At 46.0% G+C, this 546,263-nt stretch overlaps 3 protein-coding genes and 1 pseudogene across 3 annotated transcripts; 1 reads left to right on the top strand and 3 right to left on the bottom strand.

Moving 5' to 3' along the window:
• Positions 1-98,260: 98,260 nt before the first annotated feature.
• Positions 98,261-122,758, bottom strand: VHL (von Hippel-Lindau tumor suppressor). Its single transcript, XM_086939228.1, has 3 exons — positions 122,476-122,758; positions 113,845-113,970; positions 98,261-99,812 (listed from the first exon to the last, which is right to left on the bottom strand). Exons 1-3 carry the CDS (start codon positions 122,669-122,671, stop codon positions 99,628-99,630), a joined length of 507 nt encoding a protein of 168 aa, XP_086795354.1. The 5' UTR covers positions 122,672-122,758; the 3' UTR covers positions 98,261-99,627.
• A 59,117-nt stretch (positions 122,759-181,875) lies between these two features.
• LOC147692987 (cyclic nucleotide-binding domain-containing protein 2-like) lies at positions 181,876-363,959 on the top strand. Its single transcript, XM_086939568.1, has 15 exons — positions 181,876-182,546; positions 243,498-243,577; positions 249,160-249,277; positions 264,505-264,668; positions 269,007-269,080; positions 291,210-291,286; positions 294,598-294,681; positions 296,378-296,448; positions 311,823-311,900; positions 326,887-326,947; positions 332,881-332,965; positions 336,265-336,699; positions 340,348-340,427; positions 347,612-347,746; positions 363,563-363,959. Exons 1-15 carry the CDS (start codon positions 182,202-182,204, stop codon positions 363,734-363,736), a joined length of 2,061 nt encoding a protein of 686 aa, XP_086795694.1. The 5' UTR covers positions 181,876-182,201; the 3' UTR covers positions 363,737-363,959.
• LOC147692988 (small Cajal body-specific RNA 14) lies at positions 272,042-272,170 on the bottom strand (annotated as a pseudogene).
• Positions 363,960-370,772: 6,813 nt separating the features above from the next.
• On the bottom strand, positions 370,773-486,277 carry THUMPD3 (THUMP domain 3 tRNA guanosine methyltransferase). The gene is made up of 10 exons (XM_086939227.1): positions 486,143-486,277; positions 482,205-482,516; positions 481,910-481,987; positions 469,034-469,513; positions 461,161-461,291; positions 455,983-456,052; positions 452,406-452,521; positions 450,704-450,814; positions 416,080-416,203; positions 370,773-371,498 (listed from the first exon to the last, which is right to left on the bottom strand). The coding sequence occupies exons 2-10, from the start codon at positions 482,475-482,477 to the stop codon at positions 371,307-371,309; spliced, it is 1,575 nt and encodes a 524-aa protein (XP_086795353.1). The 5' UTR covers positions 482,478-482,516; positions 486,143-486,277; the 3' UTR covers positions 370,773-371,306.
• Positions 486,278-546,263: the final 59,986 nt, after the last annotated feature.

Raw genomic sequence — 546,263 nt, 5'->3', positions numbered from 1 at the left:
TTACAAAATACAAAGCAATGAGGGAATAATATTGCAGAGTTTGAAATGGAAATGACGTATTTTTCGAGAATAAACGAGGCGCAATAGTTACGAACTCCTTAAGATGAAAAGAAGAATATTTGAGTGTAGCCTGGACTTTCAGGGGCAGGTGCTACAACTGACTTGCCCTTCGTGTTCCCCTTACTCTCCTGGGACAAGACGGCAGAAGTAGGAACATAAACCTGCTTTTCAGACTCGTGTTTATTGCCTCTGGCATTCGCCCATGGTACTTCCCTTAAGTGGGCTGGCTGCAGCAAAAAGGAGAATGCTGGCAGGCTTTGTAAAAATAAATAAAAGTGCAAGGATCATAATTTCTTTAGGAGCCCACCTCTGTCCCTGCAGGCAGCCACGTTTTGATTTCTCTGAACGCTTCTTTCTTTCTCTGCCCTATACTGCTTATATTTTAAAGTCACTCATGCAAGTCCTTTAGCATCCTAGCATTCTTGCTTTGTGACTGCTTTCTTATTTCTCCCTCACCTCCTTTCTTCTTATCTTGCCTTTTTTAGGTCTCGCCTGACACTGCACACACGCTGTCGCTTGCAAAACATTTTGTTAGCTTACAGGTGGCTTAGACCCTGCTTCATTGCTTACCTTTAATTGGCTTCACAGTTCCTGTAATTTCATTACTTCTCTTTGTGAGTGCGCTCCAGCTTCACATTCCTCTTCCTGCGTTTGTCCCTCCCCTGGAGACTGGCCTAAGTACTGCTTCCTTATTCAACTGTGTGTCCTTCCACTGCTCTGGCTTCCATTTGTACTTGTTTTTATTTTATTTTACCGTTGCGTGCTGTTATCGCTGCTTGCCTTTGTTTTTGCTTGCCCAACCCAATTTGCATTGGTGCTGTTGCCACCTCCCTCCCACCCACCTCTTGCATTTTGACACGTCTCCTGTGTTCCTAACCCGTAACCCCCTCCAGCAGTCCTTCGTGTTTCTCTCCTGCCCCGTCCTTTCCCCGCTGTTCATGTTTATAAAGATTCCTTTCAGGTTTTGCAAGCCTGTCTGGCTGGTCTCAATATCACTTCACCCCATTCCCCAAATCTAAGCCACTCTATGTTCAGCATATAGCCCACCAGAGCTTCTTTGCTTATGAGTGCGGAGCAATGGCTGCCAGTGAGGGGTTTGCACTTGGTGATGGTCAACACAGTACCTTCAAGGCTGAGCCGAATTCTGCGACCTCAAACCAGCAGTGAGCTCCATAAAAACAAGGACACACTGCAGGCTTATGGAAACAGGAATTTGTATGAGCAAACATTGCAGGGGGTAGCCACATACACCATTTTAGTGGCATGTGAAGCATGTTCATCAGAGTTACTCCTTCACAGTATTCGGAAGTCGACACGCCATATGTACATACATGCACCTGTAGTTTTTTCTCTTAGTCAATGCATCTGCGTTAAATGATAAACACGGGGAGCTTTTATCTACACACTGTTCAGTTTCCAGGGTTTTACAGAAGTACCACTCTTTGACCAGCAGCAACGTTATTATGAAAACACGACAGTCTGACTAGACTAGAAAATCTAATGTTGATATCTGCAATGGAATTTTATTACTCTGAACCCTGAATCAAATGCCAACATAAGCAAAAAGAAACATACTTTTGCACAGTATACAAGAAAAACAAGCATTGGCAAAGCAAATACCTCTGGCTGGCAGCCTTCTGTCATGGTTTTTTTGTTTGCAAATGATCCAGACCCTTATCAATCTAAAAAAAAATATTTAATACAGGCAAAACTTTCTTTGGTCTAAAAATAAAAACCACACATTGCCACAGTACTCCCAAGCACAGAAGCAAAGTCAGTCTGTCTGGCATTGGCTGCAAGCCTCTTTCCTTTAAGAAAGAAAGAAGGCAAGTAAAAGGAAGAAAAAAAGGAAGACAAGTGAGAGAAAGAACACGCTAATAGCTCTTGCCTATCTAAGCAAGAGCTATTGGCTTTGCCAATGTGTTTTGGCCATATCGTACACCAGTGTGGCTGCTGTTCAGCATGGCTAAAAGTCAGTGGCGTAGAGGAGAGTGTCGTAGAGTGGAAAGGCCAAGAGAGGATTAGAGTGTGGTAGAGTGGAGTGGCATAAAGTGTTGTGTGTTGGAGTGACATAGAGCGGCGTACCATGGAATGGTGTACAGTAGAGTGGACTTATGTAGAGTGCATTGGCATAGAGCTTTGCAGAATATAGTGGCATAGAGTGTCAAAGGCATAGAATTCAGCAGTTTACACTGCAGCGTTGTAGAATATTGGTGTTGCATATTAGAGTGCAGTGGCGTTGCCTGCAGAGTGGTATGGCACAGAGTAGAGCAGAGGTCTTCAAACTGTGGGGCGCGCCCCCCCAGGGATCCGTAGCTGTGTAAGCGCTGCGAGGCCTCTGGGTAGTTACGTGCTATATAAATATAATTTTTCATTTCATTTCCCAGGGGGGGAGCAAATGCCTGTAAGTACTTGTAAATGAAGATGGCCTGGAACCCCGACTTTGATTATTTGTCATGCTTAGAGGCTATCCTCATTTACATGCAGTGTTTCAAGCACATAAAAAAGCATGTCAATTGTAATCCTGAACTCTGTGGTGGCAGGATCAAAGAGGTGGCAAAGTGAATACAATAATATAAAGTATATATATATTTATTGTTTTCACTTTTAAACAACCACACATAAAATAATTCACACCTGTTAAGTAACAAATAAACGCAAATTAAACTATGGTGGGAAAGGCACTTTTTTAGGTAATGAAATTTGTTGGTTAATGCGATCATTTCAAATGTCTTTCTGTGAGACGAGAGAGTCACAGAATTAAATCCTAGTTGCGCTGTTCGGAAAGTGACTTTCATTACAAATAGTGATAAGAAGCTCCAGCCGGTATTAGCAAGTATTCTGAATAAACGTAATTACTTTAAAATAGTATTAAAACACAGTATAAGCAGGGTCACTGAAATTGTGTAGCAGCAGAGGACCAAATTATGCAGCAGGGTTGACTAAATTAAGTTGCAGGAAAAGGCAAATTATACGGCATAATGCGCCATATTTTGTAATCGTATTTAATATTTTTGTCATTTTTACAGATGGTTGAACTGCCTGCAGACAGATTTTACCTAATTAGTACCAGGTAAACACCCAAATACAGCAATAAGTAATTGAAAAAGGACCAGTCAACCTTTGCAAAGGGTAGTCCACTACAAAGGGCATTCCATTCAATCAATCAGACAATTTAAAGCGCATTACTCACATGTGAGGGTCCCAAGGTGCCGGCGGAGGAGGGGGGTGGGGGGGGGGGGCAGCTCTGGTCAGTTGAAGAGCCAGGTCTTAAAGGTCTTCCTGAAGATGAGCAGGGTGGGGTTGCGTCTGATGTCGACCGGGAACTCCTTCCAAATCTTGACCGTGATGTAGGAGAAGGTTCTTCCACCTGTTCTTGCTCTGCGGATGCGTGGGGGTTCGGCGAGGGTGAGGTCGGCGGATAGGAGGTTCCTGTTGGGTACGTGGAAGGAGATTCTATTATTGAGATATTGAGTCCAGTGTTATGGAGGCATTTGTAGGCATGGGTGAGTATCTTGAAAGTTACTTGCCTCTCCACGGGGATCCAGTGGAGGTTACGCAGGTGTGGGGTGATGTGCTTGTGTCGAGGGATGCAGAGGACGAGTGTAGTTGTGGTGTTTGGTATGGTCTGGAGTTTGCGGAGCAGAGACTTGTTGACCCCAGCGTAGAGGGCGTTTCTGTAGTCCAGTCTGCTGGTTATGAGTGCGTGGGTGACGGTCTTCCTTGATACAGTTGAATGTCTTTCAGAGGATGCAGAGAGTGTTCAAGCAGGTGGAGGTGACGACGTTGACCTGTCAGACCATGGAGAAGGAGGAGCCAAGTAGGATGCCAAGGTTTCAGCTTGGTCAGTGAGGGTGGGGGGCTGCAGAGGACGGTGGGCCACCAGGTGTTGTCCCATGCAGAGGGGGAGGGTCCCAGGACAAGCACCTCTGTCTTCTCCGATTTGAGCTTCAGGCAGCTGCTGTTCATCCAGGATGCGATGTCCTGGGAGAGGGTGAGCTTGGTGTCGTCGGCGTAGGATGCTATGTTGAGTCTGTGCTGTCTAACGATGGCGGCGAGGGGGGCCATGTAGAGGTTGAAGAGCATGGGGATGAGCGACGGTCCTTGGGGTACTCCACAGTTGATTTCATTGGCTTCGAAGAGAAAGGGCGGCAGTCTGATTCTTTGGAATCTGCCGGTGAGGAAGGAGCGGAGCCAGTCCAGGGCGGTTCCGTGGATACTGGCATCGTGGAGTCTGGCGGAGAGTGTGCACTGGGAGATGGTGTTGAACGCTGCCTAGAGGTTGAGTAGGATCAGGGCCGCGGTGTGTCCTTGGTCGAGGAGGGTGCGGATGTCATCTATGGTGGCGAGTAGAGAGGTCTCTGTGCTGTGGTTGCTGCGGAGTCCGGATTGGGAGGGGTCGAGGATGGAGTTGTCTTCGAGGAATTTTGTTAGGTGGGAATTGACGTTCTTCTCTGTGACTTTGGCCACGAAGAGTAGGAGGGAGATGGGTCGGTAGTTCTTGAGTTCTGTGGAATCTGCTGAGGGCTTCTTGAGTAGGGGTCTGACTTCTGCACGTTTCCAGTCATCCAGATAGATTCATTTATCGAAGGTGGTGTTGATGGTGCATCGTAGTTCCAGATCGATGGCAGCTGCGGCTCTGTGGAAGATGTGTAGGGGTCAGGGGTCCGTGGGGGCTCCTGAGTGGATGCCTTTCATGGTCGATGCAGTGTCTTCAGTGGTGGCTGGGGTCCAGGAAGAGATGGTGGACTGGTCGGTGTTGCTGGAGGAGGGAGTGGTTTCAGAGTCAGTTGTCTGGTCATTTAAGTTGTAATAGAGGTCCTTGATTTTCAGATGGAAGTAGGAGTCGAGCTTGTTGCAGAGGTCCTGGGAGGGGGTGATGTCCGTGGTTTTGCTGGGGGGTAGGTGAATTCCTGGATGACACTGAAGAGTTCCTTAGAGTTGCTGAAGTTGGCGAGGATCTTATTCTGGATGAAGGTCCTTTTGGTGGATCTGAAGCGTAGTTGGTATTCTGTCATGGCTTTCTTTTAGGCGGTGCGATCTTCTGGGGTTTCATTGTTTCTCCAATTATTCTCAAGACGTCTGTAGTTGTGTCTGGATTCTTGGAGGTCGGTGGGGAACCAGGCTTCCTTCCTGGGGCGCTGTCTGTCGTGGTGCGTAGGGGTGCGAGCTCGTCTGCGCAGTTGGTTATCAATCTGTGGAGTTGTTCGGCTGCGAGGTTGGTGTCGGTTGAGGTAGTGGGCGCATCGCGGTTGAGGGTAGGGTTGAGCTGCTCCTCAGTGACTTTGCTCCAGTTTCTTCATGGAGGGCAGGGTGCAGGTTTGGGCAGCGTGGGTTTGTTGATGAGGAAGTGCATGCAGTGGTGGTCTGTCCATGGTTGTTGCGTGGTGTGGCTGAAGCGGATATTGTTCCCACCTGCGAAAATGGGGTTGAGGGTGTGTCCTGCCTTGTGGGTAGTGGTAGTGAAGAGCTGTTTCAGAAAGATGTTGGTGAGGTAGTCCAGATGGGTGGGGGAGTTGGGGCCGCTGGGGTTGTTTGCGAAGGGTTTTCCACTGCTTAGGGACATGTTTTTAATAACTGCTTATCGGAATGAGTTACAGACAATGTTTTTTTGTTAAAATATGCAGTTGATGAGGGATTAAATGGCAAATGCAGAAAATACAGTGGCAGCAGAGTTACAAAACCATAAATCCAGCAAGAGATAGGCTGCCATAAAATGATTTAGTATTTAAGACAAAACAAGTGCTTTCAAAGAATACGTTTTAGTAATTGGTAATCAGACTAACCTGGTGCAAACATTATACATCCATTAAACAGGCTCTTTCTCATTAGTGAAGTGTGAGGCATACACTACATCATAATTATGACTGTTTACCTTTACAAAAGGGGCATGGGGGCTAAAATTCCTTGCTAGCATCAAGCCTGAGGCCAACCTTGCTGCACAGAGGTGGGCGGCTACACGCGGAAGCTCCTTTTTTCTTGAAAGGCATAGGGAGTCTATTTCGAAATTGGAGTCAGTGAATCATGGACCCTGTTTTAGCAGCTACAGTGGGGGGCTCTTGTGTCTGCAACTTGGCAGACAAAGGCTCATAAGTCATGTGAAAGGATGGATGAATGAGTGGTAGGATGGCTGGATGGATGGATTGATAGATGAATAAGTGAAATCATTGATGTAAGTATGGATGAGTAAAAGGGAGGATGGATGAGTGAATACAAGGATGGATGGATGAGTGAAAGGTTGAATGGATGGATGAATGGATGGTTAGATGGATGGGTGGATGGATGGATGGAAAAGTGGATGGATAAGTGAAAAGATGGATGGAGGAGTGAACGGGTGGATAGATGGATGCTTGAAAAGGAGGATGGATGGTTTGAGTGGAATGGTGGCTGGACATAATGAAAGGGAAGGTTGGTTGATGGAAGGGTGAATGGATGCATGAGTAAAAGGAGGGATGAGTGAAGGAGTGGATGGATGGATGAGTGGGTGGATGGGTGTAAGAGTGAATGGATGAGTGACAGGATGGATGGCTGAGTGAACAGGTGGATGGTTTGATGAATGAAAGGGAGGATGAATGGATAGGTTGATTGGTGGGGTGGAAAGGCAGACGGACGGTATGAAAGGGTCAATTGATAAGCAAAAGTATGGATGGTTGACTCAAAGGATGGGTGGACGAGTGAAAGAGTGGATTTAGGGATGATGAGTGAAAAGATGATGGATGGATGGATAGGTTTTATGGAAATGTTTGGAGATGGATGGATACGTTTGGATATTGATGGGCAGATGTATGGAATGCTGAACGTCTTCATGATGGATGAAAAAATTAATGAGAGGATTTAAATCTGAAAGGTGGATATCACCAGCTGGATGGAAGGATGAATAGATAGATGCTTTGATGGAAGAGACGAGAGGAGAATTGCAATGACTTGCTTTGTTTGCTTAGTCCCTTAAGAGCTTTGGTTCAAAGTGGGGCATGTTTACATTTTCTGCCTACTCCCTTGATTGGCGTGATGGTCAGGCATGGTGGATAAGATGGAAAGAGGCAGAGGAGACATCCTGGTACTCAGGGCTTTAGCTATTATTAGTGCAGCAGGTGCTGTTGCATTGGGGTCAACCTAATTATGAGACGTGTTTTTTGGTCAATTTCAGTTTGAGTATGTGCCCTTTTAGATGTCTCACATTTAGTGTGGATTATGACCTAAAGAAAATGTACCTTGGAAAAATTACCTCAAAAGCCCCACCTTACCAGCCCAGCCCCACCCGCTCCCTAAAGATATTACCATAAAGTTTTGAAGTGAAGCCCGAAGTCAAAATATTTTTTTATGGGGAGCTCAGAGCAAAAACGTTTGAAGACCTCTAGAGTAGAGTGACGCAGAGTAGAGTAGCATAGAGTGCATCAGTGTAGAGGGTTGTTGAGTGGCGTATAAGTGATGCAGAGTAGAGTATAGTGCTGTAGAGCGCAGTGGCATAGACTGCAGTGGCGTAGAGTGAAGTGCTGCAAAGTGCAGTGGCGTAAAGTGGAGTGATGCAGAGTAGTTTGCCATACAGTGTACTGCCATATAATACAGTAGTGCAGGGTAGAGTGCACTGGCGTAGAGTAGAGTAAAGTGGCATAGAGTGGAGTGATGATATAATGCAGTAGTGCAGGGTAGAGTGTCGAGAGTGCATCAGTGTTGAGTGCACTCATGCACAGTAGAGTGCAGTGGTGTAGAGTGCAGTGGATTGGATTGATGTAGACTGCATTGGCGTAGAGTGTTGCAGAGTGTGGCGGGGTAAAGTGCAGTAGCATAGAAATCAGCAACATATAATGCAGCATTGTAGAATGTAGTGGCATAGATTAGAGTGATGCATAGTAGAGCGCAGTGGCATAGAGAGTAGTGTTGCAAAAGAATGGTGGTGGTGTAGAGTGTCGTGTCGTAGATAGCACTGACGTAGAGTGCAGTGGTATTGAATACAGTAGTGCAGAGTAGAATGCAGTGGCGTAGAATACTGTGGAGTGGACTGGTGTAGACTGCATTGGCGTAGAGTGATGCAGAATATGGTGGTGTAGAGTGCAGGAGCATAGAATTCAGCAGCGTACAATGCAGCATTGGGGAATGCAGTGGCATAGATTAGAGTGTTGCATAGTAGAGTGCAGTGACAGAGAGTAGTGTTGCAAAAGAGTGTTGTGGTGTGCATTGGCTTAGAGTGCATTGGGTTAGAGTGGCATAGGGTGCAGTGGCATTGTGAGTACAGTGCTGCAGTAGCGTAGACCACCACAGTGAGGTGGAGTGGACTGGTGCAGACAGCATTGGTGTCGAGTGTTGCAGATTATGGTGGTGTAGAGTGCAGCAGCATAAAGTTCAATGGTGTACAATGCAGCGTTCTAGATGGCAGTGCCATAGATTAGAGTGGTGCATAGTAGAGTGCAGTGGGGTTGAGTGGAGGGGTGTAGAGTGGAGAAGCATATAGGGAAGTGGAGTAGCATAGAGTGCAGTGCCATAAAATACAGTGGCAGGGAGTGCAATGGTGCAGAATAGAGTGGCATAAAGTGCAGTGGCATAGGGTGGTGCAGAGTGGAGAGCACTGGGGTAGAGAGCAGTAGCATGGACTACAGTGGTGAAGAGTAGAGTGTAGGGGTTTAGAGTAGAGTGGCATAGAGTGGAGTTGCACAGGGTGGAGTAGAGTACAGTGACATAGAGAAGATTGTTTCAGAAAAGAGTGAAGTGGCATAGAGTGGAGTGGTGCAGGGCAGTGTGAAGTGGCATAGAGTGAAGTGGTGCAGGGTAGAGTGCAGTGGCATAGAGCAGCATGGCGTAGAGTAATGGCAAAAAGTGGTGTAGAGTGCAGTGGTGCAGAGTAGATTGAGTGGCATACAGTGGATTGGCATTGAGTGGAGTGGTACAGAGTAGAGTGCATTGGCATAGATTATATCGACATAGAGTGCAGTGGCAAATAGTGCAGTGTTGCACAGTGGAGCTGTGCAGAGTATATTGGAGTGGCCTAGACTGGAGTGGTGTAGAGTAGACTGGCATAGATTTGAGCAAGTGGTTTCTGGTACTCGGCACTGGCATCTAATTGTCAACATGGTGGCACTGTTTAATTCAGAGGTGAGCACAACAAAAATGTTTCTTAATACACATTAAAACAACTAATATGTGCAACCAAGCCGTTCTTCAGGTTTTGGAGGCCTGGAAGAGTCTGAATTGTCACACGTGTTGGAGTGTGATGGTTAGTAGTTGTGTAGGTATTGTTGTTGGCAGCACTGGCGGGGCATGGGGTGGTGCAAGCTTCAGTGGCCTCCTGGCGAGAGCCCTGGCACTTATGTTTTTACAAAGTAAGCACTGTTGCATTGGCGTGGAGTGGTGCAGAGTGTAGTGGCTTGGTGTAAAATGAAGTGGTGCAAAGTGGAGTGATGTAGAGTGGCATGGAGTAGAGTGGAATATGCAGCTGTGGTGGTACAGTGCCATTGCAGACAACACATTTTCAAGTGAAATGACCATTACAATTGCACAGACATACAGTTTTACTAATAAAAGTATACAGCGCACAAACAATAGTTTGGAAATGGCATCACCCAGGGCTGAACTGGCCGTAGTGGGCATGTGGCGTATCCCCCAGAGGCTAGACAGGTGAGAGCTGGTTTTGTTACTGGGGGCCGGTTTTGCAGCCCCTGGGGGCTGGTCGACAAAATTGCGAGGGCTGCTATGGGTTCCCACTCCATCCCTGGCATATTAATGTTTTTGTTTCTAACGCACTTCAGAATTAACAAAACAATTGCTTTTTTGTACTTTGCTAATTCTGATATATAATGAAATACTTGCACTGTTCATTCAAATGTTGTGTGCTAGAAAAACCATTTCCTTTCCCCCAGTATCAGGAAGACTGTCACATGAATCTCCTCACTTTGAAGTCAGAGAAAGGAAAGTAAACAGGAAGCTACTTCGGAAGACCAAGCCTGACAGTTTATCTCTATCTTTGAATACACAGCAAATGTGATAAGATAAGAGCAAGATTTATGGGTCTGTTTACAGAAAGGAGTACTCATGGAAGAATACACGGAAAGGTAGTTTGAAAATTAATTGCTCCTTTGGAGGGACACGCTGAACCAGGACAGTCTAAAACAAATAAAGGCAGCAAATATAGAGGCAGAAAATGTGAGTTACAAACCACAAACCCAATGGTAAGCAACGGGCGGAATGCATTCCCAGGGAAGCTTTCTTAATGTCACGAAGATGTCTTTAGTAAACCAAACAGCTGCGTTGTCTAGTAGGCTTCGAGCTCAAAAAATGAAAAACTAAAATAATGAAAAAAAGGAAGGTAATGAAAGAAGGAAAAAAGAAAGTGGGAGTAGGAGAGAAAAGAGGGGAAGCAAAAAAGATGGAAGGAGGAAAGGAAAGGAAAGAGAGAAGGAAGGTAAGAAAGAAGAAAAGTAAGGAAAGGAGTCCAACATTAAAAAAGGTAAGATACAGAAGGAGAGAAAGAGAACAAATAAAGAAGAAAAGATAAAAGAATGAAAGAAGCAAAGAAGAGAAAGAATAGAGGAAGGAAGAGAGAAAAAAATGGAAGAAGGTCAAAGAAAGATGGAAAAAAGAAGGAACTGAATAAATTAGGAAAAAAGAAGGAAAAAAGGAGAGCAAAGAACAAAGTAACAAGAAGATACAGAGCAGTGTCACATGGATACAATCAGGTATGCTGTGCAATAGCAGCTGTCAGAAAAACAAAACATTCCAATAGCCTGGACAGTACTCTAATGGCATTTTGATTGGAATGATTAACAGCCCAGAGAACACGCAAGAGCTTTTAGGGTCAAAGACACTTTGGAACAAGCATTGGCATAGCCAATATGCCTCGCCTTTGGGACCTAAAGCGTTTAGGTATGCAGCACATTATCCAATGTATTGTGTTGCTAGGTATTGAATAACTGTACAATTACTTTGCACTGAAACCCTGTCATTTAGTGACCAAGTAGAAGCATGCATGCATGCAGGAGAGGAAGTCTCCAATCTTCCCAGCATTAGCATATTTGTAACCGAGTCTCGGCATCGGAGCAACATCCTGTGAATCTGGGCAAATCGCTTAATCTCCCACTGCCTTTGTCACAATGATCAGATACATGGGCCGACTGTAACCTCCTCCCTCACTTTAGCTCCTGATAACAACCAATGCATGTGCTTACATTGTATCAGATAAAAGTTAGGAAGGCACCCTTTAACATTGATTTAAAAAAACAAAAGCCCCCCAAAAATATGAAAAGTAACCTGGTGCGCATGTAAAGTGCTGCAGTGTCCTTGGTCCAATTTCAAATTATTTAGAAAATGTATTACATTTACCTTAATAAATTGATCTTAACCCCGCCGTTAACGGTTCCAAAAGCCTCCGATACATCTGGCAGAAAGCGAAGCCAACATGACGTTACTTAAAAGGAAGCTTTTCCTGGAAATGGTACAAAATTGCCCATGCTAAGTAAATGCTGCAGGCCTCTTGCTTCTACTTACCAGAGGCAAACAGAAAATTATGGTGAAAGATTGCTGCGAGGCTAATCAGCAACAAGAAACAAATTGCGCCCGGGCATTGTAACGTATTTGACTGTACAACGGCCTAGAATTTTTTTTTCCGCTGCTGAGAGCACGTCAGCTGCCCTGTGTGCGCCTTTACCACCCACACCAGACAACACGAATACAACAATGTATCTCCCGCACATGCCTTGCTAAATAACGCAATCAAAAACACAGGCTTTCACAAATTTGCATTGATGCGATCACTGACAAAAAAACATTGCTTTCGTACGCGCAGACACAAAGGAACTATGAATATTTCATGCAAAATGAATATTTAAGCAGGGACCGTCAGTCAAGTGAAATGATGAAAAAGACGTATCACAGGGAAGGCGGGCGTTGACAGCTGCGATTCTAAGTCCTGTTGTTTCAAGGTGCGTGCTCTGCCAAAGCCTCTGATTATGCCTGGTAGGAGCAAGGACAGATTTTCGATAGCTCAGTAAATGACACACAACAGCTTTATGGGGGAGAAAGACTGCATGTAAACCAAGTGAGAGCTCAGCCCGGAGAAAGCCAAAGCAGGAAGTAATAAATGGGACCACAATTAAAGCCGCGGTCTCAAAAGTGAAAGGTGACACAAAGAAGATGTCAGCCTGTGCGCCGCTGCTGGCTCCTGAGAGCAAAACGCTCTAGGAGTGAACATTTTACTAAAAGCTGGGACATCCGCATGCCTTTGGCCAATTGCGTGCTAAAACCAGACGCAAAGACCAATGGCGTGTGAGCACCACATGCACGAGCTTCTTTTGAAGCTGAAGTGATTCCAAGAGGTCGATTTCCTATGCAGCGCATGCGCGCTGCCATAGGCTCGACCTGAAAAGTCAGCCCAACTGAATCCTAAACACGAGGCGGAATCCGAGGAAACACCCTGAGCAGTCCGGCTGCACTAGATCTGTATCACAGCTCTTACATTAGGCCTGACTTGGTGCTTGCTAACACTGTCACATAGAGTGAGAACGAGATACTGGTTGATGACACAAGACAGCAAGCATTGGCAAAGCCAATAGATCTCACCTTAGCAAGATATATTGATATGTCCATTTTTGTAAGCCATGATGTTTAACAGCGCTGGCCACATCATAGTGCTTTTTTTCAACTTTACATTTTTTCTAACTTTCTATTTTTGTTTTTTATTTTATAAGTTGCAGCACTCTACAGCATTGTTGCTTGCCCTTTTTATCTTGCATTATTGCTAGCCTTTGCCTGCACATCCTGTGTCGCCTGCCCCTCCTGTTCCATCACTCAATAAACATAAACCGAGCATATGCAAGAGCTATTTGGCTTTTTCAATGTTTTTTTTAGTCCTGTCATACAGCAGTGAAGGTGCTGTGCATCATGGTTTAAAGTTTTTTTTTAAAGCGCTATAGTGCGTCCAGAGTTGACTGCATCATAGCGCTGCTGTACAACATGGCTAAAAAATTAAATTAAGTTACAAAGCCAATAAATGTTGCATAGTCAAGACCTATTGACTTTGCCTATGCTTGTCTCTGTTGCTCTGAGTCAAAGTCTGATGATGAAAAATAAGTCCCAGTCCCCAAAAATGAGTTTTTGTCTGCCACCTGCAATCACTGGCACAAATCAAGCACTGCCTTACACAATAGGCCAGTAACGCAGCTAGAAAGAGGTACACTCTCTTTGTTTCTTTTTCTTTTCTAATTGATAATATAGAAGAGGTATCTCAAATGTGAAGTATTTGTGATGGAATGAGCTTTGGCACCACTTGTAATTTATTCATGCCAATAAAGCAGTTTTGTGCTGTACTGACAGAAAATGTGACCTGGAGGCAGGGTACCCAGAATCCACAGCAGGTTGCACTGGGGAACCAAAGGTGAAAGTGGGCACAGGGTTTGCCCTCAATAAAGTTGTCCACCAGGGTGAGAGGGTCTGCTGTAAGGCAGATGATGTCTACTAGGGATAGAGGACATATGTGGGTGTATATGGGAAGGATCTGACTGCAAGGGCCACAGTGTGTAATGGGAACTGACCATAGTGGGGCACTGTTTTTTTTCAGGCCTCGAAAAATCATAAAAAGTTTACCAGACATGAAGGTCTAGTGATCTGAATGATCTACGCCACCTAACTGTAATGCTTTTGACCCATACACTGGTCTCACATTGTGTGCTCCTGGGCAACTTTTTTATTTTGCTGAGCTGCCTTTTTCCTTATCATCCCATATGAAAGCACCATCAAATATGTGAGTTCAGCTTGTCTACAATGCAAAAGACTTCCAGTGGTAGTGTACCTGCAATTGAACCAACGGCAGGCCTGTCTCCCTGTCCCACCCACAGCTGATGGTGGTGATGAATGCATCACTATTGAGATGGGGAAGTCATCTGGGAGAGGTGGAGATCAGTGGACTCCGGAATCTGGAGGAGACCTGTCTCCATAAACCTACTGGAGTTGTGACCCATTCTCTTATCTCAGAAAACATTCCTGATGTCCATCAAAGGGCCACTGGTTCATGGTCTCACGGACAACACCAACACCATGTGGTACTGCAGCAAGGAGGACAGTGTTGTTTTGTTTCCTGAATAGCTGTTACACCATGATGTAGCTTGAGGCATCTTCCATCAGTGGGGTGAACGTTGGGTACATCTTTAGCCACCATCAAAAATGCACAAAGTCAAAAATGTGTGCACTGGAGTTTCCAAGAAGGCTTTACCTCCGAAAGGCATTCCAGAAAGACTGAAGCATGGGAGTCCTGTACACCTTTCCACCGCTGCCTGTCATGCCCCAAGTTTTGAACGGGATATTAAACAACAGGGCCCACATCACCGTAGTGGCCCTGGCTTGGGCAATGAGCCCGTGGCACCTGAACCTCCTGACCATTAGCATCTGTCCTCCAATCTGGTTACCGCTTTGGGAGGATCTCCTGTCTCAGCAGCAGGGCATGATTCTACACCTGAACCTGTACAATCTGCAATTCTATGTGTGGAGATTGAGGGGCGGCAATTGACCTTCCTTCTGAATTTGTATATGTCATCATTGCTGCCAGACATCCATCTACAGAGTTGTAGCCTGGTGTGGCATCTGCAAAACTTACCTGTTATAGCCAAACTGTTGTATGTCTTGTTATTTATCCCTGGCCCAGTAAGGACTGTCAATGGGCACCCTTAAAGGTTCATAGTCACCCCTGTGACCTTTTTACATCCACCAGACCAGCCATCCTTGTTCAAATGCCATGTTCCTAAAAGGTTTGTGTTAGAAATGGGGGTCTCTAGTTGGCAAGGGCGTTCACCTTTGTCCAAATAGGGACCCTTCTTCCTAGTTAGGATAAGGGAGTTACACTTATAAAATAACTCCTGCTCACCCCCTTGGTAGCTTGGCACGAGCAGTCAGACTTATCTTAGAGGCAGTGTGTAAAGCATTTGCACATAACCAACAGTAATACAGTGTAAGCACTAGAAAAGGACACCACACCAGTTTAGAAAAATAGCCAATATTTTTATATACTTTAAGACAAAACAAAATACGATAAAAATCCACAATACAGAACTTAAAAATCTACAGTGATCAAAATGTGCTTTAAAATAGTTCCTTGATGTCGATAGCTCTATGCGGGGCTATCACGGCGTTGTGAGCAAACAAATCCAAACAGTTCTGGCTGACCGCGGCGTCGTGGGCCAGATACAGTGTCGGGAAGACCCGCAAACAGTACCTTTTAGAAATGCAGGGCGTCGATGACCATTCGTTGACCTTCCGAAAACACGGCGTCCGCAGGCGTCGGTTCCGGAGGTCGGTGCAGGAGTCGTCGGGGGCCCTTGGAGTCACACGCGTTGCAGGTCGATCTCCTCTCTGATTGAGTCCGGAGTGCTGGCGTAGGCAGGTGTTGTATGCTGGGGTGCGAAGTGAAGCGGTGCGGCGTGCGGTGTCCTCAGGTAGCGGTGCGAGCAGCGACTCAGTGGCGGCATCAGATGGCATCGTCGGTGAGACCAGGGTCATGGTGCGTGATGAAGGCGTTGTTCCTCGCTGTGCTGGCAGGTCACGGTGCAGGCAGCGTTGTCGTCGTTGCTGAAGTGTTGTCGTTGGCTGATGAATTGGAGTCGATGACGCTGGTGTCGGGAGGCCAAGACTGCTGTGCGGAATGAGGGCGATGAGTTGTGCAACTTTACGAGCGGTGCCCTTGAACCACGGTGCAAGCAGCGGCGCCGATTAGAGCATGTGGCGGCGTCATTGGTGATACCAGGGCGTCGTCGTGAAGCGGTGCGGAGTGTGGTGCCCGCAGGTCGCGGTGCGAGCAACAGCTCGGTGGTGGCATCAACAGGTGTCCTCGGTGAGACCAAGCTCACGGTGCGGCGTTGCGGCAATGCCCTCTGCGGTGCCAAGGCGTCGTTGTGAAGCGAAGCGGTGCGGAGTGCAGTGCCCACAGGTTGCGGTGCGAGCAGCGGCTCGATGGCATGAGCAGGCATCGTCGGTGAGACCAGGGTCGCGGTGCGACATTGCAGTGATGTCCTCTGCGGTGCCTTCAGGACACGGAGTCAGCAGCGGCGTTGTACACGTCGTCGAGTTGCTTTTCTTCTGTTGCACCACAAAACACACAGTCCCCAGTGCTGAGGGCAGAAGAGCTTGAAGTCTTTGCTGTTCCTGAGACTTCTTGAACAGGTGGCACGCTCTACCTCAAGCCCTTGGAGAAACTCACAAAAGTAGATTGCAGACAGTTCAGTCTAGTCATTTCACTGCCCAAGACAGAAGCAGCCATGGCTGGCCAACACCCCAAAGTGCACAGCAAAGTGGTAGTCCCTCCTCACAGCTTCTCCAGTTCTTCTTCTTGGCAGTCTTCTTGATCCAAAAGAGTTCTAAAGTTCAGGGTTCTGGGCCCCAATATTTATATCCCAAAGTCCTTTGATCTCTTAGGCAGAGAGTGTCTGTGCCCAGCTAGAACCAGTTCTGCCTTCTCTGGTGTGATTTCCTGGCAGGAGGTGGAGACAGCATTGTCAGAGGCAGACCAGGCCCTTTGAGGTGCAAGGAAATCTCCTCCCCCTTCCCCAATTGCAGCCCAGGTCTATTCAGCCCCTTTCTGACTCTCCCTAGACTATCTGGAGCCACTCCTGCTCCCCAGCCTTCTGTCATCCAAAACCCAGACATTCAATCCACATTCCACCAGAGACACACGGGATGACTGAGTAAGAAAATACCTACTTTCTAAAAAGTGGTATTTTCAAACACAGAATGTAAAAATCACCTTCACTAAATGATGCATCTTTAGATTCTGAGTGCAGGCATACTAAATTGTACTTCCCTACCTAGTTCCCAGGGCCAGTTATGTTTGTAAGATGTTATACACAAACCTCCCATTCTGTCCTATGGGGAACAGGTAGCCTTACAATAGTGAAAAACGAAATGGGCTGTAATTCACTATCAGGACATGCCGCACACACCAGGGCATGCCCTACCTTTCACATACACTGCACCCTGCCCACAGAGGTACCTTGGGCCTACCTTAGGCGTGACTAACATGTAGAAAAGGAAAGGTTTAGGGCCTGGCTAGTGGGTGCACTTGCCAAGTCGACACAGCAGTAACCAACTGCTTGCAGACTCTGCAATGGCAGATCTGAGTTGCCTTTTTAGGGCTACTCGCGTGGGTGGCAAATTCAGTGCTGCAGGCCGACTGGTAGCATTTGATTTACAGGCCCTGGCACACCCAGTGCACTTTACTAGGGACTAACAAGTAAATCAAATATCCAATCATGGAAACCCCAATCCATAACACCCTTTACCACAGGAGCCCTTGCACTTTCCAACTGATCAGCAGTGAGAAAAGTGTGCAGAAACACTACGCCAGCTAAAGTCAAAACCGGGAGGGCAGACTGCCAAAACTCAGAGGAAACATGCCAAAAGATGCCAAGTCTAACAGTTTGATTCCATTGTTTTCTCTCAAACGCTTTGTAATGCCACTGTTGAATCTTAATTTGGTCCTCAATTTCTTTATGTGAAGGCTATTCGAATCATACACGGCTGTCTACAACCTCTCCTCTATCTGAAGACTGTGTTTCTTGTTGCAGTGAATTCTTCTTGTTGCATAAGTGAACTTCAAGCTCTCTTGCTGCTGCCACATTACTCCAACTTTTTCCCAGAGAAAGTGGTGAGGGAGGACCATGGTAGCTTTCTTGCCTAAAGTTATGACTGCTTTTCACATTGGGCAATCCATCACTCTCCCAACATTCTTTGCCCTGCCTAACCCCTCGAAAGAGCAGCAGAAACTTGGTTGTTGGACCACGAAAGGGCTTTAAGCTTTCATATCGATCACATAAAGATGAACGGGTTGATGAGAAGCATGGTTCTATGGGGCAAAGAAAGGCAAGGCGTGCATAAAAGCACTGTATCAAAGTGAATATCCCTCTGTATCAAGATTTGCTATACGCTGGCCAAGATGTAACCTCAGGAGGGATCAAGGGCCCATTCCACCAGTGCCAAGACTGCACTGGCATATGCAGTGCATGTCCTTGATATGTCAGACCACGACTTGGGTGTTCGTACACTCTTTCACGAAGCACTACTGCCTTAACAACCAGGTCTAATGGTAAGGGCATTTGTGCCATTGGCTTCGGCAAGAGTTTTTGGTATGAGTCATTCCAATCACCCACCATTTTCGGAGGTGCTGCTTCTGTATCTTTTTAAAGGTGAAGAATCTGCAGTTAGAAGTAACCGTACGAAGAACCAGTTACTTACCTCTTGTAATGCTTTTTCGGTGGATACTCCATCTAACTGCAAATTACTCCCAGGCTTACCTCTTCCCCATTCTGCGACATGCTCGCTTTTTAAACAATCTAATATAGGTCCCAAATTAGAGATCAGGGCCGGACTGGGAACCATATCCAGACCTGGCAAAGTGCACGGCCGCCCCATCCCCCCCCCCCCCCCCCCAGCCCCCTGGGGGGGGGCGGTTGGGGGTGCCGCTTGGCTCTTTGCCAGGGCCGGTTTTCGGCCGATTTTGTTACAGGGCCGATTTTGCAGCTTAGCTGCAAAAGAGGCCCTGTAACAAAATCGGCCCCCAGGGACCCAAAACCGGCCCCCACCCGTGGAGCGCACCAGGGGATTGCCCGGTGCCCGCTACGGCCAGTCCGGCCCTGTTAGAGATCTGCACAGTGACACCTCTGATTATGGTTGTCTCTATGTCCGATGGTGTCAACACATTTAAGAAAGTGTGTCACATATATGAGGCTCCATCATCACTTCCGAGGTGGAACATAGTAAATGTGGAGCCATATAGTACCCAATCTCGGTGCTTGGGAGCAAATGCTTTTAAAATCTTATGTCCAGTCTGGTGCCTAGGGATATTCTAAAAGTGAGGAATCTGCAGTTAGATCGCGTATCCACCAGAAACCGCATTACCGAGGGTAAATATTTTGTCAACAGCATTCACTCCATCAGCGTCTGGCTCAAAGGCTTCGATGTGATGCTGGAGTTTGAACCTGTTACTTACAGGCTCTCGTTGAAATACTGCGGTCATTTTGAGATCCCGTCTACCAGATAGTGCAAACTGTCTGGTTGCGAAAGCCCTTTTGTGGGCATAGCAGAAACTTACAGTGGGTTTTCAGGACACTTTTTTGTCACTCTGATTTGCTTCCTTCTTATTCAGTGGGTTGCCGTCCCCATGCTTGTCTCTCCCCTGGAGCATAGCCTTGTCACCATCCTATTGATTGGCTGACTTGTATCCTTCCACTGCTCAGTTTCAGCGAACTACTTTTTTTAATGAAGCACTCCTTGAGAAAGTATGTATTCTTCATCTCTCGTCCTTGTGTGCGTCACCCCCGTCAAATACCCACCCCGAATGATCAGTGTCGCTCTCTTCCCCATGTGTTGCTCACTCAGTATCATGTTCTTCTCGGGAAACAGCGTTTAGATCATATGCAATACATCGCATGCCATTACAACGCGGATGTTACAACGACCGCGTTGTTACATCGCGAACCATTGCATCGCAACTCCATGGTGCTCGCCAGGTGTGCTTCTCCATCTAGAAAACTGCCCCGCCTCTGCTGCTCTCACTCTCATGTATTCTCCCTCTGCCCCACGTGTTGCTCCTCCCACCCACTCCTTGTTTCTTACCCTCACGTGCTCTCCCCACCCGCTCCTCCATTTACCCTCCCCGCTCCCACGGTCCATTTAAATTAATTTGAAATTTTTGGGAGAGCCTGGCAGAAACTTGCTGACCTTCCCCTCCCCCCGCCTTGCAAAAAGCACTTTTGCGCAAGTGATATTTGTGTTACTTTTTATTTACGATCCATCTTTCATTGGTAATGAAAAGAAAAAAATAACACCCACGTCTTAACTTAGGTGTGCACATTCGTGGTGACGTAGGCGCGTGTCTCGATATAACTGTCCCCTTTTTTTCTTCTTCTGGAAATGGTAAAAATGCTTTTCATCCACAAAACCAGTAGGTCCAAAAGGTGCGACCTGTTGGCTTTGCCATTGCTTGTTTTCAAATCGAGCACTTCTTGCATTGAGAATGATTCTCAAAAGCCAGGTGTATTTTGATTGGATTTTATGCGCTGACGTGGTGAATGAAAAGGGAGTCGGCGGCACACCGAGGCCGCTTATTCACCACCACTCTTACACACCACACACACCCTGCGGTGTGTCTGTGAAAAGACGTGATTCCTGGAAAGGTGACGTCGACCTAGATATGCCCTCTGAGCGGACAGGGGCCGTTCGAGCGTTTCCTGCCTGCCACAGGGAGGGGATTCCCCAATGCTGTCACTCACCACAGTTGTGAGTGAATGGCTCTTACGTGGGGCTTGCGGACACGTTTATTTCCTGGGGACACGTGCCACTGTGTGAATGAATAAACATTTAGCGTCACGTGTTCTGGTCATGATGAAATGCTGACTGAAAGCGTTTAACAGCAAAGACGTCACTTAAGGCCCCCCCCTGGTCTGTGTCATAAACTGGTCGTTTTCGGAGACGAAAACGAAAAACCCGCTCTTGCACGATCTGTGACAAACAGAGATAGAATGTATTCCGGTGAACTTCGCATTTCCGCCTACTTTTTAAGTCTGGCTTGACAGTATAGTTGTATATGACTATTGCTGCCAATTCTTTAAAATATAGGTAGAGTGGGGCTTGTCTTTAGAGTAGTGTTACTCTCTTTTCCCTCATGCTATTGGCTGTTAGGTGTATCATTCCGCCTTCTATGAAGTGCTGCTATTGGAATGCACAAGGAACTGTTCCACATCTGAAAACAACGCTGGATCACCGCGCCGTTTGTCACATCCAGGTCCTTATCTCCTATATGTGTCATATATGTGTTCTATGCATCAGCAGTCAAATGTGCTACCTTTCTGAGGGATTGGCCAATCCAGCAGGTCTAGCTTGAATATGCTAAGCAGCATGGGTGCATCCAGCAACTGCATGTATTAGCATTACCTGTCCTCGGGACTGTGCCAATGGTTTCTTTTAGGATATGCCACCAGATTGGGAGTCACCTGCAGAGGATTCTCTGTACTGTAAAAAGGGTCGCTGAGGATTCTCACTACAGGATCAGTCTTGGTGCACAGGAAGTTCACAGACACAAGAGCTCTGGGACAAGGCACCAGACATCAGTGGAAACTGCAAGAGGCGTGAAGCCACCCCTGCTCCTGAAGTGCTTGCGTGGGCGAAGAGACGGCACCGCCAGTGAAGTGGCTGAAGTGCTCACTGGTGGCACTTCAGAGCATATACCATGGGTGGCTGTCTAATGTCTAGTCCTATGTCCTATGAGTTGCTCTCCACCACAACTGGGTGGACTCCTATAAGCAAATACCATGGCAGGCCGGCTATATAGTACCTATTCATATGCTGCTTCGGGGTGGGGTCTTCAGAGCACATCATCTTCCGCTCTTGGATGTCTCCCCAGAATATAAAACTGGTTGTATAATGGCCCTTCATGTAGGCTGCTCCCTGGCACAGTAGAGGGGTCTCCTCAGACTTATACTGTGGCTGGTTGTGTAATGCCCATTTCTATGGGTGAGGCTCAGCAGCTGCTGCATGGACTCTCCAGAGCATTTACCATGGTTAATTATAACGTCCATTTCTATGGGTTGTCCCCAGCTGATCCCCAGAGTTTAATTACTGTTGCACTTTCTCCCAACCACTTGAGGGTGGATGCCTCAGAACACATGCTATACATTGGCACACAATGTCACCCCAAGGCTGCCACACTCTTCTTACCAGATCACCCTTTCTCAGTTGCACATTCATTGTGGTTAAACTGCATGCCCTTTGCAAAGATAGGCTTCTTCATGCATATAAGTGTCTATTCTCACATTTTTCTCAAACACTATGCTTATGCATAGCTAAAGGTTTGCTGTGGCATGGTGTGAAAAGCCACTGCCGCACACGAATGACCCCAACGCACTTCCCACATAGGCTATACTGAACTCACTCCTTTCAGTCTATTGCTACACCTGGATTTAATGGCAGAGTCCTGTATCTCTCTCCTTTCTGCTTAAATACATGCCAGGCTGCAGTACCACAAATTAGATAAAAGCACAAACCTGGAGCACAACCACAACACTGAAGCACTATGGATACAGGCTACAAAATAGGCACACACATTTCCACTCCATCCCTCCCATAGTGAAGTGTGCTACCCATCCAAATATGTGCTTTTTGTGCCTCATCGGAGGTATGAAGTGCTATATAAAGCAAATGCAATACAATAATCTTACACACCTCCACTTAGACGGTATGGAAGTATACCTGTCTCATTGCTTATCTAGTCGTCTGACACGCAACACAACTCTTGCTGAACTGGTTCGGTGTGAGCTGCTAGACTCAAACAACTACTGTGAGTCAACCCTGATGAGACAACCTATTACATACTAGATACAAACGGGTTCGGTTGGAAGGTACCAATAGATCTCCCTAATGAAGCAGTACCACGGTGGCAACACACCCTTTCCAAGCCCCATCACAGAGGCCGGGGCAACAAGCGCCAAGGTTGCAAGTTATTGCATAACACTGATTTAAATAAAAATAGATACATCATGACATAACTTATTACATCATCCAAAGCATGACCAAGTTGTTGAAATGTTAACCATCATCAGCGTGTAATACTATACCTGTGACTTATGTGAAATTGATCAATGTAGCTGTCTTTTAGGAAAAGGAAGTTTTGTGTTTGAGTCACAAAAAGTTGATGGAACAATTTAAAAGATTACTGTTGCATAAAATCACGCTCTAAGCCTACTGTTCGCTTGGAACATGTTTATTAACAAAAAAAGGAGTTATTGTGGAACAGACCAGCTTCGCTTCACCCTCATAAAGTTATTCAGCATATGATGCTAACACTTCTAGAAATTGCATGACTTTTGATGTATTTTCTTCACACAGGTAGAGAAGTCACACGGTTGAGAACGGAACTACAGATAACCCGAGCTAAGGAAGGTGCTTCTGGTTCTTATGAGAAAACGATTGAAGGAATCTTGTGGAAAAGAGACACGTCCGAGACTTGACTATCTTGCCTGTGAGTCCCAAGGTGAAAACGAAGCTTCAGCTTTTGCAGACGAGAAAGACTGTACATCTTGGTGTAACTTAGGAGTACTTTATAAATGTGGTGTCAAAACAAGATAACTGATGTAAAAGCGATAGTCTAAGAGGCTTAAAACTAGAAATAGTAAACAAAAGCTGGAAATAGAACGGAGCTTAACTAAGATTCTCTGACAAAACCTTTGTCTCAATCACAGTTGTTTAAGACAGCTTAAAGATTCTCTATTTTGCCAGAAGAATCAATATGGCTGCTTCTTCACCAAAATAATTGTGGACCATCTCGAATCGGCTATGCTCTAAATAAACTCTACTACATTAAATCCCTTACCATCTCAAAAGTTATGGAACTCAATTGAGAAAAAAACGTATTATGATTTACTCTGGTGTTAAAAACATAAGCAATTTTCTATGGTATCACAGTCTTGTACCCTGATCCAACATGAAGAAAAGGTAAGCTTGTCTTATATTAATATGAGACAAACGTCTCCCCTTATATGGATCTAGAACATGTCTAAATTGTTTTCAAAATGCGTGTTAAATCCCATGTCTGTTCAGTGAAACTTTGGAATTCCACAGCTCATAAAACCAATATAGAACTTCTAAGTGATCTTTGGGAGATCAAAAGAAGCCTTTCCCTGCCATGGACTTCTTATTTTGAAAAAAAACAAAAAACAAGAAGGGACCAGGGGTACAAAGGGTTCAGCACACAAGTCCCAAGGTATGAATTGTGGAAACAAGAGGTATGCTGTTCCGATGGAGGGAGAGGAGATGTGGTCCTGACCAAGAGGGCTCACACTGAGAATGCACCTATAAGGAGCAAGAGCCCCCACACACCCCGAGGGATGCCATGCTTCATCGGGCAGCTCCTCGTCGGGCAGGGATTGCAATGCCCAACAAGCTCCGCAGCTCTTTGCCAAAGATCTTTTACCTGTGATCTTGGCCGATGATGAAGCGGGTGTGTGTGGTATGTGAGGTGTATATACAAAGGTGATTAGAGTGTGGAAACGATTTGAGTTAAAAATAACTATGAGAACTAGCCGAACCAACTATAATTAGCCGGTTCCCTGTCATCGTCGCCAACAATGTGCTCTCGCTCTCCTTGGGATTTCGTTTTCTTCCTGTTGATAGCCTGGTGGTCCTCTTCAGGTGGATGGTGTAATGTTCACTCTGTGGGTCAGATTCTCTTTTCAATTATTCTGAAAGCAAAGCTAGTAAATTACCATCTCCTGGCTCACACATACCAATCCGGCCAAAGTTCACTACCTTTCTGATATTTCAAGCCTTTCAAATCTGTCGTCAAATAAAGATTTAATAAATAATGCACAGTTTTCTTGCCAAACTCCATATCGTCTCAAGCTGTGTCATCAACTGGTGCTCCTTCAGTGCCCTCCGGACGAAGCTGAAAGTAGTTCTCCAATAGGGTAGCAGATATGGATTTCTTCACAGACCGTGCCGCGGCCCTAGGTTCGGAACTCTGCTAAAATTGTGCGCAATACTCCACCATCTACTGTCAAACCTCTAGCCTTTGGGCATTGGTCTGGGGAATATTAGGCCCTTTAGTAATGAAGGAGGATAGAAATTATCCACGCCTGATCTTGCAAAAGTTCTCAGAGACCAGGCTTGAGTCATCAATTGCGTAAGGTCACCAGTTCACTTCTTTGTGGCGCCATCAAAAGCCAGGTTGTTCATTCCACTATCCTCCAGCCATGCACTGTAAGCTGCCTATACTTTGGTAAGGACTGCGACTCCAGCCGCCATCTTAGAATGTCACTGAGGGCAGAGGTTCTGGACTTCTCTTAGTGATCTACATAAAACTAAACTATTGCATCCAGTTCTACCAGGTTCGGCAGAAGCAACGCTGCTTCGGCTCTCCATTTGTGTCCTAGAATCACCAATTCAAACATTCGCCGCCAAACTATGAGAGCCCAGTGTGATCACAGCACAGAGGTCAGAGAGGAAATGTTCTCTCTACAACTCGCGTGACCACAACCCTATATTCATAGCTGCCAAGTTTACAGATTGCTTATGTGTGAGATTTCTATGGTTTCAGTCTGACTATAAATAACATTGTACTGTCAAATGTGCGACACTTCAGTGACACTTCTTTCTCGCGAGTAGATCAAAGCAATAATCAGTATTTGAGTACCACTCTCTGAGTTTTCAGTTACTGTATCCAGACACGGCAAACAGCAATGAACATAGACCTTAAACAAAACTGACCTATTGGTGTTGTCAGTGCTAATAAGCAGAATCAGATCAATGAGTAGCAAAAGTGATTTTATTAATAATTAGGATTGAAAATGTTTAAATTCTGAAAATGTTAGGCTGTGTTTTGAACAATTCTAGGTCTGTAGAAAGGAAAGGGTAGTGTTATTTGGAGTGCCTCAATCCATCCTGTTCTCACCTTCACACCATTTTCTTCGGCAGTTTCCCACTCTGTTAGACATTTACCCCTGTTTCACCTCACCTTTTTCAAAAATTTCCATCTGCATTACCTCACTCCTCTTCACCACTCTTTACATTGTCTTTGTGCTTGTACTTCCTTGTATCACATCTTCACCATGATCTCTCATTCTGTCTCTATCCCAGACACCACATTCTACACACAGCCTTTTCATTAGTTTTGTGCTGTCAGTATTTCCACAGCTGCGCCCCTTTCAAAATCCCTCACATAAAATGCTAATTACAAGTGGCACATATGTGACAATTGGTCTGTGCACTCTGTAGAGAGGCTGAGGATTGGATGAGTATGTTATGGAAACTAAATTATGATTTATTGGCAGGTACTGTTAGAAACTCACACTGGCTTCACCCTTTGCACCACAGTTTTCAATTGTGTCCCAGCATGAACACTCACCCATAACTTCAACCCACAGAAGCATCTAGAGGTGACTGAGTTAACAGTATGCAGAGGTTCATGGTGCATTTAAAAAGCACAGAAATGCATCTGAAACATGTATATGCTCTTAGGCAATATGTAGTAACATTTGGAATGTATACAGGCACTACATTGCTAACATGTATTATCTTTAGGGAAGGGTATGTCATTGTGCTGTGTACTAGGCACAGAGGCCAATAGTTGGATGGGTTTGTGGTGGGAACACAACTAAGAACCTCCAACAGCCAGTGTGAGAAACTTTCACTGCCTTAATAACCCTCACCTTCTAATGCACACAATGCACAATGGTATTAACTGAAGTGTCCCTCCTATTCCAGATCTAATACCCCATGGAGTTCAAAACAACAGTCCCATTCCTGCAGCACTCCACATGTTACAGACCAAAGAACTGCACTCGAGCTCTCCACTGCACCTCAATCATAAGCTGCAGCAGCATCAACCATAGGTGGATGCCACCGGATTCGTGATAGCTGGAGATGAGGTCCCATAAGGCAACCTCCTCCTCAACTATGTTACTAAGTAACTGTAAACAGTCCCAGATATTACAGACAAGCAGGTGGGGCCCAGGTCGAGTCGGAGGCCTAGATCCATAGCAGTGAAACAAAAGGAGTGGTATGCAGTTCCTAGGTGAAGTAGTAGTCACCTGAACCCACCTAGACAGGTGTGTCTGATGGAGAATGGAGAAAGTAAAACAGGGGTCGTGTCAATAAAAGAGGAGGGGAATTCCTCCTTGTGGAATTAAGGCTCTCACACACCCAGCAAGCAGGTGTCATGCTTCATCCTTTGAGCCTGCTCCTCGTTGGGCCGGCGCTGCAATGCACAACGGGCATTGCAGCGCCGGCCCAACCTTCTAGGTAAGGTAACCAAATGAATAAAGTATCACAGAGGAATCCTTAACCTATTTTAACCTACTACACATACATCTACACTAGATTAGGCCCCCTCACCCCCACTGCACCCTTACGGGACAAAATCCTAACTTTAGCACTCTCATATGCCTTCTGTGAAACCGAAAGTCGTAAAGTTAGGATTTTGTCTCAGATTACTTTTGCGAATCGGGTCCCCAGAAACAGACTGATTACTCATAGATGAAAGCAGCTCTTTTTGGAAGGTTTAATCTGACCACAGATTAGCATTTAAAACAGAGGTCTTCAAACTTTGTGATGCCGAGACCCCCTTGTAAAAACTTTTTAGGCGTAAGGACCCCCTTCCGACAAAAGTTTCTAGAAACTGGTACTCCTCATCATCAACTTTTGACAACCATAAATGCGCCTGTTAGACCTCATCACATCCATCCATCATTGATCCACCCACACTTTCACACATCCATCCATCCTTTCATCCTTCCATCCATCCTTCCATCCCTACATCCATCCTTCAACCATCCACCCTTTCATCCTTCCATCCATACATCCATCCTTTACCCATCCACCCTTCCAGCCATCCACCCATCATTCATCCACCCACCTTTTCACACATCCATCCATCATTCATCCATGCAACCTTTTATCCATCCATACATCCATCCACCCTTTCATCCATCCATCCTTCATCCGTCCACCCTTTCATCCTTCCATCCATCCACCCTTTCATCCATCCATCCACCCACCCTTTCATCCATCCACCCATCATTCATCCACCCATCGTTTCACATATCCATCCATCCTTCATCCTTACATCCATCCATCCATCCACCCATCATTCATCCACCCACCTTTTCTGTGCCTCTCTCATGGGGGGCGGAGGGGGGTCAGTATCTCAGCTTCGTCTTCCTTCTTTCCCTGGAAGGGCATCTCTGTGCCTCCCTGCTGGGGGCGGGAGGGGGGACGTGTCACGGGACCCACAGCTCCAGGCGTGCAACATCCATTATACTCAAAGGGCTACACTACAGCCTGCTTCCCCAGACCCCACCCACAGAGTAACCGTCCTCGTATCATTTCCACTGTAAGATGCCCCCCATACATTTCTACCTGTGATGCTGCAATAACAACTCAACTTTCCCCAACTGTAACCCTCCTCCACCCACCTTGCAACCCACTAGATAGGTCCTGCATTCCCCAGTTTCCCCACCTGCAGAGTGCCTGTCACTCAAACAGTAACATGCAATAACTAGAATAGGTGGTGTCTCAGCACCGCCGACATAACCAGTAAAGAAAGGTACTTGGAATATGCCCCTGTGTAAACAATCACAGTCTGAAATGCCCATTTGCCATAAGTTCTATAGTATAGGAGATGTATCGATAGTCTCTGCTCACAGTTCCTTCTCTTATTTTTTTTTATTTTTTATTGAGTTTTACAATGCAAGACTTAGTCAACTAGTGAGTGCCCAATTTGCTCAGACAGTGAGACTTGTACAGCGTTTAGATCACAGTAACACATTGAAACATTTAGCTTCCATTGTATTACACATGGTTATGGACTGCAACAACAGAGTAACAAAACTTTGCATCTCGTTACTGTAAAGTTTTTATTCGTTTGGGTGTGGGGGGCTTTCGTCTGGTGGGGGTAGCTCACACTATGTGCCAACGTCTTCCATAGGTCTTGGTCTTTCTCCAGTTTGTCATCAGTTCTGGTTAATGTCATTTTGGTTTCTTGTGTGTGAGTCCCTGAAACGGTTTCAGCCAGGCTCACACACCCACTTCAACCCCCTCCGCCTCCCCCCCCCCCCCGATCCCCCCGCCTCCCCAGCTCGTGTGTGTGTGTGTGTGTGTGTGTGTGAGCCTGGCTGAAACCGTTTCAGGGACACACACACAGCCACACCCGAGTAATTGACATGTCTTTAAAATACCTTCTATTTGTTAATGAGCCTCTGATGTTTTTCACACCTCGGTGTGAATTGGGCCTCTGACATGAGCACCCTCGATCAGCCAGGAACTGCACTCTGCGACCCCCTTCCCAGGACACCACGACCTCCCTGGGGGTCGCGCCCCACAGATTGAAGACCTCTGATTTAAAAAAACTTTGCAGCATTTCTACGTAGAGTAACCAGGCATTATGGGAGGCCTGATTGGACCATGAATGAACTGCCACTTTTAAAGTGCTGGAGTAAGTGTAACCTGGCGCAGACAAACCTCCGATTTCTGCAGAGCGCATCCTATGTATTTATTTTGTATAGTTACATTAACATGTAGCTGATGGAAAACTGCTTGGCGCTTGCAAGTTTGCAAAGACACCTGGCAGGCTGGTCACCATGAGGGTGCAGTGGAATACACCTCAATTTGAGCACATTTTCACACTGATTCAGTCATAGATGCCACGGTTTCAGATTGGTAAGTGTGAAGTTTTCATAATTTAACTGTAATAATGGGTGACATTCACACAGTCTGACTCTACTCAGTTTTTAGTAGCCTGCTCTTAGCTCACTTTAGTTCAGTGACTTTCTTAGAGTTTCAAGTAGCTCAAATGGGCATAATGTCTAATATTTATATGTTTCCCTCCTCTTCATTGCTTGATTTTGCTCACAAGAAAGTGTCACTCATGGTCGTTGAAATGTCACTCATAATTAAACTGAAATTATGAAAATGTCACACATCGCAATCTGAAACCTTGGCAGCTATGCTAAATCTACCGCACACAGCACATTTGAACATCTCATAATTTCATGCCACACAATTCAACTATACATAATTTAACCCTACAACATTCCATACCACATAATTACAATCCTAAAAATTGAAAAACACATATTTCCACTTCACTCCATACCACATAATTCCACATCACATAATAACATTCCACACAACTTAATCCCACTACAAACCACATAATTACACTCCACACAACTAAGGTGGCTTTGAACAGGCCATGGAGCTCCTCAACATCATTGGCACTGAGAGACCTCCATTGGCTACCAATAAAAGAACGGGTAGGCTTTAAATCACTGTGCATCGTCTTTAGGGCGGCTCATGGACAGGGACCTTTACCATTACAGGACAAATTCAATTGGTATGAAACCCCTAGACAGTTACGGTCTGCTAACACTGGCCTAATCCTGGTCCCCAGATTTAAACGGTTCAGAATGGGTGGCAGGGCTTTTAGCGTGGCAGCTGGACAATTATGGAACGGGCTGCCACAGTAGCTTAGGGTAGCCAACTGCTTGTCAGAATCCAGAAAGGGTTTGAAGACCCTATTGTTCCCTAGGGGCTAGTTCTCTGCTTCAATCTGCTTCAATCTGGAACTGCAGGTATAACCGTCACTTCCTGTTTGAGCGCCAAGATGCCCGTAGGGTGATAGTAGTGCTATATAAGAATACAATAAAATACAATACAACACAATTTAACAACACATAATTCCACTTCAACCTATATAATTAAACTCCACACAAAATATTTACACTCCACTCCAAAACACATAATTAGCCTCCACAAAATACAACTCTGCAACATGCTGCATAATTCCACACAATTATATACCACACCACGCCACATAATTCCCATCATACACGTCACACAATTCCACAATTCATGCCCACACAATTCATCACACAACATAATTACACTCCACATAATACCACTCAGCACCCCATAATTTACTTCTACATAATTATGCTCTACTCTATATTGCATAAATACACTCCACATAAATCCAGTCTATGCCACGTAGCAACATTCCACATAACTACACTTCACACCATGCCTAATACCATTCAACATAATTTTGACTCAACAGCGCACACTTCCACGTCGCACAAATTCAACTCTACTTATTTCCGTTCCACACCACATAATTCAACAACTACATAATTCAAACCAACAACACAATTACACAACACACCACATACATCCAATCTACACCACAAAATTCCACATCATGCTACAATATTGAACAGCAAACCACATAAGTAAACTCCACTGCATTCCACAACACAAAATACCATTCCAGATAATCTTTCTCCAAAACACACAATCCCACTCCATGACACACAATCCCACTCCACATAATTCCATTACACTCAATACCATACAATTACTATCCACATAATTACACTGCACACTGTGCCACATTATTTCACTACACAGATCCAATCCACACAACCCAATTCCACAACTAACAATTCCAATCCAAACCATATATGACTTGCATGTATACAAATGCATATATTGCAAATGGTGTTTACCTTCCAATGTGTCCCAGCAGATCCTGTTCCTGGAGGAAGCTGCAATCCTTCTTCTGCCCCTGTCAGCTCTCCTCTGTGCTGCGTCCTGCTCTCTGGGGCCCCGATCCCCATCCTTGTCTTCTCCCTTCTCAGAGGCTGTGCCCTGTGGGGAATGCTGTCTCTGTCCCCCCCTCGCCCCCATCCTCTTTCCAGCTCCTGGCTCTGACTGAAGAGAAACAATGTAACTTGTTAAATTGTTTCTCTTCAGTCCTGGGTCAGCCTGAGGTGGGCCCCCTTCACAAACTGAAGACTGCCCCCCCCCCTCTGTTTGTTACGCCCCTGCCTCAAACACTATAACTCCTTTTTCAACTCCAGCATGAAAGTAGCTACAGAGTTATCTTTTTTTTATTGTTCATCTCTATATAATTTATAGTATCTAAGGTGTGTTAAATAACTCTGTCTTTTTCTAAAAATAAAGCACTGGCTGAGTTTACAGCACTTTACAAAAAAGCACCACATTTCTTAAAGCACTCTGCAAATTGCAAAATATGACTTTAGCAAAAGGCCCGGTGTTCCGAGATTCCCTGTATCCCCGTGTGTGGCTGCACCCCCTAAGTCACGGGGCGTAGAAGGGCAGAGAGCGCCTGCGTGGTCCTTGTGCCAACATTGTTCACAGCCTCGAGCCGCCAGCAGCCGAGGCGGTGTACGAGGCTGGAACAGTTCTAAATTCATGTTAATTAATGTCATGTTAATCACCATCTATGATAGAGATTTGATTACAGCAGGAAAGGGAGAGGGGTCTGGGAAGAGGCACGCTGATGTTGTAATGCAGGCAGCTTAGCATCGCAACATGCACTGTGATAATTCGTATAATAATTTGTTTAACACGCTTCCCGGGTACACGGTTTACATTTTAAATAAATATGTAGTAGCTTTAATGCGGGGCAATACCGGCCTGCAGGTGGGGGGTCCTGCTTGTACGGAGACGGGCTGTGTACAGAAGTCGGCACAAGGACCCCGCGGGCGCTTTCTGCCCGAGACGCGAGACATGTTCGAATAGAGCATGCGCAATGATGATGACACAGAATGATGGTGGGCGTGGTACCACGTCATCGGCCGTAATGTGCGCATGCGTACGCATGCGCAAAACAGGGGGGCCACTGCCACACGGGGGGGCAGCGGATTATGGAACACCGGCATTCTTGTTCTGGGACTGGAGGCTGACTGATGAACTGAAGAGAAACAATGTTACTTTCTTTCTCTTCAGCGCGAGGGGCTCAGAGCAGGCTGCAGCTGCTTAAGAGCAAAAGCCTGCTTAAGAGTAAACCTCGCTCCCTACCGAAGAGCTGAGGGGCCCCCTTCACCTACCCGAGACTGGGGGCAACCCGCACCGCGGGGGCTGCGGGGGCGCTTGTTACCCCCTGATTCGCCCCTCTATCCTAATGTCATCCGGAGGTGTCAAAACCAAACGAGTTACATAAACAACAGAAAACAATTGTTAATTAAAACAATACGGTGTGCTAGCAGGGAGATCTTTAGAAAGTAGAAAGAGGCTTCTTCCAGTGAGTTCTTGAGAACAATATGTCATACAAAATAAACAGTGCACATTTTGCTGCATGTAGTGTGAACAAGATATGTAACACAGAGTGAACATCAAGATTCAGCAGCCATTTAACAAAGATGGAAATGAGGCCTAACTGCGTCTTAGCCTAGGTCAGAAAAACATACCAAGACCCATCATAGTGATTTTGTTTCAATCACAATTGCTCATGCTAATGTATGAATTCAAATGCAGGGCAACTTATATTAATGCACATATATAATTAAAATGTGGAAAACTTCCATAGGTGACTGATGTAAAAGAATATATATTTATGAGCTGTGTGGGAAGGAAGTGGAAGAAGAAGGAAGTACGGGTGCAGGGCAGAGATAAAATGGGAAGGTTGGTGCGGAAGGTCAATGATGGTGGCTGTGTGTAAGCAAAGTACAGTAGTACTGATTCAACAAGAGCTGTTGAGATTTTCTATTGTGTATGTCAATGGAAATGATATGAGATGTCTTAGTAGCCCTGCCAACCTCGTTCAGACTTAGATAGAGTTTAGCAGTGGGAGCTTAACAGGAATTTAGAAGCTGATAGAGAGTTCTAGCTGCAGATTCCTAACCTTAGAATATTCCCCAGGTGTCAGACTGGATCTGGACATTTTTGCCCAGTCCTCTTGCATGCCGGTATATGGTGTCTTTCAGCTCCGCGTGACATCATCCACATCGGAAGTGATGTGTGTGGTGCCTACATAGTTGCCATCCCAGTGCTCTGACCTCAGTTCCTTCTTTTCCACACCATAAGTGCGGATCTGGACGAGCTCCCTTCAGTCAATTTTTTACTGAATTTATTTTTACCTTTTTGTCGAATTCTACCAGTGTGCCTTTTCCACCTGTTTTTGGACTACGTTCCTAAAGAAACTGACCAGTTTCAAGTTTTGTGGGGCCTGTCACAGGAAAAATATCTGTGACAGACCACCATTTGGTCTGTGTGTAGTGCCTCGAATGGGACCACAACTTCACGGGCTTCGGGGATTACATGAATATGAATCAGATGGCGATCCGTGAGTGGGACATGAAGCTTCTGGCCGCTCGGCACGTGACTCTGTACCTCTCCAGGTCCGGTTTGCAAGGGAGGGCCCGGAACCATTCTTGGAAGTGCTTGCGCTTGTCATCGTCCCGATCCCGGACTTCTTCAGTTAAGTCCCACAAGATGAAGTCTAAGAAGTTGATGTGCTTTTCAACTTCTCCGTGCTGGTCCCATTCTTCAGACGACGTGCAGGAATAAACCACAAATCCAGGCCCTGCTCCCAAATAGTCCCTGTGGAGCATGTATGTATTGGTATTGGCATTTATATAGCGCACTACTTACCCGTAGGGTCCCAAGGCGCTTCGACCGCTGCGAAACCCTTCCTGGCTTCCCTGAGAGATGGTCCCTTTATGGGTATCTCCAGGGTGAGACCAGGCATCCCCGGCGGTCTGGTGGGGCCGTTAGTGAAGATGAGGCAAGCTAATGCCCAGAGTTGCCGAGTGTGATCGCTGATCAGAGTGGGCACCGAGGCGAGAGAATTATCGAGTGCGCTGACCCTGGTCCAGAAACCTGCCGCGCCGGGAATCGAACCCTGGTCCCGGGCCGTCCTCTGCTCTCGGGTCTGCCGCCTCTAACCAGTGCCTAACGTTGGGTTAGCTCCACGCTTTCCCGAGTTTTACACAGCTGGAGCAACCCCACCCAACTTCAAAGGTTTTTATGAGGCCATGAGCCTCATTATTGGGTGGTCATACCCCTCTGGATTGCCTTTGGGCTGTATGGGTTCTGGAGGGACTCTGCTGAGACTCCACCCTTGGCGTCAGTCGAGCCCACAGGATCTGTTGGGGAATCCAGATTGGCCCCAGATTCTGCTTTGCAATCTCTTCAGGGACCCTTCCAGTGGCGCCATTGATGACCATTAGTGGTAATGAATTCATCATAATTATTGACTCCGATAGGGAGCTGGACTGGCGTTCCTGATGTCACTTCCGACGCCGACCAGGCCCACATAGCCAAAATTGAAGATTGAGCCCTCTTTTCCCCCTTTCCCGGAAGGGCTCTTTGAGGAACACAAACGGAGGTGATCTGATGATCCTGTGGCTGTTCTGACCCCCTAGCAGAGCTCTTGGACGACAACACCTGGAATGAAGACCTGGCTGATGCTAGTGGTTTGGACACCTCACCGGATACCGTCCTGCTCTCTCCTCCCACAGTGGCTACAGAGAAGGGTGCTTCCTATGAGAGGGTGGTTCGGAGGGTGGTTTAGGTCCCAGACCTTCAGCTGTCTACAGTTGAGGTCCAGACCAATGTCTTGACCGAGGTGCTTCAGCCTAGGGTACTGTAGTGTGGTTTCCACTTTTCAGTGTGAACTGTTTGTTTAGTGGCCAAAATAAACATTGGGATGGCCATTCACTATGAAATTGTAATTGTATTTGTTGGAATATGAGCTTTGCACAAAACTATATATATAAAAAAGGATAAAAATATTTTATAAGAAATGAAAATGAAAAACAAAGAATGATGAAATAAAATACCAAAGAAATGTTATACACTAGTCCTGAGGTTATTGTTGTGTGTGAACAAATTTAAATATACAAATCATGTTGGTAACTAAAATTATATAGGTCATGAGGGAACTTCTTTACTACTTCCACACTGATTCTATGCACCCCCTCAGGATATGTTGGCCTATAGACCTACTAGTTCACAGTGCCACCATATGTACCCCTAAACCTTGTAAGGTAGCAAATAGGGTGGGCAACCTCAGAACATGACAACTCTGACTCCCCCAGGAATCGTGGTAACAGATCTAGAACCTTTTCGCTGGGTCACTTGTGCGTTCTCAGAAAGTTGCACAAGAAATACACAGAGCGGCGTTTCAATATTTATTGAACCATTTTGATTCTTGTATAAAATATATGAGCTGCAATGATTAATAGACAGAATGCAGATAAAATGATTATCAATATAAGGACAGTGAAAAGTATAAACAATTCCACCATTGTGCTAAAACAGTGTATATATACTGGCATATAAGTACTGGGTATAGTGTACCTCCTACTATGTTCTCCCTAACCTAGTTCTGCCAAGAATCCCCCTACTGGATGATCCAACTCCCCCTTACCTGAAGGCAAGGTATGTACGTCCCCTTCTTGGTTACAAGTTGGGCATTCCTCCTCGCAGAGGGAAAACAGGAATCAGCCGGGCTGAGACTTCGACACAGCGATGGCCCCACAATGACAGCAGAGTGCTCCACTAATCTGAGCACGGAAATACGTGTGTATTTATAAAAACAGTATCCATGCTTCTTTGTCGATGCTCCAGCTGGGCTGACATTGTTCTTTACCTTTTTGATAGCCATGTCATCTCATGGACGAATAACAAACAGCAACATTTGCACAATGTATGTTCAGGCCTTGTACTAAATGTACAAAGTGTTGTTATAGTGTACTTAAGAACTGCAATTGTAAGCAATGTTGTTTCAGAAAAAGTAATCCTGCACTGTCACACAAGCAGATGTGTGTCAGAAGTCATCGTGTAGAAAAGAAGGCAACTTAAGAAATGTGTACATGTAAAATGGCAGTGTTTCTTCCTGGGCCTAACCTAGACATGTGACCATATCCCCATCTGAATCCCTACTTACCTTTAATGAAGTTCTCACTGATGTCCTGCTCAGGGCCTAGGCCAGGTCCTGCACAGGCACTCCTGTGCACAGGACTTTCTCCTGCCGTCATCGCCCTGTTTACTGGGGACCCAGCCTTCCTCTCTCACCACCCCACCCCTGAGAGCCCGGTGGTCTAGACCACAACCTCCAAGATAAATCCTGGAATGTGCCCTACCACACCACTGGAAAGGAACTCCAAAATGTTAGCTACCATTGGAAAGAGGATTTTCTCTTCCACCAGCCTAGCATTGTGGTCAGAAAATACTTCACAGTTATTGGGTCGTTATTCCCATACTTTGTGGGATACAGTTGAACAAGTGCTGCCTATGGTCTCGTAGGAAGCCCTAGTCATACTCTCCCAAACTATTGCTAATAGGAAAGATGCAGGCAAAGTTCATGATCAGATGTGGATTGGATATGACAGACTTGCTGGGCAGAGCCATCACTTGCACAGTGGCGTCCGATGTCACACCTGGCTGAGCACAACTGGCTTTTTGGGGAATGTTCAGGCATTCCTTATGGACATGCTCGTAAATGAGATTGACCTTTTTGGTGAAAAGGCAGATTCGGTACTTGAGCATTTTAAAGACAGTGGGACCACTACTAGGTTGTTGGGGCTCATCATCACCAAACGACAGCCGCATTCAACATTCCACCTTTTCCGTGGCTATGGTAGGGGCATTCAGGCATGTCCTTTTCCCACTAGCCACCACAGTCCTTTTGTGTCCGTGGGCATGTCTTCCACAATTCTCGCGGGAACCAGAGCCAGAGTTCACCCAAATTCGTTCCCAACCCCAACTAGCCGCAACCTCCAAGCCTCTTTAGTTTATCCTCATATCCTCATACCATCAGAGGCACCTGGTTGGTGGCAGGATTTGGCACCACCTACCCCATTGGCGTGAGACAAACGGGTGCTTCAGATTTTCCAGTGGGGCTATGCCCTACCTTTCCAACAGACACAACCACCTTTGCCACCATTCACCTATTCGGCCTATGGAGGACCACCTTTTGCTTTTGCCACAAGCAGTACTAGCTCTTCTGGCCAAAGGAGCTATCAAGATTGTGCTGGCATCAGAAGTGGGTCAAAGTTGGTATTCCCGCTACTTTCTCATGCCGAAAAACGATGGAGGCCTCAGTCTTATCCTTGACCTATGTCCTCTAAACTACTACCTGGAAAAAGAAAAATTCAAGATTCTCACTTTGGCTCAGGTATGGCAGACCCATGACTCTAGAGACTGGATGGTAGCGCTGGACTTGCACGACACCTAATTCCAGATCCCTGTCCTGCCTGCCTACTGGTGTTACCTGCGGTTCACAGTGGGCCAAGAGCATTATCAGTTTTCTGTGCTCTCTTTTGACCTTGCCAGCACCTTTTGGGTCACCAAGGTGATGGCGGTGGTTGCAGCACATCTGCGGAAGTCAGGGGTTCCAGTCTTCGCCTACTTCGATGACAGGCTATTAAAGACGGGATCGCGCCAGGCAGTTGTCTCCCACCTCCAGACTACGGCGGACCTCTTGCATTTGCTGTGGATCACTATCAAAGTGCCAAAGTCACACCTTACTCCCTCTCAGATGCTCCCTTTTATCTGAGATAATCTGGATGCAGTGCACATTTGGACGTATCCTCCAGGGCAGCGAGTCCTGGATACTTGGGCTATGATTCCAATGTTTCAGCCTCTATCCAGAATTTTGGTGAGATTGATTCTGAGGTTACTGGGTTTCATGGTCTACTGCATCCTGCTAGTAAAACATGCCCATTGGCATATATGGGCTATGCAGTGGGATCTGATGTCCCAGTGTGTATAGCATCAGGGGAGTATCTCTGACCTGATCCTGATGTCGGAGGGAACTGCAAAAGATCTGCAGTGGTGGCTCACAGACTGCATTTGGGTCAGCGGACGAACCCTCTTTCCCACCCAGCACTCACTGTGGTAACAGATGGCTCGCTCCTGGATTATGGTGGCCATCTGGGAAAGGGGGAGATCAGAGGCATCAAGGAAAGGCTAGTTCAGGTGTTCATGGACAATACTACTGCCATGTGGTTTTGCAACAAGCAAGGTGTGGTCATGGACCCTGTGTCAAGAGGCCCAGCATCTCTTGACATGGCTGGAAAAAGGGCAATTTCCTGTTAGTTCAGCATCTGGTGGGCTCTCTGAATGCCAGAGCAAACAAACTCAACCTGTTGAGGCCTTATGTCTCCTCCAGGAAGTGGTGCCACAGTCTCCTCAGAGACTGAGGAAAAACTTGGTTATATCTATTTACTAAGACAAGGACATGATGGACGGAGCGCTGAAACTTTCCAGACACTCACCCTCAGTCAAAGATCTGGGTTGAATCCATCATCATTCTTTAGCTCACTTTGCCATCCCAGTTCAGACCCAGCCATATGCAAATCAGTATTGACCCTGTGCCTCATGGGAACAGTCCAGCCCGAACTGCAAAGCCAGGTCTTCCCTGAACCAGAAACAAGCATCCTGGGACTGGTTTCGGGATAACACCCCTCAGCGAGGCTAGCTTGAATCCAGTGGCAAAGTGAGCAAGGGACCCGCCTCTGGGCATACCCTGCCAAATTAGGGCAAACAACGCAAACACAATGAGATGATGGACGGTTCGCTGAAACTTTTCAGACACTCACCGCCAGTCACAGATCTAGGTTGAATCGATCTATATTCTTTAGCTCACTTTGCCACCCCAGTTCAGACCCAGCTATATGCAAATCAGTCTTGACCCTGTGCCTCATGGGAACAGCCCAGACCGAACTGCCAAGCTAGGTCTTCCCTGCACCGGAAACAAGCATCCTGGGATCAATTTCTGGGGTAACACCCCTCATCAGCCAGGCCAGCTTGAATCCGGTGGCAAAGTGAGCAAGGGACCCATGTCTGGTCATACCCTGCCAACCTAGGTGGAACAAAGCAAACTTAAGTAGATGATGGACGGAGCACTGAAACTTTTCAGACACTCACCCCCAGTCACAGATCTGTGTTGAATCCATCATTGTTCTTTAACTCACTGTGCCACTCCAGTTCAGACCCAGCAATATGCAAATCAGTCTTGACCTGTGCCTCATGGGAACAGTCCAGCCTGAACTGCCAAGCCAGGTTTTTTTGCTACCACATTTTGAATGTGCAATGTCAGCACTTCTGCGCCTGGAGTTTCCATGGCGGCTCTCGCTTGAAGACGCATTTCGTCTCGAGTGGAGCTCAGGACTCCTGTACGCCTTTCCACCAATACCGTTCCTATCCAGAGTTCTCAAGAAGATCAGGAACGACCGGGCCCTAATCACCTTAGTGGCTCCAGATTGGGCAAGGAGAGTCTAGTATCCCCAACACCTGATAATGAGCATCTGTCCTCCAATCAGGCTGTCCTTTCAAGAGGCTCTTCTATTACAGCAATGGGGAAGGGTCCTATTCCTACATGCATGGAGATTGAGTGGCAACAGTTGAGAGTATTTGACCCCCGCCCCACCCCCCAAAGGGTGTGATGGCAGCTAGGCATCCCTCCATTAATACAATTTACGCCTACCAATGGAACAAATTTGTTACTTGGCAAATCCGTTGTTCCTATGTCTGCACCGTTGTCTGAAGTGCTTTGTTTTCCTTCAACCTTGCCTGAGAAAGCCTTGCACTAGGCACAGTTAAAGGGTACCTTCCCATCATTTCAGCCTTCCTGCAGTTGCTAGATGAACCTTCCATGTTCAAGTCACCTGTTGTGACTCATTTCCTGGAAGGTTTACACCAGATGTTACCCCCTACATCTTTCATCACGACCCAATTGGAGCTGGATTCTCCCTTTTCTCATGTGTTCGACTTTTGAGCCTTTACGCAGCTGCCCTCTGAGACTGCTTTCCATCAAAATAGTCTTCCTTGTGGGTATAAAATCTGCCAGGAAGGTTAGCAAATTGCAGGCACATTTCTTTTAACCCCCATACGCAAAATATTTTCCCTGACAAGCTGGTCCTTAGAACCTGTGCTTCCTTCTTGCTAAAGATGGTCACACCCTTTCATGTCGGGCAGATACAGCACACTGCCTACTTTCTTTGCCCTACCTCATCCTACTAAGGAAGAGGAGAGACTCCACTGCCTGGATCCAAAAAAGAACGTTGTTCTACATCGATTATATGAAAGACTTTTGGGAGGACGATCAACTCTTTGTTGAGTTTGCTTTTTGCAAAGAAAGGAAGGGCAGTCCACAAGGGAACCATCTCCGGATTGATTGTCCTCTGTATAAAAAAATCAGCTATGAAGTAGCCTAGATTAGAAACCACCCCCTTAGGGCTTGAGCTCATTCGGCCAGAGCTAAGGCTGTGATCACTGTGCTTACTCGACGAGCCCCTGTTCTGAACATCTGTCAGGCAGCTGTGTGGGCATCGTTGCGCATGTTTACAAAACACTACAGCATAGACAGGACCAGTGAGATGCATTTCACCCATTTGGTCCTCCAGGACCTTTTAGTGTAAGAGTCAACAGACCTATCTCCAGGGAGGGATTGCTTTGGAATCTATTCTAAGTTGAGGAATCTGTGGCTAGAAGTCTCTATCAGATGAATACGTTATTTACTTTTGGTAACCCAATATCTGGTAGAGACTCTATCTAACCGCAGATACCTTGCTGACCCACCCTTTTTCTTAATTCATTTAACATCAGTTTGACTCTTCTGGTGCGGAAAAACACTCATGAACTAAGGTCCCAGAACTGGGGTGCTGCCTATAAAGGCACCATGCACGTCCCAACCCACGTGGACAACACCTATGACACCAAGTGGTGCCAAACAACTCAAACACAAGGAGATGATGGACGGAGTGCTGAAACTTTTCAGACACTCACTCCACAGTCACAGATCTGGACGTGGAGCCAAACAACGCCACCTACTGGGACGCAGGGGGACTGCTCAAAAATTCTCAGATCCAGTCTGATGCCTGGGGAATATTCTAAGGTAAGGAATCTGCGAGTAGATCGAATCTCTACCAGGTAAGGCTTAACCAAAGGTAAGTAATTTGTTCATGTGGAAGAGTTTTTCTATGAGTACATGGAGAAAGGAGAAGGATACTGTGGTCTTGATGGGTGGGTTGGGTAAGGTGGGGTTTATGTAACCCAAACATGTACTGCTTTTTCAGCGGTGACTCAGTGAGACTCAGAGCCATAAGTCATTGTCCAAGTGGGCATTTTCGTAGGGATCCCTGCTTTACAAGGTGCCCCCTGTCAAAAGTGATTTGAAAGTCAGATTATTAAATTCAGTTATTTAGTTGCTCTTTATGGCATCCTTGTCTGAGACAATCTCTGACACAAGCTCATTATTACCTGATAGCCTAACAGGTTTGAGGGATGGGGGTCTTTTAAAGAAGTGAAACACAGTGTCCAAGAAGAAGAAATAATTAACATTGGAAAGAAAAACAGGAGAAGGGAAAATAAAGAGAATTTGTCGAGAAAGAGAAGAGCCTTAAAGACAGAAGCAGAAAAAGATAGAACAAAGTAAATAAGGCGAGATTATAAGAAAGATGAAATGAAGGGAGTAAAGAAAAGGTTGGGAAAGAAAGAAAAAAAAGAAGGGTAGAAAGTCAAAAAAGAAAATGGATACAAAGGAGGACCATGAAAGGGGGAAGGAACGGAAAAGAAAGAAGAAAAATAGGAAGAAAATGAACAAAGGAAAGAAATGTGGAAAGAAAGATTGAAGAAAGAAGAAGAGAAGTATGGAAATACAGAAGGGAACATCTAAAGAAAATAATAGAAAATGGAAAAAAGAAATAAGGAAAAAGATACATATGAAAGAAAAAACCCTAACCCTGTGCATTTTATCTTCTTGTGACCTTACCTACCTCTGCGTGTCCCTTATTCCACACCACATGGGGGAACTTAATATCCTGAGCTATAATTGTGGGTTTAATGCCAGGATGCCAATGGAGATTGGGGGACCAACGGCCTTGAATTTAGCATGTAAGAGTTGCTGACAGCACCCATTGGAAAAGACCATGCCCACTTTTAATATAAATCCGCCTGGTGATGTCAGGAGTGTGAAATACCTGGCCATTAGGAGGCATGAGTTTTTTTATTATCTTATTATGCCCTTTACCTGCTACAGCTAGTTGTCTCTTATTTTACCACACCTTGAACATAGAATTTGCTGGGAAATGGGCTATAACTACGGAAAAGGGTGATTTGCCGCCAACCCAGTGGGTCTAATGCCTTGGAACTTCCACTGTAGATACTCCAGCACCCTCCACTGGGAAAGACCACACACACTTTTTTCAATCTGTTTAATAGTTTTACATTACAATAGTGCCCAGAGAGGAAGAACAATAGTTACTTACCTGTGAACTGCGGTTCTCCAGTATCGGTGTCTTTCATAGATTCACATGCTTGAATAATTCCCTGTCGTCGAAGTGGGAGTCCCACGGTACATAAAATAGCAGTAGAAACATATATACATAAAGTACATAAATATATACATAAATATATATGCATAAATATATAAAAGATATCAAAAGAAATAAAACCTTAAAGTACAATAGAACAACATTAGCCCATAGAAAGCATTAAGGGAGAGTTCACTTTAGCAACATATCAATGTCATTAAAATAGGCCAAACTCGGGGAGGAGCCAAGCAGGCATTCGAAATGGCAGCATAGCCGCTCGGCTCCGAGAGCCCTTTCGCCCCACACGTCTATCCTGACGTCTATCCTGAGCCACGAAGGCATACTTTAATAGGAGAAAGAAAACGGGCAGCTACCGTTTGCTCCCGAAGCTCCTGCGTGCAGCAGATCCTGAGAACCGTCCCCGACGGCTCCGCGGCCCACGCGGCGATGAGACCGGGGCGTTGATTTGTCAGGGCTTCCGGCCGAAGCTGCAGCATCGACGGCCGCTGATGGCCGTGGGGGGCCTGTCGGTGGGCGCCGTTGACATAAAGGACCGCTGCTAGCGGTGAAGACCCGGTCCGCTGGGCGGTGACCCTTGAGGGGCAGTGTGGTGGCACAGGATCGGAGGGGGCGCATGCCTCCTCCCCAAACTTTGTTGCCCGGGTATAGCCAAGGACTGCCCCTGACATAGGCGGGCGACTCCTGGGGCCCGGCAGGGATTTTAGCCTTTTGGTGGCTCTCCTTTCAGAAGCCTGCCTCACAGTTATTTGCCTCGGGAACGCATCCCGTGGCGCCCTCGAGGTGAGGCCTGGTCCCTGACAGTGGTGAAGAGGGACGGGGCCAACTGGATTAAGATGGCGGCTGGTGCTCTCCTCTACGGCCCGCATCCATGCCAGGTGACTGTTGCACGTATGGGGCCGGGATGCTCACAACATACGCAGGAGTTTATATCCTGGGACGTGTTAGGTGCCCTAACAGTTTTGTACAAGACCATGGTTTGCCATGCCTGGGACCTGGGTGAAAGAATGGACGCCATTGCTGTCTCGCCATCTCTAACGGCCACGGTCCAATTTCAGGGAGCTGCCGATGAACTTGCTGCTGAGTCCATGGAGGAAGTTCCAGCTCCGCAGAGGCACCGGGAGCCGCTCGAGGTTCGGGCTCCCATGCCCACGCGGACCGACTTGATTGCTCGTTTGGATGTCTCCTTGGGACATATGTCCAACTGGCGGCTGGGGATGGAGCGCTGTTTTCCCTCTTGGACTGGCCTGGTTATGTCGCAGCGGTGGCCGAACTGTGTGACTCTCCTCTCCTGGATGGTGTTATTAACTGTGAGCTTTTGGAAGTTCCCGAGACCGGAGTTGATATTGTCTGATCTTTGCTGTCGGTACTTCGATGGACTTGGATTGTTGTGCTTTTCTGGGTCGGCGCCCCACCCGGATCCACCCATATTGTTTGGACCCTCAGGATTGTGCTTTAAATTGATTAGTGAGTGGACTTCGGGTGGTACCGCTACCAGACAGGGTCAGGGATGAAGTGGTTCATGGTCTATTGGCTTTATTGTGGACAGATGGTGCAGTGGGTATGTTCGATCGATATTTCATCGCTATTGTGCCTGGGATTTATTATCCTTCATTACAGTATTACTTCCTTTCTGGGATTTCCGAAGTGTAGGGGCGAGGGGCGGGGCCGGGTGGCACGTTGAGGGCCCTCCTCCGCTTACTTTCCTTTCTTTTCCTCTTTCTCTATCTTTCTATATTTCGGGTCTCTATTAGGGCGACAGGCACGCTGCTGGGGGGGTAGGCCATGGCCTTCTGCGGGTGTGCAGGGTGGGGGGTTGCGGGATGGGTGGTTGAGCGATATTTGTTTCTATGGCCCTTTAGTCTTTCTTCTCTTTTTAGTGTCGTCGTCGCTCACGCTCTTTGCGGTATGTTTGGTGATGAGGGCGGGAGTTGGACTTGCTACACGCTGGGGTAGGGCCTGCATTTCTTCTGCTTTGTATATCTTACCCCCCGATATTACCTTCGTATTAACACTGTTTGTAGATATCCTGATTTGCACACTATTGCGGGACTGTGTACGACTGTGCGACACCTCTTCCTTAGTTTCTTATTTGAAAATGAACCTCTTCAATCCTGATTTCAATCTGTTTGTGCCTGATTACAAGTCATGTACCGTTATTTTATAACCCCGGGTTCCGAACTGCTATAACTATACATATTGCTTGCAGTATTCTCGTTCTGTTTAGCGGCCGGCCGGGATGGTTGTAGGCCCATACTTGTAACTGCATGTACTACAAATAAAGGTTCAAAAAAAAAAAATAGGCCAAACTCCAGCCAATCAGGCTGTATCACCCTCTAGAATCTTCTCCTCAGAAGCTCAAGCCCTCAGACTTTCATAGCACAAGAGTGACCAAGAGTGCACGAGGAGAAGAGAGCCTCTGAAGGGGAGGAAGGGTGGGTCCCATGTGAATCTATGGAAGACACCAATACTGGAGAACCACAGTTTACAAGTAAGTAACTATTGTTCTTCTCCAGTATTAGGGGTGTCTTTCATAGATTCACATGCTTGAATAAGAATAGAAAGCAGTAAGCCACAATACCATAGTCATAAAAGGCCAAAGTAAAGAACAAGCATATCGATACACATTTGCAACCTGCACATGAAGCATAATAAACCTTTTATGACAGGAGGCGGGAAGCAACAGAGGCTCACCTTTATTTGAAAAGATTCTGCAGCACCGCTTGACCCACAGCAGCATCCGCAGCAGGAGCTGTCTCCAGACAATAGTGCCTCGTGAACGTGTGCCTGCTGGACCACGTTGCCGCCCTGCAGATCTGATGTAGAGGCACTCCAGCAAACAGGGCAATAGAGGATGCTACTGCTCTCGTTGAATGTGCTCGCACCGAAGCAGAAAGAGGCTTGCCAGCCCATTGATGGCAGTAGGATATGGCAGAAGAAATCCAACGAGCGATGGTCTGTTTAGTGACTGGATGTCCTTTGCGCATTGGTCCATAAGCCACAAAGAGCTGGTCCGTCCTTCGAAAGGCAGCAGTACGTTGGATGTAGAATTTGAGGCATCTTTTTAAGTCCATGGAGTGAAGAGTACGCTCAGCAAGAGACTGAGGGTTAGTGAAAAAAGTTTTGAGTATGACAGGTTCGTTAAGGTGGAAGTCCGAAGGGACCTTGGGTATGAACTTAGGGTTTGTACGTAGTACAACAGCGTCTTTGGAAAACTGAAGAAACGGAGGCTGGATTGTAAAAGCTTGCATGTCGCTCACCCACCTGGAGGACGTCAGTGCGAGGAGGAGGGACACCTTCCAAGTAAGGAATTTCAAATCCTCTGAGTGGATTGGTTCAAATGGAGGCTTAAGTAACTGGGCCAAGACAAGATTCAGACGCCAAGAAGGTGGAGGACCCCGGACAGGTGGAAACATCCGGAACAGACCTTTGAAGAATTGGCGAATGATCCATGAGGAATACAGAGAAGTCGAACCATCATGCCGAAAGCGTCAAAGTGCAGCTAGGAAAACCATGAGAGTGGAATGCGAAAGTCCTGACTTTGCCAAAAGGAGGAAGAAAGGCAAAATTTGCTCAGGAGTTGCAAGCATAAGATCAATGTTTTCTGAATGTCACCAAACACAAAACCGCTTCCACTTCAATTTATATGTTTTGGTGGTGGAGAAAGCTCGTGCGTGAGCAAGGACCTCTCTGCAGTCTGGGTCAATAGTTATATGGGCAAACTCGTTGTGCTCAGGTTCCAAGCGTGAAGTCTGGATGGCATATCTGCCCGTGGTTCATGGTGAGAAGGTGAGGCAGGGGACGAAGAGGGATCGGATCGCACTGGGAAAGAAGAAGTAGATCCGTGAACCATGGGCGACGTGGCCACCTGGGCGCAATCAACAGGATGTGACATGGCTGTGTTCTCATTCTGTGCAGTAGGCGAGGTATTAGAAGGATCGGAGGAAAAGCGTAAGCGAATGTTTTCGACTAGTCGATCGAAAACGCATTTCCGCTCGACCTTTTGTGGGGATGCCAACTTGCGTAACGCTGGCATTTGCGGTTGAGGGGCGTCGCAAACAGGTCCAGCTCTGGCTGGCCCCACCAGCGAAATACATACTCCAGAGTTGGCTGATGGAGTTCCCACTCGTGATTGTCTGTGGCCGATCTGCCGAGAGAGTGTAACGAGGTGGGAGCGGCAGCCCCTATTGACTGGTGGAATGCTGATTGTACTTCCCCTCCTTCCCTTCAGTCTGACTGGGACACCCGTCCCCTACTCTCGGACAACGGAGACGAATTGAGTGAAGGCGCCTTTAACTGGGATCTCAGCAGTGACGTGGCCATGCCCCCGCATGACGTAGGAGGACCAAGACTGGACAAAGGCCCGGAAGCCCTCTACTGGGGGTGTCGACACCCGGGAGGAAGGAAGGCAGGATGAGGAGGATCGGCGCAAAGAAGACGGCGTGCGAGGAGAGGACGGAGGAGAAAGAGTGGAAGACGGCGGTGGAGAGCAAGGAGCCCAACGACCCGGTGAACCGCCGTGCCACACTCCCAAGGGAGGAGTGTGGCTTTCTCAGGTACAGCGGCGTTGGGCAGCTTGGGTCGGGAGTAAAGGGGCCCGTGTATAGTGTACATATTCCCATCCGTTTTCTGTTCCCGCTTACCACATTCCCCCCCCCCTACCCCCCTATCCTTCCCTTCTGAAGCTCACCCACCCCCTAGAGCACTGAGCACTGACAATAGTTGTGCAGCACAGGTGTACCCTCACTATCACTTGGTCCCCGTGGTGCAACCGATATCAGACCATTATTCTGACGGTATCCCTCTCTGTTGATTTTCTCTTTGCGGAGCTGACCAGGCACAAGCGTCCCTCGATGTGTCCACAGGAAGAGACCGGCAGCGTTATACCCAGCCAGAATGGACGCCATTACGGACCGGGCAGATTTTGCAAGAGAACGCTTGACATTTCGAACCAGAAAAACCTTTATTCGAATAAAACCCTCATTACGCAGAACTAATTTTCAGCCTGTTCTTAATCCACTCATAGAAAGTATTGAGCCCACTCCCACCCCCACGCTACAGAGAGTCTGCAAGGGCGTTGGAGATGCCCGGTACGTGAACTACAGTTAACTGGACTCGATGTTGTATTGCCCATTCCCAGATCTGTTGGGCCTGTCTGGAGAGCAGAAGAGATCTCGTACCCCCTTGCTTTTTGAGGCAGTGCATTCTGGTGGTGTTGTACGTACGCACCAACAGTGACTCCCCTTCCACAAGCAGACGAAAGGACTTCAGGGCGAGAAAAATAGCCAAACGTTCCAGCCGATTGATGTGCCACTTGCGCTGGTCGACCGTCCATTTGCCGTTGATCGACAACCCTTCGAGGTGCGCACCCCAACCCTCTCAGAAAGCGTCCGTCGTAAGGGTGAGCGCGGGGGTCAGTTCCTGAAACAGACGCCCTGTTGTAATGTTTGGAAGGTGAGCCCACCATTCCAATGCGCCCTGGATGCGAGAGGTCAGGAAGACCTTGTCGTTGAATGTCCCCGAGACTTGCCGCCATTGTTTGTCCAATTCTTCTTGGAGGACACGCATGTGCTACCTGCAATTGGGAATCAGGGGTATGCAGGACGAAGCCATGCCCAGAAATGTTTTTAACATCCGGACAGAAGCAGACTTTCTTGAGCGTAGCAGAGCCACCAGTTTGGCAATGCGATCTTGGCGCTCTTGCGAAACAAACACCTTTGCTAGATGTGTGTCTATTAATGCTCCCAGAAAGACCCTTTGCTATGCTGGATGTACATGCGATTTTTCGTGGTTGACGGAAAGACCCAAGGCTTGGAAGACAGACAGGAAAGTCTGAGTGCGTTGTTCTGCTGCGAGAAAGGATGGGACCTTTATCAAGCAGTCGTCCAAATAAGGGTAGAACTGTATGCCCTGTAGGCGTAGAGAAGCCGCAACTGGAGCCATGATCTTTGTGAAGACTCTTGGCGCAGAACGAAGGCCGAAAGGCAGAACCTTGAACTGAAGGTGTCTTGAGCCTACTTTGAAACAAAGGTACTTCCTGTGCTTTGGATGGATTGGCTCATGGAAGTAAGCATCTTGGAGGTCGATTGTGGAGAGGAACTCCCCGGGATTTAGGAACTGCAAGATTTCCAGCAATGTGAGCATTCGAAATGTTTGGGACTTGATGAACTTATTGAGGGGTCGGAGGTCCAAGATCGGGCGCCACTCTCCCGACTTCTTCCTGATAAGAAAAAAGCGGGAATAAAAGCCTGTTCCCTGTTGTAATCGAGGAACCACTTCGACTGCCCCTTTTCTTATCATAACTGCAAATTGTGCAAACAGTTCCTTCAAGTGTGCTGGAGGAGGACCAGAGGGAGGGCGGTTTGGAGGGAACTTGGGAAACTCGAGAGTGTGGCCTTTTGAGATGACATCCAAGACACAACGATCTGAAGTTATTTTCGACCAATTGCAAAAGTGTTGGGGGATTCGACCTTCAATTGTCAGAGTAGGATGAGACGTGGGCTTTAGGAAGTCATTGTTTTTTAGAGGTAGCACCTCCTCTGTAGGTGAATTTTCTCTTATAAGGCCTGGAGTCAGACTGCCTATTCTGTTGTTGATAGGAGTAGCTTTGCTTGTTTTCACCATAGGAGCGGTACTGGGAGGAGCCTCGAAAATTGGAGAATGTGCCCCTACCACGTGCTCCACGAAATGGCCGCTCCCGGTACTGGGGAGAACCCAGGGCGCGAGCAGTGTCTGTATCCTCCTTGATGGACTCTAAGGCGTCATCCACGTGCTTGCCGAAGAGGGATTCACCTTCAAAAGGCAAGTCGAGCACCCTTGCTTGTACCTCAGACCGAAAAGAAGTAGCCTTGAGCCAGCCCTGCCGTCTTAAGACTGCAGCACCTGCCAGCTGTCTGAAACCCGTTGAGGAAATATCTATGGCGCAGTCAATAATTTCCAAGGATATCCTCTCTCCTTCTTGCACAATCTTTTGTGCTTCTGCCCTGGAGGATTCAGGAATGAGGTCAACCAAAGCTACAATCTCCGACCACATCTGACAGTCGTATCGGCCAAGGATGGCCAAGGAATTCACTGCCCTGACCGTAGTTGCAGCCATTGTTGTGAATTTTTTCCCAATGGTATTCAGGCGACGACCTTCCTGATCGGCGGGGATGTTAAAGGAGAAGCCGGATTACGTGACCTCTTCTGGGCATTGTGTAATGACTGAGTCCGGTTTTGGTTGAGACACAAGGCAGGCAGGCGAATCCCCTGGCGCCTTATACTTCTTGTCGAGGCGTGGAAGCACGGCCGGGATTGAGTCCGGTCGTTCCATGAGTTTGAGCCCCTCATGCCAAATAAAATCAATGATCGGAATAGTATGCACTTGCTTTAAAGGCTGATCTTTGAAGTCATAAAGAAAGCAGTCTTGTTGTTTGACCTCCATTGGCAAGTGGAAACGCTTCGCAGCTCTCATCATTAAAAGGTGGATACCCCAATATCCACTGGGGGAGAAGCCAGAGGAGAGGTAGGAGGAGGAGAAGGCGTCTGGTCCCGAAAGTTGTCCCAATCCGAGAGGACAGCATCATCGTCCTGATCTGTATCATTCCAAACATCATCATCAGTATCAGGAGCTTGAGGAACTGGTGAACGTGCCTGTGCAGCTGGAAGTGACTCCTGTGCGTGAGGGGGCGGATTTGGAGAGGTCGGAGGGGAAGGCGGAAACCGACGATTGTAATCGTCAAGCATGTGCTGAAGGTTAGAAGTAGAGTCATTGGTATCTGTGCCACAGGAACCTCGTGGTCAACATCCAGCTGGTCATCTCGAACTGAGATATGCGATTTCACTTCATCATGATCATCATTATCATCGTAGTCCTGATACTTTATGTGTAGTTCCGATGGGCTACTTGCAGGGCGAAAGGTGTCATCAGCGTAAGAGCCCTCAGAAGAGTCCTCCTCTGCGGACGCAAAGAGTTGAGCAGTGGGACTTGATCCATGCTGAATAGGAGTCAAAAACAGAGGAACTGGACGTTTTACAGCAGTCGTCGTCACCAGTTTGAAGGAGGTTGCAGTTGCCAGGGAATACTGCTCCGTCGACGGAACCGTCGACGAGCTCGTCATCGAAGTTGTCTTCGAGGGGTTCTTCGACGAAGATGTGGGTGCCATCGACGGAGCCGAGGGCTTCTTTGTCGTCGGCGCCGCCGCTGACGAAGCTGTGACAGGTGTCGACGCGGTCTTCAACATCGGTGATGCTACCGTCGACGAGGTGGATGTCGACGAGGTCTTCAATGTCTTCGGTGCTACTGTCAACGAGGTGGATGTCGACGAGGCACTTGACGTCGACGAGGCTGCCATCGACGAAGCTGGTAGCGTCGACGAGTGACGCGTTGACGAAGCCTTCGTCGACTGGTGACGTTTTGGTAATGCCGTCGACGAGACAAGTTTCTTCGCCGTCTACGAGATCTTCACAATGGACAATATAGGCCTGCCTTCTTGGAGCGTCAACGACGATGCAGACGTAGTCGTCGTCGACATGGAACAGGTTGTCGTCGAAGTAGGCACAATGTCGACGGATCTAGTCGTCGTCGACTGGCACGTCGACGAGCTCGTCGATGAGCTGGCACTCGTTTTAGATGACGAGGGCACAGAATGGGACTGTGACACCAGAGAACCAGGTCCCGTAGGTGTAGAGGCAGGCAGATCCCGTGGGGAGACAGACTTGGGAGCGTCCACAATCTTCTTTTGTTTGTGGCTGGAGTATGTTTCCATATTTATGAAAATCTAATGTTGATCCTGTGCAGCCTAGAATGGGAGACGTTAGACCTACATCACTTTTAAATGCCTCAGCCACCATTAAGGTGGTCTCGCATTTGCTTGAGTTTGAGCCAGTGGCATTATAAATAACAATGCTTTTTATATGTGTGTTAGTTTTAAAACATAAATGAAAGACATAGGGCCATATGTAGGTGGCCAAATACCCGTCGGTAACGGCCGATTTCGGCCGTTATTGACCGGTATTTGTACTTTCAGATGTAGGGGGCCAGAAAATTACCGATTCTGTATATTTACCGAATCGGTAAATTTACCCGAATCAGTAAATACTGAATCAGGAAATGTACAGAATCGGTAATATGGGATGTAGGTGGCACTGGAAACAGTGCCACAGGCCCTTAGGAATTCGTTATTTACCATGAAATACAATGGCATGGTAAATAACGAATTTCTGTGTACATGCACATCTGTGCATGTACACCTGTGCCATGTGGCACACATATATGCCCTAAGGGCATGTATGTGTGTCACATGGCACACAAGCCAGAATCAGGGGTGCAACAGGGTGTCAAAGTGACACCCTGTCCCCTTTGACAATTCGTTAAATTTACCGAATCAGTATTTACCTATTCGGTAATTGGCATTGATTCCTATGGGCCTCAAGGCCCATAGGAATCAATGGCAATTACCGAATCGGTAAATACCGATTCGGTAATTACCGAATCATAACGATTCGGTAATTGATACCGAATTATTACCTACATGGCATTTACCGATTTGTAAATACTGAATCGGTAAAATTCGGTATTTACGATTCGGTAAATGCCATTTACCTACATATGGCCCCATGTCATTTACTACTTAAGCTATTGCAAATATGAGACCTATTGCATTGTAAATTCTTGTTATTAGTATTGTCAAGTATTATGAAGTTAGGTATCTTGTCACTTTTTTTTTTACTCATTACACCTTTTGACGTGTCATGAAACTGTTCTGATTTATGAGTGTGTCTCTGGCTAAGTTGCCATACATTTGACTTTGAGTAAGACTCCTATAATATGAATGTGTTCTCCAAGTTTATGATGCCTCTTCCTAACTCATTATCATTGTGTTCAATGTGGTGTCACAGAGTCTACGGTGGTGTGTTTATGCACTTGAGTGTGGTTTGTGTCAGTGGGATTGTGCTGACACATGTCCCTGGATGTGATTCTGTGCCTTTACAGTCTGTGGTTGTCTGCATGTTCTGTCCCTGAGTGTGCCCCTGTGTCTGGGGCATTGGTGGTGTGCCAATACAGTCATTGGGTGTGACTCTGACACCGCCGTAGTGCCTTTGCCTCCACTTGAATGACACTGAGTGAGCTACAGTGGCATGTTCTGGTTCCTGAGTGTGTCCCTGAGAGTGTTTCTGAGGCTGTGTCTGAGGTGTGGTGGTGGTGTGCTGACTCTAATCAAGTTGCTGTCCTTTTTGAATTTATTTCAGTGTCACAGTCAGCGCTTTTCCCTCCATGGCCAAATCTTCACGGAACATGGCATACTGATATTTGACTGCCTTAGTAAGTAGATTGCCAAATGTTGTTAAAATCTGTGAACTGAGTTAAAAGTTGAAGGTAAATCAAAAAATGCATTTTCAATGGTAACACAGGGTAGAGGGCTTGACAGAGGTATCGGGTAGGACGAGGAGAAATATTGGAAGAGAATGATGAACTTAAGAGTACTTTTAGGTGGTTACGTCCAATGTTTGTTTAGTTCTAATGTTTGAGATCTAGGAGAGACGTAAGAAGCAAATTATTCGCTAGAGATAAAAGAATGAGTGAGAGTTGGGGTGCTAAAAGTATTAATTGTGTGACAATAGAGGTTGAAACAGGTTTTTCCTTCAAAATGGATGGACTTTGCAAGACCCTGGGTGAATACTGGAGTCTTCAGGGTTTGTACATTGGATTTATTTAGTGCTGTGAGGTTTTACCCTCCATTTACAAATGAGTGCACTCATTCAGATTTGTTAATGCTTAGAGTGAATAATCCAAGCTCTGGACTAGTGGCAATAGGGCTGAAGATAGAGAGGGGATAGTTCACGTCAAAGGTTGCTTTTAGGATGGTTTGGTAAGTATTGTTGGGATTCCTATTGATGTGGGGTTGTAAATTTGATTTAGGAAGACTGCAGTGCGAGTGGAGAGTATTTCTGCTTGGGCATTTGGGTCTTGAGTAGAAGGGCGGTGGTGGGTGGTGGTTTACGTATTTAATGCTATGGTCAGAGTGGGATTGACGGATGGTCTGTTGATGGTGAGTGACTGTGATGACCACGACAGACGCTGGACACTAGGACCCTGTGGGTCACAGGGTGGTGACCAGGTCACCGGACACCACTTCCTGTGGAGGGACAGGAAAGGACATTGTACAGTAGGACGAGGACGAGGATGGACGTGCCCTGACGGACGGACGAGATACAGAAATAAAGAAGTACCTCCCCACATGATCGGTGTCCTGAGTGATTCCTGTGTGCTGCGCGCTGCAGACACGACATCTGGCGACGAAGGTGGTTGGAAACGGTGACACCACCGCGTTCAAAGCGCACGGGACCACGAGATCAACAGAGCGGTCGCTGCTGACGCAAGGAGCTACACGGGAGCCCACCCCGATAAGCGTCCAACAAAGGCAAGAAACAGCGTGCGGTAAGAGGAGCCACGGGGAGCAGCAGAAGCGCCGGGGAGAGAAAGAAGACCGCGCCAAATAAAGTTGAGCGCGTAGTATCGCGAGAGCGACCAAATCTCGGCGGCCATATTAGAGTCAGGCAGAAAGGGCCAATAGAAACGCGGCCACAGCAAGTCGGCCATTTTAAAGTCAGGCGAAAGCGAGATTTCGATCGCGAAGTCTCGCGAGAAGCAAGGCGGCCATTTTGTGGGGGACAAAAAGGAAAAGTGCATCAAGAACAAAGGGCAGCCATCAGAAAGTCAGGCAAGACGATTAAAAAGCACCAAAGAGGCTGAAAAAGGGACAACACTGTCACCATCAGACAAGAATATAAAAGAAAGAAATAAAGAAGAAAGATATCACCACAAATAGCTCGAAATAAAAGAGTTTAAAGAAAATGCCAGACACAAAGTCACAGAGTGCGCAATACCGCAGACCAGTGCCTTTCATTGTATCGGAGCCACAAGTGGGCATCCGGTGGGAAAAATGGATCATAAAATTTGAACGATACATGAAGGCGACCGACGTGGTGAATGAAAAAAAATTAGATGTATTCTTAAACCTAGTGGGGGATGAGGTGGATGACCTCCTCATAACACTGCCACAGAGTGAATTAGAAACCTACGAGAAATTAATAAAATGTCTGACGGCCAAGTTCGACCCGCAAAGAAACGTCGACTTTGAGAGATATTCTTTTCACATGGCATATCAGCAGCCAGAAGAGTCAATGGATGACTTTGCAACAAGGCTGAGAAAGCTAGTAGCACATTGCGAATTTGAAAAGTACGACAATGAACAGGCACTTCGCCTCAAACTGATAGAAGGCTGCAGAGACACGGAATTTCGCACAAGACTACTAAAAGAACCGATCGCCCTAGAAAAAATTCTAGATCTAGCGAGGGCAGAAGCAAGAGCGATGATACAAGCGAAACAGATGGACCGAAAGGGAGAACAAATACATAGAATGTCAGACACTAGCAAGAAAGGGAACTGGAAAGGAGGACACAAGGAACAAGCGGCAAAGAAACAAAGTTCCCAATGCTACAGGTGCGGGTTGGAATTCCCTCACAGAGGACCATGCCCAGCATTTGGGCAAACCTGCAGAAAATGCAACAGGAGCAACCATTTTGCTACTATGTGCCAAGGTGGACAATTCAAAAGTGAATGTGGCAGGCCCGGAAAGCCAAGAACAGCAACAACAAAACATGTACGGCACATGGAAGCGACGGAGAGGAGCTCGTCGGGGGAATCAGGAGAAGAAGAGGAAGAGGAAGAAACAACAAGAAAAGTAGAACGCCTATATCTCATGACCACGGACGAAGGGCATGAAGAGGAACACATCAGGCTAATAGACAGGAAGTCAATAAAGAAGACGGATTGGGTGACCATTGAAGTAGGGCCCCATCAAGCAAAATTTGTACTGGACAGCGGAGCCACGTGCAACATCATGTGTGCCACAGAATATGATAAGATGAAGAAGAAGCCGCCACTACAGCCATCAAGCGTAAGAGTATTTACGTGGGGTGCACAAAATCCCGTAACAAACATGGGAAAATTCACGGACACCATGACGCACAAGGGCAAGACTGTCAGAGAAGAAATACATGTGTTACGAGGAGACATTCCCGCACCGTGTTTACTAAGCAATGTAACAGCAAAAGTAATGGGCCTACTGAAAATGATGTATCACATGTCGGAAAAGGAGAGCATACTACAGGAATTCCCAAAACTAACGGAAGGACTAGGAAAGCTCAAAGGAAAACAAATAACACTGCATATAAATGAGGCTGTCAGGCCAGTTGCACAGCATCACCGAAGGGTACCAATACATCTACAACCTCAAGTGGAGGAAGAAATAAAGGCCCTACTGGCACAGGACATCATTGAGCCAGCAGAAGGACCAACGCCATGGGTGTCCCCAATAGTGGCTGTACCAAAGAAAGACACCACACAGATAAGAATCTGTGTGGACATGAGAGTACCAAACACAGCCATCGAAAGAGAAAGACACCCAGGGCCACATCTGGACGACATGATAAGCTGCCTGACAGGAATGACATTTTTTTCCAAACTAGACCTGTGCAAGGGATACCATCAATTGGAGCTGGACGAGCAGTCCAGATACATAACGACCTTCTCAACGCACCTAGGACTGTTTCGCTACAAAAGGCTGAGCTTTGGAATATCTTCAGCAGCAGAAATATTCCAAGAAATGATCAGGCAGATAATAAGACCGATAACGAACAGTCTAAACTACAGCAATGACATTCTGGTCTTTGGGAAGTCAGACGGAGAACATGACACGGCACTGAGGGAAGTATGCTCACGGTTAGTAGAGGTGGGCCTGACAGTAAACGAGAAGAAATGTGAGCTGGGAAGAGAAGAATTAGTGTTTTTTGGACACATATTCTCACGGAAAGGAATGAGGCCAGACAGGAGTAAGATAGACACGCTCGTAAAAACGAGTGAACCAAAAGACGTCGCTGACGTGCGCTCGTTTCTTGGCCTTGCCAGCTACTGCGCGAGATACATAAAAGACTTCGCGACGGTGAGCACACCATTGAGAGAACTGACAAAACAAGGACACCCATTTGAATGGACCACAGAGTGTACAAAAGCGTTTGAAGAAATAAGAGTGTCAGTAACGGCAGTAGACCACTTAGCGTACTTCGACCCGAACCTATGCACTGAACTAACAGTAGACGCCAGCCCGGTAGGTCTGGGCGCAATACTAGCACAACACAAACCTGGGAAAGATTCACCTCGACAAATAGTAGCATACGGAAGCAAAAGCCTGTCCGATGTTGAGAGAGCATACTCTCAACCAGAGAAGGAGAGCTTGGCAGTAGTATGGGCATGTGAGCACTACCACATGTTCATATATGGAAAACCGTTCACAATAGTGACAGACCACCAAGCGCTAGTGACTATCTATGGCAACCCAAAAGCGAAAATACCACCAAGAATAGAAAGGTGGGGAATAAGGCTGATGGACTATAACTTCAAAATAATACACAAACCCGGCAAAGACCAAAACCCAGCCGATTACATGTCGCGACACCCGCTCCCATATCGGAACGGTGATACCACAATGGCAGAAGAATACCTGAACTTCATCGTGAAACAAAACACTCCAGCATCAATAACAAGTGAAGAACTGGAGCGAGAGACAAAAAGAGATCCGACAATGAAGACAATAGGAACGATAGTGAGGCTACAGAGATAGAGACATATTAATAGCAACACCGTCACAGAAGAAGGGGTCGACAAAGAAGAACTGCTGGCGTTCAAAAAGATAGGCGAAGAACTGTCGGAGACAGAGAACGGAGTCCTGATGAGAGGTTCAAGGATTGTAATACCACATCGACTAAGGAAGAGAACAATTAAGATAGCACATGAGTCACATAGAGGAATAGTAGCGACAAAGAAAATGTTGAGAGAAAGAGTGTGGTTCCCAGGACTAGACAGCATGGTGGAGGAAGAAGTGTCACAATGTCACACCTGTCAAGTAACTGGATCTTCTAGTAAGCCCACACCGTTGAAGATGTCGTAATTGCCATTGGCAGTATGGACCGAACTTGCAGCAGATTTCTATGGGCCACTGGAGACTGGAAAGTACCTGCTGGTAGTCATTGACGAATTTTCGAGATTCCCAATAGTGAGGGAAGTGTCATCGACATCGGCAAGTGCCACCTTACCAGTGCTGGACGACATCTTTGCTGCCTGGGGCTCACCAATTTTCAGGAGAAGAATTCCGCAGGTTCATGGACTACCTGGGGATCAAACACAGGAAAATAACTCCCCTGTGGCCACAAGCCAACGGAATGGCAGAACGATTTATGGGGACCATCAAAAGAGCCATCCAGCGAGCAAAATTGACACAGATCTCAATTGGACAAGCACTTTGTCAGGTGCTACGAGATTATAGGAACACCCCTCACAGCACCACGGGCAGATGTCCAGCAGAACTGGTGTTAGGAAGAGCAAGCAAAACAAGGCTACCACAGACAGAGGCCATAGCAGACACCAACAGACAAGAGATCGCAGAAAGAGACAACAAAGAGAAAAAGAAGATGAAAGAATATGCTGACAAAAAGAGAAATGCAGCTGAACACCAACTAAAGAAGGAGACTTAGTAATAGTGAAGCAAACACAGCAAAGGAAATCTGACAGCCCTTTTTCAAAAGATCCGCTGGTAGTGACTGGAGTAAACGGGTCAATGGTGACCGCAGTCTCAGACCATCGGAAGATAACAAGAAACAGTTCACACTTCAAGGAGTTCAAGATGGAAGAAAGAGAAAGAGCAATAGCGACACCGGAAGTGGAGGAAAGAGAGCAAGGAACAAACGGAGAAGTGACAACACACAAAGAAGAAGGGGAGGACAAAAACAGAGCGGAGAACAAAGAACCAAGAAGAGAGTGCAAAAAGACAAAGAGTCTCTCTCTCTCTCTCCTCTCTCCTCTCTCTCGCCTCTCTCTCTCTCTCTCTCTCTCTCTCTCTCTCTCTCTCTCTCTCTCTCTCTCTCTCTCTCTCTCTCTCTCTCTCTCTCTCTCTCTCTCTCTCTCTCTCTCTCTCTCTCTCTCTCTCCTCTCTCTCTCTCTCTCTCTCTCCTCTCCTCTCTCTCTCTCTCTCTCTCTCTCTCTCTCTCTCTCTCTCTCTCTCTCTCTCTCTCTCTCTCTCTCTCTCTCTCTCTCTCTCTCTCTCTCTCTCTCTCTCTCTCTCTCTCTCTCTCTCTCACATAAGCTTTTCACAGTGTGAACAGCATACCTAGAATTTGTGCATGTGGGAAAGTATTTGTTGTGACAAGGGGGGAGATGTGATGACCACGACAGACGCTGGACACTAGGACCCTGTGGGTCACAGGGTGGTGACCAGGTCACCGGACACCACTTCCTGTGGAGGGACAGGAAAGGACATTGTACAGTAGGATGAGGACGAGGACGGACGTGCCCTGACGACGGACGAGATACAGAAATAAAGAAGTACCTCCCCACATGATCGGTGTCCTGAGTGATTCCTGTGTGCTGCGCGCTGCAGACACGACAGTGACTATTGGACAATAGAATGAAATCCAGTGGATTGTCACGTGAGTTCCTTGGGTATGTATGAGGATTTTCCAGACAGTTGTCGGAGAGAATTAAAGCACTATTTCTAGGTAGGAAGCAGACAGGCGGGTGTTATTACGTGTTTGCTTTGTGTTTAGGTCTCGAGGAGAAGAGATGGGGGATGAATAGTGTGTTTGCCACAGGCTCCCATCAGCAGCCTCCACTGCCTCATGTTCAGATCCCCACGTTTCTTTCACTTCTTCCCCAGCCAGAGACCGGGTGACCAGCAGGAGAGCAGGCCAGGATGATGCACTGTCTGTGTGCTGATGCAGCCTAGAACACAGCTAAGGAACCAGTAGGAAAACATTAAAGAGGGAGGCTCAGACTGTATATTAGGCTGGGAGCATAGAGTGCAACCTTGAACACAACTAGGGAACCAGTAGGAAACATAAAGAGGGGGGCTCTGTAAGCTAGGTTTGGTGCATAGGGTGGTCAGAGTGGAACCTAGAACACAGCTAATGAAGCAGTAGGAAAACATTTTGGGCCCTACCACAACAAGGCAAGCCACAAAGAGCCGATCAATCAAAACTGGGAAAGAAGGTACTTGAGGCATTAGAAAACTTTAACATCAGGGCACTAAACGGCAGGTTTACAGGGGATAACCCGCCAGCCTCAACTTTTCATTCAGGAACAGCGAATAGCACGCTAGATTATACCTTCGTGTCACTCCCACTCTTTCAATTTATAACATCTTATCGGATTGGGAATCAAACAGACAGTGATCATTGTCCTCAGAAAATTACTATGGATCTTGCCAAACCAAATTACGAGCGTTCAACGGCTCCTAAGGAGTCCATCTACACCGTAAACTTCAAAAAGATCAAGTATTCGGTCGCAATGGGCGAACTTTTGATTGGACAGGCAAAAAAACACTATATGGAGCGCACAGGCATCAATGAAGTAGCGAAATGGGTGCAGTTTACTACTATCCTGGGGCAATATGCAACAAAGCCAAAAGCGCGCACAAGGACGAATAACCTGGGAACCCTTCCCCAAGCATATAGAGGGAAAGTAAAAGAAATGAAATATTCAATCTCAAAGTTAATGAGAGCAGTACAACAGGATCAGAACAACAAAGGGATGCTGCATCAACTCTCTAAATTAAAAGCTTCACTAAAAAAACTAAAATGGGAAGCAAATAGAACTAAAGAGGAACAACTTTGGGCAACACTCCATGAGGACATAAAAAAGAATGACAGTGCAAATTTTTCGAAGAAAATAAATTCATGAACGCACCCTGCAAAAATGGAGGTTACATCTAACATTGCAGAAGCAACTTGGGCAACATATCTTGAAAACCACTTTAACCGAGATCTGTCGACCAATCAGATTATGAGCAAATCTCTCTTTGTACGAGGCCATGATGTCGGCGATATGCTACAAATGTGCTCAATCAATCAGGACATGGCAGGAGAAGCAGATAATACATCTTTGGAACCCATAATAAAGCGTCAAATAAAGAAAGGAAGAAGGGAAGGTGCGCCGAGTCCAAATGAGATTCGGCCCGTCCTTTTTAAAAAAGACATGGACTATTGGGCAGCGGCACTGGAACCCCTCTTTCGGGAGATCAGGTATACTAACATCCTACCAGACACTTGGAAGGGCTCCGTTATTGCCCCCATATACAAAGCAGGGGATAGAGGTATTCCTCAAAATTATCGGTTAGTTGCTCTAATCGATAATGATGCGAAGTATTTTGCAGGCCTAATACTGGAAGATCTAAAGGCATGGGCCACGAGGAAGTCTCTAATACCTGTCAATCAAACAGGTTTTGTTAAAGCTGTGGGAACAACAACAAACATACTGTCTATGAGCATGCTTATAGACAAGGCAGAGATGAAAAAAATGCCCCTGCACCTCTGCTTTATAGACTACAAGGCGGCATTTGACAACATCAACCGCAATTTATTATGGACAAAACTCAAGGATTGGGGCATCCCAAAAGGTTTGCTGGAGCTGTTAATCAACCTACATACAGACACTTGGATTCAGATTAAGGTGGGGGACGGCTCAATGCTGTCAAGGCGGATACAAACTAACAACGGCCTTAAGCAGGGTTGCGTGTTGGCACCCACACTGTTCAATCTGTTCCTGGCGGATCTGGTGCCCCTATTAAATAACTGCAACTCACACTCGCCAAAATTAGGAGGCCTAAATCTACCATGCCTCCTATATGCAGACGACCTGGTGTTAATAAGCCATACTAAAGTAGGGCTTCAAAATCTCTTAAATACAACCCAGAGATTTTCCGAGCTAAATGATTTAACAGCGAACCTCGAGAAGACGCAAACAATGACAATCAGTAAGAACAAACATAAGAAAAGCTTCTCGTGGTTCTGGAATAACATCCGCATCAAAGACACCTCGTCGTATAAATATCTAGGTGTGAAGATTGACAGGGGTGGCCAATTCAGTGAACAAAGGGCCAGCATAAGAGGTAAAGGCCTCGCTCTGGCAATCGCCTTAAAAACACTAAATAACAACCTCTCTGGCCCTTCTCTGACCCCTTTACTACATGTCATACGTGCAAAACTATTACCAACACTAACTTATGGGAGTGAGGCCCACCGAGGCAGAGATGCCGTAACACTTGACAGTACAATCGTGTCGGCATACAGAATCATCTTCGGCCTTCCAAAGCAATCCTCCCCAGCACAGATCAGATTGGAGTTTGGTATTCGGTCACAGCTTTTTGCACGACAAGGGACATATATCTGCTCAAGGGACAAAGTAAGAAAAACGACTGAAGGAACGTTGAACGCATACTTATGGAAAGAACTAGAGCAGACCCAAAATTCACCAGCAGCAAAATATTTGGCAAAGAGTATAGTGAACACCGGGCTGGCAGAACTCTGGGCGTCCCCGGCAGATCACAAATCATTCAACAAACTGGTGAAGAAATCGATCAAGCTTCAGTCATGGGTCCAGGACAAAGCCACCCTATCAAAAAGATCTCACGCATGGATGGTATTAAATACATACCTGATACAAGCCTCCCAGCCTTATCTTGGTCTAGGTTATACAAAAAAAAACAAATTGTCCTTTTTAAGATATAGACTGGGCCTGCTACCATGTATCCTATACCTCCCTCACTGGCTTAGATTGAAAGCAGGAACATTATGCAGGCTATGTGGCATTGGGGCTGAAGACATGATGCACCTGCTATGCACGTGTGAAGAATTGCAAGAAGAAAGAAAGCTCCTGCTGAAACGCCATTTTATTTTACAGGGGGTACGCACACGAAGGAGTGCAGTGCTAACCTGCTTCTCAGCACAGGATCCTCAGCTCAGCTGTAGTTTCGTGAAATTTTTAAAAGCAGTGGGAAAAAAACTACCAAAAACTGACCCATGAATTATCTACAAACAGGACATATGATTTAATTTACGAATTGCCTGAAAACTTTAATGAAATTTGTGGAAAAACATGAATAGACTAACAGGCTACAAAGTGGATGAGAAGTACAGAAGGCCTAACGTGGGCGTCCAGCAAACAAAATCATTTTGTATGCTGAACTGTTTATGTTTTCTGCAATATAGAATTGAATCGATCTTAAACGCATGTTTTTATGAGTATTTTAATCTTGCTATTGTGTACTGTATCGCATTGGTTTTAATTAACTGTGCAATAAACTTCTAAACTTCAAACTTCAGTAGGAAAACATAAAGAGGGGGGCTCTGACCATAAGCTAGGCTTGGAGCATAGGGTGGTCAGAGTGGAACCTAGAACACAAGTAAGGAGCCAGTAGGAAAACATAAAGAGGGGGGCTCTGACTGTAAGCTAGGCTTGGAGCATAGGGTGGTCAGAGTGGAACCTAGAACACAAGTAAGGAGCCAGTAGGAAACAATAAGAGGGGGACTCTGACTGTATGCTAGGCTTGGAGCACAGAGCGCAGCATAGAACACAGCTAAGTAAAGCATAGGCATCACAGAGAAGGGACCCTGACTGTAAGGTACGAGTGGAGCATAGGGTGGTCAGAGTGGAAGATAGAACACAGCTGAGGAATCAGTAGGACACTAAAAGAGAGGGAATCCTTCTGTATGCTAGCTTTGGAGCATAGAGTGCAGCCCAGAACACATCTAATGAATCAGTAGGAAACCGAGACAAAGGGACCCTTAAGGTAGGCTTTGAAGACAGGGTGGTCAGAATCGAGCCGAGAACACATGTAAGGAACCAGTAGGAAACAATAAGAGGGGGACTCTGACTGTAAGCTAGGCTTGGAGCATAGAGCACAGCCTAGAACACAGCTAAGGAACCAGCAAAAAACATAAAGAGGGGGGGCTCTGACTGTAAGCTAGGCTTGGAGCATTGGGTGGTCAGAGTGGAACCTACAACACAAGTAAGGAACCAGTAGGAAACAAAAAGAGGGGGCTCTGTCTGTATGTTAGGCTTGGAGCACAGAGTGCAGCTTAGAAGGCTTGGAGTATAGGGTGGTCAGAGTTATGTTATGTTATGTTATGTTATGTTAATATTATTTATGAGGCGCGCAGCTGCCCCAGCAAAGGGGCGTCCTGGCGCTTGAACAAGTACCGAAACATAACACACACCAAGGGAGAAAAACAGACAGCTAAGCAAGAACAGGAAACAAGAAAGTTTTAATTGCACGCCTGAAGGCGGACAGATTGTTCAGAGCTCGAATGTGCACCGGGAGAGAATTCCATAACCCAGCGGCAAGTACTCGGTAAGAGCGGCCACCCATCCTGCTGAGTTTAAAGCGGGGACTGACCGCAAGATGAAGGGCCTCCGATCTCAAAGACCTCGAAGGAACATAGGGGATGAGTAAGTTAGCCAGTGCAGGCGGCGAGGAGAGCTTCAAAATTTTAAAGGCCAGACAGAGCGCCTTAAACTTAATTCTCTGCCTAACCGGTAGCCAGTGAAGGGCAGAGATAGTGCTGGAGGCCGAACAGTGCCGGGGAAGGCCAACAATGGCCCGTGCCGCAGCATTCTGTACCCTTTGTAGCCTAGATGCCTCAGCCTGGTTTACCCCCAGCATCATCGCGCTACCGTAGTCCAGCCGAGACAAGATTGAGGCTTGGACCACGAGCTGCCGGGTGGGGGGGCCAAAAAATTTGAGAATTGGCCTTAATCCTCGCAGGATACCGTAGCAGGTGGCAGCCACCTTCTTCGGGTGACCCGTAAAGGTAAGAGCCGGATCCAGCCATACTCCTAAGTTCTTTACTTCTGAAGTAGGAATGGGGGTGACACCCAGTTCTGGTGGCCACCACTGATCTCCCCAAAGCTCCGCATGTTTCCCCGAAACCATAACTTCAGTTTTTTGGGCATTTAGTTGTAAACAATTGGTTTTTAACCAATTTGCCACTGCCACAAGTCCTGCACGGAATCTGGGGGCATCCACTTCAGGGTCTCCACTGAGTGTCACCGCCAGCGGCGTATCGTCTGCATATGAGGTCATCGTCAAACCCCACTGTTTGACAATCGCAGCTAGCGGTTTCACGTAGAGATTGAACAAAGTTGGACTTAATGAGGAGCCCTGTGGGACCCCCAGGTTCAGTGGGTGGAAAGAGGACTGGCAGGGTGGTATAGTCACCTTAAAGAAACGATCAGTAAGGAACGATCCGAACCACTGAAGAGCAGTCCCTGCTACTCCAGCTTCCTCTAGGCGCTGAATCAGAATACGGTGAGACACCGTATCGAATGCGGCGCTCAGGTCTTATAATAGGAGCGCCAACCGTCCGCCCAGAGTCAAGCACCAGACGCAAATGCTCGATCATGTAGAGCAAGGCGGTCTCGGTGCTATGTCCCGGTCTAAAGCCATTCTGACTCGGATCTAAGATATGGTTATGAGCAAGATGGTCAGTCAAGATGGAATTGACATGAGCCTCGGTGACTTTGGCCATCCAGGGGAGAAGAGATATGGGACGATAGTTCTCAGGCAGAAGCGGGTCTGCATTTGCCTTCTTTAGTACTGGGGTGACTACCGCCCGCTTCCATGCAGAGGGGACCGTTCCTGTAGACATAGAGTGGAACATAGAACACAGCTGAGGAACCAGTAGGAAACTAAAAGAGAGGGAATCCTTCTGTATGCTAGCTTTGGAGCATAGAGTGCAGCCCAGAACACATCTAATGAATCAGTAGGTAACAGAGACAAAGGGACCCTTAAGGTAGGCTTTGAAGACAGGGTGGTCAGAATCGAGCTGAGAACACATGTAAGGAACCAGTAGGTAACCGAGAGAAGGGGGCTGCGTGTATGGGAGGGTAGTCAGAAACAGACTTCCTCTCGTGTATGAAATGTTCAAGCCTCTCCTTTTTAGGTCGAGGACTGTGTCACACTGCGTAAGCAGTGGGCGGAGCTCCGAGATTTTATGTTTCTTAGTAAGGGGGCTTGAAGCCGCCCCTCTTCTCCATTGGCTGGCCTTGTAAATGCTGGCCAGCCATTGGAGGAGAGGGGCGTCACTCCCTTTAAGCCCCGTCTTTTTCGGATTAGGGGGCATGTTTTTTAGGTTCTTTCTATCTGTGACGTCATCAGTCACTCACCAAAAAACACTCCCCAGATTCCGAAAATTTCAGGGCTTTGCGGCAGCCATTTCTGCCCGACCGCGTCCGGCCCTTGTCACTTAATCTTACAACTTATAATTGATTCATCTGGCACCACCAAGCAGTCCCGTTAGAACTTTTGTTTACCACACTGCAGCCCAGACAAACAGAGTTTATGAAACCCAGTCACAGGCACAAAGGCTTCTCGGCTGCTATTTTTAACCAGGAATGTTTAAATGCGCTCCTCTTCCATGGAGCCGCCTAGTTAAAATTCAAAATGGCAGCAGGTCTGCAGTCTCGAAAAGAGTCTCTTTTTCTCATCTCTCGCAAACAGTGGTTGTTTTGTTTTACGCGTTGTAGTAATGTATTTGGTCTTTAAACTGGTAACTGTGAATTCCTGCTTGTGCCAATGCACGTCTATGCTGACGGTTTGATTTCGTACATCAAGGTTTTCCCTTCACACACGAGCAGTAACTCCGGCTACTGCACATATCAGAGGGACAGGTTTCATGGCAAGCACCGCACCTCAGCAGTTATCTGAAGGGCAATGTCGGCAGGTCAAATTGCCAACATTTACCATAGGAAAATGCCGGCTAAATACAGGGACGTGCTGGCTATGATGCAGAAAGCACCAACGTGGAAGCCCTCTCCCCGCGGCCAGGGAGGAGCTGACCCGGTCTCCAGCCCACCTCTCCACACCAGTGCGAGAGTGTAAAAACAATACCCCACGCCCGCCGCCGCTTCCACCTTTTGGTGCTGAGCAGCTGGTGGGTCAAACAGGTGTGCGAAAAGGGCAGCTGTTTCTCCCCTCTGCCCTGCCTAGAATGCTCTCCTCTTGAGGAAGAAGGAGCATGGCGGCTGGTCGGCAGGGCTCCCGTGAGCTGAGAGAGCTTTGCAGCATCTGGAGGAGAAGCCGGCCGAAGAGAAGCGTCCAGGAGCCATGAGTGCTCCACACTCTGAGTCCCGGTCCCGAGATGGGGGACTGAGAGAAGGAGCGCCTTGTTAGGGCGGGGCTCTTGTGAGGAGAGAGCCCCGGGAGTGCCGTCGCATAGCTGCCCCCGCCGCGAGTGAAGGAGGAGCGGAGACCGACAGCGTTCAGAGCCGGTGAGTAGGGCTCCATGGGGGCGATGGCTCGTGGGTTTTGTAGTGCCCATGAGGCCCAGAGTCCGGGTGGCCCCAGTGGCACAGTAGGCCGCAGGGGTGCTGATCTCCCCGGCTCACTCTTTCTGCTGACCCCCAGTAGGTATCACAAGAATTACCAGGCTGCCATCAGCTGCCAGAAGGGTGACTAAACTCATTAACCCGGTCTGTTTCAGTAATCTGCACGTTTAGGTGACAGAAAATACCTGCATACCTGCACCCTCGCTGTGCTTGCTTCCCTGCCCCCTCGCTGTACTTGCTACCCTGCCCCCTCGCTGTGCTTACTTCCCTGCCCCCTCGCTGTGCTTGCTTCCCTGCCCCCTCACTGCGCTAGCTTCCCTGCCCCCTGGCTGTGCTTGCTCTCCTGCCCCTGGCTGTGCTTGCTCTCCTGCCCCCTGGCTGTGCTTGCTTCCCTGCCCCCTGGCTGTGCTTGCTTCCCTGCCCCCTGGCTGTGCTTGCTTCCCTGCCCCCTGGCTATGCTTGCTCCCCTGGCTGTGCTTGCTTCCCTGCCCTCTCACTGTGCTTGCTTCCCTGCCCCCTCACTGTGCTTGCTTCCCTGCCCCCTGGCTGTGCTTGCTTCCCTGCCCCCTGGATGTGCTGGCTTCCCTGCCCCCTGGCTGTGCTTGCTTCCCTGACTCCTGGCTGTGCTTGCTTCCCTGCCCTCTGGCTGTGTTTGCTCCCTGGCTGTGCTTGCTTCCCTGCCCCCTGGCTGTGCTTGCTTCCCTGCCCCCTGGCTGTGCTTGCTCCCCTGGCTGTGCTTGCTCCCCTGCCCCCTCGCTATGCTTGCTCCCCTGCCCCCTCGCTATGCTTGCTCCCCTGCCCCCTGGCTGTGCTTGCTCCCCTGCCCCCTGGTTCCCCTGCCCCCTCGCTGTGCTTGCTTCCCTGCCCCCTCGCTGTGCTTGCTTCCCTGCCCCCTCGCTGTGCTTGCTCCCCTGCCCCCTTGGCTGTGCTTGCTCCCCTGCCCCCTTGGCTGTGCTTGCTCCCCTGCCCCCTGGCTGTGTTTGCTCCCCTGCCCCCTGGCTGTGCTTGCTTCCCTGGTTGTGCTTGCTCCCCTGCCCCCTGGCTGTGCTTGCTCCCCTGCCCCCTGGCTGTGCTTGCTCCCCTGCCCCCTGGCTGTGCTTGCTCTCCTGCCTCTGGCTGTACTTGCTTCCCTGCCCCCTGGCTGTGCTTACTCCCCTGGCTGTGCTTGCTCCCCTGCCCCCTGGCTGTGCTTGCTTCCCTGACTGTGCTTGCTCCCCTGGCTGTGCTTGCTCCCCTGCCCCCGGCTGTGCTTGCTCCCCTGCCCCCTGGTTCCCCTGCCCCCTCGCTGTGCCTGCTTCCCTGGCCCCTCGCTGTGCTTGCTTCCCTGCCCCCTGGCTGTGCTTGCTACCCCTGCCCCCTGGCTGTGCTTGCTCCCCCTGCCCCCTGGCTGTGCTTGCTCCCCTGCCCCCTTGGCTGTGCTTGCTCCCCTGCCCTCTGGCTGTGCTTGCTCCCCTGCCCCCTGGCTGTGCTTGCTTCCCTGGTTCTGCTTGCTCCCCTGCCCCCTCGCTGTGCTTGCTTCCCTGCCCCCTGGCTGTGCTTGCTCCCCTGCCCCCTGGCTGTGCTTGTTCCCTTTCCCCCTGGCTGTGCTTGCTCCCCTTCCCCCTGGCTGTACTTGCTCTCCTGCCTCTGGCTGTACTTACTCCCCTGGCTGTGCTTGCTCCCCTGCCCCCTGGCTGTGCTTGCTTCCCTGCCCCCTGGCTGTGCTTGCTTCCCTGGCTGTGCTTGCTTCCCTGGCTGTGCTTGCTCCCCTCGCTGTGCTTGCTTCCCTGCCCCCTGGCTGTGCTTGCTCCCCTGTTCCCTCTCTGTGCTTGCTCCCCTGCCCCCTCGCTGTGCTTGCTCCCCTGCCCCCTGTTCCCCTGCCTCCTCGCTGTGCTTGCTTCCCTGCCCCCTCGCTGTGCTTGCTTCCCTGCCCCCTGGCTGTGCTTGCTCCCCTGCCCCCTGGCTGTGCTTGCTCTCCTGCCTCTGGCTGTGCTTGCTCTCCTGCCTCTGGCTGTACTTGCTTCCCTGCCCCCTGGCTGTGCTTACTCCCCTGGCTGTGCTTGCTCCCCTGCCCCCTGGCTGTGCTTGCTTCCCTGCCCCCTGGCTGTGCTTGCTTCCCTGGCTGTGCTTGCTTCCCTGGATGTGCTTGCTCCCCTCGCTGTGCTTGCTTCCCTGCCCCCTGGCTGTGCTTGCTCCCCTGTTCCCTCTCTGTGCTTGCTCCCCTGCCCCCTCGCTGTGCTTGCTCCCCTGCCCCCTGTTCCCCTGCCTCCTCGCTGTGCTTGCTTCCCTGCCCCCTCGCTATGCTTGCTCCCCTGCCCCCTGGCTGTGCTTGCTCCCCCGCCCCCTGGCTGTGCTTGCTCCCCTGCCCCCTGGCTGTGCTTGCTCCCCTGCCCCGTGGCTGTGCTTGCTCCCCTGCCCCCTCGCTGTGCTTGCTCTCCTGTCTGTGTATGTGGGTCTGGGTGTATATGTGGGTCTGGGTGTGTGTGTGGCTCTGGGTGTGTGTTTGGCTCTGGGTGTGTGTGTGGCTGTGTGTGTGTGGGGCTCTGTTGGTGTGGGGGCTGTGTGGGTGTGGGGGCTCTGTGTGTGTGTGGGGGGGCTCTGTGTGTGTGGGGGGGAGGCTCTGTGTTTGTGGGGGGGGCTCTGTGTGTGTGGGGGGCTCTGTGTGTGTGGGAGGGGCTCTGTGTGTGTGTGGGGCTCTGTGTGTGTGGGGCTGTGTGAGTGTGTGGGGCTGTGTGTGTGTGGGGCTGTGTGTGGGGCTGTGTGTGTGTGTGGGGCTGTGTGTGTGGGGCTCTGTGTGTGTGGGGCTCTGTGTGTGTGTGTGGGGCTCTGTGTGTGGGGGGGGCTCTGTGTGTGTGTGTGTGTGGGGCTCTGTGTGTGGGGGGCTCTGTGTGTGTGTGTGGGGCTCTGTGTTTGTGTGGGGCTCTGTGTGTGTGTGGGGCTCTGTGTGTGTGGGGGGGCTCTGTGTGTGGGGGGAGGCTCTGTGTGTGTGGGGGGGCTCTGTGTGTGTGGGGGGGCTCTGTGTGGGTGGCTCTGTATGTGTGGGTGGCTTTGTGTGTGTGGCTCTGTGTGGGTGTAAATGAAATAGGTCATGCATTTGCGAGCGATTAAGCTATTGGCATTGTAAATGACAATGCCATTTATTTAACGATTATGCTATTGGCAATGTAAATGACAATGCCATTTATTTATGATTTTTAAAAATGGGCTCTGTGTGTGTGTGGGGCTCTGTGTGTGTGGGGGGCTGTGTGTGTGGGGGGCTCGGTGTGTGTGGGGGGCTCTGTGTGTGTGTGTGTGGGGGCTCTGTGTGTGTGTGGGGGGCTCTGTGTGTGTGGCTCTGTATGTGTGTGTGGGTGCCTTTGTGTGTGTGTGGCTCTGTGTGGGTGTAAATGCAATAGGTCATGCATTTGCGAGCGATTAAGCTATTGGCATTGTAAATGAAAATGCCATTTATTTAACGATTAAGCTATTGACAATGTAAATCACAATGCCATTTATTTATGATTTAAAAAAACAAAAATCATGGGCAATGCCAATAGCTCTACCTTTAATAATGCCGAGACCATTGCATTGTAAATGCTTGTTAACCATAAGACTCTAATGAGACAGAGTTCACAGCGTCAGCACATTACGAGAAGGGAGTTATCTCTCTAGGACTTAAACCTGTCATAAACAGGGTACGCACAGATCTCTGTAGTGGGTTTATTAGGCTACTGATCTATCTCACATGGGATCCATGTGCTATTCCACAAACAAGCATTAAAACCCCACTGGAGCACTCCCACGACGCCTGGTCGAGCAGAAATAAGAAAACACCCATTATTACTAAACATACAAAAATAGACCTCCACTTTCAGTTTACACCTAAAGAGAACTGAAAACAGAAGCTTCCACTTGAAAACCATACCAGCTTTAGAAACTAGAACAGTGAAAGTCCCGATAGAGGAAGAGGATTCTCTCAGTGTACAAGAGGAGGAGAGTCACGCCCTCAAAAGAACAGGGACCACACTGAACAACACTACTAAAGCTGCTGTTGAAAGAGAACAAACAAAAATACAAAACCTAGGGAGCAACCCAAGAAAGTGAAATGCTAGAACATGCTTAAGGGGAACTACATCAGAGTATTTTATTTACTAAGTGTAAAGAGAACCAAACACAGGCAACTAATGATCAAATATAACCTCAGTGATCCCAGGCATACAGAAACATGAAATGCTTCAAACTAGGAATGAGGAACTACAAACTACCACTATATTTACGCATTTGGAAGAACAATAAACCGAGAATTAATGACCAAATACAGGATCAATGATCATTTGCTAAAGGTCAGGAAAGGGCAGCGTGGGCAGAACTCAAAAGGGGAACAAGATTGACTACATCACCGTGATATCTGGGTGTCATGGACAGCGAGATATACCCGCTTCCTCATTCCCTGGCACAAATAAGAGGTAACAAGAGGTAACAGGCACCTACTATTACAGGACGGTCTCACGCAATGTCAAATGCTTCACAAACTCCTTGGCAGAGATAAAGGGGAATTGGCAGAAAAGGAATGATACCGGTCAGCCTGTGATGCCAACAGGTAGCCAAAGACGTGTACATAAAGCTATACTGAAATATCTGTGGAGCAGGAAAACTCTTGCAAAACCTTTCCAAAAAGCTTTTATTGATTTGAGCCTTTTACGTTTAGAACAGGATTTTCATATGCTGAAAATGCCTCGTAGTGGTTAGTGGGAATACCACTAAACTCTGCTTCTCAACAATAAATGTGTCTTTCCCAGAACAATGCTGTATACCTCTTTATGAAGGGTGTAGCCAGGACCCCCAAAGGCCCTGTGAGGTGGGTTTCTTCCTTGGCAGATGGCCTTTAAGGGAGTGAAGTCTGGCAAGGTCAAAGATAGTGAACCACACGTTGCAGCACCTTGGGCTTGTATCTTTCCGTTGGTTGCCGTCCATTGCCTGAGTTTGGGCTCACTCAGGGACATCACATCTACCCAGCTCCCCATTCCCTTTTAGGGAACCCCACTAAAATACCAGGGATAGCTTTGGACTCAAAGCTGGTGCATCTATAGGGGTGCATGCCCAAATTATTACAACGAGGATTTGAGGGGAGAGCAAAATGGGTTCGCTGACCACCTGACTGCTTTTGAAATGATCCAACATGGTGAGATTGTTTTAGTACACAAACATATTTGGTATATTTTGATGATTGATAGTATTTTACCAGAAGACACAGATATGATATTGTGCATTTTGAAGCATGATATATCAGCAATGCTGGTTAAAACTGGACATAACTTTAAGGGCGGACAGGAGGTGGGGCTGCTTTCTAGCACATCTTACATCTTAAAGTATACCAGAGGTATTACTTTCTTAAAAATTGGATGGAATTGCATGACAAGTTTTTAGTTAGTTTGAGGGATCTGGCTGAGATAAACTTTTCACAAAATAAGATCCAAACATTGCATATTTAGTGACAATGCGCCAGAAACTTTGGTCACAACTAGATAGAATTTAAGGTCAACTTTATTCAGGGTTTGGAGTTTCTTCGGAAATGATGTTTTTAAAACAATTGCGATTAAGCATCATCCACAAAATTATCCAAAATTATGAACGAAAAGTGGGTGAGATTTAAACGAAAAAAGAACATTTTAGAGACATTGTAATATAGCTATAGGGCCGCAGTCCACAGGTGGGTCGCACTCCCCCTCATACATCCGGTAAGTGTCACAGGGGCTACACCTTGCACATCTAGAACAGACCCTAGTAGCACCGGTAGACAGGGTTGGTATAGACCACAGGAGAGCATTGCTAAGGCTCAGGGCTGGCTGCAATCCTGATCAAGAGATGGACTGGGAATAACAGCCTTGGGTTAATGTTCGTAGAAGTCCACATGGCACTAGACGAACAAATGTAATGAGTGACTGTTATTTTCAGTGGAGAAGTTATGTTATGTTAATTAAACTTCTTAAGCGCAATGGTTACCCAAGGGTGTCCGGGCGCTGAGCACTTCCTAATAGGTTGTTGATGCATGGGGTGACTATTGAGTGAATAACCAGGTTTCAACCCCTTCCTAAAGGAAAAGAGTTTGGTTGAGTTTCTGGGGTGGAATGGTAAATTGTTCCAGGCCTTAGAGGCATATACATAAAGCTCCTACCCCCCCAGCTTGCTTTTTGGACTGGGGGAACTATCACTTTTTTTGCTCCTGTGGACCGAAGGGTCCTTCTGGGAAAATACCATTGAAATCTTAGTCTCAAGTAGTCAGGGCCCACTCCCTTAAAGACAGTACCGAGGGCTTTAAATTGTGCCCTTTTTTAGGTCTCACTGAACTAATGTGCAAAAATGCTCCCAACGTCTGCAGATCGGGCACAGTGCATGCGCGCTGGGCGAGCGCAACATTTGTCCGCCTGCAGGCTTTGGGAGCATTTTCGCGGCCGCTTTGATTTTCTCAGTAAGCCGTGCGGCCCCTGAGAACATCAACGCAGCCGCGAAATGCTCACCATTTGTCACCCCTCCCCTCCTGCTGGCATTCCCCCTACCTTCTCGCCCAGTCCTTGTTTCCCTTGTTTTTTCAAGAGACCGGTCAGCCTACGTCTATGACAAGATCACAGGCGACACCTAACGCCCCCTCTGATGTCAGAACCTGCTCGTTACTCCCCAGTCCAAATTAACTGTTAGATGAAATTGACCTGTTGTTGTACGTGCCCAGAAACCCTCGAAGAGTCTCATGCCCATGCCAGATGACACAGGATTTCCTGAGCTACCTCTTTCCTAAAGCTGTCGTTTTAGTAATCCCCATCGACATTAAGTTCCCTTCTTCCCACTTGGTGTATGTCCAGACCTTGCTGTTTCTTTTTAAGCAGTGACATTTAGTGTTCTCCGCAGAGAAGTCACTGCCGCACCAATGTGTAATAACAAACCGTTTACTTCAGTCACTTTCTGGCTGCCACGCCTTGGTTTGGTTCTAACATATTTACCATACCACGCAAGGGGGAACAGCAAGAGGCCACATCTGCCAGATCGTTCCCGGACGCTTCTGCAATGTTTTAGAGGCAGCAATGTAAAGAGGTGTGTGTTTGTGTGCGCCTGGTACGTGACTTTTTACATTTCCTTGGCGCTTTCACTTTACCAAACCGCGGCGCTATGTGTGCCCAATGATGTACATTGCGGCGCTTTATATTCTGGTTTGACAGCTGAGCGTACTAGTGTGACCACGAACTGCAGGAATATGTGCCACACCCAATAGTCACAGGCTCAAATTTGTGCTAGACCGCCTGGTTTATCAGCCTCCCAATGTTGATCAATCATTTGTAATTAATCGGACACAGCACTTAATCTTTCAGTGCTCAACACACATATATATCCTTTACACTTGCCATCTCGCCATTGTGTGTTTGTGTGCGACTGGTGCATGACTTTTTACATCTCCTTGGAGCCTTCACTTTACCCAACCGCCGTGCTACGTGTGCGCAATGAACGCTGCACTCAATGCAACATACACTCCAAACAATACCACTCAACGCCACATAATTAAAGACCACACAATTACACTCTACTGAATGCAACATACACTCCACACAATACCACTCAGTGCCACATAATTATATGCTACATAATTACACTGCGCTCAACGCAACATACACTCCAAATACCACTCAGTGACACAATTACAGTGCACTCAATGCAACATACACTCCAAATACCACTCTGTGCCACATAATTACATGCCACATAATTACACTGCCCTCAATGCGCCATTCACTCCAAATACCACTCAATGCCAGTAATTACACGCCACATAATTACACTGCACTCAATGCAACATACACTCCAAATGCCACTCAGTGCTACATATTACACTGCCCTCAATGCGCCATTCACTCCAAATACCACTCAATGCCACATAATTACACGCCACATAATTACACTGCACTCAATGCAACATACACTCCAAATGCCACTCAGTGCCACATATTACACTACACTCAATGCAACATTCACTCCACATACCACTGAGTGCCACACAATTACACGCCACATAATTACACAACTCCTAATGCCACATACACTCCAAATCCCACTCAGTGCTACATAATTACACACAACATAATTACACTGCACTCAATGCAACATACACTTCAAATCCCACTCAGTGCCACATAATTACACGCCACATATTGTACACAGCTCTCAATGCAACATACACTCCAAATACCACTCAGTGCCACAGTTATATGCAACATAATTACACTGCACTCAATGCAAAGAAAAACCAAATACCACTCCGTGCCACATAATTACACTCTACTGAATGAAAAACACAATGCCACACAATACCACTCAGTGCCACATAATTATATGCTACATAATTACACTGCACTCAATGCAACATACACTCCAAACAATACCACTCAGTGCCACATAATTACACCCACACAATTACACTCTACTGAATACAACATACACTCCACACAATACCACTCAGTGCCACATAATTATATGCTACATAATTACAGTGCACCCAATGCAACATACACTCCAAATACCAATCAGTGCCACATATTTACACGCCACATAATTACACTGCACTCAGTGCCACATAATTACACACTACTGAATGCAACACACACTCCACACAATACCACTCAGTGCCACATAATTATATGCTACATAATTACACTGCACTCAATGCAACAAACACTCCAAACACCACTCAGTGCCACATAATTACACTGCACTCAATGCAACATACACTCCAAATATCACTCAGTTCCACATAATTACACGCCACATAATTACACTCTACTGAATGCAACACACACTCCACACAATACCACTCAGTGCCACACAAATATATGTTCCATAGTTACACTGCACTCAATGAAACATACACTCTAAACAATACCACTCAGTGCCACATAATTACACGCCACACAATTACACTCTACTGAATACAACATACACTCCACACAATACCACTCAGTGCCACATAATTATATGCTACATAATTACGGTGAACTCAATGCAACATACACTCCGAATACCACTCAGTGCCACATAGTTACACGCCACATAATGACACTGCACTCAATGCAACATTCACTCCAAATACCACTCAGTGCCACATAATTACACTGAACTCAATGCAACATACACTCCAAATACCACTCAGTGCCACATAATTACACACCACATAATTACACTGCACTCAATGCAACATACAATCCAAATACCACTGAGTGCCACACAATTACACGCCACATAATTACACTCTACTGAATGCAACACACACTCCACACAATACCACTCAGTGCCACATAATTATATGCTACATAGTTACACTGCACTCAATGCAACAAACACTCCAAACAATACCACACAATTACACTCTACTGAATACAACATACACTCCAAACAATACCACTCAGTGCCACATAATTACATGCCACACAATTACACTGCACTCAATGCAATATACACTCCAAATACCACTCAGTGCCACATTACACACCACATAATTAAACTGCACTCAATGTAACATACACTACAAATACCACTCAGTGCCACTTTACAAGCCACATAATTACCCTGCACTCAATGCAATATACACTCCAAATACCACTCAGTGCCACATAATTACACTGCACTCAATGCAACATACACTCCAAATATCACTCAGTGCCACATAATTACACGCCAAATAATTACACTCCACTGAATGCAACACACACTCCACACAATACCACTCAGTACCACAGAATTATATGCTACATAATTACACTGCACTCAATGCAACACACTCCAAATACCACTCAGTGCCACATAATTACACACCACACAATTACGCTTTACTGAATGCAACATACACTCCAAACAATACCACTCAGTGCCACATAATTACACGCCACACAATTACACTCTACTGAATACAACACACTCCTCATAATACCACTCAGTGCCACATAATTACATGCAACATAATTACACTCTACTCAATGAAACATTCACTCCAAATACCACTCAGGGCCACATAGTTACACGCCACATAATTACACTGCACTCAATGCAACATACACTCCAAATACCACTCAGTTCCAGATAATTACACGCCACATAATTACACTGCACTCAATGCAACATACACTCCAAATACCACTCAGTGCCACATAATTATATGCTACATAATTACGGTGCACTCAATGCAACATACACTCCAAATACCACTCAGTGCCACATAGTTACACGCCACATAATTACACTGCACTCAATGCAACATTCACTCCAAATACCACTCAGTGCCACATAATTACACTGCACTCAATGCAACATACACTCCAAATACCACTCAGTGCCACATAATTACACGCCACATAATTACACTGCACTCAATGCAACATACACTCCAAATAACACTCAGTGCCACATAATTACACACCACATAATTACACTGCACTCAATGCAACATACAATCCATATACCACTGAGTGCCACACAATTACACGCCACATAATTACACTGCACTCAATGCAACATACACTCCAAATAACACTCAGTGCAACATAATTACACGCCACATAACTACACTCTACTGAATGCAACACACTCCACACAATACCACTCAGTGCCACATAATTATATGCTACATAGTTACACTGCACTCAATGCAACTAACACTCCAAACAATGCCACTCAGTGCCACATAATTACATGCCACACAAATACACTCTACTGAATACAACGTACACTCCACACAATACCACTCAGTGCCACCTAATTACACACCACACAATTACACTCTACTGAATACAACATACACTCTACAGAATACCACTCAGTGCCACATAATTATATGCAACAAGGGGTGGTGAGGGACAGAGTCTCTGAATTAAGCAGAAAGCTCTCACCCAGTCAAGAGATCATGCACTGGGACAGGAACAGACTAATTTGCATACAGCCAGGTTCTGAAACTGGGATGGTGCAGTGAGCTAAAAAACGGTGTTGGATCTAGCCCTGATCTCTTGACTGGGTGAGAGCTTTCTGCTTAATTCAGAGACTCTGTCCCTCACCACCCCTTGTTGTAAATATTTGTGTCCACCCTAAGCGTGGAAGGGTATTCTCAGATGTGAGACCCTTGCTCATTGCACCATCAGGATTCAAGCAAACCGGGCCGAAGACGGCTGTAATGCCAGAAACCGGTCCCCGGCAGCTTGTTTCCTTCCCAGTGTAAGAATTGGCTTTTGTAGTTTGGTTTACCCTGTTCCCATCATGCACTGGGACAGGAACAGACTAATTTGCATACAGCCAGGTTCTGAAACTGGGATGGTGCAGTGAGCTAAAAAACGGTGTTGGATCTAGCCCTGATCTCTTGACTGGGTGAGAGCTTTCTGCTTAATTCAGAGACTCTGTCCCTCACCACCCCTTGTTGTAAATATTTGTGTCCACCCTAAGCGTGGAAGGGTATTCTCAGATGTGAGACCCTTGCTCATTGCACCATCAGGATTCAAGCAAACCGGGCCGAAGACGGCTGTAATGCCAGAAACCGGTCCCCGGGAGCTTGTTTCCTTCCCAGTGTAAGAATTGGCTTTTGTAGTTTGGTTTGCCCTGTTCCCATCATGCACTGGGACAGGAACAGACTAATTTGCATACAGCCAGGTTCTGAAACTGGGATGGTGCAGTGAGCTAAAAAACGGTGTTGGATCTAGCCCTGATCTCTTGACTGGGTGAGAGCTTTCTGCTTAATTCAGAGACTCTGTCCCTCACCACCCCTTGTTGTAAATATTTGTGTCCACCCTAAGCGTGGAAGGGTATTCTCAGATGTGAGACCCTTGCTCATTGCACCATCAGGATTCAAGCAAACCGGGCCGAAGACGGCTGTAATGCCAGAAACCGGTCCCCGGGAGCTTGTTTCCTTCCCAGTGTAAGAATTGGCTTTTGTAGTTTGGTTTGCCCTGTTCCCATCATGCACTGGGACAGGAACAGACTAATTTGCATACAGCCAGGTTCTGAAACTGGGATGGTGCAGTGAGCTAAAAAACGGTGTTGGATCTAGCCCTGATCTCTTGACTGGGTGAGAGCTTTCTGCTTAATTCAGAGACTCTGTTCCTCACCACCCCTTGTTGTAAATACATAATTATATGCTACATAATTACACTGCGCTCAACGCTACATACGCTCCAAATACCACTCAGTGCCACATAATTACACTGCACTCAATGCAACACTCAATGCAACATGCACTGCAAATACCACTCAGTGCCACATAATTATATGCTACATAGTTACACTGCACTCAATGCAATATATACTCCAAACAATACCACTCAGTGCCACATAATTACATGCCACACAATTACACTGCACTCAATGCAATATACACTCCAAATACCACTCAGTGCCACATTACACGCCACATAATTAAACTGCACTCAATGTAACATACACTCCAAATACCACTCAGTGCCACATTACACGCCACATAATTACCCTGCACTCAATGCAACATACACTCCAATTACTACTCAGTGCCACAAAATTACACGCCACATAATTACACTGCACTCAATGCAACACACTCCAAATACCACTCAGTGCCACATAATTACACACCACATAATTACACTCTACTGAATGCAACACACTGCACACAATACCACTCAGTACCACAGAATTATATGCTACATAATTACACTGCACTCAATGCAACACACTCCACATACCACTCAGTGCCACATAATTACACACCACATAATTACATTCTACTGAATGCAACATACACTCCAAACAATACCACTCAGTGCCACATAGTTACACGCCACATAATTACACTGCACTCAATCCAACATACACTCCAAATACCACTCAGTGCCACATAATTACATGCCACATAATTACACTGCACTCAATGCAACATACACTCCGAACAATACCACTCAGTGCCACCTAATTACACACCACACAATTAAACTCTACTGAATACAACATACACTCTACAGAATACCACTCAGTGCCACATAATTATATGCTACAAATACCACTCAGTGCCATATAATTACACTGCACTCAATGTAACATACACTGCAAATACCACTCAGTGCCACATAATTATATGCTACATCTTTACACTGCGCTCAATGCAACATGCACTCCAAATACCACTCAGTGCCACATGATTACACTATCTATCTATCTCCCTCACTCTATCTGTCGCCCTGACTATCTATCGCCCCTCACTCTATCTATCGCCCTCACTCTATCTATCGCCCTCTATCTATCTATCTATCGCCCTCACTCTGTCTATCGCCCTCACTCGATCGCCCTCACTCTATCTATCGCACTCACTCTATCTATCTATCGCACTCACTCTATCTATCTATCTATTGCATCACCACAGCATCACTCAGCATCATCACAGCATCACTCAGCACCACCAGAGCATCACTCGGGGGAACCACAACATCACTATGCGCTACCACAGCATCTCTGAACTCCTCAGCATCACTCAGCTCCACCACAACATCACTCAGCGCTACCACAGCATCAATCTGTGCAACCATTCAACAACAACTGGTTCAAATATGTTCTCTCAATGTTTCAAGCTTTATTACAAATGTCACAAAAAGATGTTAATATTTCACTTCTGTTCTTGGACAATAAAATACACTGAACATAATCTTCACAAAAGTTATTTACAAAAGTTGAAGCTATTGCCATTATAAATTACAATAACTTTTATTTAAGTATTAATTATTTAAAAAATTAAAAGCCATTGTTATTTGTAATATCAATACATATAAGTCATGTAAATATAACACATATTGCATTACAAACGCTATAGGTGTTACATTTGCGAAAGTTACAACTATTGGCATCGTAAATGACAAAGCTATTAATTTCGCTATTGTCAAAACCAACACATAAATAAAAAAAAATTAATTTACAATACCAACAGCTCAAACTTACCTAATGTGAGACCTATTGCATTGCAAATGCTTGTTTGACGGGGAGCCAGTTTAGTTGTTTTAGTTCTTTCTTAACCGAAACAAATTTCGGTGTCCCTGTCAACAGTCTGGCCGCTGCATTCTGCACGATTTGAAGCCTGTTAAGCTGTTTTTTTTGGATGTTCAGAAAAAGACTATGACAATAGTCTAACAGTGCCATGATGAGTGCCGTGATCACTGTCTGACTAGACTGACTAGAAAGAACTTTATTTTCCTTATTATTCTAAGGATAAGGAAACTCGCAGAGACCGCCCCACTTATGTGGTCCCCGAAGGTAAGCCTGTTGTCAACTATCACCCCCAGGTTCTTTGCTTTCTTGGTCGGTACAGGGCAGGTTCCCAATTCTTCCAGCCACCAGTCGGGCGTCCAGAGGTGCGGCTTGTCCCCAAAAAAGATCACCTCTGTTTTGCCCGAATTGAGTTTCAGGCAATTAGAGGACATCCATCTCGAGATGGCTTTCATACAGTTCTGAAATCTTTTCCCTGTTTCCCGCTCTTCCCCATCCAGGAGAGACAGCACTATTTGCGTGTCATCAGCATAGGTGGTCATTTGGAAGCCAAATGATCTCATCAAGGCCGCCAGTGTTAACACGTAAACATTAGTGGAGATGGGGAGCAAGTTTGGCAGCAAGTTTTGGGGGTGCGAAGGGGGGAGGGGGGGTTATGGAGACTTATTCCCTACTTTCCCTCCAAGAAAATATTGGAAAAATGCAATCACATCATGCATTTTTACGATTCAGTTTTCAAAATCAATTGGGTACAGAGCCTTATGTTTTACAGACAGTTCTGAAAGGGACCCAATTAAATATTCTAATACATAGATCTGCCACAGTACCCATGAGCAAAACATGGATAAGAAAGTTGTGTGAGCAACAGAAAATAAGGGATACACTGTAGGCTAATATTTCTGCTTCATTAGAAGCAGTATTCTTTTTAAAAAAAATAATATTTATTGACATTTCCACAGAGAGAATGACCACATTAATTTCATTAGAAGCGGTGTTATCTCAAATATGTTTTTATGGTCAGGGCAATCCTGGGTAGATCTGCTGAACATTTCATGAACAGCACAGACACTTCTAGAAAAGGCGGCGCTACCTTTTATGACCAGCCCTTCTCAGCAGGGCTGCTATACCCCTTATGAACAGTACCTACAATCTTAACAGGGATACTATACCTTTTATGAAGAGCACTTACCTTTCTGAGCAGGGCAGCCATACTTTTGTATCGCACTTCTCAGGAGGGCTGCTGTACCTCTTATGAACAGCACCATCACTTCTCTGGAGGACTGCTGTACTTTTAATGTACAGCACCATCACTACCTTTTATGAAAAGCACCATTACTTCTCTGGGAGGCTGCTATACCTTTTATGAACAGCACCATTACTTCTCTGGGAGGCTGCTATACCTTTTATGAACAGCACCATTACTTCTCTGGAGTACCGCTATGCCTTTTATGAACAGTGCAGTCACTTCACTGAAGGCTGCTGTACCTTTTATGAACCGCATCACTGCTATACCTTTCATAAACAGCACCATTACTTCTCTGGAGGACTGCTGTACTGTTTATGTACAGCACCATCACTACCTTGTATGAACAGCGCCGTCACTTCTCTGGAGGACTGATATACCTTTTATGAACCGCACCATCACTTCTCTGGAGGACTGATATACCTTTTATTAACAGCACCATCACTTCTCTGGAGGACTGATATACCTTTTATTAACAGCACCATCACTTCTCTGGAGGACTGATATACCTTGTATTAACAACACCATCACTTCTCTGGAGGACTGATATACCTTTTATTAACAGCACCATCACTTCTCTGGAGGACTGATATACCTTTTATTAACAGCACCACTGCTACACGTTTTTATGAAAAGCACCATTACTTCTCTGGGAGGCTGCTATACCTTTTATGAACAGCACCATTACTTCTCTGGAGTACCGCTATGCCTTTTATGAACAGTGCAGTCACTTCACTGAAGGCTGCTGTACCTTTTATGAACCACATCACTGCTATACCTTTCATAAACAGCACCATTACTTCTCTGGAGGACTGCTGTACTTTTTATGTACAGCACCATCACTACCTTGTTTGAACAGCGCCGTCACTTCTCTGGAGGACTGATATACCTTTTTTGAACAGCACCATCACTTCTCTGGAGGACTGCTATACCTTTTATGAACCGCACCATCACTTCTCTGGAGGACTGATATACCTTTTATTAACAGCACCATCACTTCTCTGGAGGACTGATATACCTTTTATTAACAGCACCATCACTTCTCTGGAGGACTGATATACCTTGTATTAACAACACCATCACTTCTCTGGAGGACTGATATACCTTTTATTAACAGCACCATCACTTCTCTGGAGGACTGATATACCTTTTATTAACAGCACCACTGCTACACGTTTTTATGAATAGCACCATCACTTCTCTGGAGGACTGCTATACCTTTTATGAACAGCGCTGTCTCTTCTCTGGAGGACTGCTATACCTTTTATGAACAGCGCTGTCTCTTCTCTGGAGGACTGCTATACCTTTTATGAACAGTCCCAACCTCTCTCATTAGGGCAGCTAATCTATTAATGAGCAGCACAAATACTTCTCAGGAGAGCAGCTCTAGTTTTTATGAGCAGTAACAACTTTTCTCAGTAGGGTTTCTATATTCTTATAGGACAGCGTCCCCATATCCCAGCAAGATTGCCCTACCTTTTATGAACAGCCCCAATACTTCTCAGCAGCGCTGCTATACCTTTTACGAACAGCACAAATACCTATCGCCAGCACTCCTATACTTTTTATGAACAGTATCAGCAGTGGATGTAATTTTTAGGTCTCGTGGTGTTGCAGTGCGACGCACTACCGCCACGAGTCTTATAGCTTCTGTCTGTCTAGCTACAGACCTGTGCACGAGCCGATTCTACTATGGGCACGAGCCGATTCAGGAACAGCTTGTTCGCTGCAAGTAACAATTATCACAGCATGAGACCCCACTTATCACAGCATGTCAATAGGCGCCCCAGGCTGCTGGAGCACTCAACTATAATTAATGTGCAGTTGAGTGCTCCAGCTGTGATAATTAGGGCGGCATGCTCTATTTGCAGCACTGAACATTTTCAAAGAAGGCAAAGCAGCAAGACATTCATTGGAGACACTCACCCTCATCCCCTCACACCCCCTGACACCCCTCCTCACCCTCACACCCCCTCACTCTTCCACACCCTCACTCACCCTCTCACCCTCACACACCCTCTCACCCCTCACCTTCACACCCCCTCACCTTCACACCCCCTCACCCTCACACACCCTCTCACCCCCTCACCTTCACACCCCCTCACCCTCACTCACCCTCTCACCCCGCCTCACCCTCACACCCCTCACCCTCACACCCCTCAACCACTCTCACACCCCCTGACCCTCATCCTCACACCCCCTCACCCACCCTCACGCCCTCAACCCCCTCACCCCCTCACACCCCCTGACCCCTCACACACCTCCTCACCTTACACACACCCTCACTCTCACACACCCTCACCCTCACTCACCCTCACCCTCACTCACCCTCTCACCCACTCACCCTCTCACACACACACCCCCTCACCTTCACACACCCTCACTCACCCCCTCACCTTCACACACCCTCACCCTCACTCACCCCCTCACCCTCACACCCCCTCACCCCCTCACCTTCACACACCCTCACCCTCACTCACCCCCTCACCCTCACACCCCCTCACCCTCACTCACCCCCTCACCCTCACACCCCCTCACCCTCACACCCCCTCACCCTCACACCCCCTCACCCTCACACCCCCTCACCCTCACACCCCCTCACCCTCACACCCCCTCACACCCTCACCCTCACACCCCCTCACCCTCACACCCCCTCACCCTCACACCGCCTCACCCTCACACCGCCTCACCCTCACACCACCTCACCCTCACACCACCTCACCCTCACACCCTCACACTCCTCACCCTCACACCCCTCACCACCCCTCAACCACCCTCACACGCCCCCACCCTCACATCCCCTCACCCTCACACCCCCTCACCCTCACACACACTCACCCTCACCCTCACTCACCCTCACTCACCCTCACTCACCCTCACTCACCCTCACACCCCCTCACCCCCTCACTCACACACCCTCACCCCCCTCACCCTCACACCCCCTCATTCACACCCTCACACACCATCACCCTCATAAACCCTCACCCTCACACACCCTCACACTCACACACACTCACACACATACCCTCACATACCCTCACCAGCACAGCATAACGAAACACAGCATAGGATAGCAAAACAAAACATAGGATAGCAAAACAAAACATAGCATAACAAAACAAACCATAGCATAGCAAAACACAACAAAGCATAGCATAACAAAACAGAACAAAACATAGCATAGAATAACAAAACATAGCATAACAAAACAAAGCATAACATAAAGCAAAGCAAAACATATCATAGTAAAACAAAACATAGCATAGCATAACATAACAAAACATAGCAGAACAAAACATAGCATAACATAACATAAAACAAAGCATAGCATAACAAAACATAGCATAACAAAACACAGCAAAACATAGCATAGCATAACAAAACAAACCATAGCATAACAAAGAATAGCAAAACATAGCATAGTAAAACAAAACATAGCATAACAGAACAAAACAGCAGAACAAAACAGCAGAACATAACAAAACCTAGCATAACATAACATAAAACATAGCATAACAAAACATAGCAAAACACAACAAAATATAGCATAGCATAACTAAACACAACAAAACATAGTATACATAACAAAACACAGCATTGCAAAGCATAGCAAAACATAGCATAGCATAAGAAAACAAAACAAAGCTTAGCATAACAAAACATAGTATAACAAAACATAGCATAGCAAAACAAAGCATAGCATAATAAAACAACAAAACATAGCATAACAAATCATAGCAAAACACAACAAAGCATAGCATAACAAAAAGCATAGGATAGCAAAACTAAACATAGCATAGCATAACATAACAAAACAAAGCATAGGATAGCAAAACAAAACATAGCATAGCATAGCATAACAAAACATAGCATAACATAACAAAACATAGCATATCAAAACACAACAACACATAGCAGAACAAAACATAGCCGAACATAACTTAAAACAAAGCATAGCATAACAAAACAGCAAAATACAACAAAACATAGCATAACACACAACAAAACATAGCATACATAACAAAACATCGCATTGCAAAGCATAGCAAAACCTAGCATAGCATAACAAAACACAACAAAAAATAGCATAACAAAATACAACATAGCATAACAAAACACAACATAGCACAGCCTAACAAAACAACGCTTTGCATAACATACCAAAGCATACCATAACAAAGCATAGCATAACAAAGCATAGCATAACAAAGCATAGCATAGCAAAACAAAGCATAGCATAATAAAACACAACAAAACATAGCATAACATAACAAAAAATAGCATAACAAAGCATAGCATATCAAAACACAACAAAACATAGCATAGCATAACAAAACACAACAAAACAGCATAGCATAACAAAACACAACATAGGATAGGATAGCAAAACTAAACAAAGCATAGGATAGCAAAACAAAACATAGCATAGCATAACAAAACATTGCATAACATGACAAAACATAGCATAACAAAACACAACAACACATAGCATAACAAATCATAGCAAAACACAACAAAACCTAGCAAAACACAACAAAACATAGCATAGCTTAACCTCATAAGTGCTGCGCCTAGTCCAACGGCCGACGGCACCACTACCTCGGCCGTTGGGTGTCCGAACCTCACCTGCGCAATGGAACGTTCAGCACTGGAGCTGGACGTTCCATAGCTGCTAAGGTGTTAACAAAACACAACAAAACATAGCACAGCAAAACAAAACATAATAGCATAGCAAAACATAGCATATCAAACACAACAAAACATAGCATAGCATAACAAAACCTAGCATAGCAAAACAAAGCATAGCATAATAAAACACAACATATAGCATAGCATAACAAAACATAGCATAACAAAGCATAGCATAGCATAGCAAAACATAGCATAGCAAAACATAGCATAGCATAACAAAACATAGCATAGCATAACAAAACATACCATAGCATAACAAAACATAACATAGCTAAATAAAGCATAGCATAGCAAAACACAACAAAACATAGCAAAGCATAACAAAGCATAGCATAACATAACATAGCATAGCATAGCAAACACAACAAAACATAGCATAGCATAACAAAAACAAGCATAAGATAGCAAAACATAGCATAGCATAATAAAACAAAGCATAACAAAACATTGCATAGCATAACAAAACATAGCATAACATAACAAAACATAGCATAAAATAACAAAACATAGCATAGCAAAACAAAACACAACAACACATAGCATAACAAAACATAGCAAAACACAACAAAACATAGCATAACACGCCCTTACCCCCCTCATCCCCTCACACCCCCTGACCCCTCACACCCCTCCTCACCCTCACACCCCCTCACTCTTACACACCCTCACTCACCCTCACACACCCTCTCACCCCCTCACCTTCACACCCCCTCACCTTCACACCCCCTCACCCTCACCCCCTCACCTTCACACCCCCTCACCTTCACACCCTCACTCACCCTCTCACCCCGCCTCACCCTCACACCCCTCACCCTCACACCCCTCAACCACCCTCACACCCCCTCACCCTCATCCTCACACCCCCTCACCCTCACTCACCCTCACGCCCTCACCCCCTCACACCCCCTGACCCCTCAGACACCTCCTCACCTTACACACCCCCTCACTCTCACACACCCTCACCCTCACTCACCCTCACACACCCTCACCCTCACACACCCTCACCCTCACTCACCCTCACTCACCCTCTCACCCACACACCCTCTCACACACACCCTCTCACCCCCTCACCTTCACACACCCTCACCCTCACTCACCCCCTCACCTTCACACACCCTCACCCCCACACCCCTCACCCTCACACCCCCTCACCCCCTCACACCCCCTCACACCCTCACCCCCTCACCCTCACACCCTCACACCCCTCAACCACCCTCACACGCCCCCACCCCCTCACCCTCACACCCCCTCACCCTCACACCTCCTCACCCTCACACACACTCACTCTCACTCACCCTCACACCCCCTCACCCACTCACCCTCACACCCCCTCACCCCCTCACTCACACACCCTCACCCCCCTCACCCTCACACCCCCTCACACACCCTCACTCACTCTCACACCCTCACCCTCCCTCACCCTCACACACCATCACCCTCATAAACCCTCACCCTCACACACCCTCACACACACTCACACACATACCCTCACCAGCATAGCATAACGAAACACAGCATAGCATAACAAACAAAAGCATAGGATAGCAAAACAAAACATAGCATAACAAAACAAACCATAGCATAGCAAAACACAACAAAGCATAGCATAACAAAACAGAACAAAATATAGCATAGAATAACAAAACATAGCATAACAAAACAAAGCATAACATAAAGCAAAGGAAAACAAAACATATCATAGTAAAACAAAACATAGCATAGCATAACATAACAACAAAACATAGCAGAACAAAACATAGCATAACATAACATAAAACAAAGCATAGCATAACAAAACATAGCATAACAAAACACAGCAAAACATAGCATAGCATAACAAAACAAACCATAGCATAACAAAGAATAGCAAAACATAGCATAGTAAAACAAAACATAGCATAACATAACAAAACAGCAGAACAAAACAGCAGAACATAACAAAACATAGCATAACATAACATGAAACATAGCATAACAAAACATAGCAAAACAACAAAATATAGCATAACTAAACACAAAAAAACATAGCATACATAACAAAACACAGCATTGCAAAGCATAGTAAAACATAGCATAGCATAAGAAAACAAAACAAAGCTTAGCATAACAAAACATAGTATAACAAAGCATAACATAACAAAGCATAGCATAACAAAACATAGCATAGCAAAACAAAGCATAGCATAATAAAACAACAAAACCTAGCATAACAAATCATAGCAAAACACAACAAAGCATAGCATAACAAAAAGCATAGGATAGCAAAACTAAACATAGCATAGCATAACATAACAAAACAAAGCATAGGATAGCAAAACAAAACATAGCATAGCATAACAAAACATAGCATAACATAACAAAACATAGCATATCAAAACACAACACATAGCAGAACAAAACATAGCCTAACATAACTTAAAACAAAGCATAGCATAACAAAACAGCAAAATACAACAAAACATAGCATAACACACAACAAAACATAGCATACATAACAAAACATCGCATTGCAAAGCATAGCAAAACCTAGCATAGCATAACAAAACACAACAAAAAATAGCATAGCATAACAAAATACAACATAGCATAACAAAACACAACATAGCACAGCCTAACAAAACAACGCTTTGCATAACATAACAAAGCATAGCATAACAAAGCATAGCATAACAAAGCATAGCATAACAAAGCATAGCATACCAAAACAGTATAGCAAAACAAAGCATAGCATAATAAAACACAACAAAACATAGCCTAACATAACAAAAAATAGCATAACAAAGCATAGCATATCAAAACACAACAAAACATAGCATAGCATAACAAAACACAACAAAACAGCATAGCATAACAAAACACAACATAGGATAGCAAAACTAAACAGAGCATAGCATAACAAAACAAAGCATAGGATAGCAAAACAAAACATAGCATAGCATAACAAAACATTGCATAACATGACAAAACATAGCATAACAAATCATAGCAAAACACAACAAAACATAGCAAAACACAACAAAACATAGCATAGCTTAACCTCATAAGTGCTGCACCTAGTGCAACGGCCGACGGCACCACTACCTCGGCCGTTGGACGTTCGAACCTCACCTGCGCAATGGAACGTTCAGCACTGGAGCTGGACGTTCCATAGCTGCTAAGGTGTTAACAAAACACAACAAAACATAGCACAGCAAAACAAAACATAATAGCATAGCAAAACATAGCATATCAAACACAACAAAACATAGCATAGCATAGCATAACAAAACCTAGCATAGCAAAACAAAGCATAGCATAATAAAACACAACATATAGCATAGCATAACAAAACATAGCATAACAAAGCATAGCATAGCAAAACATAGCATAGCATAGCAAAACATAGCATAGCAAAACAAAACACAACACATAGCATAACAAAACATAGCAAAACACAAAACATAGCATAACAAAACAAAGCATAGGCTAGCAAAACAGCATAATAAAACAAAGCATAACAAATCATTGCATAGCATAACAAATCATAGCATAACATGACAAAACATAGCATAGCAAAACAAAACACAACACATAGCATAACAAAACATAGCAAAACACAACAAAACATAGCATAGCTTAACAAAACACAACAAAGCATTGCAAAGCATAACAAAACAAAGCATAGGATAGCAAAAAAACATAGCAGAGCATAACAAAACAAAGCATAGAATAGCAAAACAAAACATTGCATAGCATAACAAAACATAGTATAACATAACAAAACATAGCATAACAAAACACAACAACACATAGCATAACAAAACATAGCAAAAATCAAAACATAGCATAGCTTAACAAAGCACAACAAAACATAGCATAACAAAACAAAACATATCATAGCCTAGCAAAACATAGCATAGCATACCAAACACAACAAAACATAGCATAGCAAAACAAAGCATAACACACACAACCACTCGCACACAACCACTCACACACAACCACGCACACACAACCACACACACAACTATCTATCTATCGCCCTCACTCTATCTATCTATCTCCCTCGCTCTATCTATCTATCGATCTATCTATCGCCCTCACTCTATCTATCTCCCTCACTATCTATCTATTGCCCTCACTATCTATCTATCGCCCTCACTCTATCGCCCTCACTCTATCTATTGCCCTCACGCTATCTATCGCCCTCACTCTATCTATCTATCTATCTATCGCCTTCACTCTATCTATCGCCTTCACTCTATCGCCCTCACTCTATCTATCGCCCTCACTCTATCTATCTATCTAATCGTCCTCACTCCATCTATCTATCTATCTATCTATCTATCGCCCTCACTCTATCTATCTATCTATCGCCTTCACTCTATCGCCCTCACTCTATCGCCCTCATTCTATCTATCTATCTATCGCCTTCACTCTATCGATCGCCCTCACTCTATCTATCGCCTTCACTCTATCGCCCTCATTCTATCTATCGCCCTCACTCTATCGCCCTCACTCTATCAATGTATCTATCTATCTATCGGCCTCACTCTATCAATCTATCGCCCTCACTCTATCTATCTATCTAGATACTGATCGCCATCACTCTATTTATCTAGATACTGATCACCATCACTCTATCTATTTATCTAGATACTGATCGCCATCACTATCTATTTATCTAGATACTGATCGCCATCACTATCTGTCTAGCTATCTATCGCCCTCACTCTATCTATCTATCTCTCTATCGCCCTCACTCTATCTATCGCCCTCACTCTATCTATCGCATCACCACAGCATCACTCAGCAGCATCACTAAGGGGCACAACAACATCACTATGCGCTACCACAGGATCATTGAATGCCACAGCATCACTAGTCGCCACCACAACATCACTCAGCGCCACCACAGCATCAATCTGTGCAACCATTCAACAACAACTGGGTCAAATATGTTCTCTCAATGTTTCAAGCTTTATTACAAATGTCACAAAAAGAGGTTAGTATTTCACTTCTGTTCTTGGATTTTTGTCACAATAAAATACACTGAACATATTCTTCACAAAAGTTATTTACAAAAGTTTAAGCTATTGCCATTTTAAATTACAATAACTTTTATTTAAGTATTAATTATTAAAAAAAATAAAAGCCATTGTAATTTGTAATATCAATACATCTAAGTCACGTGAATACAACACATATTGCATTACAAATGCTATAGGTGTCACAAGTTATAACTATTGGCAATGTAAATGACAAAGCTATTATTTTTGCTATTTTCAAAACCAACACATAAATAAAAAAAATGTGTCATTTACAATACCAATAGCTCAAACTTTCCTAATGCGAGACCTTATGCATTGCAAATGCTTGTTATATGGAGTCTTTGGCATGCAACGCAGCACCCACCAAGGTTGCCTGCTCTCCCCTCTCTTTTTTGCCCTAATGCTGGAGCCACTGCTGGTCTGGAGCCGGATGGATCCCCTTCTTCGCGGACTCCACTGGACTGACCAGATGGGAAGACAGAATTTCCCTCTATGCTGATGATGTCCTACTGAATGTGGCAAATCCCAAGTTCTCTTTGGATAGAATAATGCATATAGTCACCCTCTTTGGCCCCTACTCTGGATATGTGATTTACTGGATGAAAGCACTACGATACATTTTCCATGGTCCAACGCCCCTGCTTTCCCAGGGATGTCCGGTCTGGGTGGTCAGTAAGGGTTTCAAATACCTCTGGATTTTCGTCACAGCTGACTCGGACCTCTTTTACCATAGAAATCTAATGGCACCCTTAGAGAGATTAAGGAGAGATGTACAGCTTTGGAGTTCCCTACCTCTGTAATTGATCTGGAGAGCAGTGCTCTGCTCCGCTTCATATACACACCGCATAGATCCCCTTACCCTGTCCTGGTGCCCTACTTCAAGGTTATAGACTCCATAATTCGTACATTGCTATGGGAACGTTGGGTAAGCACGCTTAGCACTTAACAAGCACACGAGGAGCTGGTATTGATGGTGGGATAGCACTACCGGACATCCAAAAGCAATATTTGGCAGTTCAACTCGTGTCTATCAACCAGTGGGTAAACCTTCCAGCAGATGAGCCTGCGCTTCGTACGGACGATTAGCCTTACACCTGGGGGGTTACTTGGGTGCCCTGTACTCTACTTCTCAGAACTCAAATCTTCAGAGCCCCTCTGCTGTTACCCGCACACTGCACTAGTAGCGCTGGGATGGAAGGGTAGATTTACCCAAGAGACACTCCTGTGGGATTCTGAAGCATTGGTTATCCTGGGAACTCTCCCAGGGTTTGACAAGTGGGATGTCTTCGGGCTATCCAAGGTGGGTGAACTCTGGTCTCAAGGAGCAGTTGTTCTCTTCGCTGAATTGCAGCAGGACTACCAACTGGCCCTTACGGAAACATACAGTTACTTACAGGTTCAGCATTCCCTCCAGACCGTGCCTACCAGGGGCGAGGACCTGCCTTCTTCCTCCTCTGAGGAAAATAGACTGCTAGTAGATTACATGTTACGTAAGGCAACATCCCTCACATATTGCAACCTGATTAATAACACCCCGGACACCCTTGTACAGTTACAGGATAAATGGATCTGAGTGGAATGGAGGACGATGAGTGGCCTCAGGCCCTGGAACCACCCAAAGGAAGTAGCAATCAAAGATGGTTTTCGCTTGGTTCAGCTGAAAATACTGCACAGGTCCTACTTTGCCAGCACCACACTAGTAACAAGCATTGGCATAGCCAATAGGTCTCACTCTTGGGACCTTCTAAAGATTTAGTTATGCAGCACAATATTCTTGGTGCAACAACTGTTGCATGGCTAAACACTTAAAAGGCCCCAAAGGCGAGACCTATTGGCTATGCCAATGCTTGTTTATTTTAAGAGGGAGAGTGCCTGCGCTTCTCAAGAGAGATGAAATACTTTTAATTGGAGAGTACCGGCACTTCTCAGAAACAAGCAGGTACTTTGGTACAGGGTACCTGTACTTCTAATTATCCATTTCAAGCACTGAGCAAGATCCTCATGCGATTTCACCAGACGGTTTTCATAACGGGTATAATCAGTCGGGATGGGAAACAGTTGGCCAGTTAATAATAATAAGGCATCCGTGGTATGCGCTCCATCCAACCTGAAATTAGGACCTTTGTTGGACCGCGTTTGATTACCAATGTTGACCTCAATTTGTTATTTCTAAATAACTAAAGTGCGCTTGATATTTGTGTCACAAGTTTGATGTCAAACGAAAATGTGTATATTTATTTGGTAATTGGTATATTACTCGTAGTGAGTGGGGCTCTGGGCTCAGACACATAGTAACAAAAAAAATGCAAAAAACAAACCTACAGAGCAAAGACCGATGGATGCCCTCCCTGAAAGTGCGAGCACTCTTCAAACTGGGGGTGATAAACTCTGGAATAAAATGATAACATTTAAATTACAGACTATAAGCTTCAGAAAACAAAGACTTGTACTGCCTTCTTATCTGCACCTCTGGGTCTGCGCCCAAAAAAGCAGTACATTAGGCTGTCGGAGTGATGGAATGAGGTTGCTCTACGTGAAAAATCTCTGGGGCGCATTCCAGTTGAACACGTCAGAAAAGGCGCTCTTTGACCTCAGTCAAGTTGCAGAGTGAGTTTGGGTCAGACTTCAGCACGCAAGGCAAGACCTGAATGAGGGGACTGTTTTTATGTGGTGTTCAGACCCTCGTCAGACATGGACTGCACAGGCCCTCTACTACCTTTTGTAAAGCGTCATCTGAAGGCAGAGAAGTCAGGACAGACTGCAATGGCAGCAGCACACAACGCGCGGACAGGACGAGGAACAGGTGAGCACAGCTTGAAAGTCAATCATAAATTACTGATTGCTATTTTCACACAGTAACGCATGGAGTATATGACGTGTAACAACGATCATTGAACCATCGGTACAAAAGTGATGACAAAAAAAAAACATTGTCATCTGCAGGCATGGAGCTTTGCCACATAATCAGAATTGTTTGGCGATCACACCCAGACAGCAAACCAGACAAGTAACAGAAACATAAAGCTAGTAGAACTGTTCTGGCATACATACGTCTGCAGTTGAAAAAACTGAAAGAACAGGAACAAATCCTAAAACAAGAATCCTAAAAACAAAATTGATCTGACATGGTTTTCCAGCCTTTTGGTTTTTGCCAATGTGTGTTTTGTTCTGTCATAGCTTTGTAAAATGTTATTATTGTGGTAGCTGCCTGGCCCTCACCAGTATATGAACAAGCAATGGCCGTGAAATTGACACGGCCGTAAGTGATCGCGATCGCATGGCGGCTGCACGTGTGCACGCTCGAGTTTACGCAAGCTTGAGGTCACCAAAAGCCTGTGGTCGCACTTTCAAATGCCGCTTACAAAATGTCTCGCAGAGCAGCGCATGCGCTGGCTCAGCAAGACCTAAAAATGGATTTACCAGCAGATGATGACTGCCACCGAAAATGTGGCCAGAAAGGCACCTTCTTCCATATTCTGTGGGAATGGTCTTATGGCACGTCACAGTTGCATTGCAAGTGCTATCTTCTTCTAATAGAGCAGATACTTTGTATCTAAGTTAAAATATTTCTTTTTGGCATGTTGCACAAACTGACATGTTAGCAACCGCAAATTTGTCTACAAAGTGATCTATTGTGTAGGTGGTCCTCCCCAAGCCACATCTGGGTGGGGATTCACTTGCTCTTCGCAGATTTAAAGCTTTGCTGGCTACATTCCGTTGATCATATGAAATCAGAGCAATACAGAGCAAAATGTACACAAACAGAAAGGGCTACAACCACATGGAACCTTGTATTTTGTAACTTTTATTGAGCCAATCAGTTTTGTCCTCCATGTACTTAGGAAGAAAAACCATGTTCTGACACTCCCAACAATTACACTTTAGTTTCAGCGACAAGAGATCGAAGTGTCACAGGAATTTTGTTTGGAAACAGAACTGTACCTCGGGATAACAACAGGACATCAGTCACGTGCGGGGCCTCTTGTAAATTCCAACACATATGTTCCATTTGCGGGGGGACACCCAGCATCAGGGTCCAGACGCAACAAGCAATTAGGGGAAAATAAAGAGGAAACTCTAGCACTGAGTTGGGGGGCGTGAGGGAACAGAAAGAAGGGAGCAGTTGCCAGTTAGCTGAGTTCCCCATCAACACACACCAGCTTAGGAGGCTAGCCAACAAATATGCGTGTACTTTGAGCAATTTAGCACCTTCCTGAGTGGGCTTTGCTGTGAGAAAAGCTGCACTACCTGGATGACTTCCTTTTTGTGGGTCCTGCCAGGTCAGCGGAGTGTGGTAACACACTGGCTGCATTCCAAGAGTTAGCTTGGGGGTACCATTGGCAGCAGCGAAAACAGTAGGTCCCTCAACCAAACTCACATTCTTGGGGATCGAGCTAGACTTGGTCGCAGGAACATCCAGACTTCCCTCGTTGGATTTGTACTTCCAGCAGATGGCCGCCCACACACTTGTGGGTGGCGGTTTCCAGCCGCTGTGTGTTTTTGGTCTATGAAATGGCTTGCCCTTCCCCTCGTAAGAATAGCCCCGGAAGGGGCTGCTCATTTTTCGCTAACCTCCTTTGCTACCAGCATTTTGTAGATGAAACCAGAAACATCCTCTTCTTTCTGATATATTTCAGGGTGTGTCTGAAACCTTTAGCATATTCCAGCCATGCTTCCCCAGGGAATTGTCTATGTGCCACGTGTATGTTGGCTTGATCTAGCCAGAGGCCTGCTGCACAGTGTGGAAATTTCTCAACAATAATGCAGGCCATAATCCTGAATGCATCTAACCAGTTATCAAAATTCCTTTCTTTTCTCTCTCTCCTGGCCTCCTATTTTTTTATCACATAAGGTCAGGTCTAGCCTGTCCAGCTATATCTCTAATAATGAGAAAATGTCAATGAATTATTTCCTCCATATCCTTTCTTTTGCCGCTAAAGGGATGAGGCTTGCCAACCCAGTAGCCCCAGTTGTCATTGATGCGGGGCGCGGTGATGGTCTCGCATATGTCTCTGGTACTTGGCAAGATCTTGCTGGGATGCTCACCATGTCTGCACTCCCCCATGCAGTTCCCCCACCTATCTTGTGCTTACCAGGGCGCCTACCCGCCCAGGGGCACCTGCCCCACTGGCCAGCCCGGTCTGTTCCCACTGCAAATGTTCCCGATGTATGCAACCTGAATCCACTAGGTGCCCGGGTAACCCTGAAACCCCGCAGCGCCTCCCCCCCCCCCCCCCGCCCGTGGCTAAGTGTCTTTCGCACCCAACCCCTGCGTGCTTAAGCCATTGAGCAACAACAGTGCAAAGTATTTTAATCATCCCTGGACTATCGTGCCCTCCAGCACCCTTTCTTAGCTGCTGTCTTCTTTCATGCTTCCTGAGGCCCTCAGTTGTTTCTTGTGCATTGGCTTCCCTAGTAGCGATAATCTGCCCCAGAAGGGACACAGCTGAGGTGATTGTGTTGGTTTTTTCAACACAAACTGGTAGCTATCCCAAGCATTGCCATAGTATCTTGTATCAATGAAGTGTTTGAAATCACTAAGCATCCTTCTCTAGAGTCAGGAACACAAGCCTAACAAGATGTCATGGCACACCTGGTAGATGAAGAAGTCTTGAATCTTAAGTGTGTTCCCTCTGCTGCCTATACCTATTGACCATCCCGCAATACCTGGCTCTGTCTGCTTACCTGTCTTCTAGGTGCGGACTAGCACCACATTCTTCAATTTTTGGACATACAAAGTCAGTCTTAAAAGAGGTTTCCAAAGGTGCATCCCTGGAGGAGAAGAGTCTTTCCTGGTTTTAAAACCAGAGACATCTATTTCTACTAATCAAAGCACCACCACCAAAAATAAGCATTTCATGAATCCACAAATGTTTGGATATCTTCAACAAAACATCACAGCAAGCATGATGGATTCTGGGGCACAGCTAAAAAAAGAAATTATACAGACATAGTTTTGAGTTCACAAATTGACAAAGGTTGCATTACATCGCATCAATTTGCAGGCTTTCCACGTTAGTCCTTTGTTGCAGTACAATATTATGTGTTCAGTTTTGGTCTCGTTTTAATTTATCTTCTTCACATTTTCTTTCTTTTTGAGGTCAAGATTATCTTTTCTTATCTACTCTGACATGAGAACTTGTAAAAAGAGTAATATAAGTAATTTTCCTGTGGGTTTAACCACAAACAGAAGCCCCACTTACGTTTGTGGGCATATAATATACCCGTAAGGCTATAGGTGATAAAGTGACACTTAATAACCACCCTGGAGGATGTTGGGCAAGTTTTAGAAACATTCAAGGTGCTTAAAAATCTAACAGACAGAGAGAAGCAACATTCTTCATTTCAACCCAGAAAGGTGCACCATTTGATATGTCAATACGATTCTCTACCCCTCCTCCTACCCCCATAAAACAAATCAATGACTAAGAAACAAACAGGTTGTAAAGACACCAATATAAGTGAAGTTCTAAACATAATTTTAATGTGGAACTGCTTCTTTTCACAAGTCATGACTATGTCACAAACGTATTCACCAACTAATGTATTTGTGTACAAAAATACTGCAGATACAAATGTCTAAAATATCCCAGAATGTGCAAAATATGAATATTGCAAGTCAGCGGCATGTTCTGGACTCAGTGGCATTATGCTATAGCCCAAGGTTAGCAAATTCAAGCTATCCTTGTATATAGCAATGAAGGTACTTTGAGTCCGATAACAGAAACACTGGTTTCAAAATACTGGTTGCAATTTAGACCAGTGTGGTACTTTGCAAATCGACCTATGCACCAATAGGTCAGTTTGCAAAATTCCGAATCGTAATGGGTAGCAATTCGATCTCATGAATATTGATGAGGCAGGTTGCAAATTGCGAACCACTATGATTTGCAGCCATGACAGAGATGGTGGCCTGCTAGGATCAGCAGAGCACAAGGTTTGTGTGTTTTCTTTTAAATTAAGTAATCATTTTCTTTTCTTAACCGCATTCTATTTTTCTTTAAGAAAAATGGACTGCATTAAAAATAAAGTAATGAAAAGAATACCGTTTTTAAGAATGGGCAATGGCTGGGACCTACTTTTGTGTACTTGAAAAAGTATTAATGTCTTGAAGCCGGATTTCAGTTGCTAAACATTAGTACATCCCATTCCATATCCGTATCCGAAACAAATGGACTAAACAAGCCAATTCCACATACAAATTTGGTATTTAGTCGCAAACCCAAATTGCAGTTCAGTAATATGTTACCGAATCACTATTTGGGTTTGTCACATACTAAAAGGCCTTTTTATGGTCATAGACCGCCCACTTTTCCAAATGCCTTCGTACAGTTGTAAACATACAAAGTTGTGATTTCCAGAGCAGATCATACATGAAATCCTATTAATAATTAAAAAAAAGCTTAATGTTATTCAATAGCATCATGGGATTGAGAATTGTACTTTAGATAGAAGTTACCTTTTGATGCATCGCCAGCAGTTCCTGGCCTAGTGCAAAAACGGTGATATAATACAATGTAGACCTAGACAGTAAACAGACATTACATGTCTATGATGAAAAAGGGTTCCTTAAAATGCATTGCAGTTACCAATGTTTCTAAGGGTACATATCAAAAAGGTCCTCAGTTTTTGTTCCATCTTGGACTATAAAGTCTTCTCTCGTTAGTTTTTCCCCACTATTCCTCGCACGCCTCCTTCTTCCTGATCTCTCAGATCAAAGAAAATAATCCCAGTTCCTTTAGAACAATGGCTCTCCCAGCAATCAGTGGGAAGTAACATAACATACAGTCTTCGTAACAGGGTCCATAAGGATCAGACAATGTCGTTCATTAAGTGGGATTTTCTCCTATAATCTCATTCCTGTAATCACGAGCAAGTCTTCGGAGATCTTTCGCAATACTCGGATGGTCCTCCAGGTCTACACATAATGACCGAACAATCTCCAACTTGCTGTAATCTTCAGGTTTGACAAGCCTTCGCACAACTTGTAGGCATCTTTCCTTCAGAGTGTACACTGTGAACAAAATACAGCAGCTAGTTATTTTTCTGGCAAAACAATCATTAATATTTTATGTATGTAATCTGCTCCGGATAAATGCATAGTTATCCTAAAAGGGAATTCCATTGGAATTGAAAAAGACATGCATTATTGATGTCCTTATTGGGATATTCAGGACTGGTGGGTGTGTCAGGGACACCACTAGCCCAGTGAAAATAAGGTCTATTATGGACAACAGGTGATAGAACTGTACGAACTGTGGTTACGAGAAGCAAAACATAGCTTTATAGGTCACATAACATAGCTGTACATCTCTTGCCAATACTTTATGCTGCCATGCAATAGGTAACAAAGGACGGATCTCTACTGCATGTTGTCAGAGTAGAGGGTCATCATTAGCTTGAGGAAACCAGGAAGTATCCAAAGGGGTTGCGGCTTACATTATTCATAGTATGAAATGTACCCCAATACCAATAAAAAGTGAGATGCTCAGTTTATATTTAAATACACCTTTGATGCAAACTAGTTCTTTGTGCTAGATGTGAATGCTACGACTAAGTTTGCTTTATACTATTTCTGCCTCCTGCTAGGTACCCACCTATTTCTACTGTTGTTCCATAGGCTCACACTGGTAATGGCGGTCATGGTGGTTTGATCACAACACTGGCATCTGCAATGGACTCCCTGCCAAAACAACCTGCATACCACATAGAAATGGCTTTATCTTCTGCTGTAAGATACTGAACACTTCTGCCATGCCAAGAGATCTCTAGAAAGGATTCCAACAAAACAACTTCTCCAATTCAATACCCTCTGTCTGACACACAAAGCACTCCATGCCCAGGTGCCCTGCTACCTCAGAGAGCTCTTCTTCTCCTAACTGACCAGATACCTTAAGTTGATCACCTAAAACTAGCTGTCCTTCGGCTCGCAGGAGCTCATTTGTTTTGGAGGCAGATACTCAAACATAACACCTGAATCTTTCATAGATAACTCCTGAATTTATGCTTGAAACAGAAGGTCAGTGGAGCGTATTTGTTCCACCATACATATCGGTAGTGGTGAAATGTAGGTTTATGAAGGCAGCAGTTTATTATAGCCTTATAGCCCGCCGTAGAGGGCTATACCGGCTATTAAAGGCCCTCTGCAGCGTTAAAGGCCCCGAGCCGAAGGGGAGGGCCTTTAACAAGGGAGAGGGACTTTAATAGCGGTATAGCCCATCTACGTAGGGCTATAAGGCTATTAGAACAATCTGTCACTAGAGGACAGAATGTTCTAACAAAAAAAACAAAGCCTTTTGGGAGCGTGAGGGGATTGGAATCCCTCAGGCGCCCTGAAGCCTTTGTTCACAGCCAGAGCTGTGAACAGGAGTGTGGCTCAATGGTTAGAGCGGCAGACCCTGATGCAGAGTTCTGGTCCGGGACCAGGGTTCAATTCCCGACTCGGCGGGTCTTGGGCTCATAATTCCTCGGACCTGATTTCTCGCCTCGGTGCCTATTCTAATCATGGGTCCCACGCTCCAACTCTGGGCAATAGCTTGCTTAACCTCCACACCGGCCCCAACAGCGCTGTGGATGCCTGGCTTCACCCTGGGGGTGCCCAGTAGTGGACACTTCACAGGGAAAGCCAGGAGGGGTTCCACAGCGGTATGAGTAATAGCGCCAGGAAACCGCTTGGTGACAGTGCGCTCTACAAATACCTTGACATTTACATTTACATTTACAAAGAAACATTGGAATGTTGGAGCACCAGGCTTATACCAGCCATTTTAAGCCCAGAGCACTCCATTGTTTTCAATGCAGCTCCCAACATTCCAATGTTCTAATCAGGAATAAAACACATTAAAACTACTTAAACCCCACATAAAATAGGTGCAAGATCTTCTTATACCAAAACAACCATTAAAACCCTTCCCAGCACGCAGGATATATAAAAAAACGGAATATAATAAATCAGCTGACTTGCATAATTTCTTGATCTTTTCCCATAGCTCATTAAAATTAGTTTTAAAATTCAACAGAGATAAAATATATACAAACAATATTAGTACATTTAAATTATGTCTCCTTAACCCACCTGCCCTGTTTATCCCCATCTAATAAATCATGCACTGTGTCATTATATGCATATAAAAAGTTCAAACCAATTCAAAATGTCAGTAAATTCAAACGCAATTGAAGATTAGGTAGCTCTGACGCATAGATATGGGTGCACTGAGTAGTGCTGCTAGGATTCAAATAATTATAGTGTAGAACTCTTTGTAGCCAGATATTAAGGGTCAGTAAACCTAGGCTCCCTTAAATTTAATTTCATTCCTTTTTCTAAAACACAAAAAGGGGTGGGGTGGGGGCTCAACTTTAAAATCCAGAATATTAAATGGTCTACAATTCTAGTGAGTTGTACCCTTAGTTTGTTGCCCATTGCAGTTCACTATAAAATATTTCCTTAGTGCAAAGAGTTGGTATTTAGTTTCTACCTTGGAGCAGATAGCTGCTACTGCCAGAAGCACAAAATTAGATTCATAGCCATATAAATCCAAGACTTCATATTGGTTTCTACGCTTACTGCCTGAGCCAGTGCACATTGTTGGAGCCATAAAATAATTTTTTAGAGATTTCCTTTGATCTTTTCCCAGCCTTATCTACAACCGAAGCGTAGTATTTCTGCCCCATATAAAAATTAGGCGAAGGGTGGTGTGGGGGGCACCAGTTTACAGGATATACACACTGGTTCCAGAGAGAATTTACCTAACTCCCTTTAAAACTTTTTTTTTTTATAAAATCTTTATTTTATATTATGGAAACAGAGAAAAAACAGCGGTGAACCCGCACATCTTCCCACACAGGGGGCACAATCAAAAGCAAGTAGTAACAACAATCTGTGATAGCAAAGTTGCAGCGATCCAGCAGCAGGTCAATGCCATAGGGCAGTGGAGCAAAAGTGACAGGAGCATACCGCTAAAAGACAATCTGCGCAAAACGCAGCCAAAGGTGAGTAGCTGTCCGTGCCCAAGAAGTCATCATGTCCAGATTGAGAGGCCTCTGCCTTCCATGTGGGTGCCGCAACAAACAAATAACTAAAACTTCACAACCCCCCCCCCCCCCCCCAGGTGGTGGTGACCTCAGCCATTCCATTCATATATGCGGATCCTATACTAAACCTGAAAGAGGTGAAGTGAGCGCACTGAGGATGGGCAAACCGCAGAAGGTAGACCTTTAGAAAGGAAGCGAACCAGGGGGCCCCAGCGGAATTGGAAGTTTTAGAAGTTACCCAGGAAGATGTCCGCCACTCTTTCAATACTAAGCAGCCTCCATAGCCTTGCATGCCATAAGGAAATCGCTGGTGCCTCCGTTTTTTTCCAGGCGGCGGCCAGAGTAAGTTTGGCAGCTCCAAGACAGAGCCACAAAATCTGTTTGTCAGCGCGCGTCTGATACTCCAGGACTGGATCTCGAAGATCCCAGTTTTGGCGTCATGGGAAGGTGCAATTTCAGGAGTGTGTGTAAGCTGCATCATTTTATGTGCTCCAGCCATGCAGGAGCAGCGAGTCAGTGGGTCAAAGTACAAGCAAGGGAGACTCCACCATGGTGGGATAGTACACAATGCAAAGAAGTCTTGCGGACATTAAGGAGAGGGGCCAGAAACCAGACCCATAATGGGCCGGCACAGGAGAAAGGCCTCATGATGAAATATGGGCAAATGGGTCAGAAGTGAACAAGCGTGACAGGGTAACCCGGGAAATAGAGCTTATGCGGAACCGTGACCAGAGATTAGGGGTGTGCGGAATTTACGTAGTTGCACTACGCAAAGCTCCACAAAACTGTAAAAAAATCTCTGCGAGCACGCTAAAGTTCTGCAAACATGTGGAATTGCTTGTTCTGCCCGTTCGCAATGCTTTTTTCCTGTTTGCGAACGTTGTTTGCATGCTCGGGGGGAAATATCTTGCGAACTGGCATTTGAAAGCAGGAACAAGCAAAAACATTCTGCAAAGCTGTAGATCGCTGAATTTTGGAAATTCCGCGTTCTCTTCGGAATGCGAAATTACCCATATTCTGCGAGCGGAACGCAATTTCCTGCCCGGGCCTACCAGAGAGTGTATCAGTCCACGTAGGCTTAACAAACTCCGTCTCGCCTGGAGCACTGCAAGACAAACAAGCCTTCCTTCCAGTTGATGGAAGGCATGTGGATCATTAGAGGGGAAGGTGGCGAGTTGATGGGCTGCAGTTGACATGGAGCTGGCAGCTGTTCCCACTCTTTCAGGCAGCAGCGAAGAGGCAGATGCTGAGACTGGGAAGGGGGAGCAGCCACACCCGCTGTAGGAGAGTAGGGTCTGCTTCCTATGGTCACCCCCACTTTTTGCTGCGATTCTCTGGTTTTTCGACTTTAGTGTGGCTGTGGGCCTGCTAGTCAGACCCACAGCCCAGCTGTTCTCTCTCTAAATTGATACCATGTACTTTAGGTACATACCTGATTGGGTATTGGGTCACCTTTGTGAGCCCCTGTATAGTGTACCATAGGTACCCAGGGCATAGGTGCATCCAAGGCCTACCAGGGGCTGCAGCATGTATTATGCCACCCCTGGCTGGCCATCCAAACTGACACCACAGGCTGATCACTCAGCCTGGGTAAGGTGGTGTAATCACCCCTTACTTAGATATAGTATATCTATATCTACCTTATATTATATACCTTTTATATATAGATACATAGTAACCTATAAGTCACTCCTATGGCAGGCCTTAACAATCCTGGAGGCAGAGTGCTTGGTTTTATGTGAGAGGGTGCCCTAGCATGAGCTGAGCCCCTCTGCAGCTTTCGGAACCACCTCCTTATAGCTGTTCTTTGATATAGCCATACCATATACTCTTAAGTGCATTATAATCCTTGCGGTTTATGCTAACTTTGGTTTGGCTTTATCAAAACATGTGGTGTAAGGTGTCAAACACTTTGGAATACTACCCCCCCCCCCTCCACCCCCCCCACCAGTTCTGGTGGTGGGCGTAGCAGTCCACCCTTCTAGAGGGAAAAGACATGTATGTTACTGCTTTACCCGGTTAAAGTTAAACAGAGCCTCAGCATCACAAAATGGATGCTGCTGTCACAGACACGAGTCTGACCTCCTGCTGCTGGACGAAACTCCAGCAAAGAAAGCCTGGACAATAGGTTTCCTGTCGAGGGAGGTGCTAACACCTCCCCAGACAACCTGGAGTGTATTGGGGCAGGGTGAGTTGAATGGAAAGATGCTTTTCCAGACACTGCCTGGGGCACACTAGGTGCTCCATGCATAGCCCGGTTCAAACCAGTTGCTGGGGCACTCCAGCCCCGCTCTGGCACAAAACTGGACAAAGGGAAAGGGGTGTAACCATCCCCTTCCAGGGTCCACCCATAGGAGGGACCTAGCAGGTAATCGAGCTCTTTTTTAAAGTATAAAGATAGGAGCTGTGTTTACAGACTTTAGATTATCCTGGAAAGAAACTCTGATACGAAATTCTTGGACCTTCGACGCTCTATCCTGACTAGAAGACTGAAGACATCTCCCTTGTGGTCCAGGAGTGACCACCCTGTGCAAACATGAATAAACTGCAGGGGTCACCCATATAACCCATAGGCTTTTGGGTATCAAACAAAGGAAAAACAAGGTAAAGCCTACGGACCACTATTATGTCTGTCTAGTTATAAGACTGGATACCATCAATTGTCCAATCTTAAGTTAACATGTGACATGTTTTCCCAGTTTATTTATTTATTTAATTTTGGTCAATACAAATTGAGTTTGTTTGTTTTAGGGTTCTAGTATGTTTGCCCTCGTAGTCCTGATGAGGCCTGGATTGAACAGAGGCTGAAACGTGTCGACACACACTTTGGAAGACTCCAAAACAAAAAATTGTGGAACAGTGTATATATAAAAAATCTATTTAAGAGAGTGCTATCTTTGAGAGAGGTCAAAAGTGGTTAAACCTCACACACTCCTTTTGGTTTAGGTTTTGCTTTGTTTTGGTGATCTAAAGTGAAGGAATGTTATGTTAAAGAATGATACATTGACATCCTTGTTTAAAGAAGTGGGGCATTAGAACTGTGAGTTTGGTTCCTAAAAGAAGTGTATATATGTAAAACAAATGTATATGTGTTTTGCTTGTATATATGAATTGTGTACAGTTTTGTTTAATGTAAAATACCAATAATCAAGATTTATTGTGGTTTAATTAAAAAATAAGTTGAATTACACATTTGATTGTTCTGTGCATTTGGCTATCTGCTTGGAGATATTCTTTGTCAAAAATGATTGCAATTAATTTGTTTTGCGAATGATTAACTTAAGATTGGACAATTGATGGTATCCAGTCTTATAACTAGACAGACATAATAGTGGTCTGTAGGCTTTACCTTGTTTTTCCTTTGTGCAAACAGGCACCACCAGTAACTTGACGGTCTGCTTTTTCGACACTCCCGCCGGAACCCGAAGACTCAGCGACACAGGAACTGGACTCTCAGACTTCTCTGACTCCGACCCACATCCACAGAAAAGCTGAGACCCGTGGCGGGCACGAGAGACGTGGGACCGGACACCCTGGACATCCTGCATTTTGCTAACAGTGCAACTACTGAGGCACCCTCACAGTTGTGCATTGGGGTGCGAGAAGCCCCAGACCAGAGTGCCATTTGCACCGAAGCTCAGCCCTCCACACTCCACGAGTACCGCGTTGGGCCCGCTCTTGCATTTCAGCTAAACGCGTCTTCCCGGTTGCCATCCCGTTGTCTAGTGAGCCCTCCGAAGACGAACCTTTGACACTAAACTGCTTTCCTGGTTGCTTCAGGCTTGCTCCAGCATCCCTGCAAAGGAGAAGCCCCTCAGACCTTGCTGGTCTGACCCGAAGCCAATCTTCACTTCATGCGTGGACTGCGTTTGCCAAGGCTTGTTGGGTCCAATCCGGATACCGACAACGCAGTCAACTACATCCTTCGTGGGACAGCTCGAATCCAGCTCCTGTTAATCGTCAACGCCTCCTGGTCCTCGTGGCTGCAGAGACAAGCTTCACCTCTTCACCCGAGATCATCGCGACATCGCCTGGTTCCTTCCTGGTCACTGGCTAGTGGCCCAGACTCTTTCCCCTCTGCTTTCAGGTTCTTCACTCCTTTGATCCACCCTTGGATGCACCGGCACTTTTCTTGCAGATCTCCATTGAAAGCATCGACGAAACCAGACACGAAAAAGGCACCTATGCACCCGGCTTCCATGGGTGAGGTAACTGGAGTACTCCGGTGCTCCCGTGGGTATTGACTCTTCAAGTGTCCTAGTTTAAAGGGGTTTTGTCGTAGTCAATCTGGAAGTGCCTTTAATCAGTAACTTTGTAACTTCTTTGTTCTCCATTAGAAGTCAATAGTAACTCGACTGTGTTTAGACACTGCACGCGTCTCCCATGGGTCTCCTACTTCCTAACCTTTGGTTGTCTAGTGTAGCCCCAGCGATTCCCTAGTCCCTAGACCTATTCACTATTTCTGAAGTGTTCTTATATCACTTACTTAGTATATGGTTTGTGAGGCCCCTAGGGCAAAATGCAACTTATCGTATGCTAATTGAGTAACTTGTGATGTACTTCGATCTCTGACCTCATAAAGAGTTCAGAGAGGTTGTGTTAGAAATAAATACATATATCAGGGGTGTGGAATTATTTTAAAAATCTACTTGGCCAAGGACAAAATGTTACACAAATCTACTTGCCCTCTGTAAATATCTGCTTGCCCTACCTACTGTTTAAATCACTAAGCTAGGTCTGCACAGAGAGAGCCTGCACTGCATTCAGTGCATCATATGTGTAATACATATTTCAAATGCCAGTTCAATTATGCAGTGAATGGTGATGCACACTTATATGCACATGTTGAACTGGCTAGTTGTACAGCATGTGTGAAAATGTCATTGTGCACTGTACCCACGTATCAGCAGTTTTGTCTGTGACAGAATTTCATATATAAAGAAATGAAATCTAAAGGCAGAGTGTAGACTGGTAATTGACTACATGTATTGCTGTCTTTGGTGACGACTGTGTCAGAATATGAACCTGTAGGACAGAAAGGATTTCTCCTTCGTATGGCCAACTCGTAGCTCTCCTGCTTCAAAAATACGCAATTGATGTTCTGATAAACATGTGTGGATGGGAATAACTGCACTTCTTGGCCAAGTTTATCAACTCATCATGGAGCAGTAAAATCATGTAGCAGAGGTACTGTGGTTGACTTAGACAGTATCCACGATTCTTGTCAGAGTTTCTATACTTTTAATGGGGAAGTTAAATCAATTTCTCCTTTTACAATCCTGGGCAGGTGTAAGGTGGTTATATTACGGTGTATACAAGGCAACATCTGCACATTCTCCCCCCACACACATATCATATACAAAACTGGCAGTATCAGTACAAGGTTCTCTTGCACAGTACTGGTGTAGTAATGGTGGAAGCAGCAGCGGAGGCTTCACTGATATGGAGAGGCAGCTCCTTCGTGGATGTGCAAGTTTGTCTAACTCAGAATAAAAGTTATGTAGAACATATCACACACACACACACTTACATAGCAGCAAATAAAACGCAATTCCCTTTTCACAGCAAAGGGAAGGACAGCTAAGTTAAAGAAACAGTCAATCTAGAAGTGGGGGGCTAAGGATCATTGTGATGGAGGAGTAGTGAGTCACTGGACAGGCTCAGCATTCCACGTCACACCTAGCAAGGACACCTGGGCTTAATCACAGTAGAATTGGAAACCCTTCCCTGGCCTGATGGATAATCGAGGCAAATTTGACAAATTAAGATTATTTCTGCTTCAACTACCAGGATGACTAATTCCAATATTAACTGTCCAGCTGAACAAATATCCAAAAGTGCCACTACTAGTTTTTATGTGCTCTCTGTTATTGTGGTTTCTGACAATATCTAACCCCTTTTGCAGACGGACTCGATCTCGTATTTCTCTGAAGGACCAAAAAAGGTTGTAAGAGGAAGGGAGCAGGGGGTACACCAAAACCATACTTAGGGCACGGACCAACACACTGCACAAATACCAACATGCCAAAGCCCATCTCTCCCTGCTTCCTAGCCCTAGCCATAAGAGGTGTAAAGGTCTTCAAATACACACGACCCATCATGTATAGTGCATTTGATTCTTTAGCAATTAAGGAAAATCTACAACTCCTACCCACCACTTCAGACAAACTGGAAACGCACACCTTGCACTGATAGGAAATAAAATTATCAACCCTAATTAATAACTGTAACATAAAGCAATGTATACAGCACCTGCTGCTAATGGTTGCAGGCAAAAGCCCCTCCAGTAATTGCCCCACCCTTCATTACAGATAATAATCAAATACAAAAACACACAAATGTGCTACTGTTTTTTTTTTTCACACAGGGTACATCTTTAGCCAGAAACGGTTTGGGGGTAGATTGCTAAAATATAAATCCATAGTAATCTAGGAACCAGTTAGGTTTTAATAACTGACAAACACACTTTGGGAGTGAGTCTTTAGCTGGAGTGCAACTGCAACCAGATCACATCCCATATTTCCGGACAAAGGCAGAGGAAGAAGACATTAGGAATGTTGGAGCACCATGCTAGAGTGCGGGTGAACTAAGCAATTACAATTCTGGTGGCAGCAGGTGTGTGAAATCACTGAGCTATTTTTCTTGCTCATGCACCCTGTATTCCCATTCCTGTAGGTGCTCTGTTCTGCATTGTGAGGATAGGTGATGGGGTGTACAGGTTCCTCGACCTGCACTTAAGAGTGCATAGCACAAGAATTATGCAGCAGGTGCACTCTTAGGTTGTGCTATCCTACTGGCGTGTTCTTCTCGCACACGCCATACAATTGTTCCTACCATCCCACCACTAGCCCAGCTCTTAATCAGCTACTACATTCTAAGTCGAAAGGACCCAGGTTCAGAGCATAGCGTTTCTTTTCAGTTGAGAGGAAGACAAAGTCATTAGAAACTGGCCGAACAAATCGTTCACATGTGCGCATCAACTGCAAATTTGTTTTAATTGGTGCAGAAGCAAGTACTCTGCTGCAGCACTAGATAAATAGTGGCCGTACATCTGAACTTGCATTTCAGATACCGCCAGTGTCTGATGCACAAGGATATCAGGGACAGGCAGTTTTAGTGAAACCACAATGCATGCCCTGGCTGCTTTAGAGGCCAAGTCAGAGAGACGGCTGGACAGTGTAGGCCCTGTGAAAACGGACTTTCGTGTTTGAGCACAACATGGAGCTTGTCATATATCCTTTTACACACATTCAGCAAGCAATGTAGAGGGTGCGGAGGGAGCCAGATCTCGGAGCACAGCGCCACACAGAGTTAAGCGAACAAGAAAACAAAAAAATACAGGAACCTAAATTCGATTCCTAGAATGAGGACGGCACCGGATCAAATTACAGAGGGCGAAATGACAAGAATGAAAACCCCTCTCCTCCCTCACCCAAGCCTCTTACTAGTGAATGCTGAAAGTGTGTTGCATTAAAACCATGTTTTCCTGCTCCTCATGTGCAGCTTTTCTGAGGCATTGAGATGCCCTGCATTTCATGACCTTCGGAAATGCACAGGCATTCTATTTTTTTCTTCTGCAGAGTGGCCCTAAGCCCACCCCCAGACTGAGATAACCAATAGTCTTAATTTAATATCACCCAGGACCCCGTCTAATAATAAAAATACACTCTAGACATCACCAATTCTTCATACACAGACCCACTCATTTTAAATTGTCCCAAAATACATGCACAGTCGTCCACACAACCATAAAGACCACAAACTTCCTTTTGATAGAGACTTCAGTTTCACTGGCAAATTATGTAGTCCAGTGTCAAAATTGGTAAATGCGTTCTGAAAAAAAAAATCTAATCCTGAATTTCTCTTCAGGCGATTTGCGATCCTGACGAAACGAGTTGACCTGCCAATGTTTCATGAAAAACAAGCCAAATTAGTCACAGTTCACAAACAATGAAGTGACACACAAAGTCTCCCACACTGACAGGTGGCGCGCATACACCTCTGTCAGAACAGACCGACGTAACCCACTCATGAAGGCTCACCATAAACAAACCTGCCTCGGGACCATGCAGCCTCACAATTAACATTGTGACAATCCCGGGCCTCACCACTGGTATCCGATCCGATACTCACTGTCAAGTCTCTTGCAGGGCTGTGTCTTGGTGCTGTCGTCAAAGCACAGATTATTAGAAGTGATGGCGGGAAGACACCCCATTGCAGTAGCTGGTACCTCAGGCCCCTCTGGGGTTAACTCACGTGCTGAAAGGCTGAGTTGCTGACAGCGCTCAATTCATGTTTAAAAGAGGCAGAGGGGCACAGATTGTTCCTGTGCCTGGTAACATGATTCCGATGCAGGGGAGGGGAGCGTGATCCGATGCTCATGACAATCAGAGGCCTCAAAGTTCTCTGAGTGTCTGTGCGCCCCAGAGTGCCCACAGTGCTGATATTTATTATTTACCCAATTTAATGTCTACTTGTCCCTCGGACCAACTAGACATTAAATCTTCTTGCCCCTCATAAATATCAACATGGTTCGGGCGTCGGGCGATATGATTCCCCCACCCCTGATATATATTCGATATATACCTTGTGTTGTGTCCTTTCATTTGGTATTCAAAGAATTATAATTAGTAAAACTGCTTGCTTCACATGCTCTCTGAAGTTTTAGCCTAAGACTGCTGGTCCATGCTACCACTAGGATAGCTTTATATAAGGTTGACTTTACAACCACCATCAATAAGGGTCGTTTAGACTGGTGCAAGGTGCCCACTAGAATAGGGAACATCATATGCCAGGCTAACTTCTCACACCCGCTGTCAACCTACAGCTAAAAACGTGGATACCGATACGCAGGGTTGTTGGTGTCAAGGTGAGGAAATGGCAACAAAAAGCAGTTTGTAAACCAGCCCTGGCGTCCATTACAGACACACAATAACTAACCTGTTCAATATTGCACTTAAACAATAACTGTGCTAGTCTCATCTGATAGACCAAAAACTGCCCCCCCTCAGTGTACCCATCTTAGAAGGTTATAAATAATGAGAACAGAAAAACAAAGGAAGCTTCCAAACATAAGCTTCTTACTGAAGATTTTTCATTGGGTTTTGAGTGCTCAGAGTTCATTCGAAACCAATATGTCGAAAAAAACTCATGACCTTTTATTTTTTACTTCAATATGTAATACAAGAAATACAAGAATACCCTCAAAGTATTAGCAGATTGCTTAATAAACGGGCTGCGCTTATTTGGAATTGTGAGAGAATATTCAAATTTCACAGAACCTCATTAGAACATTCATTGTAATAGTCCCTAATAGTTTACTCAGTCCAGTACCTTGCATACAAGCAAATACAACATCACTCAGAAGTCTCATTAGACTGCTGCTCTAATGCTAAACGGGGCAGTGTACCCCCCCCTCGATTTCTCCCCTTCCCCCCCATCTCCACCCCCACAATGAGGGTCCTTAACTCCCCTCCTCCTCCAAGCTAAACACTGCGTCCCTCCGTGGATTTCAGGAGGTGTCCCTGGGTGCATCCCAGCAAGCAAAAGCAAGTATCATGCACTGTCCAGCACTACACACAATCCATGCAGGCCATAGATGAGTTAAGTACACAACCACAGAACTTTACCTGAGGGGCCAATAGGCCCTACTCTAGTAACACAGGAGCTACGAATATTTGCTGTGTGCCTGAAACACCATCCTTCAGCCTGCCCGCCAAGACCAGCATGACAAACTGTGAGGAGAGAGACCCTGGAGGAAGCGAGGATCCTGCCAAATGGATCCTGTGAGCAGTGTGTGAGGAGCCCAGGGCAAGTTGGGTCGGGTGTTGCGAGACAGCAGTCTGCTCTCTGACGGAAGTCAGAAGCCCCCGCCGGGGCTGCCATGAAAAGACAGGTTGTCAGCTAGTGTCAGGATCCCATTGGTGAGATTGCCTGTTGGTGTGATCCTGTATGCCAAGAGAGGCCATTGACCCAGTTGAGGCCATGGCCTGTTGCCACTGAGACTGTAGGGCAATTGCCAGGAGGATCTGACCTAGTGGGCATCTTTGCCCAAGCCTGTGACTCCATGCGCCAGGAGAGGACCACTAGGACAGTCACTTGTGTTGGAGGTGTGACTGCGATCAGTAGAGAGACTTCAGAACAAGACCAAAAGTCGTCCTACAGCATCACCGCTACTTCACCATTTTACCAGAATGAGTCGCTGCACCTGGAAGCAGTCGCCATCTGCAACCGGCTCAATGGGAGGATGTGTGTGAGCTGCTCGTTGATGGAGCATGGGGGTGAGGTACTCCATCTCGTAAACCGTTCTACATAGAAGGTTGGGTAAGACTGAAGCGGGCCGCAGGCCCTTGGTGAACGGTAGGAGATCGGGCATCTATCACCCAGATAATTGAACTTTCAAAGCCAATGCCAGACTTTGATGTGCACCTCTAGCACGGACCGCACCTGGGGACAACACCCCTAAATGCACCCAGGGAAGCAGTGTTTCGCTTGGAGGAGCAAGAGGATGTTGGGTTTATGGATCCTTGTAATGGGATGGGATAGTGGAAATGGGGATGAGAGGTGGTATACGGCCCTGTTCCGCATTAGAGCTCTAGTCTTCAATAACTACTGTGTGATTTTTGTAGTGTGTTTGTGTCTATAATAATTATTGCTTTATTATGCAAAGTATTGGACTGAACAACCAGCCTATTGGGGACACAGGGGCCATGTTGAGTTATGAGCCTATGCATACCTTAAATCTACCTCCATCTAAAGAACCTTGGACTGTTCGACTCAGGCCATAGATGAAAGTCAAGTGTTGAAGGGGTAGTACATGATCCAGTTACCCTGGGCCCATAGTAAGCGGAGCCTTGGGACAGCAGGAGTAAAAGGCCACAATCCCTACAGTTAGACCCAGTAATCCCTTGCCCCCCCCCCCCCCCCCGTGGCCCTCTAGATTGGATTATGACAGTGCCTGATATCAGAAAGTGCACCTCACTTAGCTAGAGTGTCCCACCCAGGGCATTACTTACCAGGAAGTGTGATGTCTACACGAAAAGGCTGCTGCAGCCCATCGGCCTGATTCAGCAAAAACCACTCTTTCTTGTTGCCAAGCAGACCGTCTTCTGTGTGTGCATCTCTGAAGAGCCAAAGATGACCTGAAATGACAGCACCACAAACAACTGTAACATTCACCTTTAATAAATAGATTGTATAGACACAAGTGGATACCTTACTTGGTGCTAATTTGCTTGCTTACTCAAGGCTCTAGAAAACTTCTTACCAAGGCCAAATTAGCGACTGAAAAACAATGTACACTGGAAATATATTTTGTGTGGATGTCTGCTAGCCTGTGATGAAGGTAAGAATTCCAAACTCTCCAACAGCTTTGTAATATATTAGTGGACCCTAGTTGCACTGCTCATCAGACGCTCTACCACCTTCTGAAAGGCTCATGAGAGTGGCACTGATTTAGATTTTTTGGTTTACTGTTTTAGAAGTATGAATCCTATCGCCACAAGAAACAAATGATCACAACAGTATTAGGTTACTAGGGGAAGCACACACTGAGTGCATTCACTCAATCAATCAGGATTTATAAAGCCCGGCTAATCATCTGATAGGGTATCCAGGTGCTTGCGGGCCCCAGAGGCATAATCGAACAGCCAGGTCTTGAGGGCCATTTGGAATTATGTATTAAAGGAGTGGATTCATGCAATAGAGAAGCGGTTCCCAATCAGTGCACTGGTATACCCCGGTGTGCTGTTAAAACTAGCCAGGTGTGCAGCAAACAGATGCACGCCAAACACACAGCAAGCCAGGTACAGCAATATTGATCACGCTTGGACAATGCTCCTCAATTCTGAGCTGCATCATACATTAGGATTAGGTGGCTATGGAGGATGCTTTTTGTGGCCGGGAACTGTTTTGGTTCTGTTTTCTCGGTGGCTCCTTCTACTCACAGCTGCAGAGTCGAGAGAGATGATGCCCACTGTGAAGTTTGTTCCTGTTTGTTGTTGCAGTATTGTGAGGCCTCGTCCAGGCTCCTGCATCTACTAAGAGTAAGACTAGGCTTGAACCAGGATATGGGGATTCTGAATCCGCATCCCTAGTAGATACTTTTTGCTTAAGTCGTTAACTGTGCACCAAGCTCCACGCATTAGCTCTCCACAGACCGAGAAGTCAGCAAACATCTCGCTCCTCACCCACTCAGTAGCTGCCAGCAACCGCACACACAGGGGAATGTCCCTTATCCTCAATTACGATATTACTATGCTTTCTTGTGGCGCAACTACGTTCTAGCTAAGAACTGTGGGCCCAGCATGATCATCAGCCATCTGTGGTGAACCCGAATGCTTCTAGATTCCGTGGAACGCTGAGAATGGCGGTTTAGAATCTTCACCTGAGGTGAGCCTTGTTCTTGTTTTGCACCAGTTTCATTACACATGGTCGCACAAGGAGATAAGGCGATTTGCCCTGAACTACAGAATGTTGCCCCAATGCGGGGATTCAAACCTTGTTTCCCAGTACCGAAGTCAGCAGCTCTAGGTATAACGTCACATTCTTTCTTCAGTAGAGTGTTCATAATCCACAAGCTTACTGTTGTGTGGCTCTACACTTGGGTGTCTCCATATCCTTGGTTGGAGGCCAATGGCTCATGGGGTGGTTGGATGCCTCGTGTAAGGGGTTCGTACCACACTAAGGTTAGCAGGTGGCTTTGTGTCACCCAGGACGTTTCACTTCGATACTGAGCTTTCATTAACAACTCAATACATGCAAGTCGTTGAGCCAATGAAACTTAAATGCCCGAAAACAGATTATAAAAGAAAAGCCAGGTATCAGAGCATACTGTCCTTTCTGAGCAGATAACCTTAAACCTCACGCTATGTTCGCAGGCACGGTTACCAGTCCTTGACGTTCAACCCAGGGTATTCTCAGTGATGTAGTCATTTGCTTTCCTTCCATTTACTCAACAAGACTAACAGACCTAAAAGCAAGAATTGAATGCTACAGGTTTAGGACTGGAAAGACTGAAGACCTGCAGGGAGGCTGCTGCGGTTGTTGGAGGCTTTGTCGATGCTGTTGTAGTTAGGTACCCTTATCAACATAAATATGCAAATTTGTCCACAGCTTCAGCGAGCGCAGTGTCACCAATGATAAATGTCAACACTCAGTGCCCGCAAAGACCATCAACCACAGATATCATTCTGGATGCAATACTTACTTTTCCTGGTCTTACCCTTTGGAGTGACAGATCAGCATACTCAACACATTCCGCTTCATAACACATTAACTAATATATGTAGTTCATGTAGCTCTTGATTTAACCAGACTCTGCTCTGGGTAATTCACAATGCCATCACGTAATGTAATTTTGATACATAAATTACCTGTTAAGGATAGCATGGGTAAATGAAATTCTCATCACTGAGCAGCAGTATGCGCTACCCTCATCTCTTGTTCTTGATTTAAAATATTGGGGTTTGTGTGCGCCGGTGAGGGGCGGGTGTATGTATGTGAAATGCCATTTGTTGGCAGAAGATTTTTTATTAAACAACTGTTATGTTTGTATTTTCTAACATCTAGGATTATAACACCTTCAGCTGCAACATCCCAATTATTTTCAGAGCGAAAAATTGAAGTACTCACCCCCCCACCTGCCAAACAAAGTAACATTATGGGGAGCCATGGCCAATAGGACAAGGGAGCCGCGGGTCGAAAAAACGTAGAGGATATTTGTAAGGACATGGAGACTGATTGGAATTTATGTAGAATGAGGCTGATCATCTATAATTAGATAAATTCAAGGAGAGTGGTTGGCCTGGGGGCGAGAAGGTCCAATGTGATTAGTTGATGCCAAGGAGGGTGGAGTTCAGAGATATGGTGAAGGGACAGGACTGAGAGGATAAAAATGTTCCAGAAAGACCTATTTTTATTGTCTTCCTTCTGCCACATTTTGATGCTATCCTGGCACATACTGCCACCCAAGGCTCTCGCCTCTGCACTGTGGCAGGAGGAAATTCTATAATGAGGCTGTATGGATACATTATCTTGTATTGCTGTATTTCACAGAGGAGGGGTACACATCTTATAGCTGCACTCATCCTGCCTGTTGTGATGTAAAATACAGCCTCAACTAGCAAGCGTTAGAATAATACCATGCGAGATGTGCCGCAGGTCCAGAATGCGGATTCAGTCAGCATAGGTAGAAATAAAATAAAAGACATTGAAGGGAACTCCATGCTTGATCTGATCGGATTGTGGTTCGGGGGGAGGGGTCCATCTCCTACAATCTAATCTGGACCTATACCAAGACTGCAACAAAAAAGGAAGAACTCATCTCACTCAGACAACATTTGACCATATTTTATACCCATCAGCAAGAGAAAATGTTGAACATAATCAACCAACTGAATTGACATCTCAATCACACTCCCCAATTGGATACGCTAAATGACCATTCATGCGGTCTTTCATTAAAACCTCTAATATAGCCATCAGGGCAGCTGGCTAAATATAACTGGATACATCTTCAGTCTCACATTTAGGTGTGTATTCACAGCTGTCAAAGCAGCATGAATCCATATAATTTAATGTCACAGTAGCAAAGGCCAGCACACACCCTTATTGACTTATGTTGAATTCTGAGAATATGTACACAGACTCGTTAAAATGTACATTCAGTGTTCAACTTACAGGCTGAATAAGCACGCAATTCCCTTGTACCCTCGCACGAGTATGTACATCTAGCTGTTGAACAGCCACAGATACCTATATATCAACTCTCTGGACTGGTTCATGAATGTTACAGTATAAATGCACATTAACAACAGATACTATAAAGTGTCAAAAGTTAAACGAGACATCACCATTGAATTAGGCATGCTCTTGGGGACTACTCGGTGACAGTATGAGAGGGAGGTGTGCTATGTTACCATTAGCTGCCCATTGTCTCCTTTGAAAAACACAGCTTTCTTCACAAATACATGCTGTGAAACAAGCATTGGCAATGCCAATAGGTCTCGTCTATGTAAGAGCTATTCGGTTTGCCTATTTGTTTTAGCCATGCTGTACACCAGCATGGCTGCTGTTCAGCATGGCTAAAAGGTAGTGGTTTAGAGGAGAACTGGGTGGAGTGCTGTAGAGGAGGGCTGTGTGGAGTGACGTAGAGTAGAGTGGCGAAGAGTCAAGTAGTGTGGCGAAAAGTGGAGTAGATAAATGAAGAATGTTGTAGAGTGTTAGACTGGAGTGTCGTGGAGTAGAGCGGAGGGGCGCAGAGGAGTGGCCTAGAGTAGAGGGGTGGGGCGCAGTGGAGTGTCTGAGTAGCGTAGAGTGGAGTCAAGTGTCCGAGATTGGCAAAGAGTGGAGTGGAGTGTAGGGGGTTCAGTGTAGTTTGCATGTAGTGCTAGAGGACTGCAATTACAGACAAAACAGGTTTTAATTAAGATGACCATTACATCTGAACATACAGTTTTACTGACAGCGCAAAAACGATGTGTAGACATGGCATCACCTAGTGTACTGATTTGTTTTGACTGTATTAAAATACTTGTTTCTACCACACTTCCCGAATTACAAATAAAACTTGCTTAATTTGTGCTTTTTTAATTCCGATTTATTCTGAAATATATGCACCGTTCATTTGTATTTTGTTGTGTGCTAGGAAAGAAAATCCTCTCCCTTTGAAGTCAGAGAAAGAAAAGTAAACACCAAACTCATTGGGAAAACACAGCCTGACATTTGACCTCTGTCTGAACACACAGCAACTATGACAAAATAAGAATATCATTTAAAGGGCTGTTTCCAGAAAGCGAGGACTCGTGGAAGATACAAGGAAAAAATGGCGAAGAAGCTTTACTCTAAGAGAGGGACGAAGACATGCTGGTGAGCCTAAAACAAAAAAAAGCCAGCAAATCAAAAGCCAGAATATATAGGTTACAAACCACAAAGGCAAGGGTAAGCAATGGGTGGAATGCATTCCCAATGAAGCTTTCACAATGCCAACAAGAAGTCCTTTAGCAGCAAGACAACTGTGCTAGGTAGGCTTTGACCTAAAAAGCAGGCTTATGGGTTTTAGTTCTACGTTTCTGGTGACAAGAAATGTTTTAGAAAGCTCTAGACCCAAAAGGACTGTAGGTCTGTATGTGTATTTATTTACTGAACAAGCACTACAGTTAAAAAAAAAACCACACTGAAATTTACCAGTTATATGTAAAATGGCAAAAGTATTACCTGCACCACCACAGATTTCAGATTATATCAGTGATTTAATAATATGAAGTATTAAGCAGTGAAATTTACACTAATGTCAGTTATAGATAAAAGTTGAATTTCAGTATTTTATTTTGAAACTGTAGTGCTTTTTCAGTGAATTTTCAAGGTTTTTTTGATGAATGTTAAAATCTTACTATATTCCTCACCTATAACTTTACTTTAAACTTTGTTTTTTTCAACGAAGGTCTATGTTTTTTTTTTTTAAGATGAAGTGATATCTTACTATGAATGCTTGCAGCCAAATCACCGCTCCACACAGACCAGGCCCTGTACCCAAACCCAGTGGGTGGCCAACTCTCCACATTTGTGTTTTTCTTTTTTAATACAATTAGAGTACTCTGTGACCACATGGGGGATTCGTTGGCTCCAACGAGATGAGGCAAACAAAAACCAAAAAATCATCCGTTTTGTCCTCTGGCATACATATACAAGTTCTACTCAGTAAAAGCTTCAAATTATGTAGGAGGGGCTGCACCCAGGAGAGCTAGTTATGAGCCACAGGAGAACTACCAGTACCTTATGAACTACTCATTGGAGAAACCTGGTCTAGACATCATCCAAAGCACACACCAGCTGATGCATCAGTGGCGATTATTCAGGAGCTTACATACAAGCACTGGACAATAGCAGCTTCACAAGTATCTTACAAAGACACAGCCACTAATGAAATGAACGCAGTCCCCTGTTAAAAAACGAACATTGGCAAAACCAATAGGTTTCGCCTCTGCGGCATATTAGCTTTGTCAATGTTTTTTTCCATTGGCTGCTGTGAACCATGGCTTATAGTAAAAGTAAAAAAAATTTTTTAAATTGCTTGCCACGGACATGCCAGAAACTCTTGGAAGGAGCATAACATTGACAGGAAAACATTCTTAACCAAACATGGATAGGGCTAGTGGGCCTCAACCTGGGGGACTGAGGTCCTTCGCCTTTGTAGTGGCAGAGCCCATCATACTATGGCTCTGCAAACTGGTCAAAGTGCAGCCACCTTAACAGTAGCGAAGACGAGCAGTAACAGGATTCTCAGGGAGGTACTGTCGAAGTGGACGAGCTCACAGATCAACAATCACACAACACAATAAATGAATGTCCAGCGCTACTTTTTTTACAAATGGAAAAATACTTTAACGCACACTAGAATGAAACACTACACACTATTATGTCAAAATAGAGTTTAGCATCTTGGGCTCTACCAAACAGTGCTGCACCTCTGTCAGCTCTCCGCCAATCCTCTGCTTCAATCTAGGCTTGGTTTTCCTTTGGGTTTAGGTTGGCTACCCTTCTTTGGGGAACAGAGGTATTTGCGTGAATATGGCTCAGGTAACTATTGTGGCACCCATAGGGATTGTGCTCAGTATTTACTGCACACCCTCAGCCTTTTCAGTCTTACCACACATGGTGGATCAGTTCTTGTTGAATCGGTGCAACTGTCACGTTCTCTCTTCCGCATTTGTATCCTCTCTCCTAATTGGTGGCATACCAGCTTTGCTCATGCACCCTGCTAAGTCTGCTAGGACCACACTCTGGCAGTGCGCTCACCAGGTGTGAAGGTGGCAGTCCTGGATCGTCTTAGTATTGATTGGACTTCTGATGGATTTCGCAGCAGTCCAAGGCTTTGGTGAAAGTCATAGGTGAAGTCTCTTCCGGCTGTTCATGATGCAGGAAGATGTAGAGGACTCACCCATGCCCTGGTCAGCTACTCTGGGCAGACACAGCCACACACACATTTTTTTTTCTTGTCAGATGTGGCCACTTACAGGCCGGTTACTTCTGGGCAGATGTAGCCAAGCACATACCGGTCTCTTCTAGGCAGATGCAGTCAAGCACAACCAGTTACTTCTGGGTAGATGTAGCCACACATAGGTTAGATACTTCTGGATAAAGGCGGCCACTCACAGGCCAGTTTTTCTGAGCAGGAATCCCTATCTCCACTCCCCTCACTTCTGTGTCTAGGTCTCTTCCCATCCCCTTCAGGAACATCAGGAATTCTCTTTGGCTGCCTGGAAAAACAACCTAACCTCCATCTTCTGCATAGGCCAGGCCAAGGAGTATCCAAAATAGATCCAACATGCCTCCATTAATGTGGCTCCCTCACCTACACCATGCATACTACGCACATACATGCAGGATGTAAGCATTAGGAAATGGGAAACTGCATACAAGCATAACTGTACATGAATGGGCCAGTAGGCCTCCATTCCAGTGATATAAACTAAAAAGGTCTGGTCACACCTGTGAGTTAAAAAAATATGGTATGCTGCCACATTGCTCTACGTACTTAAACCACGAAAAGGACAGTAATCCACTGCAAGTCCACAAGGGCAAAATTGGTCCAACCCTTCATGTCACAGGACAAATCCAGGACTTTACTCATGTCAAGAACAGGCCTAGTCCTCTGCGCATGCCCTAGGTTTGCCTGACACTGGGGCCAAGATTTAAAACCAGGATACAGAGTATACCAAGGGCAGGGGGAACATGATTGTACGCCATGCACTTGACATTCCGGTCCCAACACATTCTTACCTCCAAGTGAACTGCGCCTCCAGTTGAGAAAGAACTATACACAAGTTTCCAGTCAAGGGTCTGGTCTGTGGGTGATAATGAAGGGCAGGGCACGCTACACAGGGGTTTATGTCAGACGAAGATTAATTCAGTGTCTATATTGCGTCCTTAAGAAATAGACAAACATCAATTTAGAATGCACAATGTTATTTATGGTGTCATCACAATCATGATTTACTCATGACTTGTATGGAAGTGTTTTAAATTTCCTGTGTGGAGAAGTTTAATATTACATGTACTTATAAAGTATTTTGTTCAGTTACCTAGACAGAAATTTGTTTTTTCCTATTTCTGGTCATTGAAACGCAGCTTTTATCATGAATGCTCAGTTGGCAGAGCACACGCTGTTAAGATCTTTATGTTTACCTGGTAGTCACCTGTTACATACCATGTTATCAATCCATCCCTCGTTCTAGTGTTTGTTGTGCCAACTACTCCCCGAGTGCTGGTATACACTCCATCTAAATCCCAGGTTAGACTGGATACATTAAAGCTGCATCAAAATAATCTATGTAAAACGATATGCATAAAAGCTCTAAATCGAGTGTAAATTTTAAAAATACACCAAACACGTAGCCTTTGCGCAGCATCATTACTCTGTGTTTGTTTGCGAGCTTATAATCCGAAATTTTATTTTTCCACTGTGACACGAGGCAATAGATCACAGAAACAAAACAGGAAAATGATGCTCTACCCATGCACGCCCAAGAAAGGGTAGAGAACTCCGCTGTTTGGAAAGTGCATGGACTTGCACACTCTGCAGGAGTTCATGCACAGTGCCCCGCAGAGATGAACCACGGAAGACTCCCACCCACCCACGGACTCACGCAGGTAGGTGTCCATGTGCAGTCCCCTCCCGGGCGGGATCACCCTGTAGTCCGTCCGCTCGCCACTGAAATTGATCCAGACGGGCACGACCGTACGCGGGGAGAGGTTGCAAAAAGTAACCTGTACCGGATGCCGCGTGTTGATGGAGCGGAGCAGAGGCGGTGGCACCTCGGGGTCCGCGGCTGGCTCCGGCATCGTCCCACAGGTCGGCTACAACTGTGCGTATGTGTGTGTCTCTCTGCAAGAGTCCCGGAAACACCGTCAACTCCTACTTTGATCCTGGCTAGTGAGTGAAAATGCTCCGCCTAGGGTCGCGCGCGGCGGCCATCTTGGAAAGGAGGAGCGCTCCTCACAATACCACTATAATTATAATGTACTCCATGTGTTTCTCTAAATTTCATCACGACTAGGGCTTTAAGTGGCACAAAAAAAGCAGAGGGGGGGTGGGGGCTAGGGGGGGTTTTGCTCTAAAAACTAGCAATCCTTTCCACGAGGCGTGATCCACATAATTCAGGACATAGCTTTGACCAATAAAGTCCTGTGCTTCCCATAGGCATAGCTGGCAAGGCTTCAAATTGCTATGTGGGACATTTTCATAATTTCACTCTAATTATTTCAACGACTATGAGTGACACTTTCTTGCGTGCAGAAAATCAAGCAATGAATTGTAGTGTTGCGCTCTAGTCCCTGCGGTCGTGTGATGACGCAACACGCAGGGACGCCAGAGAGAGACGATGTGCGCATGCGCAAGGAGCGCAGCGTGAAGGGAGAAGCGACCGGAGCGCGGCGTGAGTAAGACGCCTCGCACTCTTCTTGTGGTCATATAATTTAAGTAAACCGTCTTCCCCCCTACAACAGTGTCAGTGTCCTTATTAGTAAGGTGAAGAACACAGACTTCACAGTGGCGATGAGGAGTGGGATTCCCCACAAGAAGACATCGTGTGCAGGGAAAAAACAAAAAAACTTAAGGAGAACAACACAGAAGCAAACTTGGAGATTACAGAGGAGCAGCAGGAATCAGGAGAGGCTGCACTGCACAAGCGACTGACAAGGGGAGAAGAAGTACAGTGGCAGTGGCAAGGAGATCGCAAGAAGAGCGTGGCAGAGGCGCAAAGAAGCAAGTAGCTCCCACCCCGTGCACCAGAGCCAGAAACCGAGGCAACCGTTAAGTAGCACGGTAAGAGGGCGGCAGCACCCCACAGAGGCCCTGGCGGAACGGGGGGACCGCAGAGAAAGGGGAGAAGGAGAACCCCAGCCCAACACGGCGCAAGGCGGGAACGCAAGCGCGCCAGGAAGTCCTAGAAGCCAGGGAGGGGAACCGGAAGAACAGGCCAAAATGAGCACTCAAGCATCGTCGCTCACAACGCGATTCCATTCCTGCCCAAGCCAGGCGAACCCCAGATGAAGTGGGAAGACTGCAGGGGAATATTTTAAGAACTACCTCAAGGCCTTGGAGGATGAATGCGGGGAAGTCTTTCCAAGTGCGAAGAGGAGGAGGATACTCTTACATAACCTAGGCCCGGAGGGGATAAGATTGTTCACAAACCTAGTGCTTACACCCAGACCGGCGGCGGACGACGACGTCTTCAAGCATGCCTTAGAGGATCTAGACAATCACTACCGGCCAGCAGTATGTGTCTCCATTGATCGTTTCAACTTCCAGCAGAGAAAGCAAGAAATAGGAGAATCCATAGATGACTACGTCGCGGCCTTGAGGAGATTGGCGATCAAATGCAAGTATGGGGCACTCCAAGACGACTTCATAAAGGACCAAATCGTTATGCATACCACCAACAAGACAGTACAGGATAAGCTGTGGGCACACGGAGAAGCGACGCTGAAAGAAGTTATAGCGATGGTAAAGAAGGCGGAACTGTCGAAGCGTTGTGCCGACGCAGCAAAAAGGGAGAACACCCAGAGGACCATGGTGAATAGGGTGGATGATGCAGAGCCCTCGGAAAGAAATAGAACAACTCCCGGAGATCAAAGAGGAACCAGCAGATGGGCAGGAAAGCCAGGACAAGCAGGGAAACAGTCCGTGGATAGCAAAACCACGTGCTACAGGTATGGAAGTGCAACGCACGCGGCCCAAGATAAACGCTGCCCGGCGTTCCGGGCAAAATGCATGTTCTGTGGGCTAATAGGACATTACAAGAAAGTATGTCGAATGAAAGGGAAGAGGTCAGTGGTGAAGTACATAGCACAGGACCTACTAGGTGGAGAAGAAGAGGAGCAGGATGAAGAGGACTTAGTATTGTGTATCTTGGAACAAGTGTTGGGAATAGAAAACAAACGCTCGAGTAAACCATGTGCTGACATGCTGATAGGGGGAGTGAAGATCAGGATTGCAATAGATTCAGGATCTCCGTACACCATAGTCCAAAGATCAGTGTGGGAGGAAGAGTTCATGCCCAGCCTAGGACCCAAATTGGAACCGCCAGACATACGACCGGTGTCGTACACGAACAATCTGATCCCCATAGTAGGCTACAGAACCCTGAAGTTCGAATTCAGGGGAAGAACAGCGGAGTGCAAACTGTATGTGGCAGAGAAGGGCCCCTCGGTGCTAGGTTGGAAGGACCAAGGGGACCTTGGAATAAAACTGGACCGATGAGGTGACGTGCAAGTGCTGCTGACGGACTGTGAGAGCTAGCCAGACCTGGACAGAGTAAAAAGAGACTTCCAAAAAGTATTCGATGGAAAGGTTGGCAAACTGGAGAAATTTATGCACAAGATCCTGCTCAAAGAAAACTCCCATCCAGTATCCCACAAAGTCCGGAATGTGCCCATAGCGGTGAAGGAAGCCGTACAACAGGAACTACACAGATTGGAAGAGCAAGGAATAATCGTACCCATAGACAGTTCAGAGTGGCTGGCGCCCTTGGTGGTAGCAAGAAAACCCAACGGCAAGTTGCGTGTGGACCTTCGAGAGCTTAACAAGTGCCTGATTGTGGAGAAATTCCCATTGCCTTGAATTGAAGAATTGCTGGCCAGAACGAGGGGAGTAAAGTGGTTCTCCACCATCGACCTCACATCTGCCTACCATCAGATAGACCTGCACCCAGCAAGCCGGAAATTCACATCCTTTATAACGCCCTTCGGATGCTATCAATTTCGCAGAATGCCTTTGAGCTGGCATCAGCCGCAGCGGTATTCCAAAAACTGATGCATCGCCTGTTTAAAGACGTGGAAGGCATCCAGTATTTTCAAGACGACATCTTAATAATGGGAATGGACCGAGAGGACCATGACAAGAAATTGACCAAGGTGCTGAGCGTACTCCAGAAGAAGGGCCTAACAGCTGAGTGGAATAAATGCCGACTAGGTATGACATCCGTCACCTACCTAGAACACAAGATAGGGGGTAAAGGGATCACTCCTAAGAGAGAGAACGTGAAAGCTATCTGCGACGCCAGAGCTCCCATCAGCAAAGAGGAGGTGAGATCCTTCTTAGGGATGGCTGAATAATATAGCAAGTTTGTCCAGCACTTCGCCACAAAGACATAACTTGAGACAGCTCATAAGGGACAAGACTGCGTTCCATTGGGATGAAGGAGCACAGAGGGAATTCGAGGAGTTGAAGAGAGACATAAGCCAAGCGGTCCCATTACATGGACATGATCCCCAAGGGCAGACCATACTGACCACGGATGCCAGCGAGAAAGGGCTGGGAGCAGTCCTCGTGCAAGAGAGTGAAGATGGCAATGTGGAGACTCTCAGTTTTGCATCCAGAGCGTTATCTCCCACAGAACAGAAATTCAGCGTGATTGAGAAGGAAATGCTGGCGGTGGTGTGGGCCATGGGGAAGTTCAGGCAGTTCCTGTGGGGTACGAGATTTCGTCTACAAACCGACCACAAACCGCTAGTCAAGGTACTCACCTCGAGAGGACATGCAACCGCCACCCCTCGCATAGCCAAGATGACGCTGAAGTTGTTGGAGTACAGGTATGATCTGGAGTACATACCGGGGACGCGCAACAAAGTTGCTGACTACCTCAGCCGGGCCTCAGCCATGGAAGAAGTGCCCACTCCATCATGGGAGAATGAAGAGATGATAGCAATGATGGAGGACCCAGAAAGGGTGCTCAGCAAGCAAGAATGGGCAAAAGCGTATGAGGAGGACGAGGATATAAGAGAGGTCAAAGAATGTCTAATCAGTGGTTGGCCAGAGAAGAGACGGTTGAAAGAGGTGTCCCGGAAATTTTATGAAGTACGGGAGGAGCTATCGATGAGCGACTCTGGAATCTTTTTGTATAGGTGCAACAAAGTGGTGCCCCCCACAAAGTTGATACCGCTCCTGCTGAAACAGCTACACGAAGGACACCTCGGCATTGTAAAAACCAAACTGCGGGTGAAGCAGATGTACTGGTGGCAGGGACTGGACCTTCAAGTAGAAAGGCACGTGAGAGACTGTGACCAGTGCCAAGGAGCAGACAAAATATTGAAACCGCTAAGATCAGCGTTGGAAAAATTCGAGCATCCTCGCAACCCGTGGGAAGATGTATCTGTTGATATCCTGGGACCAGTATTGGACAATCAAGGGATGCCAAAGTACCTGTGTGTTTTGGTGGATAAATACTCTAAGTGGCCGGAAGTTCACGTGCAGGAAGAAATGGAGTTGGACACAGTGATAAAGTTCCTCACCGGAGTGTTCCTGAGAGAAGGGATCCCGAGAACAATCCTGAGTGACAAAGGCCCGCAATTTACTTCCGAAAAGTGGTGAAAGTATACAGAGAGGAATGGAATCAAAACTAAACACACCTCAGTGTACCATCCATCGAGCAATGGACAGGTGGAAAGGTTCAATAGGGTCCTCATGGGGTCCATACAAGCTGCCATCATGAAGGGCAAGGACTGGGAGAAAGAGGTCCAGAGCATGCTATGGGCGTACAGGATCACACCCACTTCTACAGGGTACAGCCCGTTCCAGATCTTAAAAGGCAGGCACCCATTTACGAAGGACAACGTGGGACAGTGAGAGGGAGTAAGTTTGGGGAGACCAAAAGGTGAGAGAAAGGGGGCAGCAGTGGTGCAATGGAGGCCTCTACAACACCCGTCTGTCCCTAAAACAGTTTAGCCTAGGGCCTAATAAATCTCAAAGATACATGAGTCTCGGGGGCCCTCGCCACACTTGGCAGGTAGCCCATCATTTTGCATGACACCACTGCAGTGGGGTTATGGGGAGAGGTGAGACAGAAAGCTGGGGGAGACAAGTGGGAGAAGTTTATGACGGAGACAGGCAGGTGGGCAAGCCAGAACAGAGAGAGAGAGGGAGAAAGAGAGAGAGAGGGTGCCACAGTGAAAGAGATGTCTAGGTAGGAGAAAGGTGGGAGAGCAGAAAGTAGACTTAAGAAAGTGAAGGAAACAGGAGGTGAGACTGAAGGAGAGGGAAGGAAGGGAACTCACAGGGTGGAGTGAAAGCGAGAGAAATGTGGAAGATGTTGCGGGATAATTAGAGGGAGAAAACATGTGACTGAGGAAGAAAACCTGTGGAAGAGATGCTTTAGAGTGAGCTGCACAGCGACCAATAAAAGTGAGGGCTATAGACTGGGAGATATGGTGGAGAGAGAGCTGCAAGCGAGAAAGGAGGCAGGTGGATCGATCACCCACATTATAAAGAATGATAGAGGCAGGTGTACAATGCATCTAAGCCAAGATACAAAGTTTCAGGAATCTGGATATCTCGCCAACAGACCATGCTGGGACTTGCAGGCTACACTAATACCAGGAAAAGTAAAAAAACAAGTTTCAGAAAAAGAAAACAGATGGCCTGGCCACCGTCATCACGACAGCGGGCCTATTGGAAAAGCGAGTGGTCGTAAGGGAAAAATAGTGAGACAGAAATCGGTGGGAAAAATCCAGTGAGAGCTAAAGAGTCAATTAAAGGAGAGGGGAAGACAAAGGAAGAGTGAAAAGTAGAGGAAAACAGAATGGAAGACAGAGAGTTTGTGGGAGAAGGAAAGTGTCATGTAGGAGATATGAGACGCAGACGTGAGAAGTGACCCACAATATGTGTAACAACACAAACCAGGCATGACTTTCACCAAACACCACTTTGCATTCTGGGACTTGTAGGCTTGCAACTACAAGTCAGTCAATGCAAAATGACGGGGAATTAAAAAAAAACAGGATTGGGTCAGGAGTAACGCATGACATGGAGCCCTTGACAGCCCTGAAAAAAGAGTTGGCAGGCTGTCTCATCTAATATTGAAATCAATCAATAAACCAATCAGCTAGCCGGGAGCACCTCTTCGTGAAAGACACTGAATGAGGTGATCAACACGTTGGTCAGTCCCTTTATACAGTCGAAAAGAGGAACTGTTGACGCAGAAGCAAAACATTAGCAGGTATTTGAATGCAGAACATAACAAAAGCTGAACATTTTATCGAAAACAAGTTAAGTCACGTCTTGGAAAATTAAGAAAGAAGAAAAGACAGAAAGGTACAAAAGTTTATCAAAGGTTTTAGGTTATTTTAAGAGCACAAAGAGCAGGGGCTTAGGAACTTGTTTATCAGTAAGGCAGCGACCTGGAGTTATTGGCCTTTACCGGAGAGATACATCTGAGGTTACAGAGGGCATGAGTCCTACTGCCTCTGTAGATGCTCAGCAGTTTGGACAATTTAGCACAAGCCTGTCTATGGGCTGGCGGGGACATTTGAGACTCTCATGCTTCAGATGTGGACAGAATGGGCCTGGGGCACTATATGGTAAAGCTGGACCCTGTTTCAATTTACACTTTGATCTGTGGCTTGGTTAATCAGACAGCCTGTGTATGCTGAAGTGGTACAGTTATGTTGCCAGTCACTGATTGAAAGGTACAGCTTTATGGGGTTTATGTTGTTAGTTACAGGGTTAGGATTAAGTAAACACACATTGATTTTAATTGTAATTAATCTTATTTTGTGTATGATAGTTTAAGTAAATGGGTGGGGGAATATGAGAATTAATTTATGTCAGAATTAGTTTGGTTAAAACACAGTGATTTATACGACAGTATGTTTTATAATGTTATTTTGATGAGTCCCTTTTTATAGTAACTAAGTAAAATGTTTGATTCCTTTCATTTTAGTGACCCCTGATGAACAGCTGTAAGAGCCCCAAATGCATTTGGTGATAATATATGAGGCCAACCACGTTGAATTGTTAATCCCTACGTGCCACCGACAATGCCTGGATGGGCATGCCAGTGGCTTCTGACAAAATTTGAAATAATGCTGCATATTCTATCCAATAAGTGATTGGATAAAATATGCATGAAGCTCAAAATATAAATAAAGATATGGATTAAATTCAGATTACTGGATGAACATTGGTTTATTGTTAAAACAAAGACTTTGCTAAAAGGCTGTGCGTCTGATTGGCACGTAAGGAAGGGCCATATATAAAGGGAATTATGCTTGCGTGCTATTTGGGAGAGAGCATGTAATCAGTTAGCACGCTGCAATATCACTACGAGCAGCCAGAACAGTCACGAGTATAAGTAGGTGTGCAAGCTATCATTCTCATTTGTACAGTTACAATGGTGCCACGGTCCACTTACAACAAGCATAATAAATATGGACTAAACATATTTAAACCTGTGACCTCTCCTCATACACAGAGCTCTACTTTCAGCACCTTAACCCTGTGTCCGGAAATACTTTACTGGAGCAGACCCATGTGACTTGCAAGTTTCACACAGATTCTTGCATCGGGCACTTTAACCCCCTGAGCCACATTACAGGGAGTGCGCCCTGCAGCAGGAACCTTACATGAACAACAACAAGACAAGAGGTATACTTGTAATTGTAGAGAACTAATACATAGCAATAATACCAACCGTTCACCAGAAAGGCTGTGCTTTTATTATTATGTCAGAACTACCTGTGAATTTCCCCTCTTCTGTTTAAGTAATAATCATCAGAGACTGAGAAGCACTTGTCTTCCTACATAAAAGAATATGCGTATACTAACTATGCATGCCAGCTGAGCACAGTATACCAGAACAGTATGCACTTACTGCTGACCACCCGGTTGGCAGTATTGATTGACACACATGTGCCACATCGCCATAGACACTGATAGAGACAAAGAAGGTGACACACTAATGCTGTATATAAGATTGCATTTTATGTTACTTGTCTTTCCCTCTTCTTTTTCTCTTACAGATTTTTCCAGTGGGTCCGTAAGTACACAGACACCACTGCATGCACAACACACCTTTGCATGTGTGTTGAACAACTATACACGTGGTGTGTTTTTGCCACACCTTCACTTATTTCACCTGGTCCTGAAGAAAGCCTCACAATTTTTGAATGAGGCTGAAACATGCAGACCACAGTGACAACCAAGATCAATTTATCTTAATGTTGTCCCACCTCCCTTTTAATCTTGTCCTGGGCCTCTGGGAATAAAGTACTATTCAGTAAGGACTCCCAGAGACAATTGTAATCTGCACCACTTCCTAATCACTTTTTTATCACACAATCACACAAATCCAGTTCCGCTGTAATCAGGCATCGTAGCACAACTGGGTGGCACTTGGCTACCCAGTTGGGACCCCAATGATGTAGCAAGCCACCAACTAGGTTGGTGGGCGAGGGGTCTTTTAACAAACCTAATGGGTTTCTGGCACTAGTGAGTTGAATTTGCTAGTGGGTCCATCCACTGTGTTTTTTGTACATTATTCTGGGGATAGTGTCGTAACCCATTATAATCCTCACTCTCTCCATTTGTTTACACATATTAGGTGTTGTCAATGTAATAGGAAAAAAACGTATGAGTGAATATTCAATGTACTAACCTTGTAGAGAGTAATGAGGAAAACAAGAAAAATATGACAAAAAATAGGCAGGGCTGAATACAACTCAAGAATAACTCCTTAGCTTTGGGATGTGTTTGATAGTAATTAATCTTACTTTCTTTTACAGCTTGCAGGTGTGTACAATAAAAAACAGAACCTTCAATGCCGTGAAGACACTTTAGATAAGTATACAATGAGCTAATAACGGACTCACGTGATAGCCAGTAGAATTGCTGGCTCATTAACTGTTGTCTTTCTTGTCTTCTTTGTTTTTGCAGGTTGGTGAAGACCCGAGGGGAAAGTGAGGCCAGCTGTGATTTGGAAACCTTCCTGGATGAAGGCAACTTGACGGGGAGCAACCCAACGCCGATCGCAGACTTTGACCGCTAATGGGACCCGAAAGTAACAGGTAGGTTAAAATGGCAAGGACGGAAGACAAGCATGCGTGCACAAGAATGCAAATTGCTCTTCCCTTCTCGCCTGCCCTCTTTATTCCAGAATTGCTCTCCCGCCCGCACATGCAGTCGGACACGGAGCAACCCCGGCAATACACCCTCCTCAAAGGTCCCCCACCATTTGGGTTTTTCAGGATAACGTCTTTGGAAAAATCGAAGTAACCTAGGAGCATGAACATGTCCAGCAGGTTCCCATATACTTTCCTCAGGACAATATCCTTTCCAATGGATCAAGTATTTTAACATTTGTCTAACTCTACGTGAATCAACTATACAGACCCTCCAGGATATCGCGATTTCGCGATTTGCAGCGAAATCGGCACTTTTTAAAAAATGCCGCAATTTTTACAAAAATGCCTGCGAAATCGGCATTTTTGTAGAAATCGCGGCATTTTTCGCTATATCCTGGGGGGTCTGCTTTATCAGCAGCATTGGAGAGGCACAGCGGGATTGCAACCCTCACACCTCCAGCCCTTGATGACCTGTTAAGAGGTGCTTCGAAGGTGACTGAGAGGGAGGGGCTGCAGGTTCAGGAGCAGCGACATCTATTCACATGCAAACAGCCCTGCCTGATGGTGGAATCCGCGACTGCCATTTCCCTCTTGTTACCCCGAGCCAACGATCTATTTGTCTCCAAGTTGATGCTAATCCATACTAATATAATAAAGAGAGAGCCCAAACCTTTCAGGCGGGTAATCTCAGGAACCACAGCACCAATCACAACACCCAATACAGCGTTGGAAAGGGCAGTTGCAGCAGAAGGACATAGGCTATGCAGACGCCCACCATATACATTTAAAAGGTAAAAGAACCGTGCCAGCAAAGTAGTCCCTTGTGGGCGTGTCTGCGTTGTGCTGTGGGCGTGTGCTGGGGGCGTGACAAACGCTGGGGGCGTGTGGTACGTTCCGCCCTTCATGCCCTGTCTCATATCGTGTGCTAATCCCACCCTGCTCCCTTTAAATATCCCTGCACCCCTGAATCATAACCCACCCTTACTCCTTAAAATACCCCAACACCCTTAAACACTAACCCATCTTAACCCTATGAATATGCCCTGTACCCCAAAACCCAAACCTATCCCTAAACCCCAAGAATACCCCTGTACCCCAAAACCAAAACCTAGCCCTGAACCCCATAAATACCCCTGTACCTCAAAACCCAAACCTACCCCTAAACCCTAAAAATACCCCTGTACCCAAAAACCCAAACCTAGCCCTGAACCCTAAAATACCACTGTACCCCAAAACCCAAACCTACCCCTGAACCCTAAAATACCCCTGTACCCCAAAACCTAAACCTAGCCCTGAACCCTTAAAATACCCCTGTACCCCAAAACCTAAACCTACCCCTGAACCCTAAAAATACCCCTGTACCCCAAAACCCAAACCTAGCCCTGAACCCTAAAAATAACCCTGTACCCCAAAACCCAAACCTACCCCTGAACCCTAAAATACCCCTGTACCCCAAAACCCAAACATAGCCATAAACCCTTAAAATACCCCTGTACCCCAAACCCAAACCTAACCCTGAACCCTAAAAATAACCCTGTACCCCAAAACCCAAACCTAGCCCTGAACCCTAAAAATAACACTGTACCCCAAAACCCAAACCTACCCCTGAACACTAAAATACCCCTGTACCCCAAAACCCAAACCTAGCCCTAAACCCTTAAAATACCCCTGTACCCCAAACTCAAACCAACCCCTGAACCCTAAAAATACCCCTGTACCCCAAAACCCATACCTATCCCTAAACCCTAAAACTACCCCTGTACCCCATAACCCAAAACTATATCTGAACCCTTAAAATACCCAAACACCCCAAAACATATACCTCAGTACCCCAAAATATATACCCCTATACCCATACTTACCTTATCCAAACATAAAAAAACATGCTTTTACCATTCATGCATTTACAACAATTTTTGTTGTAAATGTATGCGTGGTAAAAGCATATAAAATGTAATGCCATGCGTTATAATGCCATTGCGGAGTCATGGTACTTTCGTAATGAAAGTATGTGGAGTGAAGGTATGCGGAAAGAAAGTTGCGGAATAATGGGTGTTTAACCCTCCCCCGGTAAGTACATTGGTGGCACGGCGGTCCACATCTCCAGCAACATACTCATATTTTTTCACCACCCATTTGAAAAATGCACAGGTCTCTCTCATTGATGGCCAGCACCGACATACACTTTTAGACACACCTCCCGCCATGAGTTCTAGAATTGCGAACTTTAGAGCTGGGGAGCTACGTTCTAATCTCGGCTTCAGCTCAACATCCTGTGATTCCAGGCAAATCCTTTGTCTCCCCGTGCCTACCACAAATTAATGTGTTCTTCTGTAATGTAAATTGTGCTCATGCCATGTTGTCGAGTTCGCGCTATATAATATTGTAAGGAAAAATAAAGTACGGAAACTCGAGTTCACACACAACTGAACGCGCACTCTTAAGTGCATCAGCAGTGCACTGTGAATCGGAGCGTTTAACAGGCCTGTCACAGATAAGAAATGCTATCAAAACGAAATCCTACAAAACAATATACTACTGGCCGGCAGCAATTCATACCCGGACAACGTCGGGACGGGCTGCTAGTTATCAGATAAAAGCACCTTTCAGTGGCTAGCCTGCGCCCCATTGATCCCACCTCGCACGTGCTTGTTAAGGAGCAGACAGGTTCAGCTATCCAGCCACGGAGAGCCCGAGAGGGGCCAGCCGCAGAGGTCACAGGGTCCCAGGAGGGCAGCACGCGCCAGCAGGTGGAAGAGGGGCTGGGGAGAGGTGAGGTTGGAGGGTTGTCTCTCGAGCTCTGGGGCGGCAAGCGCCCTGCGTCTGTGAATTCCTGTACGAGGCAATGTGTCATGTCTCTGCTATTTAGAGGGGGGCTCACACATTCCATTTCTACCCAGGGCCCCAAACATCCGAGACTCGGACAGATTACACCCCTGATTACACCGAGGCAGCACGTGGTTCTCTTCACAGAGCGTAATTACTGTCACTAAATTGTAAGCAAACCTGGTTCTTCAAACATGCAGTCTATAATTTAAGAAAATAAAGAAATGGAAGGGTAGCTGGATGATGGATGAGGGGAAAGATAGATGAGGGGAAGGATGATGGATGAGGTGAAGGATGGATGGATGGATGGATGGAGGGGAAGGATGGATGGACGAGGAGAAGGATGGATGGATGGATGGAGGGGAAGGATGGATGGATGAGGAGAAGGATGGATGGAGGGGAAGGATGGATGGATGAGGAGAAGGATGGATGGGTGATGAGGGGAAGAATGGATGATGAGGGGAAGGACAGATGGATGGATGGATGGATGGATGGATGGATGATGGGTGGGTGAAAGGATGGATGGAAGGAAGGATGGCTAAGTGAAAGGGTCGATGGAGAGAGAAAGGGAGGATGGATGGATGACTAAAATAGTGGATGGGTGGAAGGATTAGTAAGTGAAAGGATGGCTGGATTGGTGAAAGGGTAAATGGCTGAATGGATGAGTGAATGGATGGATGGGATGAAGAGTGGATGGATAAGTGTACAGATGGATAGGGTGAAATGGTGGATGGATAATGGAGATTAGTGAAAGGATGGATGAGGGGATGGATGAAGGGATGGATGAGTGAAATGATAGATGGAAGGATACATGATGGATAGGTTTGCAAACGGTTGAATATGTTTGGAAATGGCTGGGCTTACTTATATACTATTGCGCGACCTCTGATGTGTCTGTAAAATGTACCTATTCTCCTGAAGTTTTGTCCTGAATTTTGAGCTCCTGTCCTGAATTTGTGTCCTGAATTTTGACCCTTTGTCCTGAATTCTTACACTCACCGTCCTGAATTTGCACCAATGCCAGTTGGTCACCCTATTCGCTGGCTTGGAGACGGAGCGCCGTGCAGAGATGTCTGTCCCTCAAGATAAACAGACAGAACCACTCAGCCGAGAGAGCTGAGGCGCACACGGGACGGGGTATCTGCAGAGGCGCGCTGGACAAGGGATGAAGTCAGAGGGTTGAGCTCACCTATTGCAGACCATTTCCACCTGGGAGTGAGCCATGGGAAAAATCCTAGAGGCGAGAAATTTAACACGGGCGTCAAGTGGCCCCATGTCATGGGTGTCAACTTCAATCAGTCCCCGCTTTTAAATCTGAGACGATTTGCAGGCTGACATTTTGCAACGAAACTACAAGTACCAACATGCAGTTCGCTACTGTTTAACAAGTGGCCACTTGGCGGTTTTGACTGCTCTTTTTCTAGTGTTTAGGTCTGTCGAACGGGCATTCGGTGGGATATCAGGTCGTGTTCAAAATACACTGTACTATATAACGTGCTTACTAATAAAAGGGGCGATGGCTATAGCCATCATTAGTGCAGCAGGTACAGTGGCACCAAGCTCTAAGGCTATTGCAAGACACAAACTGACCTGCAATGGTACGCCTCTTCTGGCGCAAGGCTTTGCAACGTGACGCATCTGGGAGATGCGTCACGTAGTAAATACCCTGCACCATGGTGCATCTTTTGCACCGCCGCTGCGTCACAAAAGTGACGCAACAGCGGCGTAAAAGCAGCGCAAGGGGGCTTGTAAATCTGCCCCAAAGTGTCTACATTGTAAAGAAACCAAATATACATAGCTTCATGTTGTTAAGTAACTAAAAAAACTAAGATATCTGTGTTTGTTGTAGGAAAAATGGCCACATAAAATGCCGCAAAATTGCCGCTAAATTTCCATATTTGTGCCGCTAAATTTCCATTTTTGTGCCGCTAAATTTGCTAATCCATGCCGCTATATCCTGGGGGGTCTGACTATAGATTCCACTTCATATTCAGGCTCATTTCCAACCAATATCACAGGGTTTTAAACAGGTAACCTGGTACCAAATGATACCGGTTTTAGAAGGGAAACATGAAACATGGGATGATTTCTTACTTTCTTTTACAGCTTGCAGGTGTGTACAATAAAAAACAGAACCTTCAATGCCGTGAAGACACTTTAGATAAGTATACAATGAGCTAATAACAGACTTACGTGATAGCCAGTAGAATTGCTGGCTCATTAACTGTTGTCTTTCTTGTCTTCTTTGTTTTTCAGGTTGGTGAAGACCCGAGGGGAAAGTGAGGCCAGCTGTGATTTGGAAACCTTCCTGGATGAAGGCAACTTGACGGGGAGCAACCCAACGCCGAACGCAGACTTTGACCGCTAATGGGACCCGGAAGTAACAGGTAGGTTAAAATGGCAAGGACGGAAGACAAGCATGCGTGCACAAGAATGCAAATTGCTCTTCCCTTCTCGCCTGCCATCTTTTTTCCAGAATTGCTCTCCCGCCCGCACATGCAGTTGGACACGGAGCAACCCCGGCAATACACCCTCCTCAAAGGTCCCCCACCATTTGGGTTTTTCAGGATAACGTCTTTGGAAAAATCGAAGTAACCTAGGAGCATGAACATGTCCAGCAGGTTCCCATATACGGTCCTCAGGACAATATCCTTTCCAATGGATCAAGTATTTTAACATTTGTCTAACTCTACGTGAATCAACTATACAGACCCTCCAGGATATCACGATTTCGCGATTTGCCGCGAAATCGGCACTTTTTAAAAAATGCAGCGATTTTTACAAAAATGCCTGCGAAATCGGCATTTTTGTAGAAATCGCGGCATTTTTCGCTATATCCTGGGGGGTCTGCTTTATCAGCAGCATTGGAGAGGCACAGCGGGATTGCAACCCTCACACCTCCAGCCCTTGATGACCTGTTAAGAGGTGCTTCGAAGGTGACTGAGAGGGAGGGGCTGCAGGTTCAGGAGCAGCGACATCTATTCACATGCAAACAGCCCTGCCTGATGGTGGAATCCGCGACTGCCATTTCCCTCTTGTTACCCCGAGCCAACGATCTATTTGTCTCCAAGTTGATGCTAATTATCAGATAAAAGCACCTTTCAGTGGCTAGCCTGCGCCCCATTGATCCCACCTCGCACGTGCTTGTTAAGGAGCAGACAGGTTCAGCTATCCAGCCACGGAGAGCCCGAGAGGGGCCAGCCGCAGAGGTCACAGGGTCCCAGGAGGGCAGCACGCGCCAGCAGGTGGAAGAGGGGCTGGGGAGAGGTGAGGTTGGAGGGTTGTCTCTCGAGCTCTGGGGCGGCAAGCGCCCTGCGTCTGTGAATTCCTGTACGAGGCAATGTGTCATGTCTCTGCTATTTAGAGGGGGGCTCACACATTCCATTTCTACCCAGGGCCCCAAACATCCGAGACTTGCCAGATTACACCCCTGATTACACCGAGGCAGCACGTGGTTCTCTTCACAGAGCGTAATTACTGTCACTAAATTGTAAGCAAACCTCGGTTCTTCAAACATGCAGTCTATAATTTAAGAAAATAAAGAAATGGAAGGGTAGCTGGATGATGGATGAGGGGAAAGATGGATGAGGGGAAGGATGATGGATGAGGTGAAGGATGGATGGAGGGGAAGGATGGATGGATGAGGGGAAGGATGGATGGATGGATGGAGGGGAAGGATGGATGGATGAGGAGAAGGATGGATGGATGGATGGATGTATGGATGGATGGATGGATGGAGGGGAAGGATGGATGGATGAGGAGAAGGATGGATGGATGGATGGAGGGGAAGGATGGATGGATGAGGAGAAGGATGGATGGGTGATGAGGGGAAGGATGGATGATGAGGGGAAGGACAGATGGATGGATGGATGGATGGATGGATGGATGGATGGATGGATGATGGGTGGGTGAAAGGATGGATGGAAGGAAGGATGGCTAAGTGAAAGGGTCGATGGAGAGAGAAAGGGAGGATGGATGGATGACTAAAATAGTGGATGGGTGGAAGGATTAGTAAGTGAAAGGATGGCTGAATTGGTGAAAGGGTAAATGGCTGAATGGATGAGTGAATGGATGGATGGGATGAAGAGTGGATGGATAAGTGTACAGATGGATAGGGTGAAAGGGTGGATGGATAATGGAGATGAGTGAAAGGATGGATGAGGGGATGGATGAAGGGATGGATGAGTGAAATGATAGATGGAAGGATACATGATGGATAGGTTTGCAAACGGTTGAATATGTTTGGAAATGGCTGGGCTTACTTATATACTATTGCGCGACCTCTGATGTGTCTGTAAAACGTACCTACTGTCCTGAAGTTTTGTCCTGAATTTTGAGCTCCTGTCCTGAATTTGTGTCCTGAATTTTGACCCTTTGTCCTGAATTTTTACACTCACCGTCCTGAATTTGCACCAATGCCAGTTGGTCACCCTATTCGCTGGCTTGGAGACGGAGCGCCGTGCAGAGATGTCTGTCCCTCAAGATAAACAGACAGAACCACTCAGCCGAGAGAGCTGAGGCGCACACAGGACGGGGTATCTGCAGAGGCGCGCTGGACAAGGGATGAAGTCAGAGGATTGAGCTCACCTATTGCAGACCATTTCCCCCTGGGAGTGAGCCATGGGAAAAATCCTAGAGGCGAGAAATTTAACACGGGCGTCAAGTGGCCCCATGTCATGGGTGTCAACTTCAATCAGTCCCCGCTTTTAAATCTGAGACGATTTGCAGGCTGACATTTTGCAACGAAACTACAAGTACCAACATGCAGTTCGCTACTGTTTAACAAGTGGCCACTTGGCGGTTTTGACTGCTCTTTCTCTAGTGTTTAGGTCTGTCGAACGGGCATCCGGTGGGATATCAGGTCGTGTTCAAAATACACTGTACTATATAACGTGCTTACTTATAAAAGGGGCGATGGGTATAGCCATCATTAGTGCAGCAGGTACAGTGGCACCAAGCTCTAAGGCTATTGCAAGACACAAACTGACCTGCAATGGTACGCCTCTTCTGGCGCAAGGCTTTGCAACGTGACGCATCTGGGAGATGCGTCACGTAGTAAATACCCTGCACCATGGTGCATCTTTTGCGCCGCCGCTGCGTCACAAAAGTGACGCAACGGCGGCGTAAAAGCAGCGCAAGGGGCTTGTAAATCTGCCCCAAAGTGTCTACAAAGTGTCTACATTGTAAAGAAACCAAATATACATGTTGTTAAGTAACTAAAAAAACTAAGATATCTGTGTTTGTTGTAGGAAAAATGGCCACATAAAATGCCGCAAAATTGCCGCTAAATTTCCATATTTGTGCCGCTAAATTTCCATTTTTGTGCCGCTAAATTTGCTAATCCATGCCGCTATATCCTGGGGGGTCTGACTATAGATTTCACTTCGTATTCAGGCTCATTTCCAACCAATATCACAGGGTTTTAAACAGGTAACCTGGTACCAAATGCTACCGGTTTTAGAAGGGAAACATGAAACATGGGATGATTTTCAGTGTGGAGGAAAAGTCCACTTTCATGGCCACTGCCTTCACTACCTTTATAATCATGTAAGGACCAATGAACTGTGGCCTGAACTTACGGGTTCCTTTAACAGCTATGTTACGTGTGGACAACCACACTTTGTTTCCCAATACATAATTAGGAAAGGGTCGACGATGAAGATCTGCTTTTCCCTTGTAAACACTTTTAGCTTTATCCAAATTGACTTGAGCAGATTTTCATATGTCATATATGTGTTCCACTAACCCCTGGGCTGCAGGAGTTGGGGTAGAATCAGAGGGAGGTAAAAGCAGAGCTCTAGGATCAAATACATAGTTGCAATAAAAAGTGGAAAGGCCAATTGAAGAGTGCATTCCATTATTAAATGCAAACTCAGCTGTCCACAAAAAGGTATCCTATTCGTCAGAGGATTGTAACAACTAACATCGCAAATATTGCTCAAGACATGTAAGCTACCCGCAGTGGGTTTCCCGGCGCTTGCTTAGGGAACCCCTCCTGGTATTCCCCTGTGAGATAACCCCAGCAGGGTATCAACAAGGTGAAAGCCAGGCATCCCGCCGCGAGGGGCCGTTGTGGAGATTAAGCAAGCTGTTGCCCAGAGTCGCAGAGTGTGAACCCGTGAGTCGAGAAAGCACCGGAGCGAGAATTATCGAGTCAGTGGAATTTTTAGCCCAAGACCCGCCGAGGCAGGGAATTGAACCCTGGTCCAGGGCCGATCACAGCTTCCGGGTCTGCCGCCTCTAACCCCTGAGCCACACTTCTCCACATTGGTTAATCCTTTCCATCTGACCATGGGTTTGAGGATGGTGGCTAGAGGTCAGACAGCCATCAATATGTAACAACATACCCAACCCTCTCTAAAACTTAGATAAAAATTGGGGACCCCAAGCAGAGACAATCACAAAAGGAAGACCATGTAATCTCACTATGTGTTGTAAAAAGATGTTGGGTAACCCTGTGGATGTAGGTAGTGTTCGTAATGGAATAAAGTGAGACTTTTTTGTCAACATACCTACCACCGCTAGAATAACTGTGTAACCCTGATAAGTTTTTGGTATCTCCATTATGAAGTCCAAAGAGATGGAATGCCATGGTTTAGGAGTTGTGGGCATTGGGATTACTAAACAGGCAGGGACTTGATAAGATCTCTTACTCTGAGCGCAGATATGACATTTTTGTATGAATTGTTTTGTGTCTTGGCCCATAGTGGGCCACCAAAATGATCTTTTGAGCAGGTCCATGGTCCTTTTATATCCTGAATGCCCTGACAACAGGTGTGCATGTGACCATTCTAGCACTTGTTGCTGTAATGGTAGCGTAGATAAGACCAGATCTCCTTGAATCTATAGCAGGTTTTGTTTTCTGTGACCCATGTGTTTTTGCTGTAGTTCTTTGATTTCATTGCAATCCTGAGCCTGCAGTACTTGAAGTAAATAGTTCTCTTTGTAACAAATGGACAGTAGATTGCAATCTTGGGCTATAATAGAAAGGTGCATCTTGCCTTCTTGAACCAGTATCACAAGTATCACAAAGTCAAAATCACTGAAATAGTGAACCCAATGAGTTGTCTCATGGATAAAGCTTGAGCTGCCTTTAAAATTCCTATGATCAGTGAAGGCTGTAACAGTATGTAGTGCACCTATCAAATACTGACACCATTCTTCAAAGGCCCTTTGAATGGCAAGGAGCTCTCTGTCTCTTACTGAATAGTTTTGGTCTGTGGAAGTCAATGTATGTGAATAAAAGGCCACAGGATGTAAATAACCTGTCTCTTGATCCCTTTGTGACAATACTCTCCCTATTTCTACTTGGGAGGCATCAGCCTCCACTCTGAAAGGCTGATATGAGTCCGGGTGTTTCAAAACAGGTCCTCTAACAAAGGCAGGTTTTAATTGAATAAAAGCTTCTTCTGCAGCAGAAGACCAACTAAAGGTAATGCCTTTCTTCAACAGTGCCGTTATGGAAGTTGCCAAAGGCACAAAATCAGCAACGAACCACCTATAAAAAGTGGCAAACTCCCAAAAATGTTGTACTCCCTTTACAGAATGAGGGGCTGCCAGCTGGTTATAGCATTTATTTTTGGAGGATCCATACTCACCCCATCCGGGGATAGCACAAACCCCAAACAGGCCAAAAAGGTTACTGTTTGTGTGTGGAATTCACACTTATCCAACTTTACGTATAAATTGTTGTCTTTTAGTCACTCTAAGACAGCTCTTGAATAAAATATATCAAGATGTCATCAATGTATGCTAAGCATAGACATGTCCCGTAAAGCCTCATTAATGAAGAACTGAAAGGCTGCAAGAGCATTGCAGAGGCCAAAAGGCACCACCAGAAACTCATAGAGACCAAACTTAGGGGTCCATTAGGATAGCGGACGGACAAAGTCCGTCCGCCATCCTGTCGGGGGCCTGTACCATCCGCCACAAGGGTGGAGGAACCGTGCCCCCAATTAGGATGCACCCACCACAGTGGCGGGTGCATCCCGCATTTTTAACATTGTGGCGGATGGTGCTTAAATCACCGGCCGCCGCAATGTGAAAAATGCTTGTTGTGCGTTTCACAGCACAAAATGACAGGCACCGCGCGGTGCCTGTCATGTTGTGCTGTGAAACGCAGGGGGTACCATAGGTACCCCCCATGTGCACCCCCTTCACACTGGGGGCCTGCAACGGGCCCCCAAAGCAGGAACCGTATGCCGCCACGGAAAGGCATTCCTTCAGGCCATCCTAACACCGCCACCATATCAGGCCTTTACGGCGACTGCGGCGGAAAAGAGGCAGACGGTCTTCCCCTCTGCCACGGCCCCCCCGCCATTGTAATATGGCGGGGGGAAGAAAGGTGGCAGACTGGTAAGGATGGCGGACGGATCGCCACCGCCTGTATGGCGGTGGCGATCCGTCCGCCATCCTAATGGACCCCTTATAGTACGAAATGCTGCTTTCCACTCATCTCCCTCTTGTGCCCTTACTAGGTGATAAGCTCATCTTAAATCAAGCTTGGTAAAGATATGGGCATCTTTAACTTGATCAAGTAGGGATTGAATGAGTGGCAAAGGGTATTGGTTTTTTATGGTTATGTTATTGAGGGCTCTATAGTCGATGCAGCATCTGAGACCACCCTCCCGTTTTGAACTATGTATCATAATGTGATGAAGGGGCGGAGGAAGGAAGTATGCAAGGTGTGGTGCTAAGTTTACAGGATGGAGGAGAATGTTGTAAAGAAATTTCTGTGAAATCACCTACGTGTGAACTAAGTGTTGTTGGATGCAAGATAACTGCTATGGTAGACTCATCTACTTGGTATACAATCATGAGCAAAAGTATGTTCGATAAGTTGTGGCTAGGTAGGAAATGATATCCCTCAGTTGTGTGTCCCGGGAGTTGAACAGGTCACAAAATATGTCATGGAATATTGTATGCTGCTGACAAAGGGTATTAATATTGGGATGGCCGCACATTAATGAATAAGTTAAATCTTAACAGGAATATACTGGTTTATGTGGTGCAAGAATTAAATAAGGAAAGAGTGGAATATGAAGTCTTTAAGGAGGAATTTCCAGAAGAATTTAAGGAATCCTTGGGGAAGTTGAAGGGGTTTAAACACAAAATTACGTTGTGAAAACACATGAATCCGGTGAGACAGAAATTATGTAATGTGGCGATGAGTTATATATCCAAACTTAAGGAAATGTTGAATGTGCAAGGTGCATAATGGAACCGGTTGAGAGTTCAGATTAGATGTCATCTGTGGTGATATCACTTAAGGCTAATGGAGAGTTACACCTATGCATAGATTTAAGATGTCTGAATGAAGCTATCTAGGTGGATACATTTCCATTACATAATTTACAAGAGTTACTATAATCTGTAAGTAATGCCACAGTTATTTCGACAATATATTTATCTAGTGCCTATCACCAGATCGAACTAGAAGAGGATTTGAGACATTTTACAGCCTTCATAATAACTGAAGGGGCTTTTCAATACAAGAGAATGCCTTTTGGCTTCGCCAGTGCGTCAGCCATGTTCCAAAGGGAAATGACAAAATTGTTGGCTAATGTGGAAAGGGCAAGAGTATCCCAAGATGACATTCAAGTATTTGGGAAAGACAAAATCATGCATGACATAATTCTGATCATGTGTTATCAAGCTTGAGTGAATTTTTTCCCAGGTTAGCAAGGTTGGCTTCTAAGATGCAAATGCATCATTTTGAAATTGATTTTGTTCTAGGCAGGGATAATGTGATCGTGAATGGATTATCACATTTTCCTGTGGGATGTGAGACCAGGGAAGAGGAGAGTAAGCAAGTGGAATGTGATGTAGCATTCACATACCATGATGTGTTGTGTGGAATGTGTGGAATTCTGGACCATGAAGTATTGTTATCAGAGGAAGTTTGGCAACAAGAAATGACGAGGGATGCTGTATTACAATTGGTTATGACATATATTACTAATGGATGGCCAAATGAACAAACATTGAGAGGGCACAGCTCCACTTTTTGGAAACGAAAGGAGGAGTTGTTTTTATGCAATAATGTGGTATTGAGAGGTGATATGATAATTCCCCTGATAGGTGTACGTGAAATGCTGGCGAAAAAGAATTATTTGGGACATGGTGGTTTGTCCGGTACGAAAAGGAAAATTAAGGAAAACTTTTGCTGGCCGGGAATTGATGCAATGGTCGATCATGGGGTAAGGAAATGTACCATGTGTGCACAAACTGACAAGATTGCTAAACCGTATAAGGTACCTTTGGTTACAGTGGATTTACCAGATAGACCTTTTTGGAAATTAGCCATTGATTTCATTGGAACTTTTTCCATGTTACCAACCAGGGAGTGTTATGCTATTGTATTGATTGTTTATATTAGTAAATGGCCATAGGTTCGAATGTTGGTAAAATTACTACGGATGTTGTAATAGAATTTTAAGAGGATGTGTCTGTGAGGGAAGGAGTGCCTGAAGTGCTAGTATTGAACAATGCGGTTCAACTAACATCTGAAAAGATTACATTGTTTTTGAAGAACCATGGTATTAAACACTCCAGGCTGGCATTGTATCACCCCGCTGCGAATGGTCAAGTTGATGATTCAACAGGGTCATTAAAGAAGCAATTAAACTGCATTGAAACCTGGGATTCCGTGGAGGAAGTCAATGCAAAGTATGCTTTTGTTGTATAGGATAACACTGCACTCCATTACAGGAAAATGCCTTTTGAACTTTTAAGAGAGAGGGAACCGTCCACCAGTTTAGTACAGTGGGGGTTAATGGAGAATAATTGTAAGAAATTTGGCAATGTAGGGATCAGTGAAATGAAGGAAAGTATGAAATAGTATCAATTAAGCACATGAAAATACCATAGTACTGGTAATGATGTCCCTAAGGTAATGGAAGGTCAGTATGTACGTATCAAAAAGCCAGGATTTGTTGAGAAGTGTTAACCTTGTTGGTCAGAGACATTAAAGGTTCATAAAGTATTGGGAAGTGTTATCCAATTAGAGGATGGAAAGGTATGGAACCTATGGTTGTATGGCAGTGTGTTAAAATGAGAGAATTAAGTCTGAAAGGGTTGTTGAGAATGTGAAGGTGAATGTGGAGGTGACATGATTGGAAGTGGCAGTAGTATGGAATCCTCCTCCCACACAGAAGTAGGGTTCCCACTTTTCGAAGAGAAAAATACTGGTCATTTGTTGTATAGTGGAGTGGGTATCATTACAATAGCAGTGTAGAGTGTAGAGTGGTGTGTCATACACTGGAGTGATGTAGAGAGAAGTAACATACAGTGAAGTGGCATACAGTAGAATAGCATAAAGTGGAGTGTTGTAGAGTGGAGGGCATAAAGTGGTAGTGCGTAGAGTGAAGTGGTGTACAGTGGAATGGCACAGAGTCTAATCGCATATAGTGGAGTAGCGTGGAGTGGAGTATAGTGGAGTGGCATAGAATGTAGTTATGTACAATGGAGTTGTGTACAGTGTAATAGCATAGAGAGGAGTGGAGGGGAGTTTTGTATAGTTGAGGGATGTAGAGTGGAGTGGAGTCGAATCGCATATAGTGGAGTAGCGTACAGTGGAGTGGCGTATAGTGGAGTGGCATAGAATGTAGTTATGTACAATGGAGTTGTGTACAACGTAATAGCATAGAGAGGAGGGGAGTGTTGTATAGTTGAGGGGTGTAGAGTGGAGTGGTGTGGTGTAGAGTGGAACAGCATATAGCGGAGTGGTGTACATTCGAGTGGCCTTCAGTGGAGTGGCGTACAGTTGAGTGCTGTACACTGGAGTGGTGTATTCTATAATACTGTAGAATGGAGTGGTGTATAGTGTAGTGCCATACAGTGGAGTGGTGTATGTGTAATTTTGCAATAATGTAGTTTATGGTGTGCAGAATAATGCAAAACAGCAAATTGTGCTGCATTGTGTTTAGTCAGATTTACCAAACAATGCAGGGCCTCGTATGGTGGCCTTCTGTTGCTTTGTAAATCTGACAAGTATTGCCCATGCAGCAGCTTGCGTGAAACAAGGGTACTGCAATACAATACTAGAGATAGGCCTCAGTTATATTTTCTCCCACAGTATATTGCAGTAACTACGCATTATAACTGGGCACATGGTGATGGCAAGCCAGTATAACATTCGGTAATGATTGTTTTAACAAAATTAAAAGGCCGCCATATTGGATTCACTACACACACTTTGTCTTTGTTCTCTATTAGGGACTTACATATAGGTAAGTAGTAGGTTTTATTGTCTACTTTTTTGAAGTGGTCATGGTTAGGGAATATTACTAATATTGTTTTTAGATATTTTTAAATAAGTTTACAGAGTACTGTGGTAGTATCTAGAATTGTTTTTGTACATGCAACCTTTTTCCTTTCTTTTTTGTTGTGCAGTATTTCTGTGGTATTTTTTGGGTATTTCCCCTGTACTGCGTAGACTTTTTTTAGACATAATTAAATATGTAAAAATGTATAAACAAAGAGTAGTACACTATATTTGTGAAATATAGTGATTACAGTGTTTTTTCAATTTTGTTTACATATTTATGTATTTTTAATGTTTTTTTTAAAGTACCACAATACTACCTGGGTAGTACCGTGGTGCTCCATGATTTTTTTTTACATATATAGAAACATATAAATATTGTTTTCTACCTATTACCACTCACATTCATTGGGAATAGGTAGGGAAAATATAAAACCTAATACTTACCTATATTTAAGACCTTAAGCCAGAACACAGGCTAAAGTAGCCTCAAAGCAACATGGCTGTCTAGATGTTTTGTAAAGGCAGTCATTATCCAATCAGAAAATAAAGTGGCATCACCATGTACTGCTGTAGTACCGCAGTAATACTATGACATCAGATATCACTACCTTTTTGTGCCTCATTATTATTATTATTATTGAGTTTTATATAGCGCGTGGTTACCCTTGGGCATCCCAGCGCCTCATAACTTAATAACCACTAATCTATTTCACTTGAAGTTCCAAAAAGAATCATCTGCATACACTAATGTGTATTTCAGTTAAATTGCATTGAAATCCGCTCAGCAATTTTTGTGCTACCACCAATACAAAAAGTCTATGGAAAATGTATAGTTGTCGAAACCTTTTTTGGGACACCCCTTTTTTCTTTGCACCCTCTTGACCAATTACTGTGAAACTTTGCACGATCTGCCAATGTAGAAGGAAGAATATGTCTGCAAAGTGTTGTGGAGATTCATCAAACGGGCGCATAGATTTTAATGGTAAAAAATCTGAGGAATTCCTATCTCTGGTAACCTTAACCATAACTAGGGGTGGCTACTGCCACTCTGTAATATATTTATATATTACAGAGTGGAGGTACCCTATCAGAAGCAATCACTTACACTCTACGGCCCATGGACATCAGGGGAGTGAAGACTGTGAATTTGAAAATAACCGGGGACCCAGAAATATTAACCCAGTCTGACAGACAAACTGGGACTATACCACCAACCCCGTTAGCAAATGCGTATATGCATTAGCATTTACAAACTCCGGAATTGATCACACTGAATGCACCATACCTCATATGACAACAAGACGGTTGCATGTTGGTAATCCACAATTGCACTTTAAATTAGAAAGTACCACACCACACATCCAATGCATGAATTGTATGTAATGTAATTGAATTAACTTAATTTAATTTATATAACAAATGTATATATTGTGACATGCTTGCAAAATGCTACGAGGATCACAGTGTCTGTCTTCAATTACACCTGAACACGCTGCGACGTGCAGATTTCGGAAGCGATATTACTTCCTGGGTTCAGGATGTGACCAAGGCAGCTTGACAACCGAAATGCGTCTTTTGTTGCCACCATAATAAAGAACTTTATTTACCAGAGCAATCGGTGTGGCTTGTCTTTCCCCCGCCGGAATGTGGGAGATTTTGATGCTATAGTGAGCGGTGACATCCGCTGACGAGCCCCGACTCGACTGGATGGGCGTTCTTCATCACGTCAAAGTTTCTTCTGGACCTCCGAAAAGTGAACGCCCACTGACCGCTGACCTCACGAACTCCTGTACTAAACCTAAAATGTAGTAAGAAGGAACCGGCGCATCGAAATTGGTGAGTGCCTGCTTCCCGAAAGCTGAATACGCAAGCCGATACATTGTATCACGTTTGCGGAAGGAGGTCAAGTCAGAGTACGCCCAAACAGCAGCTGCTGAAAGGGGCGCCTTTGCTCAAGTAGATGCGATCTGCAGACCAAGAGGATTACAAATTCACACGGATGGCACCCGAGTTCTTAAACGGCCGGGAGGCCTCGCAAACATAATTTTTAGAAAAACAACAAATAATGGGACAAGCCCTGCAGACGGAAGTACGATCAGCTCACAACAACCGATTTCCACCCTCAAACAAAAAGGGAATATTTTGGAGAGATTAAGATGCAAAGAAGTAAGCCGGTGGTGGTAAGCGACATCCCTCCAAAACTACCTGGAGGTGAATAGGGTCCAGAGGGGATTGAGAATACAATTTTTTTTGTTTACATTTGTTTTATTGAGTTTTCTTGACATTTTAAAAACACAAAACATAAAAGAAGAGACCGTATACATGTCATATGTTTCCCATCAGAAAAAACAACGCAATTTATGCCAGAATATACATATTATTATTAGTAAGTTACTAACATTAAGTGTAATAACGTGATGCTCTGTCCCGGGGACATAGAATGAAGGTATGCAAGTGAAAAAAAGATGGGAAGGGGAAAAACATGATGTAAAACCAGTAGAAAAATCCCCCTCTGGTACCCATAGACATACAATTACGCTAATTAGCAACACGTCTCGTCTGCTATAACCATGCTTGTGAAGAATATATACCTGCCCAGCCAATGGGGGATTGAGAATACTCATTATACCGACATTGAATAGTCCCAAACCACAGCTGTTGAAAGACTGGATGTCTAACACCAATGCGTGCTCCAAAATATGCTACTTATGCTTATAAAGAATGCATGGGAAGAGCACAGCGAACTGATGTTACAGATGCATTCTCTTCTAGATGAAATAGAGAAGGAGATTGATCAAAATGAAGCACAAAAGACACTTACAACCATCGATGAAAGAATCAAAAAATTTGTAGTAGAGGTAATGGAGAGAAAACAAAGGAAGTTTGAGTGGGATAAAATGGATTACAACATGGGCAGAATACTGACTTTCGCCTGAAAATATGACAAAGCAAGAGCAGAAATGACAAGGGATAAAGCGCTGGGCAAAGCGGACAAAACCACCTACGCATCAACAAAAGACCTGAGCTCGGACTTAGAATCACTGGACAGTAAGACATCCAACCCGGAAGAGATTACCTCTTTTTCCGAAGAACTAGGCCTCACACAAAAAAACATGGATCATTCAAACAGGGGAAAACCCAGAGGATGAGGCAGAGTAGGAAAAATCAAAGAAAAAGGAAACAAGAACACAGAAGAAAAGAAGAATACTACTGTCATGGGAACAAGGGGCCAAACCACGAAGAAATAATCATGGACGACAAGACCGCGCTCATGGTAATTAACCTTGCTGACAGGGTTATCACAAAAAATGAAGCACTTGTATTGAAACTTGGTATGTCCTTCTGTCCTGATTTACCATTAGATTATGCTCAAACACAGATATATCTGTATAAATGTGTGCAAAAGTTAAAATTATTTAAAATTCACTCGTAGAAGAACTTATTCACAGGCGTTGAGTCACCCAGCATCAATAGGAACATCTACACTTAACATCGGGGACATAGAGACCCTGAATACTTTACATAACCTAATATCTGAGACACTCAGTGTAGCAACTGAAGGATCACCACCCTACCTGAATCCCTTTAATCCATTTGACCACATACAGTAGGAGGAGATTAGACAGTCACTTGGGATTGACACTAGTTTAGCAAACAAAACTGACTTTAGGGCCACCTCCAAATACATCCCTCAAATTCCAAAAGATAATATCGATGTATTTCAGGAAGCGGTCATTCGTGACCTATCCAAACTCATGCAGGAAACACCTAAACGGAGGAATATTTCCAAAGAACAGTGGGAAGCCATCATTAACCTACAGAAAGACGATGGCATTGTAATCAAGCCATCAGACAAGGGGGGAAACGTGGTTATCATGAGCAGGGAGAGCTACATTAAAGAAGCCAACAGACAGCTTAGCAATATGACCGGCTATGAAAAGGTAGATAGGTCTTACCTAACCAAACTCCAAGAAAGGTACCATGACATGCTCAAAAAAAGGGACTGACGAACAACTCATCAGTTGGGATGAGAAACAGTTCTTGATAAACGGAACACCCACTACTCCAACCCTTTAACTTTTACCGAAGGTTCACAAAGACAGCTTGAATCCCCCAGGACTACCTATAGTGTCTTCCAAAAATAATCTGCAGGAAAATACATCGATTTATGTAGATCACGTCCTCTTCCCATATGTTAGGGACATCAATTCCTACGTACGAGACACAATGGATTCCATACAAAAGATTGAGCATTTACACTGGGGTGAGGGACAGTGGATGGTGTGTCTTGATGTAGAGAGTTTATACACCAGCATTCGCCACATCAATGGTCTCAAGGCATGCCAGGACTTCTTCAAAACCAGGAACATACATTTACTGGGCCACACACGCATGATCCTACAGATGATAGAATTTTGCCATGGGCACCTGCTTTGCCCCTAGCTATGCCAATCTAATGGTAGGCTAGTGGGAGAAGCAGGTGCTCTGGAGTGATGTCCTAGAACCATGGACTAGGAATGTCAATATCTGGCTGTGATATATTGATGATATTTTCTTTGTGTGGGAGGGTGATGAATGTGATCATTTTCTGGTTTTGAACAAACTTAATATTAACAGTATGAATTTGATTTTACCATGCAACACAGTCAGCAGACCATTGACTTCCTGGACTTAAAGTTGACAGTCAAGGAAGAGAATCTATCCACTGATCTGTACAGGGAAAAGACAGCTGGAAATAGCATTCTCCACGCTGCAAACTGCCACCCACCAAGTTTCAGATTGGGCATTCCCTATGGGGAGTTACTCAGAGCAAAGCGCAACTGCAGCTCTGAGGAGTCTTACACTCGAACCAAAACTGACATGATCCAAAGATTCAAAGAAAGAGGGTATTCCACCAAAATGCTACGGAAAGGGGTGACTAAGGCTGATAAGATAAACAGAACGTAGGTCCTATACAGAACAGAGAAGAGAAAATAGACTAACAACCTTGATACAGAACTAGTAAGGTTTATCACAACTTTTAACACGCAGGCTGACAAATTGAAACAGATCCTGAAAAAAAGATGGAATATCCAAAATCAGGACACATCCCTAAAATCAAAGGTTGTCATCACACCCTCGCTCTCCTACAGAAAGAACCTATCTAATAAAGACCGTGTAGTGAGCAGCCATCTGAAACAAAGAAAAACTACCTGGTTAGACCAAAGCAAGGGTTTTTTTAGATGTAGGAAGTGTAAAGAATGCAGCCACAGCGAAGACGTAAAGGAAATAAGACTAGCAAGAACAGGCAAGATGTGGAAAATCCCAAGATTTATCAATTGCAATACTGATTACGTAGTATATGCCATTACCTGTCAATGCCAGAAATGGTACGTAGGATCGACCTCCTTTCCCATTAAAAAGTGCATCCTAGAGCATTGGCGAGCGATCACGAACTTGGAACTGAGCTTCAGTACTACTCAACACTTTTGAGAAGCACAAGGAAGTGATTGGACACTTGCCAGATTTTTTGCATTAGACACAGTTCCAAAACACACTTGAGGTGACAATTGAGTTCAGTCATTATGAAGACTAGAATGTCGATTCATCTTACAAGCAGGTAGTTTGTTCCCTACAGGGATGAACAATGATGAGGAAATGCACTCACATTTATAAACAGTTGTTTGTCGTTTTTAACCAGGCCCGGCAGAACATGAATCCAGCTATACCCTAGGGATATAATTTTAATCACTTCACTTCACCTTGTTGCACTTTTTTGACTGTGTTGTTTTTTATTTTTTTTTATTTTATGTTACATTACAATTATATGCATGAAATTCTTTCATCCTTGATCAAAATTATCATGATATGTGCAATTAATAGGATACCTAATTCATGATTACAATTAATATGAGGTACAGAAGAAATGTATGTAATGTAATCATTCCACTGCAAATGTGTTTGTTAATGTTCAAAACAATGCTAACGTATTGCTATGTTCCATATCTTTATCCAGCCTCATAGATCACCGGGGAAAGCATTGAAGTGAAGAACAGTCATGAGCGAAGAATAGTCACAAATAATTGCTAAGAGCACGAACAATGCTATATGTTGATTTATTTAGTCCAACACTTCGATCTTAAAGGCAAGTTATCAATACAATACAGCCAGTGGACAATGGGTACTAAACCCTGAATTGTCACTAATTACCCTATCAGAAGCAATATATGGCCCATGGACATCAGGGGAGTGAAGACTGTGAATTTGAAATTAACCGGGGACCCAGAGATATTAACCCAGTCTGACAGACACACTACACTGGTAGTACATCACCCCTGTTAGCAAATGCGTATGCATTATCATTTACAAACTCCGGAATTGATCACACAGAATGCACAGTACCTCGTATGACTACAAGATGGTTGCATGTTGGTAATCCACAATTGTACTTTAAATTAGAAAGTATCACACCACACATCCAATGCATGAATTGTATGTAATGTAATTGAATTCATTTAATTTAATTTATATAAAAATGTATGTATTGTGAAATGCTTGCAAAATGCCACGAGAAACACAGTCTTCTTCACTTACACCTGAGCACGCTGCGACGTGCAGATTTCGGAAGCGATATTACTTCCTGAGTTCTGGCAGAAGTCATGTGAGCAAGGCCGGCTGATGGCCGATATGCGTCTTTTGTTGCCACCGTAATACAGAGCTTTTTTTTACCGGCGCAATCGGTGTGGCTCGTCTTTCCTCCACCGTAGCTAATGTGGGCGATTTCAATGCTATATACATATATATATAATGCACATAAGTAGATCTGTACTTACCAATATATAGTTATCTTACCTTCAGTATTTAGTTTAAAATATTTTGCAGCAAGATATTTTAAACTTGACATTCTGGTAGGTTACCTTGGAGACTCCATCAGCAACATCAAGAGAAGTAAAAAGTAAGAAATCTCAGAGTGACCATGTACCCCATTATTTCTGATGCCACTTGTTGATGAAGACACATTCTGCAAAATGCGGAGACAGCAACATGCATGCCCTCAGCTCCCCTCACATGAGTTACCCTCAGAAAGTAGGGGCGATTATCGTTCTCATGATATGGCGTGTAGATTATGGAGAACACATGACTCCAGTACTTCACGTGTTGCACTGCTTACAGATAGCCAGATGCTCAGCCTTTAAGGCACTTTAACTCCTCCACATAGTCTTTCAAGAAAAAAAAGGCCCACAGTTTGTAAGACCATCAGAAGCCAAAGAGGAAGTAAAGACCTGGCTTTTACTAAAATAAAGATGCAAAACCAATATTTGAGGAAAGAAAATAACACTTTGATCAAATCTGCTTCAAAAAGTTACAGGAATAGCCACAATTGGTCACTACCATGCATGGCCGTAATCAGTACATGCCATGTAGGCCACTCATACACCTATCAGTAATTCTGGAAAAACATTCTCTCCATGCTGCCTCTAGCCCGAACAAAGTGAACAACAACCATATCAGGCAGTCTGCAATAGAAAACCTATAAGACAGTCCTAAACGAAACCTTGTAATACCAATGAGGGGGCACACTGAATGAGAAAACAGATCTGCTATATGACAGCTGCACAGGCATTTAGTGCGGATATGTCAAATATTTTGGAGTCTATTAAGCAAAGACACAGTCCACAAAACAGCAAAGTTGGCATACTGAGTTAAATTACAGTAACGTACTCCATACTTACAAGTTACATTCTCGTTCCTCACCGGTTTCTAGGTTGAACAATCTAAAGCAGGGGTTTCCAATCTTTTCTTTAACAAAAACTACGTCTGTTCAATGAAAATCATCCTGAGCGACTAACATTCTTAGTGATGTAACAGTGACCACACCAGATAAGATTACATTAGTGGCCACCATATGCAAGATTAGCAGCAGTGATCACCTCAGTGCACCAGACAGGGTTAACGGCAGTAATGAGTTCTGAACATACACACATTTTCCTCTCAAATACACACTCCGTAGTTTCATATGCATGTATTAATTCACCCAAGAAAAGGTTTCTAGTTTAGTAGGCTGGACTGCACACAGGAGAGCTACTCACAGGAAGGTGGAGAGATACCAGTAGCTCACAAGCTGCTTGTTGGAGAAGCCTGCTCTGAAGAATCATTAGTACATATTCTAATCTGTACAACAACCACTTGCCCGCGTGATAACTCTAATGCAGACCATTGTGGGGGTTTTCTGTCCTTTCTCTCCTCCACAGACCCTACAAGATTTACAGAATGGCTGACTTAATTACTGCAGCCATCATAAGTTGAAGGTTTTCCTGTAAACAAAGGTCCACATTTGATCTACAGAGTAACAATAGTTGCCAATTACCTCCCATGGCTACTACAAAGGCTAACCCCACCCATGCACCCCCAGCTCTGTGCTGCCTCTGTGAGTTTCCCTTTCCTTTCTGCAGCCGCTGCTTGTCCTATCTCTTCCCCGGAAGTGACCACCATCTCATGGGGTCAAAAGACCTCCAGGCATTGGCTCTTCTCTCAAAGGCCTACTACCACTTTACAACACTGTCATTCATGTGCTGGGACCCAAGTTAAGATATGAGATTCACTCAAGTCACACATGCACTACACCAGAACCTCCCACCCTGCCTCCTCGCAAGTACAACACCATTCTTCAACGGTGAAGCGTGCTACCTGTCCGACAATGTGCTTCGACACCCTGGCCGTGGGGTATGAAGCGCAACAAAAAATGCAAATACAATTACTGATCTACTGTTCCTTTTCGAATATGAATGACTGTCATGTGCCTCGTGTCTCATTTTCTCTCTGAAGGCACTTTGCTTCAGTGCTAGAACCCACCGCAAATATAAGAAAAGTGATCTGCGGTCCATAGATCCTCTTATTCCATTGGAGACACGTGATTTCTCCACTCACTCAGGAGGACTCCGGGAGAAATGCTGTCTTTTGCGGGCTTGCTGTGATGATGGTCCTAAAGCTACCGTTCCAACGCCGAGAATTCTCAAATACACCAGTAGGTGGTGCAGCAGTATTTACAACGAGTTATTTTGAAGGTCTTCAACTCTGCACCGAGTCAGAGACGACACGTTTACCAATGGGATATAGACTTGAAAGGTCGTGCTGTAATCAAGAGTTTGCTAAGTTTATGCACCTATATATGCAGATGCCATTGTTATGTTAGCCACCTGCATCCTTTTTTCCAACAATTTCAGTTTTGAGCTAAGGACACCTTTCACTCAACGTTGGCCTCGCAGTTAACACCAGCATTATGACAACGCAGGACGTGGAGGAATAAAAAAAAATACAGTAGTAGCGATAAACAGGTGTAAAGAAATTGCTGGTGTTGTTCCCCATTCTCGATGTCATTCCTCAGTTTGGGTCATTCATCTCCTCCTGCCTCCTGACATGTGGTAATCAGTAAACATTGCAAACACAAGGAGATGATGGACGGAGTGCTGAAACTTTTCAGTCACAGAACTGGGTTGAATCGTTCTTTAGCTCACTTTGCCACTGGATTCAGCCACGGTCTGTAGTAGGAGTTTCTGCAGGGCGGTGACGTGGGGAGGGGGAGGGTCAGGGTGGGTGGTAGTAATGTATGGATTACGGAGTTTAACAGGTACAACCTCTGATTCCCCACACAGTACTGAAGAAGTATTGCCGCCAAAAACAACTTCTTTTTTGTTCATCTCACGCATATAATATTGTGAGTGTTCAAGAACTTTTGCTATTTCAATAGCATCTTTCAGAGTTGGGTTCTTTGCTGCCCAAAGTCTTTCTTGCGTTTTCCTGCACTTGCTCTGTACAATAAGTTGGTCTCGTACCATTTCATCTGGCATCGCACCAAACTTGCATTTCAAGGATAGTTCTCTTAGTTTCGATACAAACTCATCTATTGACTGATTTTCCCCTTGCTTATGAGTGTAAAATTGATGACAGTTCATAACTATGTTAATTTCTTTTGCAAATCTTGTTTCCAAACGTTTCTTAGTTTCCTCAAAGACATTCTCAATGGCATTACCATTAGGTAAAGTTGCAACAGGTTGATATTTAAAAATACGTTGGCCTTCTTTTCCAAGATTATTCAACAATAACGCTTTTTTCCTTTCGGCACTAAATTTTGATCCATCCATTGCATCAATATAGTTTTCAAACATTGGCAGGCAATCCTCCCACTCTATTGCAAGTGGTCCAGGAGAAGCTAAAAATATAGGTGGAGTAACAATAGTGTTTTGACTAGCCATGACAAAAGAAAAGTCAAATGAAAAAAAAAAGAAAATAATGCTTGGTTTTAATAGAAGAATATTCTGTTGTAGATGAAAATGAACTGTAAAGTGGTTGCCATGGAAACCGAATGAAATTGAAATTGACAATACAATTTCAAATTCTCTAAAGTTCTAAAAAAAAAATATGTACACAGTGCAGATAAATAATAAAGTTAAGTGAATTAATACCTTTCAAAAATCCACTTAAACGTGCAAAGTACATCAAATAAATCTCGATCTCGATTCTGATCGATATGTTTTTCTTCACCGGAGCTCACTTTGTGGACAAAATGGCCGCTACGTCGTGCGTACGTGTTTTCTATGGGAAATTGGTCTTGTGGTTGTAGCGCGTTGAGCGTGGTATGCGTGGTGTTTCTACAGGAGATCGAGCATAAACAACGTAGTGATGTGTCAGCTCAAGACCTTCTCACGTCACTGCAACCAATTTGCGCCACCTCCATCTCGCGCTACGCTTCAACTGCCAAATCCTCCAAACACTTCAAAAATGCTCACAGTACACTTGTCCAAAGTTAACAAAGCTCCTTCTGATATCTGCACTGATCCACATTCAGAACAACGCTGAACCAATCTTCGTATTCGCGCTGGGTTCCAGCCACTTCCACCTCGTAAACCGAACAGCCAAGACATCGCCAAAATGTGGTAAGTAAAGAAGACTCTTTAGTAGTGTAAACTATTAGGTTTATTAAAGATGAATCATCCGAGTGGAAATACGTGGCTCTCCCTCTGGCTGGTCAGTTAGCAACTGCCAGAGAGTGGAACTATCAGCTATCGAGGAATGTAGAACGCACTGAGCACAGTGCTCCACAATCCATAGCTGACATAGAAGATCACAACAGCTTACCTGATAGCCTGCCCTTACTGTCCTGACAGACTTACATAAACATCATTTTTTTTGTCTGCAACAATCTGTACTTTGTCGGAGGCCTTATCTTCAGTCCCTGATGCAGCCAGTGGTTAATTAAAGGTAAAATCTGTAGATTTATATAGCAGGGCTTATCACCCGCAAGGGTATCCAGGCGCTGATTGGTTATGATAATTTACCATTATTATCCAGTGCTACTAATACTATTGTACTTCATTTGCATAACTAGGTTGCTTGCTTTGGACAATTGTCTCTCCATGGCTCGTGAATTCAAACAGTGAAGACTTACTCTCAGAGGTGATAGGGTGGAAACACAGATACAGCATGACGCAGTATGTCACACTAAAAAACTCACTTTCCACTCCGATATAGGTTCAAATGATTATAAGGCCCTTTAGTAAGATGTGAGTAAAAGGAACAGTAAAACTGTTATACACTTTGAAAACCAAAAGTTGCTAACCCCTTTTGGAGCTGAATTACAACCCCAAATGTTTTATAGTATTTACATGCTAGTCACTTGTTTTTAAAATACACTGCACCTGTAGGACCCAATGTGGTCCTATAAGGCAGTATTCATGAACCTGGATATCAACGATACCAAAGTTCACAATCCCCACCCTACACTGTTTGTAAACATACTCAATTAATGGGAAAGAGGTGTTAAATGAAGAAACACAGTGGAGTGAGAATGCTATATATGGGCCTCTGTTTGATGATTTCTGTCTCTCGGTGCACACTGGAAAACTTAGTTGACCGAATTCTCAGCTAGGTTCTAGTAAAAATTGTAAAAATCCATTCACTCACAGTGGAGTTACACCCTGGTTAAGCAAATGGAGATTTCAGGTGCTGGGAGACGTAGGGACTGATTTATACTTTGGCAGGTGGCCTCCGTCCATCAGGGTGTCACAGGTCTTCCCTCCTCAACCTTGGCTGACCTACTGCCCGCCATGTAAAGAGAACACTGCCATCCCCATCATAACAGCTCCTCTGAAGGCACCAATAGTTTTGTGAGTGGCGACAATGTTTCAGGCTACCACTCATCAAACTTTTTTGTTTTCCAGACACGGACTCCCAAACTGGGAGTTTGTTTTTGAAAAACCAAAAATAAATTACCTTAACACCCTGGGACTTTCCTCTCAGGCTGCCAGGGTCATGTTTTATTTTTTCTGTTCAGGACCACCAAGGTTTCTCTCTGCAACCATGAATAGAACAAGCATTGGCATAGCCAATACGTCTCGCCTTTGGGACCTTATAAGTGTTTAGTTATCCAGCACAATATCCTTGGTGCATCAAGTGTTGCATGGCTAAACACTTATAAGGTCCCAAAGGCGAGACCTATTGGCTATGCCAATGCTTGTTATCCTAAGAAACGTGGCCCCATAGAGATAGAAACAGTGCTTTAAATTGGTACCAGTACATCTTGTGCGAGTGGTTCGCTTATTACTATTTATAGCAGCAATTTCAGCATACTCAAGTTTTATGAGCTGCCAGCCACGTGGAGCTGGAATGCAGAGCACTGGAAGTGAGACAGAATACAACAACGAACACACCTACAGCCCTTAAACAAAGAAATACATGGCTTTGATGAAAGGAAAGGCATTGTTAGACGTGAGGTATAAATCGGAGTTGAAAGGAATGACCAGTTTGTGTTTTGTAAATCACCCATTCGTGTTTGTCACAAAAGACTAAGTCTCATTAAATGTAGCTGTTTTACTAAATGATTTACATGGTTCTGCACCTTTAAAAGGAAAGATGTTTTCGTTTTGTTGTAGATGTGCTTTATCGTCTCTGGAGTGTAACTATTTAATCGTTGTAAGAAAGTTGTCCCAGCAATGGCCCTAATTACCCAAAAGTGATGTTCATCCTATTACTTCAAAACAAGTGACAGAAGTATAAAAAACAAGTGTTCATTTTTGTATCTATTTTATTAGTATTATTTATATTTTTTCTATTCTTTTATTCGATATAAAACATATTATCTCAATTGCATTTTGGACCACGAGATCGGTAGACGAAGGGGAGTGAAGGACACAGAGTTAGGACACGTCGACGGCCGGACTTAGTTATCGAGCGGTCTCAGTAGTCATCTTCACTCCATGGGGAACTTATCGACATTGGCAAATAATTTGTATTTAGTGAATCACTCCCCCTTGAGAAACAGCCATCTCTTCATCTAACTTCGGATTCATAATGCAGTAGCTGTCAGCTGCCTAGAAGAACTCGTATGAGGAAAATACCCTTTCTACAAGAAATTACCGTTTTTATCACCTTGCTTCGTATCAACCGGAACGTTAGGTGTCAGCTGCCCAGCAGCCAGCCAGACATATAGAAGATTGCACGTATACAATCAAAAATATTCTTCCTGCGTCAACCATGTGGTCCCCATAATTGGTGCTTCATATATACCCTGTCTTTCTATATTGTCGATTCCTGAGGTCAATAGGATTTTAGAAATACGAATCAAGCAACACTTATTGTTGAACGTCCCCTGATATCTTGAAGGAATCTGTAAGAAGAGGGTCCTGAGGAAGGTGGCCTAGAGCCGCCGAAACGCGCGTCGACCTGGTGCAGGGGTCTCTGAATTTCTTCTTGAGACCCTATTATTGGCATTGAGATCGTGCCAACCCAGAATCTACTCTTCCCTTTTTCCTTTACTGGTGTGGTATGAATGAAGTTTGGATGTGAGGGTGTGTGGATTTTTGAGTTTATGTATATGATATCAGGTGGTGTTTTCTTCAATTTTTGAGTCATGTGTATTTATAATTCCTTTGTGATATTTTGTATACACTTGTCAGAAAATCATGTCTTTTGAGAAAAAATATTTATATAAAAAATGCAATTGAGATAATATGTTTTATATTGAATAAAAGAATAGAAAAAATATAAATAATACTAATAAAATAGATACAAAAATGAAAACTTGTTTTTTATACTTCTGTCACTTGTTTTGAAGTAATAGCATGTACATCACTTTTGGGTAATTAGGGCCATTGCTGGAACAACTTTCTTACAACGATTTGTTAGTCTTCCCTTCTGTTCCGTGGCCACGACTTAACCTTTTTGAGGGGGTCCCATCTTACTTGCTGCGTGTAACTATTTAATGAAAGTGAAAGTGCATTGCAGCGCTATGCACTTAATTAGCCATGACGGAGAAAAGACAGATGGCTGCTGCGTGCTTGCACGCGATCGTGAACGCAAGCTTGAGGCAACCTCTGGTAGCACTGTGAAAACCCCCTAACTTTAGTCGAGCAAGCAGCGCATGCGCTGCTCTAGGCTCGACCTAAAAGCCGTACATAACGGTCATAAACAGCAGAGGGCCTGATGTGCTTATACTTTCGGACCCATCTCCATCAGGCCCTCAGTGTAGGGTTTCTGACAGCTGAGTCAATGGGGTACTACCATTGGAAAGATGCCGTTCAACCCAACTCCAAGTTGTTTGTGGCAGAATATGCTGTCCGGCATACTCTAAATCAGACTCTTGGTGCATTACAGCACATATGGAGAAAGTCAAACAACTAGAATGAAAATATTCTCCTTCAATGCCTTATCAAGCCACAAAGATTGGAAGCAAAAAGCCTGCACCAATGCAGAGTATCACTCGAAAGAACTATATAGGATTCTCTCCAAGTACTGTGACCCAGAGTACACTACGACAGAGATACTACACTCACAAGCCTTCATCCCCATCAAGTTCTGCTCCAAAAAGAAGCTGGAAGAATGCTTCGAATTGAACATGTTAACAACCAACAATCACTATGGGCCACATGTACAACTATTTCCTTTTGCGACTCGCAATTTGCAAATTTTAGCGACTTGCAATTTGCAAGCCTCAAAAGTAAATGCACTAATGTGTCTCAGATTCCCAATGGGGTCGCAAATGACCTACTTCATCAATATTCATGATGCAGGTCGCAATTTGTGACCCATTGAAATGGACAATACCACAAGGATGGTGGCCTGCTGGGGACAGCAGATCCCCATGCCTATGTTAGCTTTTTAAATAAAGCAATTTTTGTATGCAACCTTTTTTTACTTAAAGGAAAACAGGATGCGTTTCAAAAACAAAAAAGAAACGTTTCAGTTTCATTTTTTAAGAGTAAGCAGTGGTCCCTGGGACCACGACCACTGCCTGCTCTTAAAAAGGTTTTCGCTACCAATCACAGCGGGGTCATAGGCGGTAAACTGCAATTGATCGTACACCCCCCTACAACTCGCAATTAGGAAGAGGCACCCTTGGCACGTGAATAGGAGCATGGTGAACAGGAACATGCTGACAGGAATAGGCCGGGTAGTATATCAAAGAGGTGAGCTAGAGTTTGTTGGCAGGTTTAGATCTGGTGTTACTTCACAGAGGTTAACTGGGATCTGCCGGCAGGGATCAGTCGGGTGGTATGTCAAAGAGGTGAGCCAGGATTTGTTGGCAGGTATGGATCTGGTGGTATACACAGAGGTGAACAGGAGCCTGTCTACAGTCAAGGGTTTCATGGCACATTACAAAGGTGAGTCAGGGTTTGTTGACAGGTATGGGGTGATGGTACATAACAAAACACAGGAACTGGAGTCTTCCAGCAGGTATGGGGTGGTGGGATTTCACAGAGTTTGTTTACAGGTTTGTGGTGATTGAATATCACATAGGTGAGCTGGGATTTGTTCACAACGTCTGAGACTGGCATTACATAAAAGCGGTGGCTGCTGGCAGGCCCAGGGTGAGGGTTTATTATAAGCATGAGCGAATTTTGCGGATCTCGCGTTCGCGAATTTTGCGGATTTGCGGATTCGCAATCCGCAAAATCCGCGAATTCCCGCGAATTTGCGGATTTTTTTTTTTTTTGTGTTCGCCCGTGTTTCTGCCAGTTCGCGAGGGTTTTGTACACTTTCGCAAATTGCGAACTTACCTGTCGGGTCGCAAGTTTCGCGAACTTGTTGTTTCTACGTGTCCAGCCTGTTTGGGACACTCTTCTTCATCACTGCCACTCTCTGTCACCACTGCCACTCTCTGACTACTCATGCCACCCTCTGGCCCACCCATGCCACCCTCTGTTTCATCACCACACCCTCTGGTTGTCCAGTGTACATTATTTTCGGCAAAGCAAAGCACACCTTCCCTGCCTCAAGTGACCTGAATTAATTTGGGGCTGATTCATGTGTCACAGAATATTTTTTTAGCTGGCACCTGCTTCCTTAGTGCGCCCTGATTAGTGATCTTTTGCACTTGCTAAGTGCTTTCATTGTTGCAAAATTAGTTACAACACCTGCCCTGCCCCAACTGACAATAATGAATTAGGGGCTGATTAATGGATTTTAACTTCCAGCCTGGCTCCTGCTTGTCTCCCTTAGCTGTAATTCAGGACCTTTGTGGCATATGTGTAACTATTCTGAGGTTCAGAGCAGGGTCACATAATAGTTTCAACTGGCAACTGAACTCTGGAGGGGCCCCTCAGGAAGCACTCCAGGAAATGGCTACTAATGATGAGCCTGAACTTTTGAACCTGGTAAGTGGTTACTTTCAGTTTTGCTAAGATCGTATTTCTGCAATTTGGCACTTATTCGCGGGGCGCGAACTCACGCGAACAGTGCGAGCAGTGCGAGCAAAATCCGCTGCTCGCGGATTTGCGGATTTTGCGGGAAATTCGCAAATCTCGCGGATTGCGAATTTCCCGAAAATCCGCAAAATCCGCGAGCGGAACGGATTTTCCGCCCACGCCTAGTTTATTATAGAGGAGAGCTGGAAAATGATCTGGAATAGACAGTGGTATGTCACAGAGGTCAGCCGGGTTTGATGGCAGGTGTTTAGCTGTTGGTACGTCACTGAAGTGAGTGGAGGACTGCCGGCAGGTATGGAGTTGCACCATACATCACAGAGGTGAGTTGGAAACTGGTGTTAGGAATGGGATTGGTCTATTTTACAGATGGGACCTCCAGTATTTTGTCAGATATGGGGTTGATGGGACATAACAAAAGTATGTGCAACACCAATTTCATGGCAATTTAATATTATACCAGGGAGTTTGCACTATATAAATCTTTAAAAAATGCCCACCATAAGCTGTTGTCTACAAGTAGATCTTATTTATAACAAGCATTTGCAATGCAATAGGTCTCACAATTACGTGAGTTTGAGCTATTTGGATTCTAAACAACAATGCCTTTTTGGTTTTGATTTGCTTTTTAAAACATAAATAAAAGTCCTTGTCATTTACAATGCCAATAGCTTAAATTTGTGTAAATTGGGAGACCTATTGCATTGCAAATGTCTGTTAATTGTGTGAGCACCTCACACTTTCTCGTCTCAACCCTGCATCTCCCCTTTCTCTCTCTCACTCTTTTCATTGTACACCCATTCCTCTGTTGATCCCCTGCTCTCTCTATCCTCTCACTCCACTCAAGCTCATCACACAACATTTCCTGACAGTCTTCTCCCTATCTTTTCTCATATACTCCTTTCTCATATCTTACTACCATAAATCTTAGGGGGATATTCTCAAGAACGTGCGATAACCATTGCCAAAATTGGTTAACGCAATGTTCCATATCGCCGTCTATCATGGGAAAATAACTCTGCGTTAACGTCCTATTCACAACACGGCAATAATATGCGATAGTCTCCTGATAACGCGTCAAATGTCCGCGATGACGTCACCGGGATGAAGTAATTCAGTTTCAACTCCATTTTGTATTCCGTCGCCATTTTGTGTTGCCCTCACTCAGGCAGCTTGGTAAACCGAGTGTTTTTGACCTTTGTACTGCCACATGTTAAATAACCTCCCCTTTCTTGTTGTGAAGCCAATTCCAGGAACTAGCCAAACTGACTAATCCTTGTCTAGACTGACCAATCCTTGTCCTAACTATCTGTTGGCCTTCAGTATTCTTTCCCTGCCTTATCCTATCTGTTGGCCTTCGGTATTCTTTCCCCGCATTATCCTATTTTGCAAGTTGTCCTTTGAAGCACACAAACATGTCCTGCCATTACTGATTGACCTATAGGTGCTGTCATTGATTGACTTATGGGTTGGGCAAAAACACGACTCAAGGCGGACGCTCTGGTTACATGATGCCTTGTTTTGAATGTTTTCCTATTGGCTAATATTTGGCAGATCTTGCATGTCCATATTAGGCATTTTGCATGCTTGCATGAGCTAGGACTGCCCCTTGCTTTTATGTTGAGTATGTAACCCTCACATATATAAGGCCCCAGTGTTCTGTATTCTTTAGACTGCCTCATTCAGTTGCTAAGGCTTCTGTGTGACGTAGTCTCACTCATTTGAGTTTAATAAAGATGTTCTTTTATATTTCAGCTTCTGTGCCAAATTCTTCTTTGTATTAGTGAGACCCCTGAGAAGGAGTTTTGATTTCTTCAATTGGCGCGCCAACGGGGACCTCATCAGAGAAGTGGCTATCTGAGGGAGTGATCTTGTCAGGAGACAGAAATCTACTGAGGAGGACAGGACAGGATTCTACTAAGGAGGTACTCTGTGCACGGAGATTCTGGGGATTCTCTGTCTCTACAGCCCAGTATATTTCTGATCTTCTTGATTTTGATCCTCCACATGATGTCACCCCTGACTGAGAACCTTGTTTTGGTGTGAGTATTCTAAAAAAGACGGTTAGGTCATTTAGAACTTGGCACTTAGAATTTGGACAACCATTTGTTTGGTCTTGGATTGGTAAGGTAGTTTAGTAACGCTTACTGTAGCTTTGGAATTTTGGAATTTGTGTTGGCCAACTTTGGATATGTATGGATTTGATATGCAAATGGCAATTTGTGTAGGCAGGTAATGAGGAGATTTTTCTCTATCTGATTTTGTTGAACGGTGCACGTACGAAGAGTACTTTAAGCACTACTTTGGGTATAATATTGCATATTCTGCAGTATTTTTGGCATGCCTGTTTCAAAGCTCACATCGAAGAATGTGTTGCTTTTTTTGGAGGTACCATAGTGAGATGTGAATTAAATTAGCCGGCTCCCCTAGAGGGAATACCTAAATAGGTTTAGGTATAAAAACATATTTATTCCTTGGTGATTCTGTATCCCCAGGGAATTAAAATATGGACATAATACATACAAGGATCCTTTGTTCTGCGCAATCTTATAAATGGAGATATGCAGAGCGATTTTTAGTGTTCTGCCAGCCAAAGCTAGTGAATTGAGTGTATTTTGGTTTCTTGGATATACAGCAGTCTGTTGGGCTGTTTTTGCAGTCTTTTGGAACACTATTGAGAAGCACTTCTTGTAAATATGACTTACAACAAGTATTTACAAATGGTTTGGTTTAAGTACAGTCTGTGGGCTCTCCTTTGTTGCTGTCCTAAGTATTGATCTGTGGGTTAAATGTGTGTTTAAATGTCTATGTGGTTTTCCCATTAGTGCAACTTCTGTAAGTAAATAGCGATGGCGCTATTTATGAAATAAATTGCTAAAGCGCGTTGTATTGTGTGTCCTGAGTGTTTGACCCCTTTCTGTTTAGGTCTGAAATGAGCTCAACGTGTTTTTGTGGTTTTTCTTGATGTTTTCAGTCTGTTAAGCAAAATGTCAGTTAATTAATATTGAGTAGAAATTAAATAAAAATCCGGAAAGGAACCACGTGATATGCTGAAATAGCTATATGTTGCTATTTAATTTATAGAGTAAGAAATTAGGCTCATGTACAAACTGTTAAATGCTTAAAAAATAAAATTAAAATTCACATTCACTAGAAATAAAAAAAAAAAGGCCTCAAAAACGAAATTGTGTGTTTTGTAGAAAAACAAACTTATAGCATTTTTTACTTACATACATTGTATTAGATATTAACAGGCAAACACTTCAGCTGGAGTAAATTTTTGCTGAACTCAAGCGCTTATTATAGAACACGCATTGATATGTCTTAGTTTGAAAAAGACTGCCACCGTGCCCATGTTACAACACTGAGAGACAAGCTTTTACTGCCGCTGAGCAAACAGCTGTTGTTTTTATAGGCCACGAGTAGACAGGAATGCTTACTCAGCCAGGATTTCGCCCTCAGTTAAACACGGGTGAAACTTTGCATTTCAGAATAGTGTTTTAAAAAGGTTACAAAAATAAGGTTCATTATTTTGTATTACAGGAAGACATTTCAATTAAGGGTTTTCCTCTCTTTAAGCATTTTTGTAAGCATATTCTTGGTTCTGTTGCTAAATAATAATTGTCCTTTTTTTTAAAAAAAAGTGGCGCAAAAATGTGTCATGTTTCAAGTTAGGCTTCTGTGCTTAGGCTTATAAATGAATGCGTCTAAAAATGATAGGCAAGAGATGCAGCTTGCTTTTATATGTGGAATTATCAAAAATGATTGGGTTTATTAAAAGAATTATTAATTATGAAAAAGAATTATTAAAAATAAGTTATTCTAAATTCGTTTTTTACTATTTATAAAGCTTAATACTCATACTGTGACCTCCTAGCATTATAATTTAATTTAAGTTGTGTTGTACTGCATAATGAGGACATTAGCATATGGAACTTCAATTGGCGCAGGCGTAAAAAATCAAAACAGCAAGTCCTGATAGGAATTGTCCCCCTGCGCACAGCGTGTAGAATACCCAAGAGTAGGTATAATAAAGTTAGTTCAAATGAATTGAATAATTCGTCATTAATTTTATTCCATTAATGGTATTCAAATGTCATGAATTGAACATTCCAAGTTCGATGCAAATGCTTAATAGTGAATCCCTATGCATTTCGGGCTATCCACAAGCCCTTCTTCAGGGGAATACTCTACAAAAAAAACAAAAATACGGGCTGATAATATGAAGCATATCTTTGTCAAATCTATGATGTCAACAATATTCACAAAATTACAATATGTAACAAAAATTAAAATGCATATTTAAAATGAAGCTAGAATTGAATGAGGATGATTCAAACGTGACGAAAAAGGTCCGTGACAAATAAGTGACCAGTTAATGTGCTAATACCGTGCAATTGTGGAAATTGAAAAATAAATAAACAATAGGTAAACGTGGTGTAGGGCGTGTATCCTGCCGAAATTGAAAATCGTAAGTGCACAAATAGAGATGCGGTGTGGGACGCTCGTCATGCAAAGAGTAGAAAAGTGATTTGTGCGGTTAGTGCGGTCATCAGTTCAAAACGCCAACCAGTATCGGATAGTAGCGTGGTGTAACATCATATAGTTAACGCGAAAGATTAAAATAAGCGTTTATTAAAAGTATATCACAAGATGGTAGGGTTAGTACTTACTGGAAGTGTTTTGGCGTGCAGCGCCAAGTTGTCATGCACGAGTGAGTAAACGTGTATCTGGAAGGGATGGGAGTAAAATAGCGGGTAAAACGCAATCCGCCACCGGGTAATGAAAATTAAAAAAGGACTAAGGCTGCAATGATAAATGGCGGCCATATTGTAGTGGTGAACAATGATGTCCAGGTAAAAGATTACACATGAAAGGTGACAGCGTCTAAATAAAATAACTAGACTGAAAGGTGCAGAGAAGCGCAAAGGCCACAGACAAGTGCATGTAAATCACATCAAGTGTGGAATTAAGTGAGATCATCAGAGAGAAACATTAATCCAATGAGTACATTATCAATGAAATCACAAAGACAGATAATCATAAATAACAAAGAAATTCCATTCTGTCATTCAATCCTGTGGGTTGCATCGTGCGTAAGTATCTGATCCAAAAATTCTCTCTTTGGAGCAGTTTGTCCTTCATGTTAATAGTCTCTGAAGGTTGTACGTTTTCTAGTACAGTGAATTTCAGTTGTGTAACATTGTGTCTTTTATCGGTGAAATGTGCCGCAACGGTGGATTTCATGTTACCGGTGCAGATGTTGCTCTTGTGTTCAAGAATTCTTGTCCTGATTTTACGTTCACTGTGGCCAACATAGCAAAGGCCACACGGACACTTCAGCAGGTAGATGACGTTGTTGGTATTACAAGTCGCATTCCTTTTGAGTTTGATGGGGTAACCCTTCATGGGATGGTGTAGTAAATTACCCTTGATGGTGTTGTTGCAATTACTGCAGTTGTAACAGGGTTGTAATCCTTTGTATGAGCCGGAAGATTTAGGGCCTTTGAGATGTGCGAGTAGTTCTTTAAGTTTGGGTCCACGGGTGTAAGAGAAGATGGGCGTCTGTTCAAATAAACCTTGAAAATCAGGTTCTCTGCTGAGTAGTTGCCAGTGTTTCATGATGATTTTCCGGTATTTGTTGCTCAGTGTAGAATATTTGGAAACCACAATCATGCGTTTGTTGTCAATCTTAATTTTAGGTAAGAGTAACTCCTCTCTGTTCAGGCTGTCGCATTTGGTTTTAGCATGCGTCAGGATTTCATCAGGAAAACCTCGATCTTGGAATCTCTGGCACATAGAGTCTATATGTGTATTACAATCCATCGGATCTGAGATGATTCTTTTTACTGTCATGAGTTGAGATAGTGGTAAATTGTCTTTTAAGCTGGGTTGGTGAAAGCTAGAGTAGTGAAGGGTGCTGTTACGGTCCGTGTCTTTCCGGTATAGGGTGGTTCTGAATTTGTTGTCTTTTAATTGAACTTGGACGTCTAGAAAGTTGATTGATTCCTGATCATATGTCCATGTGAATTGGATGCGGTCATCAATGGTGTTCAGAATTTGCAAGAACTCAAGTAGCTTTATTTGTGGTCCCGACCATAAAATGAAAATGTCATCAATATATCTGAGGAAAATTTTCCCATGTTGTATCCACAAAGCCTGGTTGAGAATGTTATTGTGTTCAAAATGATGCATGAAAAGATTGGCGTACACTGGGGCCGCACAATTGCCCATTGAAGAACCGCTGAGTTGAAGATAGCACGTGTCTTGCCACTTGAAATAACTTTGGTACAAGGTGAATCCAAGATGTTCCATGAGAAACAGTTGCAAGTCCGACTTGATGTCAGAGTTGAGAATGGCAGCTTCTATGGGCTCGATCCCAAGATTATGTGGGATGGACGTGTACAATGCCTTAACATCGACAGTGCATAGCCATTGTTCTTCATTTATGCCCAACAATGAATCATCCAATTTCTTCAAAAAGTCTGTGGCATCCCGTAAGTAAGTTGAAGTAGCAGTCACCAAAGTTTGTAGATGTTTATCCAACAGTTTCCCAACGGGTTCATGTATGCTACCCCTGGTAGACACGATGGGTCTGAAAGGTGGAATATGAAGATTCTTATGTACTTTAGGTAGCATGTACATTGAGGGGGTTCTTGGATTGTTCTGTGTTAGAAACCTTTTGGCTTTCTCCGTGATAATTTTGTCATTGAGTGCTTTCTGTAGAATTGTTTCAAGGTGGTCTTTGAATTCAAGTGTTGGGTCATATGCCAGAGTAGCATAGGTGTTTGTGTCGCTGACATGGGCTAATAGTTGTTGATCATAGAAAGTCTTATCCATAATTACCAGTGCGCCTCCTTTGTAGGCGTTCTGGCAAATGATGTTTGGATTTTCTGCTAGATTCTTAGGTATGTTTCGTTCTTTCATGGTAAGGTTACTGTGTTTCAGTTTAGGTTGGAAGTTAAGAGATGTGATGTCTTGTTTCACTAAGTTCGCGAATGTATCAATAATTTTGTGACTGGCAGGTGCCATAAATGTGCTCCTGGGACGTAGTCCAAGTAGAATCTCATCTTGCTGTAGGGTAGATGGAGTCAGGTTTTCAAAGTAATGTCGTAACCTGATGTTTCTCATAAGTTTGAAGAAGCTGATTTCAAGTTCCAGGGTGTTCGAGTTGGTCGTCGGTACGAAGGATTGACACTTCTGTAAAGTTCTTAATTCAATATTTGTAGGTTTATACGAAGAGATGTTTATCACCAAATTATTGAATTCTGTTATTTCCTCTTGCCCTTCTTGTCTTTTTTCTCTGGTTCTTTTGTTTTTTCTACTATTTTGACCCCGCTGGGGTCTTCCTGCTCTTCCGGGCCTGATTCTAAAAAAGGAACCGCAGGTTCTGTGGTGTTGTTCTTTGCAGGAGCTGTTGTTGGCTGTGTTGTTGGTTTTTGAGGGCGTGTGTCACTGTCAGAAGAGGAAGTGTCGGTGGCAGAATAAGGGTTGTATGCTTTGGGTTGGCGTCGGCGGGCGTACACTTCTGCCCAGGTGTACACCTCGCAGAGCTTATAGTCTACTAGCAGCCCGTCCCGACGTTGTCCGGGTATGAATTGCTGCCAGCCAGTAGTATATTGTTTTGTAGGATTTCGTTTTGATAGCATTTCTTATCTGTGACAGGCCTGTGAAACGCTTGATTCACAGTGGACTGCTGATGCACTTAAGAGTGCGCGTTCAGTAGTGTGTGAACTCGAGTTTCCCTACTTTATTTTTCCTTGCAATATTATATAGCGCAAACTCGACAACATGACATGAGCACAATTTACATTACAGGAGAAGACATTCATTTGTGGTAGGCACGGGGAGCCAAAGCGATTTGCCTGGAATCACAGGATGTTGAGCTGATGCCGAGATTTGAACGTAGCTCCCCAGCTCTAAAGTTCGCAATTCTAGAACTTGTGGCGGGAGTTGTGTCTAAAAGTGTATGTCGGTGCTGGCCATCAATGAGAGAGACCTGTGCATTTTTCAAATGGGTGGTGAAAAAATATGAGTATATTGCTGGAGATGTGGGCCGCCGTGCCACCAATGTACTTACCGGGGGAGGGTAAACACCCATTATTCCGCAACTTTCTTTCCGCATACCATCACTCCGCATACTTTCATTATGAAAGTACCATGACTCCGTAATGCCATTATAACGCATGGCATTACATTTTATATGCTTTTACCACGCATACATTTACAACAAAATTCGTTGTAAATGCATGAATGGTAAAAGCATGTTTTTTCTTTAATGTTTGGATAAGGTAAGTAGGGGTATAGGGGTATATGTTTTGAGGTACTGAGGTATATATTTTGGGGTGTTTGGGTATTTTAAGGGTTCAGATATAGTTTTGGGTTATGGGGTACAGGGGTAGTTTTAGGGTTCAGGGCTAGTTTTGGGTTTTGGGGTACAGGGGTATTTTAGGGTTCAGGAGTAGGTTTGGGTTTTGGGGTACAGGGTTATTTTTAGGGTTCAGGGCTAGGTTTGGGTTTTGGGGTACAGGGGTATGTTTAGGGTTCAGGGGTAGGTTTGGGTTTTGGGGTACAGGGGTACAGGGGTATATTAAGGGTTCAGGGCTAGGTTTGGGTTTAGGGGTACAGGGGTATTTTAGGGTTCAGGGGTAGGTTTGGGTTTTGGGGTACAGTGGTGTTTTTAGGGTTCAGGGCTAGGTTTGGGTTTTGGGGTACAGGGGTATTTTTAGGGTTCAGGGGTAGGTTTGGGTTTTGAGGTACAGGGGTACTTATAGGGTTCAGGGCTAGGTTTGGGTTTTGGGGTACAGGGGTATTTTTAGGGTTTGGGTATAGGTTTGGGTTTTGGGGTACAGGGTATATTTATAGGGTTAAGATGGGTTAGTGTTTAAGGGTGCTGAGGTATTTTAAGGAGTAAGGGTGGGTTATGATTATGGGGTGCAGAGGTATTTAAAGGGAGCAGGGTGGGATTAGCACACAATATGAGACATGGCATGAAGGGCGGAACGTACCACACGCCCCCAGCATTTGTCACGCCCCCCAGCACACGCCTACAGCTCAACGCAGACACGCCCACAAGGGACTACTTTGCTGGCACGGTTCTTTTACCTTTTAAATGTATATGGTGGGCATCTGCATAGCCTATGTCCTTCTGCTGCAATTGCCCTTTCCAACGCTGTATTGGGTGTTGTGATTGGTGCTGTGGTTCCTGAGATTACCCGCCTCAAAGGTTTGGGCTCTCTCTTTATTATACTAGTACGGATGGTATCTCTCTTGTATTTACGTATCTTGCGTTCCTGAATATCTTGTGTGTATTTGTCCAATTGATTGTTTAGATCTTCCAAGATTTTTGAATAATCAGCTGTTTCCATGGAGTCTGTCAGTTCAGTTTTAATGGTCTCAATCTCAGAATTTAGCTCTTGTAAAGTTTTGGATAACTCTTCAATTATTAGTAGGATGAGATCCAGGGAACACTTATTGAGAATATTGTACCATCTTTCAACGAAGCAGGTGTTGTTTTGGCAAAGTAACGGTTTGAGAGGGACTCTCAAGCCCCTGGGGATACGTTATGCACGATGGTACCTCACAAGAGTGCTTGCATGAAGTCTTTGATTGGTTTCTTTTTTAAGTAGGTAAAGTAGTTGTCAAATGTTGCTTTCTTTGCTTTTCTTGTTGGATAACGGGGATGTTTCTTCCCTTATCAGTCCATAAATTATTGTGGCATCTTCATTGGAGAAGGCGAAAGTATCCGCCTTGGAGTCTGTAAGGTTTGTAATAGAATCGTAATTCATCTTGTGGCTTGTAGGTGTGCAGTGTCCTAAGATCAGAAAAGTCAATGAAGAAAGTTGGGTAAGACACGCACCAACAAAAGTTGAGAGGAGTGTAGAATTGTCGCGTGCTGCCGGGGCTTCGCTCTCTGGTCAAAAGGGCGTTGAAGAATAAATCAAAACAGCAAGTCCTGATAGGAATTGTCCCCCTGCGCACAGCGTGTAGAATACCCAAGAGTAGGTATAATAAAGTTAGTTCAAATTAATTGAATAATTCGTCATTCATTTTATTCCATTAATGGTATTCAAATGTCATGAATTGTACATTCCAAGTTCATGACATTTGAATACCATTAATGTATTAATGCATTCTCAACCAGGCTTTGTGGATACAACATGGGAACATTTTCCTCAGATATATTGATGACATTTTCATTTTATGGTCGGGACCACAAATAAAGCTACTTGAGTTCTTGCAAATTCTGAACACCATTGATGACCGCATCCAATTCACATGGACATATGATCAGGAATCAATCAACTTTCTAGACGTCCAAGTTCAATTAAAAGACAACAAATTCGGAACCTCCCTATACCGGAAAGACACGGACCGCAACAGCACCCTTCACTACTCTAGTTTTCACCGACCCAGCTTAAAAAACAATTTACCACTATCTCAACTCATGAGAGTAAAAAGAATCATCTCAGATCCGATGGATTGTAATACACATAAAGACTCTATGTGCCAGAGATTCCAAGATCGAGGTTTTCCTGATGAAATCCTGACGCATGCTAAAACCAAATGCGACAGCCTGAACAGAGAGGAGTTACTCTCACCTAAAATTAAGATTGACAACAAACGCATGATCGTGGTTTCCAAATATTCTACACTAAGCAACAAATACCGGAAAATCATCATGAAACACTGGCAACTACTCAGCAGAGAACCTGACTTTCAAGGTTTATTTGAACAGATATCCATCTTCTCTTACACCCGTGGACCCAATCTTAAAGAACTTCTCGCACATCCCAAAGGCCCTAAATCTTCCGGCTCATACAAAGGATTACAACCCTGTTATAACTGCAGTAATTGCAACAACACCATCAAGGGTAATTTACTACACCATCCCATGAAGGGTTACCCCATCAAACTCAAAGTCAATGTGACTTGTAATACCAACAACGTCATCTACCAGCTGAAGTGTCCGTGTGGCCTTTGCTATGTTGGCCACACTGAACGTAAAATCAGGACAAGAATTCTTGAACACAAGAGCAACATCCGCACCGGTGACATGAAATCCACCGTTGCAGCACATTTCACCGATAAAAGACACAATGTTACACAACTGAAATTCACTGTACTAGAAAACGTACAACCTTCAGAGACTATTAACATGAAGGACAAACTGCTCCAAAGAGAGAATTATTGGATCAGATACTTACGCACTATGCAACCCACAGGATTGAATGACAGAATGGAATTTCTTTGTTATTTATGATTATCTGTCTTTGTGATTTCATTGATAATGTACTCATTGGATTAATGTTTCTCTCTGATGATCTCACTTAATTCCACACTCGATGTGATTTACATACACTTGTCTGTGGCCTTTGCGCTTCTCTGCACCTTTCAGTCTAGTTATTTTATTTAGACGCTGTCACCTTTCATGTGTAATCTTTTACCTGGACATCATTGTTCACCACTACAATATGGCCGCTATTTATCATTGCATCCTTAGTCCTTTTTTAATTTTCATTACCCGGTGGCAGATTGCGTTTTACCTGCTATTTTACTCCCATCCCTTCCAGATACACGTTTACTCACTCGTGCATGACAACTTGGCGTTGCACGCCGAAACACTTCCAGTAAGTACCAACCCTACCATCTTGTGATATACTTTTAATAAACGCTTATTTTAATCTTTCGCGTTAACTATATGATGTTACACCACGCTACTATCCGATACTGGTTGGCGTTTTGAACTGATGACCGCACTAACCGCACGAATCACTTTTCTACTCTTTGCATGATGAGCGTCCCACACCGCATCTCTAGTTGTGCACTTACGATTTTCAATTTCGGCAGGATACACGCCCTAGACCACGTTTACCTATTGTTTATTTATTTTTCAATTTCCACAATTGCACTGTATTAGCACATTAACTGGTCACTTGTTTGTCACGGACCTTTTTCGACACGTTTGAATCATCCTCACTCAATTCTAGCTTCACTTTAAAATGCGTTTTAATTCTTGTCACATATTGTAATTATGTGAATATTGTTGACATCATAGATTTGACAAAGATATGCTTCGTGTTATCAGCCCGTATTTTTGTTTTTTTTGTAGAGTATTCCCCTGAAGAAGGGCTTGTGGATAGCCCGAAATGCATAGGGATTCACTATTAAGCATTTGCATCGAACTTGGAATGTACAATTCATGACATTTGAATACCATTAATGGAATAAAATTAATGACGAATTATTCAATTCATTTGAACTAACTTTATTATACCTACTCTTGGGTATTCGACACGCTGTGCGCAGGGGGACAATTCCTATCAGGACTTGCTGTTTTGATTTATTCTTCAACGCCCTTTTGACTAGAGAGCAAAGCACGCGACAATTCTACACTCCTCTCAACTTTTGTTGGTGCGTGTCTTACCCAACTTTCTTCGCAGGCGTAAAAAAATCATTTTTTATAAGGATTTGCATGAGATATGTCTAATTGGGTCTGGACCTAAAACCATTGCAGGAAATTGTGTGGTAATCAACTTTAGGCATACTCGTGCTGTAGAACACATCTGCAACGGGTTCCCAACTTGGTCGAATACCCAAATCCTTCCCCTCCATTTGTCATATTTCTATCCTACTCCTCAAACGAAAACCGGCCAGAGCAGAAGTCCTCAGTATCAAGGGGCCCAAAATAAACCTTCATATATAACTCAACAGGGGATTCTACCCTGGGCGGGCTTGCATCCCCACACTCCTTTACTCTCACTATTTCCTCAAAGAAATAGGTTCAGCCCGCTGGAGCAAGTGGATTGACGCCCTATGGGGCTGAATCCCACACAATTAACTGAGAGTAGTACAGGTACTCGAGTAGTTACCCTTGAGGGTAATGATGCCAACATTGGCCCTGAAAACTTAATAGTAGATCAACATTGGATCAATGAGGGTAGGATGGAACTGGGGGAAAATACACAACATGCGGGGCCTTGTGCCTCTAATGTGGCTCTCCTTAGTGGTAATTAAAGGGCAAGGACACCTGAGGCTAGAACTATAATTTCTGGTACTGGCCCTGATATAGGCAAACATAAACCACCACTCGGCCCTGGGATAGTCGATGGAATGTTGTCCTGGAATGTGGCCGGGTTAAAAAATAAACTGCCATTGCCTGAGTGGGGATCCTTCATGGCAATGCATGATCTTTGCTTGATGCAGGAAACATGGGGATTGGAGGAGACTGTAAGGCCTGGCTATGCTACCTTTGACATTCTAAGTCTGTCGGACAGGGGTCTTCCAGAGACTTTACTCGAGAATTATGTATTGAAATCACATAAAAATCATCCAACAATCACCAAGGGTGGACCACAAGCCTGTGTCCAGTACTAACAGAACAAGTACAAGAGGTGATGTAGACAGCAGAGAAGGGCTTAGTAAGGCAGACAAACGTTACTCTATAAACAGTACAATTATACAGAGTATACCAAACATGCACTGGACATTTTAGTAGTATTCACAGTTAGGTTCAAGTGCATAAAAGGTCGACGGCGTTTCGGACCCCTATAAAATATCAGGGACCATCATCAGGACAAATACATTGAAAAGCCTTAGATTAGTTAAGCCTCAAAATGCCGGGTAGCCTCATAGGGTGGGGGCTGACTCCTCGGGCATTAGGATACCGCGCGATCACCCAGAATCGGGTCGCGACAACCGCGGAAAATTAAGGTCCGTCGGCTTGCCAGGATACCGGGTTAGTCGGCATGAATCATCTCCTGGCGTCAGGAGATGATTCATAACTAATCTAAGGCTTTTCAATGTATTTGTCCTGATGATGGTCCCTGATATTTTATAGGGGTCCGAAACGCCGTCGACCTTTTATGCACTTGAACCTAACTGTGAATACTACTAAAATGTCCAGTGCATGTTTGGTATACTCTGTATAATTGTACTGTTTATAGAGTAACGTTTGTCTGCCTTACTAAGCCCTTCTCTGCTGTCTACATCACCTCTTGTACTTGTTCTGTTAGTACTGGACACAGGCTTGTGGTCCACCCTTGGTGATTGTTGGATGATTTTTATGTGATTTCAATACATAATTCTCGAGTAAAGTCTCTGGAAGACCCCTGTCCGGCTGGACATGTCTTTCTTGAAAGTATAGATTGACTCTGTCTATATTTTATTCATGTGATATCCTTCAATGTTTGGGACCACTGTTGTTGTTCAAAAAGTATGCTCCCCATGGTCCCTGCTGACTAAAATTGGGGTCCCTTGTTGTTATTAAATTCACCTTTGACATTCTGGCAACAACCGGGGGTAGGGGAGACCATCGGATGGGCTCTCAATTTGGGTGGGCAAGCATTTCGGTGCCCAGGCTGTCCAATTACCAACTAACTCCCTAGATGTCCAGTGTGTACTTCTAACCCCCAGAAACACGCCGCAGGTGGCTATATTAAACATTTACTCAAGGCCAGTTACGAGTGGGAGGGAATCTGACACAATCGATGTATTAATACATTTTATGCAGACTCTTGACCCATCGGCTGTTTTAGTGCTTGGAGGAGGCTTTAACTGTCAGTTTGAGCCCCTTGCGAGTTCGGGTCATGATGAGCAGGATGATGAAGATCTCTTCTGGCATGTTCCCGACCCACAGATCCCTTCTGTCAGGGCATGGACCCCACTGGTTCTTCAAATAAAATCATTCTCTCTTACAACGTCTTTGCGGGCGTGTAATGGGAGGTTGGCGCCCGATAGACCACGATCAGTTACATTCAATAGACTAGACCAAACCTCCATCATTGATTATATTATGATGGAGGTTAGACATTGGGACAGGCTGCTGGAATTTAGGGTTCACCCAAGACAAGACAGTGACCATAATGCCCTTGTTTTAACTCTGAAACCTGGGAGTTTTGGGCTGACAAACCCGGCGCCTGAATCAACTTCTGCAATCCTCCCACTCATGATAGCAAATAATAGACGAAGGGTAAAATGGCCACATCTTCAGGACTGCCCTACAAAACTTGCCGAAATATATGATAGATCAATACCGCTGATTTCTGCCATGGGGGATACTGGCTCCCATGGTAGAGCTGTAGAAATTCACAAGCAGCTGGTCGTCGAGCTAGTGGATGTGTTCTGCCCTGTGGGAGGGAAGAACCCGGTGCGGGTCAGGGCACATCCCTGGTACGATGCATCCTGCAGGAAGGCAAAAAGAGATCTGCTGTCTGCAATTAAAACAAAAGACAGAGCAGGTATTAAGAAATTCTGATTGCTCTATAAAAAGGCAATCACTAGGTGAAAGAGGGACTGGGAGGAGAAGACGTGGGATGAGCCCAGATCTGCATTAAAAAGGAAGGATTCTAAGTCATTTTGGGCCATTGTCAGCTCGGGAGTGAGCGGGGGTGGCCCGGCATTTGCCCCGAACATAGCCCCCTCAGTGTGGGAAGCACACTTTAGCGCACTATACGCTGGCACGTGCTAGAGTCCATATCCCCTTCAAGTTACGAACCCGCCCAGGAGTATGGACTGGAGGGCTGGGTAGATTTGGCTCCGCAGGCTGATGTGGTGCCTCCTCTGTCTGTAGCCCCGGACCGCCACCATGAGTATCGATTGGTGGGGACCTTGGGCGACCGGAGGTGGCGGGACCTCCTGGAGGTTGGGGTTGAGTTCCACCCCCAATGGCATGAGGCTATCACCCTGAAGGAGGTTGAGTCAGCAATAGCAAGGCTACTCCCTAACAAGGCCCCCGGACTAAACAAACTGCCTGGGGATCTATTTTGTTCCCAACCTAAAATATGGGCACCATATTTAGTTGTCCTATTCAACGAGATTTTATTGGGGACTGATCTCCCAGACACTTGGCTTGGAGCTGAGATCGTCCCCATTTATAAGAAAGGTTGTCCTTTAACCCCATCCAATTATAGGCCCATCAGTCTTATAGACACAACACAAAAACTAATGGGCAGAATCATTTTGGATAGGATTATTGGGTGGATAGAGGAAAATGAAATATTGACCTCACTTCAGGCAGGATTTAGGTCATGCATTTCTAGTCTGGACCAAATTTTTCGGCTGCAGGTTTTATTTTGGAAAACGGCAAGTGTGGAGGGTGGCAGCCTCTACCTTGTTTTTGTTGACCTGCGGGCCACTTTGACCTTGTCTCCAGGGAAAAGCTGTGAAAAGTTTTGGCAGAACTGGGTCTCCCGCCCTACCTCTTGGCTATTTTAATTAGATTACACATTGGAAATTATGCCCAAGTTAGGTGCGGGAGGCATGGGGATCTGTCAGGGAGTTTCCCTGTCCTGAAGGGCGTACGCCAGGGGTGTGTCCTGGCCCCAACGCTATTCTGTCTTTATATCAACGGTCTGGTTGACCATTTAGCTGGTGTAATAGACAGTGACGCACCTAGGCTAGCGACTGGGAGAGTGCCCGCTCTGATGTTTGCGGATGACACTTTACTGTTATCCAAAACGTCATCGGGCATTCAGCGCGTTGTGGACGGCTTTGCAACCTTCTGTGCTTCCCGGGGATTGGAAATAAACCTGGACAAGACCAAGTTTATGATTTTCAACCCCCCGAAGCAGACCCGCCCAAATCCTATTCTTAATGGTATTCCCTTGGAAAGGGTAAAGACATTTGTCTATCTTGGTATTACCCTGACGGAGAACTTTGATTGGGGCTCCCAAATTTCCAAATCAGCCCTTAAGCTTTCTCAAGTAACTGGGGGTATTATTATAGTCCACCGAACATCCGATCTCAAACCGGCATCTCCAGCTCTTGAAATATATTGCCTGCAAGCCAGAATGGCCACAACGTATGGTGCTGAACTTTGGGGCCATAAAAATATATCTAATCTTTTGAGGGTGTATCTAATCTTTTGAGGGTGTAGTCAAACTTCATGAGGAATCTGATAGGTTTACCACCAAGTACACCACTTATTCCTCTGCGATTTGACTTGGGCTTGGAATCAATAGAAGAGCTTGTAGCTGCACTCCATTCTCCCCCTTTTACCTGCATCCTTCACCCATCCCAAAGCACTTAATCGCCACCAACTAAACACTTATAAGGTCGCAAAGGCGAGACCTATTGGCTATGCCAATGCTTGTTTAAAATGATGGTGATTAAAACCAAACTGTTCCTGGTGATGAGGTCTGAAGAGAAAGTCTCCTGCAGGGTTATAGACTTAAATCAATGCACTGAGGATTTGAAAATGAAACATGGGTATTTTGGAAACTGGTGGAAAATGAAAGTTTGAGGTAAGTCACAAGTTAATGGGGTATATGCTGATTCTTTAGTTATATCGATAAAAGCTTTTTCCACAGGCGGTCCTTGTTATGTAGAGCCTCTAAGGCACAGCCTAAGTAACATGCCCTTGACAGACAGACAGACAGACAGACAGAGACACACACACACAGACAGAGACACACACACACACACACACAGACAGACAGACAGACAGACAGACAGAGACACACACACACAGACAGAGACACACACACACACAGACAGACAGACAGACAGACTGAGACACACACACACACACACACGTGTCAGCCTCCTAGGAAAGGCTTTGAATGCCCGTGGGTCATTCGATCTGCTGTCACAGCATCTGAGCTGTACCCCGATGAGGCAAAATGACGCAGAGTGTAATGAATGGGTGCTGAGTCACCAATATCTCTCGTTTATTCATTGGCCTTTATGTAGAATGGGGGGGGGGGGGTCTCCTGAAGGTTTTCTATTGCGCGTAGTCGACCCGAAGGTATCAGAGCGCTTTACATGAGCACCAGTTGCGTTACCGAAGAACATATTCAATTGTATTTTTTTTATGCACGGAAAGAGTAAGTAATTTGCCCAGAATCCGAGCATGCTTCTGCCTCCTGCCAGACTCGAACCTGGTTCTCCAGCTTCAAGTTCGGCCGCTCTAGCCATTAAGCCACGTCCGGGGCCCCTGAGCTGCAGGGGCCCGTGTTAAGTCCCGGTGGCTTCCAGGTGTGGAAATCAAAGTATGGAGGTGAGGGGAGAAAGGTCGTGCAGACTGGAGGGTACATGCTGATGAGAGGTGGGGGCTGGCGAAAGAGAGGGTACAGGTTGGTGTGAGAGGCAGCAGGACATGGCGATGAGGCAGGGAGGAGGTAGCGTGGATTCGTGGGGTGGGGGTAATCCAGGCTTCTGTAACCTCCCCTGCCCCTTATCCCTGCATCAGCCTCGCCTCGCCTCCTCCGCCAGCGTCGCACTATAATAGTGAGAGCACGAGGCTGCCCCCGGGACAGGCTGCCCTGGTATGACTCGTCTCCCGGTCCCTCCTGCACAGCGGGCCCTGGGGAGGGAGCTCCCGCCAGCTCCCGCCCTCACCCCCCTCCTCCTCAGACGCCCAGCCCAGGAGAGGCGCTGCACTGATGCTCCGAGCCACGGATGCTGCAGGAGACCTGTCCGTGCATCCTAGGGGCGGGTACCCGGGCAGCATCCCCTCTTCATCTGCGGCAACAGGCAGGAACTGACTCCCCACAAGACACTCCGCGGCGCGTGCCCTGAAACCTCCTGAAGCGCTTCATGCTGGGACTTCTGGGCACCATCTATGCGGGCACATCTGCCAACAATTCATTGTTATTTTTTTTTAGAGAACATGGGGTTTGCAAATAATATTTTTTGCTAAACTTTTTTATCCATAAAGAACAGCTGGAGATTCATATTTGTTGCATTTTTGGGAGCATAGGGGGAGATGCTGGACCGTGAGCGGAGGAAGGAGAGTATAGTGGCCTCCCTGCGGGCCCTGGGAGCCCCGGTGGGGAGGCCGAAGGTGAGGAGGAGGGAGCCCATACCAGCAGGAAGGCCCCCCCGGGTCAGGACTCTGCCGAAGACCGCGAGCCGCCTGCGGGGGAGCGACGGCCCCCCACCCTTGCGGGTTCGCCGGAGCACGACAAAGCCTGTAGGTCTGCTCCCGACCCTGGCATCCGAGGCCACCGACCCTGCGGAGGATGGAGAGCAGCGCCGGGAGTCGGCGCAGGGGGGTCGCGTCCTCTCTCCCATCCCCCAGGAAGAGGAGCCCAGGGGGCTCAGTGACAAGGTAAGACTGTCCACAAACAAGACAGGGAAAGGACCGGGTGCTTAATCTGTACAGATCAGATTGTATGTCCCGGCTTCGCTTTGCGCGCCCTGTGATCTTGGGCATGTCGTGCCCAAGTGTGTGCAAAACGTATATACATTATAATAAAACAGGTGGTGCCCCTGAGTACTCGCCTGCAGTCGTGAATTCTGTGTCTGAACAACTGTTCTGCTTACACAGTTTATCCACACATGCGTACACGTCTTTCACAGGTCAACATTTACTCTTTGTTTAAAGCATGGCAGTGCTGCACATACTGTGGGTTAATTCCTGTCTAAACAACACGAAGTGTCCCAAAACCTTTTTTCTGCGTCTCCGTGAATCTCCCACTAGCTGTTCCCCTCTTGCCTTTAATGTTTTTTTTTTCGAAATCCATATCACTTTCCGGTATTAAATACGTCGAGAACACACAAAAGTCGTCGCTCTGGTATTTTTTTCTCTTGTGGCTTTAACTGCTTGCAGGCCCCTTATGACCCGGGTGTCAGCGTTCCTTTAACCACTATCACTACGGCTACAAGTCGTGCTTTTTGCCTGTTTTCCATTTCAAATTTAGCGTGTAGGACGGGTTGATGAGTTAATGCACGTGTTGCAGAAATCCGCTTGCTACCTGCAGCTAGCCATGAGCTGGAAACCCCGAAGCAAGTGGAAACAATAAGTAACATTTGGTTCGTTAAAAATAAAACGTTTATGTAAAGCCTACGGCGCTACATAAAATATATGTTGATATGTTTTTATTCATGTCACAGTTTCCTCCCTTGCGACCTTGGCCTGGGCGAGTTTCTTATTTCCACCACATCCAGTTCTCAGGGTAAGCGTTTTTGAGGTGTAGAAGGATCTTTTTTGCTGTCATTTTGTGCGGATGAGTGACCCTCCCTCCCCGCCCCATGCCCTCCCTCTCTTGATTTTTTAAGGGCTTCCTCTACTGATGACGTCTGAGCTGAAACACGCCATAGGCTGTCCAGAAGGGGATTTGCGCTGAAAATAAACATGAGCAACATTTGCCTATTCCAATTATCCCATAAAATGTCACTGAGACCACCTGATTCGTGCTAAAGTCTGCGGGCCCGATTCACAGAACTAACTTAAGACAAAATCCTAAACTTACTACTTTTGGTATTCACAGAAGTTGGGATTTTGTCTTAAAACAGACTTCAGACAGACTTCAGACAGACTTAAGTTAAGATTTTGTCTTAAGTCTGTCTTAAATCTGTCTTAAGACAAACTTAAGACAAAATCCTAACTTCTGTGAATACCAAAATTAGTACATTTGGAATTTTGTCTTAAGTTAGTTCTGTGAATCGGGCCCTGCGTTTTACGCGCCCTGACCTTCAGCCTAATGACATCTGCACAGCCATTTTCTGCAGCTAGACTGACCCCCACCTAGAAGGTGTATTGTTCTAGACAGCCCCTAGATGAGAGGGGACGGGAGTCGGTGCAGGGGGGTCGCGTCCTCTCTTCCACCCCCCAGGAAGAGGAGCCCAGGGGGCTCAGTGACAAGGGAAGACTCGTCCACAGTGAATCACAAGACGAGGAAAGGACCGGGTGCTTAATCTGTACAGAGCAGATTGCATGTCCCGGCTTCGCTTTGCACGCCCTGTGATCTTGGGCATGTCGTGCCCACGTGTGTGCAAAACGTATATAAGGGAAGGAGCGGTATTTTTTATTAGGTAATACAAAGAACTTATGAAACAGGTGGTGCCCCTAAGTACTCATCTGCAGTCGTGAATTCTGTCTCTGAACAACTGTTCTGTTTACAAACTTTATCCACACCTGCGTACACGTCTTTTCACAGGTCAAGATTTACTTTGTTTAAAAAAGCATGGCATTGCTGCACATACTTTGGTTTAATTCCTGTCTAAACAACACTAAAGTGTTCCACAACCTTTTTAAGTGTCAGAGATTGACCATGTGCAACATTTAAGCCAGGGCGCACCCCCTGAAACACAACACTTTATTGAACGGGGTCCACGTGTCCTCTCCATCACAAGGTGCAGTTCAAGCTCATGTGCAGCGAGTCAACAATATGCCAGGGGTGGCTGAAGAGATACCCTTTGACCTTGATGACATCACACGGTTGACCCACTCTCTCATCCACCCTTAGCCCATCAATACACTCCTATTTGTTGCGAGCCCAGGCTCTTGCAGCTGTGTTTACATTTCGTTCCTGCTTCTTCTTTATGACCCTTGACCCCAAAGGCGCCAAGATCAATACAAGTGGTATCTGGGCCACAGGGCCGGACTGGGAACCACAACCGGCCTTGGCAAAGTGCTCGGCTGCCCCCCCCCCCCCCCCCTCCCCACTCGGGGGTGTTGAGGGTGCGGCCGCAGGGGCGGCTCTAGGCTCATGGTGGCCCTGTTCAGGGAGCGTAGGTAGGGGGCCCCGGAATAGGGGGTCCGGGCGAAAAGAGGGGGTCCGGGCGGGGCGCAGCATGAAGGCCAGTGAAGAGGGGGGGCAGGGTGTTTGGAAGTGGAACAGAGCCGGAGGCCGCCAAATCCCTGCCAGGGGCCGCCATGCAAATATGTATCCATCCTCAGAGGATTATTATATTAAGGAATATATTGGCGTGGTGGCCCCTGGGGTTTGGTGGCCCTGTGCAGGTGCACAGCTTGCACATGCCTAAGGCCGCCCCTGGCGGCCGAGCTCTTTGCCAGGGCCGGTTTTCGGCCGATTTTGGTACAGGGCCGATTTTGCAGCTATGCTGCAAAAACGGCCCAAACCGGCCACCACCCGTGCGGCGCACCGGGGGATTGCCCGGTGCCCGCTATGGTCAGTCCGGCCTGATCTGGGGGGTGGGGGGGGGAATACATGCCTCCATTTGAGGCCTATACCAATGCCAATTACACCCCTGCCTCCTACCTCCAGTCACACTCGGCAATGCTCTGACTGATCAGGCCTGCACAATCCTCGACTGACCTTTACGTATTTCTTGATTCGAGTTCCAGAGGTTTGATCGCTGATTGGCCAGGCTCAAAACCCAGAAAGTTGATGGGATGGAATTACTATCAATTGTAAAATCTTCACATTGGGGTCGAATGTACTTTGTCACTACTTTCCCGTCAAACCAGCCTGCTCTATTGGCAGCATTTCGTGTTTTACAGGGTTATTTGCAGTTTTCTGTAGTGCGATCGGAAGCCAGTGCCGGCTTCAGGGCGGTGCGACCGGTGCAGCCACACCTGGCACTGACCTCGGGAGAGGCTCTGTGTGCAGAAATTACTTTCGGTTTTAAAAGCACATGCTGTTTCCTTGTTGTGTCCAACAGATTTCGGGGAACGATACAAATGTCCAGATAAGTGGTGATTAATGTTCCTGTTGGAGAGACATCGGTTTTGTCGAGGGGCGGTATTGACTCATAAAGTAGCGCAGAGGGTTAATATGCCTGCTGCAAATAACGTGTACAGGCCGATCACGGAACAGTAATCCACATTGGTTTGTGTAACATTTCATATAGACTGATTTAAACATGTAAGATCAGGGCTTTGAATGGGTTGAAACAACTGGAGGGTCTATCAAAGCGGCCTGGCCGATGTAATTAGGAATGATATTTACAACAAGGGGTGGTGAGGGACAGAGTCTCTGAATTAAACAGAATACTCTCACCCAGTCAAGAGATCAGGGCTAGATCCAACACCGTTTTTTAGCTCACTGCACCATCCCAGTTTCAGAACCTGGCTGTATGCAAATTAGTCTGTTCCTGTCCCAGTGCGTGATGGGAACAGGGCAAACCAAACTACAAAAGCCAATTCTTACACTGGGAAGGAAACAAGCTACCGGGGACCGGTTTCTGGCATTTCAGCCTCTTCGGCCCGGCTTGCTTGAATCCTGATGGTGCAATGAGCAAGGGACTCACATCTGAGTATACCCTTCCACGCTTAGGGTGGACAAAAATATTTACAACAAGGGGTGGTGAGGGACAGAGTCTCTGAATTAAACAGAATACTCTCACCCAGTCAAGAGATCAGGGCTAGATCCAACACCGTTTTTTAGCTCACTGCACCATCCCAGTTTCAGAACCTGGCTGTATGCAAATTAGTCTGTTCCTGTCCCAGTGCGTGATGGGAACAGGGCAAACCAAACTACAAAAGCCAATTCTTACACTGGGAAGGAAACAAGCTACCGGGGACCGGTTTCTGGCATTTCAGCCTCTTCGGCCCGGCTTGCTTGAATCCTGATGGTGCAATGAGCAAGGGACTCACATCTGAGTATACCCTTCCACGCTTAGGGTGGACAAAAATATTTACAACAAGGGGTGGTGAGGGACAGAGTCTCTGAATTAAACAGAATACTCTCACCCAGTCAAGAGATCAGGGCTAGATCCAACACCGTTTTTTAGCTCACTGCACCATCCCAGTTTCAGAACCTGGCTGTATGCAAATTAGTCTGTTCCTGTCCCAGTGCGTGATGGGAACAGGGCAAACCAAACTACAAAAGCCAATTCTTACACTGGGAAGGAAACAAGCTACCGGGGACCGGTTTCTGGCATTTCAGCCTCTTCGGCCCGGCTTGCTTGAATCCTGATGGTGCAATGAGCAAGGGACTCACATCTGAGTATACCCTTCCACGCTTAGGGTGGACAAAAATATTTACAACAAGGGGTGGTGAGGGACAGAGTCTCTGAATTAAACAGAATACTCTCACCCAGTCAAGAGATCAGGGCTAGATCCAACACCGTTTTTTAGCTCACTGCACCATCCCAGTTTCAGAACCTGGCTGTATGCAAATTAGTCTGTTCCTGTCCCAGTGCGTGATGGGAACAGGGCAAACCAAACTACAAAAGCCAATTCTTACACTGGGAAGGAAACAAGCTACCGGGGACCGGTTTCTGGCATTTCAGCCTCTTCGGCCCGGCTTGCTTGAATCCTGATGGTGCAATGAGCAAGGGACTCACATCTGAGTACACCCTTCCACGCTTAGGGTGGACAAAAATATTTACAACAAGGGGTGGTGAGGGACAGAGTCTCTGAATTAAACAGAATACTCTCACCCAGTCAAGAGATCAGGGCTAGATCCAACACCGTTTTTTAGCTCACTGCACCATCCCAGTTTCAGAACCTGGCTGTATGCAAATTAGTCTGTTCCTGTCCCAGTGCGTGATGGGAACAGGGCAAACCAAACTACAAAAGCCAATTCTTACACTGGGAAGGAAACAAGCTACCGGGGACCGGTTTCTGGCATTTCAGCCTCTTCGGCCCGGCTTGCTTGAATCCTGATGGTGCAATGAGCAAGGGACTCACATCTGAGTATACCCTTCCACGCTTAGGGTGGACAAAAATATTTACAACAAGGGGTGGTGAGGGACAGAGTCTCTGAATTAAACAGAATACTCTCACCCAGTCAAGAGATCAGGGCTAGATCCAACACCGTTTTTTAGCTCACTGCACCATCCCAGTTTCAGAACCTGGCTGTATGCAAATTAGTCTGTTCCTGTCCCAGTGCGTGATGGGAACAGGGCAAACCAAACTACAAAAGCCAATTCTTACACTGGGAAGGAAACAAGCTACCGGGGACCGGTTTCTGGCATTTCAGCCTCTTCGGCCCGGCTTGCTTGAATCCTGATGGTGCAATGAGCAAGGGACTCACATCTGAGTATACCCTTCCACGCTTAGGGTGGACAAAAATATTTACAACAAGGGGTGGTGAGGGACAGAGTCTCTGAATTAAACAGAATACTCTCACCCAGTCAAGAGATCAGGGCTAGATCCAACACCGTTTTTTAGCTCACTGCACCATCCCAGTTTCAGAACCTGGCTTTATGCAAATTAGTCTGTTCCTGTCCCAGTGCGTGATGGGAACAGGGCAAACCAAACTACAAAAGCCAATTCTTACACTGGGAAGGAAACAAGCTACCGGGGACCGGTTTCTGGCATTTCAGCCTCTTCGGCCCGGCTTGCTTGAATCCTGATGGTGCAATGAGCAAGGGACTCACATCTGAGTATACCCTTCCACGCTTAGGGTGGACAAAAATATTTACAACAAGGGGTGGTGAGGGACAGAGTCTCTGAATTAAACAGAATACTCTCACCCAGTCAAGAGATCAGGGCTAGATCCAACACCGTTTTTTAGCTCACTGCACCATCCCAGTTTCAGAACCTGGCTGTATGCAAATTAGTCTGTTCCTGTCCCAGTGCGTGATGGGAACAGGGCAAACCAAACTACAAAAGCCAATTCTTACACTGGGAAGGAAACAAGCTACCGGGGACCGGTTTCTGGCATTTCAGCCTCTTCGGCCCGGCTTGCTTGAATCCTGATGGTGCAATGAGCAAGGGACTCACATCTGAGTATACCCTTCCACGCTTAGGGTGGACAAAAATATTTACAACAAGGGGTGGTGAGGGACAGAGTCTCTGAATTAAACAGAATACTCTCACCCAGTCAAGAGATCAGGGCTAGATCCAACACCGTTTTTTAGCTCACTGCACCATCCCAGTTTCAGAACCTGGCTGTATGCAAATTAGTCTGTTCCTGTCCCAGTGCGTGATGGGAACAGGGCAAACCAAACTACAAAAGCCAATTCTTACACTGGGAAGGAAACAAGCTACCGGGGACCGGTTTCTGGCATTTCAGCCTCTTCGGCCCGGCTTGCTTGAATCCTGATGGTGCAATGAGCAAGGGACTCACATCTGAGTATACCCTTCCACGCTTAGGGTGGACAAAAATATTTACAACAAGGGGTGGTGAGGGACAGAGTCTCTGAATTAAACAGAATACTCTCACCCAGTCAAGAGATCAGGGCTAGATCCAACACCGTTTTTTAGCTCACTGCACCATCCCAGTTTCAGAACCTGGCTGTATGCAAATTAGTTTGTTCCTGTCCCAGTGCGTGATGGGAACAGGGCAAACCAAACTACAAAAGCCAATTCTTACACTGGGAAGGAAACAAGCTACCGGGGACCGGTTTCTGGCATTTCAGCCTCTTCGGCCCGGCTTGCTTGAATCCTGATGGTGCAATGAGCAAGGGACTCACATCTGAGTATACCCTTCCACGCTTAGGGTGGACAAAAATATTTACAACAAGGGGTGGTGAGGGACAGAGTCTCTGAATTAAACAGAATACTCTCACCCAGTCAAGAGATCAGGGCTAGATCCAACACCGTTTTTTAGCTCACTGCACCATCCCAGTTTCAGAACCTGGCTGTATGCAAATTAGTCTGTTCCTGTCCCAGTGCGTGATGGGAACAGGGCAAACCAAATTACAAAAGCCAATTCTTACACTGGGAAGGAAACAAGCTACCGGGGACCGGTTTCTGGCATTTCAGCCTCTTCGGCCCGGCTTGCTTGAATCCTGATGGTGCAATGAGCAAGGGACTCACATCTGAGTATACCCTTCCACGCTTAGGGTGGACAAAAATATTTACAACAAGGGATGGTGAGGGACAGAGTCTCTGAATTAAACAGAATACTCTCACCCAGTCAAGAGATCAGGGCTAGATCCAACACCGTTTTTTAGCTCACTGCACCATCCCAGTTTCAGAACCTGGCTGTATGCAAATTAGTCTGTTCCTGTCCCAGTGCGTGATGGGAACAGGGCAAACCAAACTACAAAAGCCAATTCTTACACTGGGAAGGAAACAAGCTACCGGGGACCGGTTTCTGGCATTTCAGCCTCTTCGGCCCGGCTTGCTTGAATCCTGATGGTGCAATGAGCAAGGGACTCACATCTGAGTATACCCTTCCACGCTTAGGGTGGACAAAAATATTTACAACAAGGGGTGGTGAGGGACAGAGTCTCTGAATTAAACAGAATACTCTCACCCAGTCAAGAGATCAGGGCTAGATCCAACACCGTTTTTTAGCTCACTGCACCATCCCAGTTTCAGAACCTGGCTGTATGCAAATTAGTCTGTTCCTGTCCCAGTGCGTGATGGGAACAGGGCAAACCAAACTACAAACGCCAATTCTTACACTGGGAAGGAAACAAGCTACCGGGGACCGGTTTCTGGCATTTCAGCCTCTTCGGCCCGGCTTGCTTGAATCCTGATGGTGCAATGAGCAAGGGACTCACATCTGAGTATACCCTTCCACGCTTAGGGTGGACAAAAATATTTACAACAAGGGGTGGTGAGGGACAGAGTCTCTGAATTAAACAGAATACTCTCACCCAGTCAAGAGATCAGGGCTAGATCCAACACCGTTTTTTAGCTCACTGCACCATCCCAGTTTCAGAACCTGGCTGTATGCAAATTAGTCTGTTCCTGTCCCAGTGCGTGATGGGAACAGGGCAAACCAAACTACAAAAGCCAATTCTTACACTGGGAAGGAAACAAGCTACCGGGGACCGGTTTCTGGCATTTCAGCCTCTTCGGCCCGGCTTGCTTGAATCCTGATGGTGCAATGAGCAAGGGACTCACATCTGAGTATACCCTTCCACGCTTAGGGTGGACAAAAATATTTACAACAAGGGGTGGTGAGGGACAGAGTCTCTGAATTAAACAGAATACTCTCACCCAGTCAAGAGATCAGGGCTAGATCCAACACCGTTTTTTAGCTCACTGCACCATCCCAGTTTCAGAACCTGGCTGTATGCAAATTAGTCTGTTCCTGTCCCAGTGCGTGATGGGAACAGGGCAAACCAAACTACAAAAGCCAATTCTTACACTGGGAAGGAAACAAGCTACCGGGGACCGGTTTCTGGCATTTCAGCCTCTTCGGCCCGGCTTGCTTGAATCCTGATGGTGCAATGAGCAAGGGACTCACATCTGAGTATACCCTTCCACGCTTAGGGTGGACAAAAATATTTACAACAAGGGGTGGTGAGGGACAGAGTCTCTGAATTAAACAGAATACTCTCACCCAGTCAAGAGATCAGGGCTAGATCCAACACCGTTTTTTAGCTCACTGCACCATCCCAGTTTCAGAACCTGGCTGTATGCAAATTAGTCTGTTCCTGTCCCAGTGCGTGATGGGAACAGGGCAAACCAAACTACAAAAGCCAATTCTTACACTGGGAAGGAAACAAGCTACCGGGGACCGGTTTCTGGCATTTCAGCCTCTTCGGCCCGGCTTGCTTGAATCCTGATGGTGCAATGAGCAAGGGACTCACATCTGAGTATACCCTTCCACGCTTAGGGTGGACAAAAATATTTACAACAAGGGGTGGTGAGGGACAGAGTCTCTGAATTAAACAGAATACTCTCACCCAGTCAAGAGATCAGGGCTAGATCCAACACCGTTTTTTAGCTCACTGCACCATCCCAGTTTCAGAACCTGGCTGTATGCAAATTAGTCTGTTCCTGTCCCAGTGCGTGATGGGAACAGGGCAAACCAAACTACAAAAGCCAATTCTTACACTGGGAAGGAAACAAGCTACCGGGGACCGGTTTCTGGCATTTCAGCCTCTTCGGCCCGGCTTGCTTGAATCCTGATGGTGCAATGAGCAAGGGACTCACATCTGAGTATACCCTTCCACGCTTAGGGTGGACAAAAATATTTACAACAAGGGGTGGTGAGGGACAGAGTCTCTGAATTAAACAGAATACTCTCACCCAGTCAAGAGATCAGGGCTAGATCCAACACCGTTTTTTAGCTCACTGCACCATCCCAGTTTCAGAACCTGGCTGTATGCAAATTAGTCTGTTCCTGTCCCAGTGCGTGATGGGAACAGGGCAAACCAAACTACAAAAGCCAATTCTTACACTGGGAAGGAAACAAGCTACCGGGGACCGGTTTCTGGCATTTCAGCCTCTTCGGCCCGGCTTGCTTGAATCCTGATGGTGCAATGAGCAAGGGACTCACATCTGAGTATACCCTTCCACGCTTAGGGTGGACAAAAATATTTACAACAAGGGGTGGTGAGGGACAGAGTCTCTGAATTAAACAGAATACTCTCACCCAGTCAAGAGATCAGGGCTAGATCCAACACCGTTTTTTAGCTCACTGCACCATCCCAGTTTCAGAACCTGGCTGTATGCAAATTAGTCTGTTCCTGTCCCAGTGCGTGATGGGAACAGGGCAAACCAAACTACAAAAGCCAATTCTTACACTGGGAAGGAAACAAGCTACCGGGGACCGGTTTCTGGCATTTCAGCCTCTTCGGCCCGGCTTGCTTGAATCCTGATGGTGCAATGAGCAAGGGACTCACATCTGAGTATACCCTTCCACGCTTAGGGTGGACAAAAATATTTACAACAAGGGGTGGTGAGGGACAGAGTCTCTGAATTAAACAGAATACTCTCACCCAGTCAAGAGATCAGGGCTAGATCCAACACCGTTTTTTAGCTCACTGCACCATCCCAGTTTCAGAACCTGGCTGTATGCAAATTAGTCTGTTCCTGTCCCAGTGCGTGATGGGAACAGGGCAAACCAAACTACAAAAGCCAATTCTTACACTGGGAAGGAAACAAGCTACCGGGGACCGGTTTCTGGCATTTCAGCCTCTTCGGCCCGGCTTGCTTGAATCCTGATGGTGCAATGAGCAAGGGACTCACATCTGAGTATACCCTTCCACGCTTAGGGTGGACAAAAATATTTACAACAAGGGGTGGTGAGGGACAGAGTCTCTGAATTAAACAGAATACTCTCACCCAGTCAAGAGATCAGGGCTAGATACAACACCGTTTTTTAGCTCACTGCACCATCCCAGTTTCAGAACCTGGCTGTATGCAAATTAGTCTGTTCCTGTCCCAGTGCGTGATGGGAACAGGGCAAACCAAACTACAAAAGCCAATTCTTACACTGGGAAGGAAACAAGCTACCGGGGACCGGTTTCTGGCATTTCAGCCTCTTCGGCCCGGCTTGCTTGAATCCTGATGGTGCAATGAGCAAGGGACTCACATCTGAGTATACCCTTCCACGCTTAGGGTGGACAAAAATATTTACAACAAGGGGTGGTGAGGGACAGAGTCTCTGAATTAAACAGAATACTCTCACCCAGTCAAGAGATCAGGGCTAGATCCAACACCGTTTTTTAGCTCACTGCACCATCCCAGTTTCAGAACCTGGCTGTATGCAAATTAGTCTGTTCCTGTCCCAGTGCGTGATGGGAACAGGGCAAACCAAACTACAAAAGCCAATTCTTACACTGGGAAGGAAACAAGCTACCGGGGACCGGTTTCTGGCATTTCAGCCTCTTCGGCCCGGCTTGCTTGAATCCTGATGGTGCAATGAGCAAGGGACTCACATCTGAGTATACCCTTCCACGCTTAGGGTGGACAAAAATATTTACAACAAGGGGTGGTGAGGGACAGAGTCTCTGAATTAAACAGAATACTCTCACCCAGTCAAGAGATCAGGGCTAGATCCAACACCGTTTTTTAGCTCACTGCACCATCCCAGTTTCAGAACCTGGCTGTATGCAAATTAGTCTGTTCCTGTCCCAGTGCGTGATGGGAACAGGGCAAACCAAACTACAAAAGCCAATTCTTACACTGGGAAGGAAACAAGCTACCGGGGACCGGTTTCTGGCATTTCAGCCTCTTCGGCCCGGCTTGCTTGAATCCTGATGGTGCAATGAGCAAGGGACTCACATCTGAGTATACCCTTCCACGCTTAGGGTGGACAAAAATATTTACAACAAGGGGTGGTGAGGGACAGAGTCTCTGAATTAAACAGAATACTCTCACCCAGTCAAGAGATCAGGGCTAGATCCAACACCGTTTTTTAGCTCACTGCACCATCCCAGTTTCAGAACCTGGCTGTATGCAAATTAGTCTGTTCCTGTCCCAGTGCGTGATGGGAACAGGGCAAACCAAACTACAAAAGCCAATTCTTACACTGGGAAGGAAACAAGCTACCGGGGACCGGTTTCTGGCATTTCAGCCTCTTCGGCCCGGCTTGCTTGAATCCTGATGGTGCAATGAGCAAGGGACTCACATCTGAGTATACCCTTCCACGCTTAGGGTGGACAAAAATATTTACAACAAGGGGTGGTGAGGGACAGAGTCTCTGAATTAAACAGAATACTCTCACCCAGTCAAGAGATCAGGGCTAGATCCAACACCGTTTTTTAGCTCACTGCACCATCCCAGTTTCAGAACCTGGCTGTATGCAAATTAGTCTGTTCCTGTCCCAGTGCGTGATGGGAACAGGGCAAACCAAACTACAAAAGCCAATTCTTACACTGGGAAGGAAACAAGCTACCGGGGACCGGTTTCTGGCATTTCAGCCTCTTCGGCCCGGCTTGCTTGAATCCTGATGGTGCAATGAGCAAGGGACTCACATCTGAGTATACCCTTCCACGCTTAGGGTGGACAAAAATATTTACAACAAGGGGTGGTGAGGGACAGAGTCTCTGAATTAAACAGAATACTCTCACCCAGTCAAGAGATCAGGGCTAGATCCAACACCGTTTTTTAGCTCACTGCACCATCCCAGTTTCAGAACCTGGCTGTATGCAAATTAGTCTGTTCCTGTCCCAGTGCGTGATGGGAACAGGGCAAACCAAACTACAAAAGCCAATTCTTACACTGGGAAGGAAACAAGCTACCGGGGACCGGTTTCTGGCATTTCAGCCTCTTCGGCCCGGCTTGCTTGAATCCTGATGGTGCAATGAGCAAGGGACTCACATCTGAGTATACCCTTCCACGCTTAGGGTGGACAAAAATATTTACAACAAGGGGTGGTGAGGGACAGAGTCTCTGAATTAAACAGAATACTCTCACCCAGTCAAGAGATCAGGGCTAGATCCAACACCGTTTTTTAGCTCACTGCACCATCCCAGTTTCAGAACCTGGCTGTATGCAAATTAGTCTGTTCCTGTCCCAGTGCGTGATGGGAACAGGGCAAACCAAACTACAAAAGCCAATTCTTACACTGGGAAGGAAACAAGCTACCGGGGACCGGTTTCTGGCATTTCAGCCTCTTCGGCCCGGCTTGCTTGAATCCTGATGGTGCAATGAGCAAGGGACTCACATCTGAGTATACCCTTCCACGCTTAGGGTGGACAAAAATATTTACAACAAGGGGTGGTGAGGGACAGAGTCTCTGAATTAAACAGAATACTCTCACCCAGTCAAGAGATCAGGGCTAGATCCAACACCGTTTTTTAGCTCACTGCACCATCCCAGTTTCAGAACCTGGCTGTATGCAAATTAGTCTGTTCCTGTCCCTGTGCGTGATGGGAACAGGGCAAACCAAACTACAAAAGCCAATTCTTACACTGGGAAGGAAACAAGCTACCGGGGACCGGTTTCTGGCATTTCAGCCTCTTCGGCCCGGCTTGCTTGAATCCTGATGGTGCAATGAGCAAGGGACTCACATCTGAGTATACCCTTCCACGCTTAGGGTGGACAAAAATATTTACAACAAGGGGTGGTGAGGGACAGAGTCTCTGAATTAAACAGAATACTCTCACCCAGTCAAGAGATCAGGGCTAGATCCAACACCGTTTTTTAGCTCACTGCACCATCCCAGTTTCAGAACCTGGCTGTATGCAAATTAGTCTGTTCCTGTCCCAGTGCGTGATGGGAACAGGGCAAACCAAACTACAAAAGCCAATTCTTACACTGGGAAGGAAACAAGCTACCGGGGACCGGTTTCTGGCATTTCAGCCTCTTCGGCCCGGCTTGCTTGAATCCTGATGGTGCAATGAGCAAGGGACTCACATCTGAGTATACCCTTCCACGCTTAGGGTGGACAAAAATATTTACAACAAGGGGTGGTGAGGGACAGAGTCTCTGAATTAAACAGAATACTCTCACCCAGTCAAGAGATCAGGGCTAGATCCAACACCGTTTTTTAGCTCACTGCACCATCCCAGTTTCAGAACCTGGCTGTATGCAAATTAGTCTGTTCCTGTCCCAGTGCGTGATGGGAACAGGGCAAACCAAACTACAAAAGCCAATTCTTACACTGGGAAGGAAACAAGCTACCGGGGACCGGTTTCTGGCATTTCAGCCTCTTCGGCCCGGCTTGCTTGAATCCTGATGGTGCAATGAGCAAGGGACTCACATCTGAGTATACCCTTCCACGCTTAGGGTGGACAAAAATATTTACAACAAGGGGTGGTGAGGGACAGAGTCTCTGAATTAAACAGAATACTCTCACCCAGTCAAGAGATCAGGGCTAGATCCAACACCGTTTTTTAGCTCACTGCACCATCCCAGTTTCAGAACCTGGCTGTATGCAAATTAGTCTGTTCCTGTCCCAGTGCGTGATGGGAACAGGGCAAACCAAACTACAAAAGCCAATTCTTACACTGGGAAGGAAACAAGCTACCGGGGACCGGTTTCTGGCATTTCAGCCTCTTCGGCCCGGCTTGCTTGAATCCTGATGGTGCAATGAGCAAGGGACTCACATCTGAGTATACCCTTCCACGCTTAGGGTGGACAAAAATATTTACAACAAGGGGTGGTGAGGGACAGAGTCTCTGAATTAAACAGAATACTCTCACCCAGTCAAGAGATCAGGGCTAGATCCAACACCGTTTTTTAGCTCACTGCACCATCCCAGTTTCAGAACCTGGCTGTATGCAAATTAGTCTGTTCCTGTCCCAGTGCGTGATGGGAACAGGGCAAACCAAACTACAAAAGCCAATTCTTACACTGGGAAGGAAACAAGCTACCGGGGACCGGTTTCTGGCATTTCAGCCTCTTCGGCCCGGCTTGCTTGAATCCTGATGGTGCAATGAGCAAGGGACTCACATCTGAGTATACCCTTCCACGCTTAGGGTGGACAAAAATATTTACAACAAGGGGTGGTGAGGGACAGAGTCTCTGAATTAAACAGAATACTCTCACCCAGTCAAGAGATCAGGGCTAGATCCAACACCGTTTTTTAGCTCACTGCACCATCCCAGTTTCAGAACCTGGCTGTATGCAAATTAGTCTGTTCCTGTCCCAGTGCGTGATGGGAACAGGGCAAACCAAACTACAAAAGCCAATTCTTACACTGGGAAGGAAACAAGCTACTGGGGACCGGTTTCTGGCATTTCAGCCTCTTCGGCCCGGCTTGCTTGAATCCTGATGGTGCAATGAGCAAGGGACTCACATCTGAGTATACCCTTCCACGCTTAGGGTGGACAAAAATATTTACAACAAGGGGTGGTGAGGGACAGAGTCTCTGAATTAAACAGAATACTCTCACCCAGTCAAGAGATCAGGGCTAGATCCAACACCGTTTTTTAGCTCACTGCACCATCCCAGTTTCAGAACCTGGCTGTATGCAAATTAGTTTGTTCCTGTCCCAGTGCGTGATGGGAACAGGGCAAACCAAACTACAAAAGCCAATTCTTACACTGGGAAGGAAACAAGCTACCGGGGACCGGTTTCTGGCATTTCAGCCTCTTCGGCCCGGCTTGCTTGAATCCTGATGGTGCAATGAGCAAGGGACTCACATCTGAGTATACCCTTCCACGCTTAGGGTGGACAAAAATATTTACAACAAGGGGTGGTGAGGGACAGAGTCTCTGAATTAAACAGAATACTCTCACCCAGTCAAGAGATCAGGGCTAGATCCAACACCGTTTTTTAGCTCACTGCACCATCCCAGTTTCAGAACCTGGCTGTATGCAAATTAGTCTGTTCCTGTCCCAGTGCGTGATGGGAACAGGGCAAACCAAACTACAAAAGCCAATTCTTACACTGGGAAGGAAACAAGCTACCGGGGACCGGTTTCTGGCATTTCAGCCTCTTCGGCCCGGCTTGCTTGAATCCTGATGGTGCAATGAGCAAGGGACTCACATCTGAGTATACCCTTCCACGCTTAGGGTGGACAAAAATATTTACAACAAGGGGTGGTGAGGGACAGAGTCTCTGAATTAAACAGAATACTCTCACCCAGTCAAGAGATCAGGGCTAGATCCAACACCGTTTTTTAGCTCACTGCACCATCCCAGTTTCAGAACCTGGCTGTATGCAAATTAGTCTGTTCCTGTCCCAGTGCGTGATGGGAACAGGGCAAACCAAACTACAAAAGCCAATTCTTACACTGGGAAGGAAACAAGCTACCGGGGACCGGTTTCTGGCATTTCAGCCTCTTCGGCCCGGCTTGCTTGAATCCTGATGGTGCAATGAGCAAGGGACTCACATCTGAGTATACCCTTCCACGCTTAGGGTGGACAAAAATATTTACAACAAGGGGTGGTGAGGGACAGAGTCTCTGAATTAAACAGAATACTCTCACCCAGTCAAGAGATCAGGGCTAGATCCAACACCGTTTTTTAGCTCACTGCACCATCCCAGTTTCAGAACCTGGCTGTATGCAAATTAGTCTGTTCCTGTCCCAGTGCGTGATGGGAACAGGGCAAACCAAACTACAAAAGCCAATTCTTACACTGGGAAGGAAACAAGCTACCGGGGACCGGTTTCTGGCATTTCAGCCTCTTCGGCCCGGCTTGCTTGAATCCTGATGGTGCAATGAGCAAGGGACTCACATCTGAGTATACCCTTCCACGCTTAGGGTGGACAAAAATATTTACAACAAGGGGTGGTGAGGGACAGAGTCTCTGAATTAAACATAATACTCTCACCCAGTCAAGAGATCAGGGCTAGATCCAACACCGTTTTTTAGCTCACTGCACCATCCCAGTTTCAGAACCTGGCTGTATGCAAATTAGTCTGTTCCTGTCCCAGTGCGTGATGGGAACAGGGCAAACCAAACTACAAAAGCCAATTCTTACACTGGGAAGGAAACAAGCTACCGGGGACCGGTTTCTGGCATTTCAGCCTCTTCGGCCCGGCTTGCTTGAATCCTGATGGTGCAATGAGCAAGGGACTCACATCTGAGTATACCCTTCCACGCTTAGGGTGGACAAAAATATTTACAACAAGGGGTGGTGAGGGACAGAGTCTCTGAATTAAACAGAATACTCTCACCCAGTCAAGAGATCAGGGCTAGATCCAACACCGTTTTTTAGCTCACTGCACCATCCCAGTTTCAGAACCTGGCTGTATGCAAATTAGTCTGTTCCTGTCCCAGTGCGTGATGGGAACAGGGCAAACCAAACTACAAAAGCCAATTCTTACACTGGGAAGGAAACAAGCTACCGGGGACCGGTTTCTGGCATTTCAGCCTCTTCGGCCCGGCTTGCTTGAATCCTGATGGTGCAATGAGCAAGGGACTCACATCTTAGTATACCCTTCCACGCTTAGGGTGGACAAAAATATTTACAACAAGGGGTGGTGAGGGACAGAGTCTCTGAATTAAACAGAATACTCTCACCCAGTCAAGAGATCAGGGCTAGATCCAACACCGTTTTTTAGCTCACTGCACCATCCCAGTTTCAGAACCTGGCAGTGAGATAAATAACGGTGATGGATCAAGCCCTGATCTTTGGACTGGGTAAGAGTGGTCTGTTTAACTCAGACACTCTGTTCATCACCACCCCCTTTTCTAAATCGTTTTTGGCCACTATAGGTGTGGCAGGGTATACTCAGACATGAGTCCCTTTCTCACTGCTCCATCAGGATTCAAGCAAGCCGGGCCGAAGAAGGCTGAAATGCCAGAAACCGGTCCCCGGTAGCTTGTCTCCTTTCTGGTGAAGAATTGGCTTGGTAGTTTAGTCTGCCCTGTTCCCATGATGCACTGGGCCAGGGACAGACTGATTTGCATATAGCCAGGTTCTGAGCTGGGATGGGGCAGTGAGATAAATAACGGTGATGGATCAAGCCCTGATCTTTGGACTGGGTAAGAGTGGTCTGTTTAACTCAGACACTCTGTTCATCACCACCCCCTTTTCTAAATCGTAATTAGGAATGAGGCTTAAGACCACGTAAACTAAAAATTTGTGCTTAGCATAGTGTGCCAACTGACCGGCATTTTTCTACTTCTGTCTTTCCATCCAGATATATAATACAACAAGTAACATTACACCTACAACAAGCCAGGACTATTGGCTTTGTCAGTGGTATTTGTATAAGATAAATAAGCAACAACTATGGCTTAGTTGAATAGAATATTGAAAATGCTTCAGTTCTGAAATGACGAGACTGTGAAATAACTATAAAGAGTCTCTTTTAAGTTACATCAAGCAGCGAAGGGCGGCACTGCTGCTGAGTCAAGATTTATTTCTTCATGGAGGGTGGGGGCAAAAATGGAGAGTCCGATAGAGGCCCATCTCAGCACCTGTTTTTCAGAACTGCAGGACCCGGCCTTCTTAAAGCCCTGCGTAAGATTCATTGTCTGCATATTAAACGTGTGTGTGAGATATAGTGCTTTGACACCCTAGGGTTGCTATGAGTAGAGCTATAAAGCAAAATAAATGCATGTGAGAGAGGGGCTGTGGAGAGATGGGTGGCACTGTTGGAAGGTGGAAGAGAGGGAATATGTGGAGAAGAAGGTCATGGGGATACAGGGTGCACCAAAAAAGCTTGTTGAACCATAAGCTTCTAACTCTAAAGTAGGCCCTGATGGCGACAGAGAGCTTTACATGAGTCCAGTCCGAGTTGTAGGAGACAAGAGGGAGATTGTATATTGAGAGAGAATTCAGAGCAAAAATAAATCAAACAAACTATCCCCATGGGCGTAGCTTGGTCAGTAAGAAGGTGGGGGGGGGGGCGGACTTCAGATTTTCCTGCAATCACACTGGCATATAATGGTACACTACATTATACAACAAGCAGGGCGCATAAGAGAGGCTAAAGGGACAGAGGAAAGGGAAAGGCGTGCAGATTGTGAGAGGTACTTAAACACATTATTTTGTAAAATAACCATGTTTTAAGATCTTCCAAACAGAGACAAGAGTGTGTGTGTATTTTTGTCTGAGTATTTAAAAATCATAGGCAAATTCCTACAGACACCTTATCACGCCGAATGAATTTTCATGTACCCAACTATGTTTTAAATAATATATTCATTAGAGGTGTGTAACACCCCCCCCCCCCCCCCCCCCCGAAGCTACGCCCCTGACTATTCCACAGTAAATAGGATAGCTGTTGTAGGTGAGCGAGCTTTCAAGTCACGAGCCGTTGGCACAGACTCTGGGCCATCAGGATGTGAAGTGTCCTTGAAGGAACATGTATTTTAATTCTGCATTTCACAAGCTTGCTGTTTCAGAAGTTCTTTCTGTGCTTGACACTCGTTGTAAGCATTCTCCCCCTTGAAGCCAAGCTTTCAGGAGTATTTAGAAAGGCAGGTGGCTGTGTTACAGAAACTTTCTACTCGTGCAATGAGATCAGTTGGCACTGGTTTTGCTGCTAGAGTATATTAAGAATGGAGAAAACAGTATTTGCACCAGGGACATCATGGCACAAACTGATTTTACATTATTTTTGTTGTGTTTCTATTAGAAGAGAAGAATTTCAATTTTCACAACCTTTCGAATGCAAAAGATGGGACTATGTTTGTGGCAAAATCAGTTTTTCATTTTTTTTATCTGAGGAGCAAAGCTGTGCAAAGTCAGTTTGTTTTATGTTTTTTACAAAGGGCATTTGAAAGGGCCATGGTTCCTTTTCTAAAAACGTTCTGTCATAAGCAAAATTATTTAGAAATAAAACAGTGTGTTAATATGTTTAGCATTCTCCACAATCAATTTCCTAATTTTTGCCCTGATGCAAAAATATTAATTGGGGCATAACTTGTTTTCTACATTCTGTATTACACAAGCAGCAAAAAAATGCAAAATTGGTTTGCCTTTTTTTCCATCACTACAAATCTACACGTCTAAATCGATTCTTACACTTTGTAGTAAACATACTACTTTAGCTATTCACCATTTACTCGTCTTAACGTACTACAAAGTGTAGACTAACATATCTCACCCCCTGGATATAGGGGATGGAACCTAATATATGAGTGTAAAATTACTACTAGTAACTTTTCACACATAAGTGGAGACCTCAACAGTCAGTGCAGAGATTTTATTATAGTTGTGTATAGGGAAATTGTACTCCATTTCTAAGTTTAACAAACAAAATAGTAAAACTATTTTTATGTTGCGTATTAATGTAAGATAATTTAATATATTAATTTTAAGTGTGGAACATCGTAAAAAGTGCAAAAGCACTATTAACTTTATTTTGAAATGAATATTTAAATAATTAAACAATAAAACGAAAAAAATACCCACCTAAAGTAAAATGTTTATATTTATTTATTACTTATTAACATTTGCTAAACATTATGCATAGAATTCATTTAAATTAATGTATTAAAAAAAGAATTTATTTCTAAATTTAAAAAAGCTATTAAAATATTTTGAATTAAAATAATGTTTATTTTTCATTTGTATATAACTTTTTATCATTACATTAAATTCATATATATGTTTCGAAAGTCGAAATATATTGATCTATTTTAGCATTATTATTTTTATGGGGTTCTATTTCAGTCCCTACTTCCATTATTTTCTGTAAGAGTGTGTTGCAGTACCAGTGATTGTCCATGTGTGGTGTAGGACTTACTCCAGGTCACAGATAGAGTACATTTACAGCAGTTTGAGTCATTTCTGGCTGTAGTAAATTTAAAAATGCAGTTTGCGAATTGCTATTGGTTTACTCTTTTGTTGGTGGGTGCCTCTCCTTCCCAAAACCATAGACAAGGCAGTTTAATGCCTTTCTAAGAGAGTCTCGTTGTTTAGTGAGGGTTTGCCCCAGATATGGCCCGAAAGCTTGTTCTGCAATTGGAACACATACTGCACTGAAGAACCACAATGGAGTCAAATCGTCTCAGGCATTGCTTGTTTTCCTGTTAATAGGGGCTGTACCATAGTTGTTGGACGATTGTCCAACTTGTTTGGCGGAGGGTCAAGATAGATTTTGTATATGATTTTTCTCTGTCTCTATTCACAGAGAAATATAAAAGTAATAGAGTGCAATGGGCACAAAGAAAGTATCAGGTCTTAAGATTAAATCAAGTATTTCCATCCATCACTTTTTGCTTTTCTCAGTCTGTATAATGATCTTCCAAAACTGACAAGACCATGAAGGGACAGCACATGCCTACTGTGAATGCCTAGTTTAAAACATCTGTCCTTCTCCCAGTATGTCCATCCACCTCTGGCCAAATAGATGCCCTCCTAAAGAGGGCACAATGTTGTGGATACTTCCACAATCCTGTGCTTCTCCAAATTCATAGTGGAGGTCACTCATTCTGAAATCTGGTCCCAGCATTCTGGACAAAGGTCCACCTGACTAGTAGTGAACTAAAGTGAAGGCAAACACTGACAAATTTCCAGTTTTAGTGCCTAGAAGAGCACTGATTTCACTGCATTTGTTCACCACTTTGTGCTTTTCACAATGTTTGAAGCTATAAAATGCAATGGTAAAGGAGTAATGTCATAAGGAAACAAGAAATGGAGTATTGAACACAGGAAGTCATGGAAACTGGTCAGGGTTAGCATTTGTAGCTACACCCGGGGTCAATGATCCCGCACATGCTATAACACCGGTTCAGAAGGAGTAGTCAAGAAGATGCAAACACCTGCTGGAAGCCCCCTTCTTACAGGGGATGTTGTAGAGGATGATGATATGACCAGGTGAACATTTGAAAGTTACCCACTCTAAATATTGATTTCTTCCTGCTTTCTCCCAAATTTTTCAATGACATAAAGGATTGACAAGCGACTTTCCTCCACACCCAGGCAAAGACAGTTGACTCCAAGACCTTTGATTTTCCCTTCTATCCCTTTTCTTTAACCCCTTCCCTATGGTCTCTTTTGGGTAGAGCCACAGACAGAACAGTTCACTGCAGGGTCTCTTTTGCGATGTTATTTAGTCCTTCTCTTTTTGTGAGTTTTGGTGACTCCAAGACCTTGCCTGGACTTCATTGATTTTGGAATGATCAGCTCACATTGAGTTTTAGAATTGGTAGGACCAAAACAGACCAACCGAGGACTTCCTGGGTTACAATGGACAAAGGTGGCCTTTCATTCGTGATTGGACAGGACGAACAAGCACATTTAGGTCCCCGCTCCAGTCACCTCCAGCCCTGAAGCCAAACTTCTGGCATGAAATAGCATCCAATTGCTGGATCAAACTAAGGACACTTTGCAGTGCTTCAGTTTAATGTCTGGTGATGTGCCTCATTCCTCCAAGGAATAAGACATGGAGTGTTTAACATTTAGCATTTCTTAATTCATTGAGTAACTTATTAAACCAGGTATGTTTTCAGGGACTGAGTGCGCCTCACCTTGTGCTGTTCCTGTTATAATTTCTTATCATCCTTTACTCTGCAAACATTGGGGATCTTGGTCTGACCCTCTGGAGGCGATTCATCTACAGTTGTCCCTGAGATCATAATGGTGCTGGCAGGAGCTTTGCAGCTTTTTTAAATACAGAGATTGTGCCCACTATCATACATTTGTTGAGATGGAAAAGTCCCTCGCATGGTGAAGCACATGTGCCCCTGCCACGAGTGCCCTATCTGTAATGCAGTCTGAATCCATGATGCAGATGTTTTTGTCATGGGTGAACGTGAATCATACATGCGCCCCCTGACATAGGCTGGTCTTTTTGGACCGGGAAGGCTGCCCAAAGTTCTACTTTCATAGTGGTGAAAGGCGACTGCCTTTGCCAGTAGTTGAGCAGCACAGGTGCTGATGGCAGCATACAGTCTATTGATCAGTAGGATTGAACATGCCTGTTTACCTGTGTCGCTTGAGTGACGCCTGCAGGCTCACTCATTTAAAGTTCAGCTGCTGTGTGCTTAACCCACCCTTGCCCTACATCAGATTGGGTTGTAGTGTTGCACAGTACTTGTGTGTTATATACAAGTGCTGGGTGTATGCATGCCTGTGAATGGTACAATGCAGAGATGATGCATTGCCGGGCATTGTGTGTGTTATATACATGTGATGGGTGTGTGTATGCCTGTTAATGGTACATATGCTGGGTGTATGTGTGCCTGCGAATTTGTACAATACATTGAGGATTCTAGGTTCCATTTTGGGATGCCCAGGGCTAACTGGAGGAGCCAGGCTCTTCATTATACTTCAAAGGGTGCTCTTTGATTTGCAGAGGTCACTTGGAAGGGGCATGGGCACATCTTTGGAAGGAGATGAGGCTGATAAGAAAATCATAAAGAGTATGGCTGAGGCCCTTGCGTAACCTTTTGATAAACATATCACTGTGGATGACATCCAGGTGGGAACCTCTAGTCACTTCTATGACCTGTGTTGTGGTGTTATTCGATTCGGAGTCTCTCCTACTGTGACACACTGTTCTCTGAAAGAATAGCAGGGCATTGGAGAGGGCACTTCAAAAGGATCCAGACCCCCAACATAAACTTCAATGACTCAGACTCTAAATCACATACGGTGTCTGGGAATGGACTATAACAAGGATATCTGGAGGCCTTCAACATTTTCAGCTGTCAAGCAGCCAGTCGAGCTGTGCGATGAGAAGAAGCTCTGCAAGACTTGTGCCTGTGACCAGGACTGGGGGCCAAGGCCTGCCAGTCCCCCAGCTGGGTTGAGAGAACCCCACCCAAGAAATCCAAGATCACCTGCCCCTGGAGCCTGGAGAACAGTGCCGGTCTTCTTGCTAAGACCAGTGGGACCTGTGAGGAAGACAAGACCAAAGGAGGGAGTGAGATCCAGTGGGAGACTCTGGCCTTTGGATCTAGGAAGTGAGGTTTGAGGAGAACTGCTTTTGCACCGATCGGCTCGTAGCCAGTGTGCAGAAGGAAGGGGTGGAGCTGCGAATGGCAATTTAGCCATAGCCCTTGTGCAGAGTGAGGACGGAGATGCTGCATGCCAAGTGGGGCCCTAGAAAAAGGTAGGGGGCATGGTCTGTTTGAGACAGTCATTGAGAGGAAGAGGCTGCTGTGGTGACCCATGCGGTACAAAGTCCCGAATGAGGACCAGTACCAGGAGCATCGGATTCCATGCCCCCATAGTTGACTGAGTGTCTGTCTCAGGCTGAAGACCAGTCTGAAGCTCGTCTGTTCCAGCTGCATATGTTGAAACACATTTCGCACTTGTTTTCCTTACCACACAAGGTATTCATTCTGAATCCTTTCATTTCTTCTCGCTTGACTTATTCTATTTATCTTGATCTTCCTACGTATTTCATTCAGAAGTTGCAACTTGTCCAGAACTTCGATGCCGGGCTGGCATTCGGTCTGAAGCGAAGAGATGATATCTCCATAGCTCTGGCTTCTTTGCATTGACTCCCGGTGAATGAACAAGTCAAGTTCAAGAGCCTTTGGCCGGTGCACAAAGTGATTTTCTCCCCTATTTCTTCTTCGCTACGCCACCATTTTACTTGGCACAACCCAAATCGGCTACTGGATCTCAAGGTAGATTTCTTTTCACAGTCCCCAGGTTTCATCAGAGGTGGTCGAGAGTTCGCTGTAGCAGCTGCATCAATATGGCGGCTCTTTCAGCCGTAGGCCAACCTAAATTCATTGAGAAAGGCCTTGAAGACATGACTCTCACCACCTGTGTAGGAATTTGTACTTTCTCAACTATTTGGTTTTTATGTAAAAGGGGTTTTCTGATATTAGTTTCACCCAATGCCAAGATACACCTTAGGGTATATATCATGATTTATAAATATGAAATCTAAATCAAAAGATGACCTGGAGACAACTTCTCTCCAGTCTCCTGTAATCAAAAGATTCATAAATATAAAAATACCATATACGTACATAGAGGTGCTTTGGGTCATGCCCCTTCTGTCATTGGTCTGTTCACCTGTCAGTCACATTTTGCTTCTATCCACCATGGCACACAGCAAGGAACAGTGGGTCATCCCACCTCAGTCATTCTTTCTCTCACATTGTGAGTGATGTCATTTTTCCTGATCACATGTGCACATGTACCTACAAAGAAGTGCACTGCAGTGCCAGGGCTAGTGTGTTGATACAATGCTTCGCCAATACTTTTTCTTTCAATTTTTTATCCATTTCAATTTTTTCCTTTAGTCACCCATGTGTGTTTAAGCTATGTCTTCAGCCTCATTTTCTTGCTGCTAATGAGAATCATATTTTCCTGTGATGTGCATTAAAAATAAAAAAGGGTTTCTGTACCTGTTCTAAGTATACCTATTGCCGAAACACCTGTACTATTCTATACATTTGTACGCAATGGATGTGCATTTTTTAAATGTAGTGCCTCTTTTGCAAGCATATGGCCTCCAGGTTTAGTTAGTGGTCTGCTTTCAAATTATGGCATATAACTACAATTTAATAAAATCCAACGCACCAGCTTGCCAAGGCCAGACGGGTTGATTTTGCCAGTGCTTGTTTATTACGTATCTCAGAAGTCTGGCACTTCTTTGAAATGCGCGAATGTAAAGTCATTGGTGTGAGCCCCCGCCCCAGCCATCAGCAGCACTGTGCCAGTCAGAGAGGAAAGGCCCGTGAAGGGTGCAGGCTTACAGCGGGCACCTCACCCGCCAGGCTGCCTAGTTGCCTTGTTATCCGCGTCTGACATTGCAACGGGCAAACACCGCGATTTCCACCACACATGCCCGGCTTTGTTCGGGTGGATGAACTTGCTCGGAGATGCTGAAAGCCTGCTTCTGGTGCTGCCATTAACGAGAGTAACAGTTGTGTAAAACGGACCCTTTCCTTTGTGCCCGCGGCCCCTGCTCTTGTTACAGGGGAAGTGGCTTGTTATATGGAAGGATTAGCTTTGCACCGTCTCGCCTCTACACAAAGCCTGCTGCTCTGTAAATCAGGCGCTGGGATATTGGGTTTCCCTGGGTGTTCAGGGTTTCCTGGAATGGTTTCTGAGTTGAAATAGTTTAGCTGATCTTGGAAAGTGGCTGGTGGCCATTTTGGCTGTTGCTGTCTAGAACGTAGGGGCTCATTAGGATGGTGAACGGACTTTAGTCCGCCCGCCATCGTCCCGAGAATTGGGACCGTCCGCCTATATGGCGGTGGTCCTACACATGGGGGTCGATTACAATGGCGGGGGGATCGGCAACGCCCGCATGGCAGTGGCGATCCACCCATCATAATCCACCGTCCGACATCCAATTTCCCCCGCCATATTACTATGGTGGGGGGGACCCCGGCGCACGTTTAGACCGTCCGCCGGTTTTCCGCCCGGTCGATGAGTTGATAGGGTGGAAAAGGTTTTAACATGGTAGCAGTGTCTGGTAGACACGCCATCCATATTAGGATACATGTGGGGATTTGCCTTTCCGTGGCAGTGTTGCGGCCACGGAAAGGCATGCAGTTCTGGACATTGGGGGCCTGTAGCGGGCCCCCAGGTATTTTGGGGGGTGGGGGGTGCACATGATGGGTACCTATGGTACCCACCCTGCATTTGCATGTACAACGTGGCAGGCACCGCACAATGCCTGTCACGTTGTGCATTCAAATGCAAAACTTGCATTTTTAACCTTGCGGTGGGTGCTGCTGGCAGCACCGCCTACCGCAATGTTAAAAATGTGGGATGCGCCCGCCAGTGTGGCAGGCGCATCCAAATTCCAAATGTGGGACCACCACATGCATTGCGAGCGGTCCCATTTCCCGGGGCTATGGCGGGCAGACAAAGTCCGCCCGCCATGCTAATCAGCCCCATGGTATTATAATGCGTCCGCCACTGTGGCGGTGGCATTGTGCATGTTTAACACTGCGTCGGAGCTCCCGGCGCAATGGTAAAAATGCATGTTGTGCATTTCCCTGCACTACGTGGCAAGCACCACATGGTGCTTGCCACCTGGTGCAGGGAACTGTAGGGGGGCACCATAGGTGCCCCCCAAGTGCAAATCCAATTGCCCCTGCACAAGGAGGGCCCTCAACAGGCCTCCAAAGTACATTGTTACAGTGGTACAACGGATGTATGACATTACAACGCATGCTTTTACCACGCATGCTTTTAATTCACAACTTTTACAACGCATGCCTTTACAACGCATAGTGTTGAGGGGTGCTGGATAGTAAATAGTTTAATTTACTATTCCAACTCCAGTCCCCGTGGATAGTAGGGAAGGTGTTGTATAGTAAATTAAATCTATTCCCTATCCTAGAGCGCCCCCCAGCTCAATGCGTTGTAATGGTTTGCGTTGTAAAAGTTGCGATGTAAAAGCACTGCGTGGTAAAAGTTGCGTTGTAAAGGATGTTTCCCGGTACAACGGTTGAACCGCCATAGATAGGCTGGCGGGGATGCAGCACCATAATCTGGTGGACGGTGCCTGCTTGGCACGCCACCATTTTGTAGATGCGGGGTGGGTCCACCAGACAGTAAATACAATTGTCTGAGTTGGACCCGTGGTGGACGAACTTTCCATCCGCCAGCACACCGCACGCCATTGTAATCTGGGGGGCAGAAAAGTGAAATGAAATGAAATGAAATGAAATGAAATGAAAATGTGACTTGTAGAGCGCTACAGTTGCCCTGAGGCGTCCAGGCGCTAAAAACAGATGGAGCCCTCTTGAGGTTACTTTATTAGGCATTAAACAGCAAGGTTTTTAGCTGTTTTCGAAAAGTAGTCAGATTGGGGTTACTTCTCAGCTGCAGAGGGAGAGAGTTCCAAAGTTTGGAAACGTTATACGAGAAGGAACGTCCTCCCGCTCTGGCTCTGCGAATTCTGGGAATCTCAGCCAAGAATGCTGTAGAAGAGCGGAGGGATTTGTTAGGCCTGTAGGGAGAAATCAGGGGCTGGTTGATGTCTGGGCCTGTTTCCCAGAAGGTCTGGTGGGCAATGCAGAGCGACTTGAACTTTACTCTGTCTCTGACAGGTAACCAGTGTAGGGTCTTTAAACTGGCTCTCACTGAGGTCCTCCGGGGAATGCCCAGCAGCGCTCTAGCAGCACAGTTCTGGGTGCGTTGAAGCTTTTGTAGGGTATAATCCGGGGCTCCGAGGTATAGGGCGTTATTAAAGTCCAAACGGGATTGGATAAGGCCCTGTATAATTATCTGTTTAGCCTCAAAGCAGAGGAGGGGAAGGACTTTCTTGATCACTCTGAGGAGGCCAAAACAAGTGGCTGATATCTTAGTGGCCTGTGTGTTGAAGCTCAGAGACTTGTCAAGCCAGACCCCTAAGCTTTTGATGTTGTCTCTGGGGGGTGGTGCCACTCCCATACTTGATGGCCAAATCGGCTCTAAGGAAACAGGGGAGGCTGTGCCTAAGATCATCAGCTCGGTTTTGTCGTCATTCAGCTTTAAGCATGAGCTCATCATCCACTTCTTTACGTCCTCCAGACACGCCGCTAGGTCTGGTGGGGCCTGGAGGCCGCTCTTCTCTGCCAGGGAGACCACCAGCTGGGTGTCGTCCGCATAGGAGATGATCTTTACACCATGCGGACGAACAACCTCAGCCAGTGGCCTCATATAAGCGTTGAAGAGCGTAGGGCTTAAGGAGGAGCCCTGGGGGACTCCACATCCCAGGGGATGAGTGGATGAGCGTGATGCGCCGTCGAAGACCTGAAAGGTTCTGTCGGACAGGAAAGAGTTGAACCATGTCAGGGCATCTCCGGTCACTCCTAAGTCGGCAAGGCGGGTTAACAAGATTTCGTGGTGTACCGTATCGAATGCGGCACTTAGATCGAGGAGGATCACTGCCACTGATCCCCCTCGATCCAGAAGCCGTCTTGCCTCCTCAGTCACAGCCAGTAAAGCCGTCTCTGTCCCGTGTTTGGTACGAAAACCTGTTTGAGAGGAGTCGAGGAGGTGGTTTTCCTCAAAAAACGTTGTCAGAGTGGTGTTAACATGTTTTTCCAGAATTTTCGATGCCCAGGGGAGTAATGAGATCGGACGATAGTTACTGGGGTTGGCCGGGTCTAGGGAAGGTTTTTTCAGCAGGGCCCGCACCATGGCATGCTTCCATGTTGAAGGGACCGTCCTGCTAGTTATGGAGGAGTTCATGAGCTCCAGGAGTGTGGGGAAAATAGTAGTGCTGGCAAGGTTTAATGAGCCTGGGGGGGCAGGGTCGCACGGGGAACCGGATTTTATTTGTTGTGCCAGTGTCTGTACAATTTCCAGTGTTAGCAGGGGGAGAGACTCCAGGCGCTTGGTCGAGTTTGGAGTCAGGTACAGGTTCTGGCCGGGGGAGTCCGGGGGAGGGTTGGGGAAGGAGAGATAAATTTTATTAATTTTTTGGAAGAAGAATTCTGCCAGGTCATTGCATTTAGCCGGCGAGTTGTTGTTATCTGTAGCCGGAGGCGGGGGTTTGATCAAGGAGTTGACTATACGGTAGATTTCTTTAGATTTGGATTTTGCCGTGGTTATTTTAAGATTGTAAAAGGCAGCTTGTGAAGATTTAATGGCCAATTTATAATTCCTGATCATTTCCCTGTAGATGGTTTTTTCTTCAGGGTTGTAGAAGGTGCGCCACTTTCTCTCCTGCTTTTTACAGAGACGTTTATGGTTCCTGAGCTCTTCTGTGAACCAGGGAGCTGTTTTGCTATGTCTCTTAGATTTTGATGCGTGTTCTGGGAGAACCTGGTTCAGAGAGGTGGTTATCCATTCTTCATATTTTTCGTTGTTAACAGTTGGGTTTTGAGAAAGGGAGGGTCTCATAGTGCAAAGAGTTTGTGCCCAGTTATCAATAGGGAGTTTGGACCAGTTACGAGTTTTTCTAATAGTAAATGAGGTCGAGGATGGTTTACTTGTGGTCCAATTAAAGGCTATTAAGAAGTGGTCTGACCAGGGAAGTCTGGTTATATTTCCTACTTTAAGCTGGTCACAATTACTAAAAATAGGGTCCAACAGGTGTCCCTTTTCGTGTGTGGCAGATGGAACTCGTTGCTCGAGTTGATATGCAGCCAGGCTTGACTGGGTCTCTTGTGCCGAAGAGTCTAATGGGTTGTCAAAATGAATGTTAAAGTCTCCCAGTAGGGAGAAATTGGAAGGGGAGACAACCGACTGAGAGGTCACAGAGAGCAGGGAAGTATTGAATTGTCCTGTAGGACCGGGGGGGCGGTAGATGAGAATGCCGGAAAAACAGGCATTAGGAGAAAATTCGATGGCGAAAGGGAAATTTTCGCAGTCCTCAATATTTTCTGGTAAGTGACGACAAGTGTAGCTATCTTTATATATAATCGCGAGGCCTCCACCTCTGCCCAGTGGACGGTCTACTCGAGCTATCTGATACCCTGGGATGATGGCTTGTGCTAGGTCTGGCTGGGAGTCTTGGTTCAGCCAGGTCTCCGTCAGGAACATTGCATCAGGAGAGTGTTCCTCTAATAGTAGGGAGATCTCAAGGCAGTGTTTCACGAGGGACCTACAGTTTAAAAGGAGCATGGAGTAATTCATTAACTCGTCTGTTGGTTTGGTAGTTGAAGTACATAAGTCTAAGTTGCAGTACTTACAGCGTCGAGGAATCTCCAAAGGGTATAGCGGACTGCCGCATTTAGGAGAGATAGGTGGCCGTAGCTGCCGTAGTAGGTCTGGACTGTATGCCAGTCTGTCGTCTCTGGAGGAGCCAGGGGACGTAGCCCTTGGGCCCGGCCGGGCGCGGACGAGCGCAGACGAGCTTGCCTTAAGCGCGCCTTCAGCGCGCAATCGGCGCGCCCGCTGCGCTCGTCCGCTGCGCGTCCTATGGTTGCACATGGCTATATGGGAGAGGAGGGGTAGAAGGGGGCGTGGCCTGATTGAGTGGGCGTGTCTCCCTCCGCGACAGCTTCCAATCAGCTGTGCGGGGAGCTGTCTGAAACGCGAGGCGAAGCGAGTGGAAGGGTTTTTAAAAACACAACAAGTGAGCACAATAATACAGTTTTAAAATGGTTAGAGCGTCTCCCGGCTTTCCGCCTCAGGAGGGGTAGGTCTGTCAAAGCGCCGCTTCCAGTCAGCGCGCGCTTTGTAGAGGTTGCAGGGGGCGTGGCCTGATTGAGTGGGCGTGTCTCCCTCCGCGACAGCTTCCAATCAGCTGTGCAGGGAGCTGTCTGAAACGCGAGGCGAAGCGAGTGGAAGGGTTTTTAAAAACACAACAAGTGAGCACAATAATACAGTTTTAAAATGGTTAGAGCGTCTCCCGGCTTTCCGCCTCAGGAGGGGTAGGTCTGTCAGTGCTTTGCGATGGTGGTGAATCCACCACCGGCAGGCGGCCAGAGGCGGGGTTACCACCATCATAATGACCCCTTTAGTTAGGGCTCACCCTGGGAGCTCTTGTGACATTGGCAGAAAATCCAGTTGACCAGTTGGATTTTGTTTTGTACTGGCTTCCGATGCATCATATGGCTTTATGTCGTTAGAGCACATGTAGCTTTTAATAATGTAACCAGGAGCTGCACCAAGGTCACACATGTTTCAAAGGCTGTCTGCACCCCAAAGATGGCTGCGCACAGAGGCGCAGTGGAGGTGCAGGGGAGGAAAGACTGTTCCCATGAGCACAGTGGAGGGTAGGTTTGCAGCCTGGAGCTGTTTGTGCCCAGAGTAAAGGAAGCCTTTCCACAATCTTATTCAGACTCTGGTCTGGGATGAACACCATTGAACTGAGTCATCCCCAGACTACTAAAAGCGCTACAGCTTGTTGTGCGCTATAAAGTGCTTCATTTGTGCCAGTGGTTCTGGTGGTGGGCACTGGCACTCAATTTTGGTAAAATGGATATGATTTACTTGCTTTTCATCAGCAGCTGTTGACCCTGAGCAAGAGAAATGGAGAAAAGAGAGAAAGAAGGCAGAAGAAAAAGGAAAACAGAAACAAAAGGAGAAAGCAAAGATGGGCAAGAACCTTCAATAATGAGATAGAGGGACAGGAAGTGCAGAAAGAGGCATGCTGCGTAATTACTGGGGTATTTATTTAGCGCTAGCCTTGCCAAAAGGCAGTGTAGCGCTATACAGGGTGAATGCAAAGACAAAGTCAGCATCTGAATGTAGGAGTAGCTAGTTTCTAAGAGCAAAAGTGGGTGTTTACTGCATTATGAATTCATGATTCATGATGCACTGTTATTTAAAGAGGTCTGTCTTTAGCTCTTCAGGGTTAGGACAGTCCAGATGAATAATGGGGTGCCATTTTAGATCCTGGGTGCATGGCTGGAGAAGGCCTTGTTGCACTTCTTCATCTCCAGTTTGATGGTGCCCCAGCTGCGGGTGCACAGAGAACTACTGGAGAGGGTGAAGTTGACAGCCTTGTAAGCAGGGAGACAGTTGTGATGGCTTTGTAGATGATGTAGATTCAGGTTTTGAAGATGGTGCAGGTATTGAAGGCTGTCCAGAGGAGCCAATAGAGTCCCATCAGGGTGCAAGTCAAGATTAGCAAATTAACCCCTTCCATGCTGATGACGGGCCCTGGCCGTCATGCATCACGGTGGGCGTGTGCTGATGACGGCTGGGGGCTGTCATGATCCCGCCCACTCTTCAAAACGGCCGCACAGCGCGAAAATTACGCCGTGCATGCAAGAGGTTTAGGACAGTCGTTTTACAAATGAGGAATAACAATAACAGATGCATGGGGTAAGAGATAAAGCGCATTTGAAAGCAATCCAAACTTACTTCTCACTCTGTATATCCTCTTCTTTTGGGCTGTGAGCTTAAGAACTATGCAACAGGTATAAATTACTAATCTGGCGACTGATCAGTCATCCCAAATGCTAGGTGCAGTTTTAACATGGTGCAAGGGATTGGTGTCGTTACAACGCAGGCTATTACAACGCCTGCTGTTACAACGCGGTTTTTACATCGCATACCATTACAACGCATAGTGCTTTTAAGCGCTGGATAGTGATTTATTTAATTTACTATTCCAACTCCAGTCCCCGTGGATAGTAGGGAAGGTGTTGGATAGTATATTAAATATATTCCCTATCCTAGAGCGCCCCCCAGCGCAATGCGTTGTAATGGTTTGCGTTGTAATGGTTGCGTTGTAATGGTAGTGCGTTGTAATAAATGCGTTGTAAGTGATGTTTCCCGGTGCAAGGGCGTGTGAGTTGGTGCAAGGCAGCCTAAAGAGCACCAGCGCAGGGGGAGAGAGGACCAGCGCTCTATCTTAGTGGATAATGGTGCTGTTCTTCTCTCTCCCTTTTACACAACGCAGCGCAGCAACTTTTGTTGTTTGCTGCGTGAAAACTCATGAAATCTGGCATCATGCCGCTATGGACACCGTTTTTCAGTTCTAGGATTTCCTTTAACAGTCCTTTGCATTCTGGGAGCTGCAGTTCTTGTTCACCGCATTTGAACGAAATGGAACAAAGTCCCATTTTGCAGTTGTTTGGAGAAGGAAAAGCTATACTGCAGCCTGATATCCTGTATGATGACATGGAGTCATCTGGTACCTTTACTCGTGAACATTAGTAGTTATTAGTAGATATGGTGTTTTTATATACTCTTATAATACTGTGTGCCGCACTGTCCTCATTTAGTCGCAGCCGGCATGACTCGTGGGTGGGTTTGCAGAGAATCGCACAGGGAAGGGGGCGGGGGGGGGGAGGGGGTAATAAACAAAATACAAATTAAAACTTACCTTCATTTCTGGCTAGGACGACAACAGCACAGGTTTCCATAGGGAGGCCGTTTTCTCCATGCAGGCTGCATGCAGCCTACATGGATTTCTGTTGAGTGCGTATGATTTGTTTCGTCGGCCCTGGGCTGACCAAACAGTCAGCGGCCACAACAGTGGGCAAACCACTCCTCCCCTGACCTGCAGCAGGACCGCCCACCCGACAGCCACCAACCAAACTCTCTTTCTGCGGTGCGAGAAGCAGAAACATAAAATGGTATTCGTAACATCTGTTATTCAGTACCTTGAGACCCACGGGTGATAAGTGCGCTTTACAAATACACGTGTAATTTTATGTTATCTTATAATCTTATAATACCATTTTATGTTTCTGTTTCTCGTACTGTGAAAAAACAGTGGGGCAATGCTCCTTCCCCCACATGGAGGAGCCGCCCCTGTCCTCATTATAAGTCAATCCGTGCCGAACAGTGTCCCAACAGGGATCATTATTTCATGCTGCTTGATCCTGAGAAGCCAAGAACCCCAGGGCTGTCCTTCAGGGAATTGCATTTATGGCACCGAGACAATGGGAGTAACTGCCAGCAAAAACTCGCTGCTTGAGTGGTGTTTGCTCTTACTTTGTAAGAAACAAGAACCTGTTCTGTCCAGACGAGGGATTAGTGAATGCTTTATATTGTGTTTAGCAGCATTCGTGGATCAGGTTGTAATGGGCTTGTAATGAGCATGAAGCTCCCTGGCTGTACCCCAAGCATTGATGAAGCTTGCCAGCTGTCTGGGTTTGACCAGAAAAAAATGTAGTTTTTTTTAGCGGAGTTTTATGTAGCACAAACTTGAACCGAAGGTATCGGGTATCAGAGCGCTTTACACAAGCACCAGTTGCGTTACATGAGGACACATTCATTTTTGTTAGGCACGAGGAGATTAAGTGATTTGCCCAGAATAACAGGATGTTGCGCGTCCTTGCCGAGGCTTGAACTTGGTTCCCCAGATTTGAGGTTGACCGCTGATCTGCTTTAGAAAGCCAACCCTGGACGGAGCTACAGTGTGTTTGGATCTTAGCCCTCATCACAGTGGTCAGATCATTTCCAATTATGCTCTTGCCACACATATGGGAGTTATGAGGTTTGTGATTTTATCGCACCGCTAACTACTGGGTGCGATACATTCGTAATTACATTTCAGCTGGTCAGACCTGCCGGATTTAAAGTGAGAACAAGGTCCGAAAATATCATGAAGACTGTCATAAGTACTAAAATATCCATCCTACGTCTCATTTTAGAGCTAAAACTCATAAGTGATGATGTAAAATAGGTGTTAGGGGATGATTTACTCCATCAGGGCGAATCAGTAAAACACGCCTTCACCTTGAGGGAGTAATTGTACTCTGGATTTAGAGATGTCTGCCTCCCCAGCGGACATCTCCTACATTGGCAGGAACCACCGTCACAGCGGTTCTCATCAGTGCATGGAAAGTGTGCTGCGCGGCTCCGTCAACATGACGGTGCAGTACGGCACACTTTCAATACCTTTTTTAATTTTCAAAAACAAAATCCCAAAGCGGGAGTTTCTTTTGGAAAACTAAAAAACAATTACTGGCAAAACCAATGGGAGGGACACTGGAATTATGGTATTATGCAGCCTCTGCGTTATATGCATAGTTATAGATTTGCCACATAATCCATCATCTGCTACATAATAAAAAAAATTGTTTCTTGCTCAAACGGTTTAAAAGTTACTAAAAGCGCAGCTCCACGTGTTGCTGTGTAGTGGGAGGCCCTTTGCAAAGTTGACTGTTCATCTTTCTGTTGCTAATGACTATATTTGGGTGTTAAACTGGTACTAATGTAGTGCAGCAATTCACAGACAGTGTTAACAAGTGTTAAAATGACAAAATAATGAAGTGATACTATCACAAAATGTACAGCATTATGCTGCATAATTTCGCTATTCTCGCTGCATAATTTACTCAACCCTGCCGCATAATGTGGCCCTCCCCTGCCACATAATTCCAATGGCCCAGCCAATAGATGTCCCCTGTGAGAGCATTGGCTTTGGCAATGTTTTGTAACCATGCTGTACGGCAGAAGGCTGCTTTACAGTGTGGTTAAAACTAATCTAAAAAAGTGCAATGGTGCAGCCAAGGTTAATGTGTGTTTATTTATTTAAAGTGCATTAGCTCAATGCATCTTAATTCTTTTTTATTATTACTTTTAGCCATGCTGTACATCAGCCACACTGTTATACAGCATGGCTAAAAGATGGCAATGCCCATGCTTTATAGCGTGAACAAAAGGCAATGGCAGAGCCAATAGTCTCAAAGGGGAGACCTACTAGCTTTCCTAATGCTTGTTGGGTTACGACATAAAGCCTCTGAATCTGAGCAAAATAGTAAATCTCTCCTTGCATGAAAAATGGAAAAAATATGACATTTGGCAAAAAATCCTATGCATAAAGAAGTCATATGCGCCCAAGTCCTTCTCTCAGGGAGACGTAATGAATCCCAGGAAAGGAGACAAAGGGGTCTGTACTTGAGAGAGGTTTTACCTCCCTCCTGTAGGAAGCCACACAGTGTTGGCCCAAAGGGCAAGCTTCAAAGCTGAAATCACATTTGAAGAGCAAATGGGGAACATTTGGGAGAGGGAGAGGGGCAGGCTCGTTTAGGTAGATTTGCTGGCAGCCAGGAAGGAGAGGGGAAACGTTGTCAAACCGTTTTTTCAGGTATGTGTAGGCTCCTTGGTAGCTACACATCTGGGTTGGACTAAGGAGTTCTGAACACCCAGAGAGGGGTTCTGCCATGTTGTGAGTGGGCAGAATGTTGCATCATGGGATAGTCAAATGCCACACTTCCTAGAAAGTGGTCATCAGGAGAGAGGGAACCTAGTAGCCCATTGGCTACTGACTGCATCTACCCTTATGGCTCTTTCTGAACATAAATAGGGTGCCCTTGGTGCCCAGAACACAGATTTCAATTGGACTGGAAGAAGGACCAAGAAGGACTGCCCTGCTGCATTAGGGAACCAGCAAAGAAAGACTAAACTGGAATGAACAGCACCTGCTGAGCCAGGTGGCTAGCAACAATAGGGACTGTGCCTGGTGTGTCTCCAAGAGACTCCAAGGGTCAGTTGGCTGAGCTCTTGTTCACAGCATAGGGCCACAACAGCTTTGAAGCCTGCTGGGGCTAGTTGGCAGTCCAGAATCTTCAGACAACCACCACCGAGCAGCACCAGCGACCAGGGCTCAATGCATAAAGTTGCACCAGATTTTGCTGAGCCCAGGAGAGTCATCAGCGTGCAGCTTGGTCATCCAGAAACCAAGTTATCACCTAGGGAAGGATTTGGCTGTGATCGTGATACCGGGCAAATGGTAGCCCCGTAGCAATTGGTCTTCAACCAGCACAGAGAGTACTTCAAGGGGCATCAACCCTGTGACCAGGACCACCTCACCCCCTTCATGCTCACAGAAAGACCTCAGTCGACCGCCTCGCATCCACAGCATCCTTGGGCATCTTCAGCCTTTGCATCAGGACCACTTCCATAGGAATCCACTGAAAGAGGGGATACAATGTCTAGAATTGCCTGGAGATTCCTTCATCTGTGGAGGTAACTAGTTCTGTGGACCTTGCTTGTCGCCCTACTGAAGTCGGTCACTTAACCGCAATACAACCAGCCCCTCATTTTGATTAAAAGTTTTTAAGTGTGAAATTTGTTGAATTTGCCAATGCTTGTTCACGGTTGAGTGAAATGCTTTGGTTTACTATAATTCTGTATCTTTCAAACCCTCCAGTGGATCTTTTTTCCTTGTGGTGTCTAAAAATACAGTCTATTTTTATAAATTGGTGTTGGATTTCTTGAGTGTCTTGTCAATGTACTCAATTGCTTTTGTGCTGTATAAATGCTTTACATTAGTTCCTTTGTATAAGCTTTGCCGTTCAGAGCCACAGCTACCCAGGTTGAGTTGAAGGTTTGACAGACAAAACCTACTGGTCCTAAATGGGTGTACTACATGGTGAGGTTGCTGAACCACACCATATAGTACATCCCATTTCCTCACACAATATAAGATGGCTTTAATCAGCTCAATTTTTCTAGTGCAAAGAAAACTAAAAGAATTTGGCCTGTGATAATCCTAAATTCGTGCAACAATAGAGTACTTTATCTGCATTTCAGAGTGGAGTAAATTCATCTCCTCTGGGATTCACTGGAGCATCTGCACCTGAAAGACACCTATTTTGCGACTGTGAGTTGTTTGTAGTTCAGTGAGACAAGACAATTCCCTTTCCTCCCATTCAGCCTGTCGGCCATCCCGTGGTACTTCATGAAGGTCCGGGTAGAGTATCAATGAGTAGGATTTCAATGGATTTCCTTTCTCTTTTTGTGTTTGTACCTTCCCTGAAGTGTAGATTCTGTATCTTCCTTTTTTTCACAACATAATTGTATTATGGACATCCAATACAATACAGGGGCCTCATGGAGCACCCCGTGGAGATCTGCATGATGACAAATATATGCAGCCACCTTTTCAACAATACTGGCGGATTGGTTCCACAGGGTACATATTAAAGGAAAGATGAATAACCACAAGGAAAACAAAGAGAGAAAGGAAAAAACAAGTGAAAGAACAGAAAATAAACCAAAAGACATCTGTGCCACATTACCTCTTTTCAAGAAGTATAATAACCCTAGATAAAGAGAAGATTTTTGCCATCCATATCCAAGGTGGATACAAACATTACGTACATGCCAGTCGAGTAGTATCATAGTAGTGGTTCTTCCACATCAGGCGGGAGGGAGGAGGCTCCAGAAACAATCCTCTATGATCAGCCCATCGTTTCCATATTTTGTAATGTGTACGGGGACATCCTCTTGCCTCGGTCTGTACTTTCCTTTCGATTGAATGGCTGATATCCTTCCACTGCTTACATTCAGGAACTACATTTTTCTTTTTCATTGAGCACTTCATGTGATTGCATGGTTTAATTTTGTCTCTCTCTCTTGTGTGCTGCTTTCCCTTCACATCCCTGTTGCCCTACAATCATGCTTCTCCCGTCCCGTTTTTTGTAATTTCAATTTTTTTCTTTATCAGATAGCTGGCCAGCTGCAATTTACTGCTCAGCTACTCTTTTCGTCAAAAAGCGCTTTTTACATATTTTTTAATACTTACCACAACAAGATGGCCAACTGACATTTTGGAACAGGGCTAGCCACAAAGTAAAAAAACACAAACATTCTCTGAATCGTCATGACACACAGGCACTCATGCATGGTGCCACTTGCATGTTTACATTTCATTATGCTGGGGGCCACCAATTTTCATTTTTACTTTGCTGTTCAGCTGCCAACAGCTTTCTGTTTATTCTCAGCATCGGCAGCAAGCACTGGCCGAGCCAAACGTTGGGCTAACACCTTTCAAAGGTGAAACCTATTGGCTTTGTCAATGCCTGTATATAAGACCGAAAGCGATACCAAAGGGGATGATGGATTGAGCGTTTGAGCAAATCAAAAACTCACCCCCAGTCAACTGATCTGGGTTTCATCCATCATCATTCGTTAGCTCGCTCCACCACCCCAGTTCAGACATGGCCATATGCAAATCAGTCTGACCCTGTGCCTCATGGGAACAGTCCAGCCCGAACTGCCAATCCATGTCTTCCCTGGACCGGAAACAAGCATCCTGGGACTGGTTTCTGGCATCACAGCCGTCTTCGGCCCGGCTTGCTTGAATCCTGATGGTGCAATGAGCAAGGGACTCACATCTGAGTATACCCTTCCCTTGAGCTGGGATGGTGCAGTGAGCTAAAAAATGGTGATGGATCAAGCACTGATCTCTTGACTGGGTACGAGTGTTCTGTTTAATTCAGATACTCTGTCCATCACCACCCCCTTTTCTGAATCGGACTGTTCCCATGAGGCACAGGGTCAGACTGATTTGCATATGGCCATGTCTGAACTGGGGTGGTGGAGTGAGCTAAAGAATGATTATGGATTAAACCCAGATCAGTTGACTGGGGGTGACTGTTTGATTTGCTCAAACGCTCCGCCCATCATCCCCTTTGGTATCACTTTGTATATAAGACCCGTCAAAGATGCGGACAAAGGGGCTTGCAGGCCTTAAAATTGACATTTATGCGAGCTGATGTTAAGAAAATTGGTCGGTTATTAAAGACATGGAGGCACAAACTCATTGCCAGGGGTTGTCCTGAAATCCTGGCATGTGCAGACCCCACTGTATCATTTATTGACCACTCTGCAGTACAGTGTGTGATTTATTAATGTTGGTGAAATTAGGCTTAAACTCTCAAAACAAGGATAGATAGAGATCAGAGAAACCAGCCTTTTCATCTCTAATACAGGGGTGAGCTTAAATGGGTCAACCTATGAGACACTCTTGCAAGCATAGCAAAAAACACAGGGTGTGTACAACCCTTCACCAGTTACCTGGGAGTGTAATAAGCTGCTGTGAGGATATGTGACTATTCATCCCAAATTTGCTGGCATCCATTTTCACTTAGATGCCCGTATTGAGAAGACTGTGCGGTCTCATAAAACTGGAAAAAATGGCTCTGTACCTCAAACTGTCTGATTGAGATACCTCTGGAAATTGGGGGTGCTTAATCTTTCTCCTAACCCCCCCCCCCGCAAATTGAGAGTAGTGGGGCCTCATCTCCATAGATATCTGGGCCCTCAGTGACGTAACGCATAATGATGCCTCCTCCCCTGCATAATATGATGAAAGGCCCCTCACCCTACCATATCTCACAGATATTAATTGACCTTGGACTGAATGGTGACCCCTAAAGGGTTGGGGGCCCTGAAGGTGGGGGCCACCTCTACCCCGCAGGAGCTGCAGGGGGCTGTGGTTCCACCCCTATGTGCACATTTTTCACTATTTTAATTTCCCTTCCATGTGCAACTTTTTTCTTGTTTTCAACAAAACAACTGAAAGTCACTTGACTTGATTGTCAGTTTTGATATAGATTACTCTATCTTTTGCATTTTTTGTCTGCATTTCTGATTGTGTAGTGAAGAGTGTAACTTCAAGTTCAATTTTCCTTTACTTGACAAGTGCAATAGACACTGCCCAGTGACAATGCTTGACTGAATAGTTCTATAATTAAACTTACATTTTCGTGATATCAGCATCGCCAATCACAGGGTTAGAAGAAGGAGGCAAAATGGCAAGTGACAGAAGGCCACTTCCTCACAGAGAATTTTGAACCTTTATTAATATCCCATGTGCCCCACATAGATCCACCTGAATAAGTAAGAGCTATCAGCTTCCAGTTGTTCTGGGTTGCATCTGATTTTAGGAGCAAAGAAAAGGGAACATCTGGACTCAATAGACAATTGATTATATTTAAGAAGTTGAAGGCTCAATTTGGCAGCAGTATTGGTAATAACCACCATATCTGCTGAAAATATGGCTGCACTGCCCTTCGGCGACCAGCAGATGCGGTACTTGTAGGACCAGTTGCGGGCACATCCTCTCGACAAATATGTGACTACATCAGACTGCCTCCCTGATCTGACCGGTATGACTCTGAACCCACCCTCAAGCCTGGCTAAAGAGATGAAGACAATGAAAGGTATAAGAGTATCATGCCTCATTATTGGTACCTGGCACAAATGCATAGATAGGCACATATTATAGGAGTCCTGGTGAAGGCTGGACACCCATATGAGCTTTTTAAACAGCCAAAACATGTTGGTATACGTTAACAGATAGATGAGCCATTGAACCTCATCCGATATCCTATACACACGTTTTTAATCATATTTAAGGAACCCAATAATGAAGAATATACCTTGGCTATACCTCCAGATATTTTTCTATTTATCTGGAACACTGCTCAGGCAAAAGGTCCATGGGCCTGCTGCATCAACGGTTTGCCCCACTCTGTCTACGGAGAAATGTGCGGATATACAACGGCCTATGTGTCCGTCTCTCTTAATCAACTGGGCGTCACCATGAATAAAGTCAAGACATGAGCTGGAAAACATAGTAAAATCAATGCGCAGTAATGGGAGAAGTTCTGCAGGAAACATATTCCAGAAAAGATGGCAGCTACACAAAACCAATTGTGTCTGGGTCTATAAATCCTGAAATAATATACATTCTACTATCTAAGATGAGACAACATGCTCGCTGCTGGTAGGTGCCACATTTTAATATGTGGGATAGGCACTCACTGGAAATCACAGAGGAAAGAGTTACCTCCCAGGGGCAGTACCTATTGGTACCTACTTTGAGTAATTGACAATCTGAGATGACTTCTTAGACCAGAGAGTGTCAGCATTTCTGAGAAGGTGGAGGCCAGATGGTGTAGACGGGGATAGCAGGTGCCACCCTGGCTTGCCCTTTGCAACACCTACCAAGTTTCTTGGTAGCCTGGGTCTCGAAGAGATTGAAGGCAGTAGCTGGAAGGAAAATAAATATCTGCCCCTGGAGCTATGTTTACTTTATGCAGTTCCCTAAAGTTGTCCTTTTTCTAACTCCTCTGCTGGAGAGATGATCCACTTCAGGACCCAACCTTGTTATGTCATCGCGGTTTCAGAAGTTTCTCTGGTTAGCCGATGTCCGTGGTTGATAAACTGGTATTATAATCCAGTAAGGACGAGGTTAATGTCCAGTACTGGAGCAGAGATTGTGAAATTCCCTGGAGATCACTTGGTGACAATCTGTGTTTGGTCTGAAGCTTGGTCGAGACAGTACAGTTACAGAGATTGTCAAAGCCAGTACGTCTCACCTTTGGGACCTTTTGGATTTGCCAATGTTTTTGACTTGATGCATGGCTAAAAACACAAAGAAAACAAGTCATTATGGCGCAGTAGTTGTTTCATTTTGCAGGCGCGTGCACCATGCACGCACCACCAAAACATGACGCAAGGATTTTTTTTCTCATTTACAAATTTGGATCGGCAAATTAAAAAGTAGCGCAAAAGCATTTTTTCTGACGTGCCGTGGGGGAGTGAAAGCACAGAGGGCTGTGGTGAGGGAGCAACACAGAGGGCTGGGATGGTGGGAGCAACATTCAGGGCTGTGGTGAGGGGGCGCAACATGGACAGAGCAGTTGGGGGGAAGCAACGAAGGGGGGACAGAAACAACATGGAGGGTGGGGGAAGAGAAGGAACGGGCAAGAGAGAAGGAGGATGCAGGTGAGGGAAGCAACACGGAGGGTAGGGAGGGGACGGAAAAGCAACAGGTGAGAGAGGAGGAGATGTTTGGGTTAAGTAATGGCGAGAGAGCAGTGTGGAGCAGGCGCAAGAGAAGCACACTGGTGAGAAAGCAAGGAACAGAGGGGCAGATTTACGTTAACTGGCGCATCCCCAGGGATGCGCCAGTTAATGTGCGCCACAGTGCGCCACAGCTCCGCCACCCCTGGTGCGCCGCATTTACAATGCGGCTCACCATGGTGCAAGGCAGGGAAGATGCGTTACGCATCTTTCGGCGTACGGGCGGCGCATTGCTGGAATCATGTCGCAAGTGCGACATGACTCCTGCAATGCACAGGGGCCACCCCTACATTGCATGGTGCATCACCCTTACGCCTGCTTTAAGCAGGCGTAAGGAATTGACGTAGAAAGTGACTCAGTGAAATCTTGTAGATTTCACTGAGTCACTTTCCAGGGGCGTTCCTGCGACGTAACGCCCCCCCCCCCTGCACCGGAACGCCTACATGAAACCTGACGCAGGTTTCATGTGGCGCAGGGCCTTACACAGTGACGCATCTCCATAGATGCGTCACGTAAATGCCTCGTAGGGATGCGCCACGTTTACGCCGCCTTGCGTGACACAACAGCGGTGTAAACGTGGCGCAAGGGCCTCATAAATGTGCCCCTAAGAATAAAAGGGCGAGCGCAACATGGGCGGAACAATCAGGCAGCAGAGACCAACATGGAACACAAGGGGAGAGAAGTACAGGGGGAGACAGCTGGAGAATCCATGCACTCCGATTAAGTGCTTACCCAAACGTAAAAAGTAGTATTCGTAAATCAAGCAGTCGAAGCGTATAAGCCAGCCAATCACAAGAGAAGGTAAAGAGGCTATGCTCCATGGGAGGGACAAACACAATTTTGCCAAGCTGGTACATGAATGAGAAGCAGGCAAATGAGAGTGACAGGAAAACCACCCAATTGTAAGCAACGGATGGGCTGCAAGCCCCTGTATGTTCTTGGTAAACCCACAGAATGTCTCGAAAGAGATAGCGTATGCGTGTCTCGTAGGCTTGACCTGAAAAATAACAATGTGCTTATAAAGAACAGTATTCTAGCTCTATCCACTGGACTGTCAAGGAAACATTTCCTGCTCCTTCATGTTTTTTGTGTCTTCCTTTCAATATTATTTGTTACATCTCAAAAGTTAAAACCCGACTCTGGTCAGGTATTATCAGGTGACGTGTTTCGCTCAGGCTTTGCTTGTCTCCAGGGCCGGACTGGGAACCAGAACCGGCCCTGGCAAAGTGCTCGGCCGGCCCCCCTCCCTCCCTCCCTCCCGAGGGGGGGGGGGCACGACCGCGCTCTGTGTCAGGGCCGGTTTTCAGCCGTTTTTGTTATGGGGACGTTTTTGCAACATAACGGCCCTGTAACAAAAACGGCCCTCAGGGGCCCAAAACCAGCCCCCAACCATGCGGCCCACCGGGGGATTGCCCGGTGCCCGCAACGGCCAGTCCGGGCCTGCTTGTCTCTGTGATTTCTCAAAGGTATTCAGGAATAACCATGTGAAAAGAAAAAAAGAAACCACAAACAACAATGGCTTCCATTGGTGGGAATACAAAAAGTTGCTGGTAGTCACTGGTAAAGAAGCTGCACACATAAACAAGCACTGGCGTTGCCAATAGGTCTCGCAGTAGGAAAGTTGGAGCTATTACAATTGCAAATAACAATGCCTTTTATTTTTGTTTTCATTTAAAAAACATAAAGGGCTTTGTCATTTACAAAACCAATAGCTCCAACTTTCCTACTGCGAGACCTATTGTGCACTGCACAGTGTGGGTGAAAGTGGCACTGAGTGGGTGTGAGTGGCTTTGAGTGAGTGGCGTTGCGTGTGTGAGTGGCGTTGCGTGTGTGAGTGGCGTTGCATGTGTGAGTGGCGTTGCATGTGTGAGTGGCGTTGCATGTGTGAGTGGCGTTGCATGTGTGAGGGGTTGCGTGGGTGAGTTGCGTTGCATGTGTGAGTGGTGTTGCGTGGATGAGTGGGGTTGCATGTGTGAGTGGTATTGCGTTGGTGAGTGGCGTTGCGTGGGTAAGTTGCATTGCGTGTGTGAGTTGGATTGCATGGGTGAGTGTGGAGTTGCGTGTGTGAGAGTGGGCTTGCGTGGGTGTGAGTGGCGTTGTGTGTCTGAAAGTGGTGCTGTGTGGGTAAAAGTGGCACTGGTGGATGGAGAAAGCACTGTTTTAATTTCTTAAGTCCGCCTTTAGTGTTCTTAATGTACAGAAAGGGCTAGTGGGAAACGCCTGAGCAGAACATGCCAATACATCTTTCAACTTTCATTTTTTGCTGCTATTTTACATTCTTCAAATGTTGAATCTCTCGTTCGCTCTCTCTCTTGTCCATGAAGGCAACTTGTATTTTTCTGCCGAATTAAGTATCTGCACTGGTACAGAACGCCCCAAAATTGATTACCAGTGGTGAATTCGTCTTGTACATTCGAAACCCACTCCAGGATTAGTATTTTTCATACTATTTATTTAGTGCACTATAATTTGCAATTAAAAGGCATGCATATAATGACCTGTTTTTCTTTAAGTGTATCTGATGTTGTGATGTTTTTGAAGGTCTCATAACACTACGTACAAAATGCAAATGTCAAATTCCTCTTTGTTCTACTCCACTCATAAGCGAAGCAGAAAGTGTGCCCCAACACTTTTGGGGCACCCCTTTGGGCGTCTTACAACAACCCAAAACCCTTTCCTCACATTCCTCTCTATGAACCCACGCTCTATATGCGACACTTGACGAACTGATTGGCGTCCTGCGGATGACGCCCGAAAGTGCTTCTAAGCTGTGTTAGGGGTTTGAGGCGCTATGCAAACGCAACAACAATACGTTGTCTGCTTGAGGTTAAGTGAGAATGCCACCTGATTGGACGCTGCCGTAGCACTAGTTGGAACAGGCGTTGTGACGTCCTGATTCGGTTTCAGCACACCTAAAATAATGGCGCCAAGACATTAAAGTTGTCACTTTACTCTTAAGAGTAGTAATGGTACGCCGTCATCCTAATTCGGCCCCTTCCCTGGCCTTCGGGACACTTATGTGGTGAAACGGGGATGTATCTCTGGTACAGCTGGCAGCTTTGAGGTGTTTGCTGCGCAAATACCGTTTAATGAGGGCCAAAGGGCAATGCGCAGTGTTGAAACTTTCTTTTTACAGCGCTTTCTTAGTAAATAACCGTGGCTGTGGCAGTTCTAAAGGCCCTGTGCTTGTTGCAAAAGAGGGAAACATTGATTTTGTGGAAAAGAATGCAATGTTGTGAAATGTTCGGTTCGTACTTGGCTGTAGTTAGACAAGGGAGTAATTTTCCGGAGGCGAGAACGTTAATATTCTAAAAATAACGCTCCAAACGAGTCGGCTATGACTCACCCTGTTTTCTTGTGCACTCATTGCACCCTGTTAGCTTTATTGCAGCATGTGGCTGGTGAGGTCAGGTATGCGGTGCAGGATGGAGCATAAAAACAAAAGTGAAAATGTTTGTTTGGAGGGGGGAGGGGTTGTAAGTAGCTGAGACGTTTGCAGCGTTGCATATGCATATAGTATAAGGTGCCGGACTGCAGAATGTGCCTCTTCCGCCTTTTCCTTGTTCATCAGTGTCACACCATATACTTAAAACAAGCAATACAATAAGCCGACTGCTATGGAAGTGGTAAAGTCTGATAGGGGAGGGAAAGCTCCTGGTAACAAGACAGAGGCAAGGAGTGTGGCAAATGGCCGGATGGGGGCGGGAGAGCCTGGTGGGGGGGCGGGAATGCGAGGGGAGGAGAATGGAGGGGGAGGCAAGACAGAGGCAAGGAGTGTGGCAAATGGCCGGAGGGAAGCCGGATGGGGGCAGGAGAGCCTGGTGGGGTGATGATTTCGTGTGGTGATGATCTATCTTGTCCTAACGGCTAGTGGTTCTATATAGGCGAGAGGGACAGCTATAGTAAGTTATTTAGAGGGCGAGGTGTAGCGAGGTTGACCCTGGTTCGGAATGACGGCTAGTTATTTCTTTTATTGTATGCGTCGGCAGCTCTGTAGTAAGGCTGACTTCAGCATTTTACAGCCATCGCGCGAGATGTAAATGCAGCGCTTACCTTACCGATGGCTTTCATGTATTCATCGAAATGGAGAAGTGTGGCAGGCAGATGCGCGGAGGGAAGCCGGATGGGGGCGGGAGAGCCTGGGGCGGGAATGCGAGCGAGGGGAGGCGGATTAGGAGGGAAGCCGGATGGGGGCGGGAGAGCCTGGTGGGGGGGCGTGAATGCGCGAGGGGAGGCAGGCGGATTAGGAGGGAAGCCTGATGGGGGCGGGAGAGCCTGGTGGGGGGGCGTGCCTGTGGGAGGGTGATTGATGACTTTGATGTGGGGAGGGAGGAGAGCCTTTTGCGAGCCTGCAGGAGAAATGCTGCCGATGCGCGTGCATGTTTAATCACGTGGTTCACGTGAACTGCATGAAAACCGCGGGGCTGAAAGCCCTTAGTTTGACGATGTTTTCGCCACTTGAATTCTCGCTCCGCTCGATGCGCTGTAGTGTGGCTCACTGGTTAGAGGCGGCAGACCCGAGAGCAGAGGACGGCCCGGGACCAGGGTCCGATTCCCGGCGCGGCAGGTTTCTGGACCAGGGTCAGCGGACTCGATAATTCTCTCGCCTCGGTGCCCACTCTGATCAGCGATCACACTCGGCAACTCTGGGCATTAGCTTGCCTCATCTTCACTAACGGCCCCACCAGACCGCCGGGGATGCCTGGTCTCACCCTGGAGATACCCATTAAGGGACCATCTCTCAGGGAAGCCAGGAAGGGTTTCGCAGCGGTCGAAGCGCCTTGGGACCCTACGGGTAAGTAGTGCGCTATATAAATGCCTATACATTTACATTTACATACATCGATAGGTCGCGAGACCTAAAAACACATGCCGACTCATATTTTTAGAACATATTTGCAGGCTGTTGCCTTCAAGTATGTATGAAGGTGGTTTGTGAATATAGTGGAGCACAGAACAATGGGGCATATTACCAAGCAAAAGCGATAATTATCGCTATTGCTTGGTTAGAGACAAAAATTTACGGCTGAGCTGCGGCGATTTTTATCGCAGATAAACCTTGGTATTACCAAGGTTTATCGCAAATGCGATAAAAATCGGCCGAAATGCATGAATATCGCTGAAAAGTCAGCGATATTCATGCATTACCGAGCTAATGCTCTTAGCCATGTTATCCACCTCCCGTTGGATAACATGGCTAAGAACTGCTCAGGGCAGGTGTTAGCTTTTGGAGATATTCGCGCTTAGCGCGAATATCTCCAAAAGTTGGTAATAGGAGATAGCGATGTTAGAGACTGTTTCCAGTCGCTAACATCTTGGCACACCCCCTTTGCATGTCATTAGTGATAAATATCACTGACATGCAAAGTGGGGCACAAGATGGTTGCTATCTCCTACTAGCTGTCGCTAACTGGTGTTAGCGACAGCTAGGTAATAGGGAGATAATTTTATCTCCGCTTTCTTGGCTTTTAAAGCCAAAAAAGCGGAGATAAACCCCCTTGATAATATGCCCCAATGTTCTTGAAAACTCATTTATCCTTTTGGCCTTGTGATATGCAGTGATTGTGTGGATAAAAACATCTTTCAATGGCGGTGCGACCAGTGTCACTGCAACGGGTGCTGACTTCAGGTGGGGGCGCTGTATATCATGGTTTTATAAGCACCTGCTGCTGCGTTCTTTGCCTCCTGCAATATTCAGACAACAATAAAAATGTCATGATGACTCCTTCTGCATTCAAATAGAAGCACATCTTAGAAGGCGGAACGATGCACCAAATAGCCAAGAGAATGAGTTGAGAGAAAAATACGTCTTTGGGTGAAGCCAAAAGCTACACTAAAGAATGAATGAATGAAGGGGAATTTGTAGAGCGCATCTAAGCCCAAGGGCATCAAGGTGCTTGAAAGATGGTACAGCTGCTTGCGAGAAGGAGAGGTGCCGGGCTACACGTACGCCTCTACAAAGAGCCAGGCTTTTAATTGCTTACGAAAAAGAGAGAGCGATATTTGGCCTCTTAGCTCAACGGGAAGCGTGTTCCACAATTTTGGGGCAAGGGAGGAGAAAGACCTCCCACCCAACTGGCTTTAGCGACTCGGGGGACGGTCAGCAGTTTTTTATTAGCGGAGCGTAGGGCTCTGCTAGGGGTATACAGGGATAAAAGAGACCTGATGTCTTCAGCGCCAAGTCCATGAAGGGCGCCGTAAGTGAGACACAGGATCTTGAAATTGATCCTAGACTGCATTGGGAGCCAGTGCAGGTTTTAGGGTAGCAGAGACCCGTCTAGGGGCGTCCGCGACAAACCTGGCCATAGCATTCTGCACAATCTGAAGGCGGTGGGCCAACTTTTTATTTATGCCTAGATACAGTGCATTGCAATAGTCCAGCCTTGATGCGACGAGGGCCATCGCAGCCTGCTTCCTGGCTTCAGGAGAGAGATAGTGGGTGATTTTCCTCAGGATTCTGAAAGTGCCACAGCAAGTGGAGGCCGTTCTACTAACTTGCCTTTCGAACGAAAGCGTGGTGTCCAGCAGCACACCCAGGTTGCGAGCTGATTGAGAAGGCTGGGGGCAGGCTCTGAGTGAGGGAGGCCATCAGTCACCTGACCAGATGTCCTGTTTGGCCCCAAAAATCAGGACCTCTGTTTTCTCACCGTTTAATTTTAGGAAGTTCTGGATCATACAACAAGAGACTGCTTCCATACAGTTCCTGAAATTAAGAGCGGTGATACTCACCGATTGGGAGAGGGAGACCATAATCTGGGTGTCATCAGCGTATGACAGAACTTCCAACCCGAAGGATCTTACTAACCTGGCCATGGAGTCACATAGATGTTAAAGAGTGTGGGGCTCAAGGATAAGCCTTGAGGGACCCCACACTGTACAGGATTAACGTGGGAAAGGAAGTCACCCAGTTTGACCCTCTGTTCACTTTGGTTAAGAAAGGAGGTCAGGAGACTCAGAATGGGTAAAACATTATCTGTGGACCGCTGAGCGATTAAGCCAGACTTAAAAATGTAAATACAAATTAACAAAAAACATAAATAAAATAATTCATAGTGGGAGAGACGAGAGAGACAAAAACAGAGGAGGCAGAGATATAACATTTTAATGTCTTTTTTTGATTTAGGTTTCCTATGATTGCCGTGTCCCTTGTTATATTTCAGCAAGTCACGGTATTTGATTAAAAGAAAATCTACAAAATAGAGAGTGTACTTGTGACAGACAGAACAAGTGAAATAGAGAGAGTGGGAGAAGCAGAGATAGCACATTTTTGTACATTTGAAACAAAAAAGTGTTACACAAAGCAATATAAAAAAACGAGTCTAAAAAACACACATGAAAAAATAGGTACTAGGTAGAAATCAGGCTATGCCAGTTCTTTCATATGATTCATACTAAGTCTTTTATCTCGTCTCCTCCTCATTGTCCAACATTTAAATATAAAATATTTTTAATGAAAAGCTTCCAGAAGGTGTGAGCAAATGGCTTATCTATAAGTAAAATGTTTTCTTGAAGCTTTGGGTCACAGGCTACCAGGGCGTCATTTCCCTAAATCCAAGCGAGGAAAATGGGGCCAGCCTCTGCACCTACTAAACTATTGCTAGCTACACACTTGGATACATCCCCAGGAAGAATATAACAACCGAGTTATGCTTCTTTGCTTTTAAGATTCTGGAGTCACTTAAGTGGTTGCTTTATATCACCCCCATGCATGCCAATGGACAATTCTTATGGGTTTCCTCTCAGAGATGAAAAATCCTAATGGAAAAAAACCATGGGACAACCTTGCAGTTATTCCCTAGAGTATGCTAGTCCAAATGCGAGGTTGTGGTTGTTATGACAGTTTTATTGCTATCCTAGTAGGTCCTACTACGACCCCACAGATAATCTGTCGATTGTCCTATCAGAATGTTAGGGTAGACATTTTCTATTGCTCAACTAAGAATTTCCTTATCCTCCTTCAACAATCTCATTGGTATTTACTAGTAGTTATATATGAACGTTCAGGCTGAAAATGCACAGGTCTGGACTTCTTTGAGTATCTCTGCAGTGTGTTTCTTCTATTATCACTGGAAAAAGACTGTAGGGGCAAGATGGCCGCTGGCAGGCCGTAGTGTGTAGCTGCTTCTCTCCTTGCTCCTGCAGGTGATACAAAACATATGGAGAATGCCTCTGGTCGCTGCTGCCGCCGCTGAGCATATAAAATAGAATGCTGTATCCTCTGAAACTACTATATCGATTGATCTTCTGGGTCGTAAAAGATAAGCCCAGATTTTCAAGGCTTGCTTGCTGGTTTGGCTCACCACAGTACTGGGTCCCAAACGAAGGGCAGACGCTGATTAAAAATATGGCCCCTCGCGGCCCGAAGCGACAGAAAGATCCGCAGAAGGAGAAAGACGGGGAGAGATCAAGTTTCAGCGATCCAGGCACTGAAGTCCCAAGCTCTAATCTGAGGTCAAGGACTCAAAATCGCAGAAATTTGAAAAAGAATGAAGAGGAAGGCGGCGAGAAAGCCGAAAGAAACAAGGAAACCGATGGAAAATTAAGGGGAAAAAAGGAAAAGGTGAAGAAGGGGGCAAATCGGCAGAACGGCGAGGTTACAAGCAAGGCTGGCAAAGACGGGGGGATGCGTCAACCTACCTTGCATGAAGCCTTCGGATCCTCAGCTGGTTTGGTAGTAACTAATGTGGTAACCCCCCCTTCCCAGTCGGTTTCGGCTGTAAGCGGGACCGCGAGCAGCCAGTGTGACTTGAACTTTGGTGCTGATCGGCCGGGAGCCCCATGCGAGGTTGACGGAGGGATTCCAGAGCAGGTGCCGGGATCGATGACTTCCCCAGCGCCCGCAGCGTTCGAGAGCGTGATGACAGGTCGGCGTGAGAAAAGGCCGGTGCCGGTGCCGGAGGCAAAAGGGAGAAGCTGTCAGGAGACTGCGCTCAAGATCTCAGACAAGGAGGTTAACAGGAAAGAATCGATGTGCGGTAAGGGGGGAAGCGGTGATGGTGGTGATGGCAGAACGGGGCTGACAGTAAACGCTGAAGAGGATGGCCAACACTCTGAGGCTTTGATAAACTTAGAGATTGTAGATGGGACTCAGGCCGCTATGGACGCTCGCGTAGAAGTCGTCCTGGAGGATAGCAGTTCACATATGACGCCTATGTTGCAGAATGGAGCGCTACTCACTGAATGCGCTGCTTCCCCTCTCGCACTCCTCAAAAGTATTTCACAGGCGAGCGCAGGGCAGGCTACGCAACCCAAAGAAACTGTTCATATAGCCCAGAGCTCAGAGTTAGGCTTAAAACAACAGGGTAAACGATTGCCTCCTATGCGTCGTACGTATAGCATTAATTCAGGGTCCAGGGGCCAGGGAAGGAAAATAAATATCTGCCATTGGTGATCTGTTAACTTCATGCAGTTCCCTAAAGTTGTCCTTCTTCTAACTCCTCTGCAGGAGAGATGATCCACTTCAGGACCCAACCTTGTTATGTCATCGCGGTTAAAAGGTTTCAGAAGTTTCTTTGGTTAGTCGATGTCCGTGGTCGATAAACTGGTATTAAAACCCAGTAAGGGTGAGGTTAATGTCCCATACTGGAACAGAGATTGTGAAATTCCCTAGAGATCACTTGGTGACAATCTGTGTTTGGTCTGAAGCTTGTCGAACCAGTACAGTTACAGAGATTGTCAAAGCCCGTACGTCTCACCTTTGGGACCTTTTGGTGATGACTGTTTTTACTCTGCAAATGACGAGGATGATGAGGATGATGAGGTGGAAAAGGGAGATGCCGACTCTGCCTCGGAAACAGAAAGTTACGTGGCAGCTCAGAACTGGAGTTTGAGTCCGAAGTTACCGAGGCATCAACACCGGATAGCGAGGAAATTCTCAAGGTTTGCACTAAAAGGAGGGTGAAGAGCTTAAAGAATAGACCCCACAGCAGGTCAAAAATCAGTATGAGTCCCACACATCCGGGTGTCTAAAAAACTGGACTGGGATTATTCAGCCACTTCTCAGCTGTATCAGGAAAGAGGGAATCATTTGCCTACTGTGCAGCCTAATATACAGCCTAACACCCTAGCCCAAGCAACGACGATGGATGTGCTATTTACTACCCTAAAACAAATGCAGGGGGAGACCAGGGCTGAGTCACGGAGGGCTAAGCAGGCTAATCAAAAGATACAGGGATCGCTACGAAAGATGAATAAGCTATATATGGACATGGCGTCAAGGGTCACTGAATTGGAAGTAAGAACTGAGAAATTGGAGGAAGATGTTGGGAAGTGGACTGACTTCAAGAAGGAACAAGAAAAAATGGCAGCCGACGTACACTGGAAACTTGAGGACTATGAGAATCGCCAACGGCGCAACAACGTTAGGATTCTCGGGGTGGCAGAAGAAAAGGAGGGGCAGGATATGCGCACATTTGTTGTAAATCTGCTGAAAGGGGCCTTCCCAGAATTAACAGGATGGAACTGGGAGAAGGAGATACAAAGGGCCCACAGGTTCCCCATGGTTCGCAGGAAAGGCCCTGTTAGTGATAAACATAGGGCAATATTGATATTTGTGGGGAATTTCATATTGAGGCAAGAAATTATGGACAAGGCCAAACCTGAGGCTAAGCGATCTTATAACGGTGTAACGTTTTTTGCCCGCTCAGACTTCTGCCACGCAACGGTAGAGAGGAGGTGGTGAATGCGGCAGATGATAACCCCTTTCCAGAATATAGGCTCTGAGGCATATTTGATGTTTCCATGTCGTCTTAAGGTGGTGTATGAAGGACAGACTCACATCTTTTTCTCTGAAAACGAGGCACAAAAATACTTGGGTGAGTTGAAGGAAAGTAAAAGGGGTTCAAAAAGCATGACGGTGGCAATAAGACAGACAAACCAGAAAACTTAACAATGGGCAGAAAAGGATGTGGCGGAGAGTATCTCTAATGTAAGTAGTAAGTAAGTAAGTAAGTATAGCTTTATTCGATTATTATATAAAATCATAAAAGCACAACACATACATCAATTCATAGTCACAGTTAATAAATGCTAAGTTATGCACATTCAATTAAAAACAAGTGTGAAAATCGACCAAATAAAAGAATTTCAGTTGTTATAAAATTTAAAGTGCAATATCTACAATCTGCAACAATGGGCGTCGTGAAACCACAAAGAGGGATATTCTACCACATGGATTTCCGAAACTTTATGACAGTTCTTAAAAAACACGATACAGCAAAGATCACATGCTCATCTTCAAATCTTAACAGTTTTGAAAAAGCTGGAATGCAATTTCTTAAACCCCATCGTTTTAGTAGAGGTTTCAAATATAGTTTTCTGGGGTTAGAATAAAATGTGCAAAAGAACATTATATGCAAATCAGATTGCACTGCGATATTGTCGCATGTACAGATCAGCTTAGTGGTTGACCAATTGTTCATGTCAGGTAAAGTTACCATGCGATAAAAAATCCCAAGACGTAGGCGGGACAGAAGCATTCTGTGATACGGACTAGGATCAACATTTAGGTAAGTTTGCAAGCCTTCATTGGGGGTAATTTCCTGAAAGTTTAAGATGGTTTGTTTGTGTTTTTCAGAGTTCCATCTCAGAGTTTCCAGGTGGGTGAATAGTATTTTTTTGAGAACTGATCTTAAAACACCATCCATAGATCTCGGGTTATCATAATATTCTGGATGACCTATATCAGTAAGTAATGTTCTTACATATGATAACCATCTAAAATTAGCAACCCCATCTAGGGCTAAGCAATCTTCTAAAAGGTCCCTGTTGAAACTGGCTTCATGTGTAGTCCACACCTTGTGCCACAAAAGAATAGGGGCCATCTTAACTATGTCACTAAGATGTTTAACTCCTGTCTCGATATGCGTCATAAATGAAGATGTGGTTTTAGGTACACCCAAAAGGTAGCAGATAAATTGATTTTCACAGCCCTGCAAGCATTGGTCCTTCTCGATGCCCCATAATCCCGCACCATAGGTGGCTGTGGAAACGCATTTAGCCCGGTAAATCTGGGTCAGCTCTTTGGTTGGTTTGCCACCAATTCTGTTAGAAAAAGCACGCAACGCGCCTATGGTTTGGATGAAAGCCAGTTTCCTAGCTGCAATCGCCGGCTTCCAACGGCACCGCCTGTCGAACAGAACTCCCAGGTAGCAAAACTTATCAATAGTAGCTATTTTTTGTTTGTCCAGAAATATACTACAGGGGGCCCTCTTAAGCTTATTGGTGCATGGCATAGTATATGTTTTTGAGATATTCACTTTAAGTCCTCTATCCTGCATGTAACCCGCAAATTTAGTAACCGCCCTCTGTAGGCCAACTTGGGTCTGGGACATTATGGCCGCGTCGTCAGCATACAGGAGGATTGGTACTGGTGAGCCTTTCACAGTGGGGTAATCATTTGAGAAAAGGGAAAGGTATTGACCCACTGAGTTTATGTAATATGTAAATAGCCTTGGGGCCAAAATACAGCCTTGTCTAACCCCTCTTGAGAGGGCAAATTTTCCAGTACATTCCCCCTGTTTGCCATATCTGACTCTTGCCCCACAATTGTGGTACAGCTCTCTGATAAAGGTGATTATACGGGCATCAATGCCCATCTCGCCCAACGTGGACCATAATAACATGTGGTCCACGCAATCAAAAGCGGAACTTAAATCAACAAAAGTTATAAAAAGCGATCCACCTCTAGCCTGAGTATATTTAGAACTTAGGAGGGCCAGGTTTAAACACTGTTCGGATGTCCCTATGCCTTTCCTGAACCCATATTGTAGGTGTGACACGACATTATGGTCTTCCTCGCATTCTTGAAGTCTCTTTAAAATGATCCTACCTGCTACTTTCATTAGACCATCCAGTAAGGATATTGGCCTGTAGCAGGTAGGGTCGTCTCGACTACCCTTTTTAAAAATGGGGACCACTATTGCGTCCGACCAGGTTTCAATAAACCCCTTTTGGTTTCCCTTATTCAGAACATTTGTAAGCAGGGGAGCCCAGAAATCCGGTTCAGCTTTGTACACGTCTACCGGAGTGCAATCGGGCCCCGCTGCTTTACCTGGTGCGCTATCCCTAATTGCATCCTGGACTTCTTCTAATGTAAAGGTTAAGTCAATCGGAAATGGGCATGTTAGGGAATGTGTGTCCCTACTATTGACTGAGGTTTGAACTACATTAGGGCTCAACCCTTCGGGAGTAATAGTATCAGCTAGCTTTGTATGCTTATACAATTGCCTAAAGTGGGTTAGCCATCTTTCACCCGTTATGGCGAGGTCTATTTTATTGCCACTATCGTTCGGTTGGTAAAGAGTTTTGACCAGCCTCCAGAACTTAGTGGTGTTTTTCTGTGTGGAGGCTTCTCTTAGTGTTACCCAGGCTTGCTTTTTTAAAGCCAATCTTCTTTCTCTTAATGCTAGTTTATAAAATTGTCTGGCCTCACGTATTCTATGGAGGTCTCTTGGTTTAAGGGCCAGCACTTCTTTTAGGGCTTTTAGTGCTTTCGTGCACTTCCCATCGAACCACCCTTCACTAGATGTTTTGTTGATATTCGCTACACGGGTCAGCATGTTTTTAATGCGATGTTGAATGTTGGCAAAGGCTGACATAACAGTAGTGGGCTCCGCTTGTTCCTCCAAACAAATATTAACATCGATGGCACACTCAGAGAACAGCTTTTTTAGGAACACACTGGGGACAATCTTCTCCCATTTTACCACATAGCCATTAGTTTTAGATAAATCAATCTTGTATGGGTACGTGGGATGGATACCCTTGTTATCATGGCGCCCTTTGACATTTACGCCGATTAACAAGGGATAATGGTCGCTAAATACATCTTTACCAACCTCCCACGAGGTTAAAAACCCTGGGTTGGCATGGGTTACCAATATAAAATCAATAGTTGAGTTACAACCTCTGCCAAAAAAGGTTGGCTCAAACTGCACGGGCAATGGACAGATCTGATTTGCAAAAGAAAAGTCAAAATTAAAAACAAGACCATTTAGCAACGACCCCATCTTTGTATGAGAGAAATGAGTTGGATTATCCGCCCCAAAGTCTGCGAGGCCACACAAGGGTGAATCAGAATGTGAGCAAATGGTGCAATTGAAGTCCCCAACCCATATTATTTTTGCCCCCTTAAAGAGGTCAACAGTGCGAGTCAGCTGACACAGCATGTTGGACATGGTGGACTCCATTTCACTGTTGGACATGTTATTGTAAAAGTTCACCAGTACAATTTTCTCATTCATGCCCCAGTTAAAAGATAGGATTTGAAAATAAATGCTGGAAAAAAATGTATGAATCTTAACCTCTGCCGTTGTTGAGACATAAACACAGAGCCCACCCTTATTATGACCCTGTGCTGACAGCGTAGCCGAAGAATGAAAGGTTTGATACCCAAGCAAGTGTAGTTCTTCATAGCACCATGTTTCTTGAAAACACAGGATGTCGTGCTTGTGTATGGCGTCTAACCAGGCTTTGTTGGTAACTTTGCTGACTAACCCCGCCACATTCCATGAAAGGAGGGAATTGGAATGGGTTACACTGCTGGTGACCACGTGTGAGCCACCTACACTCGCTACAGGTCTTTGCAATCGCAGAATTGGTGTGTTTGAGGTAGCGAGAGGAGTCATAGGGATAGAAATAGTGCAATTATGGGGAGGTGGTTGAGGCTGATGGGAAGTAGAACTAAGTATCGAGAGATCACCGGGGGAATCTATCCCCTCCCTCATGTTGACCTGATGCACTTTTGATGGGCTGGCTGGCAGATAGTAGGCAGAAGTGCACTGACGGTGCTGGTGACCCTCAGGCAACTTTTCTGTGTTATTAGTCTCGTGAAGTCATTCATTGTCATCCAATTTGGAGAGAGGATTGAATAAGTTGGTCAGGGGTATATTCCAAGAGTCCTTGGGGTTGTAGGAATTTGAATCACCCCAATAAGAGATTGAATTGTGAAAATTTTGCGATGGAAAAGGTAAATGGCAAGGCGGGAAACAGAAATCATTGGTAGTGTCATAAGAATTCTGGCCCCTTAACATCAGTGTGTGATCTAGTCTGTGAGGGGCATAGGGTCTGTGCTTAGTTGGAAAATGAGTGGGCATAGGTTGAGGGAGAGGAGTATTAAATCCTGTATGATATCTTTGGGCTGGGAAGAGTGGTGTTGTGGGTCCATGGGGGCCTTTTGAGCGCCATTTATTCCTAGGATGGTAGGGTCTATTCCAAGCTGGGGGTGGCCTCAACATAGCCTCAGGGTCTCTAATGTAATATGGGCAGCAGCAAGCAGACCAGATAAGGCATAGTATGAGAGGGTAATTAAGTGCAGGGGGGAGGGGTGGGCGGCACTGGGGCTACAGCTGCCGCACATAGGTCAGGATTGACCTATTTGCCTGTAAGGGGGGTGGGAGGGGGATGGAGGAGGGGGGAGGGGTACAGGGCACGTTGTTTTTGGGTTGAATGTTTTTTCACAGGGAAGTAACAGAAAAGATTTGGTTTTTGTGGGGGTAAAGACACAGCAACAAGAGAGAACTGATAAAATATTGTTGGATGTAGGTGATAAATCTCTGGGACAGGTATTGGATGTGCATTAATGGCTGCGCGTATAATTACAGCAAATGTTTGTGGTCTAAATGATCGCAACAAGAGGCAAGGGGTTGCAATATGGCTGAGATCCCTGAATGTGGATTTTGTCTGTCTCCAGGAGACCCATATAGAGGGAGCTCAAGGATCTTTGTTGGATCAGCTAGGGTTTTGTGTACTGGCTTACTCTAAGCAGGGAGCCAAAAACAGAGGTGTGGCAATTCTCTCAAAAAGAAGGGATCTTATAATTAGGAAAAAGCTGGAGGATCAGTGGGGAGATGGGCTCTTATAGAATACAAAGCCAATGAGGACTGGGTCACTTTAGGGTGTATATATGGTTCGACGGAAGACGACCCGGATATTTTTGATTTTATGGATCTGGAGCTGGCTACTTGGTCTCCAACTCTTATTCTGACGGTGGACTTAAACATTAATGGGGCAGGGGGACTGGGATTGAGTTTCAATAGGGGATATCAGGGGAGGAAAAAGAGAGTGTGGCAATCACTAGATAATCTAGCAAGGAACAATGCATTATTGGATGTATGGGGGACCCTAAGGCCTGGGGAACAGGGATTTACTTATTACTCTGCTCCACATAAGGTATGTGCCAGATTAGACTACTTTTTTGTTTCCAATACTTTACAATCTAAAATAAAAATTGATAGACTCCCTCGGATAATCTCAGATCATAACCCTTTAATTTTGACAGTCAAATTTGGAACTAAAAGCCCGGATCGGGTATGGACATTTGAAAGAGCGTTATTAAAAGAGGATGCATATATTAGTCATATGAATGAATGGATTAGGAGTTTTTTGGAGATTAACAGAGGTAGCACGGTGGTAGGGAACATGTGGGACTCCTTTAAGGCAGCTGTACGAGGAGAGACAATAAGCTTCAGTGTAGCGAGACAGAGGAGGGAAAGACAAAGGGAGGCAGTCCTCGTGAAAGCTGTGATAGAAGCAGAGGATGAATTAACAGAGAAGGTGGTAAGAGGCGCACCTCTAGACCAGGCTTTAATTAAAATTGCTATAGGTCTGGCTGAGGCAGAAGCACAACAATTTGGAGAAGTGTCTGGATATGCCTTTAATACTGCTAAAACCCAGATCATTAAAAATAGTAAGGTGGACTGCTTAGATCATCGGGTGGTGCAAAGGGGAGTATACTTAGGGGTAACAATAATGGCTGACTTAGATAATCTTGTAGAGGTGAATATAACACCAGTAATTAATAAAGCAAAAAAGGAGTTAGATAGGTTACATAACATACATTTTTCAATAGTAGGTCGAACAAATATAATTAAAATGATCTTTCTCCCAAAGTTCTTGTATTTATTCAGGGCCATACCATTACTGTTTGAATCAAAGTGGTTTAAGGTGCTGGAGCACATGGTAAATCGATTTGTCTGGGCGCATAGAAAGACCCGTAGAGCGTTGAGATTTATGGCACTACCTAGGGAGCGTGGCGGGTGGGCCTTACCAGACTTAAAGCTGTATTATTGGGCGGCATCTTTTCAATATATGGCAGGGCTCTTTGGTGGAGCAGAAAGGGAAAGACAAGACGGCTTAGGAACCTTAGCAATCTATACTTTGGTATTGGGAGACCACGCAGAGAATTGCTTCTTGAAATTTACTGATAATAATTCTTTTAAGAGGACTAAATTTAAAACAGTCTTGGCCGCCCATAGGATTTGGACCTCATTCACAAAAAAATTCGGGCTGGGCAGATTTAATGCATACACCAGATTGAATGGCAACCCCAATCTGCCTGGCGATATATTTTCAGGGGCTGTTTTTTCTGAGTGGGTAGGCCACGGGATTAGTAAGATGGGGGACCTGTATGGCTCGCATGGGTTGATCCAGTTTAGTGGTCTGCAGGCGAAATTTGGTTTATATTCAACCCATTTTTTTAAATACCTCCAAGTTAGGAGTTTTATGGCGACAAAAACTGGAGGGCCGACTGGATTCGGCATGAACCCTATCCTGGATATCATACAGGATGGTACAGACTGTACAATTAAAAGATTTTATGCGGAATTAATAGAGTCCCAACCAGACGATCTGGAAAAGTTTGAAACTAAATGGATTCAGAAGTTGGGGGTAGTGAAGGAAGCTTTTCACAGATCACTGGATTTGGGTCAGAAAGTATTGTGCTTGGAACCACTTAAGGCGCAACATTATAAGACACTGTACTTTCTGTATCACACACCAACGAGGATAGCGCGATGGGGTGGGGTAGCCGGGATCACCTGCCCAAGATGTGATAGTACCGAGGCTGACTTAGTCCATATGCTGGCTACGTGCACCCATTGAAGAACTGCTTGGGTTGAAATTGAGGTGTTCCTTAAAAGGTCATTAAGGATAGAGATTACTTTAACACCGGCAGTGGTACTTCTGGTAATAATGGATAACGCCATCCGAACACAATATGAAGGATTTATCTTTGTGGCTATGGCTGTCCTGCGATTGTGTATTACCACGGCTTGATTGGATCGTGTTCTGCCCACATTCCATCAATGGCTAACAAAGTTATTAGTTATTTATAACCTTGAGAAAGCAATCTACGCCAGGAGAGGTAGAAATGGCAAGAAACTAGGAAAGGAAATTTGGGAACCAATACAAAAATGGAAGGAGAAGGAATCGGGGTAGGAGTTTTGGAAAGATATTGTGTCCAGGATTTAATTCACTCCTGTATAATGTTGCATATTTGCATTGCTCTTGATTTTTCTTATACTTTGTATATCCTGAAGTTGTGTGTTTCAATGCTTTATTATAACCCTGTATTATAATTATAATTTTGTATGCATATTTGTGCCCTGTACAACAAAAAGGGGGGGGGGGGGGGAAATTCTGAATAAAAATATATATTTTTTTAATAAGGAAAAAGACTGTAGGATGCTTTACTGTCGGTGGAAGACATCAGCGGAAAAACATATGTTCTTCTTTCCTCATTTAGCCCCAAGTTCTGCTGCGGTTCCAGAAAGTTGTTAGATGTGTCACCCTACTGTGCTTTCTCTACAAGAACCATCATCTACTGTGAGTCAACAAGTGTATGTGTGAGTGTGTCACTATGTGTGTGTAAGGGCAGTGGTGGATGGTAGGGAATGGGGTGGCAAGGTGGGTTGAAAATAAAATATAATTAAAAAAAACACTTACTGTTGTGTCCTATGTAGAAAGATACCAGGAGTCAGGATGTATATTTAGGTCTTCTTTATTAATCTTCAGTTCAGGTTACATCTGTCTTGACTCCAGCCAGCCTAGTGTGGTACCAGCCCCACCAGGAGCAGCCTGCCTAGCTGCTCAGCCCATCTTGAACTGCCACATTCATCCCACTCAGACACCCAGGCATTCCACGCATCACAGGCACACCAACATTCTGAGACCAAGTCACACTCTGGCTGAGCAGCTAGAGGCAGCAGGGCTAGAGTACATGTTAAACTAGTAAATAGGATATAACACATACCTTTTCAGCCGTCTCTGCTATGTCGCCACGCCACTTCTCTTCTTGACTCCGAGTTTGTAAGCAGGAAGCACGCAGTCTTCCCATAGCCAATCACGAAGCAGTTGCCACCATGAAAGCAGCGTCTCAATTGGTCTGAGCGCCGTGGTTCAGCACTTAGACAGGGAGTGGGAGCCTGTGCATGCTCTCCTCCCAGACTGTGCAATACAGCTGGTGGAGAACATGCAAAGTGCGCATGACAGTTTGGCCGGCCCAAGACGGCTAGCCAAATCGCCATGCGCACTCATTGTACACAAACCACTCCTCCTCCTTGTGACAGCAGCCCCCTGTGCAAACCTAGCCCCGTAGCTACGAAAAATAAAATGATAGTGACACTATTGTCATTTTATTTTTCCCTTTTCCACTGTTCAGAGAGCAGTGGGGCGACGCTCCTCTGCCTTAGGGAGCCGCCCCTGTGTAAAAAGTTTATCACATACCGTAATAAGGAATCATGCAATTTAAGACTCCAGAGATTTCTTGGCCACAACTATGTCAAAAACATCCTATAACCCTCCAGACCCTGTGCAACAAACTCAACAAATTATTTTCAAAGAAAGTGCATGTCGTTCACAAAACCGTCACATCCCAATTACAATTGATGCTGCCCTCCGCCATTATCCACAACCGCTCACTCCTCTACATCCAACATCATCAACTCCTGCATCAGATTTTATATCATCCAGAAAGCATTCAAGAAATCTATCACTAATTATGCTTGAATTATCAAACTCCTGGAGAAAATGATAGACATGCAGGTTCAGCAGAACATGTTTTTTGGAATGTAGCGGGAGGAGAGAATTTGAGATAGGTTGCAATATGAGGATGTCGTTACGGTAGAAAGAAGGGTTGATGGTTATTGCCTAGAGGCTATATGTGGTTGCATCTTAGGTTGTTCCATTTGGCCGGTGATGGTGTTCAACGGTTTATCAATGGATATTCTTTGATGTTACATTAATAGCAAATATTAGTTCCAATCTGCATTACTTTGTATTTAACTATTTCTAATGCAAAGCTCCTTATTATGTTTTATCTCCTGATAGATGATCCTTTAGGTTTGTTAGGAAGGATTTGGAGGAATCGGTCATTTTTGTGATTTGCATAAATCATTTTCATATGAGTTCGTTTGAAACAGACACATGGGTGGTGTGTTTGCAGAGAGGTTGGGGGTGTTTATAAAAGGATTGTTTTGGTTTGGTTCTCCAATAATGTTAGAGGGTTCTGCTCGGGCAAAACAGATGCCATCCGAAATTCTGGCCTCTCTGCCTTCAGAGAGGTGTCTGTGCAGAGGTCAGACTTTTGGGTAGCATATGTTTCTGTAAACGTGAGCATATAGACTCTCAGATTGATTACATTGGGATCTTAAATATTCTTCTGATCTCTAAGTGATTCTCAGTTGCTCTAATATTTATAGGTATGGAATTCGATAGTTGGGAGGCTTGAATGGGGACATTTGTGCTACCAGTAGTTTTATTCCTGTAAGCAGAAATGATAAAACATGTTCCTGCCTGGATTGCAAAGTCTTCAGTTGGGAGTATGTGGTGACTTTTGGTCCATTGCAGTTTCTTGCTCTGTGAAGCCATGCCTACTAGCTTGAAAGAGGATCTTCTTGGAATTGGGAGCCAGTGAAGACCCTTCAACGGTGGGGACATGCATAGTTATATATTTACATTTAGAAGTATTCTTGCTGCTGCATTCTGTATTCTTTGCAACCTTCTCATGGTTGAGAGTACACTGTTGTGATGTTGTCCATTAGCATAATCGAGTTTAGAGAGGCTGAGTGTTGTTACTTTCGAGGACGGCACAGATGTGGAAAAATCCTTGATGTGTCTAACAAATGTCATTATGCAAAAGTGGATTGAGACAGCTTATCCAATTGAGCATTCATGGAAAGTGTAGAGTCAGAGATAGTTCTAAGATTTTGTACTTTAGTTATTTAGTAGAGGTCCCAGTTTATTTGGTGAGAAAGATTAAACAATCATAACTTCACCATTCACTGCATGTCCCTATTTCAGTTTTGGAAGCCTTTAACTTGATCATCCATTGATCAACTGCTTTGAGGCAGGCGTTGACATTTAATTTTCCTGTGTCCTTATGGATTTCCAGTTTGAGGATTATCTGTGTGTTGTCCACATAGTAAGGAGTTCAATACTGTTGATAAGGCCTCATAGTGGTTTGACGAATATGTTAAAAAGTAGAGGTGAGATGAGAGGTCCTCCTGAAACTCTTGTAGATTCTGTCAGGATCTGATGAAAAAAGTGGTCTATGAATCAGGTAGGACCGGTTGTCTAGCTAAGAAGACTTCCATGTTAGAATGATAATATTTATACAGACTTCTTTGAGCCGTGCAAATAAGGCATTGTGGTGTAAAATGAAAAGTCTAGGAGTAGAAATACAGGTATAGTATCAGTAGTAATTCTTTATTTGGTTTTAAAAACAAAAAACATAAAACCATAGACATAAAAACAATGAAATGCAGGTGCACCATTTTTTCCAGCTCTGTTTTTAGGACATCCTAAATTGCTATTAGGCTAATTCGGTCCCCCTGCCTTGCCGGAATCCCTGTTTGAGAGTAGTCCGCTTTCTCCTATGAATTCTGGGATCTGGTGAAATGCTGCTTTCTCTAAAAGTTTGCCAAGGAAATGTCCATTGGAGATTGGTCTGTAGTTGTTGGGGTCTTGTTGGTCTATGATATTCTTCTTATGTAACGGAACTATGTATGATTCCTTCAATACCTCTTAGAAACCCCAGTCTTTAATGAGATTTTGGTAATAATTCTGACTGGGATAGTAGCAGATGTCGATAGACAAATATTGCATCACATTTGTGGATGGAGGGTTCTGATGGCCAGTCAGTTGGGCTGCTGGCTTCCATCAGGTCTTCAAATTCTTTGAAAGGATGATATAGAGATAGATGGAATTTGCTATTTTTGCTGTGATTCCTTTTGCCTGTATTTTAGGGGAGCAGTACTTTGTTAGAAAAGCATCCAGTGTGTTTGCTTTGGTAAAATGTGTTGTTAGTTTACTTTATTGGTATTGTGAAGGTGGGGTTTGGCAGAGGCTTAACAGCTTTCTGGCCATAGAAATTCTGATAGAATATTATGGAGTTTCTTAGTTGGGTATTTGGCATTGTTGATCCTGCTTGAGTAGTGGATTTTTTGTCCACCTCTTTGTATGATTTTTACATTCTATTATGTCTGTGTAACTTTGGAAGTAAGCCTGACTTGTTGATTCATAGAGCTAACAGGGCGTGTGCTGCTAGATGGCATAAGATCCTAACAGAGTTTTCTTTAACTCGGGTCCCACAATAACGTCTGACATGCCAACATGTGCACACCGCCCTGCCCCTATTGGATAGCATGAACAGACACGACACATATGAAAGCTTCCAATACCCCTCTCCCTAGTACCACCAGTATGAAAAATCCTTGATGGAAAAGGGGGCAGACTGTGATCACTCGATGCAGCCCACCTATTTCCTACAGGGAGGGATGTTGGTGCACCTGTATTCCCTCATCCTGTGGAAGAGACAGATGAGGGAAGAGGAGATGGGTAGCCTCCACCGAAGACCTGAGCAGAAGGAGTGGATACAAATTGAGGTCCGTGATGCAGATGGACATCACAAACATGATGAATTCGGGACACTCACCCTTATACCAGGAATCTCAGCAAGGAGACTGAGTGACTCGAAGAAATCCTTCAGTTCACAGTCTTCACTCTACCTTAAACCTATTCTAAAAAAACAGATACATAAATGTAAAATGGGTATGGAGGGCTGAATGGAAAATTATGTACAATAAGGTACCTATAAAATGAAATGTAAAACATTAAGATCTAGTTCAAACCTCTATCCATCCTCAGGAAGAATTATCAACATGACCATTTGTAGTGACCTACTTTGGAACACAAAACATTCAAATTTCCATCAGTGTCAATCCTTCATCCAGTCCCTCAAGCATTTGAAAACACATCTCTCTGCCAAGTTTATAATTGGCTCCCAAGAGACCTCTACCTTAACCTCTTCAAGCACTGCCCATAGTCTTGCATTTACGCAACCTGCTCCTGCCTTCTTAAATCCATAAGGAGGTTCGGCATCAGAGTGTTGTGTGATATGACATGACAATGATACATTGATTTTCCAAAGAGTGCAATGCCCATGGAGAGCATTTACTGTTCGGACAAGGATACTGTCTGGTGTTTAAACAGCCCTGAGGTGTATTCTTGGAAGTATAAAATGATGCTCTCAAGGGCTAGACATTGGGGTTGACACTTAACCTTTCCTGGAATATGGGTAAACCTTTCCAAAAGCTACACTTTCTATTTTGACAGTGACATGACTTTCAGAAATACCTCAATGGAAAGAATTGGCAGCTAGATTCTGAAGAAAAAATGCACATAGGCATTAAATAATCATTCTGGGTGCAGGACATGATTAGAGGACTGGCTCTTTTATCCAATTCTTCCAGAATATAAGACTTTGAGTATATTAGTAGGGTAAGAACTTGAACTGCAGTGGTAACCATAAATGGCCTGACAGCTTACCGGTTATCTTTATTACTCCGAGTTCTAGCCTTTCTAGTTTCACTTCTTAAGTGAGGTGATCTATCACACTGGAGACAGTGTCATCTGCCTAATACTGTTGAATTTATTAAGAAAGAATTTTGAATGAAATCCCCTCTTTGCCTCCTTTCTTAGTGTGCTTATTGTGTTATTGCTATCTGACAGATCTCCCGTGGCACACAATGGAAAGGCATTCCAAGATGGCTGCCGTGTGTGTACCCACATGCGCGCCAACCATCTTGGAATGGTTTTTCGTATGCTTTGGCAAAATCATTAAACTTTGGTTGCTGTTCAAGCACGCCTTTCATCCTTCCGAGGCCGATTCAATGAGCAGCGCTAAGTTGATTATTTGAAAAACATGGTATTGCAGCAGTGCTAGGGCAAAGCTGCTGTTGTAAGTGCTTGATAAAAAGTTGTTTGTATTACTATTAATTATAACAATGGCCAGAGATGTCCTTCTACACCCTGAGGTATTAGGCAGATCATTTGTCTTCACTTTTTAATAGCTTGAACCTTTGTGAATAGATATGTTGTAATTGCAACAATGTGTATGTATTTGACAGAGCAAATCCCGACTATACCGTTGAAAGGGTCAGAAGACGTGGACCGGAGCATCAGTGCCCTCTTCAGACAGAAGAGGACATCCTCTTTGACATCACCAAATTTAAGGTTCAAAAACAGGTAACGTGCATTTAGGTGTGCTGTGATATATTGTAGTTGCATTTATTTAGCACTTCATTCTATTGATGAGCCACAGAGGAATGTGCTGATAGGTTGGGCATCTACCAGACTTGTAAGGCCCTGGCAGATATAGGCACATAGCTGGCAGAGCACATCACTTACGTAGGTGTGCTGGTGAATTCAGCTCTGTTTGTTTACAAGAAAAAGGAAGAGCTTCTTATCTGCGAGCCCTATAAAAGTGCACATTTTCTGGTGACCTTTCAGTCAACAGGACCCCCGCTAGAGACCTGTACATTGATTCTGGTCTTTAAAGACATTGGGGCAGATCTACAAGCCCTGTACGCCACTTTTGCACCGCCGTTGCATCACTTTTGTGATGCAGCGGCGGTGCAAAGCCAGCGCCATGCTGCGGGGTATTTACAACGTGATGCATCTAGGGAGATGCGTCACGTTGTAAACCCCTGCGCTACATGTCGGCGTTCTGAAGCAGGGGGGGGGGGGGGTGGCGTTCCGGCGCAGGAACGCCTCGCAAAAGTGGCTGAGTGAAATCTACAAGATTTCACTCAGTCACTTTTACGGCCATGCTGCGTCAAAACCCTGCGCCTGCATGAAGCAGGCGTAAGGATTGACGCAGCGTGTTAGGCAAAGGGGCACCCCGAGCAGTGCTGGAGCAGCGTTGCACTTGCGACGCGACTCCAGCAATGCGCTGCCTTTACGCCAGGGGGGGCAGGTGCGACACGCACCTGCCCATCCATGCGCCTTTGTAAATGCAAAAACCACAGTTGATGGACAGAATGCAGAACAATGTCATACATTCACCCCAGTACAGAGATCTGGGCCCAACTCCATCGTTTGTTTGCACTCCACACCACCCCAGTTCAGACATGGCCATATGCAAATCAGTCTGACCCTGTGCCTCATGGGAACAGTCCAGCCCGAACTGCCAAGCCATGCCTTCCCTGGACCGGAAACAAGCTTCCGAGGACCGGTTTCGGGCATTCCAGCCATCTTCAGTCCGGCTTGCTTGAATCCAGTGGTGTGGAGAGCTTGGGACTCACGTCTGAGCATACCCATCTCACTCGGGGTGACAAATGCAAAATCCACAGTTGATGGACAGAATGCAGAACAATGTCATACATTCACCCCAGTACAGAGATCTGGGCCCAAATCCATCGTTTTTTTGCACTCCACACCACCCCAGTTCAGACATGGCCATATGCAAATCAGTCTGACCCTGTGCCTCATGGGAACAGTCCAGCCTGAACTGCCAAGCCATGCCTTCCCTGGACCGGAAACAAGCTTCCGAGGACCGGTTTCTGGCATTCCAGCCTTCTTCAGCCCAGCTTGCTTGAATCCAGTGGTGTGGAGAGCATGGGACTCACGTCTGAGCATACCCATCCCATTCAGGGTGACAAATACAAAAACCACAGTTGATGGACAGAATGCAGAACAATGTCATACATTCACCCCAGTACAGAGATCTGGGCCCATATCCATCGTTTTTGTGCACTCCACACCACCCCAGTTCAGACATGGCCATATGCAAATCAGTCTGACCCTGTGCCTCATGGGAACGGTCCAGCCCGAACTGCCAAGCCATGCCTTCCCTGGACCGGAAACAAGCTTCTGAGGACCGGTTTCTGGCATTCCAGCCGTCTTTAGCCCGGCTTGCTTGAATCCAGTGGTGTGGAGAGCATGGGACTCACATCTGAGCATACCCATCCCACTCGGGGTGACATATGCAGAAACCACAGTTGATGGACAGAATGCAGAACAATGTCAAGAGATCTGGGCCCAAATCCATCATTTTTTTGCACTCCACCCCACCCCAGTTCAGACATGGCCATATGCAAATCAGTCTGACCCTGTGCCTCATGGGAACAGTCCAGCCCGAACTGCCAAGCGATCCCTTCCCTGGACCGGAAACAAGCTTCTGAGGACCGGTTTCTGGCATTCACCCGTCTTCAGCCCGGCCTACTTGAATCCAGTGGTGTGGAGAGCATGGGACTCACATCTGAGCATACCCATCCCACTCGGGTGACAAATGCAAAAACCACAGTTGATGGACAGAATGCAGAACAATGTCATACATACATTCACCCCAGTACAGAGATCTGGGCCCAAATCCATCGTTTTTTTGCACTCCACACCACCCCAGTTCAGACATGTCCATATGCAAATAAGTCTGACCCTGTGCCTCATGGGAACAATCCAGCCCGAACTGCCAAGCCATGCCTTCCCTGGACCGGAAACAAGCTTCTGAGGACCGGTTTCTGGCATTCCAGCCGTCTTCAGCCCGGCTTGCTTGAATCCAGTGGTGTGGAGAGCATGGGACTCACGTCTGAGCATACCCATCCCACTCGGGGTGACAAATGCAAAAACCACAGTTGATGGACAGAATGCAAAACAATGTCATACATTCACCCCAGTACAGAGATCTGGGCCCAAATCCATCGTTTTGTGCACTCCACACCACCCCAGTTCAGACATGGCCATATGCAAATCAGTCTGACCCTGTGCCTCATGGGAACAGTCCAGCCCGAACTGCCAAGCCATGCCTTCCCTGGACCGGGAACAAGCTTCTGAGGACCGGTTTCTGGCATTCCAGCTGTCTTTAGCCCGGCTTGCTTGAATCCAGTGGTGTGGAGAGCATGGACTCACGTCTGAGCATACCCATCCCACTCGGGGTGACAAATGCAGAAACCACAGTTGATGGACAGAATGCAGAACAATGTCAAGAGATCTGGGCCCAAATCCATCATTTTTTTGCACTCCACCCCACCCCAGTTCAGACATGGCCATATGCAAATCAGTCTGACCCTGTGCCTCATGGGAACAGTCCAGTCCGAACTGCCAAGCCATGCCTTCCCTGGACCTGAAACAAGCTTCTGAGGACCGGTTTCTGGCATTCCAGCCGTCTTCAGCCCGGCCTGCTTGAATCCAGTGGTGTGGAGAGCATGGGACTCACATCTGAGCATACCCATCCCACTCGGGGTGACAAATGCAAAAACCACAGTTGATGGACAGAATGCAGAACAATGTCATACATACATTCACCCCAGTACAGAGATCTGGGCCCAAATCCATCGTTTTTGTGCACTCCACACCACCCCAGTTCAGACATGGCCATATGCAAATCAGTCTGACCCTGTGCCTCATGGGAACAGTCCAGCCCGAACTGCCAAGCCATACCTTCCCTGGACCGGAAACAAGCTTCCGAGGACCGGTTTCTGGCATTCCAGCCGTCTTCAGCCCGGCTTGCTTGAATCCAGTGGTGTGGAGAGCATGGGACTCACGTCTGAGCATACCCATCCCACTCGGGGTGACAAATGCAAAAACCACAGTTGATGGACAGAATGCAGAACAATGCCATACATTTACCCCAGTACAGAGATCAGGGCCCAAATCCATCGTTTTTTTGCACTCCACACCACCCCAGTTCAGACATGGCTATATGCAAATCAGTCTGACCCTGTGCCTCATGGGAACAGTCCAGCCCGAACTGCCAAGCCATGCCTTCCCTGGACCGGAAACAAGCTTCCGAGGACCGGTTTCTGGCATTCCATACCGAAATGAGTAAGTGCCTTCTGTGAATACCGAAATGAGTAAGTGCATTCTGTAAATACCAAAATAGTAGTAAGTTTAGGATTGAGTCTTAAGTTCATTCTGTGAATCGGGCCCTATATTTATTACACACAATATTTTTGCATACAGTAGTCTAATATTTAATGGCCATTATCACCTTGCTCAGTAAGAGATGGCATTCATGCATCTACTCCAAGCACTGCTCAATGCTGGAATGGCTAGGGAATGCTAGGACACTTAAGTGCATGTTGGCTTTTACCAGCTAAACAGATAGTTGTGCTGTGGTTTGTAGACAATGAGCTGATGCTATGAGAGTGAGCTTTGTTGAGAGACTTGGTCAATCTACCATAAGCTCCAGTCTGTGGGAGGCAAGAGCCAGGACCAAGGAAGACGTTCAATCTTTTATTTATGCATTTAATAATAGTATTTAACCCCTTCGCTTCTCATGACGCGCTCAGCTCGTCATGCAGTACACTGGTCGTGTGCTCATGACGAGCTGAGCTCGTCATGAACAATGGGATAAATGTAAAATTAGCACATGAGGAAAATCTCCCTAGCAGCCAAGGTGTTAAGTGGTGCATACCTAGCCACAGAGACAGTGGAAGCTTTTAGAGTTAACATCACTGCAGAGATTAAAAGAGGGTATATAGCATGGAAGATACCCATGTTGGAAGGACCCAGCCTTGGTTTCTGAAGAGGGGAGTCTTTGCATCTTTTCAGAAACGGGATAGATTGGTCTTCTGGCGTGTTGTGTAGGCAGTTCCAAATGTTGTCAAGAGAATGCCTGAATAAATGTTTTTTTTAAAATAATTTTGAATTTCTGGGACAAGACATAATTTGCGCCTTGTATTTTCTTTCACGACCATTTGTTTGTAGGTTTTCTGTTAGATAGATAGGTAAGCCTCCACTGTGTGTGATAAGGTGAGGGGATTACTGAATGAAAGGGAAGCCATGTGAATATCTCTTAGGATGGGGTAATGTGGTCCAATTAAGTCTTTGTCATATCCTCTCAGATCTCTTCTGGGTCCTCCCCGGACAGCTTGGTATGGATATTTATTTCCAAAAACCTCGCACTGGGCTCTGCATTGGATCCCTGTCTGGCTCAATGCCATGCCTGCCTCTTGCTGTCGTGTGCCAGTCCCTTTTTATTTTCCCACTGTTATTTTTCCCTGCCTCTGATGCCCTACTGATGCAGAACCAAGGCTGCTGAATGCCTGTGTAAGAGATATTTTGTCACCAAAGAAATGATCCGAGACTAAGCGTCTTGGCATTTACTGAAAAGAGAAGGCACTAAAATGTTTTCTGAGCATGTGAATGTGTAGGAGCAGTGAAGTTATATCATGTGCTCATAATGGATGTGTTCAGAAGCCAGACTGCATCAGATATTTGGACCTAGTATGCACATATGTGTCCATTCATGACATGTACAATACAATACAATAGGATTTGTAAAGCGCTGCTTATCACCCATGAGGGTATCCAGGCGCTGGAGGGGGGGGGGAGTACTGCTGCTATGGGCTGCCTGTTAAAAAGCCAAGTTTTCAGTTTCTTTCTGAACTCTTGGAAGGGGTGTGTTGATGGGAGTTGCAGAGGTAGTTGGTTCCGATGTTTGGCTGCCACGTGGGAGAAGGCATGACCACCGTTCCTGCTTTTTTGGATGCTGGACGTGTGAGCCAAGTGGAGGGTCATGGGGCGTAGTTGTCTGGTGGGTTTGTGGAAATTAATTCTGTCGTTGAGGTAGGCGGGGCCCGAGTTCTGGAGTGCTTTGTAGGTGTGGGTGAGTAGATTGAACTAGCACCTCTTGTTCACAGGGAGTCAGTGTTGTGCTTTGAGGTGGGGGCATGTGGGCTCTTCTTAGGAGTTCGAGGATGAGTCTTGCTGCTGTACTCTGCATGATTTGGAGTCTGTTCTGAAGTTGTGTGGTGATCCCTATGTAAAAGTTGTTGTCATAGTCTAGGCGATGGTGACTCTGCATTGTAAAAGTTGTTGTCATAGTCTAGGCGATGGTGACTCTGCATTGTAAAAGTTGTTGTCATAGTCTAGGCGATGGTGACTCTGCATTGTAAAAGTTGTTGTCATAGTCTAGGCGATGGTGACTCTGCATCTAGTGTTGGTGGGGAGCCACTTGAAAATGTTCTTCAGCATGCTGAGGATGTGAAAGCATGCAGAGGAGACAGTATTTATCTGCTTGCTCATCAAGAGCTTGCTGTCAAGGATGATGCCTAGGTTTCTTGCTTGTTGTGTGGGTGTTGGAGGGGGGCTGAGTTGGCCACCAAGTGTCATTGCAGGGGGTGGTGGTGCTCCTGAAAATAAAACCTCCATTTTGTCTGTGTTGAGTTTGAGGCACTTTTTCTACATCAAGCTGGCGATGTCGGTCATACATTTGTGAAAGTTTGCTTTGGTGATGGTGGGGTCTTCGGACAGGGACAGGATGAGCTATGTGTCGTCAGCATAGGAAATTATGTTCATCTCGTGCTCTTTGACTGTGGTGGCTAGAGGAGCCATGTAAGAGTTGAAGAGCGTTGGACTTAGAGATGATTCTTGGGGGACTCTGCAGATGATGTCTTTTGGGACTAAGAAGAGGGGAGGGCGGCAGATGCTTTGGGTTCTCCCTGTGAGGAAGGAAGCAATCCAATTGAGGGTTTTCCCTTGGATTCCCAACTGTATGTTATAGGGAGATGCCTCAAACATTTTTGGAATCAATTTGAAGATTCACGGTAGGGTATTGGCGCTCCTAGGCTGTACGCAGAAAGTGTTAAAAAGTGCTAGAATATGTGAGCGGTGTAAAAAGAGGTAGGGAGAACCACCCTTCTCCCTCAACTATGGAAACCCACTGACAAAACAACACAACAATCCCTTGCACACGCTATGGAGTATGCACAACAAATTTATAATGGTGTAAAAATAATCTTGATCCGTTGCTTGAACATGTAACACAATTTTTATTCTTCTTGTGGTCAAACGTAAACAAAGCCTCAGCCAACACGTGTTTCGTCGTGTTCTGCTGCTGTGAGCCGCAACTTCTTCAGGGCTAAGAAACATATGTAAACAATATGGGAATCATAAGTGTCCAAAATACGTTCCTAATAGCATATTCACCCCTGTGACATTGCGTCCAAAACAGTTTGATTCATTTTGCCTGCTCGAACCTGTGAAAACCCATGCTAATGTAAAACAACAGCATAGCGGTCTATGGTCATCTCGTGCAGTGGTAGTTCTCAAGTGATGTGTACACGTACTGTGTAGAGTAAAGAATTATCGGAAATCTAATCAGGCGTGCGACTTCATTAGCAATGAGAGACAAACAGAAACAAGTATATTGTGACTTTTTTGGTCCAGTACACAGTGAGTCTGCTACAGTTAAACCAAATAAAGGACATCCCCTTAATGTTGCCTACTATCAGTAGGGTAAGAAATGTAAGGAAGGATATACCTAAAATGTTCTTGCTGCAGATCCCATAGGAGAAAAGAAAAATATGTACAGAAAAGGACTTAGTACGGCCTTTGAGTACCCAGCGGGGGATAGCATAAAAAGCTAGTTAAAACTGAAGTGAAACCAACCTTAGTTTTGATTGTATTTCCATCGCGTTTCCATATAGAAATATTGCTCTCCTTGATAGCAAGGCCTAACATTTTCGCACCTATTCTGTACTCCCATCTTGAAGAATGGGCAGAAGACAGGGAGCTGCTGCCGATGTTCCAGGCCAGGTTTCGGGAGGGGGTGTGAAACCCAGGATAATGTGCTGGAGAGCAACCTAATGGCACAAAAGGCAATCTAATGAGGGTCTAGGTTCTATGCATGCTACCTAGAATTCAGAGCCCCCTTCAACAAAGTAAACAGAGCTGTACCCTTGGGCAAATGAAAAATCTGGGATATTCTGCTCCCATTACTATCTGCCATCTGCTTGCCATTTACGGACACATGGGTGCGGTGAAGATAAGAGACTGTACCAGACTTTCATGGAAGATTCCCTCTAATCTTGGTTTGAAACCGTGGTGTGTACTAGCTCCACTCCTTTTTAACTTGTACACAGCAGACCTAACCCCAGAACGAAAAAATACAAGTTTTCCCCCCCAAAACTGGATTCTGACCACCAGCAGCGGCCGCCATAAACAAAGGGTGGTGGAGCCGGTGGGGTCCCGCAGGAGGGGTCACCCGTGGGGGGTGTTTGAATTACAATATTTTAAAAAAGCTTACCTTTAGCTGCCGGCCGCCTCCAGCATCGCGTCACGCCGCCTCTCCTCTTCCTGCCTGGTCCCAGCAGCCCCTGGGACAGACTCCCATGCAGTCCCCGAGCTGCTCTGCTCTGGCCTGAGCGGGCAAGACAGATGCTGTGCTCAGGCCAGGGAGTCTGTGGGGTTTCACCAGATCGGCTGCTCAATGCAGCTGGGCTGTAGAAAACCTAAGTGCGCATGTGTGTTTTGGTCGGCCTGCGAAGGCCGGCCGAACACACATCAGCACTTAGGGAGTGGAGAAATAACAAATGAAAAGGAGCGTTCAATTCTGTACAGGATTATCTGTTCCAAAATCAACAGATGGTTAAACTGTTCTCCAGCAATGGATCAAGTAGCCATGGTGTGATGAATAAAACGTATTCAGGATTCTTGCAAGGTGCTTTGAATCCATTCGGCCCATTGACAATGCTTGTTAATTCATGAGTTGAACAGTTCTGGCTTTGGTAGTCCAACTAACCACATTTACAGGCCCTATACACTCCTAAAAGGAAAAAATGTCCTAAATTATAAATAATTATTTTTATCTGTGCATGCGCTGACAAATCTGTACAAAATCCTTCATGCTTTTAATCTGACGTTCCCGAGTAGTAGACATCCCGGGAATACCCGACTGAGAATGAACTTTGATGTGCAGGACAGCTAATGAGTGGGATTCTGTTCATGAAAAGAGCCAAACCATAACTCCATTGAGTTGTTCTGTAATACAGATCATTTTTTTAATGCAAGATCACGCTTTTAGACACCACTCCCATACCCTCCTGTTAGGAAAAACATTGTATTTTATAACAGACTAGCAGCCCGTCCCGACATTGTCCGGGGATGAATTGCTGCCTGCCAGTAGTATATTGTTTTGATAGCATTTCTTATCTGTGACAGGTCTGTGAAATGCTCCGATTCACAGTGCACTGCTGATGCACTTAAGAGTGCGCGTTCAGTAGAGTGTGAACTCGAGTTTCCCTACTTTATTTTCCCTTGCAATATTATATAGCGGAAACTCACAACATGGCATGAGCACAATTTACATTACAGAAGAACACATTCATTTGTGGTAGGCACGGGGAGACAAAGCGATTTGCCTGGAATCACAGGATGTTGAGCTGATGCCGAGATTCGAACGTAGCTCCCCAGCTCTAAAGTTCGCAATTCTAGAACTTGTGGCGGGAGGTGTATCTAAAAGTGTATGTCGGTGCTGACCATTAATGAGAGAGACCTGTGCATTTTTCAAATCGGTGGTGAAAAAATATGAGTATGTTGCTGGAGATGTGGGCCGCCGTGCCACCAATGTACTTACCGGGGGAGGGTAAACACCCATTATTCCGCAACTTTCTTTCCGCATACCATCACTCCACATACTTTCATTACGAAAGTACCATGACTCCGCAATGCCATTATAACGCATGGCATTACATTTGATATGCTTTTACCATGCATACATTCACAACAAAATTCATTGTAAATGCATGAATGGTAAAAGCATGTTTTTTTTTTAATGTTTGGATAAGGTAAGTATGGGTATAGGGGTATATGTTTTGGGGTACTGAGGTATATGTTTTGGGGTGTTTGGGTATTTTAAGGGTTCGGATATAGTTTTGGGTTATGAGGTACAGGGTAGTGTTAGGGTTTAGGGATAGGTATGGGTTTTGGGGTACAGGGGTACTTTTAGGGTTCAGGGCTAGGTTTGGGTTTTGGGGTACAGGGGTATTTTAAGGGTTCAGGGCTAGGTTTGGGTTTTGGGGTACAGGGGTATTTTTAGGGTTCAGGGCTAGGTTTAGGTTTTGGGGTACAGGGGTATTTTAGGGTTCAGGGGTAGGTTTGGGTTTTGAGGTACAGAGTCATTTTTATGGTTCAGGGCTAGGTTTGGGTTTTGGGGTACAGGGGTATTTTTAGGGTTCAGGGGTAGGTTTGGGTTTTGGGGTACAGGGGTATTTTAAGGGTTCAGGGCTAGGTTTGGGTTTTGGGGTACAGGGGTATTTTAGGGTTCAGGGGTAGGTTTGGGTTTTGGGGTACAGGGGTATTTTTAGGGTTCAGTGCTAGGTTTGGGTTTTGGGGTACAGGGGTATTTTTAGGGTTCATGGGTAGGTTTAGGTTTTGAGGTACAGGGGTATTTATAGAGTTCAGGGCTAGGTTTGGGCTTTGGGATACAGGGGTATTTTTAGGGTTTAGGGATAGGTTTGGGCTTTGGGGTACAGGGTATATTTATAGGGTTAAGATGGGTAAGTGTTTAAGGGTGTTGGGGTATTTTAAGGAGTAAGGGTGGGTTATGATTATGGGGTGTAGGGGTATTTAAAGGGAGCAGGGTGGACACCCGGAGCTGAAATGTACAGAACCTGGGAAGACAAAACAATGAAATATTGGGCACAACGCTCGCTTTTTTTCCCCGTAATCCCGCGCCCCGCAAACGCCCACGCCACCAGCACACGCCCACAGCCCACGATATGAGACATGGTATGAAGGGCGGAACGTACCACACGCCCCCAGCATTTGTCATGCCCCCACACACGCCCACAGCACAACGCAGACACGCCCACAAGGGACTACTTTGCTGGCACGGTTCTTTTACCTTTTAAATGTATATGGTGGGCGTCTGCATAGCCTATGTCCTTCTGCTGCAACTGCCCTTTCCAACGCTGTATTGGGTGTTGTGATTGGTGCTGTGGTTCCTGAGATTACCCGCCTCAAAGGTTTGGTCTCTCTCTTTATTATATTAGTACTAGCAGCCTGTCCCGACGTTGTCCGGGAGCAATTAGGCTTCAGGGCCCCCGCCCGCCCCGACGTTGTCCGTGGGTCCCCCGGAGCCTTCCTCCATATATTGCAGTATTATACCTCTATGTTTACTTTCTACGCTTTTGTAACCTGCACACGTAACTTTTTCCTCCTGTAATGCACCGTTTGGCTCACTTTTTTAATGCTCCGTTTGCTTCCTCTTTCTATCTGCACACGTCACTTTTTCCTCCTATACCTCTATGTTTACTTTCTACGCTTTTGTAACCTGCACACGTAACTTTTTCCTCCTGTAATGCACTGTTTGGCTCACTTTTGTAATGCTCCGTTTGCTTCCTCTTGCTCACGATGTACACTTTTGTAACCTGCACACGTAACTTTTTCCTCCTGTAATGCACCGTTTGGCTCACTTTTGTAATGCTCCGTTTGCTTCCTCTTGCTCACGATTTTCATTTTTGCTTCATTTTTCCGACGCTCACCGCTCCTAAATAAATAACCTACCTCATCCGCCGCTCACCCCTCCTCCCCGCCTGTCCGCCGCTCCTCTTCGCCTGTCCGCCGCTCCTCACCACCTGTCCGCCGCTCCTCACCGCTCCTCCTGTCCGCGCCGTATCTGCCGGTCCTCCTTGCGCTCCTGGACGCCGCTCCTACCCTCGCTCCTCACGTTGGGCACGCACGTCGCGGCCGGCGCTTCTTTTTCGGTAAAATTTTTAAAAAACATATATTTATTACGTTTATATAGCCTATGTCCATCTGCACACCCTGACGATTACAACGATGTATCGGATGTGTGGATTGGCGCTGTGGTTCCCGAGTTTACCCGCCTCAAAGGTTCAAAGTTCTTCCTTTATAATAGTAGTATAGATAGATTATTTTTTAACTATGTACGTGCTGATAAATCTGCACACATTTCCAAGATGTATTTGTAGGCTTTTAAGAACATGTATTTGTAAGTTTCGCTGGATAGTATCATTTGACAAAATGTTTACATGAACCAGACGTTGATCTGAATATTGTTAATGATTTTTATTAATCAAAAGAATAAAATGTTCTTCTCTCTGTAAAATCCCTGGTTTTCCTTTACGGCGTAAAACCAGTTTATTCAGGCCCCCACAATATATGGGGTGATGGCAAGGGGCCCGGTTAGCTCATTGCAGGAAACTATAGCCTGATGGTCTATGTGGCCCTTAGATGATGCAACCTTCTTGAATGCCTCTTGGTCTTAGATGAGGCCAGCTCCGCTGGAAAATACCTTCTCCCTCCTGAGCAGGGTTTTTCACTCTACCTGCCTTCCATGTAGACCTCAATGCCAGTGTGTGATTTACTTTACTTTAAAAAAAAACATTTTTAATTGATTTTATCAAACTGTTCCCAATTGTGGTATAGAGCATGAAAACAGATAGACATCAGAGACTGCAGCATTGTTACTACTGAGCAATTGACTAGCAAAATGACAAGGCTCAAAACATAATTTTGCAACCCGAGACTGTTTAGCAAATCTTAAGTGTCCTGCCCCCTGTGTAAGTTGTGTACTTTAGAGCTATACAGGTACCTGTCTCCGAAAATGGACCATGGTCTAGCTGTAATGGTGGAGGAGTGTCGCCCCACTGTCAGAGTCAGTCAAAACAATATTATCATTTTCAATCAGGACCCTACGCATAGATTAGGGAACCTTTTAGACCCCATTTTTGGTTACCGTTCTGGGGTACAACCTCTCACTCCGATCCCGGTCCCCTGGTCTGATCACTTTGTGATTCCGTTCCTGATTCAGATTGCAGAGGCGGAGTCTAGGAGAGATTCTGAGCAGAGGTATCAGCGACGGAAATGGAAAGGCTTTTCGCAGTCTACCTTCAGTGAACTAATTACAGTAGGTGGTCCATTAGGAGGAGTTGACTGTGAAGTGGCCCATCATGAGCTACATAATCGCATTTTAGGTGCACTTGATAAAACGGCCCCCATGCGGAATGAGAGAAGCACGAAGAATGTGAGGAAGACTACCCCTTGGTACACTCCGGAACTTCAACTTGCGAAATCTGCCTGCAAGAAGCTGGAACGAGAGTGGCGAGTCAGCTTCTGCCCGGGGATTAAAACAGACTATAAGAAAATGCAAAAAGAGTACTATAAGGCTATAAGGGTCTCCAAAGCCACACACTATAAAAATCGCATTGCGGAGGCTGAAAATTCCTCGAAGGAACTTTTTAAAATTTTCAAAGAGATATCTGTAATCTCGAACAATAGTGTGTCTTCCGCTGATTCAGTGGAAACCTGCAACAACATTGCTCAATACTTTGCAGGTAAAATTACGGACATCTATGCCAATTTTACGGGTAATCTGACTAATGGCCCTGATTTCGGCAGTAGTAGGGAGGTGGGTTTATTAGATTCAGAATTACCCAGCTTTCAGGTCCCTGCTGCGGAAACACTAGTCACTGTATGCAAGAAGGTTAAATCAGGCTCCCCCCGTGATCCGGCCCCCCCCCCAAAATACTCAATGCCAGTCTGGATGTGCTAGAGCCTCTGTTCAGACATGTTATCCAACTGTCTTTCTCCTCGGCCACCCTTCCAGGAGACTGGAAGAAAGCCATAGTTTTGCCGATAAAAAAGAAATCTAATGTAAGCCAGGATATACTGGAAAATCTCCGTCCTATCTCCCTTTTACCTTACTTGGCGAAAGTGACGGAAAAACTGGTAAACACTCAGCTTATGGAGTACTTAGAGTCAAACAATATGTTTCATAGCTCTCAGTCCGGCTTTCGAAAGAACTATTCCACTGAGACTGCCCTGCTGAGAGCAACCGAAACTTTACGGATCGGAGCTGATGAGGGTAACACTATGGCACTTATCATGCTAGACCTCAGCGCCGCATTTGACACTGTGGCACATTCCACCCTGCTACAGTGTCTGAGCAGCGCTGGGGTTACCAAGGCAGCATGGGGATGGCTCAAGGACTTTCTCTCTGACCGTAGTTTCCAGGTTCAGAGAGGTATGTTCCTCTCCAACAGCGTTGCCTTAGAACAGGGGGTGCCTCAGGGCTCTGCCCTGAGTCCCACCCTGTTCAACCTGTATATGGCTCCATTGGCAGCTGTAGTTCAGTCATACGGCATAGATTTAGTATCTTATGCCGATGACACGCAGCTGCTCATCTCCCTGTCACAGTCACCCAAGTTAGCAGCAGCCAATTTTAAAACCTGCATGCAGGAGCTTGCTGGCTGGATGAATCAACACTGCCTGAAGCTCAATGGGGCTAAAACGGAGGTGCTAGTGATAGGGGGAGATGGGGCGAGCTGGACTCAGGAATGGTGGCCGCCTTGCCTTGGCTCTCTGCCCATCCCGTGCAGTGAGGCCAAGAACCTGGGGGTCTGGGTTGATCCTAAACTCTCTTTTGAGAGTCATGTTGACAAATTGGTGGGGAAATGCTTTGGGGTTATGAAGACCCTAAACCGCACTCTGGACCTTCTGCCACTTGAGGCCAGACGCATTATGATCCAAGCTCTGGTCACTTCTCGTGTTGACTACGCGAATGTGCTGTTATTAGGAACTACGGAGAAGAACCTGAGAAGACTGCAGGTGCTGCAAAATACGGCGGCCCGTTTAGTCCTCAGACTCCCCAAAAGAACAGCATCCAAGCCTACTTTGGCTGCCCTTCACTGGCTTCCTATAAAGAAAAGAATCCTCTTTAAAGCCCTCCTCTTTTGTTATAGGATAACTTCTGCAAAAGCGCCAGGGTATTTGAAGGACTTGGCTATCCCCTATCTACCCCAAAGAGCACTTCGCTCTGTGGGTATGGGTCTCCTTACAGTTCCTCGTGTAAGAAGGGCCAGGATGGGAGGCCGCTCCTTTCGGGTGCTGGCAGCCACCCAGTGGAACAGCCTTCCTGCTGTGATCAGACTAGCCAAAACTGAAACTATGTTCCGGAAACTTTTAAAAACACATCTGTTTGCCCTCTAGGGATGGATGCCTCTGCCCTCTTGACTCTCGCTTCACAGCGCGGGGATACGCCGTGATGGCGTCACCAGGCGCTTTAGAAACCCCTTTATTATTATTATTTTATTTTTCTGTGACGGGCTCTGGCTGATGCTGCGTGCATGAGGGCGGGGCCAGGCCATGACAGGCAGGAGTGGTAGGCACTTACAATTGCGCATGTAACTTTGGCTGTCTGTCTTAGACTGGCCAAACAGACATGTGGACTTCTGTTTCCCCAACTCAGCTGTGTTCACAGCTGGGTTTGAGAAAAGTTGCAGGCTCCCAGGCAGTGTCTACGTTGCAGACCAGGCAGCTCAACCAATCCTGGCGCTGCTCCCAGACCATGAGAGCAGCGTTTGGATTGGGTGGGGAGCCTGTGCCTTCCCAGAGACTGACGGGTGTAAAGCACTGAGGCGGCCACTGGCGTCGGGCAGTGACAGATAAGGTTTTTTTTAAATATAATTTTTACCCTCAATTCCCCCTCCCATCTCCCCCCTCCCCTCATCACTTCACTTTCGCTGGGCCGCGGCCATCACTATCTAGCTGGGCACTGCAGTGTGATATTTACAAGCTTTGTTATTATATGGTGAATGCATTTGGATGGCTGGATGAAGTAGCGCTGTGTTTAGCCTATTGATAATTGGTCACTGGTTCTTGTTGCTCCTCTGAAAAGAGGTTGAGTTTCTTATACCTTGTGTAAATATTGTATTTTCTCGTGACAGATGAGGCTTACGGACCGGGTGGTTCGCATTCTAAAGTCGCGTCCCAGGGAGCGGAAGGAGCAAGATGTCCGCCAAGTGCTGGCTGCGCTCCATCATGTCGGAGTCTTTGGAAGCTACTCCACCAAACTGCAGCGCAAGGTGGCAAGAGTGGCCTGGTATTCAAGGTAACTGCAAGATGTGTGGCAAGGGGAAGTAGGGGAGACAAGGGAGCAGGCAGGCAGGGAGCCCATGGGCAGGGGGAGAAGACCAGAGAAGGAGCCTTACACATGGCAGGAAGAGAGCAGACACAAAGCCTATGGACAACATGGGGTAAGCAGGCAGGACCTTAAGGACCCCTTAGGAAGAACAGGCAGGGGCTTGAAGGCATGAGATAGAGAGAGAGGATGGATGAGCGAACATAACTGCCTATACTGTGAGGAATGAGCAGAGGATACTTATATGTCAGAAAGTCGCGTCATGAGGGTAACTTTAATCCGTCCATGGTTTTCTAAACTGAAATCACAGGTGCGTAATTTCTCTACCTCAAGGATGCTTAGCTTGTTGCCTCGTTTTGATGAAATTGAGTGCAGAAACCTGGTCCTGGTTGGGCAAGATGGATCCAGCGAATCCACATATACATTGCCCACGTGGAGAAGATGATAAAAGCAAGAAGGGTTCCTTGTTAAACTGCGCTGGTCCCAACAGGCGGGATGCCAATAAGCAGCTGTTAAAGAACCCTAGCGAGCTTGAGGACATTCCGGCCATGGCACATGGTGCTCAAACTGCCAATAAGCAGCTGTTAGAGAACCCGAGCGAGCTTGAGGACACTTCGGCCATGGCACATGGTGCTTATACTGCCAGTAAGCAGCTGTTAGAGAACCCGAGCGAGCATGAGGACACTGCGGCCATGGCACATGGTGCTGCTCATACTGCCAATAAGCAGCTGTTACAGAACCCTAGCGAGCTTGAGGACACTGCGGCCATGGCACATGGTGCTGCTCATACTGCCAATAAGCAGCTGTTAGAGAACCCTAGCGAGCTTGAGGACACTCCCGCCATGGCACATGGTGCTGCTCATACTGCCAATGAGCAGCTGTTAGCGAGCATGAAGACACTCTAGCGAGCATGAAGACACTCTGACCATGGTTCATGGTACTCATATTTCCAGTATTTAAGAGATGGGAATGAATTGTTGCAGAGATCCTGATATTTAAGAGATGGGTATGAATTGTCACAGAGATCCTGATATTTAAGCGAGGGGTCTGAATTGTCGCAGATATCCTGATATTTAAGAGGTCGGTATGAATTGTGGCAGGGATCCTGATATTTAAGAGGTGGGTATGAATTGTGGCAGAGATACTGATATTTAAGAGATTGGTATGAATTGTCACAGAGATCCTGATATTTAAGCGATGGGTCTGAATTGTCGCAGATATCCTGATATTTGAGAGGTCGGTATGAATTGTTGCAGAGATCCTGATATTTAAGAGATGGGTATAAATTGTGCAGCGATCCTGATATTTAAGAGGTGGGTATGAATTGTGGCAGAGATCCTGATATTTAAGAGATTGGTATGAATTGTGGCTGAGACCCTGATATTTAAGAGATTGGTATGAATTGTGGCTTAGACCCTGATATTTAAGAGGTGGGTATGAATTGTGGCAGAGATCCTGATATTTAAGAGATTGGTATGAATTGTGGCAGAGATCCTGATATTTAAGAGATTGGTATGAATTGCGGCAGAGATCCTGATATTTAAGAGATTGGTATGAATTGTGGCTGAGACCCTGATATTTAAGAGGTGGGTATGAATTGTTGCAGAGATCCTGATATTTAAGAGATGGGTATGAATTGTGGCAGCGATCCTGATATTTAAGAGGTCGGTATGAATTGTGGAAGAGATCCTGATATTTAAGAGATTGGTATGAATTGTGGCAGAGATCCTGATATTTAAGAGATTGGTATGAATTGTGGCAGAGATCCTGATATTTAAGAGGTGGGTATGAATTGTGGCAGAGATCCTGATATTTAAGAGATTGGTATGAATTGTGGCTGAGACCCTGATATTTAAGAGGTGGGTATGAATTGTGGCTTAGACCCTGATATTTAAGAGGTGGGTATGAATTGTGGCAGAGATCCTGATATTTAAGAGATGGGTATGAAGCGTCGCAGCGATCCTGATATTTAAGAGATGGGTATGAATTGTAGCAGGGATCCTGATATTTAAGAGATGGGTCTGAATTGTCGCAGAGATCCTGATATTTAGGAGATTGGTATGAATTGTGGCAGAGATCCTGATATTTAAGGAATGGGTATGAATTGTAGCAGAGATCCTGATATTTAAGGGATGGGTATGAATTGTGGCAGGGATCCTGATATTTAAGAGATGGGTATGAAGCGTCGCAGCGATCCTGATATTTAAGAGATGGGTATGAATTGTGGCAGGGATCCTGATATTTAAGAGATGGGTCTGAATTGTCGCAGAGATCCTGATATTTAGGAGATTGGTATGAATTGTGGCAGAGATCCTGATATTTAAGGAATGGGTATGAATTGTAGCAGAGATCCTGATATTTAAGGGATGGGTATGAAGTGTCGCAGAGATCCTGATATTTAAGGGATGGGTATGAATTGTGGCAGAGATCCTGATATTTAAGGGATGGGTATGAATTGTAGCAGATATCCTGCTCCATTGCATCTTGAAAATGCTTCAACAGAGAGGGGCTCTGCTTGCTCCTCGAGGCAGACTTCAAGAAGGGACTTCCATTGCTGTAGGTATTGACTCCACATGTTGGGGTTGGTCTGCATATGTGATTGACTGCAATGAGTGAGGAATGGTGGTCCATTTCTGTGACGAACACATTCAAAGACTCGAAGAAGGCTCAGACCCCTTCTGCATTTTTCCTCAAACAATCAGTGACATTCCTAGGTAACACCTGAATGTCGCGACATAGAGAGAGCAACAGGGAGATTAAAGCTGAAGAAAATTCAACGAGTGACTCTTCACTGTGAGTGGAGCATGGGCCGGAATGCAAAGTAGGACGAAGCAGACCTCACCAGACAGCTGTATGGTTCCTAAATAATGAGCTTCACTTCATTAGCAGTCTTTGCTTATTAACCGGTAAATAGTTATTTATAGGTTACCAGCATATTGTCTGGTGGCAGTCTCAGCTAAATCTAGACACTACCCTTCCCGAAGAAGAATACATATTTGGGTGCCCTTGATTCAGATTGAAGGGATACACCACATCCTAAGAAAGGAAGGACATCACTATTAGGATAACTAACTTGGCTCGAAGCATTGATGGTAACCCATCAGCCTTAAATAAGAAGTGGTTCTCGCTCTGTGTGAAGGACTCAGTGGACATGAGGACATTGCTCAGCTCCTTCATGCAAAAATGAATCCAGCTCTCGGTGTAGCTGAGGCAGAGAGGAGTAAGCCGAGGCAGCGGAGTAGCCTTGTGTAAAAGAGGATACCCTGTATAGCTGTATCAGAATCACCGGGAGAGTGGAAGGTCTAAAGCCCATATGGATGGAATAGTCCCTCTCCTAGTGTATCTAAGTTAGACTAGAGCTAAAAAGACATAACACAGCAGCCTCATGTAGCAAGAGGTATACCTTCTTTGTATTGTAGCATCTATATAGCACTCCGTACCCTCTGATGAGGCGCTGAAGCACACTTGCAGATGGATAGCAAGCTACTCCATGGGCGCACTTGGATGACAAAGTGTATGTCTCTGATGTGGCTAATTCAGGAAGTGTTTCGACGTCACATGTGAACACCAGAGTTGTGCTCTTATCATGTTTCTGTCTTGGGTTATGTTTATGAGATGCTGGGGTATGACAAGGGAGATGGTGTCCGAATGCAATATGCCCTTTAGTGCATTTCATGCATGGCAGATTCTACTGATGTAGTGCCACTAAAAAGGTATAGATGAGTCAATATGTTCACTATTGCAAAGGAAAGTCGGAGATAGCTGTGTATGTGGTTCTGCCACCATCCTTAGGTGGGTATTATCGAAATGTCAATATCCATCTTCTCTTTGTCATGGGAAGTTGCTCATTATAGAAGCATGTTAGGAGGAGCCAAGTGTTTGGTGCCTTCCTGAATTCTATGTGGTCTTGTATGTTCTTATCTTGTACCGGGTAGTATCTACCAATCAGTTTCTTCTTGTGTGGAGAGTTGATCTGCTAGTCTGGAGTGGAGGGTTCTTGTGTGAATATCTTTGCAGCCGCCCCTGGAAGAAGCCTGGACCTCTGCCATAGATGGTCATATAGGCGATGCACAGTTGTGAAGGCCAAACATTGGTCAATAGGAAACTATTGACTCGCTATACGAGGAATGGTGTACAGTGCCCTCAAACAAAGAGATGGAAGGTCTCCATCGCTAGCTGTATTCCACTAAGCTGAGGCCGGGAGAGTGGAATGCACACTCATAGAGATGGAGTATTTGCTCTCAGTGAACTTGACTCACTGAGTGAAGCATTTGAAGTCCATCTGAGTGTGTCCTCTTTCTCCAACAGGTTTGAGTCCAGCCAGGTGATGATTCAACAGGGGCAGCCACCGCATTCCTTCTACATCTGCCTCTCCGGATCAGGTGAGCGTTATTTTAGCAGTCGGTCAAAATGATCACATTATTGAATTTCTCCATTAGGTACACACAACAGTAGAAATTGGTTAATGCGAAACATAGTGAGTTCATCGTATGCACACATCTCTTACAACACAAAGGGGACACAATGTAATCAAATGTGGTATTACTGCATTATCCCCATTTCAACCTCAGAAACTCCTAATGATGTGGTAATATCGCATTGGAGAAAAAAATTAAACCTCTGGCAACAGGAATTACCTTGTAGTATTATTGCGTCATTAGGTTGCAGCCTACCAGAGAGCGCAGATGCCTAGCTTGCCAAAGACATCTTGGGGTCATTCAGAAAGTTGTTTGAGGAATGCATTCTGCCTGTTATTTACCAATAACTTTGTGGTTTGTAACTCAAGTGTTCTTGCTTTCCATTTCCTGGCATTATTTGATTTAGGCTGTCCAGCTTGAGTTCTTGCCTACCCTTTCCTAAACCTTATTTACAGTATCCGTCTGAGTGCTCCCTTTCTGTAAACAGGCCTGTAAATCTTGTTCTTATCTCATCACATTTGCTGTGCATTCATAGACCGAGGTCACATGTCAGGTGCTGACTTCCGAGGGCGCTTGTTTACTTTTCTTTCTCTGACTTCAAAGTGAGAGGATTTATGTGAAACTCATCCTGGTACTGGGGGTAGGAAAGAGTCTTTCTCTAGCACAGAACAATTTTAAAGGAAATGTGTAAGTATTTTAGAATGTAAGAGAATTAGGAACACAAAAGAAGAACAAGCATTTACAATGCAATAGGTCTCCCAGCTTTAAAGTTTGAGCTATTGGCATTGTATATTACAATGTGTTACATTAATTTGTTATCAAACTCTGAATTGTTGTATAAAGATCGTAAATGCTGCAAGAAAAAGCAGCACTGAAATTGATAGCTTTCGCAATCGCTATTGTAATGAAGCTGAACAGGCAGGGACAAAAGCATAGTCATAACAATCGATTTAAAAAATAAATGAAAAAAAACACTCACTGAAAGTCTGCTTTCGATTCTGCGACTGTCCGCAAACCCAAAACAACGGCCTCCTCCTCCCCCGAGGGCACCTCCCCACGCACGAGTACAAAAACAAGCATTTGCAGTGCAATAGATCTCGGAGCATTAAAGTTTGAGTTATTGACATTGTGTATGACAATGCCAATATTTTTTAACTTTTGCAAATGTGACACCTATAGCATTTCTATTGTAATTTGTGTTGTATTTACGGGACTTAGATGTATTGATACATCCTGTTGGTCATGTAGAAATATATCTTCAAAGGCACTGGCAGTAACCTCTCTAAAACTAGAATAATGAAGAGTCAACTATGAGCCAGGTTACCCAGCCAATAAGGTAAATAAATGATATCCAGTTGTATTAGTATTTCTGACATTTTTGTAAAGTGGCAAGGGACGAATGCCCTGCTTGAGGTCAGAGGGCGGTACGGGGCAAGAGTTGATGACCAAGGGGTAAGAGCCGCTATGTCGGACCCGGGCACCGGTCAGAGCTGAGGGCACAAGAGGGGGTGGAGCAGATGGACGCGGGGCTCAGAATAGAGCTCTTTTGGCAAACGCGCAGGTTAAACTTGGGAAACAGCAATTGGAAATGCGCGGGTGCTGGGGTGAGAGCAGTGGTGCTGAGGGTGGGCGTCACTGTGGTTTCTTCTTGCTCCAAGTTCTTGCCCCGTGGTTGGTGTGTGCTCTCCAGACCATAGCTTCTCTCCCGCAGTGCTTCTACCGCACCCTCACACACACCTGCCCACCAGCGGACTCCTCCCACCACCCTCCCCCTAGCCCCACCTAACACAGCAACCGGGTCACAAGCAGGGACTAGCAGGCACAACGAGGGAAGGGGGGCAGAAAAGCATGCACGTTCTGTGTAACCTAAGTATGACAATGTATTTGACGATGTGTACGGAATTAACATACGTGAGAAAGCAATTTTTACAGTCCAGCTTTCCCGTATTTGTAAATAGCTTTCTTATTTAATGGCCCACCCTCTACACGCACACCCTCTGGTGTAGGCAAGATACACATACAATACGCCTGGAATTCGCCGTAATATGTTAGTGACTACCTACGGACTTACGACTGTACTCCTGCGCATAGAATTTCCGTGACCACTACCCTGAAGCTCTCTATTGTCTCAATTTACTGCACTGGGAGTGCTGCAGGCATACTGTGTCGTACGTTTGCCTTGGGGAAAACATTTGCCGTAATTTGTGTTTTTTTCAACTGGGACAATTACCCCAAGATTGAGAACGTGTGTACTCACTTTTACAACAACGTTACATTAAGTGCGCTATTGGCAAATGTCACATGGTGCTGCGGTAACCTGCTGCCGTTGATCGATCCGTTCAACCAGCATTCAGAACCAGCCACCCTAGCCGCTGCGCCACACCCTTTTCACATTAAACTGTTTCCCCCCAGCAAATTCCTTCAGCTTATAACTAAGAACCAACTTTTAGTAGCAAAACCAGGGGTCGGCTTGCGCAGGGGAGATAATAAGCCATGGCACGTATTTGTGCACGTATTTCCTTTCTTCGTTTACACACAGGGTAACCGGAAACCATTTAACCCCCGTTCCACTAATTTATCTCCTGCGCGCGTATGCCAGCCCAAAGTAACCCCCACGGAAACACAGGGTGTTTGAGCCGTTGCCAGGACTCGAACCCCGTAGCCCGGCTTCATAACCATCTGCTTCAACCTTGAAGGTAGTTATTACAGAACCTAGAGCCTTTACGTCAAAGTGTGTTTTGCATGCTTGTAAAATGGCCTGCCCATCCCCACTTCGCACTTATTTACACACACGCGCGTGCACTGAAACCTACGCACTGCTCCAGTCTGTACAAATTTCGGTGGAAACGTTTGGTTTGTTTCCTGTCTCAGTATCTCCATATCTCGGTGCAGGTTCGCGCGGCGTCCTCGCGCCGCCTTTAAAATGCTGTAGGGAGCCGTAGCACAGGCACCTGGGTGTCCTGTCGGCAGTGGCCCCCCTCTCGTTGCTGTACGTGGCTGCCTTGGGGTCACATGGTATTACTGACGCATGCAACCGTCAGGGAGGACACCCACGTGTGAGGAGGAGCGGCCGGGGATCGAACCGCGGGCGCACGCGCCCACGGAGAGAAGCCGCGCCCACGGAGAGAAGCCCATGCCCTAGAGAGAGCCCCGCGGTGGCAGCTGAAGACCGGAGTAGCGGTAAGTGGCGGGGGGGGGGCGGGGGTGCTTGGTGCACGTGTGTGTGTGTGTATGCGACAGCAGGGGTGAGTTCTCTTTATGTGGGGGTGCATGCGTGCATGGGCGCTCGTGTGTGTGTGTGTGTGTCTCTGCGTATGCGCATGCGCATGCATGTAGGGTGTTGGAGCTTCCCAGGAGACGGCAGCTGAGCGTGTTCGCGCGCGCGTGGCCTACGCCGATCGCCTTTGCGCGCGGCCGGTGCTGTCTCCTGGAAAGCATAGTCAGCAACAAAAGATCTCCTGGCGGACACAGCGCTGACGCGCTGTTAAACGCCAGGAGACCTAAAAAGGATTATTATTTCTGAAGAGTGTGGGAAACAAATCCTTAAATATGATCAAAACAAATCATTACACTAGGTGATGCACTTTCCACACATTTTTTGGTTGTGCACTGTATAGTTTTATTAACAAAAACGGTGTTTCTGTGCAAATTTAATGTTCATTTACATTGAAAATGTGTTGTCTGTAATGGTAGTGTGCTACTACACCATTAATACTCCACTATACGCCACTCCACTGTAGTTTGCACTACTCTACACTGCTGCACTCGACTCTCCACCATTCACTTTACACCAGGGCACGCCACTGCACTTTACGCTCTATGTTAACCAATGGGGTCTTTCCATATACACTTCCACTCTCCACTCTATGCCACTGTACTCTACGCCACTCTGCACTACTACACTCTATCTCAATAAACTCTATGCCAATGCACTTTACTCTGTAACACTCAACTCTATGCCCCTTCAATCTATGCGTCTCCACAGTATGCCACTCTAATCTACTCTGCACCACTGCACTCTACATCACTTTACTCTATGCCAATACACCCTATGCCACTCTATGCAACTGCACTCTACTCTGCACCCCTCCATTCTACGCCACTTTTCTCTACTTTAAAAAAATCTGCGCTTTGCCACTGCACTCTGTCACTCCATTCCACTCTGTGCCATTCTGCTCTATGCCACTGCACTCTACGCCACTCTACTCCACTCCACACAGCTGCACTCTGACACTCTATTCTACAACACTGCATTCTCCCACTGAGCTCTACACCACTCTACTCTACACTACTCCACTCTAGACCACTGCTCTCTATGCCACTACACTCTACAGCACTATACCAATCAAACTTTACTCATAAATTGCAGCTTATCACCACTCTAAGCTACTCTACTCTGCACCACTCTCCCCCTTCACTCTCCACCACTCCACTATGACATTCTACTCTACAACACTGCACTTTGTGCCACTGAGCTCTACGCCAATCTACTCCGCACTACTCCACTGCACTCGGCGACACTGCACTCTACAGCACTATATCTATCAAACTCTATTTATAAAGTGCAGCTTATTACCAGTCTATGCTACTCTACTCTACACCACTCTACCCCACTTCGCTCTATGCCACTCGACTGTACTCTGTGGCACTGCCCTCTGCTTCACTCAACTCTATGCCACTCCACTCTGCACCTCTCTATGTCACTCTACACCACAGCACTCTACCCTGCGCCACTCTACTCTGCACCACTGTACTCTGCGCCACTCCACACTACTACTCTCTAATCTATGCCACTGCATTCTATGAAGCTATATTGTATGCCGCTGAATTCAATACCACTGCACTCTACGCCACTATACTCTGCAACACTCTGAACCAATGCACTCTACACCAGTCCACTCTATGCCACTCCAGTGTATGGCACTCTACGCGACTCCACACTATGCCACTCGAATACACAACACTCTCTGGCACTCCACTCTACAACACTCTACTCCACTCTTCGCCATTCCACTCTATGACAACCCACGCCCCTTTCCTCTGTGCCACTAACATTTAGCCATGCTGAACTGGCTGGTGTACAACATGGCTAAAATACATTGGCAACCCTAATAGCTCTTGCATAGGCGAGACTTCTTGGCTTTGCCAATGCTTGTTTTGCTTGGGTACTCGAAATGAAACCTTTAGATTACTCTTAAGGATCCATATGCACATTCCATTTTCTCGTCTGAGCTACTAAATTTGAATAAGTTGCCTCCCACTCCACTATCGGTCTTGTGCACCCTCCCACCTCACAAATATGCATTAAACTCGATTGCACATGTGCCACAAAGACCTGCCTCAGTTACAGGTGTGAGCACCTGACTAGGAGCTCTTCTGGAACTCCAAGCTCATCATGAGATACACTAAGTTTCCACCACTCAGTATCACTATCCCAAATCTTGTCTGGAAATTAAGGTTTCGCTCTGCAACTGCCTTGGGTATATTCAAATGTACCTTCAAGAGCGGGGGATGTTTGCTCTACCAAGTATTGGGTAAGTAGTTTCTACCTTACATAATTTGTGAGTAGGATTTTCCCCAGAGTACCAGCCTCAGTTCTTTCCCTTTGTGAGAGAACTACAGCCCCATTTATACTCCTCGCTGCAGCGCTCTACGTTAACACATGGGGTCTTTCCACATACATCTCCCGGACCAGTGAGTCCTTCTCAATAACCCCCTCAACTCTACAGTATTATCTGCCATTGTCAGATTCACAAAGGGTGGGAGTGGGGAGAGCTTGGGGGTCTAGAGAGGACTAAACAAGACTTGAGTGGGGAAGGAAAGCTAGTGAGGACTGGAGAAATCCAGAGAAGACTTGCAAAGGACCAGGAGGAACAATGGGCACCAGAGCAGAATGAGGAGGACAAGGGCAGACTAGTGAGGAGTAGAGTAAACTATGAGGGTTAACAAGGGTTAGATGGACCAAAGACAACGAGGTAGGACCAGCGGAGACGTGGGATGGCCAGAAAGGACTAAGAGGACGATAGAGAAGTTAATTATTATTATTATTATTATTACTGAGTTATATATAGCGCGTGGTTACCCTTGGGCATCATTAATGGCATCATTTGGCATTAATGGAGCCCGAAGATCAACAAAACATGCGGGAGGGTTCTGGGGACTGACTAGAGAGGATCTGGGAAAATCAGACAAGATGAGGGATGGCTAGAGAAGACCACAGAGGTGTGTGAAGCACCCGGGGAGCCTACAGAGGTCCTGAGGGACCTATGGAACACTATAGGTAGGACGGTCACTCTAAGCTCGAGCTATGCTCATGCCAGATGCCGAGCTCTGGCCCAGCTCGAGAACCCTCGAGCCCAAAATGAGCAGAGATTTCAATAGGTCTGGGTGAAATTTAAATGACACTGCAATTATTCAGGTAACTAGCATGAGTAACTCACAATTCCCAAAATTACACCATTGTGCCACTTTACGTAATTACGTGCCATTCATGGTGGTAAAAAATTACTGCGAACACACAGGAATAACAGAAAGTAAATAACGGTTGTTCAGAGTCCTTTTTCTTACTTTATGTAGCACGAAATGCGTCCTCGCATCAAAACCTCACACATGGAAACATTACGCATTACAGTAAAGCGCAAAATGACGGATTCGTATTTTGCATAACTTACATAGGGAGACATCCATTACAACGCAGTTATTATATCGCACTGCTTTTACAACTCAGCTGTTACAACGCCGCTGCCTTTACATTGAATGCCATTACAAGGCATGCATTACGGATCACTGAAATAATATCGAGGGACAAAATATCGACTTGCCAAAATATCGTGGACAAAATATCGACAGTCAAAATATCGAGTTTGTATCTACAAACAGGTAAGTACAAAAATATCGAGTACAAAATATCGTTAACAATAATATAGATGTAAAAAATATCGACTTTATTAAAAACAGTGTTAAATTAAATTAATATTACATTTTAATTACTAAAATATACTTAAAAATACTTAAATTAAATTATAATAATTAAATAATAAATGAAAATAATAAAAATATTTTTTTACAATCTTATTTGTTGACCCTGAACCCTAAAATATACCCCTTTACCCAAAAACCCAAAACTGACCCTGAACCCTAAAAATACCCCTTTAGCCAAAAACTAAAAACTGACCCTGAACCCTAAAAATGCCCCTTTACCCAAAAACTGAAAACTGACCCTGAACCCTAAAAATGCCCCTTTACCCAAAAACTAAAAACTGACACTGAACCCTAAAAATGCCCCTTTACCCAAAAACTGAAAACTGACCCTGAACCCTAAAAATGCCCCTTTACCCAAAAACTGAAAACTGACCCTGAACCCTAAAAATGTCCCTTTACCCAAAAACTGAAAACTGACCCTGAACCCTAAAAATGCCCCTTTACCCAAAAACTGAAAACTGACCCTGAACCCTAAAAATGTCCCTTTACCCAAAAACTGAAAACTGACCCTGAACCCTAAAAATGCCCCTTTACCCAAAAACTGAAAACTGACCCTGAACCCTAAAAATGCCCCTTTACCCAAAAACTGAAAACTGACCCTGAACCCTAAAAATGTCCCTTTACCCAAAAACTGAAAACTGACCCTGAACCCTAAAAATGCCCCTTTACCCAAAAACTGAAAACTGACCCTGAACCCTAAAAATACTCCTTTACCCAAAATGTATCAATATTATTTAATTACCAAATAATTATTAATTAACAATAATAATAAAGTAAATATATTAGCACATTAGCTGTAATTATTTTAATAATTAATATTATTTTTTCCCAATTAATTACTTAACACTAACAAAAAATAATATATATTAAAATGTACTCTAATTAATGTAATTAACTAATTATAATTAATTAATTACCAATTAATTACTAATACAAAATATGTACAAAATTATATAAATTAATTAACTAATTATTAGTAATTAATTATCAATTAATTATTAATTATAAATATTTACAAACATATATTAATTAATTAATTATTATTAAATTACTTCCCACCCTATTCCCCTATAAACCCACAACCCGCTACAGAATTACATTACGCAATTATTAAAAAAACAAAATTCATTTAATAAAATATTTTATAACATTAATACACACTTTTCACACATATTATTACATTAAAATACACTATAAAATATTATATATTATTAAAAATTCGATATTTTTGCTATCTATATTTTACACAGTCGATATTACTTCACTTACCTGAAAAACGATATTTTTGTAGTCGATATTATGTCCAGTCGATATTTTGTCCAGTCTATATTTAAAACTCGATATTATGTCCAGTCGATATTTTGGAGTCGATATTTTGTCTGTGCACCATGCATTACAAAGCATGTCACTACAACACATGCCTTTACATCACATGCCATTACAATGCTTGCCATTACAACTCATTATAAGGTAAGTAATGGTGTTTTTTTTGTTTTAGGGTGGGTATGGGTTTTGGGGTAGATGGGAATAGTAATTTTTACCTCAACACTATCCAACGCTTTCCCTACTGTTGCACTCACTGTAGTGGGAATAGTAATTTTTACCCCCACTATCCAACACTTACCCTACTGTTGCACTCACTGTACTGGGAATAGTAATTTTTACCCCCACTATCCAACACTTACCCTACTGTTGCACTCACTGTAGTGGGAATAGTAATTTTTACCCCCACTATCCAACACTTACCCTACTGTTGCACTCACTGTAGTGGGAATAGTAATTTTTACCCCCACTATCCAACACTTACCCTACTGTTGCACTCACTGGAGTGGGAATAGTAATTTTTACCCCTACGCTATCCAACACTTACCCTACTGTCACCCTAAAAGTATTATGCGTTGTAATGGTATACATTGTAATGGTATGCGTTGTAATGGAATGTGTTGTAATGGTAGTTTTTAAAAATGCGTTGTAATGGCATCCACTGTAAAATCATGCGATGTAATGGTAGTTGCGATGTAAAAACCGTGTTGTAAAAGCATTTGTTGAAAATGTTTGTGTTGTAACGTCGTATATTCAATTATATATTATTTCACGCAATTTTGCTAAAATATCCTCATAATTATGCAAATTTTGCACAGCCCTAGATTTCATGTGGCTTCTGCCTGGCACACATTTTCTACCATCAGGCGCCAAACATTCTAGTCAAAGCCATGCCAAACATTACCTGCAAAGCAGAGGCCTTTGATGCAAAATACACAAGAGATGATACCATTTAGCGGCTGATTTGCACAGTATGAAACAAGAAATCGCCGCCTCTTCACTTGACCAAATTGTGTGACCCTAAGAAAATATTTTAATTCACAGAGCCTTTTTCATATCACATACGGGAAGCGTGCGTTTAGGATGAGCGCTGTACAAAAATCTCTTTTGTTTTGTTTAGTATACCATAATGTCGATCCGCCTATAATACAAATCGATGCCACATATAGGGTACACATGACAGCTGACTTGCCTCTTAGTTCACTAATGACATGGTCAATTCAGTGATATAACCTAATATACCGAGGTTAAACGCCTTCGCATGTTAAAGAAATAAACTTTATTACATTTTGAAGGTACTTTTTACATGAAGTTTGATGCATGATTTATATGCCAAATATGTTGAGGGTTCGCCTCGTGCACAGGCTCTTAGAGCCAAGAAGACCCTTTGCTCAACTCTGGCTCCTCCTGTTAATTTCTTGGCTAGTCCACCTCTACTAGAGGAAATAAATTTGGGGATAGGGTGTGGCGTAACAACCAGAGCTGTCAACTTTAAAACTGAGGAACTGGTTATGAATCTCAGCTCTTGATCCTGTGATTCCGGACAAATCATTTAAGCTCTCTGTGCCTACAGAAAAGGAATGTGTCCTTGTGTAATGTAACTGGTGCTTATGTAAAGTGCTTCAATACCTTCGGGTTGAGTTCATGCTATATAACACTGCAAAAAAATAAAAAAGAGGGAATAGATATGATCAGGGAGGACTATGGAGGCCTGGAGACCTAGAGAGGATCAAATGGCACTGCCAGTAGTGTAGTAGGGATGCCATGAGCCCTGGTACAAGCAATGAAAATGGCCACCCGTGACTACTATGAGGGTAGTAAAATATATGTAACACAAGGAGTGTGCAGTTCCTAGTAAACATAGCAATTTCTGCCCCTGATGCACCAACGTTGACTACGCCTCTTGGCACTACGAAGACTAGAGAGAAAGGAAGCACTAAAAAAGACTAGAGGAGGCTAGGAGAGGTTAGAGAGGAATATGGTGGCTATGGGAAATAACGAGGTCCCAGAAAACAATGGAAGTCTTGATGTGCGGCTAGGGAGTACTGGTTAAAGATGATAAACTAGGCTGGGGAGGGGTAGAGAAGCTTGTGGAGCAGACATGATCTACAGACTACACATGTTTGAGAAGGAAAGGGAAAGTCTAGATGAGTGTTGAGGTCCAGTGTGGATGAGGGGGACAGATAGGGCTATGGTAGAGTAACTCGTGCTAGCACGGGTCAGAGAGGATTAGTTAAGTAGTAGGGAGACCACCGAGGACATGATGGGGGTGAGAGACAACTAGAGAGCCCTGGGCAAGCCTAAAAAGGACTAGAGATGAACAGGTGGGGCTGGGCCAGGAGTAGGCATAAAGAAAGGACTAGGAATGACTAGGCAGGTGTAGGTAAGACTTGAGGAAATAGGTAGGACTAGAGAGGAAACTATAGAAGACCAAACAAGTTTTGTGGGGCGGGGTATTTGGGGAGCAGGCGAGCTAGAGTGGACTAGAGTGACTAGGCGAGTCCGGGGGAGAGTTAAATGAAATAGGTGGGCCTAGGGAGCAATAGAGAGGTCGAAGCCAATGTAGGGAGAGGTAATGTAATGTAATGTAAGTCGGAATTCATAAAGCGCAGACTGTCACTCCGCAAGGAGTATCCTGGCGCTGGTGGATTGGAGGTGAGACAGGGTCCTAGATGTTTTCCTCCTTTTGTTCTACATCTGAAAATGGGTGGTTTAAAGAGATTGGCTGTTGAGGACCTGAGAGTCCCAGTCGTGATGTAGGGGGAGAACCGTGCTGAGAGGTACTTAGGTCCTGCTTTTAAGGTGGCTCTATAGGTGATTAGAAGATTTTTAAAAAGGATTCTCTTGTGAACGGGCAGCCAATGGAGGATTTTAAGTGCCGCTGATGCTGAGGCTCTACGGGGAAGTTTCAAGACTAAACGAGCTGCAGCGTTTTTAACAACTTGGAGTTTCTTTATGGTAGATTTATTGGCTCCTGCAAATAAACTATTGCAGTAGTCTAGACCCAAAAGAATCAGGGCCACTGCTACTGACTTCTTTGCTGGGAGTGGAAGCAGGTCAAAGATTTTTTTTAATGTTTTAATAAGGCTAAAACATGTCCCAGCCATAGCCGAAGAGTGTGGTAGGAAACAGAGGGCATTATCAAACTGTACCCCTAGATTTTTGGCCACCTTGACCATGTCTTGGGGGAGTGTAGTTCCTTCTGGCCACCACATGTCCGGCTGGAAGGATACATCTTTTCCAATGGGGAGGATTTCCGTTTTATCGTAGGTCGGCCTAGAAAGAATTAAGCAGCTCTAGAGAGTGCTGGGACGGACTATAGTGTACTGAGCAGGTCTTAGGGGAAACAACCTTTACAACGCAACTTTTACAACGCACTACCATTACAATGCAGTCATTACAACGCAACATCCCTTACAACGCATGCCATTACAACCAACCATTACCACGCATGACACTACAACGCATACAATTACAACTCATGTCATTACACCGCAGTCATTACAATGCATACCATTACAACGCATATTACCCGTACACTATCTAACACTTACCCTATTGTTGCCCCCCCTGAAGTTAGATTAGTAATTTTTACCCCTACACTATCCAATACTTACCATACATGCAATGTAATGGTATGCGATGTAATGGCATGCGTTGTAAAGGTAGTATGCGTTGTAATGGAATGCGTTGTAAAGGTAGTTTTTAGAAAATTCATTGTAATGGCATGCGTTGTAATGGAATGCGTTGTAAAGGATGTTGCATTAAAAAATAAAATGCGTTGTAAAGGTATGTGTTGTAAAAGTATGCGTTGTAACGTCATACATCCGTCTTAGGAGTTTTATGCATAAATTGAAAGGTCTAGGGAGCTGTGTAGAGGCGTAGGGAGTTTTGGGTAGTAGTAGAGTGGTCTACAGACCGTTAAAGAGAACTAGAAAAGGCTACAGGGAACGCTGGAGGGTGGGTAGTTGAGATTTGTAAAGAGTCACTATAAGGAATGAGAGAGGACAAGGAGGAGTATAAAAGAGAGGGGGAGGGGGGAATGACCAGAAAGGAGTACACACATGGGCACAGCTACCATTCGTGCAGCAGGTGCAGGGGCACCGGGGCCCAGAGTCGGGCGTGGCCATCGAACCCTGATAGTTGCTTTATTTTACCAGCCCGCTCGCATCCTTGCTACCCTACTGAATACACAGAAGTGAAGAGAGGTGGAGAGAGCTCGTCCGGAGTAGAAGGCACCGGATTCACAGCTGAATTGCAGGTTCTTCCCATAAGATCGCGCCGAGGGAAGTGATCCCAATAAATCTCGCCCACCCCTTTATTCATTGGGTCGGGTTATCCTTAATGCCCGCGTCGTTCCGGTCTCCCCGGCAACCCGCTGCGCGAGCCGAGGCAGCTGACGGACGGCTCTCAACCTGTCGGCGTTACACGGCCCGAGGTGCCCGCCAGAGGCCTGCCCGGGGTGAATCATGGCCCTTTTAAGACCATAACTCCAGGCAACGCTGCCGGGGCAGGCTGGGCCCATCGGGGCTTGGAAGGCAGGCCGAGTCCGTGCGATGCCGTAAAATGCAAGGCAAACACGGGCCATTCCATTGGCACCATCACCAAGGCCCGGCTGTGTGCAGTGGGCCAGCATCTGTGCGTCCTGCTGGGGCTGTCAGGGGTGGATGGAGAGGGCCCGCATCTGTGTGTCCTCCCTGGCTGTCCGGGGTGGGAGGACAGGGCAGCATCTATACGTCCTGCAGAGTCTGTCCAGGGTGGATGCAGAGGGCCCGCATCTATGCGTCCCCGGGCCTGTCCAGGGTGGGTGCAGAGGGCCAGCATCTGATGCGTGCTGCTGGGTCTGTCCAGGGTGGGCGCAGAGGGCAGCATCTATGCGTCCTGCAGGGTCTGTCCAGGGTGGGTCCAGAGAGCCAGAATCTATGCGTCCTGCAGGGTCTGTCCAGGGTGGGTCCAGAGAGCCAGCATCTATGCGTCCTGCCGGGCCTGTCCAGGGTGGGTGCAGAGGGACAGTGTATATGCGTCCTGCCGGGCCTGTCCAGGGTGGGTGCTGAGAACCAGCACCTATGTGTCCTACAGGGCCTGTCCAGGGTGGGTGCAGAGGGCAGCATCTGTGCGTCCTGCCGGGCTATTTTGGGTGAGTACAGAGGGCAGCATGTCTGCGTCCTGCCCAACCTATCAAGTTCGGGTGCAGAGGGCCGGTATCTATGCGTCCTACAGGGCCTGTCCAGGGTGGGTGCAGAGGGGCAGTATATATGCGTCCTGCAGGGTCTGTTCAGGGTGGGTGCAGAAGGCAGCATATGTGCGTCCTGCCGGGCCTGTCCAGGGTGGGTGCAGAGGGCCAGCATCTGTGCATCCTGCAGGGTCTGTCCCGGGTGGGTGGAGAGGGCAACCTCTGTCCGTCCTTCCGGGCCTGTCCAGGGTGGGTGCTGAGGCCCAGCATCTATGCGTCCGGCTGGGCCTGTCCAGGGTGGGTGCTGAGGACCAGCATCTATGCGTCCGGCTGGGGCTGTCCAGGGTAGGTGCAGAGGGGCTGCTGGGGCCGCAGAGGGCCAGCTAAGTTCTCTCTATACATGCCAGCCTGCCCAGGGTGGGGGCAAAGGGACATCAAAGGCCCTGCATTTGTGCGTCCGGCTGGGCCAGGGGCAGGGTGGGTGCTAAGGGACTTCATCATTTTTTTTATTTACTGATTTGTAAAGTTGTCTAGAGTGCCACGTCACCTTCGCGGTCGGTATGTGCAATCTTACCCAGAGATCCGTAGTCTTAAAATAAATCACCAAACTGGACCCCGATTTTTGTAGGGCGGTAATGGAGTAGACTAGTCCCTTATAGGTGAGTGAGGTGAGAAGGTGGCTGGGGAGGGAGGAGGGGGGGGGGGGGAATGTAACTGGCCCAAAAAGGGAAAAAAGGGGAATGGTGACAACAAGTAGATTGAAAAATATTCTTCCGCCAACTAAGCGCTTATGACCTCGCAAGGGGTATGAAAGCGCTACACAATACGCATAGGGTGACCAACCGTCCGTAAATTTCACGGACAGTCCGTAATTTCGGCCGTCTGCCCGTTGTCCGTGAAGGATTCTTTAACGGACGCCATTTGTCCGTAATTTTAACAGCTGGCCCCCACCCCGTTCTTGACTGTGATGCTGCTGAGGTCGGGTGTAACAGACTCCGAGGCAGTACAAAAGCTCAGATACCCATCAGCATTGGCGAGGCACAGCGGGATGGCAACCCTCACACCTTCAGCCCTTGATGAGCTGTTAAGAGGTGCTTGAAGGTGACAGAGGGAGGGGCGGTAGCTTCAGGAGCAGGGGCATCTATTCAGATGCAAACAGCCCTGAATGCGTCTTGTATCTGCAATTGGTGTGAGACATTCCCTTTCTGCCCAGGGTTCCAAACATCCTAGAACCGGCCCTTATTACACAGAGGCAGAAAACGTGGTTCACTTCACAGAGCTTAATTACTGTCACTAAATTGTAAATAAACCTTGATTCTTCAAACATGCAGTCTATATTGTAATAAAATAGAGAAATGGCACAATCGCACCCACACTGATTAACAAAGTATGGAGGACAATCAGTTAAATCAGTTCTTTTGGAGTATCTCCTTTCAGTACTGTACATCAGCGTGGGGGGGAGGGGGGGAACTAACATTTTGGAAACAGAGCCTGTCTTCTTATTGTCTTGTCCAGGAGGGGGTGAGGAGCCCTCCCCCACCCTGGAAGAGACCAAGATGATACCAGAATACTGCATACCCACCCCTGTGTCCACCCTGGTGGATCCTGTTCCCCCTCCAGTTATGGCTCTTGTCCCACCATGTGGTGGCTCCTGTCACCCCCCCCCCCCGCCTCTGATGGCTCCTGTCCCCTCCTGTAGTGGATCCTGTCACTGCCCTGGGTGGCTTCTGTCCCAGTCCTGGAATGGCTCCTGCAGCGAGGGTGAAGTTCTTGATGGGCCTCCTCTCAAAAAGGCTCAGCTCAAAATTAATATGAAAAGGTGGGCGAGTGAGTAAGTGAAGAGATGGCTGGATGAATTAGTGAAAGGGTGAATGGATGAATGAAAGATTGAATAGATGGATAATGGGAGGGGATAGATGGATTGATGAGTGAGTGGAAGGATGGAAGAGAGAAAACGGAAATAGCTGGATGTATGGGTGGAAGGGTAGCTGGATGGGTAAAAGGGTGGATGGATGAGTGAAAAGGTGGATGATGAGTGAGTGGGTGGATGGATGAGTGAAATGGTGGATGGATTGATGAATTGATAAGTGCAAGGGCGAATGGATGGACGGATGAGTGAAAGGGTGGATGTAAGGATGGATGAGTGAGTGAAAGGGCAGGTAGATGGACAAAATGATGAATAGACCAGTGAAGGAGTGAAAGGATAAATGGATGAGAGAAAGGATGGATGAGTGATAGGGTCAATGGATGGATTCAAGAGCGGATGAGTAGATGGATGGATGGATGGATGGATGGGAGGATGGATGGAAGGAGGGTGGGTGGGTGGATGGATGGATGGATGGAAGGAAGGATTGCTAAGTGAAAGAGTCGATGGAGAGAGAAAGGGAGGATGATGGATGACTGAAAGGGTGGAAGGATCAGTGACTGGGTGGATGGATGAGTAAGTGAAAGGATGGCTGGACGGGTGAAAGGGTAAATCGCTGGATGGGTGAGTGAATGGATGGATGGGTAGAAGAGTGGATGGATGAGTGTACAGATGGATAGGGTGAAAGGGCGGATGGATGGATAATGGATGGATGAGTGAAAGGATGGATGAAGGGATGGATGAGTGAAATGAAAGATGGAAGGATACATGATGGATAGATTTTCAAATGGCTGAATATGTCTAGATATGGCTGGGCTTACTTATATACAATTGCGCGACCTCTGATGTGTCTGTAAAACTTATCCAATTGTCGTGAAGTTTTGTCCTGAATTTTGACCTCCTGTCCTGAATTTGTGTCCTGAATTTTGACCCTTTGTCCTGAATTTTTACACTCACCGTCCTGAATTTGCACCAATGCCAGTTGGTCACCCTAAATACGCATAAAATACAATTTCGGGGATGCAGCCGACTTCCTTTGGTAGGGGCTGTGCAGATTAATCCGGTACAAGTGCGGGCTCGCTGTCCTGAGGCTGGATCGCGTGTTGTGAGTCGTGGGCACCTGAAGTCTGGCCGCACGTTCCACTTGGCATCTGTACATTAAAGGCAACAGCTCTGTTAAAGGTTACAGGTAACCGCTGCCGCTCTGTTAAAGGTTAAAAGTAACAGCTCTCAGTAATATGATTTTTTTAAAAAGTCCGGTTGCAGGAGTTAATGTGCTCCTTTGCAGTACCTCAGTCCTTTAATGATTGGAGTTTTCAGGAGGGTGATGTGCTCGGGTGCAGTATCTCAGTCCTTTAATGATTGGAGTTTTCAGGAGGGTGATGTGCTCGGGTGCAGTATCTCAGTCCTTTAATGATTGGAGTTTTCAGGAGGGGTGATGTGCTCCTTTGCAGTATCTCAGTCCTTTAATGATTGGAGTTTTCAGGAGGGTGATGTGCTCCTTTGCAATATCTCAGTCCTTTAATGATTGGAGTTTTCAGGAGGGTGATGTGCTCCTTTGCAGTATCTCAGTCCTTTAATGATTGGAGTTTTCAGGAGGGTGATGTGCTCGGGTGCAGTATCTCAGTCCTTTAATGATTGGAGTTTTCAGGAGAGTGGTGTGCTCCTTTGCAGTATCTCAGTCCTTTATTGATTAGAGTTTTCAGGAGGGGTGATGTGCTCCTTTGCAGTATCTTAGTCCTTTAATGATTGGAGTTTTCGGGAGGGTGATGTGCTCCTTTGCAGTATCTCAGTCCTTTAATGATTGGAGTTTTCAGGAGGGTGATGTGCTCCTTTGCAGTATCTCAGTCCTTTAATGATTTGAGTTTTCAGGAGGGTGATGTGCTCCTTTGCAGTATCTCAGTCCTTTAATGATTGGAGTTTTCAGGAGGGTGATGTGCTCCTTTGCAGTATCTCAGTCCTTTAATGATTAGAGTTTTCAGGAGGGGTGACGTGCTCCTTTGCAGTATCTCAGTCCTTTAATGATTGGAGTTTTCAGGAGGGTGATGTGCTCCTTTGTAGTATCTCAGTCCTTTAATGATTGGAGTTTTCAGGAGGGTGATGTGCTCGGGTGCAGTATCTCAGTTCTTTAATGATTGGAGTTTTCAGGAGGGGTGTTGTGCTCCTTTGCTTTATCTCAGTTCTTTAATTATTGGAGTTTTCAGGAGGGGTGATGTGCTCCTTTGGAGTATCTCAGTCCTTTAATGACTGGAGTTTTCAGGAGGGTGATGTGCTCCTTTGCAGTATCTCAGTCCTTTAATGATTGGAGTTTTCAGGAGGGTGATGTGCTCGGGTGCAGTATCTCAGTCCTTTAATGACTGGAGTTTTCAGGAGGGTGATGTGCTCCTTTGCAGTATCTCAGTCCTTTAATGATTGGAGTTTTCAGGAGGGTGATGTGCTCCTTTGCAGTATCTCAGTTCTTTAATGATTAGAGTTTTCAGGAGGGGTGATGTGCTCCTTTGCAGTATCTCAGTCCTTTAATGATTAGAGTTTTCAGGAGGGGTGATGTGCTCCTTTGCAGTATCTCAGTCCTTTAATGATTGGAGTTTTCAGGAGGGTGATGTGCTCCTTTGCAGTATCTCAGTCCTTTAATGATTGGAGTTTTCAGGAGGGTGATGTGCTCCTTTGCAGTATCTCAGTCCTTTAATGATTGGAGTTTTCAGGAGGGTGATGTGCTCGGGTGCAGTATCTCAGTCCTTTAATGATTGGAGTTTTCAGGAGGGTGGTGTGCTCCTTTGCAGTATCTCAGTCCTTTAATGATTAGAGTTTTCAGGAGGGGTGATGTGCTCCTTTGCAGTATCTCAGTCCTTTAATGATTGGAGTTTTCGGGAGGGTGATGTGCTCCTTTGCAGTATCTCAGTCCTTTAATGATTGGAGTTTTCAGGAGGGTGATGTGCTCCTTTGCAGTATCTCAGTCCTTTAATGATTAGAGTTTTCAGGAGGGGTGATGTGCTCCTTTGCAGTATCTCAGTCCTTTAATGATTGGAGTTTTCAGGAGGGTGATCTGCTCCTTTGCAGTATCTCAGTCCTTTAATGATTGGAGTTTTCAGGAGGGTGATGTGCTCCTTTGCAGTATCTCAGTCCTTTAATGATTAGAGTTTTCAGGAGGGGTGACGTGCTCCTTTGCAGTATCTCAGTCCTTTAATGATTGGAGTTTTCAGGAGGGTGATGTGCTCCTTTGCTTTATCTCAGTCCTTTAATGATTGGAGTTTTCAGGAGGGGTGATGTGCTCCTTTGGGTATCTCAGTCCTTTAATGACTGGAGTTTTCAGGAGGGTGATGTGCTCCTTTGCAGTATCTCAGTCCTTTAATGATTGGAGTTTTCAGGAGGGTGATGTGCTCGGGTGCAGTATCTCAGTTCTTTAATAGTTGGAGTTTTCAGGAGGGGTGTTGTGCTCCTTTGCTTTATCTCAGTTCTTTAATTATTGGAGTTTTCAGGAGGGGTGATGTGCTCCTTTGGAGTATCTCAGTCCTTTAATGACTGGAGTTTTCAGGAGGGTGATGTGCTCCTTTGCAGTATCTCAGTCCTTTAATGATTGGAGTTTTCAGGAGGGTGATGTGCTCGGGTGCAGTATCTCAGTCCTTTAATGATTGGAGTTTTCAGGAGGGTGATGTGCTCGGGTGCAGTATCTCAGTCCTTTAATGATTGGAGTTTTCAGGAGGGGTGATGCGCCCCTTTGCAGTATCTCAGTCCTTTAATGATTGGAGTTTTCAGGATGGTGATTTGCTCCGTTGCAGTATCTCAGTCCTTTAATGACTGGAGTTTTCAGGAGGGGTGTTGTGCTCCTTTGCTTTATCTCAGTCCTTTAATGATTGGAGTTTTCAGGAGGGGTGATGTGCTCCTTTGGAGTATCTCAGTCCTTAAATGACTGGAGTTTTCAGGAGGGGTGATGTGCTCCTTTGCAGTATCTCAGTCCTTTAATGATTGGAGTTTTCAGGAGGGGTGATGTGCTCCTTTGCAGTATCTCAGTACTTTAATGACTGGAGTTTTCAGGAGGGTGATGTGCTTCTTTACAGTATCTCAGTCCTTTAATGACTGGAGTTTTCAGGAGGGTGATGTGCTCCTTTGCAGTATCTTGGGGCCAGATGTAGGAGCCCAAATACCGGTCGGTAACGGCCGAATTCGGCCGTTACCGACCGGTATTTGGTGATTGGGATGTAGGACAGAATCGGTAAATTTACCGATTCTGTAAAATACCGAATCGGTAATGTTACCGATTCGGTAAAACCCACAGTAGGTGGGACTCTTCTGAGTCCCAAACGCCTTACAGATTCGGTATTTTACCACCCAATCCAATTGGGTGGTAAAATACCGAATTCAGGTGTGCATGCACACCTGTGCAATGTGACACACAGACATGCCCTTATGGCATGTCTGTGTGCCACATGGCACACAAGTCCGGAATTGGGGTGCTAGAGTGTGTCAAAGTGACACCCCCTGCACCCTTGCAGGATTCGGTATTTAAAGAATCGGTAAATACCGATTCGGTAATGCCCATTATTCATATGGGCTTCAATGCCCATAGGAATCAATGGGCATTACCGAATCGGTATTTACAGAATCGGTAAATACCGAATCTTAACGATTCGGTATTTACAGAATCTGTAATACCTACATTTCCCCCCTTCATATTTACCGACTCTTAAATACCGAATCGGTAAAATTCGGTATTTAAGAGTCGGTAAATATGAATTACCTACATCTGGCCCTTAGTCCTTTAATGACTGGAGTTTTCAGGAGGGGTGATGTGCTTCTTTACAGTATCTCAGTCCTTTAATGATTGGAGTTTTCAGGAGGGTGAGGTGCTCCTTTGCAGTATCTCAGTCCTTTAATGATTGGAGTTTTCAGGAGAGGTGATGCGCCCCTTTGCAGTATCTCAGTCCTTTAATAACTGGAGTTTTCAGGAGGGTGATGTGCTCCTTTGCAGTATCTCAGTCCTTTAATAACTGGAGTTTTCAGGAGGGGTGATGTGCTTCTTTACAGTATCTCAGTCCTTTAATGATTGGAGTTTTCAGGAGGGGTGACGTACTCCTTAGCAGTATCTCAGTCCTTTAATGATTGGAGATTTCAGGAGGGGTGATGTGCTCCTTTGCAGTATCTCAGTCCTTTAATGACTGGAGTTTTCAGGAGGGTGGTGTGCTCCTTTGCAGTATCTCAGTCCTTTAATGATTGGAGTTTTCAGGATGATGTGCTTCTTTACAGTATCTCAGTCCTTTAATGACTGGAGTTTTCAGGAGGGTGATGTGCTCCTTTGCAGTATCTCAGTCCTTTAATGACTGGAGTTTTCAGGAGGGGTGATGTGCTTCTTTACAGTATATCAGTCCTTTAATGATTGGAGTTTTCAGGAGGGGTGACGTGCTCCTTTGCAGTATCTCAGTCCTTTCATGATTGGAGTTTTCAGCAGGGTGATGTGCTCCTTTGTAGTATCTCAGTACTTTATTGATTGGAGTTTTCAGGAGGGAGTTTTCAGGAGGAGTGATGTGCGTCTTTGCAGTATCTCAGTACTTTAATGATTGACGTTTTCAGGAGGAGTGTTGCGCTCCTATGCAGGATCACAGTTGATTAATGGTTGCAGCCATTGGGCTCCAGAGTTTGGGATCCTGTACTAAGACTGTATCTGATAACTGTATTTACCACATTTCCACCCAAATCTGGCCAGCTGAATGCTGAGAAACACCAATGTTAGTGTTAGTTCACCGTATAGGGACCGTATAGATATAGTTGTGTTAAATGTCCAGAGGTCCACTCTCCATTTATTCAGCCTGATTTCATGCACTCCAAATCTACTCTGGGCGGGGGCCTGGGTGTAGAAAATAAATACATATTCTCTAAGTATACCTTATTCTGCATACTCTGTTTGGAGAAGCAGAACATTGTTTATTGTAGGGGTGCGTTAAGAATTCTGCTCTGCCGGCGGAGTTCGCAGAGTTTTTCCCACTCCGCGCTCCGTGCTGAGTGCGGAGTTCCAAAAAAACTCAGCAAAGTGAAGCAAAGCGGATTTTATTTTCTTGAGCGCCTTACCAACAATAAGTTGTCGAGCACTTGTGAGAAAAGCTAACGCGCTAGAGCTCCTACTGGAGGGATTTATCATCACGGGTGGTTGCAGCAGGTCGGGACCGCTTGCGTTGGGAAATCTGTCATTCACGTTGAGGAAGCTGCCACTAGAGTAGAATGTCTACTTGAGTGGCAGAAACAGATGCGCCCTCTGACGCGACGTGTACTGCCGTTCGCGCTGATTTTACAGCGAGGGACAAACTCCTGGCTCTAAAAATTAGTGTGGGCAGCTAAGTTAACGGAATGCGCCACTGACTGAACTCCGCAGGGGACAGGAGAGTTTTTCAGACACTTAGTGGAGTTCCGCTGAGTAAAACTCTTCAAACTCCACCCAGGCTTAGTTTATCGTATGCTGACGTGGGAGTTTATTTTGCAGAAAGACACATTGCAGGGGTCCTCGGTGCCTTCTACACTGAACCTAAACTGTCCTCCGCGCACTTACTGATGCGGGCCCAGTGTGTGAACTGAAAATATATTGATTCAATATATGCATTAAATAACATCCTTTGGCTGTGGGTGACGCTTCAGTGCATACAACAGTTGTAGAGATGCTCAATGTATTTTGATTGTAAAAGGTTCTTTGAACACTGTTTACTCCATAATTGAAGCCAGCTCAGTCCTTCTGACACCTCTGTGTTTCCTTCACCCCTGCTCTGCAGCCACAGTTATCAAGAGGTACAGCGAGAGCGGCCAGGTAAAGCCGGCCTGGTTCTTCACCCAGGGAGATGCATTTGGGGTAAGTGACACGCGCTACTCTCTCCCTGCATGGTTTTCTAAATACATAATTTCCCCATCTTGCAGCATACCATGTTTATGTAGATGCTTATCTTGGAACCCTATGTAAATATGTGCACCAGAGGGATATATTTCAACTTCCAAAGTGATTATAATGCATAATTTGTAGCATTTTTGACTACGTAGCGCTATGTGCCTCACCCACTAGGCGCTATACTCCTAGACAGCGGAGGCCTGGTAGTGCTGAGTCTTTCTGTGAAACAGAGAAGTCCTCCTCATTAAAGAACAGCAGCCTAGATCCTGGCACTCCAGTAACGTAGCTCACTGAAACACCCAGAGCGCTGCGCCTCTAACAAGAGATTCACTTGCCTGGCCTCCCTGAGTATATGGGAATATACAGCCTCAGAGAGCAGTGATGAGATAATGCACTGCCCCCTCTCTTGCTAACAGTGTATGTGCTTGTTTTATACAGCTCTCCACACTGCAGCACATTTTACAGAAATCTCAAATTATCAAACAATGGCAGAGTAATTACTAACTAGTACTTTGTGAACCGACCTTGATATATATATTTTTTAAATATATGTTTATTTTTTAAATTTTGTTTATTTTAATTTTATTTTATTATATTTGTAAATCAGTATTAAAACCAACGAATGCTGATTGAGCAAGGGGAGATGGAAGACGAGACAGCAGGCACAGAGGAAAAAGTCATTCAAGTCCTGGGGGGAAAAGTTGTGCCCGAGGCTCAGATTTTTAATGAAAATGTATGAGGACATTACGTCACCATCAGTCCTCCACCGTATTCTCTGTAGTGGTTCTTCAGCAACCCCAAAACGAGGGTGGAAAAAAGGCATGAGTGTGGGAGACAGTCATGGTAAAAAAAAAAAGTGTGAACACCCCTTGAAAAACACGGTGGTGAGGCAGGACATGGGGAACGGTGAAAAGAGGTAGGCACACTCATGGAGAGTGCAAAGAGTGTCCTGTGCACACGTATATGTATAATGTCGTTCTCAAGTGAGAACTCAAAGAGTGTTGGTGGAAGTTCAATATATGAGGTCGGAGTCCAGCATCGCAAAGTGTACACATTTTTAATATTTCAGTGTTGATCAGTACAAACGAGAACAATTAGCCGACACGTGTTTCGTCACACCGTGTGAGGGCTGTGCCTCTTTAGGGCTGGGAAGGACATAATGAATACATGGATTAGCTGAGGTGAAGAATAATAAAACTTATGGTGACATAGATGGGATATATGTCGTGTAGGGGTATCTAAAGTGATGACAGAGTGAGGGATAAGGGACACCTCACACTAGGTGGAAACCCTATGTTAGTGAAAAGACACATGGTATTGGCAGAGTTGATACAACTCAAGATTTTGTTAGTAACCACTTAATACTCGCGCCTTTGAACTACCGATGAGATTTGACTTAATTTCTCATCACCACTATGTCACATCACGATTTTGGTTGTTGCTACTGTGTATGCTATGTCACCCAATACCATGTGTTATTGTACAGAACCTGGGAAGAAAAAACAATGAAATATTGGGGACAACGCTCGCTTTTTTCCCCCCGTAATCCCGCGCCCCGCACACGCCCACGTCTCCAGCACACGCCACGCCCCCAGCACACGCCCACAGCACACAATATGAGACATGCATGAATGGCGGAATGTACCACACGCCCCCAGCGTTTGTCACGCCCCCAGCACACGCCCACAGCACAACGCAGACACGCCCACAAGGGACTACTTTGCTGGCACGGTTCTTTTACCTTTTAAATGTATATGGTGGGCGTTTGCATAGCCTATGTCCTTCTGCTGCAACTGCCCTTTCCAACGCTGTGTTGGGTGTTGTGATTGGTGCTGTGGTTCCTGAGATTACCCGTCTCAAAGGTTTGGGCTCTCTCTTTATTATATTAGTATAGATAGGCACCAATAAACATCGCTGTCGCCTGTGTTTGATACAACTGCCAATATGTCAATGTTTCGGCCCCTGTAATCATAAAGGTAGCTTCATCCTTGTTGGGGGGTCTTCATCAGAACTCAAGGGAAAGGTGAATGAGGGAAGGAGCACCATTAGCTGACAACACGTACAATCAGGGTGTATTACCAAGATGAGGGCCCGTAAGCTCTTGAAAAAAGCGCAAGATACCAATTAATTACATTAATGGGTGCCACGAGTGCACCTAAGTCCCCGGACTGGGTTGATTAGTAACCGCTGGTGGCTCCGTAATGGATCAGAAAGCTGTGGCCAAAGCACAATTTTCCCAGATCCTTCAAGTCCATCTCTGACACAAATACCGTTTGCTTCCCATTCGAAGGTTACGAAGTAACATAAGTTACGTAAGTGTTCTACAAAGAATCTAAAAAATGCCAATGAGATATTTTGCGCACACAAAAAGAGGCCCATGCACTATGCATCAAATACCACCAACTATGAGTCTCTAAAACCTCATAGTGAGGGGACTTTACAGTAGCCACTCACCACTATGGGTGAGGATACACCTTCGATGCACCTTCAGCATCTAGCAGTCTGCTGGGAGAGCAACAAAACCACAGTGGAATATCCCTTGTGAGTTTCCAGAAGCAAGGCCACTGGGCAAGAAATATCTTAAGAAAGGCTAGAATCCACAAAACGGAGGCAGGATTATCACGCAATAGGGTCTTTCATTCCAATAGGGAGAGAATGGGCAAAGAAGTCAAGGGTAAGACGTGGGAGATGGAATGGTTTGGGAAGCGGTGGATAAACAAAAGTAGGTCATCTTGGGCTTGGTCGACGAAAGGGTGTTCGCCATCCAGCATTGTATGGCAGGGAGAGACTGGGGTCATTGCCGGCTTTGAGTGAGTCTGAGAGGAAGAGGGAGCCAGGTGCAGAGACCTGGGATCACCCTATGTAAGTAAGGCGATTCATGGGACTTGAAGAAGCACCAAGACAATGAGTAGAATCTCGATGCAGCGTAGAAGGGGCGCTAGGAACCTGCAGCTTCAGGGGTGCCTAATCTTAACCTAGTTGTTAGAAGTATGAGTGATCAACACGATTAAAGGTGGCAAAGTGATCACTTAGGATGAGGTTGGAGGGGAGATAGATGCGGTGCATACTGTGTACTTACCCACTAAGGACATACTCTGTACTTACGAACCAGAGTACTGTCACATGCACATTCCCACCTTACACTTTAATTCATCAATGGTAGTCTTTGATCTATACGAAGATACACAGTGTCTCACTGCTACTGTGTATCTTGTGAAAATAAGGCTCAGAAAACTTGATATGATAAATAAAGTGAATCTGTTCTTCGAAACCCACAGGACAGCGAGATTTTAAGCAACGACCGTTGGCAGTTCACCGTTATCATTCAAGAACCTGCTGAATTTCTCTGCATTGATCGAGAGGTAAATTTTCCTGCTTCACAAATTGTATTTTTTATACTGCAAACCATTGTAAAAATATTATTGCACCTTTAAGCATATTTGAGACTAACAGAAGAATGGAAAGTTCCTGGAGGGACAGACCTTAGTCTACCTCGGCTTGAACAGTGTGTAGGATCAGTGACGTTGTTAGACTGCACCTTGATGCAATGCCCCTTTCATGGACTCCACATTTCTACCTCTTGATTTTATAATACAGGCATGCGTTCTGTCTGGATTGCACCGGTCCAGGTGTTCACCCTTTGATGTGTTTCTCACTGGATCATCCACCCTCCCAACCCAACCATAGGTGATGCCAAAGTCTTGGATACAGAGGAGTACAATAAAGTGATGCCTGGAACACTTAACTTATTCTCAGTAACTGGTAATTACTCGGTGCCACATTCCAGTTCATGTTGGTCCACAATGCCATCCCATGCAGGACCCAGACATATGCTAATCAGTGTTGGTCCTGCTCCAATAGGAACAGTCCAGCCAGAACTGCCAAGTCAGGTCCCCTCTGCCAGAGACTGGTTTTGGCTTATTTGGGCATCTTCAGTTGGGTGCAGCTTGGTTTCAGTGGTACAGTGAGCACAAGACCCACGAATGGGCACATTTGTTTTCCTTAAGACATCACACTGAGGAAAAACAAAAAAGTGATGAGTGGAATCCTTAATTTATTCTCTGCAACTGATAATTACTCGAACCAAAGCCCTACCCATTGTTTTTTTGTCCACCTCTGACAGGAACCAGCCATATGGAAATTAGCCTTGGTCTTGTTACAGTAGGGGCATGTTACGCATGTTGACCCAGGCTTACTTCTACCGGCCTCCCTTCTGCGCATGTCACTGGCATCAGCTAGGAAGTATTTCAGGAAGACTGCAAAGGTTTATGAATTGTACCTGTAAAAACCCAATGCCAAAGACTATAAATGTTTGAAAATGCAGCAGTGAGTGGATCCTTACTGCTTGGATTTATTACACTCTCTGACATGGTGGTTTGCTGCTTTGCTTCACATCTTCCACCTGTGGAAGTAGTTGGCGGGTGGAGCACGTTAGCTATGAGAGGCATAGGTTTTATAGCTAGCAACTGCTTTAAGTGCATATGCACTTTCTCTTTCAGCTAAAAACAGAAGGGTGTGCTTCCAGCAGCAACTGCAGAGGTTTGTTCTGGGTGCACAGCCTCACTTTAGGTATTTACAGACACTGGGCCTGGTTTAGATCGTGGCGGATGGGTTACCCAGTCACAACGGTGACGGATATCCCATCCGCCGAAATATATATCCCATTATATCCTATAGGATTTATATCTTGGCGGACAGGGGTAACCCGTACACCAAGATCTAAATCCAGCCCAGTGTCTCCAGTCATAAACTTTTCACCTCATTGATTTCAGGTGTGTTAGTCTAAGTAGGTTAATGGAAAAAAGAAGACAACACCCAGAATGCATTAGGCTATCACACGAAATGGAATGGAAACACTGTCTGTAACGACCTGGAGTGAGGTACTCCCCATAGTCTGTTCTGATAGTAACCATTAACCTCTTCACCGCGGCGGACATTCCGCCGCGATGCTGAACAAAGAAATGACACATGCACGGTTTGGACGGCCCCTGGCCCATCGAAGAGGTTAAGAGAATGCACTTGGCATTAACATGACTATTTTTGGTTTCTTTCCAACAGGACTTTCTCAAACTCTTCCTTGCTGCTGGGAAGAATATAATGGGAGATCCGGAGCAGGTCATGTTTCTGAGGTAAGGGAAAGGGAACCCATGGTACTGAAATGTGCGTTGTAAGCTTTTTGTTGACGCAATTCAGGCTGCGTTATAGCAGTGGGAGGGCCCTATTCACAGAAGTCTTTGCACACAGCGAAAGATATTTATGCAAAAAGTGTCACGTGAGTCCTTTCTGCTTTGTCAAGGGTTCACAGGACTTCCATTATCACTACCTTTGATGTCATATAATGTGCTATTTGGTACTCATTGTAGATAATTTCAGATCTTGGGAGCTATGTTTTTAGGGAGCATTGCTTCAGTCTTTCATGTAGCAACCAGGGTGCTCTGATCCAGATGTCCTTTTCAGACCTCCTCTTTGGAGTAACCCACTGCATAGTGTGACCACTCTGTGCACCTGGTTTATTAATATTCGCATGCAGGGATATGCGACCCCCACTGTGCTTTGATGGCTTGCTAAGCGTAGGTGCATCATGCTGGGAAGTCGTGTTTATCTTAGCAGTGCAATGGAGGACTGTGTTAGTGCTACTCAGTGGCCTCATAAATGACAAAACAGCTCATTGAAAGTGCTACTATTGGTACATAAAACCTGCAAATGCAATCACAAAGAGACAAGGACAGAAAAGCCAAATCTGAAACTCTCATGCATGATGAGATTCCTACCTAATTCCACTGTCCTGTGCCCACCTCAAGGATCCACCCGGTGAGTGATGTCACAATGGATCCCAACATACTGCATCGTAGGATTCTCACTGATAGTCCTAAACGTAAAATAGTCCTGCCTGGGTGCAGGGAGTCAGGACACGTTTCCATATATTTGCACAAAAACCATCTTATTGTTGAACATTATGTTGACACCTCACAAAGCCCTTGACAGGTCAGCTTTACCTGCATTTTTCTGTAGAAAACAACAGTGTCGTAAATAGAATAAAAGCCACATTTCAGCATTTAGTGTAGAAATGTGCTATATAGGGAAAAATACGCTTTTCCATTACTCAGCATGCACTGTACTGGCAGTTTGCCTCACACTCAGTACTGACATGAGCTGACTGTGTCTCAGGAAACTTCAGATGTTTCCAACTTCATTATTTCTAAGGCTTTGTCTTCCCAAAATTATTTTTTCATCGTTCATTCAATGTTTTTTGAAGAGTACTAGATATTCCCTGCATCTGGTCATCTCCAGGGAATGTTCTCCTCTTCAATATGACTTCACATTTTGGGAAGTGCCCCAATGTGATGAAAGAAGGCTTCTTCTAATCCCCATGACCTTTGTGTAATCTGTCTTCCAGCATCTCACTCTGTTGAAGACTGTCCTCATTGTCAGAAAATTACAAAAGAGCTCTGAAGGATAGGGAAGAAATTACCTAAGAAGCAAGCTGGAAGGCCTCAGAGTGGCGGAAGGAAAAAACAGAGGAGATAAGATAGGATCCCATCAACTGCACCAGGCTGTTCCTGTGAAAAGAGCACCCACAGGGGTAGATCCAAGGGGAGGAAGCTGTGGAAGCCTCACCACCATTGCTCCAGATCTCCTGTAGACCTCTAGAGCACCAGTCGACGTTCTAGAGATTCTATGATTCAGTGGTACCAATCCCATCGATGTCGACACCAGTACCGGCGACGACAATGATAACTACAATGGAGATATGACAAGTCACAACTCCATCACACGGAACTTCGACAATGATGACTCCACAGTGTTGACACTCTACTCCAAAAAACTCCACTGTGCCGTCGTTGATTAGATCATCGAAGCAATTGTTGTCGAGGCACTCTTTAGGTTTAGTACATACACTCTTTTCAACACGCTCTGCTGCAGTCATTCAGATGTTCTTGTATTACCATCAAGACCAATGTATGTCATACCTGCAGAGGACCCATTACAGGTGTATTTACAGCCACTAACTCTACTACCTCTTCCAGACACCCCAGAACCACACCCTGTCTTCACGTCTCCGGCATCAGTAACCCCACATCCACCTATTTCACAGGAAGCTCAAAGAGTACCAGCACTGTCAGAACTAATAACACCTCATCCACCACGTAATTTGGACAGACATAAATGGAGGAGAACATACGCCACTTCTACAAGCACATTAAGAGTTGATTCTTCGAACACTTCAAATACACCAAAAACACCTTAAAACTTCTCATGAAGATCGTCTCCAGGGGATATCATCCTAACATTCCAGGATGTACTTGTTAGAGATGCAGTGAAGCTCAATATACAGGTAGAGGTCCCTCACTGTTCTGTATTGGTAATAATAGAGACATTACAACCACGAGCTGTACCAAAACAATTGTAACACTGGTTCCTGGCTTCACAGAGTTCGCAGAAGAACAACTTTTAATACCAGCCATCTTAAACTCAACCACCACGCGTCTCCCCAAAAAATACAAGACAACTAGATCCTGTATGTGTATGACAGGAACCAAAGTTGGACTCAGTTGTAGTTAATAGAGTTCCAAAGAAGCATCCTTCGGCACCAGAGGCATCAGAGCCACCTGAAAGAAAATGCTAAATGATATATGCAGTGGGTATAAAAGTCTGTAATTTGAAGGGCATAGACTTCATATCAGCTAGTGACTCTCCCCTTCCTTGCACTATGACAGAGCACTGTGAGAATCCCTGCTCACTTTCGCAGACGACCTACCGGGAGACAGAAGACAAGACTTTCTTGACATTTTAAAAGAGGGACAGATTGTTTCCATTTAAGTCATAAGCACAGCCATGGAGACCGCCGACTTACCAGCTACAATGTTCTGTCGTGGAATAGCATTACAAGCATCATGGCTTTGTCTGACATCTCTGAAGCCAGGTGCACAGTTGAGAGTAATGAACCTGCAGGACCTGTTCTCTTCGGTTCACATGCTGACAAAAAGATGGAAAGAATGAAGAGGGAATCTGACACCTTTGAAGCTGTGAAACTAGAGCAGGCTTCTCCATTGCTGGTCCTGCCATATTTTTAAGACAACTATATTTATCTAAATGGGGATATGCTAAGCATCTGGCATGGATCGGGCCCTCCAGGACCGACTTTGGAGAACCCTGCACTGGAGGAAAAAAAGCAATATTATTGCTCTCAGCTGAGATGCAGAGACACCAGACCACATCAGAGGCAGTGGGTTCTGTCCCCCAGTGGTTCCACTACCTCCAATCTCGTGGACAACAAACACAACAATACCATTCCCAATGTTCTTGAAGACGAACATATGGCAGACGATAGGAGCTGCCACAGTTTTATAGGGATTCCACTCCAGGGAAATCACACTCCAACAACAATAACAAACAATTAATAGAACACTCCATCTTCTTTGTTCACAATTCCGATGGGAGGGAATGTATCAACACACCTGGGAGGGAATGTATCAACACACCTGAAAGAGTGGAAACAAATGACAATTGACAAATTGGTCTTACAATTCACCCAGAGATGCTACAACATCCAATCAAGTCTCCAACGCCCACATACCACTGAAACAAGTGCCACAACATAATTTAATCCCTCTTCGGGTAAAAATAACATCCCTTCTCCGAAAACAAGAAAATAGAATCAGTCCCTTTCTCACAGAGAGGGAAATATATGTATTCAAAATATATGTGGGTTCCCAAAAAAAGGATTCAGACCCATTGTAGACCTGAGTCAAGCCAACAAATACATTGGAAAGGAGAAATTTGTGATTGGTACTACATCCACAGCTCATGAAAAGAGACTGACTATGCTCTGTGGATATCCGGGATGCTAAATTCCACATACCAATAGAGAGAAAGCACAGGAAATGTCTCCTCCTTCTTGTTGGTAAAACTCACTGCTAATATTAAATATTCCCATTCGGCCTCAGATCAGCACCAAGGTTTTTCACCAAATGCATGGCAATAGTTGCACCTTTCCTCCACAAAACAAAATTTGCATCTACCCATACTTAGATAATTGGTTGAAAAAAGCTCACAATGCAGGTGAAGTGCAAAACGATTTTGACTTTACTGTTGCTTTATTATGACACCTACGTCTTTGTGTGAATATAGAAAAATCAACTAACCCCTGAAGCTGGCAAAAAGTGAATCCACTGAACATTTAGAGTAATGAGTCAACGTTGTTTTTTTTGTTGCAATGAAATACTTTGTTGCTTTGTTGGAACAATGTTACATCCCCAATTAATACAGTTGATTTAGGAGTGATACATTATTGTCACTATCTTAAGAAAAGGTGGTCTTTCAGTTAAGCACCATGCATTACCATCATGTGTGGTGTCTATTTCTTAGATGTGTAATGACTCTTACCTCAAAAATATTAGTTGGTGATCTCTGTGCATCCTGCATGACCCTCTACTGCACGTCTCCCTTCCTGCTGCACCTGTAGTGATGGTAATTTCTCATCTGAGTCAGATTCGGTCTCTATCTCGATGTTGAGCAGACCCTTGCTTATGGCTATGTTGTGAAAATGGCACATGTGGCTATGAATTTGCAACATGTCGCAGGTCTGTAAAGCAGTGCTCCGCCAGTCTTGTAGAGACATCTGAACCTAGGCTTCAGTATACCAAAGGTACGTTCTATGTTTGATCATGTTGTCTTATGTGCCCTGTTGTACCTTTCTCTTCTTGTTCTGGATTCAAGTATGGTATCGGTGTCCAAGGGCACAAGGCATATGCACTGTCTCCTATAACAGTATGAGAAGGAGAAAGCATTATGTCTCATTACAAACACACACAGGACACTGTATGAATTGAGTTTTCTATTCTCTTACCAAGTAATAAGCCATTACCAAAGTCACCCTGAGACAGGCGGTTATGTATTTCACTGTGGCGTAATATAAAGGAATCATGTGCGCTGCCAGGGAATCCGTTTATAAGGTCAGTCATGAGGCATGAGGCATCACACACTATATGTACATTGTGCGAATGGGTGCATTTTCTATTTCTATTTCTAAATTAATTTGCACAAGGGGGCATATCGCAATATGTGTGCCATCAACACAGCCAATTACATTAGGAAACAGTGCTACTGTGTAAAACATTAAATTGGTCTGTTGCTAATATTGGGGCATATTTGATAAATATATATGTATATATATATATATATAAATAAAAATGTAAATGTTCGTTTGTTCAAAATCGAAAATCTCCAAAAGTGGATTCGAATACGCGCGTGTCCAATACACGCGTGCTTTTAATCGAAAGGTCGAACAGACCCTATCGATTTGGTTGCTGCGCAACAACTACAAGGGACGCATAGAGACAATAGTCTACAGATAGTAGGATCGAAAATCTCCGAAAGTTCTTCACCGATTGCTTTGAAATTTGGACACAACGTTGGAGTCGAATATGCAAGTTTTTTTATATAGACAATGTTGGATTGAAATACACGTGTGTCGAATACGCGTGTGTTTTTAATCGAAAGCCCGAACAGACACATAAAAAGTGTAAATGTTTGTTTGTTCAACATCTAAATCTCCGAAAGTTCTTCACCGATTGCTTTGAAATTTTAACACAACGTTGGGTTCGACTAAGCACGTGTTTATATATACACAATGTTTGATTCGAATACGCGCGTGTTCAATATGCACATGCTTTTAATCGAAAGGCCGAACAGACCCTATTGATTTGGTTGCTGCGCAACAACTACAAGGGACGCATAGAGACAATAGTCTACATATAGTAGGATGGAAAATCTCCGAAACTTCTTCACCGATTGCTTTGAAATTTGGACACAACATTGGATTCGAATACGCGAGTGTTTTTATATAGACAACGTTGGATTCGAATACGCGCGTGTCGAATACGTGCGTGTTTTTAATCGAAAGCCCGAACAGACACATAAAAAGTGTAAATGTTCGTTTGTTCAACATCTAAATCTCCGAAAGTTCTTCACTGATTGCTTTGAAATATTGACACAATGTTGGATTTGATTAAGCTCGTGTTTATATATACACAACGTTGGATATGAATACGCGTGTGTCCAATACCCGCATGCTTTTAATCGAAAGGCCGAACAGACCCTATCGATTTTGTTGCTGCGCAACAACTACAAGGGACGCATAAAGACAATAGTCTACATATATTAGGATGGACAGTTGGTGTCAGGATGGCAGACCGGGAAGTGGGTGGAGGGAGGGCGGAGGAGTTGGTTCAATTCGCAACATTAACAAGAGACGCATAGAGACAATAGTCTACATATATTAGAATGGACACTTGGTGTCAGGATGGCAGACCGGGACGTGGGTGGAGGGAGCGGGGAGGAGTTGGTTCACTTTGAAACATTAGCGCATGTTTATATATACACAACGTTGGATTCGAATACGCGCGTGTCCAATACTCGCGTTTTTTTAATCGAAAGGCCGAACAGACCCTATCGATTTGGTTGCTGGGCAACAACTACAAGGGACGCATAGAGAAAATAGTCTACATATATTAGGATGGACAGTTGGTGTCAGGATGGCAGACCGGGAAGTGGGTGGAGGGAGGGGGAGGAGTTGGTTCACTTTGCAACATTAACAAGGGACACATAGAGACAATAGTCTACATATATTAGGATGGACACTTGATGTCAGGATGGCAGACCGGGAAGTGGGTGGAGTGAGTGGGGAGCAGTTGGTTCACTTTGCAACATTATTTAAAGCATTGGAACATCCTAAGGAAAGATCCGGATATAGGACAAAAAATAGGTGAACAACCTAGTATCTCCTATCGAAAAGCACCCTCCCTAAAAGACAAATTGGTGAACAGCCATTTGACGTCATCGAAATCAGAAAAATCGAATTGGTTAGCAAACCAACAAACTGGATTCGTATATTGCAACAAATGCAAAGCATGCAAGAGTTGGATACATATGAAAGAAGTTAAAGGTCACATGGGAAGAACATTCAAGATTATAGAAAGAATAACGTGTGAATCAACATATGTGGTGTACATAATTGTGTGCAACTGCGGGCTTTGGTACATTGGCAGTACCATTTGCCCATTAAAAAGGAGAATACTGGAGCACTTAAGCGCCATTCAAAATGAAGACAAAAACTATGCAATCGTGAAACATCTGAAAACCCATGAAAAAGAAAAAACAGGAGGGAAATCAAGTACTTTGGCTTGGTAACTGTACCTAAGAATGAGAGAGGAGGTAACAGAACTCTAAAATTACGTAGACTGGAATCACGTATGATTATAAGGTTCAAGACAAAGACCCCATTTGGGATTAATGGGGACGAGGAACTACACAGTCATTTGTAGATTACCAGAAGGGGGACTTCAACATGTACATACTGTAAATAATGATGATTCCAAGATGAAAAGATAGAGAGGACTGAGTCGTACATCAATTTCTTGACGAATACCAAATAATGTGAAAGAAACAACCAAAATGCACTTAGCAAGAAAAAGAGGAACTGTATATATGTCAATATTGTAAATAATGGACACTCTAATAACAACTACAAGAACAATGAATGATCAAGTGAGCACTGAGCTCTGTATAAACTCGTAGAGTGATGATAAAGTAGTGAGGAGATGATAAAGCAATTGACACTAAAGACTGTGATAATACAATTGCCCATGAAATTTATTATAGATCGCCACTAAAAAGAATTTGTTTACACATTTTTTGATAAAGTTTGAAACATTGTATAATTTGGAGTTAAAACAATGCTAATTAAGATGGAATCAGGTGAACATTAATTTTGAATTGAAATCAGAACAGCTAAAACATATGTAAATAATCATTTTATTTGAAAAATGGTAACAATTATGTGGAACTACGTATCCCATAATGCCTCCTAATTGGCATGTAGGGGAGCCTTTAAATAGGAAAGTGATAAAGGACTCACATACCGTGAGCAAGACTGAGATTCAGTTGAAACGCGTTGTTGGTGGTCTATGGTGTTTACTTGCACTAAATAAATCTTTGAAAAAGCATACCTTGCTGGAGTGCGGTGTTTTCCTTGTTTAAGTAACCTTTGATGCGGAAATATTGAGGAGGACAATCCTGTCTTCTGCACTGGCACCCGCTGTGGAAAAGAGCACTCTCCTTGGTGCTGTTTGTGTCTTGAAATATATATCTATATATATATATATATATATATATATATATATATATATATATATATATATATATATATATATATATATATATATATATATATATGTATATATATATATATATGTATACAACAAAGTTGTCCACAAGGTCGACAGCAGCCACAGCAGAAAGGTAAATTATCAGCGATTTATTGGTGGCAGAACACAGCTACATAGGCAAACACCAGTCACCATTGTGAAGCGCCCAACGCGTTTCGTGTAATATTCACACTTCATCAGGGGCGGGTCTCTCAGCAGGCACCAAACAGTCCCGAACAACTAAAATACCTTACGTCGTTTGCCTCAGTGGGCGGAGGAGAAGAACTGCCTCCTGGTCTTGGTAGTGCTACGGGAGTTGTGCAGCTTAATTTCCAACTTATTAAAACCACAGTGGGTCGGTGAAAAGTCCTGCAACTAGAATAGCTGCAAATTACATCTGGCACCACGCCCTTTCTGCCCGAATGTGCCGAAGTTGTAGGCTTCGGTACCGGACCGCAGCGCGGTGGGGCTTCCTGTCACGGCTGGACTAGCTGAAAACATCCAACAAAGTTGTCCACAAGGTCGACAGCAGCCACAGCAGAGAGGTAAATTATCAGCGATTTATTGGTGGCAGAACACAGCTACATAGGCAAACACCAGTCACCATTGTGAAGCGCCCAACGCGTTTCGTGTAATGTTCACACTTCATCAGGGGCAGGTCTCTCAGCAGGCACCAAACAGTCCCGAACAACTAAAATACCTTACGTCGTTATGTATAGATAGAAAGATAGATAGATGTGAAAAAAAACTCCACAGCCACTTCCAATCACACGGACCGGCGAATCAGGAGACGGGTCACAGGATCTGGTGAAGATGTTTTATTTCTGGTTTTAGGTAAAATCAGCAACAACGCGTTTCAGGCTCACGAGCCCTTGTTCACATGCGGATCACTTCAACCATGTTGTTTTTTTATATGCTTAATAGTGCACTCCCACAATCCATTACATTGTTGGTCATGTGACCAAAACACTGAAGAAATACTGTCCTGAACCCTCTTTTCGACTTCCAAATATCACAATTTTTACATGTGTCTACAAAGTATAAAATACTTAAATAAAAACACATAATGGAAGAACATTTCGAGAGAGTCTAAAAAAACGGGAAGTTATTTTTCACGCATAAATGCAAGACATTGCAATGTCGATCAGAAGTATATCCGTATAAATACAGGCTTTGCGCTTATAAAAATAGAAGGGATACATCCCAAAACCCATTAAACAAACAGCAAACTTATTCGTGAAAATCATCAATAGTTTACTGTTCAGACACTACTAAATAGTGGATGTTATCACAATAAAAGTGCAAAATTGTATTCATAACCTAACAACATTTATGATTGTTGTGCAAACTGTGCAAAAAACGAGTGCAAATATTTTCTAAAGTGCAAACCGTATGATAAATATTTGATATATAAATATTATCAATAATAAAACTGACCATTGCCGAATTTCATTATTAAAAATCATCATAAATAACAATTTTTCATCATCACAGTAAAAAGTGCTAAAATGTATTAAAAGTGGAGAGAAATAGATGAAAATAGAAATTCATTATTAAATCATTTGGTTGTTTTTTTCATCTATATTAGCAGTTGTAGGAGTAATTCATAATATTTACAAATTACGTGAAAACATTTGCACTTAGAGTTGGAGATAATTTACCAGAACAGCAAAATTGTATATGTCTTGCTGGTATGATAATTATATAAAAATAGAATTATTTTTGCATATATATCTAAAACCAAGAGTACAACAGTGTAAAAGGGTGGAAACTGATGTCAAAAACACAAGCCTTTGTAAATTGTCTGACACCGCTGATGCATGTTCCCAGTATTGAAAGCAACAGCTTTTCAGCATTGTGTGTGCATATAGCACTATGTTTTTTTTTATTATAAAGGTACAAAGAGGAGTCTGCAACCTTTTACAATACTACGCAATGTTAGTATATGGAATGTATGTTCAGTGTCAAAAAAAGGACCCGTTTCTCGGTGTATTGTCAATATATTTTGAATTATGATTTGAACCAATGAAATGTATAGCAGAATGTATTTCATTAATGAACAGACTATACCCATGTGTACCTGAATATCTTGTATAGACCTTTGGTACATTACAAAATGTCTGCCGTTTCCCACAGAGAAACCAGGTTGGATAGCAGTCCATTGTTTATGTCTACGTACACGGGTGGCTTTGCAAGACTTTATTTGTATGTTTTGCCACTTTTTCTTTTAACGTGAGCAAGGCTTCACAGCCGAAACATGTTGTTTAGAGGAATAAACACCCCGTAATCATTGCTGGCGTTGTGTTGGATTATTGAGAGCTCTCGTCAATTGGAACTTTATTGAACATATATATATATATATATATATATATATATATATATATATATATATATATATATATATATATATATATATATATATTTATTTATATATATATATATATTTATATATATATATGTTTACTTTGCTAACCATGAAATCCAGAAACCTGTGACAAAATCTAGAAAATGCACTTTGTGACACTTCCCCCTGCCACTGATATGACTCCCTGGTGACTGCCAGAAACCAAAAGGCGTAGACAGCACTATATCTTCACGTGTGCTGGGATTGCATTGCTTCTGAATGTTGGGGCCTGCAGCTGAGGGTATAACTTAGCAATTCCAAAATTATCTCATTACTGAGTTTGTACTTTTCATACTGTTCAGAAAGGTTGACCCTCACCCTAAACATCGTTTCCGCCTCCTTCTCTGCCTACCAGCCAAAATCTTTATCGTCATCTCCGAGACATACTGCCATTTTGAATAAGCCAGATGCACTTTTCCAAGTTTGCACTGTTCCCACCAGTTCCACATTGATGGTAATTGCATTTCCTAAATGGCCATTTTGCGATTTTTTGCAATTAATACATACTTTGTACATTTGTTATTTGGGATTTCCTATTTAGTGATTTCCAAAATGCAATTCAATTTATACTAGTTGGAAATTGCATTTTGCACCACCACAAATGCCTTTTGTACATACTGAAAAGGCATTTTGCATTTCCTAATGGCAATTCGCACTGTTAGGAAATGCAAAATGCCTCCGTACCTATGGCTTTCAGTCCTCTTGCATATCTCTGTTTCTCATTGCTCCTCTCTTCATAAGACCGTTACCACAATGCTTGGAAGAACAAGGGTCAAAACACCACAATGATTGGGAAGACAAAATAAACCTAACACTGCAAGCTTAATAGTTCCTTCATTGATGGTTCAACAAACACAATTTACTCAACTTACCCCCCTTTCTTCAAGATCTTCCTACCCAGACCATTGTGACTAATGATTCCCTCACCTGATGGGGGAGCACATCATAATGATCTCACAATTAAGGGTCAGTGGTCTCTCAAACAACAACTATACCACATCAATGTCCTTGAGCTGAAGGCAGTTCACCTATCTCTCAAGTCTTTCTTCCCATCTTTATCCTCATGCACAGTTCTAGCACAGACAAACAATACCGCCACCGCCATGTACTAGTTCAACAAGCAGAGAGGAACAAGATCAAGACCTTTTTGATTAGAAGCCTAAGCATTTTGGCATTAGTTACTAGCAAGGACCTTGCCACTCAAGGTGTTCACTTGCCAGAGCTTCAAAATTAACAAGCAGGTCTACTCAGCAGATGCTTCTACGAAATCATGAATTAGAGCTCGACGACAATGTACTGAATTCAATTTTTCAAGAATGGGACTATCCTCAAATAAACTTATTTGCCAATGAACAAAACGCAAAATGCCCAAACTACAGATCCAGAATGTGTGGACCACTGTTGTTTCTTTCTGCTTTTCCCTATAGCACTGATACCTTCACTAATCATCAAATTCACATGGTTCCATTCACCCATGATCCTACCAGATCCAGTGTGGCCGAGACAATGGTGGTTTCCAGGGCTACTTCACCTATCAATCAAACCTACAAGAAGATACCCCACAACCACAAGCTACTGTCTAGGGTGGGAGGAGAAATCGTCCACCCCAAAGTTTTTGCAGCATGGCTCCTGAGGTTATACAGTATGGACATCTATATCTACCACCAGACTGTATGAAAATGTTCATGGAAGTAAAGAGACCATCTACAATTTGTGATGAGGTGCCTTAACAACAATCCTTATCCACTCTCATATCATGAAAATATTTTCCTTCCTTACTTGCTACATTTGGCACAATTCAAGGTTCAAATTTCACCAAGCTACCACAATAGCATATTGTAAAGTCTCATTTAAAGGCTATTCGTCACAATCCCAGTGATCAAAGACTTCTTGGAAGGACTAAACAAGATTTACCCTCCAATTAAAAGGCTTGGTCCACCATGGAAGTTAAATATGGTCCCTACTTCTGAGCCAATTTATAAGGCTATATTGCAGCATCTTTTGTGTAAAGTTGCTTTCTTAGTTGCAATTACATTGGCAAGGAAAGTAAGTGACTTACAGACTGAATTAGCGACTGAGCCTTACTTCGTTTTTCACCACAACATGGTAGTTTTAAGAACACACCTTCATTTTCTGTGCAAAGCTATATCAGAGTTCAATCTTAATCAAACTATTTCTCTGCCAGTTTTTTTCTCCAATCCATCATCCCCAGCAGACAGATCTTTATTTTATTTGGATCTACCGAGAGTCCTAAAGTTTTATATATAAAAGACTAAAACCTTAAGGAAAGCGAATCACTTCTTTGTAAACTATAGCCCATTATGAACTGGTTTAGCCTATTCCAAACAAACTATTGCAGATAGATTTTGTCCCGCATTACATACTGCTACCAGTTTCCAAACAAATCATTACGGGGTAGAATCTAAGCACTTTCCATGAGAGAAAAAGGGGCATCAGTCGCTTGGGTTAGAAATGTCTCCCTCTGAGGAACATGTAAATTATCAATCTTGAAATCTATAAATACTTTTTCTAGACTTTACTTCCGTGATGAGGATTCTAGAGTTGACACATTGGTGAGCCACACGTACATTGTTTAATTAGAAGACCTAGAAACTCATTGCAGTTGTAGAACATGGCTTAATTGTGAAGAATATTTTATTGCCTCGACAGTCGTGCATGCATGCTACTCTATTCTACATTTATGACTTTCAGGGAGAATCCTATAATGCAGAGGATAATCCGCCTGATTCATGAAGCAAAATTGCACTCGCAAAGGGCAAGATTCTCAGAATCTTGCCTTTTGCGAGTGCAATTTTGGCATTTGGGATTCACAATCCCAAATGCTAAAATCGCTAATGAGAAATTAGCAAATATGCGAGGATTAGCATTTAAGGAATCTCTATTAGAGATTCCTTAAATGCTATTCATGACACTTGCAAAAATTGCGATTTAGCAAAATTGGGCCGCTATTTACCGAGAGGTCAGACCTCTCGGTAAATAGCAAAAACATAGAAAAATGCTTTTAAAAGCATTTCTCTAAGTTGCATGTTGCACACACACATGTCCTTTGGACATGTGTGTGCGCAACACCAGTTCAAATGTGCATTTTAGGGGTGCTACAGGGTGTCCTTTGGACACCCCTGGCACCCTTAAAATCGCTATCTGATTTGCGAGTAGCAAATTGCTACTCGCAAATAAGGGATACTCCCCATTCATTCCTATGGGCCTTTTGGCCCATAGGAATGAATGGGGAGAAATTCCTTTTTTTGCGAGTAGCAAATTGCTACTCGCAAATAGAGAACATGTAGGAATCGCTATTGATTTAGCAATTCCTACATGAATGCCGTTTTGCGTGTCCTCAATAGCGAGTCGCTATGATTCGCTATTAGGGCCACGCAAAACGGCCCGTACATGAATAAGGCTGAATGTCACTTGTAATCCTGGTTCTGCAGTGTAGATATTCTCACTGAAGTAATAAACGGAAAACATAAAATATGACACATCATATTCTCCCATTCAAAACAAACTGAGGGTATGAGGCAAACTGCTAGTAACTGGGCAATTGAAGCTACTGGCTCTCTTAAAGTTGTAGGGCCCTATTCATAGAACTAATCTGAGACAAAATCCAAAACTTACTACTTTTGGTATTCACAGAAGGAACTTACAACCTTTGGTATTCACAGAATGCAGTTACTACTTTTGGCTAAACTTACTGCTTTTGATTAAACGTACTACTTTTGGTATTCACAGAAGGCATTTAGTAGTAGTAAAGTTAGTTTACTACAATTAAATGCCGTCTGTGAATACGAAAAGTAGTAAGTTTAACCAAAAGTAGTACGTTTACCCAAAAGTAGTAAGTTTAACCAAAAGTAGTAAATGCATTCTGTGAGTACCAAAAGTAGTAAGTTTAAGATTTTGTCTCAGATTAGTTCTGTGAATCGGGCCTGTAGTGTATGCTGAGTGACGTTGATGCACTTCCAGACAGGTAGCTTTACCATCATTTTCCCCAATCAAGGTAACCGCAGATCTTTCACTATGTAACACATTTCATTCATACATGCTACAATGTGGCTTCCATGCTTTTTACAACACTGCAGTTAAAGTTGGTCTGTCAAGGACTTTTGGAGGTGTCAGCATAATGTTCAATAATGAGGTGTCTACATCAAGCGTCAGAAGATTATTATGTACATATATACTGAAAAGTGTCCTGGGGGTCTCCGCTTGCAAGCAGGACTATTCTTTGTTTGTGGCTTCAGTAATATTATGCATGATAAATCTGCTGGCGGGACGCCCTGGAAGGTTTTGGAACACCCACAAACTTGAAAGTCAATATATATTCACCAACGTCCCCATGACTTATTCTTACCCTGGAAACAGCCAGAGATCTACTACTATCGATGGCTGGAGTAAATCCTTTTCCAGGGTTGGAATGTGGGAAGGGATCATCCCAAAGTGGACTGTGGGTGTGGAGTGTGGGTTGTCTCATAGGGGAAGGAAAGAACACTGTAATTGAACCAATGGGAAGTCAATTTTGCATATAGAATTGTACACTAAATGCACAATACAAAGATACAAATATCTTGCAGCACAGACATAGTTGGAAATTCAAGAAACTTTTCGAGCAGCATTGCTGGACACCTGTGACTTTAAAGGCCTGAAATTCGTAATGTGCATCCATGTGTGGAAGTAAACCTTAAGGGAGAGTTTTACTAAATGTTTTTGAGAATAAAGGCCCATGGTACCCCAGAGTGTGCACGAGTAAGGAGTCTGCTGCTCAACTTTTTCCATGTGGTCGGGGGATAGGAGGGCGAGCAGTGTAGTAGATGTTTATCTCTTGGACCTGTGCACCATGATTTCCCATGATTTCCACTTTGTCTTCTGATTCGTCTAGGACCCTGCGGTTCTTCAGGGGATGGCCAGTGCACCTCCTGGAAGACAATCCTGGGAAGTGCCTCATCTGCCACTTCAGGTAGGTGGTGTAGATCTGGAGAAGGATTAACACTCTCTGTCAATAGTGCCAAGGGTCCAGGGTCTTAAAAGATCACAGATCCAGAAAGTCTGAGCTTCTTCAAAATGTTTGGGCTCGACGATTTACCAACAATTCACCAGACGCCTCCCAAAAAATGAGTGAAATACCCCAAATCTCCCTGCAACTGCGAATGTTGAGAATGAAATAAACCAAGAGAAATGGGTGAAATTATCTCAAATTTCTCTGCAAAAGAAAATGTTGATAATACAAGGTTTGTCTATTGCATGCAATGCCTTCACAAGTACATTTTAAGATTTAAACATGGTTCAATTCGACCTAACATAATATTCCACAGATTGCTTACATAAGGGATTGATTAGGAGATGTGTTCTACCTGCTCCTACGAGCCCACCCGTACCTAAAGAGCCCCTTTACAGAATCTATAGTCCATGTTCTTGAGTGCCTTTGTAACCGAAACGTGGACTATTAATGTTATTGCCTTGGGCAGCCTTGACCAATAAATATTCTACAATGTATATGGATGGCGTTGTTGGCTACTTACCTTCTTCTGTCTGGAAAACAAAGGGGCATATTATCAAGCCTGTGCGCTAAAATTATCGCCGCTTTATCGGCCGAAAACGGCCGATAAAGCGGCGATAATGGGCTTGATAATATGCTCTATGGAATTCCAATCGAAGCACATGTTAGATGTGAAGACATCTAACATGGGCTTCGATTGGAATTCCACAGAGCATATTATCAAGCCCATAATCGCCGCTTTATCGGCCGTTTTCGGCCGATAAAGCGGCGATAATTTTAGCGCACAGGCTTGATAATATGCCCCAAAGTTACTATCAGTTGTCTCCTCTGTGTCTGTGTAAGCTCTAAAAACTGGCCATGTGACACAAGATATAATACATGGAGGTCTGCAAACCCTTTATAAACACCTCTCTGAATTCCTTATCATAGGCGACTTGTGACTCTAGTCACCTGTAATAATGATATGACGTAGCTGTAATATGTTATGTTGTGCTTCTAATTTGACACAATAGGACACACCTAACCCCAGCCCTCCCGAGAGAAGGCAAATGCACTGCTTCACCTTTAAATAACACATGTAAAACAGCACTCCCAAAAGACGAGGCAACAAAATAAGACCCAGCACTCTCTTAAGACGAGGCAAGAAAACAAATTCAGGTGCATTTAAAGTGACACACTTATATTTATGAATCCAATACTTTGAAAAGGGAAGCAAAATATATTGGTTAATGCAGGCTCACAAATATCAAGTTACTTAGGAAAAAAACCAGAGTAACATGTAGCATATATACATGCAGCAAAGAAACTTAGCGATTATATACATGAAGTAAGTAAGTCCAATACATCACCGAGCAAGTGTCCATCATTCCGCCAACTCGACTGGAGGAGCCCATGTCAGCCCAGGCTGAAGCTCGATCGGGATTCTCAAAAGTTCCCCCCTGCCTCATATTTGAAGGGTATTGCAAGTCACTTCACCTTAACGGTCAACAACCTCCCCAGTGATTTGCAATGTCCCAATAATGTATGGTAAGGTGGTTCTTTATCCCATTTATACTGCACCCCCTTTTGAATGTATATCTGTCTATTACAATATGTAGAGTAATTTGTGTGGAATCACATTTTTAGCACATTTCAATGAATCTGTGTATTAAAGACATATCTTGCCTCTCTGCAAGCAATAGTTTGCTGCTGACTCCCAAATCAAATGCTGCGCTAGAGCTGTTGCCCATTGGTTGTTTAGCAGAATATCATTTACAGAAATGTCATCTGATTTAAAAACGTGTCACAGTTATCATATATAGTTCCTGTTATATCCCTTGTTGTGCAGTAACATACAAGTGGCAAACAAAAATGATATTGTTCCTTAGAGCGAGTTATTTTAAATCCTTTAAGTTATAAGTAGAAACAATTATGGCTTAGTCATTGCTCTCCTTTCTGAAAGAATGAATTTTTCTTGGTTATACAAAAAATCATTCGTTATAAATAGAGTGAGCTCTCTTCCACAAAGGATATCCTCTATCAAACATGTGTATATCAAATGTTCATTATACAAGAAACCGAGAAATTGAAATACACTAATATAAATGATCTCATATTTACTCCAAAATATTTCTAGTGAGATAGTCCTTGTAATCATTTCTTACAACAGGATATCATACTACAAGTTTAGTATTATAAATTGCTGTGGAGGCTGACTCTAGAAAGTTATCTAATAACTACAACAGTTTTTCTTTTCCACAAAGTGAAGAGTTCAAAAGGTTTTTAAAAGATAGACTTGTTTGAAAAGTTTTTTTTTTGTTTTAAATCTTTATTTAGTGATTTTTCACAAATAGAATACAAATAAGAGAAAAGAAAAAAAATAAGACAAAACATCCAGCATTATAACTAAACATGATCGTGACTTGACTCAGTTATACGGTGGAATTATGCCACAAGTACGTAGGAATAGCAATTGACAATGCATTGAAAAACAAAAGGATAAACAATAACAGGGAGAGCATAAGGCGAGGTGGACTCAGGTCTATGTGTTGGTGTCTTGGCCTTTTGTGACATAATGAGCATGTACAAGCAGGTGATTGAGGTGCTGAATCCAGGGGGCCTGGATCCAAAGATAACAGGTAGGATTGGAGAGGCTGCCATATTTCTTTAGGTCGGGCAGAGGGGGATTGTAATAAGGAGTAAACTTCACTTGTTAGGTCGTAATATATCATACTCTGGAGCCAGGCTTTAGTAGTTGGGCATATTGCGTTAGTAATAAAGCAATGGCAGTGAATCTACTGAGGTGCTTTGGAATGAACGAGACGTTGCCTAGAAGTTCTTGGAATTGGGCGGGTCTAGGACCAGCGAGACCATCTGAGAGAGAGAGTACCTGACACAGCAGACCAGAATGTAGCAATGCCGAGGCAGGTCCAAGTTATATGTGGGAAGTCTGCTGCGGGCTAATGGCACTTAGGGCAGAGGGAGGACCTGGAATGGTCAAGCTTGGCCCAGTCTCTGTCAGTGATGGGGTGACCTAGATCTTCCTCCCAATACTGCTGCACCCTGCTGTCATATGCAGGTTTCAGAGCTATATAGGCAAGGTAAAGCTTGGAATCAGATGTGATCCATCTGCGTCGTTATTAAGAGTGTGAGAGGAGAAAAGTCATGAGGTGCGAGAGGGTAGGAGGGAATGTTGTAACGCAACGTCCTGTGGAAATAAACCTGTCCATATATGTGGCGTCACCATGATCGGTATCAATAGTATGAGATATCGCATTTCCGTCTGGGAATAAATCATCAAGCGTGTGAAGATTATGTCTAGGCAAGGTACATTGTACACTTTTTCGATCGTGAGAGGCAGCCAGGGGTTCGGTGAGAGAGGAAGCGCAGGGGAGTATAAAAAGTCATAAGCCAATACCCAGCTGAGTTTCTGCCAGGCCCATCAAGTGGTAGACAGAGTTTGTATATCTGCAGTATCCAGCTTGAGGCCCTGCGGTAGTTGGGCATCTAAGGGAGTGGGACATGCCAGATCACACTCTGGTTTTGAATAAGCCAGACAGACGTCTGAGTGAAACCAATAGTATGCAAATGGAGCCTGGGCAACCAGAAAATAGAAAACAAATCAGGGACAGCGATGCCACCATGTTCCTACAGAAGAGTAAGGGTGTCCCAGGTGATCCGGGGTCTGCCACCAGCGCAGGCGAATTTTAAGAGAGACAAAAAGTGAGGAAAAAAAGGAGTTTGTTAAAGGGATGGGTATATTTAGAAAAAGGTATAGAAAACTGAGAACTACCGCCATTTCTATAATGGCTATACGGCCCGCCATCAAGAGCGGGAGCCTTATCCAGCGTTCAACTTGGACTGTGAGTCTATCCATGGCAAGACTGTAATTCAAGGGAATGTTCTTTGTCTCTTTGTAAAATGATGCCTACTTAGTGGTGTCAGCAGACCATTTGAGAGAATATTCGCAGGTGAGAGGGCTGGTAGTGGCGGTAAGAGGGACTAGTTCAGATTTTGCCTATTTGGTACATAAACCAGAAAGACCAACAAACGAATAATTTCCATTACGAGAGGGGCCAGATTGTCCTATGGATGCTGGACAAATAGTAGTACGTCATCGGCACACATAGACATGAGAAGTGGTCCAGATTTAAAATGGTGGCCCGATGCATGTGGTGTTCTTGGGGATGGATAATTAGGGGATCCATAGCTATTATAAATAATAAGGGCAACCCTGTCTGGTGCCTTGAGATTGCAAAGGACTCAGACAGGGAGCCATTGATTCGGATGTAGGCAGAGGGGTCCGAGTATAGTAAGGAAATGAGGACAGTGACTCTGGTGGGAATACCATGTTTTTGTAATATTGCATGGAGGAACGACTACCCCAGAGAATCAAAAGCTTTCTCCGCATCTACAAGTGCGACCACTGCAGGTGTTTCCTGGGAAAACCTACTCAAGACAGAGAAAATGGTGCATAGGTTAAATGAGGTGGATCTATGCGGAATGAACCCAGTATGGGGGAGATGATTTGTTCAAGTAGCAATGATAAACCTTTAGCCATTGCTTTGGCAAGAATTTTGATGTCAAAGTTAAGCATGGAGAGGGGTGTGTAAGATGCACAGATATTTAGGGTCCTTGCCAGTTTTAAGTAGCAAGGAGATTGCTACCTCTCACAAGGTGGGAGGAAAGGCCCCCCCGTCCAGAGCCGCATCATAAATGTTTTATATGCTTTATAAAAAGCACCAATAAGGCCGTTGAGGCCGGAGCAGTTAGTTCTATCTAATGAGGTCGATCACCTGGGCAATTTCTTCAGCAGTGATGAGTTCACTTAAAAACTGGGACTGGCTGGTGGTGAGCCAGACTATAGTGATCTCTTCAAAATAATCTTGGCACAATGCGGTATCAGGGGTCAATCGAGTAGTATACAAAGATTTGTAATATGATACTAGCAAACTATAACTTCAATGGTAGTAACTTGAGAGTCATTGTCCAAGTGGAGCTCAGCAATGTACCTGGGACTGCTTGGAGGAAGCATAAGGCGTGTCAAGGTTCGACCAGGTCACTCACCCTCACTTTATCTGCACACTGCGGAGTATTTGCCAAAAAATTAACTTCTGTCTGCGCAAGATGCCAAATTACTCTAGAACAGACGAGCATCTATGGAAAGAGGATGGAGAAGGGAAAGGGGCATTCCCCCTGTCGATGTCCGTGAGTTCAGCCTCCACCCATGCCAGACGTTGGGTAGATCTCGTAGTACTCTTGTATGCTTTGAGATGCAGATATCATGAATATATGCCTTAAAGGCATCCCATAGGGATACTGTCATGGATTTCAGAACGGAAAACCTCACCCAACAAGCTAGTAGCGGGGAAGAACCAACAACGCTCCCAGCCTCCACCATATGGAAGGGTAAGAAGCAAATTGATTAGGGCATTGTCAGAAAGAGTGTTGGTAATATTTGTATGTCCTGAAGTCAGGGGATGCCATCCACTGTATTGAACCAATTGTCCAGTCATGTCCATACTGCATGAGGGGCAGAATGGAAGGTGAGCCCTGAGATAGTGGGATTTTGGAGGTGCCAAATATCCTTGAGGGTGTATGTATGTATGATATCATGAAGGACACATAATGAACGTGGTTTACCTCCTGAACATTTGCTGGCGGAGTATAAAGCGGGGTCAAGAATTAGGTTAAAATCATCTCTTAATAATAGGCCATCTGTGTCTAAAAGGGTAGATAGTTCCGGGAAAAAAGAGGGTCGGTGACATTTGGGGCATAAAGATTAAAGAATAGAATTCTCCACCCCAGCATTGTTCTAACTACCAAAAGGTAGTGCACCTGGTCATCTGCAATTTTATTATGGTGAATAAAGGGAAGAGTTTTATGTAGGAGTATGTGCCATGTCGGTTGAGATATGCCAACACCAGTTTACCCTTTCGTGGATTGTTCAGGCCACGGACATTCCTGGTAACAAGTGTGAGCTCTACGGATTGTCTAGTTCTCCCCATTAGTAGAGGAAGATGGATATTGCAAGCATGTCCGGTCGTATATGAAAATGCACGTGTTCTCATCCAATCTGTTGTAAAGAAAAAAAAAGAAGAAGAAAAACCTTGAAGAAATGACAATCTTAATGAAAACCCAAAGTACTCACCCCTCAGCCATACAAGGTACAGGAAACCTAGCGAATCCCTAAAAAACCCAAACATCAAACAAAAACCTCAACAGTTTTAAATGCAGAATCATTCTTGGGGGGCCAGCAACACATCGGAAATCGATGCCCATTATGGCGAGTGAAAGCTAATGATGGATTAGTGGAAGCCAAGCTGAAAATAGAAGTACAGTGGATTAATTACAATATTATATTGCAGTTGAAAAATTCTATAAAACGGCATGGATAATACAGACAGTGTTGGAGCAGCTCAGCCAGGGTGAAAAAGTTTGACGCTAACAGAAACATTAAGGTCTGGTGAGGAGTTCACTGGGGTGGTGTGAGCCGAAGAGGGTCTGCTTGAGCTCTGCTGTTTACAAAAGGTAATGACGTTAGTGGGGGTGTCAAAGAATTGGGGATTACAATCCACTACCAACCGGAACCTGGCTGGATACAACATGCCATATCTAAGTCAGGTTTTTGGAGCAGTGCTCTCGCATTGTTGAATTTCAACCTTGCCTCCTGAACGGCAATTATGAAGTCAGGTAAAATGGAAATCGGGGTCCTTGGTACTGCAAGGGGTTCTTTTCGCAAGCTAGGCAGAGTACAGTGTTATTCTCTCTGTAATTCAAGAGGCAAGCCACAATGGGGCGAGGTGAAGTAGCTGGAGGTGGGAGAGGGCCTAGAAATCTTTGGGCTCTCTCTACAACAAAAGGAGGAGTAAAATGATGGGTGCCAAATAATTCAGTAAGTAGAGTTTCTACAAAGTGTTCAGGGCGCCCCACATTGGTGGATTCCCCAAGGCTAATTATGCATATGTTATTTCGGCGTCAGCGGGCTTCTAAGTCCTCATTTTTAACTATCTTCAGGAGGCGTTCCGTTTTCTCCAGTCTACGGGTTAGTGATGTGGCACTGTCCTCCAGGCCCGAGACACAGTCCTCAATGGCTTCAAGGTGAGTGCCATGTCGTTCTAGACGCTCCCCCATACGGTCAAGCCGAGATGCGAGGATATCAAAGCAGGCATCAATGGGGCAAAAGCCAGCTCAGAGGTCTGCCATGATCGCTACCACATGGTCGGTTTTGGGGAACCTGTTCACCTCATGGTCTTCCTCAACATCTGATGGGGTCAGGTCGTCCAGTCGATTTGGGACAATCTAAGGTGAGCCGGCATTGTATGGGGTCCCCCTGGCCGTGGTGAAAAAGTTCTGATGTTGAGTAGGAAACTGGGTGAGCGGTGTCTAATCATGGAAAGAGAACACCCATGGCTCAACTGGTGTAGGGAGAGGGCACTTAAGGGACCTTCCATGGGCAGCACCAATGATGAGGCATAAGGTGAGAAATCCCACCAGCTGTGATGAGTAATGAAGGGCAGGCAGGGGAACAGGCCAGTAGTATTCCTGTCCTCCAGCACCCCCCTACACAGCGGGGGCACAGCAGCACCGAATGCAAGGTTCAAGGAGCACAGCATGCAGGTGCTTACAGGTGTGATGGTGCCAGTCCCACAGGGGGCAATGAAGCAATCAGAGTTAGGCCACAGGTACCAGCTTGGAGGGTAGCTGCAGAGTGGTGGTGTGTGCTCTCCCAGAAGGATCTGACCTGTTCTCTCTTCCGCGGGCCCTGGTGAGCTGCCAGTAGACTCAGGCGTGGTCGGCTGGCCACTGAGTGGTGAGGGGCCGGTTGCAACAAGTATGGGCCGGTCCCGATGTTGTGGAAAATGGCGCCAGCCAGGCCATGCCTCCTTGGGCCCTGGTGAGCTGTGATGAATGTGGATGTGGTTGGCTGGCTGGCCTCTAAGTGTTGAGCAGCCAGTCGCGGCAAGTTTGGGCGTGGGCCCGATGCGTTGACAAAAGGTAGCCTAGAGAGGGAGGCCAGCGAGGCACTGCAGCCTTGGCCTCAGGCTCACCCACGCCCCTTGTAGCCGCGGGGCCTCCGAAACGGGCTGCGATGTACCCTCTCAGGCCGGCAACAGTAGGAGGTGGAGGCTAAAGTGTCAGACACCGATGGTGTAGGGGATGGAGGGTGCCCAGCGAGGCTCCACAGCCTGTTCACCTGTGGCCCCTGTCACCGTGGGGTCTCTGAGGCTGGCGAGGCCACGTCTTCCCGCCTGGTGATCCAGCAGCCGAAGGGGGGCATTGGGTGTCAATCGGCAAGTTGCTGAATCACCAAGAAATAGCTAATGAAGTTTTCTCCCATTGGTAATCAGCAGAGGTGAGGATAGGTGCCGTAACTCTCAGGAGAAGGACTTTCGGTTCGAGAGCTTCACAGCTGTGCGGCCATTACGGTCGATGGCTTGGCCACGCCCCCACTCTTCTTTGTAATGGTGACGTGTTTCAGCCCTTTGCCAAAAACCTTCTGGGTCTTCTCAGAATAAATAATATAAGGACCTGCAGTTTAAAACATTAATTTACATGTTTAAAAAACATTTGAGTGAAAAACACAGTACACATACATATATCTTAAAATCTTTTGAGTGAAAATCTCAATACATATGTAGCTATAATGCTTCATATTAAAATGAATCATTAGTTATTTATAAATACATACTGTAACCATCAATCATAGTGGAGTTATAACCAAAAAGGAGTCTAACATTAATGTACACACAGACACACAATCACTCTTGTTGCCACATGTAAATCCTCAATCAAACCAGAAAAAGGCAGCCAAAATGTTTACATTCCGTGTATATCTTCTCAGTTTTACAATACCTCTCATATTTTCAAAGTGTTACAGACATTTAACTACGCAGTACGTAACGCCCTCATATTTAATTGAAATTAAGGGATTTGATCACAGGAAAAATATGTTCTAAGGGGAGGAAATAAACAGAATAAAAAAGAAATGCAAAATGAACCTCAACCCTAAATAGCTTGACTTCAGTTCAGTGCTACCTTGCACATTAATGGAATTCTATGTCAGGACCGGAGGCTTCAGATTATGCTTTTCTCTCTTCGCTGTTTATTAACATAACATCGCACAGCAGCCAGAAAAGCATCAAAACTTGAAAATTTTGTAGTATTCCCAACACAGGAATATCAGAAAAACATTGTAATAACATCGTTTAATAACTACAAATCCCATGAGATGAACATTAGGCAGTCCTTCTTTAGTGTCCATAAATCCCAATATAAGGCGTCCAACCAACGAACTCCTCCTCTTTCTTCGCTGCTTTGCAGCCAGTTAAGTGCTATTCTCCCTCTCTTGCACATTTTGTGTTTGTTGAGGTTTTGTGTTTTCTTATATTCTATTTGCATTGACTGTTGCTTTGGGGGGCCTGTGGGGGTTGTCTTCCCTTCCAGAGCCCCTTTTTCCATCGCGGGGACGCCTTCGCCCCTTACGCAATGTCCCCGTGTATTCCGCGGTGTTGAGTTCGCCGCTAGAGGGCGCCGTTGCGTCTCGCCTGCCCGCGCGCAGCTTCCGTCTCGCTGATTGGAGCCGCGCTGGGGAGTCGACGTCGCAAGTGCCCGCTGCCGCCTAACCCTGACGCCCTCTCGGGTTGTACTGTCCTGTGCCTGAACGCCCCGGTGGGGTCTGTACTGGTGGTTGTAACCACGTTGAAGCCTGCGGGCGATTTTCAGCACCTTTTCCCTACATCAGCTTCCGCTGGGGTGTTCCCCGCTCGAGCGCGCTGGGAGGCGGTGAGACCCGGTCTCTGGAGAGAGGGTAAGCGCGCTGTGAAGGCTGGTGCTGCCTTTTTGATTGCTCGGTTCCACCGGCCTACAATCCTTGCTAACCTTCGGTTGGCCCACACGTGGCTGTCTGTGTACGCCATCGGAACCCTCAGTTTCCAAATTATTCTCTACTGAGTGGTGGACGCCATGGCTGAGGGGTACTACGTCGAGGAGGAGGAGTCACACCAGTACCTCCAAGACGACGAGTTCAATGCGGCTGTGGACCAGTCGATTTACCGGTGCGTGCAGGAAATCGTTGGGCCTATGGAGGACAGACTTTCAGCCCGCATTGTCGAAGAATGTGCCAAGTTGGCACCGGCCCTAGGGGGGGCTCCCGCCAACGATCCTTGCCGGCCTCCGGCGGCCAAGAAACCACGTGGGGACACGGGTCCCAGTGGTTCACAAGGTGTGGACAAGGACGCCTTCGAGCGCCTACGCGACGCTTTCCTGGCTAAGGCGTCCGGGTCGGCCTCCGAGGCGCCTCCGCCTCAGACCCCTTCAACGCCGGCGGACGTTGTCCCGGCCTCCCCGGGGGGTGTTTCCCCCGCGGATACGGACGACGACGACGACGAGGACTCCGTGCGGTCATGGCGACCGGCGTCCAATTCGACAGAATTGCCCAAAGACACTTCAGGCATGCTGGACCCGGACGAAATCATGCATCCGCGGTCGGCTGCTTGGGCGCCTGGTGACAAGGTGGCGCAATTTGTAGCGGGCCGCCTCCGCAAGCCCTTGGAGAAGGAGGCGCGCAGCTGTTTGAGGGGCGAATGTCCCCGCCCGACTTTGGATGGGAAGGTGGCCATGACGCCGGAGCTCGATGGGAAAATGGCCACCTTCATGGCGAAGTTCGTAAAGGACCCCCGGAAGGGGATCGACCGTTCCTGGCGCTCCTGCCAGGACAAGCTCTTGGACACCATTGGCCCCCTCACCAAAATCCTCGATATGGCCGAAGAAGCCAAGGTGTCGGGCAGCGGCATTTGCCCGGAAGTACTGTCCAACTGGGCGCAGCGGGCTGTTATCTTCCTGGGGAATGCCAACTGTGCCCTTTCGACCGAACGGCGTCGGTCGCTGCTGATAAAACTGGATCCCAAGTTGGGCGATTTGGCTTCGTCGGAAGCTGGCGCTGTTGCCCAAGGAGGGCTCTTTGGCGAGCCATTCATAAAAGAACTGGGGAAGTTTGTTTCCACCTTCACCTCCCTGGATAAGGCCCAGTCAACCATCAAGCGGGTCTTCCACCAGCGTTTTTCCCGGGGGGCTGGTCGTGGTAGGGGCCTCACGACCGGCCGTGGTGGTCAGCAACAGCCCGGAAAAGGGCATGGCTCCGGCAGAGGAAGCTACAACTCCTCTGCAAATTACAACAACTTTTACCCCACCAGAGGTCAGCGTTTCAGAGGACGCGGAAACTTCCGGAACGACTCCGGCGGCAACAATTCCCACGGTGAGTGTTATCCCTGCGGATCAGGTTGTTATTGGGGGGAGGTTGGCGTGTTTCCCCCAGGCGTGGGAGGCTATTACAACGGACGCATGGGTTCTTCAGACCGTGCGGGGGTTCCGCATAGAGTTTTACGACCAGCCGTGCCAGGCGGAGCCTCCTCGGCCCATAACGTTCTCTCAAAAGGACGCACTCTTGATCGACGAAAAAGTCTCGGCGCTGCTGCGCAAGGGGGCTATTTGTCGAACAACGCGCCACCCCCGGGGGTTCCTGAGCAATATTTTTCTTGTGGAAAAGGTGGACGGAGGCAGACGACCAGTCATCAACCTCAGGGAGTTCAATGGCTGGGTGGTGTACAACCATTTCAAGATGGAGGGCATCCATCTTTTGAGGGATGTTTTGCTCCCGAACGACTGGATGGTCCATCTGGACCTCAAGGATGCGTATCTGGTGGTTCCGATTTACCCCCGCATCGTCGTTTCCTTCAGTTATGCTGGAGAGACATGGTGTTCGAGTTCAAGGCCCTTCCGTTCGGTCTTTCCTCGGCCCCTTGGTGCTTTACAAAAATTCTGCACCCGGCCACCGAAACCCTGGGGAGTCAGGGGATTCGGCTTATCGTCTATCTGGACGACATCTTGCTGTTGGGCCAGGACCCGAGCAAGTTGGCCGCCCATCTGTCTCAGACAGTCTCCCTGTTACAAGGTCTGGGGTTTATTGTCAACAGGGAGAAGTCGGTTTTCACCCCCGCCCAGCAAATGGTGTTCCTGGGCTTTGTGGTGGACTCGGTGACATCGACTCTCAGTTTGCCGTCCAGAAAGATGGCCAAAATCAAGCATGTGCTTCGGCAAACTATCTCCAAATCGCACACCTCCCTCCGGCAGGTGGCCAGAGTAGTAGGCCTTCTCTCATCGTCCATTCAGGCGATATTCCCGGGCCCTCTTCACTATCGGGCTCTTCAGCGACTGAAAGCGCACCATTTGCGCAGAGGGCTATCCTACGACCGCTTGATCCCCCTGTCGGTGGAGGTCAAAGAGGAAATGTCTTGGTGGCTCGCCCACATGGAGGCGTGGAACGGCCGCGCGATTTTCGGGTCCGTTCCGGACTTGGTGATCGAGTCAGACGCCAGCAGGTCTGGCTGGGGCGCCCGCTGCGGGGATTTCTCCACAGGCGGCGCTTGGTCATCCGACGAACAGCGACTTCACATCAACTGCTTGGAACTTCTAGCAGGTTTGTTCACCGTCCGTTGCTGGACGAGGGACTCGGTGAAGTCATGCGTCCTTCTGCGGATGGACAATGTCTCAGCGGTTCGGTATGTGAACCACTTAGGGGGTCCGCGATCAAGAGCCCTTGCGGACCTGGCGAAAGACTTTTGGGATTATTGTCTCGCCCATCAAGTCTCGGTTACGGCAGAATACCTGCCGGGTCGGGCCAATCAGGTGGCGGATTGGCACTCGAGATATCTTCGAGACTCCAGCCTGTGGAAGCTGGATGTTCAAGTGTTCCGCTGGCTGGCGGCATGCTGGGGACCGTTTTCCATAGACCTGTTTGCGTCCCGTCTGGACTTCCAGCTCCCGAGGTTCTTCAGCTGGAGACCGGACCCCTTGGCGGAAGCGACGGATGCGTTCCTCCAAGACTGGAGTCAGGAACGGCCGTATGCCTTCCCGCCGTTCTCCATGATAGTGCGGGCCGCGGCCCAGATTCGCCGTCAGATGGCGGACGTGGTGATGGTGACGCCCGTGTGGAGGTCGCAAGTGTGGTTTCCAGTTCTTCTGGAACTTTCCTGGGATTCTCCAATCCTACTCCCCCGGCTTCCTCGTCTTCTCCTCAATCCAGACGGGGTCCCTCACCATCTCCTCCAGGGTTCTCTCCGCCTCATGGCATGGAGGCTTTCAGGCGACGTTGGTCGCTCCCTGGCCTTTCGAACTCAGCTCAGCATTTTTTGTCCAAGGCCTGGGCAGGCAGCACTGCCAAGAGGTATAGATCGGCTTGGACCAGGTGGGTTCGTTGGTGTCTTTGACGGGGTTTGGATCCCATGGTCGCAGGCCTCGTTCCTATCCTGAATTTTCTTGCAGAACTCTCTACCTCCGGCTTAGCATACCGGACGATTAATACGATACGTTCTGCCATATCAGCGGCTCATGTGCAGATAGATGGAGTGGCGGTTGGGGAGCATCCCCTGGTATGTCGACTCCTTAGAGGAGTGCGTCTGGCTTTACCGCCGGAGCCACGGTATTCCGTCCTGTGGGATGTTAACGTGGTGTTGAACCTTTTTCTTTCCTGGCAGCCTAACAAGTATCTTTCCTTAGAAGAACTGTCAGCTAAACTGGCGATGCTCCTGTGCTTAGTGTCTTGTCGCAGGGTGTCTGATGTGCGTGCCCTGGATGTCACGGCGAGAGCGTTTTCCCCGGATGGGGTGACCTTTACCGTGGGCCGACGCATGAAATCGGCCACGAGGTCTATTTCCTATCCGGCATTTGCAGATGCCCCTAAGTTGTGTGTGGTACAGTGTTTGAAGACCTATGAGGATGTTACAACGGAACTTCGCCCTCCGGGTGAACGACAGTTACTGATTGCGCTGCGCAAACCGCACAAGGCTGTCTCTTCCCCCACTATAGCCCGGTGGGTGCGTTGGGTGATGCAGGAAGCTGGTATTGATACGAGGCAGTTCGGAGCTCACTCGGCAAGAGGGGCCATGGCCTCCAAAGCTTTTGCCCTTGGGGCACGATTAGAAGACCTCATGCGTGCTGCGGACTGGTCTTCGGATTCCACCTTCAAAAGGTTCTATTTTAAGCCAATGGTGGATATTGCTAGTTTGGTGGTGGACAAGCTTTAAACAAGCATAATCTGAAGCCTCCGGTCCTGACATAGAATCGAAATTTGCCTAGTGTAGTAACGGTAAGTTTCAATTCTGTTAAGGACACGGAGGCGAGGATTATCCCACCCATACCTCCTGCGGAGATCCCGCCCGTACTGGAGTAAGTAATCCGTTTTCCGACTTGCAGTATGGTTACTGTTGTCTTGGATTGCATGTCGATTGACTTGATGCTCTGCTTTGTTGATTTGCCTTCATGCTTAGCGGGTATGGCTTAGCTCACGCTGTTCTTTTTTCCGCCAGGGAATGATGGTGCGAAACGAGATGCTTGAGACTTTGGCCTGACTCGCCACGAAGAAAGAGGAGGAGTTCGTTGGTTAGACGCCTTATATTGGGATTTATGGACACTAAAGAAGGACTGCCTAATGTTCATCTCATGGGATTTGTAGTTATTAAACGATGTTATTACAATGTTTTTCTGATATTCCTGTGTTGGGAATACTAAAAAATTTTCAAGTTTTGATGCTTTTCTGGCTGCTGTGCGATGTTATGTTAATAAACAGCGAAGAGAGAAAAGCATAATCCTCGCCTCCGTGTCCTTAATAGAATTGAAACTTACCGTTACTACACTAGGCAAATTTCGATTCTTTGAAATCTATGTAAATCATGGATTTGTGCAATGGCCATTTATAAATAAGGTCAGCCTTGTTGAGATGGCTGACTCTTTTAAGATGTGCTCTCATTTTAAACAGCTGACTCCTACTCTGACATCTGGATATATTTTTGGAGAAAAACAGGGTAAAATTACATTTCTTACTTTAAAGCATTTTTAGCATTTGTCCGGTTGTGCCGTTACATGTATGGTGCAGATTTCATTTAGTTTTCCTCTCTTTCCTTGTTTGTAGAAGAGGAGCTATCATTTTAAAGAATAGCAATGTCACAGATTGGATCTATATCGTGAAGTCAGTAAGTATATATGTTTTCCCATTTCAATCAATAATCAATCAAGCGCTATATATATATAGTGCTGCTTATCACCCGAGAGGGTATCCAGGGGCTGTGCTGTGGGTATCAGTCGAAGAGCCAGGTCTTTCATTTGACAAGGAGGTATGCTACATTTTAAGAATAGTGTGCTAAACAAGTCCAGTTTCAGAAACATTCAACATAATTAACATATTTTTAGTGGCCTTCAAATTTCTCTAGTCCTAGAAGAGCTTTCACAAAAAAATGTTTACCTTTTGCAAGCCATGGATATCACCATGTTCGTATATGAATGAACAAGCCATTTGTATCCATTAACCGAATCTCACTGTGCCAAGTGGTGATTCAGTTTGTGCTTGGCTTAAACATTGCTCTACTTTCTGAAGGAATTAATTTTTATTGGTTATACTAAAAATAATTAGGTATAATAGAGTGAGTGTTCTTCCACAAAGGATTTCCTCTATCAAACATGTGTATATAAAATGTTTATTATACAAGAAAACATTAAATTAAAAAAGTCCTGTTTTAGAAACATTCAACATAATGAACATATTTGTAGTGGCCTTCACATTTCTCTAGTCCTGCAGTTTACGCCACTCTACTCTATGCCACCCCACTCCACACAGTGCCACTCTCTGTCACTCCACTCTACGCCACTCTACACCACTCTACTCTATGCCTCTCTACTCTATGCAACCCTTCTTTACACCACTCCGGTCTAAGACATGCTGCTGTAAACTTGGCTAAAAGACATTGGCAAAGCCAATAGCTCTCACATAGACCAGACCTATTGACTTTGCCAATCCTTGATCTTTCACTAGTAGAACTCCATAAGTGTGCATGTGTGTGTTTGCAGACTGTCTCCCATCCACTGTCATTTCTTGCATCCAGGCCTACACGCACACCACCTTGTGTAGTTGTCTTGAAGGACCTTCCTGGTTTCCCCCACCCATACGACACAAAGTCAAAGGGAGAGGCCATAGAAGAGTTTATTGATTCTAGTCTCAGCGTCGGCTCAATATACTGTGATTCTGGACAAATCACTCAATCTCCCGGTGCGGCCTTGTGTAATGTAACTGGTTTCCAGAGCATGCCCTGCCAATGACAAAGAAAGATAAACACAACTGGGCTGCACCTACAAAGTGCAGACGGCCTATGGTACCAAACACAAACCAACAAATTCTGCACAATAAAATAGTTACGTTGTACAAGAAATACAGCCTCCTTCCAGTAATTTGGATGATCTGACTGAAAATGGCCTGTTGAGTCCTGTGTAGGCAGTGGTGTAGCTAGAAGGGCAGCACTGTTTTTGGGGGCGGCGGGAGTTGTGTCTATCGACTACCACCACCCATCCGGGCCCGAGAACAAGTCTTCCATTGGCCGCCACCAGACCCCCGCCCCCGCTCTTACCTATACCCGGGCGCCAGTATGTCTAGCTATGCCACTGTGTATAGTAGAGGAAAGGGCACAGCTCCTGACTATAATCATCAGAAAATGTATGACCCATGCAATCAAGCTGTAAAATTTAAATTGCACAACTGCTGCTTGCGGGAATTTAGAAGGCTATGGCAGTTGACAGGACACGCCTCTGCAATACCTCTGCTGATTCAGATTACAAGGCACACAGGCTGACCACCAGCACTGGCTGTCCTCTTCGCAATGGGATTAATGGGGCATAGTATACGTTATCCACGATCTGATTATTATTACGCATTAAGAATAGGCTTTGGCAAAAATATGTTATACATGAAACTCATGTCCTGATTTCCAGACAAAACAAGAACTGTTGGTGCCACAACAAAAGGCAATCATGTAAAACACACTCAGATACCTGTATGTATGTTCAGGTATCTGTATGAGGTTGCACGCATTTATTTGTTACAGACCTTTGATGGCTCCTTGCATACCGTATCATTACCATATGATACCGTGAGACTTAATCCCATCCCATCCCATGATAAGGCAAACCATCCCATACTATCCAATGACATACCATATCATAGCATACTATACAAGGACACACCATATCATACTATAAGACAGGCCATATCATAACGTATCATAGAATAACAGGCCATACAATAACAAACTATACAATTAGAGGCCATACCATGCTATACAGTGCCAAGCCATAGTATGCCATACCATACAATGATGTACCATACTACACCATACTATACAACATTCCTAAAAAAACATTGAAAAAGTTAATAGATCTCACAGAGGCGCGACCTATTGGCTTTGCCAAAGCCTATTCATTGAACTTTTACATGAAAAACAAAACAAAAAGGACAAAAGAAGTAACAAATCGGTGCAATGTGATCATTCAAGGAGAGAATTGTAAAACAGCACATATTGAAAGCATCATAGAGCTGCCTCGTTGCACAAGGGGTGATCATTTAAGCAATTATGTGTCAGCAACAGTCAGGGCACCCAGGTGAGACAGTTCTTGCAGTTGGGAGTGTGCTTGAATGTGGAATAGGCAAGGTCCCATAGAAAAGGAGGGGTTTGAGGGCATCGGTGGGTATTTATAGGTTAACACCGCAAACCTACCTGGCATCAACCAGGGTCTATTTGTACAGTTTAGGATAGAAGATAGGCCTTGATAACACTTGGCCTAGAAGGCAATGGCATGCACAATGCATATAGTTTCAACTGTTCGGGGCAATATAGAAGTGATTGTCGCCAATGCCCATGTTGAGGTTCTCCTTGTCTTCCTCAATAGCAGCCCACCATCTCTTGGCCAGAAGTAGCGCCAAGTTGGTGAGTTTCTTATGAGGTGTGAGAATCCTTTCCACCCAACCCGACAGTGTGATGTTGGAGTCTGACACAATTACACAGTTGATCATTGTAGACAATGTTGACGTCAAAAGATGGCTTCACATTACTAACCACAATCTGATAAATTATCCATGATTGCACCTTTTATGTCAATAATCGTTGTTTATTGTGAACAAACTCAATGGTACAGGATAGAGAAGGGGTCTCCAACTTTTTCAGTAATAACAGTTACTGATGTTCAATGAAAAGCATCCCAAGCTACTATTAAAGTTGTAACAATGACCACATCAGACAAAATTACATTAGTGGCCACAGTTTGCAAGACTTCCAGCAGTGATCACCTCAGTGCATCAGGCATGATTGGCATCATTCATTTAAAAATACTTTGTCAGGTCAGTATGGAATATCTCTACATGGGTGATACATAACAGCCATAGCTCCAATGCCCATAGGAACCAAGTTAATAATATTAGTCATAAGTCCCTAAGGACAAGATGTACGACTGTTTTCAGCATTTGCAAATGGGCAATTGGCCCGTTTGCGACCGCTAAAAGGGGTTGTAGCATGTACCAAACCTATTTTGCAAGTTGGTAACTTGTTACAGACTCGCAAAATAGGTTTTGTGACTCACTATTAGGAAGGGGTGTGCCAAGAGTCGCAGGGGGGTTTAAGATTGTTTTGCAACGCAAATGCAGTCGGGAAACAATCGCAGTTTCCAACAATTTCAAATTGGTGGTAAGCCAGTCGCAAACAGGATGGGGTGCTCAGGGGGACACTTTTGTGATTGGCAGTGAATATGTTTTCTTGGAGCAGGCAGTGGTGGAACCATTACCTGCTCTTAAAAAATGAAACTGAAACGTTTCATTTTTATTTTTAAATGCATCCTGTTTTCCTTTAAGGAAAATGGGCTGCATTTAAAAAAAAAACCTGCTTTATGGAAAAAGCCATCCCACACATGGTAGTCTGCTGACCCCAGCAGGCCAGCATCCCTGTGATTGCCTGTCATTCCCAATGAGGTGTAAAATGCGACCTGCCTCGTGAATATTAATGAGGCAGGACCTTTTGCGACCCATTTGGGAAACGCCAACAGTGTCTTCTTAGACACTGTTGTACATCAGTGTTTGTGACTTGCAATTTTCGAGTCGGAAAATAATGCAAATTGCGAGTCGCAAGCACTGAGGGTCGTACATCTGGCCCTTGGTCTCCCCAGTGCCAAAGAATTATCACTCAAATTTCAAAGTGCTGCAGGAAAAGACACCGCTATTCTTCGCAGTGCTCTTATTTCTGAAAGAAGATTGTGGATGAAAAATATTGAATCCTGAATATTGATGGGACAGAAGATTGTTACAACCAGATCAAGGGAATAAATATCACACACAGAGGGATCAGAGAGGGAGGTAAGGATTTACTACTCCACATATGTGAGGTTAGGTTATTGAAAATGTATAGAAACTTACCTTTTGATATTTGGTCTTTTGATATTGTTTCAACAATATTCTGTCTGATCGATATGGAGGATTTGAAATTCCTAGCCTATGCCCTGAATGAACAATTGGCTATGCCTTTTTGTACGCAGTGGCCGTACTTGAAGTTTCCCTCCCTAGTAAGCCCAGGGTAGTCAACACTGAATTTTAACATGCTGTGATAAGTGACCATCACCGATTAAAATAGTATACAGGTTTTTAAATTTTTTTTTTAAAGATAGACTCTCTAGATCGTTGCGGTCAAAGGACAGTGTGTTCTTAGCTGAACTAAATAATGTTCTGGCGTTGAAATGTTCACAAATAAGGCTACAAGAGTTTGGCATAAATTGATGCATCTTGCCTAGAGTGTGGAAGACTTCAAAGGTTCAGAAGGATCTTTAAGAGTTTTCTTTTTGACAGAGCATTCACTCACTGAAATGGTGTGTTTAGGGGCTTGATAAATGCTCTTAGTAGCCCTAGAATTATTGTCCCACAGCTTTAAGCAATTCCTGGTGCACAGTGCATGAAATATAATTATAATGCACTAACAGCTATGCAAGGGGCATCCTGGCGCTAGAGAGAGTACAATCTACCTGAAAGATGAACGGTCCCAAATTACGAATTTCATCTTTTAGCATTGCTTATGATTAGGGCTCCCGGTTTTATGGTATTTATTTTTTTGACATTTCCGTCTGTATTTATCCATATTTATTTATTGTCAATGTTATCTGTATTTATCCATATTTATTATAGGTTTTGTATAAAAAATAAAGCTGAAACTGGAAGATTTCCACATTTATTTAACCAATAAATATGTAGCCATGCTTGAATGCCTGCCAGGTTTCAATGACATGAACACCCACAGAAGATAAATCAATGCACCTATATAAAAATATGCACATTTCAGTATCAGCCTTGTGCATATTCACTGCTGTTTAAGCCTCTTAACTAAATTTACTTTTTTTAATCCCCTTACTTATCGATCCACACAGTTATTGGCCTGGCAGTTATAGCAAAGGGTATTTAGAATCACTCAAAAATTAATCAATTTCCGTTTTTATCCACATTTAAAAATAAATACAGACAAGAAAGTAAATGGTTTTCTGTCTGTATTTATCTGTAAAAATCAGTAAAAACAGAACACAGGGAGCCTTAATTATGATTCACTTTTTGGGTGGGATGTGATGGGTTCTTCTAAGTCCTCATAAATCTAGGGTGGCAGGGTCTCTACATAAGAGGGATTCTCATAAATGGGCAATGTGATTAAACAGGCCTTCCTTCAGGCCTTCCTTCAGATAACCTTGGTCAACTTCAAGATGAATGAAGAACATATTGTACAGTCCAGTCGAATAAATGTGTGATCTTACGATTTGTAGGCTATTTTTGAAGGTTGGGACCCAGTGGTCACACATGGAGACATGCCCTGCATAAGCCCCGTTCTGCGATACGGGGGGCTCTGAGCAGCACTTGCCTGCTGCTACCCCATGAGGCTATCTTATACCAGGTTGCCTCAAGAAAGGCCACTATCAACACAGACTATGTTGCACGTGCAGGTTGTAATGAAAGTGTGGGAAAGGAAGACAAAGGCTGAAAGCATCCTGTCTGAGGTTAATGACAATGTTTAGAATTGGCAGGATCAACAAATAGAAACTCACATAAATGTGTTTCTTAAAGGGAAGCTGCTCGTTGTTCAAGGTCTTCAAAGAGGCACCTTCCATAAAAACCCTAGCACCACCAAGAAGAGCAAAGCAAAGGAGCAGTGAGTACTTCGTTCTCCTCTGTATTTGGGCCAGGAAAATTGTGTCATAAGATGTTATGGTTATTTGGAAAGCTATTGATGTAAATAAACACTCCATGAGTTTCTTGTGGTGATAAAGTCACACCCAGTTCTGAGGGTTATCACCATGTGATATTGATGCAGCATCATGTGGGTGTAATTATGTAGGGTAATAGGTTTTATTGTACAAGTTATTCAATAATATTACTGTTGCTGTTACTTTTTTTTGCGGATAAGACTGTCGCAAAGAATGTTTTGTAGACATAATGTGGCTTCTTCGTGTTTATATATTTATGCATGCATTTCCCCCCCCCCCGATTTTTGCCATGATCTACCCACCTAAGAGAACTTCACAGGAAGGGTTGAAAAGTAGGCGCTAATGAGCCCAAAGCCTCTCCTAGGGTCCTTAGATTATACTGTCATTCCAATAGTCACCGTTGAATTGTTGAATTCCACTTTCTTTGAGTATCTTCTTGGTATAGCAAAAAGGATGAAAAAGGCCTATGTCAGTGAAGCCACCTGGATCCTGGGTCCGCGAGTGCTTGGAGTTGTCCTTTGGTGTCTAGCTGGCACAATGGGAGCTTTGGCGGCTGCTCAGTGCTAGGGATCCAGGCTTGAACAAGAGGTTAGTTTTGGGCTCCCTGGCAATAGGCCAAGTGGCAGAGCTGCATCTTTAGGGATCCTGCAACTTTTAGGTGGTCGAGAAGTAGGGCGAGGATGGCTTGTGTTCCAAAGGATAGAGCCGGGACATTCAGAGATCTGACAAATATCTCCGGATATGTGAGAACCGGAGAACCGACGTACTTTGCTTGAGCTCCATTTCACGGCCACAATCCAACGATTGAGGGCAAGCGGATTTGCTTCCCTACACTGTCCGACCTTATACCCACGACGGACTTCGCTTTCCTTGATACCCGTTTTCTGACGTGCTCTAAGAGCACCTTCCTCTCGCGTCCGTTTACTGTATTTTTGCACCCGATTAGGACCGGGTTGGAATTATCACGGTCCCTCGATACCGTTCTTAGCCAGATTACACAGCCCTGAAGAGTCACGGGTCTACCCCGTTATTGACGAAACACGTGTCGGCTGGTTTCTTGTGCTAAAAAAGTACCCCTTTTGGTTAGGGGAGCTTCTCACCAGATCAATAAAAAAACAAACAAGACAATAACATTTGAGTATGATTTTATCCTTTCCTTAACGACACAAGACAATACCTATCAACTAATGTAGGTTGTGGGCGCTTGACTTTTCTTGCATTTCACAGAAGGGAGAGCTCCTCTCCTCCTTCCTTTTTCAGAGACTAGGGTTATCTCTGATCAAGAGGCACCAACCACCTAGACCTCACAACTACCATTTGACCACTACCTGTAGAGCGCCATCGCATTTCTGAACACTTTAATAACCCTCCGCTGAACTTTTTGGTCCCAGCACAAATGCACCGCAGGATCTGTACCACATTGGGGCCAGACATTTTTTGTAAATCTGGCCCAATGTGTTAAATTGCCAACTTCCATTCTCGCACTGTTTAAGGGTCCATAGCGTCAGACCATACAAGTGGAAGTGCTGATAAATATGCCTCAGGCAATTAGTTACTTCATCGTGTTCCCAAGACCTCTCCGAGAGTTTGAAGTGGATTTGGGTGACTTCTGCATATATTCAGAAATCCTTCTCTTGAAGTTTCAGCATGCAGCCCTTTGATACCATATATGCTTTGAAGAGATTCTTTGGCTGGTGATAGCTGAGGCTACAGAGAGATTTACTAATATCAGCCCATACTCTTGCTCTTGTGTGTAGACCGTGAGTAGTTGTTTCCCAGTGATCTGCATAATTTCTATTCCTTTCCCTTCATAGTCAGAAATGTAACTCTGTGCAGGTTTTTATACTTTAAGTGGGAGGACAGCTGTGTGGGATAGCTGTTTTCAGTGACTTTACAATGTACAGTGGCACAAACTGGTCTGTATTCGAAAGTAGCAATTCACACTTATTTTTTAGTGGCTTGACATATGTGTTTTTGTAGACCTCCCTGAGGTGTTTTGAAGTTGTTCGGCAAAGAATGCAATGGGAGCCCAGTCCAAGGTTAAGGGACTTTGCATTGCAGAAACCCACTGGAGGAGAGGATTCCAAGGTGGCGCCCAGGGAGCGAAATTGTAAAATGTCCCCCAAGCGCAACGAGAAAACTTTCTGTGCATTGGGCTCTTGTTAATTTTTTCTGCAAGTACCATCTCCTGCTTTGAGAGTTTGGCCTTGCAGTACAAAATAATTTGTCGAATGGACATGCCATGGGTCCTTCTCAAGAAAGGGAATCTGGCTCAAGATGTACAGGAAGCCCTAAGTTTTGATACAACTTTTTTAAGGGTTGATATGGAGCTCGTGGGTTGAGGCTAGACAATTCCTGTATATCTAGAAAAGTTATCCGAGGAATTCTCAGCATGATCCCTGTAAGTCTGGATTTATTAAAGTGTAATTTAATTTAGAAAATATATGGTAGAAATAGCAGATCAACAGTACCAAGGAAACCTGATACCATATATGCCTACTTCAACAGAAGGGTGGAAATAGGTAGACTTGAAAAATTCATTGTTTTGATCTGCTCTTAACTTATAACTATGTTTCCAAACCGCATTGTGCTCATTTGTTCAAATTCCCTTAGAAGATATTCATAAGGTTATTTTGAGTGTAATGAAGAAGTATATTGCCAGACTGTTATAGACTGTTTTCTAGGGAGTTTCCTATAGAGCATGAGTCAATATATGAAACCATCTAACAATTGTGGGATTTACCCCAATTGACTGCAGTTGTTTAATGTGATGGATGATATAATGCTAACATTGTGCTTCCGAGGATATTTCATTTTATACCTCACTGGTTAGAGCAGGCAGACCCTGAAGCAGAGGTCAGACCCGGGACCAGGGTTCAATTCCCGACGCGGCAGGGTCTTGAGCTCAAATGTCCATGGACTCGATAATTCTCGCTTCGGTGCCTGACCTAATCATGGGTTCACACTCTGCAACTCTGGGCACTAAGCTTGCTTAATCTCCACAACGCCCCCCCCGCGGCGGGATGCCTGGCTTTCACCTTGGGGATGCCCTGTAGGGGCTATCCCACAGGGAAAAACCAGGACGGGTTCCCAAGGCAAGCGTGGAGATACCCCTTCGGGGGTCGATTCAGGCGCTATATAAGAAACATAATAATAATAATAATAATAATAATAATACCAACTTGTCTTATACTTTCAAACTCCTGTAGTGTATGTTTTAACGTGCCACAATGTCTTCTTCCAGTTTCTGAAGATGCTCCATCCTTGGCAAAGCCCGAAGTCCAGAAACGGATGCATGAGAAGCAAAACCTGATCTTAGACAGGTGCATATTGCACAGACAACCACCAATGAGAATCTACAAAAAGGTCAAAACCTGCAAGAAAGAGAATATTCCAAGCGATCCGCATTCGATGCTCTCGGAGCAGCCTGGTGGACACAGAGATGTCAAAGCTCTTGGTACTACTGCCTCGATGGGGCATATGAATCCACCCTACCCTAAATTAGTAGTAACTAGCAGTGACAACCAGCAAGTAGAGATATTGAGTGGCTTTAACATTCCAGTATTGAAAGTGAGCAACGAGGAAAGTGGTATTAACAGGGAGCCCGCGCCCATGAAGTCTGCACACCTGCGACCCAGAACGATGAATTTCATGGCGAAGACAGAGGAGACGCAACAAGGTACGTGATGTTCTGGATAGCGATGAACTGAGGATTTTGGCCTTTATAAATACCAGCATCACAAAATTAATAACCTCTAAAGTAAGTCAACATTAGTTCTGAATGACCGACCACTGCCAGCAGGGCCATTATCTGCTGCAGTATTGCTGCACAGGAGAAAGACCACTCTACCGGATGCAAGTCCTTCTGTGCGCTATAACAGGTTTCACATTAGGTATCTCTCCATTCACTAACATGTTTCCTCAGTTTAATTTTATATTACAGTAATGGCAGAATTGAGGGAAAACCACCTGAAAGTGTTTTCATTTTGGGGTAGATACCTCAAGGAAAGGTCGCATGAGTGGCAGGATTGACAGATGGGTCAGATTGATGGGGGATTTTCAGACACTGCCAGACACAGAGGCAGCCGGTACAGGTAAACGCGGTGGGGCGGGGCGGGCGGGGTGGGGTCGGAAGTCAACAGATGTCGGAGTAAGCATAGTTAAATAAATAATACGTATTTCGTCGTCTGTCAGCTCCCCCCTCCTGCCCCGCCCTACCGCGCTAACCTGTGCCGGCCACCGCTGGTCGGGTAGGAGCTTCCATGAGAAAGTTGAGGGGATTCAGTGATAATTTTTGAAGGATGTTCTTAGTGTATTTCACTATTTGTATTCAGGGTTGCTGCTGCATTGTCTGTTGTATTTGTTCACATATTACGGTCACAGTCACATAGCTCACTGCACGATTTTTCACATCTTTTTTATGAGACAATTGTCTGTTCTGATGAAATATATATTCAGAATTTGAATAGAACTGCGGTTTTACATTTTCTTTAAATTGTTCAAACCTTCACAGATCTTTTTTTGACTGCCGATATGCTGTCATTTCAGATGAAAAAAAAATTAAATGTATCAAATTTGCCTGTTGAATCAATCCTGGTGGATTACGTTGTTTATATGTCAACGTAACACAGTGTCTCTCCATGGATACAAGGTCGTCTGATTTACATGCTTGACCAGATATCCATACGGTGGAGTTTAGGTTCTTTACAACAGTAGGGTTGAGGCACCTTCACTCAGTTGAGTGTAGGCAGATGTGATTCAATAGGCTAGAGACCCATTGGGTATTTTATTGCGGGTGATGATGGATTTGTGGGAAGGCTCTTGTAAATCGACAGCGCTAAGGATGATATGATTTCACTGAGTGAAGGTTCTTCTAATACAAATGGGTGGACACCACAATCCTAAATTTGTGTAGAGACTTCTGTGATGCAAAGACTTAAAGCCTCATATGATACAGTGTGTTGGAATCCTCTGTGATGCCCTTGTATGTGCGCTAAATGGTTGGAGGCCCCATGATGTCGTTTCGCAAAGGTACCTTTTGGGCGCAGACAATTTCAGAAGAATTCCAGTGATCTTCCTTTGATGCATTTGGATAAAATTCCTGGGATACCTTTGGGATGAATTTCGATTTAATGTAGCATGGTGTAGGCATCTCGCATAAAGTTAGATGAACACCCTGGATCTAGTTGAGCAAAGCCTTGGTGTCTAGTGGTTTAATTTGTAAAAGAGTACGTGCCAGGCCCAATGTTTTGCTTAAAAGCCCACGGCCAGCACTAAGTCAGAGCGCTGTATATAAAGCTTGTGTAGACGTTATTCCACCTCATGCCTCTTTCATCCAAAAGCAGCTTCTCCTTGACTCTTTATCTCAAACATACTTTCCCGCTTTGTCACTTTTTTTTTTCTTTTGCTTCCAGGCCAACTTCTCACACCCCCTCTCTCCCTGTTTTGTGATTTTCTGTCTTCTGCTCTGGATCAAAGTCCTTTGCGGAAAAATAAGTGCTGGACCCCAAAAATAGATACCATTGGGCCCACCTGCAACCACCGACCCAAATTAGGAACTGTTGGTGTCACTAAATCCAATCTGGCAAAGGGACTTTTGGGGCAGTTTGCGTGATCTATTTTGTTTGAGATTCCGGAGTCCCATCTGGATGGAGCCTCATGTCCTATGGACACCAACAGTCTAGTTTTAGTTGATCCACTGTGATGTAGGTTGGTTGGAGGTGACTATAAGAAAGTTAAAAAAAAAGATGCTTCTAAAATATTTGAAAGGAACCTTACATAATGTAGTCAAGTTACTGCTCCTGGGATAAAGTTCACCGGACACTCATCTAATGCAGTTAGGTAGAAACCTGTAATATGTTGGCAGCCAACATCCAATGCTCGGCACCGGGAAGCATCGTTTACATCGCATGCGATACATTGCATGCCATTACAACGCAGTCGTTACAATAACTTGGTTGTTATATCGTAAACCTTTACAACGCAAGTCGTTAGAACGACTTGCTGTAGGGAGAAGAAGGTGTTGGATTAAAAATCCAACACCTTCCCTACTATTGCACAGACTGGAGTTGGAATAGTAAATTATACTATTCCAACATCCAGCGCCCCAAACAGCAAGTCGTTGTAACAACTTGCGTTGTAATGGTATGTGATGTAACAACGCAGTCATTGTAACAACCGCGTTGGAATGGCATGCGATGTATCGCATGCGTTGTAACGTGTCCCTATTCCTTAGCAACCTCTTGGGATGGAGATCTGTGGTAACTTCTTTTGATGCGGTGTCGTGAGACTACTCTGATGCAGTTAAGTTGAAATCCATGAAAACTCTTGTAATGCCGCCGAGTTAGTCCTTCGCTAAGACAGTTGAATTAATCATTTTCTGATCTAACTGAGCTGATGCAAATGACTGAACCACTTCTGATGCAGTTGAGCAAAATGTTTTCCAATGCAGCTGAGCTAATGCAGTTGCAGTAAACTTTTTCCGAAACCACTGAGTTGATGTAGTTCAGTTAATCCGCATCTGTGCAGTTGGGTTGATCCTTCCCCGATAGAGCCAATTCAATCATCCTTTGATGCAATTCAGTTGACCCTCTCCTTTGATACCTTTCAATGAAACCTTTTCTGATGCAGTTGAGTTGAACCTTCTTTAATGCAGCTGGGTGTAACCACTTCTGATGCTTTCCCAGATGCAGTTCGTCAGGAACCTCTGCGGACAATGACATTGTGATCTCAGTAAAAATGCTCATTCCATGGGAAGAGGTGGGGCTGTTATGGCATGATTTTGGCCAACAAAAGTCCTACTGCAATTTTGCACACTTGCTTAGTGCAGAACTAATCTCTCATGCAAAATAGTTATCTTATGCTGAAAAAATGTTTTTACAAAGTTTTATCCAGACTTGCTAGGTTTCCTCAGAAAATTTGGAATTATTTAATTTTCTGCAGAAAAGTGGAGGTCTTTATTTGATGTAGAATTTGACAACATACTTTGTAAACATTCGAGGAAAGCAACACACAAGCAAAACCTGGGAGTAGAATTGTTTAGAGATCACAAGATATTTAGTTAAACTCTTACTAGCACAGAGAAACTGATTGGCACATGTTGTGAGTGTGGTTTGGCCTTTTCCCTTGGTAATTGCATTTTAAAGCCCATTATTTACTATCAGTCACTGCTACTGATGGGCGATGACACTAACAGAAACAAATGGTTGAAAACGGTAATCCACAGGACAAAGGCATGTTTTATGGGCCCCCGCAGAAAGCTTAATAAACTTTCAGTACATTGTAGAACTGACTGTAAATTTGTCTTCCTTTCTTTTTGTGTTTGCAGTGCAGAAGCCGGTGGCTGGCAGCAGGAGGGTGGCACCCGTTCTCATTACTTTGGGCACCCTGATGAGAGGATCTGTGTTCGTAAGTCTTTCCGCTTGTCTTCTCACCAACAATGCCCCCTGACAGATGCCCACTGGCACAGGGTGCCAGCCAAGAGGAGTCCATATGGCTCTCAAGCCAAAAATGCGTCTGTGTCCTCCATTCTGATCTCCCACAGGGGCAGGATTTAACCTCAGTGGTGGCTCTGGACACATAGCCGGTGCCAGGATATCCTCGTGGGTGATAGTGTGCTTTACAAATACATATAACATAACATAAGCACATACTAAACAGAGGCAGACTGGACAGATGGATGTCTGGTTAACCCCTGCCTGTCTGGATGACTTTAGACTGCTTTCTGGGATCAGAGGATCCTCGGGTCATCCAGCCCTTAAAGCAGCCATCAGGGGCAGCATATATTATGTTTTTTATAAATATATAGATTATTTACCGCTGTGGCGAGATAAGGCTCCTCAGGTCCACAAGAGAATCTGAAATCTTGTAATATTTCAGTGGCTTTCTTACAGAAAATCTGTCTTTTTTAGATAGCATATTTGGAAAAATGGCAAATGAATGGTTTGACCCCACTGCTGCTTGTTAACATCTGTGTCTGTCATCGCCATTCGGAATCAAAGAAGGTGTTTTGTTGGGTTTGTGCCAGTCTCATTGCAGACATTTTTTAATAGTGCAGCTTCTTGACGAAGAAGATAGAGGTACAAGATTCACGTACACCTCCAGCCACTTATGACACACACACATGCAACAGGGGCACATAGCTTCAACCATTTGTAGAAGCACAGGTACCTTCTAACTAACACTCACACAAACACACACACAACACAAAACACACACACACACCCCTGTGGTTTTATGTTATGTTATGTTAAATTTGCTTGTATAGCGCATTGCTGCCCCAGTAACAGGGCGTCCCAGCGCTTGCAGACAAACCGGCCAGAGAAGCACAGCACGGAGGGTGGACAGAGAGAACACTGTAGGACAGCCGAAGGGTCGACCCCCTAAATGGAGACGAACAGCCAGGTTTTAATATGTTTCCGGAAGAGCCAGTGGTTTTGTATAGCGCATGCCTCAACAGGGATGGAATTCCATAGGACAGGGGCGAGGGACCTGAAAGATCGGCCGCCAGCTCTGCTCTTGCGTACTCTGATGGTACGGGCAAGATGGAGATCAGCAGAGCGTAAGGCCCGTGTGGGGGCGCAGAGTCCCTGCAGTATTTGAGGGCCCTGGCCATATAGAATTTTATGGGTTAAACAAAGGGTCTTAAATTTGATTCCTTGTTTCACCGGCAGCCAGTGTAGCCGGCGCAGGAGATGTGAGGTGTGGCAGTATTTAGGTAGGGCAAAGAGAGTGCGGGCAGCTGCGTTTTGAGCCCTCTGGAGTCTTTTGGTAAATGACTTGTTGGTTCCCAGCAATAGTCCATTACAGTAGTCTAGGTGGGATAAGACCAAGGACTGGACTATAACTTGACGGGTGGGTGGCTCGAAGAAGCCCAAGATGGGTTTAATGCAATGTAGGCGGCCGAAACAGGTACCAGCAACCTTTTCTGCATGCGACTCAAAAGAAAGTGAGTTGCCCATTAATACACCCAGATTCTTAACAACCTCCTTAGGTTTCGGGGGGAGACCCATAGACGGAGGCCACCACTGATGGTCCCACTTCTGTAAGTCACGCCCCATCAGGAGCACCTCCGTTTTAGAGGAGTTAAGCTGGAGATAATTCTCTGACATCCAGTTTGAAATGGCCAGAACGTCTTCCTGAAATTTGGCTTGGTCGAGCGTGGTGTCATTAGAGAAGGTGAAGATAAGCTGCGTGTCGTCCGCATAGGAGATCATTTTGATCTTTCGTTCCCTGGCCAGGAGGGCCAGGGGGCGGACGTACACGTTAAACAGCGTGGGGCTGAGGGCAGAGCCCTGAGGGACACCGCAATTGAGAGGGAGCCTGCTAGATGAGTAAGGTGGAGCATAGATCTGAAAGGAGCTGTCAGATAAAAACAACGCGAACCAGGCAAGGGCCCCATCTCTGGCCCCGATCTCCCTGAGACGTTTGAGCAAAATCTCTTGAGAGACCGTGTCGAACGCCGCACTCAGGTCAAGCAGGATCAGAGCTGAGGTGTTCCCTAGGTCTTGTGAGGCCCTCAGTTGTTCCGTGACTGCCAATAAGGCTGACTCCGTGCTATGTTTAGCCCGGATGCCATTTTGCGACTCGTCTAGAATCCCATTAGTTTCCAGGTAACTGGTCAGGATGGAGTTCACATGAGCTTCCATCACCTTGGCCAGGTACCGCAGGAGGGAAATGGGTCTAAAGGTTTCTGGGCGGGAAGGGTCCAGGGTAGGCTTCTTCAGCAGGGGGATGACTTTGGCATGCTTCCATGACCTTGGAATAGTGGATGACAGAAGTGATCTATTAATCAGTTCCCGTCCCTCATTCAGGATGGAGTCCTGGAGAAGCCTAAAGATGTCAGGTTTAACGGGATCATCAGGAGACCCAGACTTCACCTTTGTGGCCAGGAATTCGAGATCTTTATGGGTAATGGGTGGGAGGATTTATAAAGGATCAAGGGAGTCAAGTGGATAGGTCGCTTGGCCAGGGGTCAAGGTGGGCCTTCTAGTATCCAACAAATTGTACATCTCCTGAACTTTATTAGTGAAAAAAGGGGCCAGATCTTCGCACTGCGAGTTGGAGGCAATTGTGTTGTTAGTTCCCTCTGGGGCTTTGGTCATATCTTTTATCAAGGAAAAGATGGTTTTGGAAGGATTGTGACTGTAATTAATTAAGTTAGTGTAGAATGCAGCCTTCGTTTTTTGTATAAGTTTATGATATACTTTAGTGGCTGACCTATAACTTTTCTTTGCTAAAGGGTCATAGGAACGCATCCAGGTGCGTTCGAGGATCTTACAGTGCTTTTTTTCTGTCGCTAATGTCTTGGTGTACCATGGGTGCGACTGCTCGCGTTTGGGCCGGGACATTTGTTTGGGAATCTGGAGGTCAAGGGAGTTATTAATCCATCCCCTAAAGGCTTTGTCTGCTTCCTCCAAATTGCTGGGCCAATCCGGGCGGGAAGAATTAAGGCTGGACTCGAAGCTGGGGGCATCCAGTTTGTGCCATGGGCGCCTCCAGAGGGGGGCGGGGGGGGGGGGATTCTGCCGAGAGATTGCTAAGGTACTAATGTATATATGAATGAGGAAGTGGTCCGTCCAGCTGAGTGGATGGGGGGCGTGAACCCTCAATGTTGAAAAACACAGGGTCAAGCAGGTGGCCTGCCAGATGAGATGGACCTTTGACCGACTGAAATCGCTGGCAGGCTTCCAGATCTCCCAGGAAGTTTGTGATGTCATGGGAGTCAAGTCGCTCCAAGTGCAGGTTTAGGTCTCCCAATATACTAAAGTTGGGTGTCTGCAGGGCAAGGGTAGAGATAGTCTGGGGCAGAGCTTCCTGAAAGGTTCTGGCCGACCCAGGGGGGCGGTAGATGAGAAGCCCAGTGAGGGTAAAATTGTCTGATATCCTGATCTTGAATAAAGTGCATTCGCAATCAGGTATTATCACTGGGGAAAGAGTGCAGGGGAAGGTGGGTTTAGCTATAACAGCTAGCCCACCCCCCCTACCACTAGGCCTGTTCTGAATAGACATTGAATAGCCTAACGGAAGGGCCAAGGCCAGGATGGCGGTCGAGTCACTGGTAAGCCAAGTCTCCGTGAGGAAAAGTAGGTCAGGGGACCTGTCCAAGAGGAGCTCGAGTATGTCTTCATGGTGTTTTACCAGGGACCTGCAGTTCAGGCTATATACATTTAGATTTGTGAGCTTAAGTGACTAAGGAGGTGTCAGGGCATCCTCTGTGGCCCTGAACCCACATTTATTGCACCTTGTGCATGGGGTATCTAGCTGCCAGAGATGGTCGCGGAAGGAGCCCGGGTGCGGAGGGCAAGCAAATCCACTCGGGAGTAAGGGTGCAGCTGTGCCGTCCGACAGCCAAGGGGTCTGGTGTCTGGCGTCAGACTGGCGCGGACGGGCCCAGACAGGCTTGCCTTCGGCGCGCCATCGGCACGCCCGCTGCGCGCGTCCGCTGTGCAGGAGTGCTGGCATGCCGACTATGAGGGCGCAGGACCCGCCTCTGCCAGTAGTGCGTCACCCTCGGGGGGCCAAGCCCAGGTCTGTTTCCGCCCTCCACTCAATTAGCACAGGCCGTGGTGGAGCGGGGCTAAGACCGGAAGAAAGGGTGCAGGTAGGATCCGAGTAAAAATGAGACTGGTTAAGAAATATACAAGTTTTAAAAGTAGTGTTCAGAAATTTTCCAAGTGCAAATCCAATTGCCGCACAGCCGCTCGCTAGCGCCTTACTGAGCTGGCGCGTCCGCTGCACGGGAGTGCTGGCATGCCAACTATGAGGGCGCAGGACCCGCCTCTGCCGGTAGTGCCTCACCCTCGGGGGGCCGAGGCCAGGTCTGTTTCCGCCCTCCACTCAATTAGCACAGGCCGTGGTGGAACGGGGCTAAGACCGGAAGAAAGGGTGCAGGTAGGATCAGAGTAAAAATGAGACTGGTTAAGATATATACAAGTTTTAAAAGTAGTGTTCAGAAATTTTCTAAGTGCAAATCCAATTGCGGTACTGAGCTGGCGCGTCCGTGTATACAAGAAATCAGGGCCGGACTGGCTGCAGCGGGCACCGGGCATTTCCCTGGTGGACAGGAGGGGTGGAGGCCGGTTTTGAACCCATGGGGGCCGCTTTTGTCATTGGTGGCCGGTTGCAATATCGGTCCCCTGTAAAAGCGGGAGTGGTGCCTCTTGCTAGCAACGCCCCTCCCCGCTCCTAAGGCCGATCGAAAAGCAACCTGCCAGGGCTGGTTGCTCTTCACAGTCCGGCCCTGCAGGACAGGTACTAAAACCAATTCTGCTATCTGCAGGAGCACACATACCTTCAGCCATTTGCAGTTACCACGTGTACTTTCTGCCGGAGAGACACATGTGTGGAGACACACAGGAACACACCCAAAGAGATGGCCCTCCTACCAATCACAGAAGGCAAATACTATCTGCAGAGATGTACGCCCCTCCTGCACGTTCAGTAGACACAAACACGCACATCCTCTACTACCTGCAGGCGGCACACAAAACCTCTGCCATCTGCATACACACAGCTTTGCCTCTTGCAAACATACACAAAGTCTACCTCTGCCACACTGGGTCCTGATTTGAAGAGAGAAACATGAACCAATAAAAGTGTCATCCCACTTTTGAAAGGCCCTGCAGAGTGGTGTTTACAGGCACCTGTGCCCTGAGAAGGATTAAGTTGAACGCTTCCTGTTGGTAAGATAAGGAGTAACAAAGATTGGCAGCGGTACCCCGGGTTTAGTGGTGGACTGTGGGACCTTTAATACTAAAGGGGTCTCTGAACTCTGACAGGGAGAAGATAAAAGGAGACAAGATAGAGGCAATTTTTGGTCTCCTCTCCTCTTCCTGCCCCACCTGGCCAATACCAGTCTACAGCGTGGACTACGGGAGGCAGGTCTAAGCAGTGCTTCCAATCCCAAGAGGAACTCAAGCCCAGCAAAACAAGATCTTCTGAGCCACAGAACCTTGGGGAGGCTTGGAGGCATCATGATTGCAAAGGAAGGCAATGGACGTGGAGCAGACTAGGACCTCCCTTCAGTTCTCAGCCTCAGAGGACTGTAGAATTTACAAACAGCAGGGGTGGCAGCAGACAGCAACCCACATTGACACATAGGTGCAGGAAGCCTTGGAAAACCGTGAACTGTGCATGCACGTGACTTTCACATCAGATAGTCGTTAGTACTGCTGCATGGTTTGCATGGACAGCTCCTGTGTTGGCCTGCAAATGAGCAATACGGATATGCGAAGAGGATTGGCAGCCATCTTGATGACACTTCTGGAGAGCATTGTGTAGCTTTAGTGTATTTACATGTTAACATAGGATGCTTCCTGAAGACTTTAGTAGTGGAGGCATTCTACCTTCAAGTATCTTTGTTGGCGAAGACCTGCTGCCTTTTAAGTGTGGGATGACTCTCCTAGTCCATTAGTGGGGCATGATAGGCACATGTTTAAATCTGCTGGCTTTTAGAGGGGATCTGCGTGAGACCAGTTGTATGTGAAGGTAACTGGAAAGATCTAAGAAAGCACTTTGCTACATTTTTGTCATCCTGGTAATGCAAAATGATATCATGAGCCAGGATTGGGGCCCAGATTTATGTAGATATCTGGATGAAAGTCAGACTCTGTCTTGTACTGCAGACGTTTGTGGTGCCCAATCAAAACAATAAAATTGGGATGGGTGGAATGCTTGAATTAATCTCAACCTTTGGTAATTACTTGAAGAAGCATTCCAGTCCATTGCTTTTGCCCACCCTGCCACTCCAGACTTGATCCTGCTCATACAGGATCGGTGCATCCCAATTGCCTCGCCAGTTCCCCCACCCCACAGGCAGGAACTTAAGCAACCCCAGACCGGTTTTGACCTTGTTTGGCTCCTGGAATACTTGAATTAATTGCAGCCTCTGGCAGTCATTTGGGCCACATTCCAGTCCACTGTTGTGCCACCACGCTGCTCCAGAAAGATACCAGCCATGTGCATTGGCTCCTAAATCTTTCTAGTGAATCTTGGGTAGTGCAAGAAAATTCCATGATCAATGGATTGTGTTGAGGTTCAGTGAAGTTCCGAGTGACTTACTCTGTCTTCTTGTTTGAACGTGTCCAAGAAATACGTTGATACAAAGGTACATCACATGACCAAGACCACCAAAAAAAACCAAATACAATGCAGCAGACCCTTGTGTGGGGAATGGATTACCAGCCATTGAATGGTATCTAGTCCATGGTCATGGTGGTGTGCTTCAAGCCTCAGCTGTGGTTCCCAGCTCACGTAGGCTCACTGTCGTGGGATCTGGGGGTGATCATCCAAAGAGCAGGGACCTCAAGGGAGGCATGCCTTGTGACCAAGGATTATGAGTTTTGTCTGGGCGGAGTGGGGGTGATACCTCAGATGTAAGTGGGGTAATGCTATGAGTTATGCATATACCCTTGATGTTTTTTGCCTACGTCGGTGTTGGGTATGGACATTAAGGTGTGTGGTTCAACATTCATTGAAGTGGGATGAGCTTTAGAAAAAATCGAGCTTTACATGAATGTCAATGCTAAAGGGTAATAAGTCAAATTCTATGTCTTGCAGATTTTGAGAAAGTATGTTTCCTTGTGTTCCAGGGCCTTTCAGATGTCCTTTTTAAAGACCAGTCCAACCTGTGTGTGGTGAGCAACGGAGCTGAGTGTCTGAAAATCTCCAAACGGTTTTACCTGGACCACGCCCCAGAGGAGTTCATCGAGAGGTTACGACAGCATGTAAGTCACCAACATATTTAGCTGAGTTTTGCCTACCTGGAAAGCCCTATAGCATCTATTGCTACACTGTACCATGGATTTTTGAGGCAGTTAAATGGCACAACTTTGGATTGAATGGACCGGTTTTGCTCCCACACTCCCTGACCCTCCATTCCAATATGGTGTTCATCCCTGGACGCCAAACATTGTTTATCATTCTTTTTTAGTGTATGTAATACCCGTGTACAAAAGGATGAAACTTTGCTATATGACAGTCCAAATCCATCAGAGCTCGTTTTGCGCAATGGTGGTAGAAAAGAAAGGTAATGAACAGGCATCCCATCTTCCTGTGGCGCAATGTGCCACATCATCTTTAGAAGTCCTCAAAAAGCCACTTTGCATGGCTTGTCATGGCATTGTAAACATGTGCCCCTTCCATGCAGAACACTGCGTGAAAGAGGCGTTCCATGGATGTTGCTGTGAGTGTTTCCACGCAACAATAAATACCAAAGGAGGAAGTGGAGAGTTGGTGTCCTACACAAACACCTAGGGTGGATTCGACCTCCCCTTTCAAATATTTATAAACAATAGGGTCCACCCATGAGGTATTGCGATAGAGGTTTTAGATCAAGGGTCATGTGTGTTTCCTACATAGGTTGGAAGCACTTATCACTCACTCCTGACCCTACCACTCACCCTCTCTCACACCACACATAGTAAAAAACATCAGTGCTCCCGCGCATTTGATGGTAGTAGCACGCCGCTTTCCGTAGAGGGACGCGAAGACCCCTATGATGAAGCATGACACCAAGGGCCCTTTTGGTGTGTGAGGGGTATTTAAGAAACACGATGTGCTTCCAACCGATGTAGGAAACACACATGACCCTTCATCTAAATCCTCTATCGCAATCCCTCAATGGGTGGATCCTATTGTTTATAAATAAATGTTTCCATGCAACACCCATGGAATCTGAAGCATTCCCAGATTTATGAGGAATTGTAAACCTGGGAATGGGTCCGATTCTAATGCCAAATCAGGGGTGGCGTTAGGGAGGTGCAACGAGGAGGAATAACCTTATTTCTCCTGGTTTTTTACTCTTTCTAAGCTGCATTTTGTTTAGATTCTGAGCTTCATTTGTAAAAAACACAAAAGTGCCGGGCCCATATTGGATGCCACTGCAGCTTGCACCACCCATTGCCCCTGCCAGTATTGCCAATGACAAAACCAACACAAATACTAACCATCACCATAAGTGTGGCAGCTCAGACTATTCCAGGCCCCCAAAGCTATATAAATGGCTTCGGCGACAAGTATTAGTCATTTTATTGTATATTTAATTAATAAACAACTGTTGTTGTGCTCATCCCTAAATTAGCTATACATTGCCTCCATGTGGCAGACTGCAATAAATGCTGATGTCGACAATTAAGTGCTGGTGCCGAGCACTGGAATCCACCGACTCAAATTAAGCACTGTTTAAATGGCACTATTTATCACATTAGCCCACCATGCAGTAATCAAAACATTATTTTGGGCCTTATTTAGAGTTTACTGGACAGACTACTCCATCACAACACACTTCTAATGAGGCAAGATGGAAATACCATTGTGGGCCTGTGTACCATCAGGTGTGAAGAAGGACAACAGGAATGGGCAGGAACTCGGAGCAGGGACTTATAAAAAAGGAATCTATGTACCTGGCCCTAACACGACAGCAACAGTAATGCATGAAAAAACTTCCACCAGTGTTACCTTGAATACACACCACTCCCTCTAGTATGTAAGCAATAAATTATTCATGATACCAACCGGGGTGGAGCGAAGAAGCAGATTAGGTTAAATATTCACCATATGAGTTGTGCACAATACACTGTATACAGTATGTCCAGATATTAAGTACACAAATGTCCGTAGTTACTGGGAACCAGAGTCCACTCTGGATAGTACCCTGAATGATGGTGCCCACTGATGTGCTTGCTGACTGGTAGTGGGAGGAGTGGTGTGCATGCACTCACAAACTAATTCACCAATGTGACAAACACAGCACGTTGACTGTGGGATATGGTGCAAAACACAATCTACATCTCTTCAGGACTGAAACGCACTGGTGCTTAGTTCTCGTGGGCTAATTAAACCGACGCAGCCACAGCAGCTCAGCTGGAGATGAAGTACACTGAAGTACTAGTAAAGTAAAGGGCTTTTTTATGAGAGGATTGTGCCGCCAGAGTGTCACTTTTGTTTACGCTACAGCGGTGCAAGCCTCTCAATCATATCTATGAGGCGACGCAGAGCCACTCTGTGTGGTTTGCATGGTTTCATAGATATGGAATAAGACAAAGCAGCGCAAGTTGCTGCCTTGTCTTGCTCTGCTTCAAGGAGGTGTTCTATGGTCAGTGCAGTGGGTTTTCCCAAGCAGCACCCATGGATTTCGACACTGTCCCATATTCACGTAAACCTTAGGCAGCACTGAAAACTTACACCTCCCCAGAGCAGGCGTAACGAGGAGACATATTTTTATTTCTCCTCGTTTTTTCCTCTTTCCATATGTGCTACATTCTGCAACACACATAGAAAGAAGGAAACACCTCTCTGGATTGTTTTTGTGCAGGAAGGTTTCCCTTCCTCCCCAAAAACAACCCTGCATGCAACAGAGGCCCTCTTGCACCACCACAGTGCAAGGGTGCCTATATTGGCACCAGGCAGCAAATCGTGCACCAGCACAAGGGGAAAGGACAGGAATGCACTGTATTTCAGCAATACGGTGCATTCCTGCCATTTCATATTGACGTAGGGCAGTGAAGCAAGAAGACTTGTGGTGCTGCCTTACGCCAATTCCTCATAAATGAGGCCCTGAGTATTTAGGGTACTAACCAAAACCCCTGGTGTGAGGTGACTAAGTAGTTGGGGGTCTGTCAGAAAGAAAATATGCCTTGTCGGAAACCCTTTCACAGGGCCATAGGGCAAGCTGGTGCTATCGTCCCAACCATGGAGGTTGAGGCCTTTCATCCCTGATGTCCCAGGGCCTGGTCTATTATGGTCTCTGAGCAGCTGAGCCAAGTACCTCTTCAGCACCAGACTCTCCATGACTTCTCGGGGAGGAGGTAGGTGTAGCCCGAACATAGGTGAGCAACTCCAAATACATCCAGCAACCCCAATAAATGATTGCTGAGTTCAATACTTGCTTTTATAAAACAAGCATGGGAAAGCAATAGGTCTCGCTTATGTGAGAGCTACTGGCTTGGCCAATTTTTTTGATCCATGTTGTACAGGAGCATGGTTAAACGTTAGTGGAATAACATAGAGTGGTGTAGAGGACAGTGGCATAGGGAAGAGTAGAGTGGTGCAGAGGGGAGTGGAATGGCAGAGTATTCTAGAGTGGCATAGAATTAAGTGGCGTAAAGTGGAGTGCCGTGGAGTGGGGTACATTACAGTGGCATAAAGTAGGGTGGCATAAACTGGAGTAGCGTAGAGTGGAGTGGCGTAGGGTCGGGTAGAGTAGACTGGGGTAGAGTGGAGTGGAGTGGAGTACAGTAGAGTGGAGTGACACAGAGTGCCGTAGAGTGCATTGTGCAAAGTGGAGTGACGTAGAGTGGAGTGGCATAGATCTGTGTAGATTAGATTGATATAGAGTAGAGAGGCATAGAGTAAAATGGCGTGGAGTGCCATTCAGTAGGATAGAGTGGGTTGGAGTGTGTAGAGTGGCGTAGAGTTGAGTGGAGTGGAGTCGTGCAGAGTAGCGTAACATGGAGTGGCATAAAACAAAGTGGCATAGCCTGCCATTGTGTGGAATGGGATGGAGTAGAGTGGTGTAGAATAGAGTATAGTGGCACAGAGTGGAATGGAGTAGAGTGGAGTGGTATAGAGTGGCGTAGAGTGGCTTGGAGTTTCGTGGCATAGAGTGGAGTGGGTAGAGTGGCATTGTGTGGAGAGGAGTGGCATGGAGTAGAGTGTCATAGTGTAGAGTGGCATGGAGTGGAGTAGAGCAAAGTGGAGAGGAGTTGCATAGATAAAAGTGGTGTAGAGTAGAGTAGAGTTTTGGAGTCGAATTGTTGCTCTCTTCTTTGCGGGTCACAACCAGCTTCTCCTTCATAGTTGCGCACTGGTTCAGTGCGATGGCCCTTCCACTTCACCATGGTCCCATCAGGACACACGTAGGGTCGTATTAACATACACAAGGCGATGGTCCTTTCCAGTTCATAGTGCTACCTAGGGCAATGGTCCTTTTCTCGATGAAGCACTGCACCAGGGTGACACCCCTCACTCTTTACCCCCCACCTGGAATACGTGAGTTACGAGAGGCACAAGCAAGGCGCTGGCTCTCTACGGGTTGCAGCACTGCAGAGGTCGGCAGCACTTATCCTGACACATTGCAGCACCAAGGTAAATGACCCTTGTTCTTCTCCTCAGCCTACACCTGTCGAAGGAGGGCCTGAATTCCACACACAGGCAGAGAGCCCGATAGGTGTACCTGTGCACACCGGCAAACAACCTGATCGGTGCAGTGATTCCAGTTGATCCGAATCTCCCTCTCCATTCCCGGGATCCACTCAGCAGAATCCCAATTGGTCCTCGCTCCCTCCAGGCGACCTCCTTCTCCTCACAGGGTCCTCTTGTCTTGGGTGAGGCAGAAGCTGATGCTCCAGGCGAGTGCTCTTCATTCTCCAGGATGATGTCCTCTTACCCAGCATGGGAGACTGGCAGACCCTCAGTGCCCAGTCCTGATCAAAACAGACAGAACTCATGCTGAGAGTCTGCACACTGATGTACAGCTTAAGTCTGACAAGGTGGGAGCCTCAAGCTCCCTTTTTAGGTTGACACTGGGAGGCGCATGCACTGCTCTGCGAGCCATGCTGTATTGGAGTTTGGAATAAAAGCCCGGCCCATAATTGTCATTGGCTTGTGTCATTGCCCTTCGTAAATGCTGGCTTCTGATTCGTTATTAGTCCCTCCTTACTACCGCCTTGGCTTCATTTGTAACCTTCCATGAGGACTGGCCCTTTCACTACGGTTGTTACACGGTACCTCTTCTTTCGTTTATAAGCACTATTTTATTTAATGAGTTTCTCTTACTGCAGGAGGCAGTGGGTCTATCATGCGCAGTTGTGACCAACGGCTTGTTAATTTAACTTGTAGCAAACAGGGAGCTCTTTGGGGGCCCGGGAGAAAGAAGGGGGTAACCCAGCGATGCCTTTAAGCATTTGCAATGCAATAGGTCTCGCATTTGCGAAAGTTTAAGCTATTGGCATTGTGAATGAAAATGCCTTTTATTTATGTTTTAAAAACCGAAACATAAATAAAAGGCATTTACAATTCCAATAGCTCAAACTTGTTATAATCGGTTTCCAAACATATATATGATTTCGTTTCGGTTTTTGAAGTTTGTATTCTGGGTCTTACCCACTTCGAAGTGCCTATTCCTCTGTCTTGTCTTCCTCTAGAGAACAGTCTATCACTGAAGGAGTGTCTCCAAATTTGATAGGGGCCCAAAACACACGCCAATTGAGTGAATACAGGATCACACCTGAATGTCAACCTCAGTGATAGGAGCATCAAAAAGTTGCAAAGGCCCAAAGCCCCACTCTTCACGATACCTTTATCAGCCTCATCTTCTTTCTGAGATGTTTTCTCGTTCCTTTGATCAGTGCCTTCTTTAGAATCCGAGCTCTTTTAAAGAGTACTGACGAGCCTGATTCTTCCTTCCTCCAGTGTGTCCCACCAGCTATCAAGAATGCAGCAATCAGCAAAACTCTCCTGGCGGATCCTCCACCTCCACATGTTTCTCCGGCAAGTCCTGGGGTTCCCAACATGGCACCCACAAGCCCTCATGCATTGTAACACTCACAGGCACTCAAGCTTCCTTAGTACTTCACACAAACATATGTGTAGCCCTTTATGTACTGTACCACTCCCAGGAACATACCAGCGAGATACCGATAAACATGTGTGGGGCTTCCATGTACTGTAGCACTCACCAGCTCAAATGCACAACTGCGCAATGCACTTAAACACACATGCGCTGTTTCCATGTACTATGCAAAAACCACAGTTGATGGACAGAATGCAGAACAATGTCATACATTCACCCAAGTACAGAGATCTGGGCCCAAATCCATCGTTTCTTTGCACTCCACACCACCCCAGTTCAGACATGGCCATATGCAAATCCCCGTTCATGTCTGAACTGGGGTGGTGTGTAGTTCAAAAAAACGATGGATTTAGGCCCAGATCTCTGTACTGGGGTGAATGTATGACATTGTTCTGCATTCTGTCCATCAACTGTGGTTTTTGCATTTGTCACCCCGAGTGGGATGGGTATGCTCAGACGTGAGTCCCATGCACTCCACACCACTGGATTCAAGCAAGCCGGGCTGAAGACGGCTGGAATGTTTGCAATAATAAGGTTTAGTGAACAAAAAAACTAACTTAAACTGTGGACATAATTGGACACAATGAAATGAAATAGGGTCTGTGTTAGCCTTGAATATACACTAAAGTGCACAAACAGATTTTATTGAAAAAAATCCTTTTTATTAATGTTTATTTAAATTGTTAGATATTCTTCAAATTTGATGTGGTAAACCTTGTTTTAACACATATATTACTTTTGTACTTTGTTTTCTTTTTCAATTAATACAATTATTAAATAATTTCAAATAACAGTTAAATCATATACAGACATATTCTTGTATGTAACATGGCTAGAAGACAGTGGTTAAAGATGACAAAAACCAAAAGTCTCTTAATGCTACGCGCGTTTCGGCTACAAGCCTTCCTCAGGGAGCCATGGTGTTGTGCGCTTAGTGCCACCTAAATTGGAGCAAATGGTGGCTGTCTTATCCTGATTTGAATGATAATGGCCCTTTAGGCGGTGGATATTAATTCTCTGGAGGCCACTGAAATGTAGAGTATCCCAAACCTTAGGTTTGTTTAGAGAAGGCTCTCGGTCGCGGAACCAGCTGTGAAGAGAATAGGATTTTATGGAAGATGACAAGACCTGTTGATTAGCGTGGCCCTACAAACAGCTATACCGGATAGATCTGTGAGCTGTCCTATCTGTTATTGCAGCCGCAATATACAGGTGGAGTGTGGGGACCCTTGATAGAATTCAACTGTTACCATCCAGGTGTTTTAGTTAGCCTAGAGCAGCATATAGTTGGCTGCACAAGAAATAACCAGCTGGTGGCTGGTATGGTATATGGATAGTTAGTCCCGGTAAATGACGTATGCGTGGCTGCACGTCTCACGGGTTCATAGCGGGACCCGTGAGACGTGCAGCCACGGATACGCCATTTACCGGGACTACCTATCCATATACTATACCAGCCACCAGCTGGTTATTTCTTGTGCAGCCACCAACAGCACACGTAACGGGACCCGTTAGACGCCGAAACTCGGACGCGTCAGGCATTTAGACCACACAACTATATGCTGCTCTAGGCTAACTAAAACACCTGGATGGTAACAGTTGAATTCTATCAAGGGTCCCCACACTCCACCTGTATATTGCGGCTGCAATACCAGATAGGACAGCTCTCAGATCTATCCGGTATAGCTGTTTGTAGGGCCACGCCAATCAACAGGTCTTGTCATCTTCCACAAAATCCTATTCTCTTCACAGCTGGTTCTGCGACCGAGAGCCTTCTCTAAACAAACCTAAGGTTTGGGATACTCTACATTTCAGTGGCCTCCAGACAATTAATATCCACCGCCTAAAGGGCCATTATCATTCAAATCAGGATAAGACAGCCACCATTTGCTCCAATTTAGGTGGTACTAAGCGCACAACACCATGGCTCCCTGAGGAAGGCTTATAGCCGAAACGCGCGTAGCATTAAGAGACTTTTGGTTTTTGTCATCTTTAACCACTGTCTTCTAGCCATGTTACATACAAGAATATGTCTGTATATGATTTAACTGTTATTTGAAATTATTTAATAATTGTATTAATTGAAAAAGAAAACAAAGTACAAAAGTAATATATGTGTTAAAACAAGGTTTACCACATCAAATTTGAAGAATATCTAACAATTTAAATAAACATTAATAAAAAGGATTTTTTTTCAATAAAATCTGTTTGTGCACTTTAGGGTATATTCAAGGCTAACACAGACCCTATTTCATTTCATTGTGTCCAATTATGTCCACAGTTTAAGTTAGTTTTTTTTGTTCACTAAACCTTATTATTGCAAACATTTGATTTATCCCGGTTTAGGAACCTAGTCGGGGATACCTCCTATTTTCACACACATGAAGACGGTTGGAATGCCAGAAACTGGTCCTCGGAAGCTTGTTTCCGGTCCAGGGAAGGCATGGCTTGGCAGTTCGGGCTGGACTGTTCCCCTAATGCAAAGGGTCAGACTGATTTGCATATGGCCATGTCTGAACTGGGGTGGTGTGGAGTGCAAAAAAACGATGGATTTAGGCCCAGATCTCTGTACTGGGGTGAATGTATGACATTGTTCTGCATTCTGTCCATCAACTGGGGTTTTTGCATTTGTCTCCATGTACTATAGCACACAATGGCCCACGTACATACCATCACAGAGCACTCAAACATGCATGTGCTCTAACCCACATCTATCCTGATGTAGGCCAAGGTTAAGCTGAGCACACAGCTCCAAAATTTCAATGAGTGGGCCTGTAAGCCCTATTCTCATGACACAGGTCTAACTATATTAAGTGATTACTCAATATAAAATCAGTGTGCTTTGAACACTCACTATAAAATGAGTGTGCTAGTACTCCGCTCCCGGTAAGGGCGGTAGCCCTCCACCACTATGAGGGTAGCCCCTCCCGGTCTACCTAGACCGGAATCTGTGAGACAGGCCCAGGACATGGCACACATGCATGATCTGTGTTTGCTTATGACTACAACTTCATTACCAAGGACAAAGCTATGATCGCAGCTGGGGGCAATCGGGCAGGGGTTCATGTCTACTACCATGCATGGAACTTTTCCTTCCCAACAAGCCCTCTGATGCTAAAGTAGGAACAGTCAAAAGACCTCTGACCACAGTAACATAGCTATCAATGGTACAGTGGATGGAGGAGCACTGGGCCCGAAGAGTGTGAGGGGGCAACTACTTTCTAATTATGGCTATTTCATTTACTACCAGACCAGTGGAAGGGATGCCCATTTCTATTGCTTGCCTTAGGCCATGACACCCTTGCAAGAGTGAATGGATTCCTGGGAGATCTGGTATCGCGGTCCCAGCTTGCTTCCAGAGAATTTATCCCCACAAGTGAATTTCTTCCTGTGATACGACCCTAAACTCGAAAATAGTCTTAAAGAACAGGGCTTCTCCTTAGCCCTCACCAGAATGGATCTTTTTTCACCGCGGATATCTCCATCCACTGATTGTTCCGTGGCAGCACTTGAGTCTGCGACCGGGGGCATTAATAATTTATTGTTTTAAAGTTTCTTTGCAGCTTGATGAGCAGCTGCAGGCTCGCTGTAGTCCAGGTTCAGGAGACATTGGAAATGGACTCTATGTGAGGCATGTCAAATGGGTGTCCTGCATCCTGCCTTCTGGTCAGTGATCCCTCCAGCTGTAGAGGGGGAGCTGCAAAAGGTGTGAATGGATTAGGCTCTTCTCTGGCCCCCTTCAGCACAGTAATAGTAAGTTGAGAAGATCTCAGCACGGATGAGAAGCAGTCATCTCCTCATCAATGTCCCATTAGAAGAGCCCCGATCACTGTAAGAAGGTTCCTAATAGGCTCTCCACTACTCTTGGTGACTGAAAGGGCAGCCTAGCCAACCCGGAGTGAGAAAATAACCTGTTAGAGGGAGCCCACCTCCTTCCTTGACTGATCCTGGTATGTCACTAGTACCACACGACTGTGCTAGCCAATTGGCGCCAAGCACTTGTCCCGCTGTAGGACCGTGGCTAAACCCCTGGTAGCTATCAGGACCCATCCTTTCTTGAGCAGGAGATGAGCCCTAAGGACTCGTGAGCTCACTGAAGACCACTGGCTCTCCTTCCACAGTATGGCCTGTACTTGGGAAACATAAATGTCTAGGGCAAGCCCACGCACCCTCCTGCCTACCCAGGTGTCAAGAAGGAATGTCCTTCCAGGTTTTGCACTGTGCCCAGGAAATCATATGAATTCAAAGCTGGCCTTCATCTCATCTCATCTCATCTCTAGGGGCAGGTGTATAGGGGGTGCTGGCAGCTAGCGCCCAGTTGCTGCTTCTGGTGGGCCCGTCATGCGTAAGGCCTGAGGTGCCCACAACCCTTGCCTGTACCAGCCCTTATTTATTTATTTTTGAGATTTATAAAGCGCTCAAATACCCGAGGTGTCTAGGCGCTGTGGATAACGACATCAGCTAATGAACGAAGTTATTGATTGTATAACCAGGTTCTGGACATTTTTCAAAAGATTAACAAAGACTGACAGGATCTTATATGTAGTGGGAGAGCATTCCAAAGTCTAGTAGCTGAAACAACAAAGCGTTTGTCACCTCATGTAGCAGTCTTGACACGAGGGACCTTCATCAACAATGCAGTAGCAGAGCAAAGGGCTCTGTTAGGAGTGTAAATAGCTAGATCTTTTAAAAGAAAGTGAGGCCCAGAATTGCGCGTGGCCTTGAAGGCAATGCATAATGCCTTAAACTTGATTCGGGCCCCTTGGAGCCTTGTGATGCTGGCCTTGCCTACTCAAAGTGATTGGCATGCTGGTGAATGCTGTCACTGAGCCAACGAACTGAGCGTGCTCAGTCTCGCTGCACAATAGCAGTATTGGCCTAAGCCATTTTTTTTTACGCTCCAGTGGCGCACAATGCTGAAACATATTTACAGGGCCACACAAAGCCACCCTCCGTGGCTTTTTATGGCCTTTTAAATATGGCTCCTTTCACACATTACTCTGCGTGAAAGGGGCGATCCATGTGATGTTGCTGTGGGTGTTCCCACGCAACCCCCATGGATTCTGATGCATTCCCAGATTTACAAGGTTTTGTAAACCTAGGAAAGCATCAGATTCTAACACCACCCCAATGGAGGCAATAAAGTGGCGCACCGAGGAGAAATACCTTTAGGTCTCCTCATATTTTGCTTTTTCTATGTGTGCTGCATCCTGCAGCACACATAGAACGAGGAAAACGACACCAATGATTGTTTTTGTGCTGGAAGGTGTACCTCCCTGCAATGTAGGCACCCTTGCACCATGGTTCAAGGGGGCCTGCAATGGCGCATGGCAGCTAATTGTGCGCCAGCGAAGAGGAGAGCACAGGGATGCGCCATACTGCTGTAAATATGACGCATCCCTGCACTTTAATAATGACGCAGCTCAGCTCAGCAAGATGGCTTGCAGCGCCGCGCTGTCATTTTCTATTAAACGTTCCCTTAAGTTTAATCTTTCTTGTTTTATAAGGAAACATACCCTTGGTGCTTTGCATCAATACTATAAAAAGTAACGTGCCTTCGGCGGGAGCTAGTCACAGGATAGAGCAACGAGATCCAGCAGTCGTGAACAACGATTCACAAAGAAGAAGGGAAATCAAACAACCTTTGACCCAGATGACATCACAGAATTAACGCCCATGCTACTGTGGTTGCCCAAGACTCCGGCCCCGGAGGTAAGGCAAAAGCCAACATTCCTTCCCAGAAAGCGTCGGGATGCTAATGAGGCGAGTTATTCACGGGCTCTGGCCCCTTCCTGGAAAAACTTCTCATAAACAACTGCCTTCTGGGACCCTTTGTCCTGGCACAAGAAAGCGTCTCAAAGGGAACACGGTGCCGCTCCTTGTTTGAGGCGCGGTTTGTAGATGATGCCCTTAGATATCTAGACTACGTAAGGCCGAAGGTTAATAAGGATGCATTGCCTTTTCACTGCTTCCGAGGCGCACTCACGTGGGTGACGGTAATGCGTGAGACGTAGGTGACGGTCATTGCGTGAGACGTAGGTGACGGTCATTGCGTGAGCTCAGAGCCAACAAGCAGTCAGACACTCCATCTTTGACCCCGTCTGCACTATCCTATTAAACGAATTTGCGGTGTTTATCAAGAAGTATGTGTCTATGGTCCAGATATGAACATCACTGTCTGATGCAGAAAGAGCTCTTCTGCTGCATCTTGTGCTCCAGGATATTATTTGAGAAATGTTATGGAATGGGCTCTTTTTCAACCAAAGACTTTTTAAAAACTTCATATTACAAGACATCTGGAGGATTTCCTCTTATTAAGACACAGCTACAACCCAAGGATCTGCTTAGATGGTGGATAGATTCTCTCAACAACTGTCTCCTGAACCGTTCCAGTAAATTAGCTTTAAAAAATACAGAAGATTGGGTATTTTTACATTCACAGAGACTCCCAGAATGAGGACTCTCTCGATTGTCCTATCACAGCTACCATGTATTGGGGTGAACATTCTGGGTGGAAAGTAATGGTCAAAGGGGAGAATGCTGAACTGATAATGCACCTCCCTCCAGCCGCGGCCCATGCACGTAAGAGCGGTGAGGCCGGGTTGAAGGGGGGATTTCGACAGATGATGCAGAGGGAAAATGAAAGTAGGAATTCATTTTCTCTCGCCATCGTCCGCACTATGGTGCAAGGGTGCCTGTGTTGGCGCTAGGCAGCTAGATTTTGCGCAAGCGGAAATGCAGGGGTGCGCCGTATTCTTCTGAATACAGTGCATCCCTGTGTTTTCAGAATGGCGGAGCATGGCACTAGCAATGTTTGCTTAACGCCACGCTTTGCCGTTTCCGTGTAAATATGCCCGTTGTTTGATATTTATTAGTCTTTCTAATTGGTTTCTGGGGGGAAAAGCAATCTTGCCTGCCCCTCTCTTTGTATTTTATTAGTAACCTTGGGCTGTACGAAAGGTCTAGCAATCTGATGACCTATTGTAAGACCTTGTAGTAATAACTAACAATGACTTACCAGTAGCTGCATCCTTTTACTGTGAGTTAAAATTGCATCAGTATTGTGGTGCAAAAGGACATTCCAGTCAAAACGAAGATGTATTTCTTCTGCCACGCCAGTCTGCCATCTTGCACGGTCCCTTCTGTAATATGGATTGCACCAGCACAATTCTCAAGGATGCACACCATTGTTTGCGTGGTGTGTGACCCCGTGTAAAATAAGAAAGCCTTTGCATCTGCACCAGATTACAGTTGGAGGTTCAAGAGCAATAAGCAGTCAGGAGATTTACTGAATATGCACCTACTGACAGCACCCTTTGCAAGGGAGCAGAGAGTCCCAGGCACCCCTCCAGGCATCCTGACGCTGGCAGGTACAGTCACTCACTGTGGAGAAGTGTGGCTCAGGGGTTAGAGGCGGCAGACCCGGAAGCTGAGATCGGCCCTGGACCAGGGTTCAATTCCCTGCCTCGGCGGGTCTTGGGCTAAAAATCCCACGGACTCGATAATTCTCGCTCCGGTGCCTCCTCGACTCACGGGTTCAGACTCTGGGCAATAGCTTGCTTAATCTCCACAACGACCCCTCGCGGCGGGATGCCTGGCTTTCACCTTGTGGATACCCTGCCGGGATATCTCACAGGGGAATACCAGGACGGGTTCCCTAAGCAAGCGCCGGGACACCCACTGCAGGTAGCTGTGCGCTATATAAGCTCAAATACATTTACATTTACATTTCCTTCGAGGAGACCTATGTTCCCTTTTTTACTGAAACCGGGTGTTACACTACAGGTGGAAGGCAGACCGGCAGTTTGAAAGAGCCAGTCTGCCTTTGACTATTGTACTGTTCAGGGTGCCAGCAAGTGTTTGTGGCTTATTCTCAATAGTACAATGACCTTAATAAGGAGGACTGTCTCACTATGTGCCTCGCACACCCAGTTATGTGGGTCAGTGCACCCTCTCTATAATACAATCCCCGTCGGGCCAAATACTGTGATAGTTCACTTTAAATACACTGAAGACTGAGCTCCTAAGCCTAGTGCTGTGATTATTCAGTTTTTCCTTTGAAGCATATGCCCAACACCTTGTTACAGCAGCTTTTTACATTATTTTTCATTACATTTCTATTACATCTGCTTGGGGGGGTAAAATGACACTTCAAATGCTTGTCAAGGCCAGACCTATTGGCTTTGTTGATGCTTGTCTATTTATAAAGGGTGGGTATTTTTGACTTCAGCAATAGTTGGTTCCAGTTGGAAACCTCTAGTGAGGTGCGGGAATCAGGAAACTGATGACTGGAATCCTCAATTAAACCTCCGCCAAAAGGTTGCCACTGGATTTGTAATTGCAGCTCTTCCTACCTTTTTTACGCTTTGCCTGCACAGCCCCTGCAAAATCCCTTGTAAACAAACAAAAAATATTAAACAGGCTTAGAGCTTTCCCATTACTTACCATTGGTTGGCCTCTACATCACTCTTGTTCCCTAGCTGCATTTTGGAATTGGCTCCTCCAGCTTTCTTCTGTGGCTTCCTGTGTGTGCCCGCTGTGGAGCATGGACCAAGTACAGCGTCCTGTCTGCAGCCATTATCCTTCCATTACCTGCAGGCTCATGCAGATACTCTTTTTCTACTTTTGCATATGCATTCTTACAGAGTACATGTGTCTGCAGTCTCTTGCCCCCACCCCAACGTCCTCCCTCCGTTACTGCTGTTACTGCTTCGTTGCCTTCCCTCTGCCCATGGTCTATTGTTTCTCCACCCACTGCCCATTGTTTCACCACCCTCGCCTTCCTCCCCCTGTTTCCCCACCCCACTGTCCATAGTTTCACCACCCTGTCCTCCTTCTGCTGTCTGTTGTTTCCCCTCCCATTCCCTAAAAGGGGTTCGAAACGCGTAGACCCTTTGGTTTTATTGTTGTACACCAAACAAATGCGCTGTTGTGACAGATAGGGCTGGTGATGTGCTGTCCTAAATTGTGTATCAAATTTATCACTGTCATCTAAGAGTCTGTGCACAGCCAAGCCTTTATATAGAATCTTTGCATTGTTTGGTCTTAGACCCCCTAGGTTGTTAAAACTTTTGAAAAAATGTTCTCTCTTGTTTTTGGGGTCATGTGTATGTGTATGAATGCTGAACAGGATGATTGAGAAAATGTGGTTTGAATGATGGAAGGTTTGGATGTGTGAATTGAGTTTTGAGTTTGGATATATTCTTCTTTGTATATAGATTCACTTTGTTTAAACACCAAGTGTGGTGTTTATATTCTTCGAACACTTTTTTATATTCCTTGAAAAAACTTGCGGCGTTTCCTTTGAGAAAGCGTTTATCAATAAATGAACTGTCTTTTCAAATGAAATAAAGATTATTGACTAATCTGGACACAGACTGACCAGTGGCTTTTGTGTCCGATAAAAGATTGTTGAATAGCTATCAGTACTGGCATTTTTGGTTGTTTTGTAATTGTTCCAAGGCACATTAGTTCATTACCATCTGCCAGTCTCCCTTGAGTACTTGCGCTCCTCCATGGTGAGTGATCACTTTATGGATGTTGAGCCTTCATGAGCCCAGTGCCTCATCCTTAATTTGGCTGCTCTGTAGGAAGCTGGCTCTGTATATACTATAGGAAAGTGAGGTATAGTGTGAACAGAGTCCAGTGCCTTATTTTCAACATGGCCGCCTCCTTTGTGTGTGTGTGAGGGTTATATGTTAAATCACAAAATAGTGAACAGTGCCACATAATTTGCCTTTTCTTGTCACAATTTGCAGAAAACACAGAACCTGATCTGTTCATTTGGTCAAAACGAACCAATTAAATTGTGCAATTCAACTGGTAAACCAATAATCAGCCAATCAAATTGCATACTTCAACTAAATGAAATAGTTCCTTCAATAAAACACATTGAAAATGGTGTAATCTTATGTCTAAATATGTTGGTGTTACACTAGACTGCATTTTAGCTACTCTGTCTCTGTTATAGGAGCGCCCATTCCCCAGCGACAAAGACCTCTGGGAGCAGCTTACCGGAGAACTGCAGTGGCAAGTGTTCCGCAAAGACAGAGTCAAAAGTACCCTCCAGCGCATTGAGCGGAAACGGAAACTTCTACAGCAACCATGCGGCTGCGCGGACCTGCAGCCTCACGGGAAGGGCTGACAAAGCCTTAGACCTCCTACCAGTGGTAGAGCAGAACATCTATAGGAACGGACTACAGCCCAGATGTAGAAGACAAACCCGCTAATGTCCAACCACAGCCATTAGTGGGTGCTTGTACGAACAGTCCACTGCTATCTAGATTTAAAGGAATGAAGTGATAACAGTCCTTTGCTTGTTCACCACCTACCAAGTGTAGAGTTGCACTACAATAAACCTCTATCAATGAATGTAAACGAGGATTTTGTAAACCTAATTACACAAAAATGCACTATGAACTATAAATGATGATTAATTCAGAAAGCACAACACACTGTGGTACTGGGGAAAGGCGGTTTATGAAACTAAGAATAACATGTTTAACTAAAAACAAGCATTGGAAATGCAATAGGTCTCGCAGCATTAGAGTTAGTGCTTTTAGAATTGTTTATGGGTTTTTTTGTAAATCTTTAGCATTTTTGTTTCCTGTAGCCAATGCTAAAGAATAAAAAAAAAAAAAGCCATAAACATTTCTAAAAGCTCTAACTCAAATGCTCCGAGACCTATTGCACTGTGTGAGGGTGAGGGGTTGAGGGTGAGTGAGGGTGAGTGAGGGTGAGTGAGGGTGAGGGGTTGAGGGTGAGTGAGAGTGAGGGTGAGTGAGGGTGGGTGAGGGTGAGTGAGGGTGAGTGAGGGTGAGGGGTTGAGGGTGAGTGAGAGTGAGGGTGAGTGAGGGTGGGGGTGAGTGAGGGTGAGTGAGGGTGAGGGGTTGAGGGTGAGTGAGGGTGAGTGAGGGTGAGGGGTTGAGGGTGAGTGAGAGTGAGGGTGAGTGAGGGTGGGTGAGGGTGAGTGAGGGTGAGTGAGGGTGAGGGGTTGAGGGTGAGTGAGGGTGAGGGCGAGTGAGGTGTTGAGGTGAGTGAGGGTGAGGGGTTGAGGGTGAGGGTAGGTGAGGGGTTGAGGGTGAGGGTGAGGGGTTGAGGGTGAGGCTGAGGGGTTGAGGGTGAGTGAGGGGTTGAGGGTGAGTGAGGGTGAGGGGTTGAGGGTGAGTGAGGGTGAGGGATTGAGGGTGAGTGAGGGTGAGGGGTTGAGGGTGAGTGAGGGTGAGGGATTGAGGATGAGTGAGGGTGAGGGGTTGAGGGTGAGTGAGGGTGAGGGGTTGAGGGTGAGTGAGGGTGAGGGGTTGAGGGTGAGTGAGTGAGGGTGAGTGAGGGTGAGTGAGGGTGAGTGAGGGTGAGTGATGGTGAGGGTGAGTGAGGGGTTGAGGGTGAGTGAGGGTGAGGGTGAGTGAGGGTGAGGGTGAGTGAGGGTGAGGATGAGTGAGGGTGAGTGATGGTGAGGGTGAGTGATGGTGAGGGTGAGTGAGGGTGAGTGACGGTGAGGGTGAGTGAGGGTGAGGGTGGGTGAGGGGTTGAGGTTGAGGGTGGGTGAGGGGTTGAGGGTGAGTGAGGGTGGAGGGTGAGGGGGTGAGGGTGAGTGAGAGTGAGGGTGAGGGGTTGAGGGTGAGTGAGGGTGAGTGAGGGTGAGGGATTGAGGGTGAGGGATTGAGGGTGAGGGATTGAGGGTGAGTGAGGGTGAGGGATTGAGGGTGAGTGTGGGTGAGGGATTGAGGGTGAGTGAGGGTGAGGGGTTGAGGGTGAGTGAGGGATTGAGGGTGAGTGAGGGTGAGGGACTGAGGGTGAGTGAGGGTGAGGGGTTGAGGGTGAGTGAGGGATTGAGGGTGAGTGAGGGTGAGTGAGGGTGAGTGAGGGTGAGGGGTTGAGGGTGAGTGAGTGAGGGTGAGTGAGGGTGAGGGGTTGAGGGTGAGTGAGTGAGGGTGAGTGAGGGTGAGTGAGGGTGAGGGAGGGGGTGAGGGTGAGTGAGGGTGAGTGAGAAAAAAATAAGAGCAGACAGTGCTGGGGCTTGACTGGCTATTAGCAGAGAGCGCCCGAGGGTCAGATACAGTGCCTGGAAGCGAGGACATCACAGCCTGCTCGACTTCAAACCCAAACGCAGCGGCAGGCTTAGCATTAGACTCCCACTGCTATATGGTGACCAAAAGAGGAAACTGTATGTTCCTGGAAGCGGATGTCCGAAGAGATGGGAAACCTGTGGAAGAGAGCGACGGTGGGGCGACAACGATTATGGCTTCGTTTGCTTTTGGTATCCGACTGGCTGCTGCGTTCCGGTTCTGAGCCGTGGAAGTTAAAGGGGTTCTCGCAGAGTCAACGAGGCAAAACGCGAAGGAAAGAACCATGGCTGAAGACGGGTAACATTATATTAAATCTACATCCGTTTGCAAGCGCTAAACGAAGCCTGACATGGGCGAGCAATAATTCAGTGCAAATACTGTAGCGGGGCAGCCAGGATTGGATATAGTATAATTGAGCACGTGTTTTTTTTTATCAACAATGACGCGAGATTTGCTACGTAAATTCAAGAGGCACGCGCTGTAAAAGTTACAACTATTTGCGTGTGTGCGCGTGAGTGAGCTCTTCTTTGCTTTTAATCTTTTGGCGCGATATATTTAAGTTGGAACGCAAACGACGACAGCGCGTTCGCCTCTTTTAACTCTGCGCCAGTCAGACAAGGATTTTACTTCAGGAAGGTCTGGAGTTGTGTTTGAGTAAGTTTGCTCTCGTTTGCATGTACCTGACAAAGCCCCAGCATATACTTAGTTTCCAGCTAACTTCGCAAACCGTGTGAAATCCCGAATGTGAACTGTAAATCAATTGGTCAGAATAAACTGTTAAACAAACACAAGAAACAGTCGGACAGGAAGCAATCGCAGGAGCAGGCTCATGTGTGCAGCAGTTACAGAGCGCACACACACAACTGGAGACCAGTTACAGTCAACGAACAATCGCAGGCAGGAGCAGTCACAGGCGGAGAGAAACGATGCGGTCAGAGACATGGAGCAGTAACATGTAAGGGAGGGGTCGCCTGCAGGAGGCAGTCGAATTCGGAGAGCTGCTGCAGGCACGCGGTACTCACAGGCAGGGCTGGCGCAGGCAGGGGCTTCACTCGAGGAGGCTGCGGGGACCAGTGGAGGGGGGAGGAGAAATGCGACACGGCGGGAAGGGGAGGGACAACCAAAGAAGACGGAGACCCCAAAGACAGGCAGGAGGCAGGGACAGGCAGCGTGGGAACCGGGAACGGAGGAGAGAGGCAAGGAAAATGTTTAAATTGAGGGACAAAGGTAGAAGGTGGGGGCACTTGGGAGAAATATTGTAAAGCTCGAGGAAAAAGAATACAGGAAGGGAATACCTGAAAGGAGAGAGACAAACGGAAACAAGCCTTTCACCGTAACACGGCGGGCAGGGGAGGGGGCGGAGAGGGGAGAGGTGCGACACGGCAGGCAGGCAGGGGAGGAGAGTAGGAGGAGGAGGGGGGAGGAGGGAGGCACGGCCTAGCGGCAGGCAGGCAGGGGAGGAGAGGAGAGGAGGAGGGGGGAGGAGAGTAGGGGAGGCACGGCCTAGCGGCCGTGCAATCAAGTAGTGAGGGGGCGGAGCTGGGGGAGGCTGTGAGAGAGAGTAGGCGGCTGGGGGCATGTGCACGCGCATTTAAGCTCAATGCGCATGCGCATTGAGCTTAAATTTCTCGTGCACTGCAAGGAATCGCCACGATTCCTTGCAGTGTGGATAAAGAGCGGATAAGTGCCAATACTCTCGCCTTGCTCGATGCGCATGCGCATCGACAGGCGAGACCTAAAAATGTATGAGTTCCATGAATACTACTATGCTGGTTAAAAAATAAAGACATGAGCCTGCTTCTCCCACAGGGCACCAATGCCTACCCTGCAATCAAGGCTCGGGCTCAATCTTTGAACAGTTACGAAAGGACAAATGGTCCAGTGGTTGTAAATGTAAGTTCAACATCCTCAAAGAAATAAACTGTGAGCAGACGCAAATCCATTTAATTACACCACCTTCACTTACATTAGAAGAAACAGCCTGTAAGCTCATTCTACATTTTGTGTTAGGCTCCTCGATAGATACAATGACCCCATATGACTGGTTACAACTTTTAAAAAACCTCATGGATCTGTAATTTTTGTTACCACTTGCTTCCTTCGCCATAGTCTACCTTTTCAAAATAAGAGCACTGAGCTCATGTCCTCGACAGGAAAGACACAGAGACACTCAGTAGCAGTTGTAACTTGCCGTGATATTCCAGGCTGACATCCAATTCATAAAAAACATATTTAGCTTGTGGCCTGGGCAGGTGATGACCGGGCAAGTAGAGTTTAGAAGTTCGTACAACTCTGTTAAACTTGCCTTGACCTCAGGTGCAAAATAACTACCAGCTTAGAGTGACAGAAGCAGATAGCTTCATGAGAGATGACCATCCCATCCTCACTGAGAACAGAATCATAAACCTACAGAAGGGTAGTGGGGACAGTTAGCAAAATATGTTTATTAACATTCATTTGTTTTTGTAAGTTGTGTAATAGCAATATTTTGGTCAGTACACTTTTTCCAACTAAACTTCAAAGCTATACAGAATTTAAGTAAGGCGAAGATCGCGTATAGTTCTTTGTAGAAGGTAGCATGAAAATGGATAGATTTGTATTAGAGCCAGCTTGAAGGGAGGAGGCTGATCACAGTAAGAGAGGGTACATAAAAGATGGAAAGGGATTGAAGATCAGCATGCTACTACCGTCATGTATTGTAGGTGCAGCTCACAACCCTATGGAGAGGCCACAGTGCATTAACGGATGGGCAGGACACGACTTCTTAGGAGTTCCCTGAATGATAAAGCGTGTGCCTCTCAGGTGCCTTTCTGGTTTGTGTATAATATTGTGTGTCAGGATTATACTCTTATTGTGTTTTGTTACTGCTCCTAAGCTTCAATTTCACATGAAAAAGGCTGAGAGCCAGGATGTTTAAACACTGAATGTTAGTGTACGGATGGGTAGTCATGTATGTACATGCATGATGGTTAAGTGGCGATTGTTTACGTGTTGCGTATTTGCCAGACTGCTCAAACTGTATAGTCGCTAGAGTGTAGATGCGCTCACGCATTGATGTAGGAAAAGGTGTGGGGAGAGTGGGGGCCACGCATGCAGGTACGTCCCATAGTTGGAGCAAACGGCATCATACCAATTGAGCACTATCAATGTGGTGCCTAAGGATGTGTGCAGAGATGAAGGGTGCTATCTTGGGAGGTTCAATCTTGCATCAACTATTGTTTATGCTCAGCAGGCTACCAAGGAGTGGTACAGGAGCCCCCTATAGGAATGGGCTTTATAGAACTAGCCATGGAATATGCTCCGAATGTTTCCCTAAGGGGAGAAAAAGGAGCAACCTCAATGACCATGTTTACTATATGGTTTGAGGCGTCCACGCAGGTATGGCAGAAATCTATTTTATTGGGAATTATATCCTTGTCTACAGAACATATTTCAAGAGTTATCAAGAGTGAACACCCTGACATATGGAGAAACCCATGAAATGGACATAATACAACCAGTCATCGTATTTAACTGAGGTGTTCACCCAAGTGTGGCCAATACTGACCCAATGTTATGGGGATTATAGAACCTGCCTCACTTTAGGATTAGTAGTGAGGGGACACCTATAGGAATGCATATTTTACAACCAGATATGGTGTACGTTTTAAGAGCTAGTCCAGGAGTGCCAGAGAAGCACGCTTAGAATGATAAAATATTACAGATCCATGGGTTTGTAGGTCCACCGAGAGAGATAATGGCACAACCCATCAAAAACAGACCGTGCCAAGGAAGGTCCAGTGTTAATACATGCAAGGTTATATGGGCTCCATCCAGGAACGGTGATTGTGCGTTCCAAAGAAATCAAAGAAATCTAAAGAGTGATCAGTCGACACATAAAGAGTAAACTCCATTGTATTGGCCCGGAGGACAGAGTGTGAAACAACATGTGGGCAGGAGGAAGGGTGCAACCTGAGGAAAACATGGCCTGGTGATACCCGGTGGAGGAAGTTGACAAGGACACGGTAGGTGCAATACAGAAAATAAAAATTCACGCTGTTGGCATGTTCTTAGAAAAAGGACTATTTCAATGTAAATGCTAAGTCAGTTTTAGACAATTATAAAAAACACTGTCAGCATTTCAGAGCAAAGAAACATTTTTCTGTATAGATAGCTAAAACCAGGATGATCTTCAGAGGGTTTAGCACTTGGAGGGATCGTGTGGCCGGTGGTTGAATCCTTGTACGACCGCCTCAGCGGAGAGGACACCTGCTCAAGATGGCTGCAACATTCAGGCATATCGTAGTCGTAATACATTTTATTCAGATTGCAGGCAGGGACCAAATAGGCACTATTATTTTCTCTCCTGGTCATTTGAACTGATTAACTCTAGTCATTTGGGCATCACCTTGGGAAGCGATAACTATTCACAGCATTCCAGAAGATAAGAACCCCCGGAGTTCTCATCTTGTCCATAAGTGAACTCTAGAGCTTAGCTTCTTCTGAGCAGAGATAATGAGCTAAGGTGCTGACTTCGAGAGCAGTCTCTCTGGTTAATATGGTTTAGCTTTACTTGGATGAAAGCTGGGTCTTTGCCATTGATGGCCTTATGGGCGATGCAGAGGGTCTCGAAGTTCAACATCTAGCGTGGGAAACCAATGAATTGCTTCTAAGGCTGGTTAGATGTGGCTGCGTAGATAAGTGTGTAGCTGTTGACGTGCCGAGGATTTTGGGATTCTTTGTAATCCCTGTAATACAGTGATTGAGGACCCCCCCCCCATAGTTTGTATAGTCAAGGCATGACAGTACAGGCACTTCCATCGTTTCTCCTCTCGTTCCTCCTTTTGCTTCTCGAGGAAACCTAGATGCAGACAAATTATGTTTTACACTAAGCATAGAGTAGAAAGTATTATTGTGACCTGGCCTGCTTTGGGGAATGTGATTTTCCAGCACTTTAAAGATACGAAAACTGTAAAGAGGTCTAAACTGGACTGGAGCAGAGCGTGTCAAAGGGAGGTTTTACACAATTCGCTATTACACCAGAAGCCAACAAAAGAAGTCCAGAGAAAGGTTTGAACTGCAAACATCGAGTGGTTGCTATTTTCAGACCGGTCTACAAAAATATACAAAAGACACGTTGCACAATAAACTTTTAATTTCAATTCCGGCACAAAAAGTAGAACTGTCTGACATACAGTACTGTACTGAATGCCTACCTGAGCAAGGGCAGAGCGTTATTTTCTGCAAATACCAGACAGTCTACACACGAAGATGAGTAACCACCCCGTTTGCAGTTGTTTTTAAATATAATGTAAAAAATTGCGTTAATCATAAAAAACGTTTTTCAAATGCAAAATCTTTAGATCACCATGAGGTGTTTTCCTAGAATATAACTTTTTATTTTTTTGTTAAGTGTTTAGTTCCTAAAACAAATGTTTTGTTTTTCAATCTGAAACAAAATAAAACCAAAAATAAATATTATTTGTTAAGGAATAAATGAAAAGTGTAACATCTTGCTTAACAGTGTTTTTGCCATTTAACAACTTTTTAAACTTCCTCTGTTCTGTACATGTTGCTTTTCTACAAATGAGTTCAGAGGATGTCCGGGAAAAAAGCGTGTGCCTTTGCGCTGAATACAGCAGCATCTGATTTTAACACACAGGGCGCCTACTCATCGGCTTTGTCGCCTTCACCATCTTGAGCAGGGACCACTGGAGCCCTCTTCTCCTGCTTTCCTGAGCTGCCACCATTGGGACTGTTGCTAGTGCGCCTCAGAAGAAAAACGCCCGCGTGAAGACCACCAACGTTCACCCAGACGGTATGAGACTTGCGCCATAAGTGTCCAGTCTGGGACAAGGCCTGCGAAAACAACCAGGAGGGCAGTTACATGAAAGAAATTGAAAGAACAAAGGCACATCACACTTCATGTACTCTTCCTCTTACCACTAGGGCTTACCATATAGGACACACAATCCGCTTACAACAATCATGCACAACAGGCAGATTAGCTTCTTACCTCATTGCCCATGACTGCGCTTCAGAGACACACCAGTGGTATCTAGTGCTGTACAAATATTACACATAACAAAACTATTAAAAAAGGATTGAGTCTGCAACCATGGATTGTTTGAGGGAAATTAATTAATTACTCCATTGCCAGATTTCTGGAAAGCATCAGCCATGCAGCACTGGAAGCAAGAGGGAGTTTGTGAGGAAGAAGCATTGTACATATAAGAGAACGAGCAAAGAAAGAAATCCTACACACAACTGCAGGGCACAGGTGATTCTGAAGCTGCTGAACTCCTAGCATAATAGTGAGCATTAGTAGATGAAGCGGCAAGGCGCCCAACAATACATTTGTGAGATCTGAAGTTCTATTTTGAAGTTAGACAATTTTATAATCTTGCATTAATGTTTTGGCCATCTGGTCACAAACCAAACCTGGTAAGGTTTGATTTTCCCTTTGCAAACTATTTGCTCTTCAATTTCAAGGTGTAAGAGTGAAGAAGGGAAGGCAGCAAACACAAGTCCATGTGCATTCTGGAATCAACTGCATTCAATTGTGCTTTAAGAATTTAGACACGCTAGACTGGTTACGTTTTATAACTTCTATACATATGAGCGAGACGTCACCCGGAAAGCTGTACGAAGGTGAATGTAAGGTTGTGTGCAGTTTGAGGAAGGTAAGTAACGAAGGGCCACTTGATCAGATTGATTCAAACTTAATAACTTCTGTAAGAGTTTATGAATGCCTGACTTTCTCAGGGAAGCTGTTACCATAGATAAGGATTTGAGAAACTTTGAGATCAAAAGGAAAAACTACGAATAGATAATGTTATTTAATGGTGTATCTTCAGGTTCAAATACGTTACTTACCTTTATTTGCAGTTCTTCGATGTTGGTATGTTTCATAGATTTCTATGTTCTGATTATTCCCCATTGTTAAGTGGGAATCCCTCTGTAATATTTCCATAGCAGTTCAAAGTAATTATTTTTAAAGCCCCTAAAACCATGACACTTCACTAGCACAACTACCCAATTAGAAAGGACCCAAACTTTAGCCAATGAGATGAGAGCGCATTAATTTCCACTAAAATCAAGGCTTCCATACCTCTAATTTCTATAGCACTAGTGTGAAAGGATACAAACACCTTTGACTGGGGAGAATAGAGGATTGCATGTGATCTATGAAGGATGCCAACCAGTGCTTAATTGAATAAGTGCTGGGGCCCAAACCTTAGCTCAGAAGAATGTGTCGAGAGCAATCGAAGGTTGGGCTGCCAAATACCAAGGCTGCGTAGTCTTGATTCTACCTCATGACTTTTCAATCCACCCCTAGACACTCCCCAACTCACTCTGGCAGGTTCTTTTTCAACCACACTTTCCCTTGATCTCATTGTTTTTCCATCTTCTTCAGGTCTCCTCCTTTCTACCATTTGTGTTTCTCTCTCTGTGGCTCTGGGTGGAAGTTCGTTGAGAAAAAATAAGTGACAGTCCCAAAAAATGAGTGATGGTGGGCGTGGGCTTCTCCTGCAACCACCAGCTCAAATAGGCACTAGCAACATAGTCCACTGCCTTCTTCTAGGGCTCTATTTGAGTTTTGGGTTTCAGAGAGGTGGCAGTGGGATAAGTTCTAGCCTCAGCATCCAACCCCTGCCGTTTATGGAATTAGACCAGTTGGCGTATGGCACGATCCAGCCCACCAGCTGCACAGGGTAGGAAACAGGGTTTTTTCGGGCAAAACAGAAAAACAGTTCACAGGGATCAATAATTTTATGGTTACCAATCTAAACTAAAAGTAATTTTTGTATTAACTGTGTTTTATATTGCAAGGAAAATATGTGATAATGTTTTCAAAGCACATTTGATATTTAAAAAAAAGGAACATATATGCTTTTTAAAATTAAATGAATATATTGAACCACACTGCCTGCAAAGTTTTAGCCCCTCAGCTGTGCAACTACTTCGTTTAAATAAAAACTGTCCTGCATTTAAATGTTTTCGTTGTTTTGGGATTGAAATCTGGAGGAACCAAACGGTTCTGATTTAAATATCTTTTCACTTTTGGTAAATGGATCAAATGACTTTGTGTCTGTTATGATGTGCCCTTTATGAAAATACAGAGTATATTGGTCTTCTTTGCTTGGTATTTCATCATGAAGATGTATTTGTCATCTCAGCAGGTGTGTATGTTTGTGTATATATATAAATATAACTACAACACAGGTCAGAAGAAACAAATCTATATATGGCGTTAGTCAGAAGAACTGCGGGTGTAAATGTGAAAATGCAAATTTATAGGAAAGGGCACAGGCTCCCTTTTAGGTTTAAAGTATTTTATTGCGGTTTCGAAAAAGGTAAATACAGTACCAAACAAATCAACAAAGACAGGAGTCTCAACAAGAATAGTGCAAGCAATATGGGATAGAAGTGCGGCCTGTGGCTACAATGAAAAAGGGGCAACGCTACTTCAGGTGGTATGACAGGTGCACCATCGAATGAGACATAGTCAAAACTCAACTCCCCACACCCAACTCCCCCCCCGCCCCCCATTCCAATCCCCACCCTCCACCCCCCGTACTGTGCTGAAAGTGCCCTATATCATTAAAGCAAAAGAGTGTCCGAGCCCCCAGCCCTTCTACGGTCAGTGGCAGATCAGGTGGTCGGGGTCGATGGGGACGTCAGACGCAGCAGTCTGAGGTACCTTGGGCAAGTGATCTCTCTGAATTCAGACCGCAGCAGAGCGTGAAAGGGGAGCCATAACTCCTCAAAGGTGTCAATCTCCCCGGCCGCCACCAGGGACATCTTCTCCATCCCTAAGACATGCCACAACCTGTGTAACCAGCCAACTACAGTGGGAAGGGTAGTAGTGCGCCAATGAATAAGAATATTCTGGACTGCCGAACCCAATGCAATCGCAATTTGCCTACCCTTTCTAGATTTCAACGGGTACATCAGGTCGTTAGGCAGACCCAGCAGGACATAAGCGGGGAATCGGGGGAGTTCAATCTCAAAACATCGGTCAACCTCCCCTAATACCTCCTCCCAATAGGGGCTCAATAAGGGGCATTCCCAGAGTACATGTGTGAGTGTCCCGACTTGACCACAATCTCTCCAACAGTTCTGAGGGATATTACGATTCATTTCGTGTAGCCGGGCGGGGGTGTAGTACCAGTAAGTGGAAAGTTTCGTGAATGTTTCGGTGAGCCCTGTGTGGTAAGCGGAGTGTCGTGCTCGGTATGAGATGCGTTCCCAGTCAGTGTGTCCCAGTTGTCTACCAAGTTCTCGTTCCCAGCGTTCACGACCAGGGTTATAGATGTGTGTCGAGGGGGGTTGCAGAAATTTATACAGGTCCGAGATGAGCTTGACATCCGAGGATCGTGATACCAACCAGTGTTCGTATGACGTGAGAGTCCGATCGGCCGAGCTCCGCACCTGTGGGTGAAGCGCCCAATGGCGCACCTGCATGTATCGCAAGCGTTCCGTTTCGGGCAGCGCATATTCCCGCCGGAGGTCGTGAAAGGGGGTGACCCCTTCCGGGCCATACATGTGGAACAATGCCGAGCAACGAGCCGCGCGCCAGCGCGCGAATGCGCCAGGCTCCATGCCGGGGCCAAAGTCCGGATTGTCCACTATCGGAGTGAACAGCGACGGGAAGGTAGTAAGTTCGTGCTTGTCGTTCACCGCATCCCATATCTGCAACGGGACCCTCGTGACATAGGAAGCGTAGAGATTGGGAGGGACAGGCTCCCTTTTGAACTTGCCTCACAATCCTTTTGTTTTACTCAGTGAACATGTGTGCACACGCACTTGAGCACAAAAAATGATACACATGAAAGCGCGCACACACCATTGCATGCACAAATTGTAGAAAACGATCATGGTCTGCCACAATTACAAGCCCATGCTTTTACGTTTGAAAATATGGAAGGCCTCAAGGTATCTCTATCCCAAGTACACACATGACAATAATCAGCAAGGGCCTAGCCCCCCATAACGGTCTCTCCTTTGCTTTCCCGCTCCACGGCGGGTGATGGTTGGTCACAGCAGATCAACAAAGAGCTGGTTGGTGCCTTAATGAATCCCTGCAGGCCAGGTGAGCGTTCACTACTCGGGTTATCTTGCCGAGCCGGAGCCGGTGCCTGCTGCCCACCTGCTCCCTGACCCCATAATATTGTCAGACACAGAAGTTAGGGTTGTGATGACAGACAGTGCAGCACAATGATAGGCGGGTGGTCTGACTGAAGTTGGCGGTGGGTCACAAGCACAACACCAAGGCCAGAATTGCAGCCAGACACTTTTGTTTCTAGGCAGCAAGGCAAAGGTGCACTGATAAACACTTTTAATTTGCTCTGCACGCCTGGTACAGTTTATCCCGTGACTCCTCTGTCACAGCACGCTTCACCCCAGCTCAGCCAGGGGAGCCAGGCGGCTCTCTTGGGGAGAGGAGATGGCCTAACGGCTAGGGCGCTCGACCTCGGAAACTGGGTTCGAGTCTCGGTAATGACGCTAAAACAGCCTGTGATTCTGGGCAAACCACGTAATCTCCCCGTGCCAAACAAAAATGAATGTATGTCCTCATGTAACGTAACTGGTGCTCATGTAAAGCCGTTCTGATACCCGATTCGGGTCAAATCCGCGCTATATAAAACTGCAAAAAAAAAGAAATTATCCAAACAAAATCAGTGAAACTGAGTGAACATGATGGTGTTAGTGACAGGCAGTCGTTCCGACATAACTAACGTGATGATATGCACATTCATCTTGCCTATACCAGGGTGAGCCAGCTGAAAACATACCAGGCACTCTGAAGGACAGGTACATTTATTTGTATTAAGTATAGGGCCCACGTGGGAGAAAACAAAACTATAGCCCAGGACCTGAGAACAAAGTATCAGTGCTGGACATCAGAAACCACAGGAACAAGTTAAGCACGGATACCAACGCAGCAGAAGGTAGAAAAGTAACTTGTTTTTTCGCCAGATTTGTATTTTTCAGATTCCCATGACTGACCCAGAATAACAAGCTAGATTTAGTGTACAATCCATATACATTAAATGCATATCATACTGTGACATTAGTAAATCGATTTTACATATATTCAAGAAGAGGATCACTATAATGGGGGTGAAGCAAAGACATGTGACTGATGCGCTGTAACAATCTGCATCCAAGTAGTAATTGTTTTGTAAATATGTGGTGACTCTTCCACGTTTCAGCCCTGTTGATGTCCAACAGAGGAACCCTGGCCCGCCAATGCACTAGAATAAGCTGCCACACTAGACGTTAACTGATGACCAACCTTTGAGTGACAAACTACTCCAGCAGCAACACTAAATATTGCTATTCCTTGTTTTAAAAGCAGGCGGCTTTTTTGTGGGTAGCCGAAAGTCATGAAGACATGGTTCGACTGACAAAGACTTGGTGCGGACAGTGCAGAATTGTAAGCATTTATGATGTCTAAGAAAAGCAGCACTTGTTCCACCCTTGTGGTCCAATTTTAAAAGAATGCTTTCCGAATAAGCAGGTCATTTACATGAAAGACAGGAAGCACTTACATTTTGGATTGGTGCACAGGCGCACACTGTCTTTGCATAAGCACAAAAACAGAGATTTCAGAGTGAAAACATGAAAATCACCGACTCGTCTAGCAGACGGCAAGGCCAAAAACAGAGCAGTATTCCATGACAGATATGTGTTTAATCTTTGTGAATGGGTTCGAATGCTAGTTCATTAGTTGACGTAGAATAGTATTAAACTCCCTTCGGTGGGCCTGAACACCCCTCTAAGAAACAACTTTGTGATCCTTGTTGACAGCAGAGACGAAGATTCATAAGTGGTCAAAATCTGGGGATAGCTGGCAAGTGGATCCTAATGGAGGCAAACCTAAGGCCTGACTATGCCAGCCATAGGAAATAAGAGTATAGTTGATGCGGCTGAACAGATATTTGGGTGGAAACCTTTTTTTCTAGTGGTAGACATAATATGTTGCCAATCAATAAACATCTATCCTCAGAATCTAGGTGTTCTGGAGCCACGCATATAAGCTCTTGGAAGATGGGTTGTCGAGGTGCATTAGACTGTTCCCCTGGACAGTACATTGTGGCATGTCCCAGCGGTATGGATGGAGCTTCAGAGCAGTGCTAAAGACACGTGAGACAATACTGGAGGATCATGCAAACACGAGGATCAACCACCAGGGCTTGCTCGCTTTCTCTATCTCTCTCTCGTCTTTACTGAGAACTCTCATGATGAAGGGAAGTGGTGTAAGGGCGTAATAAAAGTTCTTAAACCATGAGATCAAAAATATATTGGCCTGTGATCCCAATGTGTGCTGGTTAACAACTGGCATTTCTTGTTCGACTGTGTCGCATATTGATCTAATTATGGGTGACCCAGTTGCTAGATCATAGTTGCCATATTCTGATGTAGCTCCCATTCTTAGGAGACACACACTGCCCTGCTGAGGGCATCTGTCCATTTGTTGACAACTCCTGGGAAGGTGTTCTGGCCTCAGTGCAAATATGTGTTCTACTGCATAATCCAAAAAGAGTTGTACTGTCATACTAGTTGATGTAAAACATGGCAGTTGTGATGTCCTTAACACCATTGGTGAATTCTCTAGCCTTGGAAGAAAAGACAGCAGACCCATTTGGACCACTGTGACCTCTAGGATATTTATGTGAATGTTCTTCTTCTGGGTGGACCAGTGGCCTCTTGCTTCTAATTCTTGAAGGTCGGCGCCTCATCATTCCAGGGACGTGCCAATTCTCCTAGTAAAATGAGTCAGTAGAGGTTGCAATACTAAACCGTGTGATAGGTTGACTCCATCTAGCCTCCGTGTAAAGGCGTTCTTGATTTTGTCGGTTACTTGGATGCAGTTGTTGAAATATCCAGATACTCTGAGCCATTAGGCATCCAATTCCTTATTAAGGGGGGCACCCTAAACTTAAGAGAAGGACAGAAGTCTGGTCTAGTTTCTGAACCCAAGTGAGATAGGATTGGTGCAGAACTCCCTCTTCTAAAGTATAACCTCCAACTACCATGGCACTGAGCGTGTAACCCATGAATTGGTTAAACGCTCTGGGCAGTAGATGAGATATGGTCCAGTTGAATGAAAAGCCCAGTTTCATACACAGATGTGTGCTTTCCTGTGTTGAATTGCTGGTGTCTGCTATAGACACTCCCTTGACCAGTCTTCGAGATATGGGAAGACCTGATGACCTAGATTTGCAGGACAACAACTACTATTGGGCCAATACTCCCATACCATTTGGGACTCGGTTGTGCAAGTGCTGCCTATAGGTTCTAAAGAGGCCCAAGGCCTATTCTCTCAAGCAATTGCTGTTGGGAGTGATGCAGCCAAGTTTACAATACTATGTGGGCTGGACACAGCCAACTAGCTCGGCAGATCGATTAAATTGTCAGTGGCCCTTGATTGCCTTTCCTGGATGAGAACCACTGGCTTCTCAGGGGATGTCCAAGGGGCTGTGCAAGCTACACTCCTGGACATGCCCTTTGATGGCTCTCGGTTTGGAGAGAAGGCAGACTCAGAACTTGAGCATTTTAAGGACAATAGACCTACCTGCCAAGACCTTGGGCCTTTTCATGGCTCCTCTCAAACCCCAGTCCGCATTCCGCCTCATACGGGGTCACGGAATGGGCTTCCAGCCACTTCTTTACACAACCAGCCACACTGGCCAGCAAATTGCACAATCTTTTCGTGGCAGAGGACAATGTTCTAAACATCACATGGGAAAGGCAGCCAGAGGCCAAGCCAGTCCACCACCTCCCAGCAGCCGTAACTTCCAAACCCCTTTCGTAGGCCCTACGAACATCATGGGCATTCAGTGGGAGGCCGGCTACGCTGTCACCTGCATCACTGGAGGTCAGTAACAGCCCGTTGGGTTTTGTAACTCGTCCTATGTTACCAACCCCTGCCCCCACCCAAACTACTTACTTATAACAATTTGCTGGAGGACCATCTGTCCTTGCTCCATCAGGAGGTGTTAGCTCTCTTGGCCAAGGGAGCTATAGTGAAGGTGCCAGCATCAGAAGTAGGCTGTGGTTGCTATACCTGTTATTTTCTGGTGCCCAAGAAACACGGTGGTCTTTGTCCTATTCTAGACCTGCGTCTTCTCAATCTCTTCCTGAAAAAGGAGGAATTCAAAATGCTCACGCAAGTTCTGTCTGCCCTGGACCAAGGAGACTGGATGGCAGTAGAGGCTTCCGAATTAGGACTCTGGGGGTCCTCCCACCTTCACCTGCTTTGTAACCTCAGTTATAATTCTTAGGAGCAACTCGGGCCGAGAGTACAAATAAACTATCTAATAAAGAATGCAAGGCTGCCTTACACTCACATGTAGGGAAGGTAAGGCAATCAGGTGTGTCCAGAGGCCTTAGCATCTTACAGAAATGATGTAATGATGTTAGGCTTACCATTGTTGCAGCTCTTCACCTTTGCTTTAGTGGGTGCTGTAGTTGAGCATGGCAGAGGCACAGCTGATTGTACTGCCTCAGGCGTTTTAGAAAGAAGTCCTGCATGAGGCTTCACATCACTTATCCTAGAAATCTCCTCGCTGGGTTGGTGGGCTTCTGTCAAGCTCTGCCTTGGTGGGGTGGACTACAATAGACAGGCCGTGTGACATCTTTGCAGAAACCGAAAACACACGTGCAACTGAGTACGACAGTGAATCCTTTTGCAGGTCACATTTAGATACTGCATCGCTTGAACGACTTGTTAGCTGTGAAGTGAACATCACAGAGTGTGATTTAAATGTGGACTGACCTGACCCATCTACAGCTGGAAGCCTGCAGCACCAAGACCGGAGTATGTCAGGTATAGAACAAAACAAATGCTGCAATTGCCGCTAAAGTTTTGCCATATTGTTGGTATCAGCTACGTTAACCACAAGGCAATGCCCTGTATCCTTCTGTGCCCTGCGTTCTGCCACTTTACTTTCCATGTGTTCAAATTATTGTTATATGTGAAATAGTGCTTTTTAATTGGGCCGGTGTACACTGCATTGGCAAAATTGATCTCACAAGTGCAGGTTTCACGTGTTCATAGTTAAAGTCCAGGAATGTCTGCTGCCTCTTCACCTACATGAAAAAGGATTCAGACAAATAATTAAATTATTGCTATTTCTGGAGTTAATTTTGCATTAGAGCTCCTACTGCAGCAACGCTAATGGCACTGCCGTAAGGGCAGGTGAGGGCATGAATGTTTTTCTTGTTTAAAAATTATTTTAACAAAAACCCTCTCAATGTAGTATTATAATCTGGTGTACTACAGTGAAAAATGTACGGATATTAACAAAATACACTTTTTATTTTGAAGGGACTCTAATGTTTAGATGGTACTTGCCGCACGATTTACATTCTAAATATATTGATGGCCCGGCACATGCACGGGCTGTTAAAAAGGTAAGAGCTAGAGGGGAAACTGTGCTGACAAACGCAACATTTTCTCTGTTACTAAAAACCTCCAGGAGGAGGATTACTTCTCTCTCCATCCAGTTCCCCAAAACACCAGATATGGGCGTGCTTGCATGGTGCAAACTGGGACATGGGTTCATGCCCCACTACTTTCAAAGTTCATCGGCCACTGCTGCTGGATTGGATCGCTGAACTTATACAAAACTTATTTTCACATCCTTGTCCTGCCTGCCGACCTCACTTCCTTCAATCAGGGGAAGGCTGGTACAGGCCTTCATGGACAACATCTCCACCATGTGGTATTGCATGAAACAAGGTGGGGTGGAGGACCCTTTCTCAAGAGGCACTGTGCCTCTGGATATGGCAAGAACATCAGGGAATATCTCTGGTGGTTCAACACCTGCTGGGCTCCCTGAACACCAGGGCATACAAACTCAGCTATCGATGCCTAGTGGATCATGAATAGTGTCTCCATCCGCAGGTGTCATAAGGTCTCTTCTAAGAATGGGGAGAGCCTGGGTTGGATCTGTTCGCCTTCGTCGAGAACATGCAATGTCAGCAGTTTTGCACATAGGCGTTTCCAAGACTGCTCTTGGTTTCAACAACAGCTAAGGTGCACCACAAACAATAATGTCCAAATTGATATTACAATAAGTCGCAAACGATGATTTTCATTTTATGGATTTTCAATCTTTATTCAGCACAATTGGAGTACCACACAGCCGACGCGTTTCGACCCACGCAGGGGACTTCTTCAGGGCTTGTTATAATTAAAGCTGACCTCCCAATGGGTATGACCGATGTTCTGTAGAGCGATATTCATAAAGCCTCAATTGTCTTAAAATTTATATATAAGGGGGGGCGTGGCCGACTGCCGAGCATGGCGGCAGCTTGAAGCGGGAGCTCCGTCAGGCAGACCGGCCGCACTGACTATCCGACCACTTATCCGCTTCATCGTCCGCCCGAAGGGGCTGCATCGGCACAAGAACCCAAGCGGCGTTGATTGCTGCAACCCCGGTGCAGAACGGCCGCCGGAAACGGCTCTTATCAGGAACGACGTAGCGGGGCCTGCGCTGGCCTGTCAACACCGACCTCGAGTGAACGGCGGACCCGGGCGGAAGTTCACCCTCCCCGGCCCGGGCGCCCTGACATCAGCCGGCACCTGCTCCGCATCGACATTGGGATCACGCGGCCACACTGCCACGCCGGCGCCGACCCCTGAATGCACAGTGGGGTCTGGAGATAGTGACGGACACCCCAGGGCAAAGTTGGATAACGCAGCGGGGGCCACCCGGAACCGGGGAATTGCGCCATTCTATGTGACTTCAGACGCCGGTAACGCAGATTGTGCGCTGCGGTGAGGGGAACTACACTGAGGCCCGACCGCCTCCCTGCACTGCCACCGGTCTGGGACACACCCTGGCTCCACGGGCGGACACGTGGGGACACCGGAGGCCTGCGGCAGAAGCGGAGTGAGGTGGGGCTGTTAGCGGCGCGACCGGCCCGGCGTGAGGACCTTCCAGGTGCGGACGCTCCTGCACGATTCACACTGGTGAGACAAGCGATAGGGGTTGAAGGCACTGTAGAAGAAGGAGATCCCCCTTAGAGCCATAACTGTCGTCGCGCTTGGTGGCGCCGCACTGAGTGAACCTTCCGCACACAGGCCCGCTGTAGGCCTCGCAGACACCATCCGAAGTGCGGCGGCCTGCCTACCGCCTCTGCCCTTGGGTGGCCCTCAGGGACCCCTTAAATTTAACGGGACACAACCTTATCAGCCGGACACCCACAAGCTTTACAAGACCCGGGGGACGACAGTGTGCCCGGACGCAGAGCACACATACCTCCGCCAGCAGCGCGCCATCATGGCCGGGAAGGGTACGCGAAGCACAACGACGCAGGCGAAGCTCGACAAATTCGCATACGGCCATAATGGACATTCCCAGGGTGGCGGCCGTCACTCCACTGGTACTCCTCCAGACACAGGAAACGCTCCGAAAGTAACCCTTGAAGACGTGATGAAGACCTTCAACGAAGTCCGGACAACGGTGGGTTCCATCTCCTCCGAAGTCACGCTACTTCGAGCGGACTTTCACAAAATGGCGGAGAGAGTCTCGCAAGTGGAAGTAGTCACGAAGTCTCTTGTCGAGGACACCTCGGATCTGCAGGTGGCAATGGACCGCATGGAGAGACTCACTAGACAACTGCAAGAAAAACTCGATGACCAGGAAGGGCGCTCAAGAAGAAACAACGTCCGCATCCTAGGCCTGCCGGAGTCGGAGGGTAAGGCTGCGATGGACTTGTACGTTGAGGATTTGATCAAAACCTGTTGCGTGCTTATCTAGGTTCCTGATCGATACTGTGACCTTATGCCCCTATTCGGCTATAAATCCATTTATTCCCTATATTGGCATAACCGTTCAAGTACGATTTTCTGAAAAGTCATCTCTGGCCTCACACGAACAGAGCCACATTCCAGCATGACTCTCTGCTACTTCCTTTGCGACCAATTAGTGCAATGACAGTGCAGCAGTCACTATCTGATATTCCTAGATAACACTCCGAGTTCTTCAACAAGATAAAAACTTAGCAAACCTGGAAATCCCCGCTTGCTATGTTTTGATTAGTAATGGAACTCTAATGAGCAACTGATAACTGTCACTTCCTAGTGACATCTTTAATTGACGTCTTATGTCCAGCAAACTTGCGTCAAACCCGGCACCTGTCAGGTATAAATATTACCAACGTTGCCTTAAGCAATGCGAGTTCGTTGCCTGTTGCTGATGCCAGCTGCCTGCATGACCCTGTGTTGGTAAATCTAGCACTCTGTCGCTGCAGCCTGCTATCCTGTGGTGGTGAAGCTGCTGATTACCATTATCGCCGCTACAGCGCGAACTATGGTGCAGTACGCTTAAGGAGCTGAACAGCAGTCCTCTGCGAAGACATCCAGCCGATTCCAGCTGCCCGCGGACGCTGTCACCCCTCCTTCCTCGACGCGCTGAAGAGAGCCGCTGCCTTTCTCGTGCAGAGAAATCCAGTCCCGGCGCTTCCGGTTTACCCTCGCGGGTGACTGGGATATCGAGAGAGACCCCTGAAGGAGATACCAATCCTCCATCATTCTATTCAGAGGTATGGTGTTGACTAAACCCTTAGACGAGAATTCTTGAAACAAACCTTGGCAAAACCAACTTAACTTAAAGCTACTTACTTACTCCCCCTTTCACGTGTTAGGCTTAGGTCAGGCACACTGGGGTAGGCTTAGTTAGAAGCACCAGTTGAGTATGTTAGCCTAATGTATATATGACTGTATATATGTTTTATTACTTTTAAACCATTGTATGGCTAAGAAACCATATCAATGCTTTTACAGTTCTATTTCGCAATACTTATCTTACTGTACGTACTTTTTATAATAACAGTTATTGCAATTGTGGCAATACATTTCTCTTGTACGAGAAGAAAGACTGTTCAATAAATGTTAACCCTTTATTGACAAACGCCCGTCTCTCTATTCTCTACATACTGTGAAAGTAAACTGCACTAGACTGACTGAGTGAAATCTGTGTCTATTGTTTCACACGACCCTAGAGATCGACTCTTGATCTGAGGAGCAAAGTTGTCATGTTGCACGGTTGTTGGAAAACTGAATCCCTTCTTGTCTGTGCCAAGGAAGCTGATCACTTCCTATGCAGAGAAGAAAGTTTCCAGTGACCTCTGAGCTAGTTGGTAACACAACCCAATTAAGTTTAGCATAGTCAGTGGAGGCCTGGAATATCCGCAGTTCCACGTCGATACTACTGTTTATGTTATTCCAATGCGCAGGGCCTAGTGGGAAACTAGGAACTACACTACATGGCGCCCAAACGTTTGGTAAGGCGATAAACTAACGCAAGACTTATAGAGTAACTCAGTCGTGCATATTTACACCCCTTTCTCCCGTAAATACTCCAATAGACGTCTGGAGTGGGTGAAAGGTTAAAATCCGCCCGACCTTAGTAGGAAGAGATTCCTATGTAAAGCTCTGGTTTATTCAACGTTGAAGGATACAGTGTTCCAAAATATTGTGCACCTAATCTTTGTCTCCTTGGAGACCTACTCTGCAAAGCCTGCATTTTTAAAATGACAGACAGTGAAGAAGAAAGGGAAGCAGTTAGACTGGCAGCCCAACTAATAGAGGAAGACACGAGTCTCCTAGACACAGACCCGGATGCTATTATCATCCCGGTCCAGTTAAGAAGATCTATAACTTTAAAACTTATAGAACACGGACTGACACCTCAAGGTGGTACAGTAATTTTTGTGATAGAGGCTCACGAGTATCGGCAGACAGAGGTATTCTATTCATGGATAAACTTTCCAGCGGTAAACGCTATAACACAAGAGTTTCACTATTATAAAATAGAGGAACCTCCGGAAGAGTACGCTCCTTTCGAGGAGATTGAAATTCCACTTAAATTTCAAGAGCACCTGCTCTGGTTTAATGGCGCCCTAAAACACAATGATCACATAACCAGGCTCGGTCCACTAGGTAGACCAGGAGCCACGTGGCCGGTTCTAGCCAGCTACACACCACATCCTGACATTGCAAAAATGTCTAAGGAAGAGCTGTTAGCACAGCTAAACACATTAATAAAAATACATAGGCAATTAGTCCAATATGTAATGCGGACTGCAACAGTCCAGCCAGCTGTTAATACACCACAGCTGACCCCTCATCAGGGGAACACAAATAAAATTACACCACAGAACATACAGTCATGTCTTCGTAAAACACCCGCAAAACGGGAACAAATTCCTTTCTGGTTAGCCCAGAAAATCACTCAAATAGAGGCAGTATTTCCTGATACTACCCCCATTGAGAAACACAGAATCTTGACCATCTGCCTTCCTATGGGAATCGCACCACACGTGGAGGACTGTGACACTTGGGGTACAGTCTTTGCTTCCATTTACACAAAAACACACGGTGTTCCGTCTATGGCGGTAATACCAGAAGTGCTAAAACAGATTCAAAATGAATTCGGTCCAGAGCCCGCTTTAAATCTAGGTATGAAATTACTGAAAGATTTCAAGCAGGTCACGGCTATATTATTAGCCAACATAAAGGGAGAAGCAGCATCTGTGGCGATCCGCCAGAAGTTGAGGGAAACAGATATAAAAGATCCTGTTGAGCTTGCAAAAATCATAGAAAAGTGCTATGAAGAATTAGGTAGAGACAGCTTGGGTGGGAAACCAGTTAAGCCCCAACTGCTCGAAAATCCTGAAAAATTATTTATTAAAAATAATTTAAACACTCCTAAAAAGAGCTGGGATGGAAATAAACAATCCACTCCCAAGGAAAAAGTTTTCCAGTCCAGAGGAAGGTCTCCTCGACGGAGGGAAAGAACTCCGACTCGAGAGCGCCAGTCTCCCCAGAGGGAGCCCTCTGAGAAAAGATATAACCTTAGAAATAGGGATAATATAAAAAAACCTGATAGATATCAAAGTATTGATACACGTCCCTCTCGATCTTCTCCACAGAATTCGGAAAGAAGAGGACGGTCAGACCCAGGAGAGCACACCAAGTCCAAAGACAAGGAACCTGCTCAGAGTAAAAAATCTCAATTTCAGAAAAAGAAGGTAGCCAGTATTAGAGTAATCAACCATGCCGAGAATACTGAGGACACAGTTGAAAAACGGGGAGTGGGCATTGACAATGTTGGACAGTGCAGCAGAAATCAGTATAGCGCGCAAGATCTTGATGAGTCATCTGGAGACAGTGGACACGAATGAATACATTCAGGTTGAAACTGCCGACGCCAGACTTAGCGAGCCCCATAAAATATACGAAATAACATTGCGTATGGAGGGTGATAAGACTAGGAAAATTAAGGGTCTATTTTGGGATAAGCTCTCAAAAGGCTATGATATTCTGTTAGCTGAAAAAGATTGGCCCCCGGAGTTTGTCAGGGAGTGCCCTCGTGGCGAAGAAGTGATTATGCCTGCCTTCTCGAATCACATACCGATTCACAAAAAATATACATATGCAAGGAAATGGGCAGTAGCCCAGGCACCTGCATTATATAAAAATCATGTAGGATGGGATGAGGATTCACCGCCTCACAAAATCCAACTAAAAAGTGAACCAACTGCCCAACGGCAGTATCCCATAAAGCAAGAAGCTAAAAAACAAGTCAGGGAGATCTTAGATCAACTTGAGTACCAGGGGGTGATTGAAACATGCACCTCTCAAATGAACAATCCTTTGTTTCCTGTCTCCAAGCCAGACAATTCATATCGTCTAGTTTTGGACTACAGACACCTTAATACATGTTGCAAAACTTTTGCAGTACAAAACTCGCATAGTGCAGCCCTAATGAATAACATAGTTAGGAAAAAATATAAAACGACATTAGACATTTCTAATGGTTTCTTTTGTCAAAACATTGCACCAGAAAGCAGATATTTGACCGCTTTCTCCGCATTTGGGTCACAGAAAAAATTCTGTCGACTCCCACAGGGGTTCAAGAACAGCCCAGGACTATTCTCAGCTAGGGTAACAGAGTTACTACAAATCTATGATGATGAAGCATTGTCTTACGTAGATTATATTTATCTCACAGACGACGACTTGGATACTCACTTGAAAAGAGTGAACACCATTATACTTGGGTTCGCAGCAGAGGGTTACAAATTCAACTTTAAAAAGTCCCGAATTGCCCATCTGACAGTACTATTTTTAGGGTACGAATTATCAAGTGAAGGGAAAAGCCTAGCGGACAACTTCTTAGAGAAGTGCGCTGTACTCCAAGCTCCAAAAACGCTGAAGAATTTACAATCCATACTAGGTTTTCTGAATTTCGGAAGAACCTACATTCTAAATTACGCAGAGAGGGTTAAACCTCTCTACGAACTAATAAAACCTGATTTAAAACAAATCAATTGGACTCAAAAACACACAGAAATTTTGAGATCACTGCAAACAGACATGTTAGCAAAAACAAAATTAGATACACGTGACAACACGATCGATCTTGTAATCCGAGTCATCCCAGGAAGATGCGGATTCACATACCTAACCTCTAATGAGGGAGAAAAGGTACCTATTTCAATTAAATCTCACTTGTACACACAAGCAGAAAAAACATTCAGTCACACAGGAAGAACTGTGAACGCAGTGCAAATCGCATTAGCAAATGAAAGAGAACTAGCACACGGCAAACTGATTAATATCCTCACAGCGGAATCCGCCTTCGAGGCGCTATTCAGCCCAGTAAACCTGCCTACAGTGTCACTGGACCCGAAATGGATACAGTGCATAGATTCTCTAGGAGCGGAAGACGTGAAATACTATTTCGCCCCGCAATTCGAAGAACTGAATGATTTAGAATATAAAGAAGAATATCCTCTGCCAATCGAAATCCTGCCTCTCCCACAATACGCCTGTATAATCTATACAGATAGCTTTGTACAGCATTTCAACGTAGAGAGCAAATCCTACAATGCAGCATGTGCGATCATTAAAGGTCGTTGGCTGTGCGGTAAATTCAGACCGAAAGTAACAAAAACTGAATCTGTAAGAAACTGTTCGGTTCAGAGAACTGAAATCAGATCTTTAAAGATGGCGCTCGAAAATGCAGAACGTGAATTCCCGACACTTATAGTGTGCGATTCTCATTTTTGCGTCAACTCTTACAACAATAAACTGCAGAGTTGGATCGAAAACGACTACAAAGATGACACAGGTGCCACAATAAAGCATAAATTGCTCTGGAACGAGGTAGCTCTTTTACACAAAGAACTACAAAAGACTCACGTGATTCACGCACAGAGTCTTCGACGTGATGGCGTTCACGTTGCAGGGAATTCATTGGCTAATACAGCCAAAGCGGAAGCAACTAAACCGGCTTCCGTAGCCACAAAAAAGCGTACAGATAAGTACATAGACGGGGAAACCATGCTGGCAGTAAAAACGACCGTAAAAGGCGACTGTGCAGCACTACCCGTAAACTATCCACTCAATTATACATACATAATCGATGCAAACTCCGTTCCTTTTGCTCGAATCCCTGGAGTGGGGGACAGAGTAATTCCAAACATGAACAGGAGAATATTTTTAATAGCAGACGCACACATGGGTTTGGGTCTTAGGCACAGAGAGATCAAGGAATCACTGACTGAATTACAATAAGTATTCTGGTGGCCGGGAATGAGTGTAGAACACCAAACATATGCAAACAACTGTGAAAACTGTAATAGGGATCGCAGTAAGGAACGATGCTACCGGCTACCAGTCGGAAAGAGCGTAACGCTGCCTACACCCCGTCCTGCGTCCTATTAACAGTTAAGACGAAAAGCACTTAAAAAATGAGGCCCCCAGCGCTCGGCTGACGCTAGAACGGTTATAAAAGATTTGCGAGTCTTTATCGGCACATACGCAATTACCACGTTCCATTCTGACCAGGGTCCTGCTTTCAGCTCTCGAGCCTATAAGGAGGCCATGGCCAGCATGGGAATTGGGTTGCGGTATTCTTGTCCGTCGCACCCGGAAGGGAATAGTGTGGTAGAAAGAAAAAACCGGGACATAAAGCAATCTATAACAGCAAAGGTATTAGGTTCAGGCGCTGGGTGGGTCAAACATTTAATAAGTGTCCAGACTAGTCTTAACAACATGCCAAGAAATTCTCTAAAAGGTTTCAGCCCATACGAACTATTGTTCGGAATTAGAATGAGCGTTCAGGACCTCGATAGTCAGATGTCAGTGGTACAAGAAGAAACAACGCACTTTGATGTAAAAGACCGTTTGGCTGTTTTACAGGAACTGAATGAAACAAGAAAATCATTAAGCAACATAAAGTTAAAGCAACAGCCAAGTACCACTGACGAGGCACCACCCGCAACAGCCCCAGCAAGGCCTGTCTGGATTCCAAAGATTGGGGATCTAGTCAGAGAAAAGCTCGCGGTTAAGAAGGAATTTGGGCCTTCTTACAGAAAAGCAGTACCTGTCTTGGCAGTCACCGGAACAAGATCAGTTGTGCTACCGCCCCTTGCTGGTAAAAAGGAGAACAGAGTTGTGTCTATCGATCTGGTAAAACCACAAGCATGTGGCCTATAATCAACAGTAGGCCCAGTGGACTCCCAAGAAACAACAGAATACCCAAACTTGCAACAATCCAAGAGGTTCAAACTGAAAGACTAATCACATTCGATCAGCCTGCAGTGCACAATGAAGGACTATGCAATAATGCCATGGAACTCGTGCCTCTTGAAACACAGATTGAAACAGTTCGTCAAGAAACAACACCAGTCTACAATGATGTGGCATCAGAAAGTGCTACCGAGAGACAGATTGAAAGAACAATCCCATCAATTGACAGAACTGCCTCTGGTTATTTCATCAACTTCGACACCTTCTCTGAAGATTTAAATGACCCCGAAGTGATGCCAGAAACAAAAAAGTCTTTTACTGAAGGAAATCTACCTAATTTCCCCTTGGCTAGAGTTCTGGTTCGGTCTAGGTATATTTTTCCTCCTGCTTTGGCTCATCAAGGTACTTTGTTTGGGAAAATTCATTGAAGGAAAATATATTACAATGGACACAGCAAGTCAGAACATCAACCTAGTCCTGAAACCACACAGATCATCCCACGTGAAGAAAAGAGAACTGTCAACAGTAAATGTCACAGCAATTCCAATCCCTGGTGGGGTAGTATGGGAGAAAACAGACTATGAGATATATGGTCCGGTCGAGATCCTGAAGTATCCTCATCAACTAAAGGTTTCCTTAAGTGACTTTGTGACACCAAGTACATTCTCTGATGATTGGGACTTTAACAGTATTAATGACATGATGTCTGATTTAGTAATGTCAGCTAGATTCACAGATCATGATTATTTACAAGGTTCATCTAGTTATGAGCAGTTATTCTGTTACACCCACTATGGGGATCATTACTTGCATAAATCTGCACAGCCTAGAAATGTTTTTATGTATAATCAATGGGAACATTGTTCTACACCACCTAAAAGCAGTTCTAAAGCATTTTTTGAGAAATTCAAATACTTCTCAGGGTTTAACAACAGTGATGCAGAAACGTTTTATTACAAACTGTTAGATAAAACAGGAATGAAAACAATGCTGACAAATTCTAAATTGATATATTCAGAAGCATTTTATGACAATATGATGACATTTGGTTTTGATTATAGGAAAAATAATATTGAAACGAAAACAATTTGGGGTACAAAAGATTGGCAGGTGCAAGGCATTGAAGCACTATTTAGAACCTGCATGATACCTGAACAAATGTTGTTTTTAAATGACACAATACACCAAACATCTTGTCTTGGCCTAGCTAAGATCAAAGACCTTAAAACACCGTCTATACCAAAGCCAATACCAGAAAATGCAACCGCTGATATTGAGTTAGACGTGTCACAAATTTTACATTTCAACAGAACACATCCTGATTAGAAAAAGTGGTTAATCTGGCCTACAGACACAAATAGCTGTCAAGATAGATTCCTGAATAAAACACAGGGGTTAAAAATGACCAGATTAGACCCTAGATACTCCCAGAGACAACATCCAGGGATTATAACAACATACAGTGTAGGGAAACTCTGCCTAGAATGGCTAACTACATCCACACTGGCTGAAATTAAGCAACACTTGTCTTTATTAAAAGATGGTGCTGATTTGCGCGATTTCATTCTTGGACCACGCAAACAGCGTCAAAAGCGTTTCATAGCGACCAGTATCTATGCTGCTTACAACGAGGCTTGGAAAGTAAAGCAAATTGAAACTGCTGAAAAAATACGAGAAATTGATCGTATTAATTTGGAGAAATCACTTTCTGTGGTAGACAATGGGTTAATGACTCTGTCTTCCAGAATATATTCTTTGGACAATATTGTATCCTCTGCCTTTGATGTGATAGACAGAGATTTGCTAATGTTACAACATGGCCAGTCTCAATTACGCTCTATTATAGAACTAGGCTGGACGCTGCAAAATCTTCGTTCAGGCTATGTGCCTTGGCGTTTAATCAACACAACGTCATTATTTTCCAGTTTTAACCTTACTGATAAACAGATCAGTTTGGCACAGAAAGGAGCAGACTATACAATCCTGAGCATCGAAAAACTCGAGAGATTATCATTGACAATGTCAGAGAGTCCTGTCATTGAATGGATAATACACGGAATTATCACAATTCCGATAACAACTTTCCGATTTAAAAAGTGCCTTGAGTACATACCTGCTGGCCAATATGAACAATTGGGTAAGGGATATGTTAAATCCGAATGGAAATTACCATACACTCATTCTTGCTATAGTGACAGCGACAAAAATGTATTTCTTAGTGGTAACAACTGTAAACATTCACTAAGCGGTATACTTTTGTGTCAGGGTATTAATTTACACGGAGCATGTGATGGAAATTCAAACAACCTTTCATGCCACCAGCTAGTCACACCTGCAACTCAGATAGAGCCCTTCTTTATGCAACTCGCAAACGGGAGTTACATTCTTAGAACGGATCAAAGATGTTGTGGCCTCGCGCCAGGGAAAAGTTATCTAGTACAAGTTACGTCCATGGTCAAATGTTGTATGCAAGCATTGTTCCCGAGCGGGCCTCCATACATAGTGACTCCCCTCTGGCCTCGTCTGAATCTCTATTCTATACGAATTGATACATTAAGCAAAATGAAATCTGTACTTTTACAGACAACCGTGCCTATAACGTCATCTAAAGAGACGTATGATCTTCTAGTCGCAAGGACGGCTACTGAGGTTCATGACCTTTTATCAACAAATTGCCCCGTGCATTTCGTAGAAATGTTCAGCCAACTCCTTAACATGTCTAGTGCAACGAGCATCCCAGGCATATTTAAGACAGTCTTTACGGGACTGCTAACACCCTTCCAGGCAATTTTGGGAATCTTTCCTAATTTTGTGCACTCCATTTTTGGCGGCATACCACTATTTTTGGGACTCGTTGCAGGGATTCTATTTTTGACCCTCCTGCTACGTTATGGCAAGCCTCGGCTCAGACATAGCTCCCATGGGAATGGAAGAGACAATCCTAGCAATGCGCTACAGGGACAGGATAACTAACGTCCTCGGATTGGCCAGGCTGAGAGATCTAAACATGACCTGGTTCCTTTCATTCAGACCGATATGGCAAAATTGCATTTTACCTGTGCTACGGTGTATGCTTTGCGGCGATGAATGCGTGTTAGACATCTGTCTTTCACTTCCATCAGCAGTACCAATGGACGTCGATACTTTGCTCAGTCCAATAACGGCTCACGCATTGTGTTGTCCCCAGCGGCTACCAATCCTGATGACGGCATTCGTGGAGACTCCTGTACTACAGCCAAGTGGTAACAGTGGAGCGAGTGACAAAAGCAACATCATCCAGGTACGACGTTCTGTGAGCATTGCTGGTCCTGCCTTCGATGACAGCAATCATTCTCACACCTGCCAAGTTACAGCGCTATCTAATTTGGTTGAACTATCACCTGAATTTGTAGACCAATTCTTTGAGAGCCTGTCTGATACGATGTTCTCACCCACAGAGAAACAATAACTTTTGAGAAGCTTTCCGACACACAGCGTTCCCATGAACTCTGAATTCGGCCTTCAGTTTTGATCAACAAAAACTGCCAGGAGCTTTGGAAAATCTATTTTCTTTGAATTGGACAATTTTTCTAATATTGACCTTTTTTGGCACGAACAATTCTTTGCTTAACGTAAAAACTATTCTTAGAGAACAGAAGCTTCACACTTCTATTTCTAAACACATCTAGAGACATAACAACATGACACCAGCCTCTAGCACACATGTTATTACAATGCATTTTTATGTGATGATTTATCTCGCATTTCTTCTGTCAGAGATACTTCATGTGTAATTCCTTTTGCATAATCGTTCATTGATTTCATATGCAATAATTTTTTGAATGATTACTATGCTTTAAATAACGTACAGTACCTAAATTCCATGTATTACAAGTACGCCTATTTCGAATGCATTTATGTATTTTGGGGTGGGCAATGTTACACATGCATCTTATTGCTTAGTTTTAGTAATTTTGATGGACATGAAAATGTGGAGTGGGTGTTGCGTGCTTATCTAGGTTCCTGATCGATACTGTGACCTTATGCCCCTATTCGGCTATAAATCCATTTATTCCCTATATTGGCATAACCGTTCAAGTACGATTTTCTGAAAAGTCATCTCTGGCCTCACACGAACAGAGCCACATTCCAGCATGACTCTCTGCTACTTCCTTTGCGACCAATTAGTGCAATGACAGTGCAGCAGTCACTATCTGATATTCCTAGATAACACTCCGAGTTCTTCAACAAGATAAAAACTTAGCAAACCTGGAAATCCCCGCTTGCTATGTTTTGATTAGTAATGGAACTCTAATGAGCAACTGATAACTGTCACTTCCTAGTGACATCTTTAATTGACGTCTTATGTCCAGCAAACTTGCGTCAAACCCGGCACCTGTCAGGTATAAATATTACCAACGTTGCCTTAAGCAATGCGAGTTCGTTGCCTGTTGCTGATGCCAGCTGCCTGCATGACCCTGTGTTGGTAAATCTAGCACTCTGTCGCTGCAGCCTGCTATCCTGTGGTGGTGAAGCTGCTGATTACCATTATCGCCGCTACAGCGCGAACTATGGTGCAGTACGCTTAAGGAGCTGAACAGCAGTCCTCTGCGAAGACATCCAGCCGATTCCAGCTGCCTGCGGACGCTGTCACCCCTCCTTCCTCGACGCGCTGAAGAGAGCCGCTGCCTTTCTCGTGCAGAGAAATCCAGTCCCGGCGCTTCCGGTTTACCCTCGCGGGTGACTGGGATATCGAGAGAGACCCCTGAAGGAGATACCAATCCTCCATCATTCTATTCAGAGGTATGGTGTTGACTAAACCCTTAGACGAGAATTCTTGAAACAAACCTTGGCAAAATCAACTTAACTTAAAGCTACTTACTTACTCCCCCTTTCACGTGTTAGGCTTAGGTCAGGCACACTGGGGTAGGCTTAGTTAGAAGCACCAGTTGAGTATGTTAGCCTAATGTATATATGACTGTATATATGTTTTATTACTTTGAAACCATTGTATGGCTAAGAAACCATATCAATGCTTTTACAGTTCTATTTCGCAATACTTATCTTACTGTACGTACTTTTTATAATAACAGTTATTGCAATTGTGGCAATACATTTCTCTTGTACGAGAAGAAAGACTGTTCAATAAATGTTAACCCTTTATTGACAAACGCCCGTCTCTCTATTCTCTACATACTGTGAAAGTAAACTGCACTAGACTGACTGAGTGAAATCTGTGTCTATTGTTTCACACGACCCTAGAGATCGACTCTTGATCTGAGGAGCAAAGTTGTCATGTTGCACGGTTGTTGGAAAACTGAATCCCTTCTTGTCTGTGCCAAGGAAGCTGATCACTTCCTATGCAGAGAAGAAAGTTTCCAGTGACCTCTGAGCTAGTTGGTAACACAACCCAATTAAGTTTAGCATAGTCAGTGGAGGCCTGGAATATCCGCAGTTCCACGTCGATACTACTGTTTATGTTATTCCAATGCGCAGGGCCTAGTGGGAAACTAGGAACTACACTACAAACCCAGCTGAAACCCAAAGGCTTGTCTCACTTCTTTTCTGTTGAAAGGGCGCACCGAGTCCCTGGTGGAGCAGCCAAGCCGGGCGCCGCCCCGCGACCGGTCCTGGCCAGGCTCTTCAATTTTAGAGACAGAGACGCAATCCTGCAAGCGGCACGAAACTCCCCGCCAGTAAAAATTCATAACTCAACGCTGGCCGTCTTTCCAGACTACACGGCGGAGGTGGCCAGGCGCAGAAAATCTTCATGGACGTTAAAAAAGCGCTGCGAGACAGAGGTCTGCCATACTCCATGCTTTTCCCCGCCAAATTGCGCATAGTAGCCGAAGGAAAGACGTGGTTCTTCGATACGCCTGAAGTGGCTCGAGAGTGGTTGGATGGATGGAGGCAGGTGGGACAGCCACAACGCCAGCACAGAGACCGACAACAACATCGCAACGAGGGACAGTCGGCGCGCCCTTCAAGTACGCCTGCAAACGAAGAGGGTGCGGCAGCACTGGATTCAGACCTTGAAAGAGACCCGTTTGACTCTGGACAACCAGCCAGGGGCTAATCAGAGTGTTCTGCATTAGGGGCAACATAATTGTGAACATTTGGAACCTTGATGCTGCTGGAGCCGAGTAGGGCGGGCATCGGCCGGTGCCTGTAGGGGTATCACCAACCCCACGAGCAAGTAAGATGGACGGGGAAGGGACTAATGCAAATGCTACTTACCAGTATGCATCTGTTCTTGGCATGTAGGGCTGCTGACATTCATATCTGTGCATAGTCCGCCACCTAGTGTTGGGTCCGGATGATTGCACATTGTTGTCCTGGAAGAGTCTTCGAAGTATCACGAGATAGGTGGCTCCTCCCCTGGACTACAGTGCGCATGGGCATCGCCTCCATCCCCAGATTGTTTTTAGCCATAGGCAGAGATGGAGTGAAGAAGTGAGTGATGACCATGCTATGAGCATATGTTTGTATATGAATACATACTGCAGCTGCTACAGGCGCCGGGGAGGAGGGTGGGCGATATGAATGTCAGCAGCCCTACATGCCAAGAACAGATGCATACTGGTAAGTAGCATTTGCAGTTCGAGGCATGTGGGCTGCTGAATTCATATCTGTGCATAGAATACATAGCAGTCCCTCCATTAGCGGCGGCCGCCCGTGCCAGCTGCAGCAGTCTGAAAAAGCGTTTTTAGAACAGCCTGACCAACAGCTGCCTGTTGTTTTGAGTGCACGTCTACACAGTAGTGCTTAGTGAAAGTATGAGTGGTAGACCATGTGGCTGCTCTACAGATGTCTTCTAAGGGAATGTTACCTAAGAATGCCATAGAGGCCCCCAACTTCCTACTGTAGTGGGCCCTCGGTGGTATAGTGAGAGTGCGCTTTGCTTTAGCGTAGCAGATCTGAATGCACTTTACTATCCATCTAGCTATTCCTGCTTTGGAGATTGCATTTCCCTTGTGTTGAGTGGCAAAAGCAACAAAAAGTTGTTTGGTTTTGCGGAAATCTTTTGTCCTGTCCACATAATACATCAAGGCCCTCTTCACATCAAGAGTGTGGAGCATCCGCTCCGCCAGCGTCTCTGGGTTTTGGAAGAACACCGGCAATTCAATAGTTTGGTTTATGTGAAACTGTGAGACCACTTTGGGCAAGAATTTAGGGTTAGTGCGGAGCACCACCCTGTTGGCATGTACCTGGAAGAAAGGTTCTTGGATGGTGAGCGCCTGCAGTTCGCTGACCCTCCGTAGCGATGTGATTGCTACTAAGAAAACCACCTTCCAGGTCAGAAACTGCAGTTCGCAAGAGTGTAGTGGCTCAAAGGGGGGACCCATCAGCCTTGTAAGAACCACATTGAGGTTCCATTCCGGAGCTGGTGGAGTCCTTGGTGGAATGACTCTTTTGAGTCCTTCCAGAAAAGCCTTGATAGCAGGGACCTTAAAGAGTGACAGGTGTTGCCTATTTTGGAGGTATGCTGCCATAGCCGACAGGTGAATGCGGATGGAAGAGTAGGCAAGATTACACCGATACAGGTGAAAGAGGTAGCATATGATGTTTTGAATGGAAGCGTCTAGCGGGTCAATGCTGTGCTCCACGCAGTAGACGACAAACCTCTTCCATTTAGCCGCATAACAAGCTCTAGTAGTGGGCTTTCTCGCCTCCCGAATGATGTCCATGCAGTCGGGAGGAAGATTGAGGTAGCCAAACTCTAGGACTTCAGGAGCCAGATCGCCAGGTTGAGCTGTTGCGGATCTGGGTGCTGAATGTCGCCATGGCTCTGCGTCAAAAGGCTGGGAGTGAGATGAAGCCGTTGATGCGGTACCACGGAGAGTTCCAGAAACGTGGTGTACCATGGTTGGCGAGCCCACGTTGGAGCAACCAGGATGAGCGTCATCGAGTGTTGCCTGAGCTTGCGTGCCACCAGCGGTATCAGAGGTGCTGGGGGAAAAGCGTACGCAAATCTGCCTGACCAGTTCATCCACATCGCATTGCCCTGTGATTGGGGGTGTGGGAACCTGGCGGCGAAGCTTTGGCATTTTGCGTTCTCCTTTGTGGCGAACAGGTCTATCTCTGGATGACCCCACCTTTGGAAGTACGGTTGGAGTACTGATGGATGTAACTCCCACTCGTGCATCTGATGGCTGTGTCTGCTGAGCAGATCCGCCATCTGGTTGTCCTTGCCTGGGAGATGTTCTGCCATGAGGAAGATGTTCCTCTGAATGGCCCACTTCCACATGCTCTGAGCCAGATGAGACAGCTGTGGAGAGTGTGTTCCCCCTTGCTTCTGGATGTAGTACATGGCCGTCATGTTGTCCGTCCGGATCAACACGACCTTGTTGCACAGATGTACTTTGAACGCCTTTAAGGCCATGAAGATTGCCATCAGTTCCAACACATTGATGTGCATCTTCCTTTGCTGAAGTGTCCATAGTCCCTGCACCGTGTAATGGAGTACATGCGCTCCCCATCCCTGGAGAGAGGCGTCCGTTGTCAGGATGATCTGTGGGACAGGCTCTTGGAATGGTCGGCCCTTGCAAAGGTTTTGTGGATTCCACCAATGCAGAGAGTTGTACGCCCGACCGCTCACCAACACTAGGTCTGTCAGTTGCCCATGAGCCTGAGTCCACTGACGTGCCAGGCACTCCTGAAGCGGACGCATATGTAGTCTCGCGTGCGGGACAATGGAGATGCAGGAGGCCATCATGCCTATCAACTGCATGAACACCCTCGCTGGAAGCGAGGTCTGGGGTCTGAATCGTTGGATCAGCGCCTGGATACCGGCGATTCTCACTGAACTCGGCTGCGCAGTGGCCGCCAGAGTGTTGATCGTCGCGCCCAGATACTGTCGCACGTGGGCGGGCTGGAGATGGGACTTTGGGTAGTTCAGAGAGAATCCCAGATCGTGCAGGAGGTGAATGGTGCGTGACACGTGGTCTACGCACTGCTGTCCCGTCTTTGCCTGAATAAGCCAGTCGTCTAGGTATGGAAAGACATGGACGTGATGGCGACGGAGATGCGCTGCTACAGTCGCTAGGCATTTGGTGAAAACTCTTGGTGCCGTGGTGACCCCGAACGGCAGGACTCTGAACTGGTAATGCTGGTCTAAGATCTTGAATCTGAGATACTTTCTGTGTGAAGGATGCAGGGGAATATGGAAATAGGCATCCTTCAGATCCAGCGTTGCTAGGAAGTCCCCCCGTTGAAGCAGGGGAAGCACCTGCTGCAACGTGAGCATATGGAAGTGCTCTGAGTTGATGTACCAGTTCAGGGGCCTGAGGTCCAGGATCGGCCTGAGTGATCCGTCCTTTTTGGGGATTAGAAAATACAGGGAGTAAACCCCTGTTCCCCGTTCTTGCAATGGAACGAGCTCTATCGCCCCTTTTTTCAGCATGACCAGTACTTCTTGCTGCAACAAGGTCAAGTGCTCGTCGGACATAGCACGGCCTCTTGGCGGTATGTCCGGTGGAATGGACGTAAGTTCTAGACAGTACCCGTACTGGATAAGAGACCTCACCCACCTGTCCGTGGTGATGGACCTCCACGCCGGCAGGAACTGCTGTAGTCTCCCCCCGACAGGTGTTGTGTGATCGGGGGGAAGTGACAAGACGTCACTGCTTGTTGGAGGCGGTGGACCTGGAGGCATTGTTTCCACGTCCCCTGCCTTTGATATTATTGCCTCTGTAGCCACCCCTGCCCTTGTTGTTGTTATACGAGGACTGGGTGTTACCCTTGTAGTATTGCGTGGGCTGGGATGCCTGGCCTCTTGAGGTGCCTCTTGAATTGGAGCGGCGAAAGGAACCACCACGAAACTGCTGACTTTGTAAAGCCCCCATAGACTTGGCAGTTTCGGTATCTTTCTTCATTTTTTCTAGGGAGGCATCCACCTCAGGGCCGAACAGATGGTCAGGATTCACCGTTTGACCCAGTAATGTGGTTTGTATGTCGGGCTTGAACCCAGAAATTCGAAGCCAGGCATGGCGTCTAAGTAACACGCTTGTATTGATAGCCCTGGAGGCAGTGTCTGCTACATCTAGGGCACATTTGATGGATGCATTAGTAATGAGTTTACCCTCCTGAATGAGCATCTCCCCCGCCTCCTTGTATTGGTCAGGCAAGTGTTGTAGGATGGCCTCTAATGTGTCATAATGGGCCCTATCATAACGTGCAAGCAGGGCTTGGGTGTTAGAGATCCTCCAGATGTTTGCTGCCTGTGCAGCAATGCGTTTGCCTGATGCCTCAAAGATTTTTGACTCTTTGTCTGGGGGAGGAGCATCACCAGTAGTTTGCGAATTCGCCCTCTTTCGAGCGTTGGACACCACCAGGGAGTCCAATGGCAAATGTCCCTTAATATACGTGGGATCCGTGGGCGCCGCCTTATACTTCCTGTCGATGCGAGGATTGACCACCCGCGCCCGGGTGGGCTCCTTGAATACCTCCTGTGCATGCTTCAGCACCCCTTTGAGCATAGGTAGCGTCTTGACTTGCTTTTCGGCTACCGAGAAGGTGTCGACTAAGAAGTCCGCATCCACAGGGTCTGAGTGCAGTTCGACGTCATGGTTCGCTGCAGCTCTCTCTATTAATGCATTAAACGCCGCCGAGTCCTCCGTCGGGGACGTCTTCGCGGCGAAAAGTTGAGTGTCCTGGCCTGACTGCAGGTCGTCCGTGTCGCCTCCTGCCGTCCAGGGCACCTGCTCCTCTTCCGGATCCGAGTACGCAGGATAGTTGTACTCGTCGTCCTCCTCGTCCACATCAGGCACTGGGGAATGGGCCGGCGAGCGTTCCATGGCTTGTGGAGACAGAGGTTCCATCAGAGCCGAAGAGTCCGCAGAGTACTTTTTGCTCTTAAGTGGAATCCTAAAAGGTTCCAATGGCGGCTCCGACGTAATCTTTCGTTTGAGGAGCGACAATTTTCCGGTGTTGGCGTCGATGGTCACCTCCCGACGTTCCTCCACCGCGAGCGGTTGGAGCCGAAGCTTCGACACCACCAAGGCAGCTTTCGGCGTCAATACTTCCTGAGAATGTCCGCCCTGCTTAGGCGCGAAGGCCTTCGGCGCCGACTTGGGAGGAAGGGTAAAACGGATGGGCGTTTGTTCCTTGGCAGGCTTCGGCGTGGGCCTAGGCACGACAGTGTCCTGGCTGGGAACCACAGTGGACTGTTGGATCCGCTTCAAGGATTCTCCCACCTTCTTTGTAAGGGATGCCGAGGGCTGAACCGTCTCGAGCGACTCTTCGTCTCCGAGAGCCCGGTCGCCGGCAGGCCTCTTCTTCGGTGCCGACGCCCCTCGGCCTGTCGCACCGTCGGCGTGACGCTTCTTCGAAGCCGTCTTCGGGTCCGCGACCCCTTTCGGTGCCGACGCAGCCGCGTCGGAAGTCTTCACCTTCGGTGCCGACCCAGAGGACTTCGGGTCGGCCATTTTGGCGCGGCTCTTGTGGTCGGCCATCTTGGCGTGGCTCTTCGAGTCGGCCATTTTGGGTTTCGTGGAAGTTGACGCCTCCAGAACCTTCTTCACCAACGCCAGTTTCGGTTTCGGTTTCGCATCCGAGGGTGCGGGACCGGTTGGCTTCACTTTCGGTTTCTTGCTAGAAATGTCCGTGACCGGGCCCGGAGGCGGGGACGTAGGACTTATAGTAAGATCTCGGGTAAGGCCCGAAGGCGATCCCTCGACCTGGGCCGTATGACGGGGGGAAACCCCGGAGTCCGGTTGGGGATGCTCTTCCTCTGAGCTATCTCCCATCGTGGCACAAATCAGTTCGTCGTCCCCTACCTCACCGGAGACTTCGTCGCAGGCCTCCTCGTCCGCGTCGTAGGTCTCTTCCTCGGACGCGGGGCCAGAGTCCGACTCTTGTATGTCGTCCTCCTCCTCGATCGATTCCTGAAAGATGTCATCAGGTGGGGGTGCCGAAGCCGACAACTGTGCCTGGAGTCGATTAGCCCGGCGAATCTTCAAAGTTTTCTTACTCCTAAACTTTGAACACGCCATGCAGGTGTCTTCACGGTGATCCGGTGACAAGCATGTGTTGCACACGGGGTGCACGTCGAGGTGCGAATATTTCGAGTGACACAGCGGACACTTCTTGAATGGAGTCCGCTCCATAGCAAATGCGGTAGTGTAGGCCCGTCCGCGTCGAAGCACGTGGAAGGGCAGTAGGAGATTGGAGCTGAGAGTCAGTAAGAGAACCCGAACGCAACTATACCGACGCCCAGCCTAAAGACCTTTTGGTCTCAAGTAAAATCGAACAACTATCGGTTCCGAAGGAGGGAACCGAAAACACATCCGAACCCTATGGCGGAAAAAAACAATCTGGGGATGGAGGCGATGCCCATGCGCACTGTAGTCCAGGGGAGGAGCCACCTATCTCGTGATACTTCGAAGACTCTTCCAGGACAACAATGTGCAATCATCCGGACCCAACACTAGGTGGCGGACTATGCACAGATATGAATTCAGCAGCCCACATGCCTCGAACGCACTCTGCCAAGTTGGGGATGCGGGCGGGTTTTCGTCCGTGGTGCAGGGGAGCAGGGAGGGGGAGGGGGGGGGGAAGTTAGACTGTTTTGGTTGATAATGTTTGTAGTCATCACCGCTTACATATGGAACATGTTCACACTGCGAGCCATACACTTCTGGTTCTCTCTCGCAGATCCTCACAGGAGCGCTGCGCTCCACCTTCGCGCTTCAGGCACACTAGTCATACCTCCACATGGCCCAACGACGTAGACTCACGCCAGCTGACGGCGACACGCACCTGACAGCGGTACCCTCTTTAAAATTGCTCACCTGGAATGTTAGGGGCCTGGGGGACAAAATTAAAAGGGGGTTGGTTCTCCAAACTATTAAACGTCACGGACCGGACTTGGTGATGCTGCAAGAGACACACCTGGCCGGGTCCACCTGCAAAGCCCTTGACAGGCGCGGATATGCCATGGTGGCACATGCAGAGTTCACCACGGGGTCCAGGGGCACTGGGATACTTCTCAGGAAAAACTCCTCCTTTATGATTGGCAGCCACAAAACGGACGACCAGGGCAGATTTGCGGCAATACACGGCCAATGGGAAGGGAAACCTCTCAACGTAGTATCAGTATACATTCCCCCGGCACTACACTCCACGGCACTGCCAGCGCTGGGTCAGTTTCTTGTAGATCTCCCGGAGGGCGACATGATCATTGGGGGGGACTTCAACGCCATCACAGACCCACTATTAGACACCTTTCCCACACGGGACCGGCAACGAGGGGCCGCCGTGCTTCCTGGTTTCCTATCCGCATTGGGCCTTACGGATGTTTGGCGCTGCATGAACCCGTCGACTAAACAGTACACGCACTACTCCTCTACACATAATAGTCTATCACGCATTGACTATCTTTTCTTTTTGGGGGTGGGGCTGGGTTCAGTGGACAAACTTGAGATCCTACCTAGGGGTATATCTGACCACTCCCCAATGTCCCTCCACATCACATCCAAGGAGCAACAAGCATTTGCAATGCAATGGTCTCGGCATCATTAAAGGTAGAGCTATTGGCATTGCTCATGACATTTTTTTTTCTTTAAATCAAAAGATTCTGCACTCACTACTCTGCACTCACTACTCTGCACTCACTACTCTGCACTCACTACTCTGCACTCACTGCACTCACTACTCTGCACTCACTACTCTGCACTCACTGCACTCACTACTCTGCACTCACTACTCTGCACTCTCTGCACTCACTACTCTGCACTCTCTGCACTCACTACTCTGCACTCAGCACTTACTACTCTGCACTCAGCACTTACTACTCTGCACTCTGCACTCACTACTCTGCACTCACTACTCTGCACTCACTACTCTGCACTCTCTGCACTCACTACTCTGCACTCTCTGCACTCACTACTCTGCACTCTCTGCACTTACTACTCTGCACTCAGCACTTACTACTCTGCACTCAGCACTTACTACTCTGCACTCAGCACTTACTACTCTGCACTCAGCACTTACTACTCTGCACTCAGCACTTACTACTCTGCACTCAGCACTCACTACTCTGCACTCAGCACTCACTACTCTGCACTCAGCACTCACTACTCTGCACTCAGCACTCACTACTCTGCACTCACTACTCTGCACTCACTACTCTGCACTCACTACTCTGCACTCACTACTCTGCACTCACTACTCTGCACTCACTACTCTGCACTCACTACTCTGCACTCACTACTCTGCACTCACTACTCTGCACTCACTGCACTCACTACTCTGCACTCACTACTCTGCACTCACTACTCTGCACTCACTACTCTGCACTCACTACTCTGCACTCTCTGCACTCACTACTCTGCACTCAGCACTTACTACTCTGCACTCAGCACTTACTACTCTGCACTCAGCACTTACTACTCTGCACTCAGCACTCACTACTCTGCACTCACTACTCTGCACTCACTACTCTGCACTCACTACTCTGCACTCTCTGCACTCACTACTCTGCACTCTCTGCACTTACTACTCTGCACTCAGCACTTACTACTCTGCACTCAGCACTTACTACTCTGCACTCAGCACTTACTACTCTGCACTCAGCACTTACTACTCTGCACTCAGCACTTACTACTCTGCACTCAGCACTCACTACTCTGCACTCAGCACTCACTACTCTGCACTCACTACTCTGCACTCACTACTCTGCACTCACTACTCTGCACTCACTACTCTGCACTCACTACTCTGCACTCACTACTCTGCACTCACTACTCTGCATTACCACTCTGCACTCACTACTCTGCATTACCACTCACTACTCTGCATTACCACTCTGCACTCACTACTCTGCATTACCACTCTGCATTACCACTCTGCATTACCACTCTGCATTACCACTCTGCATTACCACTCTGCATTACCACTCTGCATTACCACTCTGCATTACCACTCTGCATTACCACTGTGCACACACTACTCTGCACACACTACTCTGCACACACTACTCTGCACACACTACTCTGCACACACTACTCTGCACACACTACTCTGCACACACTACTCTGCACACACTACTCTGCACACACTACTCTGCACACACTACTCTGCACACACTACTCTGCACACACTACTCTGCACACACTACTCTGCACACACTACTCTGCACTCACCACTCTGCACTCACCACTCTGCACTCACCACTCTGCACTCACCACTCTGCACTCACCACTCTGCACTCACCACTCTGCACTCACCACTCTGCACTCACCACTCTGCACTCACCACTCTGCACTCACCACTCTGCACTCACCACTCTGCACTCACCACTCTGCACTCACCACTCACTACTCTGCACTCACTACACCTGTCCCTTTAGTCTAACTAAATATAATCTACATTTTCAACCCACCATGTGTGCTTTCATTTTCTTTCCACCTACTTCTTCCAGTCCTCCGCTCCTCCTCCGCTAACTCGATAAATAAATAGCTTTTCTCGCATGCTTCCCATTTCCTCCTTTCTTTCTGTTTATCATTTTCCTTTTTCTTATTCTAGGTTTCTGACATGGTCTTCCCTTTAACCTTGTTCTCGGTTTCCAATTCTTCGCCCTTTTGTCTCTGACTTCTATTCTCATTCTCTCTGTCTCCTGTTCTTGTTTTCTCCCTATGTTCTATTTTCATTTTCTCTGTTTTGTTGTGATTTTTTCTATCTTGTGTTGTCATGTTCTCCCCACTCCTACTAGCATCAAGGAGATTTCAGTTTTTCTTTGTAGATTTTGGGTAAGAGCCTCACAAGGGCAAGATGTATTGAATTCTAGAAAGGAGAGGGTTGGAGCTTATCCCTAGTGCCAATAGGGTTCCTATTCTAGTGCATCGCACTGCAGTGCTCACAAGAGAAAGCGTGGTGCAGTGATTCTGTTTATGGCAAGCCAGTGTTCCATCGTTCTGGAATTGCAACCACCTAATCCCAGGCAAGTGAAGCTGTTGGAATTTTCAAACTAAGCTTTTTCTGTGTCAAGCTTTAGTTGGAGCTTCGAGAAAGCAGGCAGGAGCGGTGTTTTCAGGACCATTGAGAGCATCATTCAGACAAATCGTGTTCGGATGGACCACCATTAAACATCCATGAGACAGTTTAAGACTTTCCCCCTTTTGAAAGTATGATTCAAATTGACGTGGGATTGAGATATCCTGGATTCGGGCTCCTGAGTAATCTCAGACGGAGGAATTGAAGAGAGTTGATGACCGTGCATCACTCTGTGGACCCCTGCAAGAGATGGTGGCCAGGCGCATCAGTAGAAATATAGTCTGGCTTGATGAGACCCGTTGGCCCGGAAGGAGGGAAACAATTGGAGGGCATGCTCTCTTACACCACAGGCCATTGAGTGACATTGGAGGAGCATCATATCGTCAGCTCTATTTTTATCTATCAAGAGAGAAAGTAAGAGGAAGTGCAGAGGTGACCGTGACCTAGTGTGCAGAGCAGTGTTTCTATGACATTAATCAGAGCAGTCTTTGTTCTCCGTCGAGGGTGAAATGCTGATTGGAAGTCAATGGGGAAGTTCTGTGTCACACATAGCAATCTGAAACCTGGGCAGCTATGTTATCTGTGTCTGCAGATCTGCAAGTCACAGACACCGCTTGGTCGAGAAACCATGCCTTCGGCCGCTGGGGGAGCAAATTGCAGCCTTAGTGCTTTCTTGTGAACGATCTGCCGGGCTTTTTATTTCATTCTTGAACCGCATTTCTTTAAACGTCCATGGACTAAAGTTAGAGTTGTCGTCATATTGAGTATTTTCAACCTCTAATCCCTTTGATTATTTTTGATGTAATAATGTCCTGCTGCCTCCTCTTCACTTTCACAACAAGTGCCATTCCATTTCTGTGTCGCACCCCCGCCTTTACTCTGACATACTACTCTATTTCTGTTCACTAGTCTCCACACATCCTGCCCTGTCTTGTAAAATTGAGTTTGTACATGGGGCGCATGTAAACTGCATTTGTGAATGCCTTTATATGCATTGACCCTTTAAACCCGACCTACTGACTTTGCCAACGCAAACCGAGCCGACACCGGCCCAGCAGACAGACGAGCTGCAGGCGAAACCTATCGTGGGGCGGGACTGAGAAAACGAAACCTATCGTGGGGCGGGACTTCCGTTTTGTGAAGCCCGCGCCCACGGAGTGCCTGGAGGAGCACCGAGGGAGAGCCCCGCGGTCGGAGGCTGCACAAGTCCGGAGGGCCTTTGACCGGTGAGCGGAGCGGAGCGGAAGGGGGAGGCGGGGGGGGGGGAGAATGCCTGTATGTCTGCGTGTCCGGCGGGGCGGGGAGAGAATGCCTGTATGTCTGCGTGTGTGTATGCGACGGCGGAGGGGTGGGGGGGATGCTCGGTGCACGTGTGTGTATGCATGCGACGCCGGGGGTGGGTTCGGTGTATGTGTGGGTGCGTGCGTGCATGAGCGCTCGTGTGTGTGTCTGTCGCTGTTTCTGCGCATGCGCGTGTGGTGTTGCTGCTTCCCAGGAGACAGCAGCTGAGCGCGTTCGCGAGCGCGTGGCCAGCGGAAATCGCCTCCTTGAAGAGGCAATGCGCGTGGCCAAGGCTGTCTCCTGGGAAGCATAGTCCCTGACAAAAGATCTCCGGCGGAGACGCGCTTCCGCGCGTTGACGCCGAGACCTAAAAACGGGCCAGGCTCTACCCAATATACCCCAACTACCTACAGATTCCAGGTGTACGGAAAAAACTTAAAATGGCCTCCTCACACTACTTTGCAGAAAATACGGGGACGGTCTCCTCGCCCTCCACACTCTGGGAGGCGTACAAGACAGTCCTGCGCGGCGCGGCGATAGCGGCCATCACGGGGCACAAGCGAGACTCCAGGAAAGAACTCGCTCAATTAGAGTTGGCTCTCCACGACGCAAATATCGCCCACATGTCCGATCCCACCCCTGACACAGCACATGCGCTACATCTCAAACAACAACAACACTTGGCCCACCTCACAACGGTGACCAAGGGACACCTGGCGAGCACTGCCAGTAGGATATATGATGTAGGGGACAAAGCCGGAAAAATGCTAGCATGGTTGGACAGACGGGGAGGTAGCAACAGGGGCATTCAAAGGCTGTCCGATAGAGAGGGCCAGATGCTGACACACCCTGAACAAATCATACACGCTTTAGCCCGCCACTATCAGGACATCTACACACCATTAAGGGAAGTCACGGAACAGGAGGCACAGGCCTCACTCGATCGCATCACTGTCCCCACACTCTCCCAGGAAACACAACTGGAACTAGACGCCGACCTAACCGAAACTGAAATCCAATTAGCAATACAGTCTTTGCAATCAGGAAAGGCGCTTGGTCCTAATGGGATACCCGTAGAATGGTACAAAGTGACGGCCCCCCTGTTGAGCAGGCCCCTACTGGATATGTATAATGAGAGTCTTACTAAGGCCACACTCCCTCTGGACCAGCGCACGGCCACCATAGTGGCTATCCCCAAACCTGGCAAGCCACAGACACTGTGCTCCTCGTATCGACCTATCTCCCTGCTCAATGTGGAAGCGAAGATACTTGCGAAACTCCTGGCTAGCCGCCTGACGGCGCACTTACATACCCTGATACACCCAGACCAGTCCGGCTTCATGCCGCACAGGAGCACAGCACTGAATCTACGGAGGGTGCATGGGGTCCTGGCGAGAGCACATCTCCTTTCCGAACAGTCAGTCATCCTCTCCCTAGATGCCAAAATGGCGTTTGATCTTGTAGAGTGGGAGTACTTATTTGCTGTCCTGGCCCGCATGGGCTTTGGCCCGAAATACATGGCATGGGTCCGGTTACTGTACACATCGCCAATGGCGCAGGTAGTCGCGAATGGTCATATCTCAAAGCCCTTCCCGTTAGGGCGCGGGACGAGACAAGGGTGCCCGCTATCGCCCCTACTTTTTGCGCTGGTGCTCGAGCCGCTGGCTATCCTACTTAGGGCAACGCCTCTGTTTCGGGGACTCACGTGGGAGGACGGGTGGGAAGACAAAGTATCGCTATATGCTGATGACATGCTGATCTACATGGCCAACCCTGACGAGGGAATCCCTGCCCTGCTGGCCCTGTGCGACGAGCATGGGAAGGTATCTGGCTACACTCTAAACTGGTCCAAATCTGTCATCTTCGTACTCAGGGGCCCAGAACCGACACTGCGGGATAACTGCCCCCTACAACTGGCGTCCGGCTCATTCAAATACCTGGGCATTACTATCACCACTGATGCGACGGAATTCTATAACGCGAATCTGATGCCGCCTCTGGCACGTCTCCGTACTGACGTTAAATATTGGGCCACCCTGCCATTAACCCTCCTTGGAAGAGCAGCACTATATAAAATGATGGCTCTCCCCAGGTTTCTTTACGTATTAGAGAATACTCCTCACGTGGTGACCCCACGCTACTTCCAACAGGTCACAGCACTTGTATCTGCACTACTATGGAGCAATGGCCCGGCCCGTATAGCTCACGATAAATTAGTCAAGAGCTGGTACGAAGGTGGGATTGCACTACCCAACCTTCAATTGTATTACTGGGCCTCCCAGCTCAAGATAATAAATCAATGGATCCACGTCCCGCGGGGGGACCCCGCTTACCAAGCGGACTGGTCACAGCTGGGAACGGACGGCATGCTTGCGGCACTATATAATCGCACACGGGCCCGTAAACTGATTGGTCCGACGCTACACACGGTATCCCTGTGGCATACGGCACAGTCACGACTCGGATGGCAGGGGAAAATTACGAGAATGACGCCATTGTGGGACACGAAATCGTTAGGGAACTTAAGAGCCAGTAAGGGCTTCGCACAATGGGACCGAATAGGAATCTCGGTTGTTGGAGACCTTTGGGATAAGGGCTCAGTGGTCGCATTCTCGCAATTGCAGCAACAGTATGATATGAGGCCCACTGAAACTTACAGGTATGTGCAAATCCGACACGCCCTACAGCATGCAATCCCTCCCGACACGGTACTCCCGGAGTCCTCTCCACTGGAGGACAGGTTGCTGACTGACTTTATGGAACAGAAGGCAACCTCCCTTACATACAAAAAACTAGTTAATAACCTGCCGGACCCCACACAGAAACTCCGGGAGCGATGGACTGGGGAACTCGGGGATATGGATGACTCGGAATGGAACGAGGCGTTGGCCTCACCGAGGGAGGTGGGTATCTCAGCTAGGTTTCGGCTGGTACAACTTAAAATCCTACACCGCACCTACTATACCAGAACACTCTTGCACAAGATACAGAAGGCACCACACCCCTTCTGTCTCAGGGGCTGCGGGGAGGAGGGGTCCCTGCTTCACACACTGTGGGACTGCCCGTTGCTTCAAGAAGTGTGGAGGCAGATTATGCGAACAGTCTCCCAGGCCCTTGAGATGTCACTCCTGCCTGAACCTCGCAAATGTCTGTTAAACATTTGGGATCCTACTGACTTGAACAAGTATGAACAACTATGGGCCACATTAGCTATGACAGTGGCAAAAAGGGACATAGCACAAAAATGGGGTGCTCCGGAATTACCTACAGTGTCGGGCTGGATTAGAAATATGGACCTCCTCATGGTAAAGGAACGAGCAGTATATATGATGCGGGCATGTCCGCGTAAATGGAATAAAATGTGGACACCTTGGAATAAATATAGGGGGGAACCGTGTGACCCATTGCCAGAGAATGAAGAACTGGAGTCGGAGGAGGAGGATAGTTAGAAGGGTGTAATGATGTGAGCTTCCTTGATTTGTATGGGGGTGGTGAGAGCAGCACTAGTGATCTCTGAACCAATGTATGAGCTCTATGCAGTGGAAGATACCATTATATGAAGAAACGCAACTGTATGCTGTGGTGATGACATTAGTTAAGTTCTTTTGTAAAAAACATTTTCTCTCCATACCTAGCAGTCACTAAGAACTAACTCCAGTCTTAATAGGTGGGAAACATGCAAACTAGAACAGAATGTGCAATGTTGGACTGTATGGCTCTATACAGAATTATGTATAAATCTCTTTACTTTGTACGTAGTGCACATTCACCATATACGCCTATAATTCATGTAATTTAACCAACTGTACACCCTTAATGAAGCAATATGTACCAGATATCCGCAATGCAAATGTCGAACTTAAATTCTGCACCTATTTTGTCAATAAAGTTTTTCAAAATTATTTTTTTTTATATATAAGTGAAGCATGAACTCATATTCAGGGCGTCATCTTGACTTGAGGCGGTCATAGGCTAACTTTTTTACCAGTCACAAGGTGGAGAACTTCCTTCTGAAACCTGATAAGTCCTCCGGAGGACTTATCAGGTTTCAGAAGGAAGTTTCCCATTTGTTATCCATGGAAAAGCTCTATTAAGACTGGTTCTATAAAAATAAAATACAGAATCATTGTGTATCTGGAGACATACAGTGTTCCTATAGTATTCTCAAAGCGGCAATTACGACCAAGGACATAAATCAAGTTTTAAAGAGACCACTATATTTTGTTCTCCACCTTGTGACTGGTAAAAAAGTTAGCCTATGACCGCCTTTCAAGTCTGGTATTACGAGCTGTTGAGCATGGGTCCTCAGATGAGGATGCCTCTTCGGGAGGATCTTCTGTCGCAACAATAGCGCAGGATTCTGTACCCCAACCTGAAAATGCTTCGCCTACATGTGTGAATATTTATTGAGTAGCGACAGTTGACAGCTTCTGCCTGAAGACTGCAATGTTGGAACTCTACTGTATGTTAACCTAAAAGAAGGAAAGATAGCTGTACTGTATCCCAAGCAATATCACATGGAGCTGTACTGTGTTTAACAATACCACATGGAGCTATACTCTATACCAACATAAAGGAAAGGGAGTTGTAATGTATCTACAAAACACTGCATACATTTATACTTTGTCCTTAATGGTACTGCAGGGAGCTCTACTATGTGTCAACCTAAAACAAAAAAGGGAGCTGTACCGTATCTCGAGTAATATCTTATGGAGCTGTACTGTCCTTAACAATCCCATAATACTATAAAGCACTCTAAAAGAAAGAGAACTGTACTGTATTCACACAATACAACAAGCATTGGCATAGCCAATAGGTCTCGCTTTTATGCAGCGTAATATCCTTGGTGCAACAACATCAACTGTTGCGTGACTAAACACTTATAAGGTACCAAAGGCGAGACTATTGGCTATGCCAATGCTTTTTATTTTTTGTTCTTGGGGGAAACAGGGCTAGTGCCAGGAGGGCCAAGGGTGAGTGGCAGGGAGGTGAGGAGTGAATGCCAGGAGGGACAAGGTTTACCGTCAGACCATGGGGTGAAGGGTGATTGCCAGAGAGGTGAGGAGTGAGTGCCAGGGAGATGAGACTTAAGAGTCAGGAGTGCCAGGGGTGAGGGGTAGCTGCCAGGCCAGGGGGGTGAAGGGCTATAACCACGGAGGTGAAGGTTGAATGCCAGGTCAGGGGGATGAAGGTTGAGTGCCATGGAGGTGAGAAGTAAGAGTAAGGAAGGTCAAGGGTGAGTGCCAGGGAGGGGAAGGGTGAGTGCCAGGGAGGGGAAGGGTGAGTGCAAGGGGTGAAGGGTGAGTGCAAGGGGTGAAGGGTAGCTTGCAGGCCAGGGGGATGAAGGGCTAGTGCCATGAAGGTGAATGGTGAGTGCCAAGGGGGCGATTAGTGAATGCCAGGAGGGACATGGGTGAGTGTCAGGGAGGTGAAGGATATGTGCCAGGGAGGGGAAGTATGAGTACCAAGAGGGTCGAGAGGGAGTGTCAGGGAGGTGACAGTAGAGTGTCACAGAGAGTCAATGCTAAGTGACAGAGAGGAAGAAGGGTGAGTGCCAGGTGCGAGGAGTGACTGCCAGGCCCGAGGTGTGAAGGGTGAGTGCCAGGGAGGTGAGGGATGAGTGACAGACTGCAAACAGTAGTGAGCTGGGGTCTAGAAGGAGGTGTGGAGTTCATCACCCGGTGTGTGCCAGGCTGGGAGGCACCAGTGCCAGGCCAGACTTGGGTGGATGCAAGAACCTCTGAAAGGCGGGTGCCAGGTCACTCGTAACCTTAGTACAGGAGTGGGGTGCACAGGAGAGAGTAACATCTTCAAACAAGAAACTATTCAAAATCCTGAAAACTCCACTTTATGCTCTTGCAACCTTATGTGGAAAATAATTAGCAAATGAATGGGCTTCCATAGCGGACTTGCAGCTTGTTACAGCAACTTATTGAGATAAAGTTTGCATTGCAAATAAGCCAAAGCGAACACAATTTGAATTAGTAACGGTAAGATTCGCAATGAACTACAGACAAGTTAAAAAAGCACCCCAGTATTGAACCGAGGATACAGAATAATAACAATGGGGGCAAAATTGGTCTCCTTTTCACAGCTCACGGCCAAAAAAACAGGGTGTTGTGGAGGACTCGGATTCTGGTGGAATCAGAATTTTTAAAATAGTCAATTTTTCTTAAAACTTTTTCTTTTTAAACAACTCTTTTGGACACACTAGAGTATAGTGCCATGTGAGTGCCACTGCCCCTCTCCTAAGACACAACCTCTGTGAAACAAACCGATTAGAATAAATGTTTGCAGTTTAAAACTAAGTGGGGCACGAATGCAGTTTAGCATTCTGGTTATTGCTTGAAGGAAGGATAAGAAACCTGGTTACCTTTGTCTGTACAACTGACATCTATGAGGATCGGAGAAAATGCATAGAGTGGTATGGTTGACAGGAGACGTGCAGGCTGCTTAAATAATGTAGAGATTGGATTGTCAAGCACCAGGAAACAAGAGTGAATGCTGAATAAAACTAGAAACGCAAACACTTTCACAGCGAACGCTGCCGTGAAAGGGAAAGTGATCACGTGAAAGTGAAACTGATCACGATTGTGCTGCCTGGCTGAGAGGAGGCTGATAGGCAGAGAGTGGCCGGGGATTAGGGGGGGTGGGGGTGTGTGTGTGTTTGTGTGGTTCTTTGTGGTTGAGGGGGGGTGGTTGTGTGTGTGTGGTTGTGTGGTTGATTGTGTGTGTGTGTGGTTGTGGGTGTGTGGTTGTGGGTATGTGGTTGGGTGTAGTTGGGTGTGGATGTGGGTGTGGTTGGTTGTGTGTGTGGTTGTGTGTGTTTGTGTTGTGTGTGTGTGTGGTTGTGTGTGTGCGCTTGTTTGTGTGTGAGGTTGTGTGTGTGGTTGTGGTTGGGTGTATGGTTGTGTGTGTGGTTTTTATGTGTGTGTGTGGTTTGTGTGTGTGGTTTGTGTGTGTGTTGTTGTGTGGGTGTGTGGTTGTGCATGTGTCGTTGTGAATGTGTGGTTGTGCGTGTGTGGTTGTGCGTGTGTGTGGTTGTGTGGGGTGTGTGGTTGTGTGTGTGGTTGTATGTGTGGTTGTATGTGTGGTTGTATGTGTGGTTGTATGTGTGGTTGTATGTGTGGTTGTATGTGTGGTTGGGTGTGTGGTTGGGTGTGTGGTTGGGTGTGTGGTTGGGTGTGTGGTTTTTGTGTGTGTGTGGTTTGTGTGTGTGGTTGTGCATGTTTTTTTGTGTGTGTGTGGTTGTGTGTGTGTGGTTGTTTGTGGATGTAGTTGTGTGTGTGTGTAGTTGTGTGTGTGTGTAGTTGTGTGTTAACATGGGAGCAACAGAGGAACATAAGAGCAACCTAAGGAGAAAGGGAGAGCAAAGAGAGGAGGAATTAATGACTTAACCGCAGCGTTTTTTCCGCCGCGGTGCGGGCGTTTTAAAGGGTGGGCAGGGTTGCGTCGGCCGTTGGTCGTGCGCAGCACTGGGGAGGGAGTGCTTGCGACGGCCGACGGCAGCACGCAAAGGGTTAAAGAGTCTGGGGAAGAAATATAAACGTGAAATCAAAGGGAGAACAGAATAAGAGCTTTAGAAGGAGGAAAGGAGCAGGGAACTTGAAGGGTGGAAAAGATAGATCTGTCTCCCTCTGCTCAGAGGGGAGCTTACAAATACAGCTATAAGTTAACTCAATGCTCTCCCCCGTCGGTTTGGTCTCCCCCTACGGAGCTTATCCGAAAGACCAAACCGACGGGGGAGAGCATCTAGTTAGCTTATAGCTGTATTTGTAAGCTCCCCTCTGAGTAGGGGGAGACCAAACCGACGGGGGAGATCATCTGCTCCGTCAACCGGGAAGCCCAGCCCTTCCATGTAACACGAGCGAGCACCCAGCACTGGCAGCCTGCCATCCTCTGTTGCTTCAGGCTGAAAAAAACCTCATCTATAATCCGAGATTCAAAGATTTTTGGTTCAAGGTGTTTACATGCAACCTGTTTTGTTTAACGTCTGCGGAGTAGGAAGCACTATAAAGAATTATAAGGGGCACAAAACACCAGAGGCACATTTCACAACAGGCAAACAGGATAAAATGTTGAGAAAAACACCACGTCTATATGGTGAAAGCGTTTGAAGCACAGATGGAGGCACGCAAGGGGGGAGGGAATTGAAACGCTGAGTGAGGCAAGCAAAGCGCGCGCCCCAGCACATGCACTCAAGCTTTAGGCCGGCCATGGCAGCATCTGGTAGCACTTTTTTTGAGCTTTTACTAAATGTCGAGCAAGCAGTGCATGCGCTGCTCTAGGCTCGACCTAAAAAGCAGCTGTAATATATTAATATCACTAGAAGCTGTACTGTTTGTCAACCTGAAGGACAGGGAATGGTACGGTATGCCTCACACCCGTTTTAGAGCACATGGAGCAAACCAAACCTGAAAGACTACTGTAACATAGCCAAGCAGTAACGAGAAACATACAAACAAAAAATACAAAAGATGCACCTGATAAACAATTAAAAAGGTAAGATTAGCCAAAAACTATGAAATGGAAAACAAACCAGCAAATGTCACAGTGAAAAGGGAAAGTTAAAGACAGTTCCATCTGATAGTTGAAATATGCAGAAATAAATGAAGGAGCAGTTACCTTGACAAAACACTTCTTGTCATGTGTAAGCAGCACAGCGCGCCCTGTACCGGGTCTGCAGATACGGCTCATTTCTCGGAGGAAGGCGGGATACAGGTCCCAGTTCTTCTTTTTTGATCCTACCCTGGAAAAACAATTAGACGGTGACAGGCAATTAAATGCAATTTGTGACAGAGTGTCTTATAAAATTAAGAGAGCCACCAAATTTTTATAGGACAGTCGAAACAGGACCACCCTTTGTCAATAGAGATCACTTACTGACCCGGTTGCTTAGGTTGACTTAAAACAAATACGACAACGCTCTCTTAAATCCATGGGCTGAGAATTTAGGTCTGACAACTAATCAAACGACGCAATGCATACATGTCACCCTAGATGTGTCCAGATCACGTCACAGGACGTGTTACTCGAGTTATGTCTGTAAAATAGCTCAGCACCATAATAGATGCCAGGGTCGGCGTAGTATTTCATCCTTCTGAGGTTTACAAAAAGAGTACATAGTATGAACTGGCAAAGAGCCTTAGATTAAAAAAACTAGATCAGAAAATAATGTAATGGTTCGCTTCAAAACATTAAAGAAACTAACATTAATCAGATAAGTTACTTATGCAACAATGATTCTATGTCATGACCGGAGACGAGGATTATGCTTTCTTCCTTCACATTAATATACCATTCAAACATGCAGCAGACATTTTTAATATCAACAAAAAATTAAACTACTGTTCAGCTAAACACAAGCGACCCATAACAAGCCCATTATCCAATCAAGCAACAGGAGTCTCAATCATAGTCCAGCTTTGCTGTCCAGACTCTTTCTCTCTTTGTTGCTCAGCAGCCCCAGTTAAGTCACTTTTCCTGCTCTTAGTGTTTCATTGTGTAGATATTATGTATTGCTGGTATAGACCTGCATGAAATAACTGTCAGTGATTCATTTCCTTTTTAGATTCCTTTATTCAGGTTGCAAGACCACAAAAACGCTCCATACGCAACATATTTCCCGGGTTATCGCAAACACCGTGATGCAGTCCACCGCCTTCTAGATCGAGCTGTGGGTGGCGCGTCTGAGACGTACGTCTCTCACCACATTGGATTCCAACTAGTACCGCTGCAGCGTCTAGAACTGCCGAAGCCTTATCCACTTTGCCTGGGTGATGACCCACAAAAGGGGTCTGTATTTCCCCAGTGATTGCTCACTGATGCCTCCCCCCGAGGTCCTTATTTGCCTAATTTGTGAGGCCCGGCAGGGTCGGTATCAGCGGCCATGCAGGCAGAGTTCGGGGCACAGTTCCCAGGCAAGTCTTCATTTAAAATTAAGGGGAGATTGTCCCTGGGGCTGAAACCCTAACAATTGTGGGGACACCGACCCACCTACATCTAAGGGCCCCCCAGTGCCACATCAGCACGCACTGCGTTAACCTCAGACCTCTGCTGTAACACCAGTTTAGTGCAGACAGCACAACACTGTTAGAGACCCCAATTCCTGGGATACCACCATGCAAGGCCTCCCAGAGCGCCTACCACGAGGAGGACGCCCCGTCCTTCCTGCAGTGGGATGAATTATATGAGGCAGTAGATGCTTCCATTTATCGGGCTGTCAATGAGGCCATGTGTCCTCTAGAGTAGTGCCTCGCACAGCAGATTGCGTGTGAATATGCCAAGAAACCAAGGTCTGATCCCCCAACTTCAGTCACTCTGCCCTAACAGAGAAAACGTTACACAGGGGTGAATCATGACAAGTTAACACGCCTTAGGGGGGCCTCCCCAGAAGGGCCAGTTGAGCCTTCCGATGCCTACCCCGGGCCTTCATGACAGGATTCCCCAGACCCGCAGACCAGGGGTATTCCCATGTGGACTCATATGATGACACACGCCCATCCAGGCCCTGCACACAATTTCGTTCCAAGATTAAAGGTTGCTTCGAACATGTTGGATTACATCATTCTTCCCAGATTTGTGGAGTGTGTCCCAGGAGATAAGGCTGCGAAATACGTGGCAGGATGTCTTCGCAAACCCTTAGAAGAGGATGCCCTCAGTCGCCTTAAGGCGGAGTGTCCCCTCCCACCCTAGACGGAAATGTTGCCCTGACCCTGGTCATAGACCCCAGGATGGCCACCTTCTTGGTCAAATTTACGAAAAATCCCAAAAAAGAGAATCGATAAGTAGTGGCGTTCATGCCAGGGCAAATTATTAGATGCCATAGGTCCCATGACAAAGATAGTGGATATGACAGAAGAGGCCAAGGCCTCGGACTCCCTCATCCCTCCTGATGTCCTCTCTAGGTAGGCACAGCACGCAATTATATTCTTAGGGAAGGTGAACTGCGCAATGTCCACTGAGCACCACAGATTATTGTTAATCAAGGCTAAACTCCAAATTGGGAGACCTAGTCTCCTCGGCAGGTGCAGTGGCCCAGGAAGGACTGTTTGGTGACCCCTTCGTGAAGGAGTTGGGGAAATTTGTGACCACATTTACAACACTTAAAGCGCATACCAACATCAAGCGCTTCTTTAGTCTGTAGATGTTCCAAGGGGCCAGTCGTGGTAGGGGCCGCACAAACAGCTGCTTCTCCTCTCCAAACCCGCCCAGGGGACAAGGCTCCAGTCTTTTGTCGGTGGCAAAATAGCACGTTTCACCTCCATCTACCCCATGAGAGCTCAGTGCTTCCGCGGACAAGGCGATTTCAAGGGCCAAGCAGGAAACTCCTCTACCAACGGTAATTGTTCTCCCTTCTTCTGGACAAATGGTAGGGGGACATCTGGCACTTTTTCTCAAAGCATGGGTCTCTATCACCACAGATGTGTGGATCTTGCAAACAGTACAAGGTTTCTACATAGAGTTTTATGGGTCTCGCCGACAAGAGTCCTGGCCGTGAACCATCTGTTTTTCCCAACACACGAGAAAGAAGAGGCTCTCTTAGAGAAAGGGGCCATTTGTTGGTCGGTGACTCATTGCAACTATTTTCTTAGCAATCTTTTTTCTGGTGGACAAGACCGACGAAGGACAGAGACTGGTAATAAACCTCGGGAATTCAACGAGCGACTGGTCTACTACCACTTCAAGATGGAGGTCATTCACCTCCTCCGAGAAGTTTTGCTTCCAAAGGACTGAAAGGGGCATCAAGACGGTCTATTTAGACGACATTCTCCTTTACCACAGCGCCCCCAGAAGCTATCCCTTCAACTCCAGATGGTGGGGAATCTTTTACAGAGTCTAGGGTTTGTCATCCAAGAGAAAAAACAACGCTTCTGTCCCCCTCTCAGAGACCGGCTTTACTTGGGCTCCTGATCGATTCTACCATAACCTCTTTAAGCCTTCCATCTCAAAAGATGGGTAAGAACCAAAACTAGTTATGCCAAACGCTAGCCAAACCTCACATGTCTCTCAGGCAGATGGTGGGCCTTTTTTCATCCTCGATCCAAGCGATTTTCACTATCGGACTCTCCAGCGGCTCAAAGCACACCACCTGCGGAAAGGTCTAACCTTTGCCACTGTCAGATGAAACCAAGGAAGAACAAACTGGAGGCTAGCTAACCTGGAAGCGTGGAATAGGAGAGAGATCTTTGGTTCCACCCGACTTGGTTATAGAGTCGGATGCCAGCAGATCAGGCTTGGATGCCAGGTGTGAGGACCTCTCCACCGGAAGTTAAGTTCACGTATGACTTGTTTGGAGCTCATTTCCAGTTCATTCGTGGTGCGGTGTTGAACGAAGGACAGGATTCAATCTTGTGACCTTCTACAGATGGGCAACGTTTCTGCGGTGGGTTATATCAACCACCTGAGCGGCACCAGATAAAGAGCTCTGCCAGAATTGGTGAAGAATTTTTGTGACTTTTGTGTGGAAAATCATGTATCTGTAACAGCAGAATATATTCCGGGCCAGACGAAACAGGTGGCAGATTGGCACTTTGACATTTGGGACTTGAGTCTCTGGAAGCTGGACTCTCAGGTTTTCCTAATGCTCTCGGACAGGTGGGGTACATTTCAATAGACCCGTTTGCCTCCTGCTTCGATCATCAGCCAGCTCTGTTCTTCATCTAAAAGTCAGACCCGTCAGGCGATGGCAACAGATGCATTTCTCCAGGATTGTAGTCAGGAGAAGGGCTACATGTGTCCACCTCTGTCGCTGAGCACCATAGTATCGGCCCAGGTGAGGCGACACCAAGCACAGCTGGACATGTTAATGCCTTTGAGGAGATCTCAAATATGGTTTCCAGTTTTGAGCAAACTTTCTTGGGATTCTCTAATTCGACTCGCCCCATTTCTGAACATTCTGCTGCATCTGGAATTAGCCCCAAAGTGGATGGTGATGGAGGAGTCCATATAGCTGATGGCTTGATAGATTACAGGCGATGCTAGATGCAACATGCTGAATTCCTCCTGTTCAAGGTCTAGGCTGACAGTATGACCAAACGATACAGGTCGGCCTGGACACAATGGATGCGTTGGTTTTTGCGACAGGGTGTGGATCCCCGGGGCACAGCTTTAGTTCAGGTGGTCAATTTTTTTGTCCAGCCTGGCTGAGGAAGGGCTTGTCTATTGATTCATTAATGCATTTTGGTCGGCCATTTCAGGGGATCATGCTCCTCCCAGTGGAGGAGCATTTTTTTTTTTTGCTGGTTGCTTTAAGGAATTTACCTTTCCCTTCCACCGGAACCCAGCTATTCGACACTGTAGGATGTAACCAGGTCCTAAATCTTTTTCTGTCTTGGCAATCAAACAGATTCTTATCTCGGAAAGAGCTGTCAGCACAATTGGTAATGCTCCTTTGTCTGGTTTTATGCAATATGTTTCCAATGTGAGAGACCTGGACCTTTGGTAGGGAGTTTTCCCTGGATGGGTTTTCCTTTACTGTAAGCAGACAAACCAAATCTAACTCTCGCATAATCTCTTAACAAGCTTTACAGGATGTTCCTAAATTGTGTGTGGTTCAGTGTCTCAAGGCTTATGAGATGATAATGGAAGAAGTCAGCCCTCTGGGCGAAAAACACTTACTCTTTGCACTATGAAAACCGTAAAATGCGGTGTTCTCTCCTACCATAGCCCGGCGAGTTTGTTGAATAATGCAGGAGGCTGGTATTGATACCAAGACATTTGGGGCACATTCAGTTAGAGGGACAATGGCTACGAAAGCTTTTTGCTTGGGTGCGCATTTGGAGGACATTATCAATGCAACAGACTGGTCCTCAGACTCCACCTTCAAGAGGTTTTATTGGAAATCTGGTATTGGATGTGGATCAGTTGGTGGCGAGTAAGCTTTGAAATAGCATAATCCTCGCCTCTGGTCCTGACACAGAATGAGGCGAGGATTATCCCCCCCCCCCCCGGTGATGAATACCATAAGCTTTCCCTTCCGGTTCTGGAGTAAGTCATTCATTTTTAAGATTGGTTGACATTTATTTATGAGATGCATGTACCTTATATGATCATGTTTACTCTCCTCAGAGTTTGGTTTACTCTTACTGTTGTGATATGATAATGGTTGTTCCTGATAGCGGTCATTTACAGTGTTTATTTCTTCATAGAAACTGACGGTTCAAAACAAGAAATGTGAATATCGATCTGTGGCGTGATTCAAGCAAAGAAAGAGGGAGTTTGGACAGCAACGATGGACCAGTCTGGTGCTCCTTTGGCCTGAGTGGATAATGGACTTGTTATGGTTCCCTGGTGTTTCTGGGAACGGTAGTTCCATTTTTATTGATATTAAAAATGGCTTCTGTTTGTTGAAAGGTTATATCAAAGCGAAGGAACAAAGCACAATCGTTGCCTTAGTGTCCTTAATAGAATTTAACATTTCTGTTCCAAAGCTAGGCACATTTTCAGTAAAAGCAGCTCCTTCATTAGTGGAGCTAAGTGATAGCGGCGGTGCACTTGCTGTAGGTCACGGGGTGGAGCCTGTGGGGAGCTGGTTACTTCACTTGTGAATTTAAGGACTTTTTAGGTCTAACGTGAATGGTAGAAGGTCAACATATTACACATTCTTGGATTAGTTTAAATGACTTCACCTCCTTCTGCAATTACCTTCTTTTGCTCAGAAACCTTTAGCCACTGGTTTGAGACACGGTCAATCATATTTTGGATTAGTTTCTGGAATATTTTAGTCTCATCTTAGGTTTTGCCTGCCAGGTGAAAACCTCTTGTTGACCATAGCAGAAACTTACAGTGAACTTAGAACCCGCCCACTGCTTACCATTGGTTGGCCTTATTGTCACTCATTTACTTGCTTCAAATTCAATGGCTTGCCTTCTTCTTCTTGTGTTTACCCCTCTCCAGAGCATAGCACTCATCATTTTCATTGGTTGACTTCTATACTGCCACTGCTTACATTTAGGGAACTACTATTTTCATTTAGCACTCCATGAAAGTGCATGTGTTTTCTTGCTCTCATGTGATGCTTGCCCCCTGTTTAAATATCCACCCAGCCTAATGCACTTCCACACCCTCCCAACCAGTCTAAATGCACAGCAGCAAGTATAGAAAAGTCTGAACCCCCTGGAACCAATTGTATTTGTCCCTTGATGTTTTGGGGCATTTCTGGTGAAAGAGAGGCTTCCAGTGGCCGCATCTGGTAATGCAAATAGAAGAACACTATTTCAATAATATGTTAGTGCTGCTACAATAAGCAACGCATTTTCTCTGAAAGACACTTGTCGCTTTAAGCCTCAGGAATAGGGTTTTACCAGTGGTAAATCCAGTCTTCTTTATTGGCATCCGATTCTACTTCTTGAAAATTGGATTACATAATCTTGTGAGTGCTCAGCCATTGCCCTACACCAAGGTTATAATTCAGAAGCTCACATTAAGTCATTCTTAGAGATATTGTTTTTTGTATTACGGGGATATGCGGTGTGAAGTGGAGTATGCAGAAGTGGCAGGGCTTGGATTCCATCTCTCTCCAGGGACCCTTAATATAAAGAGTCTGTGATGGTATGAAATATTTAGAAAGTTCTGCCATGCTTGTCCACATTTCACAGCCAAATGGCTACAACAGGAATTTAGGAGTAAAGCCCTGGCCACACTAAGCAGCAACTGACCTTTAGAGGTTACGGAACAAGGAATCAACCTGCTGGAAAGGGAGAAGGGGCAGGGAAAGGAACCTAGAGGCATTTATAATGAATAAACTACCCAGTGTGAATAGTATAAAGAGACTGCATCACAGCTTCAGGCCTTTATAACAGGAAAAACAACTATGATGGAGACAAGGGCACATACGCAAAGTGTCATGGAGGGGGCCTCCTTTCCACCTTTGTAACTGCTAATATGGGTTCCAATTGTAGACATATTCCAAAGAGCCTGAAAGGGAACATGGCTGTAGTTTAGAAGGATGTTTCAGAGTAGGACCAACCACCACAAGAGCCAGCTGTCCCTAACAGAGCCAACAGAAATATCAGCAGCTTGGACTTTGATATGTTAGTCTTTGAAGGACAGTCACTTTCGCTTTGAAGTCACCCTTACTCATCTACATGTTCTCCCCACGTCCTTATTGTGGATAAAATAAAATGACTGCAAGATGTCATCAAGATGTGCCATTGCCAAACCCAAATAACTGATGGAGAGATCATTTTTACGGCCCTTCCTGTACCATTCCCCATTCCTTTCACTGCCTGCAAGTGATGACACGTGGGGCTGGAAAATGCTTTAAAAGTTCTCTGATCATGCCATGCACTGGTGCATGTGAGCTATCCTCATCCGGTATCAACAACTCCCACAGGCAGTTAATACATGTTTTTTTCTGAGTTCAAGGTTCTAGTGCAGCACACGCTAACCGACTGTGTAAGTAACGTGAAGAAGGGACAGCAAGATAGAAGAGCTTCCTTACTATGTCGTTATGGTCTCCCTACTAACTAGATGGCTAGAAATGTTAGCAGTTTAAGAGGTTCCGAGGTAGGGAGAGAATACAGAACATGCCTGATCCGACTTCGAGTAAGCAAAGGCAGACCTCCCAGGTCAAAAGCCACATTCTACCTAAAAGGAGTACCAATAGTATATGGTAAACATTTAACTAATGTTTAAAGTAGGCGGGAATTGAATTAGACTACCGCTAACAATAGGTGGGCGGGTCGCGTTCATAAAATGGTCATTCTCCCCAAGGTATTCTACCCGTTCCAGAATATTCCACTATCCCTAATTATAATACTCGAATACTGAAAGCTCAACTTTGGAGTGGCTCAGTAGCTGTTCCTGGTCTTCTGTTATAACGTTCTAATGTTTGTCTTTCTTTGTCTTCTTTTTTTTTTTATTAAACATTTTACCCTTAGTGGGTGGAATTGTTTAATAGCTTTATAGCCCTGGTGCCTAGACCTACACTAGTTAAAGACCCTCTACTTCGTTATAGTCCCTTGCCAGTGGCTCTGGTCTATATCTCAGGTTCAGGGCCTTTAACAACAGGTATAGCCCTCGACAGTAGGCTATAGGGCTAAAATAAAACTTTCTTTAAGATTATTACTGGTGAAACTTGCCTGGGCTGATAGACAGCCTAGGACTGCTTGGAATAAGATCCAATTACTATGTTATGGGGAGGGACTTTGAAGACTCCAGTTTTGAACTCTAGAATTTAATTCCACAAGTCCAGTTTGCTCATAATTGGTTCCATTCCAAGCGCCAGTTCACACATCCAGATCTGGAGGTGAGCCTTGCTGCCCTATCCCGCATACCTTCTTAAACAAGCATTTGCAATGCAATAGGTCTCGCATTTACACGAGTTTGAGCTATTGACATTGCAAATAACAAAGCATTTTTGTTTTAGTTTTTAAAACCGAAATAAAAGGCATTGTAATTTACAATGAATTCACACAATGGGGGCTTAGGGAGATTTAAGGACCAGCGTGAGGCAACTCCCCACTCTTAAATCAGAACACTGAAAAAAGTCACCGGTCCAAAATATTACAGAGAGGTCGAGAATAAGAGCTGCGTCCACTTGTCCCAAGGAATAGGGCAGGGGACACAGCTCTTATTCTTTACCTCTCTGTAATATTTTTAACCCGTGCTTTTTTTCAGTGTTATGATTATCATTTACAATGCCAATAGCTTAGACTCGCATAAATGCGAGACCTATTGCATTGCAAATGCTTGTTTATATAATGCAGAACTAGTGTGGGCTCTCGAGCAGAAGAGAACGGTTGCCAAAGTGCACTGCCAGTTCGGATAGGCTATGCTCTTAAGGTATTACTGCAGATTTGCTTTCAGCCATGCATTCATATTATGCCATCACATTGAAGAGACCCCTTGAATACCTAACTTTGCACTACAGCAGATGCAAGGACGCGCTCCTCCTATGCAATTCAGATCAGACGTCTCGTGAAAATCAGGAAATTGCTTGTTGCAGCGTTTGTAGCTCTGTTGGTATGACGGAGAGGGGGAGTGGTCAAACAGACCTTTGTTTAAACTACCACCTTCACTACAGGTTTAATTATTTATATTACTTGAAACGTAGGATTTAACTCCTTACTAGAAGGAAAACGCGGCCATCATTTACGCAATTATTGGAGATTCATACTTGTTTTAAACAGCGCCTAATATCGCACTTCCACCGTTTTCGGCACTTTAAATGACAGGTGATACTAATACTAACTTTAATGCTACCGACCTCGGAATCAGTCTTGCCAGACCTCAAACTGATGGCCTACAGATCGCTGCACTTCCATCCTGCCACCTTGGAAACAGATGTGTGCAAGACCAGCGGATGTATGCACTAAAGTAGATCAATACAAGTTTTCTCCATACAGCTATTTGGAATGAATAAAGTACGAGGAATGGAGCATGCAACGTGTACTAACAGAACACCCATCTCGCTAACACTGGCAAGGACATTTTTTGCATGCGCACTTCCTTTACCGCAGAGAGACTATTCCCCCCTCCCTCCCACCTACCACACACAGCAGCACAACATTGTCATTTTCACTCTTTGAAATGTAGTGCTGGAAACCCTAGCGCCTCAGGTTGGAGAAACAGAGAGAGAGGGTCGGAGACAGCAAGAGAGGCCCGGAGGAAATGAAGGAAGGAGCATGAGTGATCTGGGCTTAGAGGCCGTTCGAGCAAGAGTGTGGGGAGCAGGAAGAAAGGGGGATGGTAGGAAGCACGAAGCAAGGGTGATGAGGGCAAGGGAGGGCAGAAGTAATTATGGACGGAAAAGGACTAACTGGGAGGAAAAAGGAGGGAGTATTTTTTTCAATCAGTAGATAATACACTGAAGTAAAAATCACTCTTAAAAAGAAGGAGTGAATGACGTCATTTGTGGGTCAATGCGCCAAAAACCTTGAAAGCTGGTGGGGAGGCTACTCACTGTACAGACAAATCAGTGTTTCAAACCCCTGCAGGTTCACACTGCCGGGCTGCCTGTGTGTTTTAGCCTTCCGTGTAATCTGCTCGGTGGGCAAAGAAGCATTGGCAGGGACCTTTTTGTTCGACACCAAGCACAATGCAAAGTAGCAGCGCCTTAGTAACACAAGCGAGGCACTTTTCATTCAAAAATATGGCGTGCTGGTAAAACGTTTTAACTTCAGAACTTCAAAAAACATCAAAATGTCTCAAAGATGTAATATATGTTTTAAGCTAAAACAATAACATGCAGAATTGTTATAAAGAGGAATGCATGTTTTTTTTAAATATTATGAGCCCAGGCTTTAAGAATCCTGTCTGCGCTCGTCACCTATGACAACGCTAACCATGAAGCGGGCACCGTGGCGTATAAAACCAGAGAGACAGGAGATTGGGAAACGCGCGCGCGCGGCCGGCGCCGATCGTTTTCCAGAGCGTGCGCGTGACATCTCCTGTCTCCTGGAAAGCAGACCCGGCAGCAATAGTATCGCGCCTGCGTGATGGCATATGGCTTCGCCATATGCATCGCAGGCGCGAGACCTAAAAAACAAAAAAGCCTATGTTGTCCCACTACAGAAATTCAAACGGTGAAATTCACTAGATGGGCATGGGCCAGATTGGCGCAATAGCTCGGGTTTAAGTACATTGACAACACCTTCCACTGAGTAACAGCACGGAGGATTGGCAATGATTAGTGAGGCCGGAATGATCAAACATTATTGCAGAAAGAAAATGGAGCACCTATGCTATCTCTTTCTTAGTAGGCATATCATATAGATTTTAGTGTACTTAAAAGATGGACCTGGACCCACAATGGACACATTGATCTACCACTGACCACGTTTTTCAATGAAGGAACTGTATTCAACATTGCCAGATGAGCCACCTGAGAGGGCTCTACTCACATTGTTTATTGACAAGCCTGGTTGCTCTCAGAGGATAATGTGTATGCATAATTGCATAATAAATAACTTGAAGAGTGGGCTGAATATGGAAGACAAAAGTGGGATGGAGCTGGGGCACGATAGCACAGATTCACAATGCTGTACTATTACCAACAAATCGGAGAGGTTTCCCAGAACGGTAAATTTAGACTAATAAAGTTGAGGTTCAAACACAGAGCCTATTACACCCCAGTCAGTATGTTGAGAAAGGGGCTAGATGTAGAACTACTGGAGCTATAATGCATCAGACAGACGTCATCAGGCCTCAAAAAATCCACTCGTTCTCGCATTTGTGATCGAGTGAAATTTTAGCAAGTCGAGCTATTTTTAGCACTTACTCAACCATGCTGGAGAGTAAACTTATGCTGGAAGAAACAGGTGTTCTGTTCCTTCAGAAAGAGAATGAGCAATTAAAACACCTTTAAATCTTGTTTTCTCTTGACACATTTGCCAACTGCTCAAGGAAAGAGGTCAAATGTCAGTTTGTCTTTTAACTAATTGTTTTTTTTTTTTTTTTTTTGGTGCAAGACGTTTATTAAGTACCGTTAAGTGTACACAGCATACTGCCACAACCCGGAGGCCGGCTGCCATAACAGAAGTCGCCAATCAAGGAAGAAAAAAATGGTCAAATAACAATCAGCCGTTGCAGAACTGCATACCAGCACAGTAATGAATTAACAGTACAGGCAGAAGTAAAGCATATAAATTCGTCTCACTTTTGTAGTTTTGATAACCAGTAAAGAAAAAGAGAACATAACAAACTCCAAGCATGTGCACCACTGTTAGGAAACATATTGGGGGGGGGGGGGGGGGGGGGGGGGGGGGACACCGCGTGGGGACCCTGTGGTCTAAGGGCAGCTACAGTTCATGGTAGAGCGGAGACATCCGAGGGGGGGGGAGCTGTGGGAGGGGGGGGGGGGGGGGTTAAAGGGCAACATAGAGGGATTAAAGTGCAGTTTCAATCACGAGGCACAGTGAGCTGTGGACCATCCCGCAACACCCCATCAAGTCCGCCTCTCCATCCCCAGAACAACAACCGTAGCTCACAGTTCATCATCGTTTGAAGATTCCGTTATCAGGTAACATTGCAGCGGGGCCCAGATATCAGTGGGCCTGGACGAGAGCGGTAGCAACTCTGCATACGTGTGAAGTTGTTCCTGACAATATACCAGGTCACTCACCCACTCCTTAAATTTGGGTGCCCTTCCCCTGTCCCACCGACAGGCCACCCTACGTTTGGCCAACAACAAGGCCAGCGCCACATACTTGCGGTGAGCTGCCTGCAGAGGTCCCACATACCCCAACAGAGCCATCACAGGAGTCGGTGTTACCTCAGTGTTTATCATTGTAGAAAGGGCCTGAAATACCTGGTCCCAGTACTGAAGTATTCGGGCACACCCCCAAGCAAGATGCAGAAAATCAGCCCCAGGGGCCCCACACCTGTCACAGGTATCATCATCCCGCAATCCAAATCTGTGTAAGCGAGCCGGGGTGTAGTATAATCTATGCACAAATTTGTAGTGAATGATCCTATACCTGCTGCTGGACGATATACGTTCCGTCTGTTGCAGGCAGAACTCCCATTGTTTATCAGTGAGGGGGGTAGGCAGTTCCCGATCCCATTTTGCCTTGGCAGGAAGTGTAGTGTACTCAATGTTGGCCCGTATGGATCTATAGAGCGTAGACACCAGTTTGCGGGGGTTCTCGAATTGTAGGATGTGCTGCAGGGGAAGTAGGACAGGTGGTTCGTGCGGAAAGTCTGGTGTGAGGGCTTGTAGCCCATGCCGCAGGCGCAGGTAGTAAAATATCTCCAGAGGAGTAGGGTGTATGCCTCCAAATAGGTGGTCTCTGGTGCGGAATGTGCCATTATTATACAAGTCTCCCCACGTGTGTACATGAATTTTGATCAGTAGTTTCCGGAAGCCAGTTTCCTGCAACAGTGGCAATTGTGGGTGGTATGTCAGGGGAAGAAGTGGGGCATAAAGTAATTGCAGTCCCAGCATGTCACCAATGCGCACCCAGGCCGTAACAGTGCCAGACAGAGTGTTAGGGGTCTTATCCCTACCTTCCACAATGGTGTACAGTGCTCCCTCTATAGGCGTGGGGTGTGCTAGCCAATGCTCCGCAGCCAGTTGCGGCATGTACCTAGGCTGTCTCACCCAGAAATAGGCGTAATGCGCCTGCGCTGCCCGAAAGTATAGTTCGAAATCAGGCACTCCGAATCCACCCCGCACATAGGGCCTAGTCAGTACCTCCCACTTGAGCCTGGGTTGTCTCCCACCCCACACTAATTTAAGCATTTCCGATCTAAGCCTTTTAAAGAAGTATGCACCAGGGTGGAAGGGTATGTTGAGGAACAGATAAAGCAATTTCGGAAGCACAATCATTTTAACCAGAGAGGCCCTCCCCGCCATGGAAAGGGGCAGCGTTATCCACCGCGAAACCTGGTCGCTGATCTTGCTGATGGCCGTACCATAGTTTGCCCTCATGAGTGCCTCCCTATCCTTCTCGACGTGAATACCAAGGTACTTAAAGTCACCCTCAGTCCAAGTAAGCGGGTACTCCAGTGGGAATGCATGTGTGGAAGCAGTGAGGGGGAAGATACAAGATTTGGCCCAGTTTATCTGCACTCCTGCGAGGGCCCCGAACCTAATGAATTCCCTAAGCAATGGGTGTAGGTTATCACGTGGATGTCGAACATACAGCGTGATGTCGTCTGCGTACATGGATATGAGGATTTGTCTCTGGAAGCACCTAAGAGCGCTGTCCTTGTAGTGCTGTCGCAGTTTAGCAGCTAGGGGTTCCGTGGCGATGGCAAAAAGGAGGGGGGACAGGGGGCACCCCTGCCTGGTCCCTCTGGAGACCTCGAATTCCGGAGAGAGCTGCCCATTAATAAGGACCCTGGCTGTGGGGCGTGTATACAATAGCTTTATCCAGGAAATGAAGATGGCCGGAAACCCCATGCGACTCAACACCTTAAAGACATAATCCCACTCCAGTGAGTCGAACGCCTTGGTGGCATCTAAAAAGATGGCCGCCATGGGCAAGTCCTCATGTACGGAGTCATACACTGAGAAGAAGGTGCGTAGGTTGTGGGACGTAGCCCTTCCCAGGACGAAGCCCGCTTGATCTGGAAGGATAAGGTTTGGCAGCAACAGACTAATTCGTGTGGCAATAAGTTTAGCCAGTATCTTTACATCGCACGTTAGCAACGAGAGGGGCCTGTATGAGTCACAGTGCGAAGCAGACTTCCCCGGCTTAAGTAGTGAGATGATCAGCGCAGTCCTCATGGATGCAGGGAGATGACCCACTTCCAGAGCATCCTCGTACACCTCCCGTAGTACCGGGGCCATGAATTCTATGTATGTTTTGTAAAATTCGACAGGAATGCCATCGAGTCCCGTGGCCTTACCTGACTGCATACTCATGATCGCCTCTCTGACCTCATCAATTTCAAACGGGGCACTCAAAAAGGCCCTCTGAGAGTCACTCAGCCACCCAAGCGCCACGTCTGTGAGGTAGTCGTCTAGAGACGGCCCGCCCGCCCCCTTGGAGGTGTATAAAGTACTATAATGGTTGACAAATTCATTAAGTATCTGCGTGGAGTCCCGGAGCAGAAGCCCCTCGGCAGTTTCCAATTCTAGAATGACAGTAGGCGTCCGCATAAGCCTAACTGTAGCGGCCAACGCCTTCCCGGGCCTCTCACCTTCCCCGTATTTCCGCGCCACCCAATACTTATGCCTAAACTTCGCCTCGCGCGCAGCTTCATCCGAATATTCAGTAATCAAGTCTCTTATCTCCGCAAGCGTGTCGCTAGTAGGGCGTGTGCGGAGGGCCTCTTCCGCCCGTCCCAGCCTGGCCTCCAAAGCCTTCAATCGATTCAGGATAGCTTTAAGCACCCCAGAGCCCTTTGCAATACAGAAACCACGCAGTGTGACCTTAAAGGCATCCCAGATAGTCTCGACATCTTTCACAGAGCCCTTATTTCTTTTAAAGAAATCCAAGCATTCCTCACGAAGCGCCTCCTTAAACTCCTCATCTAAAAGCATCGCAGCCTGCATGCGCCACGCTGCAACAGGGGGGCCTAACTCTGCCCCTCGCAGGGCAATATGTACTGGGGCATGATCAGAATATGTTCTGGGGAGGTGTCGTGCACAAGTCAGTGAGGCATAGAGGTGGGTGGTCAGAAAAAAGTAATCAAGCCTAGCCCAGGATTTAGCCTGTGCCGTAAAATGCGTACCTTCCCTCGTCGGCCCGCAGTGTGCGCGCCAGGCATCTACAAGGTGGTTCTCTTCTAAAATGGCGCGCAGTACCTCTCGCCCTTTCGTGTAGTGGTGCGGAGCTTGGTGTGAGCGGTCTAGGGTCGGGTTAACAGCAACATTGAAATCCCCCCCCCATATTATGTGTTGCGACCCAGTTTCTAATATCGCAGCCCAAAGCGTTTCAAAATATTGCGGGTCATCCACATTAGGCCCATAACAACATGCAAGGGTCACTGTCACACGCCCCAATCTACCCCACACCAGACAATATCTCCCCTGTGTATCCGCCTTCGAGCCAGCCATATGAAAGGGAGTAGCTTTCTTCACCAATATCACAGTACCTCGGGCATGTGAGGAATACGACGAGAACGCAGTACATGAAGCCCATCTATTACCAAAGGCGTGCGTCTTGTGGGGTGCAAAGTGTGTTTCCTGTAGAAAGGCTATATGTACACTATGTCGATCCAAGTAGCCCAAAATGTGCCTCCTCTTCCGATGGTCCCCCAACCCCCGCACATTCCAAGTAAGAACATTCAGACAAGTGTCCCCCATCCTGAGAGTCTACCACATAACAGCAAAATCGATATGAACTGACGTTCCCTACAGCCATCAATATTCACGTCACATAGCAGCCTGGTCGACCACACTGAGCGGTCTAAGGTCCCCCCCTCCAAAGCAATTCCAATGTACCATCCCACCCCGCAGTAGGCAGATGGTCGAGGAGTCAGAAGTGCACATGCCAGACAACAAAACCAAACCTTAAACTTAGTACAAACCCAGGTGTCCAACTCAATAAGTCGCAAATTATATAGTTCAACAAGCATGCCCCAGTGTTCGGCAGGCCATTTCACCGACAACCCCACCCCTCCTTTACACAAAAACACAAGGAAAGGAGCAGTCTGCAACAACACAAGTATCCGGGGGCACAGGCCCAACTCGTTGAAAGTGAGATTCATAGTCCAGTCAATCACAAGCGTACCACCTGTAGAACATCCCCCTCCCCCCTCCCACTGAAGCGCCCCCAACACGCCAGTACCCGGTGCCCACCCCCCTCCCTTAACAAGCCCACAACAACACAACATCAAAAGTGCATTTAGCAAGTCCTGTGGGGTACACCCGCTCGGGGTTCCAGAGGTGCACCGTCGTCCACCCCCACCTCTCCTCTCCGCAATCACCTCCATTCTTACCGTCTCTGTCCAGGCAAGGGAGAGAGCATGGGGGGGTGGGGGCCTGGCATGCAGCTGGACCTGCTGGTCCACCCAGCCGTAGTCACCTGGGGGGTAATCGCAAGGGCTTTAATCCAAGGGAGTATTTGAGATTAACCAGTAGATGCGGAGAGTCACAAATCCCATTCACTCCGCTCCAGAGTCGTGTCCGCCTTCCGCCTGAGCAGCCCTCCTGTCTCGTTTAGGCAGAGTTTTAATGTAGTCTTCGACTTGTTGCGGATTCAAGAAGAAGTGTTGCGTGCCCTGGTGGGTCACTCGCAGCTTGGCGGGATAAAGTAAAGCATAGTCAATATTCAGCCCTCTCAGTTTCCTCTTCACAGCCAGACATTTTCTGCGTTGTTCCTGGACTACCGGGGTAAAGTCCGGGTAGATGGAAAAGGACACCCCCTCATAGGCAAGATTCTGGTTCGCTCTGGCCGCTTTCAACGCCGCATCCCGGTCACGATAATTTAGCAGCCGTGCAATAATGGGCCTAGGCGGGGCGCCCGGCTGAGGTTGGGGTCCAAGGGAGCGATGGGCACGTTCCACTATAAACTGTTTGGAGAGGGCCTCTTCCCCCACCGTGGCCATTAATAGTCGTTCAACATAGAGCTCCATCCGCCCCGTGTTTGTGGATTCCGGAACACCCGTGATTCGTACGTTGTTCCGCCTGCTCCTTGCCTCCAATTCTTCGTTCTTGGCGGCTATCACCCTTAGCACATTGTCCATGCGAGAGAGTCTTGTTGCATGTGTTGTCGTGGTATCTTCGGTTTCGGATATCCGGCGCTCGGCCTCCGTTAGCCGTTCTTCGTGTATATCCATTTTTTGGACGATACCGTCCATTCGAGCGGAGAGCCTGTCCATCTTGTCCACCACTGTGGCAAACCCCTGTCGCATCTCTTGTAGCATCGTGGCGATCTCGGGGACCAGGGGGGCCACCTCCGCTGCCGGGCTCCGCGGTTGAGTGCTCTCCCCCGTCTGCTTAGTCCCTTTCTTTTGCGTTGCTGGTTCAAATTGCAGCTTGGGCTGCCGGGTGTTCGGTTTCCCCATGCCGGGACAGCAGAGAGCGTACCGCGGGTCCGAGCCGCACTTGTAGGGGTTCCGCGAGCAGGTGGCACCCAGAAGCGGTCGAGACCCGGCGTTCAGTAATCGAGCGATGCTCGTCTCAGTTCAAAATGCGCCAAAGGGTTGGTAGCCAGTATAGAAATCCACCCGGGTAGGCAGCAATCCTCTGTTGGGGCCAAGGAGTACGGGCTCCTGTGAAGTTGGCGCGCGTGGCGTTTCGCGGCCTACCCGCCACGTGTCAGTCCGGGGCGTCGCGTGAACTCCAGTGCCGCCGCCAGCGAGGACCCAGCCCGGGGCCTCCGCCGCTCCAGGTTCACCTCGCTCTAACTCCGCCACCGCAGGTCGTAGGATCACCAAACTCGGACAGAGTGTGCAGCAGTGGTATATCTTCCCCCCAGTCGTGTTTCAGGCGGGTGGATGCAGATTTAAAGGATTAAAGCAGGATAGGAATGCCAGGCGGCCGGAGCCACACTAAAGTGCAGCCATTCAGCTCGTGCGCCCTCTAGCGCCCCCGTCTTTTAACTAATTGTTGCTTATGTGTTCCTGGAAAATTGAGTTTACTTTTCTGTCTCTATTTACAGTTAATGCTTTTTGTCAAGTGAGCTATTTGACAATAATTGTGAAACAAAATGCAGTAAAATGTCCGGTTTGTTTTTCTCTAAAACAACATTTGAACAGCTTGTAAATGAATAGTACAGGTATATCAGGATTGATGAAAGAGCTTTTTTTGTAATTCAGAAGAGTGATGCAAACAAAGATTTAAACTGGAGGAAAACAAAATCAGAACACTTTACTTTGTGATGTGCAAATTACAAATATTTGCAGAAACTTTATTTCCAAACATTGTACAATATATAGTTTTAAACCCACATGTCAGTGACCAATTATGTGGCCATTTGAATGTAAAATCTGCTGATTGCAAATAACAGTGGGCTGCTACTTTATGCTTTAGTTATGTATTTATTAAAAGTGAAAGTTTTTAAACATGATGTGAGAGACATTCCTGGCCAAGCCCTGATGACAATGCATTTAATGAACGAAGAGGCAAGTCTGCAGTCAAGTGTATCTTATATGCGGCTAGATTTTCATTCTATAAGGAGCTAAAGTTTAGTCTATTAAATCAAACAAAAGCATTTTCTGTACAGCAGACATGCTGAACTTGCGTATTTGAAGGTGCTCTCACATGTGATAAAGAAGAAAATGGCGTCTCAGTGAATTGAAATACTTGCACAGGATCAAATCATTTGAAACACAGTTTATGGGTCAAGAGCATTCAAATTAGGTTGAGTAGATTATTTAAGTCTCTAGACCTGCAGGTCTAGTAACATTTTTGGAATTTTTCGTGCCCTGGTCATACATATAGAGGAGGAGGAGGAAGAGGAAAATCTCCTGTTGCAGCTCGTGCATTGGTAAACAATGGCATTTCCAGAGTGGATGATAGGAAGGTTTCTGTACAAACTTGAGGGTACGTACTAAACTTACTATCTGTAGCATCCAGGGGTTTGTAGTTATGGACTCCCAAGCCAGGACAAAAAAGGAGATTCTCCTACCTCTAGCTTGATGTGGCTGGGATGGTGGGCCAGGGTGGGGGCGTTGGAAGTAAATGTAGGAGGTCCAGCTCAGAATAACCAAGGTCTCTTCCGGTTATCCTGGCAAGGTTGAGAAACACCTTCATCCTTCCAGATATTTTCCCTTTGGTTTGTCTTTAACCTCTGTTGGGTGAATAACCTCAGTCAGATCACCTTGCCTGGAGGGGTAACAGGATCACCCCCGACTTCCCCATATTGGGTGAAGCCTCCCTCATATGCTTGTGAGTGTCTGGAGTCACGACAAGTAGTTGAACCAGGGCACGTGTACTGCAAGGCCCATAGGAAGCATGCTGTGTCAGTTGTAATATTTTTTATGACATCACCCACACGATTCTCCAACAGTCTTTGCCCATAAAAGGCCATGTCCAAATTCCTGCACAGAATTTCTGGGTGAGAGGCTCTTGAGCGAAACCACCCAAGATGTCTTAAAACCACACCCATTGCCAGTTGGCAGAAGCTGGCATTAGACATAACCATAGTCATGTTTATGTTGTCAGCTGATGTGCTGTTTTTTTCCCATTACTATGGCCTTGGATTCTCATCTCCTGTCTTCGGAGATTAAATTTACCAATGGTAAGTTGTCATTCAAGTTGTCATACCACATTCCATGATTGTCGTGATGGACATCAATGTTCAACATATTCGCAGCATTGATGGAAACTGCCCTCACAGAAATTAGCCTGTACATAGGTTATCTATTCCTCAGCCATCTTTGTGAGGTGGTGCTGAGGAGAGTGTGATAGGATGTTTAGAACATCTTTGGTTTGCTCCCACGATGAATGAGTCCAACCTTAAACTGACTATCGAAATTTTCTCCAGACAGGGCACCACTGAATGCACTGTTGCGGTTTTTGCTTATTTAAGGCCTTTGAACCTCACAAAGGCTAATATTGTAATTTACTCTATTGCCTTATGAGGTTATAGAGAAAGCACTGCTGCTTCACTGATGCCATGAGCAGCTAGAAATGTGGGTCACCTTTTGAAACTGTGCATGAAAACGGGTGAGGTTGTCCTTAATTGACTCTGGCTGCATGGTGCCTTCCTTTGGTAGGCCATTTTCATAGTCCTCTTGCACCTCAAACTCTGCGTCTATTGCAGACTCCACTGTTTAAGAAGGCAAGTGAGAAGTCCCTTTCAAGAGAGAATGCACGAAAGTCACTAGAAGTGGAATTTCCGTCATCAACGAGGTTGATTTTGGAGCTGACTGTGAAGAAGGCTCTTCGTTGAAAAGGGTGTGATGGCTGACGTTGCCTTCATCCTCAAAGAGGGTCTGGCTGTCAAAGTTGGGTTTTTTTTGGCTGCAATTGATGGGGCAGGGACAACAGACTTCAATGTCACTGTCGACAAATATGAAATTTTCGACTTCCACAGAGCTGGATTTCTGCAAAACTTTTTTTTAAAGACGATGATCTTTGCCCTTTTGGAAGCGTTTTCCGGAGGAAACTCCAGATCTTTATATTGCGGAGGTGAATGTGGGTGCTTCCAGCGGCGGTTCTACCATGGGGGCGTTTGGGCGCCGCCCCCCCCTGTTTTCTCGCTGTGCGAGAAGAAGGCAGAAACAAATGCTAGTTATTTATTTATAACTACCATTTATTTCTGCCTGCCCTTCTCGCACGGCGAGAAAGCAGTCAGCAGAACTTGATTACTCGAGCCTCAGGGCAGGGGGGAGTGGCTTGGGGGAGTGGCTTGCCCAATGTTGTGAATACGGACTGTTTGGACAGCCTGAGAGGCTGTCCAAACAGACAGTATTAGCAAGAGTGGGCAAGCCGCTCCCCCAAGCCTCCTCCCACTCTTCGTTCTGCAGCATGCAGACTAGCAGAAATGACGCGGTTAGGGCAGCCGGCCGAACCAATCAGCGCCGGCTGCCATGGAGGGGAGGGAGGCTGCCTGCAGCCTTCCGTGACGAGAGCCCACACACGTCAGACGCAGCGGGCGGCGGCATTCAAAAATAAAATCCAGGACGGCGGGACTCAGCGTGGGAACAGCAGCCAAGGTAAGTTTTTTATATTTGACTCTCTTCCTAAAAAGTAAGTTTTTTTTTTAACACAGTGACTGTGTACAGCAGTACTGAACTTCAGTAGAGTGCGTGCCCGGTGCATGTGTCATCATGAGATTAACTGAAAAAGTCTGAAAATCACAATAAAACACCAGTCAGTTCAGGGTCACGTGAGCCTTCAGTGTACAAATGCAGTGTGTGGCTGCCGCTAACTCAAAAATGTGCTATATGCGATTATGCGGAGAATATAATATGAAGGCCCCAGTCTGCGTGCGCAGTGTGAAAATCACAATAATAAACAACACATACACATTGATTTCACAGGTCACGACCGTCACGTGCTTAGGCTAACTCAAAAATGTGGTATATGCGGCAGATTGAGAATATAATATGAAGGCCCCAGCCCCCAGTCTGCGTGCGCGGTGTGAAAATCACATACACAACACATTTCACAGGTCACGTCACAACCCTCACGTGAGCCTCTTCAGTGCAAATGCAGAGTGTTCGTTGGCTAACTCAAAAATGTGCTATATGCGGCAGATTGAGTAGAATAATATGAAGGCCCCAGTCTGCGTGCGCGGTGCGTGTGTGGGTGGCGGTCAGTGGCATGGATGTCATGATTAGTATGGGATGCCATCATGATTAGTATGAAGGTCTTCTGATAATCACAAAACACATTTCACAGGTCATGTGAGCCTTTCTTCAGTGCAAATACAGACCTGGTAAGTTTAATTTTAAACTTCCCCCTGCTCCATCCCCCGTGTACACCTCCCCCCCCCCCACGAGTATTGTGAGCCGGTAATGTAATGGGAGTGGGCCTGACAACACCAGAGGCTCGCTCAGGCCTCACATAAACAGATGGGCACAGGCGATGATCCATTAGACCACAGTGGTTGTTGGGAGCCAGACCGGCCTGGGCTAATTGTTCAAATGGCATACGGGACGCTCTCTGTTTTAATGGAGACACGTCCAGCTCAGAGTTTTTCGCCTGAGTTTGCAAGGCGTGTCCAGCCCATAGTGCTACGGGAATCCACGCTGATCATATCAAGGTGTATATGTATGTACATAGTTGTTGCTTCAAGTTATGTGACTAATTACAAGCAAGTCTGAAAATCTGATCTTTTCAGAGGTTTCCAGATAGGAGGCAAACTGGTGAGAGGTAACCACCGGCAGAAGACGGAAAGAACCGTGATTCTGCTGCGATTAGGAATAGTTAGAGAGGTAGACATCTGCTGACGGTGACTGCTGTCTGAACGGTATGGATGCCACAGGTGTGAGGAAGTTAATTGTACAAATCAGAGAGCTTATTAGTTCAGTTTCTTGTGCGAGTGGAATGTAAACAGCACTGCACAGTTACACAAACCTGCACGCAAGGACTTGTTCTAAAATACCACAGAGCGAATTATTTAAAAATTAACATGGTGTTGTGACATGGTTTGTTTTCCCTCAATGATTCTGGTTTATGCAGATTATTATACTTTAAGGGGTGGAATGTGCAGCCTTGGTAAGGACACAGCTGTGTGATGTCACTGGTAGTGAAATGTTCTGCGAGGTGCTAGGATGCTATGGAGTCTCACCCTTTAAATGAGCATTTTATTGTTTCTTTCATGGTTGGTAAATTCATTAATTTCATTCATGAATGTGTTTATTACTGTTTTTTGTTTATTCAGGCACTGCTCTCTTCATCTGCTATTCATTTTGCATGCGTACTCTATTATTCCTGCATCCATGCTGGGTGGTGTTGTTGGGTCACATAGGATGCCTTGGGGCTTGTTCCCTGCATATGTTGCCTGTTTGCAGGCTGTCAATCGCCTCCATTCCTTTTGATGTTACCCACAGTGGCCAATTACCTCACATGTGCATGCATTGTGTGTCTATCCATTACCGTGTGCGCTTCGGTGGTCAGGGTACCATCTCTGTGCAGTGTTCACCATTGTCACCCGGAGTTTTTTCAGATATTACACTGCGGCTTAATCAGCATTTGAATACTGATAGGCTGGGTTAGTAGAGCTCTGGGGATAGTCAGTGTGATTACAAAAATGGCGAGAAGGACCCCACAAACCCACCTTATGGCAGTCAGACTCACTCGCCACCGAGCACTCACCTCAAACTTTTACGCCCCACTACTTTCAAATGTCACCAGCCGCCACTGGGTGCTTCTATGAAAAGTCCGGCTCAGGAACATGTTTCCTTTTCTGCATTGTCTTTGTAAAAGTTCTTACTGATATACTTTCCACAGAATCATCCCCAGAGAAAAGGGCTTGCCTTTTGGAAGGGGGATTTTCTTGCTCTACTGTAGGTAAAAATGCCTTAAATGTTTTAGAAGTGAGCAATATATGTACGAACATTAGCATTAGCATTGTCTTTTACTGACCGAAACCTGGTTGGGTGAGGCGTCCAATTCGGACATTTTCTCTGCCATCCCCCCGGCGTATAACATTTTCCGGCAGGATAGAGGGAGGGGGAGTGGCGGTAGTGGTGAAGAAGAGCGCTTCCTGCTCAGTGCTTCCCCGGAACTCCATCGGGAGTTCAGAGTCGCTTGCCTTTACGCTCAGACTGTCCCAGGGTCAAGCTGTGAAGGGGCTGTTGATATACAGGCCGCCAGGCTCTGTGGGTTCCTTCTTGGAGGACCTGCAGACAGTCATCTCTGAGTTGGCGCTGTCTACACAGCATTGCGTGGTGGCAGGTGACTTTAATATCCATCTCGACGTGACGGACGACCCGGACGCTATCAAGCTGATGGACATCACATCTCCGTTGGGCCTTGTACCGTTCGTGTCCGGTCCAACACATGAGAAAGGGCATACCCTGGATCTGGTGTTTTCGTCAGTCCCGCTTGCTGAGGTGGATACCTTGCCGGTGCTCTGGACGGATCATAGGTTGATTAGATTCTCCGTGCTGGGGAACGGGCGGTTGGATAATAGCGCCCCTATGTTGCCTAGACCAGCCTCGAGAGCGTTGCATAGGGTGACGCCCGATATGTTGGAGCAGGCGCTTGAGGACCACCCATGCCACCTTTCGGGTGATCTGGAAAGTGACATCGAGGCTCTGCAGCTGTGGTTGGCTGAAAGGCTGAACGATCTTGCCCCTAGGGCAGCCCCCCGGTCCACGGCGATACGGCAATCTGCGCCGTGGTTTACTGAGGCGCTGCGTCTGGTTCGCAGCCAATGTAAGGTGGCTGAGCGGGCCTGGCGCCTCCAGTATGACGGGGAGGCTAAACTTGCCTATAGGGCTGCTGTCAAGGCCTACCACCGGGACATCCTGGGAGCGAAGAAGGAATATCTGGCTAGGAGGATTGAGTCATCGGCTAACTCCTGTAAGGAGATCTTCACTATCGTGAAGGAGTTCACGACCCCTAGCTCCTACTCCCCCCTGCCAGTATCGTCGGATACGTGGGCATGTGATCTCGCTAGCTTTTTTACCAATAAGATCAAGGCGATTCAGGCCTCCTTTGCGGTGAGGCCGGAGGAGGGAAGCGGCACCCCTGGGGCGGGTTGCGGACCATCGTGCACGCCTGTGGCGGTGTTGTCTGACTTTCCAACTGTTTCCAGCGACGCGTCCAGGTTGCTGCTGGCCAATCTTAAATCTGGCTCGCCACTTGACCCTTGCCCTGCCAAATTCTTGGCCGGGATGGCAACGGCGGTGAACCCGCTGGTCAACCCTATCCTCAATGCCTCCCTGAGGGAGGGGAGGGTCCCTAGCTCTTGGAAAAGAGCGATGGTGATCCCCCTCCTAAAAAAGCCGGGTCTTGACGCTGAGGCCCTGGCCAACTATAGGCCTATCTTACTTCTCCCGGCTCTAGCTAAGATCACCGAAAAACATGTCCATGGTGTCCTGTCGAGCTTTTTGGAAGCTAACAATCTGCTCCATTCATCCCAATCCGGATTCCGGTCCAACTTTAGTACGGAAACGGCTCTGCTGGAGGCCACTGAGATCATCAGGGAGACCTTGGATGTTGGTGGTAGGGCCATGTTGGTCATGTTAGACCTATCAGCGGCTTTCGACACCGTCCCCCACGAGGCGCTTCTAGCTAGGCTTTATGACATCGGTCTCAGGGGGACGGCGCTCAAATGGTTCACATCTTTCCTCGAGGGCCGTCGCCAGACGGTCTGGGTTTCCCAGAGCTCTGCCGAGATGCCGCCATTGGGAGTTGGGGTTCCACAGGGCTCTGTGTTGAGCCCCACGCTGTTTAACATCTTTATGTCCCCTTTGGCGGCCGCGGTGGAGGCACATGGGGCCCAGATCGTCTCCTACGCCGACGATACGCAACTCCTCTTCACCTGTGGTAAAGACCAGGAGTTCGATGGAGAGAGTATTCGGGGCTGCCTGGGAATGGTCTTCTAATGGTTCCAGTGGAACGGTTTGAAGGCCAATTCGAGCAAGTCGGAGGTCTTATTCTTCGGTTGTGCTACCGATCCTGAGTGGCGGGAATGGTGGCCGTCTGACATGTGTCCTCCCGCACAGTCATCTTTGGCTGCTAAAAACTTGGGAGTCAAGCTGGACAATCAGCTGACGCTGAGAACGCATATTCTCGGGCTGACCGCCACCTGTTATGGAATTTTGAAAATGCTCCGCCAATTCCTACCCCTGCTGTCCGTGGAGCACAGGCGGATTACTGTCAAGTCAAGTCAAGTCATTAAATTTATATAGCGCGCTACATACCCAGAGGGTCTCAAGGCGCTTGAAGAAGGGTGGGGAATTACTTGTCGAATATCCACGTTTTAAGTTGCTTTCTGAATGCTAGGTGGTTCTGAGTAAGGCGAAGGTGAGTGGGAAATGAGTTCCAGGTTTTAGCTGCCAGGTAGGAGAAGGATCTACCTCCCATGGTGGTTTTGTTGATGCGAGGTACAGTGGCAAGGGCTTGGTTGGAGGATCGTAGCTGTCGGGAGGGGGTGTAGAAGGACAGTCGTGTGTTGAGGCATTCGGGTCCGATTTCGTAGAGTGCTTTGTGTGCGTGGGTTAGGAGCCGGAAAGTAATCCTCTTATTGACGGGGAGCCAGTGGAGGTTTTTCAGGTGACCAGAGATGTGTTCTTTACGCGGGATGTCTAAAATGAGCCTGGCTGACGCGTTCTGGATGCGTTGGAGTTTTTTCTGGAGTTTGGCGGTGGTACCGGCGTAGAGGGTGTTTCCGTAGTCCAGTCGGCTCGTGACCAGAGCGTGGGTGACTGTTTTTCTAGTTTCGGTGGGGATCCAGCGAAATGTTTTTTTGAGCATGCGAAGAATGTTGAAGCAAGATGAAGAAACGGCGTTGACTTGTCTGTTCATCGAGAGTGAGGAATCCAGAATGACGCCCAGGTTCCGTGCGTGGTCCGTCGGGATGGGTGCTTTTCCAAGGGCCTCTGGCCACTAAGAGTCATCCCAGGCGGAGGGGGAGGTGCCTAGGATGAGGACTTCTGTTTTGTCTGAGTTCAGTTTCAGACGGCTGTGCTTCATCCATTCGGCTACTTCTTTCATTCCTTCATGCAGGTTGGTTTTGGCAGTGTTAGGGTCTCTGGTGAGTGATAGGATCAGTTGAGTGTCGTCGGCGTAGGAGATGATGTTGAGGTTGTGTTGGCGTGAGATGACCGCGAGGGGACTCATGTATACGTTGAAGAGGGTGGGGCTGAGTGAAGATCCTTGTGGTACGCCGCAGATAACTTCAGTGGCCTCTGACTTGAATGGTGGAAGGCGGACTCTCTGGGTTCTTCCGGTGAGGAACGAGGTGATCCATTCCAGTGCTTTTCCTTGGATTCCGACGTTTCTGAGGCGTTGTAAAAGGGTGTTATGACAGACCGTGTCGAAGGCTGCGGAGAGGTCGAGGAGGATGAGGGCGACTGTGTCTCCATTGTCCAGTAGAGTTCGAATGTCGTCTGTTGCTGCGATGAGGGCGGTTTCAGTGCTGTGCTTGGCTCGGAAGCCGGATTGTGAGGAGTCAAGGGATTTGTTGGTTTCGAGGAATGCGGCGAGCTGGTTGTTGACCGCTTTCTTGATGACTTTGGCCGGGAATGGAAGGAGTGAGATGGGGCGGTAGTTTTTGAGTTCGATGGGGTCAGCTGTGGGTTTCTTCAGGAGGGCGCTGAGTTCGGCATGTTTCCAGCTTTCCGGGAAGGTTGCGGAGTTGAGGGAGCAGTTGATGACGTCTCGGAGGTGCGGTGCTATAATGGAGTCTGCTTTGTTAAAGATGTAGTGAGGGCATGGGTCTGTGGGGGATCCTGAGTGGATAGAGTTCATCAGACGGATGGTGTCCTCAGTGGAGATTGGCTTCCAGTCATTGAGGATGTTCAGGGGGGTGGGGGTCCTGCAGGGGGTTGGGTGGGTTGGTCTTTGGGTTGGTTGTTGAAGCTGTTGTGGATGTCTGCAGTTTTGCTGTGGAAGAATGAGGCTAGGGAGTTGCATAGGGCTTGAGAGGGGGTGATGTCGTTGGAGTTGGCTGAGGGGTTGGTAAATTCCTTGACGATGTTGAATAATTCCTTGCTGTTGTGGGCGTTGTTATCTAGTCGGTCCTTGAAAGCGGCTTTCTTGGCATTCCGGATCAGTTGGTGGTGTATGCGGGTGGCGTTTTTAAAGGCGTCCTTGGTGCTGGTGGTTGGGTCTTTTTTCCAGGCCTTCTCAAGGGAGCGACAGAGTTTCTTGGATTTCTTAAGATCATCGTTGAACCAGGAGGCCTTCTTGCTGCCTAGTTTGATTTGTCGTTTTTTCAGTGGTGCTAGGATGTCGGCGCTGTTGGATAACCATTGGGTGAGGTTGGTGGCTGCTTGGTCTGGGTTAGAGGAGTGGGCTGGGGGGTTTTGAAGAAGCGATGAGGAGATCTGGTCGATGGTGATTTTGTTCCAGTTTCTTTGCAGAGTGGGTTGGGGGTGGTTGTTGGATGTGGGCTTGTTGTAGGTAAAGTGAACGCAGCTGTGGTCAGTCCAAAGGAGAGCTGTGGTGTGGCTGAAGGAGACATGTTTGCTGGAGGTGAAGATAGGGTCGAGTGTGTGACCTGCGATGTGGGTAGGGGTAGTGACAAGTTGTTTAAGTCCGAGGTTGGTGAGGTTGTCCAAAAGGGTGGTGGTGTTGCGGTCGTTGTTCTTTTCAAGGTGAAAGTTGAGGTCTCCCAAAAGGATGTAATCCTCGGAGGGGAGCGCGTGTGGAGTGATGAAGTCCGTGATGTCTTCACTAAATTGTGCGCGGGCTCCTGGTGGCCTGTAAAGGAGGGTGCCTCTGAGTGTGGTCTTGGGGTCGGTGTGGATCTGGAAGTGAAGGTGTTCAGAGTTGGCGAGATTGACGTCTGAGCTGGTTGAGATGCGGATGGATTTCTTATGGACGATAGCGATGCCTCCTCCTGTGTGGCCGGTACGGTCCTTGCGAATGATCTTATAGCCTTCCGGGATGGCAATGGTGATATCTGGGGCTGATGTGGCGTTCATCCATGTTTCTGTTAGGAAGGCGACGTCCGGAGAGATGGTGTCTAGTAGATTCCAGAGGTCAATGGCGTGTCTGTGGACCGAGCGGGTGTTGAGCAGGATGCATTGTAGGTGGTTGGGGTCGGATATCTGTTGTGTGTTCGTAGATGAAGAGTTGTTCTTGATGCCGTCGAACTTGCAGGAGTTGCAGGAAAAGGGTCCATGGGTGTGTCCAGGGGCGGCTTGGACGCAGTTGGGGAGTTGGCCGGGGTTAAGGGCAAGGAGGGTGGAGGCATCGTACGTAATGCGGGAGGGGTGGACATTACGAGGACCAGGGGCTCTGGCGCTGGGCGCGGACGGGCATAGACGGGCTTACCTTTGGCGCACCTTAGGCGCTACTGGGGCGCGTTCGCTGCGCGTGAACGCTGCGCGCACAAGCATCGGTCATAAGTAAGAGGGGGGGGGGAGGGGCGGGGGAGGAGCTGCTGGGAGGCGGGTGCGTGGTGAAGGGGGCGGGCTCCGGGCACAACAACAACAATAATGGCGGCTGGGACTGAAACGCCCATCGGGATGGGGAAATGCTTTCAAGAAATGAGTTGGTCAGCGAGGCGCCTGGGGAGCGGAGCACACTATGCGAGGGTCACAGCAGCAGGTATTACATAGAATAAAGCGATCGGCAAAGCGTGCAAGCCCAGGAAGTTAGTCTAGCAAAACACTGCAGGCAAACAATATATGCGTTGTAAGAGTGCACAAATTAAAACACTAATGCAGGCACTGGAGAGCGCTAACAATACCCAAGGTAGAGGCCCTTATTGGATCTAGGCTAGATTATGCCAATGCCCTCTTGGCCTTCCGGATTATTTGGTCCAACGCCTGCAGGTGGAGCAGAATTCTGCCGCCCGGGCAATTTTCGGCCTGCGCAGACGAGCTCGAGCTTCTGGGTTACTACAGATGCTCCATTGGCTGCCTATCCGAAAGCGGATTGTGTTTAAATCCCTGACACTGATGCACAAGGCACTGTTTGGCTCAGGTGCTGGATATCTCCGGCGGAGACTGGTCTTCTATCGTCCAGCCCGCTCTTTGCGGTCTGAATCCCTTTTCCTTGCGGTGGTGCCGCGTGTGAGGAAGGCCCGCGCTGGTGGGCGTTCTTTCAGCTGCAAAGCCCCCCAGTTGTGGAACACGCTTCCACTGACACTGCGCAGCACCGCCAACCTGCTCCAGTTCAGGAAGAGCCTGAAGACCTGGCTTTTTAACCTTTAGGTTTTTTTTCTCTGCTTTCTTCTCTGTGGTCTGTTTTTGCTTTTACTGTGTTGTGTTATTTTTATCTTGAGCTGCATGTGGAAAGCGCCAGGAAACTCTTTTCGAGTAGCCGTGCGCTATATAAACGCACTGTAACATAACATAACATAACAATAGAGATTACCAAATAGCGATTTTATATGAATTACTATTCCGCAATTATTACTAATGTTCTGAACGGCCTGCTCTGAAAATATATTTTTTTCAAACCTTCTCAAAGGGAAAGGCTTCCCAAGGGGACCCATTCCCATCTGCAAATGGGTCGCCACCAACTTTTGATTGGTGGTAAGGAGCAAATGTTTTGCAACCGCATTTCAGTCGCAAAAAATTTGTACATACCATTAAGATTCCCTATTTGGAAGGGACTCCCAAAACATGCCCCTTCTAAACAGCAATTCTGTTTTTGTTCGCAAATTCAAACTAAGATTCGGTACCCGCAATTTGGTGTTTATACATTACAAAAAGCATTTTTGCTGTCGCAACCGGCCTGATTCTGTGAACTGTGCCATTTGTTAACAGCAAAAATTCTTTGTATATTTAGCCCTAAAAGTCTTACAAACCCAGATGTCTTCTGAATAGGGTAAAGACAGTGAATACATTAATCACGAGCGTCATCAGTATATATATTCTTTTGCCCACAGACAGATTTGAAAAGATTTCTCTTTTCTTCATTAGTTGGTAACAGGAAAGGCTCCCACTAGCCAGGAAAGTGGGGATGTTCCACAAAACAAATCCATAAATACAACTTGAATTGCCCTGAAACCTGAAGTTAGGGCTCACTGAAGTTCAGGAAAGACGTGAGAAATATCAGAATGTAGTCAGGATGAGGTTACACACAAGAGAGCACAGCCCTCCTCAGGGGTTCCGTCACACATGACATGTGATAGGAAACCGAGCGATCGTGGAGTAAGGAAATGGTTCTTTTTGCTTGGACTGACTGGTTTTCCAATTTTGAGAGTGAACTGAGGCCTGCTAACCAGACCTCTGTGCCAATGCTCTGACCCGTAAAAGTGTATGTTTAAGTGGCTTATACCCAGCTGGATTAAGTTAACTTACTTAAATGTCCATGGTATATGGAGCCAGGAGTACCCCGGGCCTGTAAGTTAAAGTGTCCCTCATGGATTGCACCACTTATTGTGCCACCCAGAGTGCGACAATGTAAAACATGTCGCCCAGTCTGCCACTGCAGACCGGTAAAGCAGTTGTAAACCGCTAACTCAACTTTGCCTTTTAAAACAATGACTTAGCCCAAATGTCTCCTTTTAATATATATGGCACCCCTACAGCAGGTCTAGAGAGTCCTGAGGCAGGGTTATGTATACTTAAAAGTAGGACACGTGTTTTTAACAATGACTTAGATCAAATCTCTCCTTTTAATATATATGTCACCCGTACAGCAGGTCTATAGAGTCCTGAGGCAGGGTTATGTATACTTAAAAGTAGGACACGCGTTTTTATATGTCCTAATGGTAAAACAACAAATTGCAGATGTTACTGTGGAAAGGCTAGTAGCCCCATTTGCAATGGCAGAGTTGCACGTTGACAACTCAGCTGTGCTAACTTCTGAATGGAACAACTAAAGTTTGTACTTAAAGGTATCAAAATAATTGACACATTAAATCCGACTTGATGCCCAAGTTGAATTTGATGTAACGTTTAAGTAAATGCAACTTTTAGAAAGTTGGCACTCTGGTGCCCAAGCTTTCCAGTGGCCATTTGCAAATGCTGCCCACAAGACAGCCTTCTTCCCTTCTGGGGAGAATTTGACTGGCTCTCAGGAAAAAACAATAGAGGCCTGCTGTTGAAAGAGGTGGTACCTTTCCCTGCCAGAAGTCACACAGGGAGAGTACCCAGAAGGCGAGCTTCAAAGGGGAAGCCGCCTATGAAGGGCAAATGGTGGACACACATGAGAGGGGCTCTTTTGTTCTGGTAGACGGTTGGTGTCGGGGAGATCAGTTGCCAAACTGTTTTTTGTGGGCATGTAGCCTACAGGCAGCCACACCTCTAGAGTGGGCTACTCAGCTCCACAAACTGAGAAAGATGTTCAGCCATCTTGGGAGTGGGTGCACTTTGGGATAGTTGGAGGCCACACAATGCAGGAAGTAGTCATCCGGTGAGAAAGGGTCTGTAAGCCCATTGGCCAGTAACCGCCACATTCCCAGAGGGCACATTCTGAGCATAAATATGGCACCCAGACCTAGGATCTCATCTGGAATGGAGAGAGTACTTGAGAGAAGACTGAAGGGAAGACTGAAGAAGGACTTCCCTGCTGTTCCCTGGACCTGGCAAGAGAAGCTGCACTAAAGTCTGGACTGCACCTGCTGTTCCTTGGGTTAGGAAAGAAGGGATTGTGCCTTTGGTGCAGAACAATCTTTCCTAAGCCCCAGACAGAAGAGGTGACCTCCAAGAGTCAGCAGGCTGGCTTCCTGTTGCCGCTTCATGGCCACAAAACATGAAGCAGCCTGCCTTGGCAAGTCAGTAGCCACAAATGTTTCACCGTCACTGACTGCTGACCTGCAACCTGCGAGCTGAAGCTCAAAAACGTGCACTTGAATCTGCTGGACCTGGAAAAGTCATGGAGTGCAGTTTGGTCAGCCAACATAGACACTTACCCTCACCAAAGGAAGACGCAGGTTTTGTTGTGACTGGAGACCAATAGTTCAGTGGACTTTTGCTGGACCCACCAGGACTTTGAGGGACATCGACCCCTGTGGCCAAAGTCATCCCGCCAAGACAATGGACAAAAGCGTAGCCCTAGAAAGACCACAGTCAACTGCTCAGCATCCTGTATGATGTGCATCAGGACCACTCCATTGGTTGAGGTTCGCCCATAGAGCCTGGACCTGGACTTAAGGCAGCTTTGATTTCAATGTAACTGTTCTACAAATCCTTACTGGCCCCCTTGACCTGCTCCCTGACGAGTTGGCCATCCAAAGTGGGCTAGAGTACCGAAACACAACTTTAAAAAAGTTTCCACTAAACAATATAGTTACCAATGCCTGTAGACTTTGAGTGAAAAGCAGTGATGTATTTTTTATTTAAAAACCCATATATCCTGAACCCTCCGATGGATGTCCAAAGATTCGCAAAACTATGATCTATTTTTATAAAATGTTGTTGGATTTCTTTTGTGTTGTGTGACTTTCTAATTTCGTTGTTTTGGTACTTCTAAATGCTTTACACATGTTCCTTTGTTTAAACCTTACTTCTCTAAGCCACATCTACCCAAAGATGAGATAAAAGGTTTTACGAATGAGACAGACTGGACCTAAGATGGTGCTGCGAGTGTAGTACATGGTGAAGTCTCATAATCTCACTCTTATAATAATATACCACTTTCCTCAGAGGTGGCATCTAGGGGGAGTGGGAGAGCTCAACACTCTAATCTATTGGCTAAAGTTGGGTAGTTTAAAATGAGCTGGATGTGCTGCTAAGCAAACCCTATTGTTGGGCCTATGGCCATTATAACACCGATTACAGGTATTTAAAATTACTAAGGATTTCAAGTCTGAAGAAGTGGAATAATTCAAACCTGTGAATATATGAAACATCCAGTGCTGCAGATACACACTAGTGAGTGAGCCTAGAAAGCACCGAAGGTACCTGGAACAGAGGAGCTGGCTCTCTTGCCTCTAGCAATAAGTATTGCTGAGAGCACTCGATAACTAGTCTCTCTCGGCTATCTGGAACAGTTCCCATTCAGCTCATGTTCCTTCGTGTACAGTAACAGGATATCAGATCTATCCGTTAACTCACATGAACTTAAGTGGAGAAGACAACACATACAAAATAGGTTTCTGTTGGCAGGTCATCATGAACTCCTTGGTGTACATAATGTGCTTTCTGAAGATTGTCCTACATGGCACGCACAGCAAAAGAAGGCTGTTTTTTTAAAGAAAAACAGGCACCTTCCAGAAACAGTAGACCGTGAAAGAATATACACCAGCAGGCAAGAGGTGAAAAGTAGAGAAGCTAATCCATTAGCCCTGCCTGATAAGTAAACACAAATGGAGGGCAGGGGTGGAATGGTGACACACAGTAAGGTAGAGTGAAGTTCAGCAATGGAGGATTCCAAAAGTGTTTGAAGCAACAGCTTCTTTTTAGAGTAGCTTTTCATGAACGCTGGCACATGCAATTCAAAACAGTCTGGGAAGGAGGAGAAGCAGGATGCCAGAATACATGGGGCTGCCACTTTTGCTGACACCTGAATGCCAGCTGAGTTGGCTAAGGCAAAAGTCAATATTATCAATTTTGGCCCAGTCCAACTACACAGGCAAACATTTTATGCATCTGGGAAGAAGGTTTGGGGTATTAGCCACAAATCTAACTCAACCTTCAATGATGTCCAAGAACGAAAACACTGTTCTGCTCAAGAGTGCTGAAGTGTTGTAAACATCTTACTAGTATCAGACTTATTACATACACAGGGTTGCAAATAGCTATCAAGAACAAGCGTATATTTTGAATAAATAAAAATCACTATTGCAACACTAGAGTGACAAAACAACATTGACTGGAGAACTGCTTTGGATAAGAATTCATGTGAACACTGTACATTTAAAATTGGTTTAATAGTTCTAACCTCTTGCCGAAGGGCATGTCTGTCACAATGACATCCACAGATCCAGTCCTTAAGGGGAGGTTGAAAATATCCCAGTGTATTACATCTATCGGCAGCCCCCACGAATGCTGACTGCAAAGTGAGTAAAGAAAGAAAAATGAGTCAGGCAAGCTGTAGAATATGTTTGACCCACCAATATGCAGTAACATAAACACTGAAGGTTCTTCATCTCTTCATGCTACATGTTTTACTACAAGCTCTAGGATATGCTGGGCCGACAATTTGTAGAAACACAAACACGGAGAGCTTTCTCAATTTCTGATGCTCCATGTTTTACTGTTAACATCCACAGGTGGTTGGCTCATCGCCCCAAGCATGCCCATATCAGTTTTGCATTCATACACATTCATCTTCTCCTAATGAGATTGGTACATTTTACAGTATTGGTTATTTCAAAACTATTACCTTCATTTATATATATGTGGGTGCAGAGATCGGAAGTATCAACAGACCATGAGTTCATGGGATAGCTGGAACCTAGCTTTAATGCAGATTATCCTCCTCCACAAGCATAAGATTAATGGCTCAATGCTCTAATAATGTTACTGGGCATGGACATTAATGTCTTCTTAGAATAAATGAATGCCCTCATTGAATGTCCATATTATGTAATGGGTTTTAATGTCCCCAGGCAGTAAAAAACTCAATGATCATTAGGAAAAGGAGATGATAAAGGCTCCATAGCCCTAGACAGTACCAAGCAACAAAATGTTCAAGAAGCATTGATGTTGACCCAGGGCAAATCAATGTTGCTAGCCAGTCATATGATTAATAGACTTGGGCTGGTAATATGTATCAATGATCCTAGGCATTAATCTGCATCAATTACCTCACACAGTAATGAACATCAATGGCACTCAACAGCAGCATTAATGACTTAAGTGTCCCAGCAATAGTGGCCTTAAGGACCCCAAGCAGTACTGAGCATTTAAGTCTCCATGGAGCAATGTGCATCAATGGCCCCAGTGAGTAATGAACATCAATGGTGCCAAACAATAACAATGTAGAAATGCGTAAGCATTGATGGGCTTCAATGGCCCCAGCATCAGTAAGCCTTAATTGCCCCAAGTAGTAATGAACATGACGTGCTCTAAGCAGTAAGAATCATTAACTTCCCAATACAGTATCCTTCTAGCCTGGGGAAGGTACTGAAAGGTGACTTTTTCTGTCACCCTTTCCCCTCCCCAGCAGTGCCTTGTCAAATTTAGGGGTAGGGAACTGCAACATCATCTCGTTCCTCGCCCAGGGATATGATGATTGACCCAGACTTATTTTAAGTTGCCTTCATTAAGGGTGGGGTATACAGCTGTTAGATAAAAAAAAAGGTTCCCGGGCCAGTTATCAGCCTCTGTGCTTCTTGATCCACAAAATGGTGTCCCTGTATAAAATGGATGCGTGAGGTGGTAGGGGGAGAAATACAGGTAAATACATAATGAAAATTCACTCACATACATTTTTGGGACAACGCAAGGCCAGTGGGGTAAGGGTGGGTTGGAGGAGGAGACAAAAAAATATTTAAAGTAGGACTCAAACATGATCCTCGTGTTCCTCATTTACATCATGTCAGAGAAGGCACTCTCCCACACTTTCAATAAAATAAAGACCCTCTACATAAATGTCTCATTTACTGTTGAATACTGCCAGTGGATTGCTAGTCTCTTACCTCTCTTTGCTTTGACGTTTTCGCAGCAGGGACTCTATGTTATGTGCTGTTCTGTTGACTGCTGATGGGTTGTTGTCCGCAGCCATATGAAAACAGGCAGGCCATTCAGAGGCTCCCTTAAAAATGGAGGCCGGTGATTAGGGTTTTATTGAGGACAAAGAGGCAGAGTAAGAGAAGAATGCATTAAATATATATCTCAATTCAGGGAATTGGCCTCACAGTCAGAGAACATTAGCACTATGCACTGGCCCAGGCTGCAGGGCCAACAAGCGATGGCTGTCATTCTTCCTCCTGGCTGAGCTCCATGACCTAGACTTCCAGTTTGCCCATGAAAAACAAGAGGCAGATACATGTCCACCAGCTACGACTGCCAACATAATCACCCTAACAATTTACAGAGTTAAAATAGAAAGAAGAGATAAAAAACACAGAACGGAAACATCTGACAGGCCTCAAAGGCAGCAAATGTGTACCTAAAAATGATAGAGTTTGAACAAGAAGGCAATTATTCATCAGTTCTCTTAGCAGTAAACACATGATATAGGCTGATTCAGAGGAAAACAATAACACTGAACCTGGCAACAGATAAGGCATAACCAAGCGACGGTTTCCTCTAGGACTGTAATGCCACTGGCAGGGACTTAATCAGCGCCATTAAGATTCTGAAACAACTTTGCCAAATATTATGGGAGATCAGACATGCATCTAGAGTGGTGGATTCACCAAGTGGGGTGCAGGCAGCTTTGTTAAAGACCACCATGTAAATAATGGCAGAGTTTAACAGAAATATGTGTACGGTGGCCCTAACAGGCTGGAAGCTTTCCTCTAACATGGCGAAGAGATGAGATATGCCTATTGTGGTGGCAGAAATTCCACCTTAGGGGCAGGCGCTCGCAGATTATTTACTATTGGCCTGTTTTATGCCAGATACTACCACTTTGGTGAAGAAACCTCTGGTACCCTTTTACCATTGCGTTGGTAGGGATACGGCTCTTGTCACCATGTGGACCGAAAGTCTGCCAAACTCTAAATCAGCCCCTTTGCAGTCTGTATCTAGGAAAATGAAAGTTCAAGCACATAATGTCGTTTTCCCCTGGATTTAAAGGGCTAAAAAACAAGAACTCATTTCAATGCACCTCAAGCTCTGAGACACCCTTTTCAAAAGCTAAACAAGAACTGGCAAAACCAATAGGCCTGGCGGCATTAGAAAAACAAAAGTCTTCGTTATTTCTGTATACAATACATATATAACTTTAAGCAATGAATGTGTAATGATTCAGAGAACATGTGAGATATTAAAATAGCCCCTTATGAAATTGATTTCATGCACTCTGGAGGAGGTGGAATGATACACTAAGCAGTCAATGATATGAACGGATAGAGAAATACTTTTAAAGAATTTGTAACACTAGTTTGAATGGACAACAGCTCTGTCAAGCCAGATGCAAACAGTGTATAGTCAAGGGTCTGTAGTTGTAAAGTCTATTATTTTGACGGATGCCCAAAGATAACATCTCTAAGTTCAAATGGTACACTCGAGGCAACTCTTTGCATAGCAGGCGCCTGTGGAAAAATGCTAGTGATGTCATACTGGAGGACATCCTTGGCATAAGGGGCACCCTTGGCAAAATGTTGGTTGTACATTGCAGGTAATTCTTGCCACAAAGGAGGACAAACATGACATATGGAAGGGGGAACCATGCCGAAAAGCTGTCCATGACATACCAGAGGACAATGTTTGTTGACCTAAAGGTCAATCCTGGTATATGCATGGCATTAAAAGTAAAATCCTGGCACAGACACATTGTATGTATTTTTTTACTTTTGGGGCATTATTGGCTTATGAGTGGTGCCAATGATAAAATGCGGGCCCTGGCACATTGGAGGTCATTTGTGACAAATGGGGGCATCCATTGCAGATTTTGAAAAAGAAAATTGGATTAACTCATCGTGAGCATCAGGTTTCACAGGCTTGCTACACCACTGAAAGGACTTCATTATTTAGAGTATTTAATGAGTGCCCTTTCAGAGCATATTGATTTTTAGTACATTTATTTGAAAATCACACTTTAAAATGCAATGTTTGATCCCATATTTTTAAAAAAGTTCTTGCAGAGAGAACCCCTCAACCATCCTAGGAGAGGTCAGTCTCCATCGCTATAATTGTTCGCTACAATTTAGAGCAAGTATTGCCCCTCACCACTTTTAAAAATCATGTCAGTACTCTAATAATCGGTGTAATCTTAAACAGACATTTCCCTGTGATGCGAAGTTACATTAATCGTGATGTTATGTAACTTTACCAGTATTAATTTTAGTGAAGTCCTCAGGTTTAAAGTAATGTGACATCACTTCCTGGGAACATTCTGGCGTTATAATATGTCACTTCCTGTGATGCCACTAGGGCAGTGGTTCCCAATCTTTTTTGACCTGCAGCTCCCTTGCCCCAGTGGCCATGGCTCCCCACTGTTACTTTTTTAGGAGGGGGGGGGGGGTTTGCAAGCAAAGCCTCGGGAATACTTGCATATTTCGCCCTGAAAATAATTGGGAAGAAGCTGATGAAGGTATTATAATCATATAAGCAGGGTGCTTTGTATGACTAAGGCGGCACCTCTAATAAAATATTCCTAGTTAAACTTATTTGCGCCCATGCCCTTTCTAGAGGACCCTCTCAAACTTCTTTATCTCACTTACAGTGCTGATATGCATCTAGGCCCCATTGCCAAAATGTTACTGCGCTTGAAGAATATTTGCATGCACTTCCAATTTCTACCCATGTCATACATGCCAACACACCTGTCTCAGCAGGGTGACTCTTGATTTTTTAAACCACATACAGCTTTATTTTTTCTGTCTCCTCCATAAAATTGCCCCCAAATCAATGCAAGTAAAATAAATTCCTCTGATTTATTATTATTTTTTTTTTAGCGTCCCTCTTTCTTGCTTCCAAATGTTGGCATTATGCCGTATATGGTGTTTTACTTTCCTGTGCTCAAGGAGAGAGCTGCCTGTCTGGAAATGTGTGTGTGCTAAAAGAAATGTGTACTGGAAGTACCAAGTACAAATGTCAATACTTAACAATAATTAATGTGTTTAATAGACAGGACAACTGTACTTTCCTAATAACTTGCATTGGTGTAAAATGCATTTGGAAAAAAAATAAACTATTAACGAGTCTAACAAAATAAATCAGGTATCTTCCGCCTACTTTGGGAGTGTTGGAACGTGGGGATCCAGTGAAATATGGAGGTCATCTCCATCGACATGCCGTCAATTAAGGACAACGTTTACAGCTTACAAATCATCAACATCATGCGTTTAAGTCTAATAAGTTTAACTGAAGCCTCCAGACCCTTCAACATTATATGCATTAAAGTGCTTTGTGCCCGGCCGACTCCCTTGGCTAGGTTTGACAGCTCCCCAGGGAGCCATGGCCCACAGTTTGCGCTAGGGCTAAAAGGTGTGTGATGTCACCCCTGCTACCCCAGGCATTTTGGCCACTCAAGGTCCATGTGAACATGTCAGTGTTTGTTGAAATAAAATACAGAATTTGAGAAATGCCCAAGACAGTACACACCTCAACTGGTATCGCTCCAGTACCACACATTGGATCAATGATGATATCAGCAGGTCCGGGATTGCAAAGCCTACAGAAGAGGGGCATACACAGAAGATTAGCATTTATAACAAAGCAAACTTCATAGTACAGACAAATCTACTTACCCGTAAATCTCAATAAGACTTCTCTATGGGCTTACTGGTATTACTTTTTCAACGCAAGATCGCCATCTGAAGGCTAACTACTGTGTAAATGAAATCAGGTATCTACAGGAAGAAATGAATTTACTCTAAGGTAGTAGGTGTGTGGATCTAACCTCTGCCTTAGAAGGTCAGATCGAGTTCTTACAGCACACACACAGAGAATATAATTACCCATGCATGCTTAGTGCCTCTACAACAGATTCATATTAAGCATATAAAACAGTGATGGATAGAATGCTTGAATTAACCTCAGCCACTGGCAATCACTCGGGCCGCAACCCAATCCATGCTTATTTTGCACACCATACCACCTAAGTTTGGACCCAGGTGTATGCAAATCAGTCTTGACCCTGCTCCAATAGGAACTGTCCAGCCCAATCTGCCAAGCCTGCACAGTCCTCCCTGAACTGAAACACAAGCAACCAGGACCGGTTTCACCCTAGTTATGGGCTCATCAGCCGGGTACTGCTTGGTTCCAATGAGGTCAAGCACAAGTCAATTTAGTTTAAAACAAAATGTATTTAGGATTGTCATATAGCGTGCATGGGCCATAAAGGTATTAGGGCCCTTCATGTGAAAAAGTATGCTATGTAAGCTGGGAGTTGTCAATTTTCAAAATCTGAAAATAAAGCAGTAAACAGTACGTGCTGGGAACAGTAATCTCATGAGGATCAAGTTGGGTGTCAGTTTAGGAATTTCTGGAAGAGGTGTTTTTAAAGAGTCTTTCTAAGCAAGGGCTATAATCATCATTCCAGGGCAGAGCATTCCAAGCCGTGGCTGCAGCGCAAGTGAAAGTTTGCTTTAGTGCAGAAAAAACTCTGAATTTGGGAACTTTGACCGACAGTGTCCCAGTTTTGGAAGTCTCTTGAACCAACAGAGATGGGCAGCAGATCTGGCTGATTTGGGTGGTGGTGGTTGTTGTGTTTAGCCTCACAAGCAAGGCAACAAAGTTTGAAAGTTCTCCGTGATGGGGAAGCCAATGGAGGTAGCACAGTATGGGAGTCAGGTACTAGAATTATCTAGCAGTGGTAACATGCCTTCAATTACAAGTGAGGAACTTGTTTTTATTATGCAATTGATCTTTAATAGCTTACCCTATAGAATAAAAAGCAGTGATTATACAGGCAGGCCGGATGTAAACCCACCAATGAAAAAACTACTCATTAGGGCCTGCCCACTAGATTCACTGGGCTGGCTTCAGTGCCAGTTTTATCACATTTCATGTTCTCTCTTGTTCCTTCATGCTTTAAGGTGAGAGCCGCTGTTGCTCCCACGATTCCAAATGAATGAGCTGTGACTGTTCCTGATAAGCTCCTTTCTCTTTTCAGGTAACAGAGCTGTTACCCACTGATGTTGTCCATGCGAGCCTTATTGACAGCAATGGAACATTCATTTGGGATGTTGATCTCCACGTGACTATGTTAGCCACATTAAGTAATCCTATATGCCTTCATCACCTTTGCAGGCCTTTACTTCAAGAGCCTAATATATTCTTGAAAATATGTGACTGATTTATGAGCAACCATCATACATAGTAAGCTGAAATATTCAGATGTTCCTCACACTGTCCCCCAGGTAACAGAGTCTAATTAAACAAACTGTGGCTAAGCTTTATGGATGTAGGAAGCAAACGAGGACAACTCCGATGGCAAGGGACTTTAAGTGGACCAAGAAATTCGTTTCAAGAAATTTATCCGGGCCATTTAGGTTCTGCAAACCCAAGAGCAATCCCATTTTAAGGCTGTTCTGTAGGAAGGCAGTTATTCATGTCACTATCAGTGGAGAAGTGTGGCTCAATGATTGGAGCGGCAGACCCTGATGCAGAGGTGTAGCCCGGGACCAGGGTTCAATTCCCGCCTCGGCGGGTCTCGGGCTCAAAATTCCACAGACCTGATAATTCTCGCCTCGGTGCCTATTCTAATCATGGAGTCCCACTCTGCAACTCTGGGCAATAGCTTGCTTAATCTCCACAACGGCCCCCACAACGCTAAGGATGCCTGGCCTCCACCTTGGGGGTGCCCAGGAGTGGACGCCGCACAGGGAAAGCCAGGATGGGTTCCACAGCGGTATTCGTACAAGCGCCTTGAGACCCTTGCGGGTGAGTAGTGCGCTATACAAGTATCAATTTATCATCCACCTCCTTATGGAAATTGTACAGCATTCGCGTCTCGTCCGCAGATAACTGAAAATGTGGCAAAAGGCATGGTTCTAGTAATTTTTTTAATGAGCGATATATCCTTCTAATTGAAATAATTTACTATCTTCTTTCTGGCAGTTTGGAAAATAAGGTCTGCTAGGGATATCCTAAAAGGTAACATTTGGTTAACTTAATTGACAGCGTAACAGCTGTTTCAAATTTTGTTGTAGGCACCAGAGCAAAGACGAAAATGATGAATCTGGGGCTATGGAAGTCCATGTTTTTGTCTTCAAAAGGCAAGAGCAGTGTCTTAAAACATCTGTCATCAAGAGGTTTGTGCGTGGGGACATCATGACGTAAGGGGGAAGGGTTGGTTCGTTCCAGCTCATGGCAAGATAACATTTATGGAGGACTTACTGGTCTGAGGCAATTTCTCTCTACTTGTGCAAGTATACCCTCAAATGGGATGTTGTCGCACTTCATAATCAAGCACTTTGAGCAGCTGGTGAGAGCCAGATGGATAAATATGAAAAGTGTGCTAGCTGCATGCCAACAGCTAACTCCTGACTGACTCATTCTGCAGGTTGAATATAAATATTGCAATGTTTAAAGAGGTAGTCATGGATGACTGTTTCAACGAGTATAGCCCCAGCACTGTCAATTCAAGAACTTGAGCTGTGGCCCAGCTTAATGGAAATGCTTTTTTTTTACCAAATAAAGGAGTTGGGCATCAAAGGGTATGTGAATATGTCTAACCTGGATGGCTCTAAGGAACCTGATGGATGCCAGCCAGGCACGGTGCCACAGAACAGCTAATCCCATGGATCCTGCACTGAGTCAACTGTCTCAAGGCCAATTTCCATGACCAGTCTCGCTAGCTCTACTATATCAATCAGGAGCTGAGAATAAGGATCTCATGGGTGCTCTGGCAGAGATGGAGTAGCCATCTCGTCCATTTACCACAATATAAGAAAGTTGGTGCCATTAAATATGTAGCATTGCACAATTTTAAGAATGAAGTTGCCTGAGACAAAGTCTTAACCGCAATGGGTCAAGGTACACGAGTGCCGCCTCTAAAGAGACCAAGGAATGTAGCGAGCTTTAGCTTGCCTCATGAGGCTTGATTAACCAGTCTGTCACCCGTGGGATTTGAGGATGGAAAGGAGATATCTAAGGGTGGTAGGTTCCTGGTTGCCTGCTTACTAAATGCTTGAGCAGAATGAGGCTTAGTTCACACAGAATACATTGTCTCCAATACAGTCTAATTAAAAGGCAAAATTGGTTCACATTCATATTGGCTGTCAGGGCATCGGTGACGAGATTCGATCTTAAGGAAGCTGGATTGGATGCTTCAAACCTGGAAATGGATCCGATGAAGAAGTATCCAAAGTTTCTTACAGCTTCCTTTTCTTACACTTAGTGTAAAAGGAAAGAAGCATCAGATCCCGGTGTTTAAAAGGCAAAGGAAGAAAAGTTACAACATCACTGGCACACATCAGTAACTTTCAGTGACTGGAGAAGTGTGGCTCAATGGTTAGAGGCGGCAGACCCGGAAGCTGAGATCGGCCCGGGACCAGGGTTCGATTCCCGACGCGGCAGGGTCTTGGGTCAAAATGTCCGCGGGCCTGATAATTTTCGCCTCGGCGCCTACTCTAACCTTGGGCTCCACTCTGCAACTCTGGGCATTAGCTTGCTTAATCTTCACAACGGCCCCTTCAACTCAGTGGATGCCTGGTCTCACCATGGGGGTGCCAGAAGGGACCATCTCACAGGGAAAGCCAGGACGGGTTCCCCAGCGGTATACAGCGCCGGGACGCCCGCGGTGCGGGCAGCTGTGCGCTTTACAAGTATACAACATTTACATTTACTTTCTGGTGCTCCCTCTTCAGAGTAGCAATTTTAGACTTTGTTACGAGCAGGATAGGTTTGGGCATTACGATCAAGACTTGCTCATTGAGATAGGCTTTACACTTCTCAGCGCTTCTACTATACTTTTGACAGATACTGTTAGCACATTTGGCAGTGATGCAGCATGACCCCTAGTCAAACCAGTCACACATTCATTTATCGTCCTAGTAGGAACCGTGCCTTGAGAAGAACGACATTTAGTAAGAAAGCACAAACCCAGTCTCCAAAAAGCACATCAAATTCAATGTTATTATAATTCCTCGGAGCTACATTCAAAAAGTAAGCTATTTAGTGTAACATGAAGGTCCAGCTGCATTAACAGCAATTATTGAGATTATTGTTAATTCAAATAAACTATACAAAATTCAAATATGTTTCTAAATGCAGTGGACTCGTGAAAGAACAGAAATTCTAGTGAGGGGATCAAAACAATGTAAGATGTCTATCCATGTTCAAAACTTTAAAGTGCCTGAAAGATTAAAAAAACAAAGCTTAGATTTTATTCATATCTCGATCACATTAGTCAATAACATATTTTTGTGAGCAAGTTTACACTAACAAATGCCACCTTGACTCTGGGCCCTGGCACAGCTGCAGTTAAAGGGTTAGGAGAAGGGATACTGGTACCTAGAAGACGGATGTAAATAGCCATATATGACATGCCATTAGAACGGTAAGTACTGTTGGAAGAGGCATTTAATCAGAGCCTGACCAAACCAAGAAAGGAGCATAGAGGAAATGTCTACACTAATATTCGAGTAAAAAAATTTGACAACGTATTGAACTCTCACATACAATAAACACCAGACCTATCTCTCAGGATCTCTTCTAAGATAGCAGCCTTGCACACAGGAGTTTGAAGAATGGTTTACTAAAATTATGACAAGAAAGACAAGGGTATACGTTCTCTGCATCCATCTTCACGCTGTAAAAAATACACTCACTGACCTGAGCATCCCATATGCCAGGGTTGATCTGAGCGTGGTGGGCCCAAAATGAGTGATATTCCTTCTGTGTAGACTTTCCTCTGTCAGGGCAATTCCTACCACCACCTCATTATTGTGAATATTTAAAAGAACCTAATAAAAAAAAATACAACAGTGGGCAAAAGGAAATAATGAGCATCAGACGGCTAGATCAGAATCTGAGAATTACTAGAATGTATTTTTTAATTTGCTAAAGGGAAAGGGTCTAGGGGTGGAATCAGTGTATATGGAACAGTTTTTAGCCTAGAACAAGAATACATGATCCACATTTATAGCGAGATAAACAGTCAATGTTTGGAGGAGAATTTCTTACTTAGCATGAGAGGCAGTAGTAGGGCTGCCAGACAGCTACTAGGCAGCATTAGACTACCATGTCATGCATGGCTCCACAGGCTAAGAAATGCAGTGCATGAGTTCACACTAGCAACGATAACACACCAGAACAAACATTTTACTTACTGCTATTCCTTAGACTTTCATGTTATTAACTTTTGTAACCCCATAAACAATACCCCCAGATGTAACTGATTGAAGACAGTGGGTGTGAACATTTGCACAGATCTACCAAACCTTCACCAACAAGCTTTACCCCTTAACAGGATGGTATGAGAGTTACATCATGCCCAGAGCTGAATCGGGAATCTCTGAACCTTTGTGGGGGAGATCAGCCTGCACTTAATGCTGGGGGTTGTGTGGAGCTGCATGCAGTGCAGCTTACTGTAATGTTGCTAGTTTGCTTTCCTCTAGGATGTTGGTCTCAGAGCTGCATTTGAGCACCACCAGAGTGCACCACAGAGTCTGGACCTATATCAGTCAGCTGAAGGAGAAGAGGCCAGCCCTGCCTCTAAGCACCAATGTCATAGTACTTTCAGTTCTCTCTGGTATGCCTAAAACAGGATTCTCAAGAAGCTGGCTACACACGCAGGTTTTTACATGTTTGGTAGGCAAAGGGTCTGAGGGTTAGACGGGGTACAAAAGTTTAGAAACTGACGAAGAAGCGTAGGGATGCAGTAGTGTCATATAGGGGAGTAAAGGAGCAAAGGCCACCAGGTATAGCCCCAAGAAGCTCCTATTGATCATTTTTGACACCGTCGCCATGTAATACAGACACTGGACACACATCATTGTAGTGGCGGAGTGGGGAGACAAACTCAGAGCAACACACAGGGCCTCAGCAGAGTACCTGGAGGTGTGCATCTCAATAATGCTGCAGTCCGCCTTCCATGTGACGACAGTTCAGAGTCACTGCCTCGCAATCTTGGCGTCCCGGACTGCCCTTTGGCAACTTACCCATCCAATACCACCACCCCAATAGAAGGCTTGGCAGCTTTGGAAAGTCTTCTGAGGTTCATCGGACACCATGACAACTTATTTTCCACAGTGATGAGGAGTTTCCGGAATGATAAGCACTGAGCAAGCTGAATGAATGGATCTTGTGCATTAGTGAGTTAAGAATGGGAGCCCATGTCAAAGCATTCTTTGACGCCCACCCAATGGAACTCGTATATCACATTGAGTTCCCACACAGGTGATGGCCATCTTTCCAGCAGATCTTCCCAAACACTAGACCACTACTAGAGAATACTCATAGCACATAAAGATCTCATTCGAAACCTTGTGCGATCAACTGCAGACAAAATTTGTGAAGGTCTACTAGATGACAGACTTCTCGGAAAACTACGGATCAAGGCCAACATGCTGTTTTCTTCATCAACGAATGGAGAGATTTCCTGTCCAATTTTTTTAATATTAAACGTACGAGTTGATATCATCCCATCATGCTCCCGCTTGAATACTTCTATCTTTGTTCCTACCTGCGCCATGCACACTGCCCAACACCAGTGCCTGCCAATGCAGAACATCAGAGTGTACCTGCCACATACATTTACTTGTTTCCTACGGAGCCCACCGTTGGCATTGGCCCCAGTGGGGCAGGCAGCTCACTCACCTTATTAACTTATCTTACCTAAATAAATGACCCCCTGTAAGTAAAAAAGTGTACTCTTAGCACCGCCTTCTGCACAACAAGCAGTCAGCAATCTTACCCTAAATTGTCATAAGGAAGCTGCCTAGCTTTACTCCCCACACCCACAGAAAGTGCAGGGAGTGCTAGGGGAACCAACAGACTCCATTTACTAAGTGGCGGTCGGGAGAGAATATTCTTCATGTACTCTACAACCTCAAAGTACAAAAATGTCTGAAAAAAGTATGACTTCTTGAGATCGAACACAGGAACCTTCAGTCTATACAACTCTAGGACAAACTTGCGCAAGCTCGACTTCCTCTTCTTCTCCACTAATCCAAAAGCCAGGCTTAAACAACTTTCAAGTCAGGCTGTGCATAAGAAAGCTCTCAGAAAATCAAGGCGCCAAGGGCTTGACACCACCACCTTTTGCACCGACCCCTGGAAACTCACTGTGAACCTGTACTACAATTGCACCCTTGTGAGACAAGCCAACAATAAGAACCTGTTGGTTTTCCAAGTGATGTTCTAAGCTTCAAAAATGTTAAACAGTCCATTGTTGGATCAACCCTTCTGGACCAATTACACAATTCATCAGTTACTCAGCACACCTACCCACAAATCAGGATACTTTGCACTGTTGAGCACTATTGTACAACCCCTTGTCCCATTAAAACCACTGCAGCAAACCTTTACCAATTAGCTTTCAAATAGCATGCCCTATCACCCGCAGGCCAGCTCCACCAATCATCTCCAACTGTTCGTCCCAATTTGACCTCCTATATAGAACCCCACAATGCGGAGGCTTAGCTGCCTGGATGATAGAACTCTCCTCGACGTGCCCCATGTCTAGTCCTCACACTTTAACTTGGACTAATGAACATACATTTAGCCCTGAGGGGCATCCTTGATATCAATAAGCTTGTACCAGAATCTTATCATCAAAGAGCTGGCTTCTCTGAAACATGGTTTGGAGACAATACTATCACCTCCCTCATAGATCTCCTTTCTCCACCACAAAATATTCCTGAGGTATAGAAAAGGAAGAAGGGTGTGGGGTTGATCTAGCTGAACCTACCAAAATGTCTTGCTTGGAAATTCTCCACATTACATTGCTATCATTTGAGTGCATAGATACCAGTTGTACCATTAACCCCCTATACTTCCTTCATTGCAGTAGCCGTCTACTGTGCCAATGATACATCCCTTCCTTCCAGAGTGAATGTATAGAACTCTTCTTCATTTAAAGTCCAAAGCCATTAAAGTGCAGAACATGGGAGATTGTAGCCTCTGGGGCAATAAACTTGATGCAAAACTTGCTATAACCCGCATCAACAACATGCAAGCCCTCGGTTCAACCTACTGATGTGCAGCCCTACAGATACAACTGGGCACACTATGGACTTAGCATTTGAACATGCAAAACTACTGACTTAACAGTGCAAACCCAGATATTGCTGGACAAGTCCTTTGTTTCTACGATCTTACACACCTATTACCAACTACCAGCCACACTTTCCCTAACTACATCAGAAACATTAGAGTAGAGGTTTTTGAGTCAACCTTTATTGGCATCAAAAACAACCACTCCACACCAATCTATCTAGAACACTACTCAACAATCTCCACCTCAACACAGACTCTGTTCTAGATAGTCTAGCTTCCAGCAAATCCAGAAAATCCAAGATGAACCTTATCCACTAAGAATGTTTTACTGAAGATCTTGCTGAATAGAACTCATCAACGCAAAACAGGAGAAGCAACGGCATACGTCACAGACTGATGAAGAAAACATATGTTACAAGAAGTCAAACTGATGAGGACAAAATGTTACATAAAAAGACCCTTATAAAGCTTTCAATAGAGACAAAATGGTCTACTTTGCACAAAACATGTAGGAGGCACCGAATCAGGTGAAGGAAATATTCAACCTCTACCAGGAAGTTTCCAGCCCAACATGCCATACAAGTGACCCTTGAACATCCAAACAGCATTTCAAAGACCTCCAAGATTTACTTGAGGCCATGATCTCCAAAGACAACAAGTCCATTGTCAACCTTCCCATAAGGGCCCCCACTGCACCTAGCTCACTACAGTCTTCCTTCAGAATGATCGAAACTGTTGAGAGTTTGATTTAGGCCCTAAAACCAAAAATATATAAACCACATAAGTCATCCATGCCTCATAATTCTTTCAACCACTTGCCGCAGACACAACAAACTCAATCAATGCATCCATTCTCTCTGGCATACTTCCTGGCACCTTTAGCATTGCATTTAACCACCCCGCTGATGCCCCCTTCCCAATCCCCCAAAATCCTATGCTGACCAAAAATCCTAGCCTACTACTAACCTTTTTCAATTCTCTCACTTATCAGTAAAATCATCGGAAGAAAGGTGACAAGACAGCTTCAAGATTTAGAGGTGTGAAATTCCTTTTGCCTGATGTACAGGACATTTTTTTTGGGTCAAGGACAACAAGTTTTCACGTTTATATGATCCTCTGGGCAAGTTCGCCCAATTCCTAGCAGCACAAACACTTTGGCAAACAGTTTACGGTACCACATTCTGGGTCTGTGAAAAAGGTCTGTATGTCGCTAAGCCAAGGTTTGCATTAATATGTATAAACTGTCCAGACCTGTGTATGATTCTTTAATGTACATCCTTTTCTTTTAGGAAGAGCCCTGTAAGAAAATTGTGACAGTAGATCCAGTATGCACATGTGTACACATGTGCATACTCCTTGTTCAGTTAATCGTTTAAAATACTGAATACCATGCAATCCTTCTTGCGAGGCTTGGACACAGGGCAGGCGTACGTTGGCCTGTACCTCAATAAGTCCATTTGTTTCCAAACAAGCAGAGCTAAGGAGTAAACATATGGTCATTTGATTTATTGGCACACCAGTGTCTTTTGTTTTGCCAAGGAATCATCCCTTTTGTGATTTCTCTGTATGCACCAAGACTTAGCTCCCAAAGCAGTACGAGGTAAACTTCCAAAGTTAAGCTGGTGATACACAAATCCACAACGACCTGTAAAACTGACCATACAACTCATCCAACATCACCACCTGCCTGCACTTCATTTCCCAGTGGAAGCAGGAGAGCTTCCTGTGCAGTGGATGGTGACAAGGCTAATTATTCAGAAACATGAAACCCCAAGTCAGTATCACTACCATTCGACTTACCCTCAAGCCTCGCAAACCTTTTCACTTCTCCAAGAGTAAAGAAAGTAAAGAACCTAGGCACTGTCATAGCTGGTGACCTCTTGTTTGCTTCCCAAATCAACACTGTGGCAAAGTGCGTGAACAAGCAGTTATGTCTTCATCACAATTCTCCCTCCACCCCACACAAACCAAAGGCTAACGGACTATGAGCTAAAGACCTTACATTTTGTAAAAGAAAGTTAACCTTAAAATGGGACTCCAAGAAGGATTATATGCTTGTAAATTTTTGGAGATGAAAGTTATCTTCATGCTTCCTGAGGGTGAGTAAGAAGTTGGTTGAAAAAAGCCCACTCCTCTAGATAATTTGTTGACTACATTGCCTGTATTTGGATTCCATTCGTTTTGATCCAAGGCGCCAGAAACAATACAAATATACAAGAAACGCCAAAGTTAAATCTCAAATTTGTGACGTCAAACATTTTAAGTGCTGCTGGACGTGTAATACCCACATTTAGTGTGGTTTCCTCCACATTTCTAACTGTAGACTTTCTGACAGTTGGTTGGCCAGCACCCACCTATGAATAACAATGGAAGGTCACCCTGCAAAAGGGGGCATTTTTTTATTACAGAGAGTTCCACCAGATGTTTTCACACTCTCAAAACCGTTCCCTCTAGGTTCCTAAAACGTCCTCTTAATTGTATTGTATTGTATTGTATTGTGGTATACTTATAGAGCGCAGCCTGTCACCACCAAGGGCATCCTGGCGCTTTTGAACCCTGGTCCAACAACAACTTCAGCAGCTAGCCTGTCCTCGGGAAGAGGTAGGTTTTCAACGCCTTTCTAAAGGCTGAAAGAGCCTCAAGGCTCCTGAGGGATAATGGCAGGGAGTTCCAGAGTTTGGCCGCCGCTACTCTGAACGATCGGCCACCCATCCTCACTCTCTGGAAGCGCGGGACTACTAACAGCTTGGATGACGAGGAGCGTAAGGCTCGAGATGGAAGATACCAAGCAAACATTCTCCGCAACGGGATTGGTCCCAAGCCATGAATCGCTCTAAACACTATGCATGCTGCTTTGTAGCGGACGCGAAGGTGAATCGGCAGCCAATGGAGTTCCTGTAGCGCTGCTGTAGACGAACTGTAGTGGGGCGGGAAAGAGCGAGTTTGGCAGCCAGATTTTGTACCCTTTGAAGCTTGCCCAGTAGTGTTGCAGGGGCATCCAGTAGTAGTGCGTTGCAGTAGTCGAGTCGACTTAGGATGGTACTCCGCACTACTTCGGATCTGGCTTGCTCAGGAAGGAGAGGTAGGACCTTACGCAGCATTCGGATGAGCATCATGCACGTTGACGTGGTCTTATTTACGCGCAGATCCAGCTGTAAATTAGGCCCAAAAATGGCCCCCAGATTACGCGCCGAATGTGTGGCTGACACCGTCTCAGAAAAGGACGGGGGCCAAAAGTCAATTGGGAGGTCCCTGGGGACTCGGTCGCCGGAACAATGCAGCACCTCAGTTTTAGTACCGTTGAACTGTAACGAGTTCAAGCGGAGCCAGTCCGCCGTGGCCTGCATGCACCTGTGAAAAGTCTCCAGTGGGACCGCATCCTGTCCCTCCAGAGAAAAGACCAGCTGGGTATCATCTGCATAATTAAATGCAGAGATCCCAAATGATTTAATAAGCTGGACTAGAGGGCGGAGGTAAATGTTAAAGAGTATAGGGCTGATGGCTGAGCCCTGAGGTACTCCTTGTCCTACTCTCCGCTCCTCTGAGCTGAAGGGAGGGAGCGACACCCGTTGTTGACGATTATCCAAGTAGGAAATTAACCAGTCCCTAGCCTTGTCTTTGACCCCACACTCTTCCAGCCTCGCTATCAAGGTCGGATGGCTGACCGTGTCGAACGCGGCCGACATGTCGAGCAGCACCAAAAAGGCTGCCCGACCACTGTCGACTCGCGCCCGCAGATTGTCTAGCACGGTCACTAACGCGGATTCCGTCCCATGAGCTGGGCGGAAGCCAAATTGAGTCTCATCCAGCCAAGTGTTCCCTTCCAAGAAGCCGGATAGAGTGCGGGTGACCAACTTTTCCATGATTTTAACTGGAAAAGGAAGCAGGGAAATTGGCCGGTAATTGGAGAGACAGGCAGGGTCAAGCGTAGGTTTTTTTAGATTTAGATTTAATTGTACAGCTTTAGTGCATTCCTGGTACACATAACAGTCTATTTCCATTTTGTCTTTATGTTTATATCTATGTTGTTCTTTTATGCCCATGTGAGTGCATGCCAGTTTGTCCAAATGCAAAGAAAACACTGATATATCTATCAAAATGCTAACCCTGCTGCAGTTATGGTGGGATGCGTACAGCATTTTAGGTGTTGACAGTGAATTATTTTTTTTAAATAAATGAGCTATGGAAGCTTGAGAAACATACCTGTATTCAGTATTTTCCTTAACCCCTTCGATGCTGATGACGAGCTCAGCTCGTCATCACCCACGGGTGTCGTGTGCTGATGACGAGCTGAGCTCGTCATGGTGCCACTAAAATGGCAATTTCCAGCACAGGAGGGGGAAAACACCTAGCAGCCAAGGTGTTAAAGGCCGTGCAAATATATTTGTTTCTTATTAACAGCATTTGGAGAAACCACTTCCATCAGGTGTTTGTTATCAATATAGGTGCCTGATCATGATGTACACATCACACTAAAGTTTCTTACCTCCACATCAAACTTGGTCATGTCTGCCTTCCACTGAAAGTGTTCTTGTACTGCCCCACCAAAGTCCCTAGCTGCCTCGTTGGATGAGAAGCTGTGTTTGTCCCCTACTCGGTTGCAAGTGACACGAAATTTGAGCACTTGGTCACTGGTGTCACCTCCTCCATTCTCTTTGGTTTCTTCTTCTTCACCTTTAATCTCTGGCCCTTCATTCAACTGCAATGTCTCTTCCTGCAGTTTGCTTCCAACAGGCACATCATCAACAGGTATATTAAATGTAGTGTCACCTTGTTCAGCAGTCTTCACATCTGATGATTCATCTTTCCCAGGTTCCTGCTTGCCCTTGGTAGAGTCATTAGCTTGGTTGGGTTTTTTACGCCTGGTTTTCTTTTTCTTTACACTGTTGTTGAGCCTCCAGACTTCCAAAGCTCTTTCCCAAGGAAGTTTGCTGGCCAACTGTTGGAGATCCTCTAATGCAGCTTCCTGCCAACAGAAAACAAAAGCAGGGCATAAAACCATGGGAGTGTATTTGTAAAAGACTGTCATCCAAGCAAACAAAAACAAAAAAGATTGTTAGAAGAAAACATTGCAGACCAACATGTAGCTTTTATATGCAATCCCATTTTTAAATAAATATAAAATGTTACTCTAATCAAACTGCTCAAATAAAATGTGCACTTAATATCCCACGGCCCACAGTGTTCACCCTTCACAAAATTCAAAAACAAAAAAACTCCCTGGAGAACCCACCACTCTTGTCAGGGCAAGGGAGTTACACGCTGAAGATCATTCCTGCTCACCCCATGGGTAGCTTGGCAGAGCAGTCAGGCTTCTCCCAGAGGCAATGTGCAAAGCGTTTGAGCAACAAACTCACACAGCAGTGACACACTAGGCACACCACAAAAGAAACTCCACACAAGGTTATATAAAAGTATTCTTTGTAATATCCATAAAAACACATTAGATCACAATCACAATAGGCACTCGTCATGACTTCGCGGGGAATACATACATCACTTGGCCAATCGGCCCATTGCCATAATCGTCACAATTTAGGCTGACCAGTAACCACTGGTATGATTGCACTTATCACAGCACGTTATGCATACACATAATCATCAGTGCACCTTAGTACACATTTGCAGCAGGGCATACATCATAAATACATCATGCCCACTTTAGACATATACAGATCACCATTAGGGTGCATAGGGTACCAGCCTTGGCAAGTAGCCCAAGATGCATGTGAACATTAGGCATTAGGCATAACCATGTTAACTAAGCCCGATCCACAATGTGCAAGGGAAAGTAGATGCCACAATCCAGTAGTCCCCAAAGTACCAGGAACCCTCCTGGCAATGTAGGTACTTCCCCGTAGGGGTGGGGGTGATCCATTTGACTCCCCTCGCACCCCCTCGCCCAGCACAAGGCTTCAAACTAGCCCCAGGTGCCGTAACGTGGGGCCAACTGCCCAAGTCATGATGAGGGCAGAGACCCGGCTGCACGGCACGCCAAGGAAGGAACAAAGTAATCCTCACAGGCCCCCACTCACCGGTACCTCCTCAGGCCTCCCTGGTCTCTTTGTCAAGACGTACTGCCAATAGTTGCCTGCCTCCCCTGGCTCAGGCAACACACAGGGCTCTCCTCTTCCTTGTGGGAACCCTGCCCCAACCAGGCTCATCCTCTGCCTGGCTTCTGGTTGCTTCTCTCTTTGGCAGAAAGTCTCCGGCTGGTCCAGGCTTTTCGCCCTGACTACTAGACCGGCGGCAGCCTGCAACCATGTGGTGCAGCCGCTCCACTGTGAAGACAAAGGGGGCAAACCACGGAACGAAGTCTCCGGCTGCCCCGCTGTCTCCAGCTTTCTTTTGGCATGCGCCAGCCCACAACCAGGCTTAGCCCTGCCTGACTTCCAGCAGCTGCGTTAGTGCACGAATGCCAGAGGGAGAGCGCTCCGTTCCATCCGCTCTCCCCTCCCACTTCCCAGCCACAAAGGAGTGCTGTGCCACCCACGCTGCAGAGCAATGGGACAGCGCTCCGCTCTGGTCACACAAAGAGACTCCGTGGCAGAGTGTTCTTCTTCGGATCCAGTTCAACCAACATGGGGTCACAGCCCCAATACTTTTAGTCCACATGTCTTTGTTCTCCCCTGGCACAGGGCTCTGAGCCCAGTTCAAACCAGTTCTGGGCGCACTTTAGAATATCTTTACAAGTGCTTCTTAGTGTAAGCCTTGGCTCCGGACACACCACAGGGCTGTCCGAGCCATCATTGTGAAAGGCAGACACAGCCCTATTCAGGTGCAGGTGCTACTCCTCTCACCACTCCAAATGCAGACTCATCCTATTCAGCCTAGCACCCAGTCACTCAGGGAGGGCAGGACACACCTCAAACCCCCCCGTCCAACCACCCACCCAGGGACTGGCTTGAGAAAATGCACCGCCCCTCTCTCCTCTCAGTCAGAACCAGACGGTCAATACACATCAGGCAGGCACAAAGACGCATAGCACACAGGAATGCCCACTTCTAGAAAGTCTAGTAATATTACAGACCACCTCTTCCTATATCTTGTAACCCACAATATTGTGTCTCAGGATGTTATTACTGGGAGAATGTCCCATGTAGCAATGTAATGCAGATATTTGAAAGCCAGCACTGTAAGTGTAATTAAGTTTATCTTTTCGCTATGCTGCACACATTCTGTTTGTTCTCCTGACCACGTGTGCTTCATAGGTGAGTTTTTAGTTTGACACACCTTACTTCCTCTGGGAAAAAAACTTTCAACTTGATAACATTAATAATGTTCTATGCAGGACTCTGGTCTTCACTATTAGGTTCCTGGTGAACTGTCATGTAGAGAGGGTGGTGGCCAGCCTCTGGCATAATTGGGTTGCCATTGGGTGGTTGGGCAGGGTGAAAGGTTGAGGGGGAGAAGAGGGTGATGTGGGGTTGTTTGGTTGTTAAATCTTTTATGCACTAACAACTCTCCAAATGCACATTGCTATACATAACAGCCACTACACTGGGTCAGAGATTATCAACAAAAACATGTCAGCACATTGAAACATAACCTCTCTAAGCTGTTGTTAGAGTTGGTTTCACTGGGTTCCTCACCTGGAATACTAAGGGCTTAAACAACCCCAAGACAAGACAAGTGCTTGCCCACTTTGAGAGACACCCCACCTGGGCTGCAATACACATGAAATCCATCCCACCAAAACAACTGTAGCGACAATAACTAGATGTCGGGTCACAATTAACCATTCATTCTCATCTTTCTCCAGAGAGTGGTCACTGTAGTTAAGAAGGGTACTCCCTTACCCCCTACACACTCAATATCGTATGACCAAGAGAGATTTGCCACTGTGCAAGGCACTCTCTTTAGGAAACATTGAACGGATGTGAACACGTACAGTCTGAATATAGATGGCCCAATTTAATATAAAGAATTATGGAACAAGGTACTCATGCAATATCCTCGGACAACATTACTGCCTGAAACCTTCTTGTGACGGGGCGGCTGGTCAGCAGGGTGCGAGTAGTGAGGACTCTGTTGTACATGAATGGTGGTCAGCTGTACCTCTCTCACCTTTTTCCCTCCAGCAACAGGCACCGCTTCATGGGGAGGATTGGAGCAGCCATAACTCTGTGAACCCCTGGGACTGTGGGGCAGAAATTGGACAACGTGCCTTTAAGTCCGATTACTTGGATGTCGAGACTCCGCCCACATCGAACGTAGACACGTTAAAAGAAGGCGGATCCCGGAAGACGCCGGAATACTTTCCCCCGGAGGACGAGACTGGCGTGGAGTGGAGACCGAGTACGGAGGAGAGCGCAAGTGGACGAGTGGAAGACGACAAGCCAGGAGGCCAACGTTCCTGCGAAGCGCCCCGTCACGCTCCCGCGGGAGGAGCGTGGCTTTCCAAGGTACGGAGCAAAGTTGTGGGGTGGGCAGGTTGGAGTGGTTAGACCACTGTGTATACCGCCTAGTCGTTTCCCTGCACCCTTCCCTCACGTACACTTCGACCACTCGTTTATTAATAACTTGCACCTGGTTTCCCTCACTCCCGGTCCCTGTGTGGAGCGTTTTTGGGCGTCTCCCTAATATCGTCTCTCTATTTCCTTCCTTTTTGGTGGCACTCTCCCGGACTTCGCCTGGAGGCCGAAACTGACGTTTCCACTCTGGCTGCAACACCACCCGGACAACGCCGGAACACCCTGGAACTTCCTGCTTTCCCTCGAGGCGTCAGAACGGAGCCCGACGGGTTTGCCCGAATAAGACTAACTACTCGTAGAAAGAAAGCTTACTTGAAAATAAAGCCCTCTCTAAAAGCACTATTCAAGCCTTCTGATTCCGTTACTGACCCAGCAAACCCCACCCCAGTACAAGTGGTGTCAGAAGTGGGATTACCATCTGAGTCCGTCTGTACTGCCGAGATGGACGCCCTCATACAACATTTAATCAAAGGACAAGAAAAACTGGAGTGGGCCGTAGAGAGACAATTGACAGCAGCTCAAGCTGACAGAGACCTGTTTAAAAATACAGTCACAGCTCAACTGGAGTGCATGCAGAAAAACGTAACGAGTTCCCCAGGTGTAGTGCATGTAGAGAGCAGAAGTCATACACCTAGCCCCTCGGGAATCGCCCTACAGAAATATGTCCATGGTGAAGACCCGGATGCTTTTCTTATGAACTTTGAAAGGGCTGCTAGAGCCCTAGGCTGGCCAGAAGAGAAATGGCCGTTTTTCCTTGCCCCGTTGTTAACGGGGGAAGCCCAGTTTGCATACCAGGTAGCCAATCCTGCAGGAAATGCTCCCTATACTCTTATCAAAAATGTGATCCTGGACCATTTGGGGCTGGACCCAGAAGCGTACCGAGTGCGTTTCCGTAAGGAGAAGGGGGTGGCTGGTGAGAACCCCAAAACATCGTTCTTCCGGCTAAAAATGATGGCCGACAAGTGGCTTAAGCCGGAAACCAGCACAAAGGAAGATATACTAGCAAAAATCTATTTGGAGCAGTTCATGGAGGCCCTTCCATATGGGTCACAGAGGTGGTTGAGACAACACTCGGGCCTGACCGTAGAACAGGCTATTGAAATGGCTGCCAATTACGCAAGAGCCCAACCTCGTGGAACTGGCTGGGAAATCAAAAGACATTCCAAACAAACGCCACCACCAAAGGTAGAAAAGAAGGGGAAGCCGATACCTGATGCCCTTAGACCCAGGCCATTAAGAATGGAGTCTCCTATGACGCGGGGACCGCAATGCTTTGAGTGTGGCGAATGGGGCCACATTGTTCGACTCTGTCCTCGTAAACATCCGACGGAGGAACCAATGGAAGTAGGCTACCTGCCAAAAGCGGTCCTGTACTCCGCCGAGTTGGGGACATCATTTTATGTGAGTATAAATATTAATGACAATGAGGTGAGAGCTCTGTTGGATTCTGGCTGTAGACAGTCTGTGGTGCAAGAACGCCTGGTACACCCCAACCAGTATCTCCCCAACACCTTAGTACATATTTGTTGTGTCCATGGAGATGTCAAGCCGTATCCCTTAGCACAAGTTGTCATCCGGTCAAAAGACAAACCTGCCTGTCTAGTGAAAGTGGGGGTTATGGACTCTTTGCCCGAGGATGTAATTCTGGGGGTAGACAATCCTGAGTTCCTAGCCCTGTTCAGAAAGAGGTTGAGTCTTCCGTGTCCCTCGCAGGGGGATCCTAAATCAGCACTCCTGTTGCCTGATCCTTGGGTTATGGATCGTAGTTTCAAGTTCGCCCACTCTGAAGATAGAACTCTATACAATGCATGGGAGGCTGCACATAGTACACAAGATAACCTGGACACCCCATTTCCAAGATTTGTCATACGTAAAGATCTCTTGTATCGTGAAGCAGAGGAGGGGAGTACACCACAGCTCCTAGTACCAGTATCTTTCAGGGAGCAAGTATTATTTTTTGCCCATGCACATTTAACAGCCGGACACGCCGGTAAAGAAAAGACCACGGAGAGCATACTACGGCATTTCTACTGGCCAGGCGTTTATAAAGACGTACAGGACTATTGCAGAAAATGCGACATCTGTCAAAGACGAAATACACACAGACCTCCAGCAGCACCTTTACAGCCCATGCCCATTGTAGGAGTCCCGTTTGAAAGAGTTGGGATGGACTTGATTGGGCCCCTGCCCAAGTCTTCGAGGGGATTCCAGTACGCTTTGGTGCTAGTAGATTATGCCACTAGGTTCATAGAGGCATTTACTTTACGCGCACCTAACACCGCTAATGTCTCAGAGAAGTTGGTGGAGCTCTTCGCCCGTGTTGGATTTCTAAAAGATATCCTTACAGATCAAGGAACTCCATTCACCTCCCGTTTGATGAAGGAAGTGTGCAAGACATTTAGCATACGACACATAAAAACCTCGGTTTATCACCCTCAAACCGATGGCCTTGTGGAGCGCTACAATCAGTCACTGAAGGCGACTTTGAAGAAAATGTTGTCCACGGATGGGCCTACATGGGATCGGTTGCTTCCTCTGGCATTATATGTGCTAAGAGCGCAAAAACAAAGTAGCCTGGGGTGTTCGGCTTTCGAACTGCTGTATGGGAGGCTTCCCAGATCGCTGCTCGAAATCACGAAAGAAACATGGGAAACCCAGGAAAGCGAAGAACAGAAGTCGCTCTTGGAATACACCTCACAGTTAAGGACGAAATTGGCCAAACTCAGGGGCCTAGCTGAGACCAACTTGGAACGACAAAAAGAGAAACAAAAGCAATACTATGACCGAGGAACCAAGTTAAGAACTCTTCAGGTCGGAGACTGGGCACTTGTTCTTCTTCCTACTCTTGCTAACAAAAAGGAGTGGATGGGACCATATAAAGTGGTAGAAACGATCGGCAACACCACCTATAGGTTACGGATCACCCCAAACAAAACGCAGAGTTACCACATTAACCTATTAAAAAAATTGATCGGTCCTATACCACGGAACAACAACATGGTACAACCCCTGGAGTCCGACAACACATCCACTCTGGACCGCCTGGTTATCAATTCCGATCTGTCCGATAGGATGAAAGAAAGTCTCATGGAAGTCCTCAAACCGCTGGCTCCTATCTTTTCAGACCTTCCCGGCAAGACCACACTAGTGGAACACTGTATTGAGACCCTCCCCGGGAAAATAGTGAAACAACGACCTTACCGGATTCCAGCTGCCAGACACGCGGATGTGAGGAAAGAGGTCCAGGACATGTTAAACCTGGGAGTGATCAGACCGTCGAAAAGTGACTGGGCATCTCCGATTGTGATGGTGCCAAAACCCGACGGATCCAAGAGATTTTGCATGGACTTTAGGGCTCTTAATGCAATCTCCACATTTGACGCCTATCCAATACCTAGAGTCGACGAGTTGGTGGAAAAACTGGGTGACGCTGTGTTTATCACCACTCTCGACCTCACTAAAGGCTATTGGCAGGTGCCCCTTCGTGAGCAAGACCGAAAGAAGACTGCCTTCTGTACAGAAGAGGGCCTGTATGAGTTTACTGTCCTGCCTTTTGGTCTCCACGGTGCCCCGGCCACCTTTCAGAGACTCATGAACTGTGTGTTGAAACCCTATAAGTCATTTAGCTCAGCCTATCTAGACGACATTGTTATTTACAGTAAGACCTGGGCCGAACATCTTCAACACGTCCACACCATCCTAACAGCGTTGCAACGAGCTGGCTTACATGTGAACGCCAAGAAATCCCGAGCAGCATTCAATCGAGTTAACTACCTGGGATATGTATTGGGTGAAGGTACCATCGCTCCACAGGCTGAGAAAATCAAAGCCATCAAAAATACGGGGTTCCCGAGCAACAAAAAGGACGTACGTGCATTCCTCGGTTTGATCGGATACTATAGGCGGTTTATTCCGAACTTTGCTGAAATCGCCGCCCCTCTCACCGATCTTCTGAGAAAGAATGTCAAACCCAATGAAATTCAACGTCCTTCCCAGGAAGCCGTAGATGCCTTTGAACAGTTAAAACACATTATAACGAGCGCCCCTGTGCTGGAGTCACCCAACTTTGAAAAAACATTTGTTCTTGCCACAGACGCATCCAATGTCGGATTGGGGGCTGTGCTCTCACAGAGAGGAGAGGATGGGGTTGAACATCCCATCTTGTTTGCTAGCCGGAAACCGTTTCCGAGGGAGTGTAAATACTCCACAGTGGAACGAGAATGTCTGGCCATTAAATGGGCCGTTGAAAAACTACAGTACTATTTGGAGGGGAAACCTTTCATCCTCCTTACGGACCATGCTCCTCTGAGATGGATGTACCAAAACCGGACTGTGAATCCCAGGGTTCTTAGATGGTTCCTTTCCCTCCAGCCCTACTCTTTTGAGGTTCAGCATAAAAAGGGCAAGGACAATGGCAACGCTGATTTCCTGTCGCGTGTCTTTCCTCTCCCCGATCGGGAGATTCCAGGGGGGGGAGGTGTGTGACGGGGCGGCTGGTCAGCAGGGTGCGAGTAGTGGGGACTCTGTTGTACATGAATAGTGGTCAGCTGTACCTCTCTCACCTTTTTCCCTCCAGCAACAGGCACCGCTTCATGGGGAGGATTGGAGCAGCCATAACTCTGTGAACCCCTGGGACTGTGGGGCAGAATTCGGACAACGTGCCTTTAAGTCCGATTACTTGGATGTCGAGACTCCGCCCACATCGAACGTAGACACGTTAAAAGAAGGCGGATCCCGGAAGACGCCGGAATACTTTCCCCCGGAGGACGAGACTGGCGTGGAGTGGAGACCGAGTACGGAGGAGAGCGCAAGTGGACGAGTGGAAGACGACAAGCCAGGAGGCCAACGTTCCTGCGAAGCGCCCTGCCACGCTCCCGCGGGAGGAGCGTGGCTTTCCAAGGTACGGGGCAAAGTTGTGGGGTGGGCAGGTTGGAGTGGTTAGACCACTGTGTATACCGCCTAGTCGTTTCCCTGCACCCTTCCCTCACGTACACTACGACCACTCGTTTATTAATAACTTGCACCTGGTTTCCCTCACTCCCGGTCCCTGTGTGGAGCGTTTTTGGGCGTCTCCCTAATATCGTCTCTCTATTTCCTTCCTTTTTGGTGGCACTCTCCCGGACTTCGCCTGGAGGCCGAAACTGACGTTTCCACTCTGGCTGCAACACCACCCGGACAACACCGGAACACCCTGGAACTTCCTGCTTTCCCTCGAGGCGTCAGAACGGAGCCCAACGAGTTTGCCCGAATAAGACTAACTACTCGTAGAAAGAAAGCTTACTTGAAAATAAAGCCCTCTCTAAAAGCACTATTCAAGCCTTCTGATTCCGTTACTGACCCAGCAAACCCCACCCCAGTACACTTCTCAATAGAGGATTCTGTGGATAAGAGTTATGCAACCCTTTGCCAGCACATCTTAACAGCTTTGGATGAGCTAGCCCCCCTGCGAAGGGTGAGGGACAGGCCCAGAGGAGCCAACGCTTGGTTCACCGAAGAGCTTGGACAGTATAAGCTCCGCTGTAAACAGGCGGAGCGTACCTGGAGGAGAGGGTATAAGGAGCAGGATAGGGTAGCGTATAAAGCGACCCTGCAGGAATATAAGGTCCAGCTAAGAAGTGCAAAAGCTAAGTTCTTTGAAGACACCTTAGCGAAGGCCTCTAACAAATCACAGACCCTGTTTAGGTTGGTTAATAATCTATCCAACCCGTCTTGCACAGTGCCAACTATTCCGGCTTCACAGGTATTATGTGACTCATTGGCCCTCGCATTTGAGGAGAAAATCAGAACCATCTTGACGGGTCTTATAGCATCTGGACAGCCTGCGCAGCTTATGTCTTCCCCTTTGGATCCTTCCGACCACTTGGATAATCTCAAGGAAGCTTCCCCTCAGCTGTCCTGTTTTCCTATTCCCTCGTTAGAGGAGTTTCGCGTCTTGGCCAATGGCGTATCCTCAGGGTCACCACTTGATCCTATGCCCCATAAGATCTGGAAGTCATTCCAAGAGGAGTTGTTTCCACCTCTTCATTCCATCTGCTGCCAATCATTGACCACAGCATCAGTCCCAGACAGCTGGAAGTTGGCTATTGTAACTCCTTTGTTAATAAAAGCTTCTCGGGACCCTCTCTGTGCGGCCAACTATCGCCCTATATCGCTTTTACCATACCAAATAATTCTCTGTCTGGATGCGGCCCAGTTTGGCTTCAGACCGGCCCATGATACCGAGACCGCTTTGGTCACCGTGCTGGACGATCTACGGACGCGTGTCGACAGGGGCAAGTCAGCATTTCTGGTGCTGCTTGGCATGTCGGCCGCGTTCGACACGGTAGACCACGAAGTTTTACTTGGCCGTCTTCAGAACGTGGGAGTGAGCGGTCTGGCTCTAGACTGGCTCACATCCTATCTTGACAACAGACAACAAGCTGTGGCACTTCCACCTTTTCAATCATCCATACGACTGGTGAATCAAGGAGTCCCTCAAGGGTCGGCGATCAGTCCGATCCTTTTTAACTTATACCTCCGACCTCTGGTTGAACTGATAAAGTCATTCGGCATCTGTCATCAATTATGCCGATGACACTCAGTTGATCTTTTCATTTGAAGGATCAGAGATAATCTCAAGGGACACTTTTCACCGCTGTATGTCGGCCACAGCAGCATGGTTGCGAGCCAACTCACTCCAATTTAATGGATCAAAAACGGAGGTGCTCCATTGTTCTTCAGACCGTATTCCACGTGCATTACCAGACGATTTTTGGCCGACTTCCATCCCGGGCTCAGTGGAAGCTGCAGAATCAGCTCGCAATTTAGGAGTTCTGTTTGAACCCAATTTGCAGCTTGATGCTTCTGTAAATAGGACTACAGCGACATGAATGGGCCTGCTTCGCGCCCTACGTAAAATTCTGCCAATCTTTCCCCGAGGAGCTAGAGCTGAGGTAGTGCGTAGTTCTATCCTCAGTAGGCTAGACTACTGCAACGCACTACTTCTGGGAGCTCCCAAGACCCTGATCCTAAAGTTGCAAAGGATTCAGAATATGGCTGCTAAACTGGCTCTGTCTCGACCACGGTCCGCTTCCTCATCTACAGCTCTAGCTGACCTTCATTGGCTACCGGTCCAGCAGAGGATCGCTTTTAAACTCTTTGTATTGTGTTTAGGGCTCTGCACGGACTAGGACCAATACCACTTCAAAACCTTTTTTCCTGGTATCAAGCAGCCAGACCTTTGAGATCCTCCTCCGCGTTCCTGGTGAGGATTCCCAAGATAAACAGAGTGAGGATGGGCGGCCGCGCATTTAGTTTTACGGCCGCCACATTATGGAATACTTTACCTCTGGCTTTGAGAAGTAGCCATGATCTGCTTACGTTTAAGAGAGATCTTAAAACTCACCTGTTTCCTAGAGCAATGTAGCCTAGTTTATTTGATGATTGGATACGGTCTCAGCGCCAGGATACCCTTCTGGGTGACAGCCGCGCTTAACAAGCATTAAATACATACATACAATAATATGGGTATAGCTTTAATGCTGCTTTAAACCCTGCACAGGATAGATAAAACACCTCAGAGAGACACAGAGGGTGGCTGCTTCAACACTTAATGATCAACTTGAGGTGCATAAATGTATTAGATATATGGAGAAATAGGCACCCAACAGCACTGAGGGCTACATTTATGTCTCCTTGTCAAAGACTACTTGCTGACCACTAAGGACATCTATAAAAGGATGAATCCATCTGTTCAATACTTGGCGAAAACTCTATCAGACCACTCACCCATTTTGTTGAGCTTGGAGTTGCCTGATACATATCACCTCGTTCACACAGAGGTTACACACTTGACGACAGATGCAATATTTAGGGACGAAATCAGAGTAGAAATAACTGAACACTTCACTAATCATATGCAAAGCAAAACGGGATCCTTCAAAACAACTCTTAGGGCACACATAAGGAAGCTAGAGAAAAAGGGAAAAACAATTATCTAACACTGACCTACATGATTTTGATTATGGACACGGTCACAAATGAGCCAGTTCAAAATGCTTACTAAAAATGTTTTAAATTAAATATTCAATTTTCTTTAAACACATCTAGAAAGATCTAGGGAAACAACTTTTCAAGGAGCATCAAGTTAACTCATAAGTTGCCCAGGCCCACCTGGGCAACCTGAATTCTCTCACTTCCCTATATCTATGAACATAATCTTAACTTCTTCCCACCTCTGTCACGTATGTATTCCAATTGTCAGATAGGTTTGTACCCCACCAATGCGCACACTAACGTCTTCAGTCTGTGAATTCACAACAGTAATATATTTCTAAACAAACTGCTGTGACAGTATCGTCAACATCAAAGTTGAAGTGACTGGTGATACCACTTTCAATAATTAATTTTCCTTAGAAATCTCCTCCACCAGGTCCCACTGATGTTACCTGCATGGACCGCAGCTGCCATTATGACCAACTACAACGCATGGATCACAAAAATAACCGCCAGGAATACAAATAACAATTGTAAGTTCTAATAGTAGGACTTGAATATCCATGACAAAAAAAAACTTCTCTGGATGTCCGGTCGCCCATGTGGTTATGGCTGACATTTTGACTTCTCAAAAGGGCCACAAAAAAATAAATAAAAAATTTACTTCTGTAGGCTTAGTTATTCATTTGAAGCATATTTCCAGCTTTTTTGGAATTCAGATATAATTGCCGGGTATCTGAGATAGGTGCAGAATCGCAAGAGTATTTGAATGCCTAATCAGGCATGCACTAAAATATGTAAGACATATACATAGGTGAAGAAAGATCTGCAGCAGCCAAATATGTTCCAAAATGTGAGAAGCAAAATAAAATTATCCAAGAAGTACGTTTTCAGATCAGCTGCAAGTAACTCACCTTGGTATCTTTGAACTGATAATCTGTAAACTCTTCCACAATAACAAAAAGGTTATCCACTGATCTTAGAAGATGGACCTGAAAATAAAAAATGTATAAAAAATCTTCGTTTTATTTAGCGTTGGACAGTATTTGTTGGTTACTCTTTCAAACAATCAGAAGTCCTAATACCAGCTAGTAAACAACGAAAAGAGGAAAATAAAAATTTTCAAAAGAGTAGAGTTCGATCATGCAGAATATATGTAAGGAACAACAAATCCCAAGAGATGTGAAAATAATAAAGAATCATACTAACTTGTGAAAGACTTTCTACGGAAATGTCAAAATAGATTTTTCCTCTGTCTTTGCTGATTTTGGAGACAGATCCCAGTTTCTCCTTAACTTCCTCAGCCGCCATGCTCTCAAAGCCGGTTGGAACTGTGGCACCAACAGTGACGGGACTGCTGTGGAGACTATCTAGCTGTTTTTCCTCATGGTGCTCAGCTGCAGGTTCACTGGTTTCATTCAGTGTCACTTCAGCTAACACATCAGTGGCTTCTTGAATGTCAGACATTTTGACCTCACACATTCAGATAACCTCGAATGTGCAGACACTACAAATTGGACTCTGTATGAAAAATATAGCAATGCAAAAGCAAGACAAGTAAAGTTTACGAAATATGAATATATATGAAATCCCTATAGCAACAATAATATTTTGCTAGGGTACTAAAAGAAAAATGATAATCACTATTCTGAAATACAACAAAAAACAATATTGCCTATCATTTTCACATAAGAGAACTGGAGAATACTGCAGTAATTAATAGATCGAAATGTATTTATTTCACTGGAATCTGCATTCATTTCACACAAACTTATAGTAAATAACAGTTAAAAAGATAACCTCTGTAACATCAGAGGAACGAATGGTGGGAAAGTTGACAGATATACAAATTTTACATGAAGGGAAAATTCAGAAAAAAAAGATTTTCTAAATGTTAATTTTCATTTGTAAAGCATTACTTCTGTCAATGCCTTGACTTTTAGCATTGTATTGTATATTGCAAAACACAGTTTGTGTCCAATCTAGCACAGGCTTCTTTTTTACTCATTCCTGTGTCTTCTTGACCAATTTTTATGCTGCGCTGATTCAATGTCCCCGTCGCCCTGTCCCTGTGCTTATATTATTTTATTTAAGACTCTCAGTCTGTCTATGTCCCATGAGATGGTACTCGCCTGTCGTTGACTGCCAAATAGTGACACGGCGTTGCAGGGATTTCAAGTCAATCTCTGAGGCACTTCCAGACTGTAGCATTCCTTGTTTCCTACGTTCCTTCCTCTACTACAGTTCATTTACTTTATGAAGAAGAGTAGCAGGAACTTCCTCGAGCTGTTGGTGCACACATTCAAGGCTGCATAGGATTGGAGCATTGGCGTACATGGGTTGGCGCGGACGCACTGACGTCAAACGCTTATTCGCCGGTGAGACTCCACATGAACCTCGTCTCCCAGCATCTCGCTACTCCTGGCCCCCGGTCCTTGGTCCCCGGCCCCTAGTTAGGGTGACCAGACATCCCAGAAGAAGAACTAGGATGGGGTGAGGGCTCAGCAGTTAGACCCCATGAAGAAGTAGAGTGGGTTGTGCAATCAAAAAGACATCTTCTCAGACATGGAATGTGTTTTTAATAGATCATACATCTTATCTCTTTTGAGATTAATTCCACAATGATCAAAAATACCTTCTAGGATTTTTCTTTGGTGGTCCTCCCCAAGGCAAGTGAGGTGGCATCATCATGGCCATGTGCCTGCGTTTATTTTATTCTAGAATCATGGTGGATGAAGTCATGGACTCAGCGGATGAACTCCAAAGATCTGGCTTTGATGTATACGATTCAATTTATTTATAGGCCTGCTGCCTCTGCAGTGTTAGCGACTCAGGAGAAGATCCAGAAGGGCAGGTGGAGGGCCTGTATTGTATCAACATAAGTATGTCTCCTTGTTGAGTGGTCCGGGGCCTGAAAGGCTGTATGAAAATATTCACATAATGAAATCTGAAAAGGGAAGGCAATTTTTTTCAAACGGAGAAAAAACTGCAAAATAAGACGATAATGCTTTTGAATCGGTTACGGGGGCATAAGTGACAAAAATTGTTTTTTAGACCCCTATTTTTCAGATCCTTATGATATAGGGGTACATTCAGTTTCATAGAACATTGTGGGCCTGAAAAGGAATCTAGAATCATTGTGTGGAGGTCGTAGAGGATAGAATGCTATGATCATGGCATTGCTGGAGACTTAGGAAGAGCACGAGGTGCGGATGAGTGATTATAAAGTGTTCAGTACCGGTGCAGTTAAGGGCAAGTTTGGTCGCGCCCACTGAAAGACTTGCAGTAATGATTAGTGTAAAATATGAGATTGAGGGGATAATGTTTCTTCAAGAATATACACATTTCCAGACAGTTTTAGTGAGTGGGATATTACCTCCTAACCAGGGTGCAAAGGAGGCAAAAGTCTGCTCAGATTTTATTTTAATTATTATTTTCACCCAAATAAAATATTGGATAACCAGTTGAAGGAGCTTATAGACTTGAAAGATAGGATGAGTTTAAATTTCCCAATGTGGTAATCTTGATGATGAGAGATTTTAAAGCTAAAATTCCTTGTAACTTAGTAAAGGACGAGTTTCATAGGGAGAAAGAAAACACTCTGGGAATACCACATCATCACTTGAAATAGATGGGAGAGGGAGGAAACTTGGCCTGTTGCTTGACAGTTCAAATAGGAACTATTGTGAATGGCAGATGTGTAGGGGGGGGGGGGGGGGATCAGCCTGCTCAGTGAACCGTTGACAATGGTAAAGTGGCTACATTAATAGACTTTCTGTTTCCCCCTGTCACTGTTCAGTCCCTCTTTGGGATCTCTCCCTAATCTCAAAACCTTTACAATCTTTTCCTTTTGAAACTTTGGCGACTTCTGGCCAACACATCTTACTTTTGAACTATGCTTTTTGGTGGCAATAACTTTAGTTCGGAACTTAATTGAACTTCCAGTTTTCCTCTGTCATCCTCCTGTCTTAAAGCTTCTACATGTAATTGATCATAAGGTCCTGCTTTCTGACGTTTTGTGAACTCAAAGTTCCATACTTCTCAAAAAATGATCATTCTGTTTTCTAGCCTTTTCCCTCTTCTGAAGAAGAACAATTGTTGGGTTTATTGCATGTTAAGTGTGCACTATCTATCAATCTTAAAAGATCCAACAAATTCAAAAATGCAAATTCTAAGATACCTGAGCCGATAGATGCAGTAAACAATTTTGTTAGCTTATTCAAAGTTGGAATATTCTGTACCAACCAAAGTGCAAGGATTTTCCACTACAGTGTTACTGCTTCTCAGGCTCAATTGTAAGATGTTTCTCTTGATAAGATTTGTAGAGTTTGTAGCTGGGTTTTAGAACACACTTTTATGAAATATTATAAACGTAATAGAATATAGAATGTTCAGAAAAACTTAGGGTTTGGTACACTGCAATCTGCTTAACTAGGGCTTACATAGCGTTTACGTTTTAGATAGATTTGATCTATCTGCAATTAAGTCCCTGGGCTTTGCATTATTTTAGTGATTGACAAAGGCAATATTGTTTTGTTATATTTCATTAGTAATGATGAGGACCAGAAACAAAGACATTACTTTTGGTCCTACAGGTCCCAGTCATTCCAACCAGCGCGTTCCCCTTAAGTTCAGTCATTTGCAAGAGTTTTGGATTACCAGAAAGCTATTTTCTTATAGTACACAGCTAAGGGTTGGTGCGGTTTGTGACAAAACATTCCGGTTTTATTTTCGGTCGTGAGACTGGAGTCTATCCTAAGAAAATACAGGGGCGAGGACAAGTAGGACTTGGAGCAATGAAGAGAACTGATGAGCAGTCACGTTCGTTGCACATTTCAGCAGCGAAGGTTCCACTCAAAGAGCAATCAGAATCTCGGATACTTCAAGGTTGGAAATTTCAACTTTATTTCTAAACACTTATTGACGTGCTTGCCAAGTCCCGCACATTTTCAACGCAGGGGGTACATAAAATTCAAATAAACACACACAATAAATTAGAGCGACATGTGTGCTTACTAAAAACTGCAGAAATGAAAGCTTGCAAACTAGATATGTTTACTAAAAACACTGTGGAAAGGCACAATGACGAGCTTACATGCCTGCAGACTTCCTAAACAAAGCGGAGGTTTCTCAAAATTGGGCCTTACCTCCCGACAGAGAACCTCACCAAAGACGATTGCCTCAGCCTTGCCGGCTCTAACCGACTGCCATTACAGGAGGCAGAGAGAGGCAATCGAAAGCTGGTGCACGATGATTGAGACTAAAGGGACACCGTAGGAGGGGCTTAGCAGATACCCCGCCCACTTGTTATGTGATTGGTTAGAAACACGACGTAACATGTACAAACCCCGGAAGTGATTGTCCTGCTGCGAGTGAGTTTTCCTGTTTATTACGCAGGCTCGTCACAAATGTCTGAGCTACTGATATTGTTGCACGGGGAACGCCTGGGACATTTTCATATGGGTTGGGTGGGCAGAGGCATCTCCAGCTGGGAAAATATTTCTGCTGGAGACAGACATGCACATTACTTGTTTAACGATTCTTAGGTTTTAAAAGTCGAGAGCTATTACCTAAATAAACTAGGAGCATTGGCAGGTATTCCTAGACGAAGTACCAGGGCACAAGTCTTAAAAAAAGAATTGTGGGACTAACTTAGTTTGGCAGTATGCAAGTGACAACACAGCGCGCGACATCAAGGCGCATGACATCATGGTGCACAACATTACACATGGCGTCACAGGAATTTACATCATAGAAAGTGGCATCACAAGCCACGACTTTACAGGAAGTGGCATCACAAGAAGTGACATCAGATCTAAAGCCTTCACATATAGGTTTAGCAGGTCTATCATTTGTATGTTTGAGCGCATTGCGAGGATAACAGCACAGTGAGCTTTGGAAGATGATATGTGACTTCTACACCTTGCAATCCCCCAGTTTTATGTAATACATCCCGTCCATTCATTTACAAACTTATATAATTTATTGTACATGTAATATGCACATGTTGATGTAAAGAGCTTTGACACCCTGCATTGCAATGAGTAGGGCCATACTAGTGGTACTAACTTTATTTCAACGCCTCATCAGGGGAAGTAAGCTCTATATAAATGCAATTTGCTTTGTGTAAATACTGGGAAAGACCAACACGTCTGATTTTCTCACAATGCATGCATATCTCCTAAACAGGGACTGGTCGAAGTGAAAAGCTGCCTCTCTTAAGTAGTGTGAAGAGCTAACAAGGTTTGAGCCTTTGTTTACCCTCCGCTTCATTTGCATCAGGTGTGAGGCTCCTGACTGCTCCCAGCCAAGAGACTCGAACAAAAGGAGGCCTGATGACCCCTCAAATTCGGCCTTTGTTATGGGCCCAGCAGGAGTCTTAAATAAGAAAGCCCCGCCTGCACGTTGTTGCTTGTTGCAGATGGAAAGCAGACAATGTGCAGGCGCTGCTGAAAGTGTCCCGGTGTTTGGAAATTACACCGGGACACTTTCAGCACATTATTCAGTGTTGCCCAAATTCTTGGCAGGGTGGACGGTGATCATCCTGTGAAAAAGGGGAGAGGAGTTGGCCTAAGGGCTAGGGCGGTCGACCTTGAATCTGGGGAACTGGATTCGAGTCTCGGCAATGACGCTGAACATCCTGTGATTCTGGGCAAATCACTTAATCTCGCCGTGCCTAACAAAAATGAATGTGTCCTCATGTAACACAACTGGTGCTCGGTAAAGCGCTCTGATACCCGATACCTTCGGGTCCAGTTCGTGCTATATAAAACTCATAAAAAAAAAAAAGTGGTGCACCCACGTGTACCCCCGACGTGTGCCCTGCGAAGTACTAACCATACTGTCAGTTTCTTCTCGGATTAGTGAGCCACATAAGAGTCTTGGTGAGTGGCCTGAGCAATATCGGTCTGACTAGTGTGTCTGGATAGAGGTTAGACTAATTGTTGGGAAAACATTTGGGCCGCAGCAGACTGTCAGCAACTGAGACGCATTGGCAAAGCCAGTACATTTTACCTTTCGGAACTATTTGCTTTGCTGTGTCAACTTTTTTTTTTTTAGTGGTTGGGGGAAGTAACAAGAAGAGCGGGGCAGTAAGCAACCCAGAGGGTGCAGGGAAGGATCACGGAGGACGGGGGTCTGAAGTAACATGAAAGGTGGCAAAGAAGTACACAAGGGCACAAGAGAGCAATGTGGTGCTCAGGGGAACGGTAGCACATACAAGGCTTTATTTTTGAGCTTAAAAGTGCATTTATGTAATTTTCTGCTTCAGCCTTCAAAATCAATCCAATGTATGCTTGTTGTAAACCTTGACAAGAAACAAATATAGACAATTTGTTCTCAGGCTCACATGTGCAGTACCATTAAAGTTTTGAAGCGCTGAAAGTGACACTAGCATGTAGTTATCTCCTGGATCCAACAACTATCGGAAGCTATTGGTTTTATCGCATTTTGCCTCCCCTCTTCACATTTAGGATAACTTTAGTCATGTTGAGTTCTATCTAAATAATTCAGTGTTTCACACAATATGGGTCCTATTATATGATTACTGCTTGGTAATTTTGTAATGATTTCTATTCAGTTTCTCATGTGGAAGACCATGTCAGCAAGTTTCTGTCAGACGTATTAATAGGACCTCCACGCAGCACACAGAGGCTAGAGTCCATATCAGTTATCGCAGAGACACCTGCTCTAATTCCATTTGTTCAGCAGTCAATAAAACGTTAAGACATTGAGGCATACTATACAATAATACAGCAATTATGAAAATAAATATTATCAATTGCCATTTTTTTATTTATGTTTTTTATTCAAGGTACCTTGTTTGTGAAGTTAGAAAGTAGCTAAACAGGCTTCAGTTTAGTAAACCAAAAAATCTTGTTAGGCTTTGTGTGCTTGTAAAGCAAAGCTTGGGATGGAGATTTTCAGAATGAAGGGCGCTGAACATGAATGGTATCAGAAGGTTTGTCTCATTCATTGTAGAGCTTTAAGAATATTTTGATTTGATGAACCGTTGAAAAAGGAAAGAGCTTACTCTCTTTCTGCCCATCCTTGGCACACCCTCTTTAAAGTTCGTTATTCCCTTAACCCTACCCATGCTTTGCAGGTTTTCTGGAACCCTCTCTTGTCTTTTTTTTGGGCAGTTTTATTGAGACTCCAACTGCCACAGCAGGGGGAAATTGGTGGGCAAGCCACATGCTCAAGAGGCCGAGACTGCTACCAGCATACACCTGCTCTTTGCTCTTTTGGGAAGAAGAAACACGTTGCGAGCCAGGTTCCCACAAATACTGTGTATTATAGATAATCACACAGCGGCACACAGTTACTCCAGGAACTGATTAGTGCGAAACCCTGAGCTCCACCAATGTTCCCTGAAGCACGAAAAGATCGCCTTTTATTCTCACTCACAGGAATGTTATAAGGATTCAATTCAGGATGGGCATTGGTCAGGCCAGAATATCACAGGTCCAACCCACTAAGCTTGCTTGAAGGTAACTCGCCCACCCGAGATGTTTCTTGGAGTTGTGTGCAAGTTGTCATGTATATTCTCTACTACTAGGGATGCTGACCACGAAATAGGTGCACTCCTCATCAAACTGCCCCGGGTTTTATCTTTATCCATCCAGTCCTGTGCAAGTAGGCTTGAATGCATTGAGCAAGAGATGTCTTCAATCTGGATTGTAGAGTAAGTCAAACAAATGGCACAGTGATGTGGTCACCAATCAGGCAAGTGATAGAAGGCCACATATTACTGAGCAGGACAGTATTTTGATTAACAAAAGCACACAATTTCTTATTCCAATAAAAACCATGTCTAACAGCAGGCAGCCCTGTATTTGTTGGTGTGGGTGGTTGGGGAATGGAGGTGGAGATATTTAGGTATTGATTTCCAGTTACACTAAGCATGCACAGACTCCACACCAATAGCTTCTTTCCCACCATTCTTTTGGTGTGATATAGCACGAATACTGAGAATAACCCATGTGTCAACACTCTTCTGCCTGTGTTAGAGGGATTTCCGTGGGTCATTTTTACATCCCTTCTGGTTTGCTTTGCGGGATTCCATTACTCTGTGCTAACCCAATCCACCCGGTTGATTCACAGCTTCTTTTAAGCTTGTGTTCGAAATTCACTAGGTCCAGCTGTGCATGGTGGGTAGCTGCCTAGTGCAAAGATTCTGCGATCAATGTTGCTTGATCTGTTTCACACATCTTAATTAGGATGTGTTTTTGATCATCCACTAATAATTCATACTTATCTTAAGCTTTATACAACAGCTTATTCAGGCAGTATGTTATTTTTCTGATTCATGTTTTTCCTTGTAAATAAAAATCCTACTAGTTTGTTTAAATCAGGGGTCTCCAACCTTTTTGTAGTGAGAGCTACGTCTGATCAGAGAAAATCATTGTGAGGTACTGTAGTCTAAACAACTCACGTATTGTTACTAGACACCGGCAGCTTCATTGACTTTAAGACTAATGTCCCTAGAGCCAGATACTATGGTTTTAACAAAATACTTTGACTAGGGGTAATATGACAGGGATGCCATGTATGTCAGTGAGAGCGTGGTATTTGTGGATGTATGAACATGTATGTGTATGAATGGGATATAAGCGTATGGGTGACTGAGAGCCTCTCATATATATTATTGTTGCACAGGACATGCCCTTTACCATATGTGGCACTGTTACATGTATAACACAACCATACAACCATTTTTTTAAAAAATGGAAACAATTTAAAATGCAGAAAAATGTTCTGCAAAAATGTTCATAATATGAAAAAATTTTCAGCATTTTAAATCCCTCCTATTTTAAAAAATGACTATTTTTCAGTAGACATATGGCATATGGGACATATGGGAACAAGAAGCCTGCTGTTTGTAAATGGGACACTCTGAAATGGGGGAAACATTAAAATGAAGAGTTAACATAATCATTAAGGTAACTTTTCATGTTGATGGTCTCCCATTTAAAATAATTCAGAAATATCATTTTGTTCTCAGGCTCCAATATTGTGTTGTTAAGGACTTTTATTTAAAGGTTAAATACCTCAGTGCTCCAGTTCTTCACCTCTCACCGGATAGATGGAATTCTGAACAATGTAAACATTCACCCCAGTCACAAATATCTGGGTTTAATCCATCGTTTTTCATTTGCTGACCACGCCACCTCAGTTCAGACCCAGCCATATACAAATCAGTCTTGACCCTGCTCCTCAAAGGAACAGCCCTAACTGCCAGGCCAGGTTCTCACTAGACCCGAAACAAGACGTGAGTCCTGTGTTCACTGGGCCACTGGATCCAAGCTAGCCTTGGCTGATGAGTGGTGATACCCCAAAATCGGTCCAAGGATGCCTGTTTCCGGTCCAGGTAGGACCTAGTTTGGCAGTTCGGGCTGGACTGTTCCCATGAAGAGCAGGGTCAAGACAGATTTGCACATGGCTGAGTCCAAACTGGGATTGCATGGTGGGCAAAAGAACAATGGATTAAACCCAGATCTGTTGACTTGGGTGAATGTTTGCGTTGTGCGGCATTCCATCCGTCATCTGTTCTTTTTGCTTTTGCCAGCCCCAGTCTAGGTCATAAATATGACTGAGCAATACTTATTATTAGGCCTAGCTGTCTGCAGCCTGATGATAATAATGTAAAAGAAACACAGCTTCCCCTTAACTTTAGAAGGAAAATGTGACTCTGTGCTTATTTAAAAATGAACTCAAGGCTGCAATCTACTCTGAAGGTGTCTGGGAGCTACTGGTAGCTTTTGATCAATTGGTTAAAGACACCTGGGGTTAAGAGTTCATTAAGCAAAATGGTCACATTTTGGTTTCATGATCTTTCAGTGGACCCCCTGCCTACTTGTGATCCTCCACTGGCTGGTACTCAGGCGGTAGCTAGGATTGCCTCACCTGCTCATATATGGACCACCCTGTGACAGTGGAGCTTGCCTCTAATTTGATTTTCCAGGACATGTAGGGCTTAAATACCACTGGAAGTGTATGGTCAAATAGTGAGGTCACAAGAACAAGTTGGTGGAGGTTGGAAAAAACTTGCTAATGGTGTCTGTCTTTTGAACTTTTCCTGGGATGTTTGAGCATCTCTAAATAAAGGCCATATCCATCTCTGGGTCTAATGTCTTTGCATGATTATCCTATAGTACAGAGGAACGTCCCATACAGTGTGACTTTTAAACAGAGGAGGTCTTACTGTGCTGCTGCTCTGTCCCTTTATGTGGTTACTGATTCACATCAATGCCATTACCTCAATCTCTGCAGGAGGCTAATGTTCCCAGCATCATGGTTTCAAATTAAATAGACCTAAGAGATTATGACTTTATCTTGAAATTGTGTTGCAAATGTGTTCTGGTGTGTTAGGCAAATCGGGGTCCCATGTTCCCTGTGCCATAGCTTAAATAGGTCGAATTCGGTCTGGGGTTGCTTGTATTCCTTTATGAAGGAGACCTGGGCTGGCAGTTCCATATGGACTGTTCTTATTTGCGCAGGACCAATGCTGATTTGCATATGTCTGGGCCCCTAGAGAGGCAAAACTGGCAAAAAATCAGTGGACTGGAATGCAGACCCGTATAATTACTAGTGGATCAGATTAATTCAAGTATTTTTCCAAGCATCTTTTTGTTTAGTTTTAGTGCGATGCTCTAAGTATGACGGGTAGGCCCAGATGTTTGTCCTTTGCTTACTGTGCCACAGAAATCACACTATACGTGATTGATGAGGTCTTAAGTGTCCAGAACTGGGCCAGTGTTGCCTGTGTTCCCATCTTGAGGGGGATCTGGCGAAACTGTTTGACTGGACTGTTCATATTGGAGCATGACAAAGGCTGATTTGCATATGCCTGTCTAAAGTGTCATAGTAATCAAAGAAATTGACGGTGATGAATCTCCCAAGTAATTGCCAGTGACTGAGATAAATACAAGCATTCCAAACATTATATTTCTGTTTTACGTAGTGAAAGTTAGAACAAGGGCACCTGTATTTAAGTGTCAGATAAGCAACTGCAAGATTTGTGCTTCAGAGGAGAGAGCTATGTAGCTTAATATCTATAGATGAGCTTGCTAGTAGGCAAAAAGTGTTCATCTGACATCTGCCTAGCCCCAAACTCCTTCTCAGTCTATCTCCTCAACACTAGAATTCCTGTGTTTCAGTCTGGATATACAGCTGCTCTTTGGAGTCCTTCTTCTTAAAGAGTGGCTAGAGTGCCTACCCAGCCCTGGATCACTAGAGAAAGGAAAAACCTTAACACTGGTACAGACCCCACCTGCAGAAGAAGGAAAACCATCCCAGATGAGGACAACACAACTTCCAAAATTACGCCTGCCTTTTGCCTTCTGATATTAACTAATACGTAATTAAGGGGGCCTTCTGGCCAATTCAGGCATCTGAACCCCATACATTGGTATCTGGATGTCAGAGGTACAGTATTATTTATTCTTGGATATGAGATGGTGAAATGAAGAGTACAAGAAGAGACTCTTAAGGCTCTGATTTAAAGCCGCTTTGCCAGATATTTCAAGCAGGCGTCCCTCTGATTTGATTTTAGTTTGAGTTACCATCCTGTCTTTTCTGATGAGGACTGACTTGTAGAAGACCTACTGGGGAAAGACCTGTGTGGGTAGGTAACACCCCTTTTTGTTCCTCTTGAACATCAATCTCCTTCTAAGGAAGACCTCTGACTGGGAGCCTCCTTGGATGGCAATAATAGACCTTGATTACAATCCCCTGAGGAGTGGGGATGTAGTGGGTACCACGATCTTTGAAAACCATTTGTGAGAACTTTAAGCTAAAAGGAATCCCAGAGAATTGAACATATTGGTAGGAATTAAAAACGGGACAAGTGTTTGATGGTTCCAGCTGGGCATACACTTCCACCAGAACCAAAGATGCAAGAAAGCACCTTGGAGAGATCAACAGAATTGTGAACTGGAGAACCTTTGTCTTCTACTAAAATGATTTAATTGATTTCTTTGACCTATAGAAGTCCAGGATCAGACCCCTGTAACCCTATGAACTAGTCAGATGATCGAGAACTAGCATGCCCCTCCCTCTTCCAGGGGAGCAGGAGCTGCTGCTATTGTCTGCTGAACCTTCTGCCACGGATTGAGGATTGTGCCAGGAGGAATGGATGAACAGCTCTTTTTTGATGTTTTAATTCAGTAAAATTTTCAAAGCAGATATGAATTTGGGAAACGAAGGTTACAACTTGACAGGCAGTATTTAATTGGTTGGAAAATATAAAAGAGTTGAGCAGTCTTTCTTTCGGCACAAAAATATTATCGTTTTAGCTAGTAAGGCAATGAGCAAACATCGGCTTTTAAATTCTTTTCATCTCTCCACTTTCATCCTGTGAAGACACTATGCTGAAGCCATTTGTGACTGACTCCAGGGGCCAGCTGTCTGATGCCACACCTCACAGAAGAACTGCAGACGCTGCCCGACAGACAAATATGGGCCATTGGGTCATTCGGGAACACTTATTTCTCCACGGCTAAGAAAGGAGATCGAGTCTTCTGTTTTCTGCTCCAATTTTGAAGATGATTCAGAAAAGGGGGTGGTGATGAACAGAGTGTCTGAATTAAGCAGACCACTCTTACCCAGTCCAAAGATCAGGGCTTGATCCATCACCGTTTTTTAGCTCACTGCACCATCCCAGCTCAGAACCTGGCTACATGCAAATTAGTCTGACCCTGGCCCAGTGAATCATGGGAACAGGGCAGACCAAACTACCAAGCCAATTCTTATACTGGGAAGGAAACAAGCTTCCGGGGACCGGTTTCTGGCATTTCAGCCGTCTTCGGCCCGGCTTGCTTGAATCCTGATGGTGCAATGAGCAAGGGACTCACATCTGAGTATACCCTTCCACGCTTATGGTGGACAAAAACGATTCAGAAAAGGGGGTGGTGATGAACAGAGTGTCTGAATTAAGCAGACCACTCTTACCCAGTCCAAAGATCAGGGCTTGATCCATCACCGTTTTTTAGCTCACTGCACCATCCCAGCTCAGAACCTGGCTACATGCAAATTAGTCTGACCCTGGCCCAGTGAATCATGGGAACAGGGCAGACCAAACTACCAAGCCAATTCTTATACTGGGAAGGAAACAAGCTTCCGGGGACCGGTTTCTGGCATTTCAGCCATCTTCGGCCTGGCTTGCTTGAATCCTGATGGTGCAATGAGCAAGGGACTCACATCTGAGTATACCCTTCCACGCTTATGGTGGACAAAAACGATTCAGAAAAGGGGGTGGTGATGAACAGAGTGTCTGAATTAGGCAGACCACTCTTACCCAGTCCAAAGATCAGAGCTTGATCCATCACCGTTTTTTAGCTCACTGCACCATCCCAGCTCAGAACCTGGCTACATGCTCAGACATGAGTCCCTTTCTCACTGCACCATCAGGATTCAAGCAAGCCGGGCCGAACACGGCTGAAATGCCAGAAACCGGTCCCCGGTAGCTTGTCTCCTTTCTGGTGAAGAATTGGCTTGGTAGTTTAGTCTGCCCTGTTCCCATGATGCACTGGGCCAGGGACAGACTGATTTGCATATAGCCAGGCTCTGAGCTGGGATGGTGCAGTGAGATAAATAACGGTGATGGATCAAGCCCTGATCTTTGGACTGGGTAAGAGTGGTCTGCTTAATTCGGACACTCTGTTCATCACCACCCCCTTTTCTTTTTTTTTTTTTTTTGTGGAAAACCTTTATTGATCAAAGCAAAGTACACCGCTATTCAGCCGTACATCCCGGAGGCCAGGCAGCAACTTGTCGCAGGTCAGAAACAAGTACAAAAAACAAGGCACAGAAGTAGTCAGGTTTAATTTTAAAATGAATAATAATAAAATAACAATAAGTGAAAACCAAGTCAAGAAAAGAATAGTTAGACTAAAGTAAGGGAAGAACAAGGAAAGAAAGAGAAAAGAAAAGCAAGGCTGAGGGCCATAAGGATATTCTAGGCCCGGGGTCTCCAACCGGTCGATCGCGAGCTACCGGTAGCTCGCGGAGACCCTGGGAGTAGCTCGCCTAGCCCTTGCTCTGACTGGAGGAGATCTGTGGATGGGGTGGGCCGGGTGAAGAGGATGATGCGATGACGCTCCTCTCCTGGAGCTTCCGACTTCTCTCGTGATTGTCTGACGTCATTACGTACTGAAAACGCGCTGGCATCGCACTGTCTGCCATTGTGCGAGGGGTGCCAGCGCGAAGCAGTAGGAGACGTGACTTCCACCAGAAGCAGCCACTGTAGGTAGGCTCGTTTTTTTCGTGCCTCTCTTCCTCCTAATTGTGCCGTTTTTCGTGTTTCACATCTGTGCCCCTCCCGCTGACCCCTGCTCGGGCTGCTCTCCTGCCCCGCTCTCTCCCCAGTAGCCAGGGCCCCCTCCCTCTGCCCCAGCCCAGGCTGCTATTTTGGCCTCCTCCTTGCCTCCGCTCCTCTTTCCTTCCCGGGCTGCTGTTCCCTCGCCCTCCTCCCAGCGACGGAGCTAGTCTAAAACTCTGTCGTTTATTACTTGTCGGGCAAACAGTGGATAAAGAGAGTTCATCATATCCCACTGATCTCAAATAAACTTTATAATCTGATCGGGTGGTTTACACCTCAGCAGGCAGGAGGGCACGCGGCGCTGGAGCGCTCTTCTGGGACTTATTGGAGTGGTTTGTGCTGTGGAATTCAGCCTTCTGTGAGGAGACTTCTGACACTTCCCGCATAGGCTGCTCTGAGTGTCTCGGGTGTGGGTGGGTGACAGCACCAAACGTGCTGCCTGGCAACGCACTTTCAGACAGAAGCAGTTTGGTTGCCAAGTGTGTTCTTCGAAGTTTCTTGTATTTTAGGAATTGATGTAACACACATTTTATATCTTTCAACAAATATCCCTCTGCAGAGAAACATCACTGTAGTGGGTTTAAGACGGAAATATCTGGTCTATAAAATTACCACTTCTCTCTGCCTTCCTGTGCAGAACCAGGTTCGAGTCTCGGCAGAGACGCTCAACATCCTGTCATTCTGGGCAAATCACTTATCTCCCAGGCCTACCAAAGATGAATCTGTCCTTGTGTAATGCAACTGGTGCTCATGTAAAGTGCTGTTATTCTTTCGGGTCGAGTTCGCGCTATATAAAACAATAAAAAAGGCTGTGTGTACCTGGGCTAGGAGCTATTGTTGAGAGCTAAAATCGGAGCTGCAGGTATATTGGGCATTCTCAGGGAAGGATCTGTGTGGAATGGGGAGTGTTACCGTAGAATTGACCTGGGAGCAAGGAATTCTGCAGGGCCCGTGGGTGCTCTGAGCAAGAACACTCCTCTGCCTGCTGTGAAGGCTTAGCCGGGGAGTGCAGAGCATTAATTAAAGACTGTGCTTAATTACTGCCACTGCATAATAAGCATTCTCGTTCACGTGATGTTTCCTCTAATTGTGTTTTTCCCGGCGCATGCGTTTCTCTTCTATTGTTTGCTTCTTGGCTCTGTATCCATCATCATTTATGTATTTTTATCCTTTTGGATAATATAAATGGGAACATTTAGCTTTTTTCGATGTACGTCTTGCTGTCCCATCTGTCATCTCACCACACTGTAAGTAACTAGTACTATTATAGCTCATTGTACTAGTAATGCTCATATTGACCCTGAAAGGATGAATGAGTAATTTTTGTAAGTGTGCCTGGTGCCCAAGAAGGGAGTGAAGCACTAAGTTATTTATGCAGATCAGGAGGAAGTGCTTACTTCAGTGAGCCACCATTTTTCAGGCTTCTCACTAACTGTTATATTCTTGCTGTTGATGCACCATTGTGATAGCCCACATCAGGCACAATCCGGCAACTGCTGCAACCCTTGTTCTGGGCGATTTGTTTTCTTCTAGTGAGTTGCTTGGTGATGCCAGTACATCTGTATTTGTAACTACTCCCCCTTACAGATCTCAAGGCGCTGGGGCCGTTGTAGAAATTAAATGAGCTATTGCCCAGCGTCACATGGTGCTGAGCTGAGCTGCAGCTGGAGCCGGGTATCGAATCGCAAACCCTGTGCTCCGAAGTCAGCTGCCCTGGCCGCTGCACCACACCTCTCCCCTGCCAGTGTAGAGGGTGTTCCTGCAGTCCTAGCTGGGGTCCTGGGCGCAAGAGTGTTTTAAGTGTTGCTTGGGAGCCATTTGAAGATCTTCCAAAGCATCTTCAGGGTCTGTAAGCAGGATGCAGTGACGGCGTTTACTGGTGCGGTCAGTTCAGTTTGGCGTTGATAATTATTCCGAGGTTCCTGCGTGCGTGCTGGGAGTGGGTCAAAGCACGGCTGGCCACCAGTTGGAATCTCATTGTGAAGTGTTCTTGCCGAAAACAACTACTTCTGTCTTGTTGGTGTTGAGTTAGAGGCAGTTGGCTTTCCTCCTGTTACCGACTTCAGTCATGCAGGCCACAAGCTTGTTTCTTTTGTTAATGGTCTTGTCCGAGAAAAAGAGTATGGGTTGCGTGTCGTCTGTGCAGGAGAGTATGTTGATGTGTGCTTGAATTATTTTGGCCAAAGGGATCATGTTTCCATTGAAGAGGGTAGGGGGTGAGCGAGGAGCTTTGAGGCACTCCACAGATGAGTAAGATGTCAGGCATACAGCTTGTGTTCTGTGTGTTAAGAAGGAGCAGATCCAGTGGAGAGCGGGTCCTTTTAAACCAATCTCATGCAGGTGCCTGATGAAGATGGGGGGTGAGATTGTGTCAAATGCGTCACAAATCCAAAGTCATTCCTTTTGGTGCTCTAGGGAACTCTTAAGTCAGGCCTGTCTTGGGTATTTTATTCAAACCATAGTATGGGCTCTGATGAAATTAGGCTTAAAGTCAATGAAACTGGGCGTGGGGCGGTCTCTCAGAAAAATGCGCGAGTTGATTCGGGTTCAGTAGCTCACGACGATTTTCACTGGCCAGAAGTAGCTCTGACTACACAAAAGGTTGGAGACCCCTGTTCTAGGCACATATCACGGGGAGGGGCGGGGTACGCACATCTCACAAGCAACCAGTTGCATAACAAAAAGGATGGACGGGGAGTAGCAGTTCAGGATACAACACATGGAATCTGGGGAAGGGGGGAGCTACGGGGAAAGGCGGGCCTCAGGTTGCGTCATCTCAGGGGGTGCACATATATCTCCCCTATATGAGTTCCACGCTCCCCAGACCAACCCCCACATCTTGGGCCTGCCCCGGGCTAAGTAAACAGTCTTCTCACGGAGCATGCACCAATCCATGTTGGTTTCCCACAGGCCTACGGTGGGGGAAGTTGAAGCACCCCACTTCTGAGCAATGTCTCTTTTGGCTATCATATTGCCCAGGGTGACCCAACGGGTCTGAGACACGTTATAGTCATTCGGGCCCCACACATTAAGAAAGCAACGCCGGGCCTCTGCATGCAGAGTCACCCCGGTCACCTCCCTCATAACCTCATGTACACGTCCCCAATAGGAGGCAATCGCAGGGCACTCCCAAAGTATATGCATAAAGGTGGCCAGCACGCCACAACCCCGCCTGCACAACCCATCCTGGGAGAGTCCCATACGAATCAGTCATGGGCCCGTAACGTAAACCCTGTGGAGTATTTTCAGCTGAACAAGTCTTAGCCTGGCCGAGATCGCCACCTCCTTAGGGGAGGAGACCGCAGACTGCCATTCCTCATCATCCATCTCTACCCCATCATTCACCCAAAGGTCTCTCAATTTCACCAGTAGGTCGATCCGCACATTAATAAGCTTTTTATAAATCAAGGAGATGGCGCTATCCGGCATATGGCCGTCCAGCACCCTATCCTCCAATGGGGACGATTCTGGCACTTTCTCTCCCTCGGGCATGCACGAAGTGAGAGCATGGCGGAGCTGCGCATAACGGAAGTATTCAGAGCCACCTAATTGGAACTCGTCCTGCAGAGCCACAAAGGATTTAACCTCCCCCCCGAGCCATCATGTCTACAACCCTAGAAATACCAATTAGGTCCCACCTGTCGAACCCTTTGGAGTGCCACAGTTTCCCAAGCAGGTCAGAATCATATAGGGGAGTTGCCATGGTGAGCTTACCCTGCCAACCCAAAATTTTAGTCACCGCCCTCCACAAGTGTACCGCTGTCTTAGTGGGTCCAGTAAGTTTACGATCCAGAGATCTAGAATACAACGCCCTATAATAGTTCCCATCGTTCTTTTTTTTTTTTTTTTTTTTTTAAATATATTTTTATTGCAGGAATTAGTAAAAATTTTACAAAGTGGACCAGCATTATAAATCCAATTGAAAATAGTAGAACACATCCCATCTCCCCTCGGCAAGACATTCTATTACACAGCCATTCAGCCCACAACCCGAAGGTCGGGCGGCGATCACCAGTGGGGACTCAATAGGAGGTCGGAGCCGGTCCAAATGATCCACAGCCCGTCATCTGCTTTTCTAAATCATCCTACAAAAGGTAAAAGAAACCCCCCCCAATAAAAATAAAAAAATAAAAATTAACTAGGCAGAACCCCCCCCAACCCCGCCATCAGTGTATGGAAATAGACATAGAAGGATCCATGGGAGAAACCCCTGGAAATGCTACAGACATGTAGAGTACAATCGCCTATCGGACTCGGGTCAAGCTGCATCTTCACTTTCGGAGTCGCTGGAAGCGCAATAATCCCTGAGGGCCTGCACTAATGTCTCCCATTCTAGCGCTGCCTCCTGCGCCTTCTCATTGTGTTGTCTCCTAGCTAGCTGATATCGCAGCGTGCTTTCCCCCGCCGCCCACTTCAAGAGTTCGCTGCGCCATCGAACCCCCGTTGGACCAACCCTTGCCTTCCAGTTCCTGGTCACCTCCCGCTTGGCAAGGAGAAGCCCTAGATCGATAAATTTACTAGAAATTTTCTTTTTGGGGGTATGCGGAAACCAGTGCAGGAGCCCAACCGCCGCGTCAACCGATAGGGACCTCCCCGTCACCTCCTTCAGGGTATCCCCCACTTCGAGGCAATAGGAGGACAACCCCGGGCAAGACCACAGCATGTGGAGGAGGTCTGCTCCAGGCGCACGGCACCTGGGGCAGTCCGCAGAGTCCGTGGCAAAGTATTGTTGGATCTTCGCCGGGGTCAAATATGCCCTATGGAGTACATAGTAGTGGACCAATTGAAAGCGGGCGTGGCGTGTGCCCTTCCAGGCCCGCCCCACGAGCCGTGACCAGGTCGTCTCCGGGATCTCCTTCCCTATGTCCGCCTCCCAGCGGGTCCTCAAGGTGGTGAGGGGGGTCAACCCCTCGTTGATCAGTCTGCCATACAGGCAAGTGACCGCCTTGACCGTTCCTGCGGACATCATAACATACTGGCACACCTGAGATGTAGGAGGTTCCTCCAGTCCGTTTTTCCAGTGCGCCTGAATCGCCCGGATCAAGGCCGTGTGCAAAAGAAAGTCGCCACGAGGAACATCGAAGCGGTCAATGAGCTCCCGAAAGGGCAGTAGTGCCCCGTCTTCGTAGAGGTCACCCACCAGCTGCAGACCCGCATCCTCCCAGTCCGCTAGTCGAGACCAGTCACCGCCGTGAGGCAGGGCCGTCAGCATACCCAGAGGCAGCTCGGGTGCATATGGCAACCGCGACTGTCCCCGGGCGTGTGCGCGGTTCCAGCACAATCGAATGGTCCTCTCTTCGAGCGTCAGGTCCTGAAGGGCCAGACGTTGTCGCAGCGTAATGAAGGAGAGAACATGCCTAGCCATCCCTGTGCCCCTCCCGGTTTCTGGGCCTCGGAACTCTCTGGCGACCTCCTGGGTGAAGGTCTGTAGTTGCGCTGCCAAGTAATATTTCTCGAAGTCTGGCACCGCAAGACCTCCCTCAGCTTTCGGCCTCGTCAGGGTCTTGAGGGCCACCCTCCGGCGGCCCGAACCCCAGAGGAATCCCACCACCATTGATCATAACAGGCGAAAGGTGGCCGGCGGGATCCAAATCGGCAACGCACGGAAATAGTATAGCAGCCGGGGGAGCGCCACCATTTTAAGCAGGGCGATCCGCCCCGCCACCGAGAGCGGCAGAGTAGCCCAAAAGTTCATGCTACCACGCAGCGCACGAGTGCTGCGAGCAATGTTCCCATCCAGGAGGTCAGTCGGGTCGTGGTAGACGTACACCTCCAGGTACTTAAAGCAGTCAGGTTCCCACCTAATCTCCCTGCTGATGTCGGGGCTGGGCGTTCCCTTGCGAACCGGGAACAGACAGGTCTTGGCCCAATTCACTCGAAGGCCCGAGATCTCCCCAAATGCCGTGAGTGCCGATGCAGCCCCATTCAGGGCAACAACCGGGTCCTCAAGGAAGAGCAACAGGTCATCAGCGTATAGCAAGACATACTGTGGGCCCGATGGCGTCCGTAACCGTTAAAATGGGCCCCCGACCGGAGCAGCAGCGCCAGCGGCTCCACCGCTAGCGCGAAAAGAAGCGGGGATAGTGAACAACCCTGCCTCGTGCCTCCCTCCACCGGGTATTGCGAGGAGATCAGCGGACCCGCCCGCACCCTGGCCGACGCCGAGGCATACAGTACCGCAGTCCACCTAACGAAGCCCTCCCCAGGCCGAACCGCAGCAGTACATTGCGCAGGTAGTCCCATTCCAGGCTGTCAAAGGCCTTCTCCAAATCCACTGAAAGGACCACCGGGCATGGGGCGTCCACGAGTGGGTCTCCTAGCAAACGGAACAGCCTGCGGATGTTCATGGTCGTGTTTCGCTTGGGAATGAATCCGGCCTGGTCCTCATGTACCAGAGAAAGCATGTGACCAAGCAACCTCGATGCCAGTATGCTGCTCAGTATCTTATAATCAACCGTCAACATCGATAAAGGACGGTAGGACGCCGGGTCGGACGAATCCCTTCCCGGTTTGAGGAGGGGAACCACCAAGGCCTCGCACATCGAGCCGGGGAGCCGACCCAGCCGCTTCGCCTCTCTGTAAACTATCAGCAGCCTGGGCGCCAGGAGGTCAGCGTAGGCGGAATAAAATTCAATCGGAAGGCCGTCTAGGCCCGGGGTCTTATTCCTCACCATCTTTTTAATGGCGCAGCGAATTTCCCCCAGTTCGATATCGGAGCCCAGAGCTTTCGCTACGTCCGGTTCCACCGTCGGGAGCTCTAGGGGTCGCAGGTAGTCTTCAATCAGGTCGGGGTCCCTGGCAGAGCGACTGCAATACAAGCGTTCATAGTAGCGCAGGTAACAACTCAAGATCTCAGGCTGAGTGTGTACTTCGGTCCCTTCCGCCGTGCGCATGGACGTCGTTAAAGAGGTCTGGCGTGTGGGGTTAGCTAACCACGCCAGCAACGCGCCCGATCTGTCCCCCTCCGCAAGCGACCTAGCAGTATAGGCCTTGTAGTCGAAACAGCGCAACCGCTCGACCTCCGCCGCCACCGCCTCCCTCGCCGCTGCTGTGCGCTCCTGAAGATCAGGACGCCCGGGGCGGAGGAGTTCCAACTCCCGGAGTTTCCGATCAGCCACAGCCAAGTCATCAAGGATGACTCGCCGCATGCCCACCTTTTTAGAAATGCAGTAGCCCCTGACCACCACCTTGAAGGCATCCCATTCCAGCGCCCTTGATCCCGCAGTACCCCCATTGGACGCGAAGTAGTCAGAGATTTGATCCTCTAGGTCCGTCCTAAAGACTGAGTCCTCCAGGATCTCCGGGCGCAATTTCCAGGTGGGCACAGCGGGTACCCCAGGAAACCAGCGAAGGTCCAGCAGGAGAGGGTTATGGTCAGAGATAGTCCTGGCCAGATATTCAGAACGGATCGCTGCGGAAGCCAACTCCGCCGAGCCCAGAAACCCATCCAGTCTGACGTGCAACTCGTGTAGGCCCGAGAAGTAGGAGTAGTCCCTAGTGTCGGGGTGCTGTGCCCGCCAGATGTCCGTAAGCCCCCAGTGCATCTGCCATTCCCTCCTACCTTTAGCCACACGGCGAACCGGAGAGTCAGGGAGGGGGGGGTGCGAGCGGTCGGCCTCTACGTCCACTATTGAATTAAAATCCCCTCCGAGTAGGAGGGGCCCAGAGAAGAAGTTGGCCAACGAGCCCGATAACCTGGAAAGGAAGGCAAGCTGGTCCACATTAGGCGCATAAACACAGCAAACGTTCAGGTCCCTCCCCCCCAGTGTGCCTGAGATGGCCACATAGCGACCCTCCGGATCCACCACTGATTTCGTAACCTGAAAAGGAACCCCAGCTCTGATCCAAATCAGCGCCCCCCTGGCATACGCTGAGTACGAAGTGTAGAAGACCTGCCCTCTCCACCTACGCTGTAGCGCCGCCCCTTCCGCCTTGTTGAGATGGGTCTCCTGCAGCAGCGCCATTTGCACCCCTCTACGCACTAAATAAGCGTGGACTTTGTGACGTCTAGACATAGTGTGAAGCCCCCGTACATTCCAAGTGATGTATTTCACATTAGCAACATCAGCCATTGTCCCACATCGTTCGTGCCGGGTCCCTCCACCTCGGTCCCAGCAAAGAGAGAGCAACAGTCAACCCAACACTGATGGCGGCCATTTTCCCCAACCAAAAAACAACAACTCCCGTCCGAACCAAACCCCTGCCCACCCTCCCCAGAACAGGACCCAAATAGTACCATCTAGTTCCCATCCAAACCATACTCCCAACAATCCCACAGTCCCCAACTAATCCTGCAGTCGCCACTACAGGAAGGCCTTAAGGGCTAGGTGCGGGCTGGGCGCCGGCATTGGGCCCTCGACTCTCGGGCCACCGAGACTAGAGTGAGCCCAGAACAAAAGGCTATGTCATGAGCAGGGCACCCCACCCCCATTTCCACCGGAGTTCACGAGCAATCGTCCACCTCTGCCACCCCCGCTGCGGACCCCCACCCAAATGGAAGTAGCTCACCCCATCATCCCTGTCCATCCAAAATGTCCTCAACCGAGTTTGGCGTGATCACCGGCGTGTGGACACTGTCGGTCACCGATTCCTCCGAGTCTGTTGGTGCCCCCTCGTCTCCAAGGTCCGTCTCCTCCATAATGGGGCCATCCCGTGAACCAGACAGCGTAGACAGCACCTCCAACACTCCCTTCCGCTCCGCCGACGTCTCCACAGTCGAAGGTCTGCCTGTCTGCCCACGGCGACTCCGAATCCTTTTGGACCGCCGTCGCTGTCCAGGTTCTACTGCCGACTGAGACGACGAGCTGAAACCATCTTTACCCGCCCTATAGAGTTCGAGCCAGCTACAGACGTCCTCCGGGGAATCGAAGAACTGAGTCTTGTCATCAACGATTATGCGGAGCCTTGCGGGAAATAGGAGCGAGTATTGGATGCCCTCGCTCCGGAGTTCGCGCTTGATCGCCAGGAAAGAGTACCGTCTGCGCTGGGTCTCATACGTGTAGTCTGGGAAAATGTTCACCTGGCTGTTCTCCACCTTGTAAGGGCCATTATGTCTGGCGGCATTAAGGATGAGGTCTCTGTCCCGAAAATGTAGCAAACGAGCCACCACCGGACGCGGGGCACGGCCCTGCTGCGGCGGCCTAGCTGGGACTCTGTGTGCTCGCTCCAGGGTGTAGAAGGAGGACAGGCCTTCCGGGGCCACTGTGTCCCGGAGCCAGGCTTCCAAGTAGGCCACCATATCTCCATCTTCAATCTTTTCCGGCAGGCCCACCACTCGAATGTTATTCCGCCTATTACGCCCCTCCGCATCCTCCGCTCGCCGCTCCAGGGCCTCAATCCGGGACAGGGCATCCTTCACCGTCGCGGCCAGGGTCTTCTGTGCTGGCTCCAAGGTCTTTACTGAGCCCTCCACTTCCTTGACTCTGTCCGAGAGCTTGCCATGGTCCGCTCTAAGGAGGCCCAGGCTCGTCGCAACCTGGGCAATGTCTTGTTGAAGGGCCAAGCGCGTGGTCGCGATCGCCTCTAGGACCCGGTCGAATTGTTGTTGCAAGTGAGGGCTACCAGAGCTCTCCGGGTCCCCACGATCCTCTTTGTCCGGCGCCTCCAAATCCGAGGCAGCCGGGGTGGTCCCCTTGGGTCCTCTCGGCTTTCCCATGGCGCAGGAGTCCCACGGCGAAAAGTCAATCAAAGGCACCTCCGATTGCGGGCGTCGACTATGTCCCTCTCGGCAGGTTGTCGTTGAGCCGAGGGTCGACGATCCCGGTCTCCAGGGCCTGTTGGTCTTCCGTAACCTCGGGCCGCGCCACCACTGCTTCGTCGGAGGGCACTGAGGAGGAAGCGGGGACAATCGGCGCCAGGTCGGGCAGGCCCGCTTGGCCGATGAGGATCTGGAACGAGAATCACCAACACCCCCGGCGACTCTGTGGCGCCAAGGCGCCGTGCTGCCCATGGAGTTCAGGCACTCTACGGGGTGCAGCCGGGTGCGGCGCAGGGGGTCGGTTCCACACGCAGGGCCGCCAGACGTCCGTGTTCCGAGGATCACGATAGTTCGGTCCCCCGGCCGACCAGGATCGGTCACCGTGTTCTAGTACTGATCAAAGCGTCACCCAGGCCATCACTTCATCGGGAGATAGGAGGTGGGGGGTGCGCCGTGCCCAACGATGCTCCACCAGATTGAGGGTCTCGGCCAAGAAGACGAGAAGATCCGAGCGCCATCTTGGGTCTCACTCCGCGGGTCCCCAAACTTCGGTTTTTCGCCGGGACAGCTTGTATACGAGTTGTATCGGGTGCCTCAGCAGGTCCCACCCGGTCCGATCATCGGTTTGCGGGGGCTAGGGTGCCCCCCGGACTCCGATCTGCAGGATCAACACGGGCTCAGTCCCGGAGCCGAGCTCTCAGGCGACCATCGCCATCGGCGTCCAAGCCACGCCCCCTCAATAGTTCCCATCGTTCATGAGCCAGCGATCCATGGCGTATCCCGGATTGATCACAGGACCATAGAACCCGTGGTTGATTGCAGCCAGCTGGGAGGCCCAGTAATAACGACGTATGTCCGGCAGTGCAATGCCGCCATCGTACCACGGTATAGTCAATTTGACAATGGAGATCCGCGGTCTACCATCCCACAACAGGGCACGCTGCAGACTCTCGACCTCCCCAAAATACTTGGCTGGCACCGGGTCTTGTGTGTTCTGGAGCGCATAAAGGAACCGAGGCAGGGACATCATTTTAAACAATGCCGCCCGACCCAACAGGGATATCGGTAATCTTTTCCAGCCCTCCATGTCTCGCCGGAGCCGAGCCAGAGGAGGGAGCAGGTTATGAGTGTAACGGGTACGGGCATCCTTTGAAATATATATGCCCAGGTATTTGAATCCCTGCTGCGAAACCTGTATAGCACAACCGCGAGGGAGGCGCGGAGTGTCGCCACACAGGACATAAAGGGAGGACTTGGACCAGTTAATAACCAGGCCCGAGTAGCCCCCAAAGGTGCCCAGTATATCAAAGGCCACAATCAAAGATCGGCCGGGAGAGGTAAGGTATAAGAGGATGTCGTCGGCATAGAGTGACACTCGATCTTCAAAACCCGGCGACCACCTAATGCCTGCTACGTCGGGATGCACCCGGATCCACGCCGCCAGCGGCTCAAGAGCCAGGGCAAACAGGAGAGGCGACAGCGGGCAACCCTGTCTAGTGCCCCTGCGCAAGGCAAACGAGGCAGACAAGCGTCCGTTCACCGTCACATTAGCAAGCGGGGAGGAGTAGAGGAGTCGGACCCAGCTGATGTACTCAGGCCCAAGCCCGAACTTAGCAAGCACGGCCCAGAGGTGATTCCACTCAAGCGAGTTGAACGCCATTGCTGCATCAAGGGAGGCAAGCACTGTCGGTTCTGCTAGCAAATGCGCCCTCGCCACGACCGCGTGGAGCCTGCGAAGATTAAGGGCCGTGTTAACATGTGGGATGAACCCGGACTGGTCCGGGTGAACCAGGTCCGAAATCACGCCCACGAGTCGGTTGGCCAGGAGTTTAGCCAAGATCTTCGGCTCTGCGTTCAGCAGGGAGATTGGACGATACGAACGGCATAGGTCTCGAGGTTTCCCTTCCTTGTGGATGACCACAATAGTGGCCAAACGTTGGTCAAGCGGGAGCTCACCGGTCTCGCGAGCCTCCAGGAACATATCACGCAGGGGTGCAGCAACTGTATCAGCCTTGAGCTTGTACAGCTCCACCGGGATACCATTGGGTCCCGGCGCTTTCCCGGAGCGCAGCGACCTGATTGCCAATGCCACCTCATCCACCGTCAAACCCCGGTCCATATCCTCCCGCTCAGCATCTGACAGGCAAGGGAGTTCGATCTCTTCCAGAAAAGAGGCAGAGTCAGACACAGATAGGGCAGAGACAGATGTATAGACCGTCTCAAAGTAGTCCGCGAACGTAGCAGCAATCGCGGCAGGGTCAGTGACAACCAGGCCATCATCGCCCAAGACCTCCGGCACAACTCGGGATGCCAATTCTTTCTTGTCCAGCCAGGCAAGGAGCTTACCCGCCTTATCACCGGCGTCGTAGATCCTGCCCTGCTGTTCTCTGCTCTTCGCCTTAGCTGAGTCAGTAGCAGTGGCCCTGTATTCCGACTGCTTCAGGGCAAGAGCATGGAGCAGATCCGGAGTCGGCCCTAGGGCAAGTTGGGAATTAAGATCATCCATATCCAACTCCAGCCGAACCATGTCTTCATCCCGTCTCCTGCGCGCGTCGGCTATCAAGGAGAAGGCTTCTCCTCTAAGAACAGTCTTAAAGGCCTCCCAGAGAGAGACGGCCGAGGTGACTGAGCCCGAGTTTTCAGCAAAATACAGTTCAATGGATTTCACTAGGAGGTCACGGGTCGTGGGATTGCGAAAATACCAAGGGTTAATGGGTGCAACCCTCGACGCAGCCATGACGTTAAAATCGAAAGACACCCAAACTGGGGAGTGGTCGGAGATACCCCTGGCCATGAGGCGAGCGCTAGAGACCGACTGCGCCTGGGCCGCGGGGGTCAGGACATAGTCAATACGCGAAAGGCTACCATGAGCCCCCGAGTGAAAAGTGTATTGTCTCTGGGAGGGGTGCAGGAGTCGCCAACAATCAACCATACCCATGGTGTCAAGGAAGTCAGGGAGCCAGGACTGTGCATTACGTAAATCTCTGGATGGGAAACGATCAAGATCCCCTGAAACCACTGAGTTGAAATCACCACCCAGAATCAGCAATCCCTCCGGAAGACCCAAAATGGCGCCCCCAAGGTCTTGAAAAGTGGATGTTTGCAGTCCCGGAGGGACATAAACCAAAACCAAAACCAAAGTACGACCCTCCCATCGGCACACCACTGCAACGTATCTGCCCCTATCATCAACTATGGTAGACTCCACCTCCAGGGGAAGTGACATGCGCACCATAATGCCCACCCCTCGGGACCCCGTAGAGAACCCGGAATGGGCCACCATTTTGAATCCCCTCCTGTTCAAAGCTTTACAAGTGTTACCAACAAGATGGGTTTCCTGTAATAGAACGACATCAGGGGCACAGCGTTTAATCAATTGCAGAACAACCCCACGTTTAATGCGATCCCCCAACCCATTAACATTCCAACGCAGCAAATTCAATGATTTACCCCCCATCGTCATGGACGTCCCACCCCCTCAACCCTCCCGGGAATGCAGCCCAAGTACCAAGAACATAAGGACAATCAAACTCCAGCCTTAAAGAGAATAGAAAAAATAGAACAGAGAAGAAACACACGTCCCAACTGCCCCCCACCCTGCACCCCTGCATTAGACTAGAAGCCACCCCAACTAGCAGTGTGCCTGTCGCCCCTAAAACTACCCTACAAAAAGCGCCTAGAGGAGAATAGAGACATCCTATCCCCCCCGTTACCCTCCATATCAAAAGTGCAAATAGAGATAGAAAAATAAACATCAAGAAAGGTCGATGCCAACCACGGCAACCCCCCCCGAATAGAGTCACGGGTGAATTGTTCATTCCCTGGAACCTGAACCCCCTGCCGCATCTTCCGCCTGTTCATCCGGTTCGGCACGACGTTGAGGCAAAGTGTCCAGCCAGTCCCCTGCCGCATCCGGGAGATCGAAAAACAGAGTCCGAGCACCATGCTCGATGCGGAGCTTAGCAGGATAGAGCATGGAGTAACGCATCCCCAACTCCCGAAGCCGTCGTTTCACACCAACAAAACTTTGACGGCGTTTCTGGACGGCCTGCGTAAAGTCAGGGAAAAAGTTAATGTCTGAGTTCTGAAACCGCAACGGGCCAGCGCTCCTCGATGCCTGTAGAATGGCGTCCCGATCCCGGTAATTAAAAAGTCTCGCAATGATGGGGCGAGGGGACGCGCCCGATTTCGGTGGGCCACCCGGGATCCTGTGCGCCCTCTCGACCGAAAAGAATTTGCTCAATCCTCCCGGCGCCAGTTTATTGACCACCAAGTCCTCTACGAACAGTTCCGCTGACTCATCCTCGGCCTTCTCCGGAACTCCCGTGATGCGGACATTCTGGCGTCGTGCCCGTCCCTCGAAATCATCGAGCCGGCGCGCCAACTGTCCATTTGCCATCTTCAGATCTCGGACCTCAGTTTGTATGTCCGACATGTCATTAGTAAGACTCGACGTTTTGAGGTCCAGCGACGTCACCTTATCGTTTGTTTTGCCAAGATCGGCCCTAATGAGGTTTAGTTCAATCTTTAGGGTATCCACTTTGCTGGACAGCGCCTCATGTAGACTGTGCATTTCAGCTTTCACCCCGGCAATGGCGCCCATCACGTCGCGCAGTGTAAATTCAGGGTCTTCCGGGGACACGTCCCGCTGCGAGTCTTTAGTTCGACCCGCCATGGCCGGAGATCCCTTGGAGTGGGAGAATCTTTCGGGGATGGTTGATTGGGACTGAGGCAGTTTCCTGCTAGCCCTCGGTGGTTTTCCTTTGTTCTGGTCCCCTTTGCCCGCCATGTCGGGGCGCAATGACCGGGTAAATCAGGAGGAGGGGCAGGCACCGGGTACACCACCAGCACACAAAAAAGGCAACCACGAGCGTTCCAAAGTCAAACAGGGGGGCCGGCACCACAACGACCGCCCGGTCCAGCAGGCCAAGTGAAGCGGGCACGGCAGGTCTGCACTGGGTGTCTAGAGACAGGCCCCTCTCGGTCCCAACAACGCAAGCCAATGGCGCGGCTATTGTCCGCCGATGTCACGTCGGCATGACTCGGTCCAGGAAGATCGGATTTTCAATCCGGGAACGGGTGCCGCCTCAGCACCGGCTCAGCTGTTGGTTCCCACCACCGTGGGACAGGATAGATGACAGGATCCTTGCGGAGGATCGGGAGGTCTTGGGAGCTCTGAGCTCACGCGGCCATCTTGGGCGCCCGCGAAGCTCCTCCTCCACCACCCCCTTTTCTGAATCGTTTTTGGCCACAATAGGTGTGGCAGGGTATACTCAGACATGAGTCCCTTTCTCACTGCACCATCAGGATTCAAGCAAGCCGGGCCGAAGACGGCTGAAATGCCAGAAACCGGTCCCCGGTAGCTTGTCTCCTTTCTGGTGAAGAATTGGCTTGGTAGTTTAGTCTGCCCTGTTCCCATGATGCACTGGGCCAGGGACAGACTGATTTGCATATAGCCAGGTTCTGAGCTGGGATGGTGCAGTGAGATAAATAACGGTGATGGATCAAGCCCTGATCTTTGGACTGGGGAAGAGTGGTCTGCTTAATTCAGACACTCTGTTCATCACCACCCCCTTTTCTGAATCGTTTTTGGCCACTATAGGTGTGGCAGGGTATACTCATACATGAGTCCCTTTTTCACTGCACCATCAGGATTCAAGCAAGCCGGGCTGAAGACGGCTGAAATGCCAGAAACCGGTCCCCGGTAGCTTGTCTCCTTTTTGGTGAAGAATTGGCTTGGTAGTTTAGTCTGCCCTGTTCCCATAATGCACTGGGCCAGGGACAGACTGATTTGCATATAGCCAGGTTCTGAGCTGGGATGGTGCAGTGATATAAATAACGGTGATGGATCAAGCCCTGATCTTTGGACTGGGTAAGAGTGGTCTGCTTAATTCAGACACTCTGTTCATCACCACCCCCTTTTCTGAATCGGTTTTGGCCACTATAGGTGTGGCAGGGTATACTCAGACATGAGTCCCTTTCTCACTGCACCATCAGGATTCAAGCAAGCCGGGCCGAAGACGGCTGAAATGCCAGAAACCGGTCCCCGGTAGCTTGTCTCCTTTCTGGTGAAGAATTGGCTTGGTAGTTTAGTCTGCCCTGTTCCCATGATGCACTAGGCCAGGGACAGACTGATTTGCATATAGCCAGGTTCTGAGCTGGGATGGTGCAGTGAGATAAATAACGGTGATGGATCAAGCCCTGATCTTTGGACTGGGTAAGAATGGTCTGCTTAATTCAGACACTTTGTTCATCACCACCCCCTTTTCTGAATCGTTTTTGGCCACTATAGGTGTGGCAGGGTATACTCAGACATGAGTCCCTTTCTCACTGCACCATCACTATTCAAGCAAGCCGGGCCGAAGACGGCTGAAATGCCAGAAAACGGTCCCCGGTAGCTTGTCTCCTTTCTGGTGAAGAATTGGCTTGGTAGTTTAGTCTGCCCTGTTCCCATGATGCACTGGGCCAGGGACAGACTGATTTGCATATAGCCAGGTTCTGAGCTGGGATGGTGCAGTGAGATAAATAACGGTGATGGATCAAGCCCTGATCTTTGGACTGGGTAAGAGTGGTCTGCTTAATTCAGACACTCTGTTCATCACCACCCCCTTTTCTGAATCGTTTTTGGCCACTATAGGTGTGGCAGGGTATACTCAGCCATGAGTCCCTTTCTCACTGCACCATCAGGATTCAAGCAAGCCGGGCCGAAGACGGCTGAAATGCCAGAAACCGGTCCCCGGTAGCTTGTCTCCTTTCTGGTGAAGAATTGGCTTGGTAGTTTAGTCTGCCCTGTTCCCATGATGCACTGGGCCAGGGACAGACTGATTTGCATATAGCCAGGTTCTGAGATGGGATGGTGCAGTGAGATAAATAACGGTGATGGATCAAGCCCTGATCTTTGGACTGGGTAAGAGTGGTCTGCTTAATTCAGACACTCTGTTCATCACCACCCCCTTTTCTGAATCGTTTTTGGCCACTATAGGTGTGGCAGGGTATACTCAGACATGAGTCCCTTTCTCACTGCACCATCAGGATTTAAGCAAGCCGGGCCGAAGACGGCTGAAATGCCAGAAACCGGTCCCCGGTAGCTTGTCTCCTTTCTGGTGAAGAATTGGCTTGGTAGTTTAGTCTGCCCTGTTCCCATGATGCACTGGGCCAGGGACAGACTGATTTGCATATAGCCAGGTTCTGAGCTGGGATGGTGCAGTGAGATAAATAACGGTGATGGATCAAGCCCTGATCTTTGGACTAGGTAAGAGTGGTCTGCTTAATTCAGACACTCTGTTCATCACCACCCCCTTTTCTGAATCGTTTTTGCCCACTATAGGTGTGGCAGGGTATACTCAGACATGAGTCCCTTTCTCACTGCACCATCAGGATTCAAGCAAGCCGGGCCGAAGACGGCTGAAATGCCAGAAACCGGTCCCCGGTAGCTTGTCTCCTTTCTGGTGAAGAATTGGCTTGGTAGTTTAGTCTGCCCTGTTCCCATGATTCACTGGGCCAGGGACAGACTGATTTGCATATAGCCAGGTTCTGAGCTGAGATGGTGCAGTGAGATAAATAACGGTGATGGATCAAGCCCTGATCTTTGGACTGGGTAAGAGTGGTCTGCTTAATTCATACACTCTGTTCATCACCACCCCCTTTTCTGAACCAATTTTGAAGATGATTACTTGTAGGGCGTTGCTTCAAAGAGAAAAACTTATTGATGGAAGAATATCTCTTATGCTGCTTGGCTATACTTTCTCTTCTTCCATACTTTGCTCATGCGCTCTTCCAGCTGCCTACTGCACAAAGTTATCTGTGGCAGAGCTGGTTCCTACACAGAATTGTAAGATTGTTCTAATTTTTATCTGCTTGGAGGAACTGATGCTGTATCCATTTAGGCTCATTAGTGCTTGGGCCCATCAATGCTCATGAATGCCTGGGATAAACACTGTTCATTACTCACTCCACGCCATTAAGTCTCATTACTGCTCTTAGGCCATTGTTATTGCCTGGGCCCAGTGATAGTATTCACTACCTGGAGCCATTCAGATGTGTTACTCCCTCGGGACATTGATAGTCATTCGTTCCTGCTGCCATTGCTGTGTTTTTCATTATTGCCCCTTGCCATGAACACTTCTTAGTGTCTGAGCCATTCATTCAGGTTCTTTCTGATGTGGCTTACTGATACACATGGTGGGGTCCATTAATTGTCTTCACTGTGTGGGGCCATTAAATCTCATTAATGCCTGACGACATTAAAACTCCTTACAGCCTGCGACCACTTAAGCTCATTAATGTCCAGGGTCATTGATACTGACTGAGGATCAATTAATGCTCACCGATAGGGCATTAGAGCTCCTTCCTCCATGTGGCCGTCCATTCTTAATAATGTCTGGGTCCATTGAGGTTCCTTGCTGACTGGATCCATTTAATGTTTCCTGAGGGAGAAATAATCTTCATTAATACATGGAGGCATTCAAGCTCTGGCCATTTAATTTGATTAAAGCCTAGCCTCATTTATGCTCGATAAAAGGGGCCATTATTATTTTCTAATGCCTGGCATCATTAACATTCATCATTGGGACATTCTAATCAGTACAGCTGATCCTGGTTCTCTTTGCCATTCAGCTCCCATAGTGCTCAGGGGAGGGGCAGTTGATCCAGCCGAAACACAGCATGTTGGTTGAGGTGAAGTTATGCTGCTTCTGTAAATGTTGACAGTTAATTATTGCTTTTGATTCTCAAGAAAATGTACAATTGAATAAAACAAATTAACTTTGGATATATAAACATAGTGGCTGAGTGACTGAGTTTTCGTTCATGAATGTAACATCATTGGTTTCAAGGGTTCTTTCAGCAGCTACATACAACCGCAGCCTCTGCCTAACTGAGGTTCAGCAAATAATGGATGCACATAAAGAGAGGCAGAGACCCTGGGGCTTGTTGGTTTTTGGTGTTCTTTAGTGCCTGGGGCCATTTACTTGTACCTAAGCAACACATGCTGCAAACACCATTTAATGATAGATCCCATGAGAAATGATGATTCAATACTTTAAAATCAATAAAGTATTGAATCGTCCCCATGACCAAAGGCGAACAGCTCTCACACCATAGATTGCACTTTTGAGTACATTTGATACCAGAAGGTATAGCATATGATATTTGAGACAGCGGCTCTCTGGGTAAAGTGTAAAGATACATTTTGATAAAACAATTACTTGAATTAAACTTGCAAGCTTCTGTTTAAAATTAGAATAATTTGTGCAAAACACAGCAGTGCTGGTTATAAGCTGTTACTTGACACTAACTTTATGAAAGGGAAGGTTGTAATGTCTGTAAGGAATGTAAGCAAAAATATGCGCTGCTGGATCTTCTCACAGCACTGGGAAGATGGTATGGAGACAAAAACACTAAAGATTAAGTTGTTTTACACATCAATCTATCTGCATCTTAAGCATCAACATTGTCAAAACCAATAGTTCTGGCTTCTGAGACCTATTGGCTTTGGCAATATTTTGTAACCATGCTCTACTACAGTTGGGATGCTTAGGAGTGTAAAACAAAAGTTAATAATGGGAGAGGCACTCCTTTGCTCACAATACTCACAACGAATAGTTGAACTATTCGTTGTGAGTATTGTGAGCAAAGGAGTGCCTCTCCCATTATTAACTTTTGTTTTGTACCCTGTCCACAGGGATTGAGCACCCACCATAATTTAAGAATGTCGTTTGATGTCATAACCAATTTGACGGATAATCGAGCTAATATTTTGGCATACACCAATGAACAAGCTTCGGAGATATATTCATTGATTCATGATGTTAGGTCCTTTAATGTGCACGGGAGTAGCTTGTCACAGCAATTAAAACAACTGGAATTTTTGACAAAGAGACAACTAAATCAGCGCCTCCACGCGTCCACTCTTGTGCAGTATCATCGTGCTAAAAGGATACCGAGAGGCCTCAGAATGCCCATCAAACCCATGCTTTTTCGTTTCCATATGAAAAAAGATTTTATGGACCGCTGGTATGCTGTGTTAAATAAATGTTCCTTGGATCTGATTCTTTTATTACTGGAAGAACTTGCTGTAGTTATTAAGGAGATCACAGATGAAATCGAAGTAATTGAATCAGACCTAAAAACCAGAATGGATGAGCAAGATTGGTCTAAATTCTTGGAGGAAATGAACGCAAGAATGGAGAAGCATTCTAAAGAGATCCAAGAAGGTAAACTTAGGAAATATAAAAGAGACACGCTTGATTATAAGTTGAATGAGGTGTACACTTGGGCGGAGGTGTACGCGCAAAGGAGAACCTTTGTAAAACGTACACCGAATACTTCATCTCAAGAAAGTGTAGCCACGGAAGGAGATACCAACATGAACAGGGCACCTCCCACAATTGTAACAACGGAATCAAGTGCACCAGCTGCCCCAGAAAGTCAAGGAGCAGCTTCTTCCAAGACGTCTTTTTCCGCCCAGGACGCGGAGACAACCCAACCACCGGGAAAAACCAAAGGAAAACCAGGAGAGGCAAAGGAGGTAACAAAACCCAATCTGAGGAGCACTCGACTAACCTAGTAATTAACATCTCTACATATGATTTGTCTGTGCAACAGACTAAAGTGCTCAACAAAGGACTCAATTTTGTTCCCACCTACCAAACTAATCCTCTGGAAATTGAAATTGATTTTTTTAAGTTTATGAGAATTTTGCGTTTGAAACATTTTTTTGCTAACCTTCCTAGTCAAGAGATAGTGTCAGAACCACCGGAATTTTTGGAATTCAAACCCAAATCCACTTTTCAAGCACCGACATCACATAAGATCCTGGATGCCTTTGAAAACTTGGTTCTGAAAGACTTAAAGAACATTCAAACGAACAAAAAGTGTCATTGGAATCTATCAAAACATGAGAGGGCCACTCTCAAGGAATTGTCAGAGAACTCCAAAATTCAAATTCAGCAAGCCGACAAAGGCGGCGCTATAGTAGTAATGGATCAGACATTCTATGACACCAAAGTTCAGGAACATGTATCTGATGTGAACACTTACTTGATGTTGGATAAAGATCCCACAAGAGATCTGAAAGAGACACTAGATAAAATCCTGGAAACAGCAGAGGAGATGAAATGGATCAATACCAAAACTAGACAGTTTCTCACGGTTCCTTATCCAAAACAACCAGGGCTTTACATGCTACCTAAAGTCCATAAAAATCTTTTGAACCCACCATTTCGTCCAATTGTCACTGGGTGTGGAACCATTTTCGAACCTCTGGGGCAGTTTATTGATCAATTTCTTCAACCTTTTGTACAGGCATGGTATTCATACACCAAAGACACCACTCATTTCTTGCAAAAATTATCCAAAATTGTAATCAAACCAGGCATGTGCTTATGCACCTTGGATGTCAAGGCCCTCTACACCTCTATTCCACATTCCAAAGGAATAGAGGCAGTCGAATGGGCCTTACTGCAACAAGAGAACTTATCTGTGAGTAAAGTATTCCTGCTAGAACTTCTTCACTTTAGCCTTCACCACAGCTATTTTCAGTGGAACAATGCATTCTACCTTCAAAACAAAGGAACTTCCATGGGCTTTTCTGGGGCCCCTGCCTATGCGAACACCTATATGGCAAGATTTGAAGCGCAATTCTTAATGAATGATAGAGATTGGACCGACAACGTTGTTCTTTATTGTCGTTACATAGATGACATTTTTCTAATTTGGCAGAACTCTACAATGTTGCTTGAACAAAAAATAGCTGAGTTGAACACATGTGATGAGAATATTCAATTCACGCATACCATCGATGACAAGGCAATTCCATATCTGGATGTATTAGTGAAATTGGGTGAAGGCACTTTGGAGACAGAGTTGTATCATAAGGCGACTGATAAAAACACGGCCTTAGCATATAACAGCTTTCATTCTAAAAACCTCATTAATAACTTACCGTTCTCCCTAATGTTAAGGGCAAAAAGGATTTGTTCTTTGGATGAGACTCTTCATACTAACATTGACACCATCTGCAGTAAATATGCATCCAAAAAGTACCCTGCAAATGTATTACAGACAGCGAGGGACAAGGTTGAGAAATTACCCAGGGAAGTTTTACTTACCAAAAAATCAAAAGACCAACCAATGCGCCAGGTTTTTGTGTCAAAATATTCAACGTGCTCGCAGGAAATCAAGAAAAGTATCATTTCTCATTGGGATCTACTCAGCAATGAGACTGATTTCAAGGAATTATTCATACACAAACCCATTTTTGCTTACAAAAGGTCTTGCAATATCAAACAATTACTCAAATCAAAAATGGTAAGGACTTCTACCAACTTTAAAGGTATGAGAAAATGTCAGAACTGTATACATTGCAATAATGTGATTGTTGCAGACTCAGTCAAACACCCACACACGGGTGAAACCATCCCTCTCAGGGTAAATGCGGATTGTAATTCCATGAACATAATATATGCCATCAAATGTCCCTGCGGTCTTTTGTACGTAGGGAAAACAGAGAGAAAAGCAAAAATAAGGATTTCTGAGCACAAGAGCACCATTCGAAATAAGAATGCGAAAAGCAGCCTGGCAGTGCATTGGGACAAAAATAGACATACCATTGCTCAACTAAAATTCCAGATTCTAGAAATGGTGACCTCCACACCCGGGAAAAGTTTAACAAAAACTTTGTTACAAAGAGAAATTTACTGGATCAAGAGGCTGCAGACACAAGATCCCAAAGGGATTAATGATCGAGTTGACTTTAGTTGTTTTCTCTGATACTGCACAGAAAAGTTCGCCCTGAGGCCGATTGTCACATGTCATTTATTTTTTTGTATCCATGTAACCTGTAATGTACACATCACACAGTACTATTTAGACCTTATGAACGTATTTACTTCACATTGCACATGTTAAGATGGCGCCCATGGGTTTTTTCACCGAGCACCACTCAGTAATTCCAGTCCGTTGTCAGTTTCCACCTCCGCGCGTGATCACCGCGTCATAGTGGTAGGTGTTTAAGAGACGCGGGATGTTATTGTTTGTGGACCGAGTGCCGGGATCATCACGAGAGGCTAGCCGTGGAAGGGAGAATTTAGAAGAGACAACCGGGAGAATACAGGTAGTTATCTTCCTATCACGAGGCAGGCATGGAGGTGTCTTTAGGCGTTACGCTCGTATCTGAACCAGCTTTCTTCTTTTTTGTAGTGGACCGCGAGCAAGTCCGGAGTTATTAGCGAGGGACTGAGGGTATTGTTAAAACTTGCAAACTGCAGCAGATAAGAGGTGTGTATTGTTCAGTTAACACTGTGGGTTATATTACAACCTTTTGTATCAGGTAGCACGCTCTTGTTGTGGGTTGAGTCGCGGAGTTTAATCTCTCGCTTCCGCATGTTCTTTTCAGTTATATGGAGTGACCGTCCGGGTCCAGTGCTAGATAAACTGAATCGTGTGGGACCAGTGGTCGTTTTATCAAGTTGTCGTGGGTAGCACTATCTGCGTGATTAATAGTAAGTGGAGAGGAACTCCCCATACAGTCGCTGGCTATAATTTTTTCTAATTTTTTCTAATTAATTCTGCAACATGGTCCTAAAGACGTACCGTTTTTCACTTTTTAGAAACGGAGAGAAGCTTCCACATTCATACCTGTATCTGACCGTTTTTTCCTTCAACTCAATACATTGTCTCTATGTGAGTATGATCATAAAATACTGTTGACAGGTTTACAGGACAACGAATTAACTAGCACATGAGCAGATTCTATGTACGCACTGAGTGACTTGCGGTGTACTTTGCATATTTAAAGAACCTTTTTGCATTATATTAAAGCGGATTTTTTTGTTTTTTCTGTTTTTTAGGCATTTCCCCTGACGAAGGGCCGGGTGGCCCGAAATGCATTGGGCAGGGAATATTTGTATAGTATCCTGTTGTTGATGTATTTGGAAATGAGTTGTTTGTAATTCATAATTTTGCTTTTCTGTACCAATGAGAACCGTTTACAAAAAGAATGTCATGAGTTGATTTAAGAGACATGTTAGTAAAGATTATAATCAAATACACATAACTTGTAGAGTGTTTTTGCATTTAAATGTTTAGCATTTAAACAGAATTTAACAATATATGTATCCCACTTTCGGGAATTGCAACAGTGCGCAGAGGGCAAGCGGTACTGCTTGATGTCTTGATGCTTAGGAGTGTGGCTAAAACGAATTAACGAAAGTGATAGGACACACCTAAGGCTAATGAACTTTTTCTTTTTAAGTGCATTAGTGCTGGATGCATCATAGTCTTTTTTGTTAATATACTTTACCATGGTGCACAGCAGTCATGTTCCTATACAGCATGACTAAATATCATTGTCAAAGTCATCAAGGCCCATGCTGTATAGCATGAAAAGGGCGATGGCAAAGCCAATAGTCTCAAAGGTGAGAATTATTGACTTAGCCAATGCTTGTTAGTGCTCAGCACAACACCCCTATGATTCTGAGCATATCACTGAACCTTCCCATGCATGAAAAGAAAACTGAATATGACATTTGACAACAAATCCTATCACATAAAGAAAGCAATTGAGCCCATGTTTTAGTGACAATACAATTGGAAGCATTTAACATCTTCTGTCACAATAGCAGCTGACATCAGTTGTCACAATAAACATAATATCAAAGGAAAAAAGGGCTTCTTTAAAGTGTACACACAACGGCGCCTATGCAGATGATGTTCTCATCTTTTCTGAGGACATCGCTACGGCCATTCCTGCTATCTCTAATACCATTAAAGAGTTTTCACAAATTTCAGGATATACTCTGAACAGAGATAAGACGGAAATGTTCCCTCTTAAAGCGTTGTGTTTCCCTACTCACATGGGTGAGGCTGGCTTTAAATGACTAGAATTAAATACTTAAGAATTTGGTTTTGTAATAATCTTTTAGATACTATTTCTTATAATGAATCTCATATACTAGCAAAGGTTAAAGATCTCTTATCCTCCTGGTCTGCGAAATACATCTCCTGGTGGGGACGACTTCAAACGCTTAAGATGATAATAACCCCCATTATTAATTTCTTACCCTCCATGCTGCCTGTGAAACTCTCCTCTTCTTTTTTCCACAAGATTGATTTACTTACGTCAACATTTTTATGGAGTGATAAGCGTGCTAGAATTGCATATAAACATCTTAGAAAAACAGCTGTTTTGGGTGGATGTAATCTTCCAGATTGGAACCTTATTTATTTATTTTATTTATAACATTTGTAGAGCGCTTCTGCAACCCTACGGGCATCCTGGCGCTGTGTACATATTGCTGAAAATACTGTGCATCAGAGGAGGGGGATAGTATAAAGTTCTGGTGAGATTAAACTTTGGGGAAGAGCCATGTTTTCACCTTTTTACGGAAAGCCATCAGTTCGTCTGTTTTCCTGATGTCGATAGGCAATTTGTTCCACAGATGGGCTGCGGCTATGCTGAAAGCTCTGCCACCATAAGTGGCTTTCCTGATCCTGGGTATGCTTATCAGGTTGGAAGATGAGGAACGGAGGGGCCGTGTGGGTATATACCATTTGAATTTCTTTTGAAGTGGTCGGGGGCCCATTCCGTGTACTGCCCTAAAGACAATGCAGAGGGATTTAAAGCAGATCCTTTGATGTACAGGTAACCAGTGAAGGTCGGCCAGAGCGAGGGTGGTAGAGGATCTTCGCTCTCGGGAGAGTGCCAGCTTCGCTGCTGCCGCCTGGATGCTTTGCAGTCTGGAGATCAAATAGGCCGGGGATTCCAGAAGCAGAGCATTACAGTAATCCAGGCGGCTGAGAATGGTGCTCCTAACTATGGTGGTTCTGACCTGCGCTGGTAAGAGGGGTAGCAGCTTTCGCAGTCCTCTCATTAAAGCAAAGCAGCTACTCATCTGCTTGTTGACATTGGTCTCTAAGCTCAGACAGTCGTTAAAGCTGACTCCGAGATTCTTCACTGATTTCACTGGGGTTAATGACTCCCCCGAGTCCAAGGGCCAGAAATCGGTGGGTAGACTTCTGGTAATTCTGCCAACTGCGCAGTGCATTATTTCCGTTTTATCACTATTAAATTGTAGTGAGTTCTGGTTTAGCCAGAGTGTCATTTCTGCCATGCAGGTATGGAAAGCCGTGAGTGAGTTGGCCTGGGCACCATCAAGGGAAATCATCAGCTGCGTGTCGTCCGCATAGTTGATCACGCTAATACCGTGGGCATTGATAATGCCCAACAGGGGTTGCATATATATATTAAAAAGTATCGGACTGATTGCGGACCCTTGTGGGACGCCATGTGGGACTTTAACAAATTCCGACTGATATGGGGGGATGGCTACTGCCTGCCATCTGTCTTTTAAAATAGGAGTGAAACCAATCGAGCGCCACTCCGCCGATTCCAATGTTTTTTAGTCTTGTCAGCAGGATGTCGTGGCTCACCGTATCGAATGCGGCGGACAGGTCCAGCAGAATTAGGATTGCTGATTCCCCCCTGTCCGCCCTCATTCGCAGGTCATCCAGAACTGTCAGCAGAGCTGACTCGGTTCCGTGAGCTGGTCTGAAACCGAATTGCTCCTCTTCCAGGATGTTGTTGGTTTCTAGGAAGAGGGCAAGGGATCTGCTCACCCACCGCTCTATGATCTTTATAGGGTTTGGCAGGAGCGATATAGGACGGTAGTTTTTTTTGCAGTTCGGGTCTAGATTAGGTTTCTTTAATAGGGGGGTAACAACCGCCAATTTCCATTCTTTTGGTACTGTGCCAGAAATGAGGGATTGATTGCAAAGCTGTTGCAATACTGGGAAAAGGTCATCCCTGAACTCCTTTACTATTTTGTAACCTGTATGTCATCTCAGGGTGCTCTTTGGTTTGGTTTCCCTCCATACTCCCCCATTTCTATATATTGAACGTTAGCTGTGTACTCCTCTCTCTACCCCTTTCTTTTTAACTGCTTCCAAATTGGTGCTACCCCATTCAAGCCGTATTTATGACACAATTAATGCTTTAAAATGCATTGATAAAAAAGTCTCCAAGCCCATTCATAACTCGAGATGGTCTTCAATCTATACTACTATTATAAAGAGAGAACTTGCACCTTTTGGCCAGGTAAACTCGGGAACCACAGCGCCAATCTACACACCCGATACATCGTAGAAAACGTCAGGGTGTGTAGATGGTTATAGGCTATAAACATTTTCAAAATAAACGTTATTTAAAAAGATATTTTTTTTAAAAAAGTAGTCCCCCAAAGTAGCGCCGACCACGACGTGCGTGGTCACGTCAGGAGCAGGGGAGGAGCGGCTAGGAGCGTTGGACTGAGGAGCGGAGGCAAAGGTAAGGCAGCAGGGGGCAGGGGGCAGGGGGCAGGGGGCAGGGGGCGGGGGCTGGGGGCAGGTGGCAGGGGGTGGGGGCAGGGGGCAGGGGGTGGGGGCAGGGGGCAGGGGTGGGGGCAGGGGTCGGGGCAGGCGGGGAACGGGCCGGGCGATAGCTGCACTTCTCATTTCTCTCGATGTGTGGATGACGAGTCAGTGCAGCTATCGGCACCAATTGTAGCGCTATTGCAGAACATAACTATTACTAGAAACACCCAGGGTGGGTGGATGAAGGAACCCGTGGAGAAGTGAACGGATGGAGCAACGAGTGTGTGAAGGAATGTTTTAATGAACATCTGAATGAATACATATGAATGAATGAAGCAACATGCGAGTGTCTGCATGTATCAATCTGTGCGCTAATGATTGAAATAATTGCCTGCGTGAATGAATGTGTTAATGGACACACATGAACATGTAAATGAACCAGTGTGTGCACCACGCTAACGAGGGGTTCCAGCATTCTTAAGGGGTTTCATTGCACAACCATACTGCAAGAGATGCCCACCCACCTGAAGCTGAGGGGTGGCCCGTCTCCGAGGTCATGACCTTGAGGATGAAGGCTCGCTGAGGAGGACGGAAGTGGAGGACGTGGGGTGACCTTCTGTAATGTGACTGGTGCTCACGTAAAGCGCTGCAATCCCTTCGGGTGGAGTTAGCGCTATGTAAAGCTGCAACAAACATATAAAGTACCTGATTTAAACCTGATACATGCCCCCCTCGCCAGTAGCAAGGCCAGGGGGCATGTGGCTCGGATGGCATCAGGCGGGCACCTCATAAATAAGTGGAGGCGAGGGGCTCCCCCGTGGCCCCCCTTCCCTCCCCGCGCCCGGCACCCCCTCCTCTCATGCACCTGCTGGAGCTCGGTGGTTCGGGGCTCGGATACACAGCCTGCTGGCAGGATGAATGCCCAGTCAGTCAGACTGGTTCGGGTGACAACCGAGGGAGGGAAACTCATGACCAATACCCGGAGAGCTCCCCGTGGGGCGAGTGCCAGGGCGGCCTTAAGAAAGTACACACAACCAGAGGTACATGCTACAGGCCAGCCAGGCAGACGCACACAGCCAGAGAAGAGGTACACACTGCAGACAACCAGACAGGCAGGCACACACAGCCAGAGGTACACACTGCAGACAACCAGACAGGCAGGCACACACAGCCAGAGGTACACACTGCAGACAACCAGACAGCAGGCACACACAGCCAGAGGTACACACTGCAGACAACCAGGCAGGCATTCACAGCCAGAGGCACACACTGCAGACAACCAGACAGGCAGGCACACACAGCCAGAGGTACACACTGCAGGCCAGACAGGCACACACAGCCAGAGGTACACACTGCAAACAACCAGACAGGCAGGCACACACAGCCAGAGGTACACACTGCAGACAACCAGGCAGGCACACACAGCCAGAGGTACTCACTGCAGAGAACCCGGCAGGCACACACAGCCAGAGGTACACACTGCAGACAGGCAGGCAGGCACACACAGCCAGAGGTACACACTGCAGACAGGCAGGCAGGCACACACAGCCAGAGGTACACACTGCAGACAACCAGGCAGACACACACAGCCAGAGGTACACACTGCAGACAACCAGGCAGGCAGGCACACACAGCCAGAGGTACACACTGCAGAGAACCAGGCAGGCACACACAGCCAGAGGTACACACTGCAGACAACCAGACAGGCAGGCACACACAGCCAGAGGTACACACTGCAGACAACCAGGCAGGCACACACAACCAGAGGTACACACTGTAGACAACCAGGCAGGCACACACAGCCAGAGGTACACACTGCAGACAACCAGGCAGGCAGGCAGGCACGCACAGCCAGAGGTACACACTGCAGAGAACCAGGCAGGCACACACAGCCAGAGGTACACACTGCAGACAACCAGACATGCAGGCACACACAGCCAGAGGTAAACACTGCAGACAACCAGGCAGGCACACACAACCAGAGGTACACACTGCAGACAACCAGGCAGGCACACACAGCCAGAGGTACACACTGCAGACAACCAGACAGGCAGGCACACACAGCCAGAGGTACACACTGCAGGCCAGACAGGCACACACAGCCAGAGGTACACACTGCAGACAACCAGACAGGCAGGCACACACAGCCAGAGGTACACACTGCAGACAACCAGGCAGGCACACACAGCCAGAGGTACTCACTGCAGAGAACCAGGCAGGCACACACAGCCAGAGGTACACACTGCAGACAGGCAGGCAGGCACACACAGCCAGAGGTACACACTGCAGACAGGCAGGCAGGCACACACAGCCAGAGGTACACACTGCAGACAACCAGGCAGACACACACAGCCAGAGGTACACACTGCAGACAACCAGGCAGGCAGGCACACACAGCCAGAGGTACACACTGCAAACAACCAGACAGGCAGGCACACACAGCCAGAGGTACACACTGCAGACAACCAGGCAGGCATACACAGCCAGAGGTACTCACTGCAGAGAACCAGGCAGGCACACACAGCCAGAGGTACACACTGCAGACAGGCAGGCAGGCACACACAGCCAGAGGTACACACTGCAGGCAGGCACACACAGCCAGAGGTACACACTGCAGACAACCAGGCAGACACACACAGCCAGAGGTACACACTGCATACAACCAGGCAGGCAGGCAGGCACACACAGCCAGAGGTACACACTGCAGAGAACCAGGCAGGCACACACAGCCAGAGGTACACACTGCAGACAACCAGACAACCAGACAGGCAGGCACAAACAGCCAGAGGTACACACTGCAGACGACCAGGCAGGCACACACAACCAGAGGTACACACTGCAGACAACCAGGCAGGCACACACAGCCAGAGGTACACACTGCAGACAACCAGGCAGGCACACACAGCCAGAGGTACACACTACAGAGAACCAGGCAGGCACACACAGCCAGAGGTACACACTGCAGACAGGCAGGCAGGCAAACACAGCCAGAGGTACACACTGCAGACAACCAGGCAGACACACACAGCCAAAGGTACACACTGCAGACAACCAGGCAGGCAGGCACACACAGCCAGAGGTACACACTGCAGACAACCAGGCAGGCACACACAGCCAGAGGTACACACTGCAGACAACTAGACAGGCAGGCACACACAGCCAGAGGTACACACTGCAGACAACCAGGCAGGCAGGCAGGCACACACAGCCAGAGGTACACACTGCAGACAACCAGGCAGGCAGGCAGGCAGGCAGGCAGGCACACACAGCCAGAGGTACTCACTGCAAAGAACCAGGCAGGCACACACAACCAGAGTTACACTCTGCAGACAACCAGGAGGAGGAGCGACAGGAGGAGCGGCGTACAGGCGGGGAGGAGCAGCGGAGGATAGGCAGTGAGGAGCAGCGGACAGGCGGTGAGGAGCAGCGGACAGGCGGTGAGGAGCAGCGGACAGGCGGTGAAGAGCAGCGGACAGGCGGTGAAGAGCAGCGGACAGGCGGTGAAGAGCAGCGGACAGGCGGTGAGGAGTGGTGGACAGGCGGTGAGGAGCGGTGGACAGGCGGTGAGAAGCAGCGGACAGGCGGTGAGGAGCGGCGGACAGGAGTGGTGAGGAGCAGCGGAGGTCAGGCGGTGAGGAGCAGCGGACAGGCGGTGAGGAGCAGCGGACAGGCGGTGAGGAGCGGCGGACAGGCGGGGAGGAGCGGTGAGGAGCAGCGGAGTACAGGCGGTGAGGACCGGCGGACAGGCGGAGGTAAGTGAAGCAGCCACGGGTGCGCTCACGGGGCGGGCGGGGGCCCTGTAGCCTGATTGCTCCCGGACAAGGTCGGGACGGGCTGCTAGTATGGTATAATCCTAAATTTGTTACTGATATTGATCCTGTTACGATGGTTTCCTGGGCTAATAGAGGTCTGACGTTGGTCAAACATCTTTATGATGGGGGCATGGCTTAGCAAGCCAGCATGGCGGATGTGTTCTAAGTAGGCTCCATCCAGCCCTTCATTCATCCTCCACAGATCCTGCTCCTCCGGCCACAAAACCCACCGCCTGCTGTGTCAGGTGGTAGGGAGACAAGGCGATGCTTGTTGGCAGTGTTTGTGGGCCAGTGCTGCATCCTGCAGCGGCGGTGTGGTGGAGATTGGGCCTGAGGTCTGCGGTCGGCGCGGAGATCGCGGCCTCGAGTGCGGCCCAGCCGGTGGATCCTACAGCAGCAGAGCGTGTGTGGATGGTGCGGCCCCCCCGCTCATGGCGCGGAGCGAGTCAACCTACTCCACCCTGATTGCTTGCAGGTGTTCCCCACAGGGTGGAACGGCCCCTTCTCTCTCCCCCCCCCCATTGCTTGGCGGTCAGTCGGACCGAGGGGTAGGGTGCAGACAGTCGGGGAGGCGTTTGTTGCTATTGCCGCCATTTTGGGCCACCCGGCTGTGGAGCTCCCGGCCCATTGCAGATCCTGTGGCAGGCCCGCCGGTACCTGTGCCCAGCCTGGTGGTATCGGCGGTCGGCAGAGGCCTGCCCTGCTTGAGGCTTTGCCTGGTTTGCCACCTGGGGACCGGGCCTGGTGCGTTGCCCCCAGACGCATCGCCGAAGAGTACTGAGCTGCGGGGGTTGGCCCGTGCATCGTTATTCACGGGTGGGCTCCCACCCATCCGTTCTGTGCCTCAGGCGATTCCCGGCTGTCACAGGGATTGCTCCTCTTTGTTCGGCAGCCAGATCGGGCTGCGAGGAGGACCTGGGTGACACGGGGTGAGTGGTCTTATCCCCCGCTGGGCCCAGAGGTGTGCTGCGGAGGCCTGTTGACAGTGGCCTGCTTTCTCCTGGTGGGTATAGATCCCCCGGCCTTCCCCCGTCTTCTCAAGGTCTGTGGGGGCTACCATTGGTGGCCCAGGCTCTGGGGCATTCTGAACTGGGCGCACGTGCTGTACTTTTTGGACACCCTGGCAGACCCCCATCACCCCTCTGGTTCACTGCTGGGCCCTGGGATTCACCCACCTGTGGATCGTTGCCGGATGGAGTGGAGTGGTGCCGCTTGGCGCCCGGGGATTCCGGAAAATCGGCGAGTGTACTTTGACAGCCACATCAGCAGTTGGATTGAGCTGCGCGGACTGTTGCCGGACAGCAGTGTCACCCCTGTGCTACGTACGCTACCCTGCCGTCCGGAGGTGAACGGTGATAGCGCCTGCCTATTGGAAAGGGGGGTCATGAAGTTATACCCGGCCCACCATGACGAGAGACAAAACCGGTGGAGGGTCCTCCAAGTAAAGTATACTGGACAAATTTGCTGGCCCTGGAGGCTCCTCAGTGGCAGCCGGTGTGGCCCAAGGTAATGTTCCAGACAATGCCACCCTCCTGGCAACGATTACCCTATCCAGGGATGCCCAGGATGCCAAAATAGGGGCGTTTGGTTCAGACGTTATGTTGCTGCGCCAGGACCTGCGGAATGTGGTGGCACGCATCACTGAGACTGAGACACGGATCTCGGGAGTGGAAGATTTGGTGACGACTGCAACAACAAGTGGCATCTCTGGAGATTGCTCAGCGGGGTTTGGCGTCCAGGGTGGAGGATGCAGAGGGCCGAGCGCGATGCAACAATCTCCACTTTGTTGGTGTTCCGGAGGGGTGTGAGTCTGGAAACATGAGTGGTTTATTGCCCAGTGGCTGGAGAGCTGGCTACCCCGACTCCTTGTCTAAATACTTTGTGGTGGAGCGTGCACACAGGGCCCTAATGAAGAAGTCTCCTTCTGGGGCTCGGCCGAGGCCAGTGATTGCGAAATTACTTAATTATCAGGATCGGGATGTGATCCTGAAGCAGGCCAGGGCCCAAGAACCGTTGTTGTATAATAATGCCCGTATCCTGATATTCCCTGACTATTCTAAACAGACCCAACAACAGCGGCAATCATTCCTCGCAGCTAAGGCCTGCCTGCGAGAACTCGAACTCCCATATGCATTGCTCCACCCGGCCCGGCTGCGGGTTGTCTATCGTTCTCGTACATATTTTTTTGACTCCCAGGAGGAGGTCTTCCGTTAGACGGACGAGACGGTGTGGCTGCGCCCCACTCTCCGCGCGGGAGAGAATCTGACTCATCCTCGAGCGGAGTGGTCCGGAACGTGCCCGTTGAGAGGGTCTCGCCGCTCCAGGTCCAGAAGGCCGTCCAAATTCAGCAATGTTCATGTGTGGGATCTGTTTCGGATCAAGCTGCACCAGCTGACTGATTAATTTCTGTGTCTGTACATCTACGATTCTTAGAGATGTTAGAAGTGGCCAGAGGAGCCTGATGAGGGCCAGTATTTCTGTTGGTTATTTCAGACAGGGATAGGGGCTAGAGGACGATGGGCTGTAGTTTGGGGATCCATTGGCGGGTGAGGGGTGGTACCTCCTGTTGGGGTCTGCCTGCTCTGCCTGCCGCAACAGGTACTTCACTGTTTTTGAGGTATAGGGTGGGGGCAGAGGGTTGGTTGGGTGTTTCAGGGAAATTGTTGTTGTGCACTGTTCAATTGCAGGCTATGTTGCATGTCTTGGCCCACCAGGGCTCTTCATGTTTCTGATGTTCTTTCATGGCCGCCATTGCGGATAGACCATTAGACTCCCCGGGGTCCCTGCGCATTTTGAGCTGGAATGTCAAAGGGGCGCTAGGTAAGATTAAGCGCAGAGCTATCCTTAAGCAGGCTAAGCGCAGCGTCGCCGACATCTTGATGCTGTGAGAGACGCACCTTATGGGGACTGAAGTACTCTGTTTTCAGCGCTTCAGATATATCCAAGTGTTTCATGCGGGCTTTGTGTGGGGATCCAGGGGAGTGGCAGTTTTGATCCACAGTCAAGTCCCTTATATTCACGTTAGAACATGGGGTGATGCACAGGGCAGATATCTTTTCCTTCAGGGTACGTTGAGGGGTGAGTCCATGATATTGGGTAGCGTCTATCCCCACCGCCGCTGTCCTAGGGGTTTTGTAGAGAAACTTGTGACCGTGTGGACAGATATCCCGGAGGGCCTGGTGGTTGTTGGCGGGGACTGAAATGATGTGTTAGATCTTGCTCTTGATAGGTGGAGGCGCGATGGGGCCCCGATGGTTCGCAATCCCACCAAGCTTCATTCCCTCGTAGTGGGCCAGGATTGGGATGACCCATGACGTTGGTTACATGGCGGGACTCCGGGGTTCACCTATCTCTTGGCGGTCCACGACTCCTTCTCTTGTATTGATTATATCTTTGTGTCTCAGGGGGATGCTGGCAGGGTGGTGGAGGCTGATATTCTCCCTCGCCATGGCCATTACCCTGCGTGCTGGCCTTGCACGCGGACCTTTCCGATTGCGCCTTCCCACATGGAATCTCCAAAATGCAGAGTATAGGAAACACGTGGGGGACACCATAGACCAGTATTTGTCGCACAATATGGGATTGGTGTCGGCGGCGACGTCTCTGTGGGGTGTGATGAAGCCCACACTCTGTGGGGTGGACAACTCCTTCTGCGCGGCAGTGGTAGGGTCAGCAGGGAATCTCTTATTCGGGCAGAAGCTAAAATCTTGGACCTGGATACGAGCAGTGGAGACGAAGGGGGGTGGCTGGTCCGCTGCCAGTTGTCGCTGGCGCAACAGGATTTTTCGTCCCTCTTGCTAGATGAAGCCCGCCAGGCATGGCTGGCAACCCGAAGCAGGGTATATCTGTGGGGGACAAGTCGAGCAAATTCTTACATAGATTGTGCCAAGGGGCGACGGGCTCCCCGGTCCTCCCGGGTATTGTCGGTACCGATGGGATACCAATCTCGGATCCGTAGGGCCATCGCAGAATGTTTTGCGGTCTACTATGCGGACCTCTACGCTCCCCGGGAATGTTTGTCAGCAGAGGTTATTGGCCGATTTTTGGATGATCTCCCACCCAGAGCTCTGACTGACGAGGTAAGCATGGACCTAGACCCCCAATTCTCGGCGGATGAACTGAATTCTGCTCTCCAGGAGCTGCGGCCTGGTAAGGCACCGGGTCCCAATGGTTTCCCGAATTAATTCTTTAAATGGTACTTACAGCAGCTTGGTCCCCATTATTGCAAGGCTGTGGAAGAGGCCAGGGAGCTTGGTCGTTTGCCTAGAGACTGGGGACATGCTGAGGTGGTAGTTTCCACAAACCCGGCAGGCCTCCCGAACGACCATGCATCTTACCATCCCATCTCTCTTCTCAACGTCGAGGCCAAGGTTCTGGCCAAGGCGCTTGCTAATCGCCTCCGTCCCGATGTCTCGTCTATTGTCCATTCGGACCAAGCCGGGTTTGTGCCCCAGCGGGCGACCACCATAATATTCGTAGGGCTCATAAAGCAGTTGCGGCAGCCATGAGTTTGGGGGTACGCACAACCTTTTTGCTCGCAGATATGGATTGAGCTTTTGATTCACTGAGCTGGGAGTATTTATTCGCCCTCCTACGCAGATTGAATCTAGGACCTCATGTTCTCTCCCATCTTAATTTAACCGGACATAACGGCATCTGTGCGTGTGGCCGGTTCTGTCTCATCGGTCTTTCCCATTGGTTGAGGCACCAGGCAGGGGTGCCCCCTGTCACCATATTTGTTCGCCCTGGTAATGGAGCCTCTGGCCGTATGAGTGCGTATTGATGTGCAAATGGCTGGGCTTGAATAGGCCAACGGACTGTCGGATCATATAGCCTTATATGCAGACGATGTGCTGTTCTTTCATACTCAGCTGGATAAGACTGGCCCGAGGTTGCTGCGCATCATGCAGGTGTTTGGGGAGACTACTGGCCTTTATATGAATGAGCGAAAGTCTACTCTGTGGGTCTTGGGTGGAGGGGCTGACCCTGGTGCCTGGGCCTCCGCGGTTCAGGTGGTGCGTGGGGGGCTGAAATATTTGAGTGTGTTCCTCTCAGACGCGTGGTCGATTGCCTAGGAAAGGAACTTGGTGCCAGTGTGGAACAGGGTGTGTGAAGATCTTAAAGTCTGGTCCTACATGTCCCAATCTATATATGGTCGCTCTGCCATCTTCAAAATGGTCTCTCTTTCTCGTCTGCTGTACCAGTTGCAAAACCATCCATATCCTATTTCTTCGGGTTGGTTCCGCCAGGTTAATGCGGCCTGGGGTCAGTTTCTATGGGGCGGGGGACTGTCAGGGTGGCTGTCCGTAATTGCTTTAAATCCACGTATTGTGGGCGACTCGCTACTTCTGACATTCTTTCTTACTATATGGCCTCACACCTGTTGGGTCTCAATGAATGGTGGTATGGCGATAGGTCAGATTCGGCGTATGCCCTGGAGCGTCGTTTGATGGGTGATCACTCGCTACATACGCTCCTCTGTTCTGCTCCCTTGCGGCGGTCTCTGCCGAGTCTCTGCCGAGTGTGACACAGCTGGTGTTTCAGGTTTGGCGGCAGGCGGTGCGGAGGATGGGCTGGTGGAATCGCCTAACTCGAGAGACGCCTCTAAGGCAAAATGGACATCTGCCACAGTTGGCGGCCTTGCCTGGCTTCCAAGATTGGGATGCGATTGGGATCTCCACCCTAGGGGATGTTATGAGGGGGCCCGTCCGGAAATCGTTTCAGGGCTTGCAGAAGGACTTTCAAATACCGCGTACACAATTTTTCTCATATTTGCAATTTCGGCATGCTCTCTCCCCTAGCTCGGTGGGCCTGGAGGAGTTGGCCGACTTCAGTCCGGTAGAGGCGAAAGTTTTCATGGGGGACCTGCAAGACCATAAAATATCTAAGATTTACCAGTCCTTGGTTACACACTGCTCCCCATCTTTACAGCGTCTCAGTGGGGCATGGGAGGAGGATGTGGGCTCACTTGAGGAGGAGGACTGGACGGAGGCCCAGGCCTCCCCATGCAGGGCAGCTATTGCTATGAGCCTTCTACTCATCCAGTTTAAATACCTCCATAGGGTCTATTTTACTAGAGTCAGACTGTACAGGACTGGTTTGGTGACATCCCCGGAATGTCTCCGCTGCTTGCATGAAGAGGGTACTCTGCTGCATACTATATGGGGTTGTTCTGCGCTAGCTAGGTTGTGGCGGGGCGTACTGGCATGCCTCTCAGAGGTTTCGTTCCCCTAAATTAGTACTCCTGTATGTTATGGATGAAATAGGGGGCAACGTCTACAAGCGTCATCTGATGCTCCTGGGCTTTACCCATGCCAAGCGCGACATTGCTAGGGCCTGGAAGGTGACTGCCGGAACCTTCGTCTCAGTGTGGAAGGCAGGACTGAATTTCTGTATGGGCCTCGAGGCCCTCATTTTTATAGCACGGGGATGCCCGCGTAAACATTATGAAATCTGGAAGCGCTGTGCGGATTACAGGGGATTGGAATTGAATCCCATTCCAGCTCAGTGTAATGGCTGGATTTTCTGAGTAGGTGGGATCAGCCCCCAGGGGCCCCTCCAACCCAGCCAGAACGTACTCACCTTCCCTCCTCAGGACTCCTCTATCCAGGCACCTGGTACCTACCTGAGGATGGGGAACTCGCAATATACAAGCTCATATTATTAAGAACACCACTAAATCTATAGGGATACTAAGAATACTCACTGATTACTAGGGATATCCATACCCTACACCACACTTATTCACATCAGTTGGTCTCGCGGCCACCCTGACCCAGACCGTTCTACCCTAGGGCAGATATGACACACAATCCGGTGCGTCTACACACGGGCCTGCAGAACCCAATGCTCCCTTTTCCAAACTGTTCGCAATCCTGCGAAACTACACACTAGTTCGACCACCTAGTGCTCTCATTTACTCAAGCCACAATCCAGTGGGTATACACACTGGTTCGACCCCCCAGTGCTCTCATTAACGCCGCATATCAACGACGACCACATTCCTATGAACACCTATACATATATATATATATATGGGGAAGTCTCTTCACTAAGGGTCTGCTACTACAATAATATTATGGGATGGTGTACTAACTTAGTCCCTTGGTTGCAAGTCTCCTCTCTCCCTCACTATTACTTACCTGATCAGGGGTAGCATCTGTTCAAACAGTAATACTTACCAGGAAAGATTATCCTTACTGTATGAGGACAAAGATATACACACTATGTGATTGAGTTATTTCTTGATTTAAGCGCTCCTACCCCCCTTTTTGATCCATCAGTGGCTCAACGGCAACTGGCTTGAAGCCAGGATAACTTTATCATAAAAGAACTCATGCACACTAATTCACTAATTAATGGGGTCATTTATTATTAGTACAATATAAACCTTTACACAGATCTGACAAAGACTATAGGTAGAACACACCGCTTGAAAGAGAAAAGAATAAACATAACAGGAACACTCCGCTGAAAGGGAAAAGATTGGACATAAAGTGTAAGTGTAACTAATGTGATGAAAACAATATCACCTGATTAGTGTGAAGTCTTGTTCTAGCTGTCATCTGGGTTCCTCTCTCGTCTGTGCCTTGGCTCATCTCAGACTCTCTCTCTCTCCTGCACTCTTGGGTACACCTCTGCGCTGATCGCTCTGTCTCTGGGCTCCTCTCCCCCACACGGACTGTCTCCACCTTCTATCTTCAATCTTAATGGTTCCTGCCGCTCTGATCACCGTTCATTCCACTAGCTTATTCACTCTGTCTCTGCGCCAATGTCCAATTAACTCCATCTGCTCCCATAGGTTAGTCCACGATCTCTCCTCCGTCTCTTCTAAAAGGCATTACTTCAGACTCCAGCTATTCACACCTCCTCCTGATAAGCAACTGCTTCTGACTGCTTCCTTCAGTTCCAGCTCACTATTCAACTCAGCTCTTCTCCAGCTTGAACCCTCTCTCTCTCTCTGCCAACTCCACTCCACTGCTCGACTCTCTGCTGGACTGACCCTCTGCTTGACTGACTGACTCCGCCTCTGCACTTCACAAATATAGAATGCTGTTTCCTCATGGAAAGTTCCAGCCAGCAGCTTCCTCCCACCAATCCCATGCACCAGGCTCCTTGCGCTAGACGCTCCCACAGTGACCAGTCTGCTTGTTTCGTCTAGAGACCTGAGCCCGGGAACAATTCCTGATTAGATTCAGCTCTGGCCGGTTCTCTCCGGTCCGCTTAGGGCGAACAACAGTTATAACTATAAACTTTGCCTTTGCCCTGAAAAGCCTCTCAGCTTCATCAAGATGGAGTCCCTCTAGCTCTAGGCCTGTAGGCCTGAAAGGGGTGAAATGCTCCTTAGCTCTGCCAGAATACCTACATAAACCATACCAATGTGTCTAATATGTCAAAGCCAATAGGCAATAGACAGGTTAAAGTCAAGAATAAAGGCATATTAAGCAGCTATCCTCTTCTAGGTCTGGAAAAAAGGGCTTAAAAGGGCCAACACAGGCTATGAATACCTATACTAGATGCGAGCAAGATTAATGATCTATATCACTGCTAAATAAAGCCAAAAACTCTGCCATAACATTCCACCCTTAGATCCTTATCTTGCGAGCATCAATAAACAACAACAACCATCTAAACAAACATCAACATAATCTATCCAACATAGGCTAAGAATACCTATCCTAGATGTGAGCAAGATTAAGATCTATATCACTGCTAAATATCTCTGCCATCCACCCTTAGATCCTTATCTTGCGAACATCTTATAAAGAATAACATCTAGATAAACAAACATCAACACAATCTATCAACAAATCAAAACCTAAAAAACTCCCTAAAAACAATGACAACTCAAGGAAATTCCACCTGAAACTCAATTGTAGGGAATAGAAACCTAAAAACAAATCAAAGCACCCTTGACTTGAATGCTGAAATTGGATCTGATAACAAAAGAAACTAACCAAAGCATCCTCAAACTACATGTGCCTCAACTTCTAATGATAACTGGTGAAATCTAGTGATGTAGGGACTTATGTGTTGAATGAAAACAGCAAGGGACGTAAATGGGGCCTACTTCGGACAACTTAAGCCTAAATGAGGCCTACCTACTATTGTCAACTTAAAAACTAAATGTGTTTCAACTCCTAATGAGAAAACAAGAAAGGGCCTAAATGAGCCCTACGTACTATAGGCAACTCAAGCTAATGATGACTCATGAAACTATTGGTGTAGGGGCTTGTTTGTGGGATGAAAATAACAATAGGCCTAAATGAGGCCTACCTGCTGACATTTGTCAATTTAAAGTGAAATCAGAGAAGTACTGTTTCAAGGTCTGGGCAAACATTAATACATAATCATACTAAAAGACACACCACCCAGAACAATCCAAATTTTAAGGTAACCACCCTTTGATCAATCAAGGTGAAAATGTAAGAACAGTAAGACAACCCCATTTCTACAAGATAACTGGTGTAACATCAAGCTTAGAACAACCAAACAACCATTTTAAATCACACGGTGGAACACATGTGCGCACCACCATTCAAAAAAGTCCTTCATTGGCAAAAACTGTTTTGAAGAAAACAGAAAAACTATAATAGGTGACATGTTTTTTTGCTTTAAAAGTGGGGCCTGCTTGTCCAAGGGATCATTCATCAAAGCCTTTTATAATACTGTTACAAATAAAACATGTTTTAGTTTTTTTTGTTTTTTTTTAAAAGTGGGGCCTGCTCGTAGTGATGTCAAGAAAAAATTGCAGGCCAAGGAATTAAATAACTTAGTCCAAAAGTCTTCAGTGTAGGCCACCACCCTGCATCCTCGGTATCCGGACACTTCCTCCAATGCGGCCATCCATCACCCTTCCGGTCTGGTCTGGTCTGGTCTGGTTCCATCATCCAAAAACAATAAACTAAAATAAAAACATGAAAGTAAAAAGCTAAAACAAAAAAAAGTGGAAGGGGGAGGGACCCAAGCACAACCACAACTTCAGCAATCCTAGGAACAAGAGAACAAGTATCATTATTCTTGCAAAATAAAAAATTTCCATTTAAAAAGCACCCCGGGTGCCTTTCATTATTGAAAAGAAAATATCCTAATTAATTAAAAACATTCAAAATTTAACTTTCAATAATATTGCGCAGGGCCTAACATACCCTAATCCTCCCCAAGCCAGCCCCTCCCTTCAGAGCAGGAGCCACGCTACAGTGGGAAGCTACTTTAAACACTGCAATATGATGAGCCTCTCTAAACCAGCCCCTCCCTTACATAAACAAGCCATCCGCGGAAGAAAATTGGATTGTAGCCAATCATAACGAACAGGGACGTGATCGAAACTTGCAGAATGAAGGAAAAAAAACTCGTCTGCACAAACCAGCTGGTCTGCCAAGGTCGAAAAACAAATTTCTCATGCCTTATTTTCTAACTAACGGAAGCTAGCATTTATAAAAAAAAAACAATTCTGTTACAGTGTACTGCCAATTAAAAAAGCTCCAGTTTTTTTTTTAAAAAGACTTTTGTCCAACTAATTCAGCTAAAGGCAAGACACCTAAAATATGGGCACTTATTTAGAAAGGGGCAACTACCTTTTGCACACAAGATTATACATTCTGCATTTGAGAAAAAAAACGAATTAACATGGTCCATTGTAAAAGAGAAATAATTTGTAAAACAACATAAAATGCAGATACATTTCAACATTGTATTTAATTTAAGGTTTTGCTGACACATTTATAAAAGCATACATTTTAATTTACATTTGGGAAAATAATAATGTTACATTTTAACACTTTTTTCTTTCAAAGGCACATGGTTGCCTTCCACTAATTAAAAGCACATGTTACCATGCACTATCGGGCAAGATTCATTATACTGAACCCGTCATTATTGCAACCAGCACATTCCTGTCTAGATGGAAACCCCTCACAGAAATAATTAATGAAAACAGCTCCGTAGCGTGCACTCTAACGGGCCATCTTTTTAACATTTCACTCATTTTAAAAGAACACAGCTTTCTCCGTAATCCGACTGGTTGATTTATAACCACATCAGTTCCAAGGCAAACCCACACAAAAATTCGTAGACACATTTCAAAAAGAATGTGAAATGAACAGAACCCTTTGCAAAACACAAGATGGTACCTTTCCGTCAAGAAACTGACAAAACACATAGGCAGACCAAGGAATCAAAAAAAAAAGTCAAAATCAAACCATCAAATAATCCTTAAAATAATCCACTGACTTTTATAGTCAGGTCAGATAACCATGCATGTTGACAGCATGTAAAAAATAAAGACTGCCATCTCAACTCAAGATATTAACCCTTTGGCAGCTCAAGCAGAATCATTTCCCAACGTCCATGGATACATGGGAAAATCATAATCACATTTCTTCACGTTTACAGATGACACATACACATATTTTCAAAAACGTTATCCCCAAGCACCCGAGAGAGATCCAGCTCTCTCCTGCCAAACGTAATGATAACATGCCCTGTCCAAGCCATGACCACATGGCGCTATTCACAAGCCATATTTACAAGACAAGCTTTTCACAAACAACATTTCCAAGGCGCAATGCACAAGGAACACAGCAGATCAACATGAGAACATGCACCTCACAAGCCACAATAATATGGCGCTATTCACAAGCCATATTTACAAGACAAGCTTTTCACAAACAATGTATCCAAGGCGCAATGCACAAGGAACACAATAGATCAACATGAGAACATGCACCTTACAAGCCACATTAACATGGCGCTATTCACAAGTCATATTTACAAGGAGCTATATTCAAAGAACTTCACAAATCATAGAACAATGAACACATTTCACATTGCACAGCATAAGCAGATGCAGCAAGCAATTTAATGGGCAATTTAAAAGCACTTTTTACACACATTTATACAATTGGACCATCACATAGATGTAACTGGCTTCCTCATGTAATGCCATCCTTCAACTCTGACAGTTTAAACACCAAGATGAAAACCATTCCTTCCACCCTGAATAAGCCAAATGCCATGATGTAATGCAATCTCCTTACGCTGCAACTGTTCAAGCCCTTATGTCTAACAGGCTACATAAACTGCAACATTACGCCAGATGGAACCACCGTTCAAGGCACTCCCTCAGAACACATGGGAAACAATCTAAGCACATGGCCAGGCACACAGGCTTCGTAAGATGACGACTACGCCAAAATGTAATGGCTGGATTTTCTGAGTAGGTGGGATCAGCCCCCAGGGGCCCCTCCAACCCAGCCAGAACGTACTCACCTTCCCTCCTCAGGACTCCTCTATCCAGGCACCTGGTACCTACCTGAGGATGGGGAACTCGCAATATACAAGCTCATATTATTAAGAACACCACTAAATCTATAGGGATACTAAGAATACTCACTGATTACTAGGGATATCCATACCCTACACCACACTTATTCACATCAGTTGGTCTCGCGGCCACCCTGACCCAGACCGTTCTACCCTAGGGCAGATATGACACACAATCCGGTGCGTCTACACACGGGCCTGCAGAACCCAATGCTCCCTTTTCCAAACTGTTCGCAATCCTGCGAAACTACACACTAGTTCGACCACCTAGTGCTCTCATTTACTCAAGCCACAATCCAGTGGGTATACACACTGGTTCGACCCCCCAGTGCTCTCATTAACGCCGCATATCAACGACGACCACATTCCTATGAACACCTATACATATATATATATATATATGGGGAAGTCTCTTCACTAAGGGTCTGCTACTACAATATTATTATGGGATGGTGTACTAACTTAGTCCCTTGGTTGCAAGTCTCCTCTCTCCCTCACTATTACTTACCTGATCAGGGGTAGCATCTGTTCAAACAGTAATACTTACCAGGAAAGATTATCCTTACTGTATGAGGACAAAGATATACACACTATGTGATTGAGTTATTTCTTGATTTAAGCGCTCCTACCCCCCTTTTTGATCCATCAGTGGCTCAACGGCAACTGGCTTGAAGCCAGGATAACTTTATCATAAAAGAACTCATGCACACTAATTCACTAATTAATGGGGTCATTTATTATTAGTACAATATAAACCTTTACACAGATCTGACAAAGACTATAGGTAGAACACACCGCTTGAAAGAGAAAAGAATAAACATAACAGGAACACTCCGCTGAAAGGGAAAAGATTGGACATAAAGTGTAAGTGTAACTAATGTGATGAAAACAATATCACCTGATTAGTGTGAAGTCTTGTTCTAGCTGTCATCTGGGTTCCTCTCTCGTCTGTGCCTTGGCTCATCTCAGACTCTCTCTCTCTCCTGCACTCTTGGGTACACCTCTGCGCTGATCGCTCTGTCTCTGGGCTCCTCTCCCCCACACGGACTGTCTCCACCTTCTATCTTCAATCTTAATGGTTCCTGCCGCTCTGATCACCGTTCATTCCACTAGCTTATTCACTCTGTCTCTGCGCCAATGTCCAATTAACTCCATCTGCTCCCATAGGTTAGTCCACGATCTCTCCTCCGTCTCTTCTAAAAGGCATTACTTCAGACTCCAGCTATTCACACCTCCTCCTGATAAGCAACTGCTTCTGACTGCTTCCTTCAGTTCCAGCTCACTATTCAACTCAGCTTTTCTCCAGCTTGAACCCTCTCTCTCTCTCTGCCAACTCCACTCCACTGCTCGACTCTCTGCTGGACTGACCCTCTGCTTGACTGACTGACTCCGCCTCTGCACTTCACAAATATAGAATGCTGTTTCCTCATGGAAAGTTCCAGCCAGCAGCTTCCTCCCACCAATCCCATGCACCAGGCTCCTTGCGCTAGACGCTCCCACAGTGACCAGTCTGCTTGTTTCGTCTAGAGACCTGAGCCCGGGAACAATTCCTGATTAGATTCAGCTCTGGCCGGTTCTCTCCGGTCCGCTTAGGGCGAACAACAGTTATAACTATAAACGTTGCCTTTGCCCTGAAAAGCCTCTCAGCTTCATCAAGATGGAGTCCCTCTAGCTCTAGGCCTGTAGGCCTGAAAGGGGTGAAATGCTCCTTAGCTCTGCCAGAATACCTACATAAACCATACCAATGTGTCTAATATGTCAAAGCCAATAGGCAATAGACAGGTTAAAGTCAAGAATAAAGGCATATTAAGCAGCTATCCTCTTCTAGGTCTGGAAAAAAGGGCTTAAAAGGGCCAACACAGGCTATGAATACCTATACTAGATGCGAGCAAGATTAATGATCTATATCACTGCTAAATAAAGCCAAAAACTCTGCCATAACACTCAGTGATTGTGTGGGTTGAAGTCTTCTCCTCACTTGTCTTGAGGGGGCCTGAATCATACGTGTACCGGGTGGCATGGTGTCTATTGGACATTTTTCATAGCGAGTGTAGAACTGATTTTGCCGGGTTGACTGTGCGATGGGGTGCGGAGTGGGGGGAGTTATCTGTTTTTTTGTTTAATTCTGTTGTATTTCATGTGCACATCCCTTCATTATTCCTTTTCCATTATCACATGAGAAAACTGTCAAAGTCAGGATATTGTTCATTTATGCTACGGAAGCCACTGGGTTACAGAGCTCCCCTGTATGTGCATTTGACAAATCATTTTTTTTAAAAACATCTTTATGATTCCAATCATGATCCTCTTCCCTTTTATTCTTTAGCCCACACATATAATCTCAATAATATGGATTTTTATAACTTTTTAAAATGAAAGGTTGCTCTTTCTAGAATTGCCCTTTCTAAAGATTCTAAAGATTCGACTACTATTTCACTTTTGTCTATGTGTTCTCAGTTCTCGTGCAGGTCATACTGCTTCGAAGATATACAAGTTTTTATCTGCGCCACTTCCCTCTCAGGCTACTATTACCAAAGATAAATGGTCCCATAATTTTGATAGTGATATTTTTAAACATATCTCACACGAGTCTTGGCAATTAATTGGAAAGGCTTCATTACAGAATAAGATTGCTCCTTCTCTTATGCAATCTAAATTCTTTTCCATGAATCTCCTGCATTGGCCAACTGCTCACTTATACAAGATGAAACTAGGGGGCAATGACCTTTGTTGGAATTGCAATTTGGTCTCAGGCACTCATCAACATATGTTTTTTTAATGCTCGTTGCTACGTTCCTTTAGGGATTTGATTCAGAAACATCTTTCACTAATCTTTGATACTTCAGTGGAGCTCTCGTTACTGAAGATTTTATTGGGTCAGTCGGCTGCATGCACTCCTCTCCCCTTGGACGATACTGATATCCAGCTGTTAGATCTCCTCATATCCATTGCTTTTAAAATTATTTTAACCGAGTGGAAATCCTTTAATCTCCTGTCCTATTATACTTGGTGGGCCTGGGTATCGTTTCTTCGTGGGGCTCATACTTCTGTTGAAGAGAAACATTTTACTCCTTCCATCTCTAATAATATTTGGAGGTCTTTAGATAAGTATGTGAAACTGTCCTCGCAAGGTTTGGTAGCCCAATATCCTTTTGTCTCTTCTTCTTAATTTATTTTTTTCCACTGCAGCGGGTGCCCCCATCTATTAGTTATCACTTATTTATTTATCTATCTAATTACTTATCTAGCCAGTTACCTATCATTTTATTTATCTATAAATTGTCCCCTCTTTTTCTTCTCTCCTTCTTTCTCTGTTCTTTCTTCTTTCTATCCTATCTTTCTCTCCTCTTCTCCTTCTGCTATTTTTTTAAGTATGTGCAATACAGCTAATTTTTTGTTATCATTCTAATATGAAATATTTTTTATATTATACACTCTGATTTAGTAGTATTTGTGATTTCGTTATTCTTCTGACATGGATTCTATATTAGTGTATATATTCTCCTATTTTTTTTATTATTTATTGATTACTTTGTCCTGATGTATTGTATTTTATCATAATTGTATGAATTCTTACTTTTTAAAAATAATAAAAATATTGAACAAAAAAAAAGTAATAAACACAAATGGTTCACACTGTATGCCAATAAAGTATATATAAAAACAAAAAAAATAAAAAGTGTACTCACAACAGTGTATCCTGATCCCGAATTGGCTCCAAAGACCTTCTCAACTCCTTAGGTGGGGTGTACCGCAATAGCGGGAAGGAAAAGATTCCTTTTGTTATTTAACCCTCACACACCCTATTGGTGTCATGCTTCATCATCGGGTTCACCCTAACTCCTACAGGTCAAGGTGGGCTCAACCATATTTCAGGGAGCGCTTAGGAGATGTAGGCATGGGGCACTTAAAGATACAATCCTACTATACCACCCATGTATCCCTTTATTAGTGGTGATGTAGTGGATATTAAAAAATAGTAAAAGCGGGTCTTAAGTTATGATCCTAAGACCCTAAGAGACTGCCAACATGTTTCTGGGCTTTCGTCAGGGCACAATGAAAATCCCTCCCTGGTTCAGATAAAAAAACAATGTTGGATGACCTATATATTAGTTTTGAAGGTGCAGAAAGCTGCAACCTTCGTGAAAAGTAGTGACAGTGAAAACAATCAGATTAGGGAGAATACTTATCTCCCTTCTTCCAGTAACAAAATATTCCGCCCAATTAGAGGGGAATTCAAGTATCAATGGGGTCCCGATGGGGTAGCCTTGTAGTCAAACGTACTCCATAGGTCCTGCCCAGCAGTATACCAATTTGGTATCATGGATCCTCGGCATTCAAATGTTTTTTTAATTATTTATATATATATTTTTTAAAGTTCAATAAAAATGTTCTGTAACATAAAACAGACTCGTGATTAATACAATATAAAAACACAATACTCAAGATCATACCATAGGGCCAAGTTAGATTAAAGTAACAAGTCTAGGGTTCGGATACGAGTTTACCCATTTTTGACCTCTTCCACCAGGTAAACAATAAAAAAATCTTAAGATAGCAAACACTAGCCAACTTGTGGTATCTGATCTGAAAATACGTGTGGCTTCCGAAGGACAATTAAAAGATAAAATGCGACAAACAGGAGCTATCCAGGTTTTCCTGAGGTCAGCATAGAGGGGGCAACAAAAGAGGAAGTGCTCAGGTGTCTCAGGAAGGATGTACGATAGTACAACGCGATTATTTTGATTGCAGTACTTTACATCGCGGTTTTCACAACACAAGTTGTTACAACGACTTGCGTTGGAGATCGCTGGATTGAAGATTAATATGATTTTTGATTCTAACTCCAGCCCACGTAACAGTAAGGAAGGTGTTGGAATAGAAAAATCACACTATTCCTTAACCAAGAGCGTCATCCAGTCGTAGTAATGACTTGCGTTGTAATAGCTGTATGGTAAAGGTTGTGCGGTGTAAACACCGTGTTGTAAACGATGTTTCCCCTCAGGAAAAGTATAGCATGAGGAGCATAATGGATTAACGGACACATTGCCCCAGGTGCTACTTCTTGCATTTAGAGGAAGATCTCCGTATCTGAATTGGACATACAGAGCTCGCGCCTTAGGTGGTTCGATATCATCCAGAAACATTTCAAAGCCAAAACCTCCTTTAAAATTTAAAAACCTTGCAGTTAAAGTGCCATGTGCAGTACATTCTACGCTTTCCAAATCCATTAGTTCCCAAAACTTTTTTTAACGAGGGGGGGCCATAGATTTAGTGATGGACCCAGGTACCTCCCAGAGCTACCCTAACCCAATTTGTAAAAACCAGGACTTAATCCTGCTAAACCACTTAATGCGGCCTGTTAGCTTGTGCAGGGCTCTCCGCTTTCCCATGGCCTCCTTTAGCGGCACTTGTGTGTTGCTTGTCCATACCCTTATCCAGGACAAGAGTGTCCTCAGAATAGCGAAGTGCTCTATAGGTTTTAAACCAAGATCAAGTCTTAAGGGAAGGAGAGGTGTATTCACTGGCAGATTCATAATGGCTCTGATGAATTTGTTTTCGGCAAGGGTTAGGTCTGTTATATTTTCCAGCCCCCATAACTCAGCCCCATATAGGGCCGCTCCTAGACCTTTTGCCCTATGTAGATCTAAAATAGGGGAAATTGGCCTGTAGGGGGACACTCTAGCCCTGCGTACTATGGCGCAATCAACATGGTGAATGGTCAATGTACTCTTTTCTAGCTGCGGAGTCCATGTCAGCCTATCGTTGATGCGGACGCCCAAATAAGCAAAGGACTTAACCTGCTCCAAAATTTGCGTGCCCGGCACGAATTTACCGTTGTTAGATTTGTAGGGATTAATGATCATGTATTTAGTTTTGGAGCAGTTCATTTCTAAGCCCTTTTCTTTGTAGACTTTAGCAAATTTGTTCATGGGATTTTGGATTCCTCGGGGTGTTCTTGGCAATAAGCAGTGTGTCGTCTGCGAAAAGAAGACAAGGCACTACACTGCTGGCCAGTTTCGGAGGATCACCACCACAATGATAGAGTTTTCCTATTAGACAATTAATGTAGAGGGCGAATAATGTAGGGGCAAGAACGCAACCTTGGCGAACACTTTTCTGGACTGCTTTGTCGTTGGTCAGACCACCATCGGTATTTCACCTGACCATGGCATAGGTGTCTTGATTTAACCGAATCAGGATTCTAAGTAAATAGGGTGGTAATCCTAATTCACTCAGTGCTAGTCAAAGTTGTGACCGATCAATAGAGTCAAAGGCCGTCTTTAAATCCACAAATACTATATACAAACGACCTCCTCTTATGGTAACTTCTGTCCATGTTAACAAGAGGAATCTAAAAACATGGTCAGTAGTACTTGTGGAGGCCCTGAATCCTGCATGTAAGTTTGACAAGACATTATTTTCCTCTATCCAGTTTTGGATTCTGGTCAAAAGGATTTTACAGAAGATTTTTTTTTGAGACATCTATTAGGCTAATGAGCCTATAGTTTACAGGCAGCCCTTTATCACCCTTTTTGTGGATGGGAATAATTTCGGCGCCCGTCCAGTTTCCGGGATTGCCATCCCCAGACAAGATGGTGTTATAAACTTTTTGGAGCAGAGGACTCCATATGATGGGTTCGGCTTTGAACAGGTCTCCCTGGAGCTTGTCGAGGCCAGGTGGTTTCCCACTCTGCAACAACTTTATGGCCAAAATAGTTTTGTCTAGTGTGATGTTGTCTTCATCAGATGTTACTAGGTCAAGA

Source organism: Lissotriton vulgaris, chromosome 9, assembly GCF_964263255.1.
Source record: "Lissotriton vulgaris chromosome 9, aLisVul1.2, whole genome shotgun sequence".
Classification (NCBI taxonomy): Eukaryota; Metazoa; Chordata; class Amphibia; order Caudata; family Salamandridae; genus Lissotriton; species Lissotriton vulgaris.
Note: the sequence above shows the minus strand (reverse complement) of the source record. Positions and strands in the feature narration are given on the sequence as shown.

Bases quoted from the DNA above. Each gene is read 5' to 3' on its own strand.
- VHL (XM_086939228.1), bottom strand. From the start codon at position 122,671: ATGCCGGAGCCAGCCGCGGACCCCGAGGTGCCACCGCCTCTGCTCCGC. The intron at 113,971-122,475 runs GTGAGTCCGTGG...CTGTCATTTCAG, and splicing joins GCACATGGACACCTACCTGC to GTCATCTTTGGCTCTTCAGA. The intron at 99,813-113,844 runs GTAAGTAATGCC...TTTTGTTCACAG, and splicing joins TGTAGACATCACACTTCCTG to TGTACACTCTGAAGGAAAGA.
- LOC147692987 (XM_086939568.1), top strand. From the start codon at position 182,202: ATGCTGGACCGTGAGCGGAGGAAGGAGAGTATAGTGGCCTCCCTGCGG. The intron at 243,578-249,159 runs GTGAGTCAACAA...TGTATTTGACAG, and splicing joins TACAAGAACCATCATCTACT to AGCAAATCCCGACTATACCG. The intron at 294,682-296,377 runs GTAAATTTTCCT...TCTTTCCAACAG, and splicing joins TTCTCTGCATTGATCGAGAG to GACTTTCTCAAACTCTTCCT.
- THUMPD3 (XM_086939227.1), bottom strand. From the start codon at position 482,477: ATGTGTGAGGTCAAAATGTCTGACATTCAAGAAGCCACTGATGTGTTA. The intron at 456,053-461,160 runs GTCAGTGAGTGT...CCTCTTCTGTAG, and splicing joins CTGGCATATGGGATGCTCAG to GCTTTGCAATCCCGGACCTG. The intron at 450,815-452,405 runs GTAAGAGACTAG...CTCACTTTGCAG, and splicing joins AAACGTCAAAGCAAAGAGAG to TCAGCATTCGTGGGGGCTGC.